Genomic DNA, 478394 nt, shown 5'->3' on the forward strand with positions numbered 1-478394 from the left:
GGGTCAGGACAGTTGACAGCAGGGTCAGGACAGTTGACAGCAGGGGTCAAGGACAGTTGACAGCAGGGGTCAAGTGAGAGTATAAACAGACAAGAGAAGATGTCGTGAATGCTTTGACACCATATTGAGCGGTGAGCTGAGTTCATGTCAATAATTCATGTTTTACCTGGGTCAATAATTCATGTTTTAACTGGGTCAATAATTCATTTTTTACCTGGGTCGATAATTCATGTTTTACCTGGGTCAATACACGTATCTACATCGCTGATTAGGCCGTATTGCAAGAATTTTTTCTTAAGATTATACCATCTACAAATATTTACTCTACAAATATAAGTTGTAGACTGCTATGGAAACTTAAAGTGTACAATTAGTTTCAATAGTTGCGGGAGAGCGCGGGGGGGGGGGCAGCTATCTACTTCAGTGTATGTTTTTTTAATGTCAAATATCTACTCCCAGTGTGAAACGACGCCTATTTTTTTTTTTACACCGCGTTTAAACTTGCGACATGTATACTATAAGAGCCTAGAAAAAACAACTCTCAACACGTCCATTACAATGAATCTCCTTACCATATGTTAGTTTTAGCTTCCTGAAATTCGATCAATGCGGTGTTTATATAAATTAAAAGGGGGCTGTTTAAGCCTTGTCCCTGTGGTCACCCAATACCCAGCGCCGCCATTAATTTCCAAGACAACAGCGTGTGATCGTACGAGAGGCGACGTCACATTACAAGCTCACGTTACAACGTGTTATTTGATTCAAGGTCTCTTCCTGCCCAGCCCTCGGCTTTTAATCCAGTTAGCCGAGAACGGATGGAGCAAGTGCGCATGCGGTAGCTTTGATTGAAGGTTTGAGTGAAACAATGACATAACACAAATTATTGAAAATTTAGAGGGGGGGGGGGAGGGTCATGCATGCAATCAAACAAAACGAGGAAGTTAGAAAAGGGGATGAAATAAAAGGACGATACGAGAGTAATGACGGGTGAAAAAGGCTAACAAAAAAGATACTCAAGCTATTGGCTTTTGAGAAACCGGAATTCGATTACCGGAAATCGCTCAAAGGGTGATACAGCACTAAATAATGCATGTAATACTTATATATTATGAAATGTCTCTTAAAAGGTAGTTATCGTGTTCACAGACAGACAGACAGACGCACACACACAAAATTGTTAACTAGGTTTTTTCCCACTCGGGTCTAAATCGTCGAGGTTTGTCAAAATAGCGATACCGCATGTTTGCACAATTAAAAAACTTAACATATACTTACGTTACACCTCATAACTTAAGCTCTGTGTGATATATGTTCACGTCAGAAGCAGAGTTTCTTCCAGGCATCTCTTCGGGGGGGCAAAGCCCCCCCCCCCCCCCCCCGAAAATTTTTTACCGCCCCCCCCCCCCCCCCCCCCCCCGAACGAAATCAAATTTATATAATTTATATAGAAAATATATACTTTTAACATTGTCCGCCCCCCCCCCCCCGAAGAAAGTCTACCGCCCCCCCCCCCCCCCCCCCCGAAAATTTCAAGTGCCCCCCCGGAGAAAAAAGTCTGGAAGAAACACTGGTCAGAAGGATAAACTTGACGGATATGTGGCCGATTTCCAAAAACGAACTTCAATTTTTAATTCAAATTTGACTTCAAAATTCGAAAGCTCCTTAGTGTTTTTTTTTTTTTAGAATGACTGACACCGAGGAATCAAGTGATCGCCTTGTCGATATTTAGGTGATCTATGCAAGAAATTGTTGTAAAAGTGGGGAATTAAGGACAACGATCCACTCAAAGCTCCGCCTGGTAATTAGATCGAATGACCGATAGAAGTTATCGCCCTTGTCTGAGATTGTTTAGCGACGGGAGAGATTATAGTTCCATTGTAGGGTGGGGAACTGTCTGTTCGTTTAGTGTCTAAAACTCGACATGATTATTAAATTGCATTTCAACCTTTCTGTTTTTTATAGTGCCTGTCGTTGTGTCAGTACCAGATATAGATCTAGTGCCTGTCTCGATGTCTTAGTACCAGTTATAGTGCATAGCTTATGAAAGTCTAGAAACTTCTCTTAAAATAACGACTGATAACTGTCTTGTCATTTGAGCGAATCGTCCCCAGAGTCGAACTCTATGAGTAGGAGTACTTTAAAAAACATTATCATTATATGAAAAGGTAGCAATGATTGAATTTTATAGATTTTTTTAAAATCGCAAGACTCAATCATAATAAATAATTTTAAAGCTTTCACTCGATCACTGAAAATGAAATAAATGATGAAATGTCGACATTAAAATGTAGTTGATTGCGTAATTCCTGTTTGAACGATGTGGTAGATGAATCACTCTAACACACCACACACACACACCTACACCTAAACACACACACACACACACGCCTACACACACACCGACAGACAATACATTTAATTGATAAAAGACGATACATCGAAATGTGATACTTGTGTTCATTAAAATGTGATCGCGTTAATTTGTAATTCGTTTTTTTTTTTAAAATGGCTGTTGTTTGTCTCCAACAAGTATAGATCAATGGCTTGTATTTCCTCCCAGTTTACACGACAGTTACCGCCCTTGTCTTTTGTGGCGCTAAGATACAGAGGATATAGATAGAAAACATTGGCTATGGTAAATACACAGATAGAAGATATAGATAGAAAACACTGGCACACAGAATTAAGTCTACCGTCAAATGACAGAGCGTTGTTTGGGATAAACAGAATAGATTTTTCTGCAATTGATCTCACAAATGTGTTGTCTTCTACAGGCTAGCTTGTTTCAGTTGCTGTATTAATGGCGGTCGTTGCTATAGTAACAAAAAGTAAACAACGTTTCAAAACTTGTCGGTTAAGTGCTAATCGGGTTTCCGTATCTCGAGAATTTAAAAATATTTTTCCCCTAGTTTGTAGATGAGAACCTGATGAATGGAACTTATGTATTTATTGTTGAGTTTTTGCTGCGATACACGCTAAATTTAAAGCACTGATGTGGACATACAGCATCAACTTAGCTCTGAGAATATTTTCTCACGTTAAAGACCTACTATCGACCTTTGTCCCACATGACCTTTGTTCCCGGATGACCTTTGGTTGAACGGATGTCAGATAAGTAGTGCCGCTCCGTGAGCAGCTATTGTAAATATGTAAATTGGTCCTGGGTCAAATTGGACCTGAGTAAATTTCGACATATGTGAATTTGCATCTGGGGAAATTCCACCTACGTAAATTTGCAACTATGTAAGTTTGGACCGAAATACACACACACACAAATACACACACACACACATATATACATATATATATATATATATATATATATATATATATATATATATATATATATATATATATATATACATATATATATATATATATATATATATATATATATATATATATATATATATATATATACATATATATATATATATATATACATATATATATATATATATATATATATATATATATATATATATATATATATATATATATATATATATATATATATATATATATATATATATATATATATACATATATATATATATATATACACATTTGGCGACCAACGCCATCAAACACCGCAATGACCTATCTGTTATCTGTTGTCATCCTATGACTTCTACACCCCGAACCACTGGTTGACCTATCCCTGGGCAGCACCAAATGCCCATGTTCTGTAAACCCACTGGTTGAGCCATCCCTGGGCAGCGCCAAATGCCCATGTTCTGTAAACCCACTGGTTGAGCCATCCCTGGGCAGCGCCAAATGCCCATGTTCTGTAAACCCACTGGTTGAGCCATCCCTGGGCAGCGCCAAATGCCCATGTTCTGTAAACCCAGTGGTTGAGCCATCCCTGGGCAGCACCAAATGCCCATGTTCTGTAAACCCACTGGTTGAGCCATCCCTGGGCAGCGCCAAATGCCCATGTTCTGTAAACCCAGTGGTTGAGCCATCCCTGGGCAGCACCAAATGCCCATGTTCTGTAAACCCACTGGTTGAGCCATCCCTGGGCAGCGCCAAATGCCCATGTTCTGTAAACCCACTGGTTGAGCCATCCCTGGGCAGCGCCAAATGCCCATGTTCTGTAAACCCACTGGTTGAGCCATCCCTGGGCAGCGCCAAATGCCCATGTTCTGTAAACCCAGTGGTTGAGCCATCCCTGGGCAGCACCAAATGCCCATGTTCTGTAAACCCACTGGTTGAGCCATCCCTGGGCAGCGCCAAATGCCCATGTTCTGTAAACCCAGTGGTTGAGCCATCCCTGGGCAGCACCAAATGCCCATGTTCTGTAAACCCACTGGTTGAGCCATCCCTGGGCAGCGCCAAATGCCCATGTTCTGTAAACCCAGTGGTTGAGCCATCCCTGGGCAGCGCCAAATGCCCATGTTCTGTAAACCCAGTGGTTGAGCCATCCCTGGGCAGCACCAAATGCCCATGTTCTGTAAACCCACTGGTTGAGCCATCCCTGACCACCGCCAAATGCCCATGTTCTGTAAACCCAGTGGTTGAGCCATCCCTGGGCAGCACCAAATGCCCATGTTCTGTAAACCCACTGGTTGACCTATCCCTGGGCAGCACCAAATGCCCATGTTCTGTAAACCCACTGGTTGACCTATCCCTGGGCAGCACCAAATGCCCATGTTCTGTAAACCCACTGGTTGACCTATCCCTGGGCAGCACCAAATGCCCATGTTCTGTAAACCCAGTGGTTGACCTATCCCTGACCAGCACCAAATGCCCATGTTCTGTAAACCCACTGGTTGACCTATCCCTGGGCAGCACCAAATGCCCATGTTCTGTAAACCCAGTGGTTGACCTATCCCTGGGCAGCACCAAATGCCCATGTTCTGTAAACCCAGTGGTTGAGCCATCCCTGGGCAGCACCAAATGCCCATGTTCTGTAAACCCAGTGGTTGACCTATCCCTGGGCAGCACCAAATGCCCATGTTCTGTAAACCCAGTGGTTGACCTATCCCTGGGCAGCACCAAATGCCCATGTTCTGTAAACCCAGTGGTTGACCTATCCCTGACCAGCACCAAATGCCCATGTTCTGTAAACCCACTGGTTGACCTATCCCTGGGCAGCACCAAATGCCCATGTTCTGTAAACCCAGTGGTTGACCTATCCCTGGGCAGCACCAAATGCCCATGTTCTGTAAACCCAGTGGTTGAGCCATCCCTGGGCAGCACCAAATGCCCATGTTCTGTAAACCCAGTGGTTGACCTATCCCTGACCAGCACCAAATGCCCATGTTCTGTAAACCCAGTGGTCGAGCCATCCCTGGGCAGCACCAAATGCCCATGTTCTGTAAACCCAGTGGTCGAGCCATCCCTGGGCAGCACCAAATGCCCATGTTTGTTCTGTAAACCCAGTGACCCCTGGACGTGCGCAGATTGACCTCACATGAAACTACTTCCGGCTTTTGGCAGCTCGGCGACATTTTTTTTTCGTAAAATAGAAAATGCAAATATAACAAAACCAGATACTCTGGTCGAGGGGGTGGGTGCGGGGGTGGGTGTTAAACCCAGGTTCAACTGGATACATACTTGATTTTCTGCCGATTCTTACAAGGAGCGGTGTATAAGGTTGCGGGGCGTCTTGAGGTTTTTACACTGTTGGGTTTGTTAGGGTTAGCGTTAGGGTTAGCATTGGAGCTAGAGTTATGGCTAGGGTTAGGGTTAGGGTTATCGTTTTGGTTAAGATTTGGACCGTGGCTAATAATTATATTTACACTAATGAATCGGGACTCTAGCCAAACTCTCCTCCCCTTCCCCCCTTCCCCACCCCCAACGTTCCACTGCTCAGAACAACTTGCTGACCTGTACTTGCAGCAGACATGTAATCGATCTTATCGAACTAACCTGTATCACCACTTGCTGGTGTATGATCACTAATTGCCTAATTAGTTCTAATTTAACTTGAGTGACTTTAAGCCTCTAGCGACTTCAATACGAGTTGTTGTACAAACCCATTCAGGGGAAACTAATGACACCATTGACTTTATGACACCATTGACTGTATGACACCATTGACTGACACCAATGACTGTATGACATTATTGACTGTATGACACCATTGACTTATGACACCATTGACTGTATGACACCATTGACTGTATGACATTATTGACTGTATGACACCATCGACTGACACCAATGACTGTATGACATTATTGACTGTATGACACCATTGACTTATGACACCATTGACTGTATGACACCATTGACTTATGACACCATTGACTGTATGACATCAATGACTGTATGGCACCATTGACTGTATGACACCATTGACTGTATGACACCATTGACTGTATGACATTATTGACTGTATGACACCATTGACTGTATGACATTATTGACTGTATGACACCACTGACTGTATGACACCATTGACTGTATGACACCATTGACTGTATGACACCAAAGTAATGTATGACACCACTGACTGTATGACTGATCATATGTAATATCTAGAACTGGTCACCTACATGGCATAATGTGGTCACCCACATGTGGTGGTCAACCACACACAACTTAAAGTGCCACCCATACGTCAAGAAGACTTGCTGATTCACTCTTACACGCTGATAGTGTGTCCAGGCCTTGCTACACGTCTGCACCCCCCCCCCCCCCTACCCCCCCCTGTACAAGCCGGAAATGACGCGGTCGGAAGATAACTGCACGTTTTCCCGGCATTCTTCAGTCGTGTAACCTAACGGTTCTAACGGTGCTATGACGTCATTCTGTAGAGCTAGAAGCACATGTTGACATGAGTTTAGCGAGGAGATTTTGTTGTTGTTTACAGGAGACTGTGAGTAGACTGTGAGTAGTCTGTGAATAGACTGTGAGTAGTCTGTGAATAGACTGTGAGTAGACTGTGAGTAGTCTGTGAAGAGACTGTGAGTAGACTGTGAGTAGACTGTGAGTAGTCTGTGAATAGACTGTGAGTAGTCTGTGAATAGACTGTGAGTAGACAGACTACTTGAATAGTATGACCAGTGGCTACTACATCCAAACCTGCACACGGCTACCCAGTTCACACTCGACACAAGGTACACAATTATTCATGATCTCCCCTTTTGTTTTGAGACGACGCAACAAATGAATGCTCTGCCCTTTGTTTACCATTAGCACCGTGTCACGTGACATGAGTCAGACAACAATGGCGGCCAGAGTGACAGTAGGGCAAAACTGCTGTAAATAAATCAAAAGAATTTCAAATTCTATAAGATTTTATGTTTAGATAATACTGTGCTTGATGCATCTAACCCAATTACTGTCAATTATTAATTACAGGTTAATTAGTACTTGTTATGCACATGTTCTGCATTGTTTGGCAACGTGTTGACGCATAAAGCGGAAGTTTTTTTTTAAATTTATTTATGACCCTGTCCTACACCACAGACTACCATGTCCTCTTAACTAAATGCACGTGCTAGGGCCAACGATTGATGGCCCAAATGTATAGGGCCAATGATTGATGGCCCAAATGTATAGGGCCAATGATTGATGGCCCAAATGTATAGGGCCAATGATTGATGGCCTAAATGTCTAGGGCCAATGGTTGATGGCCTAAATGTAAGGGCCACTGATTGATGGCCTAAATGTCTAGGGCCAATGATTGATACCCTAAATGTATAGGGTCAATGGTTGATGGCCTAAATGTCTAGGGCCAATGATTGATGGCCTAAATATCTAGGGCCAATGATTGATGGCCTAATTGTCTAGGGCCAATGATTGATGGTCTAAATGCACATGTCAGGCCCACTGATTGATAACACTACCCACCTTACGCACGTACTTAAATAGCAGCTACCCAAGTTTTTGTGACAAAATTCAATGATCATAAAATGGCCACTGAATATATTTCTGGCAATATTTCATCGAAATTATAAAAAAAAATTACAATTTGTTGATGGGATACGCGTCAAAGCAGGATAAATTAGCATAAATGTTTATATTAGTGGGTCGTGTTTTGGTTTTTTGTTTGTTCGGGCGCAGATAACGTGACACTTGAAGGCTACAATAAATAGGAGAATTTTCTGCACCAAATGAGAACATGGTAAGTACACAGAGTGGGAACATTCTACACTATGTAAGAACATTATGCTCTGTTGGAACATAATACACAAATTTAAATATACCGCGCCATTTGAGAATAAGCTACACCAAGTAGGAACAAACCGTAGTGAGTGAGAAAGTCCCACTTGACATTTCCAACATTTTTATTGCCGAGTAGACTGTGAATAGACCGTTAGTAACATTTTTATTGCCGAGTAGACTGTGAATAGACCGTGAGTAGACTGTGAATAGACCGTGAGTAGACTGTGAATAGACCGTGAGTAGACTGTGAGTAACATTTATTTAGGTAGTACACGTGATCCATATTTCTGGTGGATCAGCTTGTCGGTGATTGGTGCTTAGTGCTAGTATAAAGTGTTGGCTACAACCTTCCAGCAACAGTGGAGGTGTTGATAGGGCTACAGCCCACCAGAGTGGAAGTGTCGATAGGGCTACAGCCCACCAGAGTGGAGGTGTTGATAGGGCTACAGCCCACTATCAACAGTGCGAGTGATGATAGAGCTACAGCCCACCAGAGTGGAGGTGTTGATAGGGCTACAACCCACCAGAGTGGAAGTGTCGATAGGGCTACAGCCCACCAGAGTGGAGGTGTTGATAGGGCTACAGCCCACTATCAACAGTGCGAGTGATGATAGGGCTACAGCCCACCAGAGTGGAGGTGTTGATAGGGCTACAGCCCACCAGAGTGGAGGTGTTGATAGGGCTACAGCCCACCAGAGTGGAAGTGTTGATAGGGCTACAGCCCACCAGAGTGGAAGTGTTGATAGGGCTACAGCCCACCAGAGTGGAGTTGTTGATAGGGCTACAGACCACCAGAGTGGAGGTGTTGATAGGGCTACAGACCACCAGAGTGGAGGTGTTGATAGGGCTACAGCCCACTATCAACAGTGCGAGTGATGATAGGGCTACAGCCCACCAGCAATAGTGGAGGTGTTGATAGGGCTACAGCCCACCAGAGTGGAGGTGTTGATAGGGCTACAGCCCACTATCAACAGTGCGAGTGATGATAGGGCTACAGCCCACCAGAGTGGAGGTGTTGATAGGGCTACAGCCCACCAGAGTGGAAGTGTTGATAGGGCTACAGCCCACCAGAGTGGAGGTGTTGATAGGGCTACAGCCCACCAGAGTGGAGGTGTTGATAGGGCTACAGCCCACCAGAGTGTAGGTGTTGATAGGGCTACAGCCCACCAGAGTGGACCTGTTGATAGGGCTACAGCCCACCAGAGTGGAGGTGTTGATAGGGCTACAGCCCACCAGAGTGGAAGTGTTGATAGGGCTACAGCCCACCAGAGTGGAGGTGTTGATAGGGCTACAGCCCACCTGACTGGTCAAACAGCTCCACTGTTTCCTGTCACGTGCGGACGATGGAGCCACTAATGACGGCAGACGTTTGATTACGATTGGTTGTTATTGATCAGCTGGGATAACAATCACCAAGGTTTGTTTGTTCTTTTAGTTGATCTCTCTGATTGTTATCTCTCTTTGGCTAGGGTAATTCCCCCTTTTTAAACGAGAGTAGTCTCCCTTTACTGGCCTGGTATTGTTAGCCCATTGCAAATAACAAGTGAACTCTGAAATTACCACCAGTAATATTTTATGATAAAGCCCCCTGAAAATACCACCAGCAACATTTAATGATAAAGCCCCCTGAAAATAGCACCAGTAATATTTTAAAGCCCCCTGAAAATACAACCAGCAACATTTTATGATAAAGCCCCATGAAAATACCACCAGCAACATTTTATGATAAAGCCCCCTGAAAATACCACCAGCAACATTTTATGATAAAGCCCCATGAAAATACCACCAGCAACATTTTATGATAAAACCCCCTGAAAATACCACCAGCAACATTTTATGATAAAGCCCCCTGAAAATACCACCAGCAACATTTTATGATAAAGCCCCCTGAAAATAGCACCAGTAATATTTTAAAACCCCCTGAAAATACCACCAATAATATTTAATGAACACTGAAAAGACCACCAGATGTAACATGCAAAGCTGTCAGCTATCACATTTAATTTTATAAGGGGCAGCTATCACATTTAAAATATAAGGGGCAGCTATCACATTTAATTTTATAAGGGGCAGCTATCACATTTAATATAATAAAGGGCAGCTATCACATTTAATATAATAAAGGGCAGCTATCACATTTAATTTTATAAGGGGCAGCTATCACATTTAATATAATAAGGGGCAGCTATCACATTTAATATAATAAAGGGCAGCTATCACATTTAATATAATAAAGGGCAGCTATCACATTTAATATAATAAAGGGCAGCTATCACATTTAATATAATAAAGGGCAGCTATCACATTTAATATAATAAAGGGCAGCTATCACATTTAATATAATAAAGGGCAGCTATCACATTTACTATAATAAAGGGCAGCTATCACATTTAATATAATAAAGGGCAGCTATCACATTTAATATAATAAAGGGCAGCTATCACATTTAATATAATAAGGGGCAGCTATCACATTTAATATAATAAGGGGCAGCTATTCACATCATGAACGGAGTTATCTCACCTGATGACGAGTGGCTTCCCTTGGCTAGGTTCCGGTGTATCCCATGAACACAACTGTGCCAGATGCACCAGAAAAAGACCAACAAATTGGATCAAATTAGCCTCGAGAGCTCGAGCTACTCTAGCAGATCTATAGCTATATACAACTTGTCAGCAGATCTACAGCTCTATACAACTTGTCAGCAGATCTATAGCTCTATACAACTTGGCAGGTCTGTGACGGACTGAGCTATACCAGCATGGCCTTGGCCTTGGCCAAGTTAACAGCCAGCGCCCAAGTTAACAGCCAGCGCCCAATGATATCTGGCTGTTAGCTTTGTCAACAAGCGCCACTTGATTTAAATGCGTGGCTTGGTTTGCCTTGAGAAAAAAATACGTGGGAACGGTTCGAACGATGACACGGGCCTAGAAACGAATGGAAGCCCGGAGACTGCCATCTAGGCGGGGAGTGGGGCTAAATTAGACGGGGAGGGGCGGCCAGACCAAACCATGCCAGGCGTTCAGGGAGAGATGACCAAGTGAGACGCCCGGACTGCTTGTGTCATGTCTGTCGCTGACTGCGTGTCTGTCACTGGCGGCCCGCGCGCGATTAGCTCCCCTTTGTCGTCTGCTTCTCAAATATTCAGGGAGTTGTTTTTAGAAGCATGTGGATGGAAGCGTTGTCTAGTAACACAAGTCCTTGGTGTGCTATCATTTCCTAGGCTTGTAACACAAGTCCTTGGTGTGCTATCATTCCCTAGGCTTGTAACACATAACACAAGTCCTTGATGTGCTATCATTTCTAGGCTTGTAACACGTAACACAAGTCCTTGGTGTGCTATCATTTCCTAGGCTTGTAACACATAACACAAGTCCTTGGTGTGCTATCATTTCCTAGGCTTGTAACACATAACACAAGTCCTTGGTGTGCTATCATGTCCTAGGCTTGTAACACATAACACAAGTCCTTGATGTGCTATCATTTCTAGGCTTGTAACACGTAACACAAGTCCTTGGTGTGCTATCATTTCCTAGGCTTGTAACACATAACACAAGTCCTTGGTGTGCTATCATTTCCTAGGCTTGTAACACATAACACAAGTCCTTGGTGTGCTATCATTTCCTAGGCTTGTAACACATAACACAAGTCCTTGGTGTGCTATCATTTCCTAGGCTTGTAACACATAACACAAGTCCTTGGTGTGCTATCATTTCCTAGGCTTGTAACACAAGTCCTTGGTGTGCTATCATCTCCTAGGCTTGTAACACAAGTCCTTGGTGTGCTATCATGTCCTAGGCTTGTAACACATAACACAAGTCCTTGGTGTGCTATCATTTCCTAGGCTTGTAACACATAACACAAGTCCTTGGTGTGCTATCATTTCCTAGGCTCCAAGTTGCTTGTGTCAAAAGTGAACTATATTCAAACATTGACAGGTTGGCAGTTAGACAACTTATAGTTCATCACAAGCTACAACATAGTATGTCACAGATTGTCACAACCTGTCACAAGTTAAACCTGTCACAGTCTGTCATAAGTTAAACCTGTCACAATTTATTATAAGTTAAACCTGTCATAAGTTAAACCTGTCACAAGTTAAACCTGATACACATCTATCATAAGTTAAACCTGATACAAACTGTCATAAGTTAAACCTGTCACAATCTGTCATAAGTTAAACCTGTCACAAAGGTTGCAAATAAAGCTAAACACAAGCTGTTGATATAAATATTACATTTTATTGACAAGAATTTCAAAATGACAAAAATGGTACAGTCAAACACATGACATTCAGTCTCTCTCCTACCCTAAGAGTTACAGGTTTCTGGTGATGTGAAAATCACACAACTTTTTACTGCTGGCCTGTTTGTAGAGTTTAGGCTAATCAACCCTATATTTAATTATTTAGCACGTTATCAAAATATTTGTATTTTCTAATTTTTTCATTCACATTCCAGGCATTGTGTTTATTGATAACGACATGGACAAAACCTCGCCAGTCTAAAATCAAATCTTTTCAGACCCCTCCCCTACAAATCATCAGGCCATATGTGTACAAGAACAATCTCCCATTCCATGCCTGACTAACATTTTATTTTTTCTTCCTCATTACAGCTTTAGACAACTTGCTCTTGGAGTCAATTATTTGTTTTTCTTTGTACACTTCCGCCATGATGCTCTCCTCCTCCTCTTCATTCACCTTCTTGCGATAATCTACCATGATGTCCTTTTCTAGCCAGGGTTTTCGTGACTGGAACTGGAAGAATATACGAAACATGGCAAAACATTATTTTAAAATCTTTACAGTGGCGCTTGGGGTACAGAATGGAGAAATGTTTGAAACATGGCAAAACATTATTTTAAAATCTTTACAGTGGGGTACAGAATGGAGAAATGTTTGAAACATGGCAAAACATTATTTTAAAATCTTCACAGTGGGGCACAGAATGGAGAAATGTTTGAAACATGGCAAAACATTATTTTAAAATCTTCACAGTGGGGCACAGAATGGAGAAATGTTTGAAACATGGCAAAACATTATTTTAAAATCTTTACAGTGGGGCACAGAATGGAGAAATGTTTGAAACATGGCAAAACATTATTTTAAAATCTTTACAGTGGGGCACAGAATGGAGAAATGGACAAGATATAGCTGCAAGGAAAATGGAAAAATATTTGTTTTTAAATCTGTAAGGTCTGATGCGAGTTTGGGCACAGAAGAGATAATTTACACCTAACAAGTCCAAACCTGTTCTAAAACTTATTCACAATCATGAGGTTATCCTTTGAGATGTCCGCTTTAGTCATGACATTCTAAATCTTCTTTGTTCTTAATGTTGGAATAACCTGATTTCTTCCAACACAATTAACTATTACACAATGTAGGCAGCTGACTCAGATTTTCCCAGCTATCTGCCCAGGTGTTCCAACTTGGGACTTCTTGGTTTAGCAACTGTGAGCTTTACATGATCTGACCATGACAACCCCTTACATTATAAATAACGAGCCGGCCCGCGGCATAACATACGCCGCTATTTAGTTGTTGTTTTTTCTACTTTTCAGTAGTTCATAATTTGTGAATTCGACAGTACCAACGCTGACACTGAAAATATTTCTTTAAAACACTATAAGTAGCTCGTTAAGGACCATAACCCCCCCCCCCCCCCCCCCCCCCCAACGTTTAAAATCATTTCAAACTAAACTATCTGCCCCTAATAGTCGTCACTAAACCCAGCTCTGCTTGTAAACATTTAGAGTGAACACAGCTCACTAATATCATGTAGGGGTGGTAGGGCGCGCGTTTACAGCTTGTTTTCTAGTGTCTCCCAGAAGAGAATTATATATATAGATTGTAAAAAATTCTATAGTCTCTAGACACCATTCCTTCATGTTACAAATACCTTTGAGAGTCGTCTTATCATTCTTTTGTTCATGTCTATGGGCTCAATGCCCTGGAAATTGAATCGCTCCCATCTTGTGTCCCAAGGTTTTGGATTTAACTTGACCTGGAACAATAAAAATTTAGGATTCAACTTGACCAGAAACAATGGAACAAACAAAAATTTAGGATTTAACTTGACCTGGAACAATAAAAATTTAGGATTCAACTTGACCAAACAAAAATTTAGGATTCAACTTGACCTGGAACAAACAAAAATTTAGGATTCAACTTGACCTGAAACAATGGAACAAAAATTAACCATTGAGAAGCCATTAACACTCTGACCATGTCCTGATGTGTTCAAAGCTGGATCAACACCACTGTGACGTTTGATACACATAACAATATGAGACTTAATATTTGATACACACATAACAATATGAGACTTAATATTTGATACACACATAACAATATGAGACTTAATATTTGATACACACATAACAATATGAGACTTAATATTTGATACACACATAACAATATGAGACTTAATGTTTGATACACACATAACAATATGAGACTTAATATTTGATACACACATAACAATACGAGACTTAATATTTGATACACATAACAATATGAGACTTAATATTTGATACACACATAACAATATGAGACTTAATATTTGATACACACATAACAATATGAGACTTAATATTTGATACACACATAACCATATGAGACTTAATATTTGATACACACATAACAATATGAGACTTAATATTTGATACACACATAACAATATGAGACTTAATGTTTGATACACACATAACAATATGAGACTTAATATTTGATACACACATAACAATATGAGACTTAATATTTGATACACACATAACAATATGAGACTTAATATTTGATACACACATAACAATATGAGACTTAATATTTGATACACACATAACAATATGAGACTTAATATTTGATACACACATAACAATATGAGACTTAATATTTGATACACACATAACAATATGAGACTTAATATATGATACACACATAACAATATGAGACTTAATATTTGATACACACATAACAATATGAGACTTAATATTTGATACACACATAACAATATGAGACTTAATATTTGATACACACATAACAATGAGACTTAATATTTGATACACACATAACAATATGAGACTTAATATTTGATACACACATAACAATATGAGACTTAATATTTGATACACACATAACAATATGAGACTTAATATTTGATACATACATAACAATATGAGACTTAATATTTGATACACACATAGCAATATGAGACTTAATATTTGATATTGGGATAAGAATGAGACATTTTTTGTAGTTCCCTTTAGAAGTGGTAGTCTCCCTTTCCCTACAAGAATTCACCATTCCCGCAGTTGTCTTCATTTGATTTTATGTGTCATTTTTATATCAACTGATTACACTGCCTGTTGCAGTTGATATAAAACATTAGTACTATTAAGACTTAGAATGTAAACACTAGTGGTGTAAAATCTGTGTTGCTAATAAATAAGTCTGGTGCTTGCACAAGAACTATAGCTGTTGCATAACAAGTGCTATAAACCATTTTTAAAATTATGCTTTGTATACTCAATGATCTACACAGGAAGAGACATGACAACTATGTAAGCTCAATGATCTACACAGGAAGAGACATGACAATACTTAGTTGTCATTTACAACAAATTTTTAAACTATGCTCTGTAAGCTCAATGATCTACACAAGAAGAGACATGACAACTATGTAAGCTCAATGATCTACACAGGAAGAGACATGACAACTCTGTAAGCTCAATGATCTACACAGGAAGAGACATGACAACTATGTAAGCTCAATGATCTACACAAGAAGAGACATGACAACTATGTAAGCTCAATGATCTACACAGGAAGAGACATGACAACTATGTAAGCTCAATGATCTACACAGGAAGAGACAACTATGTAAGCTCAATGATCTACACAGGAAGAGACATCTATGTAAGCTCAATGACAACTGGACTAAGTTACTAGTCACTAAGTTTTCTGGTGCCAGACCTTGATGGGGTTGACAGGAACTTGGGCCCCGCGGGACAGTGGTACAGGTGAGAAGTCAAAGCTGATGGTGCTGTGTTCAGGTGGGCAGTCACGCAGGTAGTACAGCATGTCATCCAACCGCTTCTCCAGCTTCAACACTTCTATAGAGTGGACCACTGGGTTGTACATCAGGTACCTGATTTCAACACCTGTACAAGATAACATGGGTTCCCAGCTCATTAGCACTAAAACTATTAGCTATGCTTTGTGACTAAATTATATGTTTAATTAACTTCTTAAAAATCAATCCAGGTTTCTTATATAAATTAGTAATTTTTGGCTCAATTGTGCACACTTCATATAAGTTCAATTTGTGCACAATTCTTTTTTTCTAAGCGACTCTATTCTATTTAAAGTATTAAAAAATAATAAATAAAACATTTCTAAAGCTGATAGCATTGAAAGTGAAAGAAGTTTAGGTGAAATCACTCCTGCTTTATTTATTGTTAATGTTAATATTGAGGTTTTCAATAATCTTGTAGAAGATATGTGAGGCATTTAAATGAAGAGAAACAAATTACCAAGGCCATCAACAATATTTCGGAGAACAAAGAAAGCTCTGAGCCCATGGCCTCCTCTGTCAATACAAAGGCCAACAAATCTGCTTGTCTTGCCTGGACTGTGAGGGTCAGAGATGGTCACTGCCATTATGCTACCTGCAGCAAATCAAATGGGTCAAAACAACAATTTACTCACTCAACACATTGTAAATGACACACAGAAAAAAAAACTCAAGGAGATCTCATGACATGGCACAGGACTGATCAAACTAGTGTTTTTACAGAAGGTTTCTACGACTAATAAATATTTTAAAATATGTTTAACTGACCAACATAAAACTCTGGGATGTTAATGATATTTCTCCGCCTGAGCATATCTCGCCTCTCCAGCTTTTCTAGAACTCTGTCTCTATACCTAAAGTCTGGGTTTGGCATAAACTCAGGCATTATAAATCTAAGGAGGAAAAAAGAAAAATAATGTAGTTAAGTTTATCCTCAAACAACTGTGTGTAGCGAACTAAAGGATTCATCCCAAGCTACCAGCAAACAAATCACCTGTAATCTCTAGGTGCTGTGGTTTCAGATTCAACTTCAATGTTCTCCGTCCCTTTCTGCAGGGGAGAATGCCTGTACTTGTCAACCAGATCATAATGAAGGTAATTGGGCTTCTTACGCAGGGCCAGGTCGACCTCTGCCCTTGTGCGTTTGTAATTTACTACATGTGTAGTTTTATGTGCAACACTTACATGACTGCATGACACTGTGGAAACATTGTATTTGTACATAATTAAATCAACAACAGATTAAAACACATACTTTACGCAACAATGGAAATATTCCAATTAGGCCAGTTGATTTACTGTTATTAAATGAAGCATCTGTGGGGGAAAAAGTGCAAGAAGAAAGCTTTTAACCAAACAAGTGGAGTAGAATGATCACAAGGGTTGTATTTATTTAAATATCTTTTCTACATTCAATTTTTTTTAAATATTCAAGAATTATGTCAACGCTCAACATTTGACGGGTAAAGTTAAAGTAAAGTTCATTGTTCATACTCCAGTGAATCCAGTGGCTTCAGACATAGGATTGGATAGAGTTAGATAAACGCAGCTAGTAATGAGTAAATTCTAAAAAGAGCTATATCTACTCTAGATCTGGAATTTTTAGATAGGCCTATCTATTCTAACTACTTAATAAAAAATAACTACTAGTCTACTAACTAAGAATCTTAGAATAGTCTTGTAACTCTTGTTAGAATATAGAATAGATAGATCTAGATCTAGTAGTAGATCTAGCTAGATCTAGATCTAGTAAAGTTTTAAGACTTTAAGTAAGAGCTGAGTTAAGAGTAGATTAGTAGATCCTCCTAGATCTACCTAGCATGACATCCTAGAACATTACTAAATCTATCTAATATTCTAATCTAGTAAAAACCTCAAAATTAGTGCCTAAAAAATCTATTCTAACAATCTACTCTAGATCTAACTCTAGCGTAGAGTCAGCAGTGCAGCACTGGTCATACAGTCATAAACTCAGACTGGGTAAAACTCCATTTTAGCGTATTTTATTCTCGGCTTGTCGTTTACCTCCAGTTGAGCGTATTTTATTATAATAACCGAAACACACCAAAACATTGACATTAGGAAAACACGATTTATTTATTTGAATTTTATTTTTGTTTTCACAAATAAATAAAAGTGAATATTTTAAAAAAAATGACTTTTTTATTTGTGTGGTATTTTTTTTTAAAACATCGATATTTTTCTAAAATCTTGTCAAAACTCTGTCAACATAGACTATTTTAGTATTTTAATCAACTCCTATTAGGCCTACTATTTATTAAAACTGTTTTCTAAAACGTGAAATAACGTCTAAAACTCATTTTCTAACATTGCTTTTTTATAATGCAAAAAACTGACGTTGCACCATCTGAACCTCCGCCTCATAACACACCGTCACAAAATTATGGACCCCCTCCCCCCTACGAGTGTGACGTCATTTATGGACGACCACTTGTGCCTTTTAATACTTTTATTCAGTTTAGTTGAAAATTGGAACACTTAGAATGACTTAGATCTAGATATTCGTACATTGTACAAAGTGTGCATCTCTAGTATTTTTGTAACCAACAAACAATTACAAAGCATTTCAGTCAGTCTCTTTGTTGTTTTTATTCATTTGTTAAAATAAAAATACAATACACATATATAAATCGTGTTTTCCTAATGTTTTGGTGTGTTTCGGTTATTATAATCAAATACGCTCGACTGGAGGTAAACAAGCAGAGAATAAAATACGCTAAAATGGAGTTTTACCCTCAGGCCTCAGTCCAGTCAGACTATTCTTTTGAATACAATACATTTATTTTTAGATCTATATGAAAAATAGTTTACAGATTTTTATGCCTTCAGCCAACTACTAAAAATGAACTATGCTTACATGAATTAATTCCTAACAGCAATGGCTTTCGTAAAATTGATTTCCAAACAAGAGCAGTATGACAAATGGAGGCTGCCATCTTGCCCTTGTATATTTTAAAAAGTATTTTGCCGAAACAAAACAATCCTCCGCACGGGAAAAGTATTACCCATATTTAGGCCGAATAAGGGTGAATTTAGAGCTAGATAAATATTATAAATGCACCAAAATATGATCCTTAAGGCACTTTGGCATAATTAAATTTTTCATACTAAAATTGAATCAAAATTGGTAGTGCTTACGTATTTTTTTTTTAAATGTTACCCTTATAATCTAAAAACAATAATCTTTCATAAAACCAACTATTGGTCTATTACCCTTAATCACCTAATCCTTATCGGCCGAATGGAAACCTACACAACTCTAGAGACTTAGATCTATAGACTACTTTTATCAAGCGCATACATGGCTTAAACTTAGCTTAGAAGTAATGCAATCCTCTTTTATTAAATAAATAATCCTTTATTCTAGATTTATAAACTATTTACATAGCCTATATGGTGGATCTATAAAGTAATTGAAAACAAATATTTGTCAACAAGTGGAAATCGTCTGCACTTGTTAGCTTTTCATTTTTCATGTACGATTTGCACAAGTTAATATATTTTATACTAATTGTGTGTGCATAAAGTATGCTTTGTATAATACGTAACTATAGTTTGATTTAATTTAAGAAGCAGTGTTGTGGTGGGGTAGTAGCCAATGGAAGCACCTTGCTTTAAAAAATTTTTATAGAGTAGGACCTACAAATGCGTCGTGGACATTTACATCATTGCTCGACTGAGATTGCATTCGAATTTTTAATTTGTTCATATGCGGTTTCATTCCGCTGCTTCCAGCATAGAACCATTACGGAAACGGTGCGATGATGTCATTAAGTGACACGCCTACAAAGCTCTTGAAAGAACACAGGTAAATCTATGGCGTAGGAATTTTAAAAAAAAATTAAATCATAATATGAAAAATTGCGGCAAATAGTATTTGAAATGCTATATAAAAATTAAACTCGTATAACTAAAATTCTAAACAAACACAACACAAGCTCAATTATTTTAATTTTATAATAAATGATGCAAGGTCCTATTTTTCTATGGAGAGGCGGAAGGCTACATTTTTCCAACCGGTGGGGTTGTGAAACAGTTACAGGTGTGACAACATTCAGCGACTAGAATTCCAGTGAATTACAAGTTCCTTTCAATATCGTCTGCCTAGCAGGGACCCCTATCGTGAGTAGATTATTCATCTATGCCACTTATTGTTTACATAGAGACATCGGTAATTTATAGACATGATATAAAGAAAATAGCTGCGACATTAGTTTCAACTGGAACGGTTATTTTAGATCGATATTTTCTAGAGATAAATAATATTGAGTTGTCGCCCCTGGTTAGTACTAGATCTAGATCTATTCCTCAGGAATGAAAATAATAATAGAATTAGAATCTATAAATAATTGCAAGGAATAGGAGTTGAGTTTTTGAAAAGTGTTTTAGTATGCGTGTTCTTGACCGGTGTTTAAAAAATGTAAATAGACCAAAGACGTAGGCCTATATCAAACGGAATTAACAGCCATTGTTAAGTTGATCATTGATACAGACAACGCTATTGTGTCAGAATGGATAGCTCCACATATGTTGTATCGTCACGGCCATGCAAATAGCCCGGCCCTACATTTAATGACATGACCCCCAGCCCCACCATTGTGCAACAAACTCGTGTGGAGAATCCTCTTCCTTCAGTACTGTCACACATGACTGAGCAGGTCATAAACCGTCTAACACAGGAAGCTTTTGTTTGCTTTGTTGGACTGGATCAACTCAAAGATATATATATATATATATATATATATATATATATATATATATATATATATATATATATATATATATAAAATTTATGTATAAAACAGAGAAGTTAGCTGGGAACATCTCTGCTGGCTAGGGGAACAGGGCATTTCCCCCTGTCAATTACCCCCCCCCCCCCCGGAGTAATTACCCCCCTGTCAATAACCCTCGCCCAGTAGGACATTACACCCCCCCTCCAGACAGGGTTAGAGTTAGGGCTATGGTTAGGGTTAGGCTTAAACCAATGTCTAGCGTTGGTTTTGGTTTTGTGTGAAGTTTTAGGCTGAGGTGGATGCTTAGGTTTTGGTCTTTTTCTTAAGGTTTGGATTAAAGTAGTATATAGGTATAGAATTCTAGTTAGAGTTAGGATTCTAACTTGAGAGGGGGGGGGGGGTGTAATTCCTCAGGGGGGGGGGGGTAATTGACAAGGGGTAATTTCCGGGGGGGGGGGGGGGGTAATGTCATGTAGCCGCTGGCTAGTGTTAGGTGGAAACATCTCTGTTAGCTGGTGTTAGGTGGAAACATCTCTGTTAGCTGGTGTTAGTTCTACTTGTGTATATTCTGGATGCTGGTCATGTATCAAATTTAAACAAGGATGAAGTTTACATGGACTGTCAATACAAACATACCAGAACTAGTGTACATTTCTCCATGTCAGTGTGTCTATGACATACAAGTCTACACACCTCATGACGTGTACACAACCTCATGACGTGTACACAACCTCATGACGTGTACACAATTCTATGACCAGTCTATAGGACAATGTGGACAGCAATGTAAGCAAGGACACAACCTCTCACCCAATGTAGGACACACAACGCCTCACGAAAAAAGTAAGGGATACAATCCTCCCTAAAATGTAAGACAATTAACCCCTCACCAAAATACCGGGATTACAACCCCTCACCAAAATGTAGGGAACACAATCTCTCATTAAAAATGTAGGGGACACAACAACTGACCAAAGTATAGGGGACACAACCTCTCAGCCAAATATACGGGACACAACAATCGACCAAATATAGGGGACACAACCCCGCACTAAAATGTAGGGGACACAATTCTCAGCAAAATGTAGGGGACACAACCCTCACTAAAATATAGGGGACACAACTTCTCCTGAATGTCTCGGCAGCAGTTAGATTTCTGATCCATATAGCCACTATTTATGTCTGCTGCCAGGCTCTGTTGATCACTTTCCTCTGCCCTATTGACACCCAGACCAGCCAAGGTCACCACGCTGACCTCTAGACAAGGTCACCAGGGTCAATATGTTGACCACACATTTTCTAAATAGCCTGGTTAAATTTCTCCCCTTACAGTTGAACCATTTTTTAAACAGCTGCTTTATTACACTTACACGTGACCAATGTAGAACACACGTGACTAACGTAAACAACACATTTTACACATCCACCTCAAATCTGCTTTATTACAAACGATTAACGAAAGCAACACATCCACCCCACAGAGTTTCCTCAATCCCGCTTCAATCTCCCCCCCTCCCCCCGCTATCACTGAAGTTAGCGACAGTAATCTAGAAAAGTAATTTAATACTGTTGGAATGTTTTCATTTATACCAATGTCTGCAAACAACTTGATTGCTATTTGCAATACGCATCTTTGTAACTTTGCAATGTTTTTTGTTATTTGAGAGCTAAATTTGTTTCCAAAGTTAAAACTTTTTTTTTTTACATCAGTCCCTTTCAACAGAGTTTCTTCCAGGCATCTCTTTGGGGGGGGGGGGGGGGGGGGGGGGGAGAAAGTCTACCCCGAACGAAATGGAATTTATATTTTTAAAAATATATATTTTTAACAATGTCCGCTCCCCGAAAATTTCAAATGCCACCCCCCCCCCCCCCCGGAGAAAAAAGTCTGAAAGAAACACTGCTTGTCAATGCCTATAAACTTGTCAATTCATATATACGGGGTCGGTGTGGTCGAGTCGGTAAAGCTCATGGTTGCTACACCGAAAAGTCTCGAGTTCGAACCCTCGGGCAGATGAGGCTCGTCAATGCCTATAAACTTGTCAATTCATATATACGGGGTCGGTGTGGTCGAGTCGGTAAAGCTCATGGTTGCTACACCGAAAAGTCTCGAGTTCGAACCCTCGGGCAGATGAGGCTCGTTAGCTGGGGACAGCCACTCTTCTAACAACTGCTGCCTTGAAGTTTGTTCTTGGTTGGACAAAGGCTATGGAAGCAAATCCAAAAAGAAAAGCAGGCTGAAATCGGAGTCAATGGCCTCAATGACGCATAACCAGTTGACAAGTAATCCTTAATTGTGATTCGAAAAAAGTCTCTAGTTCAAACCCTCTGGCAGATAAGGCTCGATCCCTCCCAACACCAAAAATTAAGAACGAAGAAGAAGAAAAGAAGAAGAAGAACTCGTATAAGCTTGTCACACTTGTCAATCCCTATAAACTTGTCATTTTCTATCAACTTTACTTTAACCTTGTTTAAGTCCCTATAAACCTGTTATTCCTTATAAACCTGTCAATCCCTATAAATTTGTCAGTCTTACAGGTGCTGTAACTGCTGACCTGTTTAGTTACTTCAGTCTTCCCACAAAACTTATCTTTTACTCTATTTATAGACCCTACATTTTAATCGATGTAGAATCGTTTTTTTCCCTTGGTGCGATATACCTGTAGCGTCATCAGGATCAATCTCCTCACCTACACACGTCTGATATATTATCCTAATATATCCTGATACAAGTCTAGTGACTAATACAATATCCTAATACAAGTCCTGTGGCTGTTATACAATACAAGTCCTGTGGCTGTTATACAATACAAGTCCTGTGGCTGTTATACAATACAAGTCCTGTGGCTGTTATACAATATCCTAATACAAGTCCTGTGGCTGTTATACAATATCCTAATACAAGTATAGTGACTTGTACAATATCCTAATACAAGTATAGTGACTTATACAATATCCTAATACAAGTCTAGTGGCTATGGTAGAATATCGTAATAAAGTGTTAGTTATGTCCTGGGCCGTGGTTATAATTTCCTTTTGGAACTAGTTAATTAAAGTAAGTCAATCACCACTGTCTGTTGTAGGGTACTGTCGGTTGTACGCTACTGCTCTGTTGATGATGTGTACTCAGACAACAGCAAAGTGTGAACTGTAACGTGTACATGTGTGTCTAATTTTATTGCCAGTTAGTCACAAAAGTAGGGACACCTTGGCCTCCAGTTTATGGCAGTATTTTCGTCTTATCTCAGCTGTTAGACTCGCGAGTTATGTCACACAATTTGTGTTGTGCTGTTGGTAAAGTTTTTTTTATATATACATTGTTAACACTTTTTGGAAATCCGTGGCATTTGGTATGTAAACTGTATGTGGATGTTGTTTCGTTATTTTGGTGTTGGTCTTGATTAAAGGGCAAAAATGGTCCTGTATTCAACAAGGCTTACTTTCAGTATCTTGAGGCTTCGTGACTAAGCCCCTTCTTCTGTTGCTAAATGAACGAAATGGAATTTATATAGAAAACATATATTTTTACCAGTGCCCAACCTATGACTGCTGATACTCGCTCGCCCCAACCTATGACTGCTGATACTCGCTCGCCCCAACCTATGACTGCTGATACTCGCTCGCCCCAACCTATGACTGCTGATACTCGCTCGCCCCAACCTATGACTGCTGATACTCGCTCGCCCCAACCTATGACTGCTGATACTCGCTCGCCCCAACCTATGACTGCTGATACTCGCTCGCCCCAACCTATGACTGCTGATACTCGCTCGCCCCAACCTATGACTGCTGATGATTCAATACTCGCTCGCCCCAACCTATGACTGCTGATGAGTCAATACTCGCTCGCCCCAACCTATGACTGCTAAGTGCGCTATCTGCGCGTGTTTTTTTTATCAATATTTATATCCTGCATATCGCATCCAATTTCCATTTAGCCGTCGATAAGCCTCGACATCTGTGAGCTTTTGGGAACGTCTAACGCCATGCTGGTGTACAGGCTCGTTCTGTGGGTTTCACATTCGCTTCTTAACTTATCACGATCTTAAGATAACTTGGTATGTGTACCGGTATTTAAAGCATGACTTGTGCAGTACACATCTGATGCTACTAGCTTTGAACAAACACGCTATGATGTAACTATTTTTAGAGCAACACCTAGGTTGTTGCCATTGACCTGACACATGTGTAGATCGATTTAATACAACAAGAACATTGAGGCTAGGATCTACACAGTTTAAACGTGTAGAGGGGGATGGAAGCAGGCGTTGTTACTGAAATAGCAATATAAACAGAAAGGGATATTTCAACGCCAAGGGTAGACAAAGGTACAGAAAATAGTCCAAGTAGAGACAGCAGTTTCAAACCCAACGGGATCCGAACCTACCTGAACACTTTTGCCAACCAGCTCTACACACAGTGTAAGCAATATTCTAGGGCTATGGCATTCCTTCGTGATCATCGTAGCTATTGGGCAAAGTAATTTTTTTTCGCAATAAATGTTTATGCCTAGTGAGCAGTGTTTCTTCCAGACTTTATTCGGGGGGGGGGGGGCAGTGTTAAAAGTATATATTTTCTATATAAATTCCATACTATATATATATATATATATATATATATATATATATATATATATATATATATATATATATATATATATATATATATATATATATATATATATATATATATATATATATATATATATATATATATATATATACATACTTTTTAATCTCCATGACATACCCCACCCTACACACTCACTAGCAGAGAGTTTCTTAAAGTCTACTCCCCCCCCCCCCCCCGAACGAAATGGAATTTATATAGAAAATATATACTTTTAACACTGCCCCCCCCCCCCCCCCCCCCGGAAATTTCAGGTTAACCCCCCCCCCCCCCCCCCCCCCGAGAAAAAAGTCTAGAAGAAACAATTCCTTTGGTACGACGTTCTAAACAAAGGGTGGGGGAATAATGTTACTAGGTTATGTTTTGAGCAAAGTTTTCTAGCCAGGAAATGCCATCGCCGAGACCTCGTGAAACAATGGACAAGTTTTTAAACTGCTGGCTGTATTGATTTTACCCGGGATGTTTTTATCAGACTTGCAAAGGCCTACATGTGCTGTAGCAAAATCTGGGTTGGAGAGCACTTACAATAACTTACATCAAATATTTATTATTTTGTATGTGAACTCTCTTGTTCTTGACTTGCTATAAAAATTCGTGCATCCTATCTATTGAGTAGCCAAACTATCCCCCACACAAATGTGTGTCCCCCTTCTATTGAGTAGCCACACTACCCCCCATACAAATGTGTGTGTATCCCTTCTATTGAGTAGCCAAACTATCCCCCACACAAATGTGTGTCCCCCTTCTATTGAGTAGCCAAACTATCCCCCACACAAATGTGTGTGTCCCTAGTATTGAGTAGCCACACTATCCCCCACACAAATGTGTGTGTATCCCTTCTATTGAGTAGCCAAACTACCCCCCACACAAATGTGTGTGTATCCCTTCTATTGAGTAGCCAAACTATCCCCCACACAAATGTGTGTGTCCCTTCTATTGAGTAGCCCCACATCTCCCACAAATGTGTGTGTGTATCCCTTCTATTGAGTAGCCAAACTATCCCCCACACAAATGTGTGTCCCTTGTATTGAGTAGCCACACTATCCCCCACACAAATGTGTGTAGCACTTCATTTCCGGAACTTGTTTGACTGGTTTCAGTGTGTTGAACACGAACTTGGTCCCACCAACCATTTTACCCGGGGTGTGTACAAAGTTTGCTATTTGTGGATGCAGGCGAATTGATTCTTGACAAATTCCTTTACAAATGGAGTGGGCGGGACGGGGATATACGGGGGGGGGGGGACATAAGGTTGACTGTGTGTCGTATACAAGTGTCCCCCCCCCCCCCGGAGAAAACAGTCTGGAAGAAACACTGGTCGTATATTCTAGCACTACTATCTATACGAGTACCCGGTATCGAAGATGGACAAGTTTAGCGAACTTAATTAACCTAATTAGATGAACCAGATAACACGAACTGAGACAACACGGCGGGGATCTAGTAGATACAACAGGCAATGTGTACGGCCAATCACTTCGTTTGAGAACTGGGATATAGGGCGCCACTTTAAAGCCAGGGTATAGGGCGCCACTTTATAGCCAGGGTATAGGGCGCCACTTTATAGCCAGGGTATAGGGCGCCACTTTATAGCCAGGGTATCGGGCGCCACTTTATAGCCAGGGTATCGGGCGCCACTTCATAGCCAGGTTCTAGGGCGCCACTTTATAGCCATGGAATTTGTCCTGAGATCATTTGTCATGGAACTCATTCAACAGATATTTGGGTGAGTCTTGTTACGGCTAACTTCCCCCTTCATCGACCATATTGTCTAAACTGGTACAACAATCATGTCCTTACTATATTGAGGTAATAATATGCTGATAAAGGGTCAAGGCTTTTAAACGTCGAACCGTTACTTCCGGGTAGGGGAGATAACACTATTAACACAGGCTCGACTAAACCATGTGTACATCTTCTACAACATTTTGTTTTGCAACATTTTGTTCTGCAACATTTTGTTCTGCAACATTTTTTGTACCATTTTCTTCTGCAAGATTATTCTAGGAAAAAAATTAAGATAAAGGAATAATTAATAAATGATTATTACTTAGCTGTGCGTGAAAGCGGAGAAAATACAAACCAAACTAAATAGTGCAGCAGTTATAGGTAATTAAAAATGAATGTAAATATGTAGGTGTATCCATGACAACCATCGTTGTAGTTTTTCACTCGTTTTTATTTAATTTTTTTATAAATGACTGAAACGTGATAGTACGTCGATGTCGGCTGACATTATCGTATCACACTGGCCGTTACGTGATCTTGTGAGGTGACGTGATCTTGTGAAGTGACGTGATCGTGTGAGGTGACGTGATCTTGTGAGGTGACGTGATCTTGTGAGGTGACGTGATCTTGTGAGGTGACGTGATCTTGTGAGGTGACGTGATCGTGTGAGTTGGCGTGATCTTGTGAAGTGACGTGATCTTGTGAGATGACGTGATCGTGTGAGGTGACGTGATCGTGTGACGTGATCTTGATCTTGTGTCGTGATCGTGTGAGGTGACGTGATCGTGTGACGTGATCTTGATCTTGTGTCGTGATCGTGTGAGGTGACGTGATCGTGTGACGTGATCTTGATCTTGTGTCGTGATCGTGTGAGGTGACGTGATCGTGTGACGTGATCTTGATCTTGTGTCGTGATCGTGTGAGGTGACGTGATCGTGTGAGGTGAAGTGATCGTGTGAGTTGACCTGATCTTGTGAGGTCGTGATAATTTATATGCGGGTACTTTGTTTTAAAGTGTAGGTATTTTTAGTTCATCGGGAATCAGTAGGAGTTAGGACTTTTGTTTCATTTCCAACGGCTCTTCTCGATTATATATTTACCTGCCGTGACTCATTCATCAAAAACTTGTTCTATCCGGCCGTCGTGTCGTCTACTCTGTCTTATTTAAATTAGCGTGAAGGTTGGAACAAATAAATTGCCTCTACAGATCCCCATACGGTGCTTGGTCACACACGGAACTTAATTAGGTCATAGATCACCTCTCGATATTGATCCGGATACGTGTGTAAACTATTGAAATGTTGTATGATTAGAAATTTAAAAACCAAACGAATGCCAGGTGATGCTGACGTTACTTCAACAGCTAAAGCCTAAAGACCAGTTAGCCTTGAGGAATTAGTGCCGTTTTTATAGCAGACGTGGTATTTGTAGGCCGACATTGAGGGGACCAGGGAGCTGCCACATCAATGGTTCTCAATTCTTATTGGTTAAATCCAGCATTCAAAATAAAGAACGATGGGTCTGTTTCAGTTTGACACAGTTGTTTGACTCCATGTTATTTTTAAACTAGTTTTTAGTTTTAAATTTGCACATAGTATTGTCCATATCTGACGTAATGCTTCCTTTCCTCCCCCTCCTATTATTGAAGCAAGATTTTTCTTGATAAAATTTTAAATAAGCTGGCTCAAGATTAGGATTTTGATCAGTTTGTATTCCTTTAAAAAAACAATTAGGCCGTCAATAAAGTCCATCTCCCCCCCCCCCCCGGACCCCACCCCCATTTTAAAAATATTGTGGATCCATTATTTTGCGTACCCTTGCGTTTCTTTAAACAAAAGAAATAAACCTCAATGTTGAAGGCCTACACAGTATAAAACTACACAACGTATGTTTTAATCGACGTGTCTGGTGTTCGCTTGACAACACGAGAACCACTGGTATCAGACGATCAAATGTTTCCATTGATGTGTCGTCACACAAGCTGGCCAGTGACTAGCAGGGGAATAATCCAGTCAGTGGTTTATAAAAAACAAGGACGAAGTTTGCGTGTCCCGGTGGATTATTTGTAGTCGGCTTTGGTGTGTTGGTTTACACGCTTCGATGTGTCTGTGTTGACCCACTTAATCAGTACCTCAACGGATGATGCGTCTAATCAGATCTCGTAGCTCTCACTGATTTCCAGAGTAGTTGAAGCAGTCAAATAATTTTACTAAACATAGATCTAGATGTGTATGTGATCTGTTTACAGTCTTATTAGTTATTTAATATTTGTTATTAATGAATGCACTTCACTGGTGTCTAACTCTAGGACTACAAATTATATTGAGAACAAATTTACCCCCCCCCCCCCAATCATTAATGAGATTATTGGTATTGATTTTATTTTTTAGCTTTAATAATTAAAAGGCCTATTTAATATTATTTAATTTGGAATTTGGTTTTTAGTGCGATATTAATTATGAATGATTTAAAAATATTAAACTTTGTAACTATAGTTGCTAAATAGATCTAAAGTCAATTGACAATTCTATTCTAAAATGTAATGATTTTTTTCTTTGTTTCAGATTCTGGTTAAGTTGAACTAACTCAGAATGGACGGGGGAAAGAGGGTCTGGGTCCCTCACAATATTGAGGGCTTTAAGCTAGGCCGGATTGTGGACATAGGCTCGGATACAATTTGTATCGAGCCCTTCGATGCCCCGGGGACTGTAAGTAGAGCCTCTCATATTTCATATGATTCATATAAAACCTCAATTCAGAGAAAATCCAACGAATTAACCTTGTATTGTAATGAATCATGTTTTGATAAAAATGTTGCTCTTGTGAAAAGCAGTAGGCATACATTTAAACTTTAAAATTAAGATTGATATGTCTCTAATAAATTGAAATATATGTTATATAACGCAATATTATGTTACATAATCAATTCAACTACAAAACTTGCAGACAATCAATTTACAATGTCTATGTTATAACATTATTTGACTACAAAACTTGCAGACAATCAATTTACAATGTCTATGTTCTAACATTATTTGACTACAAAACTTGCAGACAATCAATTTACAATGTCTATGTTATAACATTATTTGACTACAAAACTTGCAGACAATCAATTTACAATGTCTATGTTATAACATTATTTGACTACAAAACTTGCAGACAATCAATTTACAATGTCTATGTTCTAACATTATTTGACTACAAAACTTGCAGACAATCAATTTACAATGTCTATGTTATAACATTATTTGACTACAAAACTTGCAGACAATCAATTTACAATGTCTATGTTATAACATTATTTGACTACAAAACTTGCAGACAATCAATTTACAATGTCTATGTTATAACATTATTTGACTACAAAACTTGCAGACAATCAATTTACATTGTCTATGTTATAACATTATTTGACTACAAAACTTGCAGACAATCAATTTACAATGTCTATGTTATAACATTATTTGACTACAAAACTTGCAGACAATCAACTCGCTGTACGACAGAACCTTCCCTGCTGAGGAGTATGACAACAAGGACTGTGAGGATAACTGTGAGTGAATAAACGATTGCCTCCCTTTATCCTGATTTGTGAACAATTGACATTTTTCTGTTATTTGAAACTTTTAGAAATTAAATTCTACAAATTGTAAATGTTATCTATGTTGCTATTTATGAATCGACTGGATTGTTTTTTCAAAGAAGCTTTTTGGACCAAGTTTTCTTTCCTCTGAATTATTCTGAATTAGTAGTTATGAAAACCCAGACAACATTTTTTAAATTGTGAATACAATCATCCTTTATTATAAAATAATTTTGGGATGTATTCTATGATTTTTTGTGTCACACTAACGTAATCAATTTCTAGGTGCCTTGATGTATCTGAATGAGGCAACTCTTCTACACAACATTAAAATCAGATACATGAAGAACCAGATCTATGTAAGTTACACTGTGTTTTTTACCCCTTCCTACACCATCAAAACAACCCACACTGGTACAGTGTAACTATAAGCTGTACCACTGGGTACCTTGTGTATTTCATCAACACCAAAATGGCTTTTAACTCAATATAATATTCAACAGTTTTAAACTCATCCAAACATGAATATGTGTATATTTATAATTTGTCTATGGACCTCTTATAAAATTAATTAATACGTTTTTAGTTATCTAAATTATCTATTCATAAGATTACTTCAACGCATACACTTTTAAAACAAGATAGTTTCTCAAATTTTATATTGTAATGTATGTTTAAACACTGTTTAAAGTCTTATATTTGTATGTTTATCACTATTATGTCCACAGACATACACTGCAAACATTCTGATTGCCATAAACCCGTACTATGAGGTTCCTGACTTGTACACAGTCGCAACAATCAAGAAATATCAGGGCAAGTCTTTGGGGACATTACCACCTCATGTCTATGCTATAGGTAGGTGTAACATTACCACCTCATGTCTATGCTATTGGTAGGTGTAATATTACCACCTCATGTCTATGCTATAGGTAGGTGTAACATTACCACCTCATGTCTATGCTATAGGTAGGTGTAACATTACCACCTCATGTCTATGCTATAGGTAGGTGTAGAATCTGGGCAAGTCTTTGGGGACATTGCCACCTCATGTCTATGCTATAGGTAGGTGTAATATTACCACCTCATGTCTATGCTATAGGTAGGTGTAACATTACCACCTCATGTCTATGCTATAGGTAGGTGTAACATTACCACCTCATGTCTATGCTATAGGTAGGTGTAGAATCTGGGAAAGTCTTTGGGGACATTACCACCTCATGTCTATGTGCAGTTATTCCTAGAAGTTGTGCACTTTTTGCCTTAGCTAACTGCGCCAACAGTGAACTGTGTACAGCAACATTATTTTGTAATTTTACAAGTTAATCACGTACAATTAAGTTACAATCCAATCTGGATGAAAAAATCTTTTGATATTTAGTGGATTTTTAAAAAAATATTTCAATTGGTTTTAATATACAGTAAGTTAAATTCTGCAGTTGTAGTGTTACGTTTTATGAGAAGATAACATTCCACATAAAACACAAAATGTTTAAAACTTTTAATTTTAATTACAATTAGCTACATAAAAAAATGTAAAATGATGAAGTGACTGTGTCAGTGATTTAAAGTATGTCTGCGTGTCTGTTGTCAGCTGACAAAGCCTACCGTGACATGAAGGTGACCAAGAGCAGTCAGTCAATCATCGTCAGTGGTGAGTCAGGTGCCGGCAAGACGGAGTCAACCAAGCATGTCCTCAAGTACCTGACAGAGAGCTGGGGGACACATGCCGGTCCCATAGAGCAGCGGATCCTGGAATGTAAGTCAAACCCTTCCACCAAAGTCAAACCCTTCCACCAAAGTCAAACTCTTCCACCAAAATCAAACCCTTCCACCAAAGTCAAACCCTTCCACCAAAGTCAAACCCTTCCACCAAAGTCAAACCCTTCCACCAAAGTCAAACCCATCCACCAAAGTCAAACCCATCCACCAAAGTCAAACCCATCCACCAAAGTCAAACCCTTCCACCAAAGTCAAACCCTTCCACCAAAGTCAAACCCATCCACCAAAGTCAAACCCATCCACCAAAGTCAAACCCTTCCACCAAAGTCAAACCCTTCCACCAAAGTCAAACCCTTCCACCAAAGTCAAACCCTTCCACCAAAGTCAAACCCTTCCACCAAAGTCAAACCCTTCCACCAAAGTCAAACCCTTCCACCAAAGTCAAACCCTTCCACCAAAGTTAATTCTGTTCCTACAAAAAATTTTAATATTTAAATTAAATTAAACTAAAATATGTTATTTATGAGAGAGGTTCAACTAAAAAAATATTTTGCCTAGTAAGATAATGTATTATAGTTACTAACTGTGTAAATTCTTATAAGGTGTTGGGTTCAGAGGCATGCTAAGATTCTATACTGTATGCTTTCAGCAAATCCACTGCTTGAAGCTTTTGGAAATGCTAAAACTGTGAGGAACAACAACAGCAGCCGCTTTGGCAAGTTTGTGGAGATTCACTTTGACAACAAGGTCAGACAACTCTTTCAGCTCATTTAGAGTAGCTGGTCTTGGGCGATTCTTTTTTCTGGCACAATTTATTTCTGATGCCTTTGTAGACTAAATCTGTGTTGTTACGGGTCAGTTGTAGGTTAGATAGAAATAGGTTACAATAATCTAGAATTAGGGGAGAGTGCGTGTGTGAGTTGAGTTTACCTTAGAGTATTGTTAACCCCGGTGTGTTTATGTATTGTTATCCCAAGGTCGAATGCGATATAAAAGCTGGAGTGAATGATTGTCAGGGATTAGTTGCTAGCGATTAGGACGAGGGCTAGTCTTGAATGTATATATTTGAGACGGAATAAAAGTAGTGAATGTAGTCACGAAGAGTTGTTATTTATCTGAAACTAACCTGGACGTAACATGTATAGATAATTGGTATAATTACAATCCTCTGCTGCTAAAGGAAGTAGAAAACTGGTGGTTAAGTTAAACCTCTTCTGCTTTCAGAATTCTGTGTGTGGCGGGTTCATCTCCCATTATTTGCTTGAGAAGAGCCGTATTTGTACGCAGTCCTCAGAGGAGCGCAACTACCACATCTTCTACAGGCTGTGTGCAGGTTCACCTGAAGACCTGCGGCAGAAATTCAAGCTTGGGGCACCTGACCAGTACCAGGTAAAAGTCTGGCATAAGTCAGGCCTCATTACTTTGGGATTTCCTTCACTTTAGGCACTTAGTTAAATTTAAAATACAACTGAAAAGCACTGCTTTTTTTTTCAATTTGTCCACCTTAGATTTTTCATTCTAGCTTTCAATAGTTCTTGAATAATCTGGTAAATAAATATAACAGTTCTAGGTTTTGTAAAAATTTGAAGGTTGACTTTATTTTATGACTTTTGGCTGATAAATTAGATTTTCTTGACTTTATTTTATGACTTTATAACAGATATGTTAGGTTTTCTTTATACGCACATTTATTTGAATATTTTTTTTGGTTGACATTATTTATTGGCTTTAGTTGTTTTGGTTGAACTTGCTTTTTATGTTTTCTTGTAAAATTATCAAATAATTCTTTATACTTTGTTTGTTTCATATATTTTTGACTTAGTACATAAAGCAGAACGCATTTTATTAAGTTCAGTGTTTGTTTTGAAATAATTTGTTGGTTTTTATGGCAATAACTGTTTATCAGTACCAGATATCTAAGAATAAATGTAGAGTTTCTAGGAGCAAAGTCGAAGCCAAATTTTTCTTTGTGCACTGAAGATTTACATTTGTAGTTTTGCCTGTTAACAATGGTGCTAATGCCCTTTAACTTAAATTATTAAATGTGTTTATTTATTTTAATCTTTTAAAAATTTAAAACCAAATATTTTTTAAAGCGTGTATTGATAAACAATGTTTTGAAAAGTAAAATTATTGACGTTCGACCTAGGGATATCATAACTAAATACACTTTTAAAATTTTATTTCAGTTACAATTATATTAACAATTTAATTAAGTTAAGCATAATTGCTTTTAAAGTTTTTAAAAAAAGTTTAAAATTTTTTTTTAAAATAAATTCAATGTGTAGCAAAAAATCCAAGTAGATAAACAGTGGTTTTTGTTCAGTAGAATTTTTATTCTTTAATCTCTGAAGAATAAATGAGTTTTTATTCTTTAATCCCTGTTGAAGAAATGAATTTTTATTTAGTCACAAGCTGATTGTATCCTGTCCTCATATAACCATGCGGGTAGATTGCATGCCTCTATAACATAAGAGAAACTTTTTGATGTTGTGTTAGTGTGATGTTTATACTTGATGTATCATAGTACTTGAAAAGAGGGAACACTCAGTACTTTTGCAACCGCAAGTCAGAAAAGAATATGAGTGACAACAGGAAGAGTCAACAGGTGAGTACATACAACTTTTTATCTCAACATCTCCCGAGTTTACATACAACTTTTTATTTCAACATCTCCCAACTGAGTTTACATACAACTTTTTATTTCAACATCTCCCAACTGAGTTTACATACAACTTTTTATTTCAACATCTCCCAACTGAGTTTACATACAACTTTTTATTTCAACATCTCCCAACTGAGTTTACATACAACTTTTTATTTCAACATCTCCCAACTGAGTTTACATACAACTTTTTATTTCAACATCTCCCGAGTTTACATACAACTTTTTATCTCAACATCTCCAGAGTTTACATACAACTTTTTATTTCAACATCTCCCGAGTTTACATACAACTTTTTATGTCAACATCTCCCAACTGAGTTTACATACAACTTTTTATCTCATCTCCCGAGTTTACATACAACTTTGTATCTCAACATCTCCCAACTGAGTTTACATACAACTTTTTATCTCAACATCTCCCGAGTTTACATACAACTTTTTATCTCAACATCTCCCAACTGAGTTTACATACAACTTTTTATCTCAACATCTCCAGAGTTTACATACAACTTTTTATCTCAACATCTCCCACTGAGTTTACGTACAACTTTTTATCTCAACATCTCCCAACTGAGTTTACATACAACTTTTTATCTCAACATCTCCCGAGTTAACATACAACTTTTTATCTCAACATCTCCAGAGTTTACATACAACTTTTTATCTCAACATCTCCAGAGTTTACATACAACTTTTTATCTCAACATCTCCCGAGTTAACATACAACTTTTTATCTCAACATCTCCAGAGTTTACATACAACTTTTTATTTCAACATCTCCCGAGTTTACATACAACTTTTTATGTCAACATCTCCCAACTGAGTTTACATACAACTTTTTATCTCAACATCTCCCGAGTTTACATACAACTTTGTCACATTATGTTCACAATAACCGTATTTACATAACATACCATTTTTTAACATCATCATATTTAACAATAACCTAATCTACATACAGTTTTAAATTGCAACATAATGCAAATTTACATAAACATAACATTTGTTAAACACTTAATACATTTACATTTCTAATTGTTCAACATAAACTAAATTTTTATCTGATTTTTTCATCAAAGTGGGACTTTTTATTACAGCTTACAATTACCATTTCTTATTGAGGTGTCATTAATAATTAGGCAGTATACCTAGGCATATGTTAGTGCAGAAAAAAAAAACAATAGGTATTGGTGTTAGCTTGCTGGTTTCTTGCCTAGTGCTTTGCTTTATACACACATACAATGATAAATATCGTCCTCCATTTTGTGTTCTAGATTGTAATTGTTTATCTCTCTCTGAAATCAATTTTAGCTAATTTTTCTCTTACTATCATAGTAAAATAATAAACTGGCGTTTCATTTTTAAATCAGATAATTTTTATTTTGTTAACACGCCAAATTGTTGATACAATTTAAAGTTATTCTATTTTACTTAATCTTAAAATTTAGATTAAAATGTGAAAATTAAAGATCTAAAAAATAGTTTCTTGGAAGATTTCAGTCACAATTTATTTTACTAAAACATTATAACAATAAAAGAATATTTCAAATATGTTGATTTGTTATGAATGTCACATTGCGATTCCATTTGTCTTTAAATGTTCTCAGAATGAATCCTAGGGGTAAGAAGGTGTATATTTTAGTCTTATAACTTAAATACATATCCTTATTATTTGTTAAAGTAATAAGATTTTATTTCACTCACTGTAAATTTGATCAGAACAAGTTGGCTAGTCTATGTATGTGGTTCTGCCCTATAACGCTGAAATCTTTCCCACCTGTCAGTACCTGAAACAAGGAAGTCTGAGGGACCCAGTGCTGGACGACATCCAAGACTTCAATGTGTGTGATGCCGCCATGAAGCACCTGGGCTTCAAGGATGAAGAGAGGCTGGGCATCTACGCTCTTGTGGCAGCCATTTTACATCTGGGCAACATTTCTTTTGAGGACAACGCTGATGATGCAAAAGGTTTTTAAATCTTTCAACAAGTTTTGAGTAGCTTTAAAATTGTCTTGTTGTCACATAGCTTATTTCATGAGCTTATGGTTTTTGCAGTTTTTTCATTCAAATTTTCTTGTTAGGTAATTAGATTTTGTTTTAGTACAGATTTTATTGAAAGGTTTTTCTTCTCTTGGCCTTCTAACCAGAGCTAATTATGCAATCCATTTGTGTGTTTATTTTTTTTTTAATCTTGAAGAAATCCTGGTTAAATCTTGCCCATGTGACCTCACCAAAAAACAAATCTGACCTCACCAAAAAACAAATCTGACCTCACCAAAAAACCAAATCTGACCTCACAAAAAACCAAATCTGACCTCACCAAAAACAAATCTGACCTCACAAAAAACCAAATCTGACCTCACCAAAAAACAAATCTGACCTCACCAAAAAACAAATCTGACCTCACCAAAAAACAAATGTGACCTCACCAAAAAACAAATCTGACCTCACCAAAAAACAAATGTGACCTCACAAAAAACAATCTGACCTCACAAAAAACAATCTGACCTCACAAAAAACAAACCTGACCTCACCAAAAAACAATCTGACCTCACAAAAAAACAATCTGACCTCACCAAAAAACAAATCTGACCTCACCAAAAAACAAATCTGACCTCACCAGGTGGCTGCAAGGTGGTGAAAGCAGCTGAAGATTCACTGCAGATGGCTGCGTCACTTCTGTCTGTGGACAAGGATGAACTGAGAGACTCGTTGATCAGCAGGGTCATGCAGGCCACCAGGGGTGGCTCTAAGGGGACGGCTATCAAGTGAGTTACACCAGCAGGTGGCGCTCTAAGTCATACTTTGATGAGAATGTTTACCTTGTACAGGGTCCCCCTAAAATGTTACCCTAAAGTTTAGCCTAATGTTTACCTTGTACATGGTGCCCTTGAAAATATGACACTGGTTGCCTTGTGCAGGGTCCCCCTGAAAATATCCTAATGTTTACAGGGTGACCTTGAAAATATGAGCCTAATGTTTACCTTGTACAGTTTGATCTTGAAAATATGACCCTAATGTTTACCTTGTACAGGGTGACCTTGAAAATGTTACCCTAATGTTTACCTTGTACAGGGTCCCCCTGAAAATGTTACCCTAATGTTTACCTTGTACAGGGTCCCCCTGAAAATGTTACCCTAATGTTTACCTTGTACGTGGTGACTTTGAAAATTTTACCCTAATGTTTACCTTGTACAGGGTCCCCCTGAAGACCTCTGAAGCCTCCAATGCTAGAGATGCTTTAGCCAAGGCTGTCTACTCGCGTATGTTCGACTACATCGTTGATATGGTCAACAAGGCCATCCCATTTGGTACCTCTGTTAGCTACATCGGTGTGTTGGACATTGCTGGATTTGGTGAGTCTTTAAGCCATCTTTCATCTCCTCATTTTTAATAACATTGTATAACATCTATGGGTATATTAATAAATCAGACCACTGATAAAAATAAACTCCTTTTAATTATTGCTTGACAGAATATTTCCAAGTGAACAGTTTTGAGCAGTTTTGTATCAACTACTGTAATGAAAAGTTGCAACAGTTCTTCAACGACAGAATCCTAAAAGAAGTAAGTCTAGTAGATGCCTGCTGCTAGCATAACAAATCAATTTGCTGTAATGTAGGTCAGTAATGTAGGTCAGACTTCTGACCCGAATATCATCTGAAATATTTAAGTTACATATGTGTCTTTCTCTGATCAGGAGCAACAACTCTATGACAAGGAAGGCTTGAATGTGAAGAAGATTGAGTGGACAGACAACCAGGATTGTATCGAGCTGATTGAGGCCAAGGGCTGCGGCATCTTTGACCTGCTGGATGAGGAGAGCAAGCTGCCCACACCCAAGTATGACCACTTCACCAGCGAAGTCCACTCCCGCAACAAGGATCACTTCAGGCTCAGTGTACGTTTGTATGCTGCTCATTTCGCAGGTTGAGACGGACAAGTATAGTATGTCATCAACATGTTATGTAATCCAAATTTATTCCTTGAATGTCTCAGGTTCCAAGAAAATCCAAGCTCAAATTCCACAGAGATGTTCGAGACACAGAGGGATTTTTGATTCGCCATTTTGCTGGGGCTGTTTGCTATCACACTGTAAGTTTACTATTTGGTTTCTACCCACCTGTAGTAATAACCCACACCTGTGTAGCCCACCGGTCACCATAACCCACTGACCACCATAACCCACATGTACAACCTACCTATAGCTATAATCTACAACAGGAAAACCTACCTAGCCAAAATCCTCCAACCTACCAACCTCTAAAACCTACCTGTAGCTATTAAAACTTGTAAAATTTACCTGTAGCTAAAATCTACCTGTAAAACCCAGCTGTAGGTGTAACTCCCCTCCAACCTTTAACCCCCCTAACCTATAACACCCACTGCTCCCCACAGACCCAGTTTATTGAGAAGAACAACGACGCCCTGCATGCGTCCCTGGAGTTCCTGATCCAAGATACCAAGAACCCCCTGCTCAAGAAGCTCTTCCAGGACACGGAGTCTACAGCAGGCAAGCTCAACTTCATCAGTGTGGGCTCCAAGTTCAGGAAACAGCTGTCTATCCTCATGGAGAAGCTCAAAACTACAGTAAGAGCTTAGTTTTTGGACTAGCAAAACTACAGTAAGAGCTTAGTTTTTGGACTAGCAAAACTACAGTAAGAGCTTAGTTTTTGGACTAGCAAAACTACAGTAAGAGTTTAGTTTTTGGACTAGAGCAGGAGCTTAGCATGTCAACAGATACTTATGGTATATTGGAATTTGTACCATTTTAATTATTTTAGATTTATTTTAAAAATTTTAATGCCTTTCTTTTTTGTACAATTTGATATTATTTCTATATGGTCAGTACCAGATGCATGTGAATAGGTCACTGAAGTGTTGTAAGTTTAAGATAGTTCCGTTCTCTGATAAATGACATTCATGATATTTCAAATTGTGTTTTCCCCTAGGGCACCAACTTCATCCGTTGTATTAAGCCTAATGCTAAAATGGTTGACCACATGTTTGAAGGGTCAAACATTCTCAGCCAGCTCCAATGTGCAGGTCAGTTGATTCACATTCAGCTCATTTTTATTACCTAAATATTAAATGTTTAAATTACGTACTAATTACCTCATACATTCTAAACATTTTAATTGCCTTCTACATTTTTAAAATTTAAATATCTCCTTTGCTTAAAATTTATTTTCAAAACATCTCTTACACTTCAAAATTCACTTTCTGGCCTTCAAATGTCCAAAAAAAATGAAAGTCTAATAATTATAATCAACAAAACTTAATGAACTGCGAATTCATCCATACAATACACTTATTCTATTTAATAACTCATCAATTCCTTATTAGTGAAAAATTAAATCTAAACCGAACCTACTAACCATATGTGCTAGACCTACTTGTTGGTGTAATCCTAACCTTTAACCCATGCACTCTGACACTCTGTATTACCTGCTTGTTGGTGTCAACCTAACCTTTAACCTTTGCACTCTGACAGGCATGGTGTCAGTGTTGGACCTTATGCAGCAAGGCTACCCCTCGCGTACACAGTTCTCTGAGCTGTACAACATGTACAAGAAGTATCTGCCACCAGAGTTGTCTCGCCTTGACCCACGCCTCTTCTGTAAAGTAAGTTGTTCAAAGTCCACTCCTGTATAGCCTTATACATCATGTTGAGCATGAATCCTAAAGGTCTCTGTCCACTGTTTCAGTCACTGTTGTTCAAAGTCCACTCCTGTATAGCCTTATAGATCACGTTGAGCATGAATCCTAAAGGTCTCTGTCCACTGTTTCAGTCACTGTTGTTCAAAGTCCACTCCTGTATAGCCTTATACATCGGGTTGAGCATGAATCCTAAAGGTCTCTGTCCACTGTTTCAGTCACTGTTGTTCAAAGTCCACTCCTGTATAGCCTTATAGATCACGTTGAGCATGAATCCTAAAGGTCTCTGTCCACTGTTTCAGTCACTGTTGTTCAAAGTCCACTCCTGTATAGCCTTATACATCGCGTTGAGCATGAATCCTAAAGGCCTCTGTCCACTGTTTCAGTCACTGTTCAAGGCTCTGGGCCTGGACGAGAAGGACTTCAAGTTTGGGCTGACCAAGGTTTTCTTCCGTCCTGGCAAGTTTGCTGAGTTTGACCAGATCATGAAGAGTGACCCAGAGAACCTGGCTGAGTTGGTCAAGAAGGTCAAGAAGTGGCTGCTCCAGTCCCGCTGGAAGAAGGCCCAGTGGTGCACCCTGTCAGTCATTAAATGTGAGAACCCCTGTAGCCATGGCCTAGAAAAAATGACTCTTACTTTGTTTTTAACTAGTTTAAAATTTCCAATCATTAAAATGTTACTTTAAATATTTTTTAAAATTTTCAGTAAAAAATAAGATCCGCTATCGTGCCACCAAGTTCATTATGATTCAGGCCCATGTGAGGATGTGGAGATGTGCCAGAAAGTTCAAACCTAAGTAAATATTTTGTTTGTTCTTATCAACATTCAGCTCTACATTTCTAAAGTCAGTGTTTAGGGTGTGTGGGTTTACACTGGTTCATTATTTTATCTCTCCCAATCAGAAAGTGTTTAGGGTGTGTGGGTTTACACTGGTTCATTATTTTATCTCTCCCAATCAGAAAGTCAGTGATTAGGTTGAGTGTGTTTACACTGGTTCATTATTTTATCTCTCCCAATCAGAAAGTCAGTGTTTAGGGTGTGTGGGTTTACACTGGTTCATTATTTTATCTCTCCCAATCAGAAAGTCAGTGTTTAGGGTGTGTGGGTTTACACTGGTTCATTATTTTATCTCTCCCAATCAGAAAGTCAGTGTTTAGGGTGTGTGGGTTTACACTGGTTCATTATTTTATCTCTCCCAATCAGAAAGTCAGTGTTTAGGGTGTGTGGGTTTACACTGGTTCATTATTTTATCTCTCCCAATCAGAAAGTCAGTGTTTAGGGTGTGTGGGTTTACACTGGTTCATTATCTCACCCAATCAGATATGAGACCATCCAGAAAGTGAAGTCGTTCCAAGCTCAGCGCACATTGATGGACCAGATTGTGTCCCAGCTGAAGAAAGAAAAAGAGCAGTGGATGAAGGCAGTCAAGGAGGTGGAGAACAGCCAGGAGGACTTCATCAAGAAGATTAGGGTTAGTTCTCTCCCTTGGTGGTGGAGCTCTTTATGGTGATACTCTAATGGGTTAGTTCTCTCCCTTGGTGGTGGAGCTCTTTTATGGTGATACTCTAATGGATTTGTTCTCTCCCTTGGTGGTTGATACTCTAATGGATTTGTTCTCTCCCTTGGTGATGGGGCTATGAATATTTTATGACCAGAATTAATTTTTTCCTGTTAGTTTTAGTACCTATACAGCTAAATGACTCATATCTTTCCTCACCTTATTTAACCTACACATTACATACACTAAATAATGGTAATTGAATGCCCTTAGCACTAAAATAAATTTTTAGAATTTTTTATTTGAAAAAGAAAATAATCTCAGTTTTAATGAGTAACCTATCATAGAAATGATACATATTTTTAGTTTTAGTTGATAGATAACAAAAGTATTTCAGTTTTCTACAAAAATCACATTCCAGATTAGTATAAAAATAAATATTTTTAGTCAATTATTCTATGTTAAGACAAGTGAAACAGGGTTTTGCAGGTTTAATAAAAATTCTCTGTTTTGTATGTAGTTTATTCTAAAATAAAATTACAAAATCAAGTATTCGAATATAATATTGAATAAAAAAAAGCATCAATCCTGTTTTAAAGCTTTGATCCTATTCCCCTTATCTATTGCTCATTATAAACATGTCTGCTATCGATGTCTTTCAGACGACTGATATGAAGCGTGAAGAAATGACCCGGATGACCAACACTCTGGCAGCAAACATGGATTCTCTTCTCAAAGACTTGACCAAGAAACTTGAGGAGCAGAAGAACAAGGAGGAGCAGGAGAGGCTTAGGAAAATACAGGTAAAGTACCTCAACACACCTGGGTAGGTAGGAAAATACAGGTAAAGTGCCTCAACACACCTGGGTAGATAGGAAATACAGGTAAAGTACCTCAACACACCTGGGTAGATAGGAAAATACAGGTAAAGTACCTCAACACACCTGGGTAGGTAGGAAAATACAGGTAAAGTGCCTCAACACACCTGGGTAGGTAGGAAAATACAGGTAAAGTACCTCAACACACCTGGATAGGTAGGAAAATACAGGTAAAGTACCTCAGCACACCTGGGTAGATAGGAAATACAGGTAAAGTACCTCAACACACCTGGGTAGATAGTAAAATACAGGTAAAGTACCTCAACACACCTGGGTAGATAGGAAAATACAGGTAAAGCTCCTCAACACACCTGGATAGATAGGAAAATACAGGTAAAGTACCTCAACACACCTGGGTAGATAGGAAAATACAGGTAAAGTACCTCAACACACCTGGGTAGATAGGAAAATACAGGTAAAGCTCCTCAACACACCTGGGTAGATAGGAAAATACAGGTAAAGTACCTCAACACACCTGGATAGATAGGAAAATACAGGTCATCTACGGCAGCACATTTTCAATTTTAAATATTTTTTTTGTGGGTGTATAATTACAGCTTGGGATTTAAAGGGTTGGAGATGACTTATCTATGCTGAATTATATATTTTGATTAAAAAGGTTAGAAATCAGTAATCAATGTTGAATTACAGATTTGGCTTGCAATGACATATTTGGATTGCAATGACAGATTTAATGCTAACTTACTTTTAGGAACAACTGGAACTGGAGCGCAAGCAAAGAGAAGAAGAAGAAAGAAAGCGTAAAGAGGAGGAAGAACAGAGGAAGTTGTAAGTGCCTTGGGTAGCCATGTTGTTACTTTATGCAGCAGCCAGTAGATTACTGTATACATTTAGTTACTTCATCTTGTCCGTGTTGACAGTTTAAATTAGTTTAATCACTTCTTTTTTGTTTGAGTAGTTTACTACTTTCCTTACAAATCTTGAAATGCTCCTAATCTCCCCCATGAATGTTTCCTCCCACGTATCAGGAAAGCTGATCTGGAGAGGAAGAGGCAGAAAGAAGAGGAAGCCAGGAAGAAACAAGAGGCTGAGGACAAGAAAGCTGCGGTAAGGGGGTGCTAACAAGACGCTCAAGGAAATCTTTTTTTTAATAGAAGATTCTAGAAAAATATGGTGTCTAGAAAATTAATTTAGAATAAAAAATTTTAAATTAACCTAAAATTTGATTGTTCTCTATTTTTTATACAGGAGGCGTTACAGAAACAGCTCAATGAGCAAGCTAAAGAGAATGCACAGAGGTAAGGAAGTTTGAATAAAAGTTTAGTTTCATGACAGAAAAACGTTTATTAAAAATTTACCTGATTTTAGTAATGGATTTCTCTACAAGAATTTTAAAATGATGCTAATTGATCTAGTTAACATATGAAACAGTTTTCTCATAAGCACTTTTCACTTGGCAAATAAAACAACAAAACAACCTGTGTTTTATCAATGCTTGCTATCTTGGTGTAAAGTGAGAAGTTCTAACAGCTTTAACCTTAACTAGTTATTAACACAGTTGTAACAGACAAACCACCCATAACTAGTTGATATTAACCCAGTTTTAACCGCAACTAGTTTTAACCTGAACTGGTTATTAACCCATTTTTAACCTTCTATTACAGACAGGCCGCCCTGAACCAGGAACACAGGGACAGGGAGCTTGCCCTACGTCTGGCCATGGAGGACCAGAGTGCTGTAGAAGATATTATCCTGCCACCCCCCTTGCCACGGTAGTTCAACTATTAGTTGTGTTTCAACAGTGTGTAACCCTTCATTGGGATGAGACTTGAACTAGATTTAGTGTTCTAAGTGCCCATGTAGACTTTTATTTCATGCTTGTTTTGTAAAGCATTGTAGAATAGCTAAATGAAGCTTCTTTCTCATTGAACTGATCAGTACCATACTAGGCCAGTTATTGTAAACAAATGAGTGTTGGTGGTCAATTTTCTGAGGCTAACATACAAGATTTAACTGTATGTGTTGGTGGTCAATTTTCTGAGGCTAACATACAAGATTTAACTGTATGTGTTGGTGGTCAATTTTCTGAGGCTAACATACAAGATTTAACTGTATGTGTTGGTGGTCAATTTTCTGAGGCTAACATACAAGATTTAACTGTATGTGTTGGTGGTCAATTTTCTGAGGCTAACATACAAGATTTAACTGTATGTGTTGGTGGTCAATTTTCTGAGGCTAACATACAAGATTTAACTGTATGAATTTTGGTCCCCTCCCCTAGCGCTGCCTCAGTTGTTGCCGCACAGAAAGCTGCTGCGTCTAAGAAGTACGACCTGACCAAGTGGAAGTATGCTGAGCTACGTGATGCCATCAACACATCTTGTGGTGAGTTGAACCCCGTATAGTCTTATGTCTTGTGGTCTTGCCCACTGTAGTTGCACCAACTGTTTACATGAACTCAGTTAAAGTCAGCTTAAAGTTATACCTAGTCTCACATGATGTAAGAATCCAGTTAAAGTCAGCTTATACCTCGTCCCCTCTGACAGATCTGGAGCTCTTGGACGCTTGTCGTGAAGAGTTCCACCGCCGCTTGAAAGTCTACCACGCATGGAAGACGAAAAACAAGAAGAGGACAGACAAGAAGGAGCAGCACGCTCCCAACTCTGTTGAGGCCAATGGTCAGTCACAAGTGCTCATGTTTTATATCTGACATCCATCTTTCTAGCACTAAACTTTCTTTTTATTTCTGACATCAATTTTTCTATAGCTAAACTTTCTTTTTATTTCATTCATCAATGTTTCTATAGCTAAACTTTCTTTTTATTTCTAACATCCATGTTTCTATAGCTAAACTTTCATTTTATTTCTGACATCCTTGTTTCTATAGCTAAACTTTCTTTTTATTTCTGACATTCATCATTCTATTGCTAAACTTTCTTCTTATTAAATTTTCTCCTAATCTGATTCTTCAGTGATGTTAAAGCAGTTCAAATTAAGCCAATTAGCAAACAAACACTGGGTGAATTTGTTTTGAAATTAAATCTATACACTATACTACATGATTGAATAAATAGTTGTTTTCCTCAGCGTTCTAAATCAGATGTTAGTTACAACCATCTAACTTTGTTTTTACAGCTGCATCTCCTGCCCCCCCTACCCGAGGGTCAGCCCCAGCCAACGCCCAGCAGCGCTACTTCAGGATCCCATTTGCTCGTCCCTCAGATGAGTACCGTGAGGAGACCAAACATGGCATGTGGTACGCCCACTTTGATGGCCAGTGGATAGCCAGACAAATGGAGATCTATCCTGACAAGACGCCCATCCTGCTGCTGGCTGGTTAGTTCAGAGTTTAACAAATAATGGCTAGGGGTTAATGAGTTCATCTGAACAATTAACATGACTGTTACAAATACGAATTAGGTCTTGGTCCTCATTCTGCATGTGAGAGGTTGTAGCTACCACATAAGATAGCTATTGACCTTCAACACACAACCCGCCATAGTTAGATGAAATAATCTGCCAAAGGCATTGTAACAGTCTACAGCTATAATCATGAAAAGACAAGTCTAGTTTTAACATATTCACTTCAGTTTCCCAACCAAGACAAAGTTTCCTATCCTTACAACAACAAGATGAAGACTTGTTACGACATAGAAGCTTTCATAGCGACAATTCATACCACAAGAAATAATCCATTCACCTGCTCAGTCACTACACACAAATCTTTTTCTAAACAAAAAGATCTCCCACCCAAAGACTTGCACTTAGTTCAAATGGCCCTGGCTAAAGATTAGACCAAGCAAAAAATTATTTTAAAAAATCTAATTTTAACAAGACCAGAAATAATTTGAGCCAGAGACATCTGTCTGTTATGCTGGCACCTTATAATTCTGTTCACATCAATATGCTCATTTTTATTGACTGTTTTTATACAAGTTGATTTTGTATTTTTTTACCACAAAATACCACAATTAGAACAGTTGTGTACACTAGCTTGACTTAATGAACCCTCCATGTTGTGAAATCTTCTCTAGGTATTGATGACATGCAGATGTGTGAGCTGTCTATCGAGGAGACAGGGCTGACACTGAAGAAAGGCGCTGAAGTTTTGGAAAATGAATTTGAAGAAGAATGGAACAAACACGGAGGACAGAATGTTCTGAAGGCTAATGCCAAGAAGATCACCTCCAAGTTTCTGCAGAAAAAACTTGGTATAACAAAGTAGATAACTGTTAGCCAGAGAAACTGTTTATTTATAACATTCCATTCAACTAAACATTCCTCTCACAAAACTAATTGTCCTTCTCTCAAGGGGAAGTAAGTAATAGTCCATGGATTTTTTTTTTATTGTCAATTATTATACAAGCTAGCTCAAACGTTTTTAAAAAATCCAGTTTAAACTTAGCAGCACCTAAATAATTAAATTTTTTGTTGACAAATTATAATTAAAGGAATTAAAAGCTAATTTTATTCCACAACACATATTTTAAGGCAAGTAGTTTGTTAAATGAAATAGTTTTTCATGTCCGCTCTATCTGAGATCACATGCTCATCTGATTATAATATCATGTTTTTTATCATGGTAGAATACATCTAGGGTTGTGTTGTATCATTAGTAAAGCTTACAATCATCTGTTATATTTATTGTTCAGTTCAGAGCTCACATACTATACCACAAATCTTGTTTGTCATTCAATGCTGTAGTTTACTAGACTTTTCTCATGCTTTTTATACCTTAAAGACAGACATGTTTTGTTTGATACAAACACATTTACATTTTGGCATAATTGACAATGTGTTCAGTATTGAATATCCCACCACTTTGCCTTCATGGAAATAATTTATGCAAGTAGGCCAAATTATGTTTATTGTTTTGGATCGGGACCAGATTTTTTTAAGTATACAAATTTGCTGTAAAGAAAAAAAAAGGGTAAAAATAGACTGCACCGTGTGAAGTGGGCAGGAACAAAGATGGATGTTGAAGGATTCTTGGCTTTACTAAATAAACGTTGACTCTTTAGGTGCAAGTTTTAAACTATTTTTGTTGTAGCTTGCACAACTGTCTCTTTAAAATTTATTTATTTTAATGTTTAAATTTATTTTTATAATGCCAATTAAGGTTGTTATATTGGATGTTATTTTAAGTGTTGTTTTTACATATGATTAACTCATACAACATGAAAACTGTATAGCAAACAAGCCATTAAAATCGTAAGACAGACTTTAGCGTGATACAACTTCGGGTGATTCAGAATTGTGAGGGCAAGACTGCATCTTTATTTTTCTAGATAAAGCATTACATTTCTTTTGTGAACCTTCATACCAGCTGCCTTCAGCCTGAGTAACATGTAGTTACCCAGGGGAATCTAGTTTAGTTTTTTTTTTTTTTTAAATCTCACTTATTGGTCACATTGTGTTGTAAAGAAACTATTTTTAGATTTGTGTTCCTGTGTAATGGAGTTATCTAACATGTGTTGATGTGATTTATTGTATGCTGCACATGACTGAATACCTTTGCTATTTTTGTATGCTTACATTTTTTTGTAACAAGTAAACAAACTAGCCATCTTGAATGTTTGTATGAACTTAAACATCAGTGTAGTTTAGAATTCATTGAACCACATTGCCAGGACAGCAAATAAAATCTAATCCACCTTTTTTTCTAATTTAGTAAATACCATATATTACATACTTAAATGTTTGCTTTGAATAGATCTATTTTGTAATAATTTATAAAAGTGATGTTTGGGGTATTGTTCTTTTTTATCTAAATAAACAACCACAAGGTTTTATTTGTGATATATTAAAAATAAAGAAATTCTTTTTTTAGATGTAAAATCTATTTTGTGATCATTTATTCATGTTGTACAACACATTCCAGGCTTCAAGAATAAAAAATAAATTGATCTCAGTCCTTGTTTGTGTGTTTTTATATAAAGTTGTTTTAAATAGTCAAAACATGCACCACAATATCAAAGAAGAAACCAACAATTATAATACTATATGTAGAACATATTATGAAAATATCTTAAAAGAGATTCTGATAAAATCAAAGATAAAAAAAAGACCAAACCTTGAAAAACATTCATAATTTCCTGTTGTAAATTTTTAAAGCTTTAAATAAGAAAAGGTGATTTGTAATTGTAAACTAATATCACCTTTCTTTCATTTGAAGCATGACATAAAAATGGATAAAATCATATCATTTTAATGCAAAAATATCAGTACAAATCCATTAATCCCTTACATAATGGGTTCCCCTCTTTCTTCCTTTCATGCCATAAAAAAATATTTTATTCCACTGTAATGAAAATCTGATTGGTCGATATAAAATAGATGAGTGGTCAAGTGTAGATCTAACTGATCTGCAAGTTCTCCACACACAAGGCGATCCCCATCCCTCCCCCAACACACAAGGCTGCCACCCCCCTTTTTTTGTTTTGAGCTTGCAGAGCGTACAGTAAAGTGGTCAAGATTCTGGCACCTGATGCACCTATTGGGTGACCCAGGGCTATTGCACCTCCGTTTACATTCACCTGCAAGGGAAATCAATAAAGGATCCTGAGACTAACCAATACAAAGCACAACATGATACTGTAAGTTATTTTAAATGTACAAACCAAACAAGTCTGGGCAAAGCTGTGAAATAATAACACCCTGCCATGCATATTTACCTTATCAACATCACATCCCAATTCCTTCACCACTGCTAATGATTGAGCAGCAAATGCCTCATTGAGTTCAAACAGGTCAACATCTGCTATCTGCCATCCAGCACTCTCCAGCTAGAGAAGTTAAATAAAATATGAAGAAATACTGCATAGTAAGGTTGCTGTTTACTCTAATGAAAAACTGATTTGTTGAGAAAGTTAATTGGTAACATTAAATATTGTTCCTGAAAAGGTAATTGCATTTTTTGATAAAGTTGAGAGGACTTACAGCTTTTTTTACTGCTGGCACAGGTCCAGTTCCCATGATAGAGGGGTCAACGCCAGCCTGGGCCCAGGACACTATTCTAGCCATTGGCTTGACCCCTCGACTAGCTGCCACCTCTAGACTGGACAAAACAATGGCAGCCGCCCCGTCATTGATCCCTAGGGAAGAATTACATTTCATCATAAGCAAGGAGACAGCCAAAGGTACTTTAGATTCACTCATCTCAGATTGTAAAGTAAAACCACTAAAAGGTAAAACAAACTTTAGATATTGGAAAACTAAGCACTAATGTTTAAAAGTTTAGAAACTCAACAAAACTTGTAAACAACCTGAAGCATTTCCTGCTGTAACACTCCCAGTGCCATCTTTAACAAAAGCTGGACGAAGTTTTTGGAATGCTTCTAGAGTACACCCCGACCTTGGAAACTCATCTTTTCTTATTTCTTTAGCACCTGTAAGTCAGAAAAAAGAAAAAGTGCTAACAAAGAAGACAATAAAGTAGACACAAGACTAAGTGAGTATCTTTATGTTGTTTACCTTCTCTAGATGTCACAATGACTGGAACTATTTCTTTATCAAAGCTTCCATTTTTTTGTGCAGCCTCACACTTGAGTTGTGAGTTGAGGGAAAAATTGTCCTGCTCCTCTCTGGAGATGTTCCACTGTTTTGCCACATTTTCAGCTAAAAATACAAGTGACAAATGACATTCTCAGCTAAAATACAAGTGACAAATGACATTCTCAGCTAAAATACAAGTGACAAATGACATTCTCAGCTAAAAATACAAGCAACAAATGACATTCTCAGCTAAAAATACAAGCGACAAATGACATGAGAATAAAAGAATACACCTCAATTATTTTTAATGATCCAACCTGTTTCTATATATAGCCTACCTGTAATACCCATGTGATAGTTATTGAAAGCATCAGTCAAACCATCTAGCATCATTGAATCAACCAGACTGGCATCTCCAAACTTTGTTCCGCTTCTTAAATGAATACAATGTGGTGCCTGCAAGATACATTTATTACAAGTCATTTAATAATGCAATATAACAGTTTAGTGGTATAATATAACCCTAGTTCAATATTCTTAATCTATATCCTAGATGTAATCTCAAGGAAGTAAAAGTATTTTGAAGGAAATTTAAACAAATTAATAGTATATGCATTAGTTGACAGCCTTGGCAAAACTGTATCAACACCAGCTGATGGTAGAGCAACACAACACAAAAACTGTATCAACACCAGCTGATGGTAGAGCAACACAACACAAAAACTGTATCAACACCAGCTGATGGTACAGCAACACAACACAAAAACTGTATCAACACCAGCTGATGGTAGAGCAACACAACACAAAAACTGTATCAACACCAGCTGATGGCACAGCAACACAACACAAAAACTGTATCAACACCAGCTGATGGTAGAGCAACACAACACAAAAACTGTATCAACACCAGCTGATGGTAGAGCAACACAACACAAAAACTGTATCAACACCAGCTGATGGTACAGCAACACAACACAAAAACTGTATCAACACCAGCTGATGGTAGAGCAACACAACACAAAAACTGTATCAACACCAGCTGATGGTAGAGCAACACAACACAAAAACTGTATCAACACCAGCTGATGGTACAGCAACACAACACAAAAACTGTATCAACACCAGCTGATGGTAGAGCAACACAACACAAAAACTGTATCAACACCAGCTGATGGTAGAGCAACACAACACAAAAACTGTATCAACACCAGCTGATGGTACAGCAACACAACACAAAAACTGTATCAACACCAGCTGATGGTACAGCAACACAACACAAAAACTGTATCAACACCAGCTGATGGTACAGTAATACAACACAAAAACTGTATCAACACCAGCTGATGGTACACAACACAAAAACTGTATCAACACCAGCTGATAGTACAGCAATACAACACAAAAACTGTATCAACACCAGCTGATGGTACAGCAACACAACGCAATGCCCTTACCTTACTCATGCTCTCCTGCCCACCTGCCACAACAATGGTGGCGTCACCTGTTTTGATTGCTTGACTGGCTAAAACAACAGACCTCAGCCCTGACCCACACAACATATTAACCCCACATGCAGGAACACTGAATGGAATGCCAGCCTTCACTGCAGCCTGACGAGCTGGGTTCTGACCTTGACCTAGGCAAAAACAAATGCTTTCATTTTTACAAGTGTGAAATACTTAAAATATTTACAAACCATCACTGAAATTCTGTCACAGTTTTCAGTTGGAGAAAAAAAAAGAGAAGATTTTACCTCCAGTCAAAACTTGACCCAGGATGACCTCTGACACTTCATCTCCTTTGATGCCGGCTCTGTTCAAGGCCTCTTTTATTGCAATACTACCCAAATCATGAGCCGCAAACACAGATAGTGCTCCATTAAATGAACCTATAAAAATTGATGCAATACTTTTCGATTTAAGAAAAACAAAACTTTACAATTAGGCCAATTTTTTTTCAAATACATAGTGGTGAGTTTGATTTGTTTCTGTTTAATATGTGGTAGGACTGAGACTAGGAGTAAGTAATAATGTAAAAACAAACTCTCCCTAAGCAGACTGTGTAAGCCTACAATGTGACATACCCATTTATGTGAAAGCTGACATTTTTTTTTTTTTTTGCCAAATTCAGCTAATAGATATGTACTTACAATTACTAATTAATAATATCATTGGTATTTATTGCCCCATTGATTTATTCTTTATGATTCCATTACCACGAGCTGACCGCAAGGTAAACACACGCCACTATTTAGTTGTTTTAGTCATTCATAATTTGTGAATTTGATACTACCCCCCTCTCCCACAAAAACATCTGTATGTGGTGACAGTTTAAAGACAACAATGAAAAGATCAAGCAGAACTTCTTACCTCCCCTTAGTTTCAAACTGTTTAAAAACTAAATTATATGCCCCTAATAGCCATCACTAATTTGACCCGGCTCTACGACTACGATTGTAAACATTCTTGGTTAACCACCCACAGCTCACCAGACTGGTGGGGATGGTAGCGAAATGGTCTGTTGAGCATGCCTTGAGAGCAGGAGAGGGGTTGGGAGGAGGGTTAGCTAATAGAATTATAGATAGTCCTCTTGCATCATCTTGCCCATGAAGTGAATTATATAAATATAGATTATTATAAATTATTATAAATTATAATATTAAATATAAATCTAGATCCTGGAACTTAGAAGATCTTTGTAGATTAGATCATTAGATTGAATCTGGTGAGTCTTTTTTTATGTGGGAATAGATTAAAATAGTTAGGCCTAAAATTTAATTTTTAATATTTATTTTAAACTTTTAAAACTAATACTAATATTAAAAAAAAGAGTAATACAATAGAATAGGCCGTGCCATTAGGACGTGATTAGGTCTAGGCAGTGGTCCGTAGATTTTAACCTTTTTGAAGGTACCAAACCCCACCACTAGGACTAGTAGGAGGCTATGCCTTTTAATTTTATTATAAACTTTTATATCCTTTATTTAAATCAGACATTAGATCTAGATTTATGCAGTCTATAATTTAACGCTTAATTTTAAAAGATCTAGATTACAATTACCTATCGGTGTTCTTGCAGCTGACAAGATAACAACTTCAGACATTGTAACTTTCTGTTTTGAATAAGAAAATAAACACAAATTATAGCAGAACAATCGTACGACAGGATCGGTGAAAACTACCGAAGTAATTTGATTGGATATATTTCATGACACGATTTTTAGTAGGCATGCGTAGTGACCAGGAAAGAAATTCGAGTAGGGGAGACTGCTCAAACTTCGACCGATTCGTTTTCGTCCGGTCCGTAGGTTCGCTTCTCTTCGTTATAACTCGTAAGCTAATCAACATAGCGGTTTCATTTTTTCACTATTAAAAACGTTATCATTTGCTGATTGGTTCAGTATAAATAGTTAACCAATCACAACGGAGAATATAAATGCTATATGCAAGGCTAGACACTGACCCCACTTCGTTCTGTTTGGTTTTAACTTCGACCGGGTTGCTCTAACTTCGACCAGCGGCTTGCTCTAACTTCGACCGCTATAAGCCTATATATACATTATTGTTTTATTCATATGGGAAAAGGCCTAAAATTGTAAATAGATTAGGGCATTATAATAAACAATATGCAGATCTATGTTATGGTACAAATGATATTTAATTTGTAGAAAAATGGAGACGCAATAATGATATTTAAACCAGCTGGAGATGGGACAGAAAGGGCAGGATGGGGACATAGATCGTTAGGTCCTTCAATAATTATGTCATCTTGTGTTGTTTTCAGTTATATTTAAGTATAATGAAAAAGAAATGCTCAGCTGATTAAATTATTTAATAAAACTATAGATAAACGTGATAGTACATGCAAAGTTATGTTTTAGGGTCAAGTTTTTCAGTCGGTCGAAGTTAGAACTATGCCAATTTCAAGTGGTTTTAACTTCGACCGATTTGTTTTTCAAATTTATTTTTTACATTTTTGTTTAAATTAAAAAAATAAAAATACACACATATAGGACTGCCTTTTTTACAAACGCTTTTTTAATTTTTTAAATTTTATTGTATGAATTAATTGTATTTTGAGCATTGTGAAGCACGACACTCCTAAGACAGCAAAATCTCAATTCGTGATTTTCACGTGATAAAATTCACTGACGAGTTGTGCCTTATATTTGCCGATCAGAAGCGCAGAAACGGTTAAAAATAGACATGACCTTAAAAAAAGAAAATCCCCCACAATTCAGATATGTTACTAAATATATAATTTATTTTGTCCAATGGCAATTATTAAATTTTTAATAATTTTTTTTCTGACCATACTAAGAAATCGGTCGAAGTTAGAACCCGGTCGAAGTTAGAGCAGTCTCCCCTACACTTTATACTTTTTTTTTAAACTTAAAAATAAATGAGCCCCATTTTGAAAAGAAAGCGAAACAACAATCGGGAATTCTAATATTTATTATGCTAGAATGGTGGTCGATCAATACAAGCATTAGAAGTGAGCGACATCTGATGGTAGGATGTATTGTCGTCCGAAATTCATGGGCGAAAGATGTCAGTAATGCATTGACGAAGGTTTAGCTTATAGTTTATCGTGCAAATTGTGTGTCAATTAAATAGTACTTCGACACATCTCGCAGGCCGAGGTAAGTAACTTGTGTGTTAAATTAATTTAAATGAAAATCAATTTTTGTAGTTAAGGGCGCATTTTAAAACACATTGTTTTCTTGAAGTAAGCACATGAAAAACAATACACTCGATATTAGATTGCATGATCTATTGTTTCCTTATTGTAATATCATTAGAAATAATTTGTAAATTGTAATATTAGATGATAATTCAATAATAAGTAACAGCTAATATAATTTGTGAGACTAATTAACTTACAAAAACCATATAGATCTAGATCTAGATTTAGCCCAATCTTTTCATCCAGGTTCTCACGAGATGGTGAAAATTAGCTTAGCCTGGGTAAATCCTAGTGGCCGAATGTGTTATCGATTTTACCTTGTGGTGTCCCTAATATCATAGGAAACAATAGCAGGCTATTTGTGATCGAATCTTCATCATTGCTGCATATTGTAATCAAACGTAGATTGTCGCGTCTAGATCTGTATGTCGTGTACCCAATATTGATTGGTTACATGAAAGATAAACATTGAGAGACACAATACTTGACCGAATTAAGCTGTGTCTGGATGACTGGAATAATTTGGGACTGTGGTTATAGTTTTAAACCATTTCTTCACAGATCTATGCATGGTTGTTGTTGTTTTTACCTATATGACAGCAGAGGCTGAGTATTATATCTGAGACAATCTGAATATTATCTGAGACACTCTGAGTATTATATCTGAGACAATCTGAGTATTATCTGAGACACTCTGAGTATTATCTGAGACACTCTGAGTATTATATCTGAGACAATCTGAGTATTATATCTGAGACAATCTGAGTATTATCTGAGACACTCTGAGTATTATATCTGAGACAATCTGAGTATTATCTGAGACAATCTGAGTATTATCTGAGACAATCTGAGTATTATCTGAGATGCATTACTGAATTACACGCCGGCGAGGCTTTGCGGACTTAACAGTTTTCTACATCAGTTGTTTGCAGTGTTTCTCAGAGGCGTAGCGGGGGGGGGGGGGGGGGCAAATGTCCCCGGGCGCCGACCTCAGGGGGCGCCAAAATGGGTTGGAAAAATAAATTGAAAGCTTGAGGGGGGTGCAAATCGAAGTTTTGTCCCCGGGCGCCGCGAGAGGTCGCTACGCCTCTGTTGTTTCTGACAAGTATCTCTACTGCCCCCCCCCCCCTTTCTCGAACAAAATATAATTTATATAGAAAATATATACTATCACCAGTGTCCGCCCGACCCTCCACAAGAGAAGCGGAGAACAAAGTCTGAAAGAAACACACTGGTTGTGTGACTCCAAAAAAAAGTGGTCAGACACAATGTCAGTGATTGTGTTGTCTGCAGACTGTCAGTGATTGTGTGGTCAGCACAATGTCAGTGATTGTATGGTCAGTACAATGTCGGTGATTGTGTGGTCAGTACAATGTCAGCGATTGTATGGTCAGTACAATGTCAGTAATCTGGTCCATACCGCACACAAGGCCACAATAACTTGCATCTGATCTAAAAATTTCTGCTTTCTCTACAAGAGAAAAGATGCGTTTTTCTATTTTTGTATTATTGAACACCGAAGACAAATCTTCGATTTTTACTTTTCATAACAAAAATAATCCTTGTATACATATTAAAAGATTTTCTGTGCTTGCCGTCATAAAGTGTTTGAATAAAAACAGTAGGATGTGGACAGATGGGGCTTAGCTAAACGTGTGTGAGTGATTTTACTTTGTGTGTGTGCGTGTGGTAGCCTGTGAGTGTGTGATTGAGTGACTGTGTTTTGTTTTGGCTGAATTGTTTGCACGATAGAGCCGATTAACTATAAACGATCGATTTGATGAATGAAGAAAGGCTCTGATGACGTCAGCGGCGTTACTTGGAGTCGTGCCAATGTATAGGATCAACTTTTATTTCGCTGGTCTGCTGGTCATATTCTGGCTCGTGCCTCTATTGCTGGCACCCCCCCCCCCCCACCCAAACCCAACCCCCCCCCCCCCCCCCAGCCATCTTCCACCACACCCCCATTAAAGACGCTCGGTCACCAAATCTTCCCTTTCTTCAGCACTCTTCCCCCCTCCCCCACCCCACACTTGGTGATCTGTTATGGCTTATCCCTTTCTCAAAGGACGGCCGTCAAAAACCCGAGTCATTAGATGAAAACGGCGTAGATGTGTTCTGTGGCAACCCTGCTACGATGGGGGATTGAACCCACACCCTTACATGGCACCAGAAACAAACCAGTTGTTTGATACAGCCGCCTGTTGGTTCCCCGTCTCTCCCCGTCTCTCTGGGAGTTTAAACCCACTTCCAGACAACCCAACCCTGTCAAAGTGTACATCCAGATATGTATTAAAACCCCAACACCCCAACCATGTCAAAGTGTACATCTATACATGTATAAAAAACCCAACATCCCAACATACAATTTGAAAGAAAACAACACTTAGCCAAACTTTGCCTCACTGGTTCCCATTTCTATATTTAATCATTTTTCTCCAAAGCAGAACTACGATATAATGCTGCCATATTTAGACTCCCCCCCTCCCCCCCCCCCCCGACAATTCCCATCCTGGCCGTGGACGTCACCGTCTCCATGGCAACATCGATTGACAAGAAGTTTGCTGGAGAGGTCAATATTGCCTAGAAAACACGGCTGGGAGATCCGAGTGAGTCGTGCGTCCATTCAGACCATCCTGGTATATTTCACGTGCACTATTGGGAGGGCTGGTGGTCAAACGGTTTCAAACTTGGTACAAAACTAGTTGGTAAATAAGTTGGTTTAAAGTTTGTTACTAAATTAGTTGGTGGCTAAGTTGGTTTAAAGTTTGGTACAAAACTAGTTGGTGGCTAAGTTGGTTTAAAGTTTGGTACAAAACTAGTTGGTGGCTAAGTTGGTTTAAAGTTTGGTACAAAACTAGTTGGTGGCTAAGTTGGTTTAAAGTTTGGTACATAAACAAATTGGTAAATAAGTTGGTTTAAAGTTTGGTAAAAAACTAGTTGGTGGTTAAGTTGGTATAAAGTCTGGTACAAAACTAGTTGGTGGTTAGGTTGGTTTAAAGTTTGGTACTAGACTAGTTGGTGGCTAAGTTGGTTTAAATTATGGGCGGTATGAAGTATTGACCAATCAGACACAAAGCTTGGTTTAGCGGGTTGGCTGTTTCAATTATTCAGTACATTCGGAAAGAAAACACTGTCATCCTCACGTCAATTGAAACTTTATAATCCAGACCGTCATGTATATTGTGTGATTTACTTGTATGTCGAGTGTTATGGTTTTCTTTACCTGTATGAGTTGAGTGTCCCTGTTGTCACATACATGTTGAGTTTTGTCGTATACTTGCCGTAAACCGACAACATTGATAAATCACATACTGGTGTTTGTACCAAACGACAACAGCACGCCGTCTTACGACTGGTTAATGAAGGCACCTATATTGTGGCATTCAGCACATCAGTACAATATGACACCCTAAACAGGACCCCACTCCAGTATAACATTAGACCCCATAACAGGACCCCACTTCAGTATAACATGAGACCCAAAACAGGACCCCACTTCAGTATAACATGAGACCTTTTTAAAACAGGACCCCATCCCAGTATAACATTAGACCCCATAACATGACCCCACTTCAGTATAACATGAGACCCCATAACAGGACCCCACTTCAGTATAACATTAGACCCCATAACAGGACCCCACTTCAGTATAACATTAGACCCCATATAAGGACCCCACTTCAGTACAACATGAGACCCCATAACAGGACCCCACTCCAGTATAACATTAGACCCCATGAAAAACCCTTGTCCAGTATAACATTATACCCCATAACAGGCCCTCACTCCAGTACAACATGAGACCCCATGAAAGACCCTTGTCCAGTATAATATTCGCCCCATGGAAAAATAAAAGTGCTAAATGTAGGCGATACATTGCTGAAGAATCAGACAATGTGTTGTTTGCAATGTCTGATTGTTCATCGATTGAACTCATTTTACTTCGATCAAACATTTTGTAAACAATTATTTTAATTTTCTCCGCTATTGACGTTTTTATCTTCGCCTTGAACTGACTTTTCAATCAAAACCTGGTTTCCAAATTCACTTCGATTTGCACCAAACGATTTTCTGCGCTAAGTGGCGGGAACTGCACCAAACCTCTACACGAATCAGCAGATGTGAGCGATTGTAATCAAAAACTCACCAACAATCGACGTGTGATACGTTGCTTCTTTCTGCATACACGTTTATCGATTACTTTGTAATCAAAAGGTCAACAAATACCATTATAACGTTATGATGTTGAGTGTTTCTGTAATGTTTTCTTAGCACAACCATCATTTCTTTTTTGGTCTTTTAAACATCCAACACATCCCTGACAGTGATGTTACAACATCCAACACATCACTGATCAAGTTGTCACATTATCCAACACATCTGTGGTATGCGTGCCGAGATATATCATGACATACAACCAGTGTTTCTTCCAGACTTTTTTTCTCCGGGGGGGGGGGGGGGGGGCGGTAGACTTTCTTCAGCGGGGCGGACACTGTAAAAAGTATATATTTGCCATGAAGAAACTCTGCATACAACACATCAGGTATTACATGACAGATCACAATTTAGTCCCCCCCCCTACCCCACCCCCTTATTCATCTAAAATACAACAGTTTTTAAAGCTCCAACGGTCGTCTGACCTCCAGTTGAAGTTCTCAGCCCCACCCCCTGACGGCCCAACAGTTCTCAGCCCCACCCCCTGACGGTAGAACAGTTCTCAGCCCCACCCCTGACGGCCCAACAGTTCTCAGCCCCACCCCCTGACGGTCTAATAGTTCTCAGCCCCACCCCCCTGACGGTCCAATAGTTCTCAGCCCCACCCTCTGACGGTCCAATAGTTCTCAGCCCCACCCCCTGACGGTCCAACAGTTATCAGCCCCACCCCCTGACGGTCCAAAAGTTCTCAGCCCCACCCCTGACGGCCCAACAGTTCTCAGCCCCACCCCCTGACGGTCTAATAATTCTCAGCCCCATCCCCTGACGGTAGAATAGTTCTCAGCCCCACCCCCTGACGGTACAACAGTTATCAGCCCCACCCCCTGACGGTCCAACAGTTCTCAGCCCCATCCCCTGACGGTAGAATAGTTCTCAGCCCCACCCCCTGACGGTAAAACAGTTCTCAGCCCCACCCCCTGACGGTAGAATAGTTCTCAGCCCCATCCCCTGACGGTAGAATAGTTCTCAGCCCCACCCCCTGACGGTAAAACAGTTCTCAGCCCCACCCCCTGACGGTAGAATAGTTCTCAGCCCCACCCCCCTGACGGTCCAACAGTTATCAGCCCCACCCCCTGACGGTAGAATAGTTCTCAGCCCCACCCCCTGACGGTAGAATAGTTCTCAGCCCCACCCCCTGAAGGTCGAATAGTTCTCAGCCCCACCCCCCCTGACGGTACAACAGTTCTCAGCCCCACCCCCTGACGGTAGAATAATTCTCAGCCCCACCCCCTGACGGTAGAATAGTTCTCAGCCCCACCCCCTGACGGTCGAATAGTTCTCAGCCCCACCCCCCCCTGACGGTACAACAGTTCTCAGCCCCACCCCTGACGGCCCAACAGTTCTCAGCCCCACCCCCTGACGGCCCAACAGTTCTCAGCCCCACCCCCTGACGGTCCAACAGTTATCAGCCCCACCCCCTGACGGTAGAATAGTTCTCAGCCCCACCCCCTGACGGTCGAATAGTTCTCAGCCCCACCCCCCCCCCCTGACGGTACAACAGTTCTCAGCCCCACCCCTGACGGCCCAACAGTTCTCAGCCCCACCCCCTGACCGCCCAACAGTTCTCAGCCCCACCCCCTGACGGTCCAACAGTTCTCAGCCCCACCCTCTGACGGTCCAATAGTTCTCAGCCCCACCCCCTGACGGTCCAACAGTTATCAGGCCCACCCCCTGACGGTCCAACAGTTATCAGCCCCACCCCCTAACGATACAATAGCCCCACCCCCGAAGGTCGAATTGTTACCCCCTTCTTGTCGCCTTCTATTTTCGACCCAAATCTTCCAACCCTGTAGCCAGGTTTTATACAAATTAGTCTCTGGTTTTCTTTGATTAAATCGTTCATAGCTGAACTTGAGGTAGCCTCAAGTAAGGGCCATAAGTTGAAGTAACCTCACAGATGTGCCACATTGGCCGATAGGTACACCACAAATATGCCACATTGACTGACAGCCCCGGTACATATCAATAAAGTTTTAGTGCCAGACTGAAGATACAATAGCAGCCCAGATTTCTCGTCTCATAAAGAGCTTTTGTCCCGGGCATTAGCCCAGCTTTTAAGATTAAAACAGAATCTCCGATACAAAAATGTCCTTGTCACCGTGGACGATGTTTTAAAACAGCGCGGAGAATTTTTTTTAAAAACTTGAAACAGATTTTCGAGAAATAAGCGAAAAAGGCCAGGTCTGAAGAAATCGATTTTTGCCCAGATAGGGCAAGGAGACGAACATAAAACCCCAGCTCTGACACTGTGAGCAAAGTTAATTTGGTTCGGAGGCTGAGACATTTTCCTGGCCTGTACTGATGGCTCTAGGTAGAGAAATATTATGGCGCTCTCCTGGCCGAGAGTTAAAATACCAGAGCATTAAGAAAATACCGGAGAGTTAAGAAAATACCGGAGAATTAAGAAAATACCAGAGAGTTATGAAAATAGAGTTAAGAAAAAACCAGGGACTTAAGAAAACACTAGAGTTAAGAAAATGCCTGGGTTTAAGCAAATATTAGTTAGAAGGACACAATTTTAATTTCGAATCAAATAACTAAAAAAAGACGTTTTGGTTTATAAAATTGTACAAAATCTACAAATCTTGCACTGAGTTAAGGACTTTTGGTTTTTTGAAAAGTGCTGTCAAGAACAGACTTAACCACGCTACAATGTGGCTAATTAATTGGTTAATTAGCTGAATAACGAGGACATTCTAGCGCAGCGTTGGTTAACAAATAGCACTAGCATCGTCCAATATTTCCATTGTGTTGGATGGGGGATGACAAAATGTTCATTTAGTGAACTGAACGAGTTAAGGCAGTACAGACAAAAAGAATTTTTATGAAATAATCATATTCATAGCGTTCAGCTGAGCGTCGTTAATACTGTCACTAAAACCTGCAATAAAACTGTCAGATAATTACGTGAAGATTTTATTTCCTCGATCATCGCTGGACAATTGACATGCATCAGATGCAGGTGCTTTCAGGGTTAATTAGACCAGTTTATTATCGTCATTGTAAAACAGACGTTGTTTGAGGGTTAATTAGACCAGTTTATTATCGTCATTGTAAAACAGACAGTCGTTTAAGGGTGAAAGTACACCAGTTTATTATCGTGATTGTATTAGAGACAGTTCTTTGAGGGTCAATTAAACAAGTTTATTATTGTGATTGTAAAGCAGACGTTGTTTGAGGGTTAATTAAACAAGTTTATTATCGTTATTGTATAAGAGACGGTTGTTTGAGGGTGAAAATACACCAGTTTATTATCGTGATTGTATTAGAGACAGTTCTTTGAGGGTCAATTAAACAAGTTTATTATCTTGATTGTAAAAGAGACGGTTGTTTGAGGGTTAACTAGACCAGTTTATAATCATGATTGTATAAGAGACGGTTGTTCAAGGGTTAATTAGACCACATCGAGTGAGCGGACGAGAGGTTAGTCTTTCTATCGACGTCATCTTCCCACAGTGAGCCTCTACTTGAATGGGTTAACTTCAGGTGTCTATTTTTTGCATAATCAACTCAGTGGTTAGCTGTAAATAAAAAAATTTCCCCAATTCTGGGGTGTATCGTTGGGCAGCAGTAGGGCAGCAGTAGGGCAGCAGTAAGGCAGCAGTAAGGCAGCAGTAAGGCAGCAGTAAGGCAGCAGTAAGGTACCTACTGCACCAAGTTGGTATTCTGCTGGTTTACCCTCCTATTCAATCTTCTACCCTAAATCCCCACTACCCGTCATTCTATTTTCTACCCTAAGTCGCCTCACCCTCCCTTTTACTCTTCTTTCTGAATGGTGTACGACTGTGTTGATTCCTGAATGGTACGAACCTTCCTACCTTCTTCACGGAGTTGAGAAACATTGTGTCCTGCTCGGGATGAGAAACTGAGTGATTTGTTGCACATGAAAAAAAAATTCCCGCCCACGAAGTTCTCTTTGTCTCAAGGGAAAACACTATTTTAATGAATCGAAATTGATTAGCATAATTAATTTGACGTGCTTCTCATTGGCGTTTTATTCTATGTGATTTCTGTAGAATTTTATTTGCGCTTCTGCAAGTGAAAATATTTTTGCATCTTTATTATTGCTGCATCTTTATTATTCTGCCACCGCAGCATTACCCTCTCCGCTAGCCTAGTTGTCAGTCCCCCACACCACACCCGCCCACCCAGCGTCCACCGTGCTAACACACGTACTGTCCTTTAGTAGATCGATAGTCCATCTATTGCCTTCTATCTTCTGATACACAACATACTATAGTCCATCTATTGCCTTCTATCTTCTGATACACAACATACGATAGTCCATCTATTGCCTTCTATCTTCTGATACACAACATACGATAGTCCATCTATTGCCTTCTATCTTCTGATACACAACATACGATAGTGCATCTATTGCCTTCTATCTTCTGATACACAACATACGATAGTCCATCTATTGCCTTCTGATACACAACATACGATAGTCCATCTATTGCCTTCTATCTTCTGATACACAACATACGATAGTCCATCTATTGCCTTCTGATACACAACATACGATAGTCCATCTATTGCCTTCTGTCTTCTGATACACAACATACGATAGTCCATCTATTGCCTTCTATCTTCTGATACACAACATACGATAGTCCATCTATTGCCTTCTGATACACAACATACTATAGTCCATCTATTGCCTTCTGTCTTCTGATACACAACATACGATAGTCCATCTATTGCCTTCTGTCTTCTGATACACAACATACGATAGTCCATCTATTGCCTTCTGTCTTCTGATACACGATATGTGTAGTCCAGAATGTGTAGAGTCAGTTTATACTTTACTGCTATAAAACTCGTCAAATTGTACCGAGTTCCATCCCATTTAACTACACTTCGTAACACTAAACTACACTTGAGCTCAACTATCATTTGTTACCCATCTAGGCTAGCACGTTGCAGTTCTTACCGTGCTGGCCTCGCATGTAGCAGCAATGTAAAGTTACACCGCACTGAGGAGTGTCGCATCGGTCACGTGACGCTGCTTGTTGTTCCCCCCCCCCCCTCGCCGAGCTGCTACCCGTGCACGCCGCCCCCGTAGTTCTGGCCGCGTTATCGGCAGACCTGCCCACCCCACCCCAGCGCTATCTCCCTCCATAGTTCTAAGACTGGGACATCCCAGGGAACAACACAGGCTGACGTTATCACAACACATTACTGTCACTGTCATTTCCTCCTCGTGTCTGTGACACTGTCACACTTTCTCCTGTGCCACGGGCCCTCGTGTGCCCCCCCCCCCTCGACCCACGGCTCGGTACCTGTGTCTGGAACCGTGGTGCCAGAGTGTGTCCGCTAGACCTAGCAGTGTATCGATTAGACGAAAGATTTCCCTCGCAGGCCGGAGGACATCGCTACGGTGATGGATTAACTCCCTTATTGTCAGTAGACCAGTCAGTGGCCAGTTGGTCTAGTGATACGTTCTTCTAGTGATACGTTCTTCTAGTGATACGTTCATCTAGTGATACGTTCTTCTAGTGATACGTTCATCTAGTGATACGTTCTTATTTTATTCACCTGGATTCCAAAGTGGTTCGATTACTATAACACGCAGGTAAGTTGAACAACCTGATATCACATTTGTGTTAAATAAATTATTAAACATTCATTTAATGTATCTAGAGTGGTTTTAATTAATGAATAAATGCAAGCCACAATATCACATCAACACCTGCCACAACATCAAAAACCAATACAGGCCACACCATCACATAGCAACACCAGTCACAACATCACACACCAATACAGGCCACAACATCACACACCAATACAGGCCACAACATCACACATCAATACAGGCCACAACATCACACATCAATACAGGCCACAACATCACACATCAATACAAGCCACAACATCACACATCAATACAAGCCACAACATCACACACCAATACAGGCCACAACATCACACATCAACATCTGCCACAACATCACACATCAACACCTGCCACAACATCACACACCAATACAGGCCACAACATCACACATCAACATCTGCCACAACATCACACATCAACACCTGCCACAACATCACACATCATTACAGGCTACAACATCACACATCAATACAAGCCACAACATCACACACCAATACAGGCCACAACATCACACACCAATACAGGCCACAACATCACACATCAACAACAGCCACAACATCACAAACCAATACAAGCCACAACATCACACACCAATACAGGCCACAACATCACACATCAACAACAGCCACGACATCACAAACCAATACAAGCCACAACATCACACATCAATTCAGGCCACAATATCACATATCAATACAGGCCACACCATCACACATCAACAACAGCCACAATATCACACATCAACACCTGCCACAACATCACACATCAATACAAGCCACAATATCACACATCAATACAGGCCACACCATCACACATCAACAACAGCCACAACATCACACACCAATACAGGCCACAACATCACACATCAACAACAGCCACAACATCACACACCAATACAGGCCACAACATCACACATCAATACATGCCACAACATCACACATCAATACATGCCACATCACACACCAATACAAAGCCACTACATAACACATCACTACAGGCCACACCATACATCAATACAGGTCATATAAACATCACATATAACTACACATACTGATCACACATACCAAAATCTCCAATAAACGCCCTATTAGCGCTTCTCAAAAATACTTAAATGTAGTTTTGTCTTAGTGGTATGCATGTATTTTCAGCTTCATCTATCTAAAATACTAATATACATATTGTATATATATATATATATATATATATATATATATATATATATATATATATATATATATATATATATATATATATATATGTATATATATATATATATATATATATATATATATATATATATGTGCTGTATGTGTCTACTATGTATGTGTCTTTGTAGAAAGGTGGTGTTATATTATCAGAAACAGCATACAAACTGTCTACACCACCCATGTCCCGTGTATTTGCTCAAGTCAAGTCTAATATTTTGTCGTTTGATCCCATATTCTTGTTTAAATATTGTAAGGCGTGGTCTAGTTCTTAGTCCACACAAGACACACCACTTAAACCTGTCATAGTCTGCAATTCTTGTCCTTAGTCCTCACAAGATAGATCAATTAAAGTCTGAAACCTAGCGTAGTGTGTGCCAGCCATCGAATCAATGGGTCACCTCATTTTATGACTATATATATATATATATATATATATATATATATATATATATATATATATATATATATATATTCCTTGATCTACTTCATAGCTCTGTGTACCACACAAAAACTGAGCGAACTAACACAAAGTGACTAGAGCTCGAATTAACTTTTTATTAATTTTAAATAAAAAATTTAAAGCACTTTATTGTGAGACGAATGTAAATTGTAAACCTATAAGCAAAAAAGTGTCGGCCATTTTGTTTCTAATTTTCCCTTCACAACATAACTCTAGTTTTGAGAGCGTTTATTTTTCCTTGGTTTGATAGTGTTCTTGTGAGTTAGTTAGCGTTGTTTTTTTATTTGGTTTGATAGCGTTGATGTGAGTTAGTTCGACAGCGTTGTTTCTAACTGATTTGATAGCAGCATTGTTGTGATTTAAAGTGTCGCTATGTTTTAATTTAAGAGCGTTATTTTGAATAATTTTGTCAGCGTTATTGATTTGTTTTGTCAGCGTTATTTTGCTTCTTGTCGCCACTGATTGAAGCAATATATTTGGGGCCGTGTGGGATGTTTGTTTCGTTTTTTTTATTCTTTGTGCATGGAATCGTTATCTACCGTTTTTATGTTTCTCTTGTTTCTTGTACAATAAAGTGGACGTTGCCTTCTCTACAGGACTACTGTTTTGTAAATTCTTCTGTAACAGGGTCGGCGTGGCACTCCCACTGGGGTCGGACTAAATAAATACATTTATAACATTTCTTACAACTGATACGGTACGTGGAAATAAAGTACCACTTCCGGCTATCGGAAATTGCTCAAAAATTGACAGAAGCACACAAATATAAAATCTAATATTTATGAAATTTTGTCGGCATAAATGAAACTGGTCTCAAGTGATCGTGTTCACACAGATAGACAGATACCCAGATAGATAGACAGAAAAGATTGCAAAACAACGTGTTTTTTTCCGACTCATGCAAGTCTAAAATGTTGAGATTTGTCGATTTTATATCTTCAGGATAGAATGAAAAACAGATACCTGTACATTTAAAAGAAAAAACAAAACAAAAACGGAAGACGTTCTTACGCGCCATTTTGATGACGTCACTTGTCTGACGGTGGCCTCTAGCTGGCTAATCAAATCTTCCCAGAATGCATTTGGGCGAAAACGGATCACAGGAGATTGTTTTGTCTGCCTTCACTGGGACTTGAGTTTAGATTAGTTTTTTGCTGAGACACGTCTGTAGGGGTTTTCTAGGGGTCACATGTGTGACAGGGGTCACATGTGTGACAGGGGTCACATGTGTGACAGGGGTCACATGGGTGACAGGGGTCACATGTGTGACAGGGGTCACATGGGTGACAGGGGTCACATGTGTGACAGGGGTCACATGTGTGACAGGGGTCACATGTGTGACAGGGGTCAGGGGTCAGATAGGTGACAGGGGTCAGGGGTCACATGTGTGACAGGGGTCACATGGGTGACAGGGGTCAGGGCAGTGGCGTAGCGAGGTCGGGTGTCACCCGGTGCGGCACTTAATGGTGTCACCCCCCCCTCCCCAGAGGCATAGAGACCCTTCCCAGGGACAAACTTTCAAATTTTCGATTCGCACCCCCCCCCTCAAACTTTCGATTTGCACCCCCCCTCAAGTTTTCGATTTGCACCCCCCCCCCCTCAAACTTTCGATTTTCTTCTCTATATATTTTGCTATTTTTTGCCTTGGTGTCACCCCCTAAATGGTGTCACCCGGTGCGGTCCGCACCCCCCGCCCCCCCCCTCGCTACGCCCCTGGGTCAGGGGTCAGATAGGTGACAGGGGTCAGTGGTCACATGTGTGACAAGGGTCACATGTGTGACAGGGGTCAGGGGTCACATGTTACATAGCTTAAATAAGGCCATATGTGCCTCCAGCCCTGTATCTCTAGTTCACATGAAGCCCATACAGGCCTCTTGTCGTCCTGTATGTGCACATATCCAGCTTCAAATCTCAGCGTTTTAAAAATGTCTCAATCTTTTCTGACCGCTCTTTTTTTTCCATCCTCGCGACAAGGGAGGTAATATTGGCAAAGGGAAATTAAAACGGCATTTTTTTAAATTGAAAATTTAAACTGAATCCTCTAAAGATACGATTAAATAACCGGTGGTGACTTATCCCATTGTATGTTTACGTGCACAGAAATAGTCTTCAAATGTCCGTATAGTGAAATATAAAACCGAAGTTTTGGTGGGGCTAGTCAGATCTAACTGCTTTAATCAGGGGGTTGAGAAGGGGGTGGGGTCTCGCAGCGAATTAGGTTCGAGGTTTCCCAATAATCGTCTCTTGTTTCCGTGCTTTGGGCAGCAGATGTCATGGTCTTTGACAGTCTGATGGATTCTCTGGCCGGGATGAAATTCTGGGGCATTTCAACTGCTGAGGCCATGGGCACACTCTCGCTGTTTGAAGCTGGCGTTAAAAATCTCGACTCACAGTCAAGTGACCCACGCTGTTGTGTGTTGTACTGTCTGCTGGCTGATCTTGTGCTGCCCGTACATTGACGTGTTTGCTTCTGTTTGAAGTAGCATCCCTTCCTACACACCTCAGTGATAGACGTGTACATGGTAACTGGTAGTTGTGTCGTTTTTCATTGAGACGTCAGTGCTGGTTACACTGTTGCTGAGGCTGGGACATGTAAGGGTGGGCTACGTTAAACTTGTTGGTGTGGGCACGGGTTAAACTTGTTGGTGTGGTCACGGGTTAAACTTGTTGGTGTGGTCACGGGTTAAACTTGTTGGTGTGGTCACGGGTTAAACTTGTTGGTGTGGTCACGGGTTAAACTTGTTGGTGTGGTCACGGGTTAAACTTGTTGGTGTGGTCACGGGTTAAACTTGTTGGTGTGGTCACGGGTTAAACTTGTTGGTGTGGTCACGGGTTAAGCTTGTTGCTGTTGGTGTTGTCACGGTCGGACGGCGGTTAGCTGGCGGTTAACTTGCGGTTAACTTGCGGTTAACAATTTGTTACACTGTTTAACCCTGTTGTTAAACACTTGGCATCAAGATGGCTGAATGTACAAGGGTGCCAAAAGTCTAGCGCTGCTAAGTGTACTTACATCCCTTGGTAAACTGTAGGACTAAAGGCAAGGAAACAAACTTAAAGGAAGTGACGTTTGTCAGGAAATAGCCCATCTGTGAATCCCCGGTGAATAGGGGAATCCCCATTGAATAAGATCGTCGTTTTGTAGTGTAAGTCAGTAAAAAAGGAAGGAAATTGTGAAAGTCTCCAGTATTTTGTCGGGGACTGTGTGGAAGGCAACACTTCATAGAGGATACAAACACCAGACTTTGTTAGACCACAAATGTTGGACCACAAAAGTTGGACCACGAATGTTGGAACATGTGTGTTGGACCACAAATGTTGGACCACAAATGCGGGACCACAAATGTTGGACCCCGAATGTTAGACCACGAATGTTAAATATTGTAGTGTTCCATTACACAACCCCGGCAGTGGCCAGGAAAAAATAAAAACCACAGACCAACGTTCTAATTTATTGATTTGCCAAAGTGGTTACCACAAAAAAAACGATGGTATCACATAGTTACTCCCTCCCCCACCCCTCCATCCTTTGTTAATCTTGTTACATCTTGTCTATTGATTTTTCGCCTCGATCCCCCTCCCTCCAGCCAAATAGCATTGGATCACAATCAATAGTAACCTACCCCAACCCTCCCCCCCCCTCACCCCTAATTCTATGCTACCCAGGGAACTGCACGGTCTGAAACAGAGGCTGTCTAGCTGTTTCTTCATGGGGGATAACTCTAGCTGTTTCTTCATGAGGGATAACTCTAGCTGTTTCTTCATGGTGGATAACTCTAGCTGTTTCTTCATGAGGGATAACTCTAGCTGTTTCTTCATGGGGGATAACTCTAGCTGTTTCTTCATGGGGGATAACTCTGGCTGTTTCTTCATGGGGGATAACTCTAGCTGTTTCTTCATGGGGGATAACTCTAGCTGTTTCTTCATGGGGGATAACTCTAGCTGTTTCTTCATGTGGGATAACTCTAGTTGTTTCTTTATGGGGGATAACTAGCTGTTTCTTCATAGGGGACAACTATAGTTGTTTCTTCATGGGGGATAACTAGCTGTTTCTTCATAGGGGATAACTCTAGTTGTTTCTTCATGGGGGATAACTAGCTGTTTCTTCATGTTGGATAACTCTAGCTGTTTCTTCATGGGGGATAACTCTAGTTGTTTCTTCATGAAGGATAGTTCTAGCCGTTTCTTCATGGGGGATAACTTTAGCTGTTTCTTCATGGGGGATAACTTTAGCTGTTTCTTCATGGGGGATAGCTCTAGTTGTTTCTTCATGGGGGATAACTCTATCTGTTTCTTCATGGGGGATAACTCTATCTGTTTCTTCATTGGGGATAACACTGGGGATAACTCGTGGATAACTCTGGTTGTTATTTTTCCTCTAACCCTTTGTTTCCCGCTTCCTGTCTGACAATTGTTGTTTCACAAATGTGCAGCTTAAAACAGGCTAAAGAAAGTTTAAACATGTGACAAAACCTCACCAAGTAGACAAGCATGGAATAAAATCTCATCAAGTAGACAAGCATGGACTAACACCGCACCAAGTAGACAAGCATGGAATAAAACCTCACCAAGTAGAGCACGAAAAGCATGAATACAACATCGATCACTGACAAGACCACAGCCAATCATCGAGGCGAACATGTGAAGTCCATTAGCTAAACTAACTGGCTGCTACTGTATTACCTTCGTTAACTTCAGCTCTAATTAACATAATTTATTTCTCTAATATTTTGTTTGTATTGTAGGCCTAGTGCACTACTATTTGTCTTTCTTCTTGGTAGCCTGACGCTATATATATATATATATATATATATATATATATATATATATATATATATATATATATATATATATATATATATATATATATATGTGTGTGTGTGTGTGTGTGTGTGTATACATATATACATGTATATAACACCGAACATATCAAGAGTCCACCCTGTAAGTTTACCCCAACTACTAGCCCGTCTCACATCTAACACCCCGTATCCCTGGTGTTGCTCAGCTAACTTTGACTTGAATTTGTTTTGTTTTTTGAAGGCGTCGATTGGTCGTTAAATATTGAATGGTACCTCGTGTAGAGGAATTCTCAGAGCTGGGGCTAAGGGTAAAAAATGGTACCTCGTGTAGAGGAATTCTCAGGGCTGGGGCTAAGGGTAAAAAATGGTACCTCGTGTAGAGGAATTCTCAGAGCTGGGGCTAAGGGTAAAAAATGGTACCTCGTGTAGAGGAATTCTCAGGGCTGGGGCTAAGGGTAAAAAATGGTACCTCGTGTAGAGGAATTCTCAGAGCTGGGGCTAAGGGTAAAAAATGGTACCTCGTGTAGAGGAATTCTCAGGGCTGGGGCTAAGGGTAAAAAATGGTACCTCGTGTAGAGGAATTCTCAGGGCTGGGGCTAAGGGTAAAAAATGGTACCTCGTGTAGAGGAATTCTCAGGGCTGGGGCTAAGGGTAAAAAATGGTACCTCGTGTAGAGGAATTCTCAGGGCTGGGGCTAAGGGTAAAAAATGGTACCTCGTGTAGAGGAATTCTCAGGGCTGGGGCTAAGGGTAAAAAATGGTACCTCGTGTAGAGGAATTCTCAGGGCTGGGGCTAAGGGTAAAAAATGGTACCTCGTGTAGAGGAATTCTCAGGGCTGGGGCTAAGGGTAAAAAATGGTACCTCGTGTAGAGGAATTCTCAGGGCTGGGGCTAAGGGTAAAAAATGGTACCTCGTGTAGAGGAATTCTCAGGGCTGGGGCTAAGGGTAAAAAATGGTACCTCGTGTAGAGGAATTCTCAGGGCTGGGGCTAAGGGTAAAAAATGGTACCTCGTGTAGAGGAATTCTCAGGGCTGGGGCTAAGGGTAAAAAATGGTACCTCGTGTAGAGGAATTCTCAGGGCTGGGGCTAAGGGTAAAAAATGGCACCTCGTGTAGAGGAATTCTCAGGGCTGGGGCTAAGGGTAAAAAATGGTACCTCGTGTAGAGGAATTCTCAGGGCTGGGGCTAAGGGTAAAAAATGGTACCTCGTGTAGAGGAATTCTCAGAGCTGGGGCTAAGGGTAAAAAATGGTACCTCGTGTAGAGGAATTCTCAGGGCTGGGGCTAAGGGTAAAAAATGGTACCTCGTGTAGAGGAATTCTCAGGGCTGGGGCTAAGGGTAAAAAATGGTACCTCGTGTAGAGGAATTCTCAGGGCTGGGGCTAAGGGTAAAAAATGGTACCTCGTGTAGAGGAATTCTCAGGGCTGGGGCTAAGGGTAAAAAATGGTACCTCGTGTAGAGGAATTCTCAGGGCTGGGGCTAAGGGTAAAAAATGGTACCTCGTGTAGAGGAATTCTCAGGGCTGGGGCTAAGGGTAAAAAATGGCACCTCGTGTAGAGGAATTCTCAGGGCTGGGGCTAAGGGTAAAAAATGGTACCTCGTGTAGAGGAATTCTCAGGGCTGGGGCTAAGGGTAAAAAATGGTACCTCGTGTAGAGGAATTCTCAGAGCTGGGGCTAAGGGTAAAAAATGGTACCTCGTGTAGAGGAATTCTCAGGGCTGGGGCTAAGGGTAAAAAATGGTACCTCGTGTAGAGGAATTCTCAGGGCTGGGGCTAAGGGTAAAAAATGGTACCTCGTGTAGAGGAATTCTCAGGGCTGGGGCTAAGGGTAAAAAATGGCACCTCGTGTAGAGGAATTCTCAGGGCTGGGGCTAAGGGTAAAAAATGGTACCTCGTGTAGAGGAATTCTCAGGGCTGGGGCTAAGGGTAAAAAATGGTACCTCGTGTAGAGGAATTCTCAGAGCTGGGGCTAAGGGTAAAAAATGGTACCTCGTGTAGAGGAATTCTCAGGGCTGGGGCTAAGGGTAAAAAATGGTACCTCGTGTAGAGGAATTCTCAGGGCTGGGGCTAAGGGTAAAAAATGGTACCTCGTGTAGAGGAATTCTCAGAGCTGGGGCTAAGGGTAAAAAATGGTACCTCGTGTAGAGGAATTCTCAGGGCTGGGGCTAAGGGTAAAAAATGGTACCTCGTGTAGAGGAATTCTCAGGGCTGGGGCTAAGGGTAAAAAATGGTACCTCGTGTAGAGGAATTCTCAGAGCTGGGGCTAAGGGTAAAAAATGGTACCTCGTGTAGAGGAATTCTCAGGGCTGGGGCTAAGGGTAAAAAATGGTAGCTCGTGTAGAGGAATTCTCAGAGCTGGGGCTAAGGGTAAAAAATGGTACCTCGTGTAGAGGAATTCTCAGGGCTGGGGCTAAGGGTAAAAAATGGTACCTCGTGTAGAGGAATTCTCAGAGCTGGGGCTAAGGGTAAAAAATGGTACCTCGTGTAGAGGAATTCTCAGGGCTGGGGCTAAGGGTAAAAAATGGTACCTCGTGTAGAGGAATTCTCAGGGCTGGGGCTAAGGGTAAAAAATGGTACCTCGTGTAGAGGAATTCTCAGAGCTGGGGCTAAGGGTAAAAAATGGTACCTCGTGTAGAGGAATTCTCAGGGCTGGGGCTAAGGGTAAAAAATGGTAGCTCGTGTAGAGGAATTCTCAGAGCTGGGGCTAAGGGTAAAAAATGGTACCTCGTGTAGAGGAATTCTCAGGGCTGGGGCTAAGGGTAAAAAATGGTACATCGTGTAGAGGAATTCTCAGGGCTGGGGCTAAGGGTAAAAAATGGTACCTCGTGTAGAGGAATTCTCAGGGCTGGGGCTAAGGGTAAAAAATGGTACCTCGTGTAGAGGAATTCTCAGGGCTGGGGCTAAGGGTAAAATCTGAAACCAAGGATTTTGGTTTCTCCTAGCTGGGGATTAGGGGGGGGGGGGGTTGTGGCTTCTTTAGGAGGAGGGGTGGGTTGTGGCTTCTACAAGGTGTGGACTAGGGGTGGGGTTGTTTATATCTGGTTGTTGTTGAAGGGGTTGCTTTATAAGTTTGTTGATACAATAATGGGAGGGTAGATACATTGATGGAAGGGTTGATACATTGATGGCAGGGTTGATACATTGATGGAAGGGTTGATACATTGATGGAAGGGTTGACACACAGAGATGGAAGGGTTGATACATTGATGGAAGGGTTGATACATTGATGCTAGGGTTGATACATCGATAGAAAGGTTGATACATTGATGGAAGGGTTGATACGATGGCAGGGTAGATACATTGATGGAAGGGTTAATACATTGATGGAAGGGTTGATACATTGATGGAAGGGTTGATACATTGATGGAAGGGTTGATACATTGATGGAAGGGTTGATACATTGATGAAAGGGTTGATACATTGATGAAAGGGTTGATACATTGATGAAAGGGTTGATACATTTATGAAAGGGTTGATACATTGATGAAACGGTTGATACATTGATGGAAGGGTTGATACGATGGCAGGGTTGATACATTGATGGAAGAGTTGATACATTGATGGAAGGGTTGATACATTGATGAAAGGTTTGATACATTGATGGAAGGGTTGATACATTGATGGAAGGGTTGATACATTGATGGAAGGGTTGATACATTGATGGAAGGGTTGATACATTGATGAAACGGTTGATACATTGATGGAAGGGTTGATACGATGGCAGGGTTGATACATTGATGGAAGGGTTGATACATTGATGGAAGGGTTGATACATTGATGAAAGGTTTGATACATTGATGGAAGGGTTGATACATTGATGGAAGGGTTGATACATTGATGGAAGGGTTGATACATTGATGGAAGGGTTGATACATTGATGGAAGGGTTGATACATTGATGGGTCAGGTTGTTGATTTCTCTGTAAGATTGTCTTCAACACAATAACGTCTGTGTTGATGACTGGAGTCTTTCGCCATCAAACCTGTGTGTCAGACACTTGACCGAGTGTGTCAGACACATGTCCGAGTGTGTCAGACACATGTCCGAGTGTGTCAGACACATGTCCGAGTGTGTCAGACACTTGTCACAGGACCAAATGTGTCAGACACCTCTAATAGATCAACGCTCTCATCTGATGATTTAATTTTTTATATTGCTTTATTGTGGAATTCTGTCAACAATGTTTAATGTGGAATGTGAATTTGGTCAACAAAATGTGGATTGTGAATTTGGTCAACAAAATGTGGAATGTGAATTCTGTCAACAAAACGTGGAATGTGAATTCGGTCAACAAAATGTGGAATGTGAATTCTGTCAACAAAATGTGGAATGTGAATTCCGTCAACAAAATGTGGAATGTGAATTCGGTCAACAAAATGTGGATTGTGAATTTGGTCAACAAAATGTGGAATGTGAATTCGGTCAACAAAATGTGGAATGTGAATTCGGTCAACAACGTCTATGACATCAACGAGAATTCCATCAACACGGGAGTGTGAAAATGTCGCTACCAGCAGTGTCCCAAGTTCGATCTGATTTATCGATTTTTGATCACGCGAGAGGCGGCTTTCATCAATACCTGACCTTTGTGGGAGGGGAGGGTGCGAGGGTGTTTGGCCATGACTGTCATGTATGACAGTCATACATGACAGTCATACATTGGTCATACATGACAGTCATACATGACGGTCTTACATGACAGTCATACATGACAGTCATACATTGGTCATACATGACAGTCATACATGACGGTCATACATGACAGTCATACATGACAGTCATACATGACAGTCATACATGACGGTCATACATGAGAGTCATACATGACGGTCATATATGACGGTCCGGGTCATACATGACAGTCATACATTGGTCATACATAACAGTCATACATTGGTCATACATGACAGTCATACCACACTCGCTTTCCCAGGCTCCCACGAAAAGTTTTACTGCCACTGTCTTTAGTTTCTTGTCAATTAAATTCTAGATGTCGCTTAATCAAAGCCTGCTGGATATTGGGAAATGATCTGATGGATGATGGATGATGTTGACTAACACAAATATTTGTCACCGTTTTAGACAGTCTCTCAATTAGTGCAACAATCTGCTTATTACACAAACAACATTTAAACGCAGGCGATGAAAGAATTACAATGGTCCTTGACTTTTATACACACTTTTTGAAATTATAAAAAATGTCACATTAAAACTCTTGATTTAAAAACCTCCACAGTAAACCTTCTTGCTAATGTTGGTTGATATTTCTTCAACTATTATCTTGAGGCTGCCCTTAAAAAAATCTTCAAACAGGAATCGACTTTGTTGCACATTGGCAAACACGAAATGACCTGCTCTAATAAACCTCATATAACCCTTGTGTGTCCCCCCCCCCCCAAATAACCCTTGTGTCCCTGATACATAACCCTTGTGTCTCCCCCCCCCCCCATATAACCCTTGTGTCCCTCATATAACCCATTTGCCCTCACCATGGTTGCCGGGATGACCACGGGTTGGCATATCGACCACGGGTTGGCCTATCGATGAATCTGTCTTCATCCCGTAGTCTGACATGATTTGATCTGGAAATCTGAGCCCTCCCTAAGTCTTCCTAACTTCGATCATCCATCCCAACCTTTGCTAGACTCTGGTGACTTGAGTTTACAAAATGGCCGCCACTTGTGGACTGGCCTAGTTTTAGAAAATGGCGTTTTTCTGAAGTTGATCTTCTGCTCAGGATAAGTACGTGAAGAAATCTGTTCTAACTGAAGGATTGTCGCAACGATATTTGGTATTGATTTGTCCCTGGTTGTTGTCAGATGAAAGGGATTAGCCTAACGCGAGTTTATAGCCAGCCGTTCACACGTTTTACAGCCTCTACTCCAGCCTCATTCTGGCTGCTGTTTGATAACCTTCTGTCTTGTCAACTTCTATTTTGTTGACAATTGGCTTCCTCGGCTAGAATTGTGTTGACTTTTCACTGCCATTGGCTAACATGTTGTTATAGTCTTGCTATTGTCACCGAAGACTTTGGCATTATGCATGTGTTGACGGCTGTGTGTGTTACGTGAGTGTGTGTGTAATATGTGTGTGTGATAGAGAGAACATTATTTGAGTACAATATTAACACCATTTCCTTCAGGCAGTTGGGCCTACATATCAAATACTCTCAGCTCTGTGCATGCTGCTAATATTGCTATTGTGTTGCAACTATGTGTATGTGTGTATGTGTGTGTGTGTTCCATGCATGCTATCATTGTATTGCAACTGTGTGTATGTGTGTGTGCGGTGGTGTGTGTTGTGTGTGTATGTGTGTGTGTGTGTTCCATGCATGCTGTCATTATGTTGCTACTGTGTGTGTATGTGTCGTGTGTGTATGTGTGTATGTGTCGTGTGTGTATGTGTCGTGTGTATGTGTGTGTATGTGTATTCCAAGCATGCTGTCATTGTGTTATTGTTAATCTTTTGATTCACTAACTTAATACGCCCATTAATTAAGTTACAAAACAGTTATTAATACATTCTATTTTTCAACTTGCTTGCTTTTACCGTAAACTAGGTTAACGAAACACATTTGATGATGTTTCAGCACTGGAGTTTTGATGAAGTGGGTTTTGGTGTGGTAAGTTCAAATTGGCAGCTCAACCGAGATTTTATACCGTGGCTCGGAAATCACAAATTGGGATTTCATTACTGTTGTGTAGAGGGCGGGGCATGGGGGTGTATGAGGGGGGGGGGGGGGAGTATTGTGCGATTTCATATGACCTTTACTGCAACAGAGAAAGTTGCTAAGGGACAACTGGGTGTCAGCCGACTGCTCGACCTCGGTAACTCTGGTTAGGCTACTCAACACTTGCTGCACACACACAGGCATGTGAGACAGTAAGACAGGTCTGTGAGACAGTGAGACAGGTCTGTGAGACAGTGAGACAGGTCTGTGAGACAGGTCTGTGAGACAGGTCTGTGAGACAGGTCTGTGAGACAGTGAGACAGGTCTGTGAGACAGGTCTGTGAGACAGGTCTGTGAGACAGTGAGACAGGTCTGTGAGACAGGTCTGTGAGACAGTGAGACAGGTCTGTGAGACAGTGAGACAGGTCTGTGAGACAGTGAGACAGGTCTGTGAGACAGTGAGACAGGTCTGTGAGACAGGTCTGTGAGACAGTGAGACAGGTCTGTCAGACAGTGAGACAGGTCTGTGTGACAGTGAGACAGGTCTGTAAGACAGTGAGACAGGTCTGTGTGACAGTGAGACAGGTCTGTAAGACAGGTCTGTGAGACAGTGAGACCAGACGCCTGATGACCACATCACAGCTCCAGACTTTTCGTTTGGCCGCCATCTTGTCTGGCACCAAATCTTTAATTAAACAGCTAATTAACGTTATGTTTCCGCAGGAGATGAAAGTTATTTTGGATTTAATCTTTAAATTAATCCAGCAGGGATCTCATCTTTTATCGCGAGACTTGAAAATTATTTATTTTCATTTCCTGTTCTGTCATTTCAATGATTGTATGATCGGCCATAAGACCGTCAGGGTTACTTCAGTTCTAGGTTTCCATATACAGCGTCACAGATATTAGTCAAGTTGACATCACAATGTAACCCATCCCCACCCCCTCACAGATATTAGTCACATTCTGTCATCACAATGTCACCCGCCCCCATTGATGACGTCACTGACAACAGAGATGGCTTCGTGAGTGTCACGTGATTTACTCGCACGTGCGTCTCTTCTAGTTTGTACACACACGGGTCAAAGGTCACGTGATAATTAACTCCGGCAATTGATTAACTACTGTAATTATCATCACACCCCACTGGCTAATTATCCCGAGTAATTACGAGAAACACCGAAGCAGAAATACGCATGAGTCCTACTGTCTTCCTGTCACGTGATCAACTGGAATTTGTGGGGATCACGGCGCCCTCACTGATGTCAAATGCCACATGTCATTCATGTTACAGCTGGATCAATCGATGCAGACCGAACTGTCTGTGACATTTAAGTGACATTTGATGTCAACACTGCACGATCTTGTCAAATACTTGTCTAAACCAAAGTTTCGGGGTCACATACAGTTTAGTGGTCAGACACAGGGGTCAGACACAGGGGTCAGACACAAGGGTCACACACTGGGGTCACACACAGGGGTCAGACACAGGGGTCACACACTGGTGTCAGACACAGGGGTCAGACACAGGGGTCAGACACAGAGGTCAGACACAAGGGTCAGACACAGTGGTCAGACACAGGGGTCACACACAGGGGTCACACACTGGGGTCACACACAGGTCAGACAGAGGGGTCAGACACACAGGGGCCAGACACACAGGGGTCAGACACACAGGGGCCAGACACTGGGGTCAGACACAGGGGTCAGACACTGGGGTTACACACAGGGGTCACACACACAGGGGTCAGACAATGGGGTCAGACACTGGGGTTACACACAGGGGTCAGACAATGGGTTCACATAGTGGTCAGACACAGGGGTCACACACAGGGGTCACACACACAGGGGTCAGACAATGGGGTCAGACACTGGGGTTACACACAGGGGTCAGACAATGGGTTCACATAGTGGTCAGACACAGGGGTCACACACAGGGGTCACACACACAGGGGTCAGACACAGGGGTCACACACACAGGGGTCAGACACAGGGGTCAGACACACAGGGGTCAGACACAGGGGTCAGACACACAGGGGTCAGACACAGGGGTCAGACACACAGGGGCCAGACACAGGGGTCAGACACTGGGGTCACACACAGGGGTCAGACAATGGGTTCACATAGTGGTCAGACACAGGGGTCACACACAGGGGTCACACACACAGGGGTCAGACACAGGGGTCACACACACAGGAATCAGACACTGGGGTCACATACACAGGGGTCAGACACTGGGGTTACACACAGGGGTCAGACACAGGGGTCACACACAGGTCAGACAGAGGGGTCAGACACACAGGGGCCAGACACACAGGGGCCAGACACAGGGGTCAGACACACAGGGGCCAGACACAGGGGTCAGACACAGGGGTCAGACACTGGGGTCACACACAGGGGTCACACACAGGGGTCAGACACAGGGGTCATCACACCACCACATGAATCCGACACGGTCTAGCACGTGCAATCTGTTCACGTGACGCCCCATCAGAGCGAGTACCCCTACTCGTGCGATATTTACACTACACATCAATTGACTAGGCCATCACCATGCTTCGTACTTCTTATACGATCTTCATTCTTTCTCCCCCATCCACCCTCACCCCACCACCCTCACCCCACCATCCATACCCCATCACCCATACCCCACCATCCTCACCCCACCACCCACACCCCATCCACCCTCATCCAACCTATCCATCAGTGTTCCCTGTTCTATCCACGTCGAACATGTCTACCCATTTCCCGACACACCCCACCCACACAACAGACGACCCACCCCACAAACACCCCATATGACACGACATAATAGCTCACTTAATGGCCTTGACTACACCAGTCCACATCCAACAACAAGGTCAAACGAGTAGTTTCACCTTCGTTTACAGGCAAATCTAATCACAACTAAATAGAAAAAAATCTATATAGAAATAAAAATTACATACTCTTTTACCAGTATCCGTCCCCCTCCCCCTCGGGAAATTAAGTCCGCACCCCTCACCCCTTCCCCTCCGAAATTTTCATTTCGCCCTGTCCCCCCCCCCCCCCCCCCCCCAAGGAGAAAACCGTTGACAAAACGCTGAACCCATGGACGATTAAATGTGTGCTGTGCTCACACTTGGCCCATCGTCACGTGATCCGACGTCACGCGTTTATTCCTCCCACACACAACATTTTGCCCCCCCCCCCCGCCACTGTTCCCCACAGGCCTCGTATTTCAGCACGCCTGTGTTGACGTCTCGGTGTCGGTGTGGTAGCTGGCACATCAACAGGACATTACACTAGGACATCAGGACCCCACACTAGGACATCAGGACCCCACACTAGGACATCAGGACCCCACACTAGGACATCAGTACACCACACTAGGACATCAGTACACCACACTAGGACATCAGTACACCACACTAGGACATCAGGACCCCACTCTAGGACATCAGGACCCCACACTAGGACATCAGGACCCCACACTAGGACATCAGGACCCCACACTAGGACATCAGGACCCCACACTAGGACATCAGTACACCACACTAGGACATCAGTACACCACACTAGGACATCAGGACCCCACTCTAGGACATCAGGACCCCACACTAGGACATCAGGACCCCACACTAGGACATCAGTACACCACACTAGGACATCAGTACACCACACTAGGACATCAGGACCCCACACTAGGACATCAGGACCCCACATAAGGACATCAGTACACCACACTAGGACATCAGGACCCCACACTAAAGGACATCAGGACCCCACACTAGGACATCAGTACACCACACTAGGACATCAGTACACCACACTAGGACATCAGTACACCACACTAGGACATCACGACCCCACACTAGGACATCAGGACCCCACATAAGGACATCAGTACACCACACTAGGACATCAAGACCCCACTCTAAAGGAGATCAGGACCCCACACTAGGACATCAGGACCCCACTCTAAAGGACATCAGGACCCCACACTAGGACATCAGGACCCCACACTAGGACATCAGGACCCCACACTAGGACATCAGGACCCCACACTAGGACATCAGGACCCCACACTAGGACATCAGTACACCACACTAGGACATCAGTACACCACACTAGGACATCAGGACCCCACTCTAAAGGACATCAGGACCCCACTCTAAAGAACATCAGGACCCCACACTAGGACATCAGGACCCCACACTAGGACATCAGGACCCCACATAAGGACATCAGGACCCCACACTAGGACATCAGGACCCCACATAAGGACATCAGGACCCCACATAAGGACATCAGGACCCCACACTAGGACATCAGGACCCCACACTAGGACATCAGGACCCCACTCTAAAGGACATCAGGACCCCACACTAGGACATCAGGACCCCACACTAGGACATCAGGACCCCACACTAGGACATCAGTACACCACACTAGGACATCAGTACACCACACTAGGACATCAGTACACCACACTTGGACATCAGGACCCCACATAAGGACATCAGGACCCCACACTAGGACATCAGGACCCCACACTAGGACATCAGGACCCCACACTAGGACATCAGGACCCCACTCTAAAGGACATCAGGACCCCACACTAGGACATCAGTACACCACACTAGGACATCAGGACCCCACTCTAAAGGACATCAGGACCCCACACTAGGACATCAGGACCCCACACTAGGACATCAGGACCCCACACTAGGACATCAGTACACCACACTAGGACATCAGTACACCACACTAGGACATCAGGACCCCACACTAGGACATCAGGACCCCACATAAGGACATCAGTACACCACACTAGGACATCAGGACCCCACACTAGGACATCAGGACCCCACACTAGGACATCAGTACACCACACTAGGACATCAGTACACCACACTAGGACATCAGTACACCACACTAGGACATCAGGACCCCACACTAGGACATCAGGACCCCACATAAGGACATCAGTACACCACACTAGGACATCAGTACACCACACTAGGACATCAGGACCCCACACTAGGACATCAGGACCCCACACTAGGACATCAGGACCCCACTCTAAAGGACATCAGGACACCAGACAAGGTCAACCTAACTCTCATCACGAGACCAATCTCACGTGAGGCACTAATTACCCGACCATTAGCCCTCCACAAATTGCACGTGACATCAATCAACAGATGACCTTTCTATTCTGCACCCACCCACCCTAGTAAGTTGCACATTTTTTGTCTCTCGCTAAAGTTGGCTACCCACACTTGTCGCTAAAGTGGGTGTACCCACACTTGTCGCTAAAGTGGGTGTACCCACACTTGTCGCTAAAGTGGGTGTTCCCACACTTGTCGCTAAAGTGGGTGTTCCCACACTTGTCGCTAAAGTGGGTGTACCCACACTTGTCGATAAATTTGGCTACCCACACTTTTCGCTAAAGTGTGTGGACCCACACTTGTCGCTAAAGTGTGTGGACCCACACTTGTCGCTAAAGTGGATGTACCCACACTTGTCGCTAAAGTGGGTGGACCCACACTTGTGAGTCGCAAACTGTAGTCATGTGACTGACCAGCTACCCCCCCCCCCCCTTCAGTATCAGGAACATGCAGGGACACTAGAACAGTAACCCACCCTCCCCACCCCCATCCACCACCCACCACCCACCATCTGTAGCAGGATCACCCGGGTTAGGAAATAAAACAGCGACTCTATTTCCTGGTTTATTTTGTATTTATTTTTAAACTCTACGTTTACTCTATCGACAGTCCTAATTGATTGATTTATCGATTAGCTCAGACAATTCCAGAAAAGTTGATCTACTGACCAATGACAATCCTTGTCTCATGTTCCAGACTCACTGACGTCACAAGTCGAGGGAAAGAGTGTGTGGGGGGGGGGGGGGGTGCGGACCGCAGTGGGAAACACCATTGTGGTGGGGGGGGGGGGGTGAGATCACGACGAAATATAACAAATTTTTAAAGAGAAAGACTTTTTTTTCCAAGCTGGTGATCTGATTCTTCAAATTGTGCAGACTTACTGCATTAGTGACAGAGGGGACGCTATCCGGGGTGGTTTACTATAGTTTTATTACACTGTAATAGTCGTTGTCTTATGTGTGTGTGGGGGGGGGGGGGTCACACCCTGGGTTACCTGACGCCACCAATCTCTGTGACACCACAGTCCACAATAAAATATAAAATTCGTTTCTTTACAATTCTACGACACCTTGACGTATTCTAAAATCTCGCAATCCTTTTGTTTAAGCCTACCTGTGGTAGAAATACTTGTGTTGGTATAACCTGCCAGTGGTAGTTAGAAATACTTGTGTTGGTATAGCCTACCTGTGGCTGTAGGAAATACTTGTGTTGGTATAACCTGCTAGTGGTATTTAGAAATACTTGTGTTGGTATAGCCTGCCAGTGGCTGTAGGAAATACTTGACATCATCTCTTGTGAGAGGCAAGCATCTATGCTAGTCAAACACACCAAGAAATTTATGAGAGATTTCAAATTGGTTTTTCTGCTTCAAGAACCAGACACCCCCGCTCTCCACCCGCACCCTCTACCCCACCCCCACCCCCAGTCTCCACTCCCCACCCTCCACACCCCACTCCCACACATCACCTTAGTTGTTTAATTCAACAGCCGAAAATCGAAGAGAAGACTTTTTAATCAATTTGGATATCGATTTCTAGATGAGCCACAAGCCAAAGATAAATTATAAATTATGTAATTGGAATGTTTCTGGGCCATGAAGATGTGATGCCGGGCTAATTTTGTTGATAGCTGGCCAACAACACAAATAAAACACTGTGTTTCTATCTACTGTCGCACTTTTCCGTTATAGGGTACCAGACGACCTATAACGTGCTGCAATGTCTGGTTGTGTAGTGACGTCAGTTTGTGTGGGGCTGTGAGTGGTTTGTGTGGGGCTGTGAGTGGTTTGTGTGGGGCTGTGAGTGGTTTGTGTGGGGCTGTGAGTGGTTTGTGTGGGGCTGTGAGTGGTTTGTGTGGGGCTGTGAGTGGTTTGTGTGGGGCTGTGAGTGGTTTGTGTGGGGCTGTGAGTGGTTTGTGTGGGGCTGTGAGTGGTTTGTGTGGGGCTGTGAGTGGTTTGTGTGGGGCTGTGAGTGGTTTGTGTGGGGCTGTGAGTGGTTTGTGTGGGGCTGTGAGTGGTTTGTGTGGGGCTGTGAGTGGTTTGTGTGGGGCTGTGAGTGGTTTGTGTGGGGATGTGAGTGGTTTGTGTGGGGATGTGAGTGGTTTGTGTGGGGCTGTGTGTGGTTTGTGTGGGGCTGTTAGTGGTTTGTGTGGGGCTGTGAGTGGTTTGTTCAGTTAGGATTACAACAGCAGCGTCAGATTAGCCTGGATTTTGTCAAGGCTGGTGTTAGGATTAGGATAAGGATAGGGTGGCCTGGTCCCATGTCGCGGGAATGTCCCACACTGCGCTAGCTTGGGCATCATTCTCTATCAACAACTTCTCCATTAGAATCGATTCATCAAATTTGTTTTGTAATCGACTCCGCCCAGCCAACACACTTCACCTAACTGACACAGTCCCGCATAGATCGATACTGGAAGCTTTCATTCATATTTGTGTGGACGATTCCGCCCTGACAACATGGGCGATACCGTAGCCTCACAATCAAACCACCATGGGCGATACCGAACCCCGTCTGAGTAACCGATTTCTCGGTAAGCATCGAACTTGAAATACTCGAGGCGCCATCGATGTTGGCCAAGCAGGAATATCAAACCTCGATCTGTCGATCGATTTCCCGCCTCGTCGAGTCGTCTGCGCGAATATTGATCACATTTTATTACGACTTTCGCTGTGACGTCATTGTGTATACGTTTATCCCAAGGTCACGTCATGTTTTGGTAAGGCACAAATTAACCTTTTTATCTGTTTTAACTGACTTGATGTGTGACCGCTTAATTAGCCAGTGATGTTCTCAATACCCAGCACTCATTAACGAACTGAACATCATCTATCGCCATCCCAAGTCTGACATTGTGTGGACATCATCTATCGCCATCCCAAGTCTGACATTGTGTGGACATCATCTATCGCCATCCCAAGTCTGACATTGTGTGAACATCATCTATCGCCATCCCAAGTCTGACATTGTGTGAACATCATCTATCGCCATCCCAATTCTCACATTGTGTGAACATCGCTCTAATACCATCGTAAGTCTTACATTGTGTGGATATCGATGTGTGACCTGCTCACATTCTATTTCTATATCAGCTTCATTTTGTTATAGAAATATTCTCGGTGTTATTTTTACTTTCTCGTATATACGTAGTATAGAGAAAGTATTGTAATCGTGCAAAAAAAAAATCGAGATTTTTACAAATCTCGACGTTTTACACCTCACTGATACGGAAAAACATAATTTTGCAATCTTGTCCGTATGTCTGTGTGTGTGTGTGTCTGTCTGTGTGTGTGTCTGTCCGTGTGTAAACACGATAACTTCAGTACCGTTACAGCTAGGTTGATGAAATTTCATATATAAGTATTTTATCAAAATCGTAGATCCGTATCAACTTTTGAGCGATTTCCGATAACCGGAAGTGGTACTTTTCCTACTTTGAATTTTTTAAAAGCCTATAACTTGAGTACTATTTTAGATAGATAAATGAAATTTCACATGTAAGTAAAAGATCTAATTCTCTACCTTCTGTTAAATTTTGAGTAATTTCCGTTGACTGGAAGTAGTAATTTACGCTACTTCCGATTTCTCAAAAAACTAATGTAAATTTTAAAAGTACTAATAATATTGCGCACCATTATGAACATCTTTATTCGGCGTTCGGTTGGTGCGCAATACTTTTTTCTATGAGATTCTATTCTATTTTAAAAAGTTTAAGTATTTAAAATGGATTAAAAATCATAACTATATCCCCAGTTACCATCCCCTGTTGTTTTATATAAGAATATTCGAGAAAGTTTAGGGGAGATCACTACCGGTTTATTTACCTAGAAGTTTGGGCTGGATTTAGATTTTATAGGGCCGTAAGCTGTTTTTAATTTCTCGTGTACGGAGTATTGAGGAAGTATTGTAAACGTGCGAAAAGTCGTTTTAGACCTCCCTGAGTCGGAAAAACTTAATTTTGCAAAATTGTGTGTTTGTGTGTGTGTCTATGTGTCTGTGAACACGATTACTCGAGTCCCGTTACAGCTAGGTTGACGACATTTCGTATATAAGTATTACATCAAATATGTAGTTTTCAGTTATTGCTGGTATCCGGAGGTGGAACTTATTCTAACCATTAACTTGTGTACTATTCCTGATAAACGAAATTTCACGTATGTAAAAGATTTAATTCTCTGTTCTCTGTCAAATTTTGAGTAATTTCCGGTGATTGGAAATAGTACTTTAAACTATTTCCGATTTGTCAAAAAGCGCAAGTGAATTTATAAAGTACTAATAATATTCCGCACTATTATACACATTGTTTGCCATTCAGTGTTTGCGCAATTCTTTTTTTTCTGCGAGATTCTCTTCTATTTTAAAACTAGCCGTCGGTACCCGTTACACGTGAATTATAGGCCTATATATTTTTAATCTTACACATGTTTGAGAAAAATATTGAATACAATAGTTATTGATGAAAACGCAATGTGCTTTACTACACGATGAACGATATTAGTGACAATGCAGAGAAATAACTAAATAGCTAAAAATCCGACACATTTAAAATAAACCGGGAGTGATCTCCCCTAAACTTTCTCGAATATTCTTATATAAAATAACAGGGGATGGGAACTCGGGCTATAGACATGATTTTTAATCCATTTTAAATACTTAAAGTTTTAAAAATAGAATAAAATCTCGTAGACAAATTAATTGCACACCAAGTGAACGCCAAATAAAAAAGCGCATAATAGTGCGCAATATTATTAGTACTTTTAAAATTTACATTAGTTTTTTGAGAAATCGGAAGTAGCGTAAAGTACTACTTCCAGTCAACGGAAATTACTCAAAATTTAACAGACGGTAGAGAATTAGATCTTTTACTTACATGTGAAATTTCATTTATCTATCTGAAATAGTACTCAAGTTATAGGCTTTTGAAAAATTCAAAGTAGGAAAAGTACCACTTCCGGTTATCGGAAATCGCTCAAAAGTTGATACGGATCTACGATTTTGATAAAATACTTATATATGAAATTTCATCAACCTAGCTGTAACGGTACTCAAGTTATCGTGTTTACACACGGACAGACAGACAGACACACAGACACACAGACATACGGACAAGATTGCAAAATTATGTTTTTCCGTATCAGTGATGTGTAAAACGTCGAGATTTGTAAAAAATCTCGATTTTTTTTTTGCACGATTACAAGACTTTCTCTATACTTCGTATATACGAGGAAGTAAAAACATAGGCTACCAATGCTTATTAGAAAAATTAAAACCAAATTATAGGCTATACATTATTAGTCAACAGAACACCATATTCAATGCACACACTGATTAAGAGACTTAATTGATTCCGTTACAAACCCGGCTATTCAATGGTCATTATGTTGTTTTTTTTTAAGTAATTTGTATTAGTTTGACAGAGAAAATTGTATATATTTCATAGCGTACTTAATACGTAGATTTATAGAATCTAGATCTAAATCAAATTTGAATGAAATAGTTCATTTCTTTATATTCTAAAATCGGAAGATGACGCCATTAGTGTTGTGTTTTTCCAGAGTGTAAACATGTGGCATGTTGAGGTCATTGTTCATTGCGTTCTTGTCAATTTAAAATTTATTGTTATTCTACATTCGAATATGCCTTTATTTTTATTTTTGTTCTTTGAATAAAATGTAGGTTATACATTTAAAACATATAATATTATTTTCAACAAAAGTCCGTATTAATTCCTCCATATATCGCTCAAGATACTGATCTCATATCATGTGAAAATATTTTGCGGACAGAGAGAGAAAGAAGTGCGCACATGGGTTATTATATAAATCTGGAAGTTAAGTCATTAAAATTGAATAAAACTCATGTCTATATCCCGAGTCGCCATCCCCCGTAGTGTAATATAAAAATATTCCAGAACCGTTAGAGAAGATCACTCCCGCTGTGTTTATGTCCAGATGTCATATGCCACTGGCAAATATTTCCATGTTCTTAGCAAAAAGTTTGACGACATGAAGAGGTAGATCCTGGTGTTAGTTACTCTAATGGACAGATAGCTCGGCCTCCGTCACGGTTTGAAAGGGAAAAGAATTATAAATAAATGTTACAAAAATAAATTGGCGACAAAACAGCGATAGCTGGATTACTTATGCATAAATCTGACACTGCAGGCGTTGGACCCACGACCACTGTTGCTATTTTATCCAACTGTTGTGGGTTCTGTGTGGGGTGGGATGTTATATGCTTGGGGTGGGGTGGGAATGTTACAGTCTGGGTGGGGTTTGATGTTACAGATGAGGTAGCTGAAAGGTCACTGTGGGGAAGATAGTGATGAAGCTAATGACGCCAGTAAACACCAGGGGTCATTAGGGTCACTGATGAAAACATGGACTTCCTGTGTGCAGGTCAAAAGGTCGTGGTGACAGCGAGAAGTGGAGCGTGTGGATGACGGAGGCTACTGAAGCAATCACACACGTACACACAGTGCTGGGTAGGGGATTGCTCTTTTGGAGCCCTTTATTCAATCCCCCCCCCCCCCACACACACACATAAACAAATATGGTTCGTCTAATGATAGAAAATCTGTTTAAGATCAAAAGAAGACAATTTTTAAAATCGCGAGGTTTAATTAAAGATTTAATTCAATGTTCCAATTGTCTAAGCCGTCTTGTTTGATCCAACTAACACAACCCAGACCTCTGCTATGCCATCAGACTCTGATTATATCATTAACAACCTATCTAAACCTTAGCTATAAATATTTCTTGTCGCAAAATCTGTATGGGGGACGGGAGGGGATGTTTAAATAATATCAACGAACTTGTCTTTAATAGTAAAATCATTGGTCGCTGAAATATTTTAAAGAGATTTGAAAAACCATTTTATTCAGTTTAGAGGTCTATAAACACGATAAGGGTACATTGACACAAGCATTGAATCATGACACAAGAGATTGCCCAAAGGTGCTGCCTCCTGTCCCTTTGTGTAGGCCAGTGTAGGGTATAGCTTGGTTTGTAATCACGTGATACGATAAACAATAATATTTACTGCTGAATGGTTTCTATTCTATAAATAGCATACTAACCTGTGCCACTTAAACAATAATTGATTGATGGGACTGGTTGGTAGTTTGAAATTTTGAATTCGCTGTCATGTGATACTTTACAGTTTAAATTTTACATACAACTATTTTACTTTGTTCATGGTCAGCTTGGTATGTCCTTCAAGATAAATAATTGATTATGCATAATTTGTAAATCACAAGCCAGATTAGCCGTTCCTTTCTTAGGATATGACTGCATCTAAAATTTATTTATATATATATATATATATATATATATATATATATATATATATATATATATATATATATATATATATATATATATATTCTCTGTGGGACTCACAGGGAACATGACGGGGTGGGGTGGGGTGGAATGTATGAATCCTTACATCAGCGCTGATGATCTAGCAAGATCGATAAAGTTTTCATGAAGGCACAGTCAAGAATCTGTCGGGATGTTAGGCGAATGTTCTTGTGGGTGGAAGGGGGGGGGGGGGGGTTACACCTCCTTGCCTGGGCTACAAGAGCTTATAACGGCTGTTTTCCTGGCTTTTATATCTCTCCATATCTTCTCCACCTCTCAATATCTTAACAGGGTGACCAGAAAGATGCACAACAGAAAAAAAGCGCAAACAGAAAAAAGCGCAAACATAAAAAAGCGCAAACAGAAAAAAGCGCTGGCGAAAATATGAAAATTCATTGACATATGTTACATTTGTTGCGACAGCCTTTCGTCACAACACCTTCCGTCACAACACCTTCCGTCACAACACCTTCCGTCACAACACCTTCCGTCACAACACCATCTGTCACAACACCATCTGTCACATCCCCTTCCGCCACATCACCTTCCGTCACTTCACCTTCCGACACATTACCTTCCGTCACATCACCATCCATCACAACACCTTCCGTCACTTCACCTTCCGTCACTTCACCTTCCGTCACATCACCTTCCGTCATATGGCTTATCTACACATATCCCTTGGTTATGTGTAGATATACTCCCCCTATGCCCTAACATCCCCCCCCCCCCCCCCGCTTTATCTAATCTCCCACGACATTCTGCTTGTGTTACAGGGTGTTGTGGAACTAGCCACTGTCCATAGGACGCAGCCGGAAAATGCCGGCATTGGACGTCATGGAAACTCTGGGCCGCCTGAGACGGGCGGCCATGGACACGGTGACGACGACCGAGCCAGCAGACGATATCACGACTGTAGCAGACGAGGAGAGCAGTGGCGGGAAGAGCAAGTTCGATGACCTCAAGGATACTATCATGGGAGAGATTGAGAAATGTAAGACCTTTTTCACGTTGAGAAATAAAAAACCTTTTTTCAGATTGAGAAATAAAAGACCTTTTTCAGATTGAGAAATGACGGACCCTTTTGGAGATAAAGAAATGCAGAAATAACGTTTGTTTGAAGTTTGATGAGCTTAAAAATAACACACACACACACACATACACACACACACACAGTATCAATGCCTTGATTGCTTTGTTGTGTACTTTTGACCACCCCCCCCTCCTGCCCCCTAAAATAAATGAGGCTGCGCATTGAACTGAACACACTATCCCAATACATGAAACAGATGAACTCTACTTCACCTATCTTGACAGGTCCCAACAGCTAACTTAAGTTTTTTCTGCCAACATTTAAAGCTAAGGGTCTTTAATACTAGACGTCACAATCCTAGTGGTGGGGGTAAGAATTTTCTGAGGATATTCAAGGTATGGGAGAGGAGGTGGGGTGCAAATGTAATGTTGCTTGCTACAAATTAAACATTTTACACATATGTTACTTTATATTAGAATTATGTTAATTTGAGCGGGAGAGATTCATTTTGGAAGGAGGGGTTGGATCTGACTGTAGTATTGACGTCACGGAAACGTCAAGATTCCAGGATAAAATCGTTTCCAATAGCGTGACGTCATTTGTGAATGTCTCTTTTTGGGTTAAATGTCTCGAATTAGGAATAACTTTATTGAGGAAATATTCAAAACTTGAAAATTCAAATTTGTTTTATAATCAACCAACCAATATAATTTAAAATGGAGACAGATAAACAATCCATTGACGAGCGTGAGTTGAAGTCGTTTTATTACCTGTTTGAATAGAATGTTTTTTTTACAGGGTGATGGGCCTTTGCTAAGGGAAATAACTCACTTAGTCTAAAATCAATTCAAATAATTGGCAATCAATGTACCAATATTAATTTTATGTTTTTTATTATTACTTTAGCACAGTTTTTAAAAATACTTTTTTATAGTGCCGAAAATTTATTGATTGAATAACAATGAGGATGATTCCATTTGATACGGGATAACATGCTCACTAACTACATTTTTTTGCAAGATGTCTTTCACTAATTTATTTTTGTTTAGATTTCTTAATTATTAATAATAATTATATAACTTATAAATATACATGGACCTATTAGTAAATTACTCAGCCTCTGTATTTTTCATTTTTGGCATATAAGTATAGATCTAGATCTAGTTGTTTTAATAATGTTTTAGCTGGATGTGGTTCCCATTTATGATTTGGAAATTATGTATGTAGAACAGGCAGTGCTTGGCTAAACAAATGATATAGTTCGCTATTTATTAAATACACCCTTTCCATTTCAGTATGGGTAGGCCAAGAGATCTATCTTTAATTATTGAACTATAAAAATCAAATTCTTTTAATGAGTACTTTTTAAATTATATTTTCAACTAACTCAAAACATTTAAAGTACAATACTTCTAAAACAGAGTTTCTTTATTAAGAAGTTGACAAATTAATTGCACAATTTAAATTTGATCTGTATTGCTCCTAAATTGATCAGTTTTGAACCTTAAATTAATTATAATTCAGGATGTAAATAAATCTGCAGGCAACATTTTGTGTTAATGTTAGAAAATCAGATTGTAAGTCTCATCAATACAATGCAATTGACGTACAAAATCTAAGCGTATTCTGATTAACTTTTAAAGTTTCTCTACTATAGCGCACACATTTTTACTCACATTTTATTTCAAACACTTTTAAAATCTGTTTGACCTTCATGCTCTGTTGGTTATCAGCTGTTCTGTTAATTAAAAAATTAAATACCTAATTAAATGGACCTATTTACTAAAGAAACTATTTAAACCATAAAATCTTTAAAAATATTTTTTCCAATGTTTACTGATACAAATGTAAATGTGGGAGCTCACACATCAATGTGCTAAGAGAACTTTCTTAAATATATATTTTAAACCTGTTACTGCTTCTTGCCCACCTTAAGTCTATGTCATAAATACAAGGTAGTTTTGATCAGATTTTTAGTGTGCTGTAACAGGTAGGTGAGTTCTAAGCATTACACTACACCTTTACGATCACACCTTTACGGTTAATAATATCTTGATTAAAAACTATACAAGAGCAAACAAAATTTAGTCAATTACATTTTAATAACAGCTTTTCAAAATCTCTTCTTTATGTACCAACCATCTTTTTATACTATAGCCGTCAGTAGCCTATTGTAGCCAGTGCTAAACAGCTTCCGTAACTGAACATATTGAGAGTAACCTCCCCTTTCCTCTAGTGCCAATCTGGGCCATTATACTCATCATCGCGGGGGCGCTGCTGTTTCTGATCTGCACCGTCTACTGTGTCTGCCGGAGATGCTGCAGGAAGAGGAAGAAGAAGGAAGGCAAGAAGGGCCTGAAAGGTGCAGTGGATCTCAAGAGTGTGCAGCTCCTGGGGAACTCTTACAAAGAAAAGGTAAGATCTGTCAAGATTGTAGACCAAAATTAAAGACACAAAACACACACTCTCCCCACAGTTACCCACAATTAATGCCCCCTATCCCACACACTCTCCCCACCATTCATGCCCTCTATCCCACACACTCTCCCCACAGTTACCCACAATTAATGCCCCCTATCCCACACACTCTCCCCACAGTTACCCACAATTAATGCCCCCTATCCAACATACTCTCCCCACAGTTAACCACAATTTATGCCCTCTATCCCACACTTTTCCCCACAGTTACCCACCATTACTGCCCCCTATCCCACACACGCCCACAGTTACCCACAATTAATGCCCCCTATCCCACACACTCTCCCCACAGTTACCCACCATTCATGCCCCCTATCCCACACACTCTCCCCACAGTTACCCACCATTCATACCCCCTATCCCACACACTCTCCCACACACTCTCCCCACCATTTATGCCCCTATCCCACACACTCTCCCCACCATTTATGCCCTCTATCCCACACACTTTCCCCACTATTCATGCCCTCTATCCCACACACTCTCCCTACAGTTACCCACCATTCATGCCCCCTATCCCACACACTCTCCCCACCATTCATGCCCCCTATCCCACACACTCTCCCCACAGGTCCAACCAGATCTGGATGAACTTCCTGTCAACATGGAGGACAATGAAGATGCTGAGAGCACCAAGTCAGAGGTCAAGCTAGGCAAACTTCAATTTTCTCTGGACTATGACTTCCAGAAAGGAGAGGTCAGATTTGGTTTGTGTGGCTCAGATTTGGTTTGTGTGGGTCAGCTTGTTTGTGTGGCTCAGATTTGGTTTGTGTGGGTCAGATTTGGTTTGTGTGGCTCAGATTTGGTTTGTGTGGCTCAGATTTGGTTTGTGTGGCTCAGCTTGTTTGTGTGGGTCAGACTTGGTTTGTGTGGGTCAGACTTGGTTTGTGTGGGTCAGACTTGGTTTGTGTGGGTCAGACTTGGTTTGTGTGGGTCAGACTTGGTTTGTGTGGGTCAGACTTGGTTTGTGTGGGTCAGACTTGGTTTGTGTGGGTCAGACTTGGTTTGTGTGGGTCAGATTTGGTTTGTGTGGGTCAGATTTGGTTTGTGTGGGTCAGATTTGGTTTGTGTGGGTCAGACTTGGTTTGTGTGGGTCAGACTTGGTTTGTGTGGGTCAGATTTGGTTTGTGTGGGTCAGATTTGGTTTGTGTGGGTCAGATTTGGTTTGTGTGGGTCAGATTTGGTTTGTGTGGGTCAGACTTGGTTTGTGTGGGTCAGATTTGGTTTGTGTGGGTCAGATTTGGTTTGTGTGGCTCAGCTTGTTTGGTGTAAACTTTACTTCATCAAGTTTTGATCAAAACACAGTGGAATAGCTTGTTTGTGGTAAACTTTACTTCATCAAGTTTTGATCATAACACAGTGGCTCAGCTTGTTTGTGGTAAACTTTACATCATCAAGTTTTGATCAAAACACTGTGGAATAGCTTGTTTGGTGTAAATTTTACTTCATCAAGTTTTGATCAAGTTTTGATCAAAACACAGTGGAATAGCTTGTTTGGTGTAAACTTTACTTTCATCAAGTTTTGATCAAAACATAGTGGCGTCACTAGGTCAGATGAGATCAGTGTAGGACAACACCTTTAGGACAACACCTGTAGGACAACACTCATAGGACAACACAACACATGTAGGACAACACAACACCTGTAGGACAACACTTGTAGGACAACACTTGTAGGACAACACCTTTAGGGCAACACTTGTAGGACAATACTTGTAGGACAACACCTGTAGGACAACACTTGTAGGACAACACCTGTAGGACAACACTTGTAGGACAACACCTGTAGGGCAACACTTGTAGGACAATACTTGTAGGACAACACCTGTAGGGACAACACCTGTAGGACAACACCTGTAGGACAACACTGGTAGGACAACACTTGTAGGACAACACATGTAAGACAACACAACACTTGTAGGACAACACAACACCTGTAGGACAACACCTGTAGGACAACACTTGTAGGACAACACTTGCAAGATTTCTTTTAAAAACAATTCTCTTGTGGTATTTTTCTTGCAAGAAAATTTTCAAAGAAAAATCAAGTGTTAGCCAGCAATACCTAACAAAAATTTATGTTATAAATTTATTTGTTTGTGGATGGAAGTCACAAAGTATGTCATTTTGTTTTAACACATAACTTTACGTTGTGTATTTGTTTGTGGATGGAAGTTACAAAGTTTGTCATTTTGTTTTAACACATAACCTGACGTTGTGTATTTGTTTGTGGATAGAAGTCACAAAGTTTGTCATTTTGTTTTAACACATAACCTGACGTTGTGTATTTGTTTGTGGATAGAAGTCACAAAGTTTGTCATTTTGTTTTAACACATAACTTTACGTTGTGTATTTGTCCACCTCAGCTGTCTGTCAATGTGATCCAAGCGGCAGACCTCCCCGGCATGGACATGTCCGGCACCAGTGACCCGTATGTCAAGGTCTACCTGCTCCCAGACAAGAAGAAAAAGTACGAGACCAAAGTCCATCGAAAGACGTTAAACCCAGTCTTCAATGAGAGCTTCACCTTTAAGGTAACTTTTGTTAAACCCAGTCTTCAATGAGAGCTTCACCTTTAAGGTAACTTTTGTTAAACCCAGTCTTCAATGAGAGCTTCACCTTTAAGGTAACTTTTGTTAAACCCAGTCTTCAATGAGAGCTTCACCTTTAAAGTAACTTTTGTTAAACCCAGTCTTCAATGAGAGCTTCACCTTTAAGGTAACTTTTGTTAAACCCAGTCTTCAATAAGAGCTTCACCTTCAAGGTAACTTTTGTTAAACCCAATCTTCAATGAGACACCTTCAAGGTAACTCTTACATCTAAAACTATTGGTACTCCTGAGTTTTTTCTCACATTAAAAATTTTGTAACACATGTTTAAAATTTTAAAATAAACTTTTACTTATGTAGGTCCCAGGTCCTATATTTTAAATATTTTGGATTGTCACAAAGTTACAACAGGTACATACCAAAACCAGAGCTTTAGAAGAGACCACTTGCCCTGAACTTTTCCATGTTTGGTTATAATCTCTTACTTTCTTGCACTTGCAATCCATCTTTAAAAACCTGACATTACATCACACCCACCTTAAAAAACCTGACATTATATCCACAGCTCATCTTTCAAAACGTTGACATTAAATCTCAGCCCACTTTCAAAACCTGACATTAGGCTATAGCAGCACACTGCAATTTTCAGGTTCCCTATGCTGAGGTCGGCTCCAAGATCCTGACATTTGCTGTGTATGACTTTGATCGCTTCTCAAAGCACGACCAGATTGGCCAGGTTCAAGTACCCCTGAATTCCATCGATCTCGGCCGAGTTGTTGAGGAGTGGCGAGACTTGCAGTCACCAGACACTGAATCTGAGAAGGTAAAGAAAATATCTCTGTACCTAGCTGCCTTCTAAAGATAGAATGGTGTGTGGTGTGTATTGTGTGGTGTGCGGCGTGTGGTGTGTGGTGCCTGATAATTCTTGGTTTAGAAAGTCACTGAAAGGTCTACTGCACTCCCTTGTACCCACAGGAAAACAAGCTGGGCGACATCTGCTTCTCATTGCGCTATGTACCCACTGCAGGAAAACTTACTGTTGTCATTCTTGAAGCTAAAAATCTGAAAAAGATGGATGTAGGCGGCCTGTCAGGTGTGTAGTGTTTTTGTCTGTTTACCCATCATTACATTTTGTACACATTTAATATAGGCAGTCAATTCTCATCTTGGGACTAACAAAAACTGAAAGTATATTTTTAAAATCTATAGCTGTCATCAACACAATTCTCATCAAATAACTTTACGTAAGGGTTCAAAATTGACTCCATACAATTTCCTATTCTTACTTTCTGACCAATCACAAATGCCGGCTTAGGTATTTTTCATCCTCAATAAATGCTAAGATTTTACTAGGAAAAATTTAAATTTTTTCAGTTGAGTCTACTTTGTTCGAGTTTGTAGACCGATAAAAAAAATATTTAGTTCTGCTGTTGTTTTGGGGATATTGTTTTCTTCAAATCAAGGCAATCCTGCTTCAAGGGGAATGTATTTATTTTGACAATGAACGAAGTTTTAATACAGTTTTGTTTACAGAAGAAAGAACACCCATGTTGAATCTAAAAAAAGAAATACTTGTGTGCTTCAGGTAGAGGCCAAACACATTTTTAGTATTTATAAACTAGCAAAACAAGTGGTTTTATACGTCTATACATATACAGGTTTAACTGTTTCTTCCAAACACTCTTGTAGCAGTTATAATCTAGTGAAACAAGTGGTTTTATATGTGTATAGGTTGAACTCTTTCTGTGGGCTCAAGCTGTCTAAGATGACTCTTTGTCAACTAATTGTGATTACACTGTTGAAATTTTTATAGAAATATATCTAAAACATTTCTTTTTAAAGTCAGATTATTTTCTTAAGAATTTAACTCCATCTTTGGACCATGTTATAATGTTAGACTATGTGTTAGGGGAGGGTAACTCGGCTAATTAGTTACATACAATGTACTGCTGAAAGTCATAGCACCACTCTTTACTGGGCCCTACGGCAGAAGGGTTGAGTTTCCTCAACTAAGCCGTAGTCTTCTAAACAGAAAGTTGACTATTTCAGGTACTAGATCTACCTGCAGTTTATACAGGTATACAAATCATCATCAATCTTTTGGAAAACGTACACATTTTAAGGCTTAAATCTTGACACCCAACATACAGACCTTCCACCCTACTGCTGGCCAGCTAGGATTGAAGGCTATACATGATTATGTTCTTTTTTTATAACAAACCTTTGCAGATCCTTATGTGAAAATTGCCCTAGTTCAGGGGACAAAACGTCTGAAGAAAAAGAAAACTACTATTAAGAAAAACACTCTCAATCCTTATTTCAACGAGTCTTTTGGATTTGAGGTTCCTTTTGAGCAGATTCAGGTAGACGGCACACAGCGTCAGATCCTTTTTACTTTCACTGGCACAGTTTTTATACAATTCATTTGTGTACATTTATTTGGACAGTGGTCATGATTGCTTTATTGAATTTTAAAGTATTTATTTATCATTTTTTTTTCTTTCTGTGTTTTTCGCTGTTGTCCTTTTTATAACTATTCTCAAATGATTTTTGGTCTGATTCAATAGAAGCTTTTCCCAATGGTCATCATTTTTATCTGGCATTTAACCACTTTTTCTCTAACCCTAATGCTTTAGTATTTTTTAAAAGTTTAAATAAATTAAAATTATGTGAAAGAATTGTTGTTGAAAGTCATTCTGAAAACAAAGTAAGAATTTTTTTCTAAATCTTGTAATTATTATAACAATACAATTTTCTTCAATTTTGATATTAAATCAACACTTCTTATGTCATTTATTAGTCACCTCTGTTTCTTAAAGGCATGAACATCACTAAGCATGCCATTTTAAATTTATGTGTAAAAATATTGAATTTGTTCCAACTATTGCAATAGCCGTTCTTGCACATATTATCCCATAAATCCACCACATCTTTTCCATTCACATATGCAACATGCATTTCTATTTGGACAGCTTTCATATACAATAATCCTACAGCAGGTTTCTCAACTGACAAATTCTTCTTTAGACACTGATGCGAAATTTCAATTTTTTTTATTGCGTGTAAAAGTTAGGCAAGGTCTGAACACTGACAAAATAACCAAATTTTACAATTCGCCTGGCCATGGCAGAAAAATCTGGCCAAGTATTTTTTTTTTAATCTGCACACTTTTTTCATGTTTAATTTCCACACTTTTGCTTTGTTCTTTTTTTTGAACACCTTTGGTTGGGTGCAGATCCCTATGTGAAAATATCTCTGATGCTCAACGGAAAACGGGTGAAAAAGAAGAAGACCACCATCAAGAAATGCACTCTCAATCCTTACTATAATGAATCTTTTACGTTTGAAGTTCCATTCGAACAAATTCAGGTACCTGTGTTTTTGTGTGTTACAATGTTCCATTGGTGCTATAATACTTTGTCCGTTATCAAGGTGGACTTAGCGTTTTCTGTAGCTAATGAACATAGTGACATGTATAAATATCCACAGAGCCTTTGATATTTGTGTAGCTAATGAACATAGTGACATGTATAAATATCCACAGAGACTTTGATATTTGTGTATAAATATTCAACATCTGTTCCCTAAGAACTAGGGCTGTAAGAAAGATTATATTTTTATTCATAAGTTTAAATATTTAGTTTTAGATTTCAACTATTAAAACATTTTCTCCCCCTTTGAGTACCAAATATCAAAGGCAGCTTCTTTTTATTTTATAAAGCACAATGTTAGTGGAATTGTAAGAAGTATATTATTTGTGTCAAGTTTCATGCAAGTAGATGCCAAAGTAGAACTCTTCACTGCAGCCAAATCAGATATATTAAACATCAGGGTCTGATCAAGGGTGCCATATTTGTTATGTGATTGAAGATTTGCCTTGATAGCCTTATTTTTTAATTTTTTTTTTCTCAATTCAATTGATCAGTTCTAATTTCTTTCAATAATTAATGTAAGAAATTACATATATACCTTCATATAGATACTGGTAATTTTTTTTATTTTTTTTTATGAGCAAAAAACAAGGGTGGATTAAGAGAGACCTCTTATTTATAGTCATATAATTTGATAAACCATTTCTTTTTTACATTTTTAAATTTTGAATATGTTTTCACAAATCAAAATACTCCATACAGCAGAATTATAGAAATGTGTGTAATTGGCTATTAGACATACAATGTGAAATAGTCCTGATCATGAGATCATTAAATGATTTTAAAACTAAATAGTTTGTATAAAACTCTGTGCTATTTGCATGAGTAGGCTCCATCCTAACCTTCATCTATACTTTATTATTTTTAGGTCTTTTAAATTTTCAATATGCTCTCTTGTCTGGAAAGTTAAAAAACATGACTTTTTTATTTTATTTTAGCCCTGCATCTATGGCTTTAAGCTACAACATAATAAACATAAACAAAAATTATGAAAGTTTTTAAAAATAAACATAAATGTTTGTGTGAGAAAAAGATTTTTTTTTAAATTTCAGCCACTTTATTGCAATTTTTTTGGTACTGTACTTTTAGCACATTTTAAATACTTGTGAAAATTGTTATTGCTAAATCCTCTACGAGTTTTACTAACCTATAAACAAGAGTTTTTAAAAAACACAGCAAATCCCAGTATAAAAATGTGATCTGGCTAAGATGCTGACCATTTTAGCTCAGTTCATTAACACTGAAAACATTTTGTTCCAATACACACAAACCATTTTAATGTCAGGTTGTAATGTCAACTCAGCTACCCAATAATTTTGTATGTTTAGCTATGCATTTCCACCATGAAAAAGTATTCTCCTTAATCAATATGAAACAATAAAAAATCTCATCATTCTTTCATCACCTTTTTCATTACTTAAGATCTGTTTCGCTTGAAAATTCTTTTTATATTTTTTCAAGTATATTTCTGTAATTTTATTTTGCTTTCCAGTTTTATAAACGCTTGAATTAATATTTTTTTTTTTAAATTCCTATTTAGTTCATAATTTTAGTTTAAAACATGTTTTAAAGACTATTTTAACTAATAATTTATTCTTTGCAATTATCTTCTCTTAAAAAAAAAACATATACAATTTTAAATCAAAATAAGCATATTTAATATATATTTTTAAAATATGCCAGCAATATTTGATTATTTAATCATTCACTTAATACACAAGTATGAAATTCTATTTGTAATATTAATATTGTAAATGGCATTTATTACAAGTAATATTTTACTTGTGGCTAAGCATTTAATCTTAAATTTACATTTCTAGTTCAAATGTTAAAAAAGTCTGCATGTTATCTGCTAGAGTTTTGTTTTATTTGTAGCATTAGCATCCATGCACATGCATTTCTATGCATTTGGCTTTAGCCTACATGTACTATATTTTTTAATTTCTGTCCCCAAAATTGTTCTATAAAATAATAGAATTGTTAATTACTAATTTTAATTCATTGGGCCACCTTATAAATTTATATAATTATTTGCTTTAAAATAGAACTTTTATATTGATAATTAATACAAATACTATAACAATTTATTTTAATTTTTTCTGTATTAACATTGATATTATTTTAACTGCAGGAAAATAGTTTCATACTTTTGACATATCAATTAGTTTATGCACCATAATGTATGCTGTTTCTGTGAATGCTTTAATGAATCAGAAAATGCATAAGGGACTACTCTTCTGCCTAAGGCATGAGCTTGGAGATTGCTTTCTCAGTGCCAGATAGAGATTCTGATTTTTATATAAGCCTACCAAGAACAAAATCCAGATGCTGCAGCTATTGTTAAAAAAAAAGCAACTTTGTATGCATTTCTTAACCAACACAAAATAATAACAATTGAATTGACACTTCATTGTGTTGGTATATTTTTAAAAATATTTAAATATCTTACATTGAAGACAAGGGAAAGTAATTTTAAAGTTTTAAACTTTAAAAATGTTTTTATAATGTTTAATTGACTAATGAATATTTTCTGATATTAATTCTACAGAAAGTTACACTCATCATAACCGTGGTTGACTACGATCGTATCGGAACCTCAGAGCCGATTGGACGATGTGTGCTTGGCTGCAACTCCTCAGGAACCGAGCTCCGACACTGGAGTGACATGCTGGCCAACCCACGACGCCCTATAGCACAGTGGCACACACTACAGGAAGTGCCAGAGAAAAGCTAAAGAGACAAGGCAACAGGCTCCTGTGACCAGTAAAAAAACTAAGAGGTTATCATTCTACTTGATGAGAATGAATTTGAAGAATCAACCTATGATGAGAAAACATAATCCCTATAGTTTCTTGATTCTATATCATTAATTTTTTTCAATTCCTTTTTATTGGTAGCATACAACATATACTTCAAAAGTCTGTCAAGTGTTTTTAGTTTTTCAACCACATGGGAAATCACTCTCATCACCAAGAAAATATATCTGTAAAATAATTATTGTTAATATTATGTTTTTCTACCATTACTCACTAGTTTGGAAATTTAAAAAGAAATATACTTCAAAATGTAATGTGCACTCAAATATTTTTTAAATTGTGAAAATTAAGTATGCTACAGCTTTAAGTTCAATAGGTCAATATTTTTGTGCACATGATTGCTTTGTTTATGTTATTTTTCTGTCATCTTGTAGTTGTGTTTATTGAAACTTATCTTCAAAAGTCAAACCGTGTAGTAGTTGTAAGATATTTTGTAGAACCTAGTTCACAGTTGTTTAACTCTTGTAATACTTTGTATTCCTGGTAGAAATTTATTTCTTGAAAGTTATCTTAGCAACTAATTAGTAATTAACCCCAACGGAAATTAATTGTTCAAATTTTGTTGCAGTCAAATATCACCTGAATATTTTTTGTATAATAAAATCCCCAAAAAGGCAAATGATTTCTCCTACAGTGTAGTTTATGAAATTTTGTACTGACCTTTGTGATAGACTTAAGCCTGTGTTAATTTATTTATGAAGCCCCACAGAACAGCATTGTTGAGCAATGATGATCAGTCATTTGGAACTTACTTAAACTATATTGTATTTAATATTGTTGCTTCATGATCTACCTTTTTTGTAGGGATACTGAACTAATTTTTTTTTAATTGCATACATTTTAAAGCTTACCAATGCAATGTATTAAGATAGCACTTTAATGTAGAAAACAAATGTTTATTTCTAATAGTTGAGTCTGGTCTAGTCATTTTGTTAATTTTATCAATCCATTGTAACATTTCATTTTGAATGAGAGATCTCAAATACTCCAAACTTTTTATCTGACTGGAGCATCATGGCAAACTGCCCATTAAAAAGAAATGTTATAGAAGTTACCTACACCTAAAAGTCAGCCTTTTTAAAATTTATTTTGCAAGCTAGGTGTACAACTTAGTACAAGTTAGTAAACAAAATTGGCTTTCAATATACTTTCATATCCAACTACTGTTAACCTACTTAAGCTTCAACTCTAAGGGTTGACTAGCTGTTCAAAACTTGTAAATATCAGCTATCATTGGGGGTGTTCAATGATACATTTGATGTGATCGTCTTGTGGTCAAGTCTGGTTTTATTTTAGTCAGCAAAAAATTGTATATTGTCTGGTTCATTTATATTTCATTTTATAGTTACTGGTATACATTCTTTTTATTTGAAAAACTATCACCTAAACTAAAATCACTGGCATAAAATTCATAAGCAAATAACCTCACTTGAATTTAACTTTTTTTGGAGATTAGTCTTTAGTGAAACATTCACCTCAATAAATCCATCTTGGCATTCATCCCAAATAGTTAAATCAGCATTTCTGATCATTTTTACACTGTGAATGTGGATCTTGCTTTTTTTTTCAAAACCATGGAGCCATACAAAGATATCCAATTCTTGTCTGTGCTTCACCTTTCATGTGGGAGTCATGTTTTTTTTTTCTTCCCCTTTTGGATTTTGTGTACAAAATGGTGACAGTGAAAGGCATATTAAACTGGTTTTGAAAGCGACCTTTCAGAAGATTAGGCGAATATAATATGAATGTTAATAGTTATACCCAGATTTTGAAAAAACGTTTTCCTGGAATTGTGATAAGTTATTGTGTTGAGGGGCTCAGAATAAGCATAAAATTTTAAGCATTAATTTTACTTAGTTTTGGAGACCAAATTTTAGTTTGATAGAGAAATGGATTAAACTTGAAGATTCATGGAAAAGATAATGTGTTTAGTGCTTGGTTAAAATGTATAGTAACATTGTATGTTTAAAACACTGCTTACATTCTGTTCAGTTTTTGTCAATAAAAGCTACTGCTACTACTGTTAGATTCTATAAATTAAAAAGGATTTGATTGAAAACTACAAAGTGGTGAAGTTTTTCCAACTGAAAACAAATTCAATGCCTTACTCTGAGCCCAGTGTTATTATTTACTTTGATGTGCAGCCAAACTTTATCAAAGCGCAAGTTAGTCCAACCATCCAACAGGTTGGAAGTTAGTCCAACCATCCAACAGGTTGGGAGTTAGTCCAACCATCCAACAGGTTGGAAGTTAGTCCAACCATCCAACAGGTTGGTCTGACCAACTTAGACCTGTGACTGTAAACACACAGCCTGTGTGTAGATCTGGACAAGACTATAAAATTTTAGTTTAACGTTACCCAACTTACAAGTCAATTTCAATGTGTTAGCGAGCTATGTGGTTACTAGAGGTAGATTTGTAGATGTTCCATGTACAAACATCAGTACAATGAAGGGGGTCCAAGGTCATGGGTCACAGTGTGAAGGTTCAAGGTCACACAAATATCCAGCAGTCGACACTTGTGTTATCAGTGTACCACATTGGTTAGTTCATGTATATTCATTTGTCGCTGGTGGAAAATAAATACACAAAAAAAAAATCTGGCTTCTTGTGATATTTTTCATATGCTTTATTTTAATTACTCCCTGACAATAGGGAACAGCTGATATGAATGCTGTTTTTTAATTACTCACTGACAATGGGGAACAGCCATATGAAACCAAAGTCAAAAAGTATGCAAACTGCTGTTTTTGTACTTATAGCTAGCTCCACATGCACACAACTTAAACAATTCTCTTTTAATTAGTTTTTTTGTACCTTATTATGACTGAATTAACTTCAAGTTAGGTTTGACTTGAAAGAAAAGAAGTGACGGTAATAATAATGTTACCAAATATTTACAAAGAAGGAAAATCTTCAACAGTCAATGGCCATCAACCTGAAGTATTTTGAAATGTCTGCACAAATATTTAAAAGTATTTATAAATACTGGTAAAAATGTAGAATGTACATAGAAATTATTGTTGAAAATTGTGTGCAACTTAAACCTACATAAAATATTCTCTTGACAAAAGCATAAGATGAACTTTAAGGACATTTTCATATACAAGTACATTATACACAAGCATAACAAGCCCCCCTCCCCACGTAGAGATCTATGCGTCAAGTGTCTACAGGTGCCATTTCTGCTTCTGTGCTTGGTTTACTCTGCTGTAGGACTGTGACTTTCTTTGGTGCAACATATGATCCCATCCCTGCAGCCCTGTCTGCCTCCTCCTGCGTGTAGGGTTCTGTTTCAAGTGCCTTCAACCTGGCAATCATCAAAAGCTTCATCATGTAAACATGTCAGACATAACTAAAAGCCAACTAATTGGTATTAGATGAAGGCAAGCAATCAACAGCATAGTCAACACTAGATGTAAAGTTCTCACATGAGAAACTCATGTTGGTCATGGTCAACAGAAAAACAGTACTAAACCATTTATGATAAAAACATACTTTAATAATACACCTGGAAAATAGACCATGATTGAAACAGTCAAAGTAAAAGGTATTCTAGTGTAAAGTACTCTGTCCTTACCTTCTTTTGTGGGGCTTGCTCTTAAAGTGGTCTGTCAGGGATTTGTCATTTATAAAATATTTCCTGAAATACAGAATTTAAAATAGCAATCAGCACTCACACACCATACAATCACAGTAGCTAAGAACATGACAAGATGCTGGTACTACTATCATCAATTTAAATGTTGCAATCATTATATTCACAATACTGTACTAAAAAAATATATAGTATACTATACTATAAGTTCAGAAGAATAAAAAACTGAGAAAGCAGATGGTAGTAAATTTTTAATGGCCTTGAAAGAATCAAATAATTTAGTCAAAAGTGATGAAGTCAAAAAGAAGTACTTACACACCAGTGATGAAGTCAAAAAGAAGTACTTACACACCAGTGATGAAGTAAAAAGGAAGTACTTATGCACCAGTGATGAAGTAAAAAAGAAGTACTAATGCACCAGAGATGAAGTCAAAAGGAAGTACTTACACACCAGTGATGAAGTCAAAAAGAAGTACTTACACACCAGTGATGAAGTCAAAAAGAAGTACTTACACACCAGTGATGAAGTCAAAAAGAAGTACTTACACACCAGTGATGAAGTAAAAAGGAAGTACTTACGCACCAGTGATGAAGTAAAAAAGAAGTACTTACACACCAGTGATGAAGTAAAAAGGAAGTACTTACGCACCAGTGATGAAGTAAAAAAGAAGTACTAATGCACCAGAGATGAAGTCAAAAGGAAGTACTTACACACCAGTGATGAAGTCAAAAAGAAGTACTTACACACCAGTGATGAAGTAAAAAAGAAGTACTAATGCACCAGTGATGAAGTAAAAAAGGAAGTACTAATGCACCAGAGATGAAGTCAAAAGGAAGTACTTACACACCAGTGATGAAGTCAAAAAGAAGTACTTACACACCAGTGTTGAAGTAAAAAAGTACTTACGCACAAGTCAAACAATAAAACTGTGCAGCCCCTGGTTTGTCCAGGTCAACGTCCTGCTTTAACAAAGAGTCTGGACTTTTCATATCATTGTGGATCTGATCTAAATCACGAGTTCGTCTCTTTGTTCTATATTTCTCTTTTAGTGGTTTGTCTCCCTTGTGCATCTTTTTTCTGCGGTACCTTCCCATGTTTTGTTTTATCTGCAAAATAAGATTTTTTATAACATTAGTGTTTGAAAATAAGCAATGGCTTTAATATTGAAAATCCAGCTTCAACTAGAGTAAAATATGTTTCCTTCGTGTATTTTAGAAAACATAGTGGTAGTACCAAGTAGCATATCAATCTAAATATTCTTATTGATAGCAGTTTTTCGGCAAACGATAAACATACCAACTCTTACCTGACATTCATACTCCAAAATTTATGGTATTAAGCTATTAAAAATATTATTATTATCAAAAAAGCTATAAAAAATAATAATAAACTAATGACGCACATTATTATACAACTATTATTTTACATGGAAAGAAATTTTAGTTCTTAAATTTCTTCTATTTTCTTCAGTCTATGAAGTATTATAATATTAGTATGGCTACATCAGGTTTGAATTCTTCATTGCTTGCTCACAGAACAAATAATTTTTAAAAAAAAATAGATTTGGTGATTATCTTTTTTAGTGTTTTTTTTAATAAAATTCACACTGTCATTTGAATTAAAATAATATGTATTCTGGATGAAAACCTTGTTTTAAACCTGTTCCTTTCAACTACATTAACTTTAACACTTGAAGTTACTGTGTACACTTGTTACTTCCACAAATTTATTTTTTTATGACCTATATGCCATAAACTTATTGAGTCGATGACTCAGTCCATATGGACCTTCATCCTAAGGTGAATTCCAGACCACAATATCAACATGTGATTTTATCATTCTTTGAGACAATTGGGGCTTTATTTGTATCAAAGCCTAGCTAGATGACTTTTGTTGATCTATAGTATTCTATAGGTTAAAGCCTAAACTTAACAAGCTAATCACAAACTTTGGTAGAAAGTTTCCCTTTCAAACCAGACGGTCTATGGGGCAAGTGAAGTAGAGTTCACTTGTTTCTGTGACCTCAGCATATGAAGAGATAGTGTGGTCAGCACTATGCCCAGCCGCCTTTACTTTCCCTAACGTAAGTACCCATCAGAGTTGGGTGGACTCAGGGACCGTCTACTGACTTGAACCTGGATTCGAACTCGAGACTTACAGGTTAGCAGTCCAGCTCTCTACCACTAGACCACTCCGCCCCAAACTTTGGTACAACTTCCAAAAGGTAGGGAACAATGCAAATTCTACTCATAACTGAATTCATATTTTTAAAAAGCTGACCATACTTTAACTAGGGTCTATATAGTGATGGCTCATTATTTGTAACTGGCATTTGGTTAGATCACATGTGTTCCCTAATAAATGATGTCAAGTAACTGAGCCGAATTTTACAATTTACCCAATCCTAGATCTAGACTAGATTTAGGTAAAACTCCATTTTAGTGTATTTTATTCGCTGCTTCACGTTTGCCTCCGGTTGAGCGTATTTTATTATTAACACAACCGAAACACACAAAAACGTTAGGAAAACACTAGGATTAGAGCTAGATCTACTTATTTTAACGTCATAGCTAGGGCAATAGCTATTTGAAATGGTGTTGGCCTGTTTTGGGGTCATTGTGAGTTCATAAAAGTTTAATTATAGTATCATGCGTGGGAGATATTTGTAACAATACAAACTTAACCGCCTTGTAATTGTGAGTTTCGTACTTCACCCATTGCCATAAATATTTAAACTGACACACGAACATAGATCTAGATTCAATAGGCCTATTCCAAATTTGGATTTTTCTTAAGTCTTGACAAAAGTAGATTATGAAAACTAAAACAAAACTTCATAAAGAAATAAGCCCAATGTTTTCCTACTGTTTTTTTGTGTGTTTTGGTTGTGTTTATATTAGTTTATAGGCCTAATAAAATAACTTAATAAGCTCAACTGGGGGTGAACGTGAAGCGGGGGATAAAATACTCGGTAATCTATCGTTTTGGGTACGTAAAAATCGACCGCGGCTAGTAATGTACGAAAAAGTTACCTCATTGTCAAGGCTTTAATAGAAGTATATTGTGATATATTTGTGTCAAATATTATAGATAAATGAATAATAAACATAAATCAATAGCTAAATATATCAATATAGGCAGGAAATTAACTTTAAACAGCAGTGTTTGATGTTTGCGAGCAGGATTTCCTATATAAACAGCAGCAATTTGTAAAATACTTTAAAATAGAGTTGCCTTCCCTGAATCTCGCGCTATAAGTTAACAAAGAAAGAACTTAAACAAGATGGCTGCTATAGTAAATGAGCATGGGTGCATCTGTTGGAAACATCGCTAGTCTTCATTTATTATTAAAAGTTTTAATTCAATTGTTTGAAAACAGGTACATAGGCCTAACCTAAATGAAACAAAGAAACATTTTTGTATTTTTCAAAACATAAATCCTCCTCAAAATATGAAATAATTATTAAAATTTAAGGAGTCACCTGTCTTTCACATTACTAGTCGCGGGCGATTTTACATACCTAAACTAAGGCTAAACCGATAGATTACCAAATAGATCTAGAATCTAGATCTACTCTAAAAAACTAAAATGAAAATAGAGTTTTACCCTAGCCTAGATTCTAAATTTATATTTATAATATTATTATGTTATGTATACCAGATCTATAGGTCTAGACTTTGACGCTGTGACTAGTGGACTTGTACTAGATCTAGTAGTTGTACTGTAGACACCACACAATGACACATTGCACACAACAAACAAATCATCATTAAAAATGATAGAAAATTGGGGTAAAACTCCATTTTAGCGTATTTTATTCCCCGCTTCACGTTCACCTCCAGTTGAGCGTATTTTATTATAAACACAACCGAAACACACAAAAACGTCAGGAAAACACTAGATCTACTTATTTTTTTAACGAAGTGTCTATTCACAGTCGACTGGGAATAGCCGTATTGGGGCTATTCACAGTCGTATTCCAGTGACCGTGTTTGATAGATATAATGTTAAAAATACCTAACTAGGCATGAAGATGTGTGGTTCAGCGGTCATTGGGAGTGGCTGCCGTGTCAGAAGGTGTTGGTTCAAATCCATCAGATGCTCTATTTCTATGACTCTTAGTCTTAATGTATGCCTCTCAATCTTAATATCAAAATTTTTTTTCAGTTACTTAAGTTACTCATCGAAGGGTAACTTTTGTTAATTTTTTTGTGACGTAATTGGTGGCATATCAGCAAAAAAAAAAAAAGAGAGAAAAAACACAAAAGTGCGATGGAAACTGTGAATTATAGCTGATGAAAAATGACATCCTATTTCACCTGATATTTAGATTTAGAGTGCATAATTGATCATCTATGACCTACGTAGCCTGTAGCAGATATGTCTGATACTGATATGAGCCTAAAAGCTAAACTAAATTTTAATTGTAATAACTTTTTTATAACAAAATAAAAATAGCACTGCTCTCTTAATATACCTCATATATACCTCATTCCCCAGTCACAATTATTATTTTAAGATATTATTCACAGTCGTATTTAGCATGAAATGACAGCCGATTGTGAATAGCCGTATTGGGGCTATTCACAGGCGGCTGGGAATAGCCCCAATACGGCTATTCCCAACCGGCTGGGAATAGCCTTGGCCTTTTTTTAATGAATGTGATTTTTAATTAGAAAAGGTAAAAAAAACATAAAAAGCATTAGAACTGTTCCAATTAAATATCGAATCTCGTGTAATCGTCAGAAAAATCCTTACACAGTCGCGGGTTCACACTGACATTGAATTATCAGCATACGTCATAGATCTAGCTCAGGCAATTGCTATTTGAAATTGTGTTGGCCTCAGTTTTGGGGTCATTGTATTGTAAGTTCATTAATGTTTATTTATATTTATAGTATTTTATAGTATCATGCCTGGGAGATAATTGTAACAATACAAAACAAAAATACAATACAAATAAATGAATCGTGTTTTGGTGTGTTTCGGTTGTTATAATAAAATCGAAGTGTCTACTCGGAATAAGATTTTTCGGCAAAAGATAGTTCTGCGCATGCGCAGTGACCTTTGGCTAGGGTTAGAATGAGGGTTAGGGGTAGGATTAGGGTTAGGGATAGGATTAGGGCTAGGGTTAGGATTAGGGCTAGGGTTAGGGTTAGGGATAGGATTAGGGATAGGGTTAAGGATAGGATTAGGGTTGGTATTAGGGTTCTGCGGTTGTAAACACACGCATGCGCAGTACCATCGAAAACATCGCCGCTAAGTCGTAGTTTCTCTCCATTGCGCATCGCATGCGTATCTTATTCCGACTAGAATCGGCCTAATAAAATACGCTCAACTGGAGGTAAACAAGCAGCGGAGAAATAAAATACGCTAAATGCCAAAATGGAGTTGTACCGAAAAATGGCATCAACGATTCAACACAGATTTTGAGCAAGTTTATTGTCGGACATGGCTAATATCAATATTTACTAGAACTAGAAGCTAATATCTAACCAAGATTATTTAATCAAAATTCTAGATCGAAATCTACTCTAGATTCTAGACTTCAGATGTAGAATCTAAATCTAGAATCTACCTGTTTCGTAGTCTTTAAAGGAAACGTGTGCTAATGGACGTGAATTGTTTATTTGTATCGATTACACAGTATGCGATTCTGAAAGATATTCGTTCAAACCATGTATCAAAATTAACAATACAGACTTTGTTAGCATTGTATAAAGTTCTGTGTACTCATTTTATTGAATATATGAGATACTTTAACTAACATTCTTACATTTAAAATATTTTAATATTTTCCAGTTTATGGGATCTAATTTTTAAATATGCCTCGACGATACACTTCACAAGCGTGGGTATCGTATCTTTATAAATGGGTTCTCTAAACGCCACAACAAATTACAATACAAAAATATTGATGAATGCTTAAGCCCGGATACACTATTATTTATAAATTATATAATTATATAAAATTATATAAAATTATATAAAATTATATTTTCGTGCGTTTTGGACTTGATAGTCATTGTTTAAAAAAATAATGTAGCTGTGGCGAATTATCACAAGCTTTTATTTAACTTTCTCCCCTCTCTCTGGTGTGTGCATTATAGCTAAAAAAAATAATTAAGCATCTAATGAAGTCAAATATAGTAAGAGTACAGTAATTTTGATCGCCGCTTAGTTGTCCCTTCAAGTTTAAGTCACCCTTCTTTATCCTCGCAAGAAGCAAATAGATAGATTCATAGTTTATGAACTATATCTACCTACTATCTAGCCGTACGTACATTCACCACTTCCGCAAATTTTCGCAGACATTATTCAGAAAATACTAATTTACTAGAATTGTATTCGTTTGAAGAATATAATTAGTAAAACAAGAAAAGAAAAGCTATTCTTTATATTATTTGAAAATGCTAAGCATTATAAAGGAATTAATTGAATATTATTTGTCATCTCTAATAATTAGCCTATAATAAAATTAATACATTTTTAAATACAATTTTCTAACTTCTAAGGCTAAAACCCCAAGAAGATCAATATTAATCTTGAATGTAATATGATGGCTTATTTCCCGTTTTCTAATAAGCCTATATAAACTTCTTACTGAACGCTCCCCTATAATCTGTCTTATATTCTTATTGAGCGAGTGACTTTTGGTTGCAAATTAGTTTATGATTAAATTAACCTTGTGCCAACATTATTCGTAAATGTCTACTGATTTCCAATCGTTAGCCTAATATCCCGGCTTAATGTTTTTTTTCTCCATATTTCAAAGACATTTATGTTCTTAAATTATGTTGGTGGTTTTTAAAAGGCTATGGTAAAGGGAATGAATAAATAAGTTATATTTAAATTGAGTTTTATTGTTGCTTTCCCCTGTTTTCCTTAGATATCAAGATATATATATATATATATATATATATATATATATATATATATATATATATATATATATATATATATATATATATATGTTACGGTCAAAGCCCGAAGTGCGGCCAAAGCGCGGATTGGCCGGCCAATCCGTGCATTGGCCGGCTCTCTTGGCCAAAGCCCGAAGAACTTAGCAATAAGATCGTATTTCGTACATTGGCCGGCCAATGCGCGCACTGGCCGGGACGTACTGGCCAAAGTCCGAAGTGCTTAAACTTGACAGCGTATTTTGTACATTGGCCGGCCAATGCGCACACTGGCCGGGATGTCCTGGCCAATGTTCTATCTAGACTAAGGTGTGATCGCATTTTCTTTATTCTGGGTGCGTTTTCATTGAGAGCAGTGTTTCTTCCAGACTTTTTTCTCCGGGGGCACTTGAAACTTTCGGGGGGGGGGGGGCGGTAGACTTTCTTCGGGTGGGGGGGCGGACACTGTTAAAAGTATATATTTTCTATATAAATTATATAAATTTCATTTCGTTCGGGGGGCGGTAAAAAATTTTCGGGGGGGGGGGGGGCTTAAACCCCCCCCCCCCCCCCCCCCCGAAGAGATGCCTGGAAGAAACTCTGATTGAGAGTAACGTATTGTTTAGCTCTTGTTTGTATAGCATTCTATATGCAAGGCGACATGGATCAAAAGGGCCGCCAGACCATGAGACAGACATAGCAGATGGCTGTCAAAAGAAAAAAATGTCAATCCATGTTAGTTTCCATATATAAGCTCTCGATAAAATAGTTACTGAGGAAGATCTTGAGAACATTGAACAAGAAATGCAACGACATCATTAGCTAACACATCTACTGCCGTGGCGGAACGCCCAGACCAGTTGCGTGATAATAATGTGGCCAACAAATTCTATATAGTTTGTGAAAAACAATGTAGTGCAGCTCATTCTTTTGGATCCTGTGGCAACGATGTCCATGCTATTTGTGGAATACCCAATGAAGCAGACGAACGGTACGGAGGGAACATTACCTGCAGATTGTGTCACAACAAACAAGACATCATGGAACACAGATCAGCAGCTCATACTGGCTTGCAAACTCAAGGTGCTAAGATGCTTAAAAACATCAAATACAAAATTTAAAGATGGTGAAGTGGGTGACAATGTACGCATCCGTTTTCCAGATGTTGACAGAGGTCACGGTGATCCCCGAAGCGTGATTGCAGTTGTCATGAGCATCGATGGCGGTTTCTACAAATTAGGAACGGAACATGGTGTTCTAAAACAACTGTATGCTAGAAGTGAGTTTTCAATTCTTCACGAAAAACTGCTCTTATTGTCGTCAGTTGGCACTGAGGAAAAATCACTACGAACCATCGCATCTTCCCAATCATTGAATGGGGGGCCAAGGCTACATCGCTGCAATTGCACAACTAAGTGCACAACAAATCGCTGCAAGTGTAAAAATAACAAGCTGCTATGTAATTCTAAATGCCATAAAAGTTCAACGTGTTGTAACAAATGATGATATTGATAGATTGAGACTATAGTACAATAAAAAATGTGAATGTTTCTGTCATTTACTTTAATTAATAATCAATAAAGACTTAATTTCATGATCCTTACGGCATAAAAAAAAACCAAAATCTTCTCATGATCTTCTAATTCGGACTTTCGCCAGTCGTCCCTAGCCAGATGATCTTCTAATTAAGACTTTGGCCGGTCCACCATTGCCAGTCCGCGGACTGGCCGGCCAAAGGCCAAAATCAAGAGCTATTTCAGACTTTGGCCGGTCCACCATTGCCAGTCCGCGGAATGGCCGGCCAAAGGCCGAAATCAAGCAAAGTTTCGGACTTTGACCGACCTATTGGAGGCGATATTGGCCAATGCGCGCATTGGCCGGCCAATCCTAGCATTGGCCGACTTCGGGCTTTGACCGTAAAACACACACACACACACACACACACATATATATATATATATATATATATATATATATATATATATATATATATATATATATATATATATATATATATATATATATATATATATATATATATATATATATATATATATATATATATATATATATATATATATATATATATATATATATATATATATATATGAATGAAGCAATGTCAGCTACAGTTTGTACTGTAGAGCATTGGGGTTGATGCCCACTAAGAGACAAGCGTATATTTTCATGGGAGAAAACTAAAATCTCATACTTTTGTGTTTGTAAATTTATAGGGAAATAAGCTTATGGTAAGGAAATTCACCATTCATTTAGACTCTACGAAACAAATAAACATAGATAGGAAAATTATTTTTACTGTTGCTGATAACAGCAAATTTTGAGGTTAATTAAATGTTCAGCTCCTTATACCGCCACTGTAATTGAGGTATTTATACTTAAGTGTGTGTACGTGTTAGATATTTAAAAAAAAAACGAAGCTTGTGATGCAAACATTAAAGCTTTAGTTTTTTTTTTATTTGTTGTGAAAACCAACAATTAAACAGTAAATTTAAGGGGCCCCTGGCTGCAGCTCTTTCAGCCCCATCCCCCTTAATCCACTACTAAATAAATAAATAAACACACACACACACACACACATATATATATATATATATATATATATATATATATATATAAATATAAATATATATATATATATATATATATATATATATATATATATATATATATATATATATATATATATATATATATGTGACCTAGGCTAGTTGCATCTTTCCTGTTCGCAACGCCAAATGTGACCTTCCCCGAGTCTATCCTGCCCGACAACGCCAATTGTAACGAGTTGAACCACTCATGCTACACAACATCGACTACAGTAGAAAGACTCGAAGATGCAGGTTCGCTATTGATCCTTTTATTACATGAATCAAGAAATGCTTCAATATAACACAATGAATCAACAGAAATGTTTCACAATAATAGTCTGAATCAACTGACCCCCTAACAGTCCTCACTAGGCTTCATATAACTGAATCCACATGTCTAATGTCCTTCTTAACACAATATAACCAACTTGAGTATGTCACACAGACTGACTGATCTAAAGCGAGCGATGAAGATCGAAGAGAGCTCGCAAACGGGAAGAGAAGAACGAGTCCTGCCGTGCCCTCCTATTTATGCCTTGTATCCGTACTCGTCTCCGTACTTGTATTCCTCCGTAATCGATACTTGTACTCGATCTCCGACCACCAGTTGCGTAGTTCAAACGTACAGACCGTAAAATAACATCTGCGTCCTATCCATCAAAGTTGACAGGCCGTCTGAATACCGTTTCCCAAAATAGCACGCGTTGGCTTTGAGGTTGTTATCAGCCCGACCCAATAAGCCACCTGTTATCGGTTGCATCAGACCAACACCGCGTCTCGGCCTCTCGTTCGTTATCATTTGTAACTGGTAGTTAGGCCTACCCCAGTTACATCCACCCCTGCTTTTTTTGTGTGTTTTCAACCACAAACAACGCCTGGCAGGTGCACTCCTCCAAAGTCAATCGCACAGTCGTAAAAAAAAAATCTATTGTTCTACTCACTGTCCACGACGTTCCATTCGTATACGATTGACAGTTCTACCTATTTCACATATCAACTGTGTCTACATCATCTTCCTGAGACACAAAACAGTTCTAGAATTCACATCCACCCTTTCCATTTGGTGCCTTCACCAGTTCACTTCTATAGCTCTTTGAACAGTCTGTTTTCATACCAGCGCGACCATGAAAGAATTGTTCCTTAAACTTCTCCGCGGACCACTTATCTGATGGTCTACTGTCTCTCTGCTTCTGGAGGGACCGGGATCCTCATTGTTGCCGGTATCCTCCCCTTGCGTATCGCTGTTGTTCTGTTGATGGTGATATGGTTCCGGAATGGGTATGTGAATTTCCGTTATAACTTCCGGTTCCCTAATTGTCTTGGGTTTCTCTGTGTGTAACTGCTCTTCTTGCCTATTCCAATATTTCTTTAATTGAGCAATATTCGCCCACCGATCCGGTTTGGCGTGATCGATGGGTCTTATCTTAAAGGGGCCACCTGCTACTTTAGGCATCTCCACGACTTGCCATATCTCCTGTCCCCAGAGATCGTGGATTTTGTTTCTGCCTAACGGGTGGCTACGCAGTAATACCCTGTCATTCAGTTTGAGTGGCGGGTCCTTCGTCTGTATCGGCGGTTCCCTTCGCCGAGATTCATGTTCTAGTCTTTCCTGTACTACCCTGTACATTTCTCTAATTCTTCTCATATGTTCATTCACATATTCCAGTGCGGTGTATGAGCCAGTCATACTCTCCCTTTTTCCTAGGAACAAATCAAGAGGGAGTCGAGCCTCTCGTCCGAACAGCAACATGTATGGCGAAAAGCCGGTTGTGGCATGGGGTGTGCAGTTGTATAAATATACCAACTCTGGGAGAAAATCAGGCCAACGTTTTTTCTGTTCAGGTTCTAGCGTACGCAGCAAATCATGCATGCTGCGGTTGAACCGTTCACACTGTCCGTTTCCTTTCGGATTAAATGTGGTTGTTCTAGATTTGTTGATCCCGTAGTGGCTGCACAGTTGGTTAATTACTTCTGACTCGAAAGCCCTTCCTTGGTCAGAGTGTAATTGTCTTGGTATGCCATATCTGATGAACCAATGTTCTATTAAGACATTTGCCACTGTTTTGGCAGTCTGATCTCGCGTGGGCACCGCCACCGTCCATTTGGTGAATACATCAGTCATTACCAACACATGTTCCGTCCCATCCGATGATTGCTCCAACGACGTAAAGTCCATAGCCACAATCTCTAGTGGTTTTGTCGCTAGTAGGTGTCCTGATGGCTGTCTCATTTTGACAACTGGCATTTTCGCATGCTGACACCTCACACAAGCCTCACAATGGCGTTTGACCTCCATTTCCATATTGGGCCAGTAACACCTCCGTCGTAATATTTTGTGCGTCCTGTCCTGACCCTGGTGTCCTGCCCTGTCATGTGCCAACCTTAGCACTTCTCCTCGTAATTGTCCCGGCACCACCACCTGGTGTATTGTGCCATCAATTTGGTCATGAATTCTCCGCATGAGAACACCATCCTTTATACTGAGACGGTTCCACTGACTCAGTATTTTCTTTGTTTCTCGACCAAATTGTTCTCTTTCCCTTCTTCCTGGGAATTTTTGTTCCTGGACGTGTTTCAATAGCGGTTGTAAGCCACTATCCGTTCTCTGGGCATCTCTTATCTTTTGGTGATTAAGGCAATTAAAATCACTACTGTCCATATGTTCGGGTTCCGTGGATATGTGCTCCACCCCGGTCTGCCCGTTTTGCATCACTTGTACCCCATGAGGGATATCTGTTGACGCTCTGACCTCACATATTCCTGTCAGTGTTTCTTCCTCATCACCCGGTCTCTCGTAAGGATTCCTTGATAAGGCGTCCGCATTGCCATTGGACCGCCCCGGGCGATACTTTATCTCTAGGTCAAAGAGTGCCAATTCTGCTGCCCATCGCTGTTCGATGGATCCCAACTTTGCTGTCTTTAGGTGACTCAAGGGGTTAATGTCAGTGTATACCACACATTTAGCACCCAAGAGATAGTCCCTGAATTTTTCAGTCACAGCCCATTTTAATGTCAAAAGTTCTAGTTTCATGGCGCTGTAATTTGTCATGTTCTTCTCTGATTCCTTCAGAGCTCGACTTGCATAAGCAATAACCCTGAAACCTTGCTTTTGTTGTTGTGATAGCACAGCTCCCAGACCTTTCGAGCTGGCGTCAATTTCTAACCGAAATGGTTTGTCAAAGTCCGCGTATCCCAATATCGGCGCCTCTGTCAAAGCCTTTTTCAATAGCTTAAACGAGTTCAGGCATTCATCAGTCCATAATTCACCTATCAGTTGTGTTTTACCTTTCTTTTTCTCCTTACTGTGTTTCTTTGTCATTTTGTTTACCAAGTCATGCAATGGTGCGGCAATTTTTGCAAAACCCGGCACAAATTTTCTATAATAGGAAGCAAAGCCCAAGAATGACCTGACCTCTACCGTAGTTGTTGGTTGTTTCCATTCTTTAACAGCTGCAATTTTATCTGGGTCAGTGGCGATGCCATCCGACGAAATCACGTAACCCAAAAAATGTACCGATTTCAAACCAAAGCAGCATTTGTCTGGGTTCAGCTTTACTCCTATCTCCCTAAGACGGAGAAACACTTGTTCTAATCTTTTTAGATGGTCCTCCCAAGTTTTTGAGTAAACTAGAATATCATCTAAATACACCAACATTATTTGAAATAGAAAGTCACTCATAGCACTCTGCATTACTCGCTGGAATGTAGCAGGTGCATTAGTTAGACCAAACGGCATACGGGTCCACTCGTACAGTCCCAGTGGAGAAATAAATGCAGTTTTATGTTGATCGTTGGGGTGCATGGCCACTTGGTGGTAGCCACTAGCCAAATCCAAGGTAGAAAAAAATCTTGCTCCCCCCAACGCATCGAGACATTCATCAATACGAGGCAAGGGGAATGCATCCCTTCTTGTGATATTGTTCAATTTCCGGTAATCACAACACAGTCTTATCTCCCCTGACTTCTTTTTTACCACTACTATCGGTGCCGCATACGGACTCGTACTGGTTGTAATAATTCCCTTTTTTAGTAGATCATTCAGGTGTGCTTTCACCGCCGAGTAGTGACTCGGTGGTAATCTTCGATAAGGTTGCGCCACCGGCTTGTCTTGTAGTAAGGGTATCTGGTGTTTTATTACTTCCGTGTACCCCAAATCACCCTCATACGAGGCAAATATATCACTGTATTTATTCAGCAATTCATTTAGTTTTGGGTCCTCAGTTTCCGGGAATGTATATGATCGGCCATCTTCTTTCTTCACCTCGGCCGTCACATTGACCGACCTAATTGTTACTTCATTACTACTGGTATTGATCAGTTCGATGCACTGTGCCGACCTTTGTACCTCGACGTTCTGTGGTACTCCTACCAGAGTGTTAGGCGGTATAAAAATTTCTTCATCCAAAACATTTGCTACCAACCCTTGAACTAGTCCGTTTTCCGCTGATGTGTATGTCCGCAGTAACACGACGCCTGCCCTCAGTGCGGCGCCACATGGTTCTATCATCACATCACCATTCACGCTTCTATCACCAATTTGTAATGTGATTGCCTTGACCGTGTTTGCCGGGACTGCTGTCCTTCCTCTGGTCTTGGCAAACCTGGCCAACTTGGATCCCCGACCTGGTGTGGTCGATCCGACAATATTTGTAGGAAATTCTGGCAACTGACCAAGAATATTCATGCCCAATAGGCAAGGTATGTTTGACACATTTGTCTCTAGGTTGTGTTTCGTAACGAACACCCCAACCTGCTTCAACTTATGTCCCGCCACCACGACATCCGCCAGAAAATAACCACAGTAAGGAATGGTTAGTCCATTAGCTGCCGTCAGGCGCAAGCATGTGTCAGACCTCAACCCATGGTCTTTTCCTTTCATCCATTTGGTGTAAAAATTTTCCGTGATTGTCGTCACCTGGGAGCCTGTATCCACAATTGCCTTCACCGCGATGTCCCCAATCGTAATCACCATTTCGGGACAGACTCCCATCATTTTGCTTCTTGGGCCATAACCTCGCCCCTCTGTAGCTTGGCCCTGCCTTACAGAGGACGACCGTTTCCCTGGCAGTACCGTGCCATATGTCCGGGTTGTGAACAAGACAAACAAATTGGTCGACCGTCTGCCGTCCATTGGAGTGATGGCTTGGCAGTACGCGGCCGTCCAACCCGTCCCCGTTTTGTCCCGTTCTTTTCCTGATTCTCAGCTGTTGACCTGCTTTCCAACCACTTCAAGCGTTGGTCAACCTTCTCTAGGTGGGCCAACAGTTGAGCCATCATGGTCTCCATCGTGTCGGCCCCTGTGGGTGGGGATTGTCTCTGTTCAGGCACAGAGACTTTGTCCACCGAACAGTTCGATTGGTCCTCATCCTCGGACCTGCGGATCGCTGAGTTCCTGACCTGAAGGAAGGTCAACTGCTGGTCTCTGTGGACCTCCTCTTTCAACTCTCTCCTTAAGATCGGGGTTGCTAGCCCCTCGATGAAATGGTCCCTCAGTAGGCGTACATCAATGTCCGGTGATTTGCCCTTTACCAAATCAAAGGCCCTGTTCATCCTGTGTGAGTACTCCATCACACTCTCCGCCATTCTCTGCTTTAAGCCCACGAATCCCGATAGCAGTTGCACTCCCGACCGTCTCTCCCCAAAGGTCTCCATAATCAGATCCAGCACCTTATCTGGATCTGATTGGACGGTCCTATCGTGGCACTTAACCTCTGCCCTAACCGTTTCACCTATACTGCCCATCAGCAGTCTTAATCTTTCCTCTGGTGACATATGTCTCGAGGCCCAGGCCGCTTTGACCTCTTCACTGAACCTGTTGGTTAAAGTTGGGTCTCCGTCCCCGTAAAATTTGTTAATATGGGACTCTCTGGGTAGGACCACTATATGGGTCTGCTTCTCGTCCAGAGTAGACATTTTCTTCCTTAAGTACTAAAAAAAGAGAGTTCTTTCTTACCGTGTGTGTATGAAAAATTTTTCCTCGTTCCTCAATTTTCACAGTTCCTGAATGTCCGAATTCACACACACACTAAACACAGTTATGCACAAGGTTGACTATAGGTGCCTTAAACGGCAAGTCTAGTTGAATTCATCCTGATCGCAGCGCCAATTGTGACGAGCGAACATTTATCCTGCCGACGACGCCAAATGTGACCTAGGCTAGTTGCATCTTTCCTGTTCGCAACGCCAAATGTGACCTTCCCCGAGTCTATCCTGCCCGACAACGCCAATTGTAACGAGTTGAACCACTCATGCTACACAACATCGACTACAGTAGAAAGACTCGAAGATGCAGGTTCGCTATTGATCCTTTTATTACATGAATCAAGAAATGCTTCAATATAACACAATGAATCAACAGAAATGTTTCACAATAATAGTCTGAATCAACTGACCCCCTAACAGTCCTCACTAGGCTTCATATAACTGAATCCACATGTCTAATGTCCTTCTTAACACAATATAACCAACTTGAGTATGTCACACAGACTGACTGATCTAAAGCGAGCGATGAAGATCGAAGAGAGCTCGCAAACGGGAAGAGAAGAACGAGTCCTGCCGTGCCCTCCTATTTATGCCTTGTATCCGTACTCGTCTCCGTACTTGTATTCCTCCGTAATCGATACTTGTACTCGATCTCCGACCACCAGTTGCGTAGTTCAAACGTACAGACCGTAAAATAACATCTGCGTCCTATCCATCAAAGTTGACAGGCCGTCTGAATACCGTTTCCCAAAATAGCACGCGTTGGCTTTGAGGTTGTTATCAGCCCGACCCAATAAGCCACCTGTTATCGGTTGCATCAGACCAACACCGCGTCTCGGCCTCTCGTTCGTTATCATTTGTAACTGGTAGTTAGGCCTACCCCAGTTACATATATATATATATATATATATATATATATGGGGTCGTCCAAAAATGATGTAATGCATTTTGAAGATTACCCCCCCCCCCCCCATCTCCATCATCGTCCCTAAGAGGTCGTCACCTCCCCCTGAAGTGATGTCATAAACTAGTTCCCCCTCCCATCCCAACTAAATTGCAATACTTGTTATATGGCACTGCGATTTCTTTCTAAAAACTACAAATATTAATTTTAACCATTCTTCAGTAGCGTAGCGAGGGGGGGGGGGGGGGTGGGGGGGACATATGTCCCCGGGCGCCGACCTTAGGGGGCGCCAAAATGGGTTGGAAAAATAAATTGAAAGGTTGAGAGGGCTGCAAATCGAAAGTTTGAGGGGGGGGGGTGCAAATCGAAATCTCGGGAGGGGGTGCAAATCGAAATCTCGAGGGGGGGTGCAAATCGAAAAGTTTGTCCCCCGGGAAGGGTCGCTACGCCTCTGCCATTCTTATAGGCCTAATCATTTAATTACACAAATCTAACTGTAATTTTAGCTATCATGTTTATACAATTTAAAAAAAAAACTGTTTTCAAAACATTGAAGTGTGGAAAGTTCCGACGATGTAAGATGGGTTTTAAAACAACCCTTTACACCTCAAATAAAAAGTCTGGCTGAGAAAGGATGAACGCTGAGGTCAAGTCAGCAGAGGGGCGGAAGTGAAGAAAAACGTAAAGCATGGAGATAAGCAATCGCAGCTGCGACTTGGTAGGTTTACTAGTGCGGGGTTTCCCGGTCAGCGGACCATCGAAGCTTCACTGGCTTTAGGCCTTCCCAGCATCCAACAGTGAAACGTCAGGTAACGCATGCTCACTTGCCGTGTTTGAAACAAAAACAAAGTCCAGTTACGTCACAAAGAAAATCGTTGAGAATAGTCTCTTATGTAAGGGTTGAAAGGTAATAGCTTACATCAGAGGCGTAGCGAGGGGGGGGGCGGGGGTGCGGACCGCACCGGGTGACACCATTTAGGGGGGTGACCCAAGGCAAAAAATAGCTAAATATATAGAGAAAAACTTGATGGGGTGGTGCAAATCTAAAGTTTGAGGGGGGGGGGGTGCAAATCGAAAGTTTGAAAGTTTGTCCCCGGGAAGGGTCGTTACGCCTTTGGGGGGGGGGGGGGGGGGGTAACACCATTAAGTGCCGCACCGGGTGACACCCGACCTCGCTACGCTACTGTCCTACATTACCTCTACCGGGTCTAGCTCTCTACCGGTCAGAACACCGTTGCCCTTAACTATCGATGGTTAAAAAAAAAAGTAGATCTAGTTATTTTTTAAACCTGATGTTCTATGGGGCAAGTGAAGTAGAGTTCACCTGTGTTTGTGATCTCGCCATATGAAGGGATAATGTGGTCAGCACTATGCCTAGCTGTCTTTTCTTTCCCTAACGTGAATTAGATGATACCAGTCAGAGCTCGGTGGACTCAAGGACGTTCTATTGATTTAATCCCAAGACTTAATCGAGACTTTCGGGTTAGCAGTCTAGCTCTCTACCACTAGGCCACTCAAACAAATCATACGACAAAACATTAAAGAGATCAATACAAAATCCAGAATAAAAAGTAGAAATAAAATTAAAAACAGCCTTTACAAATATTCTCAGCGGTTTTTTCTTCTTTTTCTCCTTACTACCCCCTCTTGCCGCCTACCCACACACCTCCAGCGATGCCCCTCTCCCGATTACTGTGAAAAAAACATCTGCATCAGCACGTGCTGTTTGTCGACTCAGCCCGTCTCTCGTCTGCTAAAAATTGCTGGTATATCAGCTGTTCCCTAGACTAGAGATAAGTTGGGTTTTCCGTTTCTTGTTTTCATTTAACCACGGTTTGTTGTTTTATAGTCTATAAATAGCCCAACTTTCGCCGATCTTAAAAATATTTAGAAGATATTTTACATAAGTATCATCCACTTTAAAATATTAAATTCTGAATGTCGATGGCACTAATTGACATAATTGCTCCCATTCATTCGATAATGAAAGCGTTGGTTCTTTGGTCAGCAAAGTAAGACCAACCTTTATGTAGACTTAATGGGTGAGGGCCATTGCTTTAAAAAATCTGAAGAGTTAAGTAGCAATTTGCCAGATAAACTGTCACATTTGGTTGCCAATGATGAGCTGTATATTTCATTAGGTAACTTCAGTGTGTGGGATGGGGTATAAGCAAGGTTATATTAGAGTTACATACATAAGTCTAATCTTGACATAGACTTGCTCATGGGAATCTAGACATAGACTTACTGATGTGAATCTTGTCATAGACGCACATCACTGGAATCTTGCTATAAACTTACTCATGTGAATCTTGTCATAGACTTACTCATGGGAATCTTGACATAGATTTTCTCAAGTGGAACCATGCCTTAAACCTACAAACCCCGACAAAGGATCGCTGACATTATCGACAGATGCCCTGCCAGAGCGTGACAGTATCCGTTATTTGACAGCAAGCACAGTGCTGCTAATTTCAACTCCCCCAGACCCACGGGAGGTCACCGACCGAACCGGTGACATTTCACCGTCCCTTGATGCTCTCTGTTGTACTAATGGATGACATGTGGACGGTTGATTACTGTACGACAGATTTACGGGACTTTTGTTTTATACAGAGTTACGGGACTTTTATTTTCTACAGAGTTACGGGACTTTTTATTTTCTACAGAGTTACAGGACTTTTTATTTTCTACAGAGTTACGGGACTTTTTGTTTTCTACAGAGTTACGGGACTTTTTGTTTTCTAGAGAGTTACGGGACTTTTTGTTTTCTACAGAGTTACGAGACTTTTTGTTTTATACAGAGTTACGGGACTTTTTGTTTTATACAGAGTTACGGGACTTTGTTTTCTACCGAATTACGGGACTTTTGTTTTATACAGAGTTTCGGGACTAACACTGGTCTAACAGATACACGCTCCGTTCTACGTCATAGATCTGTGCACATAGCATTCATTCTGCCCAACACTTCACAGCTAGACCTAAACTCTGTCGCATCTGCCAAACACCTCACAGCTAGACCTACATTTATTGTTCTGACACAATTTTCGAACACACAAAAAAATGCTATCTACATACAAATAATTCTTTATTAAAATCCTGTATAGGATTGTTCGTGAATGTTTTAACGTTGTTTGATGTGCTTGACCTTTGTCCCCCTAAAACAACACGTTAATCCCATGTTTTAATGACGTCAGCTATGGCACTAGTAAGAATTAATTCACTCCATGTTAACAGTAGCATTTAAATGAGGGAGGGGGAGGGTAGTAAAAGGTTGACCAGTGTAGAGACCTAAGGTGTGGTGCCGGGGGGGGGGGGAGATTAAAGCGCCCAGTGGTCGGGGTTTGACGTCTCGCAAATTTTTACGATATCCCCCCCCCCCCCCCCCACTCCCTTCTCCCTACGCTGTCATCACCATAAGCCTCGATTATAGCCGTCAATAAAGTTCTTCAGAAATACGCATTTAATTATGCTAGTACATTTCTTAGCAATATTTCTTTAGCACATGGAGTGTATACCATACCCCCCCCCCCCCCCCCCACACCCGCATGGAGTTCAATATGAAGGAATAGATTAGGGGGGGGGGGAGCAATAATGGTTTTTTAAGCGTGTTTTTCTTCAATAAAACAAGTGCTGGTCTAGAGATGTAGTCCCACTCTGTGCTGGTCTAAAGATGTAGTCCCACTATGTGCTAAAGATGTAGTCCCACTATGTGCTAGAGATGTAGTCCCACTATGTGCTAAAGATGTAGTCCCACTATGTGCTAGAGATGTAGTCCCACTCTGTGCTGGTCTAAAGATGTAGTCCCACTATGTGCTAGAGATGTAGTCCCACTCTGTGCTGGTCTAAAGATGTAGTCCCACTATGTGCTAAAGATGTAGTCCCACTATGTGCTAAAGATGTAGTCCCACTATGTGCTAAAGATGTAGTCCCACTATGTGCTGGTCTAAAGATGTAGTCCCACTATGTGCTAGAGATGTAGTCCCACTATGTGCTAAAGATGTAGTCCCACTATGTGCTGGTCTAAAGATGTAGTCCCACTATGTGCTAGAGATGTAGTCCCACTATGTGCTAGAGATGTAGTCCCACTATGTGCTAGATATGTAATCCCACCACAGGTCTGACACGAAGTCTAGACTCTAGACAAAGCCACGATTGTGTTATCTGCAAGTTGCTAGCGAGGATGTGAAGATAACGTCGAGGTCACGATGGTCGTCACGTGACCTCAGATTGGGCGAGCACCACTAGTAACGGTCTGGGGGACAACAAAGAAACTTCTAGACGCTGTAAATAGCTAGACATGTTGCCGTGTGACCATGTTATGACGTATCAGTCGATTGAATGATTCAAACCAAAATTAATTTGGGGTTTAAAAAAATATTTTCTCAAAAGTAATAACTTACAAAACATGGCCAACTTGGCCTACTTTATCCCTTTCCACTCCTAGGTGTCTGACGTTATTTATGGACGACACTTCACCCCCCCCCCTTAAAAAATTGCACTTGCTGTGCATTTATGGCATATATTGACATTCAAAAAGGGCGCCCATAACACATGCCTTATCATGCACAGCTTTGCACACATGATAGGTGCCACAGGACTACAAGAAAAACCGTCGACAACAGAATACATTCATTTCTTTGTCCTTGAAATGTGTATATCTAGAGTAGTTACACACACATCTCCACACATACCTACACTCACACTCATATCTCCACGCATAGCTTCACTCACACACACATCAACACACATATCAACACTCGCCACACACACCAACACACACACACACGTGTCCACACACACCAACACCTACACATCCGTTGCAGAAAGGAGCCAGTGCACTAACGATGTTATACGATACACGAATACTTTAGCAGGTCGCGTGCTAATTAAGCCTCATTTTCTTTTGTTAATTAAACCAATTACCATTTCCGTGTAAAGCGACTAGATCTAGTTGTGATTCCACTAAATGAAATACTTTCTCCTCCAGTGTAGCAAATCCATTCAAGGCCCATAAACCATCAAGTCACGGTCTACTGCACTAACAATAAAACATTTAAGATAACAATTACTTTTCTACACCGTCGTCAGGGGCTGTAGCTCAAGTGGTAGAGCGCTCGCTTAGCATGTGAGAGGTACGGGGATCGATACCCCGCTGCTCCAATTTTTATTTTAAATTTTTAAAACTGAATAAAAATCGGACACGACCCCACCACCTCTCCCCACACACACTCTGTTATTACATAATGGAATGATAATTTTACCCTCATATTTGACCGTGGTGTATAACGATACCAATAACAAGTGAAACGTGCCCAGAACATGTTCGCCGTGAAATGTGCCCAGAACATATTCGCCGTGAAATGTGCCCAGAACATGTTCGCCGTGAAATGTGCCCAGAACATGTTCGCCGTGAAATGTGCCCAGAACATGTTCGCCGTGAAATGTGCCCAGAACATGTTCGCCGTGAAATGTGCCCAGAACATGTTCGCCGTGAAATCTGCCCAGAACATGTTCGCCGTGAAATGTGCCCAGAACATGTTCGCCGTGAAATCTGCCCAGAACATGTTCGCCGTGAAATACTATTATAACTGACAACATATCAGTCGACGCTATCAATGGTTTTTGTTTTACTTCCCGTTTTTACAAAAATCAAGTTTGTGTGTGTGTGTGTGGGGGGGGGGGGGGGGGCTGATTAGGGATGTAGCACAAGTCACAGAGAGCATTGTTCATGCGACTGTGGGAGGATTTGTAATAGTCAGTGGGGGTTGGGGGAGGGGGGGGCACTTAAAATTTCCCCAGTGAAGGAAGGGCAATGACACTGGTTACGGTTTATTTTCTATATAAGTTATATATGCTCCTATATAAGTTATTTTTTTTTCTATATGTTATTTTTTTTTCAGGGGGTGGTGGACGTGCTCCGGGGAGCCTAGCCCCCTCCCCCCTCCCCTCCCTCTTTCCTCGTAGAGTAGGGACGTCTGAAAAAAAAACTGCAAATAAATAAGCGATGAAAAACGTGGGGCGCCGTGATTTTCTTACAGTTTCTAATACTGTTGACTCTCTACAAGCTCCCTAATAAAAGTCAATAGTATTATCTAATCAATAGTAATATAACTTTTACATCTTATATTAACAATGACCGATAAAAAACTTTTACTTCGGCGCCCCACGTTTTTCATCGCTTATAGTAGAGTGATCGCTTGCATTATTGTGATGTATAGCATTTATTTTCTTTTTAGTTCAATCAGACAACGTGGGTTTTTAAAAACTTTTTAATGATAATTATTTTCTCTTCACCCATCCACAAATACATTAAAAATGTTGTGCTTCCAGTCATAAAACGGTGAACATTGTTTCGTTTAAGTTTCGGAAATTTCAACACGACTTTCGTGTAATAAAACTTGTGTAGGCCTCAGTGGCGTAGCCAGGATCGTCTCAAGGGGGGGGGGGTTCCAATTTTTACCCGGGGACAAACTTTCGATTTGCACCCCCCCCCCCTCAAACTTTCGATTTGCACCCCCCCCCCCTCAAACTTTCGATTTGCACCCCCCCCCTCAAACTTTCGATTTGCACCCCCCCCCCTCAAACTTTCGATTTGCACCCCCCCCCCCTCAAACTTTCGATTTGCACCCCCCCCCCCCTCAAACTTTCGATTTGCACCCCCCTCATACTTTTTATATATACCGAGGGGTCTATGGGGGGGTTATGACCCCCCCTAACCCCCCCCCTGCCTACGCCACTGGTAGGCCTATATCTAGAGGAGTTATACACACACATACTAACACTCATTTAAAAAAAAATAAAGATTAACAATAACAGACGTTTTAAAATCTTTATAATGTTTTTTTATGCACTTAGATAAGAAAATAAAACAAACGTCATTTTTAATAAAAGCGCTAAAACGTCTAGGGGGTTTTACGAGAGGTGAATACTTGTATTGAAGAAAGCAAGTTTGTTTTATTTTTTCTTTAGCGCACTGAGAAGCTTTAAAATTTTAATCTAAACTTGTTTTACGATCAAACTCTCAAGACCTTGATGTTTGCTAGGTTGTTTACAAATACTAATGTCGATTTTTTAAATAATTAATTGGATTATCTAAACTCTAATGAGATAATCGGTTTATCCTTACAAGTGGGACAAAAGTAGTGGGAATTTCCGAACATGGAATTGTGGGGAAATTAGGAAGGACTGTATTCAGGTATGAAAAAAATCGATAGTTGGGAAAACCTGGTATTCAGGTTTTTTTTATTTCTGGGAAATGAAAAATTCACGGTAAAAATAAATCAAATGTAATAGAAGGCAAGTGAACAAGGATCGGCGGAGGAAATTTTTTTTTACACCATTCTCAGTTACCAAACAATATCTTATTGTCACACTGCAGAACATTCAGGTGAGTTTTGTTTATTTATTCTCATCACAGAATTACGTGAGCAGTTCTGTTTACACTTTGCTGATTTTGGGAGTTTTTGTTTATAAAGAAGTCAATGATTTAATGCAACATTTTTCTAATATTCTTGTTGACATTTTTTCTGCGTTTTTCCCTCTATAACATAGCGTTTGTCATGTCATCGGTCAGTATGTCAGCTATTATTTTGTCAGTGTCATTTAGCTTTAAAGTTTATGTCAGCACCTGTCATGTCAGTCTCTCAGAATATGGCATATCACTTGTCAGTCCGCCACACCTCTAAGACTTATGAAAACATAACATTAGCTTTGTGATACAATTTTATTATAAGCGTTTAATTAACTCGTTTCATTCTGTTCGTACAGCGTTCCACTTGTGTGTTAGGTGATTTGCATTGATGAATTAGATTACATTCACACAACCCCATACACGTTTACATATACGGCCACACAATCTCACATCTTTTTCTACACAAATAGCCACACACCCTCACACATTTTCCTACACAAATAGCCACACATCCTCACACATCTGCGTGACATACATAGTTGTGCATCTTATAACATCACTTCCGGTTGGCGGAAATCAGACCAACCAAACGGAAGTGTGACTCCATAGCGCGCATATCCCCCGAGTCTACTCTGGAGTCAGGTTGAGTTTATGACATCTGGAGTCAGGTTGAGTTTGTGACATCTGGAGTCAGGTTGAGTTTGTGACATCTAAGGTACAACATCGCACGTGACACAAATGTCGGTAGTTGCTCAACTCATGAGCTTTTGTTGACATGACCATTTGTTGACATGACCATTTGTTGACATGAACATTTGTTGACATGACCATTTGTTGACATGACCATTTGTTGACATGTTCTAACCGACATTTTAAACGTTCCTCGATGTAGATAGCTTACAGTTCTCGTGTGTTCATTAAAACCACTAAAATAATTGTTCCACACCTCTTTCTCTAGTTGACACAATCTGTGATTTACAATCGGGGATTTTTTTAACCTCGCCTCTAGCCCGTTTAGGTAGATCCTAGTGCCGTACTAGCCTCTAGCACGTTTAGGTAGATCCTAGTGCCGTACTAGCCTCTAGCACGTTTAGGTAGATCCTAGTGCCGTACTAGCCTCTAGCACGTTTAGGTAGATCCTAGTGCCGTACTAGCCTCTAGCCCGTTTAGGTAGATCCTAGTGCCGTACTAGCCTCTAGCCCGTTTAGGTAGATCCTAGTGCCGTACTCGAGAGTGAGTTGATCGCCCCTTGCTTTAGAGAATGGAACACCTGGAAATAGTTGTCTGCCCAATTGGTATTTTCAACTGAGTAGTCCTCTCAGTTATTTGCCCTTGGTATCATAAGCTGAGTTATCTGCCCTTGAGATCTTGGAACTGGCACATGTCAGGATAGGGATGGATCTTGTTGGTGAGAGGAGATAACTCTTGTTGGTGAGACGATGGATAACTCTTGTTGGTGAGACGATGGATAACTCTTGTTGGTGAGACGATGGATAACTCTTGTTGGTGAGACGATGGAGACGATGGATAACTCTTGTTGGTGAGACGATGGATAACTCTTGTTGGTGAGACGATGGATAACTCTTGTTGGTGAGAGGAGATAACTCTTGTTGGTGAGACGAGATAAATCTTGTTGGTGAGACGAGATAACTCTTGTTGGTGAGACGATAACTCTTGTTGGTGAGACGAGATAACTCTTGTTGGTGAGACGATAACTCTTGTTGGTGAGACGATAACTCTTGTTGGTGAGACGATAACTCTTGTTGGTGAGACGAGATAACTCTTGTTGGTGAGACGAGATAACTCTTGCTGGTGAGACGATAACTCTTGTTGGTGAGACGATAACTCTTGTTGGTGAGACGATAACTCTTGTTGGTGAGACGAGATAACTCTTGCTGGTGAGACGATAACTCTTGTTGGTGAGACGATAACTCTTGTTGGTGAGACGATAACTCTTGTTGGTGAGACGATAACTCTTGTTGGTGAGACGATAACTCTTGTTGGTGAGACGATAACTCTTGTTGGTGAGACGAGATAAATCTTGTTGGTGAGACGAGATAACTCTTATTGGTGAGACGATGGATAACTCTTGATGGTGAGACGAGATAACTCTTGCTACTCTCAATACTCTCGTTTGAAAAAAAGGTCATATTTTGTGACTATTAGAAATCGCACTAATTAAAATACAATTGTGTATCATTTAATTTTCTTTTAATTTGATTATTTAACTTATATTAGACAAAAAAAGCAAGTACTTTAACTTTAAGAAAGTCGTACCCTAAGGGAGAATGGCAAAACCCAGCGATGTGGGCGATTTGGGCCAGGAAGATTGAGCTATTTAACGGAAATGAAATATTTCGATGAAACGATAAATACTAAGCTATTTTACTTTATAATGACCAGACTCACTCATACAAAATATAATCCTCGTCTACCCCCCCCCCCCATACACACACATACACACACACACACATACACACTTTCAACATCCGCCCGTGATAACAACACGACAAACGCCGTGGAAACAGTATCGATACTTATATTAGCGCCACGCGATACACGCAACAGGCAAAAATAGCTCTTGTCTTTTTGTGTACATCAACGCACGGTGTGTCAGGTCGCGTGCTAGCGGTGTTGTTCGCAGGTGTGTCCTGGCTGTTAGCGTGCCGTGACGGCTGTGTTGTGTGTGCCAGTTTGTCGGTTCTCTCCCTTTAAAAACATTGGTGCATTCACTCTTTACTCTTGGATATAGAATCTAGATATAGATTTCCATGTTGTTCGTGTAATAGTGGTAAATTTGAACCTTTTAATTAAAAGCCTACAATATTTTTTTAAAAGTAGGCTACATAAAACTACACCAACAGAAATAGTATTTAGTATTTAGATCTAAATCTAGATCTAGTCATACTAAAATACTAGATCTAGGCCTAAATTAAATATTAAGTTATAGAAAATCTAGTATAGGCCTAAGCCTAATTTTAATTTTTTATTTGAATTCATTTCTCAGATTCCTGTCAGTGAACTGCTACCGACAAAGTACCGTGACATAGTGAATTGCCACTAAAAATGTTAGATAGATCTAGATCTAGATCTAGATCTAGTCTATATTTTCTTTAGGGCCTACTTATTGGACTCTGACTAACCAGTCAAGTTCAAATATTAAGCGCCCAGTAGGCCTGTTATAGTTATACAACAGACGTAGGCCTACTTCATTATACCTTGTGGATTATGTATGTTGCCCTAAAGATAACCTGGGTGAAGTGAACACAACTCTTTTAAAAAGTAAGTTGATTATTTTTAAATTTAAAAAATCCTGCATGATAATATTGTCTTCTTTCTAGATCTAGATATTCAGATTTGGTTCGCATAGATCTGGCCAAACCATATGCAACAATGTAAATAATATAAACTGTTACGTCGTGTGTGATCGAGAGATCATTGAGGCAATTTACACGTGACTTCTAGCCTAAACTTGCTTCAACTTTAAAGTTACTAACATAAGGCTACACATGCAGGCTACATACATGACACACGTGTTTTAACACAAAAACTTTAAAGTTACTAACATAAGGCTACACACGCAGGCTACATGACACACGTGTTTTAACACAAAAACTTTAAAGTTACTAACATAAGTAAGACCACTCACGGAGGCTACAACTTTAACCTGCGTGAACAAACATTTTCAAGTATAAAATACGTGAAGAACAATTTGAGAGAAAACTTGGACCTCGAGTGTGTTGGCAGGCCCCGACAGTGTTTCTTTCAGACTTTTTTCTCCGGGAGGGGGGGGGTCTTTATATATATATATATATATATATATATATATATATATATATATATATATATATATATATATATATATATATATATATATATATTTATATATATTATATATATAAATTATATTTACGTTGTGGGGGAGGGGGGGGGGGAGGGGCTCAGCCACCCCGAAGAAATGCCTGGAAGAAACTCTGGCCCCCATACTGATAATGATATTTGAAAAGTTTGGAGACCCCTGGTTTAACGTATCCATGTCAGTAAGTAATGAGTACGTCACATAATGTGCTTCATGTGATGTAAGAATATACCTAGACCTATCCTGCTTCTTGTGATGTAAGAATATACCTAGACCTATCCTGCTTCTTGTGATGTAAGAATATACCTAGACCTATCCTGGAATCAACCTAGACCTAGAAACAGATGTAAAAATAGACCTAAACTTATTCTTCTCACGGTGATGATGTACACAGTACTTTGTGTTACTAACATGTGCGTGGGTGTGAGTGTCTGTGTGGAGGCTAGTCAGTGTGTGTGAGTTTAGGGAGATCCATCAACAATGCGACGGGAAATTTGATTTAGGGCCGACGTACGAGGATGATAAAGGGACGTACAGCGTTGGTAGTGGGACGTACAGCGTTGGTAGTGGGACGTACAGAGTTGGTAGTGGGACGTACACCGTTGGTAGTGGGACGTACACCGTTGGTAGTGGGACGTACAGCGTTGGTAGTGGGACGTACAGCGTTGGTAGTGGGACGTACAGAGTTGGTAGTGGGACGTACACCGTTGGTAGTGGGACGTACAGCGTTGGTAGTGGGACGTACAGAGTTGGTAGTGGGACGTACACCGTTGGTAGTGGGACGTACAGAGTTGGTTGTGGGACGTACAGCGTTGGTAGTGGGACGTACACCGTTGGTAGTGGGACGTACAGAGTTGGTAGTGGGACGTACAGCGTTGGTAGTGGGACGTACACCGTTGGTAGTGGGACGTACACCGTTGGTAGTGGGACGTACAGCGTTGGTAGTGGGACGTACACCGTTGGTAGTGGGACGTACAGAGTTGGTAGTGGGACGTACAGAGTTGGTAGTGGGACGTACACCGTTGGTAGTGGGACGTACACCGTTGGTAGTGGGACGTACAGCGTTGGTAGTGGGACGTACAGAGTTGGTAGTGGGACGTACAGCGTTGGTAGTGGGACGTACAGAGTTGGTAGTGGGACGTACACCGTTGGTAGTGGGACGTACACCGTTGGTAGTGGGACGTACAGCGTTGGTAGTGGGACGTACAGAGTTGGTAGTGGGACGTACACCGTTGGTAGTGGGACGTACACCGTTGGTAGTGGGACGTACAGCGTTGGTAGTGGGACGTACAGAGTTGGTAGTGGGACGTACACCGTTGGTAGTGGGACGTACAGAGTTGGTTGTGGGACGTACAGCGTTGGTAGTGGGACGTACACCGTTGGTAGTGGGACGTACAGAGTTGGTAGTGGGACGTACAGCGTTGGTAGTGGGACGTACACCGTTGGTAGTGGGACGTACACCGTTGGTAGTGGGACGTACAGCGTTGGTAGTGGGACGTACACCGTTGGTAGTGGGACGTACACCGTTGGTAGTGGGACGTACAGAGTTGGTAGTGGGACGTACACCGTTGGTAGTGGGACGTACACCGTTGGTAGTGGGACGTACAGCGTTGGTAGTGGGACGTACAGAGTTGGTAGTGGGACGTACACCGTTGGTAGTGGGACGTACACCGTTGGTAGTGGGACGTACACCGTTGGTAGTGGGACGTAGAGAGTTGGTAGTGGGACGTACAGCGTTGGTAGTGGGACGTACACCGTTGGTAGTGGGACGTACAACGTTGGTAGTGGGACGTAGAGAGTTGGTAGTGGGACGTACAGCGTTGGTAGTGGGACGTACAACGTTGGTAGTGGGACGTACACCATTGGTAGTGGGACGTACAACGTTGGTAGTGGGACGTACAGAGTTGGTAGTGGGACGTACAGCGTTGGTAGTGGGACGTACAGCGTTGGTAGTGGGACGTAGTGAGACGTAAAGCGTTGGTATGGGACGTACAACGCTGGTAGTGGGACGTACAGCGTTGGTAGTGGGACGTACAGCGTTGGTACATAGACGATTGTGTGACGTACATAGACGATAGTGGGACGTCAATACTAGAAGTTTGTGTGATTTTGTATTTGACATTTTTGGGACGTGAACAAAGATTGGTATAATCAGTTCACATGACATTTGTGTGATCTGGTAACATGACATTTGTGTGATCTGGTAACATGACATTTGTTTGATCTGGTAACATGACATTTGTGTCATCTGGTAACATGACATTTGATCAGTTCACATGACATTTGTGTGATCTGGTAACATGACATTTGTGTGATCAGTTCACATGACATTTGTTTGATCTGGTAACATGACATTTGATCAGTTCATATGACATTTGTGTCATCTGGTAACATGACATTTGTGTACCATGCCATATGTGTACCATGACATTTGTGTGACTGATGTACACACGCACCCACACGACATAGAAGACAACTCGTGGAACTAGCATGACACAGCGCCTACTTGAAGCTTACACAACTTCAAATATACTTTGACTACAACTTGAGGAGTAGTTACTTTAACTGTAGGTCAAAGGTCAGTAAGGATGGATCCGCTACTGTCAACTTAAGCAGGCACTTCATGGGCTCAAGAATTTCTTTTGTTTCCTGTTAACAAGTCATTTAAAGTATTGAAAGAGTCTTTGAAATGTATTCATTTCAAACATTCGATAGTAAAATACAAGCTTTTTTATTCCAGATAGTCAAATGTGCTAGTTTATCGCAGAGCAGTACGGAAACTTTGTTTTAATTAACCGAAATACCTACGGAACTACCGACCACATCATGTAACATCATAGGGAACTATCAGACACATGTAACATCATAGGGAACTATCAGACACATGTAACATCATAGGGAACTATCAGACACATGTAACATCATAGGGAACTATCAGACACATGCAACATCATAGGGAACTATCAGACACATGTAACATCATAGGGAACTATCAGACACATGTAACATCATAGGGAACTATCAGACACAACATGTAACATCATAGGGAACTATCAGTATCAGACACATGTAACATCATAGGGAACTATCAGACACATGTAACATCATAGGGAACTATCAGACACATGTAACATCATAGGGAACTATCAGACACATGTAACATCATAGGGAACTATCAGACACATCATGTAACATCATAGGGAACTATCAGACACATCATGTAACATCATAGGGAACTATCAGACACATATAACATCATAGGGAACTATCTGACACAACATGTAACATCATAGGGAACTATCAGACACATCATGTAACATCGTAGGGAACTATCAGACACATATAACATCATAGGGAACTATCAGACACATCATGTAACATCATAGGGAACTATCAGACACATGTAACATCGTAGGGAACTATCAGACACAACATGTAACATCATAGGGAACTATCAGACACATCATGTAACATCGTAGGGAACTATCAGACACATCATGTAACATCATAGGGAACTATCAGACACATCATGTAACATCGTAGGGAACTATCAGACACATCATGTAACATCGTAGGGAACTATCAGTATCAGACACATGTAACATCATAGGGAACCGCACATTTATGAATTGTATATAAATGTAATGTGAACATGCTTGCCTAAAGTATATATGGTAATGTTGACATACTTGCATACCCTCCCCCCCCCCCCCCCATAAAGTTGTCCTCGCCCCATAAAGTTGACCTAAAGAAAACTGTTGCTTAATGATTGAGCTGAGATTTGGGGCGGTTATTAAAAATGTCTTTAGAAATTCTCCTCCTCCTCCCCCCTCCCCCGAGGCCCAAGTGTGAGAATGCTCGTCAGATGTTTCAATCAATGAAGAATTCCCAATCCGTTCAAATGGGAAAATGGATTTGAATAATTCTGTTACAAGTAGGGGACATGATTATCTGGCAACTTTCTTGAGACGGTCATCTTCAAGTGGTGGTAGGAAATATTTAAGCCAGCATCAAGTTTCACGTTCTTGGGATAGAGAAATTCACTCAACTTTTCATCTGCCCAAAGTTTTTACTTTAAAGCTTCTTTCAGGAAACACAACTCGTAAATAGCTGATTTCCTGACACGGCTTTTTTTAACGTTTGAACCATGACTTGCCTACCGTGACCTTGAAGTAAAAATGTGAGTGACGATTAAAAGAATGTTCTAGGTTGTTCACATTTAGTCCCGAGGAGGGGGAGGATGATGGTTGGCATGTACTAAATAATATGTAAAGGTGTGAGGGGAAAGGTCAGGGGTTAAGTCTTGTTTACGGTATGCCCCAATTAAAATATACACGGTGACTAGTTTCACGTGAGTGACGCCTACACGATTAAAGGTTGGGGTTGGGGAAGTTTAGGGTCTCCGGGAAACAGCCAGTGAGTTCATGTGGGGTCTACCTATAGACAACATGAGAACCTCTCCCCGCAGAAGACCGAGTCAAGCTCGCCAAGTGACTAAAGTGATTGTTTTACATGGTACACAGATCTGGGTGTCTGTAAAGAGGCATGTATATATACACACACCAGAGGCGTAGCGAGGGGGGGGGGCGGGGGGCGGACCGCACCGGGTGACACCATTTAGGGGGGTGACACCAAGGCAAAAAATAGTAAAATATATAGAGAAAAATTTGAGGGGGGAAGGGTGCAAATCGAAAACTGAAAGTTTGTCCCCGGGAAGAGTCTCTACGCCTCTGGGGGGGGGGGGGGGGTGACACCATTAAGTGCCGCACCGGGTGACACCCGACCTCGCTACAAAACTGACACACACACACACACACATTATATATATATATATATATATATATATATATATATATATATATATATATATGATAGATAGATAGATAGATAGATAGATAGATAGATAGATAGATAGATAGATAGATAGATAGATAGATAGATAGATAGATAGATAGATAGATAGATAGATAGATAGATAGATAGATAGATAGATAGATAGATAGATAGATATATATATATATATATATATATATATATATATATATATATATATATAGATATATATAGATATATATAGATATATATAGATATGCCGACACACATACAAATATATGGTGTACAGACGTCCTATAAAAGGATTCTCGTGAGATGACGTAAGTTGATCAGCAGTGGGAAACTCCGATTGTGTAGTTCTATTTTTACCTTCATCAGACTGGCCTCTCCGTGTGTCAGGTGTCCACCTCTTGTTTATATGTACGTGAATTAATAGCTTTCAAGTAATAAAACGATAAAAACTTGCAACATACGGCCAATTTTTTTAACCGTTTCTTCCTGCTGATAACAGATATTTTAAACCTGTAATCTAGGCTCTGCCAGTGTGTAGATAAATGTGTAGGGTTTTTTAGCTTCGCTGACTAAGGTATGTTTACTAGATTCTTAGTGGTGTCTCAGACACTCCTAAGTTTTTAACACGTTTTTCTTAACTCAGCTTCGCGTTTGTGGATTTGTTTGTTTGTTGTTAAAATTGACATCGAAAATTAGCCCACTTCTGATTGCTCTACAGTTCTGAAATTTGGCATGCAGGCTACTTTCGCCTAACAATTTCAGATGCAATCAAAAAAACTAGCAATTAGAGACCGTAATTAGCTTAATTTAATTACGCCCCAAGGACCATAAAATTGAGGACATGATTTCTAAAGATACCGACAAGACTAGAGGCCTATTGACACAGTTACTTCGGCCCCAATCGATGTGAGCGCGCTGGCCGTGATCGTATAGTGGTTAGTACTTCGCGTTGTGGCCGCGACAACCCAGGTTCGAATCCTGGTCGCTCAAGATTTTTAGTCCGTGTATTTATAAACACTTAGTCAAGTCATACTTAATCAAGTCATTAGATAAAGTAGAAAATAAACTATATAAAAAACTTTTTTTAAAAACCACGTTTTTCATGTGTAGCAACGGACTAAAAAGGAGAAAATAAAATACTTAAAAAAAACTTTTTTAAAAACCACGTTTTTCTTGTGGACTAAAAAGTAGAAAATAACTATTTACATACATTTGATGACAAAAAACGTGGGTCGGGCAGATGGGTCGGGAAATTTGATGGTGAACGTACCCACGTTTTTTGTCATCAAATGTATGTAAATAGTTATTTTCTACTTTTTAGTCCACAAGAAAAACGTGGTTTTTAAAAAAGTTTTTTTTTAAGTATTTTATTTCTCACTGGGTTTTGTAGACTAGATTCTAAGAGGCGTCACATTAATTCTCACATTTATCATAGGCGTTTGTGTTACCTCTTATCTTATGGGAACAATCACTGCGTGTCTGACATGTTTTTGGGTAAACTCAATCATACATTTCATTGTTATTTTCTTCACAAGGATGCCTTATAGATGCCCCCCCCCCCACACCCCCTTCTCCACTACAGGAACCCAAGCATAGTACATAATTGGTTTATGCTGGTCAGTTTTCTTGTGCTGGTCAGTTTTCTTGTGCTGGTCAGTTTTCTTATGCTGGTCAGTTTTCTTGTGCTGGTCAGTTTTCTTGTGCTGGTCAGTTTTCTTGTGCTGGTCAGTTTTCTTGTGCTGGTCAGTTTTCTTGTGCTGGTCAGTTTTCTTGTGCTGGTCAGTTTTCTTGTGCTGGTCAGTTTTCTTGTGCTGGTCAGTTTTCTTGTGCTGGTCAGTTTTCTTGTGCTGGTCAGTTTTCTTGTGCTGGTCAGTTTTCTTGTGCTGGTCAGTTTTCTTGTGCTGGTCAGTTTTCTTGTGCTGGTCAGTTTTCTTGTGCTGGTCAGTTTTGTCATCTGGTCGATGGTGTCATCTAGTCGATGATGTCATCTGGTTAATGGTGTCATCTGGTCGATGGTGTCATCTGGTCGATGGTGTCATCTAGTCGATGGTGTCATCTGGTCGATGGTGTCATCTAGTCGATGGTGTCACCCATGGGTTTTTGTAAAAACACCCAGACCCCCGGGACGACATAGAATAAAGTTTTTGTTAAGGAAACTAGCCTACCAGTTTCGCGCGTTACTGCGGTCTAAGAAGAAAGGCTGACGCATTATTTTACGAGGATTGTATGAAAACCTTTAGCTTACGTTAATCACCCTCTGTAATAGTGAGTTAGATGATACTTCGGCGACCTCCTAGGTGTGAGGGGGTTCTAGGGATCTTGGGACAACCGGTACACTACCTAAAGCAAATCTTTCAGGCACCATAGCCTTAAACTTAAGGCAAACCTTTCAGGCACCATAGCTTAAATCTAAAGCAAACCTTTCAGGCACCATAGCCTTAAACTTAAGGCAAATCTTTCAGGCACCATAGCCTTAAACTTAAGGCAAACCTTTCAGGCACCATAGCCTTAAACCTAAAGCAAACCTTTCAGGCACCATAGCGTTAAACTTAAGGCAAGCGTGACGTAACGTTATGAGCGCCTAGCATCGAATGTAAAGAAAACTTGGAGCAACTGCCAATCTTCTCGTGTAGTACCTGACACAGGTGTAGTGCCGTGTTCCCGTGGGACTGGGGCTATTTTAGTCTCACCCCCAGGGGTGCTGCTCAATTTGCTGTAGATAAAGATCTGTGGTAGTCTGCAATGATCCTGCTGTGTACGTGTTTTATCAGTGTGGGCCTGTGGTAACGCTAGGCCTTACATCTACAACTTTAGCCTAACGTTCATGCTATGCCTTACAATTACAACGTGAGCCTAACTGCCCATGCTAGGCCTTACATCTACAACGTGAGCCTAACTGCCCATGCTAGGCCTTACATCTACAACGTGAGCCTAACGTTCATGCTAGGCCTTACATCTACAACGTGAGCCTAACGTTCATGCTAGGCCTTACATCTACATAGACCCTAGTACACTAGCCATACAATTCTGATATTGCCTCTAAGGAAGTGAAGTAATTTTTCAGGTTTTTTTTCCTGTACTGAGGTTTTGCCTTGGATAAGGTATAACCTTTTGATGTTACACACCGCTGCCCATCCCTTTAATGATGTTCTCAGGTGCAAACATCCCTCCCTCTGACGTCACTGTACTCACCATCTCATCAAACTAGCTCGCATCGTTGGTCTTGCCCTTAATTAATTTGTTTATAAATTGACCTTGGTCGCTGGGACCTTCCTAGTGGCTTCCCCTCTCAGTGATCCCAGTGACCTTTAAACTAGTGACCTTTGGTTTTAAACTGATGACCTTGGGTTTAAAAGGATGATCTTTAGTTTTGTTTGTGTTTTAAAATCTGTTGACCTTGGGGTTTAAACTGGTGACCTTGTGTAAAATAAATTTGTGTAAAATAAATGAGTAAACTTGTCTAAAACAGTTTTCAATGACTCCAGTTTTCAATGACTCCAGTTTTCAATGACTTCTGCCATTCAGTTAGTGCTGTTCTCATCTTGAGTAGAAAAAAAAAGCATCGCAGTGGTGGGGGTTGGGGGGGGGGGGTGGTAGAGATGGCTGGGTGGGGGTGGGAGAGAGGGCTGGGTGGGAGTGGGGTTGCAAGAGAGAGCAGTGTTGAATGAAAGTAAATGAATGGTCTGTGCAGTGTCAAGTGATTGACTATAAATCCCCCTCAAGTATTTCTCACAGTTTTACTTTTTAATTTAAAAAGTTAAAAAAAAAACCCACGTTTTCTGATTGAATTAAAAAGTATAAAATAAATGCTATACATCACAATAATGCAAGCGATCACTCTACTATAAGCGATGAAAAACGTGGGGCGCCGAAGTAAAAGTTTTTTATCGGTCATTGTTAATATAAGATGTAAAAGTTATATTACTATTGATTAGATAATACTATTGATTTATATTAGGGAGCTTGTAGAGAGTCAACAGTATTAGAAACTGTAAGAAAATCACGGCGCCCCACGTTTTTCATCGCTTATAGTAGAGTGATCGCTTGCATTATTGTGATGTATAGCATTTATTTTATACTTTTTAGTTCAATCAGAAAACGTGGGGGTTTTTTAAAAACTTTTTAATGATAATTATTTTCTACATTTTAGTCTTTGTCTGTTTGTTTGCATTCAAATCTTGCTATCGATTTGATCTTCTCGCATTCACTTTTTTTTTTGGGTAAACGAAGACAACTCGTAAAAAACACGTGCCTTTTCCAATCGACGTTTCTTCTGTTAGATTTGCATAGGTTTGTACACAAACACCGCGTGACCACTACTTAGTAAGCCTGAAGAGGGAAAGTACCGATCCTTGTTTTCATCAAATTACAATTACTGGATTATATCCCTTTTTCCCACGTTTTTTGTACAAATATATAGGGGTCTAAAATGATCAATAAAATGTTTCCATGGATCAATTTAGTAATAATAACAATTGAATATTCTATTGTCATCGGAAACAAAGCTTCCCTGAAAATTTCAGCGCGCTAGCTAACTGGGAAGTGCCCGAAATTTTGATCGAAAGATTTGATTGGAGAACCAAACAAACAAACAGACGCGAAAGCAAGTTAAAGAAAACGTGGGAAAAACATCTAACACCGTTATGCACAGAGGTGTAGCGAAGGGTGGGCGGGTGGGTACATATGTCCCCGGGGGTGCCAAAATGGGTTTGAAAAAAAATCAAAAGCTCTTTTTAGCTGCAGTTTTGAATTATAAACATAAAAAATATATGGGGGGGGGGGGGCAAATTGAAAATTTGTCCCCGGGTGTCTGGGAGAGGTCACTACGCCTCTGGTTATGCATGTTATTTAAATCATTATTATGGCAAAAAGAATTTTTTTTGTATTTTCCTTTATTGTAATGCATCTCAACATTTAGTCTTAGTACACTCTGTTGGTATTTTATGATAGTTTTTATACTTTGTGTGTATTATCAACTAGATTTTTAATAAATGTACATGATATAGATTTAATAAATGTACTTGATATAGATTTAATAAATGTCTATGATATAGATTTAATAAATGTACATGATATAGATTTAATAAATGTCTATGATATAGATTTAATAAATGTACATGATAGATTTAATAAATGTCTATGATATAGATTTAAAAAGTGTACATGATATAGATTTAAAAAGTGTACATGATATAGATTTAAAAAGTGTACATGATATAGATTTAGGCCATAGGATGGAAATGTGAGCTGGATATCATTATCCTACTAATGTCTGTTTACTAAGATGTTTCCATGTGTTTGATCTAGGGTTGTCTTAGAAGTCTGCCTGCCATGGAGAGAGAGTGGAGGATACTTTGTGTAGTGGCTCTCATCAGCTGGACACACTGGTCACTTGCTAGTACAGGTCAGTGTTAGTTTGACCCTCTGGTCACTTGCTAGTACAGGTCAGTGTTAGTTTGACCCTCTGGTCACTTGCTAGTACAGGTTAGTGTTAGTTTGACCCTCTGGTCACTTGCTAGTACAGTAAATTTTGATCTGTTTAAATCTAAAGATAAACATTACCTTTGTTAATGTTGGCCAACTGAGAATAAAGTCTTTTAAAATATATTATTCATCTATCTGACCTGCACAACATCACTGAAAGCTAGCTGTTGGGTTCTAGAATCTAGGGGTAGGCCTATATAAATAACAACAGAAAAATACGACGTATACAACAATAACACTAACACCCTATAATAACAATAATAATAAGATATTTAATAAAATATACAGTACTTAAATAATAAAAGGATCAAAAGGGGTCTACAACATAAATACAATACTCAACACCACGTTCCATGTTCCACGTCCACAGCCACACTACAACTACAACTAACTGCTTCACACACTAGCACACGCTTTGACACCCGTCACCTGACACACCCCACGTGAACACCTCTCGCTCCATGTAAACACACTCAACCAAGGGATACAACTATACACCAAAGGGAGGGTACCTGTCGTTCCAGCACACAACACACACACACACACAAGCAGGGGACATGTAAGGGACGTAACACTAGCTAGTTGTATTAACTAGACCAAGCAGATTTTCTCAACAAAGTAAACAATCTTATTTTGTTTTTGTGTCACCCCTGTTGGTGGTGTCACCCCTTATGGTGGTGTCACCCCTTTAGGTGGTGTCACCCATGTCACCCCTTTAGGTGGTGTCACCCGTGTCACCCCTTTAGGTGGTGTCACCCTTTAGGTGGTGTAACCCGTGTCACCCCTTTAGGTGGTGTCACCCATGTCACCCCTTTAGGTGGTGTCACCCTTTAGGTGGTGTAACCCGTGTCACCCCTTTAGGTGGTGTCACCCATGTCACCCCTTTAAGTGGTGTCACCCATGTCACCCCTTTAGGTGGTGTCACCCTTTAGGTGGTGTAACCCGTGTCACCCCTTTAGGTGGTGTCACCCATGTCACCCCTTTAGGTGGTGTCACCCGTGTCACCCCTTTAGGTGGTGTCACCCTTTAGGTGGTGTAACCCGTGTCACCCCTTTAGGTGGTGTCACCCATGTCACCCCTTTAGGTGGTGTCACCCATGTCACCCCTTTAGGTGGTGTCACCCTTTAGGTGGTGTAACCCGTGTCACCCCTTTAGGTGGTGTCACCCATGTCACCCCTTTAGGTGGTGTCACCCTTTAGGTGGTGTCACCCATGTCACCCCTTTAGGTGGTGTCACCCTTTAGGTGGTGTAACCCGTGTCACCCCTTTAGGTGGTGTCACCCATGTCACCCCTTTAGGTGGTGTCACCCATGTCACCCCTTTAGGTGGTGTCACCCTTTAGGTGGTGTCACCCGTGTCACCCCTTTAGGTGGTGTCACCCGTGTCACCCCTTTAAGTGGTGTCACCCCTTTTGATGGTGTCACCCGTGTCACCCCTTTAAGTGGTGTCACCCCTTTTGATGGTGTCACCCGTGTCACCACTTTAGGTGGTGTCACCCCTTTAGGTGGTGTCACCCCTTTATGTGGTATCACCCTTTAGGTGGTGTCACCTGTGTCACCCCTTTAGGTGGTGTCACCTGTGTCACCCCTTTAGGTGGTGTCACCCCTTTAGGTGGTGTCACCCCTTTAGGTGGTGTCACCCCTTTAGGTGGTGTCACCCCTTTAGGTGGTGTCACCCCTTAAGGTGGTGTCACCTGTGTCACCCCTTTAGGTGGTGTCACCCCTTTAGGTGGTGTCACCTGTGTCACCCCTTTTGGTGATGTCACCCGTGTCACCCCTTTTGGTGGTGTCACCTGTGTCACCCCTTTAGGTGGTGTCACCAGTGTCACCCCTTTAGGTGGTGTCACCCCTTTAGGTGGTGTCACCCGTGTCACCCCTTTAGGTGGTGTCACCCCTTTAGGTGGTGTCACCCGTGTCACCCCTTTAGGTGGTGTCACCTCCTACCCCTATGTGACCCAGCATAGTGTAGTCAACAACATGCCCAGTTGCCTTTACTTTCCCTAATGTGAGTCAGGTACCTTTCAGAGCAGGGTGGACGTATGCTTGCTCGTTACCATTGCTTGTTACCATTGCTCATTACCATTGCTCGTTACCATTGCTTGTTACCATTGCTCGTTACCATTACTTGTTACCATCAGGCTCTGCGACCACATAATAATGTTATAAAAGGAAAACTTCTGATAAAAATAAAAAAAATGAAACAAATTTGAATTTATGTTGAGCATATTTTGGTTGCAAACTCTAAATTATTTTCTACACATTTTTAAAGATTTTATACACTAAAGAGAACCATTTGAGTTGGTACCTTTTTTTATAAAAGTTAAAAATAAAGTATTACATTTGGCCTTTAAGGATCTCTACTACCTTATGTTAGTGCACTGTAGTGCTGGCTAAAGGACAGGGAATCTGTCTGCTTCACTGATGGAATGTTAGAATACAGTCTTCTTAATGCAAGGCATATATCTTGATATTTGTGCACAAAAATATTCATTGGTTCAAGTTAATTTTTTTTAAACAAATTTTTTTTTTAGAATCTTTGCTGGATGCCCCATGTAATCAGACATTTACAAGTTATAATGGAAAATTTTATGGATGCCTGACAGATAACCAGGAATATTTCACCCCGACATACAAACTTCTGGAATTGTGTGGAAATCTAGAAGACATTTTTGTGATAAGTGATATAAACATTTATTCTTTACGACCCTCCAGTGAACAGCTGCACAAATCTTGTCTAGAAAAACCAACATATCTTACCCATGTCCAGTACAACTCTTCTTGTTTGATGGGGACAAAAGGTCAAGCTTTTAAAGACTTTATCTACCCATATTTTACCAGATTTAGTGGTAAAATTCTAAAAAATTTGAAATTAGAAACTAAGATGAGTGTGCCTAAAGAGTTAAAGCACAACGACACATATATTGACATCGTCGGGTCTTGTATTCCAGGTAAGTTGTGCATTTCAATCTGATTTGTATTTAAATACATAGCCTTATTATTGAAAAATAGCTGATTGTGGTAGTCATTAAGTTGGCTGTCCCCTGAGGTTCAATATTTCTTACATAGATACTAGCAAACCCTTCCCACGCAATGCTGATTTCACAGAAGAAAGGCTGACACAATATTTTAAGGGGATTTTATCAATGTGTTACCATCTTGTAGATATCCAGACGCCACAGGGCGGACTGTATTTAAGCCTTGAGTGTATGTTAATTATTCATGAATTAGAACACACCTTGGCAACAGCCCAGGTGGTGTCACAGGCATCACAGGGTGCTCTTGGGAGCCACAGGTTACATAACCACAGTCTGATTTAATCACTGCATGTTATGTGCCATTGTGTCCCTATTGTAAGGTGCTATTTTAAATTGATGTAGGTGGTGTAGTGCTCGCAGGTGAGCCCAGGGTGCTGCAGGTCACCCAACTGTCAGGGTGCTGCAGGTCACCCAACTGTCAGGGTGCTGCAGGTCACCCAACTGTCAGGGTGCTGCAGGTCACCCAACTGTCAGGGTGCTGCAGGTCACCCAACTGTCAGGGTGCTGCAGGTCACCCAACTGTCAGGGTGCTGCAGGTCACCCAACTGTCAGGGTGCTGCAGGTCACCCAGCTGTCAGGGTGCTGCAGGTCACCCAACTGTCAGGGTGCTGCAGGTCACCCAACTGTCAGGGTGCTGCAGGTCACCCAACTGTCAGGGTGCTGCAGGTCACCCAGCTGTCAGGGTGCTGCAGGTCACCCAACTGTCAGGGTGCTGCAGGTCACCCAACTGTCAGGGTGCTGCAGGTCACCCAACTGTCAGGGTGCTGCAGGTCACCCAAAGGTCAGGGTGCTGCAGGTCACCCAACTGTCAGGGTGCTGCAGGTCACCCAACTGTCAGGGTGCTGCAGGTCACCCAACTGTCAGGGTGCTGCAGGTCACCCAACTGTCAGGGTGCTGCAGGTCACCCAACTGTCAGGGTGCTGCAGGTCACCCAACTGTCAGGGTGCTGCAGGTCACCCAAAGGTCAGGGTGCTGCAGGTCACCCAACTGTCAGGGTGCTGCAGGTCACCCAACGGTCAGGGTGCTGCAGGTCACCCAACTGTCAGGGTGCTGCAGGTTAGCCCAGGGTGCTGCAGGTCACCCAACGGTCAGGGTGCTGCAGGTCACCCAACTGTCAGGGTGCTGCAGGTCACCCAACTGTCAGGGTGCTGCAGGTCACCCAACTGTCAGGGTGCTGCAGGTCACCCAACTGTCAGGGTGCTGCAGGTCACCCAAAGGTCAGGGTGCTGCAGGTCACCCAACTGTCAGGGTGCTGCAGGTCACCCAACTGTCAGGGTGCTGCAGGTCACCCAACTGTCAGGGTGCTGCAGGTCACCCAACTGTCAGGGTGCTGCAGGTCACCCAACTGTCAGGGTGCTGCAGGTCACCCAACTGTCAGGGTGCTGCAGGTCACACAACTGTCAGGGTGCTGCAGGTCACCCAACTGTCAGGGTGCTGCAGGTCACCCAACTGTCAGGGTGCTGCAGGTCACCCAACTGTCAGGGTGCTGCAGGTCACCCAACTGTCAGGGTGCTGCAGGTCACCCAACTGTCAGGGTGCTGCAGGTCACCCAAAGGTCAGGGTGCTGCAGGTCACCCAACTGTCAGGGTGCTGCAGGTCACCCAACTGTCAGGGTGCTGCAGGTCACCCAACTGTCAGGGTGCTGCAGGTCACCCAACTGTCAGGGTGCTGCAGGTCACCCAACTGTCAGGGTGCTGCAGGTCACCCAAAGGTCAGGGTGCTGCAGGTCACCCAACTGTCAGGGTGCTGCAGGTCACCCAACGGTCAGGGTGCTGCAGGTCACCCAACGGTCAGGGTGCTGCAGGTTAGCCCAGGGTGCTGCAGGTCACCCAACGGTCAGGGTGCTGCAGGTCACCCAACTGTCAGGGTGCTGCAGGTCACCCTACTGTCAGGGTGCTGCAGGTCACCCAACTGTCAGGGTGCTGCAGGTCACCCAACTGTCAGGGTGCTGCAGGTCACCCAACTGTCAGGGTGCTGCATGTCACCCAACTGTCAGGGTGCTGCAGGTCCTGCTGCAGGTCACCCAACTGTCAGGGTGCTGCATGTAACCCAACAGTCAGGGTGCTGCATGTCACCCAACTGTCAGGGTGCTGCAGGTCACCCAACTGTCAGGGTGCTGCTGGTCCTGCTGCAGGTCACCCAACTGTCAGGGTGCTGCATGTCACCCAACAGTCAGGGTGCTGCATGTCACCCAACTGTCAGGGTGCTGCAGGTCACCCAACTGTCAGGGTGCTGCACGTCACCCAACTGTCAGGGTGCTGCAGGTCACCCAACTGTCAGGGTGCTGCAGGTCACCCAACTGTCAGGGTGCTGCATGTCACCCAACTGTCAGGGTGCTGCAGGTCACCCAACTGTCAGGGTGCTGCATGTAACCCAACAGTCAGGGTGCTGCATGTCACCCAACTGTCAGGGTGCTGCAGGTCACCCAACTGTCAGGGTGCTGCTGGTCCTGCTGCAGGTCACCCAACTGTCAGGGTGCTGCATGTCACCCAACAGTCAGGGTGCTGCATGTCACCCAACTGTCAGGGTGCTGCATGTCACCCAACTGTCAGGGTGCTGCAGGTCCTGCTGCAGGTCACCCAACAGTCAGGGTGCTGCAGGTCACCCAACTGTCAGGGTGCTGCAGGTCACCCAACTGTCGTGTGCTGCAGGTCACCCAACTGTCAGGGTGCTGCAGGTCACCCTACTGTCAGGGTGCCAGTGGATGTGCCTGATTCAGTCAACAATTATAGTAGCCCACAATATCCATAAAATAAATGTAGGGGCCAAAGTGTTTGCGGGGGAACCTGGGATGCAAATCATACCCTGCAGGGGGATGCCCCTTTGAAATTTAAAAAAACATTTTCTGCAGAAACCTCTCTAGGAGAATTCTCAACAATTTCTCAAAGTTTCATGGCGATTGGATAAACAGTGTAGAAATACATAAACTATGATAAAGAAAATGCACACAGAAAGACAGACATACTTTGATTTTTATCTATATATACTTGAAACCAAATTCATTTATCAATGTCAATCATTAATTTTTAGAGAAATAAAAAGTAGTTTTATTAAATGGCTAAATTGTTAAACCTTTTTCAATGTATTGTAAAGTACCTGTTCTTGACAGCAAATCCAATAAGATGTGTTTTCTGATTTTTTTGTCCCATGAAGTACTTGGTGGGCAAGAAATGAGGACATGATGTTTAATTAATTAATTAGCACGTTTTTTTTTTTTAAAATACCATTGAATTAAAAAATGATCTTAGTTTAATTAGAATCATTTAATTTTCTTTAAACATTGTTATGTTTTGGTGGAAAGCCAGGAAAAATTAATACAGTTTTTAATGTTTGATTATTAACTTCTTCTGAATGTATCCCATGTAGAGACTTCTAGTAAATAAAAACCTTTTATTATAATAGTTAAAATAGCAAAATAAGTAGGAATACATTAATGTTTAGTTAAAAAGAACAGGAAATACATGAATTTAAAAAAATGAAACTTGTCAATTTTTGCATGCATTTTATCCACTGCATTTATCAAAATAGTAGGTAAAGTAACACACTAAAATAAAGACAATTACACTTGCCTCCCAGTAGCACACTAAAATAAGGACAATTACACTTGCCTCCTAGTAACACACTAAAATAAGGACAATTACACTTGCCTCCTAGTAACACGCTAAAATAAGGACAATTACATTTGCATCCTAGCACACACTTTACAAGCTAAAAGTAAAGATAACTCTGCAAAGTTCCACTAGATAAAAAACTAAAATTCAAGCAGATTTTTGTGTGCAAAATGTAACATCTTTTCTAATATGTCCATTTTTTTTTATTTTTCAGACAACTCTAATAAATGGGACTTTTGTCAGCCTCAGAACAGCACAGATGATATTACTAAAATTTGGTTGTACTTGAACAATGAAAACACAAATATCTCACAATGTTCATGCAATGTTAGAAGCAATTCTACAAAAACTATTCAAATTAAAACTCTAGATGTTCGACTCAATGGGATCAGCCTCCGGTTCACTGGCGCTAACAAACCACTGTATGTACAGTCTTGTAGCATAGGTTTTTTTTCCCTCTCAAATCCCTAAATTTGAGGAGTTAGATAAAATTTGTTTCTAATGCTTTAAATTTGAAACTTATTGTCATTATCAATGTTAAGAGTTGATTTCTTAACAAAGTCATTTTTAAAAAAGCATTTAAAATATTTTATTTTATTTTGAAAATGTAGTGTAAGCATACATCTTTACTGATTTGATTCTGTAATAATGATCTAATTTAAAGTAACAAAATGTGAACAATTTCTGTTTTTCCAGGCATTTATCTGACCCCAAGTTGTACTGGTCACATGACAACCTTCCACTGACATTCACTGACTATGTGGACATACAACTCAGTGCTATAGCATCTTCACTAGATCAAATAGTGCTGCTTGAAGTTACAGGTAGGCAAAAACTGGTTCATAGGTAGGCAAAACCTGGTTCATAGTCCACAGGTAGGCAAAAACTGGTTCATAGTCCACAATGTAGGCAAAACCTGGTTCATAGTCCACAGGTAGGCAAAACCTGGTTCATAGTCCACAATGTAGGCAAAACCTGGTTCATAGTCCACAATGTAGGCAAAAACTGGTTCATAGTCCACATGTAGGCAAAACCTGGTTCATAGTCCACATGTAGGCAAAACCTGGTTCATAGTCCACATGTAGGCAAAACCTGGTTCATAGTCCACAATGTAGGCAAAACCTGGTTCATAGTCCACATGTAGGCAAAACCTGGTTCATAGTCCACATGTAGGCAAAACCTGGTTCATAGTCCACATGTAGGCAAAACCTAGTTCATAGTCCACAGTGTAGGCAAAACCTAGTTCATAGTCTACAAGGTAGGCAAAACCTGGTTCATAGTCCACATGTAGGCAAAACCTGGTTCATAGTCCACATGTAGGCAAAACCTGGTTCATAGTCCACATGTAGGCAAAACCTGGTTCATAGTCCACATGTAGGCAAAACCTGGTTCATAGTCCACAATGTAGGCAAAACCTGGTTCATAGTCCACAGGTAGGCAAAAACTGGTTCATAGTCCACAATGTAGACAAAACCTAGTTCATAGTCCACATGTAGGCAAAACCTGGTTCATAGTCTACAAGGTAGGCAAAACCTGGTTCATAGTCCACATGTAGGCAAAACCTGGTTCATAGTCCACATGTAGGCAAAACCTGGTTCATAGTCTACAGGTAGGCAAAACCTGGTCCACAGGTAGGAAAAACCTGGTTCATAGTCCACAGGTAGGCAAAACCTGGTTCATAGTCCACAGGTAGGCAAAACCTGGTCCACAGGTAGGTAAAACCTGGTTCATAGTCCACAGGTAGGCAAAACAGAATTTTTCTGCCATTTGTAAAGCTTTTCCACACTTCCATTACCTGTTATTGTTATGACTGTAAGCTGCTGTCTCATTATCTGAGAATTGATTGTTTAAATCAGGGGTCTCCAAACTTTTCAATCCGAGGGCCGCATTAACTATCAAATTTCAGTTCGGGGGCCAGTTTCTTCCAGGCATGTCTTTGACTTTTCTGGGCAAAGTTCCTCAGCCATCACCAACAACCGGTTTTTCCGTGGACAAAAAGATCTCCGGGGGCCGGATGACAGGACATCTCGGGCGGCATCCGGCCCGCGGGCCGTAGTTTGCAGACACCTGGTTTTTATATTTTGCAGGTTATAACATGACTGTAAGCTGCTGTCCCATTATCTGAGAATTGATTGTTTAAATGTTGCAGGTTATAACATGACTGTAAGCTGCTGTCCCATTATCTGAGAATTGATTGTTTAACTTTTGCAGGTTATAACATGGATGTAAGTTGTGGTCCCAGTGTCCCAAAACACAGTAGTCCCCAGAATCCACATCAAGCAGAATTCAGTAAGTTGTCTAAATTTATGATTTACTTGTTGTCAAGATTTAGTTGTTGTCTAGATTTACTTGTTGTCAAGATTTAGTTGTTGTCTAGATTTACTTGTTGTCAAGATTTAGTTGGGGGTCATCCATAAATGACGTCACACTCGTAGGGGGGAGGGGGGGTCCGTAATTTTGTGACGATGTGTGATGAGGGGGAGGGGGGGGGGGGGTCAGATGTTGCGACGTCACATTTTTGCATTATAAAAAAGCAATGTTAGAAAACGAATTTTAGACGTTATTTCGCGTTTTAGATAACTGTTTTAATAAATTGTAATAGTATAGACAAGATTTTGGAAAAATATCAATGTTTTAAAAAAATTCAACTGCAATTTTGAGGGGGGTTGTAGGTTGAGGTGTGACGTCATTTTAGGGGGGGGGGGGGTCTGGCTTTTTGTGACGAAGTGTGACGGAGGGTAGGGTGGGAGGTAAAAATCGTCAAAAAAAGCGTGACGTCATTTATGGATGACCCCTTGTCTAGATTTACTTGTTGTCTAGATTTAGATCTAGTTGTTGTCAAGATTTAGTTGTCTAGATTTACTTGTTGTCTAGATTTAGATCTAGTTGTTGTTTAGATTTAGTTGTCTAGATTTAGTTGTTGTTTAGATTCAGTTGAACTCTTCTTTACTTGCCCCGTAGACCGTCAGGTTTGAAAAGGAACGTTCCTTTAAGATTCAGTTGTTGTTTAGATTTTGTTGTTATTGGAGTAAATGTTTATATCAGTTGTTTAGATTTAATTCTTACTAAAATCAACATTAAAAACAGCTGTTGTTTAAATTTAGTTATTACTAAGAATGCTAAATCACTGGCGTGTAGATGGGCTGTTTTTGTTTGTTAAATGGCTAAAGTTGGACTCATAATGTCTTATTTGTGCCATTAATTAAATTGATGAAATAAAATGTTTATGTTAAGTTTTTGTATGTTTGCAACTTTGTATATTGGCAGTACTAAATGAATATTGAAACATTAACACATTGAAGAAAAACTACAGTCTGTTTCTCTAATTCCAGAGTAGAAAAACTAAAGTCTCTATCTCTAATTCCAGAACTTTGGTAGAAAAACTAAAGTCTGTTTCTCTAATTCCAGAACTTTGGTAGAAAAACTAAAGTCTGTTTCTCTAATTCCAGAACTTTGGTAGAAAAACTAAAGTCTGTTTCTCTAATTCCAGAACTTTGGTAGAAAAACTAAAGTCTGTTTCTCTAATTCCAGAACTTTGGTAGAAAAACTAAAGTCTGTTTCTCTAATTCCAGAACTTTGGTAGAAAAATGGGGGTTGGCGTGGTTGAGTCGGTAAAGCTCAAGGTTGCTAAACCGAAAAGTCTCGAGTTCGAACCCTCAGGCAGATGAGGCTTGTTAGCTGGGGACAGCCACTCTTCTAGGAGAGACAACTCCAAAATAAAACAACTGCTGCCTTGTAGTTTGTTCTTGGTTGGACAAAGACTATGGAAGCAAATCCAAAAAGAAAAGCAGGCTGAAATCGGAGTCAATGGCCTCAATAGCGCATAACCAGTTGACACGTATCCTTAATTGTGATGGAGGCGTGGTCGAGTCTGCAAAAGTTCATAGTTGATAAATTTGAAAAAGTCTCGAATTCAAACCCTCTGGCAGAGAAGGCCTGATCCCTTCCAACACTAAAAATAAAGAACGAAGAAGAAGAAGAAAGAAGGTAGAAAAACTAAAGTCTGTTTCTTTAATTCCAGAACTTTGGTATGTTATTGTCATCTCGCTGGCGGGTGTGCTGGTCATCATACTGGTCACTGTGGTCATCATTTGCTGCTGTAGGCGCAGAAAGTAAGTGGCACACCAAACACTTTGAGCAGAACATCATTCCTGTGCTAGACTGTATCCCACCCCTCTAATCGAAATTTGGTGTACCCTATCTTTCTGCTTGATAAGATCATTAACTCTGTCTTTGAACTAACCGGAAATCAAAGTTTGCTTTGAATGACATCATCCAAAAATCATATGGTCACTGCAGGCATGAAAGGGCAACAGGAGTTACATACTATTTCCCCCCTTCCCCGCTCTGAATTTTGGTACACTGCTTTCTTAAAAGAAAACTTCTAGTAGAACATTACCCCCTCCCCCTCTGTCTTTTGTTATGCTTCCAAATAAAATTAACTAGCCTAGAACTTAATTAACTATGGATTACAATTTTATTGTATATTGTTGATTACAATTTCATAATATATTATATATTTGTTTCTTTTTTGTAAATGTAGTTTTTGTTGTATTTAATAGACATTCTTGAGATTGGTAATTACCATTTGGAATAGTTGAGAGGGGTAATTACCATTAGGAATAGTTGAGAGGGGTAATTACCATTTGGAATAGTTGAGAAGAAGTAATGTCCTAGACCAGGGGGAAAGATCATTTGATAAAAATTTGTTTTTGTGCTGTCTTTATTTTGAAAACCCTAAAACTTCACAGAAGCATGTCTAGAGAGAAAGCGTCAGATGTTATTTATGCTGAGCCAGATGAACCTGCGAAGGGCAAGGATTTTGAGAGCAAGCACCCAGCAGGGCGGGCACCCAAGGATTCTGGCCGGGCACCCAAACCATGCCATTCTGACACCACAGAAAGTCTTTTACCACCAGATTATTTTGAGCTGGAGAAACCGTTACCTCCTAATAACAATGTTGGCCGGCAGGTAAAATTATTTAAAAAGCTTTTTTGGTCTTGGGACTTGTGGATGATGTTGATGGGATCTTAAATCAAGATTCAAAGTTCTGCTTGAATGACATCCAATAAGAAAACTCCTGACATACCCTTTCATTATTTAAAAAAATCATGTGAGGTGCCCGATGTGGTTACAAAAACTTGATTGTGTGGTTTATGTATGACTTTTCTAAAGATTGGACGTATTTCATGTTAACTTTTGAATCCTGTCCTCCCTGGCCTAAGTTCTCCCATTTCCTGATCTCCCAGGCCCAAACCAGTTTTCACTTATCTGCTTCTAACTTTGCCTATAACTTTTGAACCGTTTGAGATAATCAAGCCAAATTTGATATCCAGGCTCAGTATCAAACAACAATTCAGCAAGATTTGGAAAAATTTTTTTACCAAATAATAAAATAATATAAAATAAAAAATTTTTTTGACAATGTATTTTACGAAAGGCAAACACTTTCACTTTCAACTTTCCCCAAAATCTATTTTTAGAATCATAACCCGCACTAAAAGGACATGTGCGCCGTTTTATTCAGGCCGCCGCTAATTATATTTAAAAAGACAGTACACTAGCCCCTAGGACTTTGATGCTAGATCATCATGCCGGAAAACCGGCTAATTTTGAAGCCGGTTTTCCGGCTTGTCCGTCTCAAAGGGTTAATAGTATTTTGGATAACTTCACTAAATTTGAAAAAAAAACAAGAACCCAAGATCAGTTTGATTTTGCTCATTGAAAATGTTAACAAACATTGCATAACTAGATAATGTTTTCTTCAAAAGTTAAAATAAGTTTGTTAAAATAACTATTTTCAATGTTTTTAATAAAAAGTGGGGTTTTCAGACTGGAAATCCACAATCTGTGATGTAGCCAATCAAAGTTTTTCTCACTTTAGTCAAAATTCAAGTTAAAATTCTGGGTTGATATAATTAACATTGAAATTAAATACAAAATGCAAAAAATAATTTTTAAGTTCTCTGGATTTCCAAAAATAAATCTCAAAAATATTCCATTTCTGATAAAAAAAATTTTGTGTGCTTAACGTTGTTTTTCTTCTTATTTTTGTTATGACCACTATTAAGGCAAAATTTAAAAAGCACATTTTTATCCATGTCTAATTGGGGGGGAGGGGGGGGGGGAGGGTCATCTCATCATTTAGGGCATTGAACTTTCTGTGTTGGCGTTAACTAGAACAAATGCAGTTGACCTATTGATTTGAGAATGTTTATAAGCTAACCTAATTGACCCACATTTAGGATGTGTGACCTAACCTAGTTGACCTACTTATTTCTGGATGTTTATAACCTAACCTAGTTGACCTACTTTCCCACCAGAAGTTAATAACTTAATTGACCCATTTGTTTCAGGATGTTTATAAACTAACTGACTTGACCCACTTGTTTCAAGATGTGCCTAATCTAACCTACTTATTTGACCTACTTATTTTCATTAATTGTTTCTAACCGAATTGACCTACTTGTTTCAGGATGTGCCTAATCTAACCTATTTGGCCTACTTATTGCCAATTGTTTCTAACCAAATTGACTCAATTGTTTCAAGATGTTCACTTTAACCTACTTATTTTCATTAATGTTTTCTAACCAAATTGACCCACTTATTTCAAGATGTTCACAATTTAACCTATTTGACCTACTTATTTCCAATTGTTTCTAACCAAATTGACCTACTTGTTTCAGGATGTGTACAACCATCTGAGAGAGGAAGAGAAACCTCTGCCTGAAAACATCTATGACACGACAGAAAACGAATATTCAACACTCACCAGGGTCAACCCCAAGGTCATTGATAATGTGTATGATGTGTAGTATGTGTGTGCGGCCTTGATGATGGTTTATATGATGAATAGTGTGTGTCACATGTTGCAAATTGTATGACATATTTTAAGTATGTTTGTACTATTATGCTGCCATCTTCATGTGTATCTGTCAAAATTTTATATTTACATTCAATCACATTGCCTTTGTATTCATCAGTGTCAAATATTGATATGTAAAATGTAAATAACTGGTTTTATCTTTACTTTTCTTGTTGATTGGTTATGTGCCTTGTTTTCGCAACTAAAAAAATATATTTTCTCAGTTAAACACATGCTGGCTAGAATAGAAAGAAAATGTGTGACTATACAGACTTGAATTATCTTTTCTCTTGAACAATGTTCTGTGATATAACTGGTCAGTATTAGATGTAACTAGCCTTGTTCCTCATGCGTTGTTCACGTTCACTTTTTAAAAAAAATGTTAGTTAGGATTAAGTTTAGGGTCTCCCTCTAAAAATGTCAGGATTAAGTTTAGGGCCTCCCTCTAAAAATGTCAGGATTAAGTTTAGGGCCTCCATCTAAAAATGTCAGGATTAAGTTTAGGGCCTCCCTCTAAAAATGTCAGGATTAAGTTTAGGGCCTCCCTGTAAAAATGTCAGGATTAAGTTTAGGGCCTCCCTCTAAAAATGTCAGGATTAAGTTTAGGGCCTCCCTCTAAAAATGTCAGGATTAAGTTTAGGGTCTCCCTCTAAAAATGTCAGGATTAAGTTTAGGGCATCTCTCTAAAAATGTCAGGATTAAGTTTAGGGCCTCCCTCTAAAAATGTCAGGATTAAGTTTAGGGCCTACCTCTAAAAATGTCAGGATTAAGTTTAGGGTCTCCCTCTAAAAATGTCAGGATTAAGTTTAGGGCATCTCTCTAAAAATGTCAGGATTAAGTTTAGGGTCTCCCTCTAAAAATGTCAGGATTAAGTTTAGGACATCTCTCTAAAAATGTCAGGATTAAGTTTAGGGCCTCCCTCTAAAAATGTCAGGATTAAGTTTAGGGCCTCCCTCTAAAAATGTCAGGATTAAGTTTAGGGCCTCCTTCTAAAAATGTCAGGATTAAGTTTAGGGTCTCCCTGTAAAAATGTCAGGATTAAGTTTAGGGCCTCCCTCTAAAAATGTCAGGATTAAGTTTAGGGCCTCCCTGTAAAAATGTCAGGATTAAGTTTAGGGCCTCCCTCTAAAAATGTCAGGATTAAGTTTAGGGCCTACCTCTAAAAATGTCAGGATTAAGTTTAGGGTCTCCCTCTAAAAATGTCAGGATTAAGTTTAGGGCATCTCTCTAAAAATGTCAGGATTAAGTTTAGGGTCTCCCTCTAAAAATGTCAGGATTAAGTTTAGGGCATCTCTCTAAAAATGTCAGGATTAAGTTTAGGGCCTCCCTCTAAAAATGTCAGGATTAAGTTTAGGGCCTCCCTCTAAAAATGTCAGGATTAAGTTTAGGGCCTCCCTCTAAAAATGTCAGGATTAAGTTTAGGGCATCTCTCTAAAAATGTCAGGATTAAGTTTAGGGCCTCCCTCTAAAAATGTCAGGATTAAGTTTAGGGCCTCCCTCTAAAAATGTCAGGATTAAGTTTAGGACATCTCTCTAAAAACGTCAGGATTAAGTTTAGGGCCTCCCTCTAAAAATGTCAGGATTAAGTTTAGGGCCTCCCTCTAAAAATGTCAGGATTAAGTTTAGGGCCTCCCTCTAAAAATGTCAGGATTAAGTTTAGGGCCTCCCTCTAAAAATGTCAGGATTAAGTTTAGGGCCTCCCTCTAAAAATGTCAGGATTAAGTTTAGGGCCTCCTTCTAAAAATGTCAGGATTAAGTTTAGGGCCTCCCTCTAAAAATGTCAGGATTAAGTTTAGGGCCTCTCTCTAAAAGGTATGATACTGCTGAAGGTTTCCGTCTAAGACCTTGAACTTTGGTCTGTAAACATCATGCTTGTATCTCTACAATTCTGATGTGCAATGTTTGGCTGTCACAGTTTCATCAACTGAAATCTGTCAGAAGCCTCACAGCTAAACCTACATAACCTAATCAAATTTTTGTACAAGGTTTGGTCTGATTAGCTCAAGTGATCAAAAGTTTTTGACATTTTTATGACAAGTGCCTTCAATGAAAAAAATTCCTATTTAAAAAAACTTTTATGCAAATAATTTGTACATATAATTTCATTTAGAGATCTGTTGTGTGTGGGAAAAAATGTATGTATGCTTTCTGGTGCCAAACCTTTGGGAAATAAAAATTGTTTATAAAAGAATGCTCTATGTAAATAGTATTGAATGCAATGTACATGAACATTATTGAAATGTTTCTCAATGTGATGTACTTTTCACAAATGTAATAATTGTTAACTAACGCTCTTTCAATAATATATCTATCTCTGTTTTTAACAAATGGTTTTGATGTTAACATGTATGCCTACTGCTTGCAGTGCTGGTTTGGCTTGAAGATTGTGGTGTAGGATATTTAGAGTTCACCCGTCAGGAGTCTAACAAAGGCTCATGTCTGAAACAAATTGTTGAATTTATCAGAATGCTCATCTAAAACATAAGAACACACAAATAATGTACTGGAAATAATATTGTCTTTAGCTAAATCTGGGTAGGATTCTTCCAAAAACAGTCGCAGAAGTTTTACATTTGTTGCAGATCTGGTATGAACCTGATCAAAATCTTTGACCTTGGCTACAAGGGAGGTAACTTGTGGAAGCCCAAACTTCTCCACTAACTGGTCCAAAAAACTGTTTGGACATTTCATCTGAAAAAAATTCTTGAATTTTCTTGAATCAGCAGCAAAAAAAACCTATCAAACACCACACATAACTAAACTTCCTTAAAAAGCTGCTTATTTCCCTTTGATATTTTACTTAAATATTTTCTTGACTTGTCTTATGTAGAAGTGTCTTAAATATTTTTAAGAATTGATTAATTTGGAATTATTGTGAGGTCTTTAATTTGCTGTGTATGTATAGTTAACAATAGTATTGTATTTATATGTACTTTCAATTGTTACAATATAATGTTTATTTTGACAATAATTTGAAAGATTATCTTACAAATAGTGTATGGTGTTTATGACATATCACACTTTTAAATGCATTTAATTTTTCTATTCCCAAAACTTGATTTATAAATAAATATTTGCTATAAAATCAAATTTTGTTGGCCATGAAAATTGATTCAGTACTGACTTGTATTCAGCGCCTTATGCTGCATGTACACAAACCCAGTTGTACATATACACTGTGTATTTGATGCTGCTCTTTGATTTCATCGTCTTTAACGAATCTCCTTTGTTGCTTGAACACACCATCATTTTAAATTGATCAGTGTATGCAACTTTGGACATGCTATCATTTTAAATTGATGAATTTGAGCAGCTTGCTCAATAAATCAACACCACCCATTGTATTGAGCTCAAGTTCATACACCAAATGATTTAGTTAGGTAATTTAATTTAGTTGAACTATTTCCCTGACTTGTCCTTATGTATGACTGTAAAAATATTTTTCTGAATTGTCCTTTGTTTGCGTGTTTTAAATATTTTCCTGGCTTGTCCTAATGTAGTAGGGTCTAAAGAAATGTAGAGAAAAGATGGATGTGAGACCAACAAATGCATCTACAGCCAAGTCTTGCTTACATTGAGCACTGCAAGTTGTGATTACATTGAGCACTGCCAAGTCGTGCTTACATTGAGCACTGCCAAGTCGTGCTTACATTGTGCACTGCCAAGTCGTGCTTACATTGTGCACTGCCATATGAAACTGTTGGTTCTTTCATTGGACTTTTTTTTAGAAATATTGAGAAATAAATGAATAAATTATAACAACTGGCTAAATTTTATTTTGATAGCTTGGTTGTGTGGCATAGAAGGTTGTTGTAGAAAACTGAGCCAATTTTGTAGGCTTTTCAGAGTTTAGTAATGTGGTAATGTTTTTTTCAAATACATTGTTCAAGTGTAGGGAACTAGCAAGCTATTGATCATATGATGTCTTGCATATCACAATTTCATAAAATGATTACTTGTTTGATAAAACTGTACACAAAAATATAATGACATTCCCAATATTTACTTAGTCATGCTAAAACAAAAACAAATACAGGCATGAAGCAAACAAAAGCATTACTTTTTTATAACTTTATTTTTCATTTACTAAAGTATTTTGAAAAATCACAGTAAGAATGGATTTTCCTAAAAATGGAGGAATAAATTATGTGTATATTTTAATTTCAAATTTAACAATATCACAATTTTCAGTTATTTAACATTTAAATATTCAACTTAAATAAATTTCCTTTAAAAATCTTAACGCTTGCTAGCAAAACTCGCCCAATATATCAAGCTGTACTATATTTTCTAATAGCAGTAGAGAAAAAATAATAGATCAGTAATACAATCAAAGCATGACTTGTAGACAATTATTAGGATCAAAATAACCGAAGTGTTGCACTGAACGAAACATTAAAAAAGCTATTGATGGAGTTAGTTTCATTTGCATTAATTATTTAATTGTCATTAAAGGATGAACCTCACACACAAGAGCCGATAACATGACAAGTTAAATAAATCAAATTCTGTTCCCCATACCATCATGGTTTAGAGAGTTTATTTGGAGGTTACAATTTTCTTAATAACTATTTAGAAAAAAGATTAATCGGCTTTGTAAGTTCTAAAGATGTATTTAAAAGATATCTCCATGTACTTTCATAAGATGAGCATAGCATTGCTGATCATCTGAAAAATAAGCTAAGCAATGCCAACAAAATTGGGTTCTACACAGCTTACAGTGCATTCTGTTGCAACCCTTAATTTTCTCAATGGTGCATCCACACTTGGGACAACTTTTTATACGTTTAGAATTTGACGCTTTCCAATCTTCAAATTGTTTGTCAGCAAGGCTCGCTGTTTCTACCAGCTTACAGGTGAGACCTGCGTGGTACACTGTGTGGCAGGAGGTGCACAGGCTGACAGAGCAGGATGGGCAGGTAAACTCACTGCCCTCTTCACAGGTGGTCACCTCATACACGATAGGACAGTTGGGGGTCAAGCAGAATTTGTACTTGCTTGGATTCAGAGAAACCATAGAGTTCAATGACCTATGGACTAGAGATACTCACTAATTTTAAATTTCGTTATTTTTCGATTTAAACATTACCAATGGAAACTAGAGATCAATCTCTAATCAATCAAATACTTAATTTGTTGAAAATAAACTCATTTGGAGCTTAATTACTGATTTTTATTAATTGGCCACTCCAAGCATTGCAAGCCAAATAATCCGTGACAACCAGATCGCCTAAGCTTTTCTGAAGAGACGAACTCTGCAGGGTTGACCTTGCAGCTGATTTGATTTTAGCAGAATATGCACAGTACATTTGATTTTATTACCACATTTCTATTCGTATGGACACTGTCTTCGTCAGAATAAAAAATCACATACTGGAATTAGATCTAGATCTAGAATTCTTAAATATTTTTATTTAATTTTTTTTAAATGGAAGGGTGTTTAAAAAGGAAAACTAAATTCAAATTAATGAAAAACATGTTCAAGAATATATAGTATAGATCTAATCTTTTTAAAGATATTCAATCCCATGCATGTTTTATTAACTAGTGTAAGTGTTTTAGCAATGCTTAATTGGGGCAATTCATAAAATATAGCGATATCATTGTAAAATTAATCTAACCCTCTTCTCTCACTTGACTTGGGACAGGTGTGTTAGTTACAAAGTTTTGTCTATGCTCAGTTTAAAATGTAAAGATTTGTAAGTATTTGATTTATTTTAAAAAACACTGCAATAGCATTCAAATTCATCAAGTTAGCGAGAAATACATTCTAAACAGCGTCACGGGCAGTGCGCGTGACAGACATCTCGCTCGCTTAGTTTTGTCAACCAGAAAAGTTAGCCTATCAAATACAATTAATTAGGCCTATAAAATAAAAAGAGGCCAATCGCATTAAAATGATCGCCTGTGAGCGAAGATATATGCAAATTACAAACATCGCTAGCCCGCCTGCGTTCTTTTGTCAACCAGCGAGAGAAAACTCACAGCACAGTGTGCGCATGCGCTAAATCTAGTCCAAGTACTTTGTTATCCCAAGTTATAGGCCCTAATTAGTATTATAGGTCTAGATTAATAGAAAGTTCAAATTAAATGTATTTAATTAAGATGTGTGTCTATTTGATTTTTCAAATGTCAGCGCATAAAAATTAATCACCCGAGAGCGAGAATTAGGCCTATGCCTATGCATTCCAAACATCGACACAGACCACGTGTGTCAAACGACTCGCTCGCTCGCGCTGGTTTGTCAGCGAGAGAGGCATCGCCCGCCACAGCGCGGGCACAGCACACATGTCCTAGTCCATGCGTACTTGGTTTACTTAGTACTAATTAGTAATGTAAACTTAGACCCAACGCTAAAATCATTTAATTTATCTATCAGGCCTCTAAAATCGTAATAATATTAACATTATTAAGCCTAATAAATGTATCAACGAAGACCAGTGAAAATATTATAATTAGCCTAATTAAAATTTATGAAATCAATAAGAATTAAGACACATTAATTAAGCTATAACAAATTTGAAAACAAATAATGAGGCAACGAAGACCAGTGAAAATAATATTATAATTAGCCTAATTAAAATTTATGAAATCAATAAGAATTCAGACAAATTAATTAAGCTATAACAAATTTGAAAACAAATAATTATGCCTAAGTCATTAGCCTAAGTAAGCACACAAAGACCAACGCTCACTACTAGATCTAGATCTAATTCCATGGATCAACAAAAAAAAAAAAAAATAACAGATCGTTGTGGTTTAAGGGTTTTTAGAGTCATAGTATAATCCAAAAGTCAGGTGAAATATCCATAATTAGGCTTAATTAGTCTAATTACGCTAGCAAAATAAGCTGAAAAAGAGTGTCAAGTGAAAAGAAAACACAATTATATAAGCAGCGAGAGGATACTACTGTACAGCTTCCGTAACAATAGCGGTGACGTCACAATAAAAAATAACGTGCTTTCAGTGACCTTTTTGCGATGCCGATTTCTTAAAAGGCGAACATAATATTTACAATTTTTTTTCACTAAACGATCAATCTAATAATACTCGACCTAGGCATGCAGTTTTGACACCTTAGAGACCATTAGTTAAAGTTTTTGAGCTACTCAAACTGTACCCATGTTTACGTTTGACCTTTCAATGTCGGAAGCAAAAAAAAAAAAAAAAAATCTGCCAAAAATAGCTTTGTCATCATTAGATTGCTTACAATACGCGAAAAAAACGCCATTTTTCGCGTGATAATTATTTTTAAAGTTAATGTTAAGGTGGTCTCTCGAACAGGGCAGAAAAAATTGCCCAATCGTAGGCCAAGGTGTGGTAGTCATGTTCTGGTTAGCAACCAAGGACGCTTTTAAGTTAGTGAGTCTCGCTACTATGGACCAGCTTCTCTTCTGTCACCCACTTGTTCCTGATCATGAACTGGAAGTCTTTCCAAACCAGCTGAGACTGGCAGCCCTCGTCAGCGCACTCAAGCGGAAACTTTTTCTCATCCACAGAGACGGTGAAAAGCCCCTTCAAACAGGTCAGACAGTAGCAATGTCCACATAGTTCCAGCCTGTACACGTCGTCCACGCTGTCCACTGGGCACATGCACACGGTGCAGTCCGGCAACTCTCTCACCCCCGCCTGTCTGCAGGAAGACACCAGGCTAGACTCTAGTTCTGTGATGCTGGCCAGTGCCTTGTCTACAGCTTCCGTGTCTCCAACAAGGGAGAGCTTCTGCAGTTTAAAATCAATGTTTACACTGCTGAGCTGAAACGTTTTGGTCATGTCCTCCTGGAGATTGTCGTATTTGACCAGCAGGGCCTTCATCAGCCCCATGGGTCTGCCTGGCCCCCTCAGGTTGACAGAAACATGCCTGCCCTTGCTCAGCCGATCTAGGAACGCATTGATTTTAGACTGACATTGGCTGATCCTGCTCATGGCTCCGTGTAGGTACACTTTTTCCCTTCTGTCGTCAACCACAATAAGCACTGACTCGGATTTTTCAATTTGACGTAAAAACTCTCTCCCTTCCTGTTTGATGAGATTTCTCAGAAGGTCATTGACCCCGCAGTCAATGACCTCACCATCTAGCTCTTTCTGAATCAAGTCCCTGGCTTCAACAATATACAGGGCTCTGACTGATTTAATTTCAAGGACAAAGTCCCCTTTTTTCAAACACCTTTTTGTCACTTCTACGCCTTTATGATATTTCAGGCCTTTGGTGATTTCATCCAGGCGAGTTTCACAAACACTCATTATAAACTTAGGTACGTGCATCGTTGTCTTAAGAGATGGACTAATGCTTAAGGCCTTTTGGCCAAGCATTCTAAACCTATTTTCAACTGCGCGACAGGCATGAAAGCCACTGACCGGATCATCAAACTGAATAAAACCCACCAGGTTAATAGAGTTTTCTTTAGGAGGAATTAAATTTAATTGAAACTTCTCTTGTGGTATGTAACACTGAAGTTCAGTTGTAATTTTTTTTTGAAACTCTTTAACTTCTGTTTCAATGGGAATGGTAGCTTTCTCACGAGCGACAGTGATGCGAATCTTTTTACTCATTTCATCACGATCATGGAGTAAATCTAAAACCCTGTCTTTGATTTCTATTTCTTCTGCGGATCCAGTTTTAAAACAAATTAAATCATCACTATCTCGAGCATATTTTAAATCAACCAAGCCAGTGGACAAACTCAGATGTCGACCAAAAAGATCTTCTCTGATGTTTGGTGGGCATTTTATAAAAGCAGTTCCTTTGCCTTTAATTGGGCGCCTACAATATGTTAATTTAGCCTCGAATTTGCTTTTTTCCTTCCCGAAAAATTTATCAATTTTTAATTTCCCAGCCATGTACTCGTCCTTGCTTGTAGACTCGGCAGCTCTTTCAGCTTCCAAGTATGAGGCGTATCGAACAAAACCCCAAGGATTGAACTTCTTGAAGCGTACCAGCTGCTTGACGTGACCAAAGCTTTCAAACTTCTCCCTGACCTCCTCTTCTGTTGTGGCGCGGCTGGTATTCCTCACCAGGACTTTGTTGCTCTGGTCAGGCAGGAGCAGGCACTTGACGGTTCCTCCTTGACCCAGACTCACTCGAAACCCACACTTGTCTTTCCCAGAGGAAGTTTTCAGGAGGCACAACTCTTCCTCTTCAGATTTTAAGACGTCCCAACATGCAACTTTTGTGGGGCCAATCACAGTGTAGCTCAAGTTTACCATAGTAGATGTAGAGTAGATCTCAATGGTACCCAGTTCTCTGTCAGCTTCTACAACAATGTTGGCCATTCCTTCTTCAAGCAACTCATTTTCCAACTGGCGCAGATTACTGTACCTTGGACCAACAATCTTTTGAAATATAAACCTTCCAACTTCCTCTTTGTGCACAACTTTGATCCTCCTCTCCCTGACACTCTGCAGGTTGAGGGAAATTTTTTGGCTGGCAATGGCCTCAGTGACCCAGTCTTCATCAACCACTGTCATTCCTTTGATGAAATCTCTGGAAGTTTTAGTCAACTCTGTGTACACTACCCATTCTGGTTGGGCATTTTGGGACACCAGACTAGAGGATGGATGAAAATGTACTTGTCTTTCTACCAAAGGTACAAAATATCCAGCTTTTATATGGCCCAGATAATGACTCAGTGAAGGGAGGTAAGACAGAAAGATAATTTTTCTCAAAGCGTTGAGAGTTGCCTTATCTTCATTGAAAACATAATCCATGGAAGTACCAAGTTCTTTTTTCAATACAGAAGACACTTCACCAACACATTGCTTGACAAAGTTAAAGATTTTATAATTAATGCTGTTTTCTCTACACCATTTGGACTGTCCAGATTTATCAAGCTTTTCACACTGTTTGTAAACTTGCAAGTGTGTAAATATATCACCAAACTCAGAACTGAAGAGATTTTTTTTCTGGGATGATTTCTGTTGTTCAGACTCTGCTAGGCCCCTGTAAAACAGATTTGTCCCGTGGGTTATCAGAGCTGCCACAACCACAGAGTCATACAGTAAGTTTTCTTTGTTTCCTTGGAAGATTAGGTAGCCTTGTCTGGGGTCAAAGGGTAACTTTGAAATCCATCTCCCAATGTCTGTTATTCCACTTGAGTTCAATGCCCCAAGCTGGTGCAGAAGGGTCAAAGCTGAGTCAATGGCCTCCTTGCTGGGGGGCTGAACAAACTCATACTTGGTACAGTCAATGCCAAGTTCTGCAAGTTTCAGGACAGCTTGACCCAGGTGGACTCGAAGAATTTCTGGATCACTGATGGTGGCCATGGAGTGGTAGCTCTCTTCAGTGTAGAGCCTGTAGCACTTGCCACTGGCAGTACGTCCAGCTCTGCCTTTCCTCTGGTCAGCGGAGCTTTTGCTGATGACGTGTGTCCCCAGAAGATTGATGTTTTTCTTGGGATCATATTTCATTTCTTTGGCCACACCTGTGTCTATAACATACTTAATGCCATCAATTGTAATGGAGGTTTCTGCACAGTTTGTGGCAAAAACTATTTTCCTTACTCCATCTGAAAGAGGCTGAAAGACTTTCTTTTGTTCATCAGGTGGAAGCTGTCCATGAAGTGGAAAACATTTGAAGTCTGCTAGCTGTCTTTCTGTGGCACCTGCTGCTAACTGTTTGACTAACTCTTCACAGCATCTCATGATTTCAACAGGGGAAGTGAGAAAAACAAGAATATCACCAGGACCTTCATTCTTGTGGACATGTACTGCTTTAGCAACCGCTTTCTTTTCATAATCTTCAAACTCATTTGTGTTGTCCATCTCATACAAGACATCTACTGGAAATGTTCTTCCTGAAACTCTCAACTCTGGCCCACATTGGAAGTACCTGATAAAAAGTTCAGGTTCTATAGTGGCTGATGTAATGACCACTTTCAAATCAGGTCTTTTGGGTAAACAAGCTTTGATCATGCCCAGTAGAAGGTCAGTGTAAATACTGCGCTCGTGTGCTTCATCCACAATGATGCAAGAGTACTCAGTGAGCTCTGCATCTTTCAGGCACTCATTTAGCAAACAGTGGTCAGTTGAGAAGATTATTTTGGTCACTTGTGAGACCGTTTTTTTAATTCCAGTTTTGTAGCCAACAAGACCCCCAACTTTCTTCACCATCTCCTTCGCCACACGTTCAGCAAGAGTTATGGCCGCCACTTTACGAGGCTGTGTACAGATGATAGCACCACTTCCTGCTAGACCAGCCTCGTACAGGTACTGGGCTATCTGGGTACTTTTTCCTGAGCCTGTCTCACCCAGTATGACAGAGACTTGGTTTGCCTTAACATGTTCTACAATGTCCTTTCTCCTGGCGTAAATGGGTAAAGCTGTGCTCAGTCGTTGACACTCCACTCCCACTGTCTCAAGGACATTGTTCAAATCTGTCATTGAAGCTGTCAATAGATTCAGCTGTTTCACTCTTTCTTTTAGTTCATTACAATCATCTTCAAAAACTTTCAGCTGTTTAGTTAACTCAACAAATTTATCTCTTAGGGCCAGCTCTTCACTGTTGTCAACATCATCTTCGCTTTCCTCAACAAAAGCAGGTGAATCTAATGTTTTAATAGACTCTTCATTAGAACGATTCTTTTCTTCATGTTTTTTAAGTGCTTCTTCATAAAATCTTATCTTTACTTTATGTTTCTCCATGCTAGAGACCATCTTTCTATCAATGTCACAAACAGTAGCATCAACCTGAGTTCTGAGGTGTTCACTCTTCAGTGGGGGATTCTTGCCTACAGCTGTGTCTGCTATCAAAGGTCGCACAGAGATTCCTTCTAGTCTTACCCTGTTCAGTTTCTTGACAAGCCTGGAGGCAGCAGATTTGCTTGGACAAAACATTTCAAAAATTGTACGAGAATCCAGTAGCTGAACCTCGGACAAATTATCCATACTGACCTGATGGTACAGGTAATTTTGGAAAAAATCTCTGGCTTCAGTTTTACTAGAGAAACTTTTCCCAACAGAAACTGAGACTTTTGTGGGCCGAGGACTTGAAGTCTCTTCAGTTTTAACCAACTTTGATGAATTAACATTTTCAGCCATTTTATTTTGGGCACCATATTTTTTTACAGATGTCTCAACTTTTGTTTTTGGTTTTAAAAAGTCTTGTTCTGGATTAGACCAGGCCCTTGGTTCTTTTCTTTCACCGTCCTGAATGTTGGTTTGTTTGAACGTCTTGTTATCTTCTTCCTCCTGGTCTGGGCTGTTTGCTATCTCAAAACTGACTGGAACATTCAAGGCCATTTTTACATTTTGGCTGAACTCTTTAACTACTTTCTCAGCCATTAATTTATTTGCATTAACAACCAATATGAACTGGCCTTTACTTTTCCCACAAACAACAGATGCTTCATTCAAAGTAACCATGCACTTTTCTGATGTATTTATATGTTGATTAATTATTTCTTTTAAATTCTTCTCACTAGTAAACTGCTTCATGATTTCAATGCTAGCTATAGTTTTGAATGGTCTGGCTGTTTTCTCTAATTTCTTATTTTTTCTCCTGTTTCTAATTTTATTTTTGTTAACAGCTGTTTTGTCAGCAGCTGGAGTTGTGTCCCCTGTCCTGAAATCATCTCCAGTATGACCTTGAGAGTTACTCATTGAGTGATAGCCTCCAGTATGACCTTGAGAGCCATCCTTTGAGTGATAGCCTCCAGTATGACCTTGAGAGCCATCCTTTGAGTGATAGCCTCCAGTATGACCTTGAAAGCCATCCTTTGAGTGATAGCCTTTAGCATGACCTTGAGAGCTATCCTTTGAGTGATAGCCTCTAGCATGACCTTGAGTGTTACTCATTGAGTGATAGCCTCTAGCATGACCTTGAGTGTTACTCATTGAGTGATAGCCTCTAGCATGACCTTGAGTGTTACTCATTGAGTGATAGCCTCTAGCATGACCTTGAGAGCTACCCACAGAGTTTAAACTCTCCATGCTAACTGAAGAGTTTGACCTTGATCCTTGACTGTTTGTGTAAGTTGTGTTGTAGAAGAGGCCGCCTGTCTGCCTGTAGGACTCATCCCATGACTCATCCCATAACTCATCCCGTTCTGTTCTCAGTCCACTAGCTGTCGCCAGCCGCTGCATGCTCCAGTTGTCATGGTTACTATGCTGAACCTGTGCATTTCTCGCGCTTGAGTTGATTTGAGTTGAGCGACTAACTGAAGACTTCTGTGGCCTGCCTGCTCTGCCAAAATATTTTCTTTCAGACATAACAGGATCTGCGTTGACGGAAAATTATTCAGCTGATTTTGTTTTTTAGTAGAACCTTGGTTGTATTGTGAAAAACTGAAAAATAAAAATTTGAACTGGAAAACATTGATTCTCGCATTTTAAAGCCAATGCCCCCTGGTACCCTGCCCCACATTGGGTAGCTAACACACCCAGTAGAAACACTGTTCAAACAATCTTTAACTACCACAGATAAAATGCATCCTAGGACAAAATAAGTGGAATGGCCCACCCTAAAAAAGCTAAAATGTATTGGGCTGTTACAATAACCAGAAGAGATGATCCATAGTATGATTGCACCTGTTGATCCAATGAATGAATGGACCTGTTGATCCATAGTATGAATAGACCTTTTTATTTGACTAAATCTTGTTATTTTTTGTTTTTCTCCAAATTATTTAAGCTCTTAAGGGAACCTGCAGTTGCATTAGGTTTAGCTACTTGAGCCTTAATCTCTGTCACATGACCAAGGCCTGAGAATCAATAGCACTGTTGAAGTTGAGAGCATTAGTGGGATAGACTGATTAGGCAGCCCTTTAAATATATTCCTTTAGGAACTAAAACATTAAGAGTTGGGATTGGGGTTGCAGTATCAATATAATAATGTATTGATTTTTATCTTAGTTTATTGATTTGTATTATGTTCACTATTGCCTTGATTAAACACCTCTTGCCAACAATTCCATTCTTAATTTTTATTTACTTTCAATGTAAATAACATAAAGCAATTTATCTGACAGGCAGTTAACTAAAAATAAAATAGTACAATAAGCCTGGCCTATTACTAAATCTGAAACTTAAAATACTGAAAATTATTTGGCTAAAAAATTAAGAACTGCATATCATTATTTGAAACTAACATTGTAAGCTGTAGGCCTGTACGTACCACACTGTATTAACTTCAACTAAGTTAAAATATTAATTGGCATAATGGTAAAGTAATACTATAATTAATTAATTTATTAGTTCATAATTACTAAATTAGGTAGCCAAAAATCTAGGCCCAAATAGATCTAGACCAGGGGTCTCCAAACTTTTCAGTCCGAGGGCTGCATTAACTATCAAATTTCAGTTCGGGGGCCAGTTTCCTCCAGACATGTCTTTGATTTTTCTGAGCAAAGTTCCTCAGCCATCACCAACAAAGGTTTTTTCCGTGGACAAAAAGATCTCCGCGGGCCGGATGAGAGGACATCGCGGGCCGCATCCTGCCCGCGGGCCGTAGTTTGGAGACCCCTGATCTAGACTGAAAATGTGTTTTATAACATCAATTAATTAGTTAATAATTATGCCTACCCCTGGCTACATGCAATTACTACTAGTAGGCCTATATTTTTTTGTAACAGCCAGTGGCGTGTCCAGGATTGTCTCATGGGGGGGGGGGGGGGTTCACATTTTCTCCACAATTTTATATATATATATATATATATATATATATATATATATATATATATATATATATATATATATATATATATATACTAGCTGTATGTCTTTGCTTCGCTATGATGTAAAATAAATTGTAAGTAGTACTCTGAAGAAATAAGATAAAAAAAACAAACCTAACCCGCCTATGCCACTGGTAACAGCCTTATGATATCATGTTACTCACTAAATCAGTGCAATAATAATAAAAATATTATTGAGTTACCAATTTAAATATATAATTATTACGGTGATACACTACAATATTTTGACTGTTGACTAGGCCTACTACTTACTTGCAGTAGTTATTAAAAATAAAATAGTATGTCTAAAGATATAAAAAAAAAGCTGATTAATAGAAAATAACTGATTAATAATAGGCTATTTTAATACTTAATAGTTAATAGGCATGTGTATTCTAATTTGCATATGTAAACAAATATAATAGTGTAATAATAATAATAATAATAATAGCAGACTCTAAACATAAATAATAATGAAATAAAAATGTTGAGGTACTTATTGCTGTGATGTACTACTATTTTGACTAGATTCTAGATCTATATTCATTAGGCCTGTACTGTTAATAATTACAAATAAAATAGTATGTCTGTCCTCTATCTATATAGTAATAGAAATAACTGATTAATAATAATAATATTAATAATACTCCAATAGGCTAATTAATAGCAAGTATGTACTCTAATAAATAACTAATTTGCATAAGTAAACAAATGTTATAACTGTGGACATACATCAAGTTAACAATCAAATAAGTAAACTTTAGTAGCCTAGATTCTAGTACTAGATCTAGTAGTATAGTTAAGTCAGTTAAGTAGGCCTATAAGTCATAATATTAATAAGTATATACTAATAATACTACTATATAGATCTAGTATAGTAGTATTAGTAAACTATAATACTATAACTAAAAAAAAATTAAAAAAATATTTGGCCCCTAAATATAGGCCTAAGCTTACTGTGATTTCTTCTTCTCAGGATTCAAACATTTTTATTTTTATTACGGGTAAAAACCCAGTCTAGCTCTAGCTTTTGACTGATCTAAAATTGACGATTTCGCGATCATTATTCACTGCAGTATGTCTCTAGATCTAGATCTAGTATATAAAATAATATTCTGAATTATTTTAATTCTTGGAATTCTTCTTTCATTCTTAAGTCTTAAGGCCAGGGAAAATAAAAGTAGGCTAAACACAAACTAATTTAATTTAGCCTATAGTATATAAAGATCATGTTAAATTTAATTAGATAGGCCTATCTGAAATGTACATAGCAATCAGGGGCTTCATGACTAGTTTCATGAAATGTCAACATGCAGGGACAAATTTTATTTGATTAAGGCGACAGCTCTGAATTAAAGTTACACATTCGTTTCTTAGAAAGAGACTGTCATTTCTATTTATAGCTGTTCCGATTCTAAATACTGCTTATTGACTGAACGGATATTACCGATCTCCGACAATAGACTCGTCCGAAAATAGGTGTGTTAGGTTGTTAGTCGTATTGCCCATAGGTTTAGGTCTAAAATTATGGTTAGAACTATGACATGACTTGGGTTAGGACTTGGGATAGTTGGGTTAGGTTTAACATTAGCACGTCATAATTATATTTCTCTAGCCAACAGCAATCTTTCACCCCCTTTTAAGAAGATTGAAGCATTATTGTACTGTGGAATTACCCCCGTAATAATTTATGAAAAGTTTATATAAATTATTAGCCCAAAGACTATTTTTTAAAATCACTATTTTGAGTATATATAGGCCTAGATCTAGCGAATACTACTTGCTAGATCAGTTGATCTAGGATTTAAAATCTAGATCTAGTCTAGTCAGTCTAGACTAGACTAGACCGTCTGGCCCCCGGCGTCTCTAGCTAGTAGTAGTAGCAGTAGCTAGACTCTACCAACTAGAATCTATTTTTACTTCTACTTTTGTTTTGTGGAAGTTGGTCAATTCCAGGAAGTTTCTGATAAGAAATCAACCAACAAACAGTGGGCCAGTGGCTGAGTGGGTCTATTAACTATAGGCCTAAATCTAAAAATAAATCTTACAACGCACATACAGACACATCGGTAGCACTAGTAAGTAGTGATGATATAAAATAGGCCTATAATACTCTATTCTAGACCTCTATACTCTATATTACAATACTGTAATAGATTGAAATAATTGTGAGGTCAAGGGAACTCACTCTTCTGTATTAGTTCTATTTATAATATTGTTATCTTGAGTGATGTCCCTTGTGTACTTCCTTCCGTCCTCTCTGTGTGTTACCATCGTGATGTAGTTAGACCCATTAAACGTGTTATATACAACCACAGGCTTCTGTCGTCAATCTATTATAACTGGCGACGAAGGATAAACATCTACTAGAAAGAGCACCTAATTACGCAAAAAAGAGGTTTGCTAGAGCTTATTAGCTAATTATTTCTAGAATTATGGCGCTGTATGGCCAAATAAAAGAATTTGATGCGAATGATGAAATCATTCAAGATTACCTAGAGAGGTAAAGCTTTTACCTAGAAGCTAACGACGTGACGATAGAAGCCAAAAAGAGAGCTGTTTTGTTAACAGTCATAGGGCCTCAACAATTTAGGCTACTAAAAGACTTATGCGCACCAGCTAATCTAACTACCAAGAGCTTTAACGAGCTGAGCAAATTGCTAACAGACCACCATGCGCCTACCCCATCAAAGTTTTTATGTAGAGCTAGATTTGACAGTAGGACTCGTCAACCAAACGAGTCAATATCAGAATATGTTGCTGCTTTACGTCATTTAAGTGAATTTTGTGAATTTGGAGACACGCTGTCTGACAGATTATGTGAAAAGTTTGTGACAGGTGTAAACAGCCCTGATATTCAAAGAAAGTTGCTGCTCGAGTCAGATCTAAAATTGGAAAAAGCAATACAACTTGCAATGTCATTCCAGCAGTCATCAGATGCGGCGAGATCTTTAGCACCTTCAGAGATCCATGCAGTAAACAGCAGGTTAGTCAATAAACATCAACCCCATCAGAGCATTCCAACTTATGCTAAACAGCCTGCTCGTTCAAATCCTAGATCTAAATCTAGTAATAATTATCAAAAATGTCATCGATGCAAAGGTCCCCATGCATCTCATCGGTGCAAGTTCAAGTCTGCAACTTGTTATAAGTGCAGTGAGCAAGGTCACATTGCCAAGGCCTGCTTTGCAAAGTCTTCGTCTGTTGCTAAATCTAGCCAGTCAAGACAGTACCGCAACCAAAGGCAGCACTATGTTAACTCTCACCAAGACTACCTAACCCAACCAATGAACCACTCTACCTGTGAAAATGCTCAAACTGATTCGCAGCCGGATTTCAACCTATTCTCTGTGAAATCAATAAGTCATGCTCCCATCAATGTACAAGTTAATATCAACGGTAAGAGCATCAGCTTCCAACTTGACACTGGAGCATCTCTAACAGTCATAACAAAGAAAGATTTTGACGCTGTCACAGGAGGATCAGTGCCTCTACAGCCATGTCACAAGTGTCTAACAACATACACTGGTGACAATGTTCCGGTAATAGGAGAGTGTATGGTTCATGTAAGTTATAATGGTCAAAGTGTTAAACTTCCTCTTCTTGTGGTTGAAGGAAATGGACCGCCATTACTAGGTAGGAACTGGTTAAGTGATCTTAAGTTAAATTGGGAGAGTATTTGTTCATTGAAGAATGTAAAAGAATCTAGTCTTACTTCACTAGATAAAGTTATATCTGAAAATAAATGTGTTTTTGGTAATCCAGGATTACTAAATGATAGAACAGTGAAGTTAAGCATTAAAGATACAAATCCAAGATACTGCAAAGCTAGAGTTCCACCTTATGCAATGAGGAATAAAATTGAAAATGAGCTAAGTAGATTGGAATCTAATGGCATTATAAAGAAGGTAGACTATTCCGATTAAGCGTCGCCCATTGTGCCAGTGTTAAAGAAGGATGGTTCTATAAGAATTTGTGGAGATTATAAAACTACACTGAATAAGCAAATAGAGCTAAATAGGTACCCTATACCTAACATTGAGGAAATTTCTTTGAATTTGGCAGGAGGAGACAAATTCACTGAATTAGACTTTAGTCATGCTTACACTCAACTAGAACTGCATCCAGATTCAAAAGTCTATACGACAATAAACACACATAAAGGACTCTACCAATATGAAAGACTATGTTTTGGCATATCATCTAGCCCTGGAATTTTCCAAGCTGTCATGGACAGTATTTTTAAGGATATTCCAAATGTTTGTGTGTACTTTGACAATGTGTACATAACTGGTAAGAATGACACTGAACATCTTAAAACACTTGATAAAGTATTGAAAATTGTTGGTGAAAAAGGTTTAAAGATAAACAAAGATAAATGTCAATTCATGCTGACAGAAATTAGTTTTCTTGGTTATATATTGAGCAAACAAGGCATCAGACCTCAACCTGAGAAAACAAAAGCTATTAAAGAAGCACCCAAACCTGAAAATACCCAACAACTAAGAGCTTTTTTGGGCTTAATAAATTACTATGCAAAGTTCATAGGAAATCTGTCTGGTAAACTATCACCACTGTACAAGCTGCTACAGAAAAATGCAACTTGGCACTGGGGTAAACAACAAGATACTGCTTTTAATACAGCAAAAGAGGCTTTGTCTTCTGACACCTTACTAACTCACTATGACCCAGGGAAAAGACTTATATTAACATGTGATGCTTCACCAGATGGTGTAGGAGCAGTCTTGTCCCACATGGATGAGAAGGGTGACAGACCCATTGCTTTTGCCAGTAGATCTTTGAACCAGGCTGAGAAAAATTATTCTCAGTTAGATAGGGAAGGCTTAGGCATCATTTTTGGTGTTAAGAAATTTCATAAGTTTCTGTTTGGTAGGAAGTTCACCATCTTTACAGATCATAAACCATTGCTAGGTTTATTTGGAGAAAACAAAACCCTACCTGAGCATGCCTCACCAAGAATTCAAAGATGGGCTATCACACTAACTGCATACAATTATGAATTGAAATACAAACCTGGATCTGAGAATAGTGCAGATAGTCTTAGTAGATTACCTTTAAAAAACCAAAGCCTGAGCTATGTACCAGAAGATGTATTTGTTCTCTTCACTATCATGGATAACTCCAATATAAATGTGAATGATATTAAAAGAGAAACACAAAAAGATGAGTGCTTAATAAAAGTATATGAGCACTGTATGAATGGTTGGCCTGAAGAGTCTGTGAATGATGACTTAAGGCCATATAAAATAAGAAATAAAACCCTTTGTGAAGATAATATAAAAGATGGAGAAGATGCAGTCCATTACCAGTCAGAGTTGCCTAAACAAAGTACTTGTAACTTGATAAATGATTATGGTGATATGGCAATTTCAAATGTTTTAAAGAGAATACATTAGTAAGAAGGAATGTGATCATCAAACAACTTTGCTAACATCATTAGCACTTACAGAAACTAAAAGGGTAACATCAAAAGAAAAAAAAAAGATTTTTGCCATTTAATACTTTCAGATGCCAATTCAAAAATAGTTCCATTAAATCATGACAAACATTCATTGAAAGAAAATTTGGTGTTAATAAGAATGTGTATCTAAGAAATTATGGGAGAAAGGAAAAATGGATACCAGGTCAAATTGTTCAATGTACAGGACCTGTGCCTTATAAAGTTAAAAATAACTTGTGCAGATAATAAGTGTGAATCTATCAATCCCACCAAATCTGAACAGTTCACACCAACTCAGTTTGTTTCACAACCAAGTTCTGTTGATATGAGTGAACCAAGTTGTCTGGAGTCAGAAAATGTAAATTCTGGAGTTAATGATTTAAATCCTAGACCTCCTGAGATAGAGAATCCAGATGGTCAGAATCTTGAGTCACCAAATCAAAAGCCACTGAGAAGGTCAAGCAGGACAATCAAAGTCCCAAATAAGTTAGACCTATGATTTTAAAGGTCAAGAGGACTTTGACATTATTGTTTTGTATCTTGATTATGTTGTGGCATATTGTGCATTGTTTGTAAGGATGTAATCTACCATAGTGTTCATGTTACAATATAATTGGTGATTTTAGGATACTATCAATTGTTCTATTGAGAGATGTGTTATTGTGTTCTAAGGGTAAAGGGATGTAATAGATTGAGATAATTGTATTGGTATTATATTTATATTGTTATCTTGAGTGATGTCCCTTACATGTTGTTATCTATAAATAGTTGTCTCTCGCCACTTCCTTCCTCTCTTTGCATCATGGCTGTCTGTAAATAAAAGGCTGTTAACACCAATGTGGCTCCTCGTCAATCTATAACAAATACTATAGATCTCTTTTATAGACTCTAGAGTTGACCATAAATTTAACAACATTATTTATTCACACTAGTCATACATAGTCATAGATTAGAGCTATCTACATTCTACAGTATGGGCAAAACATGTCACATCTTATTTAGAATCTAGTAGATTCTTCAATCTAGTCATATATTTAACTAGGCATATATATATATATATATATATATATATATATATATATATATATATATATATATAAAGGGATATATTTATATAACATATGTATATAATATATGTATATATATATATATATATATATATATATATATATGTATATATATGTATATATATGTATATATATGTATATATATGTATATATATGTATATATATGTATATATATGTATATATGTATATATATGTATATATATGTATATATATGTATATATATATATATATATATATATATATATATATATATATATATGTATATGTATATGTATATATATGTATATATATGTATATGTATATATATATATATATATATATATATATATATATATATATATATATATATATATATATATATATATATATATATATATGTATATATATCTATAATATAAGCGGGCTGTGTCTGTCCTTCCTTCCTTCCTTCCTTCCGTCCGTCATCGCTATAGATTTTGGGACTATAAAAGTAAACTACGCACCATGCTGTGCTTTTCAGTGCACCGCAGTGTCTTATTATAAGTATTAGAGTAGGGTTTGTTTATATAGCGGCATAGAGCTATTTTATAATTTCCACTGTTTGTACAATTTTGCATAACGTAAAGAGAATATTAAATACACGCACATTGCTAAAACATATTAAAAGGATCAATGTCAAATATCGTTTTCGTTAATATTCCTAGAAAAAGTGGATACATTTTAATAACATAATAACTGTAGGTTAGAAAAATCAAATGGATTTAACTCTTTTCTAATTTTGACAAAGGAGGTAATTTAAAAATACATTAAACTCACGCTAATAAAAAATGTGAATGCAAATATACGTTCGTCATAGAAGGAATTAGTGTTGCAATAATATAATTAGCAAAATGTGAATGCAAATTATTCGGATGTCTAAGAGGAAATTATAATTAGAAAATTATAATTAGCATGGATTGATAAAAGGCAATCTTTTATTTATTTTATTCACTGAATGTAGGCCCTACTGTTTATTACTTATAATTTTTAATCAACTATTCAGCACTATTATAGACGCGTCATCACGTTCATTAGGTGCGCAATGGTTTTAGTTATGAAACTCTATTGTAAATTTTTAAAATTTAAAGTACTGGAAAAAAAATGCGTGAATGGATAAAGTGAAATATTGTATATATTATAGATACTGCCTATTATTTATACTGTTTTCTAATTATTATTCTATCTTTCGGGTTTTATAGGAGAGGCGTAGCGAGGGGGGGGGGCATATATCCCCGGGTGCCGACCTTAGGGGGCGCCAAAGTGGGTTGGAAAAAATTTGTGAGGGGGGGGGTGGTGGAAATCGAAAGTTTTAGGGCGGGGGGGGGGGGGGGGGGAAGGGGTGCAAATCGAAAGTTTGAGGGGGGTGCAAATCACCGAAAAGGGCGCGATTTGGCGCTACGGGCTAGACTGTGAGCAATATGCCTTTATGATTGCATTTAAATTGTGTTTATATTATGAGTGTTGTTTGTTTTTTCGTTTTTTTTTTTTGCGTTCGTTTTTGTTGTGTTTAGTTTTGTTCTGTTCCCAAGTTGGTACATCTATAATAATAGTTTCGCTGTCTGTCTATCTATCTATCTATCTATTTATCTGTCTGACAAGAACGCTCTAGAGAAAAGACAAGCAATTTAAAAACATGCATAGTAATTCGAAAAACGAAGTATGACGTCGACACATTTAGCGCACAGAGTAGAAAATAATCTCACAGTAATATAATGACGTCATTGATTCTGGCGTAAATATTGAATAAAGAGGAAATGTTGTCTAATCTAAGTGGTTTGCGTGAAGAGTTTCTTGCATACAATTCTTCGGGTAGGGGCGAAGCCCCACCCCCCGCGTAAGAACGTCTGAGCCCCTCCCCCTCCCCAACTCAAAAGAAATTTCCTCATCGATACTCTATAATAAAATTACCGCCTAATTAATGTGTCTAATCTAAAAAGTGGTTTTCTTGCAATGGGACGGTAGACATGATTTTTTTTTGGGGGGGGGGGGGGGGGTGGAGGGGTTGGGGGGGGGGGAGTGTGTGTGTGGGGGTGGTGTGTGTGGGTGGGGGGGGTGTGGGGGGTGGGTTGGTTTCAGTGTTTCTTTCAGACTTTTTCCTCCCCGGAGAGGGGTGGGGGTACTTGAAATTTTCGGGGGCGGGGGTAGAATTTTCTGGGAGGGGGCGGACACTGGAAAAAGTATATAATTATATTTCGTTGAATGGGACGGTAGACATGTTTTTTTTTTGGGGGTGGGGGGGTGGTGGAGGGGTGGGGGTGGGGGGGTGGTGTGTGGGGGGGTGGGGTGGGGGGGGTGGGGGGTGGGGGGGGGGTTGGTTTCAGTGTTTCTTTCAGACTTTTTCCTCCCCGGAGAGGGGTGGGGGTACTTGAAATTTTTGGGGGCGGGGATAGAATTTTCTGGGAGGGGGCGGACACTGGAAAAAGTATATAATTATATTTCGTTGAATGGGACGGTAGACATGTTTTTTTTTTTTTTTGGGGGGGGGGGGGGGGGGGTGGGGGGTGGGGGGCGGTGTGTGGAGGGGGTGGTGTGTGGGGGTGAGGCGTGGGGGTGGTGTGGGGGTGGGGGTGGGGGTGGTGTGTGGGGGTGGGGGTGGTGTGTGGGGGGGTGGGTTGGTTTTAGTTTAGAGAAAAGAGACAGCACTATCAGCCTAGCGCCCGTGGTACCCTTCCTCAACGGGCCATTTTTCTCGTTTAAAAAAGATTTACAGTGGCGGAGCACGGGATGCAGCTAGTATATATATATTTATATATTTATATACATATATATATACATATATATATATATATATATATATATATATATATATATATATATATATATATGTTTCATTGTTAATTTAACAATGAATATCCAAATGTAAACATTACAATAGATGAGTCATTGTATTTTATAGTTATTTAAATAGTAGTATATTATTATATATTTAAAGAAAATCATTTATGTTCTACATTTTAAAAATTTACAATAGAGTTGCCTGACTAAAAACCATTGCACTCTTAATGAACATGATAATGTGCATGCAATAGTTGGATAAGACAGCCGAGTAATTAGGACAAAATTTCCACAGACAGACTGATGACAGAGGATTGAGAGGAAGCAAGTTAAATGAAAGCTTGTAAAAACTTTGCATCTTTTGAATCATCAATGATTTTGTGATAAGAAAGTATGAAATGTTCACCAACTTTAATCACATGATATAAACAAAAGATGTTAATTGACAATAATCACATGATATAATCGCAACCTTTATATTTCTGCTTCTCCTTAGGGATGAGCCACAACAATGTCAGAGAAAAGAAAAAATGTCTGGCCAGGTAAACAAGGGGGCTCCAGGTCTTACAAAGTTTCCAACAGCCAGTTTGCTTACAGCCACCAGGGTCCTGCTCAGATCAATGCCCACACAAGCACAAGTCTCTATGACTGTGCTTCAAGTACCAGAGTTCATGATGATGATGATGAGGGGTGCAGGGCAGCAGAGAGGCGTGAGGTCTACCAAGGCACCTCCACCAGCTTACACAGAAACCACATTGACCCAAGATATCAGCCCAGCGCCTGTAACATGAGACCAAGGTCAAGGATGCAATCTTTAGGCAGCGTTGACAGTTTAGAGTCTGCCAGTAGCTCACCAGGTGATGATCACATTAGAAGTAACAACAGGGAGAATAACGCTGCTCACAGAAAAGGATTTGGCAGACCACAGAGCTCCAGAACTCCAAACTCTTCCATCAGCTACACACCACAGCTTCGGCCCTGTGAGGGTGCTCAGTGGGATCCTACTCCACCCAACCCCAGGACAAGACATGCACAGCACACTAACCCTAGTGGGGGTGCTCACTGGGAGGAAATCTATGACAGGAATCAGAACCAATTCCCTGCAGATTCTCACAGAAGTGCACACAGCTATACTAGTCATAAGCCCAACAGAAGCTCTGGCTACAACAAAACTTACACAAACCATAATTTAGTGGAAGTCAAGTCTAGATATCCTCGGCAAGTAGACACTGTATGTCATGTTAGACCAGCATCAAGATCAAACTATACAATCAGCATGGAGAGTTTAAACTCTGTGGGTGGCTCTCAAGGTCATGCTGGAGATGATTTCAGGACAGGGGACACAACTCCAGCTGCTGACAAAACAGCTGTTAACAAAAATAAAGTTAGAAACAGGAGAAAAAATAAGAAATTACAGAAAAGAGACAGACCATTCAAAACTATTGCTAGCATTGAAATCATGAAGCAGTTTTCTAATGAGAAGAATTTAAAAGAAATAATTAATCAACATATAAATACATCAGAAAAGTGCATGGTTACTTTGAATGAAGCATCTGTTGTTTGTGGGAAAAATAAAGGCCAGTTCATATTGGTTGTTAATGCAAATAAATTAATGGCTGAGAAAGTAGTTAAAGAGTTCAGCCAAAATGTAAAAATGGCCTTGAATGTTCCAGTCAGTTTTGAGATAGCAAACAGCCCAGACCAGGAGGAAGAAGATAACGAGACGTTCAAACAAACCAACATTCAGGACGGTGAAAGAAAAGAACCAAGGGCCTGGTCTAATCCAGAACAAGACTTTTTAAAACCAAAAAGAAAAGTTGAGACATCTGTAAAAAAATATGGTGCCCAAAGTAAAATGGCTGAAAATGTTAATTCATCAAATTTGGTTAAAACTGAAGAAACTTCAAGTCCTCGGCCCACAAAAGTCTCAGTTTCTGTTGGGAAAAGTTTCTCTAGTAAAACTGAAGCCAGAGATTTTTTCCAAAATTATCTGTACCATCAGGTCAGTATGGATAATTTGTCCGAGGTTCAGCTACTGGATTCTCGTACAATTTTTGAAATGTTTTGTCCAAGCAAATCTGCTGCCTCCAGGCTTGTCAAGAAACTGAACAGGGTAAGACTAGAAGGAATCTCTGTGCGACCTTTGATAGCTGACACAGCTGTAGGCAAGAATCCCCCACTGAAGAGCGAACACCTCAGAACTCAGGTTGATGCTACTGTTTGTGAAATTGATAGAAAGATGGTCTCTAGCATGGAGAAACATAAAGTAAAGATAAGATATTATGAAGAAGCACTTAAAAAACATGAAGAAAAGAATCGTTCTAATGAAGAGTCTATTAAAAGATTAGATTCACCTGCTTTTGTTGAGGAAAGCGAAGATGATGTTGACAACAGTGAAGAGCTGGCCCTAAGAGATAAATTAGTTGAGTTAACTAAACAGCTGAAAGTTTTTGAAGATGATTGTAATGAACTAAAAGAAAGAGTGAAACAGCTGAATCTATTGACAGCTTCAATGACAGATTTGAACAATGTCCTTGAGACAGTGGGAGTGGAGTGTCAACGACTTAGCACAGCTTTACCCATTTACGCCAGGAGAAAGGACATTGTAGAACATGTGAAGGCAAACCAAGTCTCTGTCATACTGGGTGAGACAGGCTCAGGAAAAAGTACCCAGATAGCCCAGTACCTGTACGAGGCTGGTCTAGCAGGAAGTGGTGCTATCATCTGCACACAGCCTCGTAAAGTGGCGGCCATAACTCTTGCTGAACGTGTGGCGAAGGAGATGGTGAAAAAAGTTGGGGGTCTTGTTGGCTACAAAACTGGAATTAAAAAAACGGTCTCACAAATGACCAAAATAATTTTCTCAACTGACCACTGTTTGCTAAATGAGTGCCTGAAAGATGCAGAGCTCACTGAGTACTCTTGCATCATTGTGGATGAAGCACACGAGCGCAGTATTTACACTGACCTTCTACTGGGCATGATCAAAGCTTGTTTACCCAAAAGACCTGATTTGAAAGTGGTCATTACATCAGCCACTATAGAACCAGAACTTTTTATCAGGTACTTCCAATGTGGTCCAGAGTTGAGAGTTTCAGGAAGGACATTTCCAGTAGATGTCTTGTATGAGATGGACAACACAAATGAGTTTGAAGATTATGAAAAGAAAGCGGTTGCTAAAGTAGTACATGTCCACAAGAATGAAGGTCCTGGTGATATTCTTGTTTTTCTCACTTCCCCTGTTGAAATCATGAGATGCTGTGAAGAGTTAGTCAAACAGTTAGCAGCATGTGCCAAAGAAAGACAGCTAGCAGACTTCAAATGTTTTCCACTTCATGGACAGCTTCCACCTGATGAACAAAAGAAAGTCTTTCAGCCTCTTCCAGATGGAGTAAGGAAAATAGTTTTTGCCACAAACTGTGCAGAAACCTCCATTACAATTGATGGCATTAAGTATGTTATAGACACAGGTGTGGCCAAAGAAATGAAATATGATCCCAAGAAAAACATCAATCTTCTGGGGACACACGTCATCAGCAAAAGCTCCGCTGACCAGAGGAAAGGCAGAGCTGGACGTACTGTCAATGGCAAGTGCTACAGGCTCTGCACTGAAGAGAGCTACCACTCCATGGCCACCATCAGTGATCCAGAAATTCTTCGAGTCCACCTGGGTCAAGCTGTCCTGAAACTTGCAGAACTTGGCACTGACTTTACCAAGTATGAGTTTGTTCAGCCCCCCAGCAAGGAGGCCATTGACTCAGCTTTGACCCTTCTGCACCAGCTTGGGGCATTGAACTCAAGTGGAATAACAGACATTGGGAGATGGATTTCAAAGTTACCCTTTGACCCCAGACAAGGCTACCTAATCTTCCAAGGAGACAGAGAAAACTTACTGTATGACTCTTTAGTTGTGGCAGCTCTGATAACCCATGGGACAAATCTGTTTTACAGGGGCCTAGCAGAGTCTGAACAGCAGAAATCATCCCAGAAAAAAAATCTCTTCAGTTCTGAGTTTGGTGATATATTTACACACTTGCAAGTTTACAAACAGTGTGAAAAGCTTGATAAATCTGGACAGTCCAAATGGTGTAGAGAAAACAGCATTAATTATAAAATCTTTAAATTTGTCAAGCAATGTGTTGGTGAAGTGTCTTCTGTATTGAAAAAAGAACTTGGTACTTCCATGGATTATGTTTTCAATGAAGATAAGGCAACTCTCAATGCTTTGAGAAAAATGATCTTTCTGTCTTACCTCCCTTCACTGAGTCATTATCTGGGTCATATCAAAGCTGGATATTTTGTACCTTTGGTAGAAAGACAAGTACATTTTCATCCATCCTCTAGTCTGGTGTCCCAAAATGCCCAACCAGAATGGGTAGTGTACACAGAGTTGACTAAAACTTCCAGAGATTTGATCAAAGGAATGACAGTGGTTGATGAAGACTGGGTCACTGAGGCCATTGCCAGCCAAAAAATTTCCCTCAACCTGCAGAGTGTCAGGGAGAGAAGGATCAAAGTTGTGCACAAAGAGGAAGTTGGAAGGTTTATATTTCAAAAGATTGTTGGTCCAAGGTACAGTAATCTGCGCCAGTTGGAAAATGAGTTGCTTGAAGAAGGAATGGCCAACATTGTTGTAGAAGCTGACAGAGAACTGGGGACCATTGAGATCTACTCTACATCTACAATGAAGAAGGAGGCCCTTAAAAAAATAATGAGATCAAAATATGATCTAAGAACAGTTTTGACATTGGAGGAAGAGGAGTTACCACTTTTGAGAGTAGATCACGGAGAACCTGAATGTGGGTTTCGAGTCATTCTTGGTCAAGGGGGAGAAGTCAATCTTCTGCTCATGCCTGACCAAAGCACTGAAGTCCTGGTCACAAACTGTACTCACAACACCACAGAGGAAATGATCAGGGCCAAGTTTGAATGTTTTGGAGCAATAAAAGAAATAATATCCTTTAGAAAATCGGAGCCCTGGGGTTTTGTTAGATACAGCTCACCAGCTGAAGCAGAGAGAGCTGTTGAAGGTACACAGAAGGATGAGACACATGTTGGTAAACTAAAAACTCAACAGAAGAAAAAGAGAAATTATTCTGCTAAACTTTCCTGGTGCAGAAGACCCATTAAACCACCTGGGACTGCCTTTATAGTGTGTCCAGCGGTGGAGAAAGCAGGATTGGTTGGACGCTACTTATCTCTGCCTACTGGAATGTTTGAAATTCAAATTTCCAAAAATGAGAATGACTTAATGTGCTTTAAAACAGGGTCAGCAAGTGAAACTGAGATCAAAAGTGCAGTTTTACATTTACTGGATAATAGGGAATACTTAGAAAAACAAATACGTGTAAGCCTAGTCCGCAATAAAGTCAATGCCCCAACCAACATTGAAATGTCCTGCTACAAACAACAATTGGTTGAAGAATTTGAAAAATATATCTCTCGACATAAATTTGAACTGGATTTGATACTACCAAAAGAGAACCATGTTGATCATATTGGTTTCATTCAATTTGATGACCCAGTAGCTGGACTGGCTGCTTGTGATTCTGTAAGAGGATGCACAATTTTTGGCAGCTCTATTCAAATCCACCTAAACCTCAAGACCACTTTTCATGTACCCCAGTTCATCATGAGAGTCTCAGAAAATCAGCTGGATGAAATTCGTGAAGGTTTGCAGAAGTACAAGCAGATTGTGGTGTCCAAACGAATCATAAAAAACAAGAACTTTATCATTGAAGTATCATCAGAGAAAGCTCATGAGATAGCTGAAGCTAGAGACTTGATACAGAAGGTGCTGGAAGGTGAGATCATCCAGTGTGGTGAGGATAATCTATTAAAAAAACTTCTCAATCGTGAGGGGAAAGCATTTTTACGTGAAATACAACAATCTTTATCAACTGTCATAGTCATTGATGAACGCAGAGAAAAACTTCATCTCTATGGAAGTCCAGAAAATATTAGCCAGTGCAAAATAGAGATCAATAAATATTTGGATAAAATCAATCAAGGATACCATAAGATTGCCAGCTTAAAAGGGCCAGGGAAACCAGTAGGTCTAATGAAAGCTTTGATGGCAGAGTTCCAAAATCTCCGTGATGACCTTGTTGAAACGTTTTCTCTTAGTGATGTCATTATAAATTTCAAACTGCAAGAACTGTCACTTATTGGGGATAGAGAGTCTGTAGACAAGGCGTTGGCGAGAATAGCTGAGGTGGAAGCTTCCCTGGCTAGAAATCCTGGCATTGATGGGGATAAAGTTTTACCAGATTGCGGCATATGCCTGAGTCCAGTAGACACAGCAGAAGATCTGTACAGGCTTGAGGGCTTTGGGCATGGCTACTGCCTGGGCTGTCTCAGGCTCCAGCTTGACGATGCTCTGGGGGAAAACAAATTCCCAGTAAAATGTGAACGTCAGACATGTGGTCTGCCTTTGGTTTGGAGAGATTTCCAGTTTATGGTCAAGAGAAAGTGGGTAAACAAAGCAAAACTGCTGCAAAGGTCTCTGAACGCATTGGTTTCTCTGAATCCCAGCAAGTACAAATTCTGCTTGACCCCCAACTGTCCTATCGTGTATGAGGTGACTACCTGTGAAGAGGGCAATGAGTTTACCTGCCCATCCTGCTCTGTCAGCCTGTGCACCTCCTGCCACACAGTGTACCATGCAGGTCTCACCTGTAAAATGGCTGCAACCACAAAGGAAGCAGATTTAAATATAGACCAATGGATACGAGCTGACCCCAACAACAGAAAGCACTGTCCCAAATGTACAACTGTGATAGAAAAAAGTGAAGGATGCAATAAGATGCATTGCAGTGGGTGTAAAATCTACTTCTGTTGGATTTGTTTGGCAGATTTTCAATCAGGGCAAGAATGTTACGCTCATCTGGTTAAAAAGCATGGTGGTTTTTTTGATTAATTAAAAAATTAAGCTATATTTACCTTTGGATTTTTCTATAGGCAATGCTTCCATGCTTTAAATACTTATTTAATTTGATTTTTATGCAATGTTTGTTTTAAGCTTTAAATTAAACCTTCAAATTAAAACTATCAGCAATGGTTTGGTGTAAGCAGAGAAGGACAAGAACTTCCTTTACAATTAAGAGCAACAATATACAGCATAATAAAAAGACTTGAAAGATTATAAAAAAAATTTGGCTAAAATGTCTGTGTTGGAAAAAGAAGTTTGTATCATTAATGTGGCTTAAGCTAAGTAATGTTCAGAAAGCATTTTTAACCATTTTTTTTACTTCTGTTAGACATTCAGATTTTGTTTTATGTGTCGACTAATTTGCTAATAAAATGTAATCCACACTGTAACCTGTATAATCTCAGTCCTTTAAATGAAGAGGATCACAAGAAAATACATTATAATAATTATAGACAATCATAAAATTAGCTTTTTGTAAAAAAAGTTTTCCTTCATAGGTAGTATGCTTAAATCAACCTTTACTATATATATAAGCGGCTAGGTAGTGTGTCAGTACGTCATGGCTATAGATTTTGGAACCATAAAAGTAGACAGCAGCATGCAGTGCTTTTCAGTGCATCGCAGTGTCTTATTATAAGTAATAGAGTAGGTTTTTTTTATATATAACGACGTAAAGTTATTTTATAGTTGCCACTGTTTTTACAAGCTTTTATTTAACTCACTTCCTCGTCGGTCTGTCTGTCTAGACGGAAACACAGGAGTGAAAATTCGGACAGTTCTACTTGACCGATACGATTCACAGTTGGCACGTGGGTCAAGACGTGAAGACAATGCAATCTAAAACTAAATTTGACTTAATTGGATGCCTAATTAATTTTTTATGAATTAATAAAAATTTGAACCGAATTAGTAGGCATGTCTAGCCAACCACACCACACGCGTCATCACCTTCAATAGCTGCGCCATCACGTAATGGCTGCGTTCAAAAACCATTGCGCGCCTACTGAACGTGATGTTCAGTAGGCGCGCAATGGTTTTTAGTCATGTAACTCTATTGTAAATAAAACATGTAAAGTACTGAAAAAAAAATTCATAAAAAACGTTTTAATAACAAGCTTTTATGTAATGATGCACTAAAAAGTAGAAAATAAATTATACACTACTATTTAAATTACTATAAAGAAAAGCGTGGGTGTCTTCCTTAACATTAGTAAAGGTATCCAATAGATACTAAAGTGACCAACGCTTTTCTTTATAGTAATTTAAATAGTAGTGTATAATTTATTTTCTACTTTTTAGTGCATCATTACATAAAAGCTTGTTATTAAAACGTTTTTTTATGAATTTTTTTACTCTTTTGCATAACGTAAAGAAAATATTAAATACACGCACATTACTAAAACATATTAAAAGGATCAATGTTAAATATCATTTTCGTTTATATTCCTAGAAAAAGTAGATACATTTTTATAACAGTAGGGCGAAAAAACTAATTAATTCAACTCTTTTTTTGTAATTTTTTGCAAGGGAGGAAATTTAAAAATAAATTTAACTCATATCAATAATTTAAGTTAATTTTTTTTATTACTACCGCATTGATTATTATATGTTAAGGTTCATAATTTAAAAAGAAAAATGTTAAGATTATTTATATTATTTTCTAATTAGTCTATGATCTCTCAAAATCACTACTTTTTGTTTTTGTTTTTCGGTGTTAACAGATAGTGAAATTTTAGAATTAGAGTATAATTTGGTATAGAGAATGCTGGAAAAGATCTCTCTGGGAGCGGACGCCTCGGAAAAGCGTGTTTTTCGGTGGTGATTCTAATTACATTGCCAATGTGTTTTCTTAGAACTATAAAAGTAAACACCACTTGCCGTAAATTTATTTGCATCGCATCGTTTTATTATAAGTTATGGAGTAGGATCTATTTATGTGACTTAAATTTTTTATGCTGGGAAGACTGTCTTTGGGCGCGGACGCCTAGGAAAGCGTGTTGTTCGGTGGTGATTCTAATGTTGTGGTTGTGTTGTTGTTTTGCTTTTTTTTATGCTGGAAAGGCTCTCTTTGGGCGTGGACGCCTAGGAAAGCAAGTTGTCCGGTAGTGATTCTAAGGTTGTGTTGTGGTTGTGTTTGTGTTGTGTTTTTGTTTGTTTTGTTCTGTTTCCAAGTTGGTACATTTAAAAAAGATTTACCGTGGCGGGGCACGGGTATGCAGCTAGTATATATATATATATATATATATATATATATATATATATATATATATATATATATATATATATATATATATATATATATATATATATATATATATATATATATATATATATATATATACACTAAGCAGTTTAAACAGGCTGTGCCATTATTGTAACTATTGAAACTAATGTATTAGGCCTAATATATTTTAGATGAGAAATTAAAACTTTTTAAAAAATTATGAAAGAACTGAATTATTATTTTATAGACTATATCGCAAAATTTGTTTTACTGATGTCATAAATAGTGAACTAATTATTATAACTTAAGTTTTAAAAAATGCTAACTGATTTTGTTATTATATATAGTATGACCACAAATGAATATTGTCAATATTTTGACTGTACCAAAAATTGATCCTGATTACATAATTCAATGGTTAATTGGTTATGGGTTTAAAAAGGTTCAAAATAATGTTTGTAAAAAACATTAACTAGATAATGTTGTGCGCCTACCTAATCAACAAGGATTAAAAGAATTTTAAAGTTGCTTCTTTCAAAAGCATTTGTCATTGATAAACATTCATTAATTTTGCCTCCAAACAAAGTTTTAAAAATAATTAGCATATAATTTCTCTTTTTTTTAAAATTTATTTTGCTGTTATTTTTAAAAAAATCTGTTTTTACAAATATGTTTTGTAGGCGATTATTTGTATCATTATTTGTATCTTCAATAGAGCGTAATCCATATTAATTTATTTGTAGTTGCTAATATAAAATTTAAAAGGTCTTTCTTTTTGCAATAAATAATTAAAGGATGCATATGACAATGCTTTGTTAATGAATTAAAATTATGAAATGTAGCTGGTAGTTGTTTTTTGAATACTTTTTAAAAATAATTTCATCTATTTATTTTCATATTTATGCTAGTGTAAACCAAAGTTGATGTTCTTATAATTATCTGCCCATTGTCTCAGTCATCTGCTGAGTAATTCTGCAACGAGCAGCCAAGTCCAATTTTTGATGTCTTTCATCCAGTGACGTCTTTGACTTCCCCTTCTTGCACAGTGCCTTCATTTTTGTTTTGAATAGGCCATGGATACTTAGGATTAGACTAGTTCTACATTTTTTATCATCAATAGTTAACATTTGTTTTTAGGCCAATACTCACTACATAATTATCACACCAGTTTTATTTAAATATTTAAGCTATACTGTCACGATATTTGACATTTGTTGGTCTAAAAATAGTTATTTTATAACACAAATACTCTAACCTACAACTAATAATAGTAGTTATTTACATTAAAATATGATGGTCTGGTTAATCTAATGTATCAATTCTTCCATAGTGAAAATTGTAGAGATTGCAGCTGGGTTCATTTCAAAGATTTAATTTCAATAAAGAAAGAAAAAACAGATTTTAATTATGACACTCTAACATTTATTGCAGGAACATCACAAAAAGATAAAAATACAACATGGTTTAAAAAACAAAACAAAAATTTAAATACAAGACCTTAATCACCGGGTAAATAATGTAAACACAAATACAACTAGGAGATAGCTTTAAACCCACACACTAATAAAACATTTGTAAATAGGAATCATTATTTTTAATATTATTTAGATAGCACACTAATAAAACATTTGTTAATAGGAATAATTATTTTTGATATTATTTAAACAGCTTTAACTAATAAATCATTTGTAAATAGGAATAATTATTTTAAATATTATTTAGATAGCACACTAATAAAACATTTGTAAATAGGAATAATTCTGTTAAATAGTTTATGCTAAATAGAGGAAAAACAATCACCAATCTTAAAAATTTGCAAAATATAGTAACTGGTTAATTTAATAAAAACATTCTTTTTTATCTAGCCTTATTTTCAGTTGACAAATTATTAAAATATCATATTGCCGGAGCATACAGAATTTGATATAATAACATCAGTCAACTTTTTTTTCAAGGTAAAAAGAGTTTAAAAGTAAACTAGCATAATGAAAAAATCTGTATCAGATTTTAAAATAAAAATCATCTCCACAGTAAGGGGAAGTAAGTAGTTACCACAGGGAGAGGGCTGAGTTATTTCAAAATAGAAATAAATAAACCAGAATACAATAAGCATTGCTACACAGCAATGGAAAAGCAAATAAAAATGGAAAGCTATGCCATTCTACCAAGTCAAATGTCTTTTAAGAAACATGTATTGAATGGTGTACAGAGCTAAGATCTAGCTAAGTCATGTGTGAAAATGGTAGGTACTTCATAAAGAGGCACAGATTTTAGTGTAATTATATTGCAGGCCAATAGTAAAAACATGAAAGAGGCAGTCTAGTCTGAGTCATCCAGAGATTGAGAGAGTTCAACTTATGCATGTAGTATGTTCTATATTTTTATATGCTTGCATGCATTTTGCAATTGAGACCAACATGGTAGATGGTGTGACATGATGTGCAGACACTTAGTGAGCAAACTGGACAATTGAATTCTGACCCCTCCTCTGTGCTAGTGACCTCATACACAACTGGACAATCAGGGGTCAAACAAAACTTGTATTTGTCTGAATGATTCAGCACAAAGTGGTCAATAGACTTGGTCACTAGGATGTCAGACAGGAGCCATTCATTCTCAAAGAGAGCTTTCAAGTCCCTCCAGGCCAAAGGTGACTTGCAGCTTTCAACAGCACATGTAAGGGGGAAATCTCTGCCTTCAACACAGGCATTCATGCTTATAATCAAGCACATTACACAGTAGCAGTGTCCACAGCACTCAAGTCTGTACAGGTCAGATTTATCAGACACTGGACACTTGCACATGATGCAGTAGGGCATCCATGGACCTTCCTGTGGACCTTGAGCATACAGGTACGACACAGCTAGGTCACCAATCGTGGCTAGTGCTCTATCCACTGCACCACTCTCACCCAACAAAGTGATCTGTTGTTGTTTTAAGTTGGTGTCAATATCTATCAGTTCCAGCTGATCATTGACTCCATCTGGCCATGAGCCGTACAAATTTGCCAGAACTTTCAATATGCCCAGTAGATATCTTGAATCTCTCAAAGAGATAACCTTTTTGTTCCTGCCTAGTTTATTGAGATATTCCTTGATATAATTCTGAGCATTGGTCACATTTTCTGCAGTTCCATAGAAATGGATCCTCTCCTTGCGGCTGTCAACAATGATCACCACGGAGTGGCTCTTCTCAACCTCTTCCAACAGCTTCTCTCCTTGTGCTTTGACCAGTATTTTAAGGATGTCGTTTCCCCTACATTCCACTGTCAGACCTTCCAGCTCATTAATCCATGTAATAAATATATTTTGAACAGTAAAACTGGAAATATCAAACGTTCTAGCAAGCTCAATTACAGGGTAATGGTGCCTTAATCTAACCAACATTAATAAAAATTGGTCATGTGTACACAGACATTCACAAGACTGAGTATAAATGTAATTTAATTTATCAACCCCTCTCCCTAATGTCCACAACACAGTAAAAAAAAAGTTGCTGTACTGTCCAAGCCAGTGTAGTGATTGATAAGTTTGTCATTGTCCTTTATCCTTTCAAATGAAAGATAACGTTGTTTAACTGATTCTTCTAATACATTTGTCTCCTCTTCTGTGGTATTACTGCACCCAATAGCTATTACTTCTGGACCTGGGTCTTCACAGAACTCACCAACAATTTCTTCAGCCCCAATGTCTAGGTTGCACACAACCATTTCTGATGCTCCTGGGTCTTCAACTGTTGATCCTTCACCCAAGACACATTTCACCACAGTAATGTTGTCCTCTTGGTGGGGTTGCACAGTTTCTGTCCTTTCTTGTTTTAATAGCCTTCTTTTTCTAGCCATTTCAAGTGTCTTGGGGGATATTGTCCATTCAAAAATAGATGGCACTGCCATCTTTTTCAAACATTTCAAAATTCTGGGATTCCTGAAATACATATTTTATCATAGAATTAATATAAGCAGTTTTTTCTAGCAATGGTTAATTCAATTTAGAAATAGTGATGATATGAATGTAATTTTAAATTTATGCCAGGTCTAAAGTAATAGAAATCTAATGGCTGGCCTAGATTATAATGAATAATACAGTAATCAGATAATTAGGCCTACTTAATAAATTACCAGAAATTGCTCATATTATGCCTAATCTAAAAGTAACGACATATTATTAAATTTAAAATAATAGGGCTAGGGCCTATTAAATAGTAATATTTATTTGAGATTATAGTGTAGTGTGGTAATAGTAGTCAAGATAGAGATGTAAGACTACGATTAGTGATTAGACTAAGGGTAAATGCAACACTTAGTTCAAGGCCTTCGATTCTGGCATATATATAACAACTGACCTAGGCTCTATACTACCTAATGCAATATGACTACAAGTTAGGTGGTAAATTTACCTGTTGCAAAATTGAAAAATGACATCACTCTTAAAATCATCTTCTTTAAAATGTCTTTTACAGACAATCGACGTCTTTGATGGCTCCCACTTGCCATGATCAGGTTTCTCCCGTTTAATAGATGCGATCCATTTGGAACGAAGTTCTTTATTTTTGGGGAATAGGTGTCCACCTTTTCCCCTACACTTTGGTACAGAGCAATAATACTATTATTAATTATTAAATTATTAATATATGCTGGCATTTTTCAGTCTTATAACTTATACATTATACACTTTATTATATAATTAAAATGCGAGTACAATCACTTGAAAAGCTATCCAGTAAATAGTACACCGCATTATGAAGGCATTTTCAGATATTACGCAATTTATTTGATTTAAAATACACACACGATCTCTCAAACATACTACTATTTACTATTTAAATATCAGCATACATGTTTGTTTACAAACAGTTTAACCCAGATGTACGTGTCGCCATCTAGTGTCAGGGGTGGCTACTCTGCGTAGCAATATTGACCATTTCGGACTAGATCTCTAGATCAGGGGTCTCCAAACTACGGCCCGCGGGCCGAATGCGGCCCGCGATGTCCTCTCATCCGGCCCGCGGAGAAGATCTACGTCCAGGAAGAAAAATTGGGTTTGACAATTTGATGGTGCTGCCTCAACCTTACATGCAACGGATGGTGCAGGCCCTTGTACTTTTTAGTTGTGTAGTCCTGTATTATGGCGCCGCTGTCTAACTGTTTATGTCCCTGTTTACAGCTAGTTTGTATATATTTCGTTTATATTGTTGTCAATGTTTATATTAAGTGTCTTTTTTGTATAATTCTGTCGTATGTTTCGTGGCGTTTTGTTTGTTATCCGCGAGTTAGGGACTATTTGTTTATGTGTAGTGTGTGAAAGTCACTTCCGTGAGGGAAGGTAGAACACATTTGATGCGGAGAACGGAAGAAGGGAGGCTGCTTTAATTAATTGTTAAAAGTTTTTTTGTTTTTATTCTAGTTCTAGACTAAGGTTAGGTTATTAACCAGTCTGGGTTTAGCCGGACTTGGGTAAAATCTTAGTTAAGCGTCGTAAATTCGGCCAAAACAAGTAATGTGAGGGAGAGTGAATTAATAAATATGTCTTTAAATTTTAAATAATAAATATGAGTAGGCCTATATTTTCGTATATTTTAATAAAATATAGATAATTGAATAATAGATCACCATTGATTCATTGCCATTGATGGTTAAATCAATTTAAATACCCTGAAATTAGTTCTTATCAACCCTGTTCGAGATAGTAAATTTGCTATTAAATAGCTGTCATCTTAAGAAAAAGTTATTTAGAGTAGCATTCATTTCTATTCGTATGAAAACGTATTTAAATATGATGTCTTGTTGTATAGTCCGTCCTGCAGGGCCCTTTAAAAACTAAATTTCCTAACAAATAAGTTTATTAACTCTAGATGTTTTGTGAGATGCAACTTGTATCTAAAAGATCACGTTTTTTGTACTAATTATATAGTTTGAGTTTTTACTTTCTCGTATATACGAAGTATAGAGAAAGTATTGTAATCGTGCAAAAAAAAAATCGAGATTTTTACAAATCTCGACGTTTTACACCTCACGGATACGGAAAAACATAATTTTGCAATCTTGTCCGTATGTCTGTGTGTAAACACGATTACTTGAGTACCGTTACAGCTAGGTTGATGAAATTTCATATATAAGTATTTTTTTCAAAATCGTAGATCCGTATCAACTTTTGAGCGATTTCCGATAACCGGAAGTGGTACTTTTTCTACTTTGAATTTTTCAAAAGCCTATAACTTGAGTACTATTTCAGATAGATAAATGAAATTTCACATGTAAGTAAAAGATCTAATTCTCTACCTTCTGTTAAATGTTGAGTAATTTCCGTTGATCGGAAGTAGTAATTTACGCTACTTCCGATTTCTCAAAAAACTAATGTAAATTTTTAAAGTACTAATAATATTGCCCACCATTATGCACTTTTTTATTTGGCGTTCACTTGGTGTGCAATTTTTTTGTCTACGAGATTTTATTCTATTTTTAAAACTTTAAGTATTTAAAATGGATTAAAAATCATGTCTATAGCCCGAGTTCCCATCCCCTGTTATTTTATATAAGAATATTCGAGAAAGTTTACGGGAGATCACTCCCGGTTTATTTCTTATTGTTTGAATGTTCACTATTTTCATTTCAGTTTGTTCTTTTCATTACTTAGTGTATCAATCGTAACTTATGACAGTTTCTTTTTTTTACTTCTCTTTACCTTAATTAAACCCCAACCTCCGTCATATTTTTGTTGTCAATGTCACAAAAAGTCATGATGTAAAAAAAATACGTTTCTCTCTGCCTTATCTAAGATATCTAGCCATAATTTTGACAACAATAAATGTTTGTCCTAATTTATATATACAGAGAGACAAATTGTATTATCCACCAGCTCCCTTGGTAAAACATCATTTAAAACAATCAGCCACTCCCAGTGGCGTAGGCAGGGGGGGGGGTAGGGGGGGTCATAACCCCCCCCCCCCATAGACCCCTCGGTATATAGAAAAAAGTATGAGGGGGGTGTGCAAATCGAAAGTTTGAGGGGTGGGGTGCAAATCGAAAGTTTGAGGGGGGGGGGTGCAAATCGAAAGTTTGAGGAGGGGGGGTGTGCAAATCGAAAGTTTGAGGGGGGGGGGGTGCAAATCGAAAGTTTGTCCCCGGGTAAAAATTGGAACCCCCCCCCCCTTGAGACGATCCTGGCTACGCCACTGGCCACTCCACCCCTTCAGTGCGTGTTGTCATTATGGTCGATCGCAAGTCTCCACCTGTCAGACACATTTTGGTTATCCTTTGTAGTCAAAATGTCAATATCAAGTACCCAAGTGAGTGATATGGGGTTGTCCATAAATGATGTCACATATGATTTGCTAGGGAGTGAGTGAAGATTTTTGACGTCAACTCAGGCGGCTCCGCAATTTATGACGTGTCGGTCTCATGAAATGAGGTGATCGGGGAAAAATATCTAGGTCATTGATGGAGAACCTCTATAATGCTTTGTTCAATCAAAATAACGATAAATAAGCATTAGAAGGCCTATACGTGTACCTTGCTCAAAACAAATCATCATAAATGTTGCAAGCCTGCTAGTTTGAGACGTTTGGCAAAACGGCCTCAACACATTATCCCCGTCAAAAAGGCTTGCCACCAAGTGCCTGCCGACGAATAAACCGCGTCTAATGCGGGGAGTTAGGAATACGGCCATTAGCATGGGGCCGCGTTAGAGCACCAGTAGGCCAACGCGCTTTGTAAGATGACGTGAATACTTTAATTCAATTTCGCGAAACTGCAAAAATTTAGTAATGTTCCATCCTTTGAGCAAGTTTTTTTTTTCTTGGACTTAAATTGAAATATGTTGACTCAGTCTGGCTCTTAATTTTCGAATATCACTTTTACTGTATCAAGATTCAGAACTATAATTTACTTTAAAGAAGTGTCATCTTATCGTTTATTGTGATTTTTATAAAGCGCAGATCATCTTCAAAATCGGACGGCCATCCTATTGTCACCAAGCTTCTTTTGGAGCTTAATATGGGTAGTCTAGTTCTATACGGTCGGAGTTTAATACATTTTTAAAGGGCCGAAAGTCTCAGAACAGCAAGCTTGCAGAAATAACCACGTACATTTAAATGGCGGAGTGATGGATGGGTGGTGGGCTGTTTAATTGAACAACAACAACAGTAATCAAATTAAACGTCGCATAAGTGTCAAAACGGCAGTGCTTATTTCCATAAAATTAGCCTAACGGCTGGCGGTACCGGTACATGACGTCACGCGCGAGCGTTAACTCGGTGACGATGTGCTAAGTGGGGGAATGAAAAGGTGGGGTTCAAGAAATGCGACTTAGCATGCTTTTTACATTTCTTGGCCCTTCTTAATAGTTCTATCGCCCCCACTGAGGAAATGGATCGCCAATGAATAACGCGTCATACTTCTACAGCTGGTCTTTCTCCCACAACCATCACGTTTTTAGAAGAAAAAAAAACAGAAGAAGAAAAAAACCTGACTCGTCTAAAAATAACATCGCTGAGTTCTACTCAACCTCTCCCCACCAAAAATCACAATTTCTATCTGAAACAATATGTTCATAAGTTGTGTTCTGTAATAATGTACGCTGTCATTACTATCTTAAGAGCGACGTCATTTATGGGCGATCTAATATTGATTTGATTACTGCAAATAAAGTGTTCAAAAGTTCGACCTCCCAACAATTGTTGTGGTCTTGGATGCACACTATTAAGTCTGAATAGGTCTATTAGACAACTATATTGAAAAAAAGAAACATTAATATATTAAAAAATATTAAAAAAAACAAAACAACCATTTTAAACATTTTAAACCACAAAATCAACACAACAGACATCCGAATAGACAATTTTCAAGGGAAACTACTCGATTATTGTTTTTGAAACATGGCCGCTGCTTGTATTTACTCATTGTTGTCTGGGTAGTTTAAAGTTTATTCCAGGATATTTTTGACTGGTTTGGTCATGTATTGTGATTTGTTATTCAATTATCTGTTTAATTATGTAAAATATGTCATAAATATGGCCAAATGAAAGAAATATTCATTAGTTACCTTCATCGCACATTACTAATACTAACTAGCTACGTTGGAATTTACGACGCTAAACTAAGATTTTACCTTGATCTATTATTCAATTATCTATAATATTTTATAAAATACTAGCCGTCCCGGCCAGGCCCTGCTCTGGCTTCTGTTTAAAACCTTTCTGTTAAAGACCATTACCTGTGTGTTTAGTAATCATCATAAATCCGGCATTTCCCATCCAAACCACAACCAACCAAAACCAAAACAACAAAACGCAAACATAACGCTAACACAATTACAAATACAAACGAAAACAAAAATTTAACAACAATACAAACACAAAGAAAAAACAAACAAAAAAGCAAACGAAAACAAACCAAATCCAAACGCAAAAACCAACCACAAAATCAAATACAAACCCAAAGAAAAAAACACAAACAAAAACGAAAAAAGAAAGAACAAAAACGAAACAAATCAAAACGCAACCACTAACGCAAACCCAACCTAAACACAAAGAAAACACTAACGCGAACATAAACGCAAAGTGCTCGCAGTCTAGCCCGGGGCGGAATCGCTTGTTTCAGCTTAATAAACGACTATAGTACCCCAACTTATTCATAGTCTTTTGCACTCACTTAAACGAACGCGCCCGTTTCAATTTAATGAACAATTATAATACCCCAAGCTTATCCGTAAAATACCTACAACATTTGCACTTGATCAATCCCCGCTAATTATGTAATTATTTTTTTCCCAACACCAAAACAAAGTAATAAAAAGTAAATTCTTTTCCACTAATGCAATGTTTTTTATAAAGGGAAGTAATTGCGTTTTCCTAATTTATCAAAGGGAAGTAAGTGCTAAAGGACTAAATAAAGACATAATTAGAATTTTTGTAAAAGATGATATTTTTTAAAAACTTGTGTTTAATGAACATGCCGACAATTATCACTTTCAGTTTGAAAAATGAAAATTATTTCCCAACACTTTCAATATTAATTTTTTAACTCATAAATTTAGACCATAAGGACTTTAATAACCTAACACTTAAATCCATAGAAGTATCCGCGACAAACATTTTTCACTTTACATATTACAAGTTACATACAGAATTGAGCTTTATATATTAGATATAAGAAAATAAACTCATATTTAAAGACATACACATAAATTCACTCTCTCCCACATTACTAGTTTTGGCCGAATTTACGACGCTAAGCTAAGATAGATTTTACCACTATGTCTATACTACTAAATTCTAGATCTAGTACTAGGCTAACTAAAGTTTACATATTTGTTAATTTGATGTATGTCCATAGTTATAACATTTGTTAACTTATGCAAATTAGAATACATAGATCTACGTGCTATTAGCCTATCGGAGTATTATTAATCAGCTATTTCTATTACTATAGAGGACACACATAGGCTAATATTTTATTTTTAATTATTAACAGTAGAGGCCTATTGAATATAGATCTAGAATCTAGTCAAAATAGTACATCACAGCAATATGTACCTCAACATTTTTGTTATTTCATTATTATTTAGAGTCTGCTATTATTATTATTACTATTATTAGGCTATTATTATTAGTTAATTGATGTTATAAAACACATTTTAGTGTAGATCTAGTTGGGCCTAGATTTTTGGCTACCTAATTTAAAGTTAGTAATTATGAACTAATAAATTACTTAATTATAGTATCACTTTACCAGTATGCCAATTAATATTTTAACTTAGTTGAAGTTAATACAGTGTGGTATATGCTTACAACTTACAATGTTAGTTTCAAATAATGATATGCAGGTCTAAATTTATTAGCCAAATAATTTTCAGTATTTTAAGTTTCAGATTGAGTAATAAGCCAGGACTATTGTACTATTTTATTTTTAGTTAACTGCCTGTCAAATAAATTGCTGTATGTTATTTACATTGAAAGTAAATAAAAATTTAGAATAAAATTGTTGGCAATAGGTGTTCAATCAAGGCAATTGGGAACATAATACAAATCAATAAATTAACATAAAAATCAATACATCATATTGATACTGCAACCCCAATCCCAACTCTTAATGTTTTAGTTCCTAAAGGAATATATTTAAAGGGCTGGCTAATCAGTCTATCCCACTAATGCTCTCAACTTCAACAGTGCTATTGATTCTCAGGCCTTGGTCATGTGACAGAGATTAAGGCTCAAGTAGCTAAACCTAATGCAACTGCAGGTTCCCTCAAGAGCTTAAATAATTTGGAGAAAAACAAAAAATAACAAGATTTAGTCAAATAAAAAGGTCTATTCATACTATGGATCAACAGGTCCATTCATTCATTGGATCAACAAGTGCAATCATACTATGGATCATCTCTTCTGGTTATTGTAACAGCCCAATACATTTTAGCTTTTTTTAGGGTGGGCCATTCCCAGACATGCCTACCGTCCCGACAAAAGCGGAACCGTTCCGCTTTTTTACCCTCAAAAGTAATTTGTTCCGTCGTTCCGACTTGGACTCGTTTTGTTCCGAATTCTTTTCGAAAATAATAAAAAAAAGTTATTTTAAAAAAAGGAAAAAGAAATTTATTAGCAAAAGTGCGAATATCCCTCCAGAAAACTAGAAAACGGAAGTGAACGGCGTTCCCTGTTTACTTCCGTTTCCTTGTTGAAAAATGCCGAAACGTTCAGTATCTGAGATCGGGGAATCCCCTTCAACCTCAAAAAAACGTGTTCAGTGCTTCAGAACTGAATATTCGGAAGAATTTCCTTTTATCAAAAAAGGAAAGAATTGCGAAACAAATGCTCATTGTGAGATTTGGAATTGTGAGTTTAAAATAAAATATGGAGGAAAGTACGACATTACCAAGCACAGTGCAAGTGCAAAACCCGTGGAGCTAGCTAAGCTAGTCAAAGAATCAAAAAAAGTTGAATTGTTTTTTACTTCGACTAAGCCTAAAAAATCAATCAATGATGTTATAAAAGCTGAAGTTATGCTAGTTGATCTAGTTACTGAAATGAATTTGCCTCTTGCTTCATTAGATACATTTTCTAAAGCTTTAAATTAATGTTCAAAGAAGATAAAGTTGCTAAACAATTTCAGTGTGGGAGATCGAAAGGGACAGCCATAGTTAAAGAAATAGCTGCAAAATCTACAATGTCTTTAGCTTTAAGGATGAAATCGAGTCCTTTCACCATTTCTACAGATGGTAGCAACGATTTTGGGAGCTGTAAATTATTTCAAATTGTAGTCAGGACTGTTATTGGGGGGGGGGGGGGGTTACTGGTTAATTTATTTTAAAAAATGTAAGCTGACGTTAAGCAGTATTTAAATGTATCCTAGAGACTAGTTATATAGGACTAGAAGCCTACTAATGTCATTAGAGTAATTTTTAATTAATTATTTTTATTTTTGACTTAGTAAAGTTGCGTCTGTGCGTGTGTTCCTCTTTTTGGCTTCAAATTCCTCTTTTTAGGCATAACTGTTCCTACTTTTGGCTGACAGGGGTAGGCATGTCTGCATTCCACTTATTTTGTCCTAGGATGCATTTAATCTGTGGTAGTTAAAGATTGTTTACTTATTTTGTCCTAGGATCCATTTTATCTGTGGTAGTTAAAGATTGTTTAGTTATTTTGTCTTAGGATCCATTTTATCTGTGGTAGTTAAAGATTGTTTGAACAGTGTTCCCACTGGGTGTGTTAGCTCCCCAATGTGGGGCAGGGTAACAGGGGCATTGGCTTTAAAATGTGAGAATCATAGTTTTCCAGTTCAAAATTTTATTTTTCAGTTTTTTTCACAATACAACCAAGGTTCTACTAAAAACAAATCAGCTGAATAAATTTGAAAATGGCCTTGAATGTTCCAGTCAGTTTTGAGATAGCAAACAGCCCAGACCAGGAGGAAGAAGATAACAAGACGTTCAAACAAACCAACATTCAGGATGGTGAAAGAAAAGAACCAAGGGCCTGGTCTAATCCAGAACAAGACTTTTTAAAACCAAAAAGAACAGTAAAAAAATATGGTGCCCAAAATAAAATGGCTGAAAATGTTAATTCATCAAAGTTGGTTAAAACTGAAGAGACTTCAAGTCCTCGGCCCACTAAAGTCTCAGTTTCTGTTGGGAAAAGTTTCTCTAGTAAAACTGAAGCCAGAGATTTTTTCCAAAATTATCTGTACCATCAGGTCAGTATGGATAATTTGTCCGAGGTTCAGCTACTGGATTCTCGTACAATTTTTGAAATGTTTTGTCCAAGCAAATCTGCTGCCTCCAGGCTTGTCAAGAAACTGAACAGGGTAAGACTAGAAGGAATCTCTGTGCGACCTTTGATAGCAGACACAGCTGTAGGCAAGAATCCCCCACTGAAGATTAAACACCTCAGGACTCAGGTTGATGCTACTGTTTGTGAAATTGATAGAAAGATGGTCTCTAGCATGGAGAAACATAAAGTAAAGATAAGATATTATGAAGAAGCACTTAAAAAACATGAAGAAAAGAATCAAATTAATGAAGAGTCTATTAAAACATTTGATTCACCTGCTTTTGTTGAGGAAAGTGAAGATGATGTTGACAACAGTGAAGAGCTGGCCCTAAGAGATAAATTAGTTGAGTTAACTAAACAGCTGAAAGTTTTTGAAGATGATTGTAATGAACTAAAAGAAAGAGTGAAACAGCTGAATCTACTGACAGCTTCAATGGCAGATTTGAACAATGTCCTTGAGACAGTGGGAGTTGAGTGTCAACGACTTAGCACAGCTTTGCCCATTTACGCCAGGAGAAAGGACATTGTAGAACATGTTAAGGCAAACCAAGTCTCTGTCATACTGGGTGAGACAGGCTCAGGAAAAAGTACCCAGATAGCCCAGTACCTGTACGAGGCTGGTCTAGCAGGAAGTGGTGCTATCATCTGTACACAGCCTCGTAAAGTGGCGGCCATAACTCTTGCTGAACGTGTGGCCAAGGAGATGGTGAAGAAAGTTGGGGGTCTTGTTGGCTACAAAACTGGGATTAAAAAAACGGTCTCACAAATGACCAAAATAATTTTCTCAACTGACCACTGTTTGCTAAATGAGTGCTTGAAAGATGCAGAGCTCACTGAGTACTCTTGCATCATTGTGGATGAAGCACATGAGCGCAGTATTTACACTGACCTTCTGCTGGGCATGATCAAAGCTTGTTTACCCAAAAGACCTGATTTGAAAGTGGTCATTACATCAGCCACTATAGAACCTGAACTTTTTATCAAGTACTTTCAATGTGGGCCAGAGTTGAGAGTTTCAGGCAGGACATTTCCAGTAGATGTCTTGTATGAGATGGACAACACAAATGAGTTTGAAGATTATGAAAAGAAAGCGGCTGCTAAAGCAGTACATGTCCACAAGAATGAAGGTCCTGGTGATATTCTTGTTTTTCTTACTTCTCCTGTTGAAATCATGAGATGCTGTGAAGAGTTAGTCAAACAGTTAGCAGCAGGTGCCACAGAAAGACAGCTAACAGACTTCAAATGTTTTCCACTTCATGGACAGCTTCCACCTGATGAACAAAAGAAAGTCTTTCAGCCTCTTCCAGATGGAGTAAGGAAAATAGTTTTTGCCACAAACTGTGCAGAAACCTCCATTACAATTGATGGCATTAAGTATGTTATAGACACAGGTGTGGCCAAAGAAATGAAATATGATCCCAAGAAAAACATCAATCTTCTGGGGACACACGTCATCAGCAAAAGCTCCGCTGACCAGAGGAAAGGCAGAGCTGGACGCACTGCCAGTGGCAAGTGCTACAGGCTCTACACTGAAGAGAGCTACCACTCCATGGCCACCATCAGTGATCCAGAAATTCTTCGAGTCCACCTGGGTCAAGCTGTCCTGAAACTTGCAGAACTTGGCATTGACTGTACCAAGTATGAGTTTGTTCAGCCCCCCAGCAAGGAGGCCATTGACTCAGCTTTGACCCTTCTGCACCAGCTTGGGGCATTGAACTCAAGTGGAATAACAGACATTGGGAGATGGATTTCAAAGTTACCCTTTGACCCCAGACAAGGCTACCTAATCTTTCAAGGAAACAAAGAAAACTTACTGTATGACTCTGTAGTTGTGGCAGCTCTGATAACCCATGGGACAAATCTGTTTTACAGGGGCCTAGCAGAGTCTGAACAACAGAAATCATCCCAGAAAAAAAATCTCTTCAGTTCTGAGTTTGGTGATATATTTACACACTTGCAAGTTTACAAACAGTGTGAAAAGCTTGATAAATCTGGACAGTCCAAATGGTGTAGAGAAAACAGCATTAATTATAAAATCTTTAACTTTGTCAAGCAATGTGTTGGTGAAGTGTCTTCTGTATTGAAAAAAGAACTTGATACTTCCATGGATTATGTTTTCAATGAAGATAAGGCAACTCTCAATGCTTTGAGAAAAATGATCTTTCTGTCTTACCTCCCTTCACTGAGTCATTATTTGGGTCATATCAAAGCTGGATATTTTGTACCTTTGGTAGAAAGACAAGTACATTTTCATCCATCCTCTAGTCTGGTGTCCCAAAATGCCCAACCAGAATGGGTAGTGTACACAGAGTTGACTAAAACTTCCAGAGATTTCATCAAAGGAATGACAGTGGTTGATGAAGACTGGGTCACCGAGGCCATTGCCAGCCAAAAAATTTCCCTCAACCTGCAGAGTGTCAGGGAGAGGAGGATCAAAGTTGTGCACAAAGAGGAAGTTGGAAGGTTTATATTTCAAAAGATTGTTGGTCCAAGGTACAGTAATCTGCGCCAGTTGGAAAATGAGTTGCTTGAAGAAGGAATGGCCAACATTGTTGTAGAAGCTGACAGAGAACTGGGGACCATTGAGATCTACTCTACGTCTACAATGAGTAAGGAGGCCCTTAAAAAAATAATGAAATCAAAATATGATCTAAGAAAAGTTTTGACATTGGAGGAAGAGGAGTTACCACTTTTGTGTGCAGATCACGGAAAACCTGAATGTGGATTTCGAGTCGTCCTTGGCCAAGGAGGAAAAGTCAATCTATTGCTCATGCCTGACCAAAACACTGAAGTCCTGGTCACAAACTGTACTCACAACACCACAGAGGAAATGATCAGGGCCAAGTTTGAATGTTTTGGAGCAATAAAAGAAATAATATCCTTCAGAAAATCGGAGCCCTGGGGTTTTGTTAGATACAGCTCACCAGCTGAAGCAGAGAGAGCTGTTGAAGGTACACAGAAGGATGAGACACATGTTGGTAAACTAAAAACTCAACAGAAGAAAAAGAGAAATTATTCTGCTAAACTTTCCTGGTACAGAAGACCAATTAAACCACCAGGGACAGCCTTTATAGTGTGTCCAGCGGTGGACACAGCAGGATTAGTTGGACGCTACTTATCTCTGCCTACTGGGATGGTTAAAATTCAAAGGTCCAAAAATGAGAATGAATTAATGTGCTTTAAAACAGGGTCAGCAAGTGAAACTGAGATCAAAAATGCATTTTTACATTTACTGGATAATAGGGAATACTTAGAAAAACAAATACGTGTAAGCCTAGTCCGCAATAAAGTCAATGCTCCAACCGACACTGAAATGTCCTGCTACAAACAACAGTTGGTTAAAGAATTTGAAAAATACACTCCTCGAAATAAATTTGAACTGGATTTGAGACCACCAAAAGAGAACCATGTTGATCATATTGGTTTCATTCAATTTGATGATCCAGTAGCTGGATTGGCTGCTTGTGAATCTGTAAGAGGGTGCATGATTTTTGGCAGCCCTATTCAAATCCACCTGAACCTCAGGACCACTTTTTATGTACCCCAGTTCATCATGAAAGTCTCAGAACATCAGCTGGATGAAATTTTTGAAGGTTTGCAGAAGAACAACCAGATTGTGGTGTCCAAACGAATCATAAAAAACAAGAACTTTATCATTGAAGTATCATCAGAGAAAGCTCAGGAGATAGCTGAAGCTAGAGATTTGATTCAGAAGGTGCTGCAAGGGGAGATCATCCAGTGTGGTGAGGATAATCTAATAAAAAAACTTCTCAATCGTGAGGGGAAAGCATTTTTACGTGAAATAGAACAATCTTTATCAATTGTCATAGTCATCGATGAGCGTAGAGAAAAACTTCATCTTTACGGAATTCCAGAAAATATTAGCCAGTGCAAAATAGAGATCAATAAATATTTGGATAAAATCAATCAAGGATGCCATAAGACTGTCAGCTTAAAAGGCCCAGGGAAACCAGTAGGTCTAATGAAAGCTTTGATGGCAGAGTTCCAAAATCTCCGTGATGACCTTGTTGAAACGTTTTCTCTTAGTGATGTCATTATAAATTTCAAACTGCAAGAACTGTCACTTATTGGGGATAGAGAGTCTGTAGACAAGGCGTTGGCGAGAATAGCTGAGGTGGAAGCTTCCCTGGCTAGAAATCCTGGCATTGATGGTGATAAAGGTTTACCAGACTGCGGCATATGCCTGAGTCCAGTAGACACAGCAGAAGATCTGTACAGGCTTGAGGGCTGTGGGCATGGCTACTGCCTGGGCTGTCTCAGGCTCCAGCTTGACGATGCTGTGGGGGAAAACAAATTCCCAGTAAAATGTGAACGTCAGACATGTGGTCAGCCTTTGGTCTGGAGAGATTTCCAGTTTATGGTCAAGAGAAAGTGGGTAAACAAAGCAAAACTGCTGCAAAGGTCTCTGAACGCATTGGTTTCTCTGAATCCCAGCAAGTACAAATTCTGCTTGACCCCCAACTGTCCTATCGTGTATGAGGTGACTGCCTGTGAAGAGGCCAATGAGTTTACCTGCCCATCATGCTCTGTCAGCCTGTGCACCTCCTGCCACACAGTGTACCATGCAGGTCTCACCTGTAGAATGGCTGCAACCACAAAGGAAGCAGATTTAAATATAGATCAATGGATACGAGCTGACCCCAACAACAGAAAGCACTGTCCCAAATGTACAACTGTGATAGAAAAAAATGGAGGATGCAATAAGATGCATTGCAGTGGGTGTAAAATCTACTTCTGTTGGATTTGTTTGGCAGATTTCCAATCAGATTTCCAATCAGAGCAAGAATGTTATGCTCATCTTGTTAAAATGCATGGTGGTTTCTACGATTAATTAGATTTAGCTCCGGTTTTTAAATGCCTTTACTTTATTCACCTTTGGATTTTTCTATTGGCAATGCTTCCATGCTTTAAATAATTATTTTAATTGATTTATATGCAATGTTTGTTTTAAGCTTTACACTTTCAAATTAAAATTATCAGCAATGGGTTGGTGTAAGCAGTAAAAGACAAGAACTTCCTTTACAATAAAGAGAAACAATATGCAGCATTTAAAAAAGACTGAGAAGATAATAACAAAAATTTGGCTGAAATGTTTGTGTGGCTCAAACTAAGTAATGTTCACATTTTGTTTTATGTATCACCTAATTTGCTAATAAAATGTAATCCATACTGTAACCTGTATAATCCAAGTCCTTTAAATGAAGAGGATCACAAGAAAAATACATTATAATAAGTATAGACAATCATAAAATTAGCTTTTTGTAATGTTCACATTTTGTTTTATGTATCACCTAATTTGCTAATAAAATGTAATCCATACTGTAACCTGTATAATCCCAGTCCTTTAAATGAAGAGGATCACAAGAAAAATACATTATAATAAGTATAGACAATCATAAAATTAGCTTTTTGTAAAAAAGTTTTCCTTCATAGGTAGTATGCCTGGGAACAGGGCATTTCCCCCCTGTCAATTACCCCCCGGATATTCCCCCCTTCGACATTACCCCCCAGAGTAATAACCCCCCCTGTCAATTACCCCCCGCCCAGTAGGACATTACGCCCCCCCCCGGACAGGGTTAGGGTTAGGGTTAGGGTTAGAGCTGTGTTAGGGTTAGGGTTGTGTCTAGCTTTGGTTTTGTGTGAAGTTTTAGGCTAAGGTGGATGCTTAGGTTTTGGTCTTTTTCTTACGGTTTGGATTAAAGTAGTATATAGGTATGAAATTCTAGTTAGAGTTAGGATTTTAACTTGAGGGGGGGGGGGGGTAATTCCCCGGGGGGGGGGGGGGTAAGTGACAGGGGGATAATTGCTCCGGCGGGTAAATACGGGGGGGGGGGGGAAATATCCAGGGGGGTAATGTCCTGTAGCCAGTATGGCTAAATCAACCTTATATATATATATATATATATATATATATATATATATATATATATATATATATATATATATGTATATATATATATATATATATATATATATATATATATATATATATATATATATATATATACATACACTAAGCAGTTTAAACAGAATGTGCCATTATTGTAACTTATATTTGAACTAATGTATTAGGCCTAATATATTTTAGATAATAAATTAAAACTTGTTTGAAAGGACTGAATTATGTTATAGACTTCAATGCAAAATTTGTTTTACTAATCTCATAAATAGTTAACTAATTATTATAACTTTAGTATTAAAAAATGCTAACTTATTTTGTTATTATATATAGTATGACCACAAATGAATATTGTCAATATTTTGACTTTACCAAAAATTGCTCCTCATTACATTATTATGGGTTTAAAAAGGTTCAAAATAATGCTTGTAAAAAACATTAACTAGATAATATTTTGCGCCTACCTAATCAACAAGGATTAAAAGAATTTTAAAGTTGGTTCTTTCAAAAGCATTTGTCATTGATAAACATTCATCAATTTCGCCTCCAAACAAAGTTTTAAAAATAATTAGCATATAATTTCACTTTTTTTTAAACTTTATTTTGCTGTTTTAAAAAAAAAATCTGTTTTCACAAACGGTTTTGTAGGCCATTATTTGTATCATTATTTGTTTCTTCAATAGAGTGTAATCCATATTAATTTATTTGTAGTTGCTACTATAAAATTTAAAAGGTCTTTCTTTTTGCAATAGATAATTAAAGGATGCATATAACAATGCTTTGTTAATGAATTAAAATTATGAAATATAGCTGCTAGTTGATTTTTGAATACTTTTTAAAAATAATTTCATCTATTTATTTTCATATTTATGCTAGTGTAAACCAAAGTTGATGTTGTTATAATTTTCTGCCCATTGTCTCAGTCATCTGCTGCTCTGAGTAATTCTGCAACGAGCAGCCAAGTCCAATTTTTGTTGTCCTTCGTCCAGTGACGTCTTTGACTTCCCCTTCTACTTCCTTCTTGCACAGTGCCTTCATTTTTGTTTTAGATAGGCCATGGATACTTAGGATTAGACTAGTTCTACATTTTTTATCATCAATAGTTAACATTTGTTTTTAGGCCAATACTCACTACATAATTATCACACCAGTTTTATTTAAATATTTAAGCTATACTATCACGATATTTGACATTTGTTGGTCTAAAAATAGTTATTTTATAACACAAATACTCTAGCCTACAACTCTAATAATAGTAGTTATTTACACTAAAATATGATGGTCTGGTTAATCTAATGTATCAATTCTTCCATAGTGAAAAGTGTAGAATTGCAGCTGGGTTCATTTCACAGATTTAATTTCAATAAAGAAAAAAAAAACAGACTAATTATGACACTCTAACATTTATTGCAGGAACATCACAAAAAGATAAAAATACAACATGGTTTAAAAAACAAAACAAAAATTTAATAACAAGACCTTAATCACCGGGTAAATAATGTAAACACAAATACAACTAGCAGATAGCTTTAAACCCACACACTAATAAAACATTTGTAAATAGGAATCATTATATTTTTATATAATTTAAATAGCTTTAACTAATAAATCATTTGTAAATAGGAATAATTTTTTTTATATTATTTAAATACCTTTAACTAATAAATCATTTGTAAATAGGAATAATTATTTTAAATATTATTTAGAGAGCACACTAATAAAACATTTGTAAATAGGAATAATTATGTTAAATAGTTTATGCTAAATAGAGGAAAAACAATCACAAATCTTAAAAAGTTGCAAAATATAGTAACTGGTTAATTTAATAAAAACAAATTTTATGTAGCCTTATTTTCAGTTGACAAATTATTAAAATATCATATTGCCGGAGCATACAGAATTTGATATAATAACATCAGTCAACTTTTTTTTCAAGGTAAAAAGAGTTTAAAAGTAAACTAGCATAATGAAAAAATCTGTATCAGATTTTAAAATAAAAATCATCTCCACAGTAAGGGGAAGTAAGTAGTTACCACAGGGAGAGGGCTGAGTTATTTCAAAATAGAAATAAATAAACCAGAATACAATAAGCATTGCTACACAGCAATGGAAAAGCAAATAAAAATGGAAAGCTATGCCATTCTACCAAGTCAAATGTCTTTTAAGTGAAGCAAAATGTACTGAATGGTGTACTGAGCTAAGATCTAGGTAAGTCGTGTGAAAATGGTAGGTACTTCATAAAGAGGCACAGATTTTAGTGTAATTATATTGCAGGCCAATGGTAAAAACATGAAAGAGACAGTCTAGTCTGAGTCATCCAGAGAATGAAATAGTTCAACTTATGCATGTAGTCTGTTCTATATTTTTATATGCTTGCATGCATTTTGCAATTGAGACCAACATGGTAGATGGTGTGGCATGATGTGCAGACACTTAGAGAGCAAACTGGGCAATTGAATTCTGACCCCTCCTCTGTGCTAGTGACCTCATACACAACTGGACAATCAGGGGTCAAACAAAACGTGTATTTGTCTGAATGATTCAGCACAAAGTGGTCAATAGACTTGGTCAGACAGGAGCCATTCATTCTCAAAGAAAGCTTTCAAGTCCCTCCAGGCCAAAGGTGACTTGCAGCTTTCAACAGCACATGTAAGGGGGAAATCTCTGCCTTCAACACAGGCATTCATGCTTATAATCAAGCACATTACACAGTAGCAGTGTCCACAGCACTCAAGTCTGTACAGGTCAGATTTATCAGACACTGGACACTTGCACATGATGCAGTAGGGCATCCATGGACCTTCCTGTGGACCTTGAGCATACAGGTATGACACGGCTAGGTCACTAATGGTGGCTAGTGCTCTATCCACTGTACCACTCTCACCAAACAAAGTGATCTGTTGTTGTTTTAAGTTGGTATCAATATCTATCAGTTCAAGCTGATCAATGACTCCATCTGGTCATCTGGTACATAACTAAGGCTTTGGTTTTTTTAAAGGTAAACGACTAAGACTATCTGCACTATTCTCAGATCCAGGTTTGTATTTCAATTCATAATTGTATGCGGCTAGTGTGATAGCCCATCTTTGAATCCTTGGTGAGGCATGCTCAGGCAGGGGTTTGTTTTCCCCAAATAAACCCAGCAATGGCTTATGATCTGTAAAGATGGTGAACTCCCTACCAAACAGAAACTTGTGAAATTTCTTAATACCAAAAATGATGCCTAAGCCTTCCCTATCTAACTGAGAATAATTTTTCTCAGCCTGGTTCAAAGATCTACTGGCAAAAGCAATGGGTCTGTCACCATTTTCATCTATGTGGGATAAAACTGCTCCTACACCATCTGGTGAAGCATCACATGTTAAGATAAGTCTTTTCCCTGGGTCATAGTGAGTTAGCAAAGTGTCAGAAGACAAAGCTTCTTTTGCTGAATTTACCCCAGTGCCAAGTTGCATTTTTCTGCAGCAGCTTGTACAGTGCTGATAGTTTACCAGACAGATTCCCTATGAACTTCGCATAGTAATTTATCAAGCTCTTAGTTGTTGGGTATTTTCAGGTTTGGGTGATTCTTTAATGGCTTTTGTTTTCTCAGGTTGAGGTCTGAGACATTGTCTGCTCAAATTATAACCAAGAAAACTAATATCTGTCAGCATGAATTGACATTTATCTTTGTTTATCTTTAAACCCTTTTCACCAACTATTTTCAAGACTTTATCAAGTGTTTTAAGATTTTCAGTGTCATTCTTTCCAGTTATGTACACATTGTCAAAGTAAACACAAACATTTGGAATATCCTTAAAAATACTGTCCATGACAGCTTGGAAAATTCCAGGGCTGGATGATATACCAAAACATAGTCTTTCATATTGGTAGAGTCCTTTATGTGTGTTTATTGTCGTATAGACTTTTGAATCTGGATGCAGTTCTAGTTGAGTGTAAGCATGACCAAAGTCTAATTCAGTGAATTTGTCTCCTCCTGCTAAATTCAAAGAAATTTCCTCAATGTTAGGAATAGGGTACTTATTTAGCTCTATTTGCTTATTCAATGTAGCTTTATAGTCTCCACAAATTCTTACAGAACCATCCTTCTTTAACACTGGCATAATGAGCGTTGCCCTATCGGAATAGTCTACCTTCTTTATGATGCCATTAGATTCCAATCTACTTAGCTCATTTTCAATTTTATCCCTCATTGCATAAGGTGGAACTCTAGCTTTGCAGTATCTTGGATTTGTGTCTTTAATGCTTATCTTCACTGTCCTATCATTTAGTAATCCTGAACTACCAAAGACACCTTCATTTTCAGATACAACTTTATCTATTGAAGTAAAACTAGATTCTCTTGCTTTGTTCACTGAAAATATACTCCCCCAGTCTAACTTAAGATCAACTAACCAGTTCCTACCTAGTAATGGTGATCCATTTCCTTCAACCACAAGAAGAGGAAGTTTAACACTTTGACCATTATAGCTTACATGAACCATACACTCTCCTATCACCGGAACATTGTCACCTGTGTATGTTGTTAGGCACTTGTGACATGGTTGTAGAGGCACTGATCCTCCTGTGACAGCGTCAAAGACCTTCTTTGTGATGACGGTTAGAGATGCTCCAGTGTCAAGTTGGAAGATGATGCTCTTACCGTTAATATAAACTGGAACTTTGATGGGAGCATGACTTGTTGATTTCACAGAGAACAGGTTGAACTCCGGCTGCGAATCAGTTTGAGCATTTTCACAGGTAGATTGGTTCATTGGTTGGGTTAGGTTGTCTTGGTGACAGTTAACATAGTGCTGCCTTTGGTTGCGGTACTGTCTTGACTTGCTAGATCTAGCAACAGACGAAGACTTTGCAAAGCAGGCCTTGGCAATGTGACCTTGCTTACTGCACTTATCACAAGTTGCTGACTTGAACTTGCATCGATGAGATGCATGGGGACCGTTGCATCGATGACATTTTTGATAATTATTACTAGATTTAGATCTAGGATTTGAACTTGCAGGTTGTTTAGCATAAGTTGAACTGCTCTGATGGGGTTGGTGTTTGTTGACTAACCTGCTGTCTACTGCATGGATCCCTGAGGGCGTTAGAGATCTGGCCGCCTCGGATGACTGCTGGAATGAAGTTGCAAGTTGTATTGCTTTTTCCAATGTTAGATCTGACTCGAGAAGCAACTGTCTTTGAACATCAGGGCTGTTTACACCTGTCACAAACTTTTCACATAATCTGTCAGACAGCGTGTCGTCCCCCCCCCCCCCCCCCCCCCCCGAATTCACAAAATTCACTTAGACGACGTAAAGCAGCAACATATTCTGATATTGATTCGTTTGGTTGACGAGTCCTACCGTCAAATCTGGCTCTACACAGGAACTTTGATGGTGCGGGCGCATGGTGGTCTTTTAGCAGTTTGCTCAGCTCGTTAAAGCTCTTGGTAGCTGGACTAGCTGGTGCGCATAAGTCCTTTAATAGCCTAAATTGTTGAGGCCCTATGGCTGTTAACAAAACAGCTCTCTTTTTGGCTTCTATCGTCACGTCGTTAGCTTCAAGGTAAAAGCTTAACCTATCTAGATAATCATGAATGGTTTCGTCATTTGAATTAAATTCTTTTATCTGGCCATACCGCGCCATTATCCTACAAATACTTAGCAAATATACTCTATCAAGCTTCTTCTTAAGTAAGCATGTGCTCTTTTTAGTGGATGATCCCATCCTCGTCGCCAATGAAGTGGATTGTTATCCTTTAATTCTAGATAGATAACACAACAGACGAGGAAGCCATTTTGTACCTTGTTTATTCTGTATCGGAAACGGAAACATAACATGCAAGGAACATCACTCAAACATTATGTGAGCGGCTGGAGTGTGTTTATCTGTTATTATAATTATTTGTAACTAAAAAGGTGAATGTCACTTTTTGTGTTCCTTTTAGGATTGTTGTGGTTTTTAGTTAAGTAGTCCGCTATTATGGCGCTGATATGATTTTTTATTTTAGAATGATTGATAGCCTGGTTATTGTGTCTTGCTTATATTTTGATGTTATTATTTATGCAAACTTTGTTTTGGAGTGTGGCTCCACTTTGCTTTATATCCTGAATGTTACTTATTATTGTATTAGGGACTATTTTCTTGTGCGTAGTATTGGTTTCTTTGTTCGTAGTATTGGTTTCTTTGTTCGTGAATGTGGTGTGTCGACAGGGAGGGACATTCGGCTGGAATGTCGAGGCCTGTGTGTTGAAGAGTTTCTGTGTCACGTTTATGTGGTGTATGGTAACGACGGTGGTCCGAGATTGGGTGTTTTGTTTCGTTGAGTTCTGTTTGTTTTGTATGTCTTGAGTGTTTTATTTTGTCTAGATCTAGATCTAGATCCTAGTTTTTTTATAATAACTTTTGGTTCCATATTTTGCTAAATAAATTTTATATTATCTGTTAAAGCTTTTGTCTTATTTTAGTATTTTATTTAGACTAAGGTTAGGTTATTAACCAGTCTGGGTTTATCCGGGCTTGCACTGACCGGACAGTAGTTAGTTAGATAAGCCTAGAAGGGTAGATATTAGGTATCCCCCCCTAGCAGGGCTTACAATTATAAGACTAATACTTTTTAGCTCTCGCCGCACGAGCAGAGACTGGCCGATACTATATCCATAAGGCCGATTCATTTACCCAGGTTTATGGTAACAATGAGCGAGACGTACAGAGCCGAAGTTCCAAAACATTGTTTTGAAATGAGTCAGAAAATTAACAATGTTTATATAGGGAAAATTCGGACCGGTCAGTTCTAAGGGTCTTCCGTAGTTTTCCGGAACATATCATAGTTTTTTTACCACCCCCCGTACTTCACCCATTGCTATGAATATCTTAACTCACACACGAACAAAGCACATTCAATATTACAAATTTGGATTTTTCTCAAGTTTTGACAAAAATAAACCATCAAAAACTAAAACAATACTTTATTAAGAAATAAGCCCAATGTTTTCCTATCGTTTATGTGTGTTTTGGTTGTGTTTATAATAAAATATGCTCAACTGGCAGAGGCGTAGCTAGGGGAGGGCGGGGAGGGCGGCCGCCCCGGGCGCCGACCCTAGGGGGGGGGGGGCGCCAAAAGGGGTAGAAAAAAATTATTAAAGTTCATTTTAAGCTGCAGTTTTGAATTATAAACAAAGTAAAGAAATTTAACGGCTGAGAGCCTTTGCATACTGATTTAACTGTTTTCTACCTTGATTGTGTAACTGTAAAACGTATATCCTTAAGAAATAGTGACCGGAAAAACCGCTTTCCAGCTTTCCTAGATGGGGGGGGGGGGCGCTTTTTCGAAGACTAAAATCGGAAAATTTCACACCGGATTAAGGAATAAATAACCGATATCACCCAGAAAAGAAACCCATTGAACTAAAGCGCATTTTAAGATTGTGTAACATTAAAACAAGAGTTAGTGACGTTTAAAATCCGCTCTACCATTTTTGTCCAAGATGGTTGGGGGGGGGGGGGCGCTTTTTACCAACAAAAACCGCAGGATTTGTACTGGATCGCTTACTAGATAACTCTTTTAACACTTAGAAAAGAAATCAATTGTGTAATGTACGATTTCACTACCCAGTTTTGATGAGTAATAACGCGACTAGTTCTTTAAACGATTCTTACGATTATCTCAACTTCATCGTAAGAGATCAGATACTTTTACTTGATTTGCATTACATCTTGCCTGAATCACTGTATTAAAGAGAAATCAATATCACGGATCCTTGAATCGCTATCCGATCAGTAAAATAGCTGACTGTCGGAGCGTGTGGTGGAAAGCGACACTCTTTGCCTAAATTTTAAGAGAGAAGAAAATTAGTATATTGTACTAATTATTACTTTGTTCAACTTAACTGATAATTCAAAATTGTAATATAGGCCTACAATTATCGAAATTGTTCTAAAAATACGACCAAAAGTATTTTAACTAACGCTTGCACCTTCTACAAAATACACTCTTAAGCAGTGGTTCTTAACTTTTGGAGTACCGAACCCCACCAGTTTCATAAGCGCAATCACCGAACCCTTCTTAATAGTTGTATCGTCCACACAGACAAAATCCGATCGTGAATCATAAAAAGACTGTGCTAAACGAATTAGCACCGCTACAATTGTAATTTTTTTCTGGCATTACTAATCATCATTTTTAAAGAATAATGCATCTTAACGGGAATTTTATTGGCGTCGAGTGAAGTTTTAGGGAACGACAATCAGCGTAATTTGTTAATTTTATTCTAGACTGTCGCACAGACATACACACACACGTATATATATATATATATATATATATATATATATATATATATATATATATATATATATATATATATATATATATGGGGGGCGCCAAACTGAAAGTTCGCCCCGGGCGCCGGGAGGGGTCGCTACGCCTCTGTCAACTGGATGTGAACGTGATTCGGCGAATGAAATACGCTAAAATGCAGTTTTACCGAAATTTCACTCGGCAGTTTCGATCTATGACAACAGGTAGACAAACAGGCAGACAAGAGGAAGCAAGTTAAATAAAAGCTTGTAATAATTAGAAGCGGAACAGCTATAAATAGAACGGACGGTCTCTTTCTAAGAAACTATGTGAATAAAATTTGTTCCTGCATGTTGGCACTGCATCAAACTAGGCAAGTAGCCTAAGATTGCTATACACATTTCAGAATTCTAATTAAATTTAACATGATCTTTACATACTATAAATTAAATGAGTTTGTGTTTACTTTTGTTTTCCATTAAGAATGAAACGAGAATTCCAAGAATTAAAATCTTTCAGATTATGATTTCAGTAATGTATGATACCGCGAAATCATAAGCTCTCGCTAAGCTGGTTTTTTTTAAACCCGTAATAACATTTATAAAACAGTCAGTCGGAATACTGAAATAGACGTCACAGTAAGCTTATTTATGTATAGTTTATTAAAATTTACTTATTTGTCAAATTAATGTAAGTCTTTAGTTATATTATATTTGTTTACATATTCAAATTAGAATATATACGCCTATTATTAATCGGCTATTTTCTATTACTTTAACTATAGGACAGACATACTATGTAATTTTTAATTATCAATTATATTACTAGTAGGATATAGTAAAAATAGTGTATCATGGCCATATGCAACTTAACATTTTGTTATTTCATTATTATTTAGTGCCTACTATTATTACTATCATTATTATTACACTGAGTTAGTAAGTAACATGATATCACGAGGCTGTAAAATGAAAATATAGTTAATTACAGTTAACCAGGTTGGCCTAATTAACTGCTGTTATAAAATACATTTTAGTCTAGTAAATATTTGGCAACCTAATTTAATAATTATGACTTAATAAATCACTTACTTATTGTATTACTTTATCATTATACCAATTAATATTTTAAGCTTATTTGAAGTTGATAGTGCGGTGTAGGCTACAGCTTAATATGTTAATTTCAAATATTGACACAGGTCTTACGTTTTTAGCCAAATAGTTTTCAGTATTTTATTTTTCAGTTTTAGTTATATGCCAGGCTTATTGTATTAGTTTATTTCTAGCTAACTGCCTGTAAAATGAATTGCTTTATCATTAAATATTTAAAGTAAATTTTTGAAGTAAAAATTTAGAATAGAATTTTTGGCAATAGGTGTTCAATCAAGGCAATAGGGAACATAATACAGATAAATAAATTAACATAAAAATCAATACATTATATTGCTAATGCTCTCAAAAGTGCTATTGAGTCTCAGGTATTGGTCATGTAACAGAGATTAAGGCTCAAGTAGCTAAACCTAATGCAACTGCAGGTCACCTCAAGAGCTTAAATAATTTGGAGAAAAAACACGAAAAATAGCGAGATTTAGATAAACAGGTAAATTCATACTATGGACGAAAACACCCACACCCACACACACACACACACATATATATATATATATATATATATATATATATATATATATATATATATATATATATATATATATATATATATATAAGTATGCTCGTTCCAGCTCTTCGCCGCGGTCTCAGAAGAAAGTCTGACGTAATATTTTATGCGGGTTTCATCGTTGCGTTACCAATCTTATTCTTTGGCGTGTGACCTTGTTTTCTAACACTGAGTTATATAAATGTAGACAATGCGCAATATTTCTTGGATCTTATTTGTAGGGGCACGGGTTTGCTCACACTAACGCCCAGCACGACCCAGTGCGTCCTGTATAAACCCTTGAGGACACGCCTGATTCGATTTAGTGAACGATAATAGTAACCCATCGTACTCACATTCTATCCTTTTTTTTAAACGAACATAGGCGCCATAGCGCTCTGGGGAAAGCCCAGATAGCCAAATCATACCCTTTGGGGTGCCGGCTTTATTCTATTTAAAGAACGAATATAAAACCACATCTTATCTTTAGTCTAACGCAAAGTTTAAAACGAACGTATGCGCCATAGCGCTCACGAGGAAACTCGCGGCGCTAATTTGCACCCTGCCGGGCTGTCGCTCCTGCGCAATTAGAACATTTTTTTGTGTGTGCAGAATACCCCTCAAGAGTATTCTCAACAATTTCCAAAAACTTCATGGCGATCAGATGAAAGGTATGGTAAAGCATAAAAGACAAACCCACAAGCATACTTTATATATATATATATATATATATATATATATATATATATATATATATATATATATATATATATATATATATATATATATATATATATATATATATATATATATATATGTATATGTATATATATATATATATATATACATATATATATATATATATATATATATATATATATATATATATATATATATATATGTTTGTATATATATATATGTTTGTATATATATATATATATATATATATATATATATATATATATATATATATATATCAGTGGCGGAACTAGAAAAAAATGGCCACCCCGCAAAAAAAATTTTTTAGGCCCCCCTTGTATATATATATATATATATATATATATATATATATATATATATATATATATATATATATATATATATATATATATATATATATATATATATATATATATATATACTAACACAAAGTACGAACACAGCATAGGTTACTCATTGCTGGCCTGTTCGGGTTTTGAAAAAAATAAATGGTTTTTTTTTTTCAAATAAAAGAAATTACTGCATAATATCATGTGTGTAAGTGCATTAGTGTGTTTTTAGAAAAACAGTTTTATTTTATTTGCTTTGGGTTCTTTTACCCACTATCTGGCCAAAAAGAATATAAAACGTGAAATCTTTGTAGAAGTAATGGTGTCTCGTGCTATGATTATTTTTTTTTTGTATTTATATTCTTAATTTTAAATACTTTTCCTTTTTATACGAGGTCATTCGTTAGTAAGTACTTTATGAAAAAATATTTAGTAAGAGAAGTAATTGCTTTTTAATTTGTTTAGTACAAATCTATTAAAAGGAGCTTATGAGCACCCCAATTTGACTATTTAAAAAGGGAAATAAGTCATGGAAGTGGTTTGAAGGTTTGCTTATATTTGTTAAGTTTAATTGTAGAAGAGAGAGGACTTGGCTTTCACAGTGGTTTAAAAAGAAAGGGAAAAAGAATATACAAGAGCGTGGGGATGGTGTCTATAGAATAAAGATAATCAAACCGCAGCTATGGTAATCGTTTTACAAAACAAACATCAAGTAAAAAGTTGCAAGAAAATTAGATTTTTTAAAACTACAATAAAACTTATTAGGGTCGGCCGTGGGCCCCTAAATGGCGTGCCCCCCCCCCCCCCCCCCGCATGCGGGGTCTGGCGGCACTGTAGTTCCGCCCCTGATATATATATATATATATATATATATATATATATATATATATATATATATATATATGTTTGTAAGTGTGTATGTCTTTTATGCATTACTCAGCCTTTGGGAAGTTGTTGAGAATACTCCTTGGGAGGTTTTTGCGAAAACGAAATTTAATTTCGAAGGAGCGTCGCCCCAGTAGGGTGCATTTTGGCACCTACATTTTTTTTTAAAACAGCACGATACAAAAGGGATACGATGGCATATGCCATTCAATGATTAAACCGAACCATGGGCCGTACACGGCGACCCTGCAGTAGTGTAACCGGTAGCTCCCCAAAACGCCCCGCGACGCCCCTGAAAAATGAGCCATCGCCGAACGGCGTTTACCTCAATATTACGGAGGGTGACTCGAGACTTTTATACAGCACGCAATGGGGCGTCTGGTTGGTAGCATGGACAAACAAGCACTATAACAGCTAAGATCTAAGAAATATATCGCCTGCTTTCTTTACATTTTAAAAACTCAGTTTTAGAAAACAAGGTCACGCGTTTAAAATTACACACTTGTGTAGATTTCCAATATTCATTTCCAGATTAATACTAAGAGAGTCGGCTGGTGAATAAAAATTATTTTATACCTAATAAAAATTGTATTATTTTCTTCTTTTTAGTGCATTTATAAAAGCTTGTAATTATAAATGTTTTTATGTATTTATTATTTTTATACTTTTTAGTATTAACGAGTTATACGCATGTTAAGACAATATAGTGTATCAACAAATATATGATACACAATTTGAAAAACAGTTTTGCTTTAATAATATGATTAGTTTTACATTGCGTATCACATTTACTGATGTTTTAGTTACAATCCAAAAATTGCCACAATTAGCTGAACACATATCCTAGAACACAAATCTTTAACACTTCTTTAACCGAAGACATTAATACTGTTCAGTCTGTGGTCAAGTTTATATCTAAAGTTTCAGTAAAGTATTATGGGATGGCGTAGTCTAGTGGTAAAGAACTAGACTGCTGACCCGACTAAAGACCATTGAGCGCCTATTGAACCTGATGACGCGCTTTTGTCGTAGAGCCCCCCCCCCCCCCCTCGCTCCACGCCCAAGACGGCCGTGATGACGCGTGTGGATAGAACTGCCTACTAATTCGGTCCAAATTTTAATTAATTCATAAAAAATTAATTAGAGATGCCTGGAAGAAACTCTGATTGAATGTCACGATGCATTGTCTTCATGTCTTGACCCACGTACCAACTACGAACCGTATCTTTCAGTTAGAAGTGCCTGCAATTTCAAACGAGCGTTTCGGTCTAGACAGACATACAGACTGACGAGGAAGTGAGTGTAATAATAGCTTGTAAAAAAATTCTTAACAAAACGTTTTAATAACAAGCTTTTATGTAATAATGCACTAAAAAGTAGAAAATAAATTATACACTACTATTTAAATAACTATAAAGAAAAGCGTAATTTTTCAGTACTTTACATGTTTTATTTACAATAGAGTTACATGACTAAAAACCATTGTCAAGTTTATAGCTAAAGTTTCAGTAAAGTATTATGGGATGGCGTAGTCTAGTGGTAAAGAACTAGACTGCTGACCCGACTAAAAATCATTGCGCCCTCCCTCGCTGCACGCCCAACACGGCCGTCATGACGCGTGTGGATAGAACTGCCTACTAATTCGGTCCAAATTTTAATTAATTTTATAAAAAAATAATTAGGCATCCAATCAAGTCAAATTTAATGTCATAATGCATTGTCTTCATGTCTTGACCCACGTACCAATGCGAACCGTGTCTGTCAGTTAGAAATGCCTGCAATTTCACACCGGCGTTTCGATCCAGACTGACAGACAGACTGACAACTAACGAGGAAGAGATTAAATAAAAGCTTGTAAAAACTACGCCGTTATCAACTCTCCACCTAAATTGTTTTCAGTTGATATATATTTTATTTCCTCAACTTTGTATACAATAGCAGTTTTCAAAATTATTAGTTTATTTCTTGTTAAATCATTTTTGTTTTTACATATAGGACAAGTCTTATTTAAGTTATTAATAATGTTTTGTTTCTATGTTAATTCTCTAAATTTTTTCTACCTTTCTCGCATACCACGAACAAAGCAATTAACTTTACAGTTTCACAAAATGAAAAAAATATATAACCTAGCACAACAGGATTTAATATTACAATTTAAAACATGCTTGCATCTATTATACTTGTAATTAAAGTGTCATACAAATATATATATATATATATATATATATATATATATATATATATATATATATATATATATATATATATATTTTTTTTTTTTTTTTTTTTTTTTTTACCAGATCAGAAGATGTACGCCAAGGATATGAAACCCTATGGCAAATTTATGTTCTCACTAGATCAACAGATGGATACCAAAGACGGGAGGCCCCTGGTCAAACCTAAACCCATAATTTCACCAGGTCAAAAGATGGATACCACAGATGGGAAGCCCTTGGTCAAACCTAAACCCATAATTTCACCAGGTCAAAAGATGGATACCACAGATGGGAGGCCCTTGGTCAAACCTAAACCCATAATTTCACCAGATCAAAAGATGGATACCATAGATGGGAGGCCCTTGGTCAAACCTAAACCCATAATTTCACCAGGTCAAAAGATGGATACCACAGATGGGAGGCCCTTGGTCAAACCTAAACCCATAATTTCACCAGATCAAAAGATGGATACCATAGATGGGAGGCCCCTGGTCAAACCTAAACCCATAATTTCACCAGATCAAAAGATGGATACCAAAGATGTGTGGCCCCAGGTCAAACAGATAGTTTCACTTTTTCAGAAAATGGACTCCAAAGATGTCAAGCCCTATGGCCAATCTATGGTTTCACCAGATCAGAAAATAGATACCAAAGATGGGAAGCCCCTGGTTAAACCTTTGATTTCACGAGATCAAAAGATGGATACCATAGATGGGAGGTCTCTTGTCAAACCTATGATCTCACAATATCAAATGATAGATCAAACTGATGTGAGGCCGCTGGTCAAACCGACAGTTTCACAAGATCAGAAGATTGACACTACAGATGTGAAGCCCTATGGCAAAATTATGCTTTCAACAGATCAGCCAGTTAGACTAATGAAGCCAAATGGAAACGTGTTGCCAAATAGAAATAATCAGCTAAGTAGAGATGATAAGACCTACCAGCAAGCAAACGTTCTGGTTAATGAAAGAAAAAAGTCAAAAGACTGTTTAAATCAAGGACCAGATTTTTTAAACTCAGAAGACTCGGCTGAAACCTGTGTAAACAAATATGAAGCTAACAAATCAAGAGCTGCAAATAATAGTTTGTCAACGTTTACTGAAAATCAAACGTTCATCCGTACACCAACACAATCAGCTCTTGATGATGCTCTAATGGAAATCGATATGAAGATGAGAGACACTATTGGGAAACACAAAGTAAAAGTGAGAACCTTAAGAGATTCTACTCTTAAAAAAACAAATATAAAAGTTTTTGTAGAGGAAAGGATAGATGATGTTGACAACAGTGAAGAGCTGGCCCTAAGAGATAAATTAGTTGAGTTAACTGAACAGCTGAAAGTCTTTGAAGACAATTGTAAGAATCTAAAGGAAATAGTGAAAGAGCTGAATCTACCGACAGCTTCAATGACAGATTTGAACAATGTCCTTGAGACAGTGGGAGTGGAGTGTCAACGACTGAGCACAGCTTTACCCATTTACGCCAGGAAAAAGGACATTGTAGAACATGTGAAGGCAAACCAAGTCTCTGTCATACTGGGTGAGACAGGCTCAGGAAAAAGTACCCAGATAGCCCAGTACCTGTACGAGGCTGGTCTAGCAGGAAGTGGTGCTATCATCTGTACACAGCCTCGTAAAGTGGCGGCCATAACTCTTGCTGAACGTGTGGCGAAGGAGATGGTGAAGAAAGTTGGGGGTCTTGTTGGCTACAAAACTGGAATTAAAAAAATGGTCTCACAAATGACCAAAATAATCTTCTCAACTGACCACTGTTTGCTAAATGAGTGCCTGAAAGATGCAGAGCTCACTGAGTACTCTTGCATCATTGTGGATGAAGCACATGAGCGCAGTATTTACACTGACCTTCTACTGGGCATGATCAAAGCTTGTTTACCCAAAAGACCTGATTTGAAAGTGGTCATTACATCAGCCACTATAGAACCTGAACTTTTTATCAGGTACTTTGAATGTGGGCCAGAGTTGAGAGTTTCAGGCAGGACATTTCCAGTAGATGTCTTGTATGAGATGGACAATTCAAATGAGTTTGAAGATTATGAAAAGAAAGCGGTTGCTAAAGCAGTACATGTCCACAAGAATGAAGGTCCTGGTGATATTCTTGTTTTTCTTACTTCCCCTGTTGAAATCATGAGATGCTGTGAAGAGTTAGTCAAACAGCTAACAGCAGGTGCCAAAGAAAGACAGCTAGCAGACTTCAAATGGTTTCCACTTCATGGACAACTTCAACCCGAAGAACAAAAGAAAGTCTTTGAGCCTCTTCCAGATGGAGTAAGGAAAATAGTTTTTGCCACAAATTGTGCAGAAACCTCCATTACAATTGATGGCATTAAGTATGTTATAGACACGGGTGTGGCCAAAGAAATGAAATATGATCCCAAGAAAAACATCAATCTTCTGGGGACACACGTCATCAGCAAAAGCTCCGCTGACCAGAGGAAAGGCAGAGCTGGACGTACTGTCAATGGCAAGTGCTACAGGCTCTACACTGAAGAGAGCTACCACTCCATGGCCACCATCAGTGATCCAGAAATTCTTCGAGTCCACCTGGGTCAAGCTGTCCTGAAACTTGCAGAACTTGGCATTGACTGTACCAAGTATGAGTTTGTTCAGCCCCCCAGCAAGGAGGCCATTGACTCAGCTTTGACCCTTCTGCACCAGCTTGGGGCATTGAACTCAAGTGGAATAACAGACATTGGGAGATGGATTTCAAAGTTACCCTTTGACCCCAGACAAGGCTACCTAATCTTTCAAGGAAACAAAGAAAACTTACTGTATGACTCTTTAGTTGTGGCAGCTCTGATAACCCATGGGACAAATCTGTTTTACAGGGGCCTATCAGAAACTGAACAACAGAAATCATCCCAGAAAAAAAATCTCTTCAGTTCTGAGTTTGGTGATATATTTACACACTTGCAAGTCTACAAACAGTGTGAAAAGATTGACAAATCCGGACAGTCCAAATGGTGTAGAGAAAACAGCATTAATTATAAAATCTTTAACTTTGTCAAGCAATGTGTTGGTGAAGTGTCTTCTGTATTGAAAAAAGAACTTGGTACTTCCATGGATTATGTTTTCAATGAAGATAAGGCAACTCTCAACGCTTTGAGAAAAATGATCTTTCTGTCTTACCTCCCTTCACTGAGTCATTATCTGGGTCATATCAAAGCTGGATATTTTGTACCTTTGGTAGAAAGACAAGTACATTTTCATCCATCCTCTAGTCTGGTGTCCCAAAATGCCCAACCAGAATGGGTAGTGTACACAGAGTTGACTAAAACTTCCAGAGATTTCATCAAAGGAATGACAGTGGTTGATGAAGACTGGGTCACTGAGGCCATTGCCAGCCAAAAAATTTCCCTCAACCTGCAGAGTGTCAGGGAGAGGAGGATCAAAGTTGTGCACAAAGAGGAAGTTGGAAGGTTTATATTTCAAAAGATTGTTGGTCCAAGGTACAGTAATCTGCGCCAGTTGGAAAATGAGTTGATTGAAGAAGGAATGGCCAACATTGTTGTAGAAGCTGACAGAGAACTGGGGACCATTGATATCTACTCTACATCTACAATGAGTAAGGAGGCCCTTAAAAAAATAATGATATCGAAATATGATCTAAGAAAAGTTTTGACATTGGAGGAAGAGGAGTTACCACTTTTGTGTGCAGATCACGGAAAACCTGAATGTGGATTTCGAGTCGTCCTTGGCCAAGGAGGAAAAGTCAATCTTCTGCTCATGCCTGACCAAAACACTGAAGTCCTGGTCACAAACTGTACTCACAACACCACAGAGGAAATGATCAGGGCCAAGTTTGAATGTTTTGGAGCAATAAAAGAAATAATATCCTTCAGAAAATCGGAGCCCTGGGGTTTTGTTAGATACAGCTCACCAGCTGAAGCAGAGAGAGCTGTTGAAGGTACACAGAAGGATGAGACACATGTTGGTAAACTAAAAACTCAACAGAAGAAAAAGAGAAATTATTCTGCTAAACTTTCCTGGTACAGAAGACCCATTAAACCACCAGGGACTGCCTTTATATCGTGTCCAGCGGTGGAGAAAGCAGGATTGGTTGGACGCTACTTATCTCTGCCTTCTGGGATGGTTGAAATTCAAATGTCCAAAAATGAGAATGATTTAATGTGCTTCGAAACAGGGTCAGCAAGTGAAACTGAGATCAAAAGTGCAGTTTTACATTTACTGGATAATAGGGAATACTTAGATAAACAAATACGTGTAAGCCTAGTCCGCAATAAAGTCAATGCTCCAACCGACACTGAAATGTCCTGCTACAAACAACAGTTGGTTAAAGAATTTGAAAAATACACTCCTCGAAATAAATTTGAACTGGATTTGAGACCACCAAAAGAGAACCATGTTGATCATATTGGTTTCATTCAATTTGATGATCCAGTAGCTGGATTGGCTGCTTGTGAATCTGTAAGAGGGTGCATGATTTTTGGCAGCCCTATTCAAATCCACATAAACCTCAGGACCACTTTTTATGTACCCCAGTTCATCATGAAAGTCTCAGAACATCAGCTGGATGAAATTTTTGAAGGTTTGCAGAAGAACAACCAGATTGTGGTGTCCAAACGAATCATAAAAAACAAGAACTTTATCATTGAAGTATCATCAGAGAAAGCTCAGGAGATAGCTGAAGCTAGAGATTTGATTCAGAAGGTGCTGCAAGGGGAGATCATCCAGTGTGGTGAGGATAATCTAATAAAAAAACTTCTCAATCGTGAGGGGAAAGCATTTTTACGTGAAATAGAACAATCTTTATCAATTGTCATAGTCATCGATGAACGTCGAGAAAAACTTCATCTTTACGGAATTCCAGAAAATATTAGCCAGTGCAAAATAGAGATCAATAAATATTTGGATAAAATCAATCAAGGATGCCATAAGACTGTCAGCTTAAAAGGCCCAGGGAAACCAGTAGGTCTAATGAAAGCTTTGATGGCAGAGTTCCAAAATCTCCGTGATGACCTTGTTGAAACGTTTTCTCTTAGTGATGTCATTATAAATTTCAAACTGCAAGAACTGTCACTTATTGGGGATAGAGAGTCTGTAGACAAGGCGTTGGCGAGAATAGCTGAGGTGGAAGCTTCCCTGGCTAGAAATCCTGGCATTGATGGTGATAAAGGTTTACCAGACTGCGGCATATGCCTGAGTCCAGTAGACACAGCAGAAGATCTGTACAGGCTTGAGGGCTGTGGGCATGGCTACTGCCTGGGCTGTCTCAGGCTCCAGCTTGACGATGCTGTGGGGGAAAACAAATTCCCAGTAAAATGTGAACGTCAGACATGTGGTCAGCCTTTGGTCTGGAGAGATTTCCAGTTTATGGTCAAGAGAAAGTGGGTAAACAAAGCAAAACTGCTGCAAAGGTCTCTGAACGCATTGGTTTCTCTGAATCCCAGCAAGTACAAATTCTGCTTGACCCCCAACTGTCCTATCGTGTATGAGGTGACTGCCTGTGAAGAGGCCAATGAGTTTACCTGCCCATCATGCTCTGTCAGCCTGTGCACCTCCTGCCACACAGTGTACCATGCAGGTCTCACCTGTAGAATGGCTGCAACCACAAAGGAAGCAGATTTAAATATAGATCAATGGATACTAGCTGACCCCAACAACAGAAAGCACTGTCCCAAATGTACAACTGTGATAGAAAAAAATGGAGGATGCAATATGATGCATTGCAGTGGGTGTAAAATCTACTTCTGTTGGATTTGTTTGGCAGATTTCCATTCAGATTTCCAATCAGAGCAAGAATGTTTTGCTCATCTTCTTAAAATGCATGGTGGTTTCTACGATTAATTAGATTTAGCTCCGGTTTTTAAATGCCTTTACTTTATTCACCTTTGGATTTTTCTATTGGCAATGCTTCCATGCTTTAAATAATTATTTTAATTGATTTATATGCAATGTTTGTTTTAAGCTTTACACTTTCAAATTAAAATTATCAGCAATGGGTTGGTGTAAGCAGTAAAAGACAAGAACTTCCTTTACAATAAAGAGAAACAATATGCAGCATTTAAAAAAGACTGAGAAGATAATAACAAAAATTTGGCTGAAATGTTTGTGTGGCTCAAACTAAGTAATGTTCACATTTTGTTTTATGTATCACCTAATTTGCTAATAAAATGTAATCCATACTGTAACCTGTATAATCCAAGTCCTTTAAATGAAGAGGATCACAAGAAAAATACATTATAATAAGTATAGACAATCATAAAATTAGCTTTTTGTAATGTTCACATTTTGTTTTATGTATCACCTAATTTGCTAATAAAATGTAATCCATACTGTAACCTGTATAATCCCAGTCCTTTAAATGAAGAGGATCACAAGAAAAATACATTATAATAAGTATAGACAATCATAAAATTAGCTTTTTGTAAAAAAGTTTTCCTTCATAGGTAGTATGCCTGGGAACAGGGCATTTCCCCCCTGTCAATTACCCCCCGGATATTTCCCCCCCCCCCCCCCCGACATTACCCCCCAGAGTAATAACCCCCCCTGTCAATTACCCCCCGCCCAGTAGGACATTACGCCCCCCCCCCCCCCGGACAGGGTTAGGGTTAGGGCTAGGTTTAGGGCTATGGTTAGGGTTAGAGCTGTGTTAGGGTTAGGGTTGTGTCTAGCTTTGGTTTTGTGTGAAGTTTTAGGCTAAGGTGGATGCTTAGGTTTTGGTCTTATTCTTACGGTTTGGATTAAAGTAGTATATAGGTATGAAATTCTAGTTAGAGTTAGGATTTTAACTTGAGGGGGGGGGGGTAATTCCCCGGGGGGGGGGGGGGGGGGGTAAGTGACAGGGGGATAATTGCTCCGGCGGGTAAATACGGGGGGGGGGGGAAATATCCAGGGGGTAATGTCCTGTAGCCAGTATGCCTAAATCAACCTTATATATATATATATATATATATATATATATATATATATATATATATATATATATATATATATACACTAAGCAGTTTAAACAGAATGTGCCATTATTGTAACTTATATTTGAACTAATGTATTAGGCCTAATATATTTTAGATAATAAATTAAAACTTGTTTGAAAGGACTGAATTATGTTATAGACTTCAATGCAAAATTTGTTTTACTAATCTCATAAATAGTTAACTAATTATTATAACTTTAGTATTAAAAAATGCTAACTTATTTTGTTATTATATATAGTATGACCACAAATGAATATTGTCAATATTTTGACTTTACCAAAAATTGCTCCTCATTACATTATTATGGGTTTAAAAAGGTTCAAAATAATGCTTGTAAAAAACATTAACTAGATAATATTTTGCGCCTACCTAATCAACAAGGATTAAAAGAATTTTAAAGTTGGTTCTTTCCAAAGCATTTGTCATTGATAAACATTCATCAATTTTGCCTCCAAACAAAGTTTTAAAAATAATTAGCATATAATTTCACTTTTTTTAAAACTTTATTTTGCTGTTTTAAAAAAAAAATCTGTTTTCACAAACGGTTTTGTAGGCCATTATTTGTATCATTATTTGTTTCTTCAATAGAGTGTAATCCATATTAATTTATTTGTAGTTGCTAATATAAAATTTAAAAGGTCTTTCTTTTTGCAATAGATAATTAAAGGATGCATATAACAATGCTTTGTTAATGAATTAAAATTATGAAATATAGCTGCTAGTTGTTTTTTGAATACTTTTTAAAAATAATTTCATCTATTTATTTTCATACTGAACATGGAAAAAATTTTCTATGCTGTGTTTATGTTATGGGTAGATCATAGATCACTTCTGTATGGATAATTTGTAAAAAAAATTATGGGATATTGCTTTTGTAGGTATGTTGCCATGCGGCAACATGGTGTGTATAAGGGTAAAAATTTCAGTAGTTGCCAAATGGCAACAAACTAATAAATTTTAGTATAAACAAAGACAAACAAGCTCTAGGGCAGAACAAACTAAAGATTTATTAAACATATCAATAATATATGTATTTCAACACATATTTTAATTTTCACATATTACTAAAACACATAAAAATGTATTTATTTATATATGAAACTCATAAGAAAGAGATAAACTTCCAAAACTTGTGTTGGATGCTTGGTATTGAAATCAATGATCACATTATTTAATTTCATTATAATCCTAACCCTTATTTTGGACCTAACACAATAAGTACCATTATTTATCTGTTTATGTAAATTTGGAAAGTATTATGAGTAACTTAGTAAAACATATCTTTATTTTTTATCACATGAGAATATTGTAGCTAAAATAAGTTGCTATAGCAGTTTTCCTAATGGGATTGACACAAGTGTGTATTTCTTGAACTTGCTAGTTGTAGTAAGTTTCTGGTAGCTAAGAGATTTATAAAAAAAAAAAAATTATACAAGCACATAAATTATCCAGTGATAGTTGTTCTTTTAGCAGCACTGCATGGTACAATACACTTTTTACCACCTTACATTATTGTGATTACTAAAATATCTACCAGATAATAACCATGTATTCTAGCTGCTGTAATATTTACAAATATTTACAACATATATACAATATTTTATGATGGCTAACAAAATGTTCCTAGCACTTTTAAAAAATTTTTTTTTACAAAACTGAATTTCAAAATTTAATTATTGACACAATTCCCATACAACTATCACTTTACAACAAGAGAGCCAATTATATTATTAGATTAGTATCTTTTATATCCTCATAATTGTCCACAACTTGTAGATTTTATTTGTTGGTCCTACAATGGTGTGGTATCAGACACTTTGTTTCTGATGTGGCATAATCTGTTTCTTCTGAGAGAACTTGTGCAGTGTTTCATATTTCTTCACCTGAATAACACAAATAAAAATATCAAGTTACCCACCATTTAACTGTAGGCTACTGGAATAAAACTTACTGTGTCAATAGTACACAAACATTTGTTTCCCTATAAGAAAAGGTTAAGATTTCTAACAATAATTAGTCAAACAAATATGCTCGTGTCGTCAATAACATTTCTGCGCTAAATAAACCCTAAGGTATAATTAATTATATTGGTAATTCAGGCTAGATATCCTGACATGCAGTGTGCACAATCAATAAATACATTATCAATAGATAGTGTCATTGATTACTATCTTGTAAACATTTTGTTATGATTACAGAGCTCCTAAATCTATTTGTAACTAACCGTCATGATTTTGAAATGTATCTGAAGTGTTTCCTGGTCATCTGTTTGGTGATGCTTCTAACTTTCTTTTCATGTTACTCTAATAAAATTCTCTAAAATCCATTTGTATCAGTAACTAGCAGCTTCTGAAAAAATAATTTAAAAATTAAAAACTAAATCATATAAGCTAGGATTATATTATAAATTTTATTAGCCGATAAAATATAATGTAAAGTTTATATAAGTAATACTACTACTATTCTAAATCAGTAATGTTCTTGACTAAATAATATATTGCATTTGCCAATAACAGTTTATACATATATATTTTATAGTGATATATGTGCTAAAATAGTTAGATCTATTTACTATTTAGTAGTTATACTAATCCTAGTAAATGGGCCTATTATTAGTAGGCGGATAAATTTAGTAAATAAATTTTCTTTCTGTGACATCCTCTCAACAAAAGAACTTAGGAAGTAATTGGTAATAGGAGCATTATTATCTTCTTTGAATATAACTAAATACATAGAAAAATCTTTGAAAAACAAAAAATAGATTTATTGTTGCCATTTGGCTACAGAGCCTGAAAGTAACCTCTGTTGCAATATGATGCCATATGTAGCGATGTCGGCATCGCCGCCATCTTGCTTTAAGAACGGCAACCGGGGAATTTCGCTATTGTAAAATTTCGTCGATTATCTTCCTTATTGAAATACATAGTGAGAAAATATAGGGATTTTAAAGTAATCGATTCAATTTCGTAGTCGGGCCAACTTTTCACCAATTTAATGAAATAATGTGTGATTTTAAACTGCTAACTGCATTACTTTTCTCTCTTCCTTCTCCAAGTTATAATATTGCGAAACGTGGTCTAATTTTGTGCGTGTTTCAACGACAACTTTTGATAGAAAGGTGAGTTTATCAAGCTATCTCTTTGTATTCTCAAAAATTACATTATGTATATTATAAGTTAATAATGATTTCATCTAATTTGAGGTACGTTTTCTAGTGGTATTTTGACCGAAAAAAGGGTGTTTGATTCACCACAATAACGCCATTTTATAATAAAAAAATATGGCGAGACCGGAAAGCCTATAGGGGCGTGGGGGCCGGCGTCGCCTTTATAAATGTTCACTTGTTCCTTAATCGTAGAGTTTATTGCAAATGAATGATTGCCTTTTAAAAATAAAAGATGTATAAATATGTTAAAGGCTGTTGAAGAAAGCCAGTGGGTTTTTTTTTTGCACATCAAGCTAATAACCAATAATAAATTACCACTCAAGAAAAGAAATTATTTTAAGCATATATTTCCTTATCCCTTACTTTATTATGCTACACACTTGCCTCTATTAAAACAATAAATTCTACTTTTACAGTAGTATTAATGTTGATTTCTTTTCCTCTAGATATATGATCAAGAGTATGGATGAGGAAATGAATACTTCAGCAGGTGGTAAATCTACAGGCTCTGGGAGCCCTGATAAGCATTCTGCCAAAGATTTACCAATTCTGATTAATCAATATTCTGACTTTCGGACAGCAGCTGGCATAAAGCAAGGCCATATAATTCATGTATGGTATGAAAATAAAAAACAAATTAAAAAGGCAGTGCAAGTTTTGGAAGATATAATACCAGCGTCAAGTAACAGTCATCAACTTTATAATAAAATCAACAGATTATGTGTTAAATTTAGATCTCTTAAGCCACAAGCACAATGGGATAAAATTATAAATTTTATGGAAATGCCATTTCAAGAACCTGTACCTAAAGAAAAGGGGATTGTCTCTAAGTTAGCACCTGAATTAATAACAACACTAATCCCCCCAAAACAAGCCTCACCTTTAAAACTTAAACAAGACTGTGTAAGTTGTGCATACAAAAGAAAGTCTACAGAACAGTTATTGAAATCAAATAAAAAATTGAAAACTAGTTTAAAATTCTATCAAAATGAACTTCAATCAAATAAAGTTTTTCAAATTAAAGATCTAAATAAAAAAATTAAACGCCTCACTGACAGACTCCTCAAACAAGAGAAAAAGAATAGACAGTTGGAAGCAGAGAAAGTAGAGATTAAAAAAAAACTTAACTGCAATCCGTTTGCAGATTCCATCCAATACAAAATGAAACTGAATCAAGTTGCCAGTTTAAAGAAAAAATTATCAAGAAGAGAAAGAAAAATTGAAGCACTAGAAAATGTGGTCAAGATCAAAAACAAAACCATCAAAAATTTAAAATCAATGGTCAATGATTTAGAATTAATGTATGATAATGCCATCAACATGCAAGAACCCCAAGAAGAGGGACAAACTATTGTAACCAAAGAAGGAAAGCATTATGGTACTTCTATGAGAATTTGTATGTACCAATCTTTGTTGAAAAATGTTTCTGTGTCAGCTGCTGGACAGCTATTACAGTTTTTCCTGGAGCAGGAAGCTGGAATGAAACTTGACTGCGTGCCTCGCAAATCTACAGTGGCTCAAATGGCTTATGAAATAGGCATTTTAGCTGATCTGCAGGTTGGCGAGGCACTTGCATCCCTTGATGGTGCTACACTGTCATGGGATGCAACCACCATTGATGGAAGTCATGTAAATGAAATCCATATTTCTGCTGCAGGTAAAACTTTTGCTGTTGATGTAAAACCTTTACCTGGTGGTAAAGCTGTAGATTACATAGAACATATTAGTGTTAAGTTAAAAGATATTGTAAACATATATTGTAAATACATAAATCATCCAAATTTAGAGCAGCTGTACAAAACTCTTATATCCACCATTAAATCCACTGTGACAGATAGGGCAGCTGTGAATCATTGTGTTGTAAACCAGCTGAATACTTTGTTACAGACACACCTGCTGGAATTGAATTGCAATGTTCATCCGCTAGATAGTTTTGCTGCTGGTGCCAGAAGAGCATTGGAAAATGATACTGAGATAGGCAACAAGACATTGCACTGTATTTTGAGTATTTCCAAGCTCAGATACAAGCAATCCAGTGGAGACCCTAGCGGGTTCAAGACCTATTTTAGAGAAAAAAATATTCCAGTGGGAGTTTTCCTTCGGTACGTCGGTAACCGGTTGCACATTTTATTCCATTCAGCTGGAATTATAATTTTATATCTGAAAGAGCTGAAGAAATTTGTTGAATTAGGAGGCACCAACCTTAAAAAAAGCATTAAGGAAGAGCTGGATGACCCTAGGGTTGTTGCTCAATTAATTGCACTCGGGTTAATCGGAAAAACAGTCACAGGGCCATGGATGACTAAATTCTATGCAAATTCAATGAATTTAGACATGGTCCCTGTGATACAAAGCTCTAAAAATGTTTTGGACAGGTTTGCTGCTGAGCCAGAAGAGTTGTTATGTCCCACTGTGAATGTTTTTAATGAACCCATTGATGCAGCTTCAGACATGGTGCTGACAGCAATCATCAACAATATTGAATCCCACAGGGATAAAGTAAAGCAAACTTTGAAGCAAATATTACATGAAATTGTTAAGGTCTTTGACCGCCAGTTTGTTCGATATACCAGTGGCGACCTTTCTAGCCCTACAGTTGAGCAGTTGACACAAGCTTCAACTGCTCCTTCACACAACATGGCAGCTGAGAGAATATTAGGAATGACTGACTATTTATGGCGTCGGGCCCCTAATGCGACAGCTGGTTTTGTAGACGGAAAGGTGAGAGGACGGACAAATGATACTGTAGGATGGCTTCTGCAACAGGACAAAATGACCCAACATAGATTAGTTTATTTTGCAATGAAAGAGGGGTACAGAGCAAGGGAACTTGCAGCACAAAGGAAGAAGATGATGGAAGCAGTGATGATGCGTCGAATGCTAGAAGCTGGTCAGAAACATGAACAATCCAACCGTAAGGCTCTAGAAAAAGAGGTTGCTATGGCTTTGAGTGCTAAAGATCTTAATGCTAGTGTGTTTTCATCTGCGTCATCTGAAGTTATGGGCCTCATTGCAATGTATATTACTTCAGAAAATCCTATGTCTGAACTGACTGAAACCTATACAGGACATCTACTTAAGCATTTATGGACAGAGGAAGGAGTTGATAAAATGTATTCTGGCAGAGTGGTAAATTTTAAGCAACAGAAGACTAAGACAATGAAATGTACAATTACTTACTGGGGACCTGATGAATTGGAAACTGACAGTGTTGACTATGACATGACAATGACATCTCTAGTCACTGATTTACTGACAGGTGACCTTGTGTTTAGTAGCTAGGATGACAGTAGTAGTCCATGTTGTACAAAGCTTAACTTGGTATAAGTCTCACCTGTTATTGTATTGATGTAAGCTATGTCTACCTTAAAAGTTTATTGTTTTGATGTATATATTAACTTTGCTTTTTGTTTAATTGTGTAAATTTAATTATTTATTGAGAATCATTTAATATAAAACATTTATCCTAATAAGATAATAGTCAGAGATGAGTTGTTTTTTTACTTGCAATGTTATTAATTTGGTGTAGGCTTCCTGAAATGTTATTTAAGTTATTCTACTTGTTGTGTTGCTAATAATAATAGATTTTAAAGACAACCATTCAGTAAATAAAACTCCTGGCTTGCCAGTGTGCCTAAGATAAATTGTTCGGTTTAATTTATTAAAAAAAAATTAGTGCCTACTACCTTTTTATTCAATATGTTCTGCTACTGGCAAGTCTATTAATAATTAAATTAATAAATGTAATTCAAACATGCTGAAGTAAGATCATGCAGAGTTTTAACATTGTACCTTTAAAAACAACTGAGCAGTGCAACTTAGAAATTAGGGCCCATAATAGTCAAAATGTATCCCTTAAAGGAATGCTAATTATTCTGCTCCCAGTGAATGAATTAATGATTTCAATTAATATATGTAATTCAAACATGCTGAAGTAAGATCCTGCAAAGTTTAAACATTGTAGTTTTAAAAACAACTGTGCAGTGCAACTTAGAAATTAGGGCCCATAATAGCCGTAATGTATCCCTTAAAGGAATGCTAATTATTCTGCTCCCAGTGAATGACTTAATGATTTCAATTAATATATGTAATTCAAACATGCTGAAGTAAGATCCTGCAAAGTTTAAACATTGTAGTTTTAAAAACAACTGAGCAGTGCAACTTAGAAATTAGGGCCCATAATAGCCGTAATGTATCCCTTAAAGGAATGCTAATTATTCTGCTCCCAGTGAATGACTTAATGATTTCAATTAATATATGTTATTCTAACATGCTGAAGTAAGATCCTGCAAAGTTTTAACATTGTATCTTTAAAAATAACTGAGCAGTGCTATTTCAAAGTTAGGGGACAGTGATTTTCATGACTTACAAAGAAATATAGTGGACATTCACCCATTACGTAAAAAATTCATAAAAAAAAAACTACTGAAGCTAGAAAGAAAATTTTTTCAGTGTTATTCTAGTTACATCAAGCACAATATTTTTGCAATGCTCATACATTTAATTAGCCAATTTTAATTTTTTTAATGGAATGCCTACCATATGGCAACAAACCATTTTCGATCTAGATCTAAATAAGTATGTAAATCATATTACATGATACATATGATAGAATATACACAATTTAGAATAGTTTTGAATTATCATAATATTTTTTTTATAGTGAAGTAAGAAGTACTTTATGAAAAAAAAATTATAAAAAAAATACCAACCTTCATGGTGATCAGCTGGCCCACATTCTCACGAAAATGAAATCGGAAATGGAACAAAAATGTTTCTGCTAAAAAGAGTTCGCATTTATTTTGTAAGGGAGATTATAATAAAGGGATGAAACACTATAGTAAATGTGTATCTGTAAAATTAAACATTTGTGGTTGTTCAAAATGGTACGTTGCCATATGGCTACAGTATGCAATATAGGGATAACAAAAATTTGGCTGAAATGTTTGTGTGGCTCAAACTAAGTAATGTTCACATTTTGTTTTATGTATCACCTAATTTGCTAATAAAATGTAATCCATACTGTAACCTGTATAATCCAAGTCCTTTAAATGAAGAGGATCACAAGAAAAATACATTATAATAAGTATAGACAATCATAAAATTAGCTTTTTGTAATGTTCACATTTTGTTTTATGTATCACCTAATTTGCTAATAAAATGTAATCCATACTGTAACCTGTATAATCCCAGTCCTTTAAATGAAGAGGATCACAAGAAAAATACATTATAATAAGTATAGACAATCATAAAATTAGCTTTTTGTAAAAAAGTTTTCCTTCATAGGTAGTATGCCTGGGAACAGGGCATTTCCCCCCTGTCAATTACCCCCCGGATATTTCCCCCCCCCCCCCCCGACATTACCCCCCAGAGTAATAACCCCCCCTGTCAATTACCCCCCGCCCAGTAGGACATTACGCCCCCCCCCCCGGACAGGGTTAGGGTTAGGGCTAGGTTTAGGGCTATGGTTAGGGTTAGAGCTGTGTTAGGGTTAGGGTTGTGTCTAGCTTTGGTTTTGTGTGAAGTTTTAGGCTAAGGTGGATGCTTAGGTTTTGGTCTTATTCTTACGGTTTGGATTAAAGTAGTATATAGGTATGAAATTCTAGTTAGAGTTAGGATTTTAACTTGAGGGGGGGGGGGGGGGGGGGGTAAGTGACAGGGGGATAATTGCTCCGGCGGGTAAATACAGGGGGGGGGAAATATCCAGGGGGGTAATGTCCTGTAGCCAGTATGCCTAAATCAACCTTATATATATATATATATATATATATATATATATATATATATATATATATATATATATATATATATATATATATATATATACACTAAGCAGTTTAAACAGAATGTGCCATTATTGTAACTTATATTTGAACTAATGTATTAGGCCTAATATATTTTAGATAATAAATTAAAACTTGTTTGAAAGGACTGAATTATGTTATAGACTTCAATGCAAAATTTGTTTTACTAATCTCATAAATAGTTAACTAATTATTATAACTTTAGTATTAAAAAATGCTAACTTATTTTGTTATTATATATAGTATGACCACAAATGAATATTGTCAATATTTTGACTTTACCAAAAATTGCTCCTCATTACATTATTATGGGTTTAAAAAGGTTCAAAATAATGCTTGTAAAAAACATTAACTAGATAATATTTTGCGCCTACCTAATCAACAAGGATTAAAAGAATTTTAAAGTTGGTTCTTTCCAAAGCATTTGTCATTGATAAACATTCATCAATTTTGCCTCCAAACAAAGTTTTAAAAATAATTAGCATATAATTTCACTTTTTTTAAAACTTTATTTTGCTGTTTTAAAAAAAAAATCTGTTTTCACAAACGGTTTTGTAGGCCATTATTTGTATCATTATTTGTTTCTTCAATAGAGTGTAATCCATATTAATTTATTTGTAGTTGCTAATATAAAATTTAAAAGGTCTTTCTTTTTGCAATAGATAATTAAAGGATGCATATAACAATGCTTTGTTAATGAATTAAAATTATGAAATATAGCTGCTAGTTGTTTTTTGAATACTTTTTAAAAATAATTTCATCTATTTATTTTCATATTTATGCTAGTGTAAACCAAAGTTGATGTTCTTATAATTTTCTGCCCATTGTCTCAGTCATCTGCTGCTCTGAGTAATTCTGCAACGAGCAGCCAAGTCCAATTTTTTATGTCTTTCATCCAGTGACGTCTTTGACTTCCCCTTCTACTTCCTTCTTGCACAGTGCCTTCATTATTGTTTTGAATAGGCCATGGATACTTAGGATTAGACTAGTTCTACATTTTTTATCATCAATAGTTAACATTTGTTTTTAGGCCAATACTCACTACATAATTATCACACCAGTTTTATTTAAATATTTAAGCTATACTGTCACGATATTTGACATTTGTTGGTCTAAAAATAGTTATTTTATAACACAAATACTCTAACCTACAACTCTTAATAATAGTAGTTATTTACACTAAAATATGATGGTCTGGTTAATCTAATGTATCAATTCTTCCATAGTGAAAATTGTAGAGATTGCAGTTGGGCTTATTTCAAAGATTTAATTTCAATAAAGAAAGAAAAAACAGACTAATTATGACACTCTAACATTTATTGCAGGAACATCAAAAAAAGATAAAAATACAACATGGTTTAAAAAACAAAACAAAAATTTAATAACAAGACCTTAATCACCGGGTAAATAATGTAAACACAAATACAACTAGCAGATAGCTTTAAACCCACACACTAATAAAACATTTGTAAATAGGAATCATTATATTTTTATATAATTTAAATAGTTTTAACTAATAAATCATTTGTAAATAGGAATAATTATTTTTATATTATTTAAATAGCTTTAACTAATAAATCATTTGTAAATAGGAATAATTATTTTAAATATTATTTAGATAGCACACTAATAAAACATTTGTAAATAGGAATAATTCTGTTAAATAGTTTATGCTAAATAGAGGAAAAACAATCACCAATCTTAAAAAGTTGCAAAATATAGTAACTGGTTAATTTAATAAAAACATTTTTTTTATCTAGCCTTATTTTCAGTTGACAAATTATTAAAATATATTGCCGGAGCATACAGAATTTGATATAATAACATCAGTCAACTTTTTTTCAAAGTAAAAAGAGTTTAAAAGTAAACTAGCATAATGAAAAAATCTGCATCAGATTTTAAAATAAAAATCATCTCCACAGTAAGGGGAAGTAAGTAGTTACCACAGGGAGAGGGCTGAGTTATTTCAAAATAGAAATAAATAAACCAAAATACAATAAGCATTGCTACACAGCAATGGAAAAGCAAATAAAAATGGAAAGCTATGCCATTCTACCAAGTCAAATGTCTTTTAAGTGAAGCAAAATGTACTGAATGGTGTACTGAGCTAAGATCTAGGTAAGTCATGTGTGAAAATGGTAGGTACTTCATAAAGAGGCACAGATTTTAGTGTAATTATATTGCAGGCCAATGGTAAAAACATGAAAGAGACAGTCTAGTCTGATTCATCCAGAGAATGAGAGAGTTCAACTTATGCATGTAGTCTGTTCTATATTTGTGCTTTCTATATTATATGCTTGCATGCATTTTGCAATTGAGACCAACATGGTAGATGGTGTGGCATGATGTGCAGACACTTAGAGAGCAAACTGGACAATTGAATTCTGACCCCTCCTCTGTGCTAGTGACCTCATACACAACTGGACAATCAGGGGTCAAACAAAACTTGTATTTGTCTGAATGATTCAGCACAAAGTGGTCAATAGACTTGGTCACTAGGATGTCAGACAGGAGCCATTCATTCTCAAAGAAAGCTTTCAAGTCCCTCCAGGCCAAAGGTGACTTGCAGCTTTCAACAGCACATGTAAGGGGGAAATCTCTGCCTTCAACACAGGCATTCATGCTTATAATCAAGCACATTACACAGTAGCAGTGTCCACAGCACTCAAGTCTGTACAGGTCAGATTTATCAGACACTGGACACTTGCACATGATGCAGTAGGGCATCCATGGACATTCCTGTGGACCTTGAGCATACAGGTATGACACGGCTAGGTCACCAATGGTGGCTAGTGCTCTATCCACTGTACCACTCTCACCAAACAAAGTGATCTGTTGTTATAAGTTGGTATCAATATCTATCAGTTCAAGCTGATCAATGACTCCATCTGGCCATGAGCCGTACAAATTTGCCAGAACTTTCAATATGCCCAGTGGATATCTTGAATCTCTCAAAGAGATAACCTTTTTGTTCCTGCCTAGTTTATTTAGATATTCCTTGATATAATTCGGAGCATTGGTCACATTTTCTGCAGTTCCATAGAAATGGATCCTCTCCTTGCGGCTGTCAACAAAGATCACCACAGAGTGGCTCTTCTCAACCTCTTGCAAAAGCTTCTCTCCTTGTGCTTTGACAAGTATTTTAAGGATGTCGTTTCCACTACATTCCACGGTCAAACCTTCCAGCTCCTTCTGCAGTATATCTCTTGCTTCAACCAGAAGTTCCGGCCTAGAAGACAGAATATCTAAAGCAAAATCCCCCTTTTTTTTTTCTCTCTGTATGATCTCCACACCTTTATTTTTCTTCAGGTCAGTAATGATTTCATTTATTTCAGATTATAGCACAGCCATGATGGGTTGGGCTACATTAACTGCGAAGGTTTTTATTTTTTTTTGAGGTGAGGGTTGGTTTAGGGTGTTTTTTTTGTTTGTTTACGGTTGAGGTTGTAGTTATGGTTAGATTTAGGGTTATTAATGTTTTCTATATGTGTATATATGCACGTCCTGACAGGGGGTGGTGTCTAATACCCTAAGGGGTCGTCGATAAATGACGTCACACTTTTACATTATAAAAAGCAATGCTAGAAAACAAATTTAGCCGTTATTTCGCGTTTTAGAAAACTGTTTTAATAAGTTGTAATACTATGTTGACAGCGCTCAAACAAGATTTGGGGAAAATATCTGAGGTAGATTGATGTTTTTATTAGGACACACTGGACGATAGAAGCCATGTTGATGTATATCTAGACTTTTATTCACCTACCTTGACGGAACAGGAAGTCACATGACATATATATACAAGGGGCATCACTCAAAACAACATTATAAATATAAGACTTATACAAGAAGAGTGAGTTCCCTTGACTTCACAATTCTCAATATATTACAATATCGCTGTTTAAAAAAAAATCAACTGCAATTTTGATGGGAGGTTGTAGGCTGAGGTGTGACGTCTTTTAGGGGGGTCTGGCTTTTGTGACGATGTGTGAAGGAGGATAGAAGGGGGGGGGGAATCCGGTAAAAATCGTCCAGAAAAGCGTGAAATCATTTATGGATTACCCCTAATTCTATATATCCCATAGGACTATCAGGCAATGTAGGTAATGTCCCTACTGCAGCTTTCGGGTCGAGATAATGTCCTACCCAGTCAGTACATATAGATCTATATTGGCCTAATATTGGCTAGACATTGGTTACCAATATTTACTACATCTTGGTGCAACATTGGCTTAACCTTGGCCAAACATTGGTAGTGAAACTCGGCATGATGTTGGCGCAATGTTGGCACAATATTGGCTATATCCCGGCTACATATTGGCCCAATATTGGCTATATCTTGGCCCAATAATGGCTATATCTTGGCCCAATAATGGCTATATCTTGGCCCAATATTGGCTATATCTTGGCCCAAAATTGGCTATATCTTGGCCCAAAATTGGCTTTATCTTGGCCCAATAATGGCTATATCTTGGCCCAATAATGGCTATATCTTGGCCCAATATTGGCTATATCTTGGCCCAAAATTGGATATATCTTGGCCCAAAATTGGCTTTATCTTGGCCCAATATTGTCTATATCTTGGTCCAATATTAGCTACGTCTTGGCCCAATAATGGCTATATCTTGGCCCAATAATGGCTATATCTTGGCTATACCTTAGCTCATCCTGTTTATATCCTCGCTACATCATGGCTAATATTATGATTTTCAACATACAAAAAGATCCATTCTCATATCAGTCATAATATTTACAAAGTTAATTTCAAAATTTGAAAAAAACTTTAATCAAAATGTAGTAAAGCAGCAATACATTCACAAAAACTGCTCATTTATTAAAATCTGCCTGCTTGTGCTTTGTTGGTCTGATATTTTCCGTGTTTGTTTTGGAAAACAAACACTTCTTTGGAAAACAAACACTTCTCTTTCCTGTGGTTGGGATTAAAATCCAATAAATGCCCGGGGCTTTTGTTTGTTGATTTGTGTAAGATATGTCATAATCCATCCACATTCTAAAAAAGAGGTGTTACATACTCATTTATGAAATAATTACAACTATACACTTGTTTTTTTGCACTGCACTAAACCTACCACAATAAGCCCCTAATATCATGTTAGCTACCTTAGTAACGATATATTATATAGGTAGAATACTGGTGGTCTGTAGTGTTCTTGCTACCCACGTAAATAATAAATAAAGCAAACGCAGACAAAAACACACACGCAAACATAAAAAAAACCGCAAACGTAAAATGCGCAAACTTAAACACAAATGCAAACACCAGCGCAAACTTAGACACAACAGCAAACGCAAACACAATCTCGAATGCAAACAAAAACACGAACGCTAACATGAACGTAAACGTAAACTTTACGTAAAAGTTACGTAAAAGTTACGTAAACGTAACGTAAGCGAATCGTAAACGAATTAAACCCTATCCTATCCTAGCTTAGCCTATCACATCACATCAATCACATCAATCACATCAATCACATCAATCACATCAATCACATCAATCACATCAATCACATCACAACCCATCACATCACATAACATCACATCACATTCCTGGAAGAAACTCTGGAGGCGATCCTGACTACACCAATGTTCACGACTAATTGAAAAGGAAAATGCGTGTCTAATAATGCGGTAAAGTAAATAGTAAGTCCCTCTAGGCTATTTAGTATATTTAATTAATTCAAAAAAATTAGGCATCTAATGGATTCATTATTTGATATCAGATTGCATTGCCATTGTATATTGACCTACGTGCAAAGTTTGAAACGCATCGGTGAGTTAGAAATGCTCGAAATTTCGGTAAAACTCCATTTTAAAATTTTATTCGCCGCTTCACGTTCACCTGCGGTTGAAACAATTTTATTATAAACACAACCGAAACACACAAAAACGTAAGGAAAACACTAGGATTAGAGCTAGATCAACTAGATCTAGATCTACTATGTAATATATTGAGCTTTATTTTGGGGGGAACTCATTCTTCTTGTATTAGTCTTATAATGTTTGAGTGATGTCCCTTGCATGTTATGTTTCCGTTTCCGATACAGAATAAACAAGGTACAAAATGGCTTCCTCGTCTGTTGTGTTATCTATCTAGAATTAAAAGATAACAATCCACTTCATACTATATCTAGATCTACTTTTTTTATGAACGCGAGTTTTAATTAGAAAAGGTAAAAAAAAAAAAAAAACATTAAAAAGCAGCAGGACAGTTCCAATTAAATAGCGTGTGATCGTCAGCGGGAGAAAAATCCCTACATGGTCGAGGGTTCGCCGTGAGTTCATATAAAATTATTTTAAAAATATTTATTTTAAAAAGTTACCTATCTTTTAAATTGACCGAATAACGTAGTTTTTTTTTTTTTTTTTTGTTACCCTCAGGGTCAGTCTACGACCTCACAAAATATCGGCAAGTTTTTTATTTATAGCTCATGTAAGGAGAATTTCGTGGTCACTTTCTCACCCTTGCCGTGCGAGCAGAGGCTGACCGATAGTTTATCCATAATGCCGATTCATTTACTCAGCTTTATGCAAAAAATGAGCCAGATGTACAGAGCCAAAGTTCTAAAGTATTGTTTTGAAAATAGTCATCGTTTTTCACCAAATTAACAAAGTTTCTATAGGGAATTCGGACCGGTCAGTTCTAAAGGCCTTCCGAAGTTTTCCCCGAAGATAACGCCAATTCTATAGTGACCGCCGCGGGTATTTCTACGATCTCAAGAGTTATGAATGGTTTTGTACGTCCTGATATTTGTATTTTTTTTTCAAAAACGGTAATATGTTTATAGTAAAATATGGCCTCTGGTCAGTTAAAACATTGTTCAGGGGTTTTTTTATCGAGGGTAGCACTATTTTTTTTTGCTCACGCCTAGGGGGCCGATGTACAACCCCAAGAGTTTTCAAAGGGTTCCTACGTGGGAAATATTTTCCGATAAATAGCTCATATAAACAGAATTTCACTCGTGGTCACTTTTTAGCCCTCGCCGCACGAGCAGAGACTGGCCGATACTATATCCATAAGGCCGATTCATTTACACAGGTTTATGGTAACAATGAGCGAGACGTACAGAGCCCAAGTTCCAAAACATTGTTTTGAAATGAGTCAGAAAATTAACAATGTTTATATAGGGAAAATTCGGACCTGTCAGTTCTAAGGGTCTTCCGTAGTTTTCCGGAACATATCATAGTTTTTTTACCACCCCCCGTACTTCACCCATTGCTATGAATATCTTAACTCACACACGAACAAAGCACATTCAATATTACAAATTTGGATTTTTCTCAAGTTTTGACAAAAATAAACCATCAAAAACTAAAACAATATTTTATTAAGAAATAAGCCCAATGTTTTCCTATCGTTTATGTGTGTTTTGGTTGTGTTTATAATAAAATATGCTCAACTGGATGTGAACGTGATGCGGCGAATGAAATACGCTAAAATGCAGTTTTACCGAAATTTCACTCGGCAGTTTCGATCTATGACAACAGGTAGACAAACAGGCAGACAAGAGGAAGCAAGTTAAATAAAAGCTTTTTAATAATTAGAAGCGGAACAGCTATAAATAGAACGGACGGTCTCTTTCTAAGAAACGATGTGAATAAAATTTGTTCCTGCATGTTGGCACTGCATCAAACTAGGCAAGTAGCCTAAGATTGCTATACATATTTCAGAATTCTAATTAAATTTAACATGATCTTTACATACTATAAATTAAATGAGTTTGTGTTTACTTTTGTTTTCCATTAAGAATGAAACGAGAATTCCAAGAATTAAAATCTTTCAGATTATGTTTTCAGTAATGTATGATACCGCGAAATCATAAGCTCTCGCTAAGCTGGGTTTTTTTTTAAACCCCTAATAACATTTCTAAAACAGTCAGTCTGAATCCTGAAATAGACGTTTACAGTAAGCTTATTTATTTATAGTTTATTAAAATTTACTTATTTGTCAAATTAATGTAAGTCTTTAGTTATATTATATTTGTTTACTTATTCAAATTAGAATATATACGCCTATTATTAATCGGCTATTTTTTATTACTTTAACTATATGTAAGCCCTGCTAGGGGGGGATACCTTAAAATCTACCCTTCTAGGCTTAACTAACTAATCTGTCCGGTCAGTGCAACCGTGGTAGAACCCACAGTGGTTAAACCCTAACCTTAGTCTAAATAATAAGCTACTAAAATAAAACAAAAACTTTTACAGTTAATATAAAATTTATTTAACAAAATAATAAATATGGAACCAAAAGTTATTATAAAAAACCAGAATCTAGATCTAGACAAAACACTCAAGACATACAAAACAAACAAAACTCAACGAAACAAAACACCCAATTTCGGACCACTGTCCTAGAAAGAGGAAAAATAAGACAAATTAATTTAAAATGTAAAAAAAGGTTATACACAAGACAGTAAGCTGACACAATTGTCAGCCTAAACAAGAGGCTCTCATAAATGAAAGTAAAATCTACAATAATCCATGACTAAACCCAGGCCATCGTGCTACCACGTGGTCTGGATAAAACAAACATTGAAACTTCTCAAAGTCAAGACTAAATAGATCTAGTACGTAGTCACTTTGTATACAAAATAAGCAAACAAAAATATGGAAAACATAATAAAACACTATAAAAATAACCCTACGTTACCATACACCATATAAACGTGTCACAGAAACTCTTTAACACACAGGCCTCGACATTCCAGCAGAACGTCCCTCCCTGTCGACACCCCACATTCACGAACAAAGAAACCAATACTACGAACAAAGAAACCAAAGCTACGCACAAGAAAATAGTCCCTAATACAACAATAACTTACATTCAGGATATAAAGCAAAGTGGAGCCACACTCCAAAACAAAGTTTGCATAAATAATAACATTAAAATATAAACAAGACACAATAACCAGGCTACAAACCATTGTAAAATCAAAATCATATCAGCGCCATAATAGCGGACTACTTAACTAAAAACTACAACAATCCTAAAAGGAACACAAAAAGCGACATTCGCCTTCTTAGTTACCAATGATTATAATAACAGATAAACACACTCCAGCCGCTCACATATAGGACAGACATACTATGTAATTTTTAATTATCAATTATATTACTAGTAGGATATAGTAAAATAGTATATCATGGCCATATGCAACTTAACATTTTGTTATTTCATTATTATTTAGTGCCTACTATTATTACTATCATTATTATTACACTGAGTTAGTAAGTAACATGATATCACGAGGCTGTAAAATGAAAATATAGTTAATTACAGTTAACCAGGTTGGCCTAATTAACTGGTGTTATAAAATACATTTTTAGTCTAGTAAATATTTGGCAACCTAATTTAATAATTATGACTTAATAAATCACTTACTTATTGTATTACTTTACCATTATACCAATTAATATTTTAAGCTTATTTGAAGTTGATAGTGCGGTGTAGGCTACAGCTTACTATGTTAATTTCAAATATTGACACAGGTCTTACGTTTTTAGCCAAATAGTTTTCAGTATTTTATTTTTCAGTTTTAGTTATATGCCAGGCTTATTGTATTAGTTTATTTCTAGCTAACTGCCAGTAAAATGAATTGCTTTATCATTAAATATTTAAAGTAAATTTTTGAAGTAAAAATTTAGAATAGAATTTTTGGCAATAGGTGTTCAATCAAGGCAATAGGGAACATAATACAGATAAATAAATTAACATAAAAATCAATACATTATATTGCTAATGCTCTCAAAAGTGCTATTGAGTCTCAGGTATTGGTCATGTAACAGAGATTAAGGCTCAAGTATCTAAACCTAATGCAACTGCAGGTCACCTCAAGAGCTTAAATAATCTGGAGAAAAAACACGAAAAATAGCGAGATTTAGATAAACAGGTAAATTCATACTATGGACGAAAACGCCCACACCCACACACACATACACACACACACACATATATATATATATATATATATATATATATATATATATATATATATATATATATATATAAGTATGCTCGTTCCAGCTATTCGCCGCGGTCTCAGAAGAAAGTCTGACGTAATATTTTATGAGGGTTTCATCGTTGCGTTACCAATCTTATTCTTTGGCGTGTGACCTTGTTTTCTAACACTGAGTTATATAAATGTAGACAATGCGCAATATTTCTTGGATCTTATTTGTAGGGGCACAGGTTTGCTCACACTAACGCCCAGCACGACCCAGTGCGTCCTGTATAAACCCTTGAGGACACGCCTGATTCAATTTAGTGAACGATAATAGTAACCCATCGTATTCACATTCTATCCTTTTTTTAAACGAACATAGGCGCCATAGCGATCAGGGGAAAGTCCGGATCGCCAAATCACACCCTTTGGGGTGCCGGCTTTATTCTATTTAAAGAACGAATATAAAACCACATCTTATCTTTAGTCTAAAGCAATGTTTAAAACGAACGTATGCGCCATAGCGCTCACGAGGAAACTCGCGGCGCTAATTTGCACCCTGCCGGGCTGTCGCTCCTGCGCAATTAAAACATTTTTTTTGTGTGTGCAGAATACCCCTCAAGAGTATTCTCAACAATTTCCAAAAACTTCATGGCGATCAGATGAAAGGTATGGTAATGCATAAAAGACAAACCCACAAGCATACTTTATATATATATATATATATATATATATATATATATATATATATATATATATATATATATATATATATATATATATATATATATATACACATATATATATATATATATATATATATATATATATATATACATATATATATATATATATATATATATATATATATATATATATATATCAGTGGCGGAACTAGAAAAAAATGGCCACCCCGCAAAAAAAATTTTTTAGGCCCCCCTTGTATATATATATATATATATATATATATATATATATATATATATATATATATATATATATATATATACTAACACAAAGTACGAACACAGCATAGGTTACTCATTGCTGGCCTGTTCGGGTTTTGAAAAAAATAAATGGTTTTTTTTTTCAAAATAAAAGAAATTACTGCATAATATCATGTGTGTAAGTGCATTAGTGTGTTTTTAGAAAAACAGTTTTATTTTATTTGCTTTGGGTTCTTTTACCATCTATCTGGCCAAAAGAATATAAAACGTGAAATCTTTGTAGAAGTAATGGTGTCTCGTGCTATGATTATTTTTTTTTGTATTTATATTCTTAATTTTAAATACATTTCCTTTTTATACGAGGTCATGTAAGTACTTTATGAAAAAATATTTAGTAACAGAAGTAATTGCTTTTTAATTTGTTTAGTACAAATCTATTAAAAGGAGCTTATGAGCACCCCAATTTGACTATTTAAAAAGGGAAATAAGTCATGGAAGTGGTTTGAAGGTTTGCTTATATTTGTTAAGTTTAATTGTAGAAGAGAGAGGACTTGGCTTTCACAGTGGTTTAAAAAGAAAGGGAAAAAGAATATACAAGAGCGTGGGGATGGTGTCTATAGAATAAAGATAATCAAACCGCAGCTATGGTAATCGTTTTACAAAACAAACATCAAGTAAAAAGTTGCAAGAAAATTAGATTTTTTTAACTATAATAAAACTTATTAGGGTCGGCCGTGGCCCCTAAATGGCGTGCCCCCCCCCCCCCCTCCCGCATTGCGGGGTCTGGCGGCACTGTAGTTCCGCCCCTGATATATATATATATATATATATGTGTATATATATATATATATATATATATATATATATATATATATATATATATATATATATATATATGTATGTATATATATATATATATATATATGTTTGTAAGTGTGTATGTCTTTTATGCATTACTCAGCCTTTGGGAAGTTGTTGAGAATACTCCTTGGGAGGTTTTTGCGAAAACGAAATTTAATTTCGAAGGAGCGGCGCCCCAGTAGGGTGCATTTTGGCACCTACATTTTTTTAAAACAGCACGATACAAAAGGGATACGATGGCATATGCCATTCAATGATTAAACCGAACCATGGGCCGTACACGGCGACCCTGCAGTAGTGTAACCGGTAGCTCCCCAAAACGCCCCGCGACGCCCCTGAAAAATGAGCCATCGCCGAACGGCGTTTACCTCAATATTACGGAGGGTGACTCGAGACTTTTATACAGCACGCAATGGGGCGTCTGGTTGGTAGCATGGACAAACAAGCACTATAACAGCTAAGATCTAAGAAATATATCGCCTGCTTTCTTTACATTTTAAAAACTCAGTTTTAGAAAACAAGGTCACGCGTTTAAAATTACACACTTGTGTAGATTTCCAATATTCATTTCCAGATTAATACTAAGAGAGTCGACTGGTGAATAAAAATTATTTTATACCTAATAAAAATTGTATTATTTTCTTCTTTTTAGTGCATTTATAAAAGCTTGTAATTATAAATGTTTTTATGTATTTATTATTTTTATACTTTTTAGTATTAACGAGTTATACGCATGTTAAGACAATATAGTGTATCAACAAATATATGATACACAATTTGAAAACAGTTTTGCTTTAATAATATGATTAGTTTTACATTGAGTATCACATTTACTGATGTTTTAGGTACAATCCAAAAATTGCCACAATTAGCTGAACACATATCCTAGAACACAAATCTTTAACACTTCTTTAACCGAAGACATTAATACTGTTCAGTCTGTGGTCAAGTTTATATCTAAAGTTTCAGTAAAGTATTATGGGATGGCGTAGTCTAGTGGTAAAGAACTAGACTGCTGACCCGACTAAAAACCATTGAGCGCCTATTGAACCTGATGACGCACTTTTGTCGTAGAGCCCCCCCCCCCCCTCGCTCCACGCCCAAGACGGCCGTGATGACGCGTGTGGATAGAACTGCCTGCTAATTCGGTCCAAATTTTAATTAATTCATAAAAATTAATTAGAGATGCCTGGAAGAAACTCTGATATAATGTCACGATGCATTGTCTTCATGTCTTGACCCACGTACCAACTACGAACCGTATCTTTCAGTTAGAAGTGCCTGCAATTTCACACGAGCGTTTCGATCTAGACAGACATACAGACTGACGAGGAAGTGAGTGTAATAATAGCTTGTAAAAAAATTCTTAACAAAACGTTTTAATAACAAGCTTTTATGTAATAATGCACTAAAAAGTAGAAAATAAATTATACACTACTATTTAAATAACTATAAAGAAAAGCGTAATTTTTCAGTACTTTACATGTTTTATTTACAATAGAGTTACATGACTAAAAACCATTGTCAAGTTTATAGCTAAAGTTTCAGTAAAGTATTATGGGATGGCGTAGTCTAGTGGTAAAGAACTAGACTGCTGACCCGACTAAAAATCATTGCGCCCTCCCTCGCTGCACGCCCAACACGGCCGTCATGACGCGTGTGGATAGAACTGCCTACTAATTCGGTCCAAATTTTGATTAATTTTATAAAAAAATAATTAGGCATCCAATTAAGTCAAATTTAATGTCATAATGCATTGTCTTCATGTCTTGACCCACGTACCAATGCGAACCGTGTCTGTCAGTTAGAAATGCCTGCAATTTCACACCGGCGTTTCGATCCAGACTGACAGACAGACTGACGACTAACGAGGAAGTGATTAAATAAAAGCTTGTAAAAACTAAGCCGTTATCAACTCTCCACCTAAATTGTTTTCAGTTGATATATATTTTATTTCCTCAACTTTGTATACAATAGCAGTTTTCAAAATTATTAGTTTATTTCTTGTTAAATCATTTTTGTTTTTACATATAGGACAAGTCTTATTTAAGTTATTAATAATGTTTTGTTTCTATGTTAATTCTCTAAATTTTTTCTACCTTTCTCGCATACCACGAACAAAGCAATTAACTTTACAGTTTCACAAAATGAAAAAAAATATATAACCTAGCACAACAGGATTTAATATTACAATTTAAAACACGCTTGCATCTCTTATACTTGTAATTAAAGTGTCATACAAATATATATATATATATGTAAGCCCTGCTAGGGGGGGGGGATACCTAAAATCTATCTACCCTTCCCTAGGCTTAACTAACTAATCTGTCCGGTCAGTGCAACCGTGGTAGAACCCACAGTGGTTAAACCCTAACCTTAGTCTAAATAATAAGCTACTAAAATAAAACAAAAAAACTTTAACAATAATATAAAATTTATTTCATGGAACCATAATTATTATAAAAAAACTAGAATCTAGATCTAGACAAAACAAAACACTCAGGACATACAAAACAAACAGAACTCAGCGAAACAAAACACCCAATTTCGGACCACCGTCCATACACCACAAACGTGACACAGAAACTCTTCAACACACAGGCCTCGACATTCCAGCAGAATGTCCCTCCCTGTCGACACCCCACATTCACGAACAAAGAAAGCAATACTACGAAAAAAGAAACCAATGATACGCACAAGAAAATAGTCCCTAATACAACAATAACTTACATTCAGGATATAAAGCAAAGTGGAGCCACACTCCAAAACAAAGTTTGCATAAATAATAACATCAAAATATAAGCAAGACACAATAACCAGGCTATCAATCATTTTAAAATAAAAATCATATCAGCGCCATAATAGCGGACTACTTAACTAAAAACCACAACAATTCTCAAAGGAACACAAAAAGTGACATTCACCTTTTTGTAATAAAATAATAATTAAATAACTCCCCAGCCCCTTACATTCACCCCCTGTAAAGCTTGCAGTACCTGCAAGCAATACAAATTCAAAAATGCAGATACCAGACATGTGAACAGAACAATGTTAAAAAAATAGGTGAGCAGATTAAAAGCGGGATACATTATTATGTTGCCATAACAGTTACTGGCTATGTGGCCCAGCTGGTGACATTTGAAGCAGGACCTGGTCCTCACAGTCGGTCTCTGCTTGTCGGGTGCAAACCGCGTTCCCCTTGGGGAAACGAGAGCAGAAACACTAGAGATTTGTGCTGCCAATTTGTCTACTCTGTCCTCCAGGTTGGATGTAGTGGGAGGTGCAAATGTTTGCACACCAGGCCTGGTGTTTGGAGTTGTAACACTCTTAGATTCTCTGCCTGGGCATTCGTCCTGTGCCCACCTGATAGCCGCATCCCTAAGGACAATAAATGACGCCTTTTGGTCACAGAAGACCATTTCTTCCAGCTGACGCCTAACAGAGGGTTGATTAAGGTTCTGAACAAACTGGTCTCGCAGGAAGACTGGACTTACAGGGGCCCTGTGCAGGTTTGTTTGCCTGGCTGTGAGCACCCTAAAGGCTTGGTGTAGACGGTGTGAATAAGACCTCACTGTCTCATTTGGGCTTTGCACCACCCTTTGAAACTGGGCCATCAGTTGGGGGATGCTACGTTTTTCCCCGTAGATGTCACTCAGGAGTATTAAAGTTGCCTCAGGGTCCTGCTCCAGATCATTGCCCCTACATCGGAGCTCCTCTTTAACAGACTCCCCAAGGTGCTCCCAGAGGAGGTCTTTTCTTTCTTCAGCAGAGAGGTCTTTCCTCGCCCTCCATGCAGCCTGCACATCTTCAATGAAACGTTCCACCAACGAGGCATGACTGTCTCCGTGGAACCTCTGGATTTTAACCTCTCTGGGTGGCACAATAATGATGTTCATGGGGTGCCCCGCCATCTCGTCCGAATTGGGTGTTTAAACAATCCCTACACTAAACACAAAAACTAAACACATATGGTTCCAAAAAGGGCCTATCAAAAACAAAAATTTATCTAAGCTACACTAGCCCTAACAGAAAAACAAAAATTTAACTAGACTAAAGCACTACCCCACTCGTGCTACCAATTTGTAAGCCCTGCTAGGGGGGGGGGATACCTAAAATCTATCTACCCTTCCCTAGGCTTAACTAACTAATCTGTCCGGTCAGTGCAACCGTGGTAGAACCCACAGTGGTTAAACCCTAACCTTAGTCTAAATAATAAGCTACTAAAATAAAACAAAAAAACTTTAACAATAATATAAAATTTATTTCATGGAACCATAATTATTATAAAAAAACTAGAATCTAGATCTAGACAAAACAAAACACTCAGGACATACAAAACAAACAGAACTCAGCGAAACAAAACACCCAATTTCGGACCACCGTCCATACACCACAAACGTGACACAGAAACTCTTCAACACACAGGCCTCGACATTCCAGCAGAATGTCCCTCCCTGTCGACACCCCACATTCACGAACAAAGAAAGCAATACTACGAAAAAAGAAACCAATGATACGCACAAGAAAATAGTCCCTAATACAACAATAACTTACATTCAGGATATAAAGCAAAGTGGAGCCACACTCCAAAACAAAGTTTGCATAAATAATAACATCAAAATATAAGCAAGACACAATAACCAGGCTATCAATCATTTTAAAATAAAAATCATATCAGCGCCATAATAGCGGACTACTTAACTAAAAACCACAACAATTCTCAAAGGAACACAAAAAGTGACATTCACCTTTTTGTAATAAAATAATAATTAAATAACTCCCCAGCCCCTTACATATATATATATATATATATATATATATATATATATATATATATATATATATATATATAAATATAAATATATATATATATATATATATATTTTACCAGATCAGAAGATGTACGCCAAGGATATGAAACCCTATGGCAAATTTATGTTCTCACTAGATCAACAGATGGATACCAAAGACGGGAGGCCCCTGGTCAAACCTAAACCCATAATTTCACCAGGTCTAAAGATGGATACCACAGATGTGAGGCCCTTGGTCAAACCTAAACCCATAATTTCACCAGGTCAAAAGATGGATACCACAGATGGGAGGCCCTTGGTCAAACCTAAACCCACAATTTCACTAGATCAAAAGATGGATACCAAAGATGCGTGGCCCCAGGTCAAACAGATAGCTTCACTTTTTCAGAAAATGGACTCCAAAGATGTCAAGCCCTATGGCCAATCTATGGTTTCACCAGATAAGAAAATAGATACCAAAGATGGGAAGCCCCTGGTTAAACCTTTGATTTCACGAGATCAAAAGATGGATACCATAGATGGGAGGTCTCTTGTCAAACCTATGATCTCACAATATCAAATGATAGATCAAACTGATGTGAGGCCGCTGGTCAAACCGATAGTTTCACCAGATCAGAAGATTGACACTACAGATGTGAAGCCCTATGGCAAAATTATGCTTTCAACAGATCAGCCAGTTAGACTAATGAAGCCCAATGGAAACGTGTTGCCAAATAGAAATAATCAGCTAAGTAGAGATGATAAGACCTACCAGCAAGCAAACGTTCTGGTTAATGAAAGAAAAAAGTCAAAAGACTGTTTAAATCAAGGACCAGATTTTTTAAACTCAGAAGACTCGGCTGAAACCTATGTAAACAAATATGAAGCTAACAAATCAAGAGCTGCAAATGATAGTTTGTCAACGTTTACTGAAAATCAAACGTTCATCCGTACACCAACACAATCAGCTCTTGATGATGCTCTAATGGAAATCGATATAAAGATGAGAGACACTATTGGGAAACACAAAGAAAAAGTGAGAACCCTAAGAGATTCTACTCTTAAAAAAACAAATATAAAAGTTTTTGTAGAGGAAAGGATAGATGATGTTGACAACAGTGAAGAGCTGGCCCTAAGAGATAAATTAGTTGAGTTAACTGAACAGCTGAAAGTCTTTGAAGACAATTGTAAGAATCTAAAGGAAATAGTGAAAGAGCTGAATCTACCGACAGCTTCAATGACAGATTTGAACAATGTCCTTGAGACAGTGGGAGTGGAGTGTCAACGACTGAGCACAGCTTTACCCATTTACGCCAGGAGAAAGGACATTGTAGAACATGTTAAGGCAAACCAAGTCTCTGTCATACTGGGTGAGACAGGCTCAGGAAAAAGTACCCAGATAGCCCAGTACCTGTACGAGGCTGGTCTAGCAGGAAGTGGTGCTATCATCTGTACACAGCCTCGTAAAGTGGCGGCCATAACTCTTGCTGAACGTGTGGCGAAGGAGATGGTGAAAAACGTTGGAGGTCTTGTTGGCTACAAAACTGGAATTAAAAAGCGGTCTCACAAATGACCAAAATAATCTTCTCAACTGACCACTGTTTGCTAAATGAGTGCCTGAAAGATGCAGAGCTCACTGAGTACTCTTGCATCATTGTGGATGAAGCACACGAGCGCAGTATTTACACTGACCTTCTACTGGGCATGATCAAAGCTTGTTTACCCAAACGACCTGATTTGAAAGTGGTCATTACATCAGCCACTATAGAACCAGAACTTTTTATCAGGTACTTCCAATGTGGTCCAGAGTTGAGAGTTTCAGGAAGGACATTTCCAGTAGATGTCTTGTATGAGATGGACAATTCAAATGAGTTTGAAGATTATGAAAAGAAAGCGGTTGCTAAAGCAGTACATATCCACAAGAATGAAGGTCCTGGTGATATTCTTGTTTTTCTTACTTCCCCTGTTGAAATCATGAGATGCTGTGAAGAGTTAGTCAAACAGCTAACAGCAGGTGCCAAAGAAAGACAGCTAGCAGACTTCAAATAATATCCTTCAGAAAATCGGAGCCCTGGGGTTTTGTTAGATACAGCTCACCAGCTGAAGCAGAGAGAGCTGTTGAAGGTACACAGAAGGATGAGACACATGTTGGTAAACTAAAAACTCAACAGAAGAAAAAGAGAAATTATTCTGCTAAACTTTCCTAGTGCAGAAGACCCATTAAACCACCAGGGACTGCCTTTATAGCGTGTCCAGCGGTGGAGAAAGCAGGATTGGTTGGACGCTACTTATCTCTGCCTACTGGAATGTTTGAAATTCAAATGTCCAAAAATGAGAATGATTTAATGTGCTTCAAAACAGGGTCAGCAAGTGAAACTGAGATCAAAAATGCAGTTTTACATTTACTGGATAATAGGGAATACTTAGAAAAACAAATACGTGTAAGCCTAGTCCGCAATAAAGTCAATGCCCCAACCAACATTGAAATGTCCTGCTACAAACAACAGTTGGTTGAAGAATTTGAAAAATATATCTCTCGACATAAATTTGAACTGGATTTGATACTACCAAAAGAGAACCATGTTGATCATATTGGTTTCATTCAATTTGATGATCCAGTAGCTGGATTGGCTGCTTGTGAATCTGTAAGAGGGTGCATGATTTTTGGCAGCCCTATTCAAATCCACCTAAACCTCAGGACCACTTTTTACGTACCCCAGTTCATCATGAGAGTCTCAGAACATCAGCTGGATGAAATTTTTGAAGGTTTGCAGAAGAACAACCAGATTGTGGTGTCCAAACGAATCATAAAAAACAAGAACTTTATCATTGAAGTATCATCAGAGAAAGCTCAGGAGAAAACTGAAGCTAGAGATTTGATTCAGAAGGTGCTGCAAGGGGAGATCATCCAGTGTGGTGAGGATAATCTAATAAAAAAACTTCTCAATCGTGAGGGGAAAGCATTTTTACGTGAAATAGAACAATCTTTATCAATTGTCATAGTCATCGATGAGCGTAGAGAAAAACTTCATCTTTACGGAAGTCCAGAAAATATTAGCCAGTGCAAAATAGAGATCAATAAATATTTGGATAAAATCAATCAAGGATACCATAAGACTGTCAGCTTAAAAGGCCCAGGGAAACCAGTAGGTCTAATGAAAGCTTTGATGGCAGAGTTCCAAAATCTCCGTGATGACCTTGTTGAAACGTTTTCACTTAGTGATGTCATTATAAATTTCAAACTGCAAGAACTGTCACTTATTGGGGATAGAGAGTCTGTAGACAAGGCGTTGGCGAGAATAGCTGAGGTGGAAGCTTCGCTCGCTAGAAATCCTGGCATTGATGGGGATAAAGTTTTACCAGACTGCGGCATATGCCTGAGTCCAGTAGACACAGCAGAAGATCTGTACAGACTTGAGGGCTGTGGGCATGGCTACTGCCTGGGCTGTCTCAGGCTCCAGCTTGACGATGCTCTGGGGGAAAACAAATTCCCAGTAAAATGTGAACGTCAGACATGTGGTCTGCCTTTGGTCTGGAGAGATTTCCAGTTTATGGTCAAGAGAAAGTGGGTAAACAAAGCAAAACTGCTGCAAAGGTCTCTGAACGCATTGGTTTCTCTGAATCCCAGCAAGTACAAATTCTGCTTGACCCCCAACTGTCCTATCGTGTATGAGGTGACTACCTGTGAAGAGGGCGATGAGTTTACCTGCCCATCCTGCTCTGTCAGCCTGTGCACCTCCTGCCACACAGTGTACCATGCAGGTCTCACCTGTAGAATGGCTGCAACCACAAAGGAAGCAGATTTAAATATAGACCAATGGATACGAGCTGACCCGAGCAACAGAAAGCACTGTCCCAAATGTACAACTGTGATAGAAAAAAATGGAGGATGCAATAAGATGCATTGCAGTGGGTGTAAAATCTACTTCTGTTGGATTTGTTTGGCAGATTTCCAATCAGAGCAAGAATGTTATGCTCATCTTGTTAAAATGCATGGGGGTTTCTACGATTAATTAGATTTAGCTCCGGTTTTTAAATGCCTTTACTTTATTTACCTTTGGATTTTCCTATTGGCAATGCTTCCATGCTTTAAATAATTATTTGATTGATTTATATGCAATGTTTGTTTTAAGCTTTACACTTTCAAATTAAAATTATCAGCAATGGGTTGGTTTAAGCAGTAAAAGACAAGAACTTCCTTTACAATAAAGAGAAACAATATGCAGCATTATAAAAAGACTGAGAAGATAATAACAAAAATTTGGCTGAAATGTTTGTGTGGCTCAAACTAAGTAATGTTCACATTTTGTTTTATGTATCACCTAATTTGCTAATAAAATGTAATCCATACTGTAACCTGTATAATCCCAGTCCTTTAAATGAAGAGGATCACAAGAAAAATACATCATAATAAGTATAGACAATCATAAAATTAGCTTTTTGTAAAAAAGTTTTCCTTCATAGGTAGTATGCCTAGGAACAGGGCATTTCCCCCTGTCAATTACCCCCCAGATATCCCCCCCCCCGACATTACCCCCCAGAGTAAAAACTTCCCCTGTCAATTACCCCCCCCCCCCCCCCCGCCCAGTAGGACATTACGCCACCCCCAAACAGGGTTAGAGTTAGGGCTAGGTTTAGAGCTAGTGTTAGGGTTTTGTCTAGCTTTGGTTTTGTGTGAAGTTTTAGGCTAAGGTGGATGCTTAGGTTTTGGTCTTTTTCTTACGGTTTGGATTAAAGTAGTATATAGGTATGAAATTCTAGTTAGAGTTAGGATTTTAACTTGAGGGGGGGGGGGGGGTAATTGACAGGGGGATAATTGCTCTGGCGGGTAAATACGGGGGGGGGAATATCAAGGGGGTAATGTCCTGTAGCCAGTATGCCTAAATCAACCTTTTATATATATATATTGTTATGTCCGACCTCCGACAGCCGCGGAGGAAGCGGACACCCCAGGTTCGTTTGGTATGGTACCGATAGAAGACGTTGTAAAGGAATCTCAACAACTTGCCGTGAGCTCGTTAATGCAGTCTAGGGGTAAAACACGACAAATCGAAGAGTCTCACACGACTTAAACTATGAATACCTTTTTAATTTATGTACAAGATAATGACACTAGGTAAGATCAAAATGTACAGATTCTATGAGTACAATAAATAACCTCAAAAACTCCAACTTACAGTTTGAGAAAATCACAATATATCACAGCTGTGGCATAGTATATTATACACCAATAAATCATTACTACACACAACTGAATGGCATCATAATTACCACAAAAAACCAAGAAGAGACTTATTGCCTCTACAACAAAAGAAATCCAAATAAAGGATCTAACTATCACCGAAGTAATCAAAAAAGGTGCAATAATACACCAGAACAAAATATTCAGTAAACTACAACTAGTCACATAATTCCTTATACAAAGGTGAAAATCATGTCACATAATGACAATACTGCAAAATGGCGTACATAACCACTGGCACAACTCTCCTGGTCCAAAGTCAATCTGGCTGCCTTTTGGACTTCAAAATCCCGAGATTAAATAGCATTCAATAATAGGGGAAATAACTCAAAAGACTTACGACTATTGGTTGAGGATCTGTCAAGGATTCTCACGGTCGCAAGACCATTGGTTGAGGTTCTGCCAGGGATTAAAGATAGAATCACCTGATGTGACAGAGTTCAGTTGACCGATTTGTACCGGTGAACTGACAATTCTCCCAAGGACAAATACATAACTCAGGAGATTAAATATACATAAAGCCAAACAGACCTAAGTAGGTCACAATATATATATATATATATATATATATATATATATATATATATATATATATATATATATATATATATATATATATATATATATATATATATATATATATATATATATATACACACTAAGCAGTTTAAACAGAATGTGCCATTATTGTAACTTATATTTGAACTAATGTATTAGGCCTAATATATTTTAGATAATAAATTAAAACTTGTTTGAAAGGACTGAATTATGTTATAGACTTCAATGCAAAATTTGTTTTACTAATCTCATAAATAGTTAACTAATTATTATAACTTTAGTATTAAAAAATGCTAACTTATTTTGTTATTATATATAGTATGACCACAAATGAATATTGTCAATATTTTGACTTTACCAAAAATTGCTCCTCATTACATTATTATAGGTTTAAAAAGGTTCAAAATAATGCTTGTAAAAAACATTAACTAGATAATATTTTGTGCCTACCTAATCAACAAGGATTAAAAGAATTTTAAAGTTGGTTCTTTCAAAAGCATTTGTCATTGATAAACATTCATCAATTTTGCCTCCAAACAGTTTTAAAAATAATTAGCATATAATTTCACTTTTTTAAAACTTTATTTTGCTGTTTTTAAAAAAAATCTGTTTTTACAAACGGTTTTGTAGGCCATTATTTGTATCATTATTTGTTTCTTCAATAGAGTGTAATCCATATTAATTTATTTGTAGTTGCTAATATAAAATTTAAAAGGCCTTTCTTTTTGCAATAGATAATTAAAGGATGCATATAACAATGCTTTGTTAATGAATTAAAATTATGAAATATAACTGCTAGTTGTTTTTTGAATACTTTTTAAAAATAATTTCATCTATTTATTTTCATATTTATGCTAGTGTAAACCAAAGTTGATGTTCTTATAATTTTCTGCCCATTGTCTGAGTCATCTGCTGCTCTGAGTAATTCTGCAACGAGCAGCCAAGTCCAATTTTTGATGTCTTTCATCCAGTGACGTCTTTGACTTCCCCTTCTACTTCCTTCTTGCACAGTGCCTTCATTATTGTTTTGAATAGGCCATGGATACTTAGGATTAGACTAGTTCTACATTTTTTATCATCAATAGTTAACATTTGTTTTTAGGCCAATACTCACTACATAATTATCACACCAGTTTTATTTAAATATTTAAGCTATACTGTCACGATATTTGACATTTGTTGGTCTAAAAATAGTTATTTTATAACACAAATACTCTAACCTACAACTAATAATAGTAGTTATTTACATTAAAATATGATGGTCTGGTTAATCTAATGTATCAATTCTTCCATAGTGAAAATTGTAGAGATTGCAGCTGGGTTCATTTCAAAGATTTAATTTCAATAAAGAAAGAAAAAACAGATTTTAATTATGACACTCTAACATTTATTGCAGGAACATCACAAAAAGATAAAAATACAACATGGTTTAAAAAACAAAACAAAAATTTAAATACAAGACCTTAATCACCGGGTAAATAATGTAAACACAAATACAACTAGGAGATAGCTTTAAACCCACACACTAATAAAACATTTGTAAATAGGAATCATTATTTTTAATATTATTTAGATAGCACACTAATAAAACATTTGTTAATAGGAATAATTATTTTTGATATTATTTAAACAGCTTTAACTAATAAATCATTTGTAAATAGGAATAATTATTTTAAATATTATTTAGATAGCACACTAATAAAACATTTGTAAATAGGAATAATTATTTTAAATAGTTTATGCTAAATAGAGGAAAAACAATCACCAATCTTAAAAAGTTGCAAAATATAGTAACTGGTTAATTTAATAAAAACATTTTTTTTTTATCTAGCCTTATTTTCAGTTGACAAATTATTAAAATATCATATTGCCAGAGTATACAGAATTTGATATAATAAAATCAGTCAACTTTTTGTTCAAGGTAAAAAGAGTTTAAAAGTAAACTAGCATAATGAAAAAATCTGCATCAGATTTTAAAATAAAAATCATCTCCACAGTAAGGGGAAGTAAGTAGTTACCACAGGGAGAGGGCTGAGTTATTTCAAAATAGAAATAAATAAACCAGAATACAATAAGCATTGCTACACAGCAGTGGTAAAGCAAACAAAAATGAAAAGCTATGCCATTCTACCAAGTCAAATGTCTTTTAAGAAACATGTATTGAATGGTGTACGGAGCTAAGATCTAGGTAAGTCATGTGTGAAAATGGTAGGTACTTCATAAAGAGGCAAAGATTTTAGTGTAATTATATTGCAGGCCAATGGTTAAAACATGAAAGAGGCAGTCTAGTCTGAGTCATCCAGAGAATGAGAGAGTTCAACTTATGCATGTAGTCTGTTCTATATTTTTATATGCTTGCATGCATTTTGCAATTGAGACCAACATGGTAGATGGTGTGACATGATGTGCAGACACTTAGTGAGCAAACTGGACAATTGAATTCTGACCCCTCCTCTGTGCTAGTGACCTCATACACAACTGGACAATCAGGGGTCAAACAAAACTTGTATTTGTCTGAATGATTCAGCACAAAGTGGTCAATAGACTTGGTCACTAGGATGTCAGACAGGAGCCATTCATTCTCAAAGAAAGCTTTCAAGTCCCTCCAGGCCAAAGGTGACTTGCAGCTTTCAACAGCACATGTAAGGGGGAAATCTCTGCCTTCAACACAGGCATTCATGCTTATAATCAAGCACATTACACAGTAGCAGTGTCCACAGCACTCAAGTCTGTACAGGTCAGATTTATCAGACACTGGACACTTGCACATGATGCAGTAGGGCATCCATGGACCTTCCTGTGGACCTTGAGCATACAGGTATGACACGGCTAGGTCACCAATGGTGGCTAGTGCTCTGTCCACTGTACCACTCTCACCAAACAAAGTGATCTGTTGTTGTTTTAAGTTGGTATCAATATCTATCAGTTCCAGCTGATCAATGACTCCATCTGGCCATGAGCCGTACAAATTTGCCAGAACTTTCAATATGCCCAGTGGATATCTTGAATCTCTCAAAGAGATAACCTTTTTGTTCCTGCCTAGTTTATTTAGATATTCCTTGATATAATTCTGAGCATTGGTCACATTTTCTGCAGTTCCATAGAAATGGATCCTCTCCTTGCGGCTGTCAACAATGATCACCACGGAGTGGCTCTTCTCAACTTCTTCCAACAGCTTCTCTCCTTGTGCTTTGACAAGTATTTTAAGGATGTCGTTTCCCCTACATTCCACTGTCAGACCTTCCAGCTCCTTCTGCAGTATATCTCTCGCTTCAACCAGAAGTTCCGGCCTAGAAGACAGAATATCTAAAGCAAAATCCCCTTGTTTCTTTTCTCTCTGTGTGATCTCCACACCTTTATCTTTCTTCAGGTCAGTAATGATTTCATTTATTTCAGATTTGAGCACATCCATGATGGGTTGGGCTACATTAACTGTTGTTTTCAAACTGGGACAGATCTCAATGTTTTGTGTTCCTAGAAAAAGTTGCCCTTGTGCCTGTTTGCAGGCTTTAAAACCTGCCACAGGGTTGTTGAAGTAGATGATAGCTACCTGATTAATGGAGGAATCCTTGACAGGCACCAAGGAGACATTAAAACTATCAGACATAAACCTCTGGAATTGCTCACTAATCAAGCGCTTAACTTGATTTAATTCCTGCTTGGACAAAGCAGCAACCTTCTGTCTAAGTAGCCTGACATGGATATTGTTTTCCTTAGATTCATCATAATCCAGTAGAGCCATGATTGCTTTCTTGATGTCCCTTTCAGAGGCATCTCCAGTGTTGAAGCAATTGAGTGTCGTTTGATTTCTAGTTGACTCTTCAATGAGAACTCTCCTGTCAGGCAAGGTTAACCACTTGCCCAAAAGAATAGACCTCTCAATTGGTGGACAAGATATGATAGCAGTGCCGTTGCCAACAATGGGCTTTCTTACCCAGGACAGCCGGGCTTCAAATTTGCTCCTGATTCTTCTATAAGCACTGTTGGTTTTTAATTCTGCGATGTTGGAAGCATCACTCCTAGTAGCGTGGACTGCCATATCTGCCTCCAAACATGTGCTGTACCTAACATGGCCCCAGGGCTCATAGCCTTTGTAACTAACACATTCTTTGATCACTCCAAAAGCTTTGAATTTATTTCTGATTTCCTCCTCTGTTGTGTCTCGCCTCACTTTCCTAATTGTTACAGTGTCACTTTGATCTGGGAACAGTAAAGTCTTTACATTCCCTCCCAGACCAAAGAGAGCTCTAAATCCACTCTGGCTATTCCCAGAACTCTTCACAAAAGGAACTTCTGCTTCTTCCTGGTGCAACGTGTTGAGCACATCAGCCTTCAAAAGCTGAAGATGCCTGATGGTTTCCTGACTCATGGGAGAAGAAGAGTAAACATCCAAAGTGCCCAAGTACCTATCAGCTTCCACCACAACATTGGCCATACCAGATTGTGCCAGGGTATCTTCAAGGCTCTGTAGCTTCACATACAGAGGACCAACCATACAGTTAAAAACTGAGGCACCAACCTCTTCCCTGTGCATTAATTGGCTTTTACAAATGTTGGCCTTTTTCATTTTGCCTTTCTGTATGACCTCTAAGACCCAGTCTTCCTCAACTACAGTAATTCCTTGTATAAAATCTTTGTGTGTTTTTAAATAGTTGGTATAAACTAGCCATTGTGGTTGGACTTGACTATCAGCTAAAGTAGAAGCTGGGTCGATATTCACCTGGCGATTCAGTGAGAGTGAAAAGAAACTGCAGCCTACATGGTCCATGCTCTGACACACATTGGAAACATAGGCATTAAAAACAATTTTTCTTAGTTTCTGGATGCAGGATGGATCTTGGGAAAAACTGTACTCTAGTTTGATATTTAGTGTGTTGCTCAAAAGAAGGGCTACTTCTGTGACAAAATGTTTGACAGTGTTTAACACTTTGTGGCTGAGGTTATGCTGCTGACAGACTGTGGGCCTCTGGTTCACAGGACTTGTGATCCACAGACGGTACAGCTCAAACCAGCTGAAGAGATCTCCATAAGGGGAGATGGCGCCTGTTTCAGCTGGTACCTGAGAGTCAGCAAATATGTCCATGCCACTGTTGATTAGTGCAGCCAGAACTACAGACTCATACAGAAGATTCTGTTTATAGCCTTCATAAATGAGATATCCCTGACTGGGCTCAAAAGGTAGCAGTGAAATCCATCGGCCTAACTCTTTCAGTCCAATGTAGGAAAATGCTCCAAAATCTTGCAGGCGGCTTAGTGCTGATTCAAAAGCTTCCATGGGAGGTGGTTTAATAAAGTTAAAGGTGACATAATCTATTTTCATCTCTGTAAGTTTGAGGAAAGGTTTAGCTAAATTTTCTTTCAACAAACCAGGATCACTGACAGCCTTCATTGTGTTATAACTTTCTTCAGTGTAGAGTCTGTAGCATTTTCCAGTAGCTGCTAGTCCAGCGATTGTTTTTCTCTGATCAGCACAGCTCCTGCTAATGATGTGTGTAGCTAGACTATGTATCTTTTTCCTGTGCTCATACTGCATTTCTTTTACCACGCCTGTGTCTATGACATATTTGATTCCACCTATAGGGAATACAGTTTCTGCACAATTTGTGGCAAGAACAATTTTTCTAACACTTTCTGGCAACTTCTGGAGCACTTTTTTTAGTTCATCTGGAGAAACTTGGTCATGCAGAGGAAAACATTTGAAATTGTTCATGCCTACTAACTGCCTTTCTAACTCTTCACAGCATCTTAGAACTTCTGCTGGAGATGCCAAGAAGACCAGAACATCCCCTGGACCTTCAGTCTTGTGCACATGGATGGCTTTAGAAACAGCTCTCATCTCATGATCTTCAAACTCCACTGAATCCTCATTACCTTCATACACAACCTCCACAGAAAATGGCTTCCCTGATACCTCCAGCACTGAAGATGTTTCAAAGTACTGACAGAAGATGTCAGAATCCTGCAGAGCTGAAAGAATTACCAGCTTCAAGTCTTGTCTTTTAGCCAAACTTTCCTTGATCAGACCTAGTACAATATCAGTGTAAACGCTACGTTCATTTGCTTCATCCACTATGATGCAGGAGTACTTTGACAAAACAGGATCGTGGATGTACTCGTTTAACAGACAGAGGTCTGTAGAATATATAATTTTACTGTAGTCTGCGACCAGCCTTTTGATACCATTGTCATAACCAACCAAGTGGCCAGGTTTTTCACCCAACTCTTTAGCCACAAATTCAGCAAGATTTAAGGCCGCCACTTTACGAGGCTGTGTACAGATGATAGCACCACTTCCTGCTAGACCAGCCTCGTACAGGTACTGGGCTATCTGGGTACTTTTTCCTGAGCCTGTCTCACCCAGTATGACAGAGACTTGATTTTTTTTCACCAGGTCCACAATGTCTTTCTTCTTTGCATATACAGGCAGCCCTGCAGCTAAACGGTTGCATTCTGTCACTGTCTCTTGGTGGAAAACTTTCAATATCTCGTTAGAAATGTTTGAGTTTTTAATCTTTTCTTGAAAAACTTTCTTCCAATCTTCAAAAACACATTTTTGTTTGATTGCTTCTTGTAATTTATTTCTGAATGCCAATATTTCATCTTCATCTTCATCATTCTGTTGCCCATCTTTTCCATTAGGATTTGCCTGCATGATATTAAAAGCTTTATCATAGTTGTCTATTTTATGTTGATGATTTTCTAATGTCTGAAGACACATCTGATCTGAACTGTCTATCACTTTGTCACAAGGCGTCCTAGTATCTTTTGTTGTTTTATCTGATGCAATGTTTGATCTGACAACCACATCATCAAGCTGAAACGCGTTTAACTTTTTAACTATCCTTGCAGCAGCTGCCTTGCTGGGGGCCAAGAGATCCAACAGTGTCTTAGTGGCTGACATTGCAATGGATTCTTCAACAACTTGAAAAGGATCTGTTTTTTCATCCGTTGCTTTCCTCATGAATTCATGTACGCTATTCTTGTCTGTGAAACTTCTGCCAATTGTTACAACAATCTTTGTGGGGATAGGTGTTGGAGTTTTTTCTTTGGTGCAACTTTCTGCTGAAGGTGTTTGCCCTAAATCACTTTCTGCCTCTTCATCTTTTTCATGCTCCATATTTAAGTTAGGCTGAACAACAACAACATTTTTACCAAGATTGGAAAGAATGTCCGTTGCTTTTCTTCTTCTTTTGCTTTCTTTTTTATTCTTCACTGGCAACTGAGGCATTTCTTCCTCCTTGGTTGCCATGTCATCTTCTGAGCTAGAAATGACAAAAGATACATTAGCTCCAAGTTTTTTTCTAATATTTTGGCACAAATTCTTCACCACACGTTTGGCTAACTGCTTGCTATCTGTCTGAATGATCAGAGTACAAAGCCCTCTGTTTTCACCACAGATGATTGAATCTCTGACAAAATCAACGTCAACTTTATCTGAGGTTTCTAAACTAAGTTTGACTGTCTCCTTCAGATGGCTGGCTGAGGTGAAGGTAGATAGGATCTGAAGGGCTGCTTTTGTTACCCTGAGTGATGCTGTGTTTACACTTTGCTTGGAGGCTTCACCCATTTGAGCATCAGTTGAAGCCTGGGCTTGATGTGCTGACAGATTTGGAACAGCTCTGTCTGCAGAAGGATTGAACCTTGCACCAACAGTTTGGCCCAGACTTAAGTCTGGCATGCTTGTAAACCTGTTAGCTGCTGGTTTTCCCCTACGATTCCAGGAACCACGACCTCTGCTACCTCGTCCACGCCCGCGATTTCCTTCTCTACAGTTCTGAGCAGTTTCACCTGAAGAGGGTGATTTCATAGTCAGATCATCCACAGACACTCCATGAGCTGGACCTTTGGGAATCATTTTCTTATTGAGCTGACCTTGACCCCTGTTAGGTTTATGTTGATTCTGACTTTGGTTTGATTTGACACTGGCATTACTGCATGCTGAATGATCTCTCACATGCTTGTCACCAGGTAGGTTGTCAGATTTTTTATCAGGACGGGATCTGTCTTGATGCCCCCCCTGACTTCTAGGTTTCTGAGGTGTTGGAGAAATGGTTTCATATGGTGGGGGAGGCTCTGCTGGGAACTGGCTATACTGTGAGTCATTGTGTCGGCTGTATGGGGGTGGTGCCTTGTGTTGGGACCTGCCACCTCTTTCATGTTGTCTGCCTTTAGGTGGCTGAAAATTATTTTTGGCATTTTCTCGCCCTTCATAAATATGTCCACCTGAGGAACGTCTCTCATCAAAAGGAGGGTTGGCATGAAAGCCGTGGTGCGGTGGCCCATCAGGCCTCTGGTGATACCTGTTTGGGTTGTCAGCATGCGGATACTGTAGGCCCTCGTGTGGGACATAACCATAGTGTGGCTCCACAGGGTGTGGCACGTAATGGTCCTGTGGAGGAGCTCTGGGGTAGCCAGCTGGGTGAGCATCACCATGATTGACTGTCACAGTCACGTGGTAAGGGGAGGGCTGAACAGGGGAGGGATAAGAAAGTAGTGGGGGTTGGTGTGGACTGGGGTAGGCATAAGGGGGGTTGTGGGGCTGATTTGGGTGGGGATAATGGAGGTCACTGTGCATGAGTGGAGCAGGATGATAGCCTTGAGCAGGGTACGGATGGGGCCCACCTCTACCACCCCTGGGATTGATGTTACCCCTGGGATTGGTGTTACCCCTGTTGCGATTGCCAGAAGACATGACAGGTTTATAAAATCAACTATTTAATTAATTAAAACAGTAAAATCTAAACATTTCATGAACAGCTAATGAAAAATCCTTTTTTTCCACTATAAAATATAATGGATTTAAAGGTTTTTTAAATACAGCTTTTCTGTGGTTAGAAGAAAGTACTTGTCATTCTTCTGGATCAACCAACATCTCTTGCTGGTCAGTCTGAGGCTGCTCTCAATGATGTGACACAGGCTGCAGCGCACTACTGAAATTTATAATAAACAACAGATAAATGATGGACTAAAATGTTCATACTTATAATAAAAATAGTTCTAGTTATTGTAAATGGGCTGTTTGACAATAGAAGCATAAGAGCTCAAAATTCTATTCCAATTACTAAAACTGTTAAATACAGGGCTCAAAATTCTATTCCATTAACTAAAACAGTTAAATACAGGGCTCAAAATTCTATTCCATTAACTAAAACAGTTAAAAACAGGGCTCAAAATTCTATTCCATTAACTAAAACAGTTAAATACAGGGCTCAAAATTCTATTCCAATTACTAAAACAGTTAAATACAGGGCTCAAAATTCTATTCCAATTACTAAAACAGTTAAATACAGGGCTCAAAATTCTATTCCAATTACTAAAACAGTTCAGAAAAGCCCTATCTAAAATCTTATCCTGACAATTTGGTTATACTGAAGTGTTAAATTGTTGTTGATAATCATTTTGGTTATACTGAAGTGTTAAATTGTTGTTGATAATCATTTTGGTTATACTGAAGTGTTAAATTGTTATTGATAATCATTTTGGTTATACTGAAGTGTTAAATTGTTGTTGATAATCATTTTGGTTATACTGAAGTGTTAAATTGTTATTGATAATCATTTTGGTTATACTGAAGTGTTAAATTGTTATTGATAATCATTTTGTAGTTACATAATTGGCCAGGGTATACTTTTAATTTTAATGTTTACACTCCCTATTACAATTTTATTTAGTGGCTGATCATCTTTTTATTTGATTGCCCAGTTGTTTTGTAGGCTTTAGAACAATGTGGGGTTAATTCAACTTATGTTGCTATAACTACACCTGTCAAGAATTTTTATAAGTAAGTTTAGTACCGTTAATTTATTTTAAAACGATGCTGTCTTTTGAGATGCAGGAATAACAGCATTTCTAGTTCAACTGAAATGGCAAAAAAAAAAACAACCTTTAAGTATTCCAACAAAATAATTATTAAATAGAAATAAAAATATGGATATAAGAATAATCTCTAGGGAAATCTGCACTACTGGATAGAGTGTACTGTAGCCCAAGGATCACTTCAACCTAGAAACCAAAGTCTATTTCAAGCATCGCTTTGTAGGAGATCGAGTCACTCTACTCTAGGCCTAGAGAGTGTAACGACATAGGTTTTTAAAATTTGAAACCTAATGTTGTATTGGGTAAAATGATGTATATCAAGTTCAAGAAGTGAGCACCAAAGTACAGTAGCCTTATGACACTGGAGTACAGGGATGAATGTGCTGCTTGACAGAACTCTTATTTGTACTCAAGCTAGGCCTATTTATATTCTGTTGTCTGATTGGTGGAATAATATATTGTGTCCCAATTTGTATGTTTATAAAAAAAACCCTAGTCTAAATCTGACAAATATATTTCACGGTCTTTTAAAAATGCTCTCAAACATTACTCATGTTAGCTGGGTGGGGGAACAATAGTAGAAAAGAATAATCAAATCAAATAATTATAATACTAAACAACTGACTTAAGTAGATCTATTTTGTCATCACAAGGCTACTGGCTACATGACAAAGTTATTTAACCTTTCGGACCTTATAGTCCATGGGGCAGGTGAAGTACAGTTTCACTTTCAGTGACCTCACATATGAAGGGTTAGTCTTGGGATAGTGTGGTCAGCACAATGCCCAGCATTGTTTACTTGATTGTAGGAAAAAAAGTCACAGGAAAAAAAAACACAGGAAAAAAAAAACACAGAAAAAAAGTCACAGGAAAAAAAGTCACAGGAAAAAAAGTCACAAATATATATTTGCATGATATTTGTTATAAATTTTATGTATTAAATATTTAGAGAGTGCAAATTAACTTAGGATTAATTAAATGTAATGTAATGTGTGTAGGCTGTATACGCATAGGAATTTTTATAATTCATCTAAAAATATTTATTATGAAGTATGTAGATTGTAATTATTTTAAACGTAAGATTAGTAGCATTTAATAGAAAGCTCCAAAGTCCACGTTGTTCATCGTGTTTTTTTTTTTAAATACCAATATTAAATTACCGTGAAATGGTAAGTTCATCTGACTTGCTGTCCTCAACTCATGGCAACAATAGTTATGTTTAGTTCAACCACTTTTACTGCCCACATTTATCACGCTCATTACATAACAAAACTTAGGATCAAAACAGAAAGCCGACAAGGTTCAAAGGCTGTCATTGACGCATAACGTCAACAACACAAAATATGTTCGGACAATGCCTACTGAGGAGGGGCCGACCAGAGAATAGCCTACAGCAAAATGTGCCTAAATTTCTTTTATAATTAACTTTTCTACCGCGTATTTAACTAAATACGTAACAAAAGTTGAGATTGTTGTGTTAATTATCTTAGAGTATTTTTACTTACATTTGTTATAAATCATGAGGCTTTTAACGTCTGTAAATAATTTATGCTATCAAAAAATACAACCCACAACAATAAACATACAAAATTTTACAATTCTTAACAAATTAGTAAAAATATTTCTAAAAAGATTTTTGTGACTTTTTTTCTGTGACTTTATTTCTGTGACTTTTTTTCCAATAAAATTTTTCCACTGTGACTTTTTTTCTGTGACTTTTTTTCCTAGCAAAAACTGTGACTTTTTTTCTGTTTTTTTTTTTCCTGTGACTTTTTTTCCGTTCACCGTTTACTTTGCCTATACAAGTCAGGTACCCATCAGAGCTGGGTGGACTCACTTTCAAACCCAGGATCCGTACTTGACATTTTTGGTTTAGCAGCCAAATGCTCTAGCATGTGAACGCACAGTCCTAATATTATTTCTGATACTAGATGTGTAGGTTAGGCCTAAATATTATATTATTAGAATAAGGCCTATAGAACTAGAATATATTTATTTTGTATAGGCTACAGTCAGTAGTATAGTAGATGAGATTTTACAATATGTGTATACTGTATGCTTAGTAAAAGCCTAAAAGGCAATGGAGGTCAAAGACTTCAAAACTCAACAGACTTCTTATATCTTGATGTAAATGTAGAGTAGGAGACGAATCAGATCGTAGTACAAAATTATAAGCACATAGATCTAGATCTAGAAACGTATGAATATTTTTTTAAATGTTAGACTCTAAGCCTTATTTAATATTTAGGCTACTAAACTAGATCTAGATCTACTAGTTAGTAGTAACTTATAGATCTAGATCTTCCAGTAGGCCTAGATTATTAGATCTACTGAACTCTAGATCTACAAAGATCTAGCCATGTAGATCTAGTACATGGCTAGATCTTTGTAGATCTAGAGTTCAGTGTAATAAGTAATAATCTCTAGATCTAGGCCTACTTGGTAGATCTAGATACTAGATCTACTAACTAAACTAGGTCTAGATCTAGATCTAGTTTAGTAGCCTAATAAATAAGGCTTAACATTTAAAAAAATATTCATACGTATCTATCTAGATCTAGATTCTAGATCTAGATTCTATAATCTAGATCTAGATCTAGATCTAATCTAGATCTAGATCTAGAATCTAGATCTATGTGCTTTTGTAGAATCACTAGAAATAGAATCTGGTCTCGATCTCTATGGTAAACCTTAGTTAGGGGCCTAATAGTTTAGCGTCGTAAATTCGGCCAAAACTAGTAATGTGGGGGAGAGTGAATTAATGAATTTGTCTTTAAATATGAGTATTATAGATTAGATCTAGATTTCTAGCTGTAATCAAATAATGCAACTTACAAAATTTTCTCTAAGATTTGTTTATGTGATGACGTTGGGCCTTAGCCTACGCTTTGTATTCATAAGAAAATAACGACGATATCAGATCGATTCTCTCAAATACATATTCGACTACGAACGTATAGTACAAGTTAGTGCAATATTTTTAGGCGATAGATTAAAATATTCGGCTACGTTGTCGGGGAATAAATCTATCAGATAGTGACGCGGGTTTCTTGGAACTTGGTCCCTTTTGGTTTCAGTTTTGGCCTACTACTACACGGTTAAAAATGAAGGTACGGGCCTATCTAAGGATCAGTGGCGGATTAAGGGGAGTGCTGAAAGGGTTGCAGCCAGGGGCCCCGATTTAAAGGGGCCCCCAAATTTACCGCTTAATTGTTGGTTTTCACTATAAAAACGAAAGTTTTAATGTTTGCATCACAAGCTTCGTTTTCTTTTTAAAATTTTAACACTTGCACACACGTACGTTTAAATACCACCTGTCATCACCAACCCAGACATTGTGTTTATATAAAGCCGACGCTCCCTAAAAATAACATAGTCCGGACCATCGATCGCTCATGACAATAAAATGAGTGATTTCGCCGGGAAGGGTCGCTACGCCTCTGGTTCAGTAGAAGTTCTATTTTTTGAGAAATCGAAAATAAAGTACTAGATCTATATTTGGTCAAAAAAAAATTCATAAAAAACGTTTTAATAACAAGCTTTTATGTAATGATGCACTAAAAAGTAGAAAATAAATTATACACTACTATTTAAATTACTATAAAGAAAAGCGTGGGTCAATTTAGTACTTTAGTACCTATTGGATAACTTTACTAATATTTGAGAAGAGACCCACGCTTTTCTTTATAGTAATTTAAATAGTAGTGTATAATTTATTTTCTACTTTTTAGTGCATCATTACATAAAAGCTTGTTATTAAAACGTTTTTTATGAATTTTTTTTTCAGTACTTTACATGTTTTATTTACAATAGAGTTACATGACTAAAAACCATTGCGCGCCTACTGAACATCACGTTCAGTAGGCGCGCAATGGTTTTTGAGCGCAGCTATTCCACGTGATGACGCGTGTGGTGTGGATGGAAAGACATGCCTACTAATTCGGTCCAAATTTTAATTAATTCATAAAAAATTAATTAGGCATCCAATTAAGTCAAATTTAGATTCAGATTGCATTGTCTTCATGTCTTGACCCACGTGCCAACTGTGAATCGTATCGGTCAAGTAGAACTGTCCGAATTTTCACTCCTGCGTTTCCATCTAGACAGACAGACTGTCGACAGAATGTCGACAGACTGTCGACAGAGGAAGTGAGTTAAATAAAAGCTTGTAAAAAAAAATTCATAAAAAACGTTTTAATAACAAGCTTTTATGTAATGATGCACTAAAAAGTAGAAAATAAATTATAGACTACTATTTAAATAACTATAAAGAAAAGCGTGGGTCACTTTAGTATCTATTGGATACCTTTACTAATGTTAAGGAAGACACCCACGCTTTTCTTTATAGTAATTTAAATAGTAGTGTATAATTTATTTTCTACTTTTTAGTGCATCATTACATAAAAGCTTGTTATTAAAACGTTTTTTATGAATTTTTTTTTCAGTACTTTACATGTTTTATTTACAATAGAGTTACATGACTAAAAACCATTGCGCGCCTACTGAACATCACGTTCAGTAGGCGCGCAATGGTTTTTGAACGCAGCCATTACATGATGGCGCAGCTATTGAAGGTGATGACGCGTGTGGTGTGGTTGGCTAGACATGCCTACTAATTCGGTCCAAATTTTTATTAATTCATAAAAAATTAATTAGGCATCCAATTAAGTCAAATTTAGTTTCAGATTGCATTGTCTTCATGTCTTGACCCACGTGTCAAATGTGAATTGTATCTGTCAAGTAGAACTGTCCGAATTTTCACTCCTGCGTTTCCATCCAGACAGACAGACTGTCGACAGACTGTCGACAGAGGAAGTGAGTTAAATAAAAGCTTGTAAAAAGGACAAAATCAAGAAAATGAAATATTATGCCAATGTATAAAATTCAAGTAAAAGTAAAAGAAGGAAAAAAGTAGAACGCCAGACAAGATACAGAAAGTTAATGACGTAATTCATAAGACAGACATAAATTTACAGCCTAATTTCTATTACTATTGTAGTGAATTTGCTAGGAATGAGTCAACTATGCTTAGTAGGGCAATAAGAAAAATTCGTATCTTAATAAGTAGTTGTTAATATAGCATAAAAGTTGGATGAACTTAGGCCAAGCTAGATATTTAATGTGAATATCTTAGTGTTAGTTAGGGGTCATCCATAAATGACGTCACGCTTTTTTTTGGGACTATTATTACCTCCCCCCCCCCCCCCACTCCCCTCCGTCACACGTTGTTACAAAAAAGCCAGACCTCACCCTAAAATGACGTCACGCTTCAGCTTCCCCCCCCCCTCAAAATTGCTGTTGAATTTTTCTTAAAACATCGATATTTTTCCAAAATCTTATCAGAACTCCGTCAACATATATATTCTTACGGGGGTGGGGGGGGGGGGGGGAAGGGGTGACACCGGGTGACACCCGACCTCTCTACACCACTGTGTAGGGGTATGATTATAAGGTTTACATTCCGGTTTTTAGTTAAGGTACAGGTGGAGCTTTAAGTTCAGGTTTAGGTTTGGGCTACTAGGTTCAAGTTAAGGGTTGGTTTAATATTACCAGACAAAGACAAACATCAGCCTAGCGTCTGTTGTCTTTTCCCTTCACCAATCGTCCACATTTGTGGACATAATATAAACTTTACAACATAAGAGTAAAATAATAATGTTTGCTTTTCACAGATTTACAAGCATACTAAAATGTATACATATTATATTAAGTTCTAGTTTTTAGATTTTATTTTGTTTAAGGGGTCATCCATAAATGACGTCACGCTTTTTTGACGATTTTTACCTCCCCCCTTCCCCTCCGTCACACATCGTCACAAAAAGCCAGACCCCCCCCCCTCCTAAAATGACGTCACACCTCAGCCTGCAACCCCCCTAAAAATTGCAGTTGAATTTTTTTTAAAACATCGATATTTTTCCAAAATCTAGTCTGAACTCTGTCAAAATAGAGTATTTTAATCAATTCCTATTGCAATTAATTAAAACAGTTTTCTGAAACGCGAAATAACGTCTAAAATTCGTTTTCCAACATTGTTTTTTTTTATAATGCAATATTGTGACGTCACACCATCTGAACCCCCCCCCCCTCCCCCACATCACACACTGTCACAACATTACGACCCCCCCCCCTCCCCCCTACGAGTGTGACGTCATTTATGGACGACCCTTAAGTTCATCCAAAAGTTCTAGTTTTTAGGTTTGGCTTTGTTTTAACTTCATCATAGATTAATTTCGTTTTTCTTAGAGTCCGAGGTTCTGGATCGCTCGCACTCCAATTAATACTGTTAGTCTATCATTGCCATCTGTTCCTCCGCTCAGCATAATTCATGTCACTGTCACGTGACTTTGTTATCTCTCTTTGAAATTCTCCGAACTCTTGAGATAACACGAGTTGTGCCGATTTATTGGAACTCATAAACATACAGGGTTATCAGTCCGTACATGACTGAAGTACATAATTATGTGTTATGTGTGTGTGGGGGGGGGGGGGGGGGGCTGTTCTTGTGTCTCACACACACGCACGAACGCACACACGCACACTCGCACACACACGCACGCACACACACGCACACACACACACAGACACGCACACAGACACACACACAGACACACACACAGACACACACAGACAGACACAGACACACACACACACAGATACACATACAGACACACACAGACACAGACACACAAACAGACACACATATACACACACACAGATACACATATAGACACACACAGACACAGACAATGTTCGTAATTGAAAGATTTACATTAATAAATACAATAATTATCTCATTTAATTAACAGAGGCTTTGCTAGAAGAGAGCCGCAGATACTAATATTAAAAGCTATACTGAATTATAAACAATCGAAGTCACCCCCCCCCCCCCCGAAACATACACTTTTACTAGTGTCCGCCCCCGTCCGCCCCCGAAAAATGTTGACCGCCTACCGAAAATATCGAGAGCACCCCCGTAAAAAAAGGCTGGAAGAAACACTGGTCGAAATAAAGAATGTTGACTGCTACTTGTCATTACGTACTTATTTAATTGCTTTCTACATCAATTGTGTGACACCAAAATAAAAAGGCAAAGTGACTGGTAAAAAGCAAGCCTTTACCTTTCCAAATGAGTTAAGTGGGAGAAGTATTTCCAAACACGCGAATAACTATAAATAGGTCTAATTTGAGGAGGGGGCGCAAAATTAATTGTTCGTCATGGGCACCGAAATAGATCGCTACGCGTTTGTATATTACCCTGTCTATAGTTTATATAATATAAAGTTATTATTACTTTTTAATAATGGCGATTACACGTTTTTGCGCCCTCTGTGAATAGCGCACAGTGTTTCTTACAGACTTTTTTCTCCGGGGGGCACTTTAAATTTTCGGGGGGAGGGGGCGGTAATCTTTTTTCGGGGGGCCGACACTGTTAAAAGTATGTACTGTCTATATCAATTTCATTTCGTTCGGGGGGGGGGGGGCGGTAGACTTTTTTCGGGGGAGGGGGGCGGAGCCCCCCCCCCCCCCCCCGAAGAGATGCCTGGAAGAAACTCTGATAGCGCCCTATGCCCTGGTAGGACTAGTACATTATGGGGTAGGACTAGAACTAAGCGACTCGGTTTAGGATTAGTACTGGGATAGATTGTGTAGTACTTGGTCTAAATTACACTTGTCGTTTGAATATATCCAATTTACTCCTGTTTAAAAATGTACAATTGTATCCAGCTTGGCTGATAAATTTCTGGATGATACCATTTAGGTTCAATTTATTAACCTTAGTCAACAATGTTCAATCAATCCATTCATGAAAAATTTAAATGTAGGTTTTAAAAACCCAGTTTAATAAATCACACATTAAAATTATATAACTTTAATCTATTAATTTAAAAAACCATCAACTTAGCTAATAATTATACAATGTGAACAATGCCATATTAACAAAAGGCTTAGTGAATAAGGAAAAACACACCGATGTTTATATCTGACAAACTTTTTTTGTTTCACATTCCCTCTAACTCTTCTGTGCTGAATGGTGTTTGTATTGGTAAAATCTAATTTTTAAAAATGCAAATGAAAAGTTTTAGCTTTAGAAGATAAAAAATTGTAAGAAACTGAGCAGTTTCATTGAATGATGAAAAGACAATCAAATATAGTTTTATATTAAGATACGTTAGAACGAGTACCAAACATAAAATATTAATATAGTGATAAAAGTATTGTCTTACTACTTATTAAAATTCAAACTACATATTATTTAAATATACACACACACAATTGGCTTATAAAAGTTCACAAAAACATGAGTGAAAATTAACACACAAAAAGTCAGTTAGTAGATTAAAATACCAAAACTTAATTTAAAAATTCAAATCAAAAATATATGTGACAAACTCATGAAAAACGGATTGTAGAAATTAATGCAGTATTTCTAACGTAGGTATTAGTAAAATTCGCAAAAATAGACTAAAGCAATGTTGTACTCAGAATATTTTAATCTAAAAAAAAATATGTGCGTAATTGTGGCCCACTATTTAAAACTACAAGAGCAGAGGCGTATCCAGGTTTGCGTTGTAGGGGGAGCGAAAAGAGCCAAAAAAAGGCGCCGATTTTTTAACAAGTTATATATACGTGTATTATATATATATATATATATATATATATATATATATATATATATATATATATATATATATATATATATATATATATATATATATATATATATATACATATATACATATATATATATATATATATATATATATATATATATATATATATATATATATATATATATATATATAAAATTACCAGCTGTATGTCATTACTTCGCTATGATGTAAAATAAATTGAAAGTAGCACTCTGAAGAAATAAGATGTTGGCCGACAAAACAAAAATTGTATCAATCTAAACAAAAAATATATATTTATACACACACTACAACCAAAACCAATGAACGTAACACAATCTGTTTTGTAATTCTTGTAAAAAAAAATGTCTTACATAATAATTCCTGGGAAATTATTTAAGACAAGTGAAATAAGGGAAATAATCACTCTCTTAATATAAATATGTATATATCTACACATTTAATTATAAATGTGAAAAACAAATAAATAACTACTTTAGAATATAATGAAATTGTTTAACACTCTTCGTATTTACAAAATGTTTAGGTCTATAATCAGAATTTAATATATCGTCATCATAAATGCTAAAGTATCACAGCTTAATGAAAGTTTTTAAAATCAGAGTTGGTATAAAACCACACTTTTTTCATATAATAGAAAACATTCGGAATAACAGCCTATATTTAACTAAATATCGGTCTTTAAGTTCAGATCCTACATTTTGATTAACTACTGCTTCATAGTGTTCTTTAAAGATCATTTTTTAACATAGTGATAGGAATGGGTTAGATCACTGTATTGATCACACACCTTTTTACTGGTAATTGCAAAAACAATATTCACAGAGTTGTACGTTTAAAAAGATAATTTTCTGGCGGCATGATACTTTGGTACATCATTTCGCGTTTTTCTACATGTACTTAACAGATCAATTCGGGGTGGGTTGGGGGGGGGGATTGGGTTCAACTTCATTCACCACTGTCCGTTCACTGTAGGTCAATTATCCAACCCAGTGTATACCTAGGTGTGACATTACGTCGCTCTACACAATTGTCGTGGTGAGGTGTGTGTGGGGGGGGGGGGGAGGGGGGAGATAGCCAACTCAGAGCGAACATAGCGTCAGTTTTTAGACGACTGTTCTTAACATACATATATATTACACAAATATATATTACACAAATATATATATAACAGAAATAGATTTAAATAAGTAGCAGTGGTATTATAACAATATTTTTTTTTACAGAGGGGTCCATGGGGGAGGGGGGTTGTAACTGTTTCATATAATTTGTAATCGTAACCACTATCGCCCAAACTGTAAGAATGCTACTAATTCATCGTGATGACGTTGTTAACCTTGTCAAAATTTCCCCACCACTACGCAGTTTGCTCATAAGTAAATTTAAATAGAGGTGCCACATCAGTTGTATTTGTTTCTGTATTGTAATTTTTTTAAAATTAAGCACACGATTTAAACTGTATATATAAAGTAGTTATGTAATTTATTATGTTATTATGTTATATAATATAACATCCCCAATCACCACAACACCCTGACTCTAATAATCACAATTTAAAATAAAAGTGTTGGCTAAATTACTATTACGAGCCGGCCCGCGGCATAACATACGCCGCTATTTAGTTGTTGTTTTTTCTACTTTTCAGTAATTCATAATTTGTGAATTCGACAGTACCAATGCTGACACTGAAAATATTTCTTTAAAACACTATAAGTAGCTCGTTAAGGACCATAACATACATATATATTACACAAATATATATTACACAAATATATATATAACAGAAATAGATTTAAATAAGTAGCAGTGGTATTATGACAATATTTTTTTTTACAGAGGGGTCCATGGGGGAGGGGGGTTGTAACTGTTTCATATAATTTGTAATCGTAACCACTATCGCCCAAACTGTAAGAATGCTACTAATTCATCGTGATGACGTTGTTAACCTTGTCAAAATTTCCCCACCACTACGCAGTTTGCTCATAAGTAAATTTAAATAGACGTGCCACATCAGTTGTATTTGTTTCTGTATTGTAATTTTTTTTAAATTAATCACACGATTTAAACTGTATATATAAAGTAGTTATGTGTGAAGTTGTATGTATAACATTTTCTAATTCAATTATTCGTAAGCAAATACATTATACAGTTGCCTTAAACTTAACACCCTTCTTGCCAAGTGGTACTACCGTAGAGGTTTTTTAAACATTGCAATGCATCGTAATGGTTATTTTTAGAATGGCAAACTGATGCAGCTGTTAATACGTGTTGTAAACGTAGACACTACTAGACTAGATTAATAATGCTTAATTCCTGCATGAAAAGAAATCTTGTGCTTTACATAGATGTGCCGACCAAAAGTATTTTTTTAACCAATATCATTGTTTAAACTTTGAGTTTAAAAAAGTTTCCAAAAAGGCGCCACTTTGTTGAAAATGGCCAGAGGGGGAGCGGCCGCTCCCCCTGCTCCCCCCCTGCGTACGCTACTGTACAAGAGTGGGCATTTTCGCTTATTTATTTAGTTATGTTTGCTATGGATAACAAGGATGCAAAGTATTCTTCTAAAAGTGATAGTTTTATTAAATGAATATATATATATATATATATATGTGAGCGGGTGAATGGATTTTTTTGTATTATTTTATTTGTTGCGAATCTGCGAGTGCATGGTGGTCCTATGGGGATCAGACACGGGGTCCCCTTCCGTCCGAAGCGGACAGTATAAATTAACCGGTCGGACGATTTTCTCCCTCTTTTTGACCCACGGCGAGATGTAGGTCGGGTCAGGTTTCTGCGTGGGCGCACCTCACGCGTGGAGGTATTTGTTTTTTTATACTTTATTTTTATGTGATTTGTATGAATGCGACTGCCGATGTGTTCTCGTTTGATTTCTTTTTCGTCTAAAACGAGATAGTGAGCATCGGCATGTCTGGTATGCACGTGGTGTGTTATTCTGTTATTTTGAATTAAAATGTATTTTTGGTGTTTTCTAAACCCGTGGCGTGTGTTTCGGACCACGTGGTTTAGGCCAGTGTGTTTAGGAGTGTTTCCTAAACTGGTGTGAATGAGTGTGTGCATTTACCTGATTGTTTTATGATGTGTTGTTATTGACTAGGATTGGCTTAGTCAATAGTCAGTTGGTTAGACAGTAATTAGATTAGTATATTTTAGTTGCCTCGAGTTTTAGGTTGTTTAAAATTAATGTGTGTGCTGTTTCGTGCAACGTCGTATTGAGTATCGCTTGCTTTGTGTCTGCCTTCATTGGGGCCTTAGCGGAGTGTGTTAACTTTAATGTTATCAATATAGATGTTGTTTAGGTAGACCAATGGCTTTGGGCTTCCTTGTGTAGGAAAGATTGGTTCTACGATGAATTTGTTTACACGTTATTTTTAAGTTGCTAGTTCTTCTTTAGACAGTGGTTAGTTGTTTTTGAGAATTGCTTTTAGAATTGTATAGTAAGGATTAGTTTTACTCGAGGCTTTAGCTAGATAGTAGTAGTAGGTAGCATTTTGAACTTGTGTATATATTTATGTATATATCTGCCATTACCATGCATTTTTCTTATGTTTTCCTTTTCTTTTTCTCTTCCCCCCCCCCCTTCTAGTGAGGTTGCTTGGGCAACTTGGCTGGGTGTTTTGTTATATATGAATTGTTTTGTTTGGTGTAAAAAGTTTGTTGTGTACGTATTGTGTTCTACGTAATGTATTGTACGTAGTGGTTTTACGTAGTGTTTTGTTTGGTGTGGACTTTTGGATGTCGAGAATGGATGAAGGTAGGTTTCTGTGTGTCAGGGCCTGGACCATCCTAGACATCATAAGTCGGCGCAACACCAGCAAATGGTCAAACGTAATGTTTTGTTTGATGTAAAAAGTTTGTTTCGTTTGGTTCTGTTTTGTGTCAGTTTTATCTATTCTTTTTTTATAACTTTTGGTTCCATGCAATAAATTTTATTAAATTGTTAAAAGTTTTGTTTTATTTTAGTAGCTTATTATTTAGACTAAGGTTAGGGTTTAACCACTGTGGGTTTTACCACGGTTGCACTGACCGGACAGATTAGTTAGTTAAGCCTAGAAGGGTAGATAGATTTTAAGGTATCCCCCCCCCTAGCAGGGCTTACAAATTGGTAGCACGAGTGGGGTCAGTGCTTTAGTCTAGTTAAATTTTTGTTTTTTTACTAGGGCTAGTGTAGCTTAGTTAAATTTTTTTGTTTTTGATAGGCCCTTTATGGAACCATATGTGTTTAGTTTTTGTTTAGTGTAGGAGTTGTTTGTTGTTTAAACACCCAGTCAGGTTGGCGGAGAGACGTGCCTCGACGAGCCTTCAGTGTGCGTGGCTGGACAAGGCACGGTGTGTGGCACTGGACCTGGCGTGTGATGAAGATGGCGGCCTCGTGTGGTCTAGACTGGACAACACACACGGGCGTGGCGCGGATCTGGTGTGTACGGCAGACCGGTGAACAACGAGAGGCCTATGACGTCAATTCCTTGACCCACAAAGAGGGCTACTGGACACCCGCCCCACAGGTGTGTCGAAGCGGAGGCACGATCATTGGGGGCGGGTAACAGTCGGAGAGCCAGTGGGGCAAGGCGGGTGCGTCAACACCTGGCCCAACCAAGCGGACGCTCCCCACCAACGAGAGGCCAGTGACGTCAATTCCTTGACCCACAAAGAGGGCTACTGGACACCCGCCCCACAGGTGTGTCGAAGCGGAGGCACGATCGTTGGGGGCGGGTAACAGTCGGAGAGCCAGTGGTGAAAGGCGGTGGCGTCATATCTGAACCAATTTTACCGGTGGTCTGACGCTGAGGCCAGAACCAGAACACGGTGTGTTGTGTAGTGGACCCAGGTGGACGGGATGGACCGGCAACGTGTGCCATTAGCAGCGGGCGGGTCTAGGCTGACCCTCCCCCCCCTTGCCCTTCCGGATGAATGACCGACAGGACTAGTAGCGCGAATCAGCCTCAGTGAAGAGAGCACTATCTTGGTGCCTTGAGTTTTTTTAGGGAACACAGAGACGCAAGATTAATGTTAATGGAAATTGTTTTTTTCTTGCATTGTAGGCTTGATGTAAGAGATGGGTGCATGTTTTATTTTAAGATTGTTATATGCATTTTTTTGTCTTACAGGGACTGTAAGATTTTTAAAAGGGGTGAATGTGAGCGGGTGAATGGATTTTTTTGTATTATTTTATTTGTTGCGAATCTGCGAGTGCATGGTGGTCCTATGGGGATCAGACACGGGGTCCCCTTCCGTCCGAAGCGGACAGTATAAATTAACCGGTCGGACGATTTTCTCCCTCTTTTTGACCCACGGCGAGATGTAGGTCGGGTCAGGTTTCTGCGTGGGCGCACCTCACGCGTGGAGGTATTTGTTTTTTTATACTTTATTTTTATGTGATTTGTATGAATGCGACTGCCGATGTGTTCTCGTTTGATTTCTTTTTCGTCTAAAACGAGATAGTGAGCATCGGCATGTCTGGTATGCACGTGGTGTGTTATTCTGTTATTTTGAATTAAAATGTATTTTTGGTGTTTTCTAAACCCGTGGCGTGTGTTTCGGACCACGTGGTTTAGGCCAGTGTGTTTAGGAGTGTTTCCTAAACTGGTGTGAATGAGTGTGTGCATTTACCTGATTGTTTTATGATGTGTTGTTATTGACTAGGATTGGCTTAGTCAATAGTCAGTTGGTTAGACAGTAATTAGATTAGTATATTTTAGTTGCCTCGAGTTTTAGGTTGTTTAAAATTAATGTGTGTGCTGTTTCGTGCAACGTCGTATTGAGTATCGCTTGCTTTGTGTCTGCCTTCATTGGGGCCTTAGCGGAGTGTGTTAACTTTAATGTTATCAATATAGATGTTGTTTAGGTAGACCAATGGCTTTGGGCTTCCTTGTGTAGGAAAGATTGGTTCTACGATGAATTTGTTTACACGTTATTTTTAAGTTGCTAGTTCTTCTTTAGACAGTGGTTAGTTGTTTTTGAGAATTGCTTTTAGAATTGTATAGTAAGGATTAGTTTTACTCGAGGCTTTAGCTAGATAGTAGTAGTAGGTAGCATTTTGAACTTGTGTATATATTTATGTATATATCTGCCATTACCATGCATTTTTCTTATGTTTTCCTTTTCTTTTTCTCTTCCCCCCCCCCCCCCCTTCTAGTGAGGTTGCTTGGGCAACTTGGCTGGGTGTTTTGTTATATATGAATTGTTTTGTTTGGTGTAAAAAGTTTGTTGTGTACGTATTGTGTTCTACGTAATGTATTGTACGTAGTGGTTTTACGTAGTGTTTTGTTTGGTGTGGACTTTTGGATGTCGAGAATGGATGAAGGTAGGTTTCTGTGTGTCAGGGCCTGGACCATCCTAGACATCATAAGTCGGCGCAACACCAGCAAATGGTCAAACGTAATGTTTTGTTTGATGTAAAAAGTTTGTTTCGTTTGGTTCTGTTTTGTGTCAGTTTTATCTATTCTTTTTTTATAACTTTTGGTTCCATGCAATAAATTTTATTAACTGTAAAAGTTTTGTTTTATTTTAGTAGCTTATTATTTAGACTAAGGTTAGGGTTTAACCACTGTGGGTTTTACCACGGTTGCACTGACCGGACAGATTAGTTAGTTAAGCCTAGAAGGGTAGATAGATTTTAAGGTATCCCCCCCCCTAGCAGGGCTTACATATATATATATATATATATATATATATATATATATATATATATATATATATATATATATATATATATATATATATATATATATACATATATATAGCCCATTTCTGCAGATTTGAATCTAATAAAATTTTACTAAAATAAAACAATTAGGTCATTAAAAATGCAAGTTTGTATGTTGTTGGTTTTCACATAAAATCATTTTAGTCTGTGTTACGAAATCTTTTATATGCTTGCATGCATTTTGCAATTGAGACCAACATGGTAGATGGTGTGGCATGATGTGCAGACACTTAGAGAGCAAACTGGGCAATTGAATTCTGACCCCTCCTCTGTGCTTGTGACCTCATACACAACTGGACAATCAGGGGTCAAACAAAACTTGTATTTGTCTGAATGATTCAGCACAAAGTGGTCAATAGACTTGGTCACTAGGATGTCAGACAGGAGCCATTCATTCTCAAAGAAAGCTTTCAAGTCCCTCCAGGCCAAAGGTGACTTGCAGCTTTCAACAGCACATGTAAGGGGGAAATCTCTGCCTTCAACACAGGCATTCATGCTTATAATCAAGCACATTACACAGTAGCAGTGTCCACAACACTCAAGTCTGTACAAGTCAGATTTATCAGACACTGGACACTTGCACATGATACAGTAGGGCATCCATGGACCTTCCTGTGGACCTTGAGCATACAGGTATGACACGGCTAGGTCACTAATGGTGGCTAGTGCTCTGTCTACTGCACCACTCTCACCCAACAAAGTGATCTGTTTTTGTTTTAAGTTGGTATCAATATCTATCAGTTCAAGCTGATCAACGACTCCATCTGGCCATGAGCCGTACAAATTTGCCAGAACTTTCAATATGCCCAGTGGATATCTTGAATCTCTCAAAGAGATATCCTTTTTGTTCCTGCCTAGTTTATTTAGATATTCCTTGATATAATTCTGAGCATTGGTCACATTTTCTGCAGTTCCATAGAAATGGATCCTCTCCTTGCGGCTGTCAACAATGATCACCACAGAGTGGCTCTTCTCAACTTCTTCCAAAAGCTTCTCTCCTTGTGCTTTGACAAGTATTTTAAGGATGTCGTTTCCCCTACATTCCACGGTCAAACCTTCCAGCTCCTTTTGCAGTATATCTCTTGCTTCAACCAGAAGTTCCGGCCTAGAAGACAGAATATCTAAAGCAAAATCCCCTTGTTTCTTTTCTCTCTGTATGATCTCCACACCTTTATCTTTCTTCAGGTCAGTAATGATTTCATTTATTTCAGATTTGAGCACATCCATGATGGGTTGGGCTACATTAACTGTTGTTTTCAAACTGGGACAGATCTCAATGTTTTGTGTTCCTAGAAAAAGTTGCCCTTGTGCCTGTTTGCAGGCTTTAAAGCCTGCAACAGGGTTGTTGAAGTGGATGATAGCTACCTGATGAATGGAGGAATCCTTGACAGGCACCAAGGAGACATTAAAACTCTCAGACATAAACCTCTGGAATTGCTCACTAATCAAACGCTTAACTTGATTTAATTCCTGCTTGGACAAAGCAGCAACCTTCTGTCTAAGTAGCCTGACATGGATATTGTTTTCCTTAGATTCATCATAATCCAGTAGAGCCATGATTGCTTTCTTGATGTCCCTTTCAGAGGCATCTCCAGTGTTGAAGCAATTGAGTGTCATTTGTTTTCTAGTTGATTCTTCAATGAGAACTCTCCTGTCAGGCAAGGTTAACCACTTGCCCAAAAGAATGGACCTCTAATTTGGTGGACAAGATATGATAGCAGTGCCGTTGCCAACGATGGGCTTTCTTACCCAGGACAGCCGGGCTTCAAATTTGCTCCTGATTCTTCTATAAGCACTGTTGGTTTTTAATTCTGCGATGTTGGAAGCATCACTCCTAGTAGCGTGGACTGCCATATCTGCTTCCAAACATGTGCTGTACCTAACATGGCCCCAGGGCTCAGAGCCTTTGTAACTAACACATTCTTTGATCACTCCAAAAGCTTTGAATTTATTTCTGATTTCCTCCTCTGTTGTCCCTCGCCTCACTTTCCTAATTGTTACAGTGTCACTTTGATCTGGGAACAGTAAAGTCTTTACATTCCCTCCCAGACCAAAGAGAGCTCTAAATCCACTCTGGCTATTCCCAGAACTCTTCACAAAAGGAACTTCTGCTTCTTCCTGGTGCAACGTGTTGAGCACATCAGCCTTCAAAATCTGAAGATGCCTGATGGTTTCCTGACTCATGGGAGAAGAAGAGTAAACATCCAAAGTGCCCAAGTACCTATCAGCTTCCACCATAACATTGGCCATACCAGATTGTGCCAGGGTATCTTCAAGGCTCTGTAGCTTCACATACAGAGGACCAACCATACAGTTAAAAACTGAGGCACCAACCTCTTCCCTGTGCACTAGCTGGCTTTTACAAATGTTGGCCTTTTTCATTTTGCCTTTCTGTATAACCTCTAAGACCCAGTCTTCCTCAACTATTGTAATTCCTTGTATAAAATCTTTGTGTGTTTTTAAATAGTTGGTATAAACTAGCCATTGTGGTTGGACTTGACTATCAGCTAAAGTAGAAGCTGGGTCAATATTCACCTGGCGATTCAGTGAGAGTGAAAAGAAACTGCCGCCTACATGGTCCATGCTCTGACACACATTGGAAACATAGGCATTAAAAACAATTTTTCTTAGTTTCTGGATGCAGGATGGATCTTGGGAGAAATTGGAATCAAGCTTAAGATTCATGGAGTTTTCTACAATAGTCGCTATTTCAGCAATACAGATTTTAACAATGTGCAGCACTTTGTGGCTGATGTTATGCTTTTTACAGACTTTAAGTCTCTCTTTTGGAGGACTTGTGATCCACAGACGGTACAGCTCAAACCAGCTAAAGAGATCTCCATAAGGGGAGATGGCGCCTGTATCAGCTGGTACCTGAGAGCCAGCAAATATGTCCATCCCACTGTTGATTAGTGCAGCCAGAACTACAGACTCATACAGAAGATTCTGTTTATAGCCTTCATAAATGAGATATCCCTGACTGGGCTCAAAAGGTAGCAGTGAAATCCATCGGCCTAACTCTTTCAGTCCAATGTAGGAAAATGCTCCAAAATCTTGCAGGCGGCTTAGTGCTGATTCAAAAGCTTCCATGGGAGGTGGTTTAATAAAGTTAAAGGTGACATAATCTATTTTCATCTCTGTAAGTTTGAGGAAAGGTTTGGCTAAATTTTCTTTCAACAAACCAGGATCACTGACAGCCTTCATTGTGTTATAACTTTCTTCAGTGTAGAGTCTGTAGCATTTGCCAGTAGCTGCTAGTCCAGCGATTGTTTTTCTCTGATCAGCACAGCTCCTGCTAATGATGTGTGTAGCTAGACTATGTATCTTTTTCCTGTGCTCATACTTCATTTCTTTTACCAGACCTGTGTCTATGACGTATTTGATTCCACCTATAGGGAATACAGTTTCTGCACAATTTGTGGCCAGAACAATTTTTCTAACACTTTCTGGCAACTTCTGGAGCACTTTTTTAAGCTCATCTGGAGAAACTTGGTCATGCAGAGGAAAACATTTGAAGTTGTTCATGCCTACTAACTGCCTTTCTAACTCTTCACAGCATCTTAGAACTTCTGCTGGAGATGCCAAGAAGACCAGAACATCCCCTGGACCTTCAGTCTTGTGCACATGGATGGCTTTAGAAACAGCTCTCATCTCATGATCTTCAAACTCCACTGAATCCTCATTACCTTCATACACAACCTCCACAGAAAATGGCTTCCCTGATACCTCCAGCACTGAAGATGTTTCAAAGTACTGACAGAAGATGTCAGAATCCTGCAGAGCTGAAAGAATTACCAGCTTCAAGTCTTGTCTATTAGCCAAACTTTCCTTGATCAGACCTAGTACAATATCAGTGTAAACGCTACGTTCATTTGCTTCATCCACTATGATGCAGGAGTACTTTGACAAAACAGGATCGTGGATGTACTCGTTTAACAGACAGAGGTCTGTAGAATATATAATTTTACTGTAGTCTGCGACCAGCCTTTTGATACCATTGTCATAACCAACCAAGTGGCCAGGTTTTTCACCCAACTCTTTAGCCACACATTCAGCAAGATTTATGGCCGCCACTTTACGAGGCTGTGTACAGATGATAGCACCACTTCCTGCTAGACCAGCCTCGTACAGGTACTGGGCTATCTGGGTACTTTTTCCTGAGCCTGTCTCACCAAGTATGACAGAGACTTGATTTTTTTTCACCAGGTCCACAATGTCCTTCTTCTTTGCATATACAGGCAGTCCTGCAGCTAAACGGTTGCATTCTGTCACTGTCTCTTGGTGGAAAACTTTCAATATCTCGTTAGAAATGTTTGAGTTTTTAATCTTTTCTTGAAAAACTTTCCTCCAATCTTCAAAAACACATTTTTGTTTGATTGCTTCTTGTAATTTATTTCTGAATGCCAATATTTCATCTTCATCTTCATCATTCTGTTGTCCAACTCTTACATTTGAATTTGCCTGTATGATATTAAAAGCTTTTTCATAATTCTCTATTTTATTTTGATGATTTTCTAATGCCTGAAGACACATCTTTTCTACATTTTCAAATATCTGATCGTGAAGTGTCTTAGTATCTTTTGCTGTTTTATCTGATGCAATGTTTGATCTGACAACCACATCATCAAGCTGAAACGCGTTTAACTTTTTAACTATCCTTGCAGCAGCTGCCTTGCTAGGGGCCAAGAGATCCAACAGTGTCTTAGTGGCTGACATTGCAATGGATTCTTCAACAACTTGAAAAGAATCTGTTTTTTCATCTGTTGCTTTCCTCATGAATTCATGTACGCTGTTCTTGTCTGTGAAACTTCTGCCAATTGTTACAACAATCTTTGTGGGGATAGGTGTTGGAGTTTTTTCTTTGATGCAACTTTTTGCTGAAGGTGTTTGTGCAAAGTCACTTTTAACATCTTCGACATTCTCAATAACAAAGTTTGACTCGAAAGTTCCAGAATAATGGCCAATATTTGAGAGAATGTCAGCTGCCTTTTGGCGTCTTCTATCGATTGGTCTAGATGGACGTGGCATTTCTTCTTGCTTGGCTGCCATGTCATCTTCTGAGCTGGAGATGACAAAAGATACTTTAGCTCCAAGTTTTTTTCTAATATTTTGGCACAAATTCTTCACCACACGTTTGGCTAACTGCTTGCTATCTGTCTGAATGATCAGAGTACAAAGCCCTCTGTTTTCTCCACAGATGATTGAATCTCTGACAAAATCAACGTCCACTTTATCTGAAGTTTCTAAACTTAGTTTGACTGTCTCCTTCAGATGGCTGGCTGAGGTGAAGGTGGATAGGATTTCTAACTCAGCTGTTATGCTACGAAAAGTTAAAGATGGTAAACCTTCACTTGTATATCCTCCACCACTCCGAACATGCTCTCCTCGTAAACTTGAATCTCGAGATGAGTAATTTAAATCAGCTCTGTTTACGTTTGATGTAGTGTCTTTATTTGTTTGGTGGCTTTCCCCGAAGGGAGATTGACCATTGCCAGCTCGCGCTCGGCCGCTCCATCCATCTTTGCTTCGAACATCCCACGGATTGCTTTCTGTCTTGTCACACACCCGATCGTTGAAGTTTTTGTACAGCACCCGATCAGATTTAGCACTTTCGTTACTGCTAGTCGAAGGGTTCCGCGTGCCGCGATATCTGGCAGGATTCGAATTTAAGCTACACGACTGAGCTCGTGGAGACCTAACGTAGCCGTCTTCTGGGTCTAACGACGTTCTGTCATAGCGACTTCTGGGGTTGTCAGGAGGTTGGTTAAAATATAGAGATTCATATGATGGGGGGAGGTCATCTTGATTAGATCGCTGATTAGAAGCTGCACGATGGTCGTGGGCAGCATGGGCACGGCTCCTGGGGTATCGTCTGTTGAACTGAGTGCGTTGAAAATTATTCTTGGTGGGTTTACGTCCTCGGTAATGAGATTCGCTTGGGCTTGGTCTATCTACAAAAGTACGAAGATGGGGAGCTGCATTTCTCTGATGTAGAGGTTCACCGAGATTCCGATCTTCATTATATTCTTGTTGTGAGGGCCCACAAAGATAGGGGTCATTGTTATATCCTTGATGTGGGCTTCCAACACGATTGGGATTGCCCCAATATCGTTGTGGGGGCCCACTAAGATTAAAGGGACGATCTCCCTGATATGAAGGCCCACCGAGTATAGAACCGCCACCTCGATGATGTGAGAGCCCACCAAAATTATTATATCCTTGATGGGGCAGCACGCCATGAGAGGGGTGGCCATATCCTTGATGTGGGGGCCCATCATTTCTATTATAGCCGTATACACTTTGATTACCTGTACGAAAGCGCCCAACAAGCGGACCTTTATACAAGCTAGGGTTTGACGAATGTCGTGGGCCGCCAACTGGGGCTCGAACGTCCATGGGAGCAGGGTACACAAAAGGCGGTGCTTGATTGGGGTTTGCGTACGGCTCATTGGGAAACCGATGCGGGTTTTGGTAATTAGAGGCCCCACCGGTGAACAGTCCAGGGCGACAATCGCGAGCAGGAAACCTTCCGCCCCCACCCCTCGGGTTATTGTGACGGTGAGTCATGGCAGCTCTTACAGATACTAAGTCTAGGATATCTGTTTTAACTTTCGACAATCCTGATAGCTGACCACGCCACTTAAATCTTTCTGAACACTTAGGCGGTTCTTCTGTTGACCATTAGAAACCATTATTCTGTTGATGAAATCAAGGCAAAAGTTTAATAATACAGCCAAGCTATAAACTACAGATAAATTGTATGAGTCAAGCTATCAACGAAATTTCTAATGGGGGGGGGGGGTAATAGTGCAACGCTGGCTCAACTCAGTTAACCTTTATCTAGATACAAAAATAACAGATAGTTAACTCATCACTTAGCTGCGTTAAATGAAGATAAATAATTGGAAAACACTCAACAATGTAACTTTTACAACTTACAACAACAAAAAACTAAAGACATCAAAAGGGGTCATCCATTTATGACGTCCACAAATTTTTGGGATTTCGGACCCCCACCCCCCGTCCACAAATATCCACTTATTTCCCTTATAAAACTCCATAGGCGTCCGCAAAAGTCAATTTTTCTCGGACCCCCCCCCCCCCTCCCCCCCCCCCCCCCCCCCCACGTGTGGACGTCATAAATGGATGAGCCCAAACTAAACCTAACATACGCTTCACCACGATTTGTGCACAGAAGAAAAGTTTCAACTTCCCGCCTTCAACCCAAGTACACCCATTGACATATTACGCATCAAACAGATATTCCCTAAAATTGATGACTCCAAATAAAATCTATATATATAATTCTTGTCACAGACTGTATGAGTAGGTGTGTGAGTAGGTGTGTGAGTAGGTGTATGTAGGTGTGTGAGTAGGTGTATGAGTAGGTGTATGAGTAGGTGTGTGAGTAGGTGTGTGAGTAGGTGTATGTAGGTGTGTGAGTAGGTGTACGTAGGTGTGTGAGTAGGTGTATGTAGGTGTGTGAGTAGGTGTGTGAGTAGGTGTGTGAGTAGGTGTATGTAGGTGTGTGAGTAGGTGTATGAGTAGGTGTATGAGTAGGTGTGTGAGTAGGTGTGTGAGTAGGTGTATGTAGGTGTGTGAGTAGGTGTATGTAGGTGTGTGAGTAGGTGTATGAGTAGGTGTGTGAGTAGGTGTGTGAGTAGGTGTATGTAGGTGTGTGAGTAGGTGTGTGTAGATGTGTGAGTAGGTGTGTGAGTAGGTGTGTGAGTAGGTGTGTGAGTAGGTGTGTGAGTAGGTGTGTGAGTAGGTGTGCGAGTAGGTGTATGTAGGTGTGTGAGTAGGTGTGTGAGTAGGTGTGTGTAGATGTGTGAGTAGGTGTGTGAGTAGGTGTGTGAGTAGGTGTGTGTAGATGTGTGAGTAGGTGTGTGAGTAGGTGTGTGAGTAGGTGTGTGAGTAGGTGTGTGAGTAGGTGTATGAGTAGGTGTGTGAGTAGGTGTGTGAGTAGGTGTGTGAGTAGGTGTGTGAGTAGGTGTGTGAGTAGGTGTGTGTAGATGTGTGAGTAGGTGTATGTAGGTGTGTGAGTAGGTGTGTGAGTAGGTGTGTGTAGATGTGTGAGTAGGTGTGTGAGTAGGTGTGTGAGTAGGTGTGTGTAGATGTGTGAGTAGGTGTGTGAGTAGGTGTGTGAGTAGGTGTATGTAGGTGTGTGAGTAGGTGTGTGAGTAGGTGTGTGAGTAGGTGTGTGAGTAGGTGTGTGAGTAGGTGTGTGAGTAGGTGTGTGAGTAGGTGTATGTAGGTGTGTGAGTAGGTGTGTGAGTAGGTGTGTGAGTAGGTGTGTGAGTAGGTGTGTGAGTAGGTGTGTGAGTAGGTGTGTGAGTAGGTGTGTGAGTAGGTGTGTGAGTAGGTGTATGTAGGTGTGTGAGTAGGTGTGTGAGTAGGTGTGTGAGTAGGTGTGTGAGTAGGTGTATGTAGGTGTGTGAGTAGGTGTGTGAGTAGGTGTATGTAGGTGTGTGAGTAGGTGTGTGAGTAGGTGTATGTAGGTGTTTGAGTAGGTGTGTGAGTAGGTGTGTGAGTAGGTGTGTGAGTAGGTGTATGTAGGTGTGTGAGTAGGTGTGTGAGTAGGTGTATGTAGGTGTTTGAGTAGGTGTGTGAGTAGGTGTGTGAGTAGGTGTGTGAGTAGGTGTATGTGTGTGGGTAGGTGTGTGAGTAGGTGTATGTAGGTGCGTGAGTAGGTGTGTGAGTAGGTGTATGTGTGTGGGTAGGTGTGTGAGTAGGTGTATGTAGGTGCGTGAGTAGGTGTGTGAGTAGGTGTGTGAGTAGGTGTGTGAGTAGGTGTATGTAGGCGTGTGAGTAGGTGTGTGAGTAGGTGTGTGAGTAGGTGTGTGAGTAGGTGTATGTAGGTGTGTGAGTAGGAGTGTGAGTAGGTGTGTGAGTAGGTGTGTGTAGGTGTGTGGGTAGGTGTGTGAGTAGGTGTGTGAGTAGGTGTATGCAGGTATGTGAGTAGGTGTACGTAGGTGTGTGAGTAGGTGTATGAGTAGGTGACTTTGGCCGAGTTTCACCTTCGATCATTATGGCTGTAGCTAGAATCTCTTTAGCCGCAGATAAACTGTAATGTCTACAGCAAGTATGGCACCAAGTATGACATAAAGTATGGCACCAAGTATGGCACCAAGTATGGCACCAAGTATGACATCACGTATAACACCAAATATGACATAAAGTATAACACCAAGTATGGCACCAAGTATGACATTAAGTATGACACCAAGCATGACATAAAGTATGGCAACAAGTAGGACATCATGGACGACATAAAGTATGACATAAAGTATGGCACCAAGTATGACACCAAGCATGACACCAAGTATGGCACCAAGTATGACACCAAGTATGGCACCAAGTATGGCACCAAGTATGGCAACAAGTATGACACCAAGTATGGCACCAAGTATGACATTAAGTATGACAAAAAGCATGACATAAAGTATGGCAACAAGTAGGACATCATGGACGACATAAAGTATGACATAAAGTATGGCACCAAGTATGAAATCAAGCATGACACCAAGTATGACACCAAGTGTGACTCTAAGTATGAAATCAAGTATGATATCTAGAATGGCACCAAGTATGACACCAAATAAAGCCAAATAACTCCCGACTTTAAAGAAAGTAATTTTAGCATAATTTTATTTTAAAATATGCTTACTCATTAATTTAATGAGATTGTTGTAACTATAGGCCTATATTGCCAGCTTCGACATTCGCGGCTCTCACCCTCAACACTAGCCATCCTCAACATTGTAATCATTAAGCTTTGATTGTTTTTAATGGAGCATTGCAATAATTAAGTTTTGATTGTTTTTAATGGAGCATTGCAATCATTAAGTTTTGATTGTTTTTTACGGAGCATTGCAATCATTAAGTTTTGATTGTTTTTAATGGAGCATTGGAATTATTAAGTTTTGATTGTTTTTAATGGAACATTGCAATCATTAAGTTTTGATTGTTTTTAATGGAGCATTGCAATCATTAAGTTTTGATTGTTTTTAATGGAGCATTGCAATCATTAAGTTTTGATTGTTTTTAATGGAGCATTGCAATCATTAAGTTTTGATTGTTTTTAATGGAGCATTGGAATTATTAAGTTTTGATTGTTTTTAATGGAACATTGCAATCATTAAGTTTTGATTGTTTTTAATGCAGCATTGCAATCATTAAGTTTTGATTGTTTTTAATGGAGCATTGGAATCATTAAGTTTTGATTGTTTTTAAATGGAGCATTGCAATCATTAAGTTTTGATTGTTTTTAATGGAGCATTGCAATCATTAAGTTTTGATTGTTTTTAATGGAGCATTGCAATCATTAAGTTTTGATTGTTTTTAATGGAGCATTGCAATCATTAAGTTTTGATTGTTTTTAATGGAGCATTGCAATCATTAAGTTTTGAATGTTTTTAATGGAGCATTGCAATCATTAAGTTTTGATTGTTTTTAATGGAGCATTGGAATCATTAAGTTTTGATTGTTTTTAATGGAACATTGCAATCATTAAGTTTTGATTGTTTTTAATGCAGCATTGCAATCATTAAGTTTTGATTGTTTTTAAGGGGTCAGCGTGGTCGAGTCGGTAAAGCTCATGGTTGCTAAACCGAAAAGTCTCGAGTTCGAACCCTCGGGCAGATGAGGCTCGTTAGCTGGGGACAGCCACTCTTCTAGGAGAGACAACTCCAAAATTAAACAACTGCTGCCTTGTAGTTTGTTCTTGGTTGGACAAAGGCTATGGAAGCAAATCCAAAAAGAAAAGCAGGCTGAAATCGGAGTCAATGGCCTCAATGGCGCATAACCAGTTGACACGTAACGCTTAATTGTGTTGGAGGCGTGGTCGAGTCGGCAAAAAGCTCATGGTTGATAAATTCGAACAAAAGTCTCGAGTTCAAACCCACTGGCAGATAAATCTCGATTCCCTTCAACACTAATAATTAAGAACGAAGAAGAAGAAGAAGAAGATTGTTTTTAATGGAGCATTGGAATCATTAAGTTTTGATTGTTTTTAAATGGAGCATTGCAATCATTAAGTTTTGATTGTTTTTAATGGAGCATTGCAATCATTAAGTTTTGATTGTTTTTAATGGAGCATTGGAATTATTAAGTTTTGATTGTTTTTAATGGAACATTGCAATCATTAAGTTTTGATTGTTTTTAATGCAGCATTGCAATCATTAAGTTTTGATTGTTTTTAATGGAGCATTGGAATCATTAAGTTTTGATTGTTTTTAAATGGAGCATTGCAATCATTAAGTTTTGATTGTTTTTAATGGAGCATTGCAATCATTAAGTTTTGATTGTTTTTAATGGAGCATTGGAATCATTAAGTTTTGATTGTTTTTAATGGAACATTGCAATCATTAAGTTTTGATTGTTTTTAATGCAGCATTGCAATCATTAAGTTTTGATTGTTTTTAAGGGGTCAGCGTGGTCGAGTCGGTAAAGCTCATGGTTGCTAAACCGAAAAGTCTCGAGTTCGAACCCTCGGGCAGATGAGGCTCGTTAGCTGGGGACAGCCACTCTTCTAGGAGAGACAACTCCAAAATTAAACAACTGCTGCCTTGTAGTTTGTTCTTGGTTGGACAAAGGCTATGGAAGCAAATCCAAAAAGAAAAGCAGGCTGAAATCGGAGTCAATGGCCTCAATGGCGCATAACCAGTTGACACGTAACGCTTAATTGTGTTGGAGGCGTGGTCGAGTCGGCAAAAAGCTCATGGTTGATAAATTCGAACAAAAGTCTCGAGTTCAAACCCACTGGCAGATAAATCTCGATTCCCTTCAACACTAATAATTAAGAACGAAGAAGAAGAAGAAGAAGATTGTTTTTAATGGAGCATTGGAATCATTAAGTTTTGATTGTTTTTAAATGGAGCATTGCAATCATTAAGTTTTGATTGTTTTTAATGGAGCATTGCAATCATTAAGTTTTGATTGTTTTTAATGGAGCATTGGAATTATTAAGTTTTGATTGTTTTTAATGGAACATTGCAATCATTAAGTTTTGATTGTTTTTAATGCAGCATTGCAATCATTAAGTTTTGATTGTTTTTAATGGAGCATTGGAATCATTAAGTTTTGATTGTTTTTAAATGGAGCATTGCAATCATTAAGTTTTGATTGTTTTTAATGGAGCATTGCAATCATTAAGTTTTGATTGTTTTTAATGGAGCATTGCAATCATTAAGTTTTGATTGTTTTTAATGGAGCATTGCAATCATTAAGTTTTGATTGTTTTTAATGGAGCATTGCAATCATTAAGTTTTGAATGTTTTTAATGGAGCATTGCAATAATTAAGTTTTGAATGTTTTTAATGGAGCATTGCAATCATTAAGTTTTGATTGTTTTTAATGGAGCATTGGAATCATTAAGTTTTGATTGTTTTTAATGGAACATTGCAATCATTAAGTTTTGATTGTTTTTAATGCAGCATTGCAATCATTAAGTTTTGATTGTTTTTAATGGAACATTGCAATCATTAAGTTTTGATTGTTTTTAATGCAGCATTGCAATCATTAAGTTTTGATTGTTTTTAATGGAGCATTGGAATAATTAAGTTTTGATTGTTTTTAAATGGAGCATTGCAATCATTAAGTTTTGATTGTTTTTAATGGAGCATTGCAATCATTAAGTTTTGATTGTTTTTAATGGAGCATTGCAATCATTAAGTTTTGATTGTTTTTAATGGAGCATTGCAATCATTAAGTTTTGATTGTTTTTAATGGAGCATTGCAATCATTAAGTTTTGAATGTTTTTAATGGAGCATTGCAATCATTAAGTTTTGAATGTTTTTAATGGAGCATTGCAATCATTAAGTTTTGATTGTTTTTAATGGAGCATTGGAATCATTAAGTTTTGATTGGTTTTAATGGAACATTGCAATCATTAAGTTTTGATTGTTTTTAATGCAGCATTGCAATCATTAAGTTTTGATTGTTTTTAATGGAGCATTGGAATCATTAAGTTTTGATTGTTTTTAATGGAACATTGCAATCATTAAGTTTTGATTGTTTTTAATGCAGCATTGCAATCATTAAGTTTTGATTGTTTTTAATGGAGCATTGGAATCATTAAGTTTTGATTGTTTTTAAATGGAGCATTGCAATCATTAAGTTTTGATTGTTTTTAATGCAGCATTGCAATCATTAAGTTTTGATTGTTTTTAAATGGAGCATTGCAATCATTAAGTTTTGATTGTTTTTAAATGGAGAAGTATTGAGAAATCACCTCGCCGATATATGTAGACACAATGGGAACTAACACTCGAAAGGCAAGCGTCGTCAGATTTGGAAATCAATTATTCATGCCACACCAACAGTGTGAGTTTTCAGGACACAATTTAAAATAAGTTACGGGCAGAGTAGGCCTAATTATTCCGCTAATCCAAGAATATATCGGCGAACACGAATTTGGTCTTACTTTAACTATTCGGCGAACTTGGTCTTCAACTATTCGGCGAACACGAATTTGGTCTTACTTTAACCATTCGGCGAACTTGGTCTCTAACTATTCGGCGAACACGAACGTGGTCTTTAACTATTCGGCGAACACGAACTAGGCCTTAAGCAGCAGGCAACTTCCACTAGTATCAATAGAAATCTCAGGTTGCGGGGGGTCAGGTTACACTCCACGGGGAGCAGGGCCGCGCCACGACGCTTCACTCTAGGTACGATATCAGGCCCCCCCCCCTCCCCCCGCCGCCCCGTCTTGAACCCGTCTAGCATTACACCGTGCGCCTGCGCGCCTGTAGACGGCGAGGTGCTGTTCTAGACTCCACTCCCCGGCTGACTCCACTCGCCAGCTGACTCCACTCGCGCGCGCTGGTCTGCGCTGACTGGCGGGCAAAACAACAAAACACACGTGATAAATCGCTGGTTGATCGACTACAACCCTCAGTGGTTGGCTAACATCACAAGTTGATCGACTACAACCCTAGCAACCCTACAGGTTGGCTAACATCGCTGGTGATCGACTAACCACTGACTTGCGGGATAAGATAACGCAACTAAAAACAAAACCAATCAAACTGCACCACTGAGTATTTGATTGTGCAATGGGAATTACAACCAGTTCTAAAAACAGACCCTTGTGTCGTGTAAGTATGTTTTGACGTGGAAACTTAAAAAATAAATATTTAAACTTTAAACCGGTATTTATCTTCAATGCATTTTAAAATATCAAATGTCATAGTGATTTATAGTTAGGAATTATATCAAATGTCATAGTCATTTGTATTTAGGAATTATTTATAAACACTCTTGATGGTTTTAATTAAAAGTTTTTATAACCTATCAAAGATACTTTGATTTCAACATACCCTTCATATGATACCTATTTTTAAAAACTCATACTCAGACTGTGAGCAAAACCTTTTTTTTTTCACGTCTTCAATGTTCTTTTTAATGTAATGGTTTTACAGTGAGTGGTGGACAGATTCGTTTAGATCGTGGTATCGGTTGTCAGCCTCGCGTCTGGCAGACGGTGTAGTGTTACGACAGTCTGTCATTGGTTTTGGCTTACGACAGCACCAGACAGAGTTGTTGATTATTTTCTAATTATTCAACTTTTAATATTTTTTTTAGTAGGTAACGTTCATTTCATAATGTCAAACTAATATCCTGTATTAAAAAGAGACGTGTATTCGATACTGGCTGTGGAAGGGATCGATGCTCTAAATCTGAAGCTTTGAAATCTGTGTGTAGCTTCCCTTGTCTCTTGTAGGTCCGCTTATTTCAGTCGCAACTATTTTCTCATTGACAAACACCCGTCTCACTTGACGGCGCTTCTTGCTCGTAGGATATTAATGGTCATTTATTATTAGTCTAACATTGTATTTTTATTTTATTTGTGTTTATAGGCCTACTCATTTAAATAGTTTTAAAATGTGCAACTAACTTAATTCATTGATCACTAGAATTAGAGTGAGTTATTTTTGTATGTATTTTATTTATGGATAAGAATATAGCTTATGTATATTTATTCAATGTATTTATAAGAATATCACTTGCTTGTGTATATGCAATCGCCGTGTGTGTATACGTTTATCACTTGTATGTGTATGTGTAATCACTGTGTGTGTACTTATATCACTTGCCTGTGTATGTATAATAACTCTGCATATACGTATATGACCTGAATGTGTATGTGTAATCACTGTGTGTGTACTTATATCACTTGCCTGTGTATGTATAACTCTGCATATACGTATATGACGTGTATGTGTAATCACTGTGTGTCAGGGGCGGAACTACAGTGCCGCCAGACCCCGCAATGCGGGGGGGCCCGCGCCATTTAGGGGCCCAGAGCCGACCATAATAAATTTTTTATGGTTAAAAAAAGTAAATTTTCTTTCATTTTTGACTTGATGGTTGTTTTGTAAAAAAAAATTACCGTAGCTGCGGTTGGATTATCTTTATTCTGTAGACACCACCCCACGCTCTTGTATCTTCTTTTTTCCTTTGTTTTTAAACCACTGTGAAAGCCGAGTCTTTCTCCTACAATTAAACTTATCAAAGATAAGCAAATGTTCAAACCACTTCCATGACTTATTTCCCTTATTCTTAAAATAGTCAAATAAGGGGGATCATAAGCTATTTTTAATAGATTCGTACTAAACAAATTAAAAAGCAATTACTTCTCTTAATTATTATTTTTTATAAGTAATTTTAAATAACAACATTTTATAAAAAGTAAATGTTTTAAATCAATAACACTTAAAAAATTAATAATATAAATACAAAAAAAACATAAAATAAACATAACACGAGAAACCATTACTTATACAAAGCTTTCATGTTTTATATTTTTTGATCGACTATCAAAAGTTAGTCCATACTAATTGTCACTAAACAAACTAATGCACTTAAACCAGGGGTCGGCAACCTGCGGCTCGCGAGCCGCATGCGGCTCCTTTGATGTCAAGATGCGGCTCTCCAGTTCCATGAACAAATATTAATAGTTATTTTATTTTCAAAACTCATTAAAAATATTACAAAGAAAAACAACCTTAAATAGAATAAAAACACTCAGCAGAGAACAATGAGAGTAGGTGAGGTAGAAAGTATACGGACAGCTGACAGCCTATTGGGCACCATGCCCAGCCCCAAAGCCGTGATGTGACCAGCACAGTGGCGACGGATCCATTCTTGCCACTACTCAAGTGCCGACTTTTTCGAATATCGTTTAATGGGGAATCTTATTTTATACAGAATGCATTTAGCAGTAATATGCATTAATTTGACCTGACTAACGTGTTTTTTTTTAGTTATTGGCTTCCTACGGTTGAGTGGGGTTATGGACGGTGGGGTACGCGTTTACCCTGCATTCAGTGGGGTGGAAGATAAGCCTGGTGAGAACCGAAGACAGAAGCGACCGATACCCAAGCCAGTAAGTGGGAGTTGGTCGTGTTGAGGCCTGCCTGGCTATGGGAGACACCCCCTTGGCCAGTAGTGTCCAATTAGAAAGAAAAAAAGTCAGTAGCTTCTAAAGTGGATTGGGATAGTTGTATAGATATATTATTTGTTTACTAATTTTAATACTTTAATATGTTTTGTGTGAAATATTAGTATGTTTTTAAGTATAACCATTCTTTCATATTTAAAGCTATTTATTTCAAAGTCAAATTTATATATCTAATCCTAATCAAGTACCAAAATACTGAAATGTGAAAAATGTTTGTGGCTCTTTAAAAACTGGGAACTTTTGAAAATTGTAACTTTTGACTCTTCCGGCTCAAAAGGTTGCCGACCCCTGACTTAAACACATGACATAATGTTGAATTCTGTTTTTAAATTGATGTTTTTCAAATCCCGAACAGGCCAGCAATGAGTATCCTATGTTCGTATTTTGTGATTGTTAATATATATATATATATATATATATATATATATATATATATATATATATATATATATATATATATATATATATATATATATATATATATATATATATGGGGGGGCCTAAAATTTTTTTTTGCGGGGTGGCCCCTTTTTTCTAGTTCCGCCACTGCTGTGTGTACGTAATTCACTTGTCTGTGTATGTATAATAACTCTGTGTATACGTATATGACCTGTATGTGTATGTGTAATCACTGTGTGTACATAATTCACTTGCCTGTGTATGTATAATAACTCTGTATATACGTATATCACCTATATGTGTATGTGTTGACTGGTTGTGTGCAAACATTTCATGGATAACTGCTGTTTCTCCACAGGCTACTATGGATACATGTCTCAGGATGGATACAGTAGTTTCAGACTGGATATAATAGTCTCAGATTGGATATATTAAATTTCAGATTGGATAATCTCAGACTGGATACAAAATGGATGCTATAGTGTATTTGGTCTGAGGTCTCAAACAAAACTAAAAAAAAAAATCTAGATTAACATTTTGTATTGTGTTAGCTACGGTTGTTTACAAAAAAATAAACATCTGTCTTACAGTTGTGATTAACGTCAGCCTATTTTCATAAGGTTACCTCTCGTGAGTAATGAATTCCTTCCCTTGGCTAACCAGACTGCTAGGAACTTGAATGCAATCAAATGGAGGAGCGTCCCCACACTGCCTCCTTTTCTAACCAAGGAAAGTGTTCCGAGCTTCTAGACCCCAGTTCTAACATGTCGCAGAACTCTGAATCCGCGGACGTGTGTCGTCACGAGGAAGCAGCCGAGGACTTGTCCCCGGTACCTGTCAAGACGTCCCGCTTGGTTCTGGAATCTTCCAGTGTCGGCACCAGAGCTCCCTGCAGCCTTGACCCCAGCCCTGGACACCAGGGTTCTTGTGATATCCCGAGCTCTGTATCTCCGACAGTGGAGAGCTCGACCTCTAACGGGACGCCACGTGACAAGGTCAAGCTGACCAACCCGCAGCACGTGTCTGCTGTACCGGCAAGTTCGCCTCCAAATTTTTTATCTGTACCTGCCAAGTCGACCTCTCCACGTGTAAAGTCGCCTGCATGCAGGGGCAGCCTGCCATCGCCTGCCTGCAGGAGCAGTGTCGCCATCAAAACAGAGCCCCAGGATGACATCAAGGTGAGTAACCCACATGACCCACATGACCCTTATGACCCACAAACCCACATGACCCTCATGACCCTCATGACCCACATGACACCCATGACCCACATGACCCACGTTTGGAAATGTCATTTTTCTTCTGTTTTGTAAACTCTTTATAACAGCTGACCCTTGCTTACCTAACCAAAATTAGATACACGCATCAGCAATCATTTTAAAAAGAGAATTAAATGAAGGGCCTCAGCACAGATGTTAGGTCAGTGACGACCAACTTTTTCTAGGAATATTTTTTTCTTTGCATGTTTTTCTGCTTGATCTTTCTTTTACACCGCTGCCCAATTTCCTAAGCTCATAAACTTCATTAGTTGTCAATGTAATAATTGGCTAATTATTCTCACAATCAAATTGAATCATGTTGATTGGCAATTAGAAAGAATATATATATATATATATATATATATATATATATATATATATATATATATATATATATATATATACATACATATAAAATATGATTCAAAATGCTGTCACCATCAGCTTCTTAAAATATACATTTTTAAATGCAGCACAATATAAACATTATGGTAACTATTGAGACACAATATCAACACCATGACAACTAATTAACAACACAATATCAACACCATGGCAACTAATTAACAACACAATATCAACACCATGGCAACTAATTAACAACACAATATCAACACCATGGCAACTAATTAACAACAAAATATCAACACCATGGCAACTAATTAACAACACAATATCAACACCATGGCAACTAATTAACAACACAATATCAACACCATGACAACTAATTAACAACACAATATCAACACCATGGCAACTAATTAACAACACAATATCAACACCATGGCAACTAATTAACAACAAAATATCAACACCATGGCAACTAATTAACAACACAATATCAACACCATGGCAACTAATTAACAACACAATATCAACACCATGGCAACTAATTAACAACACAATATCAACACCATGACAACTAATTAACAACACAATATCAACACCATGGCAACTAATTAACAACACAATATCAACACCATGGCAACTAATTAACAACACAATATCAACACCATGGCAACTAATTAACAACACAATATCAACACCATGGCAACTAATTAACAACACAATATCAACACCATGGCAACTAATTAACAACACAATATCAACACCATGGCAACTAATTAACAACACAATATCAACACTATGGCAACTAATTAACAACACAATATCAACACCATGGCAACTAATTAACAACACAATATCAACACTATGGCAACCATTGAGACACAATATCAACTGTAGATCAACACCCATGTTAAGTGTTGATTCAAACTGTTTGTTGGTTGACTTTTCTGTACTGTAGATGTCTAACAAAAAACAGTGAAGTGTATGATTACACGTGAGAACTCATTAGAGAGATTTCATTTAGAAAATGAGAATAGATTTGACGTCAGTGGCAAAAGTTGGATCAGTTGGTTGGTGGTTAAGTCATCCCTTGAGATCTGGGCTGCTAAATCAACTGATCTGACAATTTTCTAGTACTCGCCCTCGCTCTCACATTTCCTCCCTCCTTACCTCCCCCTCTCCCTCCCTCCCTCCCTTGTCCACCCTTTCTACAAGGCACTATTCGAACATTACTGCAACACATGGGGACATCAGCGCAACATTACTGTAACATACAGGGACATTGACGCAATATAACTGCAACATATGGGGACATTAGCGCAACATTACTGCAAGATACAGGGATATTGACGCAATATAACTGCAACATATGGGGACATTAGCGCAACATTACTGCAAGATACAGGGATATTGACGCAATATAACTGCAACATATGGGGACATTAGCGCAACATTACTGCAAGATACAGGGACATTGACGCAACATTATTGCAACATATGGGGACATATAGTGCAACATTACTGCAACATATGGGGGCCATTGGAGCAATATTACTGCAACATATAGGGACATTGACGCAACATTACTGCAACATATGGGGACATTAGCAAGGTTAATACCAGACCAAATTTGCGCTAGAGATTATGAAATAGGAACCGCTTGCACAAAGGATTTTGTTTATGGCGTAAAATAATAGCTTTCCTCTGGGGTGTCGTGTTTCTAGCCTATACCAGAACAGAGGTTCTTTCTTCACTGGCAGGCTTAGAACTGGAGCTAATGTAAATAGGGAGAGCCCTGGACGGTTTGGAGCCGGGGTAACTCCAGACGTTTGCTGGTGCAGGGAATACGCTGGAGTTAATGGGCATGACTTGCTGAGTGTGCTGTAACCATAACCAACGAGTAAATATGATACTCGATACCGCGATATGATGAACTCATTAATTGGAGTAGGTGTGTTGGGGTTGAATTCCATGACTAGAGGTGTTTGTTTACGTGCTAGTTATGCCCGTGATGTTTGCTAGATGCTAGTGGTGCCCTCGATGTTTGCTAGATGCTAGTGGTGCCCTCAATGTTTGCTAGATGCTAGTGGTGCCCTCAATGTTTGCTAGATGCTAGTGGTGCCCTCGATGTTTGCTAGATGCTAGTGGTGCCCTTGATGTTTGCTAGATGCTAGTGGTGCCCTCAATGTTTGCTAGATGCTAGTGGTGCCCTCAATGTTTCCTAGATGCTAGTGGTGCCCTAGATGTTTGCTAGATGCTAGTGGTGCCCTCGATGTTTTCTAGATGCTTGTGGTGCCCTGATTCAATGTTCTCCACACGTTTTCAACATTCCTCACTCTCGGATCCAGTTCTCCCACCCCCCCCCCACCCCCACCCATTCTCGGATCCAGTCCTGCCTACCCCTATCCCCCTATCGAGGAAAACTCGTATATCCCACCAAGCATAAGACATCTGCACCCAGCAAATAGACCTACCTGATACTACGTCATCTACCGCCCGTTGGTGTACAGCCCCACCCTCAAACACCTGCAGCCAGCAAATAGACCTACCTGATACTACGTCATATACCGCTCGTTGGTGTACAGCCCCACCCCCTTCACACTGTTGTTTTCATTCGCAGTCATTGAGAAATATTTTGTTTAAAAAAATGTCTTCTGCCTTCTTTCCTTACTATGTTACGTCTTTTCATCAGAGAAAGACAATTAAAGCCAATGGTTGTATATCAAAGTCGTCACAAATCCTTAACACAGTTAAAATATGATGCAGTTAAAAATCGTATATATCTTGTAGGTTTATTCCTAAAACCACAGTCAAAAAACCGTGTGTATCTTGAAGGTTTGTTCCTAAAACCATAGTCAAAAACCACGTTTCCTGTAAATTTATTCCTAAAACCGCATTCCTAAAACAAAAAAAAACCCAAAAAACTTCCAGGAAATGGAAATGGTCCTGTCTGTGCCTGTGAGCGCCATCTTGACCCAGAAAACCCAAAATATTGAGTTACGTAACCGGATCCCCGAAGGCATACATCTAAATACAGCAGTGAATTCATTAGTGTCTGCATGTTTGCTTCCCTCTGAGAGAGAAAGAACTCATTAGACCAGACCTGTTTACCTTGGAAGCACAGGTAAGCCGAGAAGTTTGCAAACACGAGGCACGACCTGGTGAAATGGAAGTACGAAATGCAGACACCCCCTCCCTCCCACCCCTCACCCTTTTTGTTTTCTCAATGGTAATGCGATAGCTGAGAGAATGGAGGCCATTTTCTCAAACAAAGAGAGGACGGGGCTTGTCCTGGCCATAAATAGTTGCAGTTTTTAGTTGCTGAGATGGATGGTGTATGATTGGTGTGTTATGTGACAGTTTTTAGTTGCTCAGATGGATGGTGTATGATTGGTGTGTTATGTGACAGTTTTTAGTTGCTGAGATGGATGGTGTATGATTGGTGTGTTGTGACAGTTTTTAGTTGCTGAGATTGATGGTGTATGATTGGTATGTTATGTGACAGTTTTTAGTTGCTGAGATGGATGGTGTATGATTGGTGTGTTGTGACAGTTTTTAGTTGCTGAGATGGATGGTGTATGATTGGTGTGTTGTGACAGTTTTTAGTTGCTGAGATGGATGGTGTATGATTGGTGTGTTATGTGACAGTTTTTAGTTGCTGAGATGGATGGTGTATGATTGGTATGTTGTGACAGTTTTTAGTTGCTGAGATGGATGGTGTATGATTGGTAGGTCGGGTGATTGGTATGTTATGTGATTGGTATGCTGAGTGACTCGTACGATGAATGCTTGGTATAAATACATGTCAGCCAAATGAGCAATATGTGAAAAAGTTGAGGCGGTCAAGTTTGTTTTAGTGACAGTGACCAGCTGGATATTAGCAGCGTTTTGTGGCATTGTCTATGTACACATTTGTTTCATTGGTGGGTGGGAGAGAGTGATGTCACGTTGTTGGGAGTGATGTCACGTTGTTGGGAGAGTGATGTCACGTTGTTGGGAGTGATGTCACGTTGTTGGGAGAGTGACGTCACGTTAATGATAGAGTGATGTCACGTTGGTGGGATGTCACGTTGTTGGGAGAGTGATGTCATGTTGGTGGGAGTGATGTCACGTTAGTGGGACTGTGATGTCACGTTGTTGGGAGAGTGATGTCACGTTGGTGGGATAGTAATATCACGTTGGTTGAAACGATGTCACGTTGGTGGGAGTGATGTCACGTTGTTGGGAGTTGTGTCACGTTGGTGGGAGTGATGTCACGTTGTTGGGAGAGTGATGTCATGTTGGTGGGAGTGATGTCACGTTAGTGGGACTGTGATGTCACGTTGTTGGGAGAGTGATGTCACGTTGGTGGGATAGTAATATCACGTTGGTTGAAACGATGTCACGTTGGTGGGAGTGATGTCACGTTGTTGGGAGTTGTGTCACGTTGGTGGGAGTGATGTCACGTTGGCGTGAGAGAGCTTCAACATTAACTGTGGCTATTGCTAAAAGTATTTAAAAAAAACTCCTGCAATATTCAAAGAACCCTTGCATGCTTTTCTCCATCAAATCATCAACATTTCGTTACATCTTAACATTAAAGAACGATTGTTATGTAAACCCAAATTCATAAATCAACAAAAATGTTAATTAAAATCGTGCTGAGCATAGTTCCAATCATTAAAAAAAAAATTCCTTTCCTAGCATAATTCCTCTAATCAGAAACATTGGATGATTGCAATCCTCATTCGCTTGTTTGTAATGCTCGTCAATAGAAAACAAAGTTGGGATAAAAAAATATTCTATTACCAAGCTGATCGTATAAAAATGTAATTCAATTTCTCCCCTTAGTCAAATATCACCTTCTGATATAAGAAGAATGCTATTATTCTCCCCCGTGATAATGATAGCATCCTTACTATCTCTCCCTATCATGAAATTTTCTAATGAATTCTCCCTCGTCTCATTCCGCCCGGCCGAGGAAAGCGACTCTACCCCTGGACGTCCGCCTGCACACAGCAGACAGAGCTGCAGATCCTCTTGCAGTGCCTGTAAAACAATCCGCGTTTCCATTAAAAATTTAATATTAAACTAGATTCATATGATGGGCGGCCGGCTTGAGTGTCAGGGTTCCTAGAATCGAATACCCTTTCTAAACGGAGCCAATTTGGACGCCGGTTTTTGTCAGCCCGAAGAGCCGAAGTTAAAAGAGAATCAAATTATAATGAATTCGGTTTAACCTTTATAAAAAAAGTGCATCTGATATTTACGATAGGTTATAGACCCTACATAATTTATGATTTAATTACATCAGTCGTATTTGAATATGTGTACATATTTAGTTATTGTGGTCGGTTGTACTAGCCATGTAGAAGGCTAGGTACACAGAGGCGTAGCTACCTATTCAGGCACCCGGGGCGAACTATCATTTTTGCGCCCCTCCCTCCCATTTCTATTGTTATTCCTGTCTTCCACAAAGCGCCCCTACCCCTGTTGGAAAGGTTTGATGCCCTTCTTACCAGTTACTATTCCGTAACATTTTCTATTTCGGTGCCACAAAATTGGTATCGAAATCATTGTGTAAAGCCTTGTAGTCTTTTATTTTCATAACTTTGTGTATGATTCATTACATCATTTTAAAACGAGCTTTTAAATTAATTTTTCGACCCCTTTTGGCGCCCCCTTAGGGTCGGCGCCTTGGGTGGCTGCCCCACCAGCCCTACTCTAGCTACGCCTCGGTAAGTACAATATATTCGCTATTAGCTCCACTGCCATATTGGAAGATGATACTGTCTGATTGAGCTCAACATTTAGCTCCACTGCCATATTGGAAGATGATACTGTCTGAGCTCAACATTTAGCTGTACTGCCATATGGGAAGACGATACTGTCTGTCTGAGCTCAACATTTAGCTCCACTGCCATATGGGAAGACGATACTGTCTGACTGAGCTCAACATTTAGCTCCACTGCCTTGTGGGAAGACGATACTGTCTGACTGAGCTCAACATTTAGCTCCACTGCCTTGTGGGAAGATGATACTGTCTAACTGAGCTCAACATTTAGCTCCACTGCCTTGTGGGAAGACGATACTGTCTGACTGAGCTCAACATTTAGCTCCACTGCCTTGTGGGAAGACGATACTGTCTGACTGAGCTCAACATTTAGCTCCACTGCCTTGTGGGAAGATGATACTGTCTAACTGAGATCAACATTTAGCTCCACTGCCATATGGGAAGATGATACTGTCTGACTGAGCTCAACATTTAGCTCCACTGCCTTGTGGGAAGATGATACTGTCTAACTGAGCTCAACATTTAGCTCCACTGCCTTGTGGGAAGATGATACTGTCTGACTGAGCTCAACATTTAGCTCCACTGCCTTGTGGGAAGACGATACTGTCTGACTGAGCTCAACATTTAGCTCCACTGCCTTGTGGGAAGACGATACTGTCTGACTGAGCTCAACATTTAGCTCCACTGCCTTGTGGGAAGACGATACTGTCTGACTGAGCTCAACATTTAGCTCCACTGCCTTGTGGGAAGACGATACTGTCTGACTGAGCTCAACATTTAGCTCCACTGCCTTGTGGGAAGACGATACTGTCTGACTGAGCTCAACATTTAGCTCCACTGCCTTGTGGGAAGATGATACTGTCTAACTGAGCTCAACATTTAGCTCCACTGCCATATGGGAAGATGATACTGTCTGACTGAGCTCAACATTTAGCTCCACTGCCTTGTGGGAAGATGATACTGTCTAACTGAGCTCAACATTTAGCTCCACTGCCATATGGGAAGATGATACTGTCTAACTGAGCTCAACATTTAGCTCCACTGCCTTGTGGGAAGACGATACTGTCTGACTGAGCTCAACATTTAGCTCCACTGCCTTGTGGGAAGATGATACTGTCTAACTGAGCTCAACATTTAGCTCCACTGCCATATGGGAAGATGATACTGTCTGACTGAGCTCAACATTTAGCTCCACTGCCAGGTGAAAGATGATACTGTCTGATTGAGCTCAACATTTAGCTCCACTATTATATGGGAATACGATACTGTCTGATTGAGCTGTCATTGATACCTGTATGTTGCGAGGCTGACACGAGGTAATTTGAGGATCTTTCTGTCGATGATACCTTCAATTCTACCTGCATTATTGATAGATGCATTTCTTGTTTAATTTGAAACATATCACGTTTATCATCTCAAGCTGCTGGGCGCCGTGAAGATTTTCATGGCAAATAGGAAATACTCAAACAGTATTTCAATAAGTCTTGCAGAATAACGTCAGGGAGAGATGGGGGGGGGGGGGGGGAGGAGGGTGGGGAGGGTCAACACATGTGAACAATTTGTCCAGCCGGACAGTTTGTCCATCCAAATCATTTACTCAATAGATTTACTCAACCGACCGTTGGCCCACTGAACAAATGACATGCCAATTGTCAGTGTGTGACAGAGTATCTGTGTGGCACACTGTCCATTTGACAGACCACGTGATAGACCAAATTCGACAAGATCTCCTACCTGTCAGTACTTTAACGCTAAATTTTCCGCTAAAATTCGCCAAGATTTGTTAAACCTGATCCCCTACCTGTCAGTACTTTAACGCTAAATTTTCCGCTAAAATTCGCCAAGATTTGTTAAACCTGATCCCCTACCTGTCAGTACTTTAACGCTAAATTTTCCGCTAAAATTCGCCAAGATTTGTTAAACCTGATCCCCTACCTGTCAGTACTTTAACGCTAAATTTTCCGCTAAAATTCGCCAAGATTTGTTAAACCTGATCCCCTATCTGTCAGTACTTTAACGCTAAATTTTCCGCTAAAATTCGCCAAGATTTGTTAAACCTGATCCCCTACCTGTCAGTACTTTAACGCTAAATTTTCCGCTAAAATTCGCCAAGTTTTGTTAAACCTGATCCCCTACCTGTCAGTACTTTAAGAGAAAGATTTGTCCTGAGGGCCGTCCAGCCCTTGTTCCCTCCTCAGGTGTCCCCCACCAGATAGCCTCGCCTGAAACGACTCTCAGATTCCAACTGTATCCGGTTCCCCCACCAACTTCAAAAGTCTAACTAGATAAGGATTTTCATCTCTTTTCGTCGCCTGAACAAAAGTTTCAACCCAAATTGGGATCTAATGAAAAACAAATCTCTCACCATCTTGTTGACGTGGTATTTTCTCCATCAAACTCACCCCCCCCCCCTCATCCCCCACACACACAGCTCATCTAATATTAAATTGATAATTTCACTAGGTCGGCCTCTATATGTAGCAGTATGCTTTGATAAAGGTCGTAGGTTTGTAATTACTAACTATACATAACTAAACTTTCATATTTTAAGCCGTGTTATGTTTTCTAGAGATTGAGGTAAACGGCTAAACTAGGTAAGTAACATTCCTAGTGAGTTACGGTGGGGGGAAACAAACAAAGTTTAGGTGGGGGGGGGGAACAAGGTTTAGATTGGAAGGGGGGGGGGTAAACAAGGTTTAGTTTGAGGTAAAACAAGGGATCATCACGTGACTTAACCTCCCACCGCCATTTGGGAAAGGGGGGGGGTGCACGTGGTTGGCGCGTGTTTCTGTTTGGTGGAGACTAAAGTCGAAACATTTGTCTTACTACTAGCTGGTGTTGACCGGTCGTGTGGGGGACAAAAGCACCTAACGCCTGTAGGGGTGGGGTGACAGGTAATGGGGGGTCGGGACATTGATTTCAGGGTAGCAATCACAAGCATTGTTTGGCTTTGTGGGACTTTTAAATAGTGTGTTTGTGTTAGTGTTCTTGCTGTCCGTGTGTGTGTGTTTGTATGTGTGTGTGTGTGTGCTGGCCGTGTGTGTGTGTTTGTGTGTGGGTGTGTAGAGGGGATGTTACACGTTGCGTCAACAAGTGGGTTTGATGTGCCACCTTAGAGCATCGCTTGTGTCGTCTCTGTGTGATTTAAGGCAAGCATCAGAACTAACTTTGTGGAGGTACCGACATGCCCGCTCCACTTTCCTGACTAAGTCACCCTCAGTAGACAGACCCATCTAAAATACCCTTCTGTGTTTCTGCTGTCCTCGTATGTTACTGCTGTCCTCGTATGTTGATGCTGTCCTCGTATGTTGATGCTGTCCTCGTATGTTGCTGCTGTCCTCGTGTGTTGATGCTGTCCTCGTATGTTGCTGCTGTCCTCGTATGTTGCTGCTGTCCTCGTATGTTGCTGCTGTCCTCGTATGTTGCTGCTGTCCTCGTATGTTGCTGCTGTCCTCGTAGGTTGCTGCTGTCCTCGTATGTTGCTGCTGTCCTCGTATGTTGCTGCTGTCCTCGTATGTTGCTGCTGTCCTCGTATGTTGCTGCTGTCCTCGTATGTTGCTGCTGTCCTCGTATGTTGCTGCTGTCCTCGTATGTTGATGCTGTCCTCGTATGTTGCTGCTGTCCTCGTATGTTGCTGCTGTCGAACAGAAGCAAGATATGTGTCTCTACCCTAACCATTACCCCACTTGTACTCGTGTCTCTAACTTTCGTGCATTTGTCACATTCGGGCATTTGTCACATTCGTGCATTTGTCACATTCGGACATTTTTCTCATTCGGGCAAGTGTCCCTTGGGCAAACGGCCTGCGGGCAAGTGTCCGTTGGGCAAACTGCATTCAGGTTAGTATCTTTCTGGACTTTGTCGTAGAGCTAGTGGTAAAACATGTCATCATCATTTAATTGCAATATCCGATGTGCCTTACGTCTGTGTGATCTACGTCATACCCACCTAGTATAGATTGTTTTTTAAGGGGAGGTAGACACATGTATGCAATAATTGCTGGTTATCTTATGACTTTAGCCATGTGTAGTAATCATTGGGGACGTGTGTAGCAGTGATTGTGTAAGGTAACCCACGTGTGGCTAGGTGTAGCAGTGATTGTGTAATGTAACCCACGTGTGGCAGTGATTGTGTAAGGTAACCCACTTGTGGCTAGGTGTAGCAGGGATTGTGTTAGGTAACCTGGTGTAGCAGTGATTGTGTGAGGTAACCTGGTGTAGCAGTGATTGTGTGAGGTAACCTGGTGTAGCAGTGATTGTGTGAGGTAACCTGGTGTAGCAGTGATTGTGTGAGGTAACCTGGTGTAGCAGTGATTGTGTGAGGTAACCTGGTGTAGCAGTGATTGTGTGAGGTAACCTGGTGTAGCAGTGATTGTGTGAGGTAACCTGGTGTAGCAGTGATTGTGTGAGGTAACCTGGTGTAGCAGTGATTGTGTGAGGTAACCTGGTGTAGCAGTGATTGTGTGAGGTAACCTGGTGTAGCAGTGATTGTGTAAGGTAACCCACGTGTGGCTAGGTGTAGCAGTGATTGTGTGAGGTAACCTGGTGTAGCAGTGATTGTGTGAGGTAACCTGGTGTAGCAGTGATTGTGTGAGGTAACCTGGTGTAGCAGTGATTGTGTGAGGTAACCTGGTGTTGCAGTGATTGTGTAAGGTAACCTGGTGTAGCAGTGATTGTGTGAGGTAACCCACGTGTGGCAGTGATTGTGTGAGGTAACCTGGTGTAGCAGTGATTGTGTGAGGTAACCTGGTGTAGCAGTGATTGTGTGAGGTAACCTGGTGTAGCAGTGATTGTGTGAGGTAACCTGGTGTAGCAGTGATTGTGTGAGGTAACCTGGTGTTGCAGTGATTGTGTAAGGTAACCTGGTGTAGCAGTGATTGTGTGAGGTAACCCACGTGTGGCAGTGATTGTGTGAGGTAACCTGGTGTAGCAGTGATTGTGTGAGGTAACCTGGTGTAGCAGTGATTGTGTGAGGTAACCTGGTGTAGCAGTGATTGTGTTAGGTAACCTGGTGTAGCAGTGATTGTGTGAGGTAACCTGGTGTAGCAGTGATTGTGTGAGGTAACCTGGTGTAGCAGTGATTGTGTGAGGTAACCTGGTGTTGCAGTGATTGTGTAAGGTAACCTGGTGTTGCAGTGATTGTGTAAGGTAACCTGGTGTAGCAGGGATTGTGTAAGGTAACCCACGTGTGGCTAGGTGTAGCAGTGATTGTGTGAGGTAACCTGGTGTAGCAGTGATTGTGTGAGGTAACCTGGTGTAGCAGTGATTGTGTGAGGTAACCCACGTGTGGCAGTGATTGTGTGAGGTAACCTGGTGTAGCAGTGATTGTGTGAGGTAACCTGGTGTAGCAGTGATTGTGTGAGGTAACCTGGTGTAGCAGTGATTGTGTAAGGTAACCTGGTGTAGCAGTGATTGTGTGAGGTAACCTGGTGTAGCAGTGATTGTGTGAGGTAACCTGGTGTAGCAGTGATTGTGTGAGGTAACCTGGTGTAGCAGTGATTGTGTGAGGTAACCTGGTGTAGCAGTGATTGTGTGAGGTAACCTGGTGTAGCAGTGATTGTGTGAGGTAACCTGGTGTAGCAGTGATTGTGTGAGGTAACCTGGTGTAGCAGTGATTGTGTGAGGTAACCTGGTGTAGCAGTGATTGTGTGAGGTAACCTGGTGTAGCAGTGATTGTGTGAGGTAACCTGGTGTTGCAGTGATTGTGTAAGGTAACCTGGTGTTGCAGTGATTGTGTAAGGTAACCTGGTGTAGCAGGGATTGTGTAAGGTAACCCACTTGTGGCTAGGTGTAGCAGTGATTGTGTGAGGTAACCTGGTGTAGCAGTGATTGTGTGAGGTAACCTGGTGTAGCAGTGATTGTGTGAGGTAACCCACGTGTGGCAGTGATTGTGTGAGGTAACCTGGTGTAGCAGTGATTGTGTGAGGTAACCTGGTGTAGCAGTGATTGTGTGAGGTAACCTGGTGTAGCAGTGATTGTGTAAGGTAACCTGGTGTAGCAGTGATTGTGTGAGGTAACCTGGTGTAGCAGTGATTGTGTGAGGTAACCTGGTGTAGCAGTGATTGTGTGAGGTAACCTGGTGTAGCAGTGATTGTGTGAGGTAACCTGGTGTAGCAGTGATTGTGTGAGGTAACCTGGTGTAGCAGTGATTGTGTGAGGTAACCTGGTGTAGCAGTGATTGTGTGAGGTAACCTGGTGTAGCAGTGATTGTGTGAGGTAACCTGGTGTAGCAGTGATTGTGTGAGGTAACCCACGTGTGGCGGTGATTGTGTGAGGTAACCTGGTGTAGCAGTGATTGTGTGAGGTAACCCACGTGTGGCGGTGATTGTGTGAGGTAACCCACGTGTGGCAGTGATTGTGTGAGGTAACCTGGTGTGGCTAGGTGTAGCAGTGATTCTTGTATGCGGCCGTTGTAGCCTTCACTAGATAGGTTGTATCAGTATAATGAGTATATTTTAGGGCTACCCAATGTGTGATTGGGGTGGTGTGGGGTGACCTTCATCAACCAATCATTACACCCTGCCATTGTATCGCGTGCAGGTTAGGTCGATTGTCATCTACCCCGTAAGTTGGTATCACGTGATACTCTTCGGCCTGTGGAGGCGGGGAGGGGCGGTTGAACAATGCGTATTGTTATACTCGATCTAATATTCTTTACGTGAAACCTTCGTGTGCTTGCCTAACGTATAGATAAGTGCAGACGGTGATTGTGGTCTAGCAAGATCTTCTAGTTTCGCAGATAATTATCTTTTTTAAAGATATCGAATAGCTCAGGATAAAATAGAGTCAGTCAATGAAGACTGCCTGTCTAAACACAACACACATTACACCGAACATTTGGTTTTTGATAAATCTACGTGCATTACATTTGACATGCTATGGCATTTAGCATGCGATGACATTTGATATATCAGGCTGTGACATTCGATATTTCACGCTATGCTATCCTACTTTCAACCCTTCCCCACCTAATTAATTCAAACAACATTTAACTGTCCACCTCAGATGCTGTTTTAACCATGGGTCATCATCAAGATACAAGGTGCAGGTGAGGTAGAGTTTACCTGTTTCAATGACCTCGGGGTATAAAGGAATAGGATGGTCAGTGATATGTCCAGACGCCTTAGTTTTATTTTTTCTGACGCGAGTCAGGTAACCATCAGAGCTGAGTGGACAATCGTCACCTTCACACCCAGCTCCACCCCCACCCCCATATTACACTAGTGACGATCGGGCACCAGCTACCCCTCCTCCCCCCCCCCCAATCCCCATGACCATATTACACCAGTGACGGTCGGGCACCAGCTACCCCTCCCCCCCCCCCCCCACCCACATGACCATATTAGACCAGTGACGGTCGGGCGCCAGACGTTTAGAGTCAGGAATGGTTTCAGAATTGGCTGGCATCGATGAGCCAATAATCCCACGGCTCGCGATGTCCCCCGCCACAAGCCACTGCTCACCCGACCTCAGTTGGTCGGGCTAGGTTTCCTGCAGAGCTGGGGTTGGTTCATGGTTTTGTCACGTGGTCAGTTACACCTCCAATCACACCTTTATTTCAACAGCTACCCGCCCCCCCCCCCATTCTTTAGGGGTTTGTAGCACCTTGTAGATACAGGAGCAGGCTCAGGGAGGGGGGCACTAATTCATCAAGTCCATATCATCTAGTTTATGTCATTGAATCCATGTCATATGTCATCTAGTCACTAATTTGCTGTCGTAACATAAACAACTAACTTTTCTATCAGTAAGTCTCAATATCTAACTCATTCCAGGCCATCATCACATTGTCAGACCAGTCCAACATCTAACATCCCACATGATAGTCCAACATCCCACATGATAGTCCAACACCGCACGTGTCAGTCCAACATCCCACATGATAGTCCAGCATCCCACGTTATAGTCCAACATCCAACATAATAGTCCAACACCCCACACGTCAGTCCAACACCCCACGTCATAGTCCAACATCCCACGTGTCAGTCCAACACCCCACGTGTCAGTTCAACATCCCACGTGATAGTCCAACATCCAGCAAGAGTCCCCACACATGACACAATTAGCTGTGTCCATCTGTGACCATCACACCGGGATGCCCCCCCCCCCCCCACCACCACCCCCCCCCCCCCAGATTTCGTCTCCCTGCTAGTTATCTGCCGATCATGTCCCCTGCCACTAATCGGGCTTGTTTGACGCTTGTTATGCCCCCTGCGACTAATCTTTTTTTATTCGACTATCATTGCCAAAAAGGAATGCAGACAATACCCCCCCCCCCCCTCGCTCTCACCCCGGGGGTACCATTGCCATGTCACAGCTCTAAGAGTCGGGCTACAAATATCACAGACGATCATTAGCATTTGGTCCCAAGTAGGGGAACAGTAGAGTTCAGCTGTTGCACGTTGGTAGTAGGTTCAGCTATTGGTTGATGTGGCTTTTGGTTTGAAGTCATTGGATGAGGTGGCTTTTGGATGTCATTGGTTGATGTGGCTTTTGGTTTGAAGCCATTGGTTCAGGTGGCTTTTGGTTTTAAGCCATTGGTTGAGGTTGCTTTTGGTTTTAAGCCATTGGTTCAGGTGGCTTTTGGTTTTAAGCCATTGGTTCAGGTGGCTTTTGATTGTCATTGGTTGTGGTGGCTTTTGGTTTTAGTATTGGCTATTGTAACAAAATATCTCACTGTAGCTGACATTTGTTTTAGTAATTCATGGTTAGCACATTTAAAAAATACAGTAATACCTTGGGCAGTTTTGTTCCTCAATACTTTCTCCAGATATGCCCAAAGTCTCGCTCCTCAACAGTGCACCTTAGGTACCCTAAAAAACATGTGAGCTTTTAAGCTGACTGTTTAATGAAAAGCAGAGTTTCTTCCAGGCATCTCTTCGGGGGGGCAAAGCCCCCCCGACAATTTTTTACCGCCCCCCCCCCGAACGCAATGAAATTTATATAATTTATATAGAAAATATATACTTTTAACAGTGTCCGCCCCCCCGAAGAAAGTTTACCGCCCCCCCGAAGATTTCAAGTGCCCCCCCCGGAGAAAAAAGTCTGGAAGAAACACTGATGAAAAGAACCTCAATAAAAATTACGGATGTTTCATGACTTTAGGCCGTAGATGACGGATGTTTCATGACTTTAGGCCGTAGATGACGGATGGTTCCTGAAGTATTTCCATATTCAACTGGTTGCAACAAAAACAGTAATTTATGCCGACATTTTCTGAAACTAATTTGAAATGTGATCCTTGTAAATGATACTCTGTAAAGCGATAGGTGGTGTACGATAGCATGTGCACATATTGATGCTAGCCTTGCGCACCGCGATATACTGCGGCCTTATACTAGTTAGAGCGTTACACATGCACCTATATGTATGCGTATACGCATTATATTATTATGTATATATATATATATATATATATATATATATATATATATATATATATATATATATATATATATATATATATATATATATATATAACAGAAAGAGAGAGAGAACAATAGGCAGCCTTGCTAACTTGACTGTTTGCACACATCTAGTTGACTCAAGACTCTCTCAGATGATAATTCACATGTAAACACTTGAAAGTCCCTTCCCTTCTCACAATCCTAGCCATCTCAAATGTAATGGCGGCCTGTCAGTGCAACACAACTAATTCAAATCTCGTGAATTCATTAGCTCTGCTTGTTTAGCCTTCATATTTTAGGCCTGCTGATTGGAGTAAGTCTTTGTTGAATGTTGACACACCAAACGACTCGATCAATGCTCAAGTCCTACTGCTAAAATGAGTGATGTAAAAATACGCAGGGAGCCCAGCGATCAGGAGCCCGGGCTCAGTAAACTTATCCGTGGACGACATGGGGTGTCGGGTGTCACGCTAATACCGTGCAGGGTCGGGTGACGGCCACCGGACACCGCACCTCCCCGTGGTGCCGACTGTTCCAGAGATGCCGGCCTCTACACGCATCCTGGGTTCGTTTCACCCACCATTATCTCCCCCCCCCCCCCATGTCAATCTCCCCCACCTGATCGTATTACAATCTTGATAAATAAACCAAAAACTATTATAATTCCTTCTCCAACCACTTGAAACCCTAGCCCGGTCCTTGGACAACCCCACCATCAAGCTGACACCCCTTCCATCAGTTTTGACCCCAAGCTTCCACCCCCACTGGTATAATGGACCAATTTACCAAGACCAGATCAGGTTACAGAACATGATCCTCCAACTAGACAGACTCCCCCCCCCCCCACACACACATACGAACACGGAGCCTGAGATGTAAACACGATCTGCGTGTAGGGATCAGTTTACTGGCATCTCAGCGACCCCAGCACGACAGGGGGTCGTTGGGATCAGCAGACGTAGGCATCATGGCAGCTGTGGTTATTTTCTCTTTGTTGCTCACCATCTAAAACTTTTGGTTATCTCCCCCTCCTTGCCCCCCCCCCCCCCCCCCATCTATACCTTTTCATTGTCTCTCCTTTCTATGATAGAGTTTGTTTTCTCCCTAATATGGGGTATAAATGATCCAATATATTTCTTAAAGCACTGTCTCGATGATACCAGTCTTGTCGTTGTGTACTTTAACCTTATGTAAGCCATGCCAACCCCTCCCGTCGTCTGCCCACCGCCAGATACCAACAGATTTGACTCTTTTCATTGGCGGCATGACACAAGCTGCCACCCCTAATGTCACAGTCATCATGTTCCTCCGCCAATCTGCCACCCCTAATGTCACAGTGGTCATGTTCCTCCGCCATATTGCGTTACAATATTGACATGTGATCGTAATACAAGCGAGCTTGCATAATTCAAGTCTTGTATATTATTTATTCCATCTCGCCACGATTTCAAGCGAGAATATCATGTCGAATATTGCGAGGTGTTGGGTGAAGATCAGTTTAAAAATGGATGGGTAATCTGTAGATATCTCAATCTGTAGATATCGCAATCTGTTTTACTTCGTCCCCCTCTTCCTGACTTACTTTTTAGTGCACCAGTCTCAAACTTAGACTACATCATCCTGCCTCAAGTTCAACACTACTTCTTGCATTTCCCTTACCAAACCCCAACTCTACTGCCTCTACTAACATTTGAAAATAATGCAGACTTTGGGAAGAAAACACGTCAAGACAACAGTATGTTGAGTAACACACAGCATACCACTAAAACAGTGTTCTTTTTTTTCGCAAAAAAAATATGATACTGTAGGCCTAAATTCCATAAAATGTTGAATGTAAAAGGTGAAGCTACATAACGTTTTACTTCAAGTAACCAGAAAGTAACAATGTGTTTTCTACTGAGGTACGTAAGATGTAGTAACAACCAACAAACTGCCGCTTTGAATCAAGTTCCGCTTCTATCTGTGGACGATGTTGTCTATATCACATCTCCTGTTTTCATACATTTGTTTTGATTCCACATACGTGTGAAAGTGCTGTGGTTTACACCAGCCCTCGTTCCCCTCCTCTCAAGATGTGATCTACACGCACGCTGATATAGATATCTACTTATCAAGCTCCTCAAAGGCTTGCACGTCTTTGAGACGGTGGAGCCGGCGTCTTTTATTCCGTCTGATGTAGCCGGCTAATTTTCCTGCACGCCTTGTAAATATCAAATAATTATTTCACGTCTTCGTGAGATTTTTTTTTATCTCACAGTGGTGCAAGTGGCCAGCCCGTCCTGGGGAATTGTTAACCGTGGTGCAAGTGGCCAGCCCGACCTGGGGAATTGTTAACCGTGGTGCAAGTGGCCAGCCCGACCTGGGGAATTGTTAACCGTGGTGCAAGTGGCCAGCCCGACCTGGGGAATTGTTAACCGTGGTGCAAGTGGCCAGCCCGACCTGGGGAATTGTTAACCGTGGTGCAAGTGGCCAGCCCGACCTGGGGAATTGTTAACCGTGGTGCAAGTGGCCAGCCCGACCTGGGGAATTGTTAACCGTGGTGCAAGTGGCCAGCCCGACCTGGGGAATTGTTAACCGTGGTGCAAGTGGCCAGCCCGTCCTGGGGAATTGTTAACCGTGGTGCAAGTGGCCAGCCCGTCCTGGGGAATTGTTAACCGTGGTGCAAGTGGCCAGCCCGCCATGGTACTTAAGGAAATTGTTGCTTGTTGCATCTTTACAGTTTTGACAAAAGTCAGGTGTGGCTAGTTCTAAAGGCACTGTAAGCTCCTTACATGAATAGACACATTGAATTATCGGTACCAATCAATTTTCTTTTAACGTCAGATGGAACAAAACTTTCTTGCACATTTTTAAACTGTTTTACGTTTTTTTTGTTCATGTACTGTGAACTTTAATTCAATAGTTTACATAAATAATTAACGCTTATAAAGCCATTTCAAATAAAACCCCATATCACTCTAGCTTATCAAATTTTGTAAAATACCGAAGCCTGTGAGCTATAGTTACTAACTAGTTTTTTTAAATGTTTTTTTTCGGAGGCGAAAAATGGTGGCTCCCATCTCGCCATAATAAATGCTAGGATGGGGGTCTGGCATAACAAATCTAGGACGGGGGTCTGGTATAACGAATGTAGGACAGGGGTCATGCATAACAAATTTAGGACGGGGGTCTGGCAAAATAAATGCTAGGACGGGATCTTGCATCAATGTTAAGCCGGTGAATGTAGCGCCACTCCATAGCTCTCCCCTCTCACGCAAGCCGGCCGCTCACAGATAAGTGGATTAAATACGAAACTTGGATTGCTAAATGGAAGTGTGAGTCTGTTTTGGGCTGAGTTCACTCAATGACGTGCTGAAACAACCCGACCCTACGTCAGTAGTGGCCGGGCAGGGACCAATATTTCTTGCTCAGCATGAAGGGCTGACAGCTGATACAGCAATAGATATAGCCGGGAATATTGTTATTGTGTTAGGGGGGGGGGGCGATCCGGCGGTCAGTTTGCCCCTCCCCTCGTCTTCTGGCATACACCGTCTCCCCCTTTGGCCGTGTGACAGCGAGGCGTGAGGGTCGGCGTCTGGGAGCGGTAAGGCGAAACCCCGGGCAGATGGGGAGAGGTGTCCCCTTACCGGAAACAATTTTAAAATTTACATGTGTAGCAAATATGGCTGTTCCTTTATGAAAGAGATCTGCTAAGGAGAAAAGTGGGGGAAAAGGAAAACTAAACGGTGCCAGGAATACAGTGGTTCATCAGCAAAAGGAGACAGACGGTGCTCAAGACAGAATGGACTACTGCCCGGCTGGAGTAGACTGTCGACTGTACTGGTAATTTCACCCTCTGGTGGTACTGTCCATAAGGTCAAGTAGGGACCGGCTCGTCAGCTGACAGAAGGTTCAGGAATGTAAAGAGGATCAGGCACTGACTTAATGACCGAGATAATTGATTCTTTCTCAACGAGTCGAGTCCGAAGTCATCCGTCAAAACACGGGGGTGACTTAAATCTCTGGCATCAGTCAACACGGAGGTGACTTAAATCTCTGGCATCAGTCAACACGGGGGTGACTTAAATCTCTGCCTTTGTTCCTTATGGTCCCAGGATCCTTTATTTTCTCATCTTATGTGGAGACATTTGGCGCTCTGATTGGACAACTTGCCAGCTATCCGGCTCTAGACACCTGGAACATTGTTTGCCGTAGTCAGAGTTGGGTAGGTTTATGGGGTAAGGTGTGGTAGGTTTATGGGGTAAGGTGTGGGTAGGTTTATGGGGTAGGCGTGGGTAGGTTTATGGGGTAAGGCGTGTGTAGGTTTACGGGGTAAGACGTGGGTAGGTTTATGGGGTAAGGTGTGGGTAGGTTTATGGGGTAAGGTGTGGATGGGTTTATGGGGTAAGGTGTGGATAGGTTTATGGGGTAAGGTGTGGTTAGGTTTATGAGGTAAGGTGTGGGAAGTTTATGGGGTAAGGTGTGGGTAGGTTTATGGGGTAAGGTGTGGTAGGTTTATGGGGTAATTTGTGGGTAGGTTTATGGGGTAAGGCGTGGGTAAGGCTGAGATGAAACTGTCCACTACAGCTGACATGAAACTGTCCACTACAGCTGACATGAAACTGTCTAGCTGACATGAAACTGTCCACTACAGCTGACATGAAACTGTCCACTACAGCTGACATGAAACTGTCCACTACAGCTGACATGAAACTGTCCACTACAGCTGACATGAAACTGTCCACTACAGCTGACATGAAACTGTCCACTACAGCTGACATGAAACTGTCCACTACAGCTGACATGAAACTGTCCACTACAGCTGACATGAAACTGTCCACTACAGCTGACATGAAACTGTCCACTACAGCTGACATGAAACTGTCCACTACAGCTGACATGAAACTGTCCACTACATCTGACATGAAACTGTCCAGCTGACATGAAACTGTCCACTACAGCTGTCATTAAACTGTCCACTACAGCTGACATGAAACTGTCCACTACAGCTGACATGAAACTGTCCACTACAGCTGACATGAAACTGTCCACTACAGCTGACATGAAACTGTCCACTACAGCTGACATGAAACTGTCCACTACAGCTGACATGAAACTGTCCACTACAGCTGACATGAAACTGTCCAGCTGACATGAAACTGTCCACTACAGCTGACATGAAACTGTCCAGCTGACATGAAACTGTCCACTACAGCTGTCATTAAACTGTCCACTACAGCTGACATGAAACTGTCCACTACAGCTGACATGAAACTGTCCACTACAGCTGACATGAAACTGTCCACTACAGCTGACATGAAACTGTCCAGCTGACATGAAACTGTCCACTACAGCTGACATGAAACTGTCCAGCTGACATGAAACTGTCCACTACAGCTGACATGAAACTGTACAGCTGACATGAAACTGTCCACTACAGCTGACATGAATCTGTCCACTACAGCTGACATGAAACTGTCCACTACAGCTGACATGAAACTGTCCAGCTGACATGAAACTGTCCACTACAGCTGACATGAAACTGTCCACTACAGCTGACATGAAACTGTCCAGCTGACATGAAACTGTCCACTACAGCTGACATGAAACTGTCCACTACAGCTGTCATTAAACTGTCCACTACAGCTGACATGAATCTGTCCACTACAGCTGACATGAAACTGTCCACTACAGCTGACATGAAACTGTCCAGCTGACATGAAACTGTCCACTACAGCTGACATGAAACTGTCCAGCTGACATGAAACTGTCCACTACAGCTGACATGAAACTGTCCACTACAGCTGTCATTAAACTGTCCACTACAGCTGACATGAATCTGTCCACTACAGCTGACATGAAACTGTCCAGCTGACATGAAACTGTCCACTACAGCTGTCATTAAACTGTCCACTACAGCTGACATGAAACTGTCCACTACAGCTGACATGAAACTGTCCACTACAGCTGACATGAAACTGTCCACTACAGCTGACATGAAACTGTCCACTACAGCTGTCATTAAACTGTCCACTACAGCTGACATGAATCTGTCCACTACAGCTGACATGAAACTGTCCACTACAGCTGACATGAAACTGTCCAGCTGACATGAAACTGTCCACTACAGCTGACATGAAACTGTCCAGCTGACATGAAACTGTCCACTACAGCTGACATGAAACTGTCCACTACAGCTGTCATTAAACTGTCCACTACAGCTGACATGAATCTGTCCACTACAGCTGACATGAAACTGTCCAGCTGACATGAAACTGTCCACTACAGCTGTCATTAAACTGTCCACTACAGCTGACATGAAACTGTCCACTACAGCTGACATGAAACTGTCCACTACAGCTGACATGAAACTGTCCACTACAGCTGACATGAAACTGTCCACTACATCTGACATGAAACTGTCCACTACAGCTGACATTAAACTGTCCACTACAGCTGTCATTAAACTGTCCACTACAGCTGACATGAAACTGTCCACTACAGCTGACATGAAACTGTCCACTACAGCTGACATGAAACTGTCCACTACAGCTGACATGAAACTGTCCACTACAGCTGACATGAAACTGTCCACTACAGCTGACATGAAACTGTCCACTACAGCTGACATGAAACTGTCCACTACAGCTGAAATGAAACTGTCCACTACAGCTGACATGAAACTGTCCACTACAGCTGACATGAAACTGTCCACTACAGCTGACATGAAACTGTCCACTACAGCTGACATGAAACTGTCCACTACAGCTGACATGAAACTGTCCACTTGAGCCCACGCCTCACACCTGGCATGCCCCTGCTCACCTGACCCCTAAGATGGCCGCCGTGATATCTATCCTCTGGCTGAGCCCGGATGTCGGGTATCGGGTTCCACACGTGCTCAGCCAAAGCCTTTCAGAACGAGGCTTAGTTGTGTCTGGACAGGCACGCAACGCTCACCCAGAGAAGAAAAAAACCTGGCAGAATCCTGGTACAGAGTTCATCCCCCTCCGTCAACTTTAACCTTTCACCTTTAGACATTTCTCATTTGATCTGTTCACGTTTTTAGCCCTTGACCTTCAATAACACAATGATCGAAATTATCTGTTTATCTGTTTCAACATTAGTTGACCAGTCTCACCATTAGTTGACCAGTCTCACCATTAGTTACCTAGTGTCACCATTAGTTGACCTAGTGTCACCATTAGTTGACCAGTCTCACCATTAGTTGACCAGTCTCACCATTAGATGACCAGTCTCACCATTATTTGACCAGTCTCACCATTAGTTGACCAGTCTCACCATTAGATGACCAGTCTCACCATTATTTGACCAATCTCACCATTAGTTGACCAGTGTCACCATTAGTTAACCAGTGTCACCATTAGTTGACCAGTCTCACCATTAATTGACCAGTCTCACAATTAGTTGACCAGTCTCACCATTATTTGACCAATCTCACCATTAGTTGACCAGTCTCACCATTAGTTGACCAGTCTCACAATTAGTTGACCAGTCTCAACATTAGTTGACCAGTCTCACTATTAGTTGACCAGTGTCACCATTAGTTGACCTAATGTCACCATTTGTTGATCAATGACTAGTTGAAATGGCGAGTCACCATCAAATGCAATCACCAGCATCAACAATACACTACCACATAAACCAATATTTTGTTATCAAAAATACACTACCACTTTGTTATCAACAATACACTACCACATAAACCAATATTTTGTTATCAAAAATACACTACCACTTTGTTATCAACAATACACTACCAAATGAACCAATAATTTGTTATCAACATTAAACTACCACATAAACCAATAGTTTATTGCCCTGTTAAGGATGTTGACATGAAATAGAAGACACCGTCACAGAATCACAATTTCTGGACAGACACCACCACAATATCTTCATCTGCCGACACCATCAAAATTCCTATAACGACAGACACCATCAAACACCAAATAGCGACACACACCATCCAACACTAAATAACGACAGACACCATCAAACACCCTACAACGACAGACACTCCACAATGTCTGTTGATGTGGGCCCAGCCACACCTCACCCTATTAAAACATCCCCGCTGCCCAAGTAATGTGATGACGACAGAAACTCGAGACGGTGAAAGTCTGGAATCCTGTAGGATGACGACAGACTTTTTTCCAGCCCTCCCAGATCTCAGCTTGTCTAAAAGAAAGTGTCCAATTGTAGACGGCTGTTTGTCGGATCTATAGAAAAAACCTGATGGCCTGCAATTAACAAATCCGAAATCTGATCATAGATTATTTAAGCTTGATGGAAATTTGATAATAGATCATGGCTCAACTCAGACCAGACGGATAGTTTTTTCATGTGAAAAAACATCAAGTTCTATTGATAAAATATCAAGTTATTGGGATAAAAACATCAGGTTGTTGGGAAAAAAACATCATGTTGTATTGAAAAAACATCAAGTTATGGGGGGTGGGGGAACATCAAGTTCTATTGAAAAAATATCAAGTTATGGGGGGGGGGGGGAGCAAATTATTGGGAAAAACATCAAGTTGTATTAATAAAACATTAAGTTATGAGGAAAAAACATCAAGTTATGGGGGAAAACATCAAGTTGTATTGATAACACATTAAGTTATGAGAAAAAAACATCAAGTTATGGGAAAAAAAACATGAAGTTGTATTGAAAAAAAACATCAAGTTACAGGGAAAAACATCAAGTTATGTAGGGGTGTGGAATCAAATTGTGTGGGGGAAAACATCAGACTATGTCTCATATGGTCCCCACGTAGAGAATTATATATACAGATTAAAGAGAAATTACACCGATATATTTTAAACACGCGTTTTAGTATTCAGAAAGTATAAAAAAATTGAATAAACGAATTGAGATTAGGAATAATACCGTGTAAATGAATGTTCCCAGAAAAGATTAATTTCATATCTTGCATCATAGAGCTCAGAGCTTCCAACATGTTGATACAACTCGTGTGTTGTCAACACCACCCTGCTCACTCACAGTATTACCTCCCTGTTACAAACAAACCAAACAACAAACATGAAACAATGCCGTTATACATAAGTTAATTGGTTTCCCAGATTGACTGGCTTCCAGTTGAAGCAAATGGTTGTATAGAAGTAAATGAAGATTTCATTGTTACAAACTCAAATTAAAGGCAGTAAAATCTTGGTGTGAATAACCTTCCCTTTAGAACACGTCACCGTGATAATTTGAACAAACTCTCCGACTGAACAGCGTGTCAATGATCATAGAAGTTGAATACAAAGCACATACTTCTGTAACCATTGACTGTGACGCTGTTATTCTTCTTGTTACATGAGAGTTGTGTTTCACGTTTTTCTAGCGTCTGTCGCCTCGACTGGTGCCCTTGTGATCACCAGTCCACCCAACCATTTAATGTTCCATTTAATTATTATTGCCTCATTCAATACCCACTGAGACGAGCATAAAGAAATACTGACTTGACCATCATAGGTACACTTAGGTGACCATCATATGTACACTTAAGTGAAATGTTTCAAGTAGATCAAAGCTGAATTATTACTAATCCGCCCCACATCCATCCATAGTGCCCTCAACATAAGTTTGTAAAACAATATTTTAACGATAACATTACATGACATCCATCCATAGTGCCCTCAGCAAAAGTTTGTAAAACAATATTTTAAACATAACATACATGACATTCATCTCTATTGACATAAACAAAAGTTTATAAAAAAAATATTTTAAACATATACTTTCACTCGGACCTAGCTGTTTTTTTTTTTTACTTTCCTTGAAACCAATTTTAGGGACTTTTGGTAGGATTTTTAGCGTATTAATCTGGTAGGACATTTCTTATGTTATCATTATTGTCCTGTAGGACATTTCTAATATTGTCCTATAGGTCATTTCTAATATTGTCCTGTAGGACATTTCTAATGTTATCACCTAATCACAGAGCTATTCTGTTCCCGCTAGCCAAAATATTTTTGGCTGTGAGAAAAAGAAATTGGAGAGTTACCCCCCACTTTTGTTGACAATAAGAGATCGAGTTACACCCCCTGCCCGCCTAGCCAGCCCTGCGGTCTGCGCCCCCCCCCCCCCCCTCCCCCAGTCTCCAGCAGAGGTCTCACAGCCTGGCTATAGGAGACCTTCACTCTGTCATACTGCACGGCCGTGTGTGAAATTGTTAGGTGGCTATCACGTGACATACAAGTCTGGTGTGGTAGAAGATCTCCCACTTGAACGCTCTCTCTATCCCACTCTCTCTCTCCCACTCTCTCTCTCTCCTGCTTAAGTGAAGGCAAACCCAGAGCTTACATACACGCACAACTAGAGCTTACATACACGCACAGCTAGAGCTTACATACACGCACAGCTAGAGCTTAGATAGAAGCACAGCTAGAGTTTACATAGACGCACAACTAGAGCTTACATACACGCACAACTAAAACAAAAATATAAGCGGGATAGAAGTGACGTTAACATTAACTAAGACTATAACTATAGACGAAATAGAAGAAAATAAAATTAACGATGTCTTAAACTCTCGGGCTTGACAAGGTGGATCCCGATGGCGAATCACTTGCTAGTCGTACCGAACATTTATCCTGCTCAATGTACTCATAAAGAAATACAATGGTTTCTGTACACCTTACAGAAATACAATGGTTTCTGTACGCCTTAAAAAATACAATGGTTTCAGTACGCCAAGTATTTCTTTGCCGTGATCACTAATGACGGACAGTGTCCAGCTACGTGGGTCAGAACTAGCCGTCTGCTTCATTCTTCTCTACCCAGGGTCATGTGTATATATATATATATATATATATATATATATATATATATATATATATATATATATATATATATATATATATATATATATATATATATATATATGATCCAACTATGACGTCACCTGACACGTCCCTCCCCCCCTCCATGAGACCACTTTTGTGGTCCCGCTATGACGTCACCTGACACGTCCCCTCCCCCTCCATGAAACCACTCTTGTGGTCCCCCCCCCCTCCATGAGACCACTCTTGTGGTCCCGCTATGATGGTGCCGGCCAGCTGGGCGTCACCCGATACGTGGCGACCATGTCGACCTTGACATTGCCTGAAGGCTCACATTTCGTCAGTCAATTCCAAAATTGTTATCGGAGCTGTTCGAGGAAAGAAACCCGATATTCTAGTCGGGACGTTCCGTGTCGAACCCCAGCCCCACTCCCCCACGTTCTCCCCACCTCCCTTAGGCTAATGAATAACAAGACTACGTCCTACAAGCTAGCATTGTTGGTAGTTATTTCAAACCCTCTTCGTCTGAATTGAAGTGAAGGGTTCATTGACAACATCTTTACAAACTGAGGCTGAAATATGTTGTCGACTTTCTACAAGGGGAAGTTATTAAACCTAACTGTTACAAGGGGAAGCTACTAAATCTAACCATTACAAGGGGAAGTAATTAAATCTTACCATTTCAAGGGGAAGCTACTAAATCTAACCATCTCTATATATAAATAATTCTCTTCTTGGAGACGTTACAAAACACCAAGCTGTAAACGCGCCTAGCAACCCCCCTCTCTTCCTCTCTAAGCATATCCCTACCACCCCCACCCCCACATGGTCTGATGAGCTGTGGTTCACGCTAAATGTTTACAATCGTAGAGCCGGGTTTAGTGACGCCTATTAGGGGCAGATAATTTAGTTTGAAACTATTTTAAACTTAGGGGAGGTAACTAAGAGGAGGCTGCTTTCACGGAGGGGGGGGGGGGGGGGGGAGGAGGGTTTTAGTGTTTTAAAGCACATATTTGGTACTGTCGAATTCACAAATTATGAATTACTGAAAAGTAGAAAATAAAACTGATTAGCGGCATATGATACGCCGCGGGTCGGCTCGTTACAATGTATTTATCCAATTTATTCAATAGCGGTAACAATAGTAGGAAGTAACTAAACCTTACACTTACAAGGGGAAGTAACTAAACCTAACCGTTACAACGGGAAGTAATTAAACCTTAACATTACAAGGGAAGTAGTTTAACCAGCCATTACATAACTAAAGCACAGAGCACCGCTTGCTGAAGACTCTCACTGTACCAATTTTATCCCAACAAACCTGTGACAATAGCAGCAGGCGGAAGATGCAGGGGTTCACTCGACCTTGACCCTCACGGAAGGGTGGGGAGACCTGCCACATCAACGGTGGAGGGTGCAAGATCTCTGTCGCCCCCCCCCCCCCCCCCCGCCCCAGTCGGGATGTAATTTATGGGCTGTGGATTTGATGTCAGTCAAAACGGGGGGTGTGGGCAATAGCTTTGTGTCTTTACCAATCGTGTCTGGCTCGATATCAAAGGTGTCAGCAACAGTTACGTCACTCTTACATGTGTAAGGTGACTTGTATGTCTTGTCTAGTATAGGTGTATTGTCTGTCGTACATGTTAAATATATATTGTCTGTATGACAAATAAAGCATCATTAAATACACGAATTATCTTTATCACCATAAAGTCATGACCTAATTTAAGGCACCTTAAAGTCATGACCTAATTTATGGCACCATAAAGTCATGATTTGGATCTTACATTTGGTACAAAATGTCTGGAAGTGATCACCGAGTAATCTCCCCTTATTTTAGTATTATTTCCCTTGACTGGTGGTAGCCTACTAAAAGAGGAGCCGATAAGCTCGGGGGCCTGTCAGGAATAAAAGTCGAGATGCTACCATAATGATAGGACTGGCTGGAATTATTTGCCGGAGGAATGTGCAGTTTGACGCCGTTTTATGTCAATTTCCAGTTTAATGCGGGAGATATACGTCAGTTTGTGGGGGGACTGTGTGGGAGATATACGTCAGTTTGTGGGGGGACTGGCAGGGGTCGTGGAGAAAGTGTGGGGATCTCGTGTCCACCCCGGATCTTCCGTGATTGCTAGGGTTATATAACGGTGGGTGTGGATCGGCAGCACGTGACGTCATCGCCATTCGTCACCTTTGACCTTTAGACGTTGCCGGGATTTCCCAGCACCCCGGCGTCTAAGCTGGGCCGTATCGTGGGTCAATCAGAGGATCGCTTACTGTAAGCTGACGCCGTAATTGGACGCTTTAACCAGCGTGTAAATCTTCACTGGGGGGGGGGGGGGGAGCACCATAGGCGCGGGGCTGGGGGGGGGGTCGGGCAGCACCATAGCTTCTGGGCTGGGGGAATGGGGGGACTAACATCCGCAGTAATCGTCAGTGGGTTGCGTGCACCGTATCCCAGGCAGACCTTTCTGCTATCCCGTGCTCCCCCTAATGCCTTGATTGGCGCTATCGTGTTGCGGGATATTTAAGTCCTGAGTGAGAATTATGGGAGCAAGTGCGTGGGGGGGGGGGGGGGAGGATCTTACTTATTCCTGGTCGCGGCTGTTTGCTAACCCCCCCCCCCCCCCCTCTGGTACTTTCAGCTACCAGTGTTGGTCTGTGTATGTTGGTAATTGCGTGTTTTTGTGTCTGTCAGTGTCTCGGTGACATAGTTGTGTATGTATGTTCTCCTGCGTATGTCTAATAAGTAATTCGACTTTTGCGTCAAGACGACATATATTAAGTCTAATATGTATGTACCTCCTCTTTTACAATAAATATAACAGCCCTAAAAGTTCCCTTTTCAAACCTGACGGTCTATGGGACAAGTGAAGTAGAGTTCACTTGTTTCTGTGACCACGGCATATGAAGAGATAGTGTGGTCAGCACTATGCCCAGCCGCCTTTACTTATAACAGCCCTAGTGTATCAAAATAAATGAACTCTTATATAACAGCCCTAGTGTATCAAAATAAATAAACTCTTATATAACACTCCTCAATTTATCAAAATAAATGAACTCTTATATAACACTCCTAGTGTATCAAAATAAATAAACTCTGATATAATAGCCCTAGTGGATCGAAATAAATGTATCCAACTTCCTCCAAGGAAATCAGTCACGTGATGTGTCACCTCGCACCGGAAGTACTCACTGTCCACCAACCTCCCTAAAATGTATAATATCGATCCCAGAATCCTCGATATCTGCCAGATCGTAACCCGAGACCCATAATGCACTGGGTCGGCTGTGGGTTCACCACGAGCAGGCCAGGATTGGGTGCCGTGGAAATTGCCGATTTCTGGGAGTCTGCAAGTTTAAATCTAGATGGAACCGAATCGGGTGTGTTTCGCTTGCATCTTCTCCCAGGATCTGTTTGACGTCACAATTTCTAACCAAGGATCGGATGACATCAGATTATGGCGCCGATTTCGGTGTATGCTAATGACTTTGTGCACGCGAACCTCTGTAAATTGCGACAGGCCCCCAGCATTGGAAAGTCGAGCCAGCAGGAAGACCGTGCACTTTGGGAGGCTACTACGTCACCAGCGGCCGCATAAATCTTTGTTAGATGTACGGTTTGAAGAATTTTGACTGAGACATTTGGAAACATACCCAGGCTAATCGCGTGTTTATAAATCAGGAACAATCCAAAAATTTTTTTTTTAAATAAACCGGACAAATGTAAGAAGTGCAATAAATTCCCAGATTGATTGAAAGCCACAGAGGTTTTAGAAATCCGGACCAATGAGAAGAATATTGCAGTATATCCTGACCAAAGTTACTTGTCAGATGTTGATGTATCAGATTCAAAAGTTCTAGATGTTGCAGTATACCCTGACCAAAGTTACCTGTCAGACAAACTATGTGTCAGTTTGAAAAGTTCTAGCCCTCATGTGCATCTCTCCTGCTTCTTGATGCACGTGCAATCACACCGTGCACGCTCGAGGTACAGAAGGTCAACGTTTGATGCTCTCTGACTGTACTCACTCCATGCACGCACGATTGGTGGCTGACAGTTTGTGCGTTTCATTCTGTCAAGCTTACAATCAGAACCATTCTAGGTGCACAGTGTGCTGGCGATATGTTCTAAACAATCTTCAATCAGTAAAATCTTCAATCATTAACTGTCCAGCCTCCAGTGAAATCTTCAATCATTAACTGTCCAGCCTCCAGTGAAATCTTCAATCATTAACTGTACAGCCTCCAGTGAAATCTTCAATCATTACAGCTTGCACCCAGTGGTAGAGACCGACCCAACACCATTCAAAAACTACAGACCAGCCAACTTAGACTGGAGATGAAAGAATTCGACACCATAGGATCGTCCTTGTAGCCTGACACGCCGCATAAAACGTTGTTGTAGATTTGGTTGATGGTTCTTTTCCTAATGGCTGCAGGATTACAGGGGTCTGGGTCTGGTTTCATGCTAGGTTCAACTGTAGGGAATGGTGTGAGTTACCACATCACGTGATTGTGTGAGTTACCACGTCACGTGATTGTGTGAGTTACCACGTCACGTGATTGTGTGGGTTACCACATCACGTGATTGTGTGGGTTACCACATCACGTGATTGTGTGATGAACTGTACTCACTATTTCCTTACACCTCATTCACTGAGTGTACACGTCACGAGAGGTCAAGAAATCATTGCTATGTTGGTTAGTTGGTTGGTTGGTTTGTTTAAACCAAATCTCTGACAATTTAAGCAGTTATCATTCAGTAAACACAACATGACTTAAAACCCCCACGAAAATAAAGCAACACTCACACAATCTTCAGACCCTCACACAACCTACAGACCCTCACACAACCTACACACCCTCACACAACCTACACACCCTCACACAACCTACAGACCCTCACACAACCTACAGACACAACCTACAGACCCTCACACAACCTACACACCCTCACACAACCTACAGACCCTCACACAACCTACAGACCCTCACACAACCTACACACCCTCACACAACCTACAGACCCTCACACAACCTACAGACCCTCACACAACCTACACACCCTCACACAACCTACAGACCCTCACACAACCTACAGACCCTCACACAATCTACACACCCTCACACAACCTACACACCCTCACACAACCTACAGACAAACCTACAGACCCTCACACAACCTACAGACCCTCACACAACCTACAGACTCTCACACAACCTACACACCCTCACACAACCTACAGACAAACCTACAGACCCTCACACAACCTACAGACCCTCACACAACCTACAGACCCTCACACAACCTACAGACCCTCACACAACCTACAGACCCTCACACAACCTACAGACCCTCACACAACCTACAGACCCTCACACAACCTACACACCCTCACACAACCTACACACCCTCACACAACCTAAAGACAAACCTACAGACCCTCACACAACCTACAGACCCTCACACAACCTACAGACCCTCACACAACCTACAGACCCTCACACAACCTACAGACAAACCTACAGACCCTCACACAACCTACAGACCCTCACACAACCTACACACCCTCACACAACCTACACACCCTCACACAACCTGCAGACCCTCACACAACCTACAGACCCTCACACAACCTACAGACCCTCACACAACCTACAGACCCTCACACAACCTACAGACCCTCACACAACCTACACACCCTCACACAACCTAAAGACAAACCTACAGACCCTCACACAACCTACAGACCCTCACACAACCTACAGACCCTCACACAACCTACAGACCCTCACACAACCTACAGACCCTCACACAACCTACAGACAAACCTACAGACCCTCACACAACCTACAGACCCTCACACAACCTACAGACCCTCACACAACCTAAAGACCCTCACACAACCTACAGACACAACCTAAAGACAAACCTACAGACCCTCACACAACCTACAGACCCTCACACAACCTACAGACCCTCACACAACCTACAGACCCTCACACAACCTACAGACCCTCACACAACCTACAGACCCTCACACAACCTACAGACCCTCACACAACCTACACACCCTCACACAACCTAAAGACAAACCTACAGACCCTCACACAACCTACAGACCCTCACACAACCTACAGACCCTCACACAACCTACAGACCCTCACACAACCTACACACCCTCACACAACCTACAGACCCTCACACAACCTACAGACCCTCACACAACCTACAGACCCTCACACAACCTACAGTCCCTCACACAACCTACAGACCCTCACACAACCTACACACCCTCACACAACCTACACACCCTCACACAACCTACAGACCCTCACACAACCTACACACCCTCACACAACCTACAGACCCTCACACAACCTACAGACCCTCACACAACCTACAGACAAACCTACAGACCCTCACACAACCTACAGACCCTCACACAATCTACAGACCCTCACACAACCTACACACCCTCACACAACCTACAGACCCTCACACAACCTACAGACCCTCACACAATCTACACACCCTCACACAACCTACACACCCTCACACAACCTACACGCCCTCACACAACCTACACACCCTCACACAACCTACAGACCCTCACACAACCTACAGACCCTCACACAACCTACAGACCCTCACACAACCTACACACCCTCACACAACCTACAGACCCTCACACAACCTACAGACACAACCTACAGACCCTCACACAACCTACACACCCTCACACAACCTACACACCCTCACACAACCTACACACCCTCACACAACCTACAGACCCTCACACAACCTACAGACCCTCACACAACCTACAGACCCTCACACAACCTACAGACCCTCACACAACCTACACACCCTCACACAACCTACACACCCTCACACAACCTACAGACCCTCACACAACCTACACACCCTCACACAACCTACAGACCCTCACACAACCTACAGACCCTCACACAACCTACAGACAAACCTACAGACCCTCACACAACCTACAGACCCTCACAGAACCTACACGCCCTCACACAACCTACACACCCTCACACAACCTACAGACCCTCACACAACCTACAGACCCTCACACAACCTACAGACCCTCACACAACCTACAGACCCTCACACAACCTACAGACCCTCACACAACCTACACACCCTCACACAACCTACAGACCCTCACACAACCTACAGACCCTCACACAACCTACAGACCCTCACACAACCTACAGACCCTCACACAACCTACAGACCCTCACACAACCTACACACCCTCACACAACCTACAGACCCTCACACAACCTACACACCCTCACACAACCTACACACCCTCACACAACCTACAGACAAACCTACAGACCCTCACACAACCTACAGACAAACCTACAGACACAACCTACAGACCCTCACACAACCTACACACCCTCACACAACCTACAGACAAACCTACAGACCCTCACACAACCTACAGACAAACCTGCAGACCCTCACACAACCTACAGACACAACCTACACACCCTCACACAACCTACACACCCTCACACAACCTACTGACCCTCACACAACCTACACACCCTCACACAACCTACAGACCATCACACAACCTACAGACAAACCTACAGACCCTCACACAACCTACAGACCCTCACACAACCTAAAGACCCTCACACAACCTACACACCCTCACACAACCTACAGACCCTCATACAACCTACAGACCCTCACACAACCTACAGACCCTCACACAGACAAACCTACAGACCCTCACACAACCTACAGACCCTCACACAACCTACAGACCCTCACACAACCTACAGACCCTCACACAACCTACAGACCCTCACACAACCTACAGACAAACCTACAGACCCTCACACAACCTAAAGACCCTCACACAACCTACACACCCTCACACAACCTACAGACCCTCACACAACCTACAGACACAACCTACAGACCCTCACACAACCTACACACCCTCACACAACCTACAGACCCTCACACAGCCAACAGACCCCCACACAACCTACAGACCCTCACACAACCAACTCTACAAAGTTTTAAACTCAAATTTTCTTTTAACTTTTCTGTTTATTTGTCGATTCGTTTAACTTGAGTGAGCTCCCTCCCTCACAGACCTCCCTCCTTTCACCCCCCCCCCCGTATCAGTTGGTTCCAGTCCTCTTTCTTGGATCATGTAGCCTGGCAGGTATTCACAGGTATCGCCTTACTGCACGCGATACCTGCCAGCTAGACTCTGCACGTGCGTGCTATATATAGCAGGACCGGCGACACTTGAGAGTTTAACTTAATAGAGAATACAGCGATAAAGGCAGGGGGTGAGGAGGGGGTGTGTGAGGAGGGGGTGGGGGAGGAGGGGGAGACGTTAAAAAGTAAACTCTTTTGGTTGGTTGGCTGTGTGTAGGCTGGGCAAGTGTTGTGTTTCATAGAATAAAGATAAATCTCTGGAATTCGGGAATGTGTATGGATTGACCTGTCTCTCGGGAAGCGATCGGGGGAGGGGGGGGGGGGGGATCATCAGGTTTTATTTTCGTTGGTGTATTGTTGGGATACAGGAGGTGATTTTTTTAACTTGAGAATTAGAAAAACGGTTGTGGACATTGTAAAATTCCTAAGGAAAGATTTCCCTTCTCAGATCAAGATTTCACAAAAAGTTTTTCAGTTCAGAACGTTTTTTCCCACGTTTTCTTTAACTTGCTTTCTCTGTGTGTTTATTTGTTTGTCTTTCCAATCAAATCTTGCGATCGAAATTTCTGGCACTTCCCAGTTAGCTAGCGCGCTGAAATTTTCAGGGAAGCTTTCTTTTGGATGACCATTGAATATTCAATTGTTATTATTACTAAATTGATCAATGGAAACATTTTATTGAGCATTTTAGACCGCTATATAATCTATATATATAATTCTCCTCTGCTAGCCATTAGAAAAAAAACCAGCGACGCGTACCTCGCGCGCAGTGAAGCGAACGATCACATGTCGCCACAGGCTTAGGGGCAGAGAATTTAGCTTGAACCGAGTTTAAACTTACAGGAGGTAGGCCAGTTTGGGGGAGACGATATGGTCGAGTGGTTGGGCACACGATTGCTATCCCACTCGACACGGGTTCAAATCTATGTGTTCTAGTCAGTAACGTATTCAAACAACGTGTTTTTTACGAGTTGTCTTTTTACGAGTTGTCTTTTTACGAGTTGTCTTTTTACGAGTTGTCTTTTTACGAGTTGTCTTTTTACGAGTTGTCTTCGTTTACCCAAAAAAAGTGAAAAGATAAAATCGATAGCAAGATTTTAATGCAAACAAACAGACAAAGACTAAAAAGTAGAAAATAATAATCATTAAAAAAGTTTTTAAAAACCCACGTTTTCTGATTGAACTAAAAAGTAGAAAATAAATGCTATAGGCCCTACATCACAATAATGCAAGCGATCACTCTACTATAAGCGAGCAAAAACGTGGGGCGCCGTGATTTTCTTACAGTTTCTAATACTGTTGACTCTCTACAAGCTCCCTAATAAAAGTCAATAGTATTATCTAATCAATAGTAATATAACTTTTACTTCGGCGCCCCACGTTTTTCATCGCTTATAGTAGAGTGATCGCTTGCATTATTGTGATGTAGGGCCTATAGCATTTATTTTCTACTTTTTAGTTCAATCAGAAAACGTGGGTTTTTAAAAACTTTTTTAATGATTATTATTGAGAGGCGATGTCTCAATTGTTGTTGGAATAGTTCTAATCACATTTTTAAACTTGAGCTACACCTATGTGTCTTGTCTAAATGTCTAAGGACAGCTGTTACACAAACTAAAGAAACGTTTTAACTACCTTGTTCTAATTGCCACAGCAATTTCAGCTCCCCTTACTTCAAGTGGGGGAGTAGGGGGGGAGAGGGGGGGGGAGTGTAGAACCTCTGAGGAAAAGCTGACGTTAAACACATTTATCAAATCACTTCACGTATTTTTTTTTCGGTTTCGTTTAACATGCAAGAAAGTTTTTCATGTTTTATATCTAAATTGATGTAAGGCATGAATTATAATACATTATAACAGTGGCTTAATGAATGTCCATGTAATATCGTACTGGCTAAATGCTCATGCTTGCAATATGGTACTGGCTAAATGCTTGTATACGTTACCATTGATTTCATTGTGTTTACCAAAAGATATTTGCCTGAACAAATCCACTACACAGTAGTGTCAGTATTTCTTTCATCAACAAATTCGAGCCACCCTAGTAGCAAATAGTCCCACTATTTATTTGTATGGAGGTTTGAACCCCAGCCCCTAGCCTACCGCCTGACCTTACCAAGGTATCTTGGCCTACCTGGTCCACCTGTATCTAGTTGTCTAATTACCCCCCCCCCCCCCATAAGGACGATCACAAACCCACCCCAGCCCCTACCCTCACAAGTAACAGTGCTCGCTAAAATAATTGAATTTCAAGTAACTTCAAATTTTCCAGCCCAAGTTTCTTCATCATACCTTGATCGTATGGACTTTGCTCAAGTTTGGGTTGTTTGATGTTTTCAACTTGCACGTAAACACGGGACGACCCGGGGGTCGGGGTGGGGTGGTCTTGCTGCTTCTTGAAACTTTAATAACGAAAATCATGTGAGAAATATGGTGGAAATATGTTAGAAAGGGTTAGACACTTACGTGTGTAATTAGATTTCCTTGGGGGATACGGTTCGAATAACTTTTGGATATTTGAAATACTCTAACGTTTAATTATAACTCAGTAAACATTCACAGAGTATATGCTGACGTCCACACACTGAAAGGTTTAAATATAACTCAGTAAACATTCACAATCTGACGTCCACATACTGAAAGGTTTAAATATAACATTCACAATCTGACGTCCACATACTGAAAGGTTTAAATATAACATTCACAATCTGACGTCCACATACTGAAAGGTTTGAATATAACTCAGTAAACATTCACAATCTGACGTCCACATACTGAAAGGTTTGAATATAACTCAGTAAACATTCACAATCTTACTTCAACATACTGAAACGTTTAAATATAACTCAGTAAACATTCACAATCTTACTTCAACATACTGAAACGTTTAAATATAACTCAGTAAACATTCACAATCTGACGTCCACATACTGAAAGGTTTAAATATAACTCAGTAAACATTCACAATCTTACTTCAACATACTGAAACGTTTAAATATAACTCAGTAAACATTCACAATCTGACGTCCACATACTGAAAGGTTTAAATATAACTCAGTAAACATTCACAATCTTACTTCAACATACTGAAACGTTTAAATATAACTCAGTAAACATTCACAATCTGACGTCCACATACTGAAAGGTTTAAATATAACTCAGTAAACATTCACAATCTTACTTCAACATACTGAAACGTTTAAATATAACTCAGTAAACATTCACAATCTGACGTCCACATACTGAAAGGTTAAAATATAACTCAGTAAACATTCACAATCTTACTTCAACATACTGAAACGTTTAAATATAACTCAGTAAACATTCACAATCTGACGTCCACATACTGAAAGGTTTAAATATAACTCAGTAAACATTCACAATCTTACTTCAACATACTGAAACGTTTAAATATAACTCAGTAAACATTCACAATCTGACGTCCACATACTCTAACGTTTAATTATAACTCAGTAAACATTCACAGCCTATAATCTGACGTCCACATACTAAAAGGTTTAAATATAACTCAGTAAACATTTACAATCTGACGTCTACATACTGAAACGTTTAAATATAACTTAGTAAACATTTACAATCTGACGTCCACATACTGAAACGTTTAAATATAACTTAGTAAACATTCACAGCCAACAGCCTAACAAACTTAGGACTTCGCTGGAAAAAAAGGTCATAATAAAATACAAAAACACCGTTTAATTTATCTCTCAAATAATTAAAATATTAGTATTTAACCTTGCATTAAATATTATACATAATTGTGTGACCATTGCCGCTTAAAAATAACGTCAAAATAGTGTTGACATTTAAAAAAACAAAACAAGAGTTGACGTGTCAAAGTTTTTAATGTCTGCTAGGGCAACTATCTTGTCATTGCGAAAGTCAAGACATTTTGTGTCTTGAGCGAAAGTCAGGACATTTTGTGTCTTGAGAGAAAGTCAAGACATTTTGTGTCTTGAGAGAAAGTCAAGACATTTTGTGTCTTGAGCGAAAGTCAGGACATTTTGTGTCTTGAGAGAAAGTCAAGACATTTTGTGTCTTGAGAGAAAGTCAGGACATTTTGTGTCTTGAGAGAAAGTCAAGACATTTTGTGTCTTGAGAGAAAGTCAAGACATTTTGTGTCTTGAGAGAAAGTCAAGACATTTTGTGTCTTGAGAGAAAGTCAAGACATTTTGTGTCTTGAGAGAAAGTCAAGACATTTTGTGTCTTGAGAGAAAGTCAAGACATTTTGTGTCTTGAGAGAAAGTCAAGACATTTTGTGTCTTGAGAGAAAGTCAGGACATTTTCTCTCTAAAATAAACCTTAGTCTTTGTTTTTTGGAACTCTATTGGTGTATTTCTGAATTTGGTTCCCACAATCCCTTTATGTTTGCTAGAATCTGCGTCCATGACGCAAATGGAAATTGAAGAGTGTAACTGGAGACGGCGATATGATGCGATGAGGTTCTACAAGGTTGGGGTTTTGTGGCCGAGATCAGTTGCGCTGAGATTTGATGTCAGATGTAAGCGGGGAGGGGGTGGGGTTATTGTTAGGTCTGGCATGGAACCGGAGAGCTCTGGGTATGATGGTAGCGGCGTGTAATGGGAGGCGGGCTATTGGATGGAAGCCAGGGAAGGCGCAGGAAAAGAAACAGAGGATGGTTTGTTATCTAGCTCAGGCCATCTGTACAAAGCATCAGGTTTCAAAGAACTGGGGTGGGGGTGGGGGTTCACTCTAAACTCCGGCTATAAAGAGCTCACTCTCAAATTGTTTACTGCGGGTTGTCCTGTCCTGTTCGGGTTATTTTTTGTTTACTGCGGGTTGTCTTGGGAAAGTTTGAGTTTGTTTACTGCGGGTTTTCTTGGGAAAGTTTGAGTTTGTTTACTGCGGGTTGTCTTGGGAAAGTTTGAGTTTGTTTACTGCGGGTTGTCTTGGGAAAGTTTGAGTTTGTTTACTGCGGGTTGTCTTGGGAAAGTTTGAGTTTGTTTACTGCGGGTTGTCTTGGGAAAGTTTGAGTTTGTTTACTGCGGGCTGTCTTGGGAAAGTTTGAGTTTGTTTACTGCGGGTTGTCTTGGGAAAGTTTGAGTTTGAATCAAGATACACATGTTCATTTGGATCGTCGGTTAGTTTGTGAGCTGCTGTTGGTGTATGCATGTATGTTGTTTTTTTTTTTTTTTTTGGGGGGGGGATATGGTGGCTATTTCGTGGAGGGTAGCCCCACCCTACTCCCAGCTAAAACGCCACACCAGCACAAATCCCACCCCCCAGCACAAATCCCACCCCCCAGCACAAATCCCACCCCCAGCACAAATTCCACCCCCAGCACAAACCCCACCCCCCGCACAAACCCCACCCCCCGCTCAAAACTCACCCCACTCCAGCACAAAACCCTGTCCAGAAAAGCTCCCCTAACTTTATCCCCTGAGTGTAAGACAACGCCCCCTAAGTTCCCCCTTCAAATTTCACGTGTACCAGGTATCTTTGACCTTAGGGTCAGGTTTCAAAGGTCACGGCTGACGGCACACACATACACACACAGACACACACACAGACACACACACACACAGACACACGCACAGACACACACACAGACACACACACAAATATACACCCCCCACACACACAGACACACACACAGACACACACACACACAGACACACACACAGACAGACACACACACAGACACACACACACACACACTTGTCCCATAAGAACCCGTGTTTGTAGAGTCATCCTGTACATGTGAAGCCGATCCTGCCTTATCTAAACAGTCAGGGAGAACTGCTGGGTTAGAATGGTTTTTTACTGGGGAGATAAGATTTGAATTTTCCTTTCCAGGAGTACGTGGAGACGACGATGAACGAACTGCTGGGCTGGTACGGTCTGCCCAAGATGGACAAGACCGACACGCCTCAGTTGTCTCTTGATTACTCAACCAACCAGGCTCTGGTCGATCGGAGAGTTCCGGAAACTGGATCCGGGAATTCCGTATCCAAAAGCAGGAGCAGGGAGGGGAGGTCCGAGGAGAGGGGGGAGGTGGCCAAGACGGCGGAGGCTAACGACACCAACAACAACAGCAGCAGCTGTGGAGCAGACGACGAGGGCGACGAGATGGATGAGGACGGGGAGGAGTTCAACGACGACCTGGACGATTTGCGGGATTCCGGAAGTGACGTCAGTGGATTGGTGTCGCCAGCTCTAACCACTTGTGGTAAGTCAAGTTTTGTTTCGTATCAAACACTTGACCAGACTTGACCTGACAAGATTTAGACAGACAACACTCGCCCAGACACACATACATGTTTGGAGGCTTGACTGTGTGTGGCTAATGAGGCTTACTGCCTCTCCTACCCCCACCCCCCACCTCCCCCCATCAAAGTCTTACTTTTTTGGTTAAAGGGACATCACTCCAACGTTGTCTCGGTTAGAGAGTTCTTGACATGTAGTTCCTGAAATAAACGATAGTCCAGTGCGACAAATCTAGAAAGTTCTGTACATGTAGTTCCTGAAATAAACGATAGTCCAAAGCGACAAATCTAGAAAGTTCTGTACATGTAGTTCCTGAAATAAACGATAGTCCAGTGCGACAAATCTAGAAAGTTCTGTACATGTAGTTCCTGAAATAAACGATAGTCCAGTGCGACAAATCTAGAAAGTTCTGTACATGTAGTTCCTGAAATAAACGATAGTCCAGAGCGACAAATCTGATACAAAGAAACACGTAACAAAGCGACACAAGCTAGGAAACAAATGAAGAAAGGAGAGAGAAAGAATGGAGGTAACGTGCTATAAGAGAGAAAGAATGGAGGTAACTCGATAGAAGAGAGAAAGAATGGAGGTAACACGACCAAGAGGCAACTGATCCTCCTCGTCTGACAAACAAAAACATGGACAGGAGCTCACTCTCATCGTTTGAGTAACATTACACGTGCGGTACATGTAGAAGTGTGTCTTGGTCGCTCTGATCTGCTGGTACATCTAGCACCGTGTCTTAGGTTCGCACTGACCTGCTGGTACATGGGTCTTAGGTTGCGCTGACCTGCTGGTAAATCTATGTCACACTGGCTCTACTTGATTCTACTAGTAAATCTACAAACAACCACGTACCAACTCCTACATACAAACAACCACATATCATCTTTCGTACGACCATACATTTTCAGCCAACATTTCAGTTGCACTAGATAACTGTAACATTTCAAACATTACATTTGTAGCAGACGGCTGTAACATTACAGTTGCAGCAGACGGCTGTAACATTTCAGTTGCAGCAGACGGCTGTAACATTTCAGTTGCAGCAGACGGCTGTAACATTTCAAACATTACATTTCTAGCAGACGACTGTAACATTTCATTTATAGCAGACGGCTGTAACATTTCAGTTGTAGCAGACGGCTGTAACATTTCAAACATTTCAGTTGTAGCAGACGGCTGTAACATTTCAAACATTTCAGTTGTAGCAGACGACTGTAACATTTCAAACATTTCAGTTGCAGCAGACGGCTGTAACATTTCAAACATTACAGTTGTAGCAGACGGCTGTAACATTTCAGTTGTAGCAGACGGCTGTAACATTTCAGTTGCAGCAGACGGCTGTAACATTTCAGTTGCAGCAGACGGCTGTAACATTTCAGTTGCAGCAGACGGCTGTAACATTTCAGTTGCAACAGACGACAGTAACATTTCAGTTGCAACAGACGACTGTAACATTTCAGTTGCAGCAGACGGCTGTAACATTTCAAATATTACAATTGCAGCAGACGACTGTAACATTTCAGTTGTAGCAGACGACTGTAACATTTCATTTATAGCAGACGGCTGTAACATTTCAAACATTACAATTGCAGCAGACGACTGTAACATTTCAGTTGTAGCAGACGGCTGTAACATTTCATTTATAGCAGACGGCTGTAACATTTCAAACATTACAGTTGTAGCAGACGACTGTAACATTTCATTTATAGCAGAGGGCTGTAACATTTCAAACATTACAGTTGTAGCAGACGGCTGTAACATTTCAAACATTACAGTTGCAGCAGACGACTGTAACATTTCAGTTGCAACAGACGACTGTAACATTACAGTTGCAGCAGACGGCTGTAACATTTTAAACATTACAGTTGCAACAGACGACTGTAACATTTCAGTTGCAGCAGACGACTGTAACATTACAGCTGCAGCAGACGGCTGTAACATTTCAAACATTACAGTTGTAGCAGACGGCTGTAACATTTTAAACATTACAGTTGCAGCAGACGACTGTAGCATTTCAGTTGCAGCAGACGACTGTAACATTTCAGTTGTAGCAGACGGCTGTAACATTTCAAACATTTCAGTTGTAGCAGACGACTGTAACATTTCAAACATTTCAGTTGCAGCAGACGGCTGTAACATTTCAAACATTACAGTTGTAGCAGACGGCTGTAACATTTCAAACATTTCAGTTGTAGCAGACGGCTGTAACATTTCAAACATTACAGTTGCAACAGACGACTGTAACATTTCAGTTGCAGCAGACGGCTGTAACATTTCAAACATTACAGTTGCAACAGACGACTGTAACATTACAGTTGCAACAGACGACTGTAACATTTCAGTTGCAGCAGACGGCTGTAACATTTTAAACATTACAGTTGCAACAGACGACTGTAACATTTCAAACATTACAGTTGCAACAGACGACTGTAACATTTCAAACATTTTAGTTTCAGCAGACGACTGTAACATTTCAGTTGCAGCAGACGGCTGTAACATTTCAAACATTACAGTTGTAACAGACGACTGTAACATTTCAAACATTACAGTTGCAACAGACGACTGTAACATTTCAAACATTACAGTTGCAGCAGACGGCTGTAACATTTCAGTTGCAACAGACGACTGTAACATTTCAGTTGCAGCAGACGACTGTAACATTACAGTTGCAGCAGACGACTGTAACATTTCAGTTGTAGCGGACGACTGTAACATTTCAGTTGTAGCGGACGGCTGTAACATTTCAAACATTACAGTTGTAGCAGACGACTGTAACATTTCAAACATTACATTTCTAGCAGACGACTGTAACATTTCAAACATTTCAGTTGTAGCAGACGGCTGTAACATTTCAGTTGTAGCGGACGACTGTAACATTTCAAACATTTCAGTTGCAGCAGACGGCTGTAACATTTTAAACATTACAGTTGCAACAGACGACTGTAACATTTCAGTTGCAGCAGACGGCTGTAACATTTCAAACATTTCATTTGTAGCAGACGACTGTAACATTTCAAACATTACATTTGTAGCAGACGGCTGTAACATTTCAGTTGTAGCAGACGGCTGTAACATTTCAGTTGCAACAGACGACAGTAACATTTCAGTTGCAACAGACGACTGTAACATTTCAGTTGCAGCAGACGGCTGTAACATTTCAAAAATTACAGTTGTAGCAGACGACTGTAACATTTCATTTATAGCAGACGGCTGTAACATTTCAAACATTACAATTGCAGCAGACGACTGTAACATTTCAGTTGTAGCAGACGGCTGTAACATTTCATTTATAGCAGACGGCTGTAACATTTCAAACATTACAGTTGTAGCAGACGACTGTAACATTTCATTTATAGCAGAGGGCTGTAACATTTCAAACATTTCAGTTGCAGCAGACGGCTGTAACATTTCAGTTGCAGCAGACGGCTGTAACATTTCAAACATTACAGTTGTAGCAGACGACTGTAACATTTCAAACATTACATTTCTAGCAGACGACTGTAACATTTCAGTTGCAGCAGACGGCTGTAACATTACAGTTGTAGCAGACGACTGTAACATTACAAACATCACCGTTGCAGCAGACGGCTGTAACATTTCAAACATTACAGCTGCAGCAGACGACTGTAACATTTCAGTTGCAGCAGACGACTGTAACATTTCAAACATTACAGTTGTAGCAGACGACTGTAACAATTCAGTTGCAGCAGACGACTGTAACATTTCAGTTGCAGCAGACGGCTGTAACATTTTAAACATTACAGTTGCAACAGACGACTGTAACATTTCAGTTGCAGCAGACGACTGTAACATTTCAAACATTACAGTTGTAACAGACGACTGTAACAATTCAGTTGCAGCAGACGACTGTAACATTTCAGTTGCAGCAGACGGCTGTAACATTTTAAACATTACAGTTGCAACAGACGACTGTAACATTACAGTTGCAGCAGACGACTGTAACATTTCAGTTGTAGCGGACGACTGTAACATTTCAGTTGCAGCAGACGACTGTAACATTTCAAACATTACAGTTGCAGCAGACGGCTGTAACATTTTAAACATTACAGTTGCAACAGACGACTGTAACATTTCAAACATTTTAGTTTCAGCAGACGACTGTAACATTTCAGTTGCAGCAGACGGCTGTAACATTTCAAACATTACAGTTGTAACAGACGACTGTAACATTTCAGTTGTAGCAGACGGCTGTCACATTTCAGTTGCAGCAGACGACTGTAACATTTCAAACATTACAGTTGTAGCAGACGGCTGTAACATTTCAAACATTACAGTTGCAGCAGACGACTGTAACATTTCAGTTGCAGCAGACGACTGTAACATTTCAGTTGTAGCAGACGGCTGTAACATTTCAAACATTTCAGTTGTAGCAGACGACTGTAACATTTCAAACATTTCAGTTGCAGCAGACGGCTGTAACATTTCAAACATTACAGTTGTAGCAGACGGCTGTAACATTTCAGTTGTAGCAGACGGCTGTAACATTTCAGTTGTAGCAGACGGCTGTAACATTTCAGTTGTAGCAGACGACTGTAACATTTCAGTTGTAGCAGACGGCTGTAACATTTCAAACATTTCAGTTGCAGCAGATGACTGTAACATTTCAGTTGTAGCAGACGGCTGTAACATTTCAGCTGTAGCAGACGGCTGTAACATTTCAAACATTTCAGTTGAAGCAGATGACTGTAACATTTCAGTTGTAGCAGACGGCTGTAACATTTCAAACAATTTAGTTTCAGCAGATGACTGTAACATTTAAGTTGTAGCAGACGACTGTAATATTACAGTTGTTGCAGACGACTGTAACATTTCAGTTGCAGCAGACGACTGTAACATTTCAAACATTACAGTTGCAGCAGACGGCTGTAACATTTCAAACATTACAGTTGTAGCAGACGACTGTAACATTTCAAACATTACAGTTGCAACAGACGGCTGTAACATTTCAAACATTACAGTTGCAGCAGACGACTGTAACATTTCAGTTGCAGCAGACGACTGTAACATTTCAAACATTACAGTTGTAGCAGACGGCTGTAACATTTCAAACATTACAGTTGCAGCAGACGACTGTAACATTTCAGTTGCAGCAGACGACTGTAACATTACAGTTGCAGCAGACGACTGTAACATTTCAGTTGTAGCAGACGGCTGTAACATTTCAAACATTACAGTTGCAGCAGACGACTGTAACATTACAGTTGCAGCAGACGGCTGTAACATTTCAGTTGTAGCAGACGGCTGTAACATTTCAGTTGCAGCAGACGGCTGTAACATTTCAGTTGTAGCAGACGACTGTAACATTTCAGTTGCAGCAGACGACTGTAACATTTCAGTTGCAGCAGACGGCTGTAACATTTCAAACATTACAGTTGTAGCAGACGGCTGTAACATTTCAGTTGCAGCAGACGACTGTAACATTTCAGTTGCAGCAGACGACTGTAACATTTCAAACATTACAGTTGTAGCAGACGGCTGTAACATTTCAAACTTTACAGCTGCAGCAGACGACTGTAACATTTCAAACATTACAGTTGCAACAGACAACTGTAACATTTCAAACATTACAGTTGTAGCAGACGACTGTAACATTTCAGTTGCAGCAGACGACTGTAACATTTCAAACATTTCAGTTGTAGCAGACGACTGTAACATTTCAGTTGTAGCAGACGGCTGTAACATTTCAAACATTTCAGTTGCAGCAGACGACTGTAACATTTCAAACATTACAGTTGCAGCAGACGACTGTAACATTTCAAACATTTCAGTTGTAGCAGACGACTGTAACATTTCAGTTGTAGCAGACGGCTGTAACATTTCAAACATTTCAGTTGCAGCAGACGACTGTAACATTTCAAACATTTCAGTTGCAGCAGACGACTGTAGCATTTCAGTTGTAGCAGACGGCTGTAACATTTCAAACTTTACAGCTGCAGCAGACGACTGTAACATTTCAAACATTACAGTTGCAACAGACAACTGTAACATTTCAAACATTACAGTTGTAGCAGACGACTGTAACATTTCAGTTGCAGCAGACGACTGTAACATTTCAAACATTACAGTTGCAACAGACAACTGTAACATTTCAAACATTACAGTTGTAGCAGACGACTGTAACATTTCAGTTGCAGCAGACGACTGTAACATTTCAAACATTACAGTTGCAGCAGACGACTGTAACATTTCAAACATTACAGTTGTAGCAGACGACTGTAACATTTCAAACTTTACAGCTGCAGCAGACGACTGTAACATTTCAAACATTACAGTTGCAACAGACAACTGTAACATTTCAAACATTACAGTTGTAGCAGACGACTGTAACATTTCAGTTGTAGCAGACGACTGTAACATTTCAAACATTTCAGTTGCAGCAGACGACTGTAACATTTCAAACATTTCAGTTGCAGCAGACGGCTGTAACATTTCAAACATTACATTTCTAGCAGACGACTGTAACATTTCAAACATTACAGTTGTAGCAGACGGCTGTAACATTTCAAACATTTCAGTTGTAGCAGACGACTGTAATATTACAAACATTACAGTTGCAGCAGACTACTGTAACATTTCAGTTGTAACAGTCGGATGTAACATTACAGTTGTAGCAGAAGACTGTAACATTTCCAACATTACAGTTGCAACAGACGACTGTAACTGGAGCCCGCAAGATGCCAGAAGCGAAACTAGCACCTCCCATGTCGCGAGCGAGACAGTATCCGATTACCGCGGCTTGTTTGATTCATGAGACGATTCCTCTCTAGCTCAGCTTATGGATGTCTTCGATATTTCAAATATCGATACCGCACATTAAGGATCCATTTGACATTAAAGCCAAACTCAGATTAGGACGTGGCTTTTGATAATTGGTTTATAATTTTAACGGAACATTGTTACGTCGTATAACGCCTGACCTTCCGATGATTTTAATACACTTACTCTCCTTCCAAAATACGTGGAACACATCGACTTGAAACATGATCCCGTCATTGTGCGCGCGCATTCAATCCTTGCCTAGCGGCGACTTCCGGGCAGGTGTCACGTGATGGATAGTTGTTCCGGAAATTCCGGTTTCTGTCCGCGGAGATGGCAATGTTCGGTTACATCTTGTGTTGCAAATTGTCACGTGGTTGGGACTAAGGGTGTAGAAATTTTGGGGTGGGGATGTAGAAGTTTTGGGGGGCTAGCGAGAGTGAGGGGGAGGGGGAGGGGGGGGGGGGTTACTGCAGAATAAGCGGAGAATGGATAATGTAAAGTCGCATCTGGTTAAGAAAACGTCGGATCACAACACAGGGGGGTGGTCAGGGAGACCTCAGAGCCGTCTGGGTAGATCCTGACAAAGTGGCCGAGGGTCTGGTTTAGACAGGGAGTGAGAGATGAGGGTGTGGATGGCTACCACGTGTGGTGGTGGGGGGGGGGGGGGGAGACGGTGGTGATGTTTCAACTGTTTTACTAGAGTAGGGGGGGTAGGGGCAGACGGTGGTGATGTTTCAACTGTTTTATTAGAGTGGGGGTGAAGGAGACGGTTGTGATGTTTAAACTGTTTTACTAGAGTGGGGGGTAGGGAGAGACGGTGGTGATGCTTAAACTGTTTTATTACAGTGGGGGGGGGGGGGGGGGTGGGGGAGACGGTGGTGATGTTTCAACTGTTTTACTAGAGTGGGGGAGGGGGAGATGGTGGTGATGTTTCATCTGTTTTACTAGAGTGGGGAGGGGGAGATGGTGGTGATGTTTAAACTGTTTTATTAGAGTGGGGGAGGAGGAGACGGTGGTGATGTTTAAACTGTTTTATTAGAGTGGGGGGAAGGGGAGACGGTGGTGATGTTTAAACTGTTTTACTAGAAGGGGGGGGGGAGGAGGAGACGGTGGTGATGTTTAAACTGTTTTACTAAAATGGGGTTAGGGGGACAGTGGTGATGTTTAAACTGTTTTACTAGAGTGGGTGGTGGGGTTGAAACATTTTACAGATCAACAGTTAAAAAAAGAGATCTCCCCCCCCCCTCCCCCACTTAACCGTGAGGTACCCAGCACGTGCGTGCAGGTGTCGCGTGCATTCTGGCATGATCTTGGTGAGCCAGGATTTCACGACGAGGCAGGTAAAAAAACTGGAGGCCTCAGACAATATGGCAAGTTGAATGATATCAAACAGTTCCGTTCTGTAATGGCTTATTAAATGATACATGTAAGAAACAATGTGGCAAGTTGAATGATATCAAACAGTTCCGTTCTGTAATGGCTTATTGAATGATACATGTAAGAAACATTACTATTCTGTATCTGTAAAGCCAAGAAACATTTCCTTAGTTAAGCTAAAAGCCATTAAAAATGTCCAAAAGGCAGCTGAATGCCATATTGTTGGTAGCAGCAACAGTGACAAAAGTCCTTATGTTAGCTGTGTTGTGTTTGATGTAGATGAACTTGGTAATGGTGCAGGAAACCATCGGGATACACCAGATTGAAACAGTCTGTAAATGTGTTAGGGCACTGCTAGACGGTACCTCTACTCGTAGAGTGTCGATGCTAAAGTTAGAGATGACGGTACCTCTACTCGTAGAGTGTCGATGCTAAAGTTAGAGCTGACGGTACGTCTACTAGAAGAGTGTCGTCTGTTAAGTTAGAGCTGACGGTAACTCTACTCGTAGAGTGTCGATGCTAAAGTTAGAGCTGACGGTACGTCTACTAGAAGAGTGTCGTCTGTTAAGTTAGAGCTGACGGTAACTCTACTCGTAGAGTGTCGATGCTAAAGTTAGAGCTGACGGTACGTCTACTAGAAGAGTGTCGTCTGTTAAGTTAGAGTTGACGGTACCTATACTCGTAGAGTGTCGATGCTAAAGTTAGAGTTGACGGTACGTCTACTAGAAGAGTGTCGATGCTAAAGTTAGAGTTGACGGTACCTCTACTCGTAGAGTGTCGATGCTAAAGTTAGAGTTGACGGTACCTCTACTCGTAGAGTGTCGATGCTAAAGTTAGAGTTGACGGTACTTCTACTCGTAGAGTGTCGATGCTTAAGTTAGAGTTGACGGTACTTCTACTCGTAGAGTGTCGATGCTAAAGTTAGAGTTGACGGTACTTCTACTCGTAGAGTGTCGATGCTAAAGTTAGAGTTGACTGTACCTCTACTACAAGAGTGTCGTCTGGTAGATGCTAAAGTTAGAGTTGACGGTACCTGTACAACAACAGTATCTTCTGTTAAAGTTAGAGTTGATCCGTGACTGAAGTCATAATTTCAATGTAGAAACAACTTAACAGTTTCCTGATTGGATGATCGATAGTGTTATCGATTTAGCCGGTATCGATCTAGCTGGTATTGATTTAGGCGAGAGTAAACATGTTGGCCTAACCTGTATCAGCGCTGGGGTGGTCAGTTCCTCCATAATTACTGTACCACTGCTGGGGTGGTCAGTTCCTCCATAATTACTGTACCACTGCTGGGGTGGTCAGTTCCTCCATAATTACTGTACCACTGCTGGGGTGGTCAGTTCCTCCATAATTACGAATCAAGCACTGATTGGTTTATATTTGAAGCTACGATTAACAATATAAGATCTGTCATTGGTACATTTTAGACTGCAACGACATGAGACACCTACACAACCGACATTGACAGATACAAAAGATATGACAGATATAATTTAATGACATCTGTGATGGCATAATGACATATGCAACCAGCGAGAACAAGCCAAATATATAGCTGATAATGATGTTAACGCACAAGTTTTATCATTGCTCTAACGACGCCTGACCGCTGCAGGTGGTACATTAAGTTGGACCCAACCCTGCCTGCTACAGTAAGATGGACCCAACCCTGCCTGCTACAGTAAGATGGACCCAACCCTGCCTGCTGCAGTAAGATGAACCCAACCCTGCCTGCTACAGTAAGATGAACCCAACCCTGCCTGTTACAGTAAGATGAACCCAACCCTGCCTGCTACAGTAAGATGGACCCAACCCTGCCTGATGGACCCAACCCTGCCTGATGAACCCAACCCTGCCTTCTACAGTAAGATGAACGCAACCCTGCCTGCTACAGTAAGATGGACCCAACCCTGCCTGATGGACCCAACCCCGCCTGTTACAATAAGATGGACCCAACCCTGGCTGATGGACCCAACCCTGCCTGCTACAGTAAGATGAACCCAACCCTGCCTGCTACAGTAAGATGAACCCAACCCTGCCTGCTACATTAAGATGAACCCAACCCTACCTGCAAGCGCCTAAAAGCTGTGTCGAGCTTTGTGCAATCACTAGCACTGCAACCCGTTCGGCCTCTCAAGAACAAGTTAAACAGCCCGTGATGTTTGAAATATAAAATGATAACGTGTTTACAATGAGACGTATTAAAACAAGCCGAGCAACACAAAGTGGTCATTAAAACTGTTCCTGGCCCAGATCTCCGCCAATCTATACCTTTAGGTCACGTGAGACGGCCACAGTATGGCGGCCGGTCACGTGACCGTCAAGCACTCTGTAAGCGGACACCTATACATCAAACAGGCGATCTACGCCAACAAGATGGCGGGTAACGCGAGCCGACATACCCGGCTCATGTGACGGTACCCGAGCCGCTGAAAATTGATGGTTTCTTGATAAACCAGCCTGCCTGGAACCGTTTCTTGATACAGCGACCGTCTCTAATTGCGTCTGGATCGACCGTCTACCTGCTCGACTGATAGGACAGGTTTAGCCCCTCCCTCCCTGCAGATGTCCCCTCCCTCCCTGCAGATGTGTTCAAGTTTAAGCCCACTTCCGGCGTGATGTTTCCAGATCTGGTCAGATGGAACTGGGCGCTGGGTAAACACTGCCCAGACAAACCAAATAAGGAATTATTCCAGAATTTCCGGCCTTTCTAAATCACGAAGACACATGAGCGCACCGGCAAAGATTTGATCGGTTAAACGCCATCATCCCGTGTACACTTACACCAATGTTTGTTGTGTCGGGTACACTTACACCAGTGTTTGCTGTGTACGGGTACACTTACACCCATGTTTGTTGTGTACAAATCGTGTACACTTACACCAATGTTTGTTGTGTCGGGTACACTTACACCAATGTTTGTTGTGTACGGGTACACTTACACCAATGTTTGTTGTGTACAATTCGGGTACACTTACACCATATTTCTTTTCCTCTCGTTTGTTTACCGTTTATTTGTAACGTCTATCGTTTGTATTGTAAAATATTCTAAACAATCAAACCATAATGTGTGGTAAATGTAAACAGAAAAATGACCTTCAGAAAACATGCAGCATTAAACAGTGATAATTTTCTTTCTGTGCTCAATTAAAAAAAAAATCAATCTGAAACATCCCCAAACTTATGTGAGTCAGTGGTCAGTTGATGACGTCATATTGACTAGACCTGACTTACCCTCCTTAATTGTAAATGTTAATTAATAACATACAATCTGATTAATATGGGGCGTGGACATGACTATTTTTTAAAAAATGGTCGTGATGGCTAATTACCCTGATATTTAGTTCCACTTAATTTATGTTTGCGTCGTGACGCAATATCCAGTATCACTGGATGCCGGCCTGTTTGAAGGCGAAGGTCGTTCCGCTTTCACTCTGCTAATCCGGTTGATTACGATGCCATTCCGACGGCCGTAAACTCTGCCGTGTTTAACGGAAAACCGGATCCGGTGACGAGTAATTAATTCAATGTTGAAACCAACCTCAGGTCTCGGAGATGAGGAGATACGCCACCCCCACCCCCCCCCCCCCCCCATCCTCAATCCCTCCCAGGTTTTTATGCATTACTATCTATTTATAATGGTCCTAGGGCAGGATCGATGTGATGAACCCGATACCATGAACGATATCTGCTCGCACGATACTGATAAATGTTACATGGTACCAATGCAGATTTACCATGTCCACCTAGGTGTGTCCACGTAGGTGTGTCCAGCTAGGGGTGTCCAGCTAGGGGTGTCCAGCTAGGGGTGTCCAGCTAAATGTATCTGTTCACTGGCTACTTGTGTCCAGCTAGGTGTGTCCAGCTAGGTGTGTCTGTTCACTGGCTACTTGTGTCCAGTTAGGTGTGTCCACTGGCTACTTGTTTCATGTGGACATGAATGCCGGTTAGGTCAAGGCTAACCGGTTCAATAGCCGGAAGCTGTTAATATCACATTACAAGCATCCGGTGTCCCGAAGCCGGTAAAAGTTACCGATCCGTGGCCAGAAGCCGGCAAGTTTACAGCTCGCTTAGCGGAATCGATTTCTCTCAAATTTCACTGGTATCTTGGCAAGGTTTAACCAGGAATCTTGTAGTCGGACACGCCCATTTTACATGCTGGGGGTGTCAGGGTTATAGTCGGACACGCCCATTTTACATGCTGGGGGTGTCAGGGTTATAGTTGGACACGCCCATTTTACAAGATGGGGGTGTCAGGGTTATAGTTGGACACGCCCATTTTACATGCTGGGGTGTCAGGGTTATAGTCGGACACGCCCATTTTACATGCTGGGGGTGTCAGGGTTATAGTCGGACACGCCCATTTTACATACTGGGGGTGTCAGGGTTATAGTTGGACACGCCTATTTTACATGCTGGGGGTATCAAGATTGTAGTTGGACAAGTTCATTTTGCATGTTGGGTGTGTTAGTGTATAGTCGGACAAGCTCATTTTACATGATGGGGGTATCAGGGTTATAGTTGGACACGCCTATTTTACATGCTGGGGGTGTCAGGGTCATAGTCGAAAAAGCTCTTTTTAGATGGTATTAGTGGGGTTGGAGCTTTGTCGTTGTAGTAGATATGTTGTGAAAAATATTAGTTTGACGTTTGGGGGTTTCAGAGTTTAAATGTCGGCTGTCGAACTGTTCAAGCAACATTGTGCAATCACATAAGCTGTTACTATACCAATGTACACGTGGTAGTAGGCGTTAGTTGGTGACTCAGGTTACAAAAAGTCTGTCTAAGATTTCAAAAAGTCTGTCTAAGGTTACAAAAAGTCTGTCTAAGACACCAAAGATTCTGTTGGACAATCACGACTTGACCTTTCACTTAAGCACTTATCGTCTCTCCATAGAAAGATCTTAACATTCAATTTTGGGTTTTCCCGTAAACAAATACTCGAGAATTAAAAATAACGTGATAGACCAGATCAAATGAACAGTTTTCCTGAAATATAAAACCGATAGGAGATACCTTCAACTTGCGTCGTGACAATATTTTTAGTCAATGGGAATTTTCCTCCAACGCTTTCTAGCTTATGTATACAGTTCATTCTTTGGTGCCCATTATTTTGGGGAGTAGGGAGTACAGTTCATTCTTTGGTGCCCATTTTTTTGGGGGAGTAGGCAATACAGTTCATTCTTTGGTGCCCATTATTTTGGGGAGTAGGGAGTACAGTTCATTCTTTGGTGCCCATTGTTTTGGGGAGTAGGGAGTACAGTTCATTCTTTGGTGCCCATTTTTTGGGGGGAGTAGGCAATACAGTTCATTCTTTGGTGCCCATTATTTTGGGGAGTAGTGAGTACAGTTCATTCTTTGGTGTCCATTGTTTTGGGGAGTAGTGAGTACAGTTCATTCTTTGGTGTCCATTGTTTTGGGGAGTAGGCAATTAATGTTCGCTGATTATGGTGGTATTTATCGGAGGACAAGATTAGTTCTCACCTGCCTGTGTATCTGCCACATTTAACTGTCGCTCTACCTGTCACAGGCAACTCTCCCTCTACCTGTCACAGGCAAATGCCCCTCTGCCTGTCACAGGCAAATGCCCCTCTACCTGTCACAGGCAACTCTCCCTCTACCTGTCACAGGCAAATGCCCCTCTGCCTGTCACAGGCAAATGCCCCTCTACCTGTCACAGGCAACTCTCCCTCTACCTGTCACAGGCAAATGCCCCTCTACCTGTCACAGGCAAATGCCCCTCTACCTGTCACAGGCAAATGCCCCTCTACCTGTCACAGGCAACTCTCCCTCTACCTGTCACAGGCAAATGCCCCTCTGCCTGTCACAGGCAAATGCCCCTCTACCTGTCACAGGCAACTCTCCCTCTACCTGTCACAGGCAAATGCCCCTCTACCTGTCACAGGCAACTCTCCCTCTACCTGTCACAGGCAACTCTCCCTCTACCTGTCACAGGCAAATGCCCCTCTACCTGTCACAGGCAACTCTCCCTCTACCTGTCACAGGCAAATGCCCCTCTGCCTGTCACAGGCAAATGCCCCTCTACCTGTCACAGGCAACTCTCCCTCTACCTGTCACAGGCAAATGCCCCTCTGCCTGTCACAGGCAAATGCCCCTCTACCTGTCACAGGCAACTCTCCCTCTACCTGTCACAGGCAAATGCCCCTCTACCTGTCACAGGCAACTCTCCCTCTACCTGTCACAGGCAAATGCCCCTCTGCCTGTCACGGGCTAATGCCCCTCTCCCTGTCACAGGCAACTCTCCCTCTACCTGTCACAGGCAAATGCCCCTCTCCCTGTCACAGGCAACTCTCCCTCTACCTGTCACAGGCAAATGCCCCTCTACCTGTCACAGGCAACTCTCCCTCTACCTGTCACAGGCAAATGCCCCTCTACCTGTCACAGGCAACTCTCCCTCTACCTGTCACAGGCAAATGCCCCTCTGCCTGTCACGGGCTAATGCCCCTCTCCCTGTCACAGGCAACTCTCCCTCTACCTGTCACAGGCAAATGCCCCTCTGCCTGTCACAGGAAACTCTCCCTCTACCTGTCACAGGCAACTCTCCCTCTACCTGTCACAGGCAAATGCCCCTCTGCCTGTCACAGGCAAATGCCCCTCTACCTGTCACAGGCAACTCTCCCTCTACCTGTCACAGGCAAATGCCCCTCTGCCTGTCACGGGCTAATGCCCCTCTCCCTGTCACAGGCAACTCTCCCTCTACCTGTCACAGGCAAATGCCCCTCTACCTGTCACAGGCAAATGCCCCTCTACCTGTCACAGGCAACTCTCCCTCTGCCTGTCACAGGCAAATGCCCCTCTACCTGTCACAGGCTAATGCCCCTCAAAGATTAAAGTAACGACACCAACAGGTAACGAACTTCCCTGAAAGTTTCCTGGAAAGACTCACTAAAAATACATCTTCTAATCTCCAAATAAAGAAAAAAAATCACACAACATTTATAAACCACATATTGTGCCAACATCTCTAAAAATATCTGGCCAACAAGAACATTGATACCATCAGAATATAATACCGCTGCTTTCAGAATACTAGGATACCACCAACGTATGTGAGTGTCTGGGCTTGATTTAAAATATACGTTTCAAATATTTTATTTAGATCATACTTATTTTGTCCAAAATTTAAGATACATTTTGCACGGAATGATTGTTACGTAACAGAAATATTACTTTTCTTACGGAACACAAATTACACATATTTAGAACTATAAAACTAGACCAAACAAAGGCACATATACATACACACACATCCACGCGAATACACAGTCATACACACGATCTTGCTCGCACACTCACACACACGCAAACACACGACGATATCTCGATTCATTCCCCCATACCTAGTGTTGATGTTTAATAGCAGTAACAATTAATCCAAGTAATCAGTCAGCCTACAAGTCTCGGTATCAAGTGTCAGTAGCTAGACGTACCGAGAGCCGTCACTACAACCTATCTCTCCCTTGATATTTTAGCTGTTAAATGATGAAAGCTTACACGGCAAGTGCCTTGTGAAATCAGATCTCTTCGCCAATACGACAGTAGGTCGTGATCTTTAGAGATAGATGCAACCTAGATCCCGCTAGGTCCAGGGGTCGGGGTCTCAACTATCGGGGTCTACATTTGTAGACAGCTGGGGTTTTTATGACTTAAGTGAAAGCTCTCCAGGCTGGGGGAAAGGCTGAAGGTGTGGGGGCAACCCGACCCCGGTGGGGAGTAAGGCGACACCCACGTCAATAAGTGAACTGTTTGTTCAGAGGCGAAACCCGAGCCCGTCTTGCAGAAAAAAATGGGTGGCAAAAGTGGGATTGGAGGAAGGGAAGGGATCAGGTTTCTTCCCATAAGGTAGGCCTCGGCACGAAAACACAAAACTTTTGATTTTATAATGAAAGCTTCTTTCATGTGTGGAAGGGAGAGGAAGGTGTAGGCGAGGGTAGGGGGGGGGTGTTTCTTAACAACTTTATTTTTGTAGGTGTCTAGTCTACAACTGGTTATGTCTGCAACACTCGACATGCTCGCTGTATATATATGTTATATATATATATATATATATATATATATATATATATATATATATATATATATATATATATATATATATATATATATATATATATATATAACAAAATATATAATATTACTATATATGTGCTAACTGTTCCAACGACATAAGTCACATGACTCAAGCCACCAGTCACGTGATGACCTAATCCTTCTCCTACCTTTGTGTTGATTCAGCAGACGAGCCAGGCAAAGAGCGAGGGGCCGTGATCGTCTGCTCCTGGTGCCACAAGAAGGGGACCAAACTCTGCACGCTGGGCACCCAGTCGGGGATCAAATCCTTCTGCAGCGAACTCTGCTTCACCCAGTGCCGGAGGGCGCTCTTCAAGAAGAACAAGGTGACCTACTTGAACTCTCGTGTGTCTGTATGTACGGGAGACTGGTTGATTAGCTGGTTGAATGGTATGGTTGCACTCAGTATTATCAGTTGTACGCTTCAGATTGATATAGTACGGTGTACAGTTATCTTTAAATGTTAAGGGACATCAACAATTTGTTCAGGCTTGGTTAAGAAATGCATGTTTGCTGATATGTTCATCCACATTTATGGAAGACTTGATTGAGAAATATACCATCCCATGTACTCACTGTATGCCTAGTAATTGTCTTTCACGTCAGTATTTAAAGATATTTATAAATTGCAGTTAAAACGTGAACTGTGTGGTGTTGTTGGGGGGGGGGGGGTCGATATGTAGAGACATGTGGCAATATGTGACTTAATTATATGTGGCCACATACTGTGGTTAATATGTGCCGACGTGTGGGGAATATGTGACTTAGACATATGGGTTCACTGTATGCACATCAAACGGCCACTTATGTTGAGTGCTTTCAATAATGTATGCATGGATGATCAGATACCTGCAGGCTGTAGTAATCTGTAGACCATCAAACTTCTGGCACACATGTTGTAATCTATGTAAAATGTACCTTTATTTATATTATAAGTATTTGAATTATGACATCACGATTAGTAGACATGTCTAACCACGTGTTCCTCTCATCCAATCAGCAGCTAGAACTCCCTATGACGCAAATCTGCGACTGGTGCAAGAGCCTGAAGCAGACGGTCAACTTCGTGGACTTCCATGACGGGGACGTACAGCTCCAGTTCTGCAGCGAGAAGTGCCTGAACCAGTACAAGATGAACGTCTTCTGCACGGAGGCCAGGCAGCACCTCCAGCAGATCGTGGCTGGGGACGAGGACAAAAGCTCGGGGGACCCCAGAGTCCAGCCCAGCCAGGGCGAGATCCTGATCACCCCCGACCTCTGGCTCTCTAACAACGCCAACCCCGGGGTCAGGGTCAAGGAGGAAGTGGAGGAGAGGAGCGAGGGAGGGGGTAGACAGGGGAGGGGAGAGGAGGAGGAGCCAGGAGAGCTGAGGGATAAAAGGTCGTCCCTGACTGAGACCAACATGAGAACAGCACACAGCGACGACAGCAGCTGTTCTGTTGAAGACAGGATGGGCTTAAAGACACTTCCGGTGCTGTCTCAGAGACATGACGTCATGAGTAGGGTAACATCTAAGCCCCTTGAGAAGCTTAACTCATGTGATAACCGCTACCGACGAGACCGGATTAAAAAACTTCTCTTAGACGGTAAACCCGCGGAGTCCGGTACCTCGGGGGTGGGGAGGAAGGAGAAAGTGAAGCACGCCCCACCACAGCGGGCTGCCAACCCCCCGCCCCAGCGGGCTGCCAACCCCCCGCCCCAGCGTGCTGGCAACGTCCCGACAATTCTGAGCCCCACAGACGGTACCGAGAACACCGCGCCACAGACTCTGCTGCCCAACTGGGCCACGTCACAGTTGCTAGCCATGATGCCGCCACACGTTGGTCTGGCATCCGGTAACCCTCTCAGGTACGGTGCCAGTCCCCTGCTCTACCCCCGCTTCCTCTCCCCCAACCGGCAGGGTGAGGGCAGCAAAGACACCCCCAGCTCGAGTCAAGTCAAGTCCAGACACGAGTCGAGACGGGAACTGTTGCGGGACAGGGACAGGAGCGGAGAGAACGGCCACACGGAGAGAAAGCGGGAGAGTACGGAGAGAAGCGCCATCCCCCCCTCTCCAGCCACCTCCCATTCTTCAGCCGACACCCCCGGGCCGGCCCACACCTTCCCCCACCACGGGCTGAATCCAAATATTCTTCACGACTTCCCGCGCCACCTGCCCCCCACCTTCCTGCTGGGGGACGTGCACCAGCAGCTGCCCGTGCACCCCTACTTCTCAGACCCGGCCCTGTCCAACATGTTTCACCTGCCCCTGGCCTACAACCACATGCACGGGCTACGCTCAGCTTTCCCAGTCAGTCCACCCTCCCCCCTCCCATCCACGTCTGCCCACCCAGCCCCCAGACAACCAGCGCCCTCCCAGCAAGTCCCCCTCTTCCCTCAAACCTCACCCCCTGTCACAGTTCTAGTCCCCTACCCTGTAGCCGTCCCCATCCCCATCCCTATTCCCATCCCACTTCCTATAAGCCCAGAAAAACTGTTTGCGTTCTTCAAAGAAAAATCAGAGTCCGCTAAAGCCACTACAGCCAGCACTGTTGCGGGGAGCTCGCATCAGGCGACCATGGACCAGACGACCTTGAGCCAGACGACCTTGAACCAGACGACCTTGAGCCAGACGACCTTGAACCAGACGACCTTGAACCAGACGACCTTGAACCAGACGACCTTGAACCTGGACGAGAGCAGCATGGACGTGAAGCCCAGCCTCCCCCAAGAAGTTCCCCATAGAACAGCCAGTGCAAGCCTGGCCATGAGCCCCGTCGTGTCCCCCCGCCAGACCTCCAAATGCCCGTCCGTCGGGTGCCTACCCGTCGGGCCCCACCCAGCCCTCCTCGACTCCCCAGAGGCCGGGGTGGTCCTCCACAACGGGCGTGACTCAGCTGACTCCATCATGACTCTGCGTCGTGAGATCGGGAGGTCTCAGCTCAAGGCTGCCTCCACCTCCCCCTGCTCCTCCCGGTTGAAGCTAACATACTCCCCCAACCTCCCCTTCACCCTGGACTTGTCCAAGAGATCTCGCCGCGAGAGTCTCTCGTCCAACAACGATGACGAGGCCATTGACCTGAGCAAGATGTCCACACGCTCCGAGTCCCCGCGGTGCTCCGTGGACAGCACGGAGAAGGTCAGCAGCTCGCGGGGCAAACACCTGGCCTTGAGTGACGGCGACACCTCGTCCCTCCCCCAGAACCTGAAGGTGCCCAGAATCCACATCATCTCTGACCCGGCCGACCCCCCTCTCAGCCAGCCGCCCGTCAGCCTCCCCCCGCCCCCGGAGCTGTCAAGCTACTCCAGCAGACGGAGCCGGATCCTGGACGCGCCCTGCGTGCCCAAGAAGTCCAGGAGTCCGTCGCCAGAGAGGCGCTACATCAGGACAGTCCCCCGGGACATGGTGGAGGCCGCCAGAAGGAGGGGGCTCAGGGCGCGGGTTAGAACCAAGTAGCCGCCACAGGGGGGCGCGGGTTAGAACCAAGTAGCCGCCACAGGGGGCGCGGGTTAGAACCAAGTAGCCGCCATAGGGGGGCGCGGGTTACAACCAAGTAGTCGCTACAAGAAGGCGCCACAAAGTGACCTAGGAATCATGTGGTAACCATAGACGTATGAGCTCGATGCTGCAATAACATAAGCTAATCAATTTTTCCTTTGTATATGACAATATGATAAACATTTGCATTTGTGTGGACACTATTGTGTTGACTTTGAACCAGTTATAAGTATTAATTTATAAACAATTTCAAATGTGCAATATTCCACAACCAAAAAATGAATGTGCTTTTTTTAAAAAAATAATTTCCCTATCCTTAAAGAAATAGTTGAATTGTACAAAAAACTTGGTGTTGAGACGAAATATTTTCAATAGAAGGATCAGCCATTATTTCTAATTACATCAGTGTAAATTCTTTGAGTATTAATAATTAACTTTTATTTTTAATTCTAAAAACGGCATTTTTTTTTTATAAATTAAAATCTTCTAGAGACCGCGTTATTATTTATCCAGGGCATTGAATGGACCAAGGGAAACAATGCATTAAACTAAGAAAATTTAGAATTCCTGAGTTATCGAACTTGGTTCTGTAGTTATATTTGCAGTAGAGGGCAAAGTGAAACAAGGTTTAGTAGTACGCAGTTGTTTTGTTTCAAATAGATTAGCGCTGAATTTCGTAGTTTTAATTACTGGCATTTAATTATTTTGTGTACAGGTACAAGAAGCGTTTGAATCAGCTGTACATTTTCGTGAATAACATGTGATATTAACTTGTTTGAAATGTTCTTCAATTCATTTTTGTGTACAATTGTGGTGCAGATCGGTGGTGTAGGCAAAAATTGGTCATGTTTTAAAAAAAAACCACTTCCTACACACACACACACACATATATATATATATATATATATATATATATATATATATATATATATATATATAAATATATATATATATATATATATATATATATATATATATATATATATATATATATATATATATATATATATATATAAAGAAGAAAACCATTAATTTGACTTTGAACATCTTGAAATTGTAGAAAAAACGTGACATAAACACCATTTTTGGGGATCTCTTGTGTGAGGTATAACCCTTCTAATACACCCTCCCCACCCCTGCCTGTTTGAACAATTGGTGTAGATTATCTTATAGATTATTTGCTATTTATTGTTCACATAACGAAAGTTCTAGAATGGGAAAGTGAAGAAAATCAATCGAATATTTAAGAAATATTAAAAGATGACTTTTTTTTCTAGGGAAGAAATGATTGAATAGAAAAATGAGTGGAGAAATTTGAATGAAAGTTTGAAGTTGTAAATTAAAGGCAATGATTTTATTTTCATTGCTGTCTTACAAAAGTTTGAAACAAACCAGGATGTGAATGTACTATAGCTACGGACAGATTTAATGATCGACTTTTCTTGTCCAGTATTGAAACTAGTCTAGAGTTTGCAAGGCATAAAAAATGGTGTCGTTTTAAGTTGTCGTGTCGTTTTGTCGGGTGTGTGCATAACTGACGTTAAAAAAATATTTTAGAAGATCTAGGTACGAGTCAAATAAATTATCATATTAAATAATTATAAAAATAAATATAAAAGTATAAAATTGTTTACCTTTCTGTTGTTTAATAACAAGTTCATTCTATCACAAGTAGGTCGGTGTGTAACACACATACACACACACATACACACACTACACACACACACACACGCTCGTGGCTTTATGTTCCGGATTTACCAACAGTTCAAGGTTATTTGAGATAACCACTCAAGCACTTCATATGCCGAGGTCACAGAAACAGGTGAACTCTACTTCACTTGGTTCACGGACTGTTAGTGTTAGGTTCGAAAGAAAACTATGCTTATTATAGTTATTGTTCCACCGTTTTACAATGGTCTATTCTCCGCCCCCCCCCCCCCCCTCTTGGCCGTGTAGAACCTGTATTAAGCTAAGTGAACTGTTGTTCGTGTCAAAACCCCTCACCGATAAAGTCTGCTCAAATATATAATATTATGCTTTTAAAGCACGTACGATAAGGAGATATAAGCCTCGTCTATTGTCCGAGTTTGTTATTCTAACTTTGAGAGTCGAGAATATTAAACTATTTCCTCAAAGTCCAGCGGTGAAATGAAAAACAAAACTTTAAAAGACGAATTTTATTTTAAAAGACGAATGTTGTTTATGTGACCAATCGTTGATCAGATCAAACTTCACTGCTGAATGTTATATCCGGGGCAGTGGGCCAGTGATGGCGGCGCTGTGGTGGGCGTCTCCTCTGTTACCACCTTCTGTGTTTGACTGGGCATGATTGACGTCATCACGTCCTGCCATTGGTTGGACATGCTTGACGTCACTTCCTCCACGGCGCCTGTTTTACACGTGCACGTCTGGCATCCATACTCGTCAATGACGTAACCTGCAGGGCAGGTGTCTCTGCAGGTTTCTTCAGGACAGCGACAGTTGCAGGTATCACATCCGTTTTTGTCCCGCAAGTAGCCTGTGGCGCAGGCGGGTGAGCAGTGCAGGAGGGGGCACGGAGTCCCCCCGCAGGCGTAAACACATTTGATGTGACAGCCGTACTGGTCGATGACAAACTCGGGGCGGCAGTTCCGTGGGGGTGGGGCGCAGCGGGGGTACTCACAAGCCAGAGCTGGAAACAAAATCAAACGATAAAACATCAGGAAGCAAAAGTGATCTAAAACAATACACAAGATTACATGATGTTGGCTCTCTTAGGTAGAATTTTAACAAGGAACTAATCAAAGACAGATATTTTGTATGCTTCATTTTTGTAAAATTATGCGTACGTTTCAGGCCACTGATAACATTTCAGAGATTCACAATATTCAAAGTAAATTGTATTGAATACCAAATCGGAAGTCTTAAACAAAAATATTCCGAGCATAAAGTGAAAACAGAGGGGGGGGGGCGTCATTAGACTACACCTTGATTATACTTTAGGATGAGTTCTTAAGAATTTTTTAAAAACTTCTGAAATCAACTGACCTCTGAGAATCCTGGAAGAAGCTTCAGCCAAGTGTACATTCCACAGCGTCAAGATTACAGCGATCCCGGTAAACTTGACACCCATTTTTGTCAGTAACTTGGGCAGGCAGGGTCTATGTTGAAACAGGAAGGTCGAACCAATGTTGTTATAGGACGAGCCAATGTTGATATAGGACGAGCCAATGTTGTTATAGGACGAGCCAATGTTGATACAGGACGAGACAATGTTGATATAGGACGAGCCAATGTTGTTATAGGACGAGACAATGTTGATACAGGACGAGACAATGTCGATACAGGACGAGCCAATGTTCACACAGGACGAGCCAATGTTGATACAGGACGAGCCAATGTTGTTATAGGACGAGCCAATGTTGATATAGGACGAGACAATGTTGTTATAGGACGAGCCAATGTTGATACAGGATGAGACAATTTTAATACAGAACGAGCCAATGTTCACACAGGACGAGCCAATGTTGATACAGGACGAGCCAATGTAGATACAGGACGAATCAATATTCACACAGGACGAGCCAATGTTCACACAGGACGAGCCAATGTTGATACAGGACGAGCCAATGTTGATACAGGACGAGCCAATGTTCACACAGGACGAGCCGATGTTGATACAGGACGAGCCAATGTAGATACAGGACGAATCAATATTCACACAGGACGAGCCAATGTTCACACAGGACGAGCCAATGTTCACACAGGACGAGCCAATATAGATACAGGACGAATCAATATTCACACAGGACGAGCGAATATTCACACAGGACGAGCCAATATTCACACAGGACGAGCCAATGTTCACACAGGACGAGCCAATGTTCACACAGGACGAGCCAATGTTCAGGACGAGCCAATGTTCACACAGGACGAGCCAGAATGCATACACGACGAGTCTGCTAAAGCCGACACAAAATGGCGACCGTGTTTACTTCTCCGTGCCTATGTCATGTCAGCATCTAAATTTGACCCGGTGAATATTTCTTTAAAAATGTGTTTTGACGAGAATGATTTGCATAACCAGTTCGCTAGCCTGTCAGTGTAGCGATGGCCTAGGGACACTAGCGAGGGTTTTAAAATTATTACATGGGTCGGGACGCAAAGTGGGTCTGCGGTGAGTTTGGGTATCACAGAGATTGGTTTCAAGTTGTTCAATCTTCATGTCTCAATAACTTTCAAGTTTATAAAACATAAATTTCGGTCTTTTTAAACATTATTTAAATGATGCTGTTAGTTAGTTGACAATAGACATCTCGAGTTGTTTAAAGCTTTGATAAAATTTTTGTTTAGACATACATTTTGTATCGACATAAACTGAAACATGAATGAGGCGTACGGCTGATGTTTCAAATGTGTTTTGGTATTTTCTACGCATGTCAGCATTCTAAAACATAATGGAAAATATTTTTTTAGGAATTTAAACACAATGCAAGTCATAGATGAGATATAAATACTGTATATTATGATAGGTCTGCTATTACGTCAAGTTGTCCATCGTGCTGACGTCACAAAATGGCCGACAGGAGCACGTGGTGGGGCAGACCCCGGCTGGACATTGCAGAGATTTGTGGCACTTGAGGGGTGGGGGTTGGCACTGACACGTTGGGCAACCCCTTGTGTCCAGCAGCAACCCGTGTAGGCATGTTCTGCTACGTGGGCAGATCTTCTTAGGGCAACCCGGCCTGAAATGGGATGGAGGAAAACTTCAGTTACAAAATGGTTTAGTTTCTTGAAAGTTAGGTGTGACAGTTTGTGAAACTTTGACATGTTTGCAGGTATTGCTGTCATACACTACCTAAAAGTTCTCAATAACAACTTCAATAGACTCGACAACTTGTTTGTCATTTGCTCTAGACACAGCTCTTTCAATATTGTCTGAATCAATAACTTAAATAGGTAGTTTAGATTGCGCTGGACGAGTCCATTTAAATTTGTTCTGACTTGTGTAAGATCATTTGGACGAGTCTATTTAAATTTGTTCTGACTTGTGTAAGATCATTTGGACGAGTCTATTAAAATGTCGTCTGACTTGTGTAAGACCATTTGGACGTGTCTATTAAACTTGTGTAAGACCAATGACGTACTTGCACAAGCAGGTGTTGCAGCCGTGCATGTCCTTGTGGTAGCCGTTATAGCACGGCTGTGTACAGTTGAGCTCTGGGCAGCCTGGCCGGCTACAGACAGCATGGCAGGTGGGACAGCCGTTGGTGTCGTCTATGTAGAAACAGTTGATGGGAGGGTGAGGGCATTCTTTGGTCACACAGCGGATCACATCCTGATCTGGGGACAGCAGGTGAGGATGGTAGGCCAAGATGGTAGGTCAAGATGGTAGGCAGATAGGTGAGGATGGTAGGCCAAGATGGTAGGCACAGGTAGGTTAAGATTGTGTAACATTAGGCTATTATAGTGGAAAAAGAAAACTATAAGAAAAAATGTGAGTCCTTGCCCATATGACAAAAGTATTTCATAACTCCAGCGATCTATTAGATAGGAAAAGTCTATGTAATCATACTAAATTTTTTGAAAAAATGTTTTTTAAAAATATGGCTTGCGATAAAATTATAGTTTCATTTGTAAAAATTAAAGCCGTTTGGGAACCATCGATTAAACTCATTTTTATATTTTTGTATCGAATATAAGCCGTTGAAAAGCCGTTTAGAATTATTTTATCGATTCAAATCTTTTCAAAAACTGCCCTCAAACTCTCTTTGAAGTCAACCGGAATGGCCAGGGAGAGTAAAGCAATAAATGTTAGAACATTTGTTTTCCATGATAAAAATACACAATAGTGATCTATGGTGTATAGCAGGGGTTCCCAACCTTTTTTTTACTCTAGAGCACATTCTAAAATATCGGTAGGGTGGCGGGCACCATCTATTTTCAATCGACAAACTCCTTTCAGAGGCGTAGCGACTCCTTCCCGTCACCCGGGTACAAAACTTTCTATTTGCACCCCCCCCCCCCCTCAAACTTTCGATTTGCACCTCCCCCTCCCAAATTTTCGATTTACACCCCCCCTCTCAAATTTTCGATTTGCACCCCACCCCCTCAAATTTTCGATTTGCACCCCACCCCCTCAAATTTTTGATTTGCACCCCCTCCCTCAAACTTTCGATTTCCATCCCCTTCAACCTTTCAATAATGTTAATGAAAAAAAATTCTGTCTCTGTCGAATAGTGAGAGGCGGGCACATACGAATTGTTCGGCGGGCGCCATGGCACGGGGTTGGGAACCCCTGGTGTATAGCATAGTATTGTATTTATATTAAATAATATAACATCCCCAATCAACACAACACACTGGCTCTACAATCCAAATGAAAAATAAAAGTGTTTGCTAAATTACTATTATATTATTAGTAATTATTTCTTTGACTATTTCTAGCCTTAATGAAACCGGAAGTAATTTTGTACTTATTACACAAATGTTATAAATATTCAATTTTGGTTGAAGAATTTGCTTTCTGGCAACAAAAATTTGGAACCATTTGGAACTAGCTTTTCATGTCTATTATAATTAAAATAATGTCAGAAAGCTATGTATTTTTTTAAAGGTATTAAAATATAATTATCAACTCACACGGTTGAGCGTTAGTGAAACTGATAAAAATAAAAGAACACAACAGAGCTCTGTCCGCCATCTTGATGCACCAGATATTCGATCAGCAAACACACACAGGCAACAGGAAGCGAATCCCAAGTCACATAATCTCAAGTCACAGAATCTCAAGTCACTCAAGTCACAGAATCTCAAGTCACAGAATCTCAAGTCGTGGAATCTCAAGTCACTCAAGTCCCAGAATATCAAGTCACTCAAGTCCCAGAATCTCAAGTCACTCAACTCACAGAATCTCACGTCACTCAAGTCACATAATCTCAAGTCACATAATCTCAAGTCACATAATCTCAAGTCACATAATCTCAAGTTACATAATCTCAAGTCACAGAACCCCTGATAAAAATTGTCAGAATTCCTCCAACAAGTTGGTCATGTGACAAGCATCCTTTGAGTCGTGAGTACTACAACAGCTGACGCTAAGATGGGGAGACTGTAGTAGTAGCAGTACGATGTCACGTGGTCGCGTGCTGGACATGACGTCATCAGTGCGTCCTATGACGTCATCAGTGCTGCTAACTAATGAGTGAAGTAGGTTCACGCGCCCTGCTCATTTATCAAGGCGGGACTGTGTTTAAGCGCCACTTTCTAGGTCAATTAATTTGTTTCATTATTAGAAAACAAACATTACATTTTACTTTTTGTTTGCCTGGAAATTTCAAGCAATGGCGTAGTAAGATGGAACACCGGGTAAAATAAAGATCAATAAATGAAAATAAAACTGACTGTCGTTTCTGTAGCCGTTAGCCATTTCATTATGAAACAAAAAAAAGTATGCTACCCCACCCCCGCCCCAACGGACAAAAAAGTAATATGTTTAGTGTATATGGAACATAAACCTATTAACTTTTGACCAGTCTCTACCTCTCACCGAAAATTGTATGTGGCCCTCCGTAGGTTTAAAAAAATATGAAAAAAAAACCACTGTGTATATATGTGATTGTATAATGCACATTTTCATACGAAATATTAGGTGCATGTTCAAGTAGGAAGGATATGATGTACATGTTCATAGGAAACATTATATGTCGCAGGTGCGTGTGTAATGTACTTTTTCTCGTGAACTATTTCATGTTTATAGTTGTGTCGGCTATTGCACACTTTCACTTACAATATTTTGACGAAATTAGTTTTGAAATACTACAGCAACAAAGCCCCTACCCACCTCACACCCCCCGCCCCCTCTAATCCCAGGTACCACTTCACGCTGTAATTACCTGCTTGAAAAATGTCAAATTAATGCAAGCATGGCGGCAAGGTAGACACAAACACAAAGGCGGGGCGGGCACATCTGACATTGAAGATTCATTAGCTCAAAGGGCTAGTGCTTGATGAATATGTAACATTAGCTCAGTTTACATGCACTTTATGAATGTGAATCTTTAGCTCAGCTTAAAAGTACTTCGTAAACGTGGTTCTTTAGCTCAGATTACAAGTGATTTTATGAACGTGAATCTTTAGCTTAGGTTACCAGTGACTTTTTAGAAAGTAAAGAAATTTCTACCCCCCCCCCCCCCCCCCCCCCCAAGGAATCAAGCCTATAGCCCCTATTGTTTTTGTTTGTTGAAAATTAAAAGTAATAAATTAGAATAAGTCAACTGGTAGCCTAATACTTTCAACAATATTATTCTATTCTATGTTTACACAATTTTAGAGCAGGCTACAAACAAATTGTTGCCCATGAAAATCTAAGTTTAAAGCTTACGCAAACAAAGGTTACACTTAAATGTAACATAAAATAATAATTCAATAAAGGCTACTTAGTGTTGGACATCATTACAAAAAACTATAAAAGCGCTACATTATTGCGCTTTGGGATCATACACGATGTCACACTTTAAGGGGGGGGGGGGATTCTTGTGGAACAGGGGGTGGGGGGCGCGTTATGAAGAAAGAGTAACTTCTCACTGTTGCTTTATAAAGAAATTTGTGATCTAAATTTGAAACATTTTTGTTTTTTATTTTGAATATTATGTTTTAAAAATATCATACATTCGATCAAAGAATTAAATTTAATTTACATTCGTTAAAATGTTGTTCCTGGCACAGGGAGAAAACTCAAATTATACTTTAGCCAAGATCATCCCTGCTTGGTTTTATCCCCTTACGAAAATGAAAATTAAATTGAGGGGAAAATGGGTTGCCTAAACTGTGATATTTTACGGATGTGGAGGGAGTGGGGGGGGGGGGGGGGGGGTCTGACATTTAATGATGATGTGTGATAGTGGAAAGGGGGAGGTGGTAAAGATCGGCGGAAATATATGTGACGCCTCGTTTACTATCGACAATATTCATAACGGATTTTAAATAAAGATCAAATTAAAAGTTTTGTCTAATAGGCCTGGATCTTATTATTTTTCTACCTTTTTAATTAGGCCTAATAGTTTCCTAATTTTAAAAAAAAGAGTCTGATCTAAATTCTAAATTTCTTTTGTCAACATTAAATTACACTTGACTTTTGATGTCTGTCTTCGCGTGTCGGTGTTTTCTGGTTAAATTTTTTAATGTTAGGCCTACATAATGTATTTTTATCTTTCGGTAACTAGGTTTACCGACTCTGAAAGCATTTGATTTTCATTCATCTTGTTTACAGTAGCAATAGGAAAAGGTATCAAACAACTTAACCTAACATGACTACTCTAGAATCTATGATTGTCGAGGAACCGAAAGAACCAGAAAAGCCAATAGACAGAGAAAAAGTAAGTAGAATCTAGAATGTGTAGACTATCGGTTTCTGATCATGTTCCGAGTCCAAAAGACTAAGACCTAAGAGTAGGTTGTAGCATTCAAAATTAATTTTTGAGTAGGCTATTAAATCTTAAAATCATATGAGTTAGTTAGAGGAAGGATTAAGAATTCCATTGGTACCAAATTTATATTTCTAGCTTCAACAGGAGAGGAGAAATATTTTTTTTTCTGTTTAAAATGTATGGTCTTAGTAGCTAGGCCAATGCCGCTGCCGAGAAAATCGGACAAATCGGCTTTTCCCTACCCCTTGCATGTTCAACTCTGTTTTTTGCATGCTTTTATTGCGTTTATATTAACATGTTATACATATTTCTGTTCGTAATTGAATAACCTTTTTAACTGTATTAGTTTGATTTCTCTATTATTTCAGACGTTGAAGAAATCGCCGATTAAATCGCATTTTTTACCCTCCGCGGCGACGTGCCGATTAGGGGGGAGGCTTTTTCACCTTTTTAAAAGGGGGGTGTTACTTGGAGTCTATAGACTCTGTGAGTTTTCGTATTACAACAGTGAAACTTGGTAGAAGAATAGATTAAATGTACACGTATAACGCTCAGGGTTCTTGGTTAAAATATGTTAAATACTTTCGGAGATATCAGACCGCAAAGTTAAACTAAGTTATTTGAGCTATTTATGGACCGATTTTTTATTTGAACCCTGAGCTGTATTCCTGAAATCTCGACGTTTATTAATATGTATGATATGTCCTATAAGGCCCTATAATAAGGACGTCTATAGACTTTGAAGTGGACCGAAAATATAAACACGACGCGCCGACCGCTGTCTGACTGAACCGCCCTGCTGTGCTTCGAATCGCCGTCTTTAACCTGATGACGCGTTACAAAATTTGTATACACGTATCGAGTTTACGTACTACAACAGTTAAATTTGGCAGACGAATACATTAAATGTAGACGTATAACGCTCAGGGTTCGTGGTCAAAATAAGTTAAATACTTTAGGAGATAACGGACCGCAAAGTTGAACCAAGTTTCCCGGTCTATTATTGGACATATTTTACATTTGAACCCTGAGCTGTATTCACGAAATCCCGCCGTTTATTGTAATGTATGACATGTATTATAGCACCTCGTAATAAAGCCGTCCATACATTTTAAAACCGAACGAAAATAAAAATTAACGCGTCGGCCGCCGTCCGACTGAATCGCTCTGCTGTGGTGATCTACACATCGTGTGGCACAGCCGAGTGTGTGGTCACGTGACGCTAGGCGCTTGATCCGATTTGATGATACTATAAACAATGTCTAAAGATAGATACATGTGTTCCCGTGTTTGACTCGACGGCTATTGCTACTTTATATTTATAAGCACACAGACATGTTGCATAACTTTGTCTTAACCCATTGAAACGTCAAACAAAAGTTTTGTTAGTATTTACGGCTGAGGACCAATCGTAAAAACTAATCTTCTTTAGAAATTAATCCGAATAGCTTCTGCCCGATCAAACAATGCTGTGATGTGATTCGTGTAACGTTTCATTATTGTGTACATTACATTTTCGTAAAAATGGCTTTAAAAAAAAAATTAAATTATATCCGGGGCTCTTTTCTACAAATTTTAATACCACTAACAACGTGGGGGTTACTAGCCAAATCGACCAAAATGGGGTGGGGTGGATGGGGGTAGCCACTGACCATCCTACACCGTATGTACCACCCATAGCCTCACCCCGCCCCCACTAGTCCGTGACGCGACAAGCCGACGACCATCGCTTTTGATGTTGTATAACACCCGTACGGTACACGGTGGTTTCATACCCCACCTCCCTCCCCCTTCACTTTGTGGAGTTGATGTTACTAACCCTCGGGCATAGATCAGGAAATCTTGCCAGACTTTTGTCTCTGTGATTACATAATATTCATCTGACACGTTCATCGGGTTGGCCGACTAGCCTATCCAGCGGTCGTGTTTACGTAATAGGGCAATAAAATTCGTTGGTCAGAAGACCTGGTTACCCACATGTCTGATAGAACTAAATCTTAATCTAGGCAAAAGCTGGTGGTGGTACACGTGTCTGTGTATAGCCAAACACGGTAATCTTACACAATTTCTAGAATCTACTAGATCTACACAGTCAAGCACTCAAACACGTGCTTTTTTCTTAAGAAAGTTGTTAATTGTAAAAGGCCTACTGGTAGGCTTACAAAATACATAAACCTACTTACTACTAGCATAAACATTGGGCATAAATATAAATTTATGTTATATATCTATAACTTAACTATACCTTGTGCAAGTTTTTAAAAAAGAATATTTTCCTCCAAAGTTTATGTTTATTTTATTGACATTGTAAAAATGATTAACTTTAATATGGGTAATAATATTACATAATTATCATAAAGCACACTCTGATTCTGATCAGACACATTTGTAACTAGACTAATTCTATAGCAAAAAGTTGTATGATATTTAAAATAACAAGAAATATAATTATAATGAAATAGGCCTACATTTTGGAATAGAGTAGGCCTATAGTATTGGACATAGATTACATAACATCTTTTAAGAAGTTATATAATCACAAATTTACTATAGCATTCTTCTCTTTGTATTGAAAAACTTGATTAGTTATATTTTCTTCTAGTAGGCTATTAACTTGAAGTTAACTGACAATGAGCAAAAGTGATTTTAAAACAAATTCATGGTATATTTTGAGCAAAGGGTGGGATTACATAACCTTAACATTTGATAGTTATGTAACAATGTTGGACCATTTTAAATCTACTATTAGCTTAAGCATATACAAATGTCATATTTTAGATTAAAACAGCATTACATTTAAAGAATGACTTCTTATCACATTGATTATTAGATGTTTAAAAAAAATTGAAAGGGGGGTATTACATAATCTATGAGATTAGTAGGTTGAGTAATCGAAGGACACTTTTTAAAATAGCATAATTGGATTCAGCATACAAAAATCTATAAAATGTCTTAAAATTACATCAATTGATAAAGTATTCTGGCTTTTATACCACTTTTAGTGAAAAACGCTTAAAAATTTGGTCCATACCCTCCCAGTATTTTTCCTCTTTCAGGGTCTACCCCGGTTGTCTGAAAAAACTGCTGTTTTTTAATGACTAAAAAATTCATAACTTTTTTGTTTATGGTCAGATTTTGAAAATTCAAACTGATCTGTAATCAGATTGACAGCCCCTATCCAAATATGTAACTATTATATTGTTTTACTGAAATTAAATTTTTGCATTGGCCTAGCTAGTCTTAGCCTATATTATAGTCTATATATACAGGGTTCGTACGCAGTCTGGAAAGTCTGGAAAAAGTCTTGAATTTCGAAAAGTGAATTTAAGACTTAAAAAAGTCTGGAAAATCGCTAGTTTTTGGGCAGGATTTTTTAAAAGTCTGGAAAAAGTCTGGAATCTAGTTTTAGAAACAAAACTTCGTAGTCCATATTTTCCAACTTAAAAAATTGCTATTTTTAAGTAAATTTACTCCAATTTTTTTCCCGCGCTTTCGCGCGGGTTGACACTGTTGTGACGTTTTTTCGCTGGTTCGCTGAAAAAATGCTTAGTTACTACGTCATTGGGAGAAGAGGAGAAGGGAGGGAAGAGATATTTTGTGGCACGACTGACCGTGTGAATGTGTTACAAGTAGGCCTACTTAAAATTGTCATTTTATAAAAGAATGATCGCCGTCATGATTGTTAGGCTCTCGATTTTACCTGCTATTTTTTCATCGTTTGAGTTTGCATGCAGGCAGTCATAACAAAAAGTTATGGGGGAGATGTGTGAGTGGTAGTTTAGATATAATTTATCAGTCTGTAAGGCGTCATCCATTTATGACTAACAACAATTTTTCGGGTTTTAGACCCCCCCCCCCTTCTCCACTCCCCCCGCCCTCTGTCCACACGCGTTCACTTACTTTGGATTAATATTAACATTTATAAGATTAATAAGTCGCAAGGCCTCCTTGGGTTCATACCTGTATTTCTGTTTGCTTCAGCTTAACAAAGAGGTACTATTTTTATTTAGGAGTCGTCCATAAATGACGTCACACTCAGGAAAGTCGGGAGGAGGGTTTTATAAAGTGTGACGACCTGCTCTTGCAATAATGTTAGGGCAGATATAAATACCGTGTTTTATTTACACACTGCGATGGTTTTTAAAACACCAGCAAAGTCGTTTTAATTTTACTTTCTACACGCAAGATACAAGTTTTATGTTTGTTTTAGAATGTAATCACAAAATCTTCCGACCCCTTCCCCCCTCCATGTTTACGTCATAAATAGATGACCCTTTTAATTTTAATTCACCTTCCATTAAACTGTTTTAATGAAATCTTTGCAAATGCTGACGATAACTACCCGCCCCTCCTTGTAACATCGGTCACTTGTGTGAACTCACCGTGACACCAAGTGCGTAGTTGGTACCGCTTAGTAAGTAGGGTGGGGGAGGGGGTATAAGTCACAGCACAGTTCATGTTATGACGTATTAAACTGGCATACTGAAGTCTAGACTACTATGACCTCACAGTGACCCCTTCACCGTGTCGTGTCTGTGGGGGGGGGGGGAGGGAGGGGGGAAGAAGGATACCGGCAATTTTTTTTTATTGCAGACCCGTTTCTCAGCTATTACTATAAGCACAAACAGTGAATGATTTTTATTTATTTTTTTTTTTTTTTGCTCCACATTTTTTTTTACAAATAGCCTATATTTATTTAGGCTACTTAACAAGAGCAGACCTAAATTAATACATTTCATTATTATTCTTTAAAGTAATTAACTCTCACTATTATGCAAAACCATTTTAATGATAGTTTAATTGAAAACATAGGCAATTAGATCATGTACAGATTATATACGTCTAATGTTGGAAACAAAATAGTTGCATCATTTTAATCAATTATTTTAATTGTTAAAATTTTAGGTAGGGTGGAGTAGGCAAACTTAGAAAAAATGTTTTTTTGTCAATTTGACTAGAGAAAGTTCACTATGAATATAGCTCAATTGCCTAAAATAAATGTCAATTTAGTATAAGTAATTATAATGACAGTACAAATAGTGCATCATTTAAAAAAAAATTATTCGCTAACACATTATCTGTCTAAAGTCTGGAATTTTTCAAAAAAAAGTCTGGAAAATGTCTGGAAAAAGTCTGGAATTTCATTTTCAAAAAGCAGTACGAACCCTGTATATAATCTCTGTAAAAAATGAAACTAGAGTAAAGTTCCGCGTGTGGTCACACACATAGCGAAAAATTCCGAACTCCCGATTTTCATCGGGCGCTATTTTGTAACCGTTTCACACAGAAACAAACCGAAAGTACTTTATTACTCCACTGCCATTCTACTCTAATATGCATGAGTTATTTTGTATTCATACGCATAGTATTTGAGATATTCATGTTTTAGTGACGAACCTCCTTGTGATCAACTTTTCCCCCCTTTTTTTTTGCCTGTGGTCACCTGTCCCTGCTTGTGATCACTAGCGTATTTTTTACGTTTTGATCCAATTTTAATAATTGAAATAAACATTTTACTCATTTAAACGTGTTGATGATTGTATAATTAATTAATAGATTTGCAAAACCAAATAATAACACGTTAATTAAATTTATTAACTACAAATTACGGATGACCCAGTGATGACTCAAGGGACGCAACTATTATAATCATAACAAAGGGACGTAACAATCACTAACAAGACAAAACGTAACATTTGCTTTGATTGGATTGTATGTAGAGACACAAACTAGATTTAGAAGATGTAGATGATTAAAATAATTTAAAACAACAGAAAAAAATAGAAATTATATAGGTTCTAGACTTAGCTTGAAATATAGAGCATCTAGATCTAGGCTAGTCTAGCTCAAGTCATTGGTGACCACAGCGAGGGTAAAACACAAAAATCGTTACCCCAGCTGTGATCACCCCCATTTCACCACTAAGATTCTTTTAATAGCCTTAACTACAGTATTTTCAGTGTCCCGCACATAAATAAAAGCTATTTATAGTTAACCTAGTTATAAAAAGCTTTGATTGGTTGGTTTTATTCATCTCATCCGGGACCTAGTGCTTTTCATACGGGGGAACTAGAATCGTCTACGACGTCATACCTCGAAACTTGAAAATTTAAAAACTCGTCTTTCAGAAGGAGGGAAACAAAAGAATTTGACCTGGATATATTTAGAAATGGACATGTTTACAGCAGATATTAGTAGTTTCGTATAAAACATCCAAACAAATATTATACGAAGCCATAAACATGAATGTGACTACACCGTGGTTTTGACCACACGCGGAACTTTATTCGATGGGTCTAGTGGGAAACAAAAATGAAAATTTTATAGACCTAGGGCCTAAAATATGTTTGCAAAAAATTTTTGAATTCTAATGATAAATTTAAATAAATAATGAATCAGGGGTGTTTCCTTTATGTAAATTTGCATTAATAATTGTGCAGGCTTGTTTCTGTTTGATGTTATGCTTTATTTTTAAAAATGTAGCCTACATTTTTACTATGACTAATTATATAGGAAAAAACAACATGGCTGATAAAGTTCCAAATCTTTAAAAATTCATAAAATATGTATTTGTAAAATTCTATCACAATTTCTTTATAAAATAAGAACCACACGTGGTTTATTTAACTGATTTTGCATAATTTTGTGTGCAGGCAAGTGTTTATGTATTAAAATTAAGTTGATTTAGAGCATATATTGTTTTCAAAACATTTTTTTTATAGGCAAAAATGAAAGAAAATGAAAAATAATTGCATTAGGCTATAGCTGAACCTCAGTAGATTTTGAAAATGTAGTTGCTTTGTGTATTGGAAATTAATATGATATTAATTTAAAATTAATAAGAGACAGTGGTAAAAACAAAATTTGAAAAATCAGTCAAGAGCTCTGGGCAGGTTTTTGTATGAAAATTATCTCCCTTTGTTCTAATGCTACATACTAACTAAGAGTCATACAACTAAGACACAAATTTCGATGAAGAAGGCAAAGGATGTGAAAAGAAGAAAGCTCACTCAACTGGAGTCTTACTCGTCCTAGACAGCCTAGTCAACTTATTGTTATTAATTTATTAAAGCAGGGAATATTTTGTGAATATTGAAATAGCTAGATATAGGACATAGAATCTAGGTGTGTAGTTTAAAGTTTAAGAGAGCAATTGTCAGTCACTCAGTATGAAGTAGGCCGTTCGATTCAAAGCTTCCGGGTTTGTTATTTTCGTGCCATCTCACGGCTCATGCACTTATTAAAATGGCGGCCAGTTTTGCTTTCACTATGTAGTAGAGGGATGAAACTAATTCTATTTATATTATTATTAAGTCTGTTATTTAAGAATTGTCAGATGTACTTTTGACCTAATTTCTTTGTTTGTCTCGCAAGCGGCACCTTAGTGAAAGTAGCTCTATGTATTCTTGTCTTTCAAATTAAATAACTCTAAAATATTGCTTAATTAATAAACCAGCCTATGTGAATAATTAATAGGCCTAAAAATAGATTTTTTACAGCTTTTTTCATTTATGATCGTTTTTATTTTTTTTTATTATATATTTAGCAATTGGTTTTGGTTTATTATTCAGTTATCTATAATGTTTGGCACAAATATTTCACAATATACTTCTATTAAAGCCTTAACAATGAGGCAACTTTTTTCACATTACTAGCCTTAACCGATTTTTACACAACTTAAACGATAGATTACCCTATAATCATCATTTATTTCCCTGCAGAACATAGGGTCTGTGTCTAAGCTTTCCTTTCCACTATCCACCAGTCTCCTGCCACTCTTCAGTTGTTCCCATTTCCTCTTCAGGATTTGCCTTTCCAAATTTGACTGTGCTGAACTCTTCTTCTTCTTCATTCTTAATTTTAGCATTAAAAGGGATTCCCTACAACACAATTAAGTAATCGTGCCAACTGGATTTGCGTCCATAGCCTTTGTGCTTTTGCCCAACCAAGAACAAACTATAAGGCAGCAGTTTGATTTTAGAGTTGTCTCTTCTGAAGAGTTGCTGTCCCCAGCTATCAATATATAATCAAGCCACATCGGCTTTGAAATCAAGACTGTTTGGTTTAGCATTCATGAGCTTTTACCGACTCCACCACTGAACTCAAATTTGGAATCTAAGTTTAACTTTAGGCCTAGGCCTTGTATTTTATACGTTACTGTATGTTTTGTTCACTTTATTTTTTTGTGATAATGCTTTTTTCATTCCTCAAAATAATTAGGCAAATTAGTAATTATAATAAAGCTATTAGGAGCCTAAAAATTCTAAAAAATTATTATTAATTAGGCCTTGTATATTATAAACATAGCCTAGTAGGCCTATATATCTGTAGGTAAAGTATTATAATCTTAAAAAAAATCTAACATTCAATAGCATCAAATTAAATTATTAAATTGTCTCAACTCAAGTATAAGATTTAATGTTAATCCATGTGCTTATTTTTTTTTTCGATCAATTTAAACTAGTAATAATATAATTGGCAACTTGAGTTAAGATTAATTACCAGTTAGTTAAGAGAGTGTCTGTTACTACACTGTCAAATAATAATTTTCTATTTTGATTTTTTAAGTGTGTCTACCCTTGACTTTGTAGGCCTAAATTAAATTTATGTTAAAACAAACTTAACACACACTGGCGTTTGAGAATATAGGTATTAGAAATGTAAAAGTTTAAAAACAGAGAAAATTGTCACTGTTCTACAGTCAATCATTGGCTTAAAGTAATGCCTGCTCTTCATCAAACAATTAAAAACTAAAGCAGTGAAAAATATTTCTGGCATAGTGTGAGGTAGAAAGTCCATTTCATTATAATTATAGTCTTACATTCATAATAATTATAATAATAATAATAAGTCATTCTCAATTTTCTTTTTTCATCAAAATGTGAAATATATATTATCTATGTAGCCCCACTATTTAGTTACCAAAAATAATTTGTTTTAAATTTTTTTAGTAAAACTATTTGGTACTATGTGGTTTAGACTAATCTACAATCACACTGCAATATAGGCAAAGTATACAGTTGGAAGTTGATATGAAATGTACCTCTGTTAACAGTAGTTAAAGCTGATGGTAAGATTATGTAGTAAAGACCAGCTTATAGACATGATGTTGTTGTTGTTTACCAACTTTATTTTTTCCAGACATGATGTTGTTGTTATTTACCAACTCCATTTTTTCCAGACATGTCCTCTGCTTCTACGTGTGTTTTGTAGTAATGATCGTCATCATGCGTTGATGGAATTCTCTCGAGGCAGCACACCAACAAATGAACTTCAGATCTACACATGGTAGGACATTTTTTTCATCTAGGGTTATAGGCTGGTGTTCAGATCTACACATGGTAGGACATTTTTTTAATCTAGGGTTATAGGCTGGTGTTCAGATCTACACATGGTAGGACATTTTTTTAATCTAGGGTTATATTATAGGCTGGTGTTCAGATCTACACATGGTAGGACATTTTTTTAATCTAGGGTTATAGGCTGGTGTTCAGATCTACACATGGTAGGACATTTTTCATCTAGGGTTATAGGCTGGTGTTCAGATCTACACATGGTAGGACATTTTTTTAAATCTAGGGTTATAGGCTGGTGTTCAGATCTACACATGGTAGGACATTTTTCATCTAGGGTTATATTATAAACTGGTGTTCAGATCTACACATGGTAGGACATTTTTTTAATCTAGGGTTATAGGCTGGTGTTCAGATCTACACATGGTAGGACATTTTTTTAATCTAGGGTTATAGGCTGGTGTTCAGATCTACACATGGTAGGACATTTTTTTAATCTAGGGTTATAGGCTGGTGTTCAGATCTACACATGGTAGGACATTTTTCATCTAGGGTTATAGGCTGGTGTTCAGATCTACACATGGTAGGACATTTTTTAAATCTAGGGTTATAGGCTGGTGTTCAGATCTACACATGGTAGGACATTTTTCATCTAGGGTTATATTATAAACTGGTGTTCAGATCTACACATGGTAGGACATTTTTTTAATCTAGGGTTATAGGCTGGTGTTCAGATCTACACATGGTAGGACATTTTTTTAATCTAGGGTTATAGGCTGGTGTTCAGATCTACACATGGTAGGACATTTTTTTAATCTAGGGTTATAGGCTGGTGTTCAGATCTACACATGGTAGGACATTTTTCATCTAGGGTTATAGGCTGGTGTTCAGATCTACACATGGTAGGACATTTTTTTAAATCTAGGGTTATAGGCTGGTGTTCAGATCTACACATGGTAGGACATTTTTTTAATCTAGGGTTATAGGCTGGTGTTCAGATCTACACATGGTAGGACATTTTTTTAATCTAGGGTTATAGGCTGGTGTTCAGATCTACACATGGTAGGACATTTTTCATCTAGGGTTATAGGCTGGTGTTCAGATCTACACATGGTAGGACATTTTTTTAATCTAGGGTTATAGGCTGGTGTTCAGATCTACACATGGTAGGACATTTTTTTAATCTAGGGTTATAGGCTGGTGTTCAGATCTACACATGGTAGGACATTTTTTTAATCTAGGGTTATAGGCTGGTGTTCAGATCTACACATGGTAGGACATTTTTCATCTAGGGTTATAGGCTGCTGTTCAGATCTACACATGGTAGGACATTTTTTTAATCTAGGGTTATAGGCTGGTGTTCAGATCTACACATGGTAGGACATTTTTCATCTAGGGTTATAGGCTGGTGTTCAGATCTACACATGGCAGGACATTTTTCATCTAGGGTTATATTATAGGCTGGTGTTCAGATCTACACATGGTAGGACATTTTTTTAATCTAGGGTTATAGGCTGGTGTTCAGATCTACACATGGTAGGACATTTTTTTAATCTAGGGTTATAGGCTGGTGTTCAGATCTACACATGGTAGGACATTTTTTTAATCTAGGGTTATAGGCTGGTGTTCAGATCTACACATGGTAGGACATTTTTCATCTAGGGTTATAGGCTGGTGTTCAGATCTACACATGGTAGGACATTTTTTTTAATCTAGGGTTATAGGCTGGTGTTCAGATCTACACATGGTAGGACATTTTTCATCTAGGGTTATATTATAGGCTGGTGTTCAGATCTACACATGGTAGGACATTTTTCATCTAGGGTTATATTATAAACTGGTGTTCAGATCTACACATGGTAGGACATTTTTTTAATCTAGGGTTATAGGCTGGTGTTCAGATCTACACATGGTAGGACATTTTTTTTATCTAGGGTTATATTATTATAGGCTGAAAGGTGGGCTAACTGGGGTTATATTATAGGCTGGTGGATGGGCTAAGGTTAAATGGTGCTCTCTCTTTATCTCTCTGCTGTTTGTGTTGACTTGTTAAAAAAATGTTGACTGAATGAATGACAGCAACAAAATAAAGAAAAAGACAATTTGAACTTTGATTGATAGATACAGTTAACATTTGAATTGAAATCCATATTAACAGCTGACAGATACACTTTACTGACAACAGCTGACATGCAAATCAAAATGGCAGCAGCTGTCAAACTAATTACAATGTCAGCTGACGCACAAATTGTAGTGTCATCAGCTCAACCGTGCTGATGTTTGTTTACATGACTTGTTCTCTTGCTGTACCCAGGATGGACGCCACACTGAAGGAGCTGACGAGTCTGGTCAAGGAGGTCAACCCTGACGCCAGAAGAAAGGGAACCTTCTTTGACTTTGCCATTGTTTACCCAGACTCTCGCTCCCCCACCTTCAGGATGCGTGAGATTGGTACAACCTGTGCTGGCAGGAAGTCACCTGACGACACAGTCACACTAGCACAGAAAAAGTTCACCATTGGGGATTACCTGGACATTGCCATATGCCCACCTAGACCTGGGGGTATGCCACCCATGGGGAGGGGCCGGCGCCAGTTTTAGTCATTCACATGTTATCTTATTGGTATGCTTGTTTTCATGCATTTTGAAAGGGTTCTGTTTCTGTTATTTTTACTACGTTGGAACAGTTGATGCTATTCTGGTATCAAGATTTGTATATTTTGACCCAGCAGTCTTCTAACAGAAGCTTTGCAGGGGCTGAATGTATGTATGTTATCCAGCTTTATATTGATGTCTGTGGAAGTTTCCATTTTAATAAAATGTTTTAATCTTTGCTTCCATTTTTAGTTGGTTTGGGTCATTTGAACATGTATGTAAGATGGAATTTTAAAAACTGTGAGACTGTGATTTAATGTTTAGACATACAAACCTGAACCATGACAAAAGTCTGGAGCAAAGTTGAACATTCAGGTGTGATTTAACCTTGAACCTGAAACCAGGAGTTTACCAGCTCATTAGTCCTACTGTACTCTATTCCATTTATTAAGTAATTTTTTATCCTTGCTTCCAGTTCTTTTGTTAATGTCAAATTAATACTCTCTTTTCACAATTATAAATTCAATTTTAATCACCTTGGTAAAATGTCCTGTTTCAAGTACACTATCCAGTGCTTTTTTTTTTTAAAGTTACGAACTGGTAAGGCGTGTTGACAATGTTGGGCAAAAAATTACTTTTCTTGTATTGTAACGCTTATTATTAATTAATTAATTATATTATTAGTTTTAAATTTAATATTAAAATTTTTTTTTCAATTGTGTTCAATAAGAACTAAAATATAAAATGCAAAACTGCTTTCCGCACACACTCGTAATAATACGTCTGGTTATTAACCCATTTCTGGTCATGCTTGGTTTTAAGACGTAATGCCATTAAAATTTCAAATTTTAAGACTTAAGGAAATTAAAACAAGCGTAGTTAGAAATTGATAATTTAAGTTAAAATTATTACAAGTGGACCACCATTTGTACGTTTTGACCCTACAAGATACGTTGATTGATGGTAGCTCAGTCAGACATTCAGCCACAGATACAAGCAGCAAAGAACGCAGACACTCAACCACGTCTACCAACAGCAAAGAATGCAGCGGGATTATACGTCAGATGAGAACTTCAATAATTTATTCAACATTTAAATTTTATTTTCATTTTTAAGAGGGTTCTTGCCTATAAAACACAAGAGAACATAACACAATTTTTTAAAGTAAATCAAGAATAAGTTGTTAGTTAAATTTTACAAATCGTAACAAATATATACGGTCTACTAATAAAGTAATAATAAAACAATTGACGTTGGTTCATAAAATAAATATTGTTTTAGACATTTAGTATCTTTGCAATTGTGATTTATCTTGCATCGAGGTGCCAACTGGTAGTTTAAAGTTAGGCAATCCATCACTGAGTACCGGCAACTATTTGATTAAAAAAAAAACACTGGTGTTATCAATTTTAGTTTATAGCTAATGTATAATGTCATGGTGTATATTACAACACTTTTTTTCGACCTAAGCAAGTGATATTAAGTCAATAGGATAGCTTTATCTAAGGCGAAGATAGACTTTCGTAATTATGTAAGGGAGGTAATCACACATTTAAACTGTAACTTAGACATTTGTATTCTATTACTTCCCTTGAAAATACATACTGACATAACCATAAGACTAAGACCCAAACTTCAGTGAGACAAGCGTTACAAAGCGACGCATCAAAACCACAAGACACCACTATATTTAGTCACGACATAAGACACCACTATATTTAGTCACGACACAAGACACCATTATATTTAAACACAGCACACCATATATTTAGTCACAACACACCACTATATTTAGTCACGACGCAAGAAATCATTATATTTAGTCACAACACACCACTATATTTAGTCACAACACACTGCTATATTTAGTCACAACACTATATTTAGTCACAACACACCACTATATTTAGTCATGACACAAGAAACCATATATTTAGTCACAACACATCACTATATTTAGTCACAACACACCACTATATTTAGTCACGACGCAAGAAATCATTATATTTAGTCACAACACACCGCTATATTTAGTCACAAAACACAACAATATTTAGTCACAACACATCACTATATTTAGTCACAACACACCACTATATTTAGTCACACCACACCACTATATTTAGTCACGACGCAAGAAATCATTATATTTAGTCACAACACACCGCTATATTTAGTCACAAAACACAACAATATTTAGTCACAACACATCACTATATTTAGTCACGACGCAAGAAATCATTATATTTAGTCACAACACAACAATATTTAGTCACACCACTATATTTAGTCACAACACATCACTATATTTAGTCACAACACACCACAATATTTAGTCACACCACTATATTTAGTCACAACACATCACTATATTTAGTCACAACACACCACAAGATTTAGTCACACCACTATATTTAGTCACACCACTATATTTAGTCACAACACACCGCTATATTTAGTCAAACACACCACTATATTTTGTCACAACACACCACTATATTTAGTCACACCACAATTCTCAATGTTTCTACCTCCTTCCGTTAGCACGTAGCAATGATACAATTTGAGATGGAATAATTGCGCAAGTTAAGGCTCTAATGGCCCAATTATTGGCCCCGTGACGTCAATTGGCCTGTTGCTGAGCCAGTGAGATTAAAAGCGGCCACCGTGCGTGCTGTGACGTTCATACGCGCCCTGTTCGGTAATTCCCGAAGATCGCAACTCATGGGATTTTCCCGCACCCGTTACAGCGCGCAGACAAATTATTATGAAGTTTCCTGGACACGGGCCGTGGTGTCGGGCCAGACCGGTGCTGGCATCGCGGCCTCCCCGGGGACGGGGCTGGAGAGGGAAGGCGTTAGTGTTCGAACTGCGGGATCAATATCCCCGAGGACGGGAGCGGTATCGATGAAGACGTGTGATCGGTCCCTCTGAGAGATGACTTGGTTGGTGCTAAAGCTCGCTATTTTAGGCCGAATTTCTCCAGAGTACCAACTCTATGCATTGAAATATTTCTGATCAATGGCGGTGATAGTCGTCTCCCCTTTTAGAAATGGTAAAATATTAAAAAAAAACCACCAAAAAAACAACTGAATTACTTAAGTATTAGAAATGGTAGTTCACGTGATTTTGCTAGGTTTGGAAAGCTCACGGCTATTATCCTGTGAATATAGGCCCTATATATATATATATATATATATATATATATATATATATATATATATATATATATATATATATATATATATATATATATATATATATATATATATATATATATATATATATGGACTATTTATATAGGCTAAATATAAAAGCTTATATTTGAATATTAAATGATAGATTTCATTGTGCCAAGGCCTACACCATATCTACGGTCCATGCTTCGTGTTAGTTCATGCATAACCTCATGCTTCGTGTTAGTTCATGCATAACCTCATGCTTCGCGTTAGTTCATGCATAACCTCATGCTTCGTGTTAGTTCATGCATAACCTCATGCTTCGCGTTAGTTCATGCATAACCTCATGCTTCGTGTTAGTTCATGCATAACCCCATGCTTCGTGTTAGTTCATGCATAACCTCATGCTTCGTGTTAGTTCATGCATAACCCCATGCTTCGTGTTAGTTCATGCATAACCCCATGCTTCGTGTTAGTTCATGCATAACCTCATGCTTCGTGTTAGTTCATGCATAACCTCATGCTTCGTGTTAGTTCAAGCATAACCTCATGCTTCGTGTTAGTTCATGCATAACCTCATGCTTCGTGTTAGTTCATGCATAACCTCACGCCATATACCATCCCCACCAGTTGTAATAAAAAGCACGATTCCCCCCCCCCCCCCCCCCCTCTTTCCAACAAAGCCATAAATGTAATTCTAGCAATAATGCACAGGATTTTTAAAATTCCAAAGAAAAACAGCCCGACCCCCTCTTCCTAACCTACGTAACGTCATCCCCCCCCCCCCTCCTTGTTTACTTACTGATGAGAGCCATCGTTTGATCACATTGAAAGGCCCCAGCCGAGGTGCTTGTATGATTTACTCTATGCTCCGGTCTAACCGTCGAGCCACTTGCCCGGATGTGCCCGAGTGAATCATTCTCAAATTCATGCCGACAATTGCATTTGGCGTGATGGCATAAAAACACTTATACATTAACCGATTATAATTTATCTTTCCGTTAGGGAAAATAAAACAAAAATGGCCCGCTCTCATAGATGAGCCAATTATCGTACAAATGCCTATTTGAACCACCTTTGGTCTCACTGGCCAAAATTAGCTCCGCGCGAGGCGAGTCACGTGGTCTCCCACAATGCAAGCAGTCAAGAAGAGCTAAATTAGTCCCAGTAATTTTCTGGCCAAATCGGATTTTCCGGCCAAACAATATTACAAGTTTAGGCCAAATGGGAATCCCCGTTTGTCTTATTTAGTCGTTGTGTCCATTTTGGTTAAATGCAGCCAACTACAAGCGGATAATTACAACCATAATAAGCCAAGGCAGCCATTGTTGTCCATTCTGCTCAGTATATAGAATCATTAATGTTGTCTCTCATCAACAGTATCAAAAGGGAATTTTTTAAATCGCTTTAAGCAAATATTTTCGATGTGATGTTGAATATTATAGAAAGAAACTTCACATCAACTTATACAACTGGCTGACTGACGGTATACAGGTGTAATTGATGAACTATCTCTTGATGAATATACATAGTTTTGGCTGAGTTCATTCCCTATTTTGGAAAGTAATGGCGATTTTATAACACAAATATCACAGCTGGGTTATGAGGGGTAGGCTGATATATGCCATTGGTTTATTGTTGTTATCTATGTATCTCTAACAATATCTGCCATCCCTCACAGTATCTGCCAACACTATCTGAGATAAACACAACATTTATCTATGCGAGCCAACCCCAACAGACGCACCCACATTGAGAGTGAAGCCCCTAAAACGAGCCCCCCCCCCCTACCACCCACATTGAGAGTGTAGCCCCTAAAACGAGCCCCCCCCCCCCCCACCACACACATTGAGAGTGTAGCCCCTAAAACGACCCCCCCCCACCACACACATTGAGAGTGTAGCCCCTAAAACGAACCCCCCATATTGAGATTGAAGCCCCTAAAACGAGCCCCCCCCCCCCCCCCCCACGTATTTACTGACCTGAAAACCCGCGGTTCGTGACTGAGAAAGTGTGTACTTGTGGAGGCCGGTTGTCCAGGCAATTAATTCCCCTTTAACTAGCCCGATCCTTTTTTCTGGAACCCCTCTTTTAGGGTAGCAGTGTTTTCCTAGACCCCGCCCCGCCCATTCGAACATCCGCCGGGGGCTGGGTATTATGTAATTAGGTCATTACTCCCTGTATCGCCATTGGCTTGGCATCATGTAATCAGGTCATTACCCCATGAGATAGTTGTTTTTGTGAAAGGGGCCATTGCATCCTTTATTCCCCTTTATTTGAACCATCATATCCAGATCCATTTTATCCTCAAGGTTGGGTGGCACTGCATCCTTTATTCCCCTTTATTTGAACCATCATATCCAGATCCACTTGATCCACAAGGTTGGGTGGCACTGCATCCTTTATTCTCCTTTATTTGAACCATCATATCCAGATCCACTTGATCCACAAGGTTGGGTGGCACTGCATCCTTTATTCCCCTTTATTTGAACCATCATATCCAGATCCACTTGATCCACAAGGTTGAGTGAACTTGAAGTAGAGCTGGAGTGACGTAGGTCTACGCACCAACCAATGGTTAGTTATCTGGTCATGTCAACAGTTTGTCATTAGTTATCTGGTCATGTCAACAGTTTGTCATTAGTGAGATGGTCATGTCAACAGTTTGTCATTAGTTATCTGGTCATGTCAACAGTTTGTCATTAGTGAGATGGTCATGTCAACAGTTTGTCATTAGTTATCTGGTCATGTCAACAGTTTGTCATTAGTAATCTGGTCATGTCAACAGTTTGTCATTAGTGAGATGGTCATGTCAACAGTTTGTCATTAGTTATCTGGTCATGTCAACAGTTTGTCATTAGTAATCTGGTCATGTCAACAGTTTGTCATTAGTTATCTGGTCATGTCAACAGTTTGTCATTAGTGAGATGGTCATGTCAACAGTTTGTCATTAGTTATCTGGTCATGTCAACAGTTTGTCATTAGTGAGATGGTCATGTCAACAGTTTGTCATTAGTTATCTGGTCATGTCAACAGTTTGTCATTAGTGAGATGGTCATGTCAACAGTTTGTCATTAGTTATCTGGTCATGTCAACAGTTTGTCATTAGTAATCTGGTCATGTCAACAGTTTGTCATTAGTGAGATGGTCATGTCAACAGTTTGTCATTAGTTATCTGGTCATGTCAACAGTTTGTCATTAGTAATCTGGTCATGTCAACAGTTTGTCATTAGTTATCTGGTCATGTCAACAGTTTGTCATTAGTGAGATGGTCATGTCAACAGTTTGTCATAAGTGAGATGGTCATGTCAACAGTTGTCATTAGTTATCTGGTCATGTCAACAGTTTGTCATTATTGAGATGGTTCGGATTGCATCGGGTAGTATCTGTTTTATAAAACAAGTTCATCGTGTGGAGATTTTGGTCGCTCACTAAATTATTATCTCAGCAGAGATTGGTACTTCACTAAAACATCATCTTTGGATCGTTTGCACATTATTTACACATCTTCTTTGGATAGTTGGTACATTACTAAAACATTTTTAAATAGTTGGTACATTACTAAAACATCTTTTAATAGTTGGTACATTACTAAAACATCTTTTAATAGTTGGTACATTACTAAAACATCTTTTAATAGTTGGTACATTACTAAAACATCTTTTAATAGTTGGTACATTACTAAAACATTTTTTAATAGTTGGTACATTACTAAAATGGTATCTTTTAAGAGCGGGACACGACAACTGTTTAAAAAAAATCAGCCCGTAGAGAAAGTAGCACACATTACTTGTTAAAAAAAAGTTTCTAGTAATGAAAGATTTGGGAATGTAGCTGATGAGGTTTAAAACTAAATCAATCCTGTTCCTTGTCACTTGACGCTGTCCTGCTTCTAATTAATCTACAATCAGTGACGTCATTGTCAGGTTATAATTGCTTTGTGATGAACGCGAACCTGATCAGGGCATCAAGGTCAGCACGTTTTCCAGTTGTTTTTATTGGTCAAGTTTTTATTGGTCAAGTTTTTATTGGTCAAGTTTTTATTGGTCAAGTTTTTATTGGTCAAGTTTTTATTGGTCAAGTTTTTATTGGTCAAGTTTGTATTGGTCAAGTTTTTATTGGTCAAGTTTTTATTGGTCAAGTTTTTATTGGTCAAGTTTTTATTGGTCAAGTTTTTATTGGTCAAGTTTTTATTGGTCAAGTTTTTATTGGTCAAGTTTTTATTGGTCAAGTTTTTATTGGTCAAGTTTTTATTGGTCAAGTTTTTATTGGTCAAGTTTTATTCGTCAAGTTTTTATTGGTCAAGTTTTTATTGGTGAAGTTTTTATTGGTCAAGTTTTTATTGGTCAAGTTTTTATTGGTCAAGTTTTTATTGGTCAAGTTTTAATTGGTCAAGTTTTTATTGGTCAAATTTTTATTGGTCAAGTTTTTATTGGTCATTGTTTTACTGGTCAAAATTTTATTGGTCAAGTTTTTATTGGTCTAGTTTTTATTGGTCAAGTTTTTATTGATCTAGTTTTTATTGGTCAAGTTTTTATTGGTCAAGTTTTTATTGGTCAAGTTTTTATTGGTCAAGTTTTTATTGGTCATTGTTTTACTGGTCAAGTTTTTATTGGTCAAGTTTTTATTGGTCAAGTTTTTATTGGTCAAGTTTTTATTGGTCAAGTTTTATTCGTCAAGTTTTTATTGGTCAAGTTTTTATTGGTCAAGTTTTTATTGGTCAAGTTTTTATTGGTCAAGTTTTTATTGGTCAAGTTTTTATTGGTCAAGTTTTTATTGGTCAAGTTTTTATTGGTCAAGTTTTTATTGGTCAAGTTTTTATTGGTCAAGTTTTTATTGGTCATTGTTTTACTGGTCAAGTTTTTATTGGTCAAGTTTTTATTGGTCTAGTTTTTATTGGTCAAGTTTTTATTGATCTAGTTTTTATTGGTCAAGTTTTTATTGGTCAAGTTTTTATTGGTCAAGTTTTTATTGGTCAAGTTTTTATTGGTCAAGTTTTTATTGGTCAAGTTTTTATTGGTCAAGTTTTTATTGGTCAAGTTTTATTCGTCAAGTTTTTATTGGTCAAGTTTTTATTGGTGAAGTTTTTATTGGTCAAGTTTTTATTGGTCAAGTTTTTATTGGTCAAGTTTTTATTGGTCAAGTTTTTATTGGTCAAGTTTTTATTGGTCAAGTTTTTATTGGTCAAGTTTTTATTGGTCAAGTTTTATTCGTCAAGTTTTTATTGGTCAAGTTTTTATTGGTCAAGTTTTTATTGGTCAAGTTTTTATTGGTCAAGTTTTTATTGGTCAAGTTTTTATTGGTCAAGTTTTTATTGGTCAAGTTTTTATTGGTCAAGTTTTTATTGGTCAAGTTTTTATTGGTCATTGTTTTACTGGTCAAGTTTTTATTGGTCAAGTTTTTATTGGTCAAGTTTTTTTTTGTCAAGTTTTTATTGGTCAAGTTTTAATTGGTCAAGTTTTTATTGGTCAAGTTTTTATTGGTCATTGTTTTACTGGTCAAGTTTTTATTGGTCAAGTTTTTATTGGTCTAGTTTTTATTGGTCAAGTTTTTATTGATCTAGTTTTTATTGGTCAAGTTTTTATTGGTCATTGTTTTACTGGTCAAGTTTTTATTGGTCAAGTTTTTATTGGTCAAGTTTTTATTCGTCAAGTTTTATTCGTCAAGTTTTTATTGGTCAAGTTTTTATTGGTCAAGTTTTTATTGGTCAAGTTTTTATTGGTCAAGTTTTTATTGGTCATGTTTTTATTGGTCAAGTTTTTATTGGTCAAGTTTTTATTGGTCAAGTTTTTATTGGTCAAGTTTTTATTGGTCAAGTTTTTATTGGTCATTGTTTTACTGGTCAAGTTTTTATTGGTCAAGTTTTTATTGGTCTAGTTTTTATTGGTCAAGTTTTTATTGATCTAGTTTTTATTGGTCAAGTTTTTATTGGTCAAGTTTTTATTGGTCAAGTTTTTATTGGTCACGTTTTTATTGGTCAAGTTTTATTGGTCAAGTTTTTATTGGTCAAGTTTTTATTGGTCAAGTTTTTAATTTCAATTTCTCACGGTTCTGACTTTCGTTCAGGTTTGTTTTTACTTGACTCTCACAGCACTTAACGTAGTTTAGTTTTTGTTTACTTCCAAATTTTTAGGTGCAGTTTAGTTTTTGTTAACTTCCAAATTTGTAGGTGCAGTTTAGTTTTTGCTAGCTTCCACATTTTAAGTTGTAGTTTAGTTTTTGATTAACTTCCAAAGTTTTAGGTGTAGTTAATTATTATGTTAGTATCTTATCGGTGTGTGGATGGAATACTGTTCTAGCTACCTGAATTTTCTAATTACCGTATGTGAATATACTCCCGTCCAAGACTCCCCACTCTGACTCCCCACTCTGACTCCCCTCTCTGACTCCCCTCTCTGACTCCCCTCTCTTTAGTGGGTGGCTCACAACCTACCCAAAACCCCATGACGAGTCACGCCCCCCCCCCCAACCCCAGTATGTGGCTCGCAACCATACCAACACCTAACACCACAACATGTGGCTCATAACACGACAATAAATGGCTCCTTACACCATGATATATGGCCTCTAAATCCATAATATGTGTCTTCTAACACCACAATATGTTGATTTAAAATGAGAACTCCTAAAATATTGATCTGTTATTTTTCCGATAGTTTGAGATGAACTAGTCAAAATTCGATGGTCTCAAACTTAAAATCTAGCCTCGAGACAGATACAATTTTAGATGAGTCGGTCGGCCGCAGAATATTTGGGAGGGACGGCCTTGAACCTGGGACGGGGAGACACAGTAAGATGACACAGATTTGTTTCTTGATTATTTATTGATTAGTCCATATAATCGAATTGGATGAGGCGGTATGTGCAGGGGGATAGGAGGTGGATATAACAGCCTGGACAAGGAAAGTGTAGGGTAAGGACATACACAACTGGAGGGGGGGACAAGGACATACACAACTGGAGGGGGGAGGACATACACAACTGGAGGGGGGGGACAAGGACATACACAACTGGAGGGGAAGGACATACACAACTGGAGGGGAAGGACATACACAACTGGAGGGTTAAGGACATACACAACTGGAGAGGAAGGACATACACAACTGGAGGGGTAAGGACATACACAACTGACGTAGCATAGGATCCGGTTGTGTCTGTTATAACTCAGAGCTAGGCGAGGAGAATGCGATAAGAGCAGATCTTAAACTTTAGGGAGACTTTAGCACAAGCTGTAATAAATTAATAAATGCTCAAACATAAGTGACTCCAGCCTTACAAGTAATCGAGAAAAGTCATCCAAAATTTACCAATGTGTAGTTTTGTACAAAAAGTAGTTTCACAATAGACTAAGTTTACTGGTAGTTATCGCTTTAAAAAGTAGTTTCACATTAGAAGTAAGTTTACTCTTAGTAATTGCTTTAAAAAGTAGTTTCACATAAGAAGTAAGTCTGCTCGTAGTAATTGCTTTAAAAGAGGTAGAAGTTAACAAGCTCAGCATCTAGTAATTTCATTAAAAAGATCGCTGCATAAAAAACAGTAATTGCGTAAAACGAGTCGGAATGTATTATGTTGAAAGCCTAGATGTTAAATATTCTGTTTTTTGTTTTTAAAAAAATGTCAAATTTTACCTTTTTGTGATGGTCTGGTTGTTAGGGATCGGTTTAATTATTGTGACGTCATTTATGGGCAGTCCGTACTAATTTAGAGAAAGCTTATCATAGCGTCTGATCTTGATTGGGTCTGACGTTTCAAAAGCTAGTGTTCAATGTTTACATTAGGTACCATGAGACTCTCCTGTCTCGAGGGGTGGGGCAAGGGGAAGGGGGAGAGGAAGGGGGGAAGCAAAATTTATATAACACTTCTGTAATAAATCGAATCATAAAAACAAATTAGACAAAATAATGACAACAGAGGTATATATGATCGAGTATTGGATATTTCTATACATTTATTCATACACACACACACACATACACACACATATGTATATGTATATGAATATATATGTATGTATTTATATATATATATATATATATATATATATATATATATATATATATATATATATATATATATATATATATATATATATATATATATATATATATATATATATATATATATATAATAAAACTCCAGTTTTCCAACCAAACGCTCGAGTAGTTTTAGTTTTCCCACTAAGATCTGTACCAGAGAGAAATGAAAAAGCCAGCGACCAAAAAAAAAGCCACCGACCAAAAAAAAAAGCCACCGACCAATAAAAAAGCCACCGACCAAAAAAAAGCCACCGACCCAAAAAGCCAGCGACCAAAAAAAAAACCACCGACCAAAAAAAAGCCACCGACCTGGCCCTCTGACGGTGATTAGTCTCCAATCTCAGACGTCTCGACATCTGCCACTCCTCAGCCCCGCCCCTCCCCACACCCTCATTGACCGGAAGTACCTCTTTTCTCTTACACGTCAATCTAAATCCGCGCCTGCTGCCCAGAGTAATCTCTATTTGGTTAGAGTTTAGAACATGCCAAACATAATTACTATTTCGTTAGAATTAAGAACATGCCAAACAATTATAAGCTAAATAATGTTGAACAAAGTATTAAATGAACACAATTGCATCATAATACAATAATTTTTTAAAGTAATAGTAATCAGGTTAAAGAAATATTTAATTTAATTTTAGAATGTTTTTTATTGACATGTAAATAATTTGAACACAGTATAGGGACAATAGAAAAAAAATGAAATAAAACAAAAATAATATTTCTGTACATTTTGGTACAGAAAAAAAAAGCTTTTTCAAACATACTTCATTTAAAAAAAAAATAGATGACAAATGAAATCACGACCAGTTTCTCGGGTATTAAATCTAAAAAGTCTCTTAATGACAGATGATTTGTGTTGTGATGAAAATACAAAAACATCCATCACTGCGCAAGATTTTGTAGTAGGAAAAAAACATTAGTATCGACGTTTTAAATCTGCACTTAAAATCTTACCACTTCTTAGATGATATCCGATATTCTTTTAGTTGTGACACCGAGAATTGATTATATTTTGTATAAGAATACTTGTCTTTATGGGAACATTGTTTGCTATCTGTATGGGAATACGTGCTAGACAATAGTAGTATATTTATCAGCCTGTTTAAGAATACACGCTAGTGTGTATGTTAATTCTTTCTATTCTGTATACCACGTACATGGAGTTTGATTAAAGTCATTTTTTTGCATTCGTGAGGACTAGGTGTTCAATCTTATGTACATGTAATTGATGTGTCCAGATTGTGTACACGGCGTAAGTGTCCTGACGTCTATACTGTGTACACATTTAGTCCAATGATGTCACGTGATTGCTGTCTGGGCACTATCATCGATCTATCGATCTACACAATTGGACTTTCATCAGCCAACACAAATAACTGTTAACTGTTTTCTCTTCTCCACCTCTATGTATCTTTTATGTTGTTTGAATTTCTTCATCGCTCTGTGCCTCCGAAGACTTGGTCTTTTGAACGTCTTCATCTCACCGAACCTACGAAGTGTTAACTTCTTTAAATATCCCTGGCTCTCAGCCCTTACCTCTCTGATGTTCTATGTCTCCATGGCTCTTCTAGCTGGTCTCCTCTATCTCTGTTGCTCTCTAGTGTTTTGTTCTCGATCTCTGTTGCTCTCTAGTGTTTTGTCCTCTATCTCTGTTGCTCTCTAGTGTTTTGTCCTCTATCTCTGTTGCTCTCTAGTGTTTTGTCCTCTATCTCTGTTGCTCTCTAGTGTTTTGTCCTCTATCTCTGTTGCTCTCTAGTGTTTTGTCCTCTATCTCTGTTGCTCTCTAGTGTTTTGTCCTCTATCTCTGTTGCTCTCTAGTGTTTTGTCCTCTATCTCTGTTGCTCTCTAGTGTTTTGTCCTCTATCTCTGTTGCTCTCTAGTGTTTTGTCCTCTATCTCTGTTGCTCTCTAGTGTTTTGTCCTCTATCTCTGTTGCTCTCTAGTGTTTTGTCCTCTATCTCTGTTGCTCTCTAGTGTTTTGTCCTCTATCTCTGTTGCTCTCTAGTGTTTTGTCCTCTATCTCTGTTGCTCTCTAGTGTTTTGTCCTCTATCTCTGTTGCTCTCTAGTGTTTTGTCCTCTATCTCTGTTGCTCTCTAGTGTTTTGTCCTCTATCTCTGTTGCACTCTAGTGTTTTGTCCTCTATCTCTGTAGCTCTCTAGTGTTTTGTCCTCTATCTCTGTTGCTCTCTAGTGTTTTGTCCTCTATCTCTGTTGCTCTCTAGTGTTTTGTCCTCTATCTCTGTTGCTCTCTAGTGTTTTGTCCTCTATCTCTGTTGCTCTCTAGTGTTTTGTCCTCTATCTCTGTTGCTCTCTAGTGTTTTGTCCTCTATCTCTGTTGCTCTCTAGTGTTTTGTCCTCTATCTCTGTTGCTCTCTAGTGTTTTGTCCTCTATCTCTGTTGCTCTCTAGTGTTTTGTCCTCTATCTCTGTTGCTCTCTAGTGTTTTGTCCTCTATCTCTGTAGCTCTCTAGTGTTTTGTCCTCTATCTCTGTTGCTCTCTAGTGTTTTGTCCTCTATCTCTGTTGCTCTCTAGTGTTTTGTCCTCTATCTCTGTTGCTCTCTAGTGTTTTGTCCTCTATCTCTGTTGCTCTCTAGTGTTTTGTCCTCTATCTCTGTTGCTCTCTAGTGTTTTGTCCTCTATCTCTGTTGCTCTCTAGTGTTTTGTCCTCTATCTCTGTTGCTCTCTAGTGTTTTGTCCTCTATCTCTGTTGCTCTCTAGTGTTTTGTCCTCTATCTCTGTTGCTCTCTAGTGTTTTGTCCTCTATCTCTGTTGCTCTCTAGTGTTTTGTCCTCTATCTCTGTTGCTCTCTAGTGTTTTGTCCTATCTGTCTGTTTTTCGACACCCTATTGTTTTGTCCTATAAACAACTGCCATGAATTTGTCTGGTAACAACATAGCCAACAGAAACTTCGTGTGTTTTACATTATCACATACATATCGACCATAACATATACATTTTCGTGTGTTTTACATTAGCACAAAAACGTTGTCCATAACACATAAAACCTCATGTGTTAGCACACACACATCATGCACGACACATACAACGTCGTGTGCTAGCACACACATCATGCACAACACACACAACCTTGTGTGTTAGCACACACATCGTCCATATGAGCTGTCAGCGGACCTGTAATCCTGACAAAATTAACGCGACATTTAGAGGCTTCTCTGTAATAAAATTAATAAAAGTAATATTTAAAGTAAAATAGCATCTCCAAATTCTTTTGGTTTTGAGCATACAATACACATCTAGCCGTTAGGGGTTTCTTATTGGCTGAATGGTTGAAATAGTGAATCGAAATGGAAAATAATATCTTCTTGGCCTTTTATATATTAGGATTGTTCATCTAGATTTCCACTTTCCACTTTCAAAAATTATCAACGTAAAGTTTTGTCAATTCAGATCAACAAAATCAGAACTGCTTCTCGTTTACAGCTTTGATCTTGTTGACGCTTGGTTTGATGTGCCGAATATTCATCTAGACTAAAGGGACGTAACATAATTATTTTCAATATAACAAGGGAAACAATTTATAGATTCAAAATTCATTTAAGCAGTTTTAATCACATAACATATTTTAAAAGAATAATCAAATTTTAAACTTCTCACCAAAGTATGTTGTAAATTTCCACTAAAGCAGATTTAACTTTTTATTCTGACCATTGGAAATGTTTGTTAAATTATTAATTGAATGCACAAGGTTTCACCCCATGATATTTTACTTTATTTGAACGGACCATTTATAAGTTAAACGAATTGACCTAATGACAGGTCCGTCGTGCAGTTAGCATTAAAGGTGAGAACAAGTGACGTATCAATAGGCAGTTGGCCAGCTTCTGGGTTCATTAAATGTAACAACTAATATGTTCATGAATTACAGAGTTTCAATCTGAAATAATACTAAGCCGGAAAGTGTGTCAAGAGACGCATGCATCAGACGCCATGACAACCTTAACACATCCCAGACGTCTAAACAAGCGCAAGACAGTCAAGTCTAATTACGTAATACGTTAAATTCAATTGCAGTAACACATTTAATGTTTCATTAATAATACATTTATGAAATAATAAGTAAATAAACAATTGATTCTATTCATAACAATTCAAACCTCTAGCTTGTAAAATAGATTTGATCATTCTCTCAAAATTCAATAACTAGTATATGTAAAACATGAAACCAGAGGTAGATAAATCCTTGTACTCAATTGTAATCTGCACCATACTTAGACCTCAATATTTTATTTTTAGAACCTTTTAAATAAATTTTTTTATTATTGTAAAAGAAAAGTCCACGTTGATCATTTACATAATTTTATTGTATTAAACATAGTAACAACATTGAACGATTTACATGTCTTAATAATGCAAGTCTAACCAACACTAAATCACCGGACCAACAGATTTAAGCTATTCAGCCGACTTTGTTTTGACCCTGTATGTTAAGTAGGCTAACCGTCCACACGATCAACATACACCAGACGATCAACATACACACCACGGCAGACGATCAACATAACCAGACGATCAACATACACCAGGGCAGACGATCAACATACACCAGGGCAGACGATCAACATACACCAGGACAGACAATCAACATACACACCACGGCAGACGATCAACATACACACGGGCAGACAATCAACATACACACGGGCAGACGATCAACATACACACGGGCAGACGATCAACATACACACGGGCGGACGATCAACATACACACGGGCAGACGATCAACATACACACGGGCAGACGATCAACATACACCAGGGCAGACGATCAACATACACACGGGCAGACGATCAACATACACACGGGCAGACGATCAACATACACACGGGCAGACGATCAACATACATCAGGGCAGACGATCAACATACACCAGACGATCAACATACACACGGGCAGACGATCAACATACACCAGGGCAGACGATCAACATACACACGGGCAGACAAGCCTCAAGACATATGATCGATCAGGCAGTAGCAGTTGGCTGTCTTTGAGAAGGGGATGTAATCTGGTCTCATTGCAGGGGAAGTAACTGAGGTTCGTGCCAAGAGGAGTTCCATGGACCTAAAGGCAGGGGCAGCAACTAGAATAAGAAAGACAACTGGGTCAATTTGAGGGGAAGAATTGTTGTCCGCATGTCCACAGAACAGACGTGGACGCTGTATGCGGGGATCATCCGATAGTTTGGTGTCACCCGCTCCCCTTCGATCTCAGCGGTCCGGGAAAATCCGAACCAAATGGAAGCAGACGTTTGAGATGTTTGCTCGACAAATGCTCGCGGGAAGCTGGAATCAAATCTGTTGATTGAAAGAAAAGCTGTGGTCAAATGGCGAGGTATTGTCTGCATATTGTCTGATCATCTGGGGCAACTGTGGTACGGGTATCACGTGATCTATACGACAGTGGGGCAGGGCTGGTTTAGGGAGAACACATTTCTGTGGGTAGCATGTTGTTGCTTTGGTAATAATTGGGGGCGTGGTGGGAGGGGGGTTATAATCCAATCTAAGTTAATCACATGGACAATTTTCAATGTGGTTAAAGGCTAATAATTATATAGGCTAAAATAAAGAGGTAAATGGTGAAGTTGTTTTTGACATTAGAGAAATATGTCAGGTGGTTTTGACATCTATAAGGTTTCGTTCCTGGAAAAAAAACTACAAATCTAGTGGTGGTGGTGGTGGTGATGGGATCCATGTAATTATCTATTGCACCCTAAGTATAGTAATTAACCAAACACAATTGTTTTCATTATTAGTTGTAGTGTTATTTATATGATTTCTGATAAAATGATCGCCAAAAAAAAATTGAATCTCGCTCTCCCTACAATCAATTGTTATGTCATACCGCGTAAAGACAATCAAGGAAAAAAACGATTTTTTTTTGCAGAATGTCTGCGCTGCTTGATACAATTACCGCGAATTTCAAACTGTCTTTTTCTAGAAACATCTTGGATTATTTTCATAGGCTGACTTCCTAATCCATTCTTGAAACCCGCTAGGGGACGCCCCATCCTATTTTGTGGACAATGTTCACGAAAACAATTTACGAGAAAAAATCAGAGTGCTCAGAAATGTGAACCAAAAAATAAATGAGGTTCTTGATTGGCTACAACTGTTAAGAAGAAAAATAGAGTTCATATTGGGGAAACTTTCTTAACTCGGGCTCCGTGTGGTGCTCATTTGATACGTAGAAATAGAATCTGATGCTAGTGTATTCAGCGAGATTGGGGGAAGGGGGGAGTATGGGGGGAGACAGGTATAGAATTAGATCGGTTGGTGGGGGAGGGAAGGTAACGAGTATTTTATAACTCAAATGGAGGTAAGTTAGAGGAAAACGTAGAGCGATTACCTGTAAATTAAATTGTATAAATCCTTGTTTTTGCACGTATTGTTGTGGTTCACAAAACTTTAGCAATCATGTACACAACTTTACTATATGCTCGAATACAAAAATCTATAACATCGTCTAACTGGGTGCAACAAAATCTATTACAAAATCTAAATGGGTGAACAAATGAAAACAATACAAGAATCTTTAATAGAATCTTACTGGGTGAAACAAAAAACGAAAACAAATACAAGAACCGGAAAACATAAACTGGGGTTTCATTAAAAAATCATAAACTGGGGTTTCATTAAAAATGTAATGAGTTCCTTTTTATAACTATATTTAAAACTTACGCAACGAAGTAAAACAAATATGAAGAAAGTTCACAACGTGCAATACTACAACTTGAAATTGTAAAACTTTAGGTCTGCCTAAATGTAATTATTAAATTAGACCTATTCGATGACATTGGTTGACGAAAGAATAAAGTTGTCTGTCCCTACACAACACACTATAAAAATTAAAGACTAAAATTGTTGGTCCCTACACAACACACTATAAAAATCAAAGACTAACGTTGTCGATCCCTACACAACACACTATAAAAATTAAAGACTAAAATTGTTGGTCCCTACACAACACACTATAAAAATTAAAGACTAAAATTGTTGGTCCCTACACAACACACTATAAAAATTAAAGAATAACGTTGTCGGTCCCTACACAACACACTATAAAAATTAAAGACTAAAATTGTTGGTCCCTACACAACACACTATAAAAATCAAAGACTAACGTTGTCGATCCCTACACAACACACTATAAAAATCAAAGACTTATCACAAGCACAAAGCAACAAGTCCTGTATCATAATGTGCACCAACTTTTTAAGGCTGTAAGCTCTGTAAGCCAGCAATTATATGGATATAAAAAAGTCTACCAATCGTAAATACGTTTCAAACACATATGGCTTCGTTTATCTCAGTGAAATTTATTTTAGTCTGGGTAAGAATGTTGGATAGTTTCTCTTGGCTTAAATCTTTTTTATTTGATGGTTTAAAAACCATACATTTTTTGGGGGAATGATTTAGAATGTACTTTAAAAACTAATAAACCGGGAGCGATCTCCCCTAAACTTTCTCGAATATTCTTTTATAAAAAAAACAGGGGATGGGAACTCGGGATATAGACATGAATTTTAATCCATTTTAAATACTTAAACTTTTTAAAATAGAATAAAATCCCTTAGAAAAAAGAATTGCACACATGTGAACGCCAAATAAAACGTGCATAATAGTGCGGAATATTATTAAACTCTTAATCAATGATGTTTTCTTTTCCTTGAACTGCAATCAACATTTAAAAAAAAAAGCAATGAGTTTCTAAAGGCAGATCTAAATGTGGTTAAGTGGTGGAACGTGTCGGTTAAATCAAAACATTCTTTTTACATAGATGATAGAGAATTAGATCTTTTACTTACATGTGAAATTTCATTTATGTATCTGAAATAGTACTCAAGTTATAGACTTTTGAAAAATTCAAAGTAGAAAAATATCACTTCCGGTTATCGGAAATCGCTCAAAAGTTGATACGGATCTACGATTATGATAAATACTTATATATAAAATTTCATCAACCTAGCTGTAACGATACTCAAGTTATCGTGTTTACACACACACACACAGACAGACAGACACACAGACATACGGACAAGATTGCAAAATTATGTTTTTCCGTATCAGTTTGATGTAAAACGTCGAGATTTGTAAAAATCTCGATTTTTTTTGCACGATTACAATACTTTCTCTATACTTCGTATGTACGAGAAAGTAAAAAATGTATTTAAAAAGTTTAGAAATAAAATATTGAGGTCAAGGTATGGTGCAGATTACCATTGAGTACAAGGATTTATCTACTTCTGGTTTCATGTTTTAAATATACTAGTAATTGAATTTTGAGAGTATGATCACATATTTTTTACAAGTTAGATGATTTAATCATTAAGAATGGAATTAACTGTTTTTTACTATTTATTTCATAGTTGTATTAATGAAGCATTAAATGTGTTACTGCAATTGAATTTAACGTGTTACGTAATTAACTTGACTGTCTTGGCTTGTTAAGTCGTCTGGGATGTGTTAAAGATGTGAAGGCGTCTGATCATGCGTCACTTTCATGTAGTCCGGCTGTGAGTGATTTCATATTGAATCTCTGTAATTCATGAACATATTAGTTGTTACATTTTATGAACCCAGAAGCTGGTCAAATGCCTATTGATACGTCACTTGTTCTCACCTTTAATGTTAACTGCACGACGGACCTGCCATTAGGTCAATTTGTTTGACTTATAAATGGTCCGTTCGAATAAAGTAAAATATCATGGGGTGAAATCTTATGCATTCAATAAATAATTTAACAAACATTTCCAGTGGTCAGAATAAAAAGTTAAATCCGCTTTGGTGTGAATTTACTACATGCTTTGTGAGAAGTTTAAAGTTTGATTATCCTTTTAAAAACTGTTATTTGATTAAAACTGCTAAAAGGAATTTTGAATCTATAAACTGTTTCCCTTGTTCTATTGAAAAGAACAATGTTACGTCCCTTTAGTCTAGATGAAATTCGGCACATCAAACCAAGCGTCGCAAAGATAAAAAATATGCACGAGAAGCCGTTCTGATTTTGCTGATGTGAATTCACAAAGGCTTAGTTGATAAATGTTGAAAGTGAAAAGATAAAACCTTAATGGACTTTGAAATGTAAAAAGGCCAAGAAGATATTATTTTCCATTTCGATTCCTTATTTCAACCATTCCTCTAAAGAAATAACTCTCACCGCCAGATGTGAAGTTCTTTTAGTTCACTGAAGAAAGCAAAAAAATAAAAAAAAATAAAACCAGCTATTGCAGAAAGAGCAGCAGTTTGAATTGTGTGGGGCGAGTGATGTTTTGTTCTCCGCTAGACAAAGTATATGTGACGTCATCACACGGCAGGGCTTCTGAGTTGATGAAGGTAGTGAAAAGAGAAAAGAGATTCATACGACCAAGTGATGAAGAAGTTCAAATGACCAAGTGTTTTAGAGACACAAAGCGATGAAGAAGAGAAAGCAATTAACCGTGGTTTGTATTGTCTGATTCAAGTCCAATTGTGTAGGTCGATAGATCGATCGAGATGTCCGGTCAGCAATCACAGCTGTCAGTACACCCCTGACGGTTACACAATGTGAACACAGGGTCGTTTCATGTACACAATGTGAACAAACGTCCACAAGATACACAACGTACGCATGTGTAAAAAATGACTGATCAAAATATGACATTTTATGTGAAATTAGAATTCCGATATTTGAATTGATATCCAAACTAAGTTTGTGTTGATTTGAGTTAAAATAATTTAAACGAGCCGACCCGCGACGTATCATACGCCCCTATTTAGTTGTTTTATTTTCTACTTTTCAGTAATTCATAATTTGTGAATTCGACAGTACCAATGCTGCCACTGAAAATATTTGTTTTAAAAGACTAACCCCCCCCCTTTCCCCAACCCCTACCGTACACCCCCCCCCCCCGTGAAAGCAGCCTCCTCTTAGTTACCTCCTGTAAGTTTAAAATCGTTTCAAACTAAATTATCTGCCCCTAATAGCCGTCACTAAACCCGGCTCTACGATTTGTAAACATTTAGCGTGAACCACAGCTCACCAGATCATGTGGGGGTGGGGTGGGGGTGGTAGTGATAGAGAGAAAGAGAGGGGACTGCAAGGCGCGCTTGCAGCTTGTTTTCTAATGTCTCACAGAAGAGAATTATATATATAGATTATTTATGATATTTTGATAAGCGATTATTTATCCACATCAAATAAGCGAGTTCTTTTTTTTTTTTTTTTGATTCGCTCTTTCTGCAGTGAAAACTTTGTGCTATTGTTGCTTTTATTTCCTGAACATAATTGCGTTAACACTTTAATTCTGTGACCACTAAACCCTTAAGCAATAATGTTTTCTTTTCCTTGAACTACAATCAACATTTTTTTCAAAAGCAACGAGTTTCTAAAGGGTGGTTAAGTGGTGGGGCGTTACGGTTAAATCAAAACATTCTTTTACATCGAATTCTTTGTTGTTATTGTTTTTTCTCGATTAGTTCCCTTTTGTTCACGTCTGCGCTATATTTAACTGCCGTTTGTTGGTTTCCCTACTGCACACGATATGAAGTCAAGCAAAGTTGTATGTTCTGGAGGGTAGTTTCATTGTCGGGATATGTCTACTGGTGGGGAGGGGTGGTTAGTGGGATAGTGGGGTGGTGAGGGTGTGGGTGTTTGGGGATGGTAGGGGTGGGGGAGGGGGGCTGTTAGTGGGATAGTGGGGTGGTGAGAATGTTGGTTGGGTGTCTGGGGATAGTGCGTCTATGACGGGGGGGGGGGGGGGGGTTTAAAGATGGGTGGTTAAAGAGCGGGGGATGGTGTGAAAGTGTGGAGGGGGGGTGGTTAAGACACAGACTGGGCGTGATAGACAAGGTCTCGGGAAATGTTGACAATATCAAAGGGAAAATCCGTTGGAAAGGTCAAGAGGTTAGGGGTCAGGGTCCAGGGATTGGAAGCTATGGCATGGATTAAATGACATTTTCGTTTTAATCAAAAGGTTAGTTTTATTCTGGAAGGTTAGTTTTATTCTATCGGGTTAGTTTTATTCTGGAAGGTTAGTTTTATTCTGGAAGGCTAGTTTTGTTCTAACGGGTTAGTTTTATTCTAAATGCTAAAAGCTGAAAATCCCATAGACCAAATATAACCACGCCTTTCAATTGATTGGCTAAAGATATTCTTGGAATATACAAACGATTCCGTTTAAACGATTTTGTGTACATTGAAATTAATTGGATATAGACTATGAAAACAGATTGGACTAAAATTATTTGGCTAGATTTGATTTTAACAATATCCGAACCGGTTTGTTTACTTGTGAAGACCCATGCATGACCCATGTCAATAGTTTAAGATCCGTGTATGACCCATGTCAACAAAGTTTAAGACCCGTATAAGACCAATGTCAACAAAGTTTAAGACCCGTGTATGACCCATGTTAACAAAGTTTAAAACCAGTGTATGACCTATGTCAACTATAAGTAAGCTTGGTACTGTCCATATTCGCTTACAATGTGTATTAGTTTTATGGGCTACACTCTGGGACATACTGTGTGGCTAATTATAGCTACAACCCTCTTGCTGCAACCATCATACATCATGATGTATGTGGCTGATGTTTCCTTCGTTACACTTTTAGTTGTGCAAACATCTCCTTCCCCTTCCAACAAAAAACTATCCACCAAACTTTAAAGTTAGCTCGTTAAACACAACAGCTGTAAAATGTCATTAAATACGATTATAATTGGTCTCTAAATTCTAACTCGTGTAATTAAAACGTATAATTAAATTGATCAATTAACAAATAGAGAACTTTTGATTATTGTCAAGGTATCTGAAAACAAAATTGTTAAAATGTTAAGTTATAATGTCGCATCAAATCTTTTGATGATACGAATTCTGCGATATGTATAACAAAATAAATATAGGCCTACCTACCATATTTTAGATACTTTTGATCCCTGACCTCATTATAGAGAAATATCTCAAATGTATTTACCTCTGTAATGGATGGAATTACCTCAGCTTTCATCTCACCAAGTCCCCTCACTCCACACAATGGAGACTGTCAATAGCTTCTAGCACCCTCAGGCGGAGTCGTACCCCTGGGTCGTGCCCTAGGGTCGCAGGGGTGAGGCAGTACGCAAACATCCATAGGAAATACAGAGGGGCGAAAATCGATACGAAATCTAACAGAGTAGTTGAAATGTATCGATTATTTCAACACTGTTTTAAATTAAAAACTAATTACTTTCATCCTTCTGTAGGAATACGTTCAGAAAGTAATTAAAGAATTCTAATTATAGGCTGTATTATTAATTGAAATAAAACGCCAAGAACCTGACGACAAGGAAAATTGTCTTCCGTGGGAGGACAACTTTAAAGTTGACATCAACATAAGGCTTGCTCGGAATGTGTATGTGCACCAAATGGGATATGTGTATCCACCTCAGCCCCATATAATGTTACATAACATTTTCATAGTCATCCACTGCATACAGTACAAGGCATTCTGCGTGGCTTTACTTAGATTTTTGAAAAACATATGGTACCCCATACATAACCCCTACACTAAGACTAATCGATTCATAACTTAACACTTTTTCTAATTTTAAACACAAACCGTTGAAATTAAAAATTAATATTATTATCGTTAAAAACTTTGATTACCTAACCGATTTAATGCTTGTCAGGGTAAAGACGTGTATCGGGTAAAGGGGGGGGGGGGTTGTCTTAAAAACATTGATTAGGGAGATCGGACCCAGGTCCCTATGATTTACCTCAGCCCGTGGGTCCGGTTAAGGGAGACGGACCCATCCGTAGGATATACCACGACAGGCTGTCAAATTTGAGCGCCTGTCGCACTGACAAGTGCTATCCTTTAAATGGTAAATGTAAGGTTTGTTGAACAAGAAACTCATTTCTAAACAGGAAGATCCATTTGAAAATGATTTTTATTGAAATAGCTTATTACAAAAATAATTCTTAATGGAAATCGTTAATTACAAATTTATACAATGTAGCTCACCTTATCTTGGTAATTAAAATTTAAAACAAGCTTATCAAAAATCTATTAAAAGCTTGTAATTAGCAATATCTCCATCCGCTAATTAACTCCAATAACTGGGGTTCTTTTAATTATTCATTAAGTGTTGGAGAAGCGAACACGTGTCTAATTTCCGGTTAGTTCAGTTGTTTAATACATCTTAAATCTGATCAATTGATTGTCTAATTAACATGTACTAAGCCCAGCTTATTATTAACAGAAAACTGAAAATAGGCTTTGAATAATAACTTAGAAACCAACCCTGTACCTTACACATAAACATCGAACCCTTGCCATTTCACTAAAATATCGAACCCTTGTCCCTACTCAGCACGTAAAGCCATGGACTAGAAATGAGGCTTACAGTTATAATACGAGCCTGGCCGCCATTGTTAGCAAATCTTTTCATGTGCTTAGTCTAATCAAATGGACGAGCTTTTTCAAAACAAGCGGCCAGATCAAGGGACACAACTTTTGACGATTAAAAAAGGGACAAACTCTGTTGTATAACATACCGAAAGCCTCATTAAAATTAATTGAAGAAATTAAAACACAAATAAAATAATCATGTTAAAAATATAATGTAAGAAAAAAAGTGTTAAAAATTTTTATAGTGAGAAATTATAAAAACAATATAATAGCAGGAGCATTAGATGACGTGTCAAACACCATAGTTTCACGTTCCCGTGGTTACTTATCTGATATAATGAAGTAAATGTTAACAACCATCGAGGTCCGCTGGAAAGTGAGGTTACGGGCCCTTCCAGGCAGCTATTCACAAAGTGCCATGACGCCAGAGATGACGTCACAGGATGGAACTGGACCATACCTGCCCAGAGGTCATCGCGTCCAATTATCTCTCGATGTACAGTTGTTAATTGTTGACCCCCACACCCGTGCAATATTTAGGCTAGTCACGCACCATACCTGATGGTAATTACCTGATGCTCTTTCTAATTCTCGACCTCTTTTTTTCCGCTGGGGAGTTGTCATATTTCTGGAAAATTTCGATGACGAAATTTAAACAAACGGATTATGGATTCAATGTAAAAATAAAGCGGTAATAATCTCCCCTAAATTTTCTCGAATATTCTTTTATGAAAGAACAGCAGAAGGCAAATCGGGATATAGACATGATTTTTAATTACATAACTTTTTAAAATAGAATACAATCTTGTAAAAAAAAAGAACTGCGCACAAAGTGCAAACAATGTGTGAGAATTCGCGAAAAGCATAAAGTACTACTTCCGGTTAACGGAAATTACTCAAAATTTGACAGAAGGCAGACAAATTGATTTTTACGTAAATGTGAAATTTCTTTATTTATATGAAACAGTACTCAAGTAAGAGGCTTTTGAAAAACCAAAAGTAGAATAAGTTTCACTTTCGGTTACCGGAAATAGCTGAGAAGTTGATGAAATACGTAATAATTTGATATAATAAGTCTTATATTATGAAATTTCTTCAAATAAGCTGTAACGGTACTCAAGATATTGTGATCACAGACATACACATAAGCAGAGGACACACACAGACATACGGACAAAATTGCAAAAGTAAGATTTTTCCGACCTAGGGAGGTGTAAAACGTCGAGATTTGTGAAAACTCCGATTTCGATTTTCGCATTAATATTTACTCTATCCTTCGTATATGCGAAAGTAAAAAAAAAATAACTCGTAGATTGTTTTGGATTAAATTAAAGTAGAGTCGACATATTCACCAACCCTAAATCTGAACACCTTCATATTCATTTTCCTCTATAACACTTTAAAAGAGAATAGAAACAGTGAAACATTGTATTTTGAATCAATCGTTTGATTTCCCAGACACTTATATTACCAATGGTGTCAGAAGGCAATTGAGGCGAAAGCGCCTTGTCCCATGGCAGAATTTATCTAGCTTGGTTACCTTCAGTGACATTGTGGTTACCATTAGTGACATTGTGGTTACCATTAGTGACATTGTGGTTACTTGATAAGGTATGAACAGTATAACACCACCCAGTCTACCCCTCCTCAAAGATCAAGAGTGGAGGCAGACTGCAGTCCCACTTAGTTCCGGCTTCACGATCAGCTAAAGTGCAGCGCATGATGAAACAGATGAGCTCTGTTCCCTCTGCGATACGAAAAGCCAGGTCTAGAGATTACCCTCCTTTTAAATTAAATAGTTGCAAAAGGGAAATAACCAACAAATAATATATAATTCAAACAACAAAAAATACAATTGAGTTCATTAAATAATTTCAAGCTAAATACAAATGACAGAAATAAATAGTAAAATATTACGCAAAAATTAATTTTGATTTTTAGGTGAAAGCATCAAAATAATTATTTAAGTAAGATCGTTTGCTGTTGTGCCAAACACAATAGTTTCAACTTCCTGAGGTTACTTCTCTGATATAATGAAGTAAATGTATACCACTTGTGAGGTCCGCTGGAAAGTGAGGTTACGGGCCCTTCCAGGCAGCTATTCACAAAGTGCCATGACGCCAGAGATGACGTCACAGGATGGAACTGGACCATACCTGCCCAGAGGTCATCGCGTCCAATGATCTCTCGATGTACAGTTGTTAATTGTTGACCCCCACACCTGTGCAATATTTAGGCTAGTCACGCATCATACCTGATGGTTACGACCTGATACTCTTTCCAATTCTCGACCTCCCATTTTTACCTGTTCACGTTCAAGCATTCTTTCTTTAGTTCAGTTTTTTTGGAAGGGAGGGGGGGGGGGTGTTGGAAAAAGGGGGGGGGGGGGCTGTTAACGCACGAAAACTTAACTGAAGCCCACACAAATGTGTGCGTAAATTATTGACGCATTTGTAAGCTCTTTACAACTAAAGTGTGCTAACAACTCACTTGATTAGGTTTACTTGTTGGTTAGTCGCTCTAAGACTACTTAGACTTCCATTTCAAAGTTAGTACTCGTTCTTGACCCTTTTTCTGGAAGCATTGTCTAGTTCTAATCTTGACCTTTTACTGGCATCATTGTCTGGTTATAACCTTGACCTTTTACTGGCATCATTATCTGGTCCTGTCCTCTACCTTTTACTGGCATCGTTGTCTGGTTCTAACCTTGACCTTTTACTGGCACCATTGTCTGTTTCTGTCCTCTACCTTTTACTGGCACCATTGTCCGGTTACAACCTTGACCTTTTACTGGCATCATTGTCTGGTTCTCTCTGTTTAATGCTGAAATAAAACACAGCAAGCACCGGTAACTCATCAATTTTTGACGCCATCAGAGGCTACACGTTTTTATTACCGATACATTCCAATCTACTTTTTCATTCCTGGATTTTACTAACCTAGAGGGTGCAGTTAAACAAATCGACATTCCACCATTTAATCGTCTGACCTTTGAATCTTTCATTGACCTGATGTAAAAAGATTACATCGCAGAATCTCCAAACAGCCACAATTTCACTAACAGAGGAGATGTTTGTTTTAACTGCTGGCTGCTTCTTGGTCCATTTGCAATTTAGATTTGGGATCTGTTAAAGTTGCATAGTTGGTGGTGTCTGGCCCTGTTGTATAGTTGTTGGTGTTTGGGGATGTTGTATAGTTGTTGGTGTTTGGGGATGTTGTATAGTTGTTGGTGTTTGGGGATGTTGTATAGTTGTTGGTGTTTGGGGATGTTGTATAGTTGTTGGTGTTTGGGGATGTTGTATAGTTGCTGGTGTTTGGTGATGTTGTATAGTTGCTGGTGTCTGGTGATGTTGTATAGTTGCTGGTGTTTAATGATGCTTCGTAGGTGTAAGACGTCGAGATTTTTGAAAAATCTCGATTTCGAATTTTTGCACAATTACAATACTTCCTCTCTACTACGAGAAAGTAAAAATAAAGTTAAAAAATAAACCGGGAGTGATCTCCCCTAAACTTTATCGAATATTCTTATATAACTTGGAATGTAGACATGATTTTTAATTACTTAAACTTTTAAAAATAGAATAGAATCTCATAGAAAAAAACATTGCGCACCAAACAAACGCCGAAACAAAATGTGCATAATAGTGCGCAATATTATTAGTACTTTAAAAATTTACATGCGTTTTTTGAGAAATCGGAAATAGCGTAAATTAGTACTTCCGGTCAACGGAAATTACTCAAAATTTAACAGAAGGTAGAGAATTAGATCTTTTACTTACATGTGAAATTTCATTTATCTATCTGAAATAGTACTCAAGTTATAGGCTTTTGAAAAATTCAAAGTAGAAAAAGTACCATTTCCGGTTATCGGAAATCGCTCAAAAGTTGATACGGATCTACGATTTTGATATAATACTTATATATGAAATTTCATCAACCTAGCTGTAACGGTACTCAAGTTATCGTGTTTAAACACAAACACACAGACACACAGACACACAGACACACACAGACATACGGACAAGATTGCAAAATTATGTTTTTCCGTATCCGTGAGGTGTAAAACGTCGAGATTTGTAAAAATCTCGATTTTGTTTTTTGCACGATTACAATACTTTCTCTATACTACGTAGGCCTATATACGAGAAAGTAAAAAAATGAATAAAAATATTTGTATAGCCCGATTGCACTGATAGCGCCATTCCTGTCACTGTTTTATTAGAATATACGAGAAAGTTTAGGGGAGATTACTCCCGCTTTATTTTCAAATGATATGAACGTAAAAATCTAAGTTAGAAACCTTAGCAAGACTTAAATTATCAACTGATTAGACCCGTTCGTGGTTTGTTTTGTTGGTTAAATGAAGTGTAGATTAAGTGTCTTGAATTATCTTGTGGTTTTTCCCCCGCAGAATTTGAGCTACAGTTTGTTTCTTGATGATTTCCATGTTTGCATGTCGATGTGCATGTTTATGAATGTTTTGTGATAAATGAAATGATATTTGATTACTACCGATCGAGACAGATTTTCTTTGTTGTTGTTTCTTAATGAACAACATGAAGAACATTTCTTTTTAACCGTCCAAATAAAAGGATATCAAGTATAAAATGGTTACGCTTTAATAAAAAAACGACAAGGTTTTATATTTGTTAAAAAATGAATTTACGATTAGATTTAAAATATACGAGGGTTTTATTAAAAGCGAAAAGCGCTGAAATAATTTCGGTAAAAAGCCAGACGCTGATTTTGTGTGTTTTCTGTATTGTGTAAAACACATCAACAAAAAGTGAATACTTCAAGTCTCTGTACAAGTGTTATACTTTTAAAGTCAATCCAAGTTCTGTCACTGTGTGTGTGCCATCTAATGTTTGAAAAATGTCTTAGCTTTTACAGCATTAGCATAGACAAAAATATAACAATACATTGTTTTCTAGATTTCTAGCCTCATATTTAAATCATTATTCCATAACAATGTTTAGATATTTTGACGGTTTGGTGGTCAGTTTTAAGCACGCCAAGAAAAGTCGGTAAGAATGTCTTAAAATATCAGATTTACTAAATGTGGGAAATTAAGTTGTTGATAAATAAACTTCTTCTTTCTTCTTCGTTCTTAATTTTAGTGTTGGAAGGGATAAATAAACGATTAAAAGGTTATTAATTTGGATACACTTTATTGATTTTAAAATGATACATTTTAAGCCAGAGTGATAAAAAATAGGAAAAACAAAAATTAAGGATAATGTTTGCATTTACAAATTGTAATCTTGGCGATTAAAGCACCACTTATTCATAGTGTTAAATTTTAACAATGTAATAGGAGTCATTGATTTTTAAACTTACGTAACAAAACAACGTGTGCACATGTTTTAAAACAAAACAATTTGCGTACATATTTTAAGATCCTTAAGTAGTCAAACATAACAGAGCTAATTTTTTTAAAAATGTTACCACCACATCTAGATATAAATCTCTGAACATTCGAGTTTCGACCACAAGAGAAGTGAAAACTATAAGATGCTATGAAACAATGCCATCTCCATCAGCACCATACAAATCTCGGGAAGGCCCTAACTTTATGATTCCCGGGGTTTGAACCAGCTAATACAGATTCTAGGGTAGAAGAAAAAGATTTCACTTTATGGCATCTGAAAATACCAAATAAAGAACGCAGAGAATGATGGATATGGAATTAAGCGAAAAAAAAATCCGTATTAAAACCGATCAATATCCAGTTGCAGCTATTTTTAGAACATTTATCAACACATCGTTCAGGTAACAAAAATGTATTACAGTTACATGTGACAAAAATGTATTCCAGTTACATGTAGCAAAAATGTATTACAATTACATGTAACAAAAATGTATTCCTGTTATATGTAGCAAAAATGTATTGCAGTTACATGTAATCTAAGAAAATGCCAAGAATACATACTGTAACACGTGTAATAATCAGTAACAATGTGATGTCATACGTAAAAGCATTTTACATAAACGTCTGTCAAAAATAGAAAGTGTGACGTCATTTGGAATATCACGATAATTCTATAAATGTTTTCAGTGCGACTTTATTTCTATGAATGTTTTCAGTGCGACTTTATTTCTATTAGTTTACTTTGTGATGTCATCCTACCATATTTTCTGACGGGAAAGTCCACGAGTTGATCAACAATGACGGTCACGTGATCACGGTGACGGGTTGAACAATCTGACCACCCGATTGACCGTCAGCCCGGGTTGACAGAGGCCATTGATTATTCGATACAGCAGGACTAAAATGGTAACCCAACATGTCGCTCTGTGTCTTTGTGAGGGGGGGGGGGGGGTAAATGGTAACACTTCAGGTCGCACCTGTTCTTTGTGGGGGAGGGATTGGTCCATATAACAGCCTATAGTGTGTAGGGGGGGGGTACACACCACATGACCACTGTCCCTCTAACCGAGCTGTATTTGACACTAGCAAAAATGTCGAGGTTTTATTTTATTGGCGTTGTGAATCGATCAATTATTTCTCTGAACTGGCATGTATTTAAGAATTGGGCATTTTAAAACTGATAAATATTTGACAGCTTATTCAATTCAAACATCAACTATTTATCAAAGTCCATTCCCATATTTGAAATAATTAAATTTTTAAATAAAAACTGATTTTTTAGGATGATATTTGCCAATCAATACGGGTTCACCACGACGTTTTTTCTCCTTCTGATTTCCTTAAGTTTGTCCCAGCGCAAACATTTCTATTCACTTGGGCATAATCCATTTGCAGACATCGATAAAAACTTGGTGTGTCTAAGGCTTATCTGGCAAGTAAAAACTTGGTGTGTCTAAGGCTTATCTGGCAAGTAAAAACTTGGTGTGTCTAAGGCTTATCTGGCAAGTAAAAACTTGGTGTGTCTAAGGCTTATCTGGCAAGTAAAAACTTGGTGTGTCTAAGGCTTATCTGGCAAGTAAAAACTTGGTGTGTCTAAGGCTTATCTGGCAAGTAAAAACTTGGTGTGTCTAAGGCTTATCTGGCAAGTAAAAACTTGGTGTGTCTAAGGCTTATCTGGCAAGTAAAAACTTGGTGTGTCTAAGGCTTATCTGGCAAGTAAAAACTTGGTGTGGCTAAGGCTTATCTGGCAAGTAAAAACTTGGTGTGTCTAAGGCTTATCTGGCAAGTAAAAACTTGGTGTGTCTAAGGCTTATCTGGCAAGTAAAAACTTGGTGTGTCTAAGGCTTATCTGGCAAGTAAAAACTTGGTGTGTCTAAGGCTTATCTGGCAAGTAAAAACTTGGTGTGTCTAAGGCTTATCTGGCAAGTAAAAACTTGGTGTGTCTAAGGCTTATCTGGCAAGTAAAAACTTGGTGTGTCTAAGGCTTATCTGGCAAGTAAAAACTTGGTGTGTCTAAGGCTTATCTGGCAAGTAAAAACTTGGTGTGTCTAAGGCTTATCTGGCAAGTAAAAACTTGGTGTGTCTAAGGCTTATCTGGCAAGTAAAAACTTGGTGTGTCTAAGGCTTATCTGGCAAGTAAAAACTTGGTGTGTCTAAGGCTTATCTGGCAAGTAAAAACTTGGTGTGTCTGAGGCTTATCTGGCAAGTAAAAACTTGGTGTGTCTGAGGCTTATCTGGCAAGTAAAAACTTGGTGTGTCTAAGGCTTATCTGGCAAGTAAAAACTTTGTGTGTATGAGGCTTATCTGGCAAGTTGGGCGGTTCCATATCTCGCAGCTTGTTATTTCTTCTCACTGTCTGTCAGAACTCTCTCGAGTCAAGGAACTTTTGTCTCATCATATGTCTCTCATTTCAAGGACCATGTTCTCCATCATATGTCTCTAGAGTCAAGGAACTTGTGCCCCATCATGTCTGTCGAGGAACATGTTCCCCATCATGTCTATCGAGTCAAGGAACATGTTCCCCATCATATGTCTGTCAAGGAACATGTTCCCCATCATGTCTCTCCAACTGGGCAGGTTGCTGGCACCACTTACAGTTCTCGTGTTTTCTCGTCGCAAAGTTCACTCGTGAGATTTCCGGCGTGGCTTCTGGGGGACAGGCTATGAAGAAAGATGGCAGAGAAAATGAAATTTTCTGATCAAGTTGAATACAAACATTTGGCGTGCATCAAACTAAAAAAATGAAATAAAATATTTTTGCAAAAAAAGTGTTCGAGTGTTTTTATAGAAATCAATCGTCTCAAGAAAATTAAACATTTGCAATTTTGATAATGCATCTTTCGTTACATCTATATGGGAAAGTAATCCAGTAACAAGATATCCAAGTAACCCAGTCTCCTGCCGTCAAAGTAACCACGCAACGTACCTTCAAACTCACTCAGCCACCTGCTTCAAAGTAACCCAATCTTCAAACTTCAAAGTAAACCAACCACTGGCTGTCAAGGTAACCCCTTTACACCCAGATGTTGTCACATGTCACAGGTAGTTGAACACCCGTACAAGGTGACACCAATGCTAAAAAACTAATTGACCTGACGCCAATTAGGAACGTTAATTAACCACCAGTCGGCTGAATGTGTGCACCGAAACAAACCATCAACAGCACGGCTTAAAAACTGAGATTTGAAACGCCAGAAATCAAAGACCGGATCACGTGCCTTCGATTTTCTCCATTCTCTGAGAGCCTGTAAATGTCAGGCAATAAAATATTCAAACATTTTAAAAACACCACGTTAATTTTCCGCATCCTTATCAAATGGACATTTTTAAATTATAAAACACATTTTTATTTTCACATTTAAAAATGGTTTTTACCGAGTATTTTCAATGCGAGTCTTAATTATAGTTTTATCACGGAGTTTAAGGCTATGAAGAGACAGTTTGAAACATTTAGTATGGATGAAGAAATTAGTGAAAACATCTTTCTCTTCAGATTGTACACACCTGAGGTCCTAATTTGTGGCTCCTTAAAGCCGAGGTCCTAACGTGTGACTACCTATTGCCGAGGTCCTAACTTTCACGTTTGGCTATAACAAGATAGATGTAGGCTTTATACAACATCTCCACGATCTAGCAAATACTTGATTTAAGTTGATCATACATAGTTAGGTTCAGCCAAAGATAGCTCGGTTAAATTAAATAGAATTCAGCTGTGGATAGTTTACTCTAATCCACTTAACGTTATCGGCGCCACTACATCAAACTAGTTCAGTTAACCAATTCTACTACATCCCACCTTTAACTTTGTTAGCTTCTCTTATAACAAAAGATATATATATATATATATATATATGTATATATATATATATATATATATATATATATATATATATATATATATATATATATATATATATATATATATATATATATATACATACATACACATACACACACATACCAACACACTCACCATCTCTCGTGTTTCCAACAAACTCATTCTTTTATTAAAAAAAACCTTCCTTATTGCCCCACCTCTCCAGATGAACTCCCCCCCCCCCCCCCCCCACACCCATTAACCAAGTCTAGCTAAGACAACACTGAAGCCAAGATCCAGCTAGATATAAAAAAAAAGAAAATTACATACGGAAGTTTACGTTCAAGGGAGGCTAATGTTCGGCTGCCGCCAGATAGTAACTACAATCTAAATCATCGGCGCTTGTCTCCCCTCGATAGACAAAGGGGAGATCACCTAGATAAGGCAGGCAACTCTCTAATTATTTTACACCCATCTAGACAAACGAACAAAAAGAAAAATGTTTTACTAGGCTAGGAAACGAAAATATTTTTTTCGGCAGAAAAACAAACCTAGGGCACAACAGATAGTTCGTATGGTCGTAATCATTCTATTCAAATAACCAACTCAAATAATTTATAAACTTATGTGAATTCAATTCATATAATTATTGAATTCAAATAATCAGTGAACTCACATGATCATTTAACTCACTTAATCATTCAAATCACAATTGAATAAGGATTCGAAATAATGTAACGTTTTTTTTTGCTTGTGAATGTCTTTATATCGGCAGATTGTATATTTGCCATCAGAAAGTCGTTAAGAAAAAAATTATTTTATATCGTTTTATTGCTAGCATTGCAATATTTTACATCAGACAGTCGTTAAGAGAGATTTGTTTTTTTTATCGTCTAATTGTTGCCATATAATTATGATTACCAGATTATTTCTTATGCCTCAAAGTCTCTCCGTCTGCCCGTGAGAGAGCTTGTGGTCAAATCTTTGAGCTCAGATTTTATCCATTTATAATGCAGCTAATATTCTACCTAACGACACGGCAAGAATATACAATTTTTGTTTCTGTTTAATTGGAACGTAATCGGTACAGGTGACTTCTTTGTGTCGGGAAAATATACGTGCCGTGTGCATAAGGTAGCCATTAGCTTTATTCAGCTAGCACCTCACGAATGTCAATTAGCTAGAGTTTAACGAATGTCACCTAGCTAGTCTCACGAATGTCATCTAGCCAGAGTCTCACAAATGTCGCCGTATCACAACTAGCAGCCCACAAATGTCGCCTACCTAGTCCCACAAATGTCGCCGTATCACAACTAGCAGCCCACAAATGTCGCCGTATCACAGCTAGCAGCCCACAAATGTCGCCGTATCGTGAAACAGATCTTTAATGTATACACCCACGATGGAAATAATTTTATTAGGCGGGTCTGAAAGCTTTCATTTAATGTTTCTGTTTTTTTTCGGTCGATAGAGAGACCCTTGCACCCATATATTAGGAGATGGGGGGGGGGGATTCTTTCCTACGCAAAGTGGAGCTTATGCGATAGTCTGATAGCCCGTGCAGTCGTTGTAGTGAGGTTAGCGCGTGGGTTAAAGACACATGCAGACATGGGTCTTTGATGTGCAACCCACCACAAGTGGGTTATGCAGACATGGGTCTTTGATGTGCAACCCACCACAAGTGGGTTATGCAGACATGGGTCTTTGATGTGCAACCCACCACAAGTGGGTTATGCAGACATGGGTCTTTGATGTGCAACCCACCACAAGTGGGTTATGCAGACATGGGTCTTTGATGTAAAACCCACCACAAGTGGGTTATGCAGACATGGGTCTTTGATGTGCAACCCACCACAAGTGGGTTATGCAGACATGGGTCTTTGATGTGCAACCCACCACAAGTGGGTTATGCAGACATGGGTCTTTGATGTGCAACCCACCACAAGTGGGTTATGCAGACATGGGTCTTTGATGTGCAACCCACCACAAGTGGGTTATGCAGACATGGGTCTTTGATGTGCGACCCACCACAAGTGGCTTATGCAGACATGGGTCTTTGATGTGCAACCCACCACAAGTGGGTTATGCAGACATGGGTCTTTGATGTGCAACCCACCACAAGTGGGTTATGCAGACATGGGTCTTTGATGTGGAAACCACAAGTGGGTTATTTAGACATGGGTCTTTGATGTGCAACCCACCACAAGTGGGTTATGTAGACATGGGTCTTTGATGTGCAACCCACCACAAGTGGGTTATGCAGACATGGGTCTTTGATGTGCAACCCACCACAAGTGGCTTATGCAGACATGGGTCTTTGATGTGCAACCCACCACAAGTGGGTTATGCAGACATGGGTCTTTGATGTGCAACCCACCACAAGTGGGTTATGCAGACATGGGTCTTTGATGTGCAACCCACCACAAGTGGGTTATGCAGACATGGGTCTTTGATGTGCAACCCACCACAAGTGGGTTATGCAGACATGGGTCTTTGATGTGCAACCCACCACAAGTGGGTTATGCAGACATGGGTCTTTGATGTGCAACCCACCACAAGTGGGTTATGCAGACATGGGTCTCTGGTGTGCAACCCACCACAAGTGGGTTATGCAGACATGGGTCTTTGATGTGCAACCCACCACAAGTGGGTTATGCAGACATGGGTCTTTGATGTGCAACCCACCACAAGTGGGTTATGCAGACATGGGTCTTTGATGTGCAACCTACCACAAGTGGCTTATGCAGACATGGGTCTTTGATGTGCAACCCACCACAAGTGGGTTATGCAGACATGGGTCTTTGATGTGCAACCCACCACAAGTGGGTTATGCAGACATGGGTCTTTGATGTGCAACCCACCACAAGTGGGTTATGCAGACATGGGTCTTTGATATGCTACCCACCACAAGTGGGTTATGCAGACATGGGTCTTTGATGTGCAACCCACCACAAGTGGGTTATGCAGACATGGGTCTTTGATGTGCAACCCACCACAAGTGGGTTATGCAGACATGGGTCTTTGATGTGCAACCCACCACAAGTGGCTTATGCAGACATGGGTCTTTGATGTGCAACCCACCACAAGTGGGTTATGCAGACATGGGTCTTTGATGTGAAACCCACCACAAGTGGGTTATGCAGACATGGGTCTCTGATGTGCAACCCACCACAAGTGGGTTATGCAGACATGGGTCTTTGATGTGCAACCCACCACAAGTGGGTTATGCAGACATTGGTCTTTGATGTGCAACCCATCACAAGTGGGTTATGCAGACATGGGTCTTTGATGTGCAACCCACCACAAGTGGGTTATGCAGACATGGGTCTTTGATGTGCAACCCACCACAAGTGGGTTATGCAGACATGGGTCTTTGATGTGCAACCCACCACAAGTGGGTTATGCAGATATGGGTCTTTGATGTGCAACCCACCACAAGTGGGTTATGCAGACATGGGTCTCTGATGTGCAACCCACCACAAGTGGGTTATGCAGACATGGGTCTTTGATGTGCAACCCACCACAAGTGGGTTATGCAGACATTGGTCTTTGATGTGCAACCCATCACAAGTGGGTTATGCAGACATGGGTCTTTGATGTGCAACCCACCACAAGTGGGTTATGCAGACATGGGTCTTTGATGTGCAACCCACCACAAGTGGGTTATGCAGACATGGGTCTTTGATGTGCAACCCACCACAAGTGGGTTATGCAGACATGGGTCTTTGATGTGCAACCCACCACAAGTAGGTTATGCAGACATGGGTCTTTGATGTGCATCCCATCACAAGTGGGTTATGCAGACATGGGTCTTTGATGTGCAACCCACCACAAGTGGCTTATGCAGACATGGGTCTTTGATGTGCAACTCACCACAAGTGGGTTATTTAGACATGGGTCTTTTATGTGCAACCCACCACAAGTGGGTTATGTAGACATGGGTCTTTGATGTGCAACCCACCACAAGTGGGTTATGCAGACATGGGTCTTTGATGTGCAACCCACCACAAGTGGGTTATGTAGATATGGGTCTTTGATGTGCAACCCACCACAAGTGGGTTATGCAGACATGGGTCTTTGATGTGCAACCCACCACAAGTGGCTTATGCAGACATGGGTCTTTGATGTGCAACTCACCCACCACAAGTGGGTTATGCAGACATGGGTCTTTGATGTGCAACCCACCACAAGTGGGTTATGCAGACATGGGTCTTTGATGTGAAACCCACCACAAGTGGGTTATGCAGACATGGGTCTTTGATGTGCAACCCACCACAAGTGGGTTATGCAGACATGGGTCTTTGATGTGCAACCCACCACAAGTGGCTTATGCAGACATGGGTCTTTGATGTGCAACCCACCACAAGTGGCTTATGCAGACATGGGTCTTTGATGTGCAACCCACCACAAGTGGCTTATGCAGACATGGGTCTTTGATGTGCAACCCACCACAAGTGGGTTATGCAGACATGGGTCTTTGATGTGCAACCCACCACAAGTGGGTTATGCAGACATGGGTCTTTGATGTGCAACCCACCACAAGTGGCTTATGCAGACATGGGTCTTTGATGTGCAACCCACCACAAGTGGCTTATGCAGACATGGGTCTTTGATGTGCAACCCACCACAAGTGGGTTATGTAGACATGGGTCTTTGATGTGCAACCCACCACAAGTGGGTTATGCAGACATGGGTCTTTGATGTGCAACCCACCACAAGTGGGTTATTCAGACATGGGTCTTTGATGTGCAACCCACCACAAGTGGGTTATGTAGACATGGGTCTTTGATGTGCAACCCACCACAAGTGGGTTATGCAGACATGGGTCTTTGATGTGCAACCCACCACAAGTGGGTTATGCAGACATGGGTCTCTGATGTGCAACCCACCACAAGTGGGTTATGCAGACATGGGTCTTTGATGTGCAACCCACCACAAGTGGGTTATGCAGACATGGGTCTCTGGTGTGCAACCCACCACAAGTGGGTTATGCAGACATGGGTCTTTGATGTGCAACCCACCACAAGTGGGTTATGCAGACATGGGTCTTTGATGTGCAACCCACCACAAGTGGGTTATGCAGACATGGGTCTTTGATGTGCAACCCACCACAAGTGGCTTATGCAGACATGGTTCTTTGATGTGCAACCCACCACAAGTGGCTTATGCAGACATGGGTCTTTGATGTGCAACCCACCACAAGTGGGTTATGCAGACATTGGTCTTTGATGTGCAACCCACCACAAGTGGGTTATGTAGACATGGGTATTTGATGTGCAACCCACCACAAGTGGGTTATGCAGACACGGGTCTTTGATGTGCAACCCACCACAAGTGGGTTATTTAGACATGGGTCTTTGATGTGCAACCCACCACAAGTGGGTTATGCAGACATGGGTCTTTGATGTGCAACCCACCACAAGTGGGTTATGCAGACATGGGTCTTTGATGTGCAACCCACCACAAGTGGGTTATGCAGACATGGGTCTTTGATGTGCAACCCACCACAAGTGGGTTATGCAGACATGGGTCTTTGATGTGCAACCCACCACAAGTGGGTTATGCAGACATTGGTCTTTGATGTGCAACCCACCAAAAGTGGGTTATGCAGACATGGGTCTTTGATGTGCAACCCACCACAAGTGGGTTATGCAGGCTGGGTCAACGACCCGAACAGACGCGGGTCTTTTAAAACAGCTATTCAATGCTAGAGTCTTAAGTGATGCTTTTTCAATTTGTATATGTTTCTTTAGCAAACAATATTTTTACAAAAGTAATTTATTTGACACTTTTCCTTGACCAAATGGAGGAATTAATGGCAGTGGGAACCGGAGAGTACGGTAGGCGTGTTTGGGCAGATTTTTTATTTCCTCCCTTGATTGATTCGGTTTTTTCATTGAGCATTGGTCGATGCACGGTTGCATGTTAAACAGGGGTAAATGCAGTTTTTATTCAGCGTCGCCCGCAAGCACTTCAACTTGTGAAAGCTAAGTGTGGTATGATTTAAAGTCGGTGTGACGAAATTGGAAGTCATATAGACTCAGTCAGACGACGGGAGTGACTGGGCATGATGCCGCGAGCTTATGCCCCTTGGAAATATCTGGCTATTTCACAATGCTTTCAATAATAGAACACTATTTTATTTCACACTTTTATTTTTAGCTTCAAGTCTATTTTAGAAAATGTCGGTGAAGTTGAAAGAAGATTTTAAAATGTCTATGTGAAATGTCTGTCTCATATGTATGGGCTATGTGTACAATATTCCACCGAAGCTAATACAAGCCTTCAAGTTATTTAAAACAAAATGTTTCTGGAAAATATTTTGTAAAGTTCATGGGTATCGTGTTTAATTTATAAATGTCATGTTGTTGTGTTTTAATCGATTGGCTTTTAAAATGTAGCTCTGTCATAGATCTAGGCTTAACAACGGCGAGATAATCTGACACAGATTATCAGAAAATACACACATCACATCACACTCACACCACACAAACCACACAGAAATACACACATCACATCACACCACACTCACACCACACAAACCACACATAACACAATACATCTAACACCACACAACCCACACGTAAACCTCACAGAAATACACACATTACGCAACACACCACACACAAACCACACACACCACACACACTATAATCACACACACACACCATTAAACACAACACACAAACACCAAGCACACCACCGTCACCAACACAATTACCACAAACATCAACATCTTCAGTATGCTACCCACGGTATTACACCATTCTTGAAAGACCCGCTTTAAAATATAAAGCCACAAATATCATGCAGCAAAATATAGACATCGTCTTTAATCTCAATCCAACAAACAACATTTACGTAATCCTACAACAACATACATAGTCCTAAAACAACAACATACATAATCCTAAATCAACAACATACATAGTCCTAAACCAACGACATACATAATCCTAAAACAACAACATACACAATCCTACAAAAACAACAAACATAATCCTAAACCAACAACATAATCATAAAACAACAACATAACTAATCCTAAACCAACAATATACATAATCCTAAAACAACGACATACATAATCCTAAAACAACAACATACATAATCCTAAAACAACAACATACATAATCCTAAACCAACAATATACATAATCCTAAAACAACAACATACATAATCCTAAAACAACAACATACATAATCCTAAATCAACAACATACATAATCCTAAAACAACAACATACATAATCCTAAAACAGCAACATGCATAATCCTAAAACAGCAACATGCATAATCCTAAAACAGCAACAGACATAATCCTAAACCAACAACATACATAATCCTAAAACAACAACATACATAATCCTAAACCAACAACATACATAATCCTAAAACAACAACATTCGTAATCTTACAATATACAACAACAATGCTCAACAAAACCCACGCCATTATCGTCAACAAAACACACATAAGCCTAAAATAATCTTGATACACCGGCTCATCCCAACCAAATACAACACTCACGACATACAACACTCACGAAATACAACACTCACGAAATACAACACTCACAAGCCCACAACTTTGGAAATGCGTTTCACTGTTCCCCCACCCTCACAGTTCCGTTCACCTTCCGCTTCTCTCCATCCTCCCCCCCCCCCACCCAGCCTCACGCGGTGCCACCCCACCCCACCCACCCCCACGGTGCCACCCCACCCCCACGGTGCCAGACTGCCGTCCCACCAGCCTGACTCCACAGAGCCACAAGCGGGCTTGGCTTAATCTTCAGGTAGAAGCTCGACTAGAGCAGACACTGGTTCAACAGCCGGTGGGTTCGAACCTCTGTTCACGCCTCGCCACCTACCCGACCACAGCGACGTCACAGACCACCTGATCCCACTCACGAGCAACTGGTCGGCACGTGCATCACGCGCCTCTTGGATTAGCCTTGTCCAGATTTTCACCAGATCCGCTACAACGGTGAGTACCCGATGTGAAAGATGACAAGCCGAAATATTTTGTCTCGGTGTTTGTTTGGTCTGGGGTGGTATTGATTTCTGAGACATCGGTCTGTTTTTAGCCGCGCGGGGGGTGGGGGAGAAGCTGGCTGAGGGGGGGGGGGACTAGGGGTGGGAATTCTGTTCTGCGTGTTGATTTTTTCCTTCTTTCTATCCCGAACTGAACGTTTCATTTCATTTGTAAAAAAAGACGGTTTGATCTAATTATAGTGGACAAAGTTCTAATCAGTCTGTGTTAAATAGACTGGAAGATTTGTTTCGGGCTTCTGATAGTTGTTTTTTAACCGCCGTGCTCCGGTGAAAGTTTTCTATCTCGCACACGAGCTTGTGTTTACTCACCTTCGCCTGTCTGACCTTAAGATTTCACGTGCCCGCGGTACACAGGTGTGTTGGGGGTTACCGTGCCAAGTCTGTGTGCCAGGGAATTCTCTAGAATCTCGTCATAGAATGGCGTCTTGTATTCGGTTGATGCCTATTTGAAAATAATGCCTTATTAATATCTTACCTTGCTTAGAATATCCATGATTTACCATATTCTAAGATATGGCTTTAGTTTTTATCTTAATGTAGCATTTAGTTCCTATTTTAAAATCTCCGAGAAGTGTGGTGTAAGTCTAAATAGACTTGTAAACATCGTCATAGACATCCTCTGATATCTACCTACCAATCTAATTCTATCGTGTCTTACAACAAAAGCCCCTGATACCTACCTACCAATCTAAAACTAGCGCCCATGACAACAAGAGAACGGTACGAGCTGAAGAACTGTGTAACGGTTGGAGTGAGGCTATTTTAGACACAATAGTCACGTGACTAGACAAATAGTGAATTATTTAAACACACGGACCGTCAAAACACCCGGGATAGGGGTGGTCAGTCATATATAACATGTGGTAGGGGTGGTCAGTCATATATAACATGTGGTAGGGGTGGTCAGTCATATATAACATGTGGTAGGGGTGGTCAGTCATATATAACATGTGGTAGGGGTGGTCAGTCATATATAACATGTGGTCAGTCATATATAACATGTGGTCAGTCATATATAACATGTGGTAGAGCTGTCATTTATAACTTGTTAGATAAGAAAAACAGCACAAGTTTACACTCTAAATACAACAATCAAAGTACACTATTAAGACAAATAATAACAATTAGATTAAAAAATCAAATTTTGCTATTTATAAACAACAGTTTCTAGGTTTCTAAAGGTAGTGAACGTTTTTTTTAGACAAAAGAATGAAAAGTTACCGTTGATATAAAACATAAAGGGTTCACTCTTTACGTTAAAAAATCGCTATGTTGCCGTCCCTGATTTAGTCAGCTTTGCTACCATATTTTTACTTGATTTTCTATCAACATCTTTTCCCCCATAAAATGTCTGTCAATGTGTAAGACGGTGTGTGTTTGTATGCGAATGATTTCATCGGACCACCACGACAATGTACTGATGAGAGCTGAACCCTGCCAGTTTTTTTTCAAAGCGGTCGACATAAGAAAATCATTTTTAAAAAAGACTCTCTCATTTCACGGTTTCTAGAGGATTCTAAAGGTTTCACGCTACCAATCAGTTTATAAATTAAAACTGGCTTTATATTACTTGACCTTTAGGTAAACAGGAAGTTAATGTATATATCCTTAGAAATATGTATTATTAAATTTTTTTAGATTATAAACAGCATCAATAATTCAGTCATTTCTTGTAATATAATCTTTGTCTAAATATATTATATCAATATATCTCTATCTTTGTACAGACCGACATATATATATATATATATATATAAATAAATATATATATATATATATATATATATATATATATATATAATATATATATATATATAATTATATACATGAATGCATGTCGGCTTTATATGCATTACTACACCATAGATCACGGGTTCCCAACCTGGGGGTCGCGAAGGGCTTTCTGGGGGGTCGCCAACTGGTATAATAAACCTCAGTAATTTTAAAACAAAACATAAATATTTAGAAGAATTTTTTGAAATTCGGCTTTACTAACATCACTGGAAAGGGAATAGAGAAGAAGTAAAGCGTACTGTACAAAGTTTTTCTCAGTCACGAGTTTATGAAATCTTCAAAACTAAACCGTCATTTGAGACAAGTCATTCGAAACACACCAAAAAAGATATGTAGTTCTTTCGTCGGTATGAAGCTAGTTGCAAACGTCAGAAGAATCTGCATTGACGCATTATCCATTCTCTTCTTTCCTCGATGTTGCCAGCATTCACGATGAATTACAAGATGAATTCTTTGATTTGTAGAATGATTCCGCGTAAGATAAAAAACTGCACACTCAATTTTGGTGTAATATTCACCATTCATACCCAAACGTAAAATTAATTGAGTTTTCGAGAATAGATTTTCAACCCTATTTTTCGATTAAAAACAAAATTAAGATAATGATAATGACATAGGTTGGCGTTAACTAAAAAATGCTTTAAAAATAATTAACCACGAATGTTTAGTGAATAGTATGAAATTTTACTCATGGTATTAAAACAGTTATCAAGAGTAGTCCATATCGTAAGAATACTAGAAAATGTTATTTTAGTGCTTATTAATTTCCATACTAATTTCGGCATTTTAATTCTATGGGGGTCGCGGGTCACTTAATTTTTATAAAAGGGGGTCGCCACTCGAAAAAGGTTGGGAACCACTGCCATAGATCTATCGCCATGAAACTGTGACTTCGTTGAGTTTACCCAAGAAAAGTTTCTGCCATAAAGAAAAAAGAATTGACGCCACCCCAGCGGTAGAATGCCAATGGTCCCACTTTATCCTGTGGCTACCTTAGCACCTGTGGTCCGGTTATTAAGCGACTTGTACATGGGGTCAGGGTCCTACGTCAGTCAAGGGTCAAACTGCGCTAGAGGCGTCCCCTGGAGATGCGTGGGTGTAGTCACCCCAACACCTGAGATCCAAGATATGTAGCGCCGACATTGGTTACAGTTTAATGACTCAAGTTCTCATCAAACGGAAATAATAAATGTGATATCTAGCAATAGCTCAATGTGATACCCCCGCCCCCCCCCCCCCCCCCCACACACACACAAACGCTGATCTTTGAACGGTCAGCCGACAGATGTTGGGTTTTTGTAATCCCTCACGAGATTTGCCAAAACCAAACCTTGTGAAGCAGTTTTCCTTTGTTGGTGACATCTCATAAAAGTTTTGTGATTGTGTAGACTCATCGACTACCATCTTCCCATTCCAGCCATATTGTTTTCTGAATTGGTGGGCAAACGCATCATTTTGTAGTTGTACACGCATATTGAGTTAAAAGAAACTTTGTTTTCCATTTTGAAAGCATTAGAAAGTACGCGTTTGGTACATTTAGCAGTTTAACATTTGGATGAATGTATGCCTCAACTGGTGTAGTTATGTAAATTTAGCAGCGTAACATTTGGATGAATATAGGCCTCCACTGGTGTAACTAGCTACATAAGAAAACATTAGCATGGAGACATTTCACGTCTGAATTAAGCGCCGCCATGCAGACGACAGTTTTGTGATGAGCAATAAATGGCTCACTGCTTAGATGAAGCATTTGGCTACATGTATGTGATAAACAGGCAATTATTATGGCTGCTAACATTTGATGTCAGCCGACTTGCTTCCCTTTTGCCGAGTTTCCCCATATCGATCTTAACATCCGGTCAATGAATGGACAAGAAAAACTCGGCCTGTGCTTAGAATTAAAGAAACTTAATTGCTCTTATGTTAGGTGCTATGCCGTTGACAAATTACCGTCCCACTCTCATTTTTCGAGCGAAGGTACATGAGAACGCAATTATTCCGATCGTATTTTCTTTGTATCGTTGTTTTAATAACCGCCATTTGTAAATCAAGAATTTGGTTTCATATTTCGATTGGAGATGTATTTACTTAGTTAGCGGAAGCTACACTTTTTTACGCCTTATCGAACCCTTTTAAGCGTAGCCCATTAAGAGCTAGTTCTTGAGGGTAAGACTTGGATTAACGTTAAGTCGAGTGGGGTTAGATTATACCATTGAGGCCGACTCTAGAATGTAAATAAACACATGACGTAAGACGGATGTTGTCTGTGTGATTTGTGCTCACTCACACGTCCAATACATTACACGTGCGCACACAGCATGATATAACTTGATATAGTGTCGACGTATGATGGCACTCTACGACATTGGGTTTGAGGGGGGGGTTGTAGGGGCGAAAGTTTGGTTGTGGTTTATCGATGTGTTCCCCAATGCCGGGTTTAATGATCCAAGTTTTTAAGTCACCACATTACCAGTCTATTGGTCCTTTTTTCCCGACCTCGCTACATCAGCAACAATTACAATTGATCGTTCATATTGAAACTTAAATTTCGGTCTTAATTAAAAGCTGCTCTATGTTAAATGGATGACATGTAAATGGACTGTGCGCAAAATACCGTTGTTTAATACATTTTATAATTTTTGTATGGAGACAATCACATTTTTAAAAATTAATTGTCTTTTATAGCTCTTATTTCTGGTAATGTTATCAGAACAATTACTGTCAATATTCCAAATGGAATATAGACACAACTGTTCTAAGGTAAATATTGAAACCAATATAATTTAATTTAATGGATCTCGAAACTTTTTTAAGCATCATGGGATAATTTCATTCTTGTTTGTTGAAAGCGTGTTTCAGCCAAATGTGTTTGCTTATCCAAACATTTCAACTTTTGAATGCCTGCAAACACAATTATAGCCAGTGTTAAATACATCAGCTCGCTCGATATAACAAAATTATAAAGCTTTCGCAATTAGCTTTGTCTTATATATAAATGGACAATATCGCTTAATTTTTATAAAGTTTGCTTAATTAATTAGCATCATGGCTACCAATAATGTAATTATCACAGTGGCTACCAGTAATGTAATTATCCCTGTGGCTACTAGTCCTGTAATCAGCAATGGGCAACCAGTGCTGTTAGCCCAATCTGGCTAACTAGAAGAAAGCCAATAGACACGTGACTAATTAAATTACCCGCCAAGCTTTGATTTCGTACCCTCGACTTGGTCGGAACCTGACTCGCGTTAGTAGAAAAAAGGCGGCTGCGCATAGTGCAAACCACACTATCACTGTTTATGTCGAGGTAACATACAGTTTAAATCTATTTCACACGTGACCTCTTTAATTTGTTATGATTAATATTAGATATACATATTAATATTATGTTAAAATAAACGCACACCAACACGAGAACATGACCCCTACATCAACACGAGAACATGACCCCTACACCAACATCAGAACATGACCCCTACACCAACATCAGAACATGACCCCTACATCAATATCAAAACATGACCCCTACCTACATCAACATCAGAACATGACCCCTACACCAACATCAGAACATGACCCCTACACCAACATAAGAACATGACCCCTACACCAATATCAAAACATGACCCCTACACCAACATGAGAACATGACCCCTACACCAACATTAAAACATGACACCTACATTAACATCAGAACATGACCCCTACACCAACATCAGAAAATGACCCCTACACCAACATCAGAACATGACCCCTACACCAACATCAGAACATGACCCCTACATCAATATCAAAACATGACCCCTACCTACATCAACATCAGAACATGACCCCTACACCAACATCAGAACATGACCCCTACACCAACATAAGAACATGACCCCTACACCAATATCAAAACATGACCCCTACACCAACATGAGAACATGACCCCTACACCAACATTAAAACATGACACCTACACCAACATCAGAACATGACCCCTACACCAACATCAGAACATGACCCCTACACCAACATCAGAACATGACCCCTATATCAACATCAGAACATGACCCTTACATCAACATTAGAACATGACCCCTACATCAACATCAGAACATGACCCCTACACCAACATCAGAACATGACACCTACACCAACATCAGAACATGACCCCTACACCAACATTAAAACATGACCCCCTACATCAACATCAGAACATGACACCTACACCAACATCAGAACATGACCCCTACACCAACATCAGAACATGACCCCTACACCAACATTAAAACATGACACCTACACCAACATCAGAACATGACCCCTACACCAACATCAGAACATGACCCCTACACCAACATCAGAACATGACCCCTACACCAACATGAGAACATGACCCCTACACCAACATGAGAAAATGACCCCTTCACCAAAATGAGAACATGACCCCTACCCCAACATGAGAACATGACCCCTACACCAACATGAGAAAATGACCCCTACACCAACATCAGAACATGACCCCTACACCAACATGAGAACATGACCCCTACACCAACATCAGAACATGACACCTACACCAACATCAGAACATGACCCCTACACCAACATTAAAACATGACCCCTACATCAACATCAGAACATGACACCTACACCAACATCAGAACATGACCCCTACACCAACATGAGAACATGACCCCTACACCAAAATGAGAACATGACCCCTACACCAACATCAGAACATGACCCCTGAACCAACATCAGAACATGAACCCTACACCAACAACAGAACATGACCCCTATATGAACATGAGAAGATGACCCCTACACCAACATCAGAACATGACCCCTACATCAACATCAGAACATGACCCCTATATGAACATGAGAAGATGACCCCTACACCAACATCAGAACATGACCCCTACATCAACATCAGAACATGACCCCTACACCAACATCAGAACATGACCCCTACACCAACATTAAAACATGACCCCTACATCAACATCAGAACATGACACCTACACCAACATCATAACATGACCCCTACACCAACATCAGAACATGACCCCTACACTAACATGAGAACATGACCCCTACACCAACATGAGAAAATGACCCCTACACCAACATCAGAACATGACCCCTACACCAACATCAGAACATGACCCCTACACCAACATCAGAACATGACCCCTACACCAACATCAGAACATCAGAACATGACCCCTACACCAACATAAGAACATGACCCCTACACCAATATCAAAACATGACCCCTACATCAAAATCAGAACATGACCCCTACATCAATATCAAACCATGACCCCTGCATCAACATCAGAACATGACCCCTACACCAACATCAGAACATGACCCCTACATCAACATCAGAACATGACACCTACACCAACATCAGAACATGACCCCTACACCAACATCAGAACATGACCCCTACACCAACATCAGAACATGACCCCTACACCAACATCAGAACATGACCCCTACACCAACATCAGAACATGACCCCTACACCAACATGAGAACATGACCCCTACACCAACATGAGAACATGACCCCTACACCAACATGAGAACATGACCCTTACACCAACATTAAAACATGACCCCTACACCAACATCAGAACATGACCCCTACATCAACATCAGAACATGACCCCTACATCAACATCAGAACATGACCCTTACACCAACATTAGAGCCCAAACCCCTACATCAACATCAGAACATGACCCCTACACCAACATGAGAACATGACCCCTACACCAACATCAGAACATGACCCCTACACCAACATCAGAACATGACCCCTACACCAACATTAGAACATGACCCCTATATGAACATGAGAACATGACCCCTACACCAACATGAGAAAATGACCCCTTCACCAAAATGAGAACATGACCCCTACACCAACATTAGAACATGACCCCTACACCAACATTAGAACATGACCCCTACACCAACATCAGAACATGACCCCTATATGAACATGAGAACATGACCCCTACACCAACATTAGAACATGACCCCTACACCAACATTAGAACATGACCCCTACACCAACAACAGAACATGACCCCTATATGAACATGAGAACATGACCCCTACACCAACATTAGAACATGACCCCTATATGAACATGAGAACATGACCCCTACACCAACATGAGAACATGACCCCTACACCAACATTAGAACATGACCCCTATATGAACATGAGAACATGACCCCTACACCAACATGAGAACATGACCCCTACACCAACATGAGAACACGACCCCTACACCAACATTAGAACATGACCCCTACACCAACACGAGAACACAGACCCCTACCCCAACAATTTATACCATTACTAACGACGTCTGTCATGTACATGCTATACACTGTAAGACCAGACTAACAATAATTACCTCTCATGTTTTCCTAAACTTTCGCAATCCGTGAATATTTACAATACCCAACGGGCAGCCAAACCCAGCTGAGGTAATAACTCATTAAAATATGTCAATAATTTCAACGAACTCACCGAAGGATATTTAATACTGGCCTAAATCAAATGAGATATGAACTAATGAACGCAGGCAAGAAGCAAAACATCGCGTTGAAACCTGACACCCTAGCGGCGGTAAGCGCAAACACAGTCGATGTAGGGGCGGATAACCTTATTGTTTCTCCTGCTTATGTTGTCTCCACTCGTGGCGTGTGGCTATAAATAGCTGGGTGATCTCCCCTGTCTACACGTGCATCGGCGTGTTTGCTCAACAGCTGAATACAGTACCCGGCATATGGCATCAAGCTTACGTCATCTAGCGTGTTTGCTCAACAGCTGAATACAGTACCCGGCACTCAGCAGCTGAATACAGTACCCGGCACTCAGCAGCTGAATACAGTACCCGGCACTCAGCAGCTGAATACAGTACCCGGCACTCAGCAGCTGAATACAGTACCCGGCACTCAGCAGCTGAATACAGTACCCGGCACTCAGCAGCTGAATACAGTACCCGGCACTCAGCAGCTGAATACAGTACCCGGCACTCAGCAGCTGAATACAGTACCCGGCACTCAGCAGCTGAATACAGTACCCGGCATATGGCATCAAGCTTACGTCATCTAGCGTGTTTGCTCAACAGCTGAATACAGTACCCGGCATATGGCATCAAGCTTACGTCATCTAACGTGTTTGCTCAACAGCTGAATACAGTACCCGGCATATGGCATCAAGCTTACGTCATCTAGCGTGTTTGCTCAACAGCTGAATACAGTACCCGGCATATGGCATCAAGCTTACGTCATCTAACGTGTTTGCTCAACAGCTGAATACAGTACCCGGCATATGGCATCAAGCTTACGTCATCTAACGTGTTTGCTCAACAGCTGAATACAGTACCCGGCATATGGCATCAAGCTTACGTCATCTAGCGTGTTTGCTCAACAGCTGAATACAGTACCCGGCATATGGCATCAAGCTTACGTCATCTAGCGTGTTTGCTCAACAGCTGAATACAGTACCCGGCACTCAACAGCTGAATACAGTACCTACATATGGCATCAAGCTTACGTCATCTAACGTGGCTCCTATTCTCAACACGAAAGAAAGATTTAGTCTAGAGGAACACAGCAGTGGAGGGTGTGTGTGTGTGTCTGTAAGTTGCATGTGTGTGTCTGTGAGGTGTGTGTGTGTGTGTCTTTGATGTGTGTGTGCGTTGGTCTGAAGGCTGAAGATGTAAAGATTTTTCACATCCTGATGGTATAACTTAGCTGGCCAGGAGTCTGAACACAGCCCTATGAACCCCCCTCCCCCCACCCCCACTCCTCACACTGTTGTTTTTACCGTCTGGTGTGTACTCACCTGGGAGATGATTAGCTAAAGACCTAATGTCTGGTTGTCTAGGAAAGACCTAATGTCTGGTTGTCTAGGAAAGACCTAATGTCTGGTTGTCTAGGAAAGACCTAATGTCTGGTTGTCTAGGAAAGACCTAATGTCTGGTTGTCTAGATAAGACCTAATGTCTGGTTGTCTAGGAAAGACCTAATGTCTGGTTGTCTAGGAAAGACCTAATGTCTGGTTGTCTAGGAAAGACCTAATGTCTGGTTGTCTAGGAAAGACCTAATGTCTGGTCTAGGAAAGACCTAATGTCTGGTCTAGGAAAGACCTAATGTCTGGTTGTCTAGGAAAGACCTAATGTCTGGTTGTCTAGGAAAGACCTAATGTCTGGTTGTCTAGGAAAGACCTAATGTCTGGTTGTCTAGGAAAGACCTAATGTCTGGTTGTCTAGGAAAGACCTAATGTCTGGTTGTCTAGGAAAGACCTAATGTCTGGTTGTCTAGGAAAGACCTACAGTCTGGTTGTCTAGGAAAGACCTACAGTCTGGTTGTCTAGGAAAGACCTAATGTCTGGTTGTCTAGATAAGACCTAATGTCTGGTTGTCTAGGAAAGACCTAATGTCTGGTTGTCTAGGAAAGACCTAATGTCTGGTTGTCTAGGAAAGACCTAATGTCTGGTTGTCTAGGAAAGACCTAATGTCTGGTTGTCTAGATAAGACCTAATGTCTGGTTGTCTAGGAAAGACCTAATGTCTGGTTGTCTAGGAAAGACCTAATGTCTGGTTGTCTAGGAAAGACCTAATGTCTGGTTGTCTAGGAAAGACCTAATGTCTGGTTGTCTAGGAAAGACCTAATGTCTGGTTGTCTAGGAAAGACCTAATGTCTGGTTGTCTAGGAAAGACCTAATGTCTGGTTGTCTAGATAAGACCTAATGTCTGGTTGTCTAGGAAAGACCTAATGTCTGGTTGTCTAGGAAAGACCTAATGTCTGGTTGTCTAGGAAAGACCTAATGTCTGGTTGTCTAGGAAAGACCTAATGTCTGGTTGTCTAGGAAAGACCTAATGTCTGGTTGTCTAGTAAAGACCTAATGTCTGGTTGTCTAGGAAAGACCTAATGTCTGGTTGTCTAGGAAAGACCTAATGTCTGGTTGTCTAGATAAGACCTAATGTCTGGTTGTCTAGGAAAGACCTAATATCTGGTTGTCTAGGAAAGACCTAATGTCTGGTTGTCTAGATAAGACCTAATGTCTGGTTGTCTAGGAAAGACCTAATGTCTGGTTGTCTAGGAAAGACCTAATGTCTGGTTGTCTAGGAAAGACCTAATGTCTGGTCTAGGAAAGACCTAATGTCTGGTCTAGGAAAGACCTAATGTCTGGTTGTCTAGGAAAGACCTAATGTCTGGTTGTCTAGGAAAGACCTAATGTCTGGTTGTCTAGGAAAGACCTAATGTCTGGTTGTCTAGGAAAGACCTAATGTCTGGTTGTCTAGGAAAGACCTAATGTCTGGTTGTCTAGGAAAGACCTAATGTCTGGTTGTCTAGGAAAGACCTAATGTCTGGTTGTCTAGGAAAGACCTAATGTCTGGTTGTCTAGGAAAGACCTAATGTCTGGTTGTCTAGGAAAGACCTAATGTCTGGTTGTCTAGGAAAGACCTAATGTCTGGTTGTCTAGGAAAGACCTAATGTCTGGTTGTCTAGGAAAGACCTAATGTCTGGTTGTCTAGGAAAGACCTAATGTCTGGTCTAGGAAAGACCTAATGTCTGGTCTAGGAAAGACCTAATGTCTGGTCTAGGAAAGACCTAATGTCTGGTCTAGGAAAGACCTAATGTCTGGTTGTCTAGGAAAGACCTAATGTCTGGTTGTCTAGGAAAGACCTAATGTCTGGTTGTCTAGGAAAGACCTAATGTCTGGTTGTCTAGGAAAGACCTACAGTCTGGTTGTCTAGGAAAGACCTAATGTCTGGTTGTCTAGGAAAGACCTAATGTCTGGTTGTCTAGGAAAGACCTAATGTCTGGTTGTCTAGGAAAGACCTAATGTCTGGTTGTCTAGGAAAGACCTAATGTCTGGTTGTCTAGGAAAGACCTAATGTCTGGTTGTCTAGGAAAGACCTAATGTCTGGTTGTCTAGGAAAGACCTAATGTCTGGTTGTCTAGGAAAGACCTAATGTCTGGTTGTCTAGGAAAGACCTAATGTCTGGTTGTCTAGATAAGACCTAATGTCTGGTTGTCTAGTAAAGACCTAATGTCTGGTTGTCTAGATAAGACCTAATGTCTGGTTGTCTAGATAAGACCTAATGTCTGGTTGTCTAGATAAGACCTAATGTCTGGTTGTCTAGATAAGACCTAATGTCTGGTTGTCTAGATAAGACCTAATGTCTGGTTGTCTAGATAAGACCTAATGTCTGGTTGTCTAGATAAGACCTAATGTCTGGTCTAGGAAAGACCTAATGTCTGGTCTAGGAAAGACCTAATGTCTGGTTGTCTAGGAAAGACCTAATGTCTGGTTGTCTAGGAAAGACATAATGTCTGGTTGTCTAGGAAAGACCTAATGTCTGGTTGTCTAGGAAAGACCTAATGTCTGGTTGTCTAGGAAAGACCTAATGTCTGGTTGTCTAGGAAAGACCTAATGTCTGGTTGTCTAGGAAAGACCTACAGTCTGGTTGTCTAGGAAAGACCTACAGTCTGGTTGTCTAGGAAAGACCTAATGTCTGGTTGTCTAGATAAGACCTAATGTCTGGTTGTCTAGGAAAGACCTAATGTCTGGTTGTCTAGGAAAGACCTAATGTCTGGTTGTCTAGGAAAGACCTAATGTCTGGTTGTCTAGGAAAGACCTAATGTCTGGTTGTCTAGATAAGACCTAATGTCTGGTTGTCTAGGAAAGACCTAATGTCTGGTTGTCTAGGAAAGACCTAATGTCTGGTTGTCTAGGAAAGACCTAATGTCTGGTTGTCTAGGAAAGACCTAATGTCTGGTTGTCTAGGAAAGACCTAATGTCTGGTTGTCTAGGAAAGACCTAATGTCTGGTTGTCTAGGAAAGACCTAATGTCTGGTTGTCTAGATAAGACCTAATGTCTGGTTGTCTAGGAAAGACCTAATGTCTGGTTGTCTAGGAAAGACCTAATGTCTGGTTGTCTAGGAAAGACCTAATGTCTGGTTGTCTAGGAAAGACCTAATGTCTGGTTGTCTAGGAAAGACCTAATGTCTGGTTGTCTAGTAAAGACCTAATGTCTGGTTGTCTAGGAAAGACCTAATGTCTGGTTGTCTAGGAAAGACCTAATGTCTGGTTGTCTAGATAAGACCTAATGTCTGGTTGTCTAGGAAAGACCTAATATCTGGTTGTCTAGGAAAGACCTAATGTCTGGTTGTCTAGATAAGACCTAATGTCTGGTTGTCTAGGAAAGACCTAATGTCTGGTTGTCTAGGAAAGACCTAATGTCTGGTTGTCTAGGAAAGACCTAATGTCTGGTCTAGGAAAGACCTAATGTCTGGTCTAGGAAAGACCTAATGTCTGGTTGTCTAGGAAAGACCTAATGTCTGGTTGTCTAGGAAAGACCTAATGTCTGGTTGTCTAGGAAAGACCTAATGTCTGGTTGTCTAGGAAAGACCTAATGTCTGGTTGTCTAGGAAAGACCTAATGTCTGGTTGTCTAGGAAAGACCCAATGTCTGGTTGTCTAGGAAAGACCTAATGTCTGGTTGTCTAGGAAAGACCTAATGTCTGGTTGTCTAGGAAAGACCTAATGTCTGGTTGTCTAGGAAAGACCTAATGTCTGGTTGTCTAGGAAAGACCTAATGTCTGGTCTAGGAAAGACCTAATGTCTGGTCTAGGAAAGACCTAATGTCTGGTTGTCTAGGAAAGACCTAATGTCTGGTCTAGGAAAGACCTAATGTCTGGTTGTCTAGGAAAGACCTAATGTCTGGTTGTCTAGGAAAGACCTAATGTCTGGTTGTCTAGGAAAGACCTAATGTCTGGTTGTCTAGGAAAGACCTACAGTCTGGTTGTCTAGGAAAGACCTAATGTCTGGTTGTCTAGGAAAGACCTAATGTCTGGTTGTCTAGGAAAGACCTAATGTCTGGTTGTCTAGGAAAGACCTAATGTCTGGTTGTCTAGGAAAGACCTAATGTCTGGTTGTCTAGGAAAGACCTAATGTCTGGTTGTCTAGGAAAGACCTAATGTCTGGTTGTCTAGGAAAGACCTAATGTCTGGTTGTCTAGGAAAGACCTAATGTCTGGTTGTCTAGATAAGACCTAATGTCTGGTTGTCTAGTAAAGACCTAATGTCTGGTTGTCTAGATAAGACCTAATGTCTGGTTGTCTAGATAAGACCTAATGTCTGGTTGTCTAGATAAGACCTAATGTCTGGTTGTCTAGATAAGACCTAATGTCTGGTTGTCTAGATAAGACCTAATGTCTGGTTGTCTAGATAAGACCTAATGTCTGGTTGTCTAGATAAGACCTAATGTCTGGTCTAGGAAAGACCTAATGTCTGGTCTAGGAAAGACCTAATGTCTGGTTGTCTAGGAAAGACCTAATGTCTGGTTGTCTAGGAAAGACCTAATGTCTGGTTGTCTAGATAAGACCTAATGTCTGGTTGTCTAGATAAGACCTAATGTCTGGTCTAGGAAAGACCTAATGTCTGGTCTAGGAAAGACCTAATGTCTGGTTGTCTAGGAAAGATCTAATGTCTAGTTGTCTAGGAAAGACCTAATGTCTGGTTGTCTAGTAAAGACCTAATGTCTGGTTGTCTAGGAAAGACCTAATGTCTGGTTGTCTAGGAAAGACCTAATGTCTGGTTGTTTAGTAAAGACCTAATGTCCGGTTGTCTAGGAAAGACCTAATGTCTGGTTGCCTAGGAAAGACCTAATGTCTGGTCTAGGAAAGACCTAATGTCTGGTTTTCTTCTAGTCTGCTAAGACCAACGTCTAACTAGCATCTTGCCCACTTGATTACATGCGAGCAAAACTTGAACAAATCTGAAATCTTAGATTTTGTCGTCCCCCCCCCCCCCTCCCCTTGAGAAGAAAATAGATCATATTTCAGCAGACGTCAAAATAAGTTGAAGAGAAACTTGAGCAGACGGACTGTCACAATTAATGAGTAGATCATCTTTCAGCCAGATATCGTCTGCAAGTCGAGGAGCTCTGGACATCCTGGGCTAAATAGAATCAGCCGTACGGGGGTCGGGAGGGGGGGGGGGGGTTAAGAGGATCCTCTGTTGATGCGCGGTTGTCTATCTTACATGTAAGGGGAGACAAGAAATAATTACACAATTTAATTGATTGGACCAGCTTGGTTGATGTTGTGGGCGATGGTTGGAGACGGTACACGACATGGTGATCAATTTTAAATGGTGACACAAGATTGATTGTATGGTGACTTAAAGGTGACACAAGCATGATTGTATGGTGAATTACATGTGACACACATTATTGTATGGTTATGCAAACATGATTGTATGGTGACTTATAGGTGAAAAGGCTAGACCTGGCCACCCCCAGATCTCTCATCACCCCCACATCACCCCCACATCTACCCCACATCACCCCCACATCACCCCCACATCACCCCTACATCTACCCGTATCACCCCCACATCACCCCCACATCACCCCCACATCACCCCCACATCACCCCCACATCACCCCCACATCACCCCCACATCACCCCCACATCACCCCTACATCTACCCATATCACCCCCACATCACCCCCACATCACCCCCACATCACCCCCACATCACCCCCACATCACCCCCACATCACCCCCATCACCCCCACATCTACCCGCATCACCCCCACATCACCCCCACATCACCCCTACATCTACCCATATCACCCCCACATCACCCCCACATCACCCCCACATCACCCCCACATCACCCCCCACATCACCCCCACATCACCCCCATCACCCCCACATCTACCCGCATCACCCCCACATCACCTCCACATCTACCCCACATCACCCCCACATCTACGCCACATCACCCCCACATCACCCCCACATCTACCCATATCACCCCCACATCACCCCCACATCACCCCCACATCACCCCCACATCACCCCCACATCACCCCCACATCACCCCCACATCACCCCCACATCACCCCCACATCACCCCCACATCACCCCCACATCTACCCCACATCACCCCCAAATCTACCTCACATCACCCCCACATCATCCCCACATCACCCCCACATCGGTGCGCGGACCTTTGACCACAGGTGCTTTGACCATAGGGGGTTTGACCATAGGGGGTTTGACCACAGCGGAGCTTTGATCATAGGGGCTTTGACCATAGGGGGTTTGACCACAGCGGGGCTTTGACCATAGCGGTGCTTTGACCATAGGGGGTTTGATCATAGGGGGTTTGACCATAGGGGGTTTGACCACAGGTGTTTTCTCAGCAGAGGGTCTTTGATCACAGGTGGTCTATCAACTGGTGTTTGTTCACAACCACTGTGTGACGCCACTCTATCCACACCACTGTGTGACGCCACTCTATCCACACCACTGTGTGACGCCACTCTATAACATGACTATCACGCCACACCACTGTGTGACGCCACTCTATCAACCGCCAGAGTTCAGATTTTCACCTTTCCTTCAATCGATTACCTTTTTGTTTCTGTGTCACTTTAAATTAAAACAACACGGGCCATAACATGGGAAGTGGTGTTTTTATGGGGGGAGGGGGTGGGTAAACAAAGGGGGAATCTGGCCGGCGGTTGGGGAGGGGGGGTACCTGGCTATTGGTTGGGGAGGAGGTGGGGAAACAATAGGGGAACCTGGCCGGCAGTGGGCAGAGTAGTGTGAGAATAAATCATTCTGTTTTAATTTCGTCTAATAAAACCATTTAAAATAAGGTTTATTATTAGTTTCAGTATATTTGAAAAGATAAAACAATAAAATAAATATTGCACACAATATTTTCAAGCGCCACGCATTTTGTAGAAGGATGTTCATACAAGTGTTATATATTAGTTTATAATTTTTTATTGATTTTAACATATTTTTAAAACTTGGAATTGCCAACCCTATACAAAGCCCCAGTTATATTGTGCTTGGTGGGTTGTCGACACGTCTGCCAATCCAAAAGTCTCAAGTTTTTGCTTTGTAAGTTGGTCATTCTGTGAGCATATTCTTTTGTTGTCGCCAAGTTAATTGGGCCTAAATGACGTGCGGTCAATCAATGACCAATCAAAGACTAGACTAGACCTGGTCAATATCTCACACTTTGACGGTCGGGCGGTGGCAGGATGCTCAAACACTGGCATTAAAACTTTAAACGTCAGTAGCTGGGATAAATCTTTAAACGTCTGCAGCTTGGGATAAATCTTTAAACTTTTGGAGCTGGGGATACATCTTTAAACGTTGGGAGCTTGGGATAAATCTTTAAACTTTAGGAACTTGGGATAAAACTGGAGATATATCAGATAAAAAAGTTTGTAAATTTTATACTGAGTCTTGTTGGTTGTCGACATTCACAGATAGGACAGTTCATGGACAGACATATAACAGTTGTAATACAATGGCCAACATAGACAGACATATAACAGTTGTAATACAATGGCCAACATTGACAGTACAGACGTATAACAGTTGTAATACAATGGCCAACATGTACAGACGTATAACAGTTGTAATACAATGGCCAACATGTACAGACGTATAACAGTTGTAATACAATGGCCAACATGTACAGACGTATAACAGTTGTAATACAATGGCCAACATAGACAGACATATAACAGTTGTAATACAATGGCCAACAGAGTAACCGGCCAACCAAACAACTCATTCATGGCCAAAAATAATGAGTTAACCCTGGCCAACGAAATAAATACCAGACAATATCCGGCCAACTCAATAACTGACTAGAGGCCACCAATTTGTGGCCCATGCGACACCAAATGTCATTATATGTTGGTTATAGACAACATTGGGTACTTAAATACGTGGGGACATAATAAGTGGGTTCATAAAATGTGGGTACTTAAAAGTGGGTAATTTGAAATGGATACATAAAAAGGCACTAAACAAACGAGTTCTATAATGTGTGAGCGCTCTAAAAAAGATGGAATGGAATATCGGAATATCGAGGACACGTGTAAATCAAGTTGAACACAATCAAGTTGAACACAATCAAGTTAAAACACAATCAAATAAAAGCAAACAGTTTTTTCAGTAACCAGTCCATCTTTAAGCGATCTCTCTCGACTGATTCGAGAACGTCGCATGAGAGCAGTTTTTAGGTGACAATTTCTCTCGCTTGAGCTCACGCTCCTAGTGCACATTGGATTTTTTATCTGCTACACATTTTTATTGCGGCGTCGCCGGGCGTCGTATCATCTCACCATCGCCCCACCCCGGACACACGACCTTATCTGGGGTTCCGCTCAAGATCTCCCCCGCCCCACGCCACCCCACGCCACCCCTATCTCCCATTAACTCGCGAGTGTAATTGTTATCGGATGAATCGAATTGGTCTGGTGGCGTGACGTCACAGGCGATGCGAGTTGTCCCACCACGGGCAGATAACTTCCAGTTGGCCGAAGATGTCCTTGTGGAGTTTAACACGACACCCCCCCCCCGCCGCCCACCCCCGCGGCTTCGTCCTGTCGACTGGAACTATTTTCTTATAGATCTTCTGCCTCATTGGCTGATGTCGGTAGCAGCAAATATTGTATGATAGGGTGTGTTGATCCAATATCAAGCTTTGGTAACGTTATACACACACCAGAGATAGACAGACATACATAATGTATGTATAGAATGCATGTATGAGCATATGTGCGTGGCTCTACATATCTACCTTCACAAACACCAGATTATGTGTTTTATCGTAAGCGTATGGTTTTATGAAATTTTAAAATCGTCATCAAAAGTTGACACAAATCGACAGCTGTCACTTTACCCAGCGATTTACTGTTACTTTACGTAAGACAACTTTTTTTTAGGGTCCATTGATGAGTGGTTGGAGGGGTCGTGACAACCCCCCCCCCCCCCCCAACTCTAGTTGCCTAGGTTGGTATATATAAATATTCAAATATTTATATATTTTTTTGTCTCATCCCGCGAGTTCAGTTAAAACTGGAAGTTTTCCGATCCTGATTAAATTTCCCACCACCAATTTGGAACTGTGTGAAAAAATCTGATGAACACGGCCTAGACGATGTAGGGGGGAGGGGGGGGGGGACAAAAACGGAACGTTAACAGGTTGCGTGATCCTCTGAGCCAAGTCAAGTTTTTGTTAACTTTTTGTTAACTATTTTAGGTTCGTCATTTGCCAGCCAGAGTTAGCTACATAATCTCCACGCCTGTTTTCTTTGGTGTATTTTTAAATCACCTTATTTTTAGATGAAAAGTGAAAATGTGTTTTTAAACGCGCTAAATTTTTTATTCTTAAATCGTTATTTTTAGATGAGAAGATAAAAATGTGTAAACTGTTGCTGAAACACCATTCCGTTTTAAATGCCGAACAAAAAGCACATTTGTTTGTTTTTGCTTAGAAATGATTTTTACACAATACATATAAAACTGGTTATAAAATAATTGGAATTTTTTTTCTCAAAAGCTTTTCTTACATCAGCCAGTGAGTGGGTTGGTGGGTGAAGCTTGTTTTATAATACATGTTGTAAGTAACTGAAGAAAAACTTGTTTTATAATACATGTTGTAAGTAACTGAAGAAAAACTTGTTTTATAATACATGTTGTAAGTAACTGAAGAAAAACTTGTTTTATAATACATGTTGTAAGTAACTGAAGAAAAACTTGTTTTATAATACATGTTGTAAGTAACTGAAGAAAAACTTGTTTTATAATACATGTTGTAAGTAACTGAAGAAAAACTTGTTTTATAATACATGTTGTAAGTAACTGAAGAAAAACTTGTTTTATAATACATGTTGTAAGTAACTGAAGAAAAACTTGTTTTATAATACATGTTGTAAGTAACTGAAGAAAAACTTGTTTTATAATACATGTTGTAAGTAACTGAAGAAAAACTTGTTTTATAATACATGTTGTAAGTAACTGAAGAAAAACTTGTTTTATAATACATGTTGTAAGTAACTGAAGAAAAACTTGTTTTATAATACATGTTGTAAGTAACTGAAGAAAAACTTGTTTTATAATACATGTTGTAAGTAACTGAAGAAAAACTTGTTTTATAATACATGTTGTAAGTAACTGAAGAAAAACTTGTTTTATAATACATGTTGTAAGTAACTGAAGAAAAACTTGTTTTATAATACATGTTGTAAGTAACTGAAGAAAAACTTGTTTTATAATACATGTTTTAAGTAACTGAAGAAAAACTTGTTTTATAAAACATGTTTTAAGTAACTGAAGAAAAACATGTTTTATTGGCTCAACTGAGGCTACACAACAGTGTATGCTTTATACTAGTTCATCGCGATATAATGCTCCAGGAAGACTCTGTTTCGGTCGGATGCACTTCTGTATATGCAAAGGATTTTTCGTGATATATATATATATATATAAATATATATATATATATATATATATATATATATATATATATATATATATATATATATATATATATATATATATATATATATATACAGTGGCGTAGCGAGGTCGTGTGACACCCCTGTGCGTCACTTAATGGTGTCACCCCCTAGAGGCAATACGACCCTTCCCGGGGACAAATGTTCAATTTGCAACCCCCCCCCCCCCCTCAAACTTTCGATTTGCACTCGCCCTCAAGTTTTTCTCTATATATTTTGCCTTGTTGTCACCCCCTAAATGGTGTCACCCGGTGCGGTCCGCACCCCCGCCCACCCTCGCTACGCCTCTGTATATATATGTATATATATATATATATATATATATATATATATATATATATATATATATATATATATATATATATATATATATATATATTTATATATATATATATATATATATATATATATATATATATATGATTGTTTGGGTGTATGTTTAAATTTAATGAAGCCGTTCCAAATTTATGCGTGTGTACGCTAACTACATTTTCGACCGACGTCCCCAAAATTGGACGTATTTAATTGAAATGAGGCCGGAGAATTCCGGTTAAAACTGTATTTTAAAGGGAAAAAACCGGCTGTGGAAGGGATGTAACTTCAATGATTTATTTTTGTTTTAAATAGATTTTTCTAGCGGGTACTTGCCTAGAACAGCTTACATAGATGTCATTTTGTTTTCTATCTGTCAAATGTGTGGGCCATTTTGGGGGACGGCAAGTTATAAAATGTGTGGGCCATTTTGGGGGACGGCAAGTTATAAAATGTGTGGGCCATTTTGGGGGACGGCAAGTTATAAAATGTGTGGGCCATTTTGGGGGACGGCAAGTTATAAAATGTGTGGGCCATTTTGGGGGACGGCAAGTTATAAAATGTGTGGGCCATTTTGGGGGACGGCAAGTTATAAAATGTGTGGGCCATTTTGGGGGACGGCAAGTTATAAAATGTGTGGGCCATTTTGGGGGACGGCAAGTTATAAAATGTGTGGGCCATTTTGGGGGACGGCAAGTTATAAAATGTGTGGGCCATTTTGGGGGACGGCAAGTTATAAAATGTGTGGGCCATTTTGGGGGACGGCAAGTTATAAAATTCGTGGGCCATTTTGGGAGAAGGCAAGTTATAAAATCACCTTTTCCACTGGTCAAGAATTACCCAATTAATGACATTTTATAGCATTTAAATTTGTAACTAGCTATTATATTTTGGGACCCATAAAATCGGTATCTAAGAGCCCTCAATATCAACACAGCATGTCAACATATCAACTTCTACAACGTCTACAGTACACCTACACCAAATCACATCAACACCTACACCCACACCCACACCCACACCGACACCCACACCCACACCCACACCCACACCTCATCACATCAACACCCACACCTCATCACATCAACACCCACACCTCATCACATCAACACCCACATCCTATTCTAGGTGAAGTAGAACAGCACAACTCCGTCACCACCACTACAGATGCCACATGAGATTGTACTAAAGTACATGGAATGTTGGACACAATCAGACAACGTGACGTAGGGGGTGGGATGGAAGGGGTGGGCTCTGAATGCGCCATTGTTATTCACCCCCCCCCCCCCTCCACCCAGGACCACAGCTGTCTTACTTCCCCCTAATAAGTTTTTCCACAGTCCAATTAACGTACCACAACTCTTCATGAGGGGCAAGTAGCCAGACTGGGGAATGTTTTAGATTCGGGAAAATGAGCACGGACGTACGAGAAGCAAGGCCAGCCTGTCGGGACTTGAAACCTACCAGCAGGTCCCGTGGCGAGACCGTGGAGGGACCATTTACCCCGTCGTTAAAGTAATACCCCGGCTCTTTATTTCATCTTTGATCAAGGAGAAAATTGTAGATAATAAGTTCGTTTTTTAGACGACAGGTAAGGAGTTTTTTCCCCAGAGAAACAAATGACGTCACTGACTTGATGGTAGCTGTCAGTCAACGAGGGTCTAAGATTTGCTAGTGCTGTACTTGTCATATTCTCACTACTGTGCTGTACTTGTCATATTCTCACTGCTGTCTTGTACTTGTCATATTCTCACTGCTGTGCTGTACTTGTCATATTCTCACTGCTGTGTTGTACTTGTCATATTCTCACTGCTGTGTTGTACTTGTCATATTCTCACTGCTGTGTTGTACTTGTCATATTCTCACTGCTGTGCTGTACTTGTCATATTCTCACTGCTGTGCTGTACTTGTCACATTCTCACTGCTGTGCTGTACTTGTCATATTCTCACTGCTGTGCTGTACTTGTCACATTCTCACTGCTGTGCTGTACTTGTCATATTCTCACTGCTGTGTTGTACTTGTCATATTCTCACTGCTGTCTTGTACTTGTCATATTCTCACTGCTGTGTTGTACTTGTCATATTCTCACTGCTGTGTTGTACTTGTCATATTCTCACTGCTGTGTTGTACTTGTCATATTCTCACTGGTGTGTTGTACTTGTCATATTCTCACTGCTGTGTTGTACTTGTCATATTCTCACTGCTGTGCTGTACTTGTCATATTCTCACTGCTGTCTTGTACTTGTCATATTCTCACTGCTGTGTTCTACTACTACAAGCATTAATCGAGGGCTTCTTTAAAAATTTGGTAACACTGTGGGCCAATAGTGTGGAACTCGTTCAGTCGAACAGCTCTCAACAGATAATTAACTTTGTAAAATTATCACAGTTAATGGACCTGAATTTCAACTCAAACATCATAAACGTATTCCAAATAACAAACAAATCCACACCCAAACTGCCAACGTCCTAAAACCAACCCCAAATTTGGACTGATGCGATGCAGACCGTTGAATATAATCCTAAACCAATAATTATCATACAATAAAAGCTCCTGGCTGCCTTAAGCGTCCGCCCAGACCCAATTCATCTCAATTTTGTAGTCAGCAGAGCATAATCAAGTAATGCTTCTTCCGGCGAAAAATATCCACTTGTTTATAAATTCAAATGATCTTTTCGTTTCCAATTACATTTCGCGAGTTGTATTGCCGTCAGAAAACGATTGTGTGCACAAATACAAAGTTAATCTATGGGATAATTTTATAACGTAGGTGTGTGTGTTAGGTAGGGGGGGGGGGGGAGGTGGGTGGGGGATGGATTATAGGGGGGGGGGGGGCTTTGTTCCAATAGAGTATCATCTCGCTAAAATACAGGAGGTGAATTGAGAACAATTTCAAGGCTCAAGATATTTGTAAAATGTGTTGTTGTTTGTTTGATAGGGTTGGCTGTCACATGATTCGTTTTCTTGTTTGTCCTTAAAACTGGCATTTAAAAACTTGAAAAAAAACCTTTATGGCGACAAATAATCTAATATTATCTGTTGTCTGATGTTATTTGTAGTCAGTTGTTATCTGTAGTTGAGAACTTATGACGTGAAATAAAAAAATACGACGCAACATACGACGCAACATACGACGCAACAGACGACGCAACATACGACGCAACATACGACGCAACATACGACGCAACATATGACGCAACAGACTACGCAACAGACGACGCAACATACGACGCAACATACGACACAACATACGACGCAACAAACGACGCAATAGACGACGCAACAGACGGCTTCTTCACTGAAATGGAATCAATAAGAAACGGAAAAAACTCAAGTCGCCGACTGGCGTCCTTATAAAACACGCTGGCTCTAACAATGGCTGGAAGAGAATGTTCTGGAATCCTGGGGGAGCGGCTCACTCTGTCTATGGAATTAAGTTTCAATAATTTTAGCGAGACTGCCAGGTTTTTGGATCATCATTAAGGCAGGCCATATGGGGCTTCTTGTGGCAACTGCTCCACTGAAATTTGGCTACAAATATCTTGTCTGATTCTAGCTAAAATGTGTTTAGATATTATATGACATATTCTCCGCTAAAATGTGTTCAAAAATTATTTGTCAGATTCTCGGCTGAAGTGTGTTCAGATATTATCTGACAGATTCTCCGCTAAAATGTGTTTAGATATTATATGACAGATTCTCCGCTGAAATGTGTTCATATATTATCTGACAGATTCTCGGCTGAAGTGTGTTCAGAAATGTATGGTCATGTACAGCTGAAGCGTATAAAATGCAGCCGGAAGTCATCGTCCACCATTGTGGTTGGTCAGTCTCACAAAATGGCCGACTAGTTAGATGACCACAATAAGTTCTCTTTTCTCACCGATAAAGTCTATTATCTGCCTAGTTCCCCCTCTCCCACCCCCACCCCCCACTCCGGGGAGCTGCATTCCTCCCCCGGGGAAGCTGTAAACAGCCCCAGAAAATCCTGTCTCAAGTGTTCTCTATCATTTGCTATTCTAATATTAGATAAAAATCCGACCAGTTCAACGGTCTATTGCATTTTCATTCACCCCTTTTCTGGTTTGGATGCAATTTTCTCCGAATTTCACTTTACGTCTGTGTGTGTGGGTTTGGGTGGGGGCGGGGAGGCGGGGAGAACAAAATCCCATTAAGAATTCCATTGAATGCAATAGAAAAAAAGGCGAATAATAACGAATTACTGGGCCAACACCGAACTAAGCAGACCGCTGATCCAATCGTATATTCCCTCTACAACATAGCTGGGGTGTTTAAAGCAATACCAGCTTAGCTGTCAATGGTGTAAAATAATTAAGGCCCAAATCAATAATTTGAGTACACAAATTTCTGTGGTATCACTCAGAGGGAGAAAAGGAACTATTTATTTTGGAGCGAGGGAAAATTCGATACCTCAGGCCCAGCAGCTGGGAGAAGTGCATAAATAGTCACTCGGACCATTCAAATATGTGTTAGTGCGTAGAGTCACATTATGTTAGTGCGTAGAGTCACATTGTGTTAGTGCGTAGAGCCACATTATGTTAGTGCGTAGAGTCACACTCTATAAGTGCGTAGTCACATTGTGTTAGTGCGTAGTCAAATTGTGTAAGTGCATACTCACATTGTGTAAGTGCATACTCACATTGTGTTAGTGCGTAGAGTCACATTGTGTTAGTGCGTAGAGTCACATTGTGCTAGTGCGTAGAGTCACATTCTATAAGTGCGTAGTCACATTGTGTTAGTGCGTAGTCAAATTGTGTAAGTGCGTACTCACATTGTGTAAGTGCGTAGAGTAACATTGTATAAGCAGAGTCACGTTCTATAAAGTAGGTGCAGTCAAATGTTCATTACAAAAAGTATAATATCGATACCAGAATATAAAGTAATCGTCTCTTTCTATGTCTCGGTATCGCTGCAAAAGATTACTTGTGTTGGCCATTTTTACAGCCATTAATTTTTTCCTGCTAATTATTCCAACCACACATCTTGAAAAGGCAGACAGCATGAAGATCTGAACAATGGCGTTATCAGGTCTACACTAGATCAACTGACGACAAATCGTCAAGACATTAGACAAACCAGCTGAAATGTGGGGACATTTCAAACAATTTATTTCCTGAAATATTGTCACGCTTGAGTGGTTGAAGTTCTGCGTGAATAATACTGCAACTTGAAGCACATTAGCACAATAGCACATTAGCACAATAGCACATTAGCACAATAGCACACACCAGACGCTAGCACCCAAGTAAGATACGCTCACTAAAAGACACGAGTATTTGCAAGTGCTATCACTCAACACACATTTTTCAAATGCTCTGGACTGGACACTGTAGTAATTCAGCTGGTCTCTTTTTTTTCGCGTGAGTTGTTGACTGGGTGATTCTTCCCAAATGTGCTATGTTTTCATGCCGTGTAGTACCGTATTGTTCCATACCAATGTGCGATGTTGTCATGCCATGTATTACCGTATTGTTCCAGGCAAATGTGCGATGTTTTCATGCCATGTATTACCGTATTGTTCCAAGCAAATGTCAGATGTTTTCATGCCATGTACTACCGTATTGTTCCAGACTTTTGTTAGTGCCACTCAGCGGGTTGTTTATATGGCCACATACTGGCCAGGGCCATAGGTGAACTATGTGGCCATGGCGGGGTCAAAGGCCAACCTTATGGGTATGTCTGGGTCAAAGGTCAAGTTCGTGAAGAGTCAACAAAACAGATTGACCTTGTCTAGGACTTTGGAAAGATTTTTGTGCTGTATCGAATTCATTTGGTGTCAGCTTGACCTTAGATTGACCTCCTACACCCAACATGCGAGATTCTCGTTTGTTTATGTCATGGACTGGTGGTAGTGTGTGTGTGTGTGTGTGTTGGTAGGACGGGGAAGATGTGTGTGTGTGTCTGTGTGTGTGTGTGTGTGTGTGTGTGTGTTGGTAGGACGGGGAAGATATGTGTGTGTGTGTGTGTTGATAGGACGGGGAAGATGTGTGTGTGTGTTGGTAGGACGGGGAAGATGTGTGTGTGTGTGTGTTGGTAGGACGGGGAAGATGTGTGTGTGTGTGTTTGTGTGTGTTGGTAGAACGGGGAAGATGTGTGTGTGTGTGTGAGTGTGTGTGTGTATGTGTGTGTTGGTAGGACGGGAAGATACTGTTAGTGTGTGTGTGTGTGTGTGTGTTGGTAGGACGGGAAGATACTGTTAGTGTGTGTGTGTGTGTGTGTGTGTGTGTTGGTAGGACGGGAAGATACTGTTAGTGTGTGTGTCTGTGTGTGTGTGTGTGTTGGTAGGACGGGAAAATACTGTTAGTGCTTCATCGACAGCACATTGTTAGTCTGGAACGACTTGATTTCATTAGTTATTCTTGGACAATGCTGGCAGACGGTGAGTGGAGTAGAGCCACCTGCCCACTGCCCAGCTGAATAGTCCGTTCTCCCTCCCGTCTTCAGCTGATAACACGGCCTGGCAACCCGAATTTACAACTAGAATTTACACACTGACTTGACAACCCTAGCTGACAACCCTAGCTGACAACGACCAGATAATTCTAACAAACAATGCGACTTGACAACCCGAACACATTTTCTAGCTGACAACCCGAGCAGACAACCCGACCAGACAACCCGACCAGACAACCCGAGCAGACAACCCGACCAGACAACCCGACCAGACAACCCGACCAGACAACCCGACCAGACAACCCACAGCACATGCTAACGTACAACTGGGTGCTAATGATCGTCCCGCGTCATGCCGGAATATCGGGTTCCTGCTAGCAGCGGTTCTTGTCTCCATAGAACGTTTTCTCTCCCCCCTCTCCATAGAACAACGTTCTCCCCCTCCCCCCATTAAACTTCTCTGTAAACACGCTCAACATTCCTCCCTCCAGACTCCCCACAACCGACAAGCCCCCCCCACCAAACAATATTCCAAAGTCCCCCCCCCCCACCCAACCATATCCCAAAGTCCCTCCCCCCCACCCAACCATATCCCAAAGTCCCCCCCCCTCCACTAACGATGTACGCGTACACAGACAGCTATGTTTCACCATTCAAACAATGATCAAATGTTTAGATCTCATCCCACGTGACTAGTGGGTCAAAGGTCAAGGTTGGGACCAGCAGACTTCCACTTCCTGCTTAAATACATAAGCTCAGGGTGGTGGTGACACCTCAGGGTGGTGGTGACATCTACATGTGGTGGTGATACCTAGGGTGGTTGTGACACCTTACGACGGTGGTGATATCTACAGTTGGTGACACCTTACGATGGTCGTGATATCTACAGTTAGTGGTGATACATCAGGGTGGTGATGAGACCTTAGGATGACAGCCATCGCCTCCAAGTTTTAAACTAATGGTGGACAGCGTCAAATAGAAGACTGAAAGCTTTTCTCTCTAGACAAGAGTTTCTTTCAGGGATCTGCCCAACGTACCACTGCCTCCCTCCCCCTTCCCTCTCCCTGATGAAGTCCACACCCTCCCGTACAAAATTTACATTGAAAATATATTCTCTCCTCTGAAAAGCACAGCTTACATCTACCACTGTTCTGTCTAGACTGAGCTTACATCTACCACTGTTCTCTCTAGACTGAGCTTACATCTACCACTGTTCTCTCTAGACAGCTTACATCTACCACTGTTCTCTCTAGACTGAGCTTACATCTATCACAGTTCTCTCTAGACTGAGCTTACATCTACCACTGTTCTCTCTAGACAGCTTACATCTACCACTGTTCTCTCTAGACTGAGCTTACATCTATCACAGTTCTCTCTAGACTGAGCTTACATCTACCACTGTCCTCTCTAGACTGAGCTCAAACCTCAGACGTCCCCAGACTTCAAACCATGCAAGCACGTGACCTTTGCCAGCAGACGTCGCCGCCGTCAGGATGTGCATGCATGTGTACGGGAACCTAATTAATTATGTATCGACACATTACACGACCTCAGCTCCGGCAATGTCCGCCATTTGTTTCAGTGATGCGAGAGTTGTGGTTCCTGCAGGAAATCTAATGGCTCGCATTTTACCGTCTTTCAGATTTTGTTGCTTTGATTTGTCATCATAGAATCACTTTCATAGCTGTATTGTAGCACACTAATTGTAGCTGTATTGTAGCACACTAATTGTAGCTGTATTTTAGCACACTAATTGTAGCTGTATTGTAGCACATTAATTGTAGCTATATTATAACACACAGCTTGTTAGTGTTCTCATGACGTCATGCTTAGCTTGTTTGTTTTCCTAGAGCGGAGATCAAAGAAAACATACCTCTGTAGTCTGACACAGAAAACATACCTCCATAACACGACACAGAAAACATACCTGTGTAGTCTGACACAGAAAACATACCTGTATGCCTAGTCTTACACAGAAAACATGCCTCCATAACACGACACAGAAAACATGCCTCCATAACACGACACAGAAAACATACCTCTCTAGCCTAAAAATGCAAGCAGAAGTAACTGAGCATCACACAGCCGTATTTAGTTTCCAGCAGCAAGACAACACCTGCGTCCAAGTTTGAAACCCAAGTTATTCTTGTGGCAATAAATATTAGCGTGACCTCTGACCTTTCAACAGCTCTGGTAGAAGGACACGGTATGAGAGAACATGTGGGAGCATGCAGGTTTGATGGGGGGGGGGGGGGGTAGGGAGTGTGTGGGAGGGGGAGGGAGAGAGGGGGAGAGAGAAAGTGAAGAGGCTGCACGGGGGGGGGGGGGGAGGTAGTGTTTACATGACGGAGATTTCAGGGTCGGGTTGTTTTTGTGTTGGGGAGGGTGGGGGCAAGGTTGTGGCTAGGGTGGGTGGAGGTTGTGACTAGGGTGGGTGGAGGTTGTGACTAGTTTCCTGGTTGTGCGGGCTGTAGGGTGGGTGGGGTGGGGTGGGGTTTATTGTGGTATTGTTAACAGACTGTAAATGAAACCAGTCAGAACATGAGAGCAGTTTCCTATCTTTATTCAGTTGTCTAGGTGAGCGCATCGTGTGCTATGTTCGGTTTCAACCACTCACATAATCTCGTGATTGTGTGTGTTACGTGATTGTGTGTGAGTGATTGTGTGAGAATGAACCTATGCAGGCTCGTAAGATTGTGTGAATATCTTTTGTTGTCCCTGCTTTTAAACAAGTCGTGTAGCTGATATTCAATTACTCTTTCTTTCTATCAAGCTGGGCTGCCAACCCGTTAGTCTCGAGTTCGAATCCAGGTTCAAGTCAGTAGACCGTCCCTGAGTCCACCCAGCTCTGATGGGTACCTAAATCACGTTAGGTAAAGTAAAGGAGGCTGGGCATAGTGCTGACCACACCACCCTTTCATATGCAGAGGTATCAGAAACAAGTGAACTCTACTTCACTTGCCCCATAGCCCGTCAGATTTGAAAGGGAACTGTACTTTCTTTCTATCAGCAGAGTTACCCTCCATTCTAATACCACCAGAGTTACCCTTGCTTCTAAAACCACCAGTTACCCTTCCTTCTAAAACCACCAGTTACCCTTCCTTCTAAAACCACCAGTTACCCTTTCATCCTACATCATCAGAAACAAAAAATATGTGTTAACCTGCAGTACAGGTGAGACAACATCATCACATCACAACAGGCGAGACAACATCATCACATCATAAATTCGAACATCAAACAGTAATCCTGATGGTCAGACTTTAGAAGCCAGCAAACTTCAAAACCCAAAAATCTGTTGGTGTGGATTAAAGTGGATTAAACGGATTAAAGTCGAGCGCTTCTTCTCACGGGCCAGTAATAGGATTAGGAAGACAATCCCGTCCGTTTCAAACGTCTGAACATGACGTCAGTTTCAAACGTCTGAACATGACGTCAGTTCTAAACGTCTGAACCTTACGAAGGTCAGAGTTCGAGTGAATTGTTTTATGTCATGTCAGCCCAACCACTGTAGATACCGGCTCCATAAATGAACAGCATAGCTCTACAGTGTAGAGTCTACACTAAAGAACAGTTCGTGTTTTTGAAACATTTACTAGCCGGCCCAAAAGTGAGGAGATAACCAAGTTATTTGATCGATTTCAAATTGTTTTGTTCAATCGAAATCTGATTTCACCCCCCCCCCCCCCTCCCCAGTCATGTGACCGGCACACGGGGCATGTGTGAGGCCGTGAGCCGGCTAATCTTGTTAGTGGTCAAACCGTGAGTGGAACACACTGCCGGTTACCGCATCCCCGCCCTACACCGCCCTCCCCCGCCTCCCCCACCGTGGACTCTCCCAGCGCCTATCTTATCCGCTACAACTACAGCACTATAAAACCTAATAGCTTCCCTTTGATGTGCTAGCCCCTCCCCACCGCCCCCTCTCTCTATCTACTCTATGTGTTTCTACCCTGTGGTGTTATGCGGGTCCCCGACGACTTTCTACATTGTTTCCATTTGGTTCCATTATTTTAATGTCATAATTGTATCTAAACATCTGTATGCTGTATGTATATGCACGTATCTTTCTATTCTATCTCTTCTCTCTATCATATTAGATTGTACGGCTCGAATATTCACACATTTTTTATTTATACAAAAATAAACAAATGTCTATCTGCTTCTCTCAGCTCAGTTTTTATACTGCTGTAGTGTGATGGTAAATTTTTATACTGCTGTGATGGTAACGTTTTTATACTGCTGGGTTGGTAAAGTTTTCTTGTCTAGTGTGCTACGCTAATCAGTTTTTCTACTCATGTGCTAGTCAGTATTGCCACTGATGTGCTAGTCAGTTTTTCTACTGATGTGCTAGTCAGTTTTTCTCTTGGTGTGCTAACCACGTCTGTGTGAGTGTGCTGAGCGCCATGATTGTCACGTAGCTCTACCGCTAATCCACACATCTTAAAATAACCCTGGAAACTTATCAACATAATTAGTATCGTGAGGGCGCCACAGACGTGAACAGTGCTCACCTAGACAGCTCGCCACAGGTAGGCACCGCAGTGTTTACTTTCATAACGTAATACAATGTACCAGCAACCCCCGGTCATGTGACCCACACCACGTGGTACGGGGGTGATTGTTTTTTTTAACTTGGCTTGTATGACGTCATGTTCGTTCATTCTGAGCCTGTCAACTCACGTCATCTGTTCTAACGTGACGTCACTAAATACATTAGTCCGGCTTGTGTGACGTCAACATGCTCACGTAGGTGAATACCAGTAGAAAACCTCCAGCCAGCGTAGCCTACATCCTCTAACTGTTTATAATTAGAATTAGAATTGAAATATAATAGCGTGGTGTTTAAAACAAAATATCCATAGCCAACGGAGTTAGTTTCACCACAGACCACCAACTACTTTATTTTGTTTTCCACACTCTCAACATTTAAAAAAAAACATTAAATTACAGGTGGAAATTATTCTAATTATGTAGATTTTAAAAAAAGTCAAAACCTTCTGTATATCAGCATCAATAATGAACATGCTTGTAAGTCATAGTGAGGCGAGGTGTACCAGCTAGCTAGCTGTAAACAAACATATTTGTGGGAGGGAGGGGCATAATTCCACGTCTTACTTTACAAACGATTGGGCGCAGGTAAACGGGTTCTAGTTTTGATGAGATTACCAGAGGTACTAGGCCATCAAAACAATAGTAAAATATTCCTGAGGGATTATTACACTACCTCAACCCATACTTCGATTGCAATTATTAAAATTAAACGTGCCCACTGCCATTAAACCAAACCTCCCTAGGACCATTAAACCAAACCTCCCTAGGACCATTAAACCAAACCTCCCTAGGACCATTAAACCAAACCTCCCTACGACCATTAAACCTCCCTACGACCATTAAACCTCACTACGACCATTAAATCCAAACCTCCCTACGACTATTAAACCTCCCTACGACCATTAAACCAGCCTGCACGTGAGCTCCTGCTACTCACCCACAAACTCATGAGCCCCGGGTTACGCCGTTGATGTGAAACACATGTTGTGTGTCGATGTGGGTCGGGGTGAGTACAGCCACGCGCGTATGGTACTGCAGTGTGCGCGTTTTTCCTCAGTGGCCGGTGAACAAGTGAACAGGCAAGAAGCGAAGATAAGCCACGATCAGCCACCGTTGTGTGAGCGATACAACCGACAGGGATTAGCTCACGACGGATTGACCGCACGTGCTGAGGTGTCCCTCAAACAACGGCCACGTTCAATTATGTTTTACACGGTCTTTATCGTAGGCTAGTGGTGGTGAATTCCTGGATTATATTCTAACTTTATACATCGTCGTCTGTCTCATACAGGTAAACATGGTTTCTATTTATAACTTAACCCACAAACACAGGTACACACACACAGATACATACACTAGATACACACACATAAAAATACACATACATAAATACACACATAGATACATACACACAGATACACACAGATACACACACTGGCTTGTTAGTAGATGCCATTCAGGCCAAGCCTCACATCTTTATGTGTAACTTTATGTAACTTGTTAAAGGCACGCATCTATTGAACACATCTCACGTAGTGTGTTAACGAAATCCTACTTTCGATTCTATCGAGTTTCTACATGTGATGTGTGTTAGTGAAATCCTACTTTCGATTCTATCGAGTTTCTACATGTGATGTGTGTTAGTGAAATCCTACTTTCGATTCTATCGAGTTTCTACATGTGATGTGTGTTAGTGAAATCCTACTTTCGATTCTATCGAGTTTCTACATGTGATGTGTGTTAGTGAAATCCTACTTTCGATTCTATCGAGTTTCTACATGTGATGTGTGTTAGTGAAATCCTACTTTCGATTCTATTGAGTTTCTACATGTGATGTGTGTTAGTGAAATCCTATCCTACTTTCGATTCTATCGAGTCACTACAACAAGTGATGTGTGTTGGTGGGGAGGCTGAAGCTAATGGTGTGCTGTAGGTCACAGCCCCGCGTAGAAAATTAGTTGATTGTGTTAGCCACGTGCTAATTGTGCGTTTGTTTACATGACACGGCTATTTTTAGCTGCTACAATCTACCAATGTTTGGTCTGGAATCCTGACTAACTAAAATGATAAGCTAACATACACATAACATAGCCCATAAAATCTGGCTTAACGTACATAACTCACATGAAACGTCACTTTTGTGGATTTATTTATCCTGTTAATGTAGGGGGGGGGGGTAATCCATTAATCAACGATCACATGAAAACGCTGTATATATAATTTTCAAACAATTCAATTTTAATAAATTAGACATTTTATTTCGAGTAAAAAGCATTTTCTTCAAAATATTTTGTAGTCTGACTAGAGTTTATAAACATACAATTCACTAATGAATCATCTGCATATTCATTTATTTATGCGTATGTTTTAAAGAGCAGCGTAGGCTAATCATCAGAGCGTATCCCACTCCATTGATTGCGGTACATGACGTACAATACCAGCTAGACACAACTTTAAGGGGTTCAACTCCATCGTGTTTTTAAATCGATTTTTTTTATTACACACTGTGATTACCTGAGATTGATTTACTATTCAGAGATTAAAGGATAAATAAAAACAGGTATAAAATACGATATAACAAGTTTTTTTAAGCATTAAACTTTTTTTAAAGCTAACATAGTAAATCTAAAATCATCATTGGACTGTCAAAAATTATTTTAACACATTTGGCAATACCGGTTTAATGGGGCGTAATGTCGGTGTTTTCCTGAAAATTATTTGACTTGACTATAATTCAACCAGCTATTAGATAGGTACATAATAATTAGTCAACACTACCTCACCCGACTTACTGTGTGGGTGCCACACCCCCACACACCCCCACACACCCCACATATCAAGACCACCTCACCTAACTTATTGTGTGGTCGCCCCACACCCCACACACCCCACACACCCCACACATCAACACCACTTCACCTGACTTATTCTGTGATTACCACACACCCCACACACCCTCACACCCCCACACACCCACACACACCCCACACACCCACACACACCCCACACACCCACACATACCCCACACACCCCACATATCAACACCACCTCGCTTGAATTATTGTGTGATTACCACACACCCCCACACACCCCACACACCCCACATATCAACACCACCTCGCTTGAATTATTGTGTGATTACCACACACCCCCACACACCCCACACACCCCACACACCCCACATATCAACACCACCTCGCCTGAATTATTGTGTGATTACCACACACCCCACATATCAACACCACCTCGCTTGAATTATTGTGTGATTACCACACACCCCCACACACCCCACACACCCCACATATCAACACCACCTCGCTTGAATTATTGTGTGATTACCACACACCCCCACACACCCCACACACCCCACATATCAACACCACCTCGCTTGAATTATTGTGTGATTACCACACACCCCCACACACCCCACACACCCCACACACCCCACATATCAACACCACCTCGCCTGAATTATTGTGTGATTACCACACACCCCACATATCAACACCACCTCGCTTGAATTATTGTGTGATTACCACACACCCCCACACACCCCACACACCCCACATATCAACACCACCTCGCTTGAATTATTGTGTGATTACCACACACCCCCACACACCCCACACACCCCACATATCAACACCACCTCGCTTGAATTATTGTGTGATTACCACACACCCCCACACACCCCACACACCCCACACACCCCACATATCAACACCACCTCGCTTGAATTATTGTGTGATTACCACACACCCCCACACACCCCACACACCCCACACACCCCACACATCAACACCACCTCACCTAACTTATTGTGTGGTCGCCCCACACCCCACACACCCCACACACCCCACACCCACCCACACCCCCCACACCCCCACACACCCCACACACCCCACACACCCCACATATCAACACCATCTCGCCTGAATTACTTTGTGATTACCACACACCTCAGATATCGGCACTCGGGTTATTGGAAAAGCAATCTTTAAATTACATTTGTCTGACACATTGAATAATATCTAATAAGATTAGAGTCAGATATAGATCTATTCCCCCCCCCCCCCCGTGTAGATATATCTCTGACGTGGTTACTGAAAAATTGGGAAGATATCGGTAGTGTAGGTAAAATCTGAGTTACACAATACAACCTCCTCAGACTGATACATCAATGTTTAACAATTTCGACATAAGTAAAATGTATTATTAAAAGTTTTTATTGTTAACTTTTTTACGTTGGGTTCAACTGCCATGGTAACCTACAGGCCGATGTATGCACTTACATACTGGCTGTGTATTCTATCTCAATGAAGCAGTGGCTAAACCAATGAATTAGTTACTAGTCTCTCTTGTATAGTGGTATGTGTTATTTGGTCACCAACCGTGACTCCTACACCCCCCCTCTACGCCCCCTCTACGCCCCCTCTACACCCCCTCTACACCCCCTCTACACCCGCTCTACACCCCCTCTACGCCCCCTCTACACCCCCTCTACACCCCCTCTACACCCCCTCTACACCCCCTCTACACCCGCTCTACACCCCCTCTACACCCACCCTGACGGTGCTCACGTGACTAGCGTGACAACCACAGACGTGACAGCTGTGGTCTACTCATTCTAAAATTATCTAAGTGCCACGTTCACCTCGATGATTACAATTAACCTTACCATTATGATGCTAATAGGGGGGCCAATGTTATATGATGGACGGCCCACTAGATCTCAACATGTCGTGTTACTGTGGGCCAATGATGGACGGCCCACTAGATCTCAATATGTCGTGTTACTGTGAGCCAATGTTATATGCTGGACGGCCCACTAGATCTCAATATGTCGTGTTACTGTGAGCCAATGTTATATGCTGGACGGCCCACTAGATCTCAATATGTCGTGTTACTGTGGGCCAATGTTATATGATGGACGGCCCACTCAATATGTCGTGTTACTGTGGGCCAATGATGGACGGCCCACTAGATCTCAACTTGTCGTGTTACTGTGGGCCAATGATGGACGGCCCACTAGATCTCAACATGTCGTGTTACTGTGGGCCAATGTTATATGCTGGACGGCCCACTAGCGGCCCACTAGATCTCAACATGTCGTGTTACTGTGAGCCAATGTTATATGCTGGACGGCCCACTAGATCTCAATATGTCGTGTTACTGTGGGCCAATGTTATATGATGGACGGCCCACTCAATATGTCGTGTTACTGTGGGCCAATGATGGACGGCCCACTAGATCTCAACATGTCGTGTTACTGTGGGCCAATGTTATATGATGGACGGCCCACTAGATCTCAACATGTCGTGTTACTGTGGGCCAATGTTATATGATGGACGGCCCACTCAATATGTCGTGTTACTGTGGGCCAATGATGGACGGCCCACTAGATCTCAACTTGTCGTGTTACTGTGGGCCAATGATGGACGGCCCACTAGATCTCAACTTGTGTTACTGTGGGCCAATGATGGACGGCCCACTAGATCTCAACTTGTCGTGTTACTGTGGGCCAATGTTATATGATGGACGGCCCACTAGATCTCAACTTGTCGTGTTACTGTGGGCCAATGATGGACGGCCCACTAGATCTCAACTTGTCGTGTTACTGTGGGCCAATGATGGACGGCCCACTAGATCTCAACTTGTGTTACTGTGGGCCAATGATGGACGGCCCACTAGATCTCAACTTGTGTTACTGTGGGCCAATGATGGATGGCCCACTAGATCTCAACTTGTCGTGTTACTGTGGGCCAATGATGGACGGCCCACTAGATCTCAACATGTCGTGTTACTGTGGGCCAATGATGGACGGCCCACTAGATCTCAATATGTCGTGTTACTGTGAGCCAATGTTATATGATGGACGGCCCACTAGATCTCAACATGTCGTGTTACTGTGGGCCAATGTTATATGATGGACGGCCCACTAGCGGCCCACTAGATCTCAACATGTCGTGTTACTGTGGGCCAATGTTATATGATGGACGCCCCACTCAATATGTCGTGTTACTGTGGGCCAATGATGGACGGCCCACTAGATCTCAATATGTCGTGTTACTGTGGGCCAATGATGGACGGCCCACTCAACATGTCGTGTTACAACTGTCTACAGGCAGGACAGTCTTTCTGGTGATCTGTGATCTGTAGAGAATGCCTCGTATTGGCCAGCTGTAGCAACATCCAGAAAGTTGTAACACAACATACAGATAGCTGTAACACAACATCCAGATAGTTGTAGCAATATCCAGATAGTTGTAACACAACATCCAGATAGTTGTAACACAACATCCAGATAGTTGTAGCAACATCCAGAAAGTGGTAACACAACATCCAGATAGCTGCTGAAATAAGGCGACCTTTGACCTTTTATAAGTTCTTACCAACAGCCATAATTTAGACTCTTCCAATAAGCTCTGGCTGATTCTAACCCTAGCTAGAATGATTAACACACTTATAGCTGCTTCCAGCCAACAGATGCAGCAATGTATTTATTCTAGCTACATTTGGCTACAGGTAAAGGCCTTGCTTCATCACAGAGCAGGTCTAACTCGGGACGTTGTTGCGCTCTAGCCATATCTGTATAGCATTAAATCATCTTTATACAATAGATGAGACTGTATCAGAGTAACTTAGCTACACATACAACCTATACCTGAGTACCTTACCTACACCTGTTGGTGACCTACTAAACGGATTCAGCTTTAGTGCGCTTTTCTGATCTACGTTGTATTCTGACCTTGATGAAATCATAGATCCAACACCTCACACAACATATGGCCCTCGTTAAACCATCCGCACCCCACACCCCCCCCACACACTAAACACCCCACACAACATATGGCCCTCGTTGCACCATCCACACCCCACACCCCCCCCCCCCACACACACACTAAACACCCCACACAACATATGGCCCTCGTTGCACCATCCGCACCCCACACCCCACACCCCCCACACACACTAAACACCCCACACAACATATGGCCCTCGTTACACCATCCGCACCCCACACCCCACACCCCCCACACACACTAAACACCCCACACAACATATGGCCCTCGTTGCACCATCCGCACCCCACACCCCACACACACACTAAACACCCCACACAACATATGGCCCTTGTTGCACCATCCGCACCCCACACCCCCACACACACTATACACCACACACAACATATGGCCCTCGTTACACCATCCGCACCCAACACACCCCACACACACTAAACACTCCACACAACATATGGCCCTCGTTACTAAATCCGCACCCCACACCCCAAACACACTACAGTTAAAAACAACAGCTAGATATTGAATATATCACATTTTTTTATCAATTTTTGTTTCAGTCCCAAATTTTCCGGCCCTGTAGAAACCCTGGGCTAGTGTAAGCGCCATGAGACGATACATAAAACACAGGAACATTGATGTTAACATTGATGTTTTCCTTGTGTCAGTAGCAAACGAACACAATTTGCTCGGCTTTTAGCCAACATTTTTGACAATTTAAATGTGTTTTTGGTTCATATTTCGTAACTTCAATCGAATTTAGTTTTTAAAAATCTGATCTCACATTCCTTCCATCCCCCCCCCCCCTCCATCGCCCCCCTCGTCTGGGGAAATCCCTGGTGCAAAAGTCAAATGTTGCCATCTCTGTGACCTAATCGCAAATAGTCCCGTCATATCGACTCGCTTAACACGTTTATAAGGCACATACATGTGTAGGTGGTGGTATGTGTTGTGGGTTATGTTAGATGCACATATGATTATATCATGTGTAGGTGGTGGTATGTGATGTGTCATATGTTAGATGCACATATGATTATATCATGTGTAGGTGGTGGTATGTTAAATGTGTGTTGACTCACGTTTGAGGCACATCTGGTCTGTCGTTGGTTGTTTCTGTTTCGTTTCACTAGTCCTATTGTCACCTACTAGTGTACACAGTAAGTTATTCTCATAGACAGTAGGTCCTCTAGTGTAGACACATAAGGTCTTCCAGTACATAGACACTGTAGGACAGTAGGTCCTGTTATAGACAGACCCAGTAGGTCTTTTCGTACAGAAACAAAAGGTCATCTAGTACACACAGTAGGTCCTCTCATACAGATACATTAGGTCCTCTCGTACAGATACATTAGGTCCCCTCGTATAGATTCATTAGGTCCTCTCGTATAGATACATTAGGTCCTCTCATACAGATACATTAGGTCCTCTCGTATAGATACAGTGGGATATCTAGTACGAACAGTTTCGAAAACTTCTATTCAAATAAAATCAGCTATCTTGTTACTTCTTGGCAAAAGTAGTGCCGTGAAACAATAAACAGATTCCAAGCATGTCTCACCTTTCATGATTTCAATACTATGTACCTGGCAAGTCTCACCTGACCCCACCATTGTGTACCTGACAAGTCTCACCTGACCCCACCATTGTGTACCTGGCAAGTCTCACCTGACCCCACCATTGTGTACCTGGCAAGTCTCACCTGACCCCGCCATTGTGTACCTGGTTAGTCTCACCTGACCCCACCATTGTGTACCTGGCAAGTCTCACCTGACCACACCATTGTGTACCTGGCTAGCCTCACCTGACCCCACCATTGTGTACCTGGCAAGTCTCACGTGACCCCACCATTGTGTACCTGGCAAGTCTCACCTGGCAAGTCTCCCGTCACGTGACCCCACCATTGTGTACCTGGCAAGTCTCACCTGGCAAGTCTCCCGTCACGTGACCCCACCATTGTGTACCTGGCAAGTCTCCCCTGGCAAGTCTCCCCTGACCCCACCATTGTGTACCTGGCAAGTCTCACCTGACCCCACCATTGTGTACCTGGCAAGTCTCACCTGACCCCACCATTGTGTACCTGGCTAGTCTCAACTGACCCCACCATTGTGTACCTGGCAAGTCTCACCTGACCCCACCATTGTGTACCTGGCAAGTCTCACCTGACTCCACCATTGTGTACCTGGCAAGTCTCACCTGACCCCACCATTGTGTACCTGGCAAGTCTCACCTGACCCCACCATTGTGTACCTGGCAAGTCTCACCTGACCCCACCATTGTGTACCTGGCAAGTCTCACCTGACTCCACCATTGTGTACCTGGCAAGTCTCACCTGACCCCACCATTGTGTACCTGGCAAGTCTCACCTGACCCCACCATTGTGTACCTGGCTAGTCTCAACTGACCCCACCATTGTGTACCTGGCAAGTCTCACCTGACCCCACCATTGTGTACCTGGCAAGTCTCACCTGACTCCACCATTGTGTACCTGGCAAGTCTCACCTGACCCCACCATTGTGTACCTGGCAAGTCTCACCTGACCCCACCATTGTGTACCTGGCAAGTCTCACCTGACCCCACCATTGTGTACCTGGCAAGTCTCACCTGACTCCACCATTGTGTACCTGGCAAGTCTCACCTGACCCCACCATTGTGTACCTGGCAAGTCTCACCTGACCCCACCATTGTGTACCTGGCTAGTCTCACCTGACCCCACCATTGTGTACCTGGCAAGTCTCACCTGACCCCACCATTGTGTACCTGGCAAGTCTCACCTGACCCCACCATTGTGTACCTGGCAAGTCTCACCTGACCCCACCATTGTGTACCTGGCAAGTCTCACCTGACCCCACCATTGTGTACCTGGCTAGTCTCACCTGACCCCACCATTGTGTACCTGGCAAGTCTCCCGTCACGTGACCCCACCATTGTGTACCTGGCAAGTCTCACCTGACCCCACCATTGTGTACCTGGCAAGTCTCACCTGACCCCACCATTGTGTACCTGGCAAGTCTCCTGTCACGTGACCCCACCATTGTGTACCTGGCAAGTCTCACCTGACCCCACCATTGTGTACCTGGCAAGTCTCACCTGACCCCACCATTGTGTACCTGGCAAGTCTCACCTGACCCCACCATTGTGTACCTGGCAAGTCTCACCTGACCCCACCATTTTGTACCTGGCAAGTCTCACCTGACCCCACCATTGTATACCAAACTTGATTTGGCAGCGGGTTACAGCGCACATGTTTTGTAGGGTGAGCTCAGCCCATAAAATCAACTTTCTCTAATTACTCGCTTTGGTTCGCGACATCACGGCATGACGTCATTGATACACCTCGTGTTTGTTTTACCTGCGGCTCGTCTGCCGAATCGTTCCAGAGGTTTTCCCGCCGTTTTCACGTCTGCGATGTGTTTGTCAGACGCTGAACTGTTCCTTCACCCGATGGCTTGCTTTTATCTTCTGTCTAAATCACCTCCCGTTTATTGACGAATAGCATAGAGCTTTACTCATACATACATCTATCATATATATATATATATATATATATATATATATATATATATATATATATATATATATATATATATATATATATATATAATCAGTGTGCGTCAGGGGGATTATAAACGGTGTGCGTGTGCGTATTGGTGTTGTGCGTGTGTTATGAATTACGTTTACAGCTGGTTAGGTAAAGGTTGCGGGTAAATTGAAAAGGTTGAAGGTAGAGTCAGCAGCTAGAGTTATGGGAAATCCCCAAAGAAATATCTGAAAGTGTGGTCAAGATTGTTGCCATGTTGTTGATGTGTTTGTGATAAGGAGCGCTGATCTTGTACATTGTACCACATGGGGAGGTATGGTTGGTGGTTGTGATTGGGGCACGTTTAGGTGCTGTTGATGGTTGGGGCAAGTTAAGTTGGTGGTGGTGGTGGTAATTGTGATTGGGGCAAGTTAGGTTGTTGTTGGTGGTTGTGATTGAGGTAAGTTAGGTTGTTGTTTTGATTGGGACAAGTTAAGTTGTGGTTGGTGATTGTTGGTGTGGCACGTTCAAAAATGGTTGCTAAAACTATCTCATCTACAGTGATCCTAATATCACAGTCTCTAAGCACTACTTATCGATGGTCGATTGACGATTTCAAAGTGAATCTGGTGACATTACCTTACTAATGGCAAAATGAAGCTTGTGACATGATTGCGTCAAAATGAGACAAGAGCCATAATTTCTATAATGTCATAACGAGGCATATGACACACATGTCCAATGACCAAAACGAGGCTTATGATGTGACTGTATCACAACCAAAAAGTTCAATTCTACCACTGTACATTGTCACTAAACAAAGATTGATTCTACCACTGGACATTGTCACTGATTGCTTAGACTGGCTAATTAGATCACCCCAGCTGGTCATTGCCTAACTAAGCTATTTTTAGTAATTTGTGTGGACCCGCCCATCAGTCAAGTTTCTCATACCGTGACTGATTGAGTTTCCAGTCACTTGACCTGATTGACTGTGTGTGTTGGGAGTTGTGGGGTGGGGTGGGGGGCGCTTAATATCTTGTCTGGGAGCAGCTAGAGTCTGGCACTAAATTCAGATCTCCCATCATTCGTGTCGGACGAGAAGTCCTATCTCTAACAGTGAATTAGCCGCTGTCTTAGTAAGCTGGGTGGGTAACTACGGTAAACTCTTAGCTGCTGTTGAAAACTGTAAGCTGTCGATGTAAGCTGTTCGATGCCGCTGTAAGCTGTCTTAGTAAGCTGGGTGGGTAACTACGGTAAACTCTTAGCTGCTGTTGAAAACTGTAAGCTGTCGATGTAAGCTGTTCGATGCCGCTGTAAGCTGTCTTAGTAAGCTGGGTGGGTAACTACGGTAAACTCTTAGCTGCTGTTGAAAACTGTAAGCTGTCGATGTAAGCTGTTCGATGCCGCTGTAAGCTGTCGATGTAAGCTGTAAGATGCCACTGTAACCAGAGAGAGACGTCACACATCTCACATCATGGTTCATGTTTCAGCCTTGACCGTACCAAACCTGTATATGTTAGATACAGCTGTTCTACAAGTTAGGCTTGTCTATCCCAGTCCTAGTCTGTCTTAGATCTTTGAACTCGCTAGATAAAGTCCACTAACCAGCCAATTTTATTAAGCTAACAAATTAATTTCCAGTTCAATTAAGCGCGCCAGTTGAACCTACTCTATCAGATTAAACCCACCAAACTAGTGTTAGACCCTACTAGATCAAGTTTACTAGATCAAGTTTACTAGATCAAGTTTACTAGATCAAGTTTACTAGATCAAGTTTACTAGATCAAGTTTACTAGATTAAGCACAATATATTCAGTCTACGTGATAAAACAAATAGATTAAAGCCCATATAATTAAGCCGCTAGATTAAAGCCAATGTAATTATGCCCTAGGTTAAAGCCCAAGTAATTAAGCCAGCAGATTAAGATCCCCAGCATAATGCCCTTAGCTCCCGATAATTCCATCCTGAAGTCATTCCAAGAGCAAATATTTTCTCGGGCTGATCGCCAACCGGTTCACGATCTGCCAATCTCTCGAACCGCGTCACGCCTCAATGATTCCCACACCAACCAATCAGTTCGCTGTTCATTCATCAGTGAACGGAACGTGTTAGCACGACAAACAAACGGTTTTAATCACGAAAGTAAAAAAAAATAACTCCACGCCAAGACCTTTCTGCTACAAGTTTCAGTGGCGTCCCAATGAAAAGTATTTCAGGTTTTATTGACGCCCCCCCCCCCCTCCCCTGATAAAAAATTACTTGAGATTTTATTTACGCTTCCATGCTAAGTACTACCAACTCCAGTTGCGCCCCCCCCCCCCACCACCCTTTCCCTATGACTACAACTTCAGATTTGAATAGATTTCATCTTGTCATGGTAAATTGTATTCAGCTAAAAATAGATCTTCATTTTTTTTCTAGCGCCAAAATATTTTTTCAAATATCGAACACTTGTGCTGAGTATCCAATCTTTTAAGACTTAAACGGTGGAAGGTTCTGGAAGATTCCTCTGAACATTGGGCGCTTGAAACCGTCAACAGTTAAAAATGTATAAGTAGAGTTTGGTCAATGCTTTCTCTATCAGCCTGCAGCGCTGGGGAGCTCGATTTGAACCCAACGGGAAGTCCCACTACGCTATTATTGGAATGGGGAATTTTCAAATAGTCTCACTTGTCTTGATTGCCTTAATGGTGTATTGTCTGGGGGGAAGGGGGGGGGGGGGTTGACATGTTTAATCGAGAGGTGTCATATGTTGGTGTGATGTTCATTGATGTGGTATCATATGTTGGTGTGATGTTCATTGATGTGGTATCATATGTTGGTGTGATGTTCATTGATGTGGCATCATATGTTGGTGTGATGTTCATTGATGTGGTATCATATGTTGGTGTGATGTTCATTGATGTGGTATCATATGTTGGTGTGATGTTCATTGATGTGGTATCATAAGGTGGTGGTTGATGTTCAATGGTGTGGTATCATTAGGTGATGGTTGATGTTCAATGGTGTGGTGTCATATGGTGATGTGTGATGTTCATTGATGTGGTATCATAAGGTGATGGTTGATGTTCAATGGTGTGGTATCGTGTGATATCTTTGTATTTCCGATCCCGTGGGTCGTGAGTTGTATAAAGAACGTAAGCTTTGAAATCTTTAGAATGTTATTCAATTTCTTATAATATTTATTTAAATTGGGGAAATATGTCACTAAATTATGTTAATAATTTTTGTGATCCTTTATATAAATAAAAGTGTTATAATGATGACGTATTTCATGGACAACAAGAAAATGAGCCAATGCATCAAGTACAAATGGGGTGGCATTAGACTAATTAAATTAACTTATGTATTTTCTGTTTCCAGATCACATCAAATCGACAAAGAGAAAATTACATTTGATGACCTTCACCTTCAGGATACAGTAAATCATGTGGATTATTGGATAACTTTTACCAAACGGTAGGTTATTTTTTTAATCTTAATCCTTAGCAGTGGGGTACGACATAGTAGTCTTAGACCTCTCACATCAACACGTGGTATCCTTACAACACTAATCCTAATCCTAACACTGGCACTACACTAATCCTAACAATTAACACAAATTTACCTTTAAAAACTGACACAATGCAATTTTTCTGTATTTTGTAACGTCTTGAATTTTGTTTGTTTTTTGATCAGTTGATAAATGGGCGAATACTGCAGGTCATGTATGTGACCCACACATTTTTAGTCACGTGATATTGTCAAACACACACATAGAAGTGGTCCACACATTAGTACTAGTGGTGAACTGAACTGATATGTAATCACATATGGTCGATTAGTAAATTAAATAGATACTTTGACGAACTCTCTTTTATCACATCTACCACACGAGACACACCTGACATATGGCATCCAGACACATCTAACATGCGGCATCAGACATTGTTTTCTAAAATCTCAGTCTTACCCTTGACAGACACACGAGCTACGTTTGTCAATCCCCCATGACAGACCCCAGCAATGTCTGTCTACCCCATGACAGACCCCAGCAATGTCTGTCTACCCCAGCAATGTCTGTCTACCCCATGACGTGTCTGCATTAAAACTCACGGGCGTGGAGATCCATCACCCGTCTAGCTCCCGCCCCCGTCTCACTTCCGGCCAGCCCCCCCCCCCCTCCATCCCTGTCCCATTATTAACGTTATGGCTATTGTTCCCCGCCCCACCTTATATTTATAAGTTTTGAAAACAAAAAACAAAAATCAATACAAGCCAAACTTACATTCAGAACACATCAGACAGGGATGTTATGTAGAGAACACCAAACATCAAACCACGGAGCACCTCACACATCAAATTTAACATTATAGCACACGTACATACAGAACACATAACATATCGAACTTTCATATAAACTTGACAAGTCAGCCTGCCTGTATGGGTGTTCAGTATAAACTTGACAAGTTACCCTGCCCTGTTCAGTATAAACTTAATACAACGCTGTTTACCAATTAACTACAACAGACAACTCCAGATACTTGGTGTGGTCATTAATTGAATTAAGTTTTAATTAGAATTAACTAACAGTTAAGGGCTGTATGTTTTAGCTCTTCACGGGATTGTATAGTCTGTTTTAAAGTTTCTATTTATATATATATTTGTCAACTTTAGCTCGCACCCTTATTGACATTGACAGGCTGGGGTTAGGGTCAGGGTCAGGGTCAGGGTCAGAGTTGGGGTTAGGGCTAGAGTTAGGGTCAGGGTCAGGGTCAGGGTTAGGGTCAGGGTCAGGGTTAGGTTTAGGGTTAGGGTTATTGCTAGGGTTAGGGTCAGGTTTAGGGTCAGGGTCAGGGTTAGGGTTAGTTAAGGCTATCGTCAGGTTGACTAAAAATCAAGCTAATTAAAGATGAACCGATGCCGAGACAGGCGATAACCAATTAGCTCGGGTCAGAGAGAAGGGGCATGACGGATGGTGGGGGGGGGGGGGGGGGCAGAGGTGACTTTTTGGGAGCAGACGTTTAATTGACAGGTCGGGTCGGGGTAGGTGAGTGGGGGTGGGGGTGGCTGCGGGTTGGGGATATTCTGGGTGTGTTCAATTTTTGTTGTTGGTAGCTTTTGATGATGTAGGCTGGTAACACACAAGTGTTAGCCGGCGTTGGGGGGGGGAAGGGAGGGGGGAGGTGTAGATCTATGTGGAGTATGAGATAAGACTTGCAAGACTGTTAGCTGCATCAACGATAGGAGTTGTATAACATTGTATAACTTCGTATAACAGTGTATAACATATTGTATAACATTGGGTGAATTTTGGATACTGTATGACACAACAGACTTTAAACGTGTATAACATTGGTCGACGTGTAGGATGTGGCATGACACAACAGACATTAAGGACATTAGCAGAGTTTATTGGATAGGTGTAGTACTTGTGTTTTAATGAGCGAATCAAAGATTATTGTGCACAAACACAGGTAAACAATACAAACCACGTTGATATTAACATTTTCTAACTACATTTCCGTAGCTCTCATCATACACCACCTAGAGGTCTCTGCCTTGTTGTTTCACATCATCTTTCCCGTGTACATCATCAAACTTCCCGTCTAGCTTATCTATCTAGAGTAAAATGGAGCTTCATAGACCGGCATTAGCTGCTAAACGATGCCATGTCTAGTGTGACCCTTACTTTTTTTCTCTTTTTTTGCCTCAGACCTGTAATTTACAGCGTCAGTTTGCCTTGCACGTTCGCTTTAACATTAAAGTTTTCATCGTCGGTTTGTGAGGACTGACACAGATTTACGATAGGAATACGTCTTTCTCACATGGAGGGCCTACTTTTACTAATTGAAAATGGTTTACCTATGTGTATTACAAATCGTTTAATTTCAATTTTTAAACATGAAATATAAATATCTAATTAAATGTGGTTTAATGCTCTGTGGAGAATTCTGGCGTGTGTGGTGTGGGGGGGGGGGGGGGAGGGGGGTCTAAAACAGAAATAAAACAATAAATCAAACATGAAATAAGAAAAAAATAGAGAGGCATTTTTTTTATTGGGTGTGAGGGGGGGGGGGGTGTGGGCTTGTAATTTGTACTGAAATAAATTTGGGATTACTGCGATATAATATAATTATTACAGTATAAGAAGCATGGATGATATGTAGAGTAAATTGAGACTCCTAAAATTAAACATTTCCCCTTTAAAAACAATGCTAACCTTTACAGACCTCCCACGGGGTATTTTTATTCTATTTCTTATTGGTAGTTTTATAGCGTTTTAAAGTCATGATAATATGATAAGAACGTGTAGATACAGTAATTGAATTAAAAAAGTTAAATGGCATAAAACTAGATTAAATTGTGGGGATGTAACTCTATTTCTTTTGACATCTTTTGTTGTTGTTGCCCTACTCTCAACTGTGAAGCCGAAAGTTGACGTTGTTGTGACCCACGACTGGAAGCAAAAATCAACCGTTTGAATACTGTAATGCTGATTTAACATTCCGTGTATCGTACATTATCCTTGTAATCAATCAATAAGCATCTAGCATCTAAACAAGATGACAGCGGCAAAGCCCCCCCCCCCCGAACAAAAATTCTTCCGCCCCCC

At 39.4% G+C, this 478394-nt stretch overlaps 18 protein-coding genes, 2 long non-coding RNA genes and 1 other non-coding gene across 39 annotated transcripts; 10 read left to right on the forward strand and 11 right to left on the reverse strand.

The window, feature by feature from the left end:
• Positions 1-12570: 12570 nt before the first annotated feature.
• Positions 12571-19169, reverse strand: LOC131942026 (large ribosomal subunit protein bL19m). The gene is made up of 7 exons (XM_059301690.1): positions 19072-19169; positions 17188-17392; positions 16962-17086; positions 16654-16788; positions 16094-16281; positions 14022-14126; positions 12571-12877 (listed from the first exon to the last, which is right to left on the reverse strand). The coding sequence occupies exons 1-7, from the start codon at positions 19148-19150 to the stop codon at positions 12713-12715; spliced, it is 1002 nt and encodes a 333-aa protein (XP_059157673.1). The 5' UTR covers positions 19151-19169; the 3' UTR covers positions 12571-12712.
• Positions 19170-20210: 1041 nt separating this feature from the next.
• Positions 20211-49186, forward strand: LOC131942015 (unconventional myosin-VI). Its single transcript, XM_059301673.1, has 30 exons — positions 20211-20336; positions 29866-30009; positions 30788-30857; positions 31173-31246; positions 31616-31745; positions 32482-32646; positions 33259-33356; positions 33834-33998; positions 35137-35217; positions 37061-37244; positions 37900-38044; positions 38475-38632; positions 38752-38843; positions 38977-39177; positions 39276-39371; positions 39675-39866; positions 40229-40322; positions 40771-40901; positions 41321-41528; positions 41641-41731; positions 42256-42406; positions 43096-43236; positions 44024-44100; positions 44301-44379; positions 44521-44570; positions 44937-45044; positions 45554-45657; positions 45819-45950; positions 46408-46608; positions 47307-49186. Exons 2-30 carry the CDS (start codon positions 29893-29895, stop codon positions 47495-47497), a joined length of 3726 nt encoding a protein of 1241 aa, XP_059157656.1. The 5' UTR covers positions 20211-20336; positions 29866-29892; the 3' UTR covers positions 47498-49186.
• LOC131942017 (acetyl-CoA acetyltransferase, cytosolic-like) lies at positions 49178-53946 on the reverse strand. Its single transcript, XM_059301674.1, has 9 exons — positions 53827-53946; positions 52520-52654; positions 52221-52402; positions 51105-51222; positions 50746-50889; positions 50538-50660; positions 50212-50366; positions 49947-50057; positions 49178-49808 (listed from the first exon to the last, which is right to left on the reverse strand). Exons 1-9 carry the CDS (start codon positions 53867-53869, stop codon positions 49629-49631), a joined length of 1191 nt encoding a protein of 396 aa, XP_059157657.1. The 5' UTR covers positions 53870-53946; the 3' UTR covers positions 49178-49628.
• Positions 53947-54045: 99 nt separating this feature from the next.
• On the reverse strand, positions 54046-55132 carry LOC131942023 (uncharacterized). Its single transcript, XR_009386699.1, has 3 exons — positions 55078-55132; positions 54229-54313; positions 54046-54102 (listed from the first exon to the last, which is right to left on the reverse strand). It is a non-coding gene; the product is annotated as an uncharacterized LOC131942023 (long non-coding RNA).
• Positions 55133-55264: 132 nt separating this feature from the next.
• LOC131942013 (synaptotagmin-1) lies at positions 55265-103408 on the forward strand. Of its 5 annotated transcripts, none has more exons than XM_059301665.1 (9): positions 55265-55408; positions 91716-91933; positions 94209-94387; positions 95022-95147; positions 96817-96984; positions 97649-97822; positions 97975-98092; positions 99229-99362; positions 102979-103408. In XM_059301665.1, exons 2-9 carry the CDS (start codon positions 91759-91761, stop codon positions 103162-103164), a joined length of 1260 nt encoding a protein of 419 aa, XP_059157648.1. In that variant the 5' UTR covers positions 55265-55408; positions 91716-91758; the 3' UTR covers positions 103165-103408. The 5 variants fall into 5 exon arrangements, with proteins under 5 accessions (XP_059157648.1, XP_059157647.1, XP_059157649.1 ...); XM_059301664.1 differs by lacking the exon at positions 99229-99362 and adding an exon at positions 100235-100368; XM_059301666.1 differs by lacking the exons at positions 55265-55408; positions 99229-99362 and adding exons at positions 64790-65245; positions 100235-100368.
• A 2441-nt stretch (positions 103409-105849) lies between these two features.
• LOC131942014 (zinc finger protein 593 homolog) lies at positions 105850-128266 on the reverse strand. Of its 4 annotated transcripts, none has more exons than XM_059301669.1 (4): positions 128167-128266; positions 107752-107951; positions 106827-106889; positions 105850-106556 (listed from the first exon to the last, which is right to left on the reverse strand). In XM_059301669.1, the coding sequence occupies exons 1-4, from the start codon at positions 128167-128169 to the stop codon at positions 106409-106411; spliced, it is 414 nt and encodes a 137-aa protein (XP_059157652.1). In that variant the 5' UTR covers positions 128170-128266; the 3' UTR covers positions 105850-106408. The 4 variants fall into 4 exon arrangements, with proteins under 4 accessions (XP_059157652.1, XP_059157653.1, XP_059157655.1 ...); XM_059301670.1 differs by lacking the exon at positions 128167-128266 and adding an exon at positions 112425-112522; XM_059301672.1 differs by lacking the exon at positions 128167-128266 and adding an exon at positions 112343-112397.
• A 64-nt stretch (positions 128267-128330) lies between these two features.
• On the forward strand, positions 128331-128403 carry Trnaa-agc (transfer RNA alanine (anticodon AGC)). The gene has a single exon. It is a non-coding gene; the product is annotated as a tRNA-Ala (tRNA).
• Positions 128404-130526: 2123 nt separating this feature from the next.
• On the forward strand, positions 130527-159068 carry LOC131942025 (uncharacterized). Of its 4 annotated transcripts, none has more exons than XM_059301686.1 (10): positions 130527-130630; positions 133662-133936; positions 144666-144762; positions 147372-147788; positions 151701-151908; positions 152183-152310; positions 153698-153775; positions 155508-155598; positions 156238-156457; positions 158173-159068. In XM_059301686.1, exons 3-10 carry the CDS (start codon positions 144690-144692, stop codon positions 158299-158301), a joined length of 1344 nt encoding a protein of 447 aa, XP_059157669.1. In that variant the 5' UTR covers positions 130527-130630; positions 133662-133936; positions 144666-144689; the 3' UTR covers positions 158302-159068. The 4 variants fall into 4 exon arrangements, with proteins under 4 accessions (XP_059157669.1, XP_059157670.1, XP_059157668.1 ...); XM_059301687.1 differs by lacking the exon at positions 130527-130630 and adding an exon at positions 133265-133298; XM_059301685.1 differs by lacking the exon at positions 130527-130630 and adding an exon at positions 133309-133445.
• Positions 134988-136376, reverse strand: LOC131942004 (uncharacterized). Its single transcript, XM_059301651.1, has one exon. It carries the CDS (start codon positions 136374-136376, stop codon positions 134988-134990), a length of 1389 nt encoding a protein of 462 aa, XP_059157634.1.
• Positions 159069-162449: 3381 nt separating the features above from the next.
• LOC131942019 (uncharacterized) lies at positions 162450-174107 on the reverse strand. Of its 2 annotated transcripts, XM_059301679.1 has the most exons (3): positions 173978-174107; positions 165728-171632; positions 162450-163388 (listed from the first exon to the last, which is right to left on the reverse strand). In XM_059301679.1, the coding sequence occupies exons 2-3, from the start codon at positions 171555-171557 to the stop codon at positions 162967-162969; spliced, it is 6252 nt and encodes a 2083-aa protein (XP_059157662.1). In that variant the 5' UTR covers positions 171558-171632; positions 173978-174107; the 3' UTR covers positions 162450-162966. The 2 variants fall into 2 exon arrangements, with proteins under 2 accessions (XP_059157662.1, XP_059157661.1); XM_059301678.1 differs by lacking the exons at positions 162450-163388; positions 173978-174107 and adding an exon at positions 173753-173810 and having other exon boundaries at positions 165537-171632.
• Positions 174108-174934: 827 nt separating this feature from the next.
• Positions 174935-190215, forward strand: LOC131942018 (uncharacterized). 2 transcript variants are annotated; one of them, XM_059301675.1, is made up of 2 exons: positions 174935-175098; positions 182838-190215. In XM_059301675.1, the coding sequence occupies exon 2, from the start codon at positions 182853-182855 to the stop codon at positions 189258-189260; it is 6408 nt and encodes a 2135-aa protein (XP_059157658.1). In that variant the 5' UTR covers positions 174935-175098; positions 182838-182852; the 3' UTR covers positions 189261-190215. The 2 variants fall into 2 exon arrangements, with proteins under 2 accessions (XP_059157658.1, XP_059157659.1); XM_059301676.1 differs by lacking the exon at positions 174935-175098 and adding an exon at positions 182668-182732.
• A 2680-nt stretch (positions 190216-192895) lies between these two features.
• LOC131942021 (uncharacterized) lies at positions 192896-196373 on the reverse strand. 2 transcript variants are annotated; one of them, XM_059301683.1, is made up of 3 exons: positions 196331-196349; positions 195892-196076; positions 192896-195419 (listed from the first exon to the last, which is right to left on the reverse strand). In XM_059301683.1, the coding sequence occupies exon 3, from the start codon at positions 194880-194882 to the stop codon at positions 193878-193880; it is 1005 nt and encodes a 334-aa protein (XP_059157666.1). In that variant the 5' UTR covers positions 194883-195419; positions 195892-196076; positions 196331-196349; the 3' UTR covers positions 192896-193877. The 2 variants fall into 2 exon arrangements, with proteins under 2 accessions (XP_059157666.1, XP_059157665.1); XM_059301682.1 differs by having other exon boundaries at positions 195892-196373.
• Positions 196374-196834: 461 nt separating this feature from the next.
• Positions 196835-210268, forward strand: LOC131942020 (uncharacterized). Of its 2 annotated transcripts, none has more exons than XM_059301680.1 (2): positions 196835-196910; positions 204285-210268. In XM_059301680.1, the coding sequence occupies exon 2, from the start codon at positions 204344-204346 to the stop codon at positions 209606-209608; it is 5265 nt and encodes a 1754-aa protein (XP_059157663.1). In that variant the 5' UTR covers positions 196835-196910; positions 204285-204343; the 3' UTR covers positions 209609-210268. The 2 variants fall into 2 exon arrangements, with proteins under 2 accessions (XP_059157663.1, XP_059157664.1); XM_059301681.1 differs by having other exon boundaries at positions 196840-196870.
• Positions 210269-219555: 9287 nt separating this feature from the next.
• On the forward strand, positions 219556-230591 carry LOC131942005 (uncharacterized). The gene is made up of 2 exons (XM_059301653.1): positions 219556-219647; positions 224848-230591. The coding sequence occupies exon 2, from the start codon at positions 224856-224858 to the stop codon at positions 230589-230591; it is 5736 nt and encodes a 1911-aa protein (XP_059157636.1). The 5' UTR covers positions 219556-219647; positions 224848-224855.
• Positions 230592-232768: 2177 nt separating this feature from the next.
• LOC131942012 (uncharacterized) lies at positions 232769-234587 on the reverse strand. The gene is made up of 3 exons (XR_009386698.1): positions 234525-234587; positions 233949-234073; positions 232769-233607 (listed from the first exon to the last, which is right to left on the reverse strand). It is a non-coding gene; the product is annotated as an uncharacterized LOC131942012 (long non-coding RNA).
• Positions 234588-248574: 13987 nt separating this feature from the next.
• Positions 248575-261710, forward strand: LOC131942006 (uncharacterized). Its single transcript, XM_059301654.1, is given in 4 exon segments — positions 248575-248667; positions 257353-258804; positions 258807-259285; positions 259459-261710. Coding segments are annotated over 3 exon segments (3729 nt in total). The 5' UTR covers positions 248575-248667; positions 257353-257360; the 3' UTR covers positions 261265-261710.
• A 2705-nt stretch (positions 261711-264415) lies between these two features.
• LOC131942009 (uncharacterized) lies at positions 264416-275893 on the reverse strand. 2 transcript variants are annotated; one of them, XM_059301658.1, is made up of 3 exons: positions 275703-275893; positions 272846-272909; positions 264416-271978 (listed from the first exon to the last, which is right to left on the reverse strand). In XM_059301658.1, exon 3 carries the CDS (start codon positions 271741-271743, stop codon positions 265399-265401), a length of 6345 nt encoding a protein of 2114 aa, XP_059157641.1. In that variant the 5' UTR covers positions 271744-271978; positions 272846-272909; positions 275703-275893; the 3' UTR covers positions 264416-265398. The 2 variants fall into 2 exon arrangements, with proteins under 2 accessions (XP_059157641.1, XP_059157640.1); XM_059301657.1 differs by having other exon boundaries at positions 264416-271981.
• A 12511-nt stretch (positions 275894-288404) lies between these two features.
• LOC131942007 (uncharacterized) lies at positions 288405-294520 on the reverse strand. The gene is made up of 3 exons (XM_059301655.1): positions 294198-294520; positions 289992-293985; positions 288405-289934 (listed from the first exon to the last, which is right to left on the reverse strand). The coding sequence occupies exons 1-3, from the start codon at positions 294518-294520 to the stop codon at positions 288405-288407; spliced, it is 5847 nt and encodes a 1948-aa protein (XP_059157638.1).
• Positions 294521-302053: 7533 nt separating this feature from the next.
• On the forward strand, positions 302054-367665 carry LOC131942010 (sine oculis-binding protein homolog A). Of its 4 annotated transcripts, none has more exons than XM_059301659.1 (5): positions 302054-302342; positions 305466-306285; positions 346743-347115; positions 363579-363739; positions 364414-367665. In XM_059301659.1, exons 2-5 carry the CDS (start codon positions 305797-305799, stop codon positions 366847-366849), a joined length of 3459 nt encoding a protein of 1152 aa, XP_059157642.1. In that variant the 5' UTR covers positions 302054-302342; positions 305466-305796; the 3' UTR covers positions 366850-367665. The 4 variants fall into 4 exon arrangements, with proteins under 4 accessions (XP_059157642.1, XP_059157644.1, XP_059157645.1 ...); XM_059301661.1 differs by having other exon boundaries at positions 364417-367665; XM_059301662.1 differs by having other exon boundaries at positions 363582-363739.
• Positions 367666-368844: 1179 nt separating this feature from the next.
• LOC131942008 (uncharacterized) lies at positions 368845-374299 on the reverse strand. Its single transcript, XM_059301656.1, has 4 exons — positions 374275-374299; positions 372018-372213; positions 369919-370829; positions 368845-369562 (listed from the first exon to the last, which is right to left on the reverse strand). The coding sequence occupies exons 1-4, from the start codon at positions 374297-374299 to the stop codon at positions 369123-369125; spliced, it is 1572 nt and encodes a 523-aa protein (XP_059157639.1). The 3' UTR covers positions 368845-369122.
• Positions 374300-376078: 1779 nt separating this feature from the next.
• Positions 376079-388428, forward strand: LOC131942022 (histone deacetylase complex subunit SAP18). The gene is made up of 3 exons (XM_059301684.1): positions 376079-376247; positions 385480-385586; positions 387906-388428. Exons 1-3 carry the CDS (start codon positions 376179-376181, stop codon positions 388189-388191), a joined length of 462 nt encoding a protein of 153 aa, XP_059157667.1. The 5' UTR covers positions 376079-376178; the 3' UTR covers positions 388192-388428.
• The last annotated feature ends 89966 nt before the right edge of the window (positions 388429-478394 follow it).

Source organism: Physella acuta, unplaced genomic scaffold (assembly GCF_028476545.2).
Source record: "Physella acuta isolate Inbredline_101_S28 unplaced genomic scaffold, ASM2847654v3 ptg000381l, whole genome shotgun sequence".
NCBI lineage: Eukaryota > Metazoa > Mollusca > Gastropoda > Physidae > Physella > Physella acuta.

Bases quoted from the DNA above. Each gene is read 5' to 3' on its own strand.
- LOC131942013 (XM_059301665.1), top strand. From the start codon at position 91,759: ATGCCGGCATTGGACGTCATGGAAACTCTGGGCCGCCTGAGACGGGCG. The intron at 95,148-96,816 runs GTCAGATTTGGT...TGTCCACCTCAG, and splicing joins ATGACTTCCAGAAAGGAGAG to CTGTCTGTCAATGTGATCCA. The intron at 96,985-97,648 runs GTAACTTTTGTT...TGCAATTTTCAG, and splicing joins ATGAGAGCTTCACCTTTAAG to GTTCCCTATGCTGAGGTCGG.
- LOC131942015 (XM_059301673.1), top strand. From the start codon at position 29,893: ATGGACGGGGGAAAGAGGGTCTGGGTCCCTCACAATATTGAGGGCTTT. The intron at 33,999-35,136 runs GTAAAAGTCTGG...GATGTATCATAG, and splicing joins GGGCACCTGACCAGTACCAG to TACTTGAAAAGAGGGAACAC. The intron at 44,571-44,936 runs GTAAGGAAGTTT...CTTCTATTACAG, and splicing joins GCTAAAGAGAATGCACAGAG to ACAGGCCGCCCTGAACCAGG.
- LOC131942004 (XM_059301651.1), bottom strand. From the start codon at position 136,376: ATGGTGTACGTCCCACTACCAACGTTGTACGTCCCACTACCAACGCTG.
- LOC131942020 (XM_059301680.1), top strand. From the start codon at position 204,344: ATGGCCTTGAATGTTCCAGTCAGTTTTGAGATAGCAAACAGCCCAGAC.
- LOC131942010 (XM_059301659.1), top strand. From the start codon at position 305,797: ATGGAGGAGCGTCCCCACACTGCCTCCTTTTCTAACCAAGGAAAGTGT. The intron at 306,286-346,742 runs GTGAGTAACCCA...TTTCCTTTCCAG, and splicing joins AGCCCCAGGATGACATCAAG to GAGTACGTGGAGACGACGAT. The intron at 347,116-363,578 runs GTAAGTCAAGTT...GTGTTGATTCAG, and splicing joins GCCAGCTCTAACCACTTGTG to CAGACGAGCCAGGCAAAGAG.
- LOC131942022 (XM_059301684.1), top strand. From the start codon at position 376,179: ATGACTACTCTAGAATCTATGATTGTCGAGGAACCGAAAGAACCAGAA. The intron at 376,248-385,479 runs GTAAGTAGAATC...CATTTTTTCCAG, and splicing joins AGCCAATAGACAGAGAAAAA to ACATGTCCTCTGCTTCTACG. The intron at 385,587-387,905 runs GTAGGACATTTT...TGCTGTACCCAG, and splicing joins GAACTTCAGATCTACACATG to GATGGACGCCACACTGAAGG.
- LOC131942005 (XM_059301653.1), top strand. From the start codon at position 224,856: ATGTACGCCAAGGATATGAAACCCTATGGCAAATTTATGTTCTCACTA.
- LOC131942021 (XM_059301682.1), bottom strand. From the start codon at position 194,882: ATGTTGGTTAGATTAAGGCACCATTACCCTGTAATTGAGCTTGCTAGA.
- LOC131942017 (XM_059301674.1), bottom strand. From the start codon at position 53,869: ATGTCTGAAGTTGTTATCTTGTCAGCTGCAAGAACACCGATAG. The intron at 50,367-50,537 runs GTTGTTTACAAG...ATTCTTCCCTAG, and splicing joins TACAGCAGGAAATGCTTCAG to GGATCAATGACGGGGCGGCT. The intron at 50,058-50,211 runs GTAAGTCCTCTC...TAACTTCTCTAG, and splicing joins TGCCAGCAGTAAAAAAAGCT to CTGGAGAGTGCTGGATGGCA.
- LOC131942018 (XM_059301675.1), top strand. From the start codon at position 182,853: ATGTCAGAGAAAAGAAAAAATGTCTGGCCAGGTAAACAAGGGGGCTCC.
- LOC131942019 (XM_059301679.1), bottom strand. From the start codon at position 171,557: ATGTCTGAAAGAAAATATTTTGGCAGAGCAGGCAGGCCACAGAAGTCT. The intron at 163,389-165,727 runs GTAGCGAGACTC...GAGTATCTCTAG, and splicing joins AGAAGAGAAGCTGGTCCATA to TCCATAGGTCATTGAACTCT.
- LOC131942007 (XM_059301655.1), bottom strand. From the start codon at position 294,520: ATGATGGGCCCCCACATCAAGGATATGGCCACCCCTCTCATGGCGTGC. The intron at 293,986-294,197 runs GTAGATAGACCA...TGACAACCCCAG, and splicing joins CTCCCCATCTTCGTACTTTT to AAGTCGCTATGACAGAACGT. The intron at 289,935-289,991 runs GTAAGAAAGCCC...CCACCAAATTAG, and splicing joins TTGAAGCCCGGCTGTCCTGG to AGGTCCATTCTTTTGGGCAA.
- LOC131942014 (XM_059301669.1), bottom strand. The intron at 106,890-107,751 runs GTAAGTACTTTT...TCTGTATTTCAG, and splicing joins TTTTATTGTTTGACTTGTGC to GAAATATTTTATAAATGACA. The intron at 106,557-106,826 runs GTAAGGACAGAG...GATGATTGCCAG, and splicing joins AGCAAGCCCCACAAAAGAAG to GTTGAAGGCACTTGAAACAG.
- LOC131942025 (XM_059301686.1), top strand. From the start codon at position 144,690: ATGGAGAGAGAGTGGAGGATACTTTGTGTAGTGGCTCTCATCAGCTGG. The intron at 144,763-147,371 runs GTCAGTGTTAGT...TTTTTTTTTTAG, and splicing joins CTGGTCACTTGCTAGTACAG to AATCTTTGCTGGATGCCCCA. The intron at 151,909-152,182 runs GTATGTACAGTC...CTGTTTTTCCAG, and splicing joins ACTGGCGCTAACAAACCACT to GCATTTATCTGACCCCAAGT.
- LOC131942026 (XM_059301690.1), bottom strand. From the start codon at position 19,150: ATGGCAGCCTCCATTTGTCATACTGCTCTTGTTTGGAAATCAATTTTA. The intron at 16,282-16,653 runs GTAATTTGTTTC...TATCTTGTACAG, and splicing joins AAATATTGTTGATGGCCTTG to GTGTTGAAATCAGGTACCTG. The intron at 14,127-16,093 runs GTCTGGCACCAG...TTATTGTTCCAG, and splicing joins TTCCTGTCAACCCCATCAAG to GTCAAGTTAAATCCAAAACC.
- LOC131942009 (XM_059301658.1), bottom strand. From the start codon at position 271,743: ATGTCTTCTGGCAATCGCAACAGGGGTAACACCAATCCCAGGGGTAAC.
- LOC131942008 (XM_059301656.1), bottom strand. From the start codon at position 374,299: ATGGCTAACGGCTACAGAAACGACA. The intron at 372,214-374,274 runs GTCAGTTTTATT...TGCTGTCCCCAG, and splicing joins TAACGGCTACAGAAACGACA to ATCAGGATGTGATCCGCTGT. The intron at 370,830-372,017 runs GTACGTCATTGG...CGGCTTTAGCAG, and splicing joins TGCAACACCTGCTTGTGCAA to ACTCGTCGTGTATGCATTCT.